This window comes from Durio zibethinus, chromosome 18 (assembly GCF_047325235.1).
Source record: "Durio zibethinus cultivar Kanyao isolate XHJ-2024 chromosome 18, ASM4732523v1, whole genome shotgun sequence".
Classification (NCBI taxonomy): domain Eukaryota; kingdom Viridiplantae; phylum Streptophyta; class Magnoliopsida; order Malvales; family Malvaceae; genus Durio; species Durio zibethinus.
Window position 1 is genome coordinate 9210555 of NC_143179.1, and position 549481 is coordinate 9760035.

At 33.9% G+C, this 549481-nt stretch overlaps 71 protein-coding genes, 3 long non-coding RNA genes, 1 other non-coding gene and 14 pseudogenes across 136 annotated transcripts; 40 read left to right on the forward strand and 49 right to left on the reverse strand.

Moving 5' to 3' along the window:
* The first annotated feature begins 5697 nt into the window (after positions 1 to 5697).
* LOC111300425 (protein ANTI-SILENCING 1-like) lies at positions 5698 to 9820 on the forward strand (annotated as a pseudogene). The gene is made up of 11 exons (XR_016330134.1): positions 5698 to 5752; positions 5802 to 6240; positions 6805 to 6831; positions 6960 to 7061; positions 7221 to 7299; positions 7823 to 7913; positions 7987 to 8085; positions 8262 to 8378; positions 8462 to 8543; positions 8613 to 8672; positions 8931 to 9820. The product of XR_016330134.1 is annotated as a protein ANTI-SILENCING 1-like (transcript).
* Positions 9821 to 10102: 282 nt separating this feature from the next.
* LOC111300426 (protein ALTERED PHOSPHATE STARVATION RESPONSE 1-like) lies at positions 10103 to 14158 on the forward strand. The gene is made up of 4 exons (XM_022896056.2): positions 10103 to 11597; positions 12241 to 12416; positions 12704 to 12927; positions 13202 to 14158. The coding sequence occupies exons 1-4, from the start codon at positions 10319 to 10321 to the stop codon at positions 14004 to 14006; spliced, it is 2484 nt and encodes an 827-aa protein (XP_022751791.2). The 5' UTR covers positions 10103 to 10318; the 3' UTR covers positions 14007 to 14158.
* Positions 14159 to 23482: 9324 nt separating this feature from the next.
* Positions 23483 to 25160, reverse strand: LOC111300427 (uncharacterized). Of its 2 annotated transcripts, none has more exons than XM_022896058.2 (2): positions 24665 to 25160; positions 23483 to 24312 (listed from the first exon to the last, which is right to left on the reverse strand). In XM_022896058.2, exons 1-2 carry the CDS (start codon positions 24864 to 24866, stop codon positions 23660 to 23662), a joined length of 855 nt encoding a protein of 284 aa, XP_022751793.2. In that variant the 5' UTR covers positions 24867 to 25160; the 3' UTR covers positions 23483 to 23659. The 2 variants fall into 2 exon arrangements, with proteins under 2 accessions (XP_022751793.2, XP_022751792.2); XM_022896057.2 differs by lacking the exon at positions 24665 to 25160 and adding an exon at positions 24459 to 24642.
* TRNAL-CAA (transfer RNA leucine (anticodon CAA)) lies at positions 25127 to 25210 on the reverse strand. The gene has a single exon. It is a non-coding gene; the product is annotated as a tRNA-Leu (tRNA).
* Positions 25211 to 26362: 1152 nt separating this feature from the next.
* On the reverse strand, positions 26363 to 27249 carry LOC111300428 (uncharacterized). Its single transcript, XM_022896059.2, has one exon. It carries the CDS (start codon positions 27069 to 27071, stop codon positions 26544 to 26546), a length of 528 nt encoding a protein of 175 aa, XP_022751794.1. The 5' UTR covers positions 27072 to 27249; the 3' UTR covers positions 26363 to 26543.
* A 4656-nt stretch (positions 27250 to 31905) lies between these two features.
* LOC111299338 (uncharacterized) lies at positions 31906 to 35516 on the forward strand. The gene is made up of 2 exons (XM_022894474.2): positions 31906 to 34803; positions 34993 to 35516. Exons 1-2 carry the CDS (start codon positions 32103 to 32105, stop codon positions 35298 to 35300), a joined length of 3009 nt encoding a protein of 1002 aa, XP_022750209.2. The 5' UTR covers positions 31906 to 32102; the 3' UTR covers positions 35301 to 35516.
* A 25-nt stretch (positions 35517 to 35541) lies between these two features.
* Positions 35542 to 37558, reverse strand: LOC111300902 (uncharacterized). The gene has a single exon (XM_022896483.2). It carries the CDS (start codon positions 36515 to 36517, stop codon positions 35627 to 35629), a length of 891 nt encoding a protein of 296 aa, XP_022752218.2. The 5' UTR covers positions 36518 to 37558; the 3' UTR covers positions 35542 to 35626.
* Positions 37559 to 39182: 1624 nt separating this feature from the next.
* On the reverse strand, positions 39183 to 39916 carry LOC111299340 (large ribosomal subunit protein eL39-like). Its single transcript, XM_022894480.2, has 3 exons — positions 39790 to 39916; positions 39511 to 39614; positions 39183 to 39384 (listed from the first exon to the last, which is right to left on the reverse strand). The coding sequence occupies exons 1-3, from the start codon at positions 39790 to 39792 to the stop codon at positions 39336 to 39338; spliced, it is 156 nt and encodes a 51-aa protein (XP_022750215.1). The 5' UTR covers positions 39793 to 39916; the 3' UTR covers positions 39183 to 39335.
* Positions 39917 to 40112: 196 nt separating this feature from the next.
* On the forward strand, positions 40113 to 44273 carry LOC111299339 (uncharacterized). 6 transcript variants are annotated; one of them, XR_016329784.1, is made up of 10 exons: positions 40113 to 40390; positions 41551 to 41635; positions 42258 to 42332; positions 42416 to 42452; positions 42572 to 42655; positions 42769 to 42829; positions 42943 to 43049; positions 43135 to 43250; positions 43549 to 43688; positions 43785 to 44273. XR_016329784.1 is itself a non-coding variant. In XM_022894475.2 (10 exons), exons 1-9 carry the CDS (start codon positions 40318 to 40320, stop codon positions 43642 to 43644), a joined length of 687 nt encoding a protein of 228 aa, XP_022750210.2. In that variant the 5' UTR covers positions 40117 to 40317; the 3' UTR covers positions 43645 to 43688; positions 43785 to 44273. The 6 variants fall into 6 exon arrangements, 5 of the variants coding, with proteins under 5 accessions (XP_022750210.2, XP_022750213.2, XP_022750212.2 ...); XM_022894475.2 differs by having other exon boundaries at positions 40117 to 40390; positions 43185 to 43250; positions 43546 to 43688; XM_022894477.2 differs by having other exon boundaries at positions 40118 to 40390; positions 43185 to 43250.
* Positions 44274 to 47684: 3411 nt separating this feature from the next.
* LOC111299341 (uncharacterized) lies at positions 47685 to 50625 on the forward strand. The gene is made up of 5 exons (XM_022894481.2): positions 47685 to 48455; positions 49347 to 49383; positions 49516 to 49752; positions 49857 to 49904; positions 50018 to 50625. The coding sequence occupies exons 1-5, from the start codon at positions 48157 to 48159 to the stop codon at positions 50294 to 50296; spliced, it is 900 nt and encodes a 299-aa protein (XP_022750216.2). The 5' UTR covers positions 47685 to 48156; the 3' UTR covers positions 50297 to 50625.
* Positions 50626 to 64674: 14049 nt separating this feature from the next.
* On the forward strand, positions 64675 to 69084 carry LOC111299342 (two-component response regulator ORR24-like). The gene is made up of 6 exons (XM_022894483.2): positions 64675 to 65275; positions 65548 to 65700; positions 65955 to 66347; positions 66482 to 66558; positions 67029 to 68291; positions 68756 to 69084. Exons 1-6 carry the CDS (start codon positions 65128 to 65130, stop codon positions 68828 to 68830), a joined length of 2109 nt encoding a protein of 702 aa, XP_022750218.2. The 5' UTR covers positions 64675 to 65127; the 3' UTR covers positions 68831 to 69084.
* A 328-nt stretch (positions 69085 to 69412) lies between these two features.
* On the reverse strand, positions 69413 to 73520 carry LOC111299343 (calmodulin-binding protein 60 E-like). Of its 3 annotated transcripts, XM_022894486.2 has the most exons (8): positions 73082 to 73330; positions 72616 to 72691; positions 72081 to 72139; positions 71336 to 71829; positions 70863 to 71023; positions 70524 to 70727; positions 70369 to 70432; positions 69496 to 70065 (listed from the first exon to the last, which is right to left on the reverse strand). In XM_022894486.2, the coding sequence occupies exons 1-8, from the start codon at positions 73177 to 73179 to the stop codon at positions 69719 to 69721; spliced, it is 1503 nt and encodes a 500-aa protein (XP_022750221.2). In that variant the 5' UTR covers positions 73180 to 73330; the 3' UTR covers positions 69496 to 69718. The 3 variants fall into 3 exon arrangements, with proteins under 3 accessions (XP_022750219.2, XP_022750220.2, XP_022750221.2); XM_022894484.2 differs by having other exon boundaries at positions 69413 to 70432; positions 73082 to 73520; XM_022894485.2 differs by lacking the exon at positions 72616 to 72691 and having other exon boundaries at positions 69413 to 70432; positions 73082 to 73520.
* A 632-nt stretch (positions 73521 to 74152) lies between these two features.
* LOC111300429 (uncharacterized) lies at positions 74153 to 76423 on the reverse strand. The gene is made up of 3 exons (XM_022896060.2): positions 76139 to 76423; positions 74880 to 74903; positions 74153 to 74711 (listed from the first exon to the last, which is right to left on the reverse strand). Exons 1-3 carry the CDS (start codon positions 76329 to 76331, stop codon positions 74410 to 74412), a joined length of 519 nt encoding a protein of 172 aa, XP_022751795.2. The 5' UTR covers positions 76332 to 76423; the 3' UTR covers positions 74153 to 74409.
* Positions 76424 to 77156: 733 nt separating this feature from the next.
* LOC111299350 (uncharacterized) lies at positions 77157 to 81988 on the reverse strand. The gene is made up of 10 exons (XM_022894493.2): positions 80515 to 81988; positions 80073 to 80253; positions 79585 to 79718; positions 79371 to 79483; positions 78790 to 78913; positions 78527 to 78682; positions 78289 to 78441; positions 78064 to 78143; positions 77839 to 77888; positions 77157 to 77740 (listed from the first exon to the last, which is right to left on the reverse strand). The coding sequence occupies exons 1-10, from the start codon at positions 80887 to 80889 to the stop codon at positions 77610 to 77612; spliced, it is 1497 nt and encodes a 498-aa protein (XP_022750228.1). The 5' UTR covers positions 80890 to 81988; the 3' UTR covers positions 77157 to 77609.
* A 1508-nt stretch (positions 81989 to 83496) lies between these two features.
* Positions 83497 to 84865, forward strand: LOC111299347 (temperature-induced lipocalin-1-like). The gene is made up of 2 exons (XM_022894490.2): positions 83497 to 83958; positions 84329 to 84865. The coding sequence occupies exons 1-2, from the start codon at positions 83587 to 83589 to the stop codon at positions 84512 to 84514; spliced, it is 558 nt and encodes a 185-aa protein (XP_022750225.2). The 5' UTR covers positions 83497 to 83586; the 3' UTR covers positions 84515 to 84865.
* A 1134-nt stretch (positions 84866 to 85999) lies between these two features.
* Positions 86000 to 89322, reverse strand: LOC111299348 (VAMP-like protein YKT61). Its single transcript, XM_022894491.2, has 6 exons — positions 88992 to 89322; positions 88564 to 88661; positions 87875 to 87979; positions 87650 to 87715; positions 86624 to 86710; positions 86000 to 86304 (listed from the first exon to the last, which is right to left on the reverse strand). The coding sequence occupies exons 1-6, from the start codon at positions 89182 to 89184 to the stop codon at positions 86254 to 86256; spliced, it is 600 nt and encodes a 199-aa protein (XP_022750226.1). The 5' UTR covers positions 89185 to 89322; the 3' UTR covers positions 86000 to 86253.
* Positions 89323 to 89346: 24 nt separating this feature from the next.
* On the forward strand, positions 89347 to 94382 carry LOC111299349 (glycerophosphodiester phosphodiesterase GDPDL6-like). Of its 3 annotated transcripts, XM_089747372.1 has the most exons (11): positions 90183 to 90432; positions 90531 to 90570; positions 90893 to 91009; positions 91116 to 91412; positions 91558 to 91667; positions 91743 to 92244; positions 92430 to 92468; positions 92570 to 92851; positions 92948 to 93090; positions 93313 to 93796; positions 93944 to 94382. In XM_089747372.1, the coding sequence occupies exons 3-11, from the start codon at positions 90898 to 90900 to the stop codon at positions 94243 to 94245; spliced, it is 2271 nt and encodes a 756-aa protein (XP_089603498.1). In that variant the 5' UTR covers positions 90183 to 90432; positions 90531 to 90570; positions 90893 to 90897; the 3' UTR covers positions 94246 to 94382. The 3 variants fall into 3 exon arrangements, with proteins under 3 accessions (XP_089603497.1, XP_089603498.1, XP_089603499.1); XM_089747371.1 differs by lacking the exon at positions 90183 to 90432 and adding an exon at positions 89347 to 89614 and having other exon boundaries at positions 90531 to 91009; positions 93944 to 94339; XM_089747373.1 differs by having other exon boundaries at positions 90183 to 90570; positions 93944 to 94339.
* Positions 94383 to 95742: 1360 nt separating this feature from the next.
* Positions 95743 to 97546, reverse strand: LOC111299346 (ABC transporter I family member 1 pseudogene; annotated as a pseudogene). The gene is made up of 2 exons (XR_016329786.1): positions 97107 to 97546; positions 95743 to 96623 (listed from the first exon to the last, which is right to left on the reverse strand). The product of XR_016329786.1 is annotated as an ABC transporter I family member 1 pseudogene (transcript).
* A 257-nt stretch (positions 97547 to 97803) lies between these two features.
* LOC111299345 (FIP1[V]-like protein) lies at positions 97804 to 106846 on the reverse strand. 3 transcript variants are annotated; one of them, XR_016329785.1, is made up of 10 exons: positions 105930 to 106846; positions 104124 to 104374; positions 103751 to 103877; positions 103602 to 103670; positions 103346 to 103483; positions 102958 to 103059; positions 102513 to 102856; positions 99052 to 101579; positions 98800 to 98922; positions 97804 to 98658 (listed from the first exon to the last, which is right to left on the reverse strand). XR_016329785.1 is itself a non-coding variant. In XM_022894487.2 (9 exons), exons 1-9 carry the CDS (start codon positions 106767 to 106769, stop codon positions 98104 to 98106), a joined length of 4080 nt encoding a protein of 1359 aa, XP_022750222.2. In that variant the 5' UTR covers positions 106770 to 106846; the 3' UTR covers positions 97804 to 98103. The 3 variants fall into 3 exon arrangements, 1 of the variants encoding a protein (XP_022750222.2); XR_002691289.2 differs by having other exon boundaries at positions 98594 to 98658; positions 99926 to 101579; XM_022894487.2 differs by lacking the exon at positions 98800 to 98922 and having other exon boundaries at positions 99926 to 101579.
* A 2868-nt stretch (positions 106847 to 109714) lies between these two features.
* LOC111299353 (uncharacterized) lies at positions 109715 to 112767 on the forward strand. Its single transcript, XM_022894495.2, has 8 exons — positions 109715 to 109895; positions 110307 to 110395; positions 110622 to 110685; positions 110941 to 111018; positions 111210 to 111286; positions 111387 to 111453; positions 111539 to 111646; positions 112427 to 112767. Exons 1-8 carry the CDS (start codon positions 109824 to 109826, stop codon positions 112454 to 112456), a joined length of 585 nt encoding a protein of 194 aa, XP_022750230.1. The 5' UTR covers positions 109715 to 109823; the 3' UTR covers positions 112457 to 112767.
* Positions 112768 to 114356: 1589 nt separating this feature from the next.
* On the forward strand, positions 114357 to 115415 carry LOC111299351 (ABC transporter I family member 1). Its single transcript, XM_022894494.2, has one exon. The coding sequence runs from the start codon at positions 114357 to 114359 to the stop codon at positions 115044 to 115046; it is 690 nt and encodes a 229-aa protein (XP_022750229.2). The 3' UTR covers positions 115047 to 115415.
* Positions 115416 to 116059: 644 nt separating this feature from the next.
* LOC111299354 (small ribosomal subunit protein eS12-like) lies at positions 116060 to 117942 on the forward strand. Its single transcript, XM_022894496.2, has 5 exons — positions 116060 to 116172; positions 116316 to 116359; positions 116919 to 117207; positions 117405 to 117470; positions 117657 to 117942. Exons 2-5 carry the CDS (start codon positions 116352 to 116354, stop codon positions 117708 to 117710), a joined length of 417 nt encoding a protein of 138 aa, XP_022750231.1. The 5' UTR covers positions 116060 to 116172; positions 116316 to 116351; the 3' UTR covers positions 117711 to 117942.
* An 11805-nt stretch (positions 117943 to 129747) lies between these two features.
* On the reverse strand, positions 129748 to 131588 carry LOC149513692 (small ribosomal subunit protein eS12-like; annotated as a pseudogene). Its single transcript, XR_016329507.1, has 3 exons — positions 130491 to 131588; positions 130226 to 130291; positions 129748 to 130039 (listed from the first exon to the last, which is right to left on the reverse strand). The product of XR_016329507.1 is annotated as a small ribosomal subunit protein eS12-like (transcript).
* A 4252-nt stretch (positions 131589 to 135840) lies between these two features.
* LOC111300430 (bHLH transcription factor RHL1-like) lies at positions 135841 to 139179 on the forward strand. The gene is made up of 7 exons (XM_022896061.2): positions 135841 to 136637; positions 136778 to 136882; positions 136985 to 137146; positions 137323 to 137388; positions 137463 to 137528; positions 137736 to 137801; positions 138448 to 139179. The coding sequence occupies exons 1-7, from the start codon at positions 136119 to 136121 to the stop codon at positions 138853 to 138855; spliced, it is 1392 nt and encodes a 463-aa protein (XP_022751796.2). The 5' UTR covers positions 135841 to 136118; the 3' UTR covers positions 138856 to 139179.
* An 807-nt stretch (positions 139180 to 139986) lies between these two features.
* Positions 139987 to 143102, reverse strand: LOC111299355 (uncharacterized). 4 transcript variants are annotated; one of them, XM_089747375.1, is made up of 5 exons: positions 142943 to 143102; positions 142701 to 142838; positions 142534 to 142609; positions 140440 to 140466; positions 139987 to 140299 (listed from the first exon to the last, which is right to left on the reverse strand). In XM_089747375.1, the coding sequence occupies exons 1-4, from the start codon at positions 143024 to 143026 to the stop codon at positions 140462 to 140464; spliced, it is 303 nt and encodes a 100-aa protein (XP_089603501.1). In that variant the 5' UTR covers positions 143027 to 143102; the 3' UTR covers positions 139987 to 140299; positions 140440 to 140461. The 4 variants fall into 4 exon arrangements, with proteins under 4 accessions (XP_089603501.1, XP_022750234.1, XP_022750235.1 ...); XM_022894499.2 differs by lacking the exon at positions 140440 to 140466; XM_022894500.2 differs by lacking the exons at positions 139987 to 140299; positions 140440 to 140466 and adding an exon at positions 141781 to 142109.
* Positions 143103 to 149564: 6462 nt separating this feature from the next.
* LOC111299356 (uncharacterized) lies at positions 149565 to 154052 on the forward strand. The gene is made up of 3 exons (XR_016329789.1): positions 149565 to 149701; positions 149816 to 149878; positions 153920 to 154052. It is a non-coding gene; the product is annotated as an uncharacterized LOC111299356 (long non-coding RNA).
* A 3544-nt stretch (positions 154053 to 157596) lies between these two features.
* Positions 157597 to 159632, reverse strand: LOC111299358 (CBL-interacting serine/threonine-protein kinase 6 pseudogene; annotated as a pseudogene). The gene has a single exon (XR_016329788.1). The product of XR_016329788.1 is annotated as a CBL-interacting serine/threonine-protein kinase 6 pseudogene (transcript).
* Positions 159633 to 166789: 7157 nt separating this feature from the next.
* Positions 166790 to 170865, reverse strand: LOC111299357 (uncharacterized). 4 transcript variants are annotated; one of them, XM_022894503.2, is made up of 9 exons: positions 169219 to 170865; positions 169020 to 169085; positions 168822 to 168924; positions 168618 to 168692; positions 168383 to 168527; positions 168237 to 168306; positions 167973 to 168038; positions 167300 to 167422; positions 166790 to 167194 (listed from the first exon to the last, which is right to left on the reverse strand). In XM_022894503.2, exons 1-9 carry the CDS (start codon positions 170444 to 170446, stop codon positions 167037 to 167039), a joined length of 2034 nt encoding a protein of 677 aa, XP_022750238.2. In that variant the 5' UTR covers positions 170447 to 170865; the 3' UTR covers positions 166790 to 167036. The 4 variants fall into 4 exon arrangements, 3 of the variants coding, with proteins under 3 accessions (XP_022750238.2, XP_022750239.2, XP_022750240.2); XM_022894504.2 differs by having other exon boundaries at positions 169020 to 169079; positions 169219 to 170835; XM_022894505.2 differs by having other exon boundaries at positions 169020 to 169073; positions 169219 to 170781.
* A 10836-nt stretch (positions 170866 to 181701) lies between these two features.
* On the reverse strand, positions 181702 to 184084 carry LOC111300432 (BTB/POZ domain-containing protein At2g24240 pseudogene; annotated as a pseudogene).
* A 3798-nt stretch (positions 184085 to 187882) lies between these two features.
* On the forward strand, positions 187883 to 193540 carry LOC111299359 (ubiquitin carboxyl-terminal hydrolase 23-like; annotated as a pseudogene). Its single transcript, XR_016329790.1, has 10 exons — positions 187883 to 188394; positions 188775 to 188889; positions 189079 to 189189; positions 189461 to 189633; positions 189827 to 190148; positions 190482 to 190607; positions 191061 to 191891; positions 191984 to 192642; positions 192843 to 192939; positions 193085 to 193540. The product of XR_016329790.1 is annotated as a ubiquitin carboxyl-terminal hydrolase 23-like (transcript).
* A 736-nt stretch (positions 193541 to 194276) lies between these two features.
* Positions 194277 to 197966, forward strand: LOC111300433 (putative LRR receptor-like serine/threonine-protein kinase At2g24230 pseudogene; annotated as a pseudogene). The gene is made up of 2 exons (XR_016329791.1): positions 194277 to 194740; positions 194868 to 197966. The product of XR_016329791.1 is annotated as a putative LRR receptor-like serine/threonine-protein kinase At2g24230 pseudogene (transcript).
* Positions 197967 to 200035: 2069 nt separating this feature from the next.
* On the forward strand, positions 200036 to 201826 carry LOC111299362 (eukaryotic translation initiation factor 5A-like). Of its 2 annotated transcripts, none has more exons than XM_022894514.2 (5): positions 200036 to 200487; positions 200935 to 201057; positions 201152 to 201208; positions 201363 to 201437; positions 201564 to 201826. In XM_022894514.2, exons 1-5 carry the CDS (start codon positions 200272 to 200274, stop codon positions 201579 to 201581), a joined length of 489 nt encoding a protein of 162 aa, XP_022750249.1. In that variant the 5' UTR covers positions 200036 to 200271; the 3' UTR covers positions 201582 to 201826. The 2 variants fall into 2 exon arrangements, with proteins under 2 accessions (XP_022750249.1, XP_022750248.1); XM_022894513.2 differs by having other exon boundaries at positions 200104 to 200487; positions 201542 to 201826.
* On the reverse strand, positions 201790 to 203661 carry LOC111299360 (putative purine permease 5). Of its 2 annotated transcripts, none has more exons than XM_022894511.2 (2): positions 203283 to 203661; positions 201790 to 202988 (listed from the first exon to the last, which is right to left on the reverse strand). In XM_022894511.2, exons 1-2 carry the CDS (start codon positions 203305 to 203307, stop codon positions 201919 to 201921), a joined length of 1095 nt encoding a protein of 364 aa, XP_022750246.2. In that variant the 5' UTR covers positions 203308 to 203661; the 3' UTR covers positions 201790 to 201918. The 2 variants fall into 2 exon arrangements, with proteins under 2 accessions (XP_022750246.2, XP_022750247.2); XM_022894512.2 differs by having other exon boundaries at positions 203265 to 203658.
* A 2386-nt stretch (positions 203662 to 206047) lies between these two features.
* Positions 206048 to 209667, forward strand: LOC111299363 (putative WRKY transcription factor 32). Its single transcript, XM_022894515.2, has 5 exons — positions 206048 to 206392; positions 206535 to 206584; positions 207519 to 208225; positions 208372 to 208530; positions 209057 to 209667. The coding sequence occupies exons 1-5, from the start codon at positions 206203 to 206205 to the stop codon at positions 209418 to 209420; spliced, it is 1470 nt and encodes a 489-aa protein (XP_022750250.2). The 5' UTR covers positions 206048 to 206202; the 3' UTR covers positions 209421 to 209667.
* Positions 209668 to 210211: 544 nt separating this feature from the next.
* Positions 210212 to 214065, reverse strand: LOC111299364 (uncharacterized). The gene is made up of 5 exons (XM_022894517.2): positions 212652 to 214065; positions 211830 to 211887; positions 211636 to 211719; positions 211420 to 211561; positions 210212 to 210862 (listed from the first exon to the last, which is right to left on the reverse strand). Exons 1-5 carry the CDS (start codon positions 213109 to 213111, stop codon positions 210494 to 210496), a joined length of 1113 nt encoding a protein of 370 aa, XP_022750252.2. The 5' UTR covers positions 213112 to 214065; the 3' UTR covers positions 210212 to 210493.
* Positions 214066 to 216570: 2505 nt separating this feature from the next.
* Positions 216571 to 218357, reverse strand: LOC111299365 (26S proteasome regulatory subunit). The gene is made up of 5 exons (XM_022894519.2): positions 218109 to 218357; positions 217927 to 217987; positions 217728 to 217823; positions 217171 to 217525; positions 216571 to 216820 (listed from the first exon to the last, which is right to left on the reverse strand). Exons 1-5 carry the CDS (start codon positions 218247 to 218249, stop codon positions 216799 to 216801), a joined length of 675 nt encoding a protein of 224 aa, XP_022750254.2. The 5' UTR covers positions 218250 to 218357; the 3' UTR covers positions 216571 to 216798.
* Positions 218358 to 219613: 1256 nt separating this feature from the next.
* On the forward strand, positions 219614 to 224341 carry LOC111299369 (leucine aminopeptidase 1-like). The gene is made up of 10 exons (XM_022894525.2): positions 219614 to 219986; positions 220461 to 220875; positions 220969 to 221163; positions 221391 to 221616; positions 222015 to 222141; positions 222341 to 222436; positions 222591 to 222668; positions 222790 to 222850; positions 223262 to 223449; positions 223788 to 224341. Exons 1-10 carry the CDS (start codon positions 219756 to 219758, stop codon positions 223914 to 223916), a joined length of 1746 nt encoding a protein of 581 aa, XP_022750260.2. The 5' UTR covers positions 219614 to 219755; the 3' UTR covers positions 223917 to 224341.
* Positions 224342 to 224489: 148 nt separating this feature from the next.
* Positions 224490 to 228147, forward strand: LOC111299370 (uncharacterized). Of its 2 annotated transcripts, XM_022894527.2 has the most exons (8): positions 224490 to 224690; positions 224820 to 225028; positions 225378 to 225419; positions 226545 to 226627; positions 226708 to 226809; positions 226930 to 227144; positions 227367 to 227461; positions 227541 to 228147. In XM_022894527.2, exons 2-8 carry the CDS (start codon positions 224887 to 224889, stop codon positions 227798 to 227800), a joined length of 939 nt encoding a protein of 312 aa, XP_022750262.2. In that variant the 5' UTR covers positions 224490 to 224690; positions 224820 to 224886; the 3' UTR covers positions 227801 to 228147. The 2 variants fall into 2 exon arrangements, with proteins under 2 accessions (XP_022750262.2, XP_022750261.2); XM_022894526.2 differs by having other exon boundaries at positions 224490 to 225028.
* A 1261-nt stretch (positions 228148 to 229408) lies between these two features.
* On the forward strand, positions 229409 to 232727 carry LOC111299367 (transmembrane 9 superfamily member 10-like). The gene is made up of 7 exons (XM_022894523.2): positions 229409 to 229705; positions 230140 to 230304; positions 230389 to 230498; positions 230585 to 230693; positions 230789 to 230901; positions 231010 to 231160; positions 231266 to 232727. The coding sequence occupies exons 1-7, from the start codon at positions 229595 to 229597 to the stop codon at positions 232421 to 232423; spliced, it is 1917 nt and encodes a 638-aa protein (XP_022750258.1). The 5' UTR covers positions 229409 to 229594; the 3' UTR covers positions 232424 to 232727.
* Positions 232728 to 234192: 1465 nt separating this feature from the next.
* On the reverse strand, positions 234193 to 240344 carry LOC111299366 (putative cyclic nucleotide-gated ion channel 5). Its single transcript, XM_022894520.2, has 8 exons — positions 240213 to 240344; positions 239046 to 239132; positions 238317 to 238899; positions 237269 to 237481; positions 236752 to 237056; positions 235899 to 236010; positions 235556 to 235792; positions 234193 to 235101 (listed from the first exon to the last, which is right to left on the reverse strand). The coding sequence occupies exons 2-8, from the start codon at positions 239102 to 239104 to the stop codon at positions 234403 to 234405; spliced, it is 2208 nt and encodes a 735-aa protein (XP_022750255.1). The 5' UTR covers positions 239105 to 239132; positions 240213 to 240344; the 3' UTR covers positions 234193 to 234402.
* A 1078-nt stretch (positions 240345 to 241422) lies between these two features.
* LOC111299371 (1-acyl-sn-glycerol-3-phosphate acyltransferase BAT2, chloroplastic-like) lies at positions 241423 to 245741 on the reverse strand. Of its 3 annotated transcripts, none has more exons than XM_089747383.1 (8): positions 244443 to 245709; positions 244300 to 244349; positions 244010 to 244073; positions 243541 to 243726; positions 243036 to 243442; positions 242783 to 242884; positions 242075 to 242355; positions 241423 to 241706 (listed from the first exon to the last, which is right to left on the reverse strand). In XM_089747383.1, exons 1-7 carry the CDS (start codon positions 244483 to 244485, stop codon positions 242140 to 242142), a joined length of 1068 nt encoding a protein of 355 aa, XP_089603509.1. In that variant the 5' UTR covers positions 244486 to 245709; the 3' UTR covers positions 241423 to 241706; positions 242075 to 242139. The 3 variants fall into 3 exon arrangements, with proteins under 3 accessions (XP_089603509.1, XP_089603510.1, XP_089603511.1); XM_089747384.1 differs by having other exon boundaries at positions 243036 to 243391; positions 244443 to 245698; XM_089747385.1 differs by lacking the exon at positions 242783 to 242884 and having other exon boundaries at positions 243529 to 243726; positions 244443 to 245741.
* A 367-nt stretch (positions 245742 to 246108) lies between these two features.
* Positions 246109 to 250328, reverse strand: LOC111299372 (uncharacterized). Of its 8 annotated transcripts, none has more exons than XM_089747379.1 (10): positions 250242 to 250328; positions 248744 to 249720; positions 248071 to 248155; positions 247895 to 247990; positions 247651 to 247803; positions 247453 to 247560; positions 247246 to 247365; positions 246688 to 246813; positions 246499 to 246582; positions 246109 to 246396 (listed from the first exon to the last, which is right to left on the reverse strand). In XM_089747379.1, the coding sequence occupies exons 2-10, from the start codon at positions 249697 to 249699 to the stop codon at positions 246271 to 246273; spliced, it is 1854 nt and encodes a 617-aa protein (XP_089603505.1). In that variant the 5' UTR covers positions 249700 to 249720; positions 250242 to 250328; the 3' UTR covers positions 246109 to 246270. The 8 variants fall into 8 exon arrangements, with proteins under 8 accessions (XP_089603505.1, XP_022750271.1, XP_022750268.1 ...); XM_022894536.2 differs by having other exon boundaries at positions 246499 to 246547; positions 250223 to 250328; XM_022894533.2 differs by having other exon boundaries at positions 250223 to 250328.
* A 1371-nt stretch (positions 250329 to 251699) lies between these two features.
* LOC111300905 (uncharacterized) lies at positions 251700 to 252769 on the reverse strand. Its single transcript, XM_089748090.1, has 4 exons — positions 252652 to 252769; positions 252455 to 252513; positions 252239 to 252390; positions 251700 to 252081 (listed from the first exon to the last, which is right to left on the reverse strand). The coding sequence occupies exons 1-4, from the start codon at positions 252767 to 252769 to the stop codon at positions 251700 to 251702; spliced, it is 711 nt and encodes a 236-aa protein (XP_089604216.1).
* A 4937-nt stretch (positions 252770 to 257706) lies between these two features.
* On the reverse strand, positions 257707 to 258418 carry LOC111300434 (uncharacterized). The gene is made up of 2 exons (XM_022896064.2): positions 258173 to 258418; positions 257707 to 258102 (listed from the first exon to the last, which is right to left on the reverse strand). The coding sequence occupies exons 1-2, from the start codon at positions 258303 to 258305 to the stop codon at positions 257852 to 257854; spliced, it is 384 nt and encodes a 127-aa protein (XP_022751799.1). The 5' UTR covers positions 258306 to 258418; the 3' UTR covers positions 257707 to 257851.
* A 3296-nt stretch (positions 258419 to 261714) lies between these two features.
* Positions 261715 to 262616, forward strand: LOC111300435 (EG45-like domain containing protein). The gene is made up of 3 exons (XM_022896065.2): positions 261715 to 261906; positions 262102 to 262378; positions 262479 to 262616. Exons 1-3 carry the CDS (start codon positions 261798 to 261800, stop codon positions 262483 to 262485), a joined length of 393 nt encoding a protein of 130 aa, XP_022751800.2. The 5' UTR covers positions 261715 to 261797; the 3' UTR covers positions 262486 to 262616.
* Positions 262617 to 262879: 263 nt separating this feature from the next.
* On the reverse strand, positions 262880 to 268883 carry LOC111299373 (AFG1-like ATPase family protein). 4 transcript variants are annotated; one of them, XM_089747388.1, is made up of 15 exons: positions 268006 to 268083; positions 267679 to 267740; positions 267460 to 267596; positions 267210 to 267352; positions 266945 to 267090; positions 266679 to 266758; positions 266095 to 266352; positions 265589 to 265699; positions 265344 to 265466; positions 265051 to 265172; positions 264908 to 264977; positions 264138 to 264230; positions 263893 to 264020; positions 263345 to 263486; positions 262880 to 263182 (listed from the first exon to the last, which is right to left on the reverse strand). In XM_089747388.1, exons 3-15 carry the CDS (start codon positions 267472 to 267474, stop codon positions 263048 to 263050), a joined length of 1566 nt encoding a protein of 521 aa, XP_089603514.1. In that variant the 5' UTR covers positions 267475 to 267596; positions 267679 to 267740; positions 268006 to 268083; the 3' UTR covers positions 262880 to 263047. The 4 variants fall into 4 exon arrangements, with proteins under 4 accessions (XP_089603514.1, XP_022750274.2, XP_022750272.2 ...); XM_022894539.2 differs by lacking the exon at positions 267679 to 267740 and having other exon boundaries at positions 268006 to 268883; XM_089747387.1 differs by lacking the exon at positions 267679 to 267740 and having other exon boundaries at positions 262941 to 263213; positions 268006 to 268883.
* Positions 268535 to 270539, forward strand: LOC111299374 (pentatricopeptide repeat-containing protein At5g56310-like; annotated as a pseudogene).
* A 1617-nt stretch (positions 270540 to 272156) lies between these two features.
* Positions 272157 to 273773, reverse strand: LOC111299375 (putative sugar phosphate/phosphate translocator At5g25400). The gene has a single exon (XM_022894540.2). It carries the CDS (start codon positions 273635 to 273637, stop codon positions 272588 to 272590), a length of 1050 nt encoding a protein of 349 aa, XP_022750275.1. The 5' UTR covers positions 273638 to 273773; the 3' UTR covers positions 272157 to 272587.
* Positions 273774 to 281003: 7230 nt separating this feature from the next.
* On the reverse strand, positions 281004 to 285764 carry LOC111299376 (DEAD-box ATP-dependent RNA helicase 15). 2 transcript variants are annotated; one of them, XM_022894541.2, is made up of 12 exons: positions 285444 to 285764; positions 285220 to 285339; positions 284869 to 284969; positions 284345 to 284517; positions 283997 to 284228; positions 283776 to 283894; positions 283160 to 283216; positions 282883 to 283067; positions 282050 to 282194; positions 281871 to 281954; positions 281728 to 281791; positions 281004 to 281345 (listed from the first exon to the last, which is right to left on the reverse strand). In XM_022894541.2, exons 2-12 carry the CDS (start codon positions 285333 to 285335, stop codon positions 281335 to 281337), a joined length of 1287 nt encoding a protein of 428 aa, XP_022750276.1. In that variant the 5' UTR covers positions 285336 to 285339; positions 285444 to 285764; the 3' UTR covers positions 281004 to 281334. The 2 variants fall into 2 exon arrangements, with proteins under 2 accessions (XP_022750276.1, XP_089603515.1); XM_089747389.1 differs by having other exon boundaries at positions 284345 to 284619; positions 285444 to 285601.
* A 313-nt stretch (positions 285765 to 286077) lies between these two features.
* LOC111300436 (putative carboxylesterase 17) lies at positions 286078 to 288528 on the reverse strand. The gene has a single exon (XM_022896066.2). It carries the CDS (start codon positions 288473 to 288475, stop codon positions 287546 to 287548), a length of 930 nt encoding a protein of 309 aa, XP_022751801.2. The 5' UTR covers positions 288476 to 288528; the 3' UTR covers positions 286078 to 287545.
* A 5923-nt stretch (positions 288529 to 294451) lies between these two features.
* LOC111300437 (ethylene-responsive transcription factor SHINE 2-like) lies at positions 294452 to 295600 on the reverse strand. The gene is made up of 2 exons (XM_022896067.2): positions 295297 to 295600; positions 294452 to 295162 (listed from the first exon to the last, which is right to left on the reverse strand). Exons 1-2 carry the CDS (start codon positions 295416 to 295418, stop codon positions 294649 to 294651), a joined length of 636 nt encoding a protein of 211 aa, XP_022751802.2. The 5' UTR covers positions 295419 to 295600; the 3' UTR covers positions 294452 to 294648.
* A 6405-nt stretch (positions 295601 to 302005) lies between these two features.
* Positions 302006 to 306021, forward strand: LOC111299377 (EIN3-binding F-box protein 1-like). Its single transcript, XM_022894542.2, has 2 exons — positions 302006 to 302283; positions 303290 to 306021. Exons 1-2 carry the CDS (start codon positions 302259 to 302261, stop codon positions 305224 to 305226), a joined length of 1962 nt encoding a protein of 653 aa, XP_022750277.1. The 5' UTR covers positions 302006 to 302258; the 3' UTR covers positions 305227 to 306021.
* Positions 306022 to 306832: 811 nt separating this feature from the next.
* On the reverse strand, positions 306833 to 307759 carry LOC149513693 (uncharacterized). Its single transcript, XR_016329793.1, has 2 exons — positions 307628 to 307759; positions 306833 to 307547 (listed from the first exon to the last, which is right to left on the reverse strand). It is a non-coding gene; the product is annotated as an uncharacterized LOC149513693 (long non-coding RNA).
* Positions 307006 to 308619, forward strand: LOC111299379 (uncharacterized). Its single transcript, XM_089747391.1, has 4 exons — positions 307006 to 307138; positions 307350 to 307845; positions 307937 to 308109; positions 308194 to 308619. Exons 2-4 carry the CDS (start codon positions 307438 to 307440, stop codon positions 308369 to 308371), a joined length of 759 nt encoding a protein of 252 aa, XP_089603517.1. The 5' UTR covers positions 307006 to 307138; positions 307350 to 307437; the 3' UTR covers positions 308372 to 308619.
* A 994-nt stretch (positions 308620 to 309613) lies between these two features.
* Positions 309614 to 313594, reverse strand: LOC111299378 (protein WVD2-like 6). 4 transcript variants are annotated; one of them, XM_089747390.1, is made up of 10 exons: positions 313344 to 313594; positions 312529 to 312771; positions 312202 to 312444; positions 312042 to 312082; positions 311764 to 311832; positions 311513 to 311609; positions 311353 to 311424; positions 311163 to 311273; positions 310005 to 310519; positions 309614 to 309895 (listed from the first exon to the last, which is right to left on the reverse strand). In XM_089747390.1, the coding sequence occupies exons 2-9, from the start codon at positions 312766 to 312768 to the stop codon at positions 310016 to 310018; spliced, it is 1377 nt and encodes a 458-aa protein (XP_089603516.1). In that variant the 5' UTR covers positions 312769 to 312771; positions 313344 to 313594; the 3' UTR covers positions 309614 to 309895; positions 310005 to 310015. The 4 variants fall into 4 exon arrangements, with proteins under 4 accessions (XP_089603516.1, XP_022750279.1, XP_022750281.1 ...); XM_022894544.2 differs by having other exon boundaries at positions 311513 to 311612; XM_022894546.2 differs by having other exon boundaries at positions 309614 to 310519.
* A 6710-nt stretch (positions 313595 to 320304) lies between these two features.
* LOC111300438 (putative L-ascorbate peroxidase 6) lies at positions 320305 to 323434 on the reverse strand. The gene is made up of 10 exons (XM_022896068.2): positions 323137 to 323434; positions 322943 to 323057; positions 322733 to 322860; positions 322504 to 322574; positions 322367 to 322409; positions 322175 to 322271; positions 321827 to 321910; positions 321384 to 321505; positions 320882 to 320948; positions 320305 to 320626 (listed from the first exon to the last, which is right to left on the reverse strand). The coding sequence occupies exons 1-10, from the start codon at positions 323306 to 323308 to the stop codon at positions 320524 to 320526; spliced, it is 1002 nt and encodes a 333-aa protein (XP_022751803.1). The 5' UTR covers positions 323309 to 323434; the 3' UTR covers positions 320305 to 320523.
* A 2007-nt stretch (positions 323435 to 325441) lies between these two features.
* Positions 325442 to 328140, reverse strand: LOC111300439 (uncharacterized). Its single transcript, XM_022896069.2, has 4 exons — positions 327391 to 328140; positions 327161 to 327275; positions 326788 to 326902; positions 325442 to 326597 (listed from the first exon to the last, which is right to left on the reverse strand). Exons 1-4 carry the CDS (start codon positions 327489 to 327491, stop codon positions 325861 to 325863), a joined length of 1068 nt encoding a protein of 355 aa, XP_022751804.1. The 5' UTR covers positions 327492 to 328140; the 3' UTR covers positions 325442 to 325860.
* Positions 328141 to 340690: 12550 nt separating this feature from the next.
* Positions 340691 to 343483, reverse strand: LOC111299381 (putative clathrin assembly protein At4g32285 pseudogene; annotated as a pseudogene). Of its 3 annotated transcripts, none has more exons than XR_016329795.1 (2): positions 343085 to 343483; positions 340691 to 342955 (listed from the first exon to the last, which is right to left on the reverse strand). The product of XR_016329795.1 is annotated as a putative clathrin assembly protein At4g32285 pseudogene, transcript variant X2 (transcript). The 3 variants fall into 3 exon arrangements; XR_016329796.1 differs by having other exon boundaries at positions 340691 to 342960; XR_016329794.1 differs by having other exon boundaries at positions 340691 to 343002.
* A 793-nt stretch (positions 343484 to 344276) lies between these two features.
* Positions 344277 to 347578, forward strand: LOC111300906 (UDP-N-acetylglucosamine transporter UGNT1-like; annotated as a pseudogene).
* A 428-nt stretch (positions 347579 to 348006) lies between these two features.
* On the forward strand, positions 348007 to 351053 carry LOC111300907 (uncharacterized). Its single transcript, XM_022896485.2, has 5 exons — positions 348007 to 349101; positions 349245 to 349344; positions 349600 to 349699; positions 349798 to 349886; positions 350420 to 351053. The coding sequence occupies exons 1-5, from the start codon at positions 348912 to 348914 to the stop codon at positions 350730 to 350732; spliced, it is 792 nt and encodes a 263-aa protein (XP_022752220.1). The 5' UTR covers positions 348007 to 348911; the 3' UTR covers positions 350733 to 351053.
* A 370-nt stretch (positions 351054 to 351423) lies between these two features.
* On the forward strand, positions 351424 to 353198 carry LOC111300908 (protein KINASE OF THE OUTER CHLOROPLAST MEMBRANE 1 pseudogene; annotated as a pseudogene).
* Positions 353199 to 353421: 223 nt separating this feature from the next.
* On the reverse strand, positions 353422 to 356463 carry LOC111300440 (protein involved in starch initiation 1-like). Its single transcript, XM_022896070.2, has 2 exons — positions 356257 to 356463; positions 353422 to 355913 (listed from the first exon to the last, which is right to left on the reverse strand). The coding sequence occupies exons 1-2, from the start codon at positions 356317 to 356319 to the stop codon at positions 353643 to 353645; spliced, it is 2334 nt and encodes a 777-aa protein (XP_022751805.1). The 5' UTR covers positions 356320 to 356463; the 3' UTR covers positions 353422 to 353642.
* A 4317-nt stretch (positions 356464 to 360780) lies between these two features.
* LOC111299382 (adenine phosphoribosyltransferase 5-like) lies at positions 360781 to 363549 on the forward strand. Its single transcript, XM_022894550.2, has 6 exons — positions 360781 to 361384; positions 361481 to 361591; positions 362032 to 362124; positions 362802 to 362951; positions 363103 to 363161; positions 363327 to 363549. Exons 1-6 carry the CDS (start codon positions 361294 to 361296, stop codon positions 363396 to 363398), a joined length of 576 nt encoding a protein of 191 aa, XP_022750285.2. The 5' UTR covers positions 360781 to 361293; the 3' UTR covers positions 363399 to 363549.
* On the reverse strand, positions 363440 to 370248 carry LOC111299383 (PX domain-containing protein EREL1-like; annotated as a pseudogene). Its single transcript, XR_016329797.1, has 10 exons — positions 369826 to 370248; positions 369049 to 369159; positions 368595 to 368693; positions 368401 to 368487; positions 367525 to 367633; positions 366521 to 367329; positions 365876 to 366040; positions 365006 to 365248; positions 364617 to 364829; positions 363440 to 364276 (listed from the first exon to the last, which is right to left on the reverse strand). The product of XR_016329797.1 is annotated as a PX domain-containing protein EREL1-like (transcript).
* Positions 370249 to 388205: 17957 nt separating this feature from the next.
* Positions 388206 to 389181, reverse strand: LOC111300442 (putative lipid-binding protein At4g00165 pseudogene; annotated as a pseudogene).
* A 2387-nt stretch (positions 389182 to 391568) lies between these two features.
* Positions 391569 to 393867, forward strand: LOC111299384 (vesicle-associated membrane protein 711). The gene is made up of 4 exons (XM_022894551.2): positions 391569 to 392006; positions 392586 to 392776; positions 393124 to 393287; positions 393483 to 393867. Exons 1-4 carry the CDS (start codon positions 391790 to 391792, stop codon positions 393571 to 393573), a joined length of 663 nt encoding a protein of 220 aa, XP_022750286.1. The 5' UTR covers positions 391569 to 391789; the 3' UTR covers positions 393574 to 393867.
* Positions 393868 to 394735: 868 nt separating this feature from the next.
* LOC111299385 (uncharacterized) lies at positions 394736 to 402198 on the forward strand. The gene is made up of 10 exons (XM_022894552.2): positions 394736 to 396207; positions 396790 to 397263; positions 397350 to 397651; positions 398087 to 398812; positions 398896 to 399174; positions 399379 to 399540; positions 399631 to 400569; positions 400668 to 400883; positions 400985 to 401245; positions 401499 to 402198. The coding sequence occupies exons 1-10, from the start codon at positions 394812 to 394814 to the stop codon at positions 401829 to 401831; spliced, it is 5088 nt and encodes a 1695-aa protein (XP_022750287.2). The 5' UTR covers positions 394736 to 394811; the 3' UTR covers positions 401832 to 402198.
* A 2027-nt stretch (positions 402199 to 404225) lies between these two features.
* Positions 404226 to 410113, reverse strand: LOC111299386 (putative sucrose-phosphate synthase 1). Of its 5 annotated transcripts, none has more exons than XM_089747393.1 (13): positions 409984 to 410113; positions 409637 to 409892; positions 409449 to 409538; positions 408529 to 408770; positions 408282 to 408345; positions 407448 to 408146; positions 407173 to 407289; positions 406900 to 407031; positions 406620 to 406796; positions 406169 to 406366; positions 405109 to 406050; positions 404828 to 404955; positions 404226 to 404689 (listed from the first exon to the last, which is right to left on the reverse strand). In XM_089747393.1, the coding sequence occupies exons 2-13, from the start codon at positions 409817 to 409819 to the stop codon at positions 404416 to 404418; spliced, it is 3246 nt and encodes a 1081-aa protein (XP_089603519.1). In that variant the 5' UTR covers positions 409820 to 409892; positions 409984 to 410113; the 3' UTR covers positions 404226 to 404415. The 5 variants fall into 5 exon arrangements, with proteins under 5 accessions (XP_089603519.1, XP_089603520.1, XP_089603518.1 ...); XM_089747394.1 differs by lacking the exon at positions 409984 to 410113 and having other exon boundaries at positions 406169 to 406231; positions 406313 to 406366; positions 409637 to 409968; XM_089747392.1 differs by lacking the exon at positions 409984 to 410113 and having other exon boundaries at positions 409637 to 409968.
* Positions 410114 to 411767: 1654 nt separating this feature from the next.
* On the forward strand, positions 411768 to 413430 carry LOC149513694 (uncharacterized). The gene has a single exon (XM_089746820.1). It carries the CDS (start codon positions 412072 to 412074, stop codon positions 413239 to 413241), a length of 1170 nt encoding a protein of 389 aa, XP_089602946.1. The 5' UTR covers positions 411768 to 412071; the 3' UTR covers positions 413242 to 413430.
* A 3427-nt stretch (positions 413431 to 416857) lies between these two features.
* LOC111299387 (putative vacuolar membrane protein YML018C) lies at positions 416858 to 420661 on the forward strand. Of its 2 annotated transcripts, XM_022894558.2 has the most exons (9): positions 416908 to 417239; positions 417885 to 417944; positions 418101 to 418274; positions 418563 to 418777; positions 419466 to 419536; positions 419624 to 419725; positions 419872 to 419989; positions 420073 to 420208; positions 420305 to 420661. In XM_022894558.2, exons 1-9 carry the CDS (start codon positions 417159 to 417161, stop codon positions 420365 to 420367), a joined length of 1020 nt encoding a protein of 339 aa, XP_022750293.1. In that variant the 5' UTR covers positions 416908 to 417158; the 3' UTR covers positions 420368 to 420661. The 2 variants fall into 2 exon arrangements, with proteins under 2 accessions (XP_022750292.1, XP_022750293.1); XM_022894557.2 differs by having other exon boundaries at positions 416858 to 417239; positions 417885 to 418274.
* Positions 420662 to 421349: 688 nt separating this feature from the next.
* On the forward strand, positions 421350 to 424020 carry LOC111300443 (ER membrane protein complex subunit 7 homolog). The gene is made up of 7 exons (XM_022896072.2): positions 421350 to 421506; positions 421769 to 421815; positions 422421 to 422529; positions 422720 to 422783; positions 422882 to 422998; positions 423091 to 423199; positions 423616 to 424020. Exons 1-7 carry the CDS (start codon positions 421442 to 421444, stop codon positions 423705 to 423707), a joined length of 603 nt encoding a protein of 200 aa, XP_022751807.2. The 5' UTR covers positions 421350 to 421441; the 3' UTR covers positions 423708 to 424020.
* A 9763-nt stretch (positions 424021 to 433783) lies between these two features.
* Positions 433784 to 438241, forward strand: LOC111299389 (hydroxyproline O-galactosyltransferase HPGT3-like). Its single transcript, XM_089747395.1, has 12 exons — positions 433784 to 434366; positions 434571 to 434634; positions 434842 to 434891; positions 435003 to 435193; positions 435363 to 435423; positions 435556 to 435628; positions 435866 to 435989; positions 436106 to 436193; positions 436646 to 436696; positions 436961 to 437032; positions 437425 to 437537; positions 437823 to 438241. The coding sequence occupies exons 1-12, from the start codon at positions 434242 to 434244 to the stop codon at positions 437843 to 437845; spliced, it is 1035 nt and encodes a 344-aa protein (XP_089603521.1). The 5' UTR covers positions 433784 to 434241; the 3' UTR covers positions 437846 to 438241.
* A 308-nt stretch (positions 438242 to 438549) lies between these two features.
* On the reverse strand, positions 438550 to 441327 carry LOC111300444 (heparanase-like protein 3). The gene is made up of 9 exons (XM_022896073.2): positions 440909 to 441327; positions 440780 to 440816; positions 440517 to 440700; positions 440248 to 440396; positions 439869 to 440099; positions 439596 to 439785; positions 439378 to 439503; positions 439142 to 439241; positions 438550 to 439057 (listed from the first exon to the last, which is right to left on the reverse strand). The coding sequence occupies exons 1-9, from the start codon at positions 441155 to 441157 to the stop codon at positions 438680 to 438682; spliced, it is 1644 nt and encodes a 547-aa protein (XP_022751808.2). The 5' UTR covers positions 441158 to 441327; the 3' UTR covers positions 438550 to 438679.
* Positions 441328 to 443851: 2524 nt separating this feature from the next.
* On the reverse strand, positions 443852 to 445641 carry LOC111300445 (uncharacterized). Its single transcript, XM_022896075.2, has 3 exons — positions 445168 to 445641; positions 444470 to 444528; positions 443852 to 444387 (listed from the first exon to the last, which is right to left on the reverse strand). The coding sequence occupies exons 1-3, from the start codon at positions 445303 to 445305 to the stop codon at positions 444045 to 444047; spliced, it is 540 nt and encodes a 179-aa protein (XP_022751810.2). The 5' UTR covers positions 445306 to 445641; the 3' UTR covers positions 443852 to 444044.
* Positions 445642 to 446733: 1092 nt separating this feature from the next.
* LOC111299390 (protein PHOX1-like) lies at positions 446734 to 450365 on the reverse strand. The gene is made up of 3 exons (XM_022894559.2): positions 447806 to 450365; positions 447447 to 447694; positions 446734 to 447121 (listed from the first exon to the last, which is right to left on the reverse strand). Exons 1-2 carry the CDS (start codon positions 449838 to 449840, stop codon positions 447546 to 447548), a joined length of 2184 nt encoding a protein of 727 aa, XP_022750294.2. The 5' UTR covers positions 449841 to 450365; the 3' UTR covers positions 446734 to 447121; positions 447447 to 447545.
* Positions 450366 to 450510: 145 nt separating this feature from the next.
* On the reverse strand, positions 450511 to 454221 carry LOC111299391 (calcium uptake protein, mitochondrial-like). Of its 2 annotated transcripts, XR_016329798.1 has the most exons (8): positions 453812 to 454221; positions 453651 to 453718; positions 453121 to 453344; positions 452940 to 453023; positions 452621 to 452834; positions 451885 to 452181; positions 450853 to 451218; positions 450511 to 450764 (listed from the first exon to the last, which is right to left on the reverse strand). XR_016329798.1 is itself a non-coding variant. In XM_089747396.1 (7 exons), the coding sequence occupies exons 1-7, from the start codon at positions 454164 to 454166 to the stop codon at positions 451003 to 451005; spliced, it is 1458 nt and encodes a 485-aa protein (XP_089603522.1). In that variant the 5' UTR covers positions 454167 to 454221; the 3' UTR covers positions 450511 to 451002. The 2 variants fall into 2 exon arrangements, 1 of the variants encoding a protein (XP_089603522.1); XM_089747396.1 differs by having other exon boundaries at positions 450511 to 451218.
* Positions 454222 to 454581: 360 nt separating this feature from the next.
* Positions 454582 to 461819, reverse strand: LOC111299392 (hydroxyproline O-arabinosyltransferase 1-like). Its single transcript, XM_089747398.1, has 13 exons — positions 461336 to 461819; positions 461027 to 461149; positions 460035 to 460131; positions 459794 to 459941; positions 459599 to 459694; positions 457329 to 459068; positions 456873 to 456925; positions 456565 to 456781; positions 456381 to 456478; positions 456224 to 456293; positions 455665 to 455736; positions 455396 to 455509; positions 454582 to 455287 (listed from the first exon to the last, which is right to left on the reverse strand). The coding sequence occupies exons 6-13, from the start codon at positions 457728 to 457730 to the stop codon at positions 455228 to 455230; spliced, it is 1086 nt and encodes a 361-aa protein (XP_089603524.1). The 5' UTR covers positions 457731 to 459068; positions 459599 to 459694; positions 459794 to 459941; positions 460035 to 460131; positions 461027 to 461149; positions 461336 to 461819; the 3' UTR covers positions 454582 to 455227.
* LOC149513695 (uncharacterized) lies at positions 460346 to 465070 on the forward strand. 2 transcript variants are annotated; one of them, XR_016329799.1, is made up of 2 exons: positions 460346 to 460784; positions 462825 to 465070. It is a non-coding gene; the product is annotated as an uncharacterized LOC149513695 (long non-coding RNA). The 2 variants fall into 2 exon arrangements; XR_016329800.1 differs by having other exon boundaries at positions 464830 to 465070.
* Positions 465071 to 466095: 1025 nt separating this feature from the next.
* LOC149513696 (uncharacterized) lies at positions 466096 to 466652 on the forward strand. The gene has a single exon (XM_089747397.1). The coding sequence runs from the start codon at positions 466173 to 466175 to the stop codon at positions 466527 to 466529; it is 357 nt and encodes a 118-aa protein (XP_089603523.1). The 5' UTR covers positions 466096 to 466172; the 3' UTR covers positions 466530 to 466652.
* Positions 466653 to 469241: 2589 nt separating this feature from the next.
* LOC111300909 (uncharacterized) lies at positions 469242 to 470312 on the forward strand. Its single transcript, XM_089746821.1, has one exon. It carries the CDS (start codon positions 469657 to 469659, stop codon positions 470119 to 470121), a length of 465 nt encoding a protein of 154 aa, XP_089602947.1. The 5' UTR covers positions 469242 to 469656; the 3' UTR covers positions 470122 to 470312.
* Positions 470313 to 471136: 824 nt separating this feature from the next.
* LOC111299393 (homeobox protein knotted-1-like 3) lies at positions 471137 to 474778 on the reverse strand. Of its 3 annotated transcripts, none has more exons than XM_022894567.2 (6): positions 473877 to 474778; positions 472754 to 472874; positions 472419 to 472612; positions 472212 to 472343; positions 471714 to 471850; positions 471137 to 471626 (listed from the first exon to the last, which is right to left on the reverse strand). In XM_022894567.2, the coding sequence occupies exons 1-6, from the start codon at positions 474588 to 474590 to the stop codon at positions 471623 to 471625; spliced, it is 1302 nt and encodes a 433-aa protein (XP_022750302.1). In that variant the 5' UTR covers positions 474591 to 474778; the 3' UTR covers positions 471137 to 471622. The 3 variants fall into 3 exon arrangements, with proteins under 3 accessions (XP_022750302.1, XP_022750301.1, XP_022750300.1); XM_022894566.2 differs by having other exon boundaries at positions 471137 to 471634; XM_022894565.2 differs by having other exon boundaries at positions 471137 to 471637.
* Positions 474779 to 486298: 11520 nt separating this feature from the next.
* Positions 486299 to 489845, reverse strand: LOC111300446 (uncharacterized). Its single transcript, XM_022896076.2, has 5 exons — positions 489338 to 489845; positions 487502 to 487558; positions 487262 to 487324; positions 487095 to 487163; positions 486299 to 486913 (listed from the first exon to the last, which is right to left on the reverse strand). Exons 1-5 carry the CDS (start codon positions 489689 to 489691, stop codon positions 486635 to 486637), a joined length of 822 nt encoding a protein of 273 aa, XP_022751811.2. The 5' UTR covers positions 489692 to 489845; the 3' UTR covers positions 486299 to 486634.
* A 2330-nt stretch (positions 489846 to 492175) lies between these two features.
* LOC111299394 (uncharacterized) lies at positions 492176 to 493318 on the reverse strand. Its single transcript, XM_022894569.2, has one exon. The coding sequence runs from the start codon at positions 493100 to 493102 to the stop codon at positions 492560 to 492562; it is 543 nt and encodes a 180-aa protein (XP_022750304.1). The 5' UTR covers positions 493103 to 493318; the 3' UTR covers positions 492176 to 492559.
* A 6858-nt stretch (positions 493319 to 500176) lies between these two features.
* LOC111299396 (putative receptor-like protein kinase At1g80640) lies at positions 500177 to 504187 on the forward strand. Of its 5 annotated transcripts, XM_089747399.1 has the most exons (11): positions 500177 to 500283; positions 500476 to 500941; positions 501300 to 501473; positions 501602 to 501855; positions 501958 to 502090; positions 502175 to 502238; positions 502310 to 502406; positions 502544 to 502646; positions 503047 to 503165; positions 503248 to 503509; positions 503810 to 504187. In XM_089747399.1, exons 2-11 carry the CDS (start codon positions 500824 to 500826, stop codon positions 503869 to 503871), a joined length of 1386 nt encoding a protein of 461 aa, XP_089603525.1. In that variant the 5' UTR covers positions 500177 to 500283; positions 500476 to 500823; the 3' UTR covers positions 503872 to 504187. The 5 variants fall into 5 exon arrangements, with proteins under 5 accessions (XP_089603525.1, XP_089603528.1, XP_089603527.1 ...); XM_089747402.1 differs by lacking the exon at positions 500476 to 500941 and having other exon boundaries at positions 500265 to 500283; positions 501200 to 501473; XM_089747401.1 differs by lacking the exon at positions 500177 to 500283 and having other exon boundaries at positions 500286 to 500941; positions 503248 to 503337.
* A 70-nt stretch (positions 504188 to 504257) lies between these two features.
* Positions 504258 to 504897, reverse strand: LOC111299397 (large ribosomal subunit protein eL39-like). The gene is made up of 3 exons (XM_022894570.2): positions 504748 to 504897; positions 504507 to 504610; positions 504258 to 504421 (listed from the first exon to the last, which is right to left on the reverse strand). Exons 1-3 carry the CDS (start codon positions 504748 to 504750, stop codon positions 504373 to 504375), a joined length of 156 nt encoding a protein of 51 aa, XP_022750305.1. The 5' UTR covers positions 504751 to 504897; the 3' UTR covers positions 504258 to 504372.
* A 3812-nt stretch (positions 504898 to 508709) lies between these two features.
* LOC111300447 (protein PPLZ02-like) lies at positions 508710 to 510058 on the forward strand. The gene is made up of 2 exons (XM_022896077.2): positions 508710 to 509080; positions 509181 to 510058. Exons 1-2 carry the CDS (start codon positions 508869 to 508871, stop codon positions 509653 to 509655), a joined length of 687 nt encoding a protein of 228 aa, XP_022751812.2. The 5' UTR covers positions 508710 to 508868; the 3' UTR covers positions 509656 to 510058.
* Positions 510059 to 518738: 8680 nt separating this feature from the next.
* Positions 518739 to 521093, forward strand: LOC111300448 (uncharacterized). Its single transcript, XM_022896078.2, has 2 exons — positions 518739 to 520052; positions 520439 to 521093. The coding sequence occupies exon 1, from the start codon at positions 518807 to 518809 to the stop codon at positions 520001 to 520003; it is 1197 nt and encodes a 398-aa protein (XP_022751813.1). The 5' UTR covers positions 518739 to 518806; the 3' UTR covers positions 520004 to 520052; positions 520439 to 521093.
* Positions 521094 to 524802: 3709 nt separating this feature from the next.
* On the reverse strand, positions 524803 to 525864 carry LOC111300449 (zinc finger protein 3 pseudogene; annotated as a pseudogene). Its single transcript, XR_016329508.1, has one exon. The product of XR_016329508.1 is annotated as a zinc finger protein 3 pseudogene (transcript).
* A 5271-nt stretch (positions 525865 to 531135) lies between these two features.
* LOC149513697 (uncharacterized) lies at positions 531136 to 532505 on the reverse strand. The gene is made up of 5 exons (XM_089748091.1): positions 532374 to 532505; positions 531822 to 531874; positions 531690 to 531736; positions 531466 to 531535; positions 531136 to 531343 (listed from the first exon to the last, which is right to left on the reverse strand). The coding sequence occupies exons 1-5, from the start codon at positions 532503 to 532505 to the stop codon at positions 531136 to 531138; spliced, it is 510 nt and encodes a 169-aa protein (XP_089604217.1).
* Positions 532506 to 549481: the final 16976 nt, after the last annotated feature.

The window sequence follows — 549481 nt, forward strand, 5'->3', positions numbered from 1 at the left end:
TTAGTCACTTCTCATTCGGGAATTGCATCTTCTTCAGCTTCATCTGCCCAAAGCTTTAGCCTATTGCCCTAGTGCCTTTAGCCAGGATCAAGACAAAACACAGATAGAGATGGGATGTTAACGTTATATTTTATATACGAGCAAATGGGGATATGGGGCCCCTTGAAAGGTCGTTCATAAAGCCCAAAGCAGCCAATAAATGGGCTTTCTTCGAACAAGACCTACCATGTGGGCCTCATATATATTAACCTTTGATTAAACAGTGATGATATGGCGCGTTAAATGCACGTTCAATTGTGTTAGAGCATTTTAGATGCATACTCTTATATTTGATAATTTAAAATATAATATAATAATATGATATAAATATAATAAAAAAATAAAATACATAAGTGACAGTTTAAAATTATAACAATAATTACATATAAATTTAACAAAACAAAAAAAAAAATTATATTTTTGTATCAACATTAATTGTGATATATAATTTTCGTATAAAATATAATAAATATATAAATTTTAATATTTTATACAACATAAATCGAATCGTCAGTTTTATTTTTTTATTTAATTAATTATTTATGTTTACTTTAGCTTTGTTGGATAGCTTTATGGAAGAAGAACATTGGAAGGCTTCAAATGCCACTAAGGGAATGGTTACAAAGGTACCAACCATACCTATATCTTCTTTTAAGTGATTGATCATCATGAATTTTATATGCAGCCCACATGAAATCTAATCATAACCATAAATCAATTAGAAGCTTCATCTCCATCTCCATCACTATCATCATGTGATTTTATCAACATATATATATATATATGTTGATAATTCACCACTATCCTTTGTGATGAAATTTGATCTAATATATATCTCAGTGAACAAATAGTAATGATCTAATACGACTGGTAGGGCCAATAAAAGTGGATGCCTCATCATGTTTTGGGGTATAAAATAATTAAGAAAGATGTGCTAAAAGTTGTTTTCCCTAATAAATAATCTTCAAGGATCGTAAGCAAGATTCCCCACAAAACACTCTCTTACAATAAAAAAAAAAAAAAAAAAAAAGCACAAAAATCATTCCAATAGAACCTTTTCTCTTTGCTTAATAGTCTTCCATTTATTCATTCTGGTTTTGCTTTTAATTGTAAGTCATAATTTTTTTTTCTTTTCATGTCGTAATTTTTTTAATTAATTTTTTAGATATTAAAAGATGTGACAATCTGAAAATAGAAAAAAAAATTATAATTGTTGAAATTTAAACTTCATAAGAATAATTACATGAATTAATTAAGTTAAATATCAAATTTTTTAATTAATTTTTTTAATATATCCTAATAGTTATATATCATTTTATTAATCTTGATATAAAACTTCATTGACAATGAATGAAATAATTTTTATTAAATAACAAATTAATCAACTCTATCTATAATATTACACTTAACTTTCAAAAGGATCGATCTGAGATCAAATCCATACTTGCCCTACATATATGCAATTACTTTTTGGCCGGTGTTTTCATCTTTCATTATTGGCAATGAAATAGCGAGCTACCAAAAGGGAAAATCCTAAACAATACATGCTTGTGATGTAAAAAGTCCATGCACTCCTAACGATTATAATATGATCATAGTGTAAGAATTTTGTATTATGCTCATTATTATCTATAAAAAAATAGTAATTCGCGTGCACATATAAAATACTTCAACTTGTAAACGTAATGCAGAAAATTTTTCAAAGATGATCTTTTTTTTATTTATATTTACTTTGATTAAACAAAATTAAAACCGAAAGCAAAATATAATCCATCATTAACATTTTAATATTAGTGTGATTAGTGGAATGAAATAATGGATATATTGGAAATCAATCTAATCATCATGAGAATCAATGGGGTAGGAAAGAAGAAAAAGTAAAGCAAAACACTTTGGAAGTATATAGTTAAGTAAAGTACAGAACTAAGACATGATTTAATATTGTGTTTAGTGAAAAAGGTGTTTAAGCACAATAAAAAGTTCTCGAGTAAGAGGAAAAAAAAAGTAGTAAAGACAGGAGAGGACCAACTTTGCCATTACAACAAGGAAACTAATGGTAACTAATTGTTAACATATATTACTTAAAAAAAAAAAATAGAAAGGATATTCTTTATTTTGGTAATTTTTGTCTTCACATTGCTTTTTGGGGCTTTTTGAAGCTATAACTTTCATGTTAGAATGGAGTAGAAGCATGTAGCCTTTTATGTATTGGTGCAAAAGAATTTGTTCATCTCTTGTTGACTTTGTAGGGTTATAAAGTAATGGTTAATATAAACTTAATACACACAAAGAAGTTAGATGTCTTCTTCTTCAAGGCTTATTTTATTACTAATTGTAAATTTTTTATACGAAAAAAAATTACAATATGAAGATTTGAACGCTAAACATACGAAATACGATATTCATCAACTACAATTAATAATCTTGCCCATTAATTAATTAATCAAAATGATTACTAGTAATTAATTTTACTTGCTATTGGTAATTTTCTTCCTGTGGCTCCATGAAGATTTTTCTGTGAAAAAAAAAAATCATTCAATTAGTTGATGAAAAGACACTATGATTGATATAAAGAATAAATTTAGGTGATGAATTTGTCCATGCCATGTGGAGCATGGAAAATTTCTTTTTATGGGTTTCTTCTCACTTATCACCTCATATGATTGCAAATCTCTCTCCCTATTTAATAAGTTCAAATATGATCTTTTTAATCCCTTTATCTAAACAAACACAAAGTAACACTTTGGGTTCCATCAAAAATCATTGTGCTTATTTGATGTATCCATTTGATAAAGACATGTTGGTATGAGAAAAGAAAAAAAAAAAAAAGAAGCAAAGCAAAGCAAAATTCCAACAGGCCATAGTTTAATTTGGGGGAGAAAAATCTTAACTTTATGACAATCATTTCTTCCATTCCCTTGTTGTTAGGGTTACTTTGTATATTACTATATAAGACGCAGAATCTATGTGGGTCATAATTTCCACTCTTTCAAAGCCTTTTTTTTTTTTCCAAAGATACTGAAAATTTGTTTATGTTTTTAATCACTTCACACAAAGCTTGATTAGACAGTTGTGGGGACTTGCCTTTTCTCCATGATTTAAAGCGCATTTGTCCAAAACTCAATTTGCAATTCCTTACGAAATATATAGAAGGTATCTTTTGTTAAATTACTTAAATGCTAATAATTTCAAAGACATTCTTTTTTTTTTTTCAAATAAATTTCAAAGACATTCAATATTTTTTATAATCAATTAAGATTCTTCGTAAATTTAGAACTTAACTCTTATAATTAATAATTCATAAAAGCATTCTTATAAAATAATTTTTAATATATTTAAAGTTTAAATTTTAATATTTATAAATTGTTTATCTTTAAATTTCGAAATTCTTTATACCAAAAAGATTAAGATTCTCGATCCAGAGAATAGTTAGCTCAAGGATAATATAACTATATAATCAATAATCTTGACAATTAAACTTAGGGAACCTTGTCAATGGAGAATGTGTATATATACATACATATATATCTATATATATATATATATATATATATATCAAGCAATGAAGAAAGGAAAACATTAATTAAACGTCTAATCATTAATCTTATCTTTGGACATAGTTCTTTTTTAATTCTTTTTTTCCTGTTATTCTTTCTAAAATTGGGAGATTCCCTTCTTCTCTTCATGAAAAGATTAAAACCATATAATATATATTATCATTGCAATGTGATTATTATAGTTTATATATTAAAATTCGACGTTTGGATCTTTATATCAAATAGACATACATGTAAAAAGAAAATAGTAGTAATATGTTTTAGTAGGAAAAAAAAAGAAAGAAAGAGAAAAATGCTAGATATGGGGAATTGAGTTTCAACTGAAGAAAGTGAGGTGGAGCATAAATGCCCAAGAATGTTGATGGAAATGCCTGGAGAAACAACAACAGTGATTGGTTCCTAAGACAAAATTTACTGAAATCATGATTCATGAGTTTGTTTTAATCATTTTCTTCCCAATAATCTGAAAATTTTACTGCTCTTTAATGATTATTACTACAAACAAAGATATCTGACATCCTAAAACCGCCCCACCAATATTGTTTGTTTGCCAAGAAATCCAACAAAGATTGACTTAACTTGATCACCAAATTGCGGTGCTAAAGAAGAAAAAAAAAAGAGAAGAAAAAATTTTCTTTTAATGAATGGATGACACAAATCCCCACAAAAGGCCATACTGATGAAACAAACATGGTCTTAAAAAACTATTAAAAAAAAAAAGACAGATTAGTGGGGAAAAAGGAGGTTTTTAGATACACCTGAATTGGCTTAGATTTAGAGAAAGATGACAAAAAAAGAAAGATAGTGCGGTTAGCCCACCATGGAGATAGGATTGCATGTGGATTCATAAAGGTGACAAAAGGCAAGGCAGAGGCAAAGGCAATTGCCAAACCTTTCCCCCCAAAATTTAAATGGACGGTCAACCAGAACCAAGCCACAGAACCATGGCCTTCGAACCACATGCTCATTTTGGTTTAGGTTTGAAATCACATACAAGAAACTTAGAGCTTTACTTAGATTTTAGGTAAGATATTGGACAAAGTATAGGAACAAAAAGGCGAGAACCTACAAGGCTAAAACTTTGCCACATCTTGACACTTTCAACTGACCTAAAAAGGCTACAATTATAGGGTTCTTAAAGCTTCTTTTTTATTAATTTATAAAACAAAATCACCATTAAAGAGTAGTACTCAAACAGTTATCTTCAAAACAGTAATATACTTCTAAATTTTTTTTTTCTTTTCTAAGGTAATGATGCAAAGTAGAAACCTGGTTGGGTCATTTTCATTACAGATTCCAGCCCAGTTTTAGGCCTATGTGCCACTGATTCAGGCGGCCTGGGAAGCTTAGATTGGTTGGGCCAGCCATAACTCAAAAGAATCTAATGGTCCAAATCATTGTCCCAAACCAGGTAAATTAAGGTTTTCGTTTAGGCTGTGGGTTTCTTGTAGGCCTAGAAAAAAACACTAGGACTAGTGCCAGGTTTTTCATTTGGTGGGTTCAGATTCATAAAGAGTCCATAAAAAATGAAACAGATTCTTGTCCAGACTGTTTATAATCTCATTCAAATTAAAGGTCAAAACTAGTGACTAGTGACTAGTGGCTAGTGAGGAATCGCCCCTCTTGACTATCTCTATCTTCACCACACAAACCAGCATGCAAGTGAAGTGTCCATGCATTGCAACCCTGACTTTCAGAGTCTCTTTCCCTTTATCTTGCTCTTTCTTTCTATATACAGCATAAACACTCGGTTCTAGATGAAGTTTCATCTATTCCTGGTTCTTGCTTTTCTAGCTGTAATTTTTTTCTATTTGTAGTGGATTTGAATGTGATTACCTATTGTTGATTGCAAAGACAAATGAATTTTACCTGTAACTTTTGTTGTTGCAGCTTGTGGTTGTGGCTAGCCTTGCTGCTTTATAACCTGAGCAGTACTGGAACCATGTAATACCAAATACTCCAATGCCAAAAGCTGTCAAAAGTTATTCTAGATCCTGGTGAGTGCTTAATACCCAAGGATTCCTTTTCCCTTTTCTTAATCATTTTTTTACTAAGAAAAAGAAGGTACTGTATTAGTTTTATGCTCCTACTACCATGGTTTATGAGAAATCTCTACCTTGGGATTTTCAAGGAAAATACTTCCGGTGATAAGATTGGTTAAGGCCATAAATTTAAAGGAAATGCAGACTTAAAAAGTGTCATTAGTTAAACAGGAAAACACTTCTGGTGAGAAGACAGGTAGCGTTGGTAAGTCTTTTGTCAACCAAGTCAAAGTTGATGAAAAATTAAAATCCATTAAGGATTTAAGTGAGTTAGATGAGAGGCCACTTAAGAAAGCAAAGCTTGATAGTTTTGTGAAAGTCTCCAATGACAAGAACAACAGTAATGTCCTTAAGCCTAACTGTTCTTCTGATGGAAATAAATCAAAGCCCTTAGTGCCACATATCACCGCTTCTGAAGATGAATCAAGAAGTGATACAGATCTTCTTGGGACAGCCAAAAACTCTTCCAAGACGCTGAAATTGATGATAAACTCACAAAATCTACAAATTGCAAGTTGCCCAAAGAATCTCCTGCATGGCCTCCAAATGATGGCATAAAAACTGGTGCTAAAGCACTGGAAGTTACCAGTAGGCCCGATTCTGTAAGTGATATTTTGGGGTTGCCTTCCCCTTTTAAATTCTTTCCATTTTTCCTGATCAATTTCATTTTAACAGTCATTACTCAAATATCTTAATTTTGAAATTCTGTTGTTTTGAAGTAATATTTTTATCGTACTTCTGGTATTATTATATAGATGATGGATAAATCTTATAAAACCTATCTTTTGTTCGTTCTACTCACATCGAGGCCTCGAGTTTTCCTCCTCCTGAATTGATCCAGTTTTCTTTTTAAAATAAAATCGCTGGCCCTAGAATTTTAATTTATTTAAACATTTAAATGAAAGAATACTGTGATCTCATGTGAATGTTTTTGCTACCTTGGTTCTTGCTTTTACTCAAATCCCTTTTCTTGATGAATAAGTTTTAGTCGAGTCATCCTTGTTGTGTCCTGGACGGTATCGTGCTTGCAAGTTTCTGCTTTCCCTGCCTTTGTGGTTGTACTTACTACTCCGGTTATCCCAGTGTAGTTCAGCATGATGTGAAAATTCTTGAGAAGATGAGATTCTTTTTAGTTCTTACATTTTATTGTTTATGCTTTCCTACAGGATAGGAGCAAATGGTTTGCAGAACTTGTAAGACTCCTCTGACACTCTGCGATTCTTTAAATTAGTTTCAGCATTCTACTTTGAATGTTATCATGCTCGGGAAAATTGGACAGCAATCTTTAACTGATCTATAAACTACCTCAATATTGTTTCAGCCTTGGGAAGAAAGTATGCAGGATGCACATGAGCATGAGCATGGAACACTTGCCCTGTTTCAAAATTTGGATCCAGATTACACTTCAGCGGATGTGGAGTTAGTATCTATTTTGAATCACAGTGATGTTATTGTGTTTGTAGCGTTTCGTATTTCCATGCATAGATTTCTGTTTTCTTTCTCTTTTCCTCTCCCTACCTTTTGCTTCATACTTTTCTTCTTCTTTTTGCTTCCATATGAAGAATTTAGTTTTATATTTCAGGATATAGTTTGCAATGTCTTCAAGGATACTTGCAGAGCAAAGATGGTGCAGCAGACTGCATATTCTAAGCCTCATTCTGGTATAAAAGTATCCTATATGCAACTTTGATGATTTGATTAACAGATTAAGTGTTAGAAAACAGTTTTCCTCCCCTGGGAACTATCGAAAAGTAACACCTTGGATTATCTGAAGCATGAAATCAAAAGTAGCCAAAATTTTAGGTAAATCATCTGATATTTTGATGATCCTGGTATAGAACTCTGATTTTTCCTCATTAAGACAAGAAATAAGTTAGTGATGCATAGTCATTTCTTTTGAGATATCAAAAAAGATATATCAGAAGAGGGAGAGGATTTAGGCTGGCCTGAGTGTTGTAGTGATGGCTTTGCTTCAAGTGATTTTTTAAAATTACTATGTTGTCATGTCTGTGTCATATCATGTTCATGTGCTTTGTCCTTGTTTATGCTTCCTATCCTAGTTTATCAAAATACCAATATTTAAAACCTTATTTAGACGTAAAAGCAACCTGTTTTGTTCCCCTCAAATATAGCATGCAATTGATACATTATTCATTTTAGGAAATTGGTTTGTTCATGTTGCAGATCAAGCTTTTGCTATATTCAAAACAAGTGAAGTAGCAGAGGAGGTTATTACAAAATTGGATGAGGGATGCTTGTTGCTACCAAATCGGAGGTATGGATGCTTGACAAGAGCAGTGAGGATACTCCTTATTTGCTTTTATTTAGCTCTATTTCTTGTTGTGTAGGCCACTTGTTGCCAGCATGCCAAATCCTTGCTGTCTAAGAAGCAGTCAACATTTGCAGGCCATCTCATTGCTGATAAACTCAAACCTCAATGGAAGATGGTGCCTATTTTTCCTCTCTCTCTCAGGTTGTAGGTGTGTTTTTGATGTTACAGCATGTTTGCTTGATTACATACACCCGCTGCCACATGGATGTACTAAATCTGACTTATTAATTTTTTATTTCTTTTTCCTTTTCTATTTCTTTTAATTGGTCCCTGGGTGTTCCTATTTTCCAGAAAGAAGCGGTATCTACTTCACATTCTTCCCAGTCTAACACACTTGAATATGATATGGCCATGCGATGGTGCTTGCTGATGGAAAGATCCGATCAGTTCTGGCAAAAATTACATGAGGTATTGAATTTCCGTCTTTTTATTTGTGTATCTGCCTTTTAATTGCTTTGTATTTGCTACACTGGGTGTTTTGGAATTTTTAGGGACAAGGGAAAGAGCTGGAAAAACTGAAGGCGAACTTAAGCGCAAATGAGCATTAATAATTTTATGCGTCCCCTAACTTTGGTAAGTACTTCCAAAACAATTTACTACCCACTTCAGTTGTAAGCATATTGTTGCTAATTTTCTATGCAGGAAGTTCTTGTGAAGCAAACCACCATTGCGGAGTTTTTGTTCAGACCATCTGATTTGAAGGTATGATCTCTATGACTATTCCTTTCCTCCACTTTTTGCCATTATTTTCTTGTTTTAGTTAGTCCATAGTCAATCTGGTGCTGCATGTAAATTGGTTTTCTTCGGTTGGAAACCTGAAACCTTCAATGGGAATCTCTTGATACTGGTTCTGTTACTCAAGTTACTGGTTCTGTTACTCAAGTTTATTACATGTTAATCTTTTTTTTTTTTAATTGAGATCCTTTATACTTGTAACATTTTCTGAAAAATATTTCCCAGTGGTCAAGCTGATGGAAACTTGATTCCAACTGTGTTCTCAGAAGCTCTTCAACCAGGTGATGCGTTGCTGAAATAGATGGTGTATGAATATTGAGATCCTTTCGGAGGTAATCAGGTAACTTTTGGAAAGAGCAGATGTAATTATGTTTTGCGGTTCAGTTATAGCATGATGGTTAATTCCTTATATATATATATATATATATATATATATATATATGTCTTTGATTAGGAGCAATTTATATAATCCATTCGTATTGCCTTCTTTTTCGCTAGCGTAGATTTTACTAGTCTTTAGTTATGTTTCCTCCTGTTGCACACCATTCTTGAGCTGTGTTTCCAAATGCCAAACATCCATTGCTGGGATTAAACAAAAATATGAGCTACAAAAATTATGACTGGGAAACTTCAGAATTAATAATCTGATTGATTCTTACTAAAATTGACTGTTTCCAAATGGTTGCTATGGGTGTGTTGTCGGGTGTCAACAAATACAACTTTGAGCCATTACTCCCTTTCCTTATAGTCAATGGTGAAGGAAGGAAGAAAGGATGTAGCTTTTATTAGGTCGGTGATTTCTTGACATTGACATGCCTACTGCCGAATTTGCCTTAATGCATTTTGTGGTCATTCACTTTTGAGTAGAAAGTCGATTAGTTCATTTCAACCTCCATGATTCTTTTGGACTAAGAAACAACCCCACGATTTCTATGAAAAAAGAGAGCAAGGAAGTGCGGTTTAACACGATGCAGGTGGTTTCGAAGCTCAAAAGGTGAGTCTTTTCCTTTGAAAAATGTTGGAGACTCGGTTTTTCAAGATGCATGTTGTTGGAAAGTGCCCAATCCACGCTGGTTTGTTTCTTTAGATTAAGTTTCATTCTTTTTTTTTTCTTTTTCAAAAATATAACTTTTCCAAGCTATAGTATTCCTTCTATTTTCAGCTCACCTAGTACCTAATGCATGGTGATTACGTCTCGTAATTTATATATTTATGTAAAATATTAATAATTTATATATTTATGTTAAAATTTATATGAAAATTATATAATATAATTTGTTTTAATATAAAAATATAAAATATATTTTAATTAATTTTATTAAATTTATATAATTATTTTATTAAAATTTTAAATCATATTTTTTTTTATTCTATATTATTATTCGTTTGCTTGGATTTTTCCCTTGTGTATTAGTACTACTTAATAATAGAGGCCCAAAAAAGAAATATTACTGGTGGGAGTCTTAATAGAGCAATTTAAAGCCGTCTGATTCATCCAAAACTGAACGCTGATGAGAGCCGTTCATCAAGAGGACAGGATGGCGGTTGCATAAGAACGACGTGGTAAAGCTTTAAAAAATGTGACCGTTAATTAATTTTAAAATAGAGAGACGATGACACCTCGTACTCAAGTAGAGCGAGTACAAAGGCATATCCCACTCGCATCACTGCTCTCTCTTTTACTCGGCTGCACCCTGCCTTCCCTGTGCAAACCTCTCTGTACTAGCTTGGCAGTATCTTTCCCTCGTTTTATGGTCCACCGCATCCCTTGTCTCTCCCCCCTAACGCTGACCTGTTCCCAAACCCAAAGAGAAACCGAACTACCGCACCCCGTTCGGTGTTCACTATCAGAGCTGGTGGAAACTGAAAGTTTGCTTTTAATGGGTTGCGCTCAGTCCAGAATAGATAACGAAGAATCGGTGGCTCGTTGCAAGGACCGCAAGACCTTAATGAAAGATGCGGTTGTAGCTCGTAACGCCTTTGCGGCTGGCCATTCTGGCTACGCCATTTCCTTGAAGGACACTGGGGCCGCCTTGAGTGACTACGGTCAGGGAGAAGATGAAGGTCCTCTCGAACACCACCACCAGATCCCTCCTCTTGACTCCACTCCTCAACGGCCTCCACCGCCTCCAATGATGGACAACCTCCCTCCACCGCCTCCGCTTCCTAACTTCTCCCCTAGCCCCGTTGCTCCCATCAAACGCGCCGTCAGTTTGCCTGCAATGCTCATCAAGGTTCGTAAGGAGTTTGATTCTTCCCTCGCTATTGAAGAAGAAGAAGAAGAAGAAGAAGAAGAAGAAGAAGAAATAGAAGAACATCTTCAAGGAAACGAGGTGGTTGAAAATAATAATAATAATGAAGATTTGAGAAAAGATTCAAGAGGGTCCCATAGGGAGGAGATGACCCCACCAAGGACTCCAGAGAACAACCACCCGCCCCCGATGCCCGAAGCTAAAAATATGGCCTGGGACTACTTCTTTATGCTAAACGATAACATGCCGGGTCCAAGCTTGGATGTGGACGACAACAATAACGAAGCCGAGAATAGAAATGTCGATGCTTCAGAGAACAATGTCAGTGGTTATGGGTTTAGCGGCCACGGTGGAGTTGATAGTGAGATTGATCCGAAGACGCCGGAGAGGCCAGAGGAGGTGGTGGCGATGGCAGTGGAGGTTGATGATAAAGGGAAGCAGCAGGTTCAGATTGAGCATTCAAAAACGACTCCGGCAGATTTCAGGAGAGTGGCGAAGGCTGTTTCTAGCGTGAATTTGATGCAAGTTTTGAATAACATTGATGATCATTTCTTGAGAGCCTCAGAGAGTGCTCAGGAGGTTTCTAAGATGCTGGAGGCTACAAGGTTGCATTATCATTCCAATTTTGCTGATAATGAAGGTAATCTGCTTGTTCTGTATTACGTTGGTCTTAAGTTATTTGGATGATTGTTAATTTGCTAATAATTTGGCTGTGAGAATTTGAGTTCTTTTCATGGTTGATGTTCTCCAATTGTTTGCCTTTGATCAAAGCAGGAATTTGTCAAACATCTTTTCTATGAAAGATTGAAGCTTGGAGTTTGTTTAGATCTGAAAAAGGAAAAAAAAAAGTAATTTTGAACGATTAAATGGTCTTTTTGGTGTAAGGTGGCTTTACATTTAGATCTTGTTGTCCTTTAGCTTTTTGTGAGAATCTGACTTGACCATAGATCATTCTACTTTATTCTTTTAAAAAAATAATAATAATAAGCTGGTAATTTTTTTTTGGGGATCAAATGGTGCCTAGTTGACAATTCTAAAGTTACTAATATTTTACTCTTGTGTTATTTGAATGGGTGATAATAGTCATCTCGTTCCCGGTAGAAAAATGCGTATTTAGCTTTAAAAGTAGAAAACAATTCTCTGTTGGTTTGAGATTTAAGAATATGTCCATCCAGCTTACAGACATTATGGAGTTTGGCTCATAATTTTGTCTTGTAAGCAGTTAAAATGACAAATGCTTTAATGTAGTATATTGATCATATTAGTGATCCTGTTGCTTGTAGGATATATTGATCATTCCGCAATGGTAATGCGTGTCATTACATGGAATAGGTCTTTCAGAGGTATGACAAATGGTGAAAATGGGAAGGATGAATTTGATTCAGAAAAGTATGAGACTCATGCCACTGTTCTGGATAAGTTGCTAGCATGGGAAAAGAAACTTTATGATGAAGTAAAGGTACATTTTAAATCTTGGGTTTATCTGTTTATCTCTGTTTAAATTTATATGGCCAGCTGCTTGCCATGGCAATCTATATTGCTTCCTTGACAAATATGTTTCTCTGTAAACTTGGATTAGTAGATAATGGGCATGTCATTATTAAGTTCCATGTTAATAAATTGCAAAGCTCATTTCTGCTAAATGATTTGCATGAATGAAAAATCATTTTAATATTAATATTGATAAGCTATTCTTTTTCTTGTTTTGACGTTCTGAATCTTATCAAAACTCGGTCCATGTTGTAGCAAGGAGAGCTGATGAAGCTTGAGTACAAAAGGAAGGTTGCTTGGTTAAACAAGCAGAAGAAACGTGGAGCTAGTGCTGAATCATTGGAGAAAACAAAAGCGGCTGTAAGTCATTTACACACGAGTTACATAGTTGACATGCAGTCCATGGATTCAACGGTGTCAGAAGTTAACCAGCTACGAGATGAGCAGTTGTACCCGAAACTTGTTATGCTTGTTGATGGGTAAGTTTTCCTACCAAAATATTAAGAAAGCCATATATTACTGCATAATACCTTTGATGAAGAGATTATGCTTTCTTTCTATTTTGCATCTTTTCTTCATAAGGTTATAATAAATTGTTTGTGTTGCTCATACGAATTGAATCAAGAAACCAACTTATTGCCCATTCACCAATGGCTTTTGCTGGTTTTGATTATGTACCTTTGTTCCACTTGAGTATTTGCAAATCTTGAAGTGAATTTAATCATGACCATATATTTGACATCTAATTTGCAGGATGGCTAAGATGTGGGCAAGTATGTGCATACATCATGATAGCCAGCTTCAGATTGTTGAAAAGCTTAAATATCTTGACATTGCCCTTGCCTCCAAAGAAACAACAAAGCAACACAATATGCGCACCATCCAACTTCATAATGTTGTCCAGGAATGGCATTCACAATTTGATAAGCTTGTGACTCATCAAAAGCAATACATCCGAGCTCTCAACAACTGGTTAAAGTTGAATCTAATCCCTATTGAAAGCAGCTTGAAAGAGAAAATCTCATCTCCTCCACCAGTGCAGAATCCTCCAATCCAAGCACTCCTTCATACATGGCATGATTATCTTGAAAATCTTCCTGATGAGGTTGCTAAATCTGCTATCTCTTCATTTGCTGCTGTGATAAAAACCATAATTATTCATCAAGACGAAGAGATGAAGCTAAAAGAAAAATGTGAGGAAACTAGGAAGGAATTTTTGCGCAAGAACCAGGCATTTGAGGAATGGTATCATAAGTATAAGCAACGGAGATCTGCATCTGATGAAAAAGATGCTGAAAGAGGTGAAGATGCGAATACAAAGGATCCTGTCTCAGAGAGGAAATTTGTGGTTGAGAGCTTGAGAAAGAGGTTGGAAGAGGAAGAAGAAGCTCATCAAAAACATTGTGTTCAAGTGAGAGAGAAGTCTCTGGGAAGTCTTAAAATTCGCCTGCCTGAGCTATTCCGGGCTATGTCTGACTATTCTCATGCTTGCTCTGATGCTTATGAGAAGTTGAGGACCATCACCCAGTCACAAAAACCAAATGGTGCCCCTTCGTAGAGACCTCAGCTCCGTTTTACTAGTAATTTCCTATAAACCTATATCTCAGCGAACTGCAGTTTCTATGCCATACAGTAGTTCTTGGCAATGCAATGTAGCAATCTTTTATTTATCTATGTGCAAAAGAATGTGGCGTTATGCTCCTTTCTTCCTTTTTCTTCATGAAGGTTGATATGTGACAATCAGAAAAAACAAATTGAGGACTAATATTCTGTGCACTCCGGAGCATGCCCTTCCATAACTTATCAAGTTCAGAAGGATACTGAAATACGGTAAAACTCATCTTACAATTCCCGATTCTAGGTTGCATGATGATTGAACCTTCCAACTTTTTAATTCACTTAGAAATGGTGAATGATTAATTTGGTAATGGATTTGAGTCTTCATTGATTCGATTCATATTGAGTTCAAGCCATAGTACCAAATAGTGTTGAAAATAGCCTCATAAACATGATTATGCAAGGAATGATGGCTCAATCGTCATGCCCCTGGCAACAGGATGTCTCCACCCTCCATGGCCATGCTTCTTTTTCAAAGGTGGGCCTGTCAAACCGTCAAAATCATAATAATTCTGTATTCAAGAATGTTAGTTGAAGTGGTCGACATCAGGTTACTAATCTTGATTCTGGCTCTATATCCATTTATGGATAGGGACACAATTTGGCATATAAAAAGATGAGGAAATGACAAAACTTATGTAAATAATGGGATTACTTCTTGCAATCCAACATCTCAAAGTTGCAATTTACTGGGCCACTTTGCGACAGAGAAGAGAACTACGATCCATTGAATCAGCAAAGCTAATTGGCTTTTCACATGCTCAAAGATCACTTGAACAATAAATGTACTTGGGGTATGAATATATACTCCATCAAAAAGTCATGTTATATATAAACATCATCCCATTCTCACCTAAGTCTAGACCATGAGTTTAAAAAAGGTCATAATTTCTTCGTTTCTAGCCAGGGAATTCAAAGTACGGCACAGGCAGAGAAACCATCACATTAGGCCTGAGTTGCACACAACGTGCCAAAGATGATCACTCGAATCAAATTGGAAGAAATTCAGAAGAGAAAGGAAGAAGATTTGCAGTTCTCCTGTTGCATTCCAAGCTTCACTCGAATATCTAGTTCTCACGTCCGGTTTTCAAGATAACTTGTTGGTCTTCAAGGTGAAACTTTAGCAAATTGTTAAACCAAATACTAAGTTTCAAAGCATGTTTGAGTGTTTCCCGGTCTTTGTTCTTCCTGTTGATGAGTTACCTTGCTCTTGGTTATACTAAATAATTTACCATAGTTTATGATCTCAATGCAAAGTGAACAACACAAGACAAAAAGAAAAAATCCTGGAATGTTTCAACTTTTACGCTTACTTTTTGCTCTATTCATAAGTAGATGAAGTGGCTTTTCAGAAATCGAGAGTCTTCACCGCCTCTCCCCATTTAGTAGTCAGACACCATGATAAAAGCAAAGAGAATCTTGGAGCATTTAGTATTTTTTTTTTAATGGGTATAGTGATACTCATATAGATATGGTTTAGGCATGTACCAAAATTTCAAGTTTCAACCAATTTTAACCGCTGCAAGTACGACGTTGTTTGAAAGAGATTTTGCAGGCACATCCAAATTTCCATAATGAAAATTATAATCAAATGATGGAGAAGGTATTAGGACCTTCTCCTCAGCATATGATTCGAAAAGCTAAGCAAGTTACGAGCTCAACTTAAATCTTTTAATCATTTTTTATTGTAATTGCATCTCGAACCAGAAGGAATCGTAACAGTGTATATATGCATGTGTCACGCCCTAGGCGGGCACGTCAGGCACGTTAGGCGCACCGGCACGCAAGTCAGAGATTAAGGCCCGCAGACCAGTCGTGTTGGCGGGTATTTGTGCGCAAGACCTTGGAGATGAGGCCAGAACGTTCGCTCAACTTGCAGGTCAACCCGTGAGACTAAGGCCTGGTATGCAGGCTGCCCGCACCATATCCAGAAAGGCCCAAGATGCTAGATACGCAAGTGAAGCTTCTGGAAGTTTCAAGATCAGCAGGAGCCTCCTGGTAGATTTGGTTGACCCTTGAAATCAGGAGTTAAAATCTTGATTGATTGTAATCTATATAATCTCTTGATTTTAGCCTTTATTTTAGGGATAGTGCCATTAAGTGTAGCTGGAGCCTCAACTATAAATAGAGGGATGCTCCACCCTCATTTGTACACCATCAAACACTTTTGTTTTAGTGAATATACAGCATATTCCAGCATTCTGCCTTGTTATCTTGTTTCTCTTTAACTTGCGTAATTAGCCCTTCCTATTGTTCTAGTGCCTGCACGCTTGTGTTTTAGCGTTTTAGGCTGACTTAGGCATAACGGAGGAGATTCCAAGTCTAAGGCCACATGATTTTCGAGTCTAAGGTCGGAGCTCGTGACAGTTAGTATCAAAGCAAGTTCGATTTTGCGTGTTTGTGTTATGCAGGTTAGATCGTGATTGAGGAGATGGCATCCCAAAGTGACGCTGCTAACCAATAACCAGAGGCCCAGGAGCAGGGGCGTGGAAGAGGTTGGAAAGCCAGTTCAAGAGATATCTGGTCTACCATGGACGGTAGGCTGGCCAAGGTGGAGGTGACCATGGGCGACATGGGGGAGAAGCTTGATGAAGTAGAGACTCATATTACATCGCTAGACTTCATGGGGGAGGAGATCCAAGGTAAGCTACAAGCTACTCTCAACAAAAGCATAGACGTGATCACCCAAAAGAATGAGGCCTTGAAGGCTGAAGTGCTGACCTTGCGAGATGGCATGGAGGCCATGCGCCCACGGATGGAGGAGCTTACCAGTGAGCTCGTTGCTTGCAAAACTGCCATTGGGAATGGCATGTTTATTGGAGTGTCCAAATCCAGATTGGATGTCCCTAAACCTAAGGAGTTCAAGGGGACTAGGGCGGCCAAAGAAGTAGACAACTACCTATGGGGTATGGAGCAGTATTTTCAGGTCATGGGCATGCAAGACGAGGTGATAAAGGTAAGCACTGCTGCTATGTATCTCACTGATGTAGCCTTATTGTGGTGAAGGCACAGGTGTGATGATGTCAGGCGTGAGAGCTCCAAGATTGAAACCTGGGCAGAGTTCCAAAAAGAGTTCAGAGAGTAATTTTACCCGGAGTATGTCGATGATGAGGTGCAGGTAAAGTTACGCAGGCTGAGCCAGCAAGGGGACATAAAAGAGTATGTCTAAAAATTCTCTGAACTGATGCTACAGATCTTGAATCTAGGTGAAAAGGATGCCTTATTTGCTTTCATGGATGGGCTGAAGCCGTAGGTGAAGCATGAGCTACAACGGAGGGGAGTTCATGACTTGGCTAAAGCTATGACTGCTGTTGAGGCCTTGATAGAGTTCAAGCCTCTGAACAAGTTCGAGTCTTCTAAGCCTAAGGGTAAGGATAGGGACGATAGGGATCGAAAGAAGCAGTCCAAGGGGAAGGACCATGATCGGGAGTCCAAAGATGGAGACCGAAACCGTTCAACCAAGGATGGCGAGAGGAAACCACTAGCAGGTAAATGGAAAGCAAAGAGGGACCGAGAGCCACTAGCATGCTACCTATGTGGAGGGAGCCACATAGCGTGCAATTGCTCGCAGAAAGGTAAGATGACTGTTGTAGACAAGGAGTCTGACGATGAGCCAGAGTCAGGAGCAGTAAAGCTTGGGTCACTGGTACTCAATGTTATCCAGAGTAAGGGGTACCGTAAGCCAAAGGGCTTGATATTTATGAATCTGATGGTTGCGGGTCAGAAGGTGAGCACACTAGTAGACACATGTGCCTCACATCTTTTTATTTCAGGAGATGGAGCCCAGAAGCTCAGACTAAAGGTGCAGAAAGGGACTGGTACCATTAAAACAGTGAACTCTAAGAAGGTTTCAACCATTAGAGTAGCACGGGGAGTGAAGTTGTAGCTTGGAGACTGGAAAGGCAAGGAGACCATAAAAGTAATACCCCTTTATGACTATGAGTTTGTGATTGGGTTGGATTTCCTTATTCGGATTAACGCCCTCATTGTGCCTTTTATCGATTGTGTTTGCATCTTGGATGCACGGTGCCAATGCCTAGTGCCATTGAAAAATGGGTCTGGAGTTGGGTTACGGGTGGTGTCAGCCATCTTATTTACCAAAATGATAAGCAGAGAAGAAGGCACCTTCTTAGTAGTCCTGAAATATGATGAGCCAAGAGAGAAGGAGATCAAATCACCCTTGGAGATGCTAAAGATGCTGAAGACCTTTAGTGATGTGATACCCACAAAGCTACCTAGTCAGTTACCACCTAAGAGGGAGGTGGACCATAAGATCGAGCTGGTGTCCGAGGTTAAGCCACCAGCTAGAGCTCCTTACCGAATGTTCCCATCAGAGTTGGAAAAGTTGAAGAAGCAGCTCAAAGAGTTAGTTAATGCTGACTTCATCAGGCCATCGAAGGCACCATATGATGCATCGATTCTAATCCAGCACAAGCATGATGGGTCGTTACGGTTGTGCATAGACTATCGAGCTTTGAACAAGCTGACCATCAAGAACAAGTATCCTATCCCACTTATTACGGACTTGTTCGATCAACTTGGGAGCGTAAGGTGGTTCACCAAGTTGGATTTGAGGTCGGGCTACTACTAAATCAGGATCGTAGAGGGATATAAGCCAAAAATAGCATGTGTCACTCGGTATAGTTCGTATGAGTTCTTAGTGATACCTTTTCGACTCACGAACGCCCCAGTAACATTCTGCACCCTTATAAACAAGGTACTTCAGTCGTTCCTTGATCGATTTGTTGTGATTTATTTGGATGACATTGTGATCTACAGTCAGACTTTGAGAGAGCATGCAAACCACTTGAAACAGGTATTCGAGGTGTTACGGGCGCACAAGCTGTTTGTCAATAAGGAGAAAGGCTCATTCACCCAGCAGGAGATCCCGTTCCTAGGCCACATAGTGGGAGGTGACAGGATACACATGGATGAAGGCAAAGTGCACTCCATCCTGGAGTGGCAACCGTCAGCCAAGGTCACTGAGTTGAGATCATTCCTTGGGCTGGTCAACTACTATAGGTGCTTCATCAAAGGTCACTCAGCAATAGCCATGCCATTGACTGACTTGCTCAAGAAAGGGAGAGTATGGGAGTGGAGCGCAGGGTGCCAGGAAGCCTTTGACAGGTTGAAACAGGCTGTGACTGAAGAGCCAGTCTTGGCTTTGCCAGATCATGCCAAGTCGTATGAGGTGCATACGGATGCATCAGACTTTACCATAGGGGACGTGTTGATGCAGGAAAAACGTCCAGTCACGTTCAAGAACAGGAAGCTGAATAAAACTGAACGTAAGTACATGGTCCAACAGAAGAAGATGACTGTAGTGGTGCACTACTTGCGCATTTAGTGCCATTACCTGTTGGGGTCGGGGTTCGTGGTTAGGACAGACAATGTGGTGACCAGCTACTTTCAAACGTAAAAAAAGTTATCCCCCAAGCAGACGAGATGGTAAGATTTTCTTACGAAATTTGACTTTCAGATAGAGTACAAGCTGAGGTGGGCGAACCTAGTGGCAGATACCCTGAGCAAGAAGGCTAACCTTGCTGCCATTAACCAACTATGAGGGACTTGTGCATGATCCTACAGCCAAGGCTCTTATAGAGTACGCCCAGCAAGGTAAGACTAGGCGATTTTGGATACAGGATGGTTTATTGTACACTAGAGGCAGTAGACTGTTTGTGTCACAGCACGGAAAGCTCCACAAGGAAGTTTTGCAAGAATGTCATAATTCAAGGTAGGCTGGATACCCCGGAGTGAGCCGTACCTTGGCACTGATCGAGGATCGGTACTATTGGTCGTACATAAGGGACGATATGGAATTCTATGTGAAGACTTGTCTTGTGTGCCAACAGGACAAAGTGGAGCTCAAGAAACCAGGTGGTTTCTTGGAGCCATTACCAGTGCCAAAGCGACCATGAGAAAGTGTTTCTCTAGACTTTATAGTCGATCTACCCAAAGCAGAAGGGTTTGAAAGCATCATGGTAGTGGTGGACAGGTTTTTCAAGTATGGAATCTTCATTCCAGCAACCAAGGAGTGCCCAACCGAGGAGGTAGCTCGATTGTTCTTAAAGAACATGGTTAAGTACCGGGAAGTGTCGAGGACCATTGTTAGTGATTGGGACGGGTGTTTCACAGACAGGTTCTGGACTGAGTTGTTCAAGCTGTTGGGGTCAGACTTGAACTTTTCGACCAGCATGCATCTGCAGACCGATGGGCAGACAGAGCGTATGGATAGACTATTGGAGGTCTACCTCAGGCACTATGTGAGTGCCACACAAAGGGACTGGCCAAAGCTACTAGATGTTACACAGTTTTCCTACAACTTACAAAGGAGCGAGGCAACGAACTAGAGCCCATTTGAGGTTGTGACAGGGCAACAACCACTAACACCCGGTTCGATTACTGTAAATTATACAGGGTTGAATCCAGCAGCATACAAGTTTGCCAAGGCATGGCAGGAGCAAACTGACTTGGCCAGAGTCTATCTACACAAGGTGACAAAGAGGTCGAAGAAATGGGTAGACCAGAATAGGCGGGACATGCAGTTCTAGGTTAGAGACTTGGTGTTGGTGAAGCTGCATCCCATTATGCGTCACAGGGGGCTGTACAAAGGCCTAGTCTGGAGGTATGAGGGACCTTTTCGAGTAGTCAAGAGGGTAGGCAAGGTTACCTATAAGCTGGATATACCGTCCAAGCTGAAGGTACACCTGGTGTTCCATGTGAGCATGCTCAAGCCGTTTCATGAGGATGAGGGAGATCCAGGACGAGCAGAGTCAAATCGTGCCCTATTGGAAGCAAGGGTCTCATATGAGAAGGAGGTCCACAGCATCATAGCTGACCTGGAGGTGAGACGAAAGAACTATCAACCAAGATAAGAGTACTTGGTGCGCTGGAAGGGACTTTCAGACAGTGAGGTGAGCTGGGAACCAACAGATGACTTATGGCAGTTCGGGGACCAGATCAGGCAGTACCATGCAGAAGACGCAACGAGGGCGTTGCATAATCAGGTGAGGGAGAATGTCACGCCCTGGGCGAGCGCGCTAGGCATATCAGGTGCACCAGCACGTGAGCCAAAGGTTGAGGCTTGCAGACCAGGCGTGCTAGCGGGTATTTATGCACAAGACCTAGGAGAAGAGGCCAGAACGCCCGCCCAGCTTGCAGGCCAACCCGTGAGACTAAGGCCTGGCATACAGGCTGCCCGTACCACATCCAGAAGGGCCCAAGGTGCTAGATACGCAAGTGAAGCTTCTGGAAGCTTCAGGATCAGCAGGAGCCTCCTGGCAGATTTGGTTAACGCTTGAAATCAGGAGTTAGAATCCTGATTGATTGTAACCTGTATAATCCCTTGATTTTAGCCTTTATTCTAGGGATAGTGCCATTAAGTGTAGCTGGAGCCTCAACTATAAATAGAGGGATGCTCCACCCTCATTTGTACTCCATCAAACACTTTTGTTTCAGTGAATATACAGCATATTCTAGCATTCTGTCTTGTTATCCCATTTCTTTTTAACTTGCGTAATCAGCCCTTCCCATTGTTATAGTGCCTGCACGCTTGTGTTTTAGGTTGACTTAAGCATAAAAGAAGAGATTCCAAGCCTAAGACCGCACGATTTCTGAGTCTAAGGTCGAAGCCCGTGACATATGCATTTGCTTGCCTTGCTCCACAAGTGCAAAATCAGCAAACACGTCCATCATACTTGACAGAACGCCCATCATGCTGCTATTTTTAAGCTGCCTGAACAACTCGATAGCCTTTGCCAATTTCTCTTCTTGAGCATATCCCAGAATCAATGCTCTCCAAGATGCCACATTCTTCTTTCCAATTAGATTAAATAGCCCTCGAACCTTAATCAAGTTCCCACATTTCACATACAAATCAATAAGAGAACCTGCAATAACTGCCTTACCTGAACATGGAAATCCACTAGTGATAAAAAACCATGAATTACTGATCCTTCCCCAATCTTACCAAGACGACTACAAGCTTTCAACATGGTTTTTAATGTGTACTCATCTGGGATCTCTCCATTTTCTTACATTCTATGGAACCAAGCATCATTACTGCTTCGTTGATACTTCCACATTTTGAATACATATCAACTACTGAATTTCCCACCAGACAGACATTTTCAAAACCAGATAATACAAACTTACTGTATTCCAATCTTAGGAACATTCAAAATCCCACAAGCTTTAAAATTCATGGAAAAAGTACACTGATATGGTTAAACAAATGAAGATACCATTTGACAGAAAAGTGACGATGTTTCTCTGGCGTTACCATTTTGTCACATATGAGCGCTGTCCAAGAAACCACATTTCTCTCAATCATTCTATCAGACAATGCAAGCCCTGTCCGTTTCACCACATTTTGCATAAATATCTATAAGATCATTGCTCAATATCAAGTCAAGACCAAATCCCATTTTCAAAGTACTTGTGTCAAAGGTCTAGACTTAAGCTCCGAACCCGTGCGGCTCCGAGACTCAGACATTCACCCTTCCGACGTTCCGAATCAGCCTGACCGTCACGGTTCACACCTTTATGAGGTATTGTCCCCTCTGGCCTCACGATTTTGTCCTACAAAAGACGCCTCACAAGACAGAGGTGGTGTGACAGAGGTGGTGTGAACCATTTTATACCCCAGTGACCCTCCTGACAGAGGTGGTGTAAACCATTTTATACCCCAGTGACCCTCCTATTATGTTCGATGTGAGATTCAGAACTCTTCCTTAAGTCCGTGACATTCTCCCGCACCCAGCCTTATACCCCAGTGACCCTCATGACAGAGGTGGTGTGAACCATTTTATACCCCAGTGACCCTCCTATTATGTTCGATGTGAGATTCAGAACTCTTCCTTAGGTCCGTGACATTCTCTCGCACCCAGCCTCCGTGACGCCCTCGTCACGGAGGCTGGCCATCCTGCCTATCTCCCTTGAGGCGCTTGACGTGGATCGAACGGTATAGGGTTGGCTCTAATACCACTTGTCACCGGTCGAGACTCAAGCTCCGAACCCGTGCGACTCCGAGACCCTGGCATTCACCCTTCCGATATCCCGAATCAGCCTGACCGTCACGGTTCACACCCTTGTGAGGTATTGTCCGCTCTGGCCCCCTGGCCTCATGGTTTTGTCCTACAAAAGGTGCCTCACAAGACGGAGGTGGTGTGAACCCTTTTATACCTCAATGACCCTCTTATTATGTTTGATGTGGGATTCAAGACTCTTCCTTAGATCCGTGACACCTGGATGAACCTAAAACCCCTTGATCTAGAGGAAATGGATGTCTGTTCATTTGCGGTGGGGCAAACAAAGGATATGATTAAAGCATATGATAATAGAACAAGAGCTTATCTTACAGCAGGATTTCCGATTCCTAGCATCTGGTAAATTAATTAAGGTCCTGCAGTGTGAGAATTACAAAAATGCAAACCAATACACTTCATTGAAGATAGTTTGAAATACAAAAAATAACTCGCAAGTACCCGAAAGAATATCTATTCAACTTGGAAAGTTCAGTGGGGAGCCAAAACATACAACATAAGACCCTAACGTATCCTGAAACTAATCAACAGAAATATGCTTGCTGAATTGCTATGTGAAGGAGAGGCCACATATGACAATTATTGCATATACACTGCAATCCATGAACACTGCATCAATCACCTTCTGTGCTACCAATCCTACCTCCAAAGTCTTGCTTAATTGCTCAGCCCAACTATAGTCATCTGTAGAAGCCGCTTTATTAACTTCTCCAATAGCTCTCTGGGAACTTCCGCCATCAGCAAAAAGAAGTCGCAAGATCACCAATGTTACATCGGTCAACAAAATGAAGTAAAGAAGCCTAAAGCTAATAATGGTTCCTAAGAATCTGTTTCCTAGAAGAGAAAATCCAAAATGTAACAATAAAACTAAAACGGCCACAATGGCTGAACATAAAAGGCGTGTCTTCTCAGATGCATCAATCGCAGAACTTATTTGCTTAGGAGTGAAAAAGTTTTGTTGCCGTGAACGCTGTACCACTCCTGAAGTAGAAATAAATGAACTTTGATCATCCAATGGAACTGGCAATGAGTTTGCTTCATCACTTGCATCCAAGGCAGGGTCTTTTGAAGGCTCAACGCTTGTCCTGCCTCTGTGCGATATGGATCCCTCACCAGTTCCGGTACGACTCAGATCAGCATCAAAACTAGGATCCTGTTTTGGCAACACAGGACTACAGGCTTTATCATGCGCACAAGGGGAAACTGCATATCAGCACAAATCTAAAAACAATTAGTCAAAAAGAACATGGAATCCAACAACGAAACCATTAGTATTAGCATCTTTAGAATTTTTGTTCGTTATTTCAATTACTAGGTGACATCAATGAAGGGTATTTAATGGCGCTTACAACAAGCAAGTCCAATGCTTTCAAGAACCCAAAAAGCTAAATCTGAAACGAGACGTTGACTAACTTTCCCCAATGCAAATTTTTGCCACCATTGTAATTCCATTGATCCTTTATTGACCCCTCCAATTATCCAGACATGATAAACTAAAACGACACTTGAAAAGATATTTAAATTGGAATGGATAAAAGGAGAAGAAATAAAGTACCGGCGGCGGCGGCGGAGGATTGACATGAGAAGTTGGGTGGTGGATCTTGATCGTGGAGAACCAACGGCGGAGGAGGGTCGCTGTCGGTTTGGTCATAAGAGTGAGGATCCAGACCTTGGACTTGATCCATAATAAAAGCCAAGCGGTCGGATCCTCTTTCAAGGATTTTCCTACGCCGACTTTCTCTGGTGCTTGTTGCCATGTTTACAACAAAATCCTAGTTTCAGAAAAACGGCTATAATTAAGCAGAACTGAAATTTTGAGACCACAACAGACCACGTAAAGAATTTGGTTCGCTGTTGCTTTGGTTTGACGTGGATATTGATGTTTCGGTCAAATTTTGGGCTTTGGTTTTGCTGTAAATTATATTTCGGGTTTCTGTTCAGTCACCATTCTGCCAATAACAAAAACTAGGTCACTTTTTGGGCTTTGGGCCAAATTAAAGTCAGATTGAGAAAATGTTGTCAGAAGTGGGATTTGAACCCACGCCCTCTTTCGAGGACCAGAACTTGAGTCTGGCGCCTTAGACCACTCGGCCATCCTGACTTGTGTGAAAGATTGTGGCAAAACTTGATAAATGAGGTTCCAGTGGACCAAGCTATGTAACCCATCCCCATTCCTAACAGCTTTCATTTGAGCTATTTTTCATTTAAATGTGAAACGTTTCAAATGAAGAGTAAACATGGGGTAGAGGCAATGGGCTCGGAGTTAGAGATGATCATTAACAAGTACATGCATGAAAAGACAGCAAAGGCAAAAGGCGCATACAAAATTTAGTTGGAATTCTCTAAGCAAGTTTTAGAGACCTGATATGCCACTGTTGTATTATCTAACGAGATATCACCTATGAATCAGGCACAATAGTGCCAACGGCAGAGTTAATTGACTGGCCTTTGCCTCAATCTATTATTTGTGCCCAAGTTTCCAGTTCCCACAGCAGGATGGATAGCATTACCAGCCTATCTCTTATGCCATTGTGATCCCATGGACATGTCTTTCTCAGTGTTCTCATCGCCCAAATTTTCCTTTTCATCTGAAGAATTGCGAGTTACTACCATTGTTGTCATCACATCTTTTCTTCTACTATAATCAAAATCATGCTCTTTACCATCACCATCAACTTCTCGAAGCTTGTCATCTTCAGTGCCACTACCCATGGAGTCACCTTTCCCGTCTGAACTGCCTTTTGAGACTGAGCCCTCCACATCTGAACCTCCATTGTAGGCAAAGGTTTGCGAGGCAAGCTTCTGTTCCCGGCTTTACTCCTCAACGTTCTTCCTTCTCCTGTATAACAAATTGAAGTCACACATAGAAGCAGAGATCACCCGATACCACTAGCAACTAGCATCCGCCATACCATTTCAAACGCATTCCAGTGTGCTGGTAACCATAAAAACCAGCGAACAAATGAACAATTCAAAGAAAGGAACCAAGCTTCTCTTCCAAGCCTACGATATCATTGCATTATTAAAATTTTTAACAGTTACACCAAATCGAAGTGACTATTGGTGATACATATAAGAAACTGAAATCCTCTAATTTCTAAACCTATGAAAACAACACATTTTCAATCTTGACAGAAACCAAATATTAAAAGAATTTACACGTTCTAACAGTAAGAAATGTTGAAAAACAACACAAAACCTAATTCCTTTCTTTCAATCGACAAATGATTACCTAATCAAGGAGATAAAGACGCAAAAGAAAGTTCTTTTACTCATTCCTTTGCTTCCACTCAATTCTCTTCCTCTTGAAAAAATAAAGGAATAACATGAGAGTCAATAGCAAGAAATTCCATGGTAACCCAAAGCTCATTCGGCTATCCGGATTTTCCCAATGGGAGTCGTACGAAATCCAGCTTTGATGATCGCCGGAACGATTATGAGGATGCCCTTGCGGTCTTTCCCAAAAACCCAGGGACCGGAAGAGAACTGGGCGGCGGCGAAAAGAAAGAAGCAGAACCGGCGTAAAGTCCGCCACCAATCTTGAATTCCTTAAGCTTAATTTGCTTTTGCATCGTTTCCGGATCTGGGCCCAGCCGGTTCGTCGACCCCAACGCCAAATCAAACTCCTCTTCACCCCTCGATCCTTGTATCCTTCCACGATCGGTCTTCTCCGGGGAGGCGGTCAACGTTTCCCCACGTTTCAGGATCTTGACCTGGCCCATCACCAGATTCTTCCCAGGCGGTTTGGCCACCATGGGTTCGGATTGCCTTCCGTTATTCGATTGGAACACTACAGAACTCCTCTTTCGACGACGAGAGCTGGAAAAATCGTTGTTGGGTTTAGGTTTGGTTATCTTAGGGTTAGGGTTTCTACGAGATCTCAGAGGATGGTCAACGCTCAGGGTTTCAAGACGGAACCGATTACGGAGACAGTCTTCGGTGCGAAGAATCGCGGTTGCCATAGGATTTTTGACAGGAAAAAAAATTTGGGAAAGAGTAGACGAAGGAATAGCAATGCTCTGATTTCTAGCTCACGACAATGGCGAAATTAACTACCAGCAACGCGGTTAGGGTATTTATAGTAAGCTTTCAATTCTTGTCCGTTAGGGATTGGGATTTCTTTGTAATTGAACCATAGTATTTTACTATTTTATAAGTATTTGAGTTTGAACAAAATTGTGTATGCTAGAAGTAATAGCGGATTAAATCGGACTGAATTTGATTTGAATCTTTAAGATAATATATAAAATTATAAATTTTTTAATTTTAATTAAATTTTATATAATTTAATTTGATTTGATTTGAAATTTATCAATTTGATCCATTGATATTTAATTTTTTAAAATTTGTTATATATTCATTTAATATAATTTTTTAATGTATTTAAATAAACTTATATATAAAATAATTATTTTATTTTATAAAAATTTAAATATATATAAAAGCTAAAAAATAAATAATTCAATTTAATTTTTTAAATTTTTTTTTACTTTTTGATTTGAAATTCAATTCAAACTTAATATATATATCATATTTGAATTTAATTCCAACCGAATAAAAAAAAAACAAAACTAAATATTACAATTTCAAAACCATTTTGGATTCTCATTTTTTTTTTATTGTTAGTGCCACTAGTTGAATCAAATTTGTTAAAACATTAAAAGATATATGAATTATTTTATTTTTAAATAAATTTTTATATTTTTATTATATTTTAAAAAGTTTTTATCTTTTAATTTGTATCCAATTGTAAATTTACTTATATTAAAATTTTATTTAAATATAACTTAAAGATTAAGACTTTATTTAGATATAACTTAAAAGTTAATATTTGAATGAAAATTAAATATTAAGGGCTTATTTGAATGTATTAAAATTTTTAAAATTTATTTAAATAAAATGATAAAGTTCATAATTTTGTTTTGGTTATTTTAACTGAATTTTTAATTATGTTGGCTTTTTATTGGTTTGGATGGATTATGTAAGAGATTCTTATCCAATCAAGATGCCGTTTTGACATTGAGTAATGGTATGTTGGAACAAAAACTCATACCCATTAATCTGTTATGGGTAAATGGCAAGGGATTTTTTTTTGTCCTTAATATTATTATTTGACTAAGCTTAACTTAAATTGCTTAGATGTTATTGGACTCAATTTGATGTTTCTAAAAAGTCATTATCATAAACAAACAAAAGGATATAACCAAAATGGGTTATGATTCATCAAGTTTTGAATAATGAAAATGTGGCAAGTATTGATAAAAAATCATGAATACTTACACAAGTTGCTAAAAAAAGTTTTTGGTTCAACTTGGGTTGATTATAAAAACCATTGATCCAATTCCAATACTAGCTTAGATCCAAACTTAAAAATGAAAAAAAAAAAAAAAAAAGAAGGGTCAAAATCATTTGATCAACTCAACACAATTTAAAAGGAAAGCTAATTGCCACCGATATGGGAAATAATAATATAAAATCTAAGTGATTATGTTTTTTGTATTTTTGGATACATAGAAAAAAAAATGCAAAGGGCCCTCAAGAAGACCATACCCATTACAAAAGTGCCTAAGGGGTTGGGCTTGATATGACCCATTTAACTAGCAATGAACTGGGCTCAAAAACTATAGTGTCATATTGTGCAAGGATGGGCCATGGTGTTACTCTTACTCTGGTGAAAATGAAAATATACTAAACTTCACAATTATGATGATTCTTGCCATATTTTGTAAGGATGAGCCTCGATTTTTTTTTTTTTTTTTAATAAAGAATATATTAATTTAGGGATAAAAATGGACTTTAGCTGTTGAAATTTAAATTTTAGATATATTGAATGCCATTAATAATTACGAACCAATGAAATTAAGTTTCGGATTCAAATGAAACTAAGAATATATATACCTTGCATTTGCTGAATTATATTACCAACAAGGAGAGTTATTCCCCAGGTGAATAGTTCACTTTCCATTCTTAGGACTAAAGTATTTTGCTCAAAACAACCAGGGTGATGTTATAAATGATATATCCTTTGATGGAGTTGAATTGAATTTTACCGCATAATGCAACTGTTACTCTTTGTTCATTTGAGTTACCAGGGCCGGCTTGTTTGATAGTATATGTTGAAACCGTAGGGATCTAGATTATTCTGTTCTCTGTGGAATATAGCCGATTTTGCAAATTGCATGGTTTGGTAAAATTGGTAATTATTATATTTATATCATATAAAATATTAATAATTTATGAATTAATATCATATTTTACATAAAAATTATATGTTATAATTTATATTGATATGAAAATATTATTTTTTTTATAAAAAATTTTTTTTAGTAGATAAGCTGTTAAATCTCTCAAATCAGGATAAAATTTACATTCAATATAATTTTAACAAATGATCATCGATCAGATTTGAACTCAAAATTTTTTTATAAAAAAAAATAATTTTAACCGATTGAATCAATCACTTATTAATAATATTTTTATTTTATTAAATTTATTTAAAATTTTTATCAAAAATTTAAATTATATTATTTTTATATTTTTTATTTTTTATTCATATTATTTTTTATCATATTACGTATTACATTTAAAATTATTGACTCTAATTTTGGGTCCACAAAAAAAGAACAAGTTTATTAGAGAAATCATTTAAAAGGCCGTAGAAATTAAAGATGTGTCCCTTTCTTCCTCATTCACTTTACTAACTCCACCCACCCTCTTTGCCTTTACACATTTTATTTATTAATCGTTTCTTCTTGTTGAATGTTTATCCGTTGTGCTTGGCTCATTAGTTTCAGCACCACCAATTGTTGACTGGATGTTCCCTAGCTTCTCAAAAAAGGCACCTTGGAAACTCAGAATTACCCTTCACCCAAGCCATGGGTGTATCCCAATTCAAGGCCAGCAATGGTCATTTTCTCTATCATGGGTGCCCTACCTTTGAGAAAAAAGAGATGCTCAATCAGTTGGTAAACAGGTTTGGTTGTACTTTTTTTTATTTGATCAGATTAAGATATCAAATCAGATATTGAACCTATTAAGCTCCTTCTCTTTTGACTACTTGAGTTGGAATCCATTTTTTTCCCTAAAAAGATGTGTTCTTCCCATATTACAAGGCCATGCGGTTGGTGCAGGGTCTTTCTCAATCCTGTCAGGGGGGAAATTCTTTGGAATTCTTATACATCCAACTCTGACTACTGAACAGGGTTATAGCTATTAAAAAACAGTAGTTGATCGACCTTGAATGTTGATTCCCTCGTGTGAGTTAAATCTAATCTCTATGAAAGTACCTTTTAATCCTCCCTCAAGCTCATCAACCATAGCAGCAGCAGGAACAAGGCTTTTAATGGCACATGAAAGCTCTCTGTGCCTCTGGGGTATTGCATTTGGTTTTGCAGAGCTCAGAATAGCTTTCACAATGGCAGATTTTTTTTTTATCACCCCATTAATTGAAACCTAATTATAACACGCAGCTGGGGCTCTTCACAATCACGGGGCCACTGTGAAAATCTGCAGGTACTGCCTCTGCCTCTCATGAAGTGGGTGGGTTCCAAGTATTTAAGACTTTGCACTGTCTTCCATGACATGAGCTCCGAAGGTTTCAATAATAGAAGCATAGAACCAAAAATTTTTCAAGTAATGAAGATTAAAGGACCAGTTCATCTACAGTTAGATGAAAAAAGATGGTGCGTTCAAAAGTACTACTAGGAAAACGTTTTACTGATGTAAGATAGAGTTGTATAAATTGATCACGTTTAGGGTTCTTAATCATAGAAAACCTCCGAGGCTACTTCCCTTGATGGATTCTTTTTCTGTCGTTCGCTGTATTGGATCGCATGTGGACCATGAAGCACAGCAGTCACTGCCAAGGAACACTACATGTCAAGGAGGGGTTTCACCTTTTTCTTTTTTTTTTAATGTCCTTCAAACACACAAAAGGCTAATCTCATCATAAATCAAGGGAAATAGTCTCTTTTTTTTTTTATCACAACCCTTGTCTTTACTCTTTACCTTCTTCGTTTCAATTCAACAACAAGATAAAAAATGAAAATCCTATCAAAGATCTTTATCTTGTCCCTACATGTACTGGCGTGCCATACGAATTGAAATTAATCTAATACAGAGTTGTAACCCCAGTGGGGATTCTAGACATGCGGGTGAAAAAGAAATAATACGAAAAAGGGATTGTAAAGAGTACTAAAGTAACGAATGTCATTCTTACTTCGTCAAATTCTTGTAACGGTTCAAATCGGCAAGAACAGCTTTCATTTTCCTCAAGAGCAGATGTCAAGGACATTTTGTCTTTTTTCTTCCCTTTTCTGCGCTTTGGGACAAGTTGACCAGGTTGCAGCTACAAGCTGAAATATAGTGTATTTACTTGCCTGCATCCCCATTTCCCCTATCAGCCCATGAATATGAATTCACACCTAAACCACCAAAAGAAAGGGTTTTCATCCCCCCTTTTACCCCATTTTTTCTTACCCCATAAAAAACAAATCATTTTCATTTACCATCCACTTCATCCCCTACAATGTACCCCATGGTTGTGATAAAATAATTTACACAAAGTATAATCATTAAAGGTCCAAAGAATGGTTCATAGCAGCTGTCATGTTAATTGCCCAATAAGTGTCTAATTGATTTTTGCTATTAAAGAATGATTCACCTTTACCTATGATTATGCAATTTTGCTTCAACTACAAAAGACTATGCAAAACCCTTCTCTTATTTCTATAACTAAACAATCAATATGATGATTTTAGTGGTGCCCACAGTGTTCATAAACTAATTGAATTAAGTAACTGGTGATAATGTATAGGATTCTCTCCAGTAAAAAAGTGAGAAAAGGATGGCTCAAAATCAAAGACATGGAAGCTTTATCCGTAATGGCAAACACCATCCAATAAACTTAAGACCGCAAGGCCCCATCTTGCCCCCAAAAGCAACCCAATGATATTCTCATATCAACTAATCACTATCCGTCATTCCCTCCTTTCATGCTTCCCTTCCCTATTTCCCATGTATCAAACTCAGCTAACACAAACACAGAAACACAGCTGGTGATGATCTTGACTGACCTTTTTTTTTTTCTTTGTTTGTGTTTATGCTTTGTTTCTCTTCCTTCTTCACTGCGAGTTCCAATGGAGATTTTCCGCTGGCCACACTTAAACCTCCTCTTCTCTTCCATGTTAATTGCAGTGGTTTTAGCTGCTGATCCTTATTCAGATGCTCTATTGAGCTTAAAATCAGAAATTATTGATGATTATAATAGTCTGGATGATTGGTTATTGCCTCCTGGAGGAAATCCTTCAGGGAAAGTACATGCATGTTCTTGGTCTGGTGTCAAATGTGACGAGAACTCCACCATTGTTATTGGTTTAAATCTTTGTATGAAGAATCTTGCCGGTAAGTTACCTGGAAAGCAATTCAATGTCTTCACTGAGCTTGTTGATCTCAACATCAGTCAAAACTCATTTTCTGGAGAACTTCCCGTTGAAATCTTCAACCTCACCAATCTAAGAAGCTTAGATATCAGCAGAAACAATTTTTCTGGCCACTTCCCAGAAGGAATAAAGGGTCTTCGAAACCTGGTTGTTCTTGATGCTTTTAGCAACAGTTTCTCAGGGCCATTGCCTGTTCAGCTTTCCGAGCTTGAATTTCTAAAGGTTCTCAATTTAGCTGGTAGTTACTTCAATGGACCAATCCCATCCGCATATGGGTCTTTCAAAAGCCTGGAATTTCTTCACTTAGCAGGAAATTTCCTCACTGGCAACATACCACCGGAACTCGGTATTCTCAAAACAGTGGCACATATGGAGATTGGCTACAACTCTTATGAAGGGAACATCCCATGGCAGTTGGGCAACATGAGTGAGCTTCAGTATCTTGATATTGCCGGTGCAAATCTCTCTGGCTCAATACCCAGGCAGCTCTCCAATCTCACCAAGCTTCAGTCACTATTTCTCTTCCGAAACCAACTCACAGGACTGATTCCACGGGAGTTTAGCAGAATCTTGCCTCTCACCAACTTGGATCTCTCCGATAACTTAATATCCGGGCCTATTCCTGAAAGCTTTGCAGAATTGAAAAATCTAAGTCTGCTCAGTCTTATGTACAATGAAATGAATGGCACTGTCCCAGAAGGTATAGCAGAACTTCCATCACTGGTTACTCTGTTTATATGGAACAATTTCTTCAGTGGGTCACTTCCTCGAAACTTGGGCAGGAACTCAAAGCTTAGATGGTTGGATGTTTCAACCAACAGGTTCATTGGCAGCATTCCACCTGATATTTGTGCAGGTGGTGAGCTATTTAAATTAATCCTGTTTTCGAACAAGTTTACTGGCAATCTTTCACCTCTATCCAATTGTTCTTCGCTTGTTCGCCTTCGACTTGAGGATAATTCATTCTCAGGTGAAATCCCTTTGAAGTTCAGCCATCTTCTTGATATCACATACGTAGACCTGTCCAGGAACAGGTTTACTGGTGGAATTCCCTCAGATATTTCTCAAGCTTCAAAGCTTCAGTATGTCAATGTCTCTAATAATCCAGGACTAGGGGGAATGATCCCAGCACAAACATGGTCTTTACCATTTCTTCAAAATTTCTCTGTATCATCTTGTAACATCTCAGGGAATCTACCTCCTTTCAGATCATGCAAGTCCATTCTTGTCGTTGAACTGCAGATGAACAGTATGTCAGGAGCAGTCCCAAAAAGTATTTCCAATTGCCAGGCACTTGGGATGATTAATTTAGCTAGCAATCAGTTAACTGGTCAAATAACTGAGGAGCTTGCTAGCCTTCCTGCCCTACGTATTGTGGATTTGTCATGTAATAATTTCAGCGGTTCAATACCTTCAGAGTTTGGCAAGTCTTCAAGCTTAGTACTTCTAAATGTATCATTCAATGATATCTCCGGTGTCATTCCCTCAGAAAAGGTGCTGCAATCAATGGGTAGAAGTGCATATGTTGGAAATCCAGAGCTATGTGGAGCACCTCTTAAATCATGTTCAGGATCAATGGCAATTTTTGGAAGCAAAGGCAGTGGAAAGCTCAGGCTAGTTCTGTTGCTTTGTGCTGGAGCAATCATACTTATTGCAGCATCAGTTGTCTGGCTAATTTATCTCCGCAAAGGAAGCAAAGGCCAGTGGAAAATGGACTCTTTCATCGGACTCCCACAGTTTACAGCAAATGACATTTTGAGGAGTTTCAATTCTACTGATTCCATGGAAGAATTGCCACCGCTATCAGCTGCAGTTTGCAAAGCAGTACTACCTACTGGAATAACAGTTTTGGTCAAAAAGATAGAATGGGAGCCAAAGAGAATGAAGCTTGCATCAGAATTTATAACACAAATTGGAAATGCAAGGCACAGGAATTTGATCAGATTACTTGGTTTCTGCTACAACAAGCATTTGGCTTATCTGCTGTATGATTACTTGCCTAACGGAAATTTGGCTGAGAAGGTGAGAACTCGAAGAGATTGGGCAACCAAGCACAGAATTATAACTGGAATTGCAAAGGGACTTTGCTTCCTTCACCATGACTGTAATCCTGCAATTTCTCATGGAGATTTGAAGTCATGTAATGTAATCTTTGATGATAATTTCGAACCCCGTCTAGCTGATTTTGGGTTCAAGTATTTGATACAGTTGATCAAAGGAACAGTTCCAGCAACAACTTCCAGATTGATAACAGGTTCAATTATGTACTCACTTTCTATGGATTCCTTTATACAAAATTTTGCCATTTCAAACGAACAAAATTAACTTTAAGTTAAAGTCCTAACATATTCAAAGCTGAAAGAATGTCTGAACGAATTGTAACGTACTTTCTTTTTTTTTTTCTAGAATCAGTTCTTGATTTCATATTTGATGATTGAAACAGGTCAATTCAATGATGCTATCAAAGAGGAACTATACAAGGACATATACAACTTTGGGGAGATCATCATGGAAATATTAACATCTGGTAGGCTGACAAATGCTGGACCAAGCATACAGAGCAAACCAAGGGATGTTCTTTTGAGAGAAATATACAATGACAATGAAGCTGGTTCCACCAATTCACTGCAAGAGGAAATAAAACAGGTTTTTAATGTCGCTCTGCTCTGCACCAGAAGCAGGCCAGTTGATCGGCCATCCATGAAAGATGCCTTGAAGGTTCTGTCAGGGGTGAGGCCGACAGGTAAATAGTAGTAGTACTTTTGAAGGAGAGTCGCAATATTTGATTCACCATACGGTGGAAGGACCTCAACAGATACATATATATACATATTTAGTGTAGTAAATACGTTTGGTTGATAAAAATATTCTTCTTTTTTTTTTTTTAAAGTTACAATATTTGTATTTTGATTTGGTTGACAGCTTGTTTATATCAATGAATATCTATAGTTATTGCCTACATAAAAATGCAAATTGTTATTAAAAATTAAAATAAAAAATATTTGTCAATTTCTAAATTCCATTTCCCCTTATGTCTACTTATTTAAAAAAAAAAATTACACGCAAATATGCAAACCCTATTCCTGTCCCAAAGCTCTCAAACGCACATCAAGGGCGTCAACAACGCCTCTAAAACTACCAAAATTCGAACTCACAACGTCAACATCCACACCCAACCTCTCCGCCCCAGCCGCCGTGACCGGCCCATGAGCCGCAACTACTAACCGTGGCCACCTCCTTCTAACCATCCCCCAATCCCACCCAAACTCCTTTAAACTCTTCAAAAACCCCTCAACTTCTCCACTACTCGTAAAAACAACCGCATCCACTTCACCTTCATTCTCCTCCCCTTTCCTCACCACTCTCTCCGCGCAACTGGGCCCCACCCACCTCGTCTCGTACGCGTCAACACGAAGCGGGACCCATCCACCACCCTCCAAATCCTTAAGGAAATCCGGAACGACTGGCGGTTCATCTAGCCCGACAACTTTTGGAACAGGACATAACACTTTCCGACCATATCCTTCCCCAAGCGATAAGGCTAAGCTGTTGGGGGTAGCGGTCGGAGGGACCAAAACTTTAATCCGTTGTATATTGGAACAAATTTGGGAAATAAAAAGGGTGTTGATTAACTCTGAATCTTTGCCCAAGGCAGCGAGAATGAACGTAGGTCCATGAGAGGGGAGGAGGGGTTTAGGGAAAGAGAGAGCGGCGACGGAAAAGGAGGTGATAGAGGCGCGAGAAGGGAAGGCGATTGCGGAGAGGAGAGAGAGGGAGTATTGGGAAAGGTAGGAGGAGAGAGATTGAGGAGTCGGATGAGTGGTGATGGTGGGGCACCAAAAAGGAATGTGGCCTTTGAGAGTGAGGAGGCTGGAGAGTCTGGCGGCGTAGTTTGGTGGGGTGGTGAAGACGACTGTGGGTTTCACGGTGCTGGATAGAGGGCCGAGGTTGGTTATCGGGACTGCCATGGAGGTCTATTCTTATGGTTCTCTTTGTTTTATCAGATAATGAAATCAACTAATCAAGAATCAGAGAAATAAAAGATATTTTGATAAGCTTGGGCATCAAGTCGTTGTAGTATAGTGGTAAGTATTCCCGCCTGTCACGCGGGCGACCCGGGTTCGATCCCCTGCAACGGCGGTTTGGCTTGTTTACAAGTTCTTTTGCTTTTAAAATTTTATAACTGATATGTTGTTTTTGTTTTGTTGGGCTTTTGTTGTTGAGAAAAGTATAGACACCGGCCCACCGTCTATGCCCTTTAGATTCACTTAAGGCAATCCAATCGCCAAACACTCGTGTCTGACGCACGTGCGAGGCCATTTCTCCAACAAACTCCATCACCTTCCCGCCAAAAAGAACCCCGCTGAATAATCGACGGAGAGGGGAAAAGAACCGCCTTAGAGAGAACGATATCACTTCTTCATTTCACATAGAGAGAAAGAAGATAATCACAGAAAAAAAGTAGGGATGGGACGAAGAAGCGTTGTACTACAGCAACAAGGCGCAGTTCACGGAAGCCTCCTCGGAAGTGGAAGCCGCCTCCGGACCCGCTTCCTCGAGCCGCCGCTCCGTCCTTAAATTCGAAGAGCATGAGAAGCTTCGAGAAGGAGAAAAACGTGTTCCCGTACAGAGAATGCCTCGTCAAGAACCCTAAATTCCTAGTGTTCCACCTCGAAGACCTTTTCTCCTTCGCTCCTCTCCCTCCGATTACTTACCTCTGGTAAAAACATTCCTATAAATCTTACTATCAATTTTATCAAAATAGGTTCTACTAGCCTAAGCTTTTTGGCTTTTAATAATGGGTGCGGTTTGAGACGGCGGCTGAGGAGGTTTTAGCCGGTGTGAAGATGAAAGTAGCGGAAGATTCAGGGGAAATGTTGGAGCGGCAGACAGGACATCTTTAGAGTTAATTACATCTTTAGAAAATGTATAATTTGATTCTTAAAAAATTAAAATATACGATTTGTACGTGTTAACCTAAATTATAATATTATTAATCATATCAACTTATATATAAGTAATATTTTGATAAGTATTATCCAGTTATATATTTACCAAACATATATTATTCATAATTTTTCAATAAAAATTAAAGAAATATATATTTTTGTAAAAAGTACCTTAAATAGATTAATTATTATTTATCATGTGATATTTATATAAAATTTTTAAAAAATATTTAATATTTTATTTAAGAAATAACATGTATATAATAAATTTATATTAATTAAATACTATGCAAATGAATTAAGTTAATAATATTAAATTTTAAATTAAAATTTTACATAATTTAAAATTTTAACGTACAAATTATTTATTTTAATTTTTTAAGTATCAATTCATATTTTTTTCCAAAATTCAAAAGTATAATTAATTCATTTTTAAAAATCTCAATTATTTGAAATGTTAACTGACATTAGTCAGCAACATGTGCTTTGGTCGTACGGAACGAGGCAGCGACAAAATGAGACTAATTAATACAATATAAAAATTATATAAAAAATTTATAAAAATAATATATTTTAAAATTTTAATAAAATTATATATAAATTTAACAAAAACTATATTTTTTTATATTTTTATGCTAACATAAATTTAATTCACAAATTTAATTAGATTTAACAATTCATATATTTATATTATATAAAACATTAAAATTCCTATATATATTATATTTTACATAAAAATTACATATTATAATCTAAAAATATAAAATATAACTTTTTTATTTTATTAAATTTATATTTAATTATTATTATAATTTTAAACATATTTTATTTTCATATTCGTTTCATTTCTTCATGTCATGTTTTAGATTATTTAATCTAATTTTAACACAAATTTAATTTATAAACTTTTGTATAAAATACTATACAAATAAATAAATTACTCAAATTATTAATATTTTATGCCTGCATGAACACACAAATTGTCAAGTCTGCCGAAGAGGCTGCTTGTTCTGGAATAAAGCAACAGATTAATATCACCAATGACATAAATGTTGTAGACATTATAGTATCACTCCTGTTGTTATTGCTGAACTTTTTCTCATGATCGCTGTGTTCTTTGTCAAGTTAACAAAATTTTATACATAGCAAGCTTAAAACCAAATAAAGAGAAGATTGGGAATTGGAAATAGCATATCAGAAAGAAGGCTAATTGATGATCTTACTAGAATGGGGATGAATGAATCAATGGCGAGTATCAATAAAAACGTACTGTAGTCAATCAAATAGTTCCCTCCAAAGTATTTTTTGCTCTCTTGGTCTAGAAATATACACAGCCAAACTTCATGATAATCTTACAGTAATCCTACTCTTCATATCGTCTCTGATAGTCAATCTTGCAAACAAGCTTTCTTAGTAAGCAACACTGCTCTCTAGAATTTTAATGCATCAAGCCATGTCACTCAAAAGAACTGGCTTAATCTGTATCACTATTACCTAATAATTTCACGTTCATTGATTCAAAAGAACGAAATGATTCAGCTTCACATAAACCAAACAAAGTCACTCTCAAGCACATATCGATCATCCAGGTGAGAACAGCTTAACATATAAAAACAAAGTAAAAGCAACAAGCAAAACCAAATTCCACAAGCACACAAAGCAGAATATAAAATCAAACACTGGCTAAAACAAAGTTGAAACTATGATTTGAAGTACTGCCAAACAATCTCATCAAAATCTCCAATGAATGAACCCCTCAATAGTTCCCAATATTTAATTCCACATCAAAAAGTCTGCAAATAAATTTGGAAAAAAAGAAAAAGAAACAAAGCTCAGCTTAGAACCCTAGCTTGGTACGGCGCCAGTGTCTACGCTTGGCATTGTACCTGAACCCCAAAAAACAGAAAATTGAAAAGAACCCATCAATTAATGCTCTGAAAATAGCTTAAAATGAAAGAAAAAAACAAAAACTTGTAAACATATTTAAGCAAAAATTGCAGAAATATACTGACCTGATGGTGTTGTCTGTGCGCATGCGGATCCAGTAAGGGATGGGTCTGTTCTGCCTCATCTTCTTGGCCAGCTTCTTCTTAATCTTGAAGGACTTGTGTGAAGGCTGCATGTCGAAATAAACCATTCAAAACATCAGAGAGCTACCCTTAAAAACTCAACTTTCTTCACATATAAACAGAGATAAAAAAGAAAAAAAGTACAGAAGCTCAAGCTTAAAACGAATAGCTCAACTGTTATCTAAGGTAAGGAAGATGGAAAGAGGGGAGGAGGACGATTACCATCTTTGGCAGTTGGGGGAGATGCAGCGCTAGGGTCTTGAAGCTGCTGATTTACAAGCTTTGAAGGCAGAGTGCACTTAACATAAGCTGGGATTTTAGGGTTTCCCATATTGGGCCGTTAATGGGCTTTGAATTCGGAAATGTGGATTTATGTCCCTGTTTTCAGGCCCAATTTTGTTGGGCTTGTGATCCATATGGGCTTAACACACACCCCCTCCACGCGCTTACGCTCGCGTCGAAGAACAAACAAAAACAAAGATTAAAAAAATGAACAAAGAAAAAACCGGCCTTTTTAGGAACCTTGCGTCCTCCGTGGAACATTCACGCTCTCTTCCAGTCTCTTTCTCCCACCTATATAAACAGTGTGTTATATTATAAATCTCCTCTCACTCTCTTCAACCTCAAATATTACTCCAATTCTCCCTCTCTCATTGGATCTAGGGTTCTGGGTTTTTTCAACTTAGTCAATTGGTCAGCAAATCAAGCGGCTGTGGTTGCTCCTCTGCTACAAATCTCTTTTCCAACGCAATGCCTCGCACATCTAAGCGAAAATCGGCCCCACCCAATTCCTCATCCGTCACATCACCCGACGGTCGTTCTGGTGCCCTCTCTCCCTTTCTTATTTTCTTTTTCTTTTTTTAATAAAAGAAAAGAATTTTCTTTTTCTATGTTTGGTACACGAGAAATAGCGGGAAAAAGGATTAATGAAAATAGAAGAATTTAAGCGAGATTTGGAGTAGCCCCATTAATTTTAGTGTCATTAGCGTTAGTTTGTTTTTATTTTGGTTCGAATTTGAATGACGATTTTATTTTAATTTTATTCTCATTGGTTTCTCGGAGACCGCGGGAAACGAGAAAATATTAAATTGAAAATTCGTACGGTAACTTTTTTCTAAAGATCTTCGATAAATTCTTGTCTTTCCCTTTTCTTTATATAAAAAAAAAAAGATACTTCATGGTATATAATCTGAGTTGAGTAACGACCTATTAGATCTGATTGGGCTCTTCTTTAATTCGTGTCATTGATTATTATCTTGAGATTATTGGGTTATTGGTCATAGTTGCTGGGTTTTGTGGCTGAATGTAATAGCAACTTATTTCTACATCTCCACTGAAATTTAGTAACATTCCCTTTAATGAATTTATGTTGAAAGTAATGTTCCATGTTTAGTCCTTCATAGCAAGTTAGGGAAAATTGCACTATTGATTTGTTTTGGGGACTGTTACATGAAAAAAAAAGGTTCTGTTAGGATTAGACCTGAAGGTTATGTATGGAGTGAAGGAGATATGGGTTGAAACTATTAAAAATGACCTTGCTTTTTATATTTAGGATAGATCTAAATAGAGTACAATGACCTCGTATGTTATATCATTCATGTTGCAAATCCAACTTAGGCTCGCTTTCCTTTGGTTGTAAGATTAGTTGTTTTGTTCTTCCCTCAGCTTGTTCTCGGTGGTGTTGATAGCCTTATGTGGTCTCACTAAAGTATCATCCTGAGATCCTTTGATGTTGGTAATTTTGGTAGCGAACTGAAACTATTGGAATCAGCATTCTATATCATATAGCAATCTTAATTGAATGTTAAATAGATAAAATAGTGATAATGCTGGTTGCCCTCGGTTGAGTAGGCTGGAAGAGTTTTTTTTCTTTTTTTTTTTTTCAATTATGCTTGTTATTATTCAACTTAACTTTTGGGGTTTTTTCATACAGTGCTGGGTATTCTAATTAGATAATGCTATTTCTTTTCTTTTTTTTTCCAGTCTCAATTAAAGCTAAAACAAAAGGGATGGAAAAAATAGATCGCTTATTCAATTCATATGCAAATAATTCATTAGGCATGATTGAGTAAGTATATTCCGCCTACATTTTTTATATTTTGTGGAGTTACTGATATGGTATCATGTTTCACTCTAGCTATTGCCATGGTGATTGGCTTCCTTTAGATACAAAAGAAGAAAAAGCCAAATGAATTCATTCTATTAGTCCAAGTCATGCTATTATCATTTTTCAAGGTCAATGATCAGACTTAGTTTTTGGTTCTTGAAGGTGTTACATTTCATGTCATCTGTTTTAAATTGTGGTTTGAACACGATGCAAAAGCTCATGAACCTTCTTAAGTAGTTGTTTGAACATAAAGTCTCAACACTTATTATGTGTAGATCTATATTTCTTTCTCAAGGTACTTACAAAAAAGTGCTTCAGCTAAGAACAACTTTAAGTTGTAAAGATATTTTTACCTGCATTTCCATTGAGTCAAAAAGTAATGAGTTCCCTTGAAAAAGTAAAAACAAAGAGCTAGCATAAATTTTTTTCCTCATCTGCATGTTGAAAAAAAGTTCTGATCATCCGATGTGAGGGCATATACCCTCAAACAAGTTAACATAAGCCCACTGGATGCACAAGAAGAGATTTTCTTTAGAGGATTTCATGCATATCCTTTTCTAATACTCTTAGTTTACTTGAGCAGTCCAGATGGTATTGAAGCACTCTGTTCAGATCTAGGAGTGGACTACACTGATGTGAGGATATTGATGCTTGCATGGTATGATATATTCTTTGGATATATGACTGGAACCATACATTGGTTTGAGTTTCTTCTAACATCATGTGCTCTGCATATATCAGGAAATTAAAAGCTGAAAGGCAGGGCTATTTTACCCAGGTAAGCAGAAGGACTGTCTTATATGACATGCTTCATTTGATGGATACCATAATGTGATAGAAAAAGTGAACTGACACTAGATGAATGACTGCCTTTTTTCTTCTCTTGCACTGAATCAGGATGAGTGGCGAACTGGCCTGAAAGCATTGGGGGTTGATTCACTTAGCAAACTAAAAAAGGCACTTCCTGAACTGGAGAATGAGGTATTTGTATCTGTTGCAACAGTTATTGCAATCATTGTAAGGTCATTTTCTTGTTGACAAGTAAGCAATTAAGTGGTTATACTGATTTTCCCTTTCCATATCTGAAAAAAAAGGTGGGGAAGTCATCGAATTATGAAGATTTTTATTCCTATGCATTTAGATACTGCCTGACAGGTTTGCCCTTTAATTGAATAAAAACAGCCTTTTTTTTTTCTTCACCATGCCCAGCTTTGCTTTTATTGGAATTTTTTTTCTAATAAAAAGCTTACATCGATCAACTGCCTCAGAGGAGAAGCAAAAGAGTGTGGACATTGAAAGCATTTGTGAATTGTTGAATCTTGTTCTAGGGGCCCAATTTCATCCTCAGGTTGATTTACTAATTGAGTATCTAAAGGTAGGTAGCCAATTTCGTTTATAAGGCTGTTATTTTTTCATCTTTAGCAAAAGAAATGCTGATCAGAGGCACTGTTTATTATCAGACGTGTGTTCCACAGCATGCTTATGATGCTTGGACTTGATTTTCTGGCAGGTCCAGAGTGATTACAAAGTAATAAATTTGGACCAGTGGATAAATTTTCTACGTTTTTGCAAAGAGGTAGTCCTTTTGAAAAGAAAAATGTAAAACTTTGCTATTACTATTTTCCCCCAAAACTCATTCCATCTACATTAAAATTTAGTGTTGGCTGCCAAAACGAAGAAAATAAGAAATTACATGTAAAAGGATAAAAAGATTCATCCTAGATTCGTTTGGTGCTGGTTGTCCCATGTGCTAATTTATATTGCATTGATAGAAGAGAACTGAATGCATGATATCTAATGAAGTATTAATTTACATTTTTTTTCCCCTCAAGCAATCTGCGGCATCTATAATAAATTTGAATCCTTTCTAGCAGATTAGTTTTCCAGATCTCGAAAATTATGATGCATCCCAAGCTTGGCCCTTGATTCTCGATAATTTTGTCGAATGGATGAGAGAAAAGCATAGCTAGTGTTGGCATCTTGTTTGTGTCTCACAGATTGCTGATCTCATAAGGTAAATGATCTCTCCTCTCTCTAGATTTGATCAGATTTGATTCCCTTGAAAATATTAAAAGAACGATCAAATTCATTTTAATTCATCTGTTCACAGGACCTTGTGGAAACCCTAACTGGTAACATGGAGATGGCTCATAAGTGATTAAACTAATTTTGCTGAACCTTTTCTCGGGCTAAAACTACAATTTTGTTGTCCGGGGATGGTTTATACATTCTGCATTCATTAATGTTAAGGTTTCTTCTTTTTTTTCCCCCGCTTAAAGCTATTTTAAGCGTTAACAATTGTGTTACTCAACGAAGGATAATTCTAAAGTTTCATTCTGGATTGGGATGCTATTATCTACTCGTCTTTAAAAGCATAAGTAAGAGCTTCTGCTTTAGATAACTCCAGTGGCAAATGATAGTCCCCATCAAGAGAATCACTGCAGCAATTGTAACCAGAGCAATCACCAATACCTGCTGCTTCTCCGGCTGCCTGGTGCCTATTACATAAGCTGTAAACATTGTTCATTAGGTTAATTACAGTGCAATGTTTTGTAAGGATCTCCAATCTTTAGCAAATATAAGTTCCATTCTTCTTTAATCTTTAGCATTCTAACATGACATGATAATGACAAGACATCCTTATTTGTTTACTAGGAAGATTGGTACTGCACCGTGCTCAACTACCTGAAAGGCTTAAAGTCGATTAGGGTATCTCTGGGGAAATTAGAAAAGTGACAGCTTACCACTTGAGAAAGCCCCAAAAGCCAGAATATACCAAAAAAGGGAAAATTGATGTTAGTTGACAGATTATTTCAAGTCTATATTTAAAAATTCAGTCTTGTCAAGGAATTGAATAAACAAGAAAGAAAAATGAAATGATATGATGTTCCCTTTCCTTTTCTTTGTTAGAAATCATGCTACAAGTATAAAGATAAATACTAGCTGACAGGATCAAGTGCCTCAAAAGCCATATTGTTTTTATTTAGAAGTGAAAAAAGTACATTTTTCACTATTTGAACCCAAATTATTGGTTCTAATTATGGTGTTGTTCAACCACAGGTATAACCAAATTAAGCTGTCTTTTATTGTCATTGTTGGTTTGACCTCTTTTGGTTTATCAAGTTGGACGAACAGAAGCATCTATATTTTGCAGTGTGGAAAGACCATAGTCCTTGGAGGAGAAAAGAGACTTGAACAAAGTTTATTAATGAATTTTTTCTTGCTAAGGCTAAACTCTCACCGAGCAACTGTTTCTGAAATTTTAGAATCATCAACTGAACATATTTCTAACTGCAATTCAGATCTCTTTTCCTCATCGTCCTTTCTTTTTGTCGAGAAAGCAGGCCTCTTTGGAGCCGCCATTAATGTGCTTTCATTTCTCAGCATTGAAGAGACATCTAACATGCAGTAGGCCTGTCATTTGCATTTTCACGGACACAGCAGTGCTATCTGCATGCATGACATCTCAATAACTTATAGGATGAAGTTGTGTCATCCAGTGAGGTCCATGAATTCCATGCCTTTTCCCTCTGTCCACAGCTCAAATTCCTGAGTAACCCCCACAATGATTTCGACACGTTTTCTCCAATCCAACATAGACCTGTTAAGGGGGTCTGCATAACAGGGTCTGCGTCTGATCAGTAGATTTTGAGCAGTCAGTGAAACATAAACCCAAGTAAATAACCAAAAAGAAATCACATAAATTTCAATGGAAATCATCACCAAACCCCCTTGCTGGTTTAACTTCGCAGGGTCCTGTTGACTTCATATCATTTTGCTCATGCTCCCTCAAGAAATCTATTCTTGAGAGAAAGTGTGATGAAAGGAAAGAAAACAAGCAGAAAATGGGCCCATCATGTTCCAACTTTTCGACTGTTTCACTAATTTTCCGATACATCCAATCTCTTTTCGAGCCAAATATTCAGATCTAAGGTTGACCCATGCTTTATATTTTAAGTGCATTGCTTAGGTATTGTTACATGAATCCAGTAGTTTTATGTGGCAAATGGCTTTGGTCCAACGAGGAAACCTCACCTCTTGCTTCTGGATCTAGGGTGAGCTGAGAATCCGACAAATAAAGGTGAAAAATACGAAAGAGACAGGTCAAAAGGGTAGTAGAGGGGAGGTTCTCCATTTTATTTTTTATAGTAAAACAGTTGATCCTTAATCAGGCCAAAATGGAGAAATCAATTATATTTGCAGATAAAAAAAGGTATTTTGCACATGAAAGTGATGATCCACTGCCTGGATATCTTCAATCATGATCTTAAATAAAGGGTATAATAAATAGTATTAGCAACTGATCTGTGGCCTGTGGGACTCTTCTGCTTTTGTTAAACAACTTTTAAACAGTCGTCTTTTCATATAGCAACATTTTTCAGAACTAATCTTTATGTCTTTAGTCATCTTTAAGACTCGTCTTTTTTGTCTCTTTATATTTATTTATGCACCAACTCCCAAGCATTTTATGGTCTTTTTGACTCAGTCTCTTCCTTTGGACTGAAGCTTACTCCTCACTTGATGCCAGCCTACCATAGGTTTTACCTGCAGAGTAGAAGAACTCACCCCTATAGAAATCAAATATTTGAGGCTGAAAATCGTTACAACTCTTATTTTAGTTAGCGTAATGTTGGCTTCTGCATGGAACTGTGGCTCTCATGAGCAAATTTTCAAGGGTTTAAAATCATAGAAACATTATTAGTTAATACTTGTGGCTTCTGGGTGATCAAACCTGGCCATTGAAACAAGAAATTTTTGTTGCAGACATAGGCAGCAATTAGCTGTTCTGTCCACTTCGCGCCAAGCCTTTATCTTTTGAGTGTTAATTATGGAAACAGGAACCAATATTATTGCATGTAATGAATGTTTTTTCAGATTCAGTTTTTTTCATTTATTAGGTCTCTTCTAAACCTTTCATTTCCATTAGTTCTGCATGATAATAGGAAGGTCCCCTCCACACTTCCCAGGACCACTGTCCCGTCATCCATTGTTTCTGAAGGCAAGTCTATTATTATTGCTTCTCCAACTACCACCACTGTTTCACAATTTACTTAATATTAAAAAAAATCTGTAACTAAATACAAATTTATTTCTGAAATGATATTTTATTATCATAATCAGTGTTTATAAATAGGAATAATAGTTCAATTTGTTTCTGATTAATTTTAACTCAATCAGATTTTTTAAAATCGATTTTTTTTTAATTAAGTTTCAAATTGGATTAGATAACAGTAAAAAAAAATAGGATCAAGTCAAATTAAATTTTAAGTAAATCCAATATATATAAAATAATTTTTTAATTATTGATTTAATTTTATATTTATATTAACAAATAATATTTTATTAATTTAAATCAAATCAAATTAAATTTAAATATTATATATAAAATCAAATCAAATTCAAAATAAAAATAATAATCTACCTCAATCCGATCCGTTAACATCCCTCTCCATAAATAGCTCGACTCCCTTAATTTTTACAATCATACGAGCAATAATATTGGTTTGGAGAGTTGTGGAAAAATGGTCAAAATTAATATAAAAAAATGGTCAAAGTTGTAGCCAACATGGGCTGAGCTGAACAAGGCAAAGAAGGGAATGTCTGATTCTGACAATTTTTCTGATATTTTCTTCCTTCCAAAGGATCCCACCTGCCTTTGACCAAATCTAAGCCGTCCATCTTTCCAAATTTGTTTTTCCTTTGATATCTAATCTTAATTTTGAGTAATTTTTAGGAGTTTATTTTAAGGCCACTAGATTTTAGGAACTACCCATTGTTTTGAATGAAGCGAACAATTAGCCTAAAGATTTAAAAGTCAAAAACACCCTTCATTTTTTTAGCTTGGGTTTTTTTTTATTAAAAATTTTTTACTATTATAACCAAAATTTGCCACCAATTAATTACACTTTTTTTTGGTGTTTGATCAAACAAAACTAAAAAAAAAGGATAAGTTGGACATTTTCAAAAAATCCCAAAACTAGGTGTTGTTGATCAGACAAGGAGAAAAATAGAAAACAGATCATCATGAAGACGGCCATTGCTTATAAGCTCTTCGAAAGCAATAAACAACGAGAGGAAAAAAAAAAAAAAGAAGAAAAAGCTTATTCGGTAGCAGTATTTGTTGGCCTCTGTTCCTCACCAGCAAGAGTTCCAGCTCACCCGTTTAGATCGGATCCAATTTCCCTTATCTTCCATTCCCTTTGATTTTTCACTTTTGGATGTTTGCCTTTTGATCATCCCCAGCAGAACCAGTAATAAACAAAATCCAATCACCAAAACGCAAAAACCATTCCCCCACAAACAGAAAATTTGCCAAAACCAAAAATCCAAAGCAAAACTCAAGGAAACATAACAAAAACAGCACCTTTAAACCAAACGTTTAATAAAAAAAGAAAAAGGCTCCTGCCCATATGTTCATTACATGTGTTGACCCGTTTCATATCTGAAAAAAGACTGGGCTTTTTGTTCTCTTTGGTGGTGTAATGGGGAATGTAACGTCGAGTGTGGCTGCAAAGTTTGCGTTTTTTCCACCAGACCCACCAACGTATGATGTTTACAGGGAAGAAAATGGGAAGCTGGTTTTGCCAGGGATCTCAGCTGACAAGAACATGGATGTTCATATGCTTGATACAAAAGGTGGCAATAAGATCGTAGCCACCTTTTGGAAACACCCTGTTGCCAGGTTCACCCTCTTGTATTCCCATGGCAATGCTGCTGACTTAGGCCAGATGCATGACCTCTTCATCGAGCTCAGAGCGCACCTCCGTGTCAATATTATGAGGTACCTTTCCTTCATTTGTTTTATTGTTGGTTCTTTTTAGTATTATTGATTTGGGAGACTGGTTTTCATCATTTCCTTGGATTTTGATTATGATGAATTTTTTTTTTTTCAGAAAAGGGCTATTCTTTTTTAAATTGTTTTCATATTGGTTTGTCACCAGTTTTTAGTGTCTTCTTTCTTTTTGCTTTCTGATTCTTTTTTTTTTTTTTCCTTTTTCCAAGTTTATGTTTTAAGAGTTCGGTAGTTCTGTTGTTATTTCTTGTCTTTGTATTGTTAGTAATATTTTGTTCTGTCTGTATGATTTGTCTGATTTCTTGTATGAAACTTCTTTTTTGTTTTAGTTTTTTAATTTGTTTTCCTTTTTGTGTTTGCATATTTGGGAACATTCTTTTTGTCAACTTTAATTATTACGAAAACCAATTTCAAATGTGCTGCCCATCATTGCTTGAATTTCAGTTCAGCCGGCTATAACTTTCTTTTTTCTTCCTCCCTGGAATTGGAGCGTCTGAAAATAATTGAAAAGAAAAAGTAAAAAACAAATATGATTAATTTGTAATTTTATTCGTGTTTGAACACAAGCCTGTATCATTTAATGGTTTCAGCTTAGCTCTCATATTTTATCCTTCTTTTTCAAAGAGCTTTCATGAAATGGCTTCAACTTCATTTGTCCTGGTGCATCAATTCGCAGATGCCTTTTTTATTGTTAATGATGTTTCATGATGTCAAGTTATCTTTTGAATTGTATGTAAAAGGCTGAAGAGCTACTTATCCAAATCATAGCTAACATGGTTTTCCAATGGCAGAACCTGCCAGATGTGTCTGGGATGTGATTATACTGACCAAGAAACTTCCTCTATTATTTAATTTATATCTTATTGTTTCTTTTTGCAGTTATGATTATTCAGGATATGGAGCATCATCTGGGAAGGTAAAAGGATCTGTGAGATTGTTTCCATTCGTATTTTCTTGTATTTCTCTTTGTTTTGAGGGTCTACAACAGTCTGGATTAACTCTGACTAATTTTATACCTGATATGTTACTTTTTCTGCAATTGCAATAGCCAACTGAGCTCAACACATATTATGACATAGAGGCAGCGTACAATTGTTTGAAGAAGGAATATGGGATAAAGCAGGAAGAGTTGATCGTGTATGGCCAATCTGTTGGAAGTGGACCGACTCTGCACTTGGCTTCTAATTTACACAAACTAAGAGGAGTTGTTCTTCATAGTGCCATACTTTCAGGCATACGGGTCTTATATCCTGTCAAGATGACATTTTGGTTTGATATCTTCAAAGTAAGCTTGATTTTAAACTTGCTGTAATCATCTATATTCTGCTGCAAGCTTAAAATGATTAGGTTATGAACTGATGAATTAAAACTCTTTCCAAATATTTACAGAATATAGACAAAATCTGTAGGGTCAACTGTCCGGTACTTGTTATACATGTAAGTATCATTTGCTATATCCTGAATGTTCACTTGCATATGAACTAAAGTTGTTTTAATTCATTCACAGGCATTATTTGATGCATATTTGTTGATCTGATCGATGCTTGCAGGGCACGAATGATGACATTGTTGATTGGTCTCATGGGAAGAGATTATGGGAACTTTCTAAGGAAAAGTATGATCCTTTATGGGTCAAGGGTGGCGGCCATTGCAACCTGGAAACTTATCCGGAGTACATTAAGCATCTACGCAAATTCATAAATGCCATGGAGAAGATTTCCATTACCAAACCAGCTAAGCAACTTACTTCTAACCCTAGCATTACAGAATCTAAAAACAACAAATGCTTGAGATTTAAGAAAAAGGTAGCTATTTCCAAAAAGGAGTGAGTTGGAACTGGGTTTCATTGTCTCCAAGAATTGATCTACTTGCTTGCCTGCTTCATTGACCCATGTGCTTCATCTGTTTCTCTGAGATTGTAAACTGATCGGAATCATAGATATGTAGCCTGTTTGATCCATCAGATCCTCTTTTGAACCATTTATATGGGTAGGGTTTTCTCGACTAATGGCCGAAGTGTTCCATCAGAAAATCCCAGAGAATATATGCTTCTTGGTCTAGAATTTCATGTATAATTTTACAAAATTGTTGTATATAAAGAAGTACCAACATTTTGGAAGAAAAAAAATGGAAAATACAGAACTTACACTCCTCAAAATATCCCTGGATTAAGATCCAAACCTCCATTCAAGAGGGCCCAAGGTGCATTTATTCTTGTATTCTATTTCTACCCAATTCCTCAAAATCACGGCCCAACTCCTTATGACAGTCTTAGGAACAAGCATCCATTAAACCTAAGAGGGGCCCAAAGATTGAGTGCCATTTGACGCAAGAACTGGCTAGGAGGAAGATAAAAAATTGAGAAAAGTGAAAATTAATTTGAAATCTTAATATTCGAGTTAGTTCAGATCAATTTTTTTATTTGGTTTAAATCAAATTTAGATATTAAATGTATATATTGTATTTGAATTAAATTTTGGATCAAAAAGTAAAAAGTAAAAAAAAAAAAGAATCAAATTGAATTATATATTTTTTTAATTTTTATATATTTTAAATTTTTATAAAATAAAAATAATAATTTTATATCAAATCTACTTAAATATATTAAAACAATATATAAAAATTTAAAAATATATAAATAGAATTGAATCAAACTAGTATAATTCAATTACCATTCAGATCAAATTTTAAAATTTTATAATATTATGTAATATTTAAAAAATTCAAACTGAATTTGAATCGAATCGTTATTGCCCTATAACCGGCTAAAATGGAGATTACATGGTTGGAACCTAGAATTGAGCTATACTATATTTATTCAAATCAATTTGGTTTAATTTAAAAACAATACATAAATTTATGAATTTTTAAAATTTAAAATTTAATCTGAATCTGAATTTGACCCAAATTTTTATATGATATGAATAATTTTATTTTTTTTGCTTTTTATATATTTTTAATATATTTAAATAAATTTAAATATAAAATAATTATTTTTATTTTTTAAAAATTTAAAAAATATATAAATTAATAAAAATATACCATTCAATTCGATTTAATTTTTATTTTTATTTAAAATTTGATCTAAACCTAATATTTATATTTAAAATTTAAAATTAATTCATATTAAAAAAAATCAATTCAAATATAATCAAACACTATTGTTTTAAATTAGTTTTTTTTTTTTTTTTCTCGCCTCTACTTCTAAAGCAAATTGAGTTGTGAATTGTAAACATGTCGCCCACAATCATACGAGGCCACCAAATCAGCCAATTTAAAGTAGAAAGAGACGGCTAGAAAGCAAACCATTAAAAAATGGAACTAGGACTTACTTTCCCTTTGAGTGTTCCTCCAAGAACCACAACTGACAGCTAGTCACCTAGATTTGCAATATCTACGTCCTAAAGATTCACACGGCAACTGATATTTCAACAATTTTAAACACAATTTTACAAGGTTTTTCAATTTCTATTCTTTTTTCTTTTTTATAAGCAACCATCATCATCTTATTAGACCCCCTCGTCTGAGTTATAAATGTAATGCCAGCTTTCCCACTTATACGGAAAACATATTTTAGATTAAAAAAAACCAAATTAAAACCTACATTATAGATAAATCTGAATTTTAATCTAATTAATTATCTTTAAAAATGACATCTCTGCATCTCTTCTCTTATCTTTAGACTACAATATCATTTATATTATAGTCAAAGCCTCCTCTTTATACCATTAATTATAATATGGGAAGGAATATTCTTGTGAATTTTTTTTTCAAATTTTCATAACTAAGTCAAATATTTATTTATTTATTTATTTAGTAAAGAAATGTTTACAATTGTTGGTCCAACAAAATAGGCTTAATGTGAGATATCTTTTGCTATATTACTATTTTAAATTGAACGTGAATGACTTGTTTTTATTAAAAAAAATTTTGAGGGAAATGACACAAGAAAATAATAGTAAATGTTTTGTTTCTTTTATGGTGTGGGGGGCTAGGGCTTTATTGTTCATAAATTTGCTAAGAATATCATGGAAGATTTTTATTATTTTCTCTTTTTTTTATTCATTAACTGTGAAAATTTAGATGGAATTTATGAGTAAGCTTTAGAAAATCGCTTCGATTGGTATCACAAACTTTATCGTCCGTGGACCATAGCCAAATACATGTCCACAATCACACAAATGAAAAGAAAGAAAAATAATCAAAAAATATATATACACATGCATACACAAAAGTGTACGAAAATTTCCTACACTTGGGAACATGATTGTTTGGAAACATATGCAAACCAAAAGAAAAAAAAAATACAAAGCATAAAATCTTCAAAGACAGTGAATACGATACAAATAAAAAAAAAAAGCTTAAATTGTAAATTTAAAACAAGATAATACAGTCATGATAAAAGGGAATGAAACATAACATTTTTTTTTTGTCTGAATCATTTTTAGTATTGTCAAATGTAGGTTTATATCTCCAATTGCAAGTATTAAAATACTTATAAATTTTTCATTTCAATCCCAATATTTATAATCTTTTTTTTTTTCAAATTACGATCTATTTTATAAAAAATAAATAAGAAATTAAATAATAAACACTAAATACTGGAAAAAAAAACACTAAGAATTTTAGCAATTAATGTAATAAAAGTCAACAAATTAATATTATGCAGATATTTAATTAAAAAGCAAATTGTGGTATTGAAAATTTGATCCATATTAATTATTGATTTATTAGGTGTGAAATTGCTGCTTGTTTAATGGCCTCCACATTAGTTACCATAATATAAAACTTAACAATAGTTTTTCCATCTTTTTCTAAAAAACCCATGTGGGATCCTTTCACAATACTACTATATAACTAAGACTTGAAGTACTTCCACTTTGAAAAAAAAAACCCTTTGTTTAAGCTCTCACTATCATCCACTAAGTTTGGAAATGATCACCAACTTGTCAACTTTATGAACTCAAAAATGTTAATATTTGGATTTCAAAGCCACGTGGATTTCGTTTCTCCAATAAAGGAGCTCTTCATCCACAAAGTAATGGGTATTCAAGTGTTCGATGATTTGTTCACATATTCCACATTGGTTTATAGTTGCTTCAGGTCAGTTTTGCATGAAGTGCAACTCCACTAAGGTGTCCTATTTTTAGCCTTTTTTAATGGTTAAAATAATAAAAAGTCACTTAATTTTATAATTTTATTTATTTAGATAATTTTTGTATTTTTATTTTACGTAAATAAATTTTTAATATTTATTTTATATTTAAATTAATTTTTAACATAAATCAATCGATTGTTTGAAATAAAAGTATATTTAATACAAATAAAAGAACAAGTATTTATTTTGATACAATCAAAATATAAACATTTATTTAAATAAAATAATTAAATTTAGAAACTCTTTTAATATTTTAGCATTTATTTGTTGATTTGCTTAAAGTAAATTGAAAATCAAAACCTGTTTTTCAATTTTGCTTTATTAATTAATCTCTCGAGCCTCGATTGGACAGTTTGGAATTATGTTCATGTCATCTTCGTTGCAAGCAAGACTAAAGTAAAGAGGCGGAGTTTGATTCCTCTAGGCACTGGGCCAGCTTTGCTCAATGAAATTGAGTCCAAGTGTGTTTGAGACCCCCCCCCCCCCCCCTTCTCTAAATCCCATCATAAATCATGTTATTGGCTGAACCAAGTCGATTTCTCAACTCTTTGGTTTCCAAATAAATAATTTATTCCTTTCATATGATCTTGCAAATATCATAAATATTAAACTTATTTCATTTCGATCATCAAATATACGTGTGAAACCTTATCTATTTAATAAGTAAAGATTCATTTAGATACATGATGAATAATTTTATATCGTGATGAATGAACTTTTATCATGTCATATTGTAAGTATCGCTTTATGATTAAATTTTAAAAAATTCAACTATAAAACGTCACCCATGATACAATAAAAAATTTTTGAGACTTCCAAATGAAACATAATCTATCTTGTTATATATAATATATTTTTTTCAAACAGCAATGTGGTAATAAAATGTTATTTCATTATGTAGCTATTTATTGATTGTCATTTATGTTTTTGAACATTAAAATTATTAATTTCAATAATAAAATAAATTAACCTCTATGTTATTTTTTAAATTGTTACTTTTTAATAAATATCGATAAGATGATAAGATTTAAACTGTCAATTTTATGAAGATATCAATCTAATTAACATGGCCGATAAGTTGTCCCTTTCTTTTTTAATTTTTCCCACTTCATGCTTTCAATTATCACATCAACAGCAACCTTCAATTCCTAAATTGGAGGCTAACCCAACCACCAAATATATAATTTATACTAGTTGCATTTGAATCCAAATTCCTTGAATGGGTTAAGGAGTTTGATGAAGCCAGTGACTTTGAAAGAAAGACTTGACCACATGGGCTAAAAAATGTTCAATCAAAACATTGCTGTATTTAGCTGGATGGCAACCAAATTTGTCAAGGATTTGTCATGGCATTAAAGTATCAATTAATCATTAAGCAACTTGCTTCATCACATAATACATTTCCCAACTTGTTGGGTCTTTTCTTTATAGCTAGATGGATATGACCTTTAATCTTTCATTAGCATTTTTAAGCTATGATTTTTTTTAAAATTTATTTTTATAATTAACTTGAGGTGATTTAAAGTTCACATGAAAGATACATAGTCCACTAGTAGTTTATTGGCCCCCTAACTAAATCATTAATTCACTTCCTTACAAAAACTTATATTAAACCCCAAGATCTGATTGGCAAAATTAAAAAAAAAAACCCAAGATCTAGAATTAGATTTATAATCCATATAATAAAACCATTACACTCTACATTTTAATTTGTTTTCTCAATGTTACATCATTAAAAAAAAATGAACTTTATGTTAAAAAGATTATATATAACTTAAAGTCATCAAATTAGGATCCCCTATTTAATATTGTTGTTAGATTAACCTTAAAAATTACCTAAGAACATATTTCATTAATATTCAATTCTAATTAACTCGCTCATCATTTTTCATTGAAAAAATCATAAAAATGTATGTATAGAACATATAAGTAAGTTTTTATAATATGAATATATATTTGTACATTAAGTTTTGTTTGAGTTTTTTTTTTTTTTTTTCTCAAGAGATTTTAAGAATAAACTCTTTGATATCATAATAATGCATCCGATTTTTTTTTAAATTATTTCACATGAATATTAAATCTTGATCGATGAAAAAAATGAAATTATCTAACCTAATTATTAGAAGTATAGAACATATAAATAATTATGATTAAAAATTATAATTCGTTAATTTATATGAATTAAGATCATTTATTATTATAAATATATATATACACACATTTAAAGTATATGTTACAATACATGTATGAATATATGGATTTATACATTACTCATCCACGTAGCACGTGAATCATGTAATGAGAGAATGAGAAAGGACGGAGAAGGTTGAGAGTCAAAGAAGAAAAGTTTACATTAAGTTTATTAAGTAAAATTCCCGAAAATTTTTATTAAAATAAAAAAAATTAATTTAATAAATTAAAAATATTTATTATATAAATTATAAAAAATTCTAATATATTTTTTAAATAAGTATTTTTAATAAAAATTTTATTATTAAATAAATATTGATCAATTTTAATTATAAATAATATTTTTATATATTATTAATTTTTTCTTTCAACAGTATCAATTTATGAACTTAAATTTTTATTAAATTATTTTTAATAAAAAAATTCCTAAACTTTTCCTACAAAGGCCAAGGCGACAGCGTAATCGAGTGGGTGCGGCACAGTTTGATTAAAACAATGTGGCGCCCACAAAGGGGCCCACAAATTCCCAGCAAGTCCTCGCCTCTGATATCCTGCGACCGAGGCCTGTTTATAAAAAAAAGGCTGCATTTCATTCTGGGTCTGAAATCTCAAATGGGTCCCATCTAAACGTTTACCAATGGTAAGATGAAACGTGGAGGACTCTGGGTCAAACGCAGGCCTGCCACTGTCTTACACGTGATAGAGCAAAGAAAAAAAAGTACCTTTTTTTGGTACTTTTCGTTTGGGAACACGCTGACCTATTCCCCCAAGGACACCTTCCCCCCACCCTTCTTACTGTCTTTTTTATTGCGTGGGAATCACCACCCTTACAGAATTGACGATGATTTATAAAGATTTTACTACTACTGCTTTTTAAGGAAAAATTATTTATATGAAATTTATCAATTTATAATCAATTTAAGATTTAAATGATCAAATATGTGTAGAGGAAAAATATTCATGTAATTTTATAATAAAATTTAAAAATTAGTATCCTAAATCAATTAATCAACAATTAAAGTTTGATCAATGTAATTATACCATTAGATCATTTAGATAATCATGTCATTTACTCTTAATAAAATGACTGTTTATTGTAAAAAGAATGACTTACTTAAGGTCCCACAAACATCCAATCAAATTAATCACTTTAAATATAATTTTTGACATTCAATTTATGTGAAATGCGATTTATATATATTTAAAATCATTAAATGTGATTAGTAGTTACTCATTTGAATTTTTTCACACAAATATTTTATCAACTATGTCAATTAACTCACTGGCTCTTGATTTCAAATATAAGATAATTAAAAGACTAAATATATAAGAAAATAAGAATGAAGAGAATACACAATCTTACTATACATACTATTTGAATTTTTTTCATTGAAACTTCTATCACACACTTTCATCATCTTGGTCTCTCTTATTTCATTACTCCATCTCAAGTAATATACTAATTTGAGTTTAGAGCACGCTTAAAATAAAAACAATTTTGACGTCTCTTGATTGTGTTTTTTAGTTATAGGTCATGATCGTTCTTCTCTTTCACCTCTTTTTTTTTATTAAGATTAGGGGTATAAATAATACATTAGTACTCGTAAGTTATTTGGGTTCGATTTGATTAAAACTCGAATTTGATTCGATAATTATCGAGCTGAGCTCGAGCTTGATTTATCGAACAAGCTGAATTCAAGCATGTTAATACCCAGCTCAAATAGCTCACGAGCCTTATCGAGCTTTTCTATTATATATATTTTTTATTATTTTATTTATAAAATTATCATTTTACCCTTAACCTAAAAAACCATAAAATTTTATTTTCTTCTTTCCCATTTTTCTTTCCCCATTTCTCCCGTCTCTCTCATCTTACGCGACGCCCTCTTCTCCCACTCTCTTTCAATATTTCAAAGCTAGTTTCCAGAGTCAACTCAAATCCAAGACAAATCAAAGCTGAAAAATCTAAGATAAATCAAAGTTAGAGCAAGCTGCTGCCTTTCCACATAACTACAAAAAGGTTTTTTCATTGTAAGTGAACTTTACAGATGCAGCCATGGTTCTTTCTTATGTCTGATTATGTAGTCATCCAAGTAATTTCGTACAAAAAAATGATGATGATAAAGTCTTTGAGCATGATCCACTTCCTCTATTTGTCCTATAGTTCTCTAACAGTATTGACCAGAGTTTGTCTTCTATTTGTCCATGTTTTATTAAAGATTTTACAGCATGATTAAACATGACTTTAGCTCATAAAGTCTGTATACATTTACCTTCAAGAAGTCAACGAACAATGCATTGACAGGTGTGGTGTGGAGCCATTATCACGCTTTGAGATCTTATTTTGCCATGTATTGAGCTATTATCAGAGTTATTAAGTTGTTTTTCATCTCTCCTCTCTTGGTTTAGTCTTATTGGCTACCCTAAATTTCTTTTCATTCCCTCTGCTAGCAGAACGACATACCAAAAAAAAGAAAAACATTATCGGCTTGGATTGGAGTCGATGACTTTTTGTTGCCTATTTTTGATTTTGAAGTCTCGCGAAAGACTAGGACTAACATATCAACTACCAAACAAAAATTGTATGACTGTCATTTGAGTTACAGACTCTAACCCCTCGTTCACGTTGCTTGGGAGAAAATTTTATTTCGATTCAATCCAAATCCCATGTCATCCAACCCCTTGTTGACGTCGCTTGATTTTTGTTAATTTCATATACCATCCAATTGGGCCCATCATACAGAAAAGTCAACTAATACGAACCAAAACAAAACAAAAAAATAAAACTTACGATCCTTCAACTCGGCTCAGCATTTAAACTTCACATTGATGGGCTTAGATGACCCATCAGAATGTCTAAGACTCTAGGGAATGTAATGTCCGATTGTGATTGACCTGTGAATTAGGTCCCAAAAGATCGGCCCATATGTTAGTTTAGTATTTCCCTAAGTTTGTAGGCTTAACCTGTCCACTAGAAATATAAATGTGTTTTGGCCATGCATTATATTGTAATCTTGTCCATAAAAAATGAATCAATTTTAGGAAATATCCACTGTAAAATTTTCTTAAAAAAAATATTCATTTTGTTGTATTCCAAATAACTTGTTACATATGCCGATCCTAGTAGACAAACCTTGATGGACTCTTTTCATTTCTTATCAATGTTATTCACATAAGGTGCTTGCTGACTAAAGGATATATTGAAATTGATTTGGTTTATTCTATCTATGTTTTGTCTGTATACATTGTTGCATTTTTTCCATCTAACTCCTGTGATCAAGAAATTATAGGATGGACATTGTAATAACAGTTGTCATATCTGACAAAGACTATGTATATTGTTTGTAATTCGCATAGATGATTATCATTTACTGTTAAATTTCATACTCTTCCAATAATTTATTTCTTACAACTTGTTTGGCATGTTTCTCATAAACGAATTTACTGCAGATGTTTCTAACAATTTGTTTGACATTATTATTTGATCTCAAAATTGAATTATTGTTTTGATTTGTCTTTTTTTTTTTTGTTATAGAGAACTAAACATGTCATCAACCACATCAGATATCTCTTCTATACCAGTTCAACTAACAACAAATTCTTTTGCTAGCCAATTTATGTCAGATGATGGTAATGATTCAATGAATGAGACTTTACATACCACTGATGGCAACACAGATAAAACACTAGTCACCGATACCAATGATAGAGAATGTGATGATGTTGACCTTGAAGAGTGTGAAAAAGGTAATGAGAAAAAAAGATAAAAAGACATATGTTGTTTGGTTGGAGTTTAAAAAAATCACTCTTTCTGATGGTTATAAAAAAAGAGAGTGTGTATATTACAAGAAGAAGCTAGCAATAAATGCAAGTAAAAATACAGCTTAATTTAAGAAGCACTTGATAACTTGTGTTAAGCGAAATATTTTTTTAAATCAACAATAAATTATCAACTTTCAGCCAGTAGACACATGTGATGATGTACAGATACTACCTGTTTTCACAGATGACAAGTTTGATATGGTAAAGATGAGAGAGGCAGTTGCACATTGGATACTCATGCACAAGCATCCTTTTTCGATTATAGAAAAAAAAGGTTTTAACATGATATAAAAATGTGAGATGCCTGAATGGGAAAAGATATCACATAATACTATTAAAAAAGATTGCATGCAAGTGTATGAAGCAAAAAATAAGAAGCTAAAGGCACTATTGAAGATTGTCAGCAAGATTAGTTTGATGATAGATTTGTGAAGATCAAGTAATCAAAAGATTGAGTACATAGCTCTTACAACACACTTTATAGATTCTAATTGAAGATTACAAAAGTGTGTTATTAGCTTTGTTCACATACCTCATCCTTGTTGCGGTGTTGAGATTGTCGATTATATTTTTAAGTGTCTGAAAGAATGGGGAATTAAAAACAAGGTATTTACAAATTCTATGGACAATGCTTTAAGCAATGATGTGGCTATTAAAATTCTTAAAAACTCATTTTCAAGAAATAAAAGGTTATTTTATGGGAGAAAATTATTTTGATGTTCGATGTTGTGCACACATCTTAAATCTCATGGTTTAATATGGTCTTTCTGAGATTAAGAATGTGATTGGTGATGTTCATGAAAGTGTCAATTTTATTAATCAGAATGAGGTAAGACTTAACACATTTTTTGACATAGTACAGCAGTTACAGTTGCCTGATAGAAAACTCATTTTCGATTGTAAAACATGTTAAAATTCAACATTTGAGATGTTGTCCACTATAATCAAATTCAAAGAAGTGTTTCTAAGACTCAATTACGAGAATCTCATTATGAATGTTGTCCAAGTCATGAAGATTGAAAAAAGGTAAAAAAGGTTTATGAGATTTTTAAAGTTTTTAATTCAACCACTAAAATAATCTCTGAAAGTGATTATCCAACTTCAAACCTATTTCTGAATGAAGTTTATCGTGTGAAAGTGTTGTTGGATAAAAAGATTAATGATGAAAATGAATTTGTTCAAGTAATGGTTCACAAGATGAAGAGTAAATTTGATAAGTATTTGAGAAAATATAATTTGTTAATGGTTATAGCAGCTATCTTGGATTCAAGGTGCAAAATAAGGGTGGTTGAGTTTTGCTTTCCTTAAATATACCCTGATAGAGAAGCAAGAGAAAATATTGCTAGAGTTTGAGATGATCTTTATGAGATTTATGAAGAATATGTTTGTGAGCATCAATTTGGCAATGAACATAGTGTTAAAACTCAAGTGCATGATAGTGGTATTAATGATATGAATATAGAAGCTTCTTCTTTTAGTTAGTCTGAATTTGTAAATTATGTAAAATAAGTTGAAACTACTCAACCATAACAATCTGATCTAGATGTCTACTTAGCTGAGGGTTACTTTATCTGTAAAGGAGATTCCACTAAGTTTGATGCTTTAGAATGGTGAAAAGTGAGCATTTTGAAGTATCATATTTTATCTAAGATGGCTCAAGGTATACTTACTATTTCTATCACTACAGTGGCTTTAGAAGTTACCTTTACTGGGGGAGGTAGAGTTATTAATACTTATCATGCTTCTTTAGCTCATGACACGGTGCAAGCATTATTTTGTAAAGGAGATTGGTGTCAAAATCTTCATAGAGTGAAGAAGAATAACAATGTGAGTTTTTTTTTTTTATTATTTTGTAATTGGGTGATTATCATTGTTTTAATCTAATTTTTAACTATTAATTTTCTTTACTTTATGTATATGAAAAGAGAAGAAATCAATTGAGATTGCACTCAAAATCCCCTTAAATGAGGATATCTAATATCTTCTATACAAGTATGAAATATTATTGCTAAATATATTTAATTTGTCACAACATTACTAAAGAAAAATAAGTGGTAGTTAGTCTAGATTGAGCTTTTTGTATTATAATTTACGAACCATATGTTAACTAATGACAGAAACTCATGTTAAGGTAATTGATAAGACACTGTCTATATTTTTTGCTTTGATTATAAGACAATTGACAAGATACAATCCATGTTGATGTTAATGTTAAAAATTTAAAGTTATTGATCATTGCAATGATATCACAATTTTTTTTTACATGGGTGCTTCTACTATTATTCTTATTGTTAATTATAATTTGTTTGTTTTGTAATTATTTTTTTGTGTAGGTTTGCTGAAAAACAATATGAGTCCGATGTTCATTTGAAGACATAATATTATGAAGGTAGTGTATGTATTGTTGTTGGTTTGTTGTAACTTATTTGTGGACTTATTTGCTTGGATATTTAATTTATTTCAATTAGAACTTTAGTTTCTAAGTTTCATTATGTCTTTTATTTGTATGTTGTATTTAAATAATTTGATGAGAGTTTTATTTGTTTGGATTTGGCTGTTGTGGAAGTTATTGTTATTATTGTTGTTGCTATTATTATTGTTATTATTTTAAAAATATAATATTTATTAGATTTGATAAAAAATAGTTGTAAAAGATCTTGAGCTCGAGTACCAATAATCGAGCATTTGTCGAATATATGAATCGAGCTTAATTGAACGAGCTCGAGTAACTCGATTTTGATCACGAATCGATCTCGAGTTAAAAAAATAAAACTCGATCAAATTCGAGTTGAGTATCGAGCCATGAGTTAAGAGTCGAACTTGAACTCGAACTTTTAACTGTATTAGTTCAATTCGACTCGATTACACATCTAGTTAAGACATCCAATAATACCATCATAAAAAAAATTCAAATTAAAAAAATTAATCCTTGAATTTGAAGGAAATCAGAAAAAATGAATGATTTTAAAATGTATCATACAGGAAGGAGGATATTGATGAATTTGTGTTTTGGAATTAAAAAAAAGAAATGAAAAAAAAAATCGTGAACGTACGTGTTGAATTTGTACTTCGTGGATGCAACTTCTAATTGTTGCTATCAGATCAGATTTTTTTTAATGCAACCTTATGTAGCAAGGCCAAGGGAAATGGGATTTTCAAAAATCAACATTTTCTTTAGCTGTTTTTTAATAAATATATATATATTTTCTACACATTTTAATAGATTCATAAGCTAGTTCTAATCAAATACTAGTATATTGGAGAAAATTCAAACATAATAAAAAGGAAATAATTAAGGAGCAAACATGGAAAACGAGGAAGTATATATAAAGAATAACACAAAAAAAAAAAAAAAGCTAACAAATAAAATGATTTTGTGAAATGTGCAATGTTTTTTATTATATAATAAATTTTTTATAAAAAAATCACTATCTAATAATAAAAAAATTATAAGGACTAAGATTTAAATTATAGACTTATTAAATGTTATTTTAAAAAATAATTATATGATTTAAATAAATTAAATCCTAAATTCATTTAATAATAAAATTTCGATTAGCTAGAATGGCTGCAATTAGCTTAATCATGGATATCAACTAGCTAGCTTCCCTGCCGAAAAATGACTAAGGTTGGAGACACGAGTAACATATCCAAATAGATTAATATTGATTAAGAGCTAATTAAACAAATGAATGTGCTCATGATTAGCCAATAATAAAATCAAGTACAATTAATGAGTAAAACACACATATTTTATAGTAGATTGATTGTTTGAACAATTTGGTTTTAAAAAGAATTGTTTTTCATCCTTTAATGGCCTCTGAAGTGATCATGGAGTTTGATTTTTCCACTTAGCTTCATTCAAATGTTAAGAAATAAGAAGTCTTTAAATAAAGATTAGACAAGAATTAAGATTCATAACTTGATTACAAACATAAAATTTCAACTGAAATAAGACCTTTTTTACTAAAAATTTAGATTTGTCCAATTGAAATATGTACTACAAAATATATCTTTTTGTTATATGTTAGAATATTGTTGCTGTAATTAAATCATATTAGAATATTTTTTAATACAATTGAAGTTTAAATTTGAGAAAAGAAAGAGATTAATATTAATATTTGAATATCAAATTTATTAAATATTATTTAAAATTAATTATATGAATAAATTAAATTAAATATTAAATTCAATATGATTAAAAATTTGTGATTGTTGTCAAAGTTAATAATAAAAATGACAATAAATTAAAACGAAATAAATTTTTGTTCATCTCAAATTTAATATCAAAGTATTAATCTAATTTAAATTATATATATTTAAACATACAATCATTTTGATCCGATTTGAAAGTCGATTTAAAAAAAAAAATTATAAGATCAAGGTTGAAACCTGATGAATATGAGTTGGATTGTTAATCTTAATCAATAAGATGAAAATTAAAAGAGAAAAAAAAAAAAAGGATGAAGGTGTCTTTATGGGGTTTATTTAAACATGGAAATTTTCAAAGCAAATAATGGGATTGTCGAAGGAAATTTTTGCTTCCTAAAATGATGCCAATTAGTATTTAAGGCCCCAAATAATTTACCATAATTTGTTTAGATTTTCATGGTAATTTTTCATAATGTAGCTTTTTCGTAGTTAATTTTAATTTTTTAAAATTTGAAATATTTAAAGTCAAGCCAAATATATTACTCCACACTTAACAGTTAAAAATTACAAGATCCCATCACCGTTAAATTGTGTCGGGTAAACCCAAGTTAACAGTCGAGAATCCATATTTGATTGAATCATACGGCCGATATGGTAAGATCTATTTATGGAGGCCTAGATAACGTTTCTACAATATTATTGCTTGAAGTAAAAATGAAATTACCATTAAGACTTACCAGCATTGCTCGAAGTAAAAATGAAAATTACCATTACGACTTACCACTGTAAAAACACAGACACCCAAAAAAAAAAAAAAACCTAGCTTTAAAAGAATACAAGAATAAATAAAATATAACATTAAAAGAGGGGATGCTCTGTTCTGTTGACAAGAAAAAGCTAAAGACAAATACAAAGTAGAGAGAGAAAAGGAGTTAAAAAGAAACCCATAAAAAAAAAAACAAACGAAACTGAGAAAGAGAAAGCAGAGTGTTGAACCAAAAATTGTAAGAGAAAAAACAAAGATTTCTGTTTGGTTGGAGGGTTGAAACATCTTAAGTCTGTTTTGGCTATCAACATCATTGCCCCCTTTTTACAGCTTTTACTTGCAAAGCTCTCTCTCTTTTTTTTTTTTCACAGTTTCCGCTTCCAATTCTCTCTCACTTTCAATCTCTGTCTTTGTACTTTTTTTTTTCTTTTTAAGCGGTTTTGGCTCTCTTGGTTTTGTTTTGAAGTTTTAAAAGCAGTGGATAAACTTGAAAAGATTGAAAACTTTGGCTTTGTGATCTCTGTTTTTGCTCTGTTTTCTTATCTGGGTTGTTTCGATTGCTTATTTTATCAATGACCATGGAGGAGAAAATGGGTGGTTCCAATGGTGAGGATGGCGGCAAGGACCGGTTTCCAGTTGGCATGCGTGTTTTAGCCGTTGATGATGACCCTATTTGCCTCAAAGTTTTGGAAAATCTGCTTCGTAAATGCCAATATCAAGGTTAGTCCTTCTTTTCTTTTGAATTCTTGCGAAATTTTCGTGTTTTTGCGAAAGGCTTTGTTCTGAATTTGAAATTTTCGAGTCTTCTCTTCGGTTTATTGTGTGGCTGGTCAACTATTACACACTATTTCTGTCAGCAAGATCTGTCTGTTGTGCTTTGCTGTGTGCATGTGATTTGGATCTTTATAATTGTAGTATGCAAGTTTTGACTCTTAACATTCTTAAGACTTGGTGCTTCTTTATGACATTTAATTTATGTCTTTTTTATGCAGTTACTACGACCAATCAGGCAATCACAGCCCTCAAAATGTTGAGGGAAAACAAAAACAGATATGATTTGGTTATTAGTGATGTTAATATGCCAGATATGGATGGCTTTAAGCTTCTTGAGCTTGTGGGGCTTGAAATGGACCTACCTGTAATCAGTAAGCGTTGGCCCTTTTTTCCAATTAATGGCATTGAATGATACTCATTTGTTTTTGCTCTTTTCCACCCTTTTCTCTTTTGAATTATTTGTGGAATGAATGCACTTTCTCATATTTTTTGTCATTCTTCGATCCCTTAAAAGGTTAAAGTTCAGTAGTTTCCTAAAACCATAATTATTCTAGGTTTGCTAAATTTGAGTAATATATTAGAATTGTTTCAGAATGATTTAATATAATTTCTTAATGAATTCCAGTGCTGTCAGCACACAGCGATACCAAGCTTGTAATGAAAGGGATTACCCATGGTGCTTGTGACTACTTATTGAAGCCTGTTCGCATTGAGGAGCTAAAAAACATATGGCAACATGTGGTCAGAAGAAAGAAACCTGACTCTAAGGATCAAATTATGGCCCCAAATCACGATAAGGCTGGGGGAGGGACTGGAGAAGCTGGTCAAACATCAACGGGCAGTTCTGACCAAAAAGTCAATAAGAAGCGAAAGGACCAAAGTGAAGATGAGGAAGAAGAGGGTGAAGATAATGGACATGAGAATGAGGACCCCTCAAACCAGAAGAAGCCTCGAGTTGTTTGGTCTGTAGAGCTGCACAGGAAGTTTGTTGCAGCTGTCAACCAATTGGGTCTTGACAGTGAGTGTTCTGCTGTTGAGATTAGTGTCTTATAGTTCGACACAGTGATCCTAATGCCCAATTACATGTCTAATTTTAGTTTTCCCGATTACATGTGTAATGTTAGTTTTCCTTTTCCCTTTATTCGAATGCAGAGGCTGTTCCAAAGAAAATTCTTGATCTTATGAATGTTGAAGGGCTCACAAGGGAAAATGTTGCAAGCCATCTACAGGTAAACCTCTTTCCGTTTTTTTTTTATTTTTTTACTTCTGCATTATGATTTCTTATATATTGCCCTTGCAACAATTATCAATTATTAGGATGCATGTTAAAGTTTTAAGTAGACCTGGATCCAGTTAAGAGGTTGCAGGTTCTGTAGAAAATTTAGATACTCTCCTGAGAATAGCTGAATAAATACAGTAGCAAATCTGGTGTGTACAAAAGCTTCACTTACGTTATTACCTCCTATATAATTGGCTGTAGTTACTTGTAATACAGAGAGTTTCCTCACCTTTGTACTCCTTATTAGAATCAGCTCATAGGTTATGAAGTTATTTCAACTCCAATTCAAGCTGATAGGAGCTAGGCTGGGCCATACACACGGGGAGAATTGCAGATACTTGAATCACAACCTTTGCAAAAATGTTATTTAACTGGGTACTTTTCTCCCCTTTAGGCTTACTGTCTTTTGTTGTCTTGCAGAAATATAGGCTTTACCTTAAAAGACTCAGCAGTGTTGCAACCCAGCAAGCAAACATGGTCGCTGCATTAGGCAGTAAAGATCCTTCTTACTTGCGTATGGGTTCACTGGATGGCTTTGGAGATTTTCGCTCATTGAATGGACCTGGAAGGCTTTCAACTGCTTCTATATCATCGTATCAACCGGGTGGAATGTTTGGTAGACTGAACTCCTCAGCTGCTTTAAGCCTACGTGGGATTTCTTCTGGTGTTATTCAACCGGGTCATTCTCAAACCTTGAACAATTCCATCAATGGTCTTGGGAAGATCCAGCCAGCTGTGTTACCTGCAAACCAGAATCAAAATGGAACTTTCATTCAAGGGATCCCAACATCAATAGAGCTCAACCAACTGTCACAGAACAAGTCCATTAACCGCTTTGGAGAGTTTAATCGTGTTAATGATCCAAATGTTTTTGGTGTTGCTACTAACTTCCCAGATGCCAGAATGATAGTTGGTAGTTCAAGCAATTCTCTATCTACTGCCTCGGGCAACCATTTGTTGTTACAAGCAAACGTACAACAAATTCAGCATAGTGGTGCATTTGGAAATCAACCATCTGTTGGTGTGACATCACTGAATCAGGAATCATTTGACGTGGGTGTTCGTGGTTCTTCTAATTTTCTTGATCATGGTAAATGCAGTGAAAACTGGCAGGGTGCAGTTCAATTATCTAATTTACCATCAGGTTCATTGTCGACAAGTGAAGGTTTCAGTCATGAGCAGTTGCCGACTAATAATTTGCAAGAAAGCATCTCTTGGACGAACTCTCACCTTAGTAACAGCCCTATTGATCTTTCTTCTTCTGTGGCAAATTCAGCCCGTTTGGAGGACTCTAGAGGAGACACACAGTGCCAAGTGGGTCTAAATAATGTCATTCAGAATATAGATTACACAGCAAAGCAACAGTGGGGAGATCGCAGACAGGATTATAATGGAAATTTAAATCATTCATTCCACAGGGTAGACTCCCTAGTTTCTGCAAGTGGTTCTATGATGGACCAAAGCAATGCCATCAGCAGTAAAACAACTGATGTTTCTTTGTTCAGCCAACTAAGTGGTGGCATTCCTTATGTTGTTGAGCACCCTCAGGGTGAGAAATCAGCTTTTGACACAAAATTGAGGTCCAACGAGGACTTCCTCTTCGACCAGACAAAGCCACAGAATGGTTTCAGTCAAAATAATTTTGAATCTTTGGAGGTTATAATGAGTTCCATGATCAAACCGGTATGAAAAGAGAACTTCCTTTGCCTCTATCAGTTACATTTTTTATGTTTTCTTTTTCTTGTCCATGTCATAATTAAAGTGGGTGTTGAATGTGAGATTCTTTAGAGCACAGTATGCACAATAGTAAGCACTATGTAGTTAGGCATAGATTAGATAAAGATATAAAGCTTTTTTCCTTAACAAGTGTTACCTGTCTTCCCCATGCTTATATTTTCCGTCTCTGTAGTTAACTATTGCAATTAATGCCAAACGGTGAAATTCGTGTATGCTTAAGAATTGTGAAAAATGTTCATTTCTCTAAGATATATACAGGAAAAGTTTTCAAGTCTCCAAAAGTGCGAGGAATGGCGTTCATGTTACCCAGGATCTAAGTTTATAGTTTAGCCTTTGTAGGCTAATTTCCTTTATATGTACTTATTCCTTGCGAGCAATGATTCTTTAAGATGACTGTATCTCTGTTGCAGGAGCAAAACAATGAAACTGCATTGATGGATGGGGAATTTGTATTTGATGCATTCCCCCTCGGCTCATGTATATGAGACAGTTGATGCTGATTCTCAGATTAAAGACGGTGTCTGATTCTCAGATAAAAGACGGTGACAAAGGCATAAACCTACTCCTCTTTATGGGAGTCTGTATCATTATGTAATTTATTCTCTTTTGCTCCATTTGTTTCAGGTTGAAATTGATGACACCATCCTCCTCCTTTTTGGTATTCTTTCTTCTTGTCCTTCACACATTGATGGAATGGTAGCTTGAGAAATTTACAGTTTCTCAGTTTTTCTTAGTTTTATTTGTATCTTGTTTCTCATAATTTTTTCAAAGGTAGTAGTTGTTGTTAAAGCATTTATCCTGCTGTGATTCAAGACCTTCAAATTTCAGTATCTCACCATGCAAAAAAAATTGATATTAATTTTGGATGGAAGCCCTTCATGTATGCATCATTTACTTGGAAGTATTGAGGGATAGATTATGCGACACTTTCCCTTATTTATTATTTTTTATATCACCAGAATTTGAACCTTAAATATGGACCTTAATAATTTCGATAAACCTGGGCTTTGGCCCAAACAGTTCACCAAGCTATGCTGGATTACTTTCAGGGCATGAGTTCGCGCCTATATGCAACCCTTCATCTGAACTTCAATTAATAAAAAAAAAAACCGTATTGTTGCGTGTTAAAGGCATGACAATATTATACATCTGGAGCAAAGAGAATGACATAGAACTGGCCCCAAACTTCACATACATAAGTTTTTTACTTTTATCAAGATCAACTTTCTCGGATGAATGCCTACGAAATATTGGCAAAGATTGCTGAACTTGGAATCATGCAACAATGTTGCCAATGAGGGTTAATGATTGCTGAGGCACCAATCCTTTGTTAACCAGCTATAAAATTAAAATAAGTTTAAGCATCAGATGAGTCAATCAAGCTCAACAAGCTGAGCTCTTCTCTCAGCAGCTCTCTTTCTTATAAATATTCCCCACCTTAAAGCAGCTTTCAACTTAAGCCACCCCACAACCGCCTTCCCTGAGCCTTTGCCACGTTCCTGGGCATAGGGGTGGTCCATCCGATGATCATAAGGAATGTTGCAAGTATAACAAGCCTCATCTGAATGACCAAAACCAGCTCCCATGCCAAAACCTACACCAAGTGTCTTCAGCAGTCTTTGCATGTCATCGGTCTCTAACATTTCTGAGCTCCTAAGCCGGATTTCCTCAGCAAAGAAATCTTCGAATCCATGCCCATCCCTTGGCCGAGACCAATCTCCTGCAAAACCTGACACCCTAGTTGTAGAGTTTCCAATTGGCATGTAATTCATGCTACTAGGTAGTAATGCTTTTTGATTATTCATTGTCATTACTCCATTCTGATCAGACCTTCCTAAGGGAAATTCAATCAACTGATGGACTGCAAGGTGGGTATTATTATTCTGGCACTGTGGACTAGGCCCTGAGGTGATATGCTGCTGCCTACTCTTCTGAGTAGTAGTGGTGTAGAAATCTGCATCGTAGTTGTTCTCATTTACTGATGCAGTTTCCTGTGTACTTGCAAGGGTGTTGAGAACCTTACCGTCAAATTCTATTAATTGATGCCAATTTTCATATGATCTCTTCACCAGGGAATCAACAAAAACCTATAGGTAAAATTTCATGTCAATTAGTCATATTGTTCTTGCTTGCAGTTGTTTTTGCATCAGCAGCATTGCAAATGTAAGGAAATCTAACCTTTTGATTGTGGTCAAGTGATTCCAAAGGCAGGAACTGTCCTTCAGCAATAAGACCTCTGAGTTCATAAATGTGATTGAAAACAACACCGGTGCTATTTGTTTGATCACTGTAGTAAACATAAAGCTTTCCTCCCAAGTCGCAAGTCTTAGCATGCTCCACTGTGTTCTCCCACATTCTATTGGACATTCCACTTCCCAGGATCTACATCAGGAATGTGAAGGGAATTAAGAACAATCAATACAAAAAGAAAGAGCTTGAATGTATTGGTAAATACAAGTCTATATGAAGACGTTTGAGAGGGGAAGGGAGAGATCGAAGAGAAAGGAAATCCCTCACATTTCTTAACCTTTGCGGATTCCTAACAAGAAGTTGAAGAAAATCTTTAACTGTTACAATTTCAGCCTTCAACAACCTTCTATGTAATGCTCCATCCTTAGCTATTCTGTCCAATCTCCACACTTCATCATGCAATGCAGGCGGGTAATGTTTCTTGTACGCTGCATGTAAAATGGAAAAAAGAAAAAAACAATCATGACTACACTCAGAATAGTGCAAGCAAACGATGACAAGCTGTAGGAAGATGCTGCAGATCTATAAAGAGTAGTATTTGAAATAAGTCCACCTAACCAAACTGGTTGATTGCATTAAGCAAGATGATTACTGGAGTGTTATATAACAGAGAAAACAACTGGAGAAGTATTCAAGCCAAATACAAGAGCAGTACAAGGTTATTGTTCAGGAGATGCAGCGTGTAATGTTCCTAGACTTGCCTACCAATCACAATGCAGAAGCTCTACTGGAAAACTCACATTCTCCCCTATGATCTTTAACAGCAAAAGCCTCTGTTTTGGCCTCACGCACACGAATCCCTTCACAATATCCAGAAGCAACCTTCAAACCAAGCCTGAATTTTCTACTCCTAATCCAGCTGGAATTGTCAGTGAAAGTAAGATCTGCAAGAGTTCCCACTCCTTCCTTGAGGGTTACTTGTAGTTCCCCAGTCAAAAGCAGCCGTTTCCCCTCACGTTCTTTTACTTCATAGTTCTCAAAGTGCTCTTTTGTCCAATCCTCATCAGCTTCCTCGTTGAAGTCACCTTCTAGCACCACAACATTTAGTTTGGCTGCTGATTCTGGTCCGGTTTGCACCACAGTGCCTGAGATCACATCTAACAAGACAACATGGATGGCTGCTCCTTGCTCACCCTCAACTTTCCCACCTGTGAATAGGTGAGGCGGCATTCTTGTTCTGAAATGAAGTTGTAGATTTCTTCCATCTGCACTTTGTATTCTCGGTGGTGAACACCTGTTATAGTTAGGACTACAATTCATTAGTAACATATGACAACCTATTTTGTCTGTTTAAGGTACATTTCTAATATCCCTTTACAACTCATTAGGACAATAACTAGGTTTCATGATATATGTTGTTATCAAAATCTGTTTCCAGACATCCATCAGGATATATATCAGTACCATTTATGAGCATCATGAAGATCAAAGAGAATAAAAGAGAAATTCTAGTTTTAATGTCCAAAAATTGGTGCAGAAACAAACCTTCCAGTCAATTTAGCATTCTCTATTCTTGTCAAAGCCCGTTCCACTTCCTCACTGACCTGTAATTCATTCAAAATGCAGAATCAGTAGAAGCAGACTCATGATAGAACACATATATGCTAGTGCTTTTGCTGCAGTGAAAGCAAAACATTATATTCCTCAAGATACTAGCCAATGTGACAAATAGTTGAAGCAGCAACATAAAGCCATAACTTTAACTGCTCTCGGTTACTCTAACTGCCATCGCGGTCCAATATTATGACAGTATTAACACAGTTTTTGGATTATATTTACAGAAATGAAAGAAGAGTACAGAATCCAAACTCTTGAGATAATAAATACTATAGTGAAAAAATAGATCAAATTTAGCTAGATTCTGCAATGTTCTCCAACTTTTTTCTTGAGAACACAACAACAAATAAGACTTGATTGAGACAAGACTAAGAAGGGGTCAATGAATCCTTATAACGCAACAATTTAAACGCAATAATTCTGCATTAATGGCTAAGTGCTGCCAAGAAACATTTTGACTCACAATTCTGCGCAACATAGGCTCCAAAGATGAGCAAAGTCTTTGTATGCTATCCACCTTCAGAGCTTCCACAATTACACTGTATATGTATAGATTAATTTGTATACCACAGGAATGGACTTGCAGAAAATTCGACATCCAACACTTGCAAATATTTATATAAAGCATGTTAAGTAAGCTCACGAAAAACTATCAGATATGCATGTGGTCAAGAAAAACTATTTGAAGAACTGTGGTTTTTTGTTGTAGTAACCTGAATCAAAAGGTCAAGCTTTTTGTTGATGGTTTATCATAACTGATCAATATCATTTTCAAACAGTTCAGGTAATCAGATATGCATTGTATTGTTAGAAACTCTAATAACAGCTATTCATCATCGAATTCACCGTAGGCACTTCAGAAACGGCAAAACTTAGTTTCTAAGAAAGAAAAAACAAGATTAAAAGCACCCATCAACTTAAACAAGTACCTTGCCAAAGTGGGTAATTTTGGTTTCTTCGGTGCTGTAATGTAGCCTGCATCTTCAACACCCTCCTCGTACCCTCTCTTGTTCCTTGAACTTTCCATTTATGGAAACTTAACCCACTCCTCTTTTATAGTAACACTCTTTCAACTTAGAAAGGAAAAAAAAAAAAAACCCAAGATAGTTCTAAGGATTCCAAGAAGCTTAAAAGAGGAAACTTTAGAACATAACTCAAAGTTTCCTAAATCAAGGCCCAAAGTTTGGACCTCATTGTATTATTATTTTATAGATCTAGATGGTGTAAAAAACTGATATTATAAGGCAGAAAGATCTGTTTTTTGCATAGTGTGTTTTGGGTAGATCTAGATTTATAGTATTTTATTTTATTTTTGGCTAGTGATAAATATTAATTGACGAAGAACACAGCTGTACTTTGAGAGTGAATGGGTGGACATTGAAAGCTTGAAACCGCGTTTTATGTTTCTGATGTCCTTTAACTCAAATGCTACGCATGTGGTGTTTTGACTATTTCTTGTCTTTCGTTCCTAGGGAAAGTCAATAGTGGGTCCACTTACCTTTGCTGACTTGTTTGTTTATTTTCTGTTTGGATATTCAGGGAAAAAGGGGAAATTAGAATATGCAAGAGATTTTGACAAAATTCAATCCTTTACTCCTTTTTGTTCTGACATCCAGAATATACCTGATAATTTAAAATTAAAACAATATACGTTAACACGATAAGAAAAATAAACACAAAGACACAATAACATGACATAATACGAAAAATAAATATGAAAATAACACCATTTAAAATTTTAATAATAATTATATATAAATTTAATAAAATAAAAACAAAGATCATGAAAATGATAAATTATAATACATAATTTTTATATAAAAAACGATAAAAATACATGAATTTTAATATTTTACATTATATGAGCAACATTTTTACATACTATTAGATACAAAATTTATAGCCCTTTACTCATTCAAGGCAGAAAACAAAAAGATATTACAACTACTAAAGTTTAATGCAAAAATAAGAGAAAAAAAATCTTGTTTTTGTAACATTGCTTCAAGCTAAGAAATTGAGATGATATTATAGTAAGAGGTCCACACAGCAGTATGACAGTTACAGGTGAAAATTCTTCAGATACTTGTATCATTTAAGTTATTAAGGCAGCTACAAATGGAGGAAAGGGAGGGGGGAGATTGAAAGGCCTTTCGCCCAAACAAGACTACTCAAGCAACTTTGCTTGCCTACTTGAATTATATCAAGGTGGAAGGATTCAAATTCTAGACCAGGATATTCAAGTGAATTGTACAAAGAGTTATTCCCCTTCCCAACCCATTTGTCGAGCTCTTTGTTCCCATATTGTTGTAACTTTTCTCTCCTTGATCAGCAAGGCCTCAGCCCGCTCTCTGGCCTCCTCACAGGTTTCTGTGGCTGCTATACACTTTTCTGCCTCCCTTTGGTACTGGGAAGCCACCCTTTTCGCTTCACCAAAGGTGATGTTCATACGGCGAGCATGCTCTTCAGCAACAGCCTCCTGCAACTTCAACTCCTCAGTCAGAAGGTCCACAAATTGCTTCTCCATCTCTTGCTTGAGATCAGGGTCATTGCTTCCACAATCTATGTCACCATAATTCATATCATGCATGCATGATTGTGGTTTCACCAGATGAATGGACAAAGTGCACAATAGGAAGTAGGGTAATGATTTGATAGAAATTAAAATGATGAATATAAAGAAATAAGTCATAACATTGACCAATTTGAGTTGATAGAATAAACTCTAACCTGTGACTGAGAGATTGGCCAGCCCTGCAAAAGAATAAAAAATGCACAAAAAACATATAAGTAATTCACAGAGATAACCAAAAGTTTTGAATACCAGACACATGAGCACATGACACAAAATTTTACTATCATTGCCCCTGTGACTTGGCAGGAACACATAAAACAAGGAAACCAACAGCACAAGGAGCTACAGATTCAGCAGCAAGCCCATGATTACAAGGTAAGCTTGTTCAAAGACAAAAGAAGGCATAATTTCAGGTGTGAAAGAAAGAAAGAAAATAGAAATTCATGTAGTTATCTAGTCAGACTATAAATGTAACAAGTTCTCTCCTTCTTCTGAGCACCAGTGCCAGGCACTAGAATTTCGACATTTTTCACTTTGTGCTTGTTATTTTGTATCAATGTAGGTTTATAACGAATACAAGCAGCCCAAATGCAACTGCTGTTTCATGATCAATACCAAATTTATTCATATTCTGGAAAGTTGTTAATTATTTAAAAGCAAGATCAATGGTGCAACATCACTTATATTAATCAATGAAATTACTGAATTATAATAAATTTCCATCATTCACGGACAACTCATGTATATAATAATGATTCATTCTTGAGTTCAATCGACTCATCTGGATAAGCTCAACAACACAGCTGGACAAAGTATAACTCGCTGTGATATCTCAACAGTCATTCCAGAAATGTAGAGACCATTTCAGTAACTTTTGAAGAAAGCTTGGGTACAAAGCAGAGACAGGGTAGAGAGCTAGCGTTCCATAGTTACCAATGACAACAAAAACGAGTGCCTCCAAATTCCTTGACTCAATATATGATTAAACAAGCAGAAATCTGAATTTAATATGGTTTTACTTAATTACATCCTATTGCATGTCAATAGCCAAGCAAACTGACATCTCCAAAATTAGCAGCAGCAATAGATAAAAATCTCAAATTGACGAAATAGGAGTTTGAAATAGAATAAAAGTTAAATCTAAACCCAACTTTGAGCGTACCCTGTCACCAGGTAACAACTACTGTAACATGACATTCCCAAAGCTCAAAATGCAAAATTAGCAACAAGAGCAGATCAAGGCCTCAAATTTCCCAAATGGGTATTCCTTAACTTCACTCCAATAAACAAACAATCAATCAAAATCAAAATTTGGCAACAACCCAGAATCACAAAAATTAGAAAAAAAAAAAAAAGAAAGAAATTAGAAATTTGATTAATAAATAAAATGCCCACAACAAGGAAGGAATAATACCAGGGGCAATCTTGAGAAGGGAAAGAGGAGGAGCACAATCACAGATGCAAGAAGGACATGAGGATTTGGGATCACCCAATCTGAGAGTTTTCTTGAATCTCCAATAAAGAACAGTTCCACATACTCCCAATGCTGAAACTACTGCAAATATTACTAGACATAACCTCAGGCAAGTCCCTGATCTCCGTGACATGCCCTCTCTCTCTCTCTCTTTTTACTCTTTGTTTTATGGAATAAGGGATGCATTGATTGATGGGTATGAATATGAATCTAGTGTTTCAACGTCCTTTTAATGTTTTTATTCTCTTTTTTTTTTTTTTAACCTTTGGTTTTTGAAGAAGTCAGTTTAAAAGGCTGAGGTGAATTCACCGGCACAAAATGGAAAATTATCCAGGCCCAACAAAATCCAAGTCCTGTCTGTTTTGGGCTATTTATTAGTGGGAACTGGATAAATATGGACCACTTAAATTCGCTAGAGATAATTAGAGATATCGAGATATGAACTAAGATTATTAGTTCAAATTATCGTGCAATCCTCTACAGAAAACCACATGTTTTTTGGGATAAATTTTGCATACAATGTGTTGAGAAATGTCACGTAAGATGTGAGTTTCACATTGTTCTTGATAAGTAAAAGTATAATTAATTAAGTTTAAATCGATATAATATTAAGTTTGAATTAAAATTCGATTTTAAATTTGATGTTTGAATTCGATCGAATTTTATTTTTTTAACTCGAATTTGATTCGAGAAAAAAATCGAATTACTCGAACTCACTTAATTAAGTTAGATTAATATATAAAAATAAATTTAATTTTTATATTCATAAAAAATTCAATTATTTGTACTTAAATTTAAACTCAAATTTAAGATATTTTATCAATTAAAATAATTTAAATATATTAAAATATAAAAAATTAATTAGACTCATAAATAACTCAAGTCAAATAAAAAAAATATTCGAATTTGATTTGATTAATAAATTAAATTATTCAAATTTAAACTTGATTCAATAATAATAAAGTAAACTTTGAATTTTATTTGAATAGAATTATGATAATTTATAAATATTAATATATCATTTACATCCCAACCTCCTACTAATCATAAATTGGAAGGGAAAATCCAACACGTATTTGTGTCGGTGTCATCAGGCCCCATGATTAAAGAAGGGCATGGCTCAGCTCAGAGCTGTTAAGCCGGAGCAATGGTCCCCTGTGGGTAAGCAGTAACTAGTAAATCAAGTCAACCCTGGATCCTGGATGGCTTGGAAAAAGTTGGAATGCAATAGTTTTACAAGTTTTTCTAAGATGAGTGATCATAGCTTGGTGATATAAATGGTTAATTTCTATATCAGTCTTAGGGAGAACCTAAAATTAGATGACAAAAAACTTATGGTAAGAAGAGTTTCAAAATACTGATTGATCCAAATTGCCAACGTTTTACATCAAAACTTCTGTAAGTCACTAATTTATGAAAGTCTAAGATCAGCATAGTACTCATTTAACCACTTTTGGATAATTTCAACTTCTTGCCTCCTCTGATGAATAAGCCAGTCAGGATCGCCCTTTGTTGCAGACCGGAAATCAACATGGTGAGCTCCTGATACAGAACAATGGGAGAAATTCTTGAGTTCACAACAATTGACAAATGTTGTGAACAAAATGTAGAATAGAAATGCTTTGTCATAATTGACACACCTTTTTCTGTGACAAGAGCAATGATACTGGCAGATATATTTTTCAGCACACTGTATAATTTAAATCATAATTCAGTTTCTTTATAGAAAATTGATGCTAGTTTTGGCTAATGGAAATTGTAATCTAAGAAGCTAAAGGAACAGGATATACGGTCACCTGGCAGTGTGCATCTTATCTGTTTAATGAATCAGAAGAAAGGAAATACTTAAAAAGTTAACAACTTACCCTCCTCTGCTCCATGGATCCTGCATTCCATTGGAAAATATGATATTGCTACCAAATCTCTTCAATACTTTCTCAATTCTCTGCATAGGCAACAGACATTAATAAGTTCAAATCTTGTAATCTAGTAATAGAAAAGACATGTTTATCTACAACTTGAAAATGGTATATCTCAATAGTAAGATTCAAGGAGCAAAAATGGAAAAAAAAAAAAAAAAAAACACTCACTTGGCCTCCGAATTCAGTTGTGATCCAGTGTGGCTGAGGCAGAACTCCATATTTCGTTTGGCATTGTTCTGCAAACTCCTTATAATCAAATTCAGATGGAGGAAACATGCTCTCCTTAGAGCGAGTCATTGGCATAACCATCTCTGTGCATGTCTGCATAATCATTCGGAAAACTAATCAACTTCAAAGCCTTTGAAATTGGCACATTTTATATTAGAAAACAAAGCAAAATATTTACCTGCCACTCCCAACCATGAAGGCCATGAGGATCAACTTCATGTTCTATCTCAAAGCAATTTTCTGAACGAGAATAGTTGTAATATAAGCTCGCAGCTGCGAAAGTGCGACTAAGCTTTGTTGCTCCTGACGGAAATTTATCGATTATCTTGCACATCTACGTGTAAATAAAGGGTTAAATGCCAAAATAAGGAATGAACAAGAGATCTTTGAAAATATTAAAGCTTAGAGCTTGCAACAAACCAGCTTATTTACAAGTCTTACTTGCTGCACAGGATAGGCAGGTAATGGCTTCAGGAAATTTGCTTCAGTTGGATAATTAACCATGGCTGTATAAACAAAAGCAGTCCATAGCCAATCTCGAGCAGAAGCTGTCGAATGAAGGCTCCTGAGCTTTGAAGAAAGAAAAATAATTAATTATCAGGATGTAAAATAAGTAAACTGCATAATATAAATTGTTTCATGACAGGAAAAATGTTGAACTTGGCTGTAATTGCTGGTATTCAACTTGGGTAAAGGTAAGAAGAATTTTTATGGAAATTGTCGTGTCACAATTTGTGGCACTATTAACCTCCATCTAGGATTGTACCATCTTTAAACTAATGGTCTCATTTCACCTAAATTACTATTTCATTATCATATAATTCCTTATTGTACTCTTTACAACATACAAAATATGTATTGAAGGAAACCAAAATTAAATGATGAAATCATACATTTATTTTTCCTACAAATGAAATGAAGGCTTACTCCATTCATAGACAAGCCACTTCACAACAATCTAATGATCAGAATCAAACTCTAGAAACAAGTTTACTGAATATAATCCTGATTTCATAACTCACTTGCAGGTTCTGAAAGCTTTGCTTAGTTCTGCCAAGGCTTCTTTCCGAGTTGACATTGCCTCCAGTTCTGCCCAGCTCCCCTTTATCACTTCATAGCAATTCCAGCTCACATCCTGAATGCCCGTGTTAGTTTAGCTATAGAGCAGAATTGAAGAACACAAAGAAATGTAAACTTCAAGCACAAACTCATCACTATGTGAGAACTAAAGATAACCTTGAAATCCTGGGAAACAGCATCATAGAAGCTTGACCATGGGATTATCTTATCAAAGTGTAGTATAGGGGCTGAAGAAGCTAATGCACCAATTGTTATATGAGGGTATTTAAGTCTAAACCACGCTGCCAGCACTGCGAGAAAGAATCTTTTCATAATAATAAGAAAATGAAAGGAATAATGATATTAAAAAGAAACAGCAATTTAAACCTTTTTCTGATAAATTCACTTCAACTACCAGTATAGCAGTATCACGCATTCACACCAGTTAAGTACAGATGTTTCTTTAATGAAAGATGTTCCTTGAAATTCTTTACTGTGATGATCAGGAAGGTAAAGGAAAAGGATGTTCTTTGCTAATTATTACTAACAATTAGCTGCAAGATAGTCATGCTCATAGTAATCCATAAATCATAGCAATAACTTTTTGAAAAACACTAAGAAAATGAATGGTTATAGCCTATATATGGGGTTTCTTTTAAACTTACTTCCTCCATAAGACCCACCAAAGACCACGACAGGAGATGCTTCAGATGACAGATTCTGCTTCAAGCTCCTTATCAGAACTGCAAAATCAGCCAAGGCTTGCTGTGAATTCAAGTACCCCAAGGTATTTGCTGACTGGTTCGTTTTTTCCCCAAATGGCATTGATTCCCCATAAAATCTATGCTGAAAATTTCCCAACAAAAGCAAACCCATTACAATAAGTTACCGAAAAATTAATGTTTTGAAAAAGATACGGGTTTTAGGATATGCTTTCAGACAGTTTTGGGAAAACACCCATAGAGTGACAGTAGACCAATGTAATTTCAGTGGTCTTCGAAGACCAAGAAGCAATTTTAAGTGCTGTGAGTTATTCCCAGGTCCCAAATAACCTTTTTTTTTAACTCATATAATAGAATCCTGAGAAAGTGGCTTTGTAAACATTACTTCAATGAAAACAAGGAGAGCTTTGAACTTGGGAGCAATGTCAAGCATGAACCCCGTGTTAGCAGCAAACCAATCAATGTCTCCTTCATTGCCAGTGTAGACAAAGATTGGAGCGCCATTGTGCCAGTAATGACTGTTGATTAGGTACTTTTGGTAGAATATTTTGGAGCTCTTTGGTTGGAAAGTGAAGTGGTCTAAAGTCTGAGGGAAGTAATGAGTCTTGAATGGAAGCTTTGGTTTTAGAGTCTTGGATTGTTTGATCAAAGACTGATAAGCAGGTCTAATAAAAAATGTTGGCAATGAATTGGCTGGTGTTGTTAGTGTTGCAGAAAAAATGATGAGGAATAGAAAGAAAACGGATAGGCAAGGAGCCATTGTTTTACTCACAGGAAGCAAATTGCTGGTTCTGGGTTGCCGCTTCCTTGGCTTTAACTGCTAAACTCTTTTGTAAGTCAGAACAGTTGGGGAAGGTAAAAATTAAAATTTTGATTTCATGATACTTTGTACACAGTACATAGATCGATGGTTATGGACCATGAAGTGTGCTAAAACCTTATTGAGTTGAATAGCTCTCATTTGTCAGCTGGCTGCCAACTGCCGGCTGATGCTAAGAATAGCAGGCAAAACATCGTCTCTGGCAGCAATCTTTTTTTTGAAATTATTGTTTTTCTTAGGGATAACTAGTTGGTATTGTTATTAGGTTCGAGTGGCAAAAAGAAAAAAAATTAATGATGGTAGGTTGTCTGTTTTATTATACATTAAACCAGGTCTCTCTTTTGTAAAAGGAAAAAATAAATGACTGCAACTGCAAGGCTTGGGGCTCACAGGATCAATGTCCCGATCATTGAAAAGGTTGTCCAATGGGATTTTTGACTAAAATAGAAGCAAACTAGTAAGTTAAAGGATTAAAGACTGACCAAAGGCAAAGAGTACATCTCAGTTTTAACTTAAACCCCATACATATAAGACTTAGGTTTTTCTTTTTCCAGCTATAAACAATATGCTGAAGTTTGGCAAGCACAATAAATATTACTGCTATTGTTTTCAGTATGCTAAAATTCAATTAATGGTTTTCTTTTAGTTGGATGAAATATCGGTTTAACTTTTCTTGTTTTTAAGAGCTTCAACTTGGGGGGTTCATAACATTTATAGAGGTTAGATGTTGATCAATTATCAAATCAAAGATGCACCAAAAAGATTGAATTCCAACTGGCCTCTGAAACCAACCTACTGACTTTCAATACTTCTTGTGTTAACAGTGATGAAAGAAATGTCACTTGGCCAGTCACCTTCATTCCAAAGAAATGAATGATAAATGCAGCACATGATTAACACAGCTCGTCTTTGTTAAAGGACCCATGAATCACTGTTTAAAGGAGTTTATTATGCAGTCATTATGAATTTCTTTATCAGTTCCAATCATCCTTTTCATTAGTGCAGGCTCTCTCTCTCTATTTTTTTTTCTTTTTTTTTTCTGGAGCTCCTTACCTGGTCATATGTTCCTTAAGAAATGAAATCTAGCTATTCTTGGAATCAAATATCAAAATTTCATTCGGCAAGTTATATTCAGATTCTAAAAACAGAATCTCCACTGCACCAAAAATTTCTCTATATAGTGAAACCTCTATAAAACCTGTGGCAAATTTTGTAGAAAAGGAAATGCAAGCAGTGAAGAATCTCGATATCAAAAGGTACAAGGGACGATGGTATGAGATAGCTTCATTCCCATCATGATTTCAGGCCAAAGATGGAATGAACAAAAGGTTACATACACTTTAAATGAAGATGGAACTGTGAATGTGCTGAATGAGACTTGGTCTGATGGCAAGAGAGCAAACATTGAGGGCAGTGGCTTCAGGGCTGACCCCAGCATCAAAGAGGCCAAGCTCAAAGTTAAATTCCATTGTTGGAGATTATTGGGTTTTATATATACGTGATAATTACAAGTTTGCTTCGGTTGGCCAGCCTAGCAGGGAGTATCTTTTGGGTATGCTTTTATGATAGTCCCCTCTCAAAATCTTTGTATAATATACCTGTATTTTTATGCAATTTTGATTTGATTCTCTTCTCAGTTTTTTTCATTGTGTTGCTTTTTGTAGATATTATTATGCAGGGAGAATCATATCGATGATAGGAATCCAACATTATACAACCAGTTGGTGCAGAAGGCTAAAGCCGAGGGTTATGATGTTTTATCAACCTGCAGAAGACACGACAAAGTGAACCTCCTCCACCAGAAGGAGATAAAACCGCCCCCCAATGGCGGTGGATTAAATCCGTCTTGGGAAACTACGAATCACTTACTCATAATCTAGTCTAGTTCTTTTTTTTTTTCCTCGTTTGAAAACTGCATCATCCCTTTTTGTGTAGAAATAAACCCAACCTAGAATTTTAAATTTTGAGTAGAAATTTGTTAGGACATGATTTACACTTAACAGCGTATTCTTTCAAATAATGCCATTTTCCTTCTGTTTAAGTTAGGATAGCAAGTAAAATATTACAGAAATTTCATTAGGATTGGTCCAGACTGCAGATCCCACTCGTGTCTATACCATAATCAGAGCTTCTCATGGGCCGAAGAGCTGCATCTAGACTCCAGTCCCAACTTGATCCAACCCAATATCAAAATTTTGGGCTTTTTGGTGGCTTAAGAAAGTCCTTCTATACTACTTAGAATTGAGTTCTGACAAAGCCCAAAGGTGCTATTTGGATCTTTCCAAAGGTGAAGATAAGCTGATACTGACTAATTGGACTGTTCTTACCGTATCTTTTCCAGTGTTTTCGTTTTCTTCCTCCTTAAGTTTGCTTCTTTTCAATCACGTGACTGGAAACTGTTCCTACTTCCCATAGATGGCCCAGAAGCCTCCAAGTGCATCCGGTAGTTTCAGCCATGCATACGTACACTTGTAAGGCCACTAGTCCTCCACGTTTCACCTAAGAATTTCCATTGTAATGCACCAAATATTTTTTCCCTATATTACCTTATCAGGAATCAACAAAAAGAAGATTACTAACTATCTTGAACCCCGACAAAAATCTATCTTCTTACAAGCTAAACAAGAACCCAAAACAATGTCCAAGAAAACAATTGAAGTGGTGAAGAATTTGGACATCAGCAGATACATGGGAAGGTGGTACGAGATAGCTTCATTCCCATCAATATTTCAGCCTAGGAATGGGGTGAACACAAGGGCTACCTATATTTTGAATGAAGATGGGACAGTGCATGTGCTTAATGAGACTTTTACTGATGGCAAAAGAGTGTCTATAGAAGGCTCTGCCTACAAGGCTGATCCCAAGAGTGATGACGCAAAGCTGAAAGTGAAATTCTATGTTCCTCCTTTCCTGCCCATCATTCCTGTTGTTGGGGATTACTGGGTTTTGTACATTGATGATGATTATCAGTATGCTCTCATTGGTAACCCTAGCAGGAAGTATCTTTGGGTATGTCTTTTACCCTCACAATCTCTTTTTTAGTAATTATAGTTAATAATAATTTCAAATCAGCTCATATTCAAACCCAGAAGTGGAGTTCTGTAATTATGTATATGCAGCATGTAGGCATATGATCAGTAGGAATTATGGAGTATGTTAGCATTACACTGATTATATAGGCTGATTTAGATGATTTGGGAGGAGAGGATAAAAAATTAAGTGGGAGAAGAGATAGTGTTAATGTAGGACAAGAAATGTAGCGACTGTTCTATTGGGATAATTATTTTTCTTTACCATAGAGGCATGCATAGCTTCAGTGATTATTGTTGCATCTACTGATGATCGGTTCTGTTGGAATATTTGTGGGTTATGTTTGTAGATATTATGCAGGCAGACGCAAATGGATGATGAAATCTACAATCGGCTGGTGCAGAAGGCCAAAGATGAGGGTTATGATGTGAGCAAACTGCACAAGAACCCACAAAGCGATCCTCCACCAGAAGGAGAGGACACCCCCAAGGACACCAAAGGCATTTGGTGGATCAAATCCATATTTGGAAGGTAGGAATCTGAATGATGATCTATATATGCATGGTTTAATAGAAGAACACGAATAAATAGTGGTTCAAAATCCAGTTTATAGCATAGAATTAGCAGTCTAAAGTCAATTTCCATCTTGTGTTTGTTTTGTAAAGAAATTGATGTATGAATGTAAGTTCTTGTTGTCAATATCCCTGAACTATGTACATTTTGATGGTTTGGATCATGAACTCATCTAGCTGTATGCAAGTTTGCTATGGTGTGTACGCAAAAGCATGATGGAAGAAGGATTATAAAACGTGTACAATTATACTTGGTTCTTGGAAACCAATTATGGATGGTGGTTGAATATGATCAGGGTCCATCTTTAACCTCATCCCTTCTCTGATGTGACAGCATGCTTATCTATATGTTATTATCATGAATGCAATAGCGATAAGTAAACTTGTTTTGATCATGGCATGCGAATAAACTTGCTTTGACTATGGCATGCAAAATTTGTACTGAAATTTCATGTACTTCTGATTTTACAAATGTAAGTACACTTTTTTCCATTTTGGCTTTTTCAACCAGCCGCTCCTCATTTTTCAAGGCTTCAGATACTGGATAGCATTAGCAGTTTCAGTCAATTATCTATGATTGACTTAAGCATGGGCCAGTTGACATTGATTGCCATTAGGTTAGCTATGGGCTGGATCTGATATTTGTATATTTATATATTTATATCGAAAAAAAATTAATAATTAATATATTTATAATATATATTATAAAAAAATTATATATCATAATTTATATTAATATGAAAATATAAAAAATATATTTTTATTTTATTAAAATTATTTATAATTTTTATTTAAATTTTAAATTATAATATTTTTATATTTTTTATTCATATCAATTTTATATTCATATTTTAAATTATCAAATCTAGGTCAAAAGTATTAAATTATTAAATCTAGCTCAAAACTACTGAGATAGCAGCCGAGAGGTCCAACGGGGGGCGGGACCGGTGAGGGCGTCAAAATGCATCTAACTGGTTTTATTACTTGTGTGGCCAAAACATAATTATCTTACAAATGTAGCCCAGTTGATCACACGCTCAATTTCACATTCAGAAACAAACGGCAGTTATTTTATACACAGAAATTTAAATCTATACTGGGAAAATAATTTTTGTGAAATAAAAAAGGATTTTCGAATAAAGTTCAAATACTCTGTAATATGTTTATGTGTCGCTGGAGATTTTAATCGGAACCTTCTAGAAAAGAGCAATTACTATGAGCTTTACTTCACCAGTTGCAGGACGAAAATAAGATGAACAGAGAAAAACAACATTAAGGTGTTTGAAATGACGCATTCGACAACACGTCTTGCACTAACCTGAGAATGCGTGTTAAGTACATAATACATACATACATACATATATATATATATATATATATATTTAGATGTTTACAAGCCAAGACAAACCCTATATAGTAGCATAACATAAGAATCGCATGCATCCATAGAAACAAGAATTAAGATCTACTATTTGTTAGAATACGCGTACAAGTGATAATATATATAGTATTATAATATGAAAATCTTGTAAATATTTTGGTTTCGCTCCTCTTTGCATCCCAAAGACATGCCCAGAAAGAGAATGCCACTCAAACAAACAAACAATTTTGATAAACTATTATAAACAAATTACAGTCACCACCAGCTTCAGACCCTAAAACAAGTGAATGCCATCACAGCATCGCTGCTTTCTCTAGAAGTTTACAGTATGGTACAACATTGATTGGTTTTCTTAGCCTGCTTGTAGAACATCTGTTTTAATAACCAAGATTAGGTTCAATGTTAGCAACATTATATGGTTGCTCAATTGAATTCAGATGATCATGACAATAATTGTCACATACCCACCATATTCAGGAACATTTCAAGACAAAATATAATGATATCAATTTACCATGTAGTAAAGACAATTAAAAAGTTCTAGAAGTACACAGAAAGAAAAGCTAACACTAGAATGGGCAACTATTAATAAACATGATAAAAGAGGAGAGAAACACTGGTCTTGCAAAGCAGAGTTAGATGGACATGCAAGTTGGTGAATGCATAAGGGATTATGGTCTTGCACGTGTACCTGTGATGCCGCACTCAGGTCTGAACTCTTCTCAACTAAACTGTCCAACCTCTCACCTCGTGCAAGAACACTATCAATAGTTTTATGCTGCATCACATAAATAATCATTTTAATAAATGACAGGAGAATTAATAATCAATAAAATGCCAACACACACGTAGTAATTCTGTCAACAATTCATCTTCAAATTACATTTTTAACAGCAAAAGTTGACAGAAAATTACCAGACGATAAGAAAATACAAGGAAAGAATTCAAGATAACTAACATAGGCTGCTATTTAAACCATTACCTAGCCAATGTTCCTTTAAAACCCTCAAGTTGAGAAAATGAACAGATGGCACTCAATAATTGCTTGAAGTGCCATACATATCAAACTATGAAACAATATGTCTATGGTTCTGTAATCAATTCCACAAGGAATTGCCGCCAACCATTAGCAATGTTTACAAGTATGAACTAATTTGAACAAACCATATGCAAAGAATGGAACCTAAATACACTTCAGTTAGCATTAACCATGGACCTTTTCATCTTATCTAAATAGCCACTTGGCAGTCGATATGACCTAAACTTGAATAATTCACAACACCTTTCTTTTCCCCAACAACAATAGGCTATAAGTATAACATCAACAAACCCAGTTTGGCACTTTTCCACTCATTTCCCTGATAACTGCATATGAAACAGGAACAACTTAAGAAACCAATAGAATTAAAAATTGTACTCCTATCATCCAACCAAAAAAGTACAGAACCAGTTTCCATAACATTACTCCTAGTGATGACTAGTTTGCTATTTATAAACAAATCTTTCTATAAATGTTATCATCGTATCACAACATTAAAGCAAAAACAATTTCTATCTAATGTCTTTTGCATGTTACACAATCAACAGTCAATACAAGTATGAATTGTCAACAAAATGAAAATTTGAAGAAGTTTCCATTCTATGATATCTGAAAGCTAAAGGGAAAGCATACAAAATCATCAAATCTATGCAACAACTACAACAGCAAAATACTTACAAGGATGATTTTAGTTTCATCCAACTCCCTCTGAATTTTCAATAATTTATCAGCCTCTGCAGGGTCCTGAAGGTGGAAAGAGGGTTAGAAAAGGTTTTCAAAATAACTCCTCTAAAGCTCCAACTAATATCCTTTCAAAATAGCTTATGAGATTAATTTAAAAAGTATAATTCCACATGCCACATTAAAACCACAGCAGACATGCATGAGAAAGAAAACAGATACCTGAAATTTGGTCAAAGCTTCATTCAAATAGGGCCAAGGTTGAGCGCTATCGGCTTGCACAGTTCTCCATGATTCCCCAAAATTTTTCTGATATTCGTCTAGCACCTGCCAAATAGTATCATTTGAAATTTATCAAAGTAACGAAAGAAGATAGAAACTAACAGAAATTTTCACAACATCATTGCAAAGAACAATGAAAAACAGATGCATACCAAATGCAATGACATGTGACCCACAGACTCTTGACATCGTCTTACACTCTTAAGGCATTACACACACACACACACACACAAAATATCTTCCTCCACCCACCCATCTAGTTGTCACTATCATATGCAAAGAGAAGGGCAACAGAACCTCTATCTATCTACCCACAATACAAAAAAGATAACACAAACATATGTGCCAAACAATGGGCACAAACATGAGTGAGTTACAAGTGAACATGAAACAAAAAGTAATCATTTGTAAAAGAAAATTTTAACTGTCATTGATACTTTCTGAATACTTTCTCGAAACACGGCCGTTCATACCAAAAGTTAGTGGGAAACCCGTAAATTTATACTTACATTACTCAACACAACCAATACAAAACAGCAGATATTGCAGTCAATAATATTGGATGACACTGAAGCAAAAAGCAAATCATGACACTAAGAAAAATTGGAGTTGCACTTAGTTTCCTTTACCTGGTTGAGAAGTGAAAAAGCACTTCGAACAGGATAGTGATCATCCATAAATCCCAAGGCACAAAGTCCATTTCTGTTATAAGCATGTACCTTGTACTCTACATGAACATCACCAAACAACAAAATTAGAATTAAAAAAAAATCATAATTTCGCATAGTCTCATCATAATCAACAAAATCATACTCTCAAACCTAAAAAAGAAACAAAATCCACAAAAAAAAAAATCATCTTTACATACAAAGGTCAAATCTTTATTAATCGATAGAAAAAAGCATCCGAATTATGATAAAAGCATATTTTGGAACAGATCAAAAAATTAGAAGATCCAAACACGGTTTATTAATCTCATCGCCACAGATATTAATCATATGCTATCGTATAACACAAAATTAAGAAAGTTAAATCGGGTTGAACCGAAAGGACGGACCTTCGTGCTGGACGGACTGGCGCTGACCGGGAGGGGTACGTTTGGCGACGGTTCGAGAAACGAAGACGATAAACTCCTTGACGCTTGACCTTTGGAAGTAACCAAAATGGCTCACATCAAATGCGTTCGCTAGTATTATCGGATCGGATCCTTCCGGGTTGCACTTCAACACCAATAACGACGTGATCTTCATCTTTCCCTTTCTCTAGCAATTTTCCCCCAAAAAATTAATAATAAATAATAAATAATAAAATTTATTCCCTCTGCGAAAAAAATTCTTTTTCTTTGTTTGGTTTAGCGTGCAGACACTTTGTGCCGATGAGATTCGTAAGAGGAAAGGGACGGGAGAGTGGGGAATAAGGATCTGCTGTAGTCGAGGCCTTTTTTGATTCATTGCAATCGCTTGGCTGGTGCGCATCTGATTATGTGCCGACACAAAATAAAGGCGGTTGCGTGAAGTTTGATGGACCAGGACCGTTTATCTTTTTGGTCCCACAAGAATCTCGCTTTATGGGTACTTTTGAAGATGGACCCGTTCTGCCCAGTTAAAACCCAATCCACTCAAGAAGTTTGGGCTTGGTCGGCATGGTTGGATGGTAGTAGCCCAATGAAAGAATTATAATGTAAGGGTTTTTTTCTTTTAGATAAGAAATGGAAATAAATAAATAAATAAAATGTTTTTATAAATCATGAAAAATATAAGAATACAATAAATAAAATATGGGTTATAATTTTGAATAATTCAAAATAAATTTTACATGAGGGAAGAAAAAGAGCCATGTAGAATGCAATGGATGCTTTCAATTCAATAAAATTATATTTTTTTATAAAAAATTGCAACTGTGTCTATAATTTTTTTAATTTTATAAATAAGATTAAAAGACTAACAGACTTTTTATTTTTAATTATTTTTTTATTTTTAATATATTTTAAGAGATGTGTCACATTACTAATATTTTTTGTAGAGTCTAAAAACTCTATTATAAAATAATTTCTCTAATTATTATTTTATACACCACCGGCAATTTTAAAAAATTATTACATGTTGTTTTTTAATTATATTATTTTATTATTTTTTAAAATTATTAATTAATTCTCCATGAAATTTCTTTTCTAGTATAAGCTTTAAATATAAAAAAAAAAAAAAGAAAAAGAAGAAGATAAAACATCCTAAAACAAACCAAAAACAAGGTTTGATGAAGGCAGCCGGGAGTTTCAAAAAACGGTTAAGCAGTTTGGTTATTTGAGTTGTCCTTTCCCGCTTAAGTCATTTGTTGTCCAAAATGACAGGAACAAGAATAGCAAATAACTGTGAGCCACCTTAAATATAAAAGGGAAAAGAAGAAGGAAAAAAAAACTGGTCTTTCACTTACATAAATTCTGACTCAGCTATTAATGCGAAAAATTTGTGGGGAGTTATCAAAACAAAACTTTGAAACCGGTTAATCTCTCCCTACCGCTTTTTTTTTTTTCTTTTTCTTTTCATTGCATTGCATTCCCTGTGAGAGTTTCTTACATGGTTTATGTGAAACTTGACAGGGGAGTGTTCTGGTTATACATATAATCAATCAAGGTTCAGGTAAGTTGTTTTGATCTTTTTTTTAATGATGATGATGTTTCTGTTGTCTGAATAATCTTTTATTATCAAATTTTAGATTGAGGTAAATTCTGAATTATAACCTTAAGAGTTGAGATTTGCATCAGGACCTGTCAGGTTTCTTCTTTTTTTCCTTTTTTTTTAAGAAAAATGTGTTGGATATCAAAACTTTGATAAGAAAAAGAATGAGTTTTGATTTGTTTCATCATTTATCAATATATGAATTGTTTTTGTGCCTTTTTATGTCCTGTTCCTTTTGTATTGGCCATTGAATTAGCTGATAATCTTGTAAACAAATTTCCAGGAAAAATGATCAGGTGTTTGCTTTTGATTTCCCTGTTGATCCACGCCTCTTTAGCCAAAAAACAAGATCAACCTGCTGAGCCTGAGGCTCCTGTCAAGAAATGGCTAACTTTAAGCGGTGACAAACTTTTTTCTTCCTAGTCTTTATATAAATATATAAATATATATATATATATTTATATTTTAATATGTCTTTTTTAAACAAAAATATGTTTGGTCTCCAGGTGAACCACCCCTTGTAATTGCACGCGGTGGATTCTCAGGGCTTTTTCCTGAATCAAGCACATTTGCAAATGACATGGCCAATCAATTAAAATTTACGGAAGTGGCTTTGTTCTGCAATCTGCAGCTGACAAAAGATGGCATTGGCATATGCCTGTCAGATATCAGGCTCGACAATTCAACAAACATTGGAATGATCTTCCCAAAAGATCCTAAGACCTATACCGTTAATGGAAAGCAGGTTAGGGGTTGGTTTGCTTTGGATTACCCAATTGATGTAATACTGAACAATGTGTCATGTAAGTCTCAAATCTTCCTCCTATTTTGTTACCAATATCTTATTTCTCTATCCAATGGAAGAATAAGAACGGTGAAGGCAGTAAAATTGGTATAAACTTCATAATAAGTACTTATGCTTTGTTTGTTATGTTCTTTCCCTGGCAGTGGTTCAAAGTGTATTGTCTCGAACAAGTGTGTTTGATGGTCAACTGCCAGTATCTACTGTTGAGGATGTCACAGGAGTTAGACCCTCAGCGTTTTGGCTGAATGTTCAGGTTTCATATTTCTCTCCCAGCTCTTTTTTCTTTTGATTGTCATCACTACTTTAATTTGTCTGTTCTGTTTTGCAGTATGATGCTTTCTATACAGAACACAAACTCAGTGTGTCAGGATATCTTGAAAAGGCTATGAGATTTATGGGCATAAATTTCATTTCATCTCCTGAAATTGGTTTCTTGAAGAACATGAACACAAAGATTAACAAAGCCAGGACGAAGCTCATCTTCAAGTTCCTTGATCCAGATGTAGTTGAACCTACAACCAACCAAACGTATAGCGCAATATTGAAGGATCTTACAGCCATCAAGCAATTTGCATCCGGAATTCTTGTTCCCAAAGGATATATATGGCCTGTTGATACAAACAAATACTTGGGAAATCCTACCACTCTTGTGGCTGATGCTCATAAGCTTGGTTTAGAAGTGTATGCTTCTGGTTTTGCAAATGATATGCCAGGAAGTTACAATTATAGTTGTGATCCAACAACTGAATACTTGCAGTTCATTGATAATCCCCAGTTTTCTGTTGATGGACTGCTTACAGATTTCTCCCCTACAGCATCAACAACCATTGGTGAGCTTATTAACAGCTGTGTTGTTGTGCTATTTTTCGGTTTTCATCACAATTCTTACAAATATATCAAAGAAAAGTCAGTCAACCGGTGAAAACAAATTGAACAATTATAGCATGAATATAAGCCTAAATACTTTTCTATTTGAGGTTGTGATTAACCCCTACAAATGTTCTTCTTGATGCAGCATGCTTTGCAAGTAATGAAACCGCCAAGCCCAAGAAAGGTAAAGGCTAAGATTGAATCCTTCAAATAAGCTCTCTTTCTATAACCTTAATAGAGTATCATACTTGAGGAAAAAGTAGTACTAATGTTTCCTTATTACAGGGAAAGCTTTGATTATGACCCACAATGGAGCAAGTGGGATGTATCCTGGTTGCACTGATCTCGCTTATGAACAAGCAGTAAATGATGGAGCTGATATAATAGATTGCTCAGTCCAAATGTCAAAAGATGGAGTAGTTTTTTGTTTAGACTCAGCCGATCTGACAGGGGATACTACTGCAATGCCTACCTTCATGTCTCGCTCTTCCTCCATTCCTGAAGTTCAAAAGGATAAGGGAATTTTTTCATTTGATCTTACATGGAGCGAGATCCAGACCTTGAAGCGTAAACTTCTTTAACATATTTGCTATATACAGTCCAAGAAGTTTGATTTTATAATCTTTTAGCATTCCCACTAATGGTATATCTGTCTTTCTTCAGCTCAATTGGTTAGCCCTTTTGGACAAAATGCTGGATTGCAAAGGAATCCTGAAGCCAAGAACAAGGGTAAATTCATGACACTCGGTGACTTTTTGGAGTTTGCCAAGGCAAAGGCAGTTTCTGGAATTTTGATCAACATAGAAGTAAGAATTTTTCTTTTTTCTGCCACTCCTCTTCCTTTTCTTTCTTTATTGAGCACATTTTAACTTTGTTCCTAACTTACGACTTGCACGTCACGTTTCTCCACGACCATAACCACTCAACTATGGTGGAATCTGTCGAACTTTGTATTTATTTACATCAATTATGACGGCTTTCATTCTTAATCTGTGTGGCAAAATCCTACCACTTTTATGCCTCTCCAGAATGCTGCTTTCCTAGCATCAAACAAGGGTCTTGACATAGTAGATTCTGTTACCAAAGCCTTGAGTAATGCGACCTTTGACAAACAACAAACTCAACAAGTCTTGATCCAGTCAGACGACAGTTCAGTGCTGTCCAAGTTTCAAGGTGTCCCAGCTTACAAAAGATTGTTACGCATTGAGGAGGAGATAGGTGATGCGCCAAAACAGACAGTAGATGAAATCAAGAAGTATGCTGATGGAGTTGTTGTTGCAAGACCTTCCCTGGTTTCAACTGAAAATGGCTTTGCTAAGGCTCAAACAAATGTTATCGATCATATGCACGCTGCAAACATCTCGGTATATGTTTTTGTTTTGAGAAATGAATTCGTTGCACTTCCAGTTGATTTCTATGCGGATCCTACTGTAGAGCTTGCTACTTATGTTGCAGCACAAGAAGTTGATGGGGTTATAACAGAGTTCCCTGGAACAGCAAGCAAATACATGAGTGAGTGCTTCGACCATTAAAATTGAATTCGTGCTATTTTCTTCATGTCAAAAGTTACTAACTCAAAGATTTTTCATAACAAGCAATGGTTTTATTATAAGCACGCAATGTAACTAAGATGTGTATAACTTTGCTTTGGTGCTGCAGGGAGCCCATGTGTGGATCTCAATGGAGAGATTGCCGTCATACCAGCTGAACCTGGTGCACTGCTTAAGCAAGTTCCTTCCACGGCACAGGCACCAGCAAATCCTCGCAATCCGCCGCTTGAGATTAAAGATGTTGTTGACCCTCCACTACCGCCAGTAGCCAATGTATCATCATCTACAGCTTCACCGGCTTCCCCAGGTGCAACTGCACCTTCTCCTTCAAGTGGCATGGCGATTACTGCCAATTTTGGTCTTTGTCTAGCAGCAATTATGGCGCTTACCTTACGCCCTCTGGGACACTGACCTTAATGACTATTAACTCCTAAAATTTTGATTTCTTTTTCCCTACTGTTTTTCTACAGCAAAATTTTTCATGATTTGTGTTTCTTAGCTCAATATTTCATGGTTTGTACCAGGCAAACAACTGGGATAAGTTTTCATACCAAATAAATTTAATGTAAATCTCTGACCCATACATAGCCTCTTCTTATCTTTGCTTTGATGGTGGAAACAAATATACTTTATGATAGTAAAATTTTACCATGAAAATTCATACTTAGCCAGAGAAATTACAACTCTGCATCACATCCAAAATCACCCAACTGATCCACAATAGTTTTTCAACTTCCAAATAACAATACTATTGCAATAAGGGTTCCCATTAAAATATGCCACTGGGTATCCTCCACCAACCAAGCAAACTAAACGCAGAACCTGGAGAAAAGAGAAAATGGGGAGAAGGGCTTGGGGAAAGTAAGGCTCAGATTCGCCTTTTGTCAGACAGGTAAAGGAACAAGGCCGGTGGCTGCAACAAACAGAGTTTTTGCCCCGCCAAGCTACGGCCTTTTTCCTCAAAGCCTGAACTTTTATAAGCCAAAAAGAAGTCATCATAGCCTCATTGCATTCATTTTGAGAGAGAGAAGAAGAAGAAGAAAAAGAAGAGAAGAAACAATAGAACAGAAACTGAAGTAGCCGTCGCTGGTAATGGAGATTTTGATGATGGATGATCACAGTCCAATCGTAAAGAGAGAGAGAAAGAGAGTTACATTGTATGTTTGAGTGTAAGAAGAGACTGAAGGGCTGTTGTGGATAAAGGTTTGTCAGTGAAATCACAGGCTCCGCTATCAATCAGAGGAGGGGGGCAACCACCCTTCAGAAACCAGCCACCTCCCTGAGAGCAAAGCCTCATTCTTAAACTAACGAGCGTTGCAAAGTGCTAACCCTACATTCTCTGATCAACTCTGATTTTATTGATGCTATATTTTTGTTTTATTCCACATTTATCCTTCTACCCCTCCTTCCAGGTGAAGGTGAAAGACAAAAAAGGAGTGATAATCTAGTCATTTCCCAACGGTAAGACGGCGGAGCAAAGTTCCTCTTAAAAAATATTTACTCTTTTCAATCGAATTTTCTTCTTCTGATGTCTCGATGAAGAATTGGTCCTTCTTTATTATCTGAATCTTTTGTTTGGTTTGAAAGTATTTTCCCGGAAAAAGAAGTAATTTTGGGAAAATAAAACAATCTCCTTCATGGCTGCAACAGAACAGACGATTTTCCGTGAAGAAAGAAGCCAACCCAAAGAAAGGTAGTTCTTTTAGTCTAACTGGAAAGTACTGGACCTTGTTTTTTAGGATCATTAAATACGTTTTGGAAGAAAAAACATAGAACATTTTGAAATTTATGATGAAAAACAAAATTTTGACAAAGTGCTAATTTATAAGGAGGAACAAGCTGAACAATCACCCCAATAGATGGTGGTTGTCCTGTAAATTGAATGCCATCAACTATTGAGACCCATGGTTCATGCAAATGACTGAATTAGAGAATTCAAAGCACCCAAGCACCTCGTTTGGACAACAGAAATTGAATGTTGCTTGGTCTGTTTTATGCAATGTTTGAACGATCAAACATGTCTACCAAAGCATCCTTCTAGGGAACCTTGGTGGCAACCTCAGATTCATGGCATCTTCAATCTTGGGAGATGTGTTGCAACAATTACAATCCCACCCTTCTTTCTATGCTCTGCGATAATGTATTCTAGCAACCTCACCCCTTCATCATCAAATGCAACAGAAGGCTCATCTAGCAGCCATATTGGCCGATCAATTGCAAGCAACCTTGCAAGCTGAAGCCTCTTTCGCTGACCCATTGAAAGCATTCTTGCCTTCTCTTTTGCCAGTCATCCAAGGCCCATGAGCTCCAGAGCAGGCATGGACTTACCATTTTTACCTTCAAGAATCTCAAACCACTGAACATTGTCAAGGACTGTAAACCTTTCTTTTACGGCATCCTTGAGGGAAAGCCAATTTAGTTGAAGCTTGTACTGGTGGAATACGATGGATTGAGTAATGTCATGGTCATTCCAAAGAATCTGACCAGCTGAAGGTAGAGAGAATGCTGCTAACATACGCAGGAAGGTGGTCTTACCGGAGCCATTGCTGCCTGTCAACACGAGTGCTCCACCGTCATGAACAGAGACATTCACATGTCGCAAGATTTGTTGGGCATTTCTCATGCAAGAGACATCATGGAGAAGAATTCTAGGGAGTGGTGGCTTCCGCAGAGACATGAAGAATATTATCCTCAGGTTTGGGATTTTGCAATAGAAACGCAAACCGTATGACTTTGAGCAACAGAAATCAATGAAAACTTGACAAAAGCTATGGACAAAATTCCTCTTTCTGTGGAAAAGTTAAAAACAAATCATGTTAGAAGATAAACAAGAATACCATGATTTTCAGAGTAAACATAATAGCTTAACATGGAACAAAAGGTACAAAAGAGCAAATGAAAACAGCCCAAATTTTCACTTTTTATCCCTTTGCAGAGCCTAAGATGAAAAACAAGACCACTCAGCATCTTGATTTTAGTAGGAAAAAATATCAAACACTTGGAAACATATATTGAAACCAACAACCCAGGAAAAACATGCACAAAGAATTCAATCTGTCTTGTCAACAAGAGCATAGACAATTATAGTAACAAAAAGATCCCTTGACCAAAACTACCTATTTAGTTGCAGCATATTTACCATGGATGAGATCTAGCATTGGGCTGGTGAGCCTAATTTCATTCAAGCCAGTGCAAAAAGAGCACTCTATAGTCTATAGCAGCAAAATCCAACTAAAAAGAGAAAGAAAAATAATACTGTTGATTTAAGTTACCTTTGAGAGAGAAAAGAGAGATGGAAGAAAATTGGCTGGTTGCTTCTCCACTCCGCCTCAGACTCGAGATTGCATCGGCGGAGCGTTCAACAATTCAACTGATCGTCAGCCCACGTTTTCAATCCACCTAACTGATCATCAGCCCATCTTGTCAATCCACTTAACACTTCAACTGCACTGGGCTCCCAAATTTCTTCAACTGCCATTCCCAGACAACCAATACAAGTATTCAACAAGTTCAGGTACGATTTTCCTTCTTTCAGTTTGTGATTTTATTGATTGTCTTACAATGGAATAGGAAGATTGAACACTCCAAATTTGGAAGGAAATGTCTCAAAAAACATTCCTTCTTATCATTTTTTTCATAAACTTGTTTCCCAAGTACAGAAGAAGCTCTCCAATGCTTTCAGGCTTTCCGCATCAATTGCCCAAAAAGAAACGTGAGAAAAACCAAAACAAAAACATGGAAAACATTTGTAAAATCTGATTGCGCTAGGGTATACAATGTAATGGTACCAACCATTCATCCATGCCACCTTTTCCAAGCATCAGTCTCTTGCCATTGCATATGGAAAGAATCTCAGATTAAGAAAACAAACTCCTCACCTCTGATGCCGTCAACTTTTACAAAGGCCAGAAAGAAAGGACCCTGTTGCCAAATTTTCTTTTATCGTGTGTAACCCTGATCACACCCGGATTAAATAATCTGAGCAACATACCTCAATTTGACACTAAATGGATATGAGCCACCATTTGTGACTTGTTCAATGTTACATTCTTTAGTATATACACATAATATTGAGAAAAAGTACATGGAGGCAGCATTGTTACAACATCATGCGTGATAGTATATAACTGTGGTACAAACCCATCCCTGAACGCTATAGTAGCCATTTCAAAATATATGGCAGGACAGGATCTTTGGGGTTCACTAATTAAAGAATCAGGGCCAGTACACCTCGCAACACAGCAAAAATGTATGTTACTTATTCCACTATTAGTTGCTGATCCACCTTCGTTTTCGGGCTGGCCTCTCCTGTTTAATCTCTGAATTTGCAGGAGTTTCATTCTTGGCCGAAGGTAGTGCCTCACTCTCCATCTTCTTTATTGCCAGGGCATCTTTTTCCTTGGACATTGGAAGTTTGAACCTCTCGCTTCGTTTCTTGAGCTTCTCAACAGTGTCAAGGTGCCTGTCCTCCGATGGTCTTGTCTCAGCATCCTTGATCTCTGGCTCGCCAACACCCTTATCTTCAGACAACGGATGATGGTTCTCGGCAGGCTCAACTGACTTACCAGTTTCATCTGGAATTTTGTTCGATTCTGAAGATCCCACATTATTAATCTTCTCAATCTCCTTAAACTTCAAGGAAGCTGATGACTTGCTGTTGACACTATAATCCCTATCCCTCTCCTTATGGCTTGTCCAACGTTCCAATTTGGAGCGCCCTCGTTTTGACTCTTGACGTTCATCGTCTGAAGAAGCATCATCTCTATGTTTTCTGGAGGCGTTATATTGTGATAGGTTCTCGTTCTTCTCATCATTTTTCAAGCCCTAACCAAGCCAAAAGGTAATAATAATAATGATAATAGCAATTATTATTGTTATAATTATAATAACAATGTTAATAGATAAGTTCTACAGCAGGGCAATTCCATCATTAATTGAGAAGGGATCACATAGGTAAATACCTACCTAAATAGCAATTGAATAGGCTGTCTTTATGATGGCATGAGAAAAGTCCAAAAACAAAAGTTTAAGCATAGGTGTTAAGTTCAAATCTCAACTTTCCTTCATGTTCAAATTAGATCATGCCATCTGAAATCAAGCTCATTGTCAAATGTCAATAATAAATTATCATTTTCTTTTAAAATCACAACACCTTTACATATTAAAATGAAATGTTAAAATAAGAGTAATTTGCCTATAGAGTAAATGAAGATTTACCGAGGAATCCTTCACCTCCAAAAGGAAAAGTTGAAAGGCTTTCCCCCCTCCCCTTCCCTCAATCCAAACAAAGCGTCAACATCAAACCGAACAATATTAAATTCATACACAAACAGCGGGACTGTAAAGAATTCACTTTGAAGCCTCAAAAATGACAGATGATGCAGCCAAATACTATGGTAAAACAAGTTGCTAATAAATAAACAGAAAAACTCACGTCCAAGGTGCCAAGCTCTTTATAAACAGCAGTAAATTATTGATGGCGTCAAAATCACACCATGCTTGAGAGGGGATAATGAGTTTGTTATTAAACATTGCTTCCTGAAACTTTTGCCCAAACTGATTACATGAACATGGATATTGGGACAGCATGGTGTGTTCTTGTTGGTGCATTATATAAAATTTTGAAACCAGGATGATAAGACTAATCTCATCATGAGACTAACACTGCTCAGTATATTCTCAGAACATGCTTAGGACCAGGAGAAAAAAAAAAAACAAACTTCTCCAATAAGAGGCATCTACCCTAATGACAAATCATATCTGCTTGGAAATAACATTCATGAATTGTGAACTTTTAAATTACTCTCAATCTAAAAGTAAATGTCTGGACACAAGAATTGTGCTGGTAACCACACGCAGTCCTCTAAACTCTTAATGGATATCTATTGATTAAAAGAAGATATTTCAAAGACATCAATGATCGAGTAATTAAAGCCAGAATCTCTATTTTTGAGGAAACTGCATCAACTTTCACTAGAAGATTTACTTTATATAAGTATGCACATGTATAGGCTCATTTCCCAAAAATTGCTGTGGTATTTTTCTCCTTATTACTAAAGAAACATTATGTCCTTGAGTCTATGAATCATACCGTTTCATTGTTGTGAACACTTAAATCTTCTTGGTTTCTCTTGGCAGAACGCAATGTGATTGGTTCTCCACCTTCAGATCCTCTATTCTTCCTAGTGTTTTCTTTATGTTTCTTCTCATGCCCCCGTTGGCTATCTGAAGCATTGACAGGAGGGTCATTCCACGTGCTTGACCTTTCCTGCCTGGATTTTCTCTCCTCATTACTAAATTGGAGTCCACGTGTATAAGAATCTTCACGCCCTCTATGGCGTGAGAGACTTTCATCATCATTCCGGTCCTTTCTCTTCACCTGTTCACCATGCCATACTGTCTCTTTGAGTTGGTATTCTTTTTCAGAACCTTTATATTCATCCTTTGCCCTGGTATAGCCAATCCATGCTTTGTCTTCTGAACCACGGCCACTTCTCACAGTACCTCGTCCTTCTTCTCTCTCCCGTTTTGATAAACTTTCTTCATGGGATTGCTTTAGCCTATGCCATTCATCCCTCTCCCGCTGTCTCTCAACCCTCTCTCTGTTCAACCAGACCTCATCTTTGTGCCGAACTGCATGATGCTCATCCAAATTGTCTCTAATTCTTTGTTGTTCATCTCTCTTACGCTGGTCTAAGATTTCATCCCTGTCTCGCTTCCTGCGACTGCTGCTGGATTCTCTGTGTCCATGCAAGATCTCTTCTTTGTCTGCATGGTCCCTCCTCAGATATTCCTCATCTTTCCTTCTTTTACTGTGGTAATCAACTGCTGCTTCATACCTACTCTTCAAATTATCATCTCTTTCCCTGTGTCTAGCACTGACATCTTTATCATGATGAACTTTATAACTGCCGTTATCCAACAGTTTTCTAGAAGGTGGATAATCATCTTTGTTACTCCTTTCACTTTCTCGAACCTTAGCCCTGTTCCTAGAACTAATCCCATCATCACGCTCTCTACTCCTTAAGTCCTCATTTCTACTTTTTCTGCTGTAAAGATCATCTTCTCTCTGTTGCCAAGTACCATCAGGGTTGTCACGCTCCCTTCGCCTACCAAAACCCTCTGTTTTAATATGCAAACTATGTGACAAGCTAGCATCAAAGTCTCTGCGAGGATAAGAATCCTCTCCTGGTTTACCTACCACGCGATTTCTTTCATTCTCAAATCTCCCATCACAATCTTTTCTCCAGAAATTCTGATCATGTTCATCAAGATGCTTCTTGACAATCCCAATGCGAGAAGAACGTCCATCTTGAACAACTTCCTCCTCAGCACCATCTCGCCACTTCTGACAATCTCTGCTGCTGCCAGATCTTGCTTTGCTGTTTTCACTACTTCTTGCAGCCCTAGAATCGTCATCATCGTCAAGTTCTTGAAGCATCGGTTGCTCCACTTGCGAACTTATTTTTTTATTTTTCATGGGGTTAAGTGAATTCTCATCTTTATGGGTCTCATTTATCATCTCATCCTTTTCTGTATGAGGGATTCCATCAGCCGGCTCAAGCTCATCATCAACATCATCCTTAAGCTCCACACTTATCTCCCTGGCATCTCTAACTAGGACAGGAGATTTACCATCCATGCTTTCAACAGATTCTTCCTCGTGGGCATCACTGAACTTATCCCGTTTACCTTGAATAGGTGTCATGACAGGAGATCTCTCACATACTCTTCCCTGTCGATGCCTGTGTGATGGAAAGGGTTAGTGGCATTTATTCAATGCAGATGTAGTATTACCACCTCAATAATAAACTAAAACATCAAGCTAAAGGAAACCATAAAAATAATCAAAGTAACAAGCAGCCTTTCACACCAACTTGTATCTCTTATTTTCAAATCATGAATTGGATCATAAAGGGATGGAATTCATCTATGAAATGGGCTCAGAAGAAAATAAAAAAGTTAATGAAAACCGCAACAGAAGAAAATGAGTTAATGAAAACCGCAACAAGAGTTCATTTCCCTTCACAGCCAAATATGCAATAAAGTAATCCATCTGATTAAAGAAAACAAACTATGATGAAAACTGCTGCAGCTAAATAAGTCCAAGAAGGCAAAAGCATCGCTATCAATTACACCTATTGAGTACAAGTAAAATAGGACAAAATTGTGATCAGTTAGTTAATGATAATAAGGAACGGGGACCAACTTTATCAATTTTCACTATGGCCATCTTGATTTGATTTATTTATCTTCTCCTTCAGATAAATAGAAAACTACCGCATCATCATTTTTTATGACTCCCAAATTCCTCCAAGTTCCATCATCACTTCTCAAGGCACATGAAGGCAGGTTTAGTTATACTTCTTAACATAGCAGCTAATGTATCCACTTTACAATAAAGTATTTCTTTCAGGAAATGAATTATCAGTTTATCACAACTACATCAAGCATTTATTTTTTATACTTGAAAGATGCAAGAGGGAAAGTGTACAATTTAGAACAACAAAACCACAAATAAGCAAGTATAGGATCATATTTGAGGTGTACCACTGCTTCACCACTCTACTTGATGCAGTGTAGTATCACAAAGAAGCAACAATATACATGATATTAGATAATACAATTAACTTTATCTAAAAGAAATAACAATAAATTGATTCAAGGTGGCTTCATACCTCTCATCACAAGGGCTGCCAAAGTTTCCACTAGGATACATAGGACTCTGACCCCTAGATCCAGGACCATATGGCAGTGATGCTTCTGCAGGGAAGGGCAAAATCTCATCTTCTTCAGGCACATTACCATGAACAGAATTTACAGTCCTCCTTCCAACTGGCTCCTTCTTTCGACTATTATATGCATCTGGAGAACCATCAAAATATTCAGTATCTTCACGTGCAACATCAGCTTTAGATGCAAGATCTCTTATAAGATCCTCCCTTGGAAGATCATTTTCTGTTTGGTCTACAACACCATTGCCTGTGGAGGAATCATCGTCTAAAGTATCCTGACAGACAATCTGTTTGCACAGTTAAGAGTTAAACAATTTTGCACATGCAGCACGTAGATACTAAATAAGACTTGGGCTAAGTGCAATTGAAACAAGGTTTGGCTGCTAACCTCAATAATTGCATCTGAATCACGGATACGATGTGGCCGAGTATCAATGGAGGGGAGGCGTTCCCCATAACCACCTTCCACCTGTATTGCTCTCCCAGTTGGCTAGTACAATAAATAAATATGTATATATATCAAACAGATAAAAAGAAAATAGCAAAACAGGTTCACAATGCAGGGAATTGCTTATTACACTCACAATGAAATAGTTAAGTAAAATTGGACAGCAAGGAAAGAGAAGATACAGACACAGATCAAGCATATATTTCAAGAGCTAAGAATACGATATGTATATTTACAGGGAAAATATAAGTATTGTTGAAGAATCTGCATCTAACAGAATGGCTTTTATAATTATGCATGTACTTTAAAACCAACAACTGAAGCTTACTAGTGCTGGTCGCACTCGAACAGTTCCTTTTGTCATGTCATTTTGTCTGCCATCTGACTTTCCAAGATTAGCAACATCAGCTGGAACCTCTTGCCCAGTTGCTGCTGCCAATTCTGGAGGCAAATCTGGATCATAATCCTAAAAGAAAGCAAGATAATTATACCCTTAATAACAATAGCAGAAGTCATGCCATCAATCCATGTACTTAGCTGTTACACAGAAATAAATTTTCAGATATGCATAAGCACCTAATTACCTGCTCCGTTCGTCCACTTTCATAAACGCGAATTTTGCTTTGCATGGTTGTCTCCAAGCGGTGTTGTTCCTACAAGATTTAAAATCCAACCTTCTTAGGTCTTAGTTCCCACAATAATGAAATAAGGTATCTTTAAAGTTAATAATTACCAGTTGTTTGCAATAATCTTTCCAGCTATCCTCATTTAGACCAAAGTTGAAGAAGTCAGAGAGATCAACACCAGGATATTTCCAAGGCTTTTCCTCAAAACTATCAATGTCGACATCAAATATGGTCCTGGAATCATGTAGGAATTGATCAAAGACTAGTCAGGCAAAACCAAAGAATGAAATTAAAAGAGTTCGCACATGATATTAGAAGAATGAAACATAACAAAGTTTGACAGAAGCCAAAAGGCATCCTTCAACAAGCAATTTTTCTCCATTTCAGCTTCTACAAGCCAAAACAAAATGGATTCGGTATAACAAAATGTTATCAGTTAAAATTAAACAATGACATAATTATAGAAAATTGAGCAATTACCTGTGAGAAGGAAGTGTGAATTCCAGCCCCCCACCAAAACCTCGCCCCGCCATGTTGTTACCCCAGCCAGGCGTTCCAAAACTAGGATGGAAACCTTTTTGCATTGGAGCAGCAGCTTTCATTCCAGGTGGTCTCCAATCACCTCTACCACGACCAGCCATAGCACCCATGAGTGGACGAACCTGACCTGGTGCTCCTCCAGGAACACCTGCAGTGGCTCCAGGCATTGGTGCTGCACCAGGTCTTACATACTGCATGTTGCAGAAAATAAATCACAACAGTAATCAGAAACCAAAATGAACAAGCAGCATAAGACCATGAAAGAAACAGCATGATCATCAAGCAATGCATTTTTTCCCTTCTGCTATAAAATTACAGTTTACAACAGACGAACAGAACTTTGACATATATGCTGCTTCTTAAAATCAACTTTCCATTGGCTAACACATTCAAGAATAAGGTCAACTTTAGCATCGTATTAGAAAGGAAAAACCACCAAACAACAAGTTTTAATTAAAAGAGACTGCTAAATCAAAATTTCTTAGCCAAATGAAAATAAGAAATTCACTTTATAACATGCACTAAGACAATATACAAATCAAGAAACAAGGATATCAAAGAATACACTGATAATAACATAAAGCTAAAAATGTAATGATGGTTGCTGGAAGAAGGAATAAGTGACACATGAATGGCCAATAAGATAATTGACAAGGAAGAAGTTACAGCACATACATGTGCAACAAAGTGTCAATTACAATGTCAAATCTCAAGCTGAAAATAACTTAAACTCTGTGATGCAACCGATGACAAGGATTAGGTAAATCGAATCAACTGCTGTTTGAAAATGGTTTGGAAAAAGTATGAGGAGAAATATATTTTCAGCTGAGGTTAGCCGTTGATCTCACATTTCAAGCAACAGAAAACATCATGCGTTCAATTTTGCTGAGTATAATGTTACTCTATAGAGTTTCATCTGGTTTACCAATAGGTTGTTTGCACTTTTCTTTGCAGAAGTATCTGGATTTGCTCTTGAGCACAAATTACTCAATGCACAAATAAACCAATGGTTCTGAACAGAATTGTTCATCTTCAACAGCTCCAACAGAGAAGTATTGGCGTTGGAGAAGGGTGAAAGATCAACAGACATATCTTAACATATTACATCATAAAGCACATTAACTGTAGTTGCAGTTGTGTGCCTCAGACTGCAAAGGTTTTACTATTTAAACCATTAACTAATGTGTCTCAGAACATTCAAAAATCAAAACTTATGGCCAAACCCTTTTTTCAAGTTCTCAGGTTCAAATTTAGGATCAGAAGAAAGATGAATCAAATAACCCTGTCTTACAAGTCAATATTGCATTAGCCAACAATATGCGGTAAATTTTTTACCCTTGAAATAAGTGAGATTTGGATTGAGGCAGAAATATCCGCAAGTCAATATTGGTAAACGTGCTTCTGATCCTACCACAAGCACCATCAGATGTTCGCAAACAGACCAAAGGTTTATTTTAAGGATAACCATGATGATTTCTGGGTGCAAGGTTATGATCTTCAATATTTAAATATATGTTAAAACAAAAGGCATTGCAATATCATCTCCACTCAAATATTGGCCACAAAAATAAAAACAACTGTTATTTATCATTTCATTCTGTACAAAGTTTACAAATCAATAACTAAATAAATCCTAATCATTCATCAAACAATTCGGGCATATGACAAAAAAAATCCTATATTTGTCCAAATGATTCCAAATTGTTTGATTCAGCAACAACAGCATCAACATGTTAACACACTGACCTTAAACTGAGAATGAAACGGATGGAACCCATGACTGCTGTACCCAATTTTTGGAGCAACCACGCTTCCTCCGCCACCAGCGCCGCCAATCTTCCCTGCTTCTCCCCCTTCTTTCCTCTCCCCATCCGCCGCCTGCCCTCCTTCTTCACCCCATTCCTGCTCCTCCATCCCTTGGTTTGCATCTCCATCAGCTACTATCACAAGCGGGTCCCCATCTTCATCTTCGTCGTCATCGTCATCTTCCCCCATGATTCCTCTTTCCATAGCCATCGGGCCGTGGTTGTTGTCGTTTAACACTATCTGCAGATCATCTTCACTGTCACTATCCCAATCATCTCCTTCTCCCTCGGCTTCCGCTTCACCGCCGCCTCGAATTCCCTTATCACTCTCGTTATTGTTCCTTCCAGACTCTTCCTGGCGAACCGATTCGGTTAAACCCGGGATTTTCGGGTCATCAGAGCCGAAGCCCTCAATACCGTTACTACCCCCCTCTTCAATACCAAGTTTAACGTCTTCTCCACCGGCAGGTTCTTGTTTAGAATCCAAAACCATTGGTCCGTGAGCTGAATCGCTGTTAGGGATTGAATCCGGAGCTGAAGCAGCATCAACAGCAGAAGGACGATGAGATTTAAAGGGAGCTAGCGTTTGGGTGGCGGGAATTGGACGTGGAGCTCCGAAGAAGGTGTTGTCATCGTCTCGGGATTGAAGATTGAGATCGATAGGACGGTGGAGATGTGCGATTGTAGGAGATGACCGGTGTTGTTGCGGAATCGTGGAGGTTGATGACAAAGGTCTGAGAACATCCGTGTACAGATCTCCGAACTCATCGTCGTCTTCCATCGGAATTTCGTTAAAGAAAGAGAGAGCGGCTGAGACAGAAAAAGAGAGAGGAAGGGTTTTGATTGTGTTTGTTTGTTAATGTTGGCGTGCTTCGTTTCTGCTTTTATTAGAGGAGAGGCTTTTTCGTGTTTTTTAATTTAGATTACTAATTAATATCATAATCAATTTTCATACTTGAAACTCCAAGTTTTATTTAAACTTAATTTTTTTTTTAATTTTAAAGTCATATTTTCTCACATTAAATTATTAACTTGTGATATTGGAATCGACTTTAAAACGAAAAATATTGAATTCAACTTTTAATTATAATTTATTGCAATTAATCAATTTCAAATCTCAATTTTATTCAAAAATATATATCATAATTTTTTATCACACAAATTACATCGTAAAATAATTTTAAAAATCAATCTAACAACAAGTGAGTAAATTGAATTGACAAAATTTTCAATCTTAATCATCAAATTAACAAGTGTTGAGTGATAAGGATATGTATTAAATAATTGCGTGCATGAACAAAATATTTTGATTATACTCGAAAAAATATGGCAATATGTATATGAACTTGAGTAAATATGGCAAGGTGGCTAATGAAACTACATTTACTCGGGATTTATCTTTGGCATCGATAAATAGATAGATATGGCTTACTTTTTAGTTATAGGAAGTAAGGAGCATTTGCAACATTTATAGCCTAGTGGTTGCCACCCAAAATTTATGGGAAATGATTTATGTCAAGTATTATAGATAAAATTCATAAATTTTTTTTATTAAAAATAAATAAATCAAAATTTAAAAATAATAAGTTGAAATATTTCATTACTAGAATATAAAATTTGAAAAAAATTAAAAATTTGTTTATATATTTATTAAATAGATATTTTTAATAAATATATTAATAAAAATTTTATTATTAAATAAATATCGATCATATTTAAATTATACATAATATTTTTAATAAAATTTTTTATATATTATGGATATTAATATTAAATTCTATTAATATACTGGTTTAAATTTTTTATTTATTCATTTATAATAAAAAATTTCACAAACTTCATTCTATGATATTTTATGTAAGATTTATCGAAATTTATAATATTACATAAAATATGGTAGTCATAAGTTACAATAGCGGAATGACCTAAGTGCAATAGCATTCATGAATACTTTTTGAAGGAGTTTCTACGTATGAAAGCTTCGGTAATTGCTTAATTAACATTATTTCAATACATGATTGCAAGAACATGAGGAGCTCTAAAGCATCAAGAATGGAATTAATGTCAAAAGTTAAAATTGCAAAGGATAAAAAAAAAGGTTATGTTGATGCAACATATAAAAATATTAATGTAAAAATTGTTAAATTGCTTATCATGAAGTATTGTTCATTCCAAAAACTAAAAATTATAATTTTATAAATTTATTATTTTGGTAAAAAAATCTCAATAAAATACAAGTGATATTTATTTAAATATTCATAATTCAATTATCAACTATACGATATAATTTTCCCTCATTACTAATCTTAGTCAAAGGCATCGGTCGCAACTTTATAATAGCAAAAAATTGAAGTTTAGATTTTGATTTTTTTAGATTAATTTTTTACGTATAATGAATATTAAAAAAAGCATAAAAAAGTTACATTTTAAAAATTTTGAATTTCAATTTTGAAAATTTTAAAAAATATAAACTATTCAAATTAATACGAGGATAATAACTAGTACTTTGCTTCAAGATTTATAAAAAAATTAATGTAATTTTTTTAATTGAGTGATTTAATTAATTAATTTGTTTGAAAAATAGATAATCTAAATGTAAAATTTTAAATTAATAAGGTAATTCAAAAATTGATCTTCAATCCTTATTTAATCTAGATGTAAATTTTAAATGAGCGTGACAATTGAAAAAAAATGTTTTATGCATCAATATGAAAATGATTCACCATCATTAAAAAATAATTTCAATACCTCAAAAACTGTAAATATAGATGAAATTTTCATTATATTTGTCTAAGTCACTTTAAAATTAAATAAGCAAATATATATATGTATATATAACTCATCTATATATTTATAAATCAAAATCCAATATTAAATAAATTAAGCATTACCATCATAAAAATAATTTCAATATCTTAAAAATATAAACATAAAACAAAATTTATTTATGTTTGTCAAGCAACTTTAAAATTTAAGAAAGCTAAATATATATAATTCAACTATAAATCTATAAATTAAAATCCAATATTAAATAAATACACTCAATATTAAATTAAAAATTTGAAAATAATTCTATATATCTACACATAAAACTTAAAATTGCAATACCTAAATACCCCTTAACCTCAAGGGCAAAATTTAAATAAAATTTTTTAAATGAAATTACTTATTAAAAATGATGTAATAAACATTTTAATAAAAATTTAAAAAATATAATTTTAATATCTAATATAAGTCAATAATATATAAAAAATTATCAAAAATATTATTTATAACTCAAATTTATTAAATATTTATTTAATACTAAAAATTTTATCAAAAAATATCAAAATTTATTAATTTTTTAAAAATTTTGTATATTTATTTAAGTAATAAAAAATTTCAATAATCATTATAATTTTGATTTAATTATTTTTAATAAAAAAATTTAACGAATTTCATCTAAATTTTTTCTTAAGTTATTCAAAATTAATATGTCATCTAATACATGTAGTTAACTTTCATTTTAAAGATAGATAAATGTAGTTTTTTTTGTTATTTTATTTTTAAGGGTGTTTATTGAAAGATATTATATTTTATAGAAATTCAAATTCAAAACTTTCAACTAATTTAAGCCATGAAAAATGATAGAAGGGGAAAAAATACAAAAGAGGGGCGAAAACGCGTGGCGCGCGCGTGTTTTAGCTATTGTGAAAACTTCGACAAACGGCTTGCACAGTGGAGTGCACACATACTCGCTCGGTGCTGGTATAGGTATAGCTCATAGCTGATTCATTTTTATCCTGCAGTTTCTCACCAGCCAAACAGAAAATAAAATTTAATTATCCACTAAAAAATGATCGGAGTCGGGAAGATCAAGCAGTACTCCAACATCCTCGACAAGCCCCTCAGCAAGGGCAAACAAGAGGTTCCTTCACTCTCTCTCTCGCTCTCCCTGAAATGTATCAAAGTACCATATAAAATCTAAGCTAGAGACTTACTCTTTTTTTTTTAATATTTATTTGAACTGTATTTTCATCTTCTTAGCAATGAAGCTGAGTTTCAGATCTTTTGAACATTTCGATTTGTGCCTTTCATTACAATATTATCGTTCAATTATTTGAATTGGCCATTATATTGGTTGAGAAGTTCTGATCTAATCACACAAATTAGTCTCAAAATAATAAAAAAAAAATTATTGAGCTCGTAATTAACTACAAAATAGAAAAAATTTACATAAACTCAAACAAACCGAATCAGTAACAGCTTTGATTTGGAATTTTTTTTCCAATTTGGGGTAAAAATTTCGAAACTATTGACTGTTTTGCTTTCTTTGCAGGTTAGCTTGAGTGCATTTGCATTCTTGTTTTCGGAGCTTGTTCAGTACAATCAAACACAGGTTGATAACATTGCTGAATTAGAAAGAAGGTAATGTTTTTTTTATGTTTGATATGTCTTAGTTGAATCATTCCGTTGCCAACCGATTTGTGCTTGAGAACGGATTATTTGTTAAAAAAGATAATGAAAATATGAAAAGAAAAATGGAACAAAAAGCTTCTCATTTCAAATTAAAGGAAATATTTGGATGGTGCTTAGTTTGGTCGGTTGTTCTTCTATTGTGAATGACTCTAATATTATTCATTGGAGTGGTCAGGCTGGAGGACGCAGGGTATGCAGTTGGGGCTCGAGTTCTTGAACTTTTATGCCATAGGGATAAGGTACAACACATTTATAGGCCACACTTGAGACTCTAATAACATTAAGGTTATCCTGTTTAATCTTCATTTGCATTGTCAAGGTACAACACATTCATATGCTTGGTGGTCATATCTCAATTAAATTTGCTTTCATTTTTTGTATCTTGGTTTGGTGATGTGTTTGCAAAGATTTGTGCTCATTTGTATGAACATTTGCATTCTTCCATGGTGTTGGCACCAGTACTAAGACTATATATATATATATTTTTGTTACAGGGAAATAGAAGGGAGACTCGATTGTTGGGTATTTTATCTTTTGTGCACAGTACTGTCTGGAAGGTGTTGTTTGGGAAGGTAAGTCTGCAATCTTGTTTATTGGTGCAACAATGAAAGTTTGATGATATTGTCAAACGGAATTTGTGTATTTTCCTATAAGCCTATAGGCATTACAAATCTGGCTGGCTAACATCTTCAGCATTTGCTTGAAATCAGTGTAGTCTCTAATTTAGTACTTCTCTTACCAGCTCCTTTTTGTACTATGTTAGGTGGCTGACTCACTTGAGAAGGGCACCGAACATGAAGACGAATACATGATCAGCGAGAAGGAACTCCTTGTGAACAAGTTATTCATTGCCCTCCACTTATCACTTATAATGCCATCCTTTCAGCTAACTAGATCTTTAGCTCTAGATTAAGAACCAACTGGTCTGTTTGCATTGTAGGTTTATTTCTATACCAAAAGACATGGGGACATTTAATTGTGGGGCATTTGTTGCTGGAATAGTGAGGGTAAGTGCTGCATTCATTTTTTGTATAAAATGACTGATCATCTGGGTGGAAGGAAGCTCTCATAGGCTCTTTTGTTGGTTGGAAGGGTGTTTTGGATGGTGCAGGATTTCCAGCAGTAGTAACAGCTCATTTTGTGCCTATGGAGGGACAGCAAAGACCTCGGACAACTATTTTGATAAAGTTTGCTGAAGAGGTAGGCACCACTCTTATGCTCTTGCACTTGAGACTGATATTCTCTTGTTAATAAAAAGCATTTGATGCTTGGTATTATATTCAATAAAGTCTGGTCTTCCCAAGTGTAGTTGTGCCCTTTAATAAAAAGCATTTGATGCTTGGTATTATATTTGAGATTCATTCAATGATATTCTCCTTAGTTTGTTAAGGACTAGGGTAATGTACATAGTCAGTTTATTCATATGGTTAAATCTCTACGGAATCAAAAGAAGCATTTTCACTAGTTTAGATCTAATTAATGGACTACTGGCTTATCTTAAAATAATCATGAACTACTGGCAGGGGATCAAAGTAGTGCTAACAGAAGAGAGTTGCTTCAGATATGAAAAATAAAAAAAAAAGAATTAAGTATATATTTGAGGGCTTGGTTTTCAACACACTTCAATTTTAAGTGCTTATTCTCTAAACAATATTCAGCTGGTCATGCAAGTGTCTTTTTCTTTTAAAAAACTTTGGCACTGCTGTTCCATTTCCACGATAGCATATTTCAATTTGTATCATGATCATCACTTCCATTAGGACAAGCTATTTTTTGCTTAACATTCTACATGGCATAGGATATTGACTTATTGTAACATGCATATTACTGAAGAAGGCATCTCCAATTAGTTCTGAGTTGATGCTGGTTGCATCATAAACTAGAATCTTTACGTTGATTTTTCATCGAGGAAAAAGATTCTTATTTTTGGCTAATATTACATACTTGACTCAACCCTGCTCCCTTTTTATCTTTAACCAGGTATTGCGTAGAGAAGCGAGGTTAGGTTGACTACTATTCCTGGGTTATCTTGAGTTGTCCATGTTCTGCAACACCGGGAAGGGAACAGTGAATATCAGCTGGTCTATTGATCTAACGAGGATTTTACTTGCCAATCACACTGGCAAATCTGAATTCCTTTCTCTCATTAATGCTGGTTGTGTATTATTCTTTATGGCACAGTGGTTACTTACATGGTAGCAAAGCGTTAATCATCTGCCAAAGCCTTGATTAATCTTTGAATTAGAAGAAAAAAATTGAATATTACTATTTGAATCACCGTCTTGAAAAAAAAGTGACTTCATGTCATTTCAATTGCCAAATCCTTCTTTGCATTGTGAAAAGAAATTTGACACCCCATGCACTCAATTGTTTTGGTGATAGGATCAGTATTAAGTAATTGGATTATATAATTATCTTTAAAAAGTAATGTTTAATAAATTTTTACAAGTTTTTTTATTTTTAAATTGTGATTAAAAATAATCTACCAAATGTTTTTTCTTTTAGGTACCTCAAAATTATTTATAATTGTAATATATGTTTTTAGACCAAAGCTGAATCTTTGTCGGATCAAATAAACCGGGTTTGGAAATGGAGTTAAGCCCACTCCACGCAACGAAAAGAGACGAAGAAATCAGCCCTCAGCCACGGCCCATATCAAAGATTGATATGAATATCCTATTCTCTTCCATTTCCTAAACCCTTTCTATTCATCCGGCGGAACAGATTAGTTTCCAGTAGTTTGCGCCTCTTCATCTTCTTCACTCTCAGGTTAGTGACGTTGGTCTTAATCTTATTCCTGCTAGCTCTTTTAAATCTGTCATAAAAAAATACAGAAGAACTGAACATTCATTTTGTTTAACTTTCAGTGTTATATTCAGCTAAAAGGTCTGCTTGGTTCACTTTGTTTTTTTCTTTTGCTAACAGGAAGCAGAGCCTCCGATCCCAACTTAAGCTCAAAAAATGTCCGGGTAAGTGACAACTTATTCCTATGTAATGGTTCAAGGTCATGTTTAGTAGAATATCAGTTATATTTACATAAACCTTGATCCGGATCGTATGTGAACTTGCTAATCTTATAGGGCAATAATTTATATTGGCTAGTGCAGTTGAAGTGTTAAATGAATAGAGCCCAAAGCAAAACCAAAAGCAAATTTGGGCAGTGTAGATGGATTGGAGACGTGGGGTTTATGCGTGATGATCTACCCAAAGCAAAAGAATTAACCAATTTGGGTTTAGAAAGGCTAATCCAGTTGTTGAACGCTCCATTTAGCGCTTAGTCTGAGGCTCCGTAGCGGGGCGGACATTTCGGAGAGGAGAAGCAACCCGTCAATTTTCTTCCATCTCTTTTTTATCCCAAAGGTAACTTGCATTAACGGCATTCTTTTTAGTTGGATTGGCTGCTATAGACTATAGAGTGCTATCAGCATCCTAATGCTAGATCTTATAGGTAGTTTTCATCAAGGGATTTTTTTTGTTACTATAATAACTGTCTACTTCTCTTGTTTGCAAGACAGATTGGATTGTTGGTTTCAATATATGTTAATAGTCCAATCCTGCAGTAAGGGATATCATTTTAAGTGTTTGTTTTTTTTTTTCCCACTAAATTCAAGATGCTTGGTAGGCTTGTTTTTCATTTATAAGGCAGTTTCAGGCTCAGCATAGAGATTAGAAGTGAAAATTTGTGCTATTTTCATTTGTCTTTTGTGCCTTTTGTTCCACGTTAATATATTATGTTTACTCTAAAAATCAGGGTATTCTTATTTATCCTCTAACATGATTTATTTTCCTTTTCCACAGAAAAAGGAATTTTTTCCATAGCTTTTGTGAAGTTTTCATTGGTTTCTGTTGCTCAAAGTCATACAGTTTGCAGTTTTATTGCAAAATCCCAAACCTGAGGATAATAGTCTTCATGTCTCTGCGGAAGCCGCCACTCCCTAGAATTCTTCTCCATGATGTCTCTTGCATGAGAAATGCCCAACAAATCTTGCGACATGTGAATGTCTCTGTTCATGATGGTGGAGCACTTGTGTTGACTGGCAGCAATGGCTCCGGTAAAACCACTTTCCTGCGTATGCTAGCAGGATTTTCTAGACCTTCAGCTGGTCAGATTCTTTGGAATGGCCATGACATTACTCAATCTGGCGTATTCCACCAGTACAAGCTTCAATTAAATTGGCTTTCCCTCAAGGATGCCATAAAAGAAAAGTTTACAGTCCTTGACAATGTTCAGTGGTTTGAGATTCTTGAAAGTAAGCATGGTAATTCCATGCCTGCTCTGGAGCTCATGGGCCTTGGAAGACTGGCAAAAGAGAAGGCAAGAATGCTTTCAATGGGTCAGCGAAAGAGGCTTCAGCTTGCAAGATTGCTTGCAATTGATCGGCCAATATGGCTGCTAGATGAGCCTTCTGTTGCATTAGATGATGAAGGGGTGAGGTTGCTAGAATACATTATCGCAGAGCATAGAAAGAAGGGTGGGATTGTAATTGTTGCAACACATCTCCCAATTGAGATTGAAGATGCCATGATTCTGAGGTTGCCACCAAGGTTCCCTAGAAGGATGACTTTGGTAGACATGCTTGATCGTTCTGACATTTCATAAAACAGACCAAGTGACATTCCTATCGCCGATAAGTTTGACCATCACTCATCTCATTGTCACTCATACTTGGCCTTTCTTCACATCTTTGAGAGACGTTTACTAAATCCTTTACTACAGCTACACTGGTGTATCCTTAACGTACATGCTTGACGCTGGCTGCATATCTTGATGCTCCTTCCAAACGTAGAAGGAATGATCCTGTTAGGAGACCATCTATTCAGGACATGTCTTCTGGATAGTCTTGCAAGAAATATAGGTCTACCCAGAGACATGTTTTATTTTATTTTATTTTTTTCATTTTCTCATTTCTGTTGTTTAAACAAGGTGTTTGTGGTGCTTTGAGCTCTCTAATTTGGTCTTTTGCTCGAACTATGGGTCTTCATTGTTGATGGCATTCAATTTACAGGACAACCACCATCTATTGGGGTGATTGTTCAGCTTGTTCCTCCTTGTAAATTAGCGCTTTCAAGATTATGTTTTTCATCATAAATTTCAAAATGTTCTCTGTTTGTTCTCTTCAAAATGAGTTGAATGATCCTAACAAACAAGGTCCAATGCTTTCCAGTTAGATTAAAAGAACTACCTTTCTTTGGGTTGGTTTCTTTCTTCAAGTAAAACCGCCTGTTGCAACCATGACCTAGGTTGTTTCATTTTCCCTTTGCTTCCACCAAAACCAAACCTGAAAGGCTGAGGGGTCATTTGGCAAAACAACAGAAACCATAATTGGTACCCTTTTTGGTTTAAAAAAAAAAACAAAAATTTCCAAAATGGTTAGAAGCAAGAATGTCTTGTTTTCATTATTTCCGAAAATATGTTTTCGTTCTTGATACTATTTATAAGTAGGTGAATAGTATCTTTATACTAATATAATATCATTATATTTTTTGATTTAAAAATTATAATTATAAAATCCCAATGTAACCAGTTAATTGACAAAACAGGAGGAAACCCAAAAGAGATTTAGGGAATGGATTCAGCCCACTCCAGTCCAAGAAAAAGAGAAAAGGAAATCAACCCACGGCCCATCAAAATATTGTTCCCTTACACACTTTGCTAAACCCTCCCATTCCCCCGACACGCCGTCGGCATTTTCCTCACTGCGCCGTTTCTTGGGTCTTAATCTCTTGTTAGTTTAATTCTCTTGTTATGTTTTTTCTTATAGAACGATTCCTTTGATTTCTGTCACCAAAAGAATGAAGCTTAGCTTTCAGTGTTATATTTAGGTAAAAGATCTGCTTGGTTGACTTTGTTTTTCTCTTTTGCTACCAGGAAGCAGAGTCTCCGATCCCAACTGTTGCTCAAAAAATGTCTGGGTAAGTGAAAATTTTTTCCTCTGTAAATGTTCAAGGTTATGTTTAGTAGAATATTAGTGATAGTTCCATGAAATTTGATCTGGTTATTAGGTTTGTTATAATATATCCTTAAGACTTCAAGTTATTTGTAGTTTCACTGTATGGGCTTTGGATTTTATTGCTTTAGTGTGGAATGAGTTGCTACGTTATTTCTTGTATGCTAATATAGATTGCAATGAATTTTGTTTGAGATGATTTGCATACTTGTTTGAATTGTTTGTTTTGTTTCAGATTTGTTAGAAATTAAAAGTTTATTAGGGTTTATTGGTTATTTGCTTCTGCATTGATAGTAGTTGAAGAAGGTATTTCCATTTTGTACCATATTGAGATTAAGCCTTATTTTGATTCCATTGTGTCAACAAAAATTTACCTTTTCGTAGCTTCCCAAACCCATCATTTTCTTTCCAACCTTTGTGTCTGTCTGATGTCTTTATTTGTTTCTTTGAAAGATTTCATCACTTTTTTTTTTTTTTATTGTCCGCATGTATTTATGCTGTATTCTTGCCTATTGCTTTTGCAGAGAAGAAGTTGCAGTTGCCCAACCTGAGGCAGCACCCATCCTTGGTGAGACAATGGACATCAACACAGCCTTGCCCCTTGTGGTGAGGAAGTCACAAGCTCATGGTGGGCTTGCACGTGGCTTACACGAAGCTGCGAAGGCAATTGAAAAGCATAATGCGCATCTTTGTGTTATAGCTGATGACTGTGATCAGCCAGATTATGTTAAACTGGTCAAGGCACTCTGTGCTGATCATAATGTTAAAGTGCTGCGTGCACCTAGCTCAAAAACTCTTGGCGAGTGGGCTGGTGTAAGTAAAATTTCATTGCTTGTTTATGGAACATGAGTTATTTCTCTCCTCTCTCTTTTGCACTCATAAACACATTCCTTTGACAATGTAACTTGTTCCTTGGTGAATATTACTAGAAACTCAATCAAGCTATGCAGCCAAATGGAAACAGATTACTATTGCTTTAAATTCTAATTGTGCTTCATCTCTGCATGCAGTTGTGTAAGATAGATTCTGAGGGGAAAGCAAGGAAGGTAGTTGGTTGTTCTTGTGTGGTTGTCAAGGTATAAACATATGCGTGAAAGTACATTCTATTTTACTTCAACATATTTGTTTTATCAATCCATTTTTTTTTTCTTTTCTTATTTTCGTTTTAGATCAGTTATGTTGTCAAGCAATATGTAAAAAATTTAGCCATGCATATTATGTATTTATGATTGTTGGGATTTAATTATTCTTTTTCCCTGCAGGATTATGGCGAACAACATGAGGCTGTTGAAGTTGTTCAGCAGCACAAGGATTGAGGAATAATGTTGGTTTCTATGATAGAATCAGAGTTCTTTTTGTCATTCATGATTTTGATAGTAAATGACAGATTAATGTGCTTGAGAATTTTCTTTTTTCAAAGTTATTGCAATGCTGAACTGCTCGGGGTTTCTTAAGTATGCTACTTTTTTCCTTTTAAATTTTGTGTCTAGTACGTGGCAAACCATTTGGAATTCCAACAGTTTTATCTGATGTTTCTGTCTTTATTCATCTCTCTTTTTCTCAATATAAATACTAGTTTGATATTGGTTTGTTAATGGGGGCTAGGGCCTGGTTGAGTTTATCCAAAAACGTCTGATTCTTTCTTCAATACGATCAGTTGGATCGAAATCATTCATGAGATTGTGGTGAAGAATTGTAGTGGCAACAGTTGTTTAGCTGATCCAAAATGAGTTTGCCATTTTATTTGGCTCTCTAAAATCTAGTTGTTACAGCCAAATCATTTCTTCATTGTATTTTAGTTTAAGAATCTTTTATGCATTGCAGCGCACGTTATCATTTTTTCAACTCAAGTACAATACATAATCAAGCCTCACTAAACATCCAATCTTGATGCTGTTGACAACGTTGGTATATAACCTTATTAAAAATTTCATTTAATATCTACTTCTATACTTTGTAATTGTTTCATGGTTTGATGGGCTTTTAGCTTTTATAAATGATAGGAAGTGGCATGGTCAGCTCCATCAATATGAATGGATCAGTGGGTTAATCGGCTTTATAAGTATTGTCAACTCTCGTTGTCCATGGAGCTTGATGCATGGCCAACCTGATGCATTATTCGGACATTTATGACGTAGTCCAGTTCTGTGGTCTGTATATTAAGTAAACCACACCCGATAAGCAACGAGTTTTATCAACCATTGCTATGAATTTATGATTTCAAGCCTCCTGTTCTATGTTCCAGATGATTAAGGGTAAAGTTACTTTACCTTGTTTAATCCTATAAACATGAGAATTGTGTTTTTTTTTTTTCTTATTTTATGGCTTGGGACTTACTCTTCGCTTTTTCGAATTATATCAAGATTTCACCCCTACAATTACTTATTTGCTGGGACAATATTCCTGGGACAATATTCCATGGGAATGATTAATTTGACGATGAGGAATTATCACACTGACTCGCTTTCTTCCTTCCCCTTTTTAATTCAAGAGAAACATTTTTTATTGTTTAAAGGAGTGTTGCAACAAATGAGGTATTTTGCATTGACATGAAACCCCCCCTAATTCTAATTAGTATCATTATTATTGGAGATTTTCAACTGAAAAAAAAAATACAATCCTAGCTAAATAGAATCTATTTTTACTCGTTTAGACGTAGGTAAATGAAAATGTTCCAGCCCAATGTTCCAGCAAACTTTTTGATGATGATTTCAAGCCTCCTGTTCTATGTTCCAGATGATTAAGGGTAAAGTTACTTTACCCAATGTTCCAGCAAACTTTTTGATGATTAAGGTTAAAGCTACTACTCTTTGTCAGTTTGAAAATCAATTTAGAAATCTCTATCCACAACTGTAAAAAAAAAAAAGAAATCATTGTGAATTGGCGGATAATAATGGAATTCATAGATATACATTTTTATTTTTAGGAATAGATTAGTAAAATGTCTTAAAAAAGAACATCCATCCACTCCAAAAACTGTATTTGAAGTGATGTTAAACTCCCAACGGGCGGAGAAGGAGACTTGGGCACAGCAGTTTATGCAGGATGATACTAACTTGGTACGGCAATTGGCATGGTGACGGTGAGGCTAATTGTTTCTGGTAAAAGACATGCTCATTATAAGGATAAACCGACCAACTTATTCATTACATGAATTAGTTGTGTGGCACACATGCAATATTCCATGCAATTGGAAAGGTGTATTGAGGATCATTTGTGCCCTTTGCAGCAAATAACCTCAGATTCAACTGAATCTTTGGGAAAGAATTGCCAACATTAATAAACCATTGATGGTAACAATCTGGAGGAGATTTAAAATAAAAGGATAGACATTAAATGGAAATTATTTCAGCAGATACATTTTGCCCAATTCTTCTGCAATCAAATCATGGTTAGAGTGTTATGAACTCAATTTGTACAATTCATAGACTAAAAATTTATAGTGTCATCATAAAGTCGTCGTGCCATATATGATTTTCGGACTAGTAGGAGCATTTGTATAGAGAAGAAACTACCATTTTATTTTCTGATAGCTGCTGAACCAATTAATTTCCAAGGTTATATTTCTTTTCTAGTTAATTAACTTTTTACATTGAGACACAAAATTATTCTTGTGAAAAAATTCAGGGACAAGAAATTAGATCAAACAGTATAGTATTCACATCCATTTATGCTATTTTTTTTAATGAGAGAATAAGAGGGTTTTAATGAGACAATAGGAGCGAAAGACTTCATGTAAAGGGTAGAAGTAGAAGAGACAAAAACAAAAAAAATTAGAGTTGAATTCAAGTGGAGGTAATAAAAAACAAATACCAACTGGTGTTTTAATTTGTCAGTTATTAAGTGGTCAGGAAAAGTGAATTTGCAAGAAAAAAAGTTTACAAGTTACAGCCTCACATTCATTTCTGCTTTTTTTTAGTGAGAGAATAGAAAGGAAAGACTTCATGTACACAGTAGAAGGAAAAGAAAAAAAACCAAAAAAATTAAAATTGAATTTAAGTGGAGGTAACGAAAAACAAATGATAACTAATGTTTTAATTTGTAAGTTATTGAGTGGTCAGCAAAAGTGAATTTGTAAGAGTAAAATATTAAAATTTATAACCATTTACTTCTAACTTGGCACAGTGTGAACTACTTGACGTAAAGTACTTTTGTCGAAATTACTACAACCGATTAAACAAGTTGTTTTTTTCTTATAAATAATTTTTGTAGCACCAAATAAATTAATTAACTGAGAAATAAACTTCAAAAAGTTTAGTCACTCCATTTAAAAACGAAGAAATCAGCTCATAAAAATAGGGATGTACTATAAAATCTTTCACTTTGCTATACCTTTTACATTCTTACCCCACTTAACAGATTAGCTTAGCAGGGTTTGCTGCTTTTTATCTTCTTCACGATTGAAAATGATTCCAGTGAGATTAAAAATAATTAAAAATAATATATTAAAGAGATTAGATATTATATGATAAAATTATAATTAGTGATGAGATTTGTATTTGAGTATAAAAATAGAAATGACGGTAAAATTAATTGTAGTGAATATATTAAAATAAAAATTATATTAACAAAAAAATTAAATTATTTAATATTGATAAAATTAATAAATAATTAAAAATATTAAATTATTTTTAAATAAATTAATGATTTTGTAATAAAAAATAAAAAACAAAAATAATGATAAAAATTAATAAAATAATTATTATATTAAATTAATAAAAGTATTTTATAATTTTTAAAAATAAATTAATTATTATAATAGTGAGATTAGATGGTGTATGATAAAATCAAAATCAATGATGAGATATATATTTAAATACAAAAACAAAAATGATGGTAATATTTATATTAGTGAAAAAAATAATTATTAAATATATTAAAATAAAAATTATATTAACAAAAAAATTATTTAATATTTATAAAATTAATAAATAATTAAAAATATTAAAATTTATAATTTTTAAATAAAAAATAAAAAATTTAAATTACACAAATATTATTGTTTTGTAAAATAATATAAATGCGAAAGGTAGAAAAAAAAATTCAAAATTTGATGCGTATAATTTCTACCAGTGAAAATAAGTGCTTCCCCGTTAAGCTTTTAAGGATGGAATTGAGGGTGCGATTGCATCCAAATGGGCTCATCCTATTTTTGCTAGTTTATTGTTGTGTTTTTTTTCTAAGGATTCCTTTGTTTTCTGTCACCAAAAAATACTGACGAATAAATCATTCCTTTTCTTTAACTTTCAGTGTCATATCCAGCTAAAAGATAATGCTTGGTTGGCTTTGTTTTTCTCTTTTGCTAACAGGAAGCAGAGCCTCTGATCCGAACTTCAGCTCAAAAAATATCCGGATAAGTGACAACTTATTCCTCTGAAGCTTCAAGGCTATGTTTAGTAGAATATTAGTTATATTTCCATAAAATTTGATCGGGTCATATTTGAACTTGTTAATCTTACAGGCGAATAATTTATATTGGCCAGTGCAGATGAAGTGTTTAGTGGATTGAACCCAAAGCAAAACCAAAAACAAATTTGGGCATGGTTTTAAGTGGATTGGAAACGTGATTAACCAATTTGGGTTTAGAAATTCCAATCCAGTTGAAGTGTTGAACGCTTCATCTAGCACCGCAATCTCGAGTCTAAGGCGCCGCAGCGTGACAGAAAACATTTCGGAGAGGAGAAGCAACCAATTGATTTTCTTCCATATCTCTTTTATCCCTCAAACTTAACTTGCATGAAAGGTATTATTTTTCTTCTCTTTTTACTTGGATTGGCTCCTATAGACTATAGGGTGCTATCAGCAACCTAATGCTAGGTCTCATCCAAGGTAAATATGCTGCAGTCAAAGAGGTAGTTTATTTTTTTGTTACTATAATAATTGTCTACTTCTCTCTTGGCAAGACAGATTGGATCTTGTTTTCCTAGGTTGTTGGTTTCAATATATGTTAATAGTCGAATTCTGGGGAGACCATCTATTCAGGACATGTCTTCTGGATAGTCTTGCAAGAAATATAGGTCTACCCAGAGACATGTTTTATTTATTTATTTGTTTTTCATTTTCTCATTTCTGTTGTCTAAACCAAGGTGCTTGGGGTGCTTTGAGCTCTCTAATTTAGTCTTTTGCTCGAACTATGGGATTGATGGCATTTAATTTGCAGGACAATCACCTTCTATTGGTGTGATTGTTCAGCTTGTTCCTCGTAAATTAGCACTTTCAAAATTATGTTTTTCATCGTAAATTTCAAAATGTTATCTGTTTGTTGTCTTCAAAATGAGTTGAATGATCCTAACAAACAAGGTCCAGTGCTTTCCAGTTAGATTAAAAGAACTACCTTTCTTTGGTTGGCTTCTTTCTTCAAGGAAAACCGTCTGTTGCAACCAAGGCAGGGTTGTTTGGCATCGTTTTGTTTTCTTTTTTTATATCTGTTCAGTTTTTTTTAAAATAACAGAACACATGATTGGTAACATTTTTTGTTTAGAAAAATGAAAATGAAAACAAAAACTTTCAAACCAAGAATTTTTTTCTTTCATTATTCTCGAAAACATGTTTTCTTTTTTGACACTGTTTGTAAGTATTATTTATAAGTAGGTGAATAGTATCCTTATAGTAATGTAATATTACATATTTTCATAATAAAAATTATAAATATAATTAATTAATTTATAAATAAAAATAATGTTAAATTTAATACAAAATCATAATAAATTAGAAAATATTTAATATTATTTTTGCTTTGAAGAATTGCGGGCATGTAGTTAGTGCTAAGGCTTTAATATTTAACATGCTTTACTACTTGCTCTGTTACAATGTATTTTGGAAGTCAGAGTTATCTTTAGATTGTGTTACTGAATTTGAGTTTTGTTCCTATAAATAACATCTGTTAGTTGAGTTACAGAATAGAGGAAAGCAGTAAAAATGAATCAACAGTAACTTTTCAAATCAGCCTTCAGATAAATCTTTAGTATTCTTTTATAGTATCAAATGAATCCTCCGATGGAACAAGGTTGTCAAACATTTGTGTTGAGGTCAAAGATCAATTAATGACGCCATAGCTGGATTTGGATGTTTAAATTTATCATGTTGGTTACCCTGTTAGTTTGCTTAAATTACAACTGTGCTTGCAACCTACTTGAGTTGTTCATTCCTGCTCGTAGCTTTCTTCATATGTTTAAGAGAATTTGGTAAGATGTAAGGGTATGGTTATTTATGTTACTCTTCTATTGATGTATGGTGATATGACTTTGTTGTAGAAACACAGACCCATATGGCAATAAAGTCTAAACACAAATTTTCACTAACCCATCGTGTAAGATGGGGTTGGTAAATTGACTACGGTGCTCTTGATATTTGTCATCATGTTAATGCTGTTGGTAATCCCTTGTGACCCGATTCCACTGTCTTTTAGACCCTGTTAGCAAAGCATTTGTTAGAGTTCATGAAGCCAATATTCTAAGAAGAAAAGTATTCCAAGTGGGGTTTTGTAGATTTTATTTACCTGAAAAGGGAAATGATCAGGTCCACCGACTGGTGCAGAACTGATCTGTACTGTCCCAGTCTCCATTGCATCACTAATCAATATCGCTTTATTGACGTCTTTAGTTAAGACACATCCCTGCATTTTTCAGTATAAAGCTACTGTCATGGGAGAAAGGGAGATCTTCAACATTTTGACAAGTTATCATGTATACATACCCGAGTCCAAAGTTGCTAGCATTGCAATGATGGATTCCTTTCTCAATGGAGTTGATCCTTATAACTGGCAAAACCGGTCCAAATGGTTCCTCCCAGACAATCCTCATAATCCAAGTTACTTTGAATCCACTAGAATAATCTACTAAGTTACTACTTTTTATACATCGTGATAGAATGGTGTAACTAAAAGGAAGAACAAAATCTTAACAGAAATAGTAAATGCAATGTTATCATATTTTGGTCTTGAACAAAAATTTTAAGATGAAGCTTTATTAACATTTTGTCATATACTAAACAGAATTCCTAGCAAAAAAAATACAGAAAAAATATAAGCAATAGAAGAAAGGAAAACCAAATCTTTATTATTTAAAAGTTTGGAAATGTAGAGTTGTAGTTTAAATTTTAGAATTCAAAAGATAAAAATTGGGTGAAAGAGGTATAAAATGCATATTTATAGGATATGTGCAAAATAGTAAAGCATATAAATTCAAAGTTATTAAACCGAATGATTCAATTTTAGTTAACATTGTTATTGAATCAAGAGATGCAATTTTTTTATGAAAATAAATTTAAATATATTTTGAGACAACTACAACTACTTCAAACAATTCATCTTACAAGTGAAAAAGAAATTTCAAATCCATTGGAACAAATTGAAATTAGTGATGAATCTTGTCAAGAAATTAGGACAAGCAAAAAGGTTAGAAAGGTAACAGATTTTGGACCAAATTTCTTAATCTTCATAATATAAGAGACTGGTGAAAGCATAAATAATAAAATTCTTTATTATTTTAATGCAAAGTTTGATCCTATCATATGAAGAGGCAATGAAATCTCAAGATTTTGCCTTTTGAAGAGAAGCAATAAATGACAAAATGAACTCAATAATGAAAAATAACACTTGAATTTTGGTTGACCTTCATCTAGCATCTAATCCAATAGGCTGTAAATAGATTTTCAAAAAGAAAATGAAGGTGGATGAAACTATAGATAAATTTAAAGCAAGGTTAGTAGTCAAGGGCTTTACACAAAAGTAAGGGATTGATTACTGTAATGCCCCAATCTCACATTGGAATAATCTAAGATTCTATTATGATATATATGTAGAGATATATACCCAAACTTGTGAGGCACATTTTATGGGATAAAATCGTGTGACTTTAAGGTCAAAGTGGACAATACCTCGTAGATTGAATGTGGGTTTTCATAAATGGTATTAGAGTTATCATCAGTCGGATGGGAGCTAATTGCTACATCGTTGAGATACCTCTAGAATCCTGCAGGAGCTAAGTGCTATATAATAAAGCCACCTATAGAATCCCAATGAATGATGTGATCCTGTGATCTGTGTGTGCTTTGTATTAGGCTTGCCTAATGTTGATGTGATTTTGTGTATCTATGTGCTTTATGTTAAGCTTGATGAGGATGTAAAGCTTTAACGGGAGAGTTTGTAATACCCAATCCCACATCGGGATAATCTAAGATTTTACTATGATAAATATATGTAGAGATCTAAATATAAACTTATGAGATGCCTTTTGTGGGATAACACTGTAGAACCTTAGGGTTAAAGTGAACAATATCTTTCAGGTTGGTGTGAGTCTCCACAAATACTTTGATACTTATGCTCCAGAAGCTAGAATTGCTACAATTAGGCTTCTAATTTCACTTGCCTCTATTTATAATTTGATTATACATCAAATGAATGTAAAGATGACATTTTTAAATTATGAATTAGAAGAGAAAGTATATATAGAACAACAGGAAAGATTTATTATTTTAGGTCAAGAGCATAAGGTTTATAAGCTTGTAAAATCCCTGTATGGACTTAAGTAAGCGCCATGACAATGGCATTAGAAATTTTATAAAGTCATTCTTACTCATGGTTTTGAAATTAATGAGTCTGATAAGTGTATATATAGAAAATTTGAAAATGACAAAAGAGTCATAATTCATCTATATATGGATAATATACTAATATTTGACATTGATTAAAAACAAGTTAAGGAAACAAAGAAATTTTTATCAAATAATTTTTTTATGAAAGATATTGATATACCGGATGTTATTTTTGAAATTAGAATAATCCGGAATGATAATGGCATAACCTTATTACAATCACATTATATTGAAAAACTACTTAAAAATTTGATCTTTTCGATTGTATTTAGTACACCTATGGATTCTCAACTAAAATTAATATCTAATACTAGTAGGGCAATCAATCAGTTACAATATATAAGAGTAATTTGTTATCTAATGTATGTAATAACTTGTACAAAGCTAAACACAGCATTTACTGTTGGAAAGTTAAGTAGGTACATAAGTAATCCAAGTAATTTGCATTGACAAATAGTTAAAAAAGTACTTAGGTATTTGACAAAAAAATTAATTATGGATTGTGTTATAACAGATATCTTTAGGTTTTAGAAGGATATTCTGATGCTAGTTGGATTGCTAATATGGAAGATCATGCTTCTACAAGCAAATGAATCTTTGTACTTGGTGGGGGTGCCATTTCTTAAGGCTCTGAGAAATAAACATGTATAACGTATTCCACCATGTTAGTTGAGCTTATTGCATTATATGCAACTAAAGAAGTTGATGGCTAATAAATTTATTACATGGAGTACCTTTATGGCCTAAACCAATTTTTTCAATTTCTATCCGATGTGATAGTGAAGCAACTCTAGCAAATACACATAGCCAAGTATGTAATTGAAAGTCTAAACATATTGGATTAAGACATAGTTATATTCGACAATTAATTTTAGAATAAGTGATCACTATAAATTATGTGAGTTCAAGTGAAAATTTGACGAATCCTTTAACTAAAATTCTTGCTAGAAACTTGGTAAAAAAGACCTCAATAAGGATGGGGCTTAAGCTTATAAAGTAAAGCCACCCATGATGGAAACTTGACTTAAAGCTTAGTACAACATCAAGTCTTGAGTTCAATAAGATAGTACATTATTTGTAAGTGACTGCTAGCATAATAGTAATAATTATAATGCCATCCCAGGTAAAATGCTAAGTATCATAATGGTAAAAGAATGATAAGTAATATACTTTTAATAGACCTATAACATAAATATGTTAAAGTGCTATAGTTACAAGAACATTATTAATGGAAGCTATTTATATGAGTGTGAAGTATGGTTGTTTTTAAGAGCTTAAGAGTTTGGCTTTAACAGCACTCATGAAAAAAAGATGCAGACACATTGCCATAAATGTGTCACCAAATACCAAGCATTTATTGGGTGTTGAAATCATTGTGTAAGATAAATTCGATTAACCAAATGGAATAGGTAGTTCAAATCATAGTCTACATATGATTTTGGTTAACTTTAACTTGTTTTCACTAAGTGAAGGTTCAAATCAAAAGATACCTTTATTTATGCAATTGATTTTCAAGATCGTTATAAATCTAGATTATTTTGAAAATGATGGAGGAATGTTAGAGATTTTCAAAATAAAATATGAGAAAAAATCTCACATTAGAAAAAAAAAAAATGATAAGACAGTCATTTAAATTAAGATGAGTAAAAGTCCACTATAATGGGACTTATGTGGCTAATGGATAATGGGCTTGGTTTTTTCAGCTTGATTGATCTTGCATTAATTAAATAATTAGTATATATTAATATTTAATTAGTGGCACTTGGCACTTGGCAAGTGCAGTAAATAAAATATTATTTTATTTAAAATTTATAAGTGTTTGATTGATTAAAATCTATCCAAAAATAGATAAATAAATAAAAATAAACAGTTAAGTTTGTACAATACAGACAGATAAGTCTATTTAAAATAAATATTTTTAATTGTTAAAAAACATATAATTTTTTTCTATTCAAAATAGATAGTTGTGTTTGTAAGAGAAAGAGACACTTAACTGTTTATAAAAACTCATTTGATTTTTTGAAAAAAACACAAAAACAATTCTCAAAACTTTTTTTCTTTATTGAAACGTCATATTACTTTTATAAAAATTTTACTACAGAAAACCTTTGTAGAAGTTTGGTGATATTGTGATATGCCAATGAATGTTCGGGGAATTAATTTTGTCAGTACAAAACGCAATTAATCACTGAGCTTCATTATATCTTCGACGTTTATTGTCTACAATCCTTTTATATACCTATTAAGTAAATAATACAATGAAGGAAAATAAAATCTTAAAAAAAGTGATATTATTAAACGTCTCGAAGCCTATTTTAAATTTCAAATTTACTAGAAACATATTTAGATTTACACTAACAATAAATTGGTTGAGGCGATGTTGACATGCTGATACTTAATGTCATATTTTCATTTTAAACCTCCTCCAGAATTGTTACCATCAATGGTTTATTAATGTTGGCAATTCTTTCCAAAAGATTCAGTTGAATCCTGAGGTTAATTGCTGCTAAGGGCGCAAATGATTCTCAACACACCTTTCCAATTGCATGGAATATTACACACAACTGATTCATGTAATGAATAAGTTGATCGGTTTATCCTTATAGCGGGCATGTCTTTTACCAGAAACTGTTAGCCTCACCGTCACCATGCCAATTGTGATATTTAGTATCATCCTGCATAAATTGCTGTGCCCAAGTCTCCTTCTCCGCCCGTTGGGAGTTCGACATCACTTCAAACACAGTTTTTGGAGTGGATAGATGTTCTTTTTTAACACATTTTACTAATCTATTCCTTAAAATAAAAATGTATGTCTATGAATTCCATTATTATCTGACAATTCACAGTGATTTCTTTGTTTTTATACTTGCGGATACTACAATAGCTGTTGAGATTTCTAAATTGATTTTCAAATCGACAAGAGTAGTAGCTTTAGCCTTAATCATGAAAGAGTTTGCTGGAACATGGAGCAGGAGTCTTGAAATCATAGATTCATAGTAGTGGTTGATAAAACTTGTCGGCTGTCTGGTGTGGTTTACTTAAGATACAGGCCACAGAACTAGACTAGGTGGTAAATGTCCGAATAATGCATAAGGTTCATGGACCACGAGAGCTGACCATGCTAATAAAGCCTATTAACCCACCGATCCATTCATATTAATAAACCCGACCGAGCCCCTTCCTATCATAAAAGCTAAAAGCCCATCAAACAATTACAAAGCATAAAAAGTAGATATTAGATGTAGTTTTTAATAAGGTTATATAGCTTGTTGTCAATTGTCATCTAATAAAGAGAAATAAGCTTCAAGTTGAAAAAGCTCTAGAATAATAGAATTTTACCCTGACTACTACCATATCAATATATATAAGCAAAGCCAATAGTAGCATAGAACCCTGAACCTACACCAATGCCAAAACCAACATTGTCAACAGCATCAAAATTGGGTGTTTGGTGAGACTTGATTATGCATTGTACTTGAGTTGAAAAAATGATAACATAAGCTACAATGCATAAAGGATTCTTAAACTCAAATACAATGAAGAAATGATTTGGCCATAACAACTAGATTTTAAAGACCCGCAAACTCCATTTGTATCAGCTAAACAATTGTTGCCACTACAAATTCTTCACCACAATCCCATGAATGATTTCCATCCAACTGATCATATTGAAATAAAAATCAGACTTTTTTGGATTAACTCAACCAGGCCCTATCCCCCATTAACAAACCAATATCAAACTAGTATTTATATTGAGAAAAAGAGAGATGAATAAAGCCAGAAACATCAGATAAAACTGTTGGATTTCCAAATGGTTTGCCACGTACTAGACACAAAATTTAAAAGGAAAAAAGTAGCACACTTAAGAAACCCCGAGCAGTTCAGCACTGCAACTTTGAAAAAAGAAAATTCTCAAGCACATTAATCTGTCGTTTACTATCAAAATCATGAATGACAAAATGAATTCTGATTCTATCATAGAAACCAACATTATTCCTCAATCCTTGTGCTGCTGAACAACTTCAACAGCCTCATGTTGTTCGCCATAATCCTACAGGAAAAAAGAATATAAATCCTAACAATCATAAATACATATTACGCATGGCTAAAATTTTTAAATATTGCTTGACAATATAACTGATCTAAAACGAAAATAAGGTGAAAAGAAAAATAATGGATTGATGAAACAAATGTTGTTGAAGTAAAATAGAATGTACTTCCATGCATAGGTTCATGCCTTGACGACTACACAAGAGCAACCAACTACCTTCCTTGTTTTCCCCTCAGAATCTATCTTACACAACTGCATGCAGATATGAAGTAAAATTAGAATTTAAAGCAATAATAATCTGTTTCCATTTGGTTGCATAACTTGATTGTGAGTGTCTAGTAATATTCACCGAGGAACTCGTTACATTGTCAAAGGGATGTGTTTCTGACTGCGAAAGGGAGAGGAGAGAAATAACTCATGTTCCATAATCGAGCAATGAAATTTCACTTACACCAGCCCACTCGCCTAGAGTTTTTTTACTACGTGCACGCAGCGCTTTAACATTATGATCAGCACAGAGTGCCTTGACCAGTTTAACATAATCTGGCTGATCACAGTCATCGGTTATAACTCAAACATGTGCGTTGTGCTTTTCAATTGCCTTGCCAGCTTCATGTAAGCCACGTGCAAGCCCACCATGAGCTTGTGACTTCCTCACCAGAGGGGCCAAGGCTGTGTTGATGTCCATTGTCTCACCAAGGATGGGTGCTGCCTCAGGTTGGGCAACTGCAACTTCTTCTCTGCAAAAGCAATTGGCAAGAATACAGCATAAATACATGCAGACAATAAAAAAAAAGAATCTAATAGTGATGAAATCTTTCAAAGAAACAAATACAGACATCAGACAGAAACAAAGGTTGGAAAGAAAATGATGGGTTTGAGAAGCTATGAAAATGGAAATTTTTGTTGACACAATGGAATCAAAATAAGACTTAATATCAATATGAGACAAAATGGAAATACTTTCTTCAACTGCTCTCAATGCAAAAACAAATATCCAATAAACCCTAAGAAACTTTTAATTTCTAACAAATCTGGAACAAAACAACCAATTCAAACAAGTATGCAAATCATCTCAAACAAAATACATTGCATCCTATATTAGCATACAATAAATACCATAGCAACTTAGCCCACGCTAAAGCAAACAAAACCCAAAGCCCATATAGTGAAAATGCAAACAACTTGAAGTCTTATGGATATATTGAAACAAACCAAACAAACAGATCCAATTTCATGGAACTAACACTAATATTCTACTCAACATAACCTTGAACATTTACAGAGGAATAAGTTTTCACATTTCCAGACATTTTTTGAGCTAAAGTTGGGATCGGAGACTCTGCTTCCTGGTAGCAAAAGAGAAAAACAAAGTCAACCAAGCAGATCTTTTAGCTAAATATAACACTGAAAGCTAAACAAAAGGAATGTTTCATTCTTCAGTATTTTTGGTCACAGAAATCAAAGGAATTGTTCTATAAGAAAAAACACGACAAGAGCATAAACTAACAGGAATGAGATTAAGACCAAGAAACGGTGCAGTCAAGAAAACGAAGACGCCAAACCCTACGTTTAGCAAAGTAAGGAGGATATATAAGTACCCCAGTTTAAGGGCGAAGCTATCCGTTAAATAGAGTTTGAACGCAAAATTAAAACTGGGCATAATATTTAGATTTATTTAAATTTTAGATTAAGTTTTGGATAAAAAATCAAAGTTTGAATATGATCTAAATAAAATATATAATTATATAAGTATATATATAAATTTTTATTTGAAAAAACAAAATTTTTAATTTATTATTTTATAAATTGAGTTTAAGGGATGTGTATGAAATTTATATTTTCAATTTGAATTGAGTTTGAAAAAAATTTAAGATTCAAAAGGATTAAACCTAAATAAATATATCAATTATTAATATTAAATATGAATCTATCTTAGCTCATAAACACCTCTACATATGTATAGGATGAGTAATCGTAACAATAATTCAGGACAAACTTAGTATAAGAAATTATAGCACTTCTTTCCTTGCTGAAAGGTAAGAAACGAAAGCAAAAATGATACTTTCAGTGAAAAAGGATGAATAATGGAGACGGGCAAATCAGCAAGCCGCACCTAAATTGTGTGTTATCAAATGAAAAAGTTTCTGCTGAGTTAGCGATTTGGTTTATCATATTTTGAAGACTTGGCTATGATACGCTGCATTGCTTCGTTTAGCGAAGCTTTGAATGAACTGATTGAAACCTCATAATTATGGAGTTGTGCCCGGTTTCTTGACCAAAAGAACAAAATGATGCAGGCAATGGACATTCCAAATTATGAGGGCGTGGCGTGGAGGGGCTCGATCTCTCATCCCTATCCCCATCATCATGATCCCTGCATCATCAATTGCAACTGGGGGAGTATTTTGTCTTCATTCTGAAACTACTTTGTTTGTTGCAGTGCTCCACCCTACAACCTCATCCGACAAAAATGTCACCCTTTGCCTAAGCAAATTTCAAATGATTAAAATAAGACAACTGCTTTTATCTCTTGGACTCCACTTACTGTATATTCAAATTTCTCATCTTTGTTTTATGTCTTCCACTTGAAACCCAAAAGAAAAGAAAACACCAAGAAACTGCCAGAGATAGGACCCAAAGCCCAGACAAGAGCCACTTACGCTTGTGATGGACTGTTTCAATGTTCAATGGTTTCAACTCCCAGGATCTTTTCAATTAAACCCAATCCTAGTCCCAGATTACATTGATAACTTTTTCAATTACCAGTGGTTTTTTTTTTTTTTTACCAGACATTGAAAATTGATAATGAAATTTCTGAAATTTGAAGAATAAAATGCTAAGAATTAAAGTTGTAGTCACCTAACAATTAACTATGTGTTCCAGACCAACATCCTTTGTATTAAACCACATGATCAAAGATCAATTTGGCAAGAGAATCGGTTCCGAAGGTTACTAAAACATGGAAAAAGAAGCATACTTAGGAAATTCACCACGTCCATGGAGACATAGGCAAGTTACATTGGAATATATGATGTAATAATATCCTAAGCTTTTGCTTATAACTTCAAAATAAAAGGCTTTGTTTCTTTTTAAAACAAGATCATTTGCATATGTATGTTTTTATCTTATTCGTATTCCATTAATTATTGCAAAATAAAAGTTTCTTTTGGATAAATAGCAATTTTATTATCCAAGAAGAAGCAAGAAAAAAAAAAAACTTGTTTTAAAAAAATTTTACAAAATAACTAGACTTCAAGATGAAAGGACACCAACAATACTATACATCCAGATGAATGAAACCAACTATACAATATATATAGGTAATGAAATCTTTCAATTTTGATATAAGCTTTCAATTCCCAATAGCATCTACTTGAATCAGACCATACAATCGGAACTTGACAACCATTTGAATTTAATGAGACAATAGTTCATCTCCTCAAATCATACATTTCGGAATTACGTTTAATTCATATAAAATAAATGTGAACACATCAAGCAATTTTAAGGATCAAAATTCTTAAAGATTTTCCTTTCAAATGATTAATGGAAGTAAATTCCTCATTCCAATCATCAACTTGCTTGGAGATACCATTGGAGCACATTCCTACATATTTACTTAGAATAATTATACCCAAAAATAAAGAGTTTAGGGTACTACTTAATTGTTAACTTTGTTGCAAACAGCCATTTGAAATATATATTATGATTATTAGCAAAAGGAAGAATCGATTTCCAAATAGAAGTTGCATTGCTTTAAAAGATAAGCATATCCTATAATTCATATAATCAATAATTGTATCGGCGTGACAGAAAAATGTTTAAACTTGTGGGTGGGTTTGAGGTGTAAAGGGAATCTAATCATCTCAATCCATGAAGATTGGTATGAAAGCTTGACTCAGATTTTAATGTGAGCCTTAATGGTGTGCGTGGATGTGTTAGTGTGCCCCGGTATGGTGTGCGGGCATCCTAGATGTCCGCAAAAGACAGGACATTTACCTACAAAAGCAAAACTCTATTTAATTATCTTTTCCAATGTTTTCTTCAACTGGGTTCGATCTTACGTCTTGAAGGTCTTCAGCCACTTTCCACCATAGAATTTTTATTTATATATTTTGGTTGGTGACCTAAGGATAAAATCCTGAAATTACAAATAAAATACACCAGGGGTTAAAAGCAAAGATAAAGTGTTATTTATATTTGCATTATGGCATTTCAATCACAGATCTATATAAAAAAGGCAGAAAAAGAAAAAAATAAATATGTAAAAATAGAACGAAAAGTAAATGATAATATCTGGGTATCTCTATTTATAATTGTAAAATGAATGATTTATGAAATAAAATAATAATATAATCAAATTAACGTGATATTTTACATGACAAATTGGTTTGACATATTAAGTCGGCTTAAAATTTTAAAATATCACTAATTATCTACTAATAGATCCTAATAAAGAGAATAATCAATATGACCTTTGAACCTAAAAATATCTCTAACAATTTTTTAAACCATGATCTCAAAAACTAGACAGACAGACTGAAATTGCTATTATTCAAAGCAAATAACGTTGCTAGTAGGACTAGTTCCAGGAAAGTTCCTGGGGGGCATTTTTTATATGACGAAAGATTACATAATCGAATATATGATCTTTCGTACAAATATCTTGGGGGTTTAAGATTCATACAACTAAGATCGTATCTTACAAATAAAAGGATTAGAATATATTCTGATATCATCATCAAACAATATTAACAGAAAGCTATGCAATCATGATTTTGTTGTTTTGGTTGTGGTTCAGCAAACAAGGTTTGAGCCTGCAATGAAACTGATCATCACCATTGAGTTGTATCAGGATCCATGCATATGTGAGGTCTTGGATTCTGTGGGTTTTCTTTAATTTGTACATATAGAAAGGAAGAGGGTATGTTGGAGAAAGACAGATCGTACCAAGTTATTATCTTTATTTTGTAGATTATTTACTGCAACCCAGATTTAGAATTAGTATTTTTCATTGGGAAAATCAATTCTTTTCTATACTTTTTGTTGATAGGAGAGGAATACCGAAATTTATGAACTTAAAGTTAAATGTTAACTCGAATTTTCATTGGGAAAATAGATACTTAGGTGAATGTATTGCAGTAATTGGAATATAATGATGTTCAAAGCCATTATGCCTCAATTAAAATGAAGGTAAAATTATGATCTTGTTGAAACTTTCAAGACGAAAAAAAACTTCATAAAAGGTCAATGTATCCAATGTTTTGATTTTTTTTTTTTTTTTACAGAAAGTCATAATTAGGAAAAGAGGTTAAAAGTATTAAATTCTAATTTAAAAAATATTTTTAAAAATGATTGTATGAATTAATTTACTTGAATTTCAAATTTAATTTTGATTGATTTTAACAAATTCAAGATTATCACTAATGGTAACTGTTTAATGTTTTCAAATTTTCACTTAAATATTACTAAATTCAACAAATTCACCCAAATTTGAGGGAAAAATTAGATATAAAGGAAAAAAATTAATTATGGTGGTTAAATTTGGAGTAAATGATAAATTTATTAATCTAAACAATGATATAAATATAAAGATATAAAGATGATACGATTTAAAATTTTAACAAAATTATATATATTTAATAAAATCAAAAAATATATTTTATATTTTTATATTAACATAAATTATATCATATAATTTTTATGTAAAATACAATATAAATATATAAATTATCAATACAAATACACCAATAAAAATTTGGATGCAAAGCCCTTCGCGTACTAAGGCTACCGTGGATGACCCAATAAGGATATTGGTATGGTTGGAGAAGAGTTGGTAATTCTGAGTTGTTTTGTCTTCCCAATAGAAGAGAGAAGAGGCTTCATCTTCACTCTTCAGCAACAAAAGATAAAAGGAAAATCAAAACCATTCCAAACCCCAAAACCCCTCAAGTTTCCTCTTAGGTTTCTCTGTCAGTTTCCATTTCTCTAAAATCACTTATCAAAAGACAAACACTTCTACTTATTCAACTCCTCTTACTCTTTTCTTGTGAGGAGTTGTTTTTGAGAATTATATATGCAGCCTTGTAGCCGCGAAATGCAAGCAATGAACTCTCTTTTAAACCAACCTTATCAACAAATCCCTCTCCAAGACCTTCAGGGCAACGGTCACCAACAGATACAAAACTCACAGCTCGAAACCACATCGTCCCACGATGACTTCTTGGAACAGATGCTCTCCACTTTCCCTTCTAGCTCATGGTCCGACATCAAGTCGACTTGGGACCCACCTAAATCCGATGAAACGGGTCCTTATAATCCAGACAACAATGTTGGGTTCCACTATGACGAGATTCTAGCTTCCAAGCTTAGACAACACCAAATCAACGGCGGAGGAGTGTGTTCTCCCGCTACTGCAGTTATGAAGATGATGCAACAGCAGACGATGTTAGAGGGAAACACCGCCGCTGCCGCTTGTGGAGGAGGAGGAGGAGGAGGAGGGTTGACTCTCCCCTTCTCTTTGGGTCCTGATGATGCTGGGTCTCATCAGAACGATATCGTTGATGGTTCTTTGTTTAAACCCCCTAATCATCAGGTTCACCTTAGTTTTTAGTACACTTGGTTTCCTGTTTGGCTTCTTTTTTGAGATATATACATATATAAATATATATAGAGAGAGAGAGATATAGATATAGATATGAATGATAATGAGTGATTAATTTGTTGTTTTTGCAGGGAGGAGATGGTTCTGTGCAAGCTTTCTATAATGGTTTTGGTGCTGGATCTCTGCGTGGAACTAATCTGCCATCGAACCAGCCTCAGCATTTTCACCATCCTCAGGCACGCCTCGTTCCTCTTTCTCTCTCTATCTCTTTACAAGGAAAGAAACACTACGAGCCTACTGACTCGAATTTAGTATTTATAAAACTCCTAATTGTTCAGGGAGAGACTATTCTTGCACAAAACATTGGAGCTACTGCAGGAACAGCGATGAACCAAAGTCAGGCAAGTGGTTCGACGACGGGGTGTACACCGGCTCAACCTAAACAAAGAGTTAGGGCTCGGAGGGGTCAAGCTACTGATCCCCACAGTATCGCTGAAAGAGTAAGAGAACTCTTCTTTAATCCTCTTCGTTGGTTCTTTTCTTGAATCAGTTTTTTTCTCTCTTGTTTGGGGTTCCATGGAAGTTCATGAACATTTGTTTGTTTGCTTTGTACCAAACAAACGAAGCTCAAAAATGATATTATCCGATCCGTATTCTGAAATGATGTGTTTGGCAGTTACGCAGAGAGAGAATTGCAGAGAGAATGAAAGCTCTTCAGGAACTGGTTCCCAATGCCAACAAGGTAGACTTCTTTATAAATACGTACATGTTTATGTTTTAATTAGCATTGTGATCTTTGGGGTTTTGGAATGACAGACAGATAAAGCTTCAATGCTTGATGAGATTATCGACTATGTCAAATTCCTCCAGCTCCAAGTCAAGGTTCCCTCACTTTCTCTTTCAATCTTTTTATTCTATTCTTTCAGCAGCATTACTTAAGAAATATATATATACTTTTTTATAATTAATTAAAAGATTTCCCTGTCTGGTTGACATTGTTTTAAAGATGATTTAAATTTATTACTTTTAGTTATTTTCTGAAATTAAAATTCCTTTGCTTCCCTTCTTTAATGTTTCTTGGAATTACAGGTTCTGAGTATGAGCAGATTGGGCGGTGCTGCTGTTGCTTCTCATGTCGCTTCTATGCCCTCTGAGGTAACTTGAATCAAACATCTCACCTTTTATTTTTGGAACCAGAATTTTAACCTTGTATTAACATTTGAATAAACAAAATTGAGGTAATTTCGTCTCTATTTTGGTAATAAAAAAAATTGAGATTTTTGCCTCCATTCCATTAAAAAAAACAAAGGAATGAGAGAAGTGTACATGTGATTTTGTGAGAAATGTAGGCATATAAAAGCTTTTAGATTTGGTAATTCTTATTTGATCGTATAAAATATTAATAATTTATTTATTTATATAATATTTTATATAAAAATTATATGTTATTTTTTTATTGATATGAAAATATAAAATATATTTTTTAATTTATTAAAATTTTAAATTATATTATTTTTCATAATTTTTATTTTATACTATTTTTATATATTTTAACTGTATGGTATTTTAAATTCTCAAGTTCATTTATTGTCTTGTCTCAAATCCGACCATTCCGCATCTCATCACTACACGACAAAGCACGCGTGCAGCGTGCTGTCCCCACTTTCACAGATTCCTCTCTCTTTCTTTCTCTCTCAAACTTTTTCTTTCTTTTTTAGTTTTTTTTTTTCACTCTGAAAGAAAAAAACAAAAGGACAATCACAAAAGAGTACAATTTTATTTTATTTTTTTATAATTGTAGGGAGGTGATTGTATTCAAACGAGTGGCAATGGCGGGTCCCTTCCACGAAATTCTAACGGTAATACACCGTCGTCAACTGATGACGGTCTAACGGTGACGGAGCATCAGGTGGCCAAGCTAATGGAGCAGGACATGGGCTCCGCCATGCAGTACCTGCAGGGGAAGGGCCTCTGCCTCATGCCAATCTCCCTCGTCACCGCCATCTCAACTACCACCTGTCATTCCAGGAACCCGATGATCAACAATGTAAACCAAAATACCACCAGCAGCAATTACCGGTCACTTCAATCAAGCGGCGAAGGGTCTTCCTCGCCTAGCATGTCCCTGTTGACTGTCCAGTCAGCCACAATGGGTAACGGCGGTGTTGACGCCTCCGTCAAAGATGCTGCCTCCGTTTCCAAGCCTTGATAATGTGTTGGCAGACAGACCTTTGCCTGGTCTCTTTAAGGTTAATCAAAAGGAAAGTATGGATTTCTGGAGGGAATTGAACGGCTGCTTAAAGTCTACGAAAATAAGGAGTTGCTTTTTTTCATTAATTAGTGTACCAACGACGCCGTATTCACTTAGACTTTGGATAAAGCCTAAACCCTAACATCGCCTACACGAACGAAAACAACAGACAAGAAGAGAATAAAGGCAGTCACCCATCCCCAGAACAACTTTTATTATTGTAATAATTAAATAATTTTTTGAAAGGCTAATAAATAAATAATTTTAATTGTTTTTGGTTTAGATTATTTATATTTCAATCTTTTCTTTTCTTTTTTTATTTGTTGGTTCTTACTTAATTTTATATATATTTAAATTTCAATTTGGGCTGACCAATTCCACTATAATACAAAAATGAAAAGTATTTATTTTATAATATGAGCTGTGATAATGTTAGCGAGGATTAGCTTCTTTTAAATAATAATTACAAAATTATAATTTATGTCAGTTTGATAATTTAAAATATAATATATTATGATAAATATAAATATAATATAAAATATAAAAATAATATAAGATAAAATTTTAATGAATTTAATAAAATTAAAAAATTATATATTATATTTTTATAAAAACATGAATTCTATCATATAATTTTTATATAATAAAAATATACGAATGGCCAAATTTAAAGCATGACGTTCGGAAGTTTTATCCGAAAAAATATTGCAGCTATCATTACTTTTGACTCAATTTGTTTATTTTTATTTCTTTTACAGAAATTGTAGGGATGTCGATTAGCATACAAAGTCAAAGGCGTGTTGCTTTTAAAAGAAAACAAAGGAGAATATAAAAAAGATAACGAGAAAAATGATTTGTTATAAGTTTCGTTGCTTTTATTCAAAGTCAAGATAACGTCAATTGCATTGACCCACCCCCTATGTTTTCCGACTTTGTTACTTTCTAGTTAAGGCTAAGAGACCCCTAAAAAAAAAACAAGGTAAAATAAGAAATTGAAAGATTTTAGTAAAATTGCTCGTTTTAAAATTTTCTATAAAGCTGATAATAGGTTGAATAGATGGTTAGAAAAAGAATAGGCAAGTACATTATGAGAAAATAACACTTCCATAGAAGAGAAGCAAATAGTATACATTTAGAGTTACATTTTCTCAAAGTATTCCGACGGGTGAGACGGTGATTTCTGCTGTCGGATGCAGAAGAAATTAATATTAAATTAATTTTGACGAAGAAAAGATTAAGGAAAAAAAAAAAACAAAAAGAGAAGTGAGCAGCGACAAAGCAGCGTGGGTAGGGCTCAATGGCTGGGTCAAAGCGTGCGCAGGACTTGGCGGTGCCCAACACAACAGATTCTCTATCAGCTATGCAGATTATTACACAACACTTCCAAATAATTCCATAATTCCTGAAACCATATAAACAAATGCTCCATTGAATGTTTCTAAGAATCCTCAAAACAAAATGTTAGGTAACCACAGTTTTACACAAATGGAGGTGTCCCACAAATATTCTCAACTTGTTTGGAGTTCAGAGCAGGCTGCTTACCTACAGCTACATATTTGACTTATCATCCTGCAGCATTAGCAACAATCTCTTCATGATGTATTGTGTGCATGAAAGAGATGCGGCTACTAATCATAAAACTCAATTTCAACAGATCTTATATTATACAAGAACATCAAGCACATGGGAGGATCAAGAGACATGAAGTCCACTACTTTGTGTCAAGAAGTCATTATTTGAAATATTAAATGCTATAAGCTAGTTAAAAGAATATTTTTGGCCATCCATTTGCTCCAACAAGCCAGCAAAAGCTACTGTTCTATAGTCTATATTCAAGAAAAGAAAATAAAAAAACTCCATTAAACAAGCTGGTAGTTGAGATCTCAGAATTAGATGTATTCTTCCACAAGTATATTCAATAGTTTAAACTATTTATTAGCTGTCTTCAGAACATCACTCCCTCATTCCTTTCCCAAGAACACTACTTATCATCAAATTTAAGGCTATGTGTGCATGTCCGGAGAGAGTATTACACGACAGATAGAATACCATTTTTTCCTAAAATTGTCAGTAAACCTCTATAAAAACTATATTTCAGCAATAAATCAATTCCTTGTTGAAGCTAAAACTACAGCTTCACAAGTTGCACAGAAGAATGGTTGCAAACTTGGTAGTTGCAGAGCAACATCATGTTGACTGAGTCCAGTTGTTTACCATAAGATATGAAGAAGAAGCAATAGGATTGTAAGAATACAAGAGTGGAAGATATGAGTAAAATAGTTTTACCTAACTGTTATATGAAAATAAACTACTCAAACAAATGATATGCCTCACGCTTTTCTTACGTAAAGAGGTAAAGTTATTAGAGGAAAAACAATTAAATTATTACTATTGATTATGGCTGGATCACAAAATCTGGCCAGGACTTAGAAACAGATCCAACAGATATATTTATGAGCTCAAAAACTAATTAAAACTCAAATAGACCTCATATAAATTGCAAAAACTTTCCATTCAATTTCAACTTGATAGGTTGTGGCCATGGTCAACGTTATAGGAGAGAAACAAAGAAAAACACCAACAAAAGATAGAAGCAAATAGAGCAAGCAAAGAGATATGTTTAAGAGAATGAGTCACAACAAGGAAAGAAGCAAAGTAATGCAGCATAGTCCAAATTGAGGAAAGGAAACAGAACAATAATTGATGACAATGTAGACCTCTGACTTTGAATTACGAATAGGAAGTTAAAAGCAACAAAAATTTAGAAAGAAATGCTTCTCAATGTACACACCTAGTTGGGAAGAGGATGAAGTCAACCAAATATTTTACATGGTATAAACATATGAATGTAGGAAATGACTCAACAAAGCTTAATTGGGATAACATGGAAAGCCAAGAAGTGGCCTAAGATGTTCATTCATCATCAAATTAGAGTAACATTACTAGATTATGGATGATTAGAACACAAAGAAATGGAGAGCAAAAAACTAAAAATTGACAAAAGCACAACCAAGTTTAAACCTTATACAGACATGTCTTCATAGGTATGTCTGAACCCAACAAATGAACAAATCACCAATGGTTCAGCAAATCTTAAGCCCATGTCATAGGGCAATGCCCACTGACTTGAATAAAGGATGTAAGAACAGTCAATGATGGACCATGATGATTAGTCCAATCTTCATCAGGGGCACAACCCAAGCCTTACACCCCTGCCAAAGATAAATAGACTTACCTAATAAGTACTATTCACTTTAAATGCAACTAAAGTACCATTCTTTGTTCCGAAAGTTATATCATCTGTTGTCAATAAGCATCCCCAGGAAGCATTCAATCAATATAAACATAAAGAACCATGAAATCACACAAAAAATAACATTATAGAACCATAAGGCAATTATAAGCTAAATTTCGAAAACCAATATCACTTCTTTACCAGATATCCAGTTTCCCATCAAAATGAGTAGGAATTTATGCGATTGTATATCCTAAACACTGTATAAGTGCAATTTCAAAAACAACAAAAAAAGGTATTCAACAAACTAAAGAAGCCCCTGAACAGTCTAAAAGCTTCAATAAGCAATCAAGTAGAGGTTGGGGGCTTGAAAGTGTAAGGTTGTGGAAGTGTCAACGGACCTCTCCTCGTTTCCCTATCATCAAGCAACCTCTGCGTCCTCTTGGTCTTACAATACTGCCTATCAAAATGCTTCACCTACACAAAACACCAACTAAAATAAAAAACAGGGACCAAAAAGAAACAAAATTTCTGGTTAAATAATTAAGATAAGATAGTGATTAGTTACCCAAGAAGCGCGGCAATTCATGACATACTCATCCCTGGAGCGTTTGCATTCAGTGGGGTATAGGAGCCCCACAGATCCGATTTCAGTGGGTTTCTTGTCCGATTGCATTTCCAAGCAAGAATAGAATGCATCACGAGCCTTTTTTACCCAAACCCAAATGAATAACAGCAACATTTAAATTAGATTCTAAGGAGTTTACAATAAATTACAGAGATTAAAGAGATGGGTACGAAGAGAAGGACCTTGTAGCAAGCTTGCCTGGCTTTCAAAAGCACGTCAGTGTGGATTTCATCTCGTTTTCCTGCTGCATAAGCTTCTAGCATCATGGTTACCGGTTTTACCCAAGAAAGCAAGAAAAGCTTCCCCTTCACTCGCCAAGTTTTATATTTTCTTTTCGTTTATGTTTCTCGTTTCTTGTTCTGGACCAAAGATGTCCATTTGGGTTGGTTTGGGCTAAATTGAAATATGTTCAATGGGCTCATCTGGAACCAATTTGGGTGAGTGGGCTTGAAGGATGATTTTTGATGGGCCCATCATTGAGTGGCCCTTTTCCAATTTTTTTTGGGCACATTCTTTCATTGGGTAATTGAATAAGTATTTTTCCTAATTATCACAAATAACAAGCGTATATGTGGTTTTCAGAAAGGAATAATTTAGGAACGAAAAGGCAATGAGGAATCAAAGACAAACCCTAGTCATAGGCAACCTATGGTTGGCTGGAAATAGGACTTTGTATGCTATGTAGGGACCAAATAATGGATCCATGCTTTTTTTCTTATAGTTGATACTGACCGCTGACTTGTGTGTTCACCGTGCATTTACATGTCTCCAGCTACAAGAACTTAGGTTCCTTTCTTTTTGAAAGACATTGTTGAGGGGATGAAAACAAAATTGAAAAAAAAAACGCACTACTTTGTACTTTGAACTTGACCCTCTCCTTGTCTCCTTGACATGTCTGGCCACACTTGCATTTCTTACATTTCCCATCCTTATAATTTGATTTGACTTATGATTTCTTCTTTCATCAGTTTTTTTTTTCTTGGGTACTGATTTCAACAAATCTATGGTATTGGTCTCAGACTTTCACTTTGGGTACTGTTAAGGAGATGGCTACCTAGATCAGATGAAGTTGGAGAAGGAAATAAATAAGTTTGCCTTGGTTGGGATGCATGGCATCAGTGTGTCAGTAGAAATAATGACAATATCTAACCTATCTTAATTTTGTTTAACTGGGATCTTATTAAGTGTGCTAAAAACAAAAAGAAATTTGGAACCACTAACTTCTGGCTACAAGAGCCTGATATATAGTAGTTGATATATCACATTTCGAACTAATTAGGCTCATTTGATTTGATAAACATGCGTGATTGTAGTTGTCATATATATTGGTCTCATTTTAAGTGAAAAAAACATGTTTTGAAAGAAGAAATACAGAACATCAGCCCTCTGAATATGGATCATCAATAAACTGTAAGAAAAGAGAGAGGCTTTAGCAGGTTGCTCTTTAATGTTTCATGCTTGAAAAAGGCTTTAAAAAAATATATGAAACCACTGCTATACCTTTTGAAACTTTTCTCGTATTCTTACCTTAAGGCTAAGATAAATCATGGAAATTGTTGATGGTGTTTTGGGTATTAATGAGGTGAACAATTATTTAAAGATCGTATGAGGGATGACTTAAACCTACAATAAAAAGTGAGTTAAGAGGTGTTGGAGCTAATTTTTCGAGATGTGTTTTAACGCTCAAATTAATCAAGTGTTTATAATTTTTTTTCATGAAAAAGTCAAAATTTTTAGTTTTATACCGTATCTATATATTTTTTTAATTTATATATGAAAAGAAAGATAATAACATAATTAAAACAGTTGATAGTTTGATAATAAGTTTATATAAAACTAAAAAAAATATCATGTAAGTAAGTGTGGAATGTATTTAATAATATCAACGTAAATTACATTTAATGATCTTAAACAAATTAAAAATCAATTGATCTAACATTAACAAAAATAATTAGATGAGTTCTTTTTTGGCGGGGACAAGCCAATTTTGTAATAAAAAATCTAGATATTGACCTTCTCTTGTGGTGTTATAATAATCAAATGTATATTAATTTAATAATTATGAGAATTGATCTTGTTAACCATGTACATAGGAACAACATAAATAATAAATAGTAATGTACCCTCTAAGAGATACTGAAAAAATAGTATGGTAGTAGCAGTAAATATTGCGTTCATTTTACAGCAGACACCAGGCACAAGCACTTCATTGTCACTTACCTTAGCAGACGTCCACCATTAAGCTGCAAGTTGCTAACATAAAGGCCAAAGCCGCCCCCACTTGCATAGACTGCAGGTACATTTCTTCTCGGAAATATCAGAGAAAAAAAATACTACATAGTACTGATATGAAAATAGCTTTGAGTTTGTGGTAGCTAATTTTTTTTTTCATATAGTAACGAAGTTTGGCTGCAGAAAAAAATAAATAAATAAAGGTCGTCCTATATTTGAACGTACAAGAAGCCTTTTGTGAGTATTTGTGGCTGTTAGAAGAGCTTTAGAAGTGGCCGGTGAGCACTGTCGAGCCACTGTGGTAGACGAGGCTTGGAGAACGTAAAAACTTTAACAACAGCAAATCAAAGAAACAAGTTAGGGAGAAGTAGGGATTAAATAATAGATTAATATTTATAAATTATTTAGATTTAATTTAAATAAAATTTAAATTTAATTTGATAATTATCTAATTAAATTTGAATTTAAATAATTTAATTTATCAATCGAATTAAATTTGAATATTTTTATATTTAAATCGAATAATTTATAAATTTAATCAAAATTTTAAATTTTAATATATTTTTATTATTTTAATTAAAAAATATTATTTTAATTATATATATCAATTCGAGTTCAAATTTAAATTCAAACATATAATTAAATTTAAAATAAATATGAGAATCAAATTTATTTTTATTAAATAAATTTAATTAAACGAATTTAAATAATTTAATTTTTATTTTAAATTAAATTTAAATTTAAAAATTAAAAATATATCAAATTAAAATTAAATTTTAAATAATAAATTTTGAATTAAATTTAAATTTAAATTTAAAATTTTTATATATCAATTCAGTTTAATTCAATTTGATCCCTGTAAGAAAAAAACTCTATCCTTTCAAAAATCTTTTAGAGTAAAGCTAATAGTCAAACCTCGAAACCCAATAAAATTTACTGTTCAAAAAATTGTTCAAATGCATCCAATGTCTCCGCCACGGCCATTTGCGAAAAATGATAAAATGTGATAATATTTTAGGGCTCAAAAACCGAGAGGAAGCTAGGGCCTAGATGTGAGTTGAGGTTAATTAAAGTGGAATGGGTGGGCTTGAACCTATCTTAGTTGTTAGTTAATTTTGGAAAGATTTGGTACATAGCAATCAATAGAATTGATGTACCAAGTGTACGTTACTAATGACCAGTCAGTCCATGATTTTTATAAAGGAAAAAAAAAAAAACCAAAAGAGGAAAATTAAAACTTGATGCATTGGGGTGCATTTGTTCCCCCGGTTTTAAGCACCTGGATTGACAAATTGTACATCAAACTTTTATCGGGAAGAGTGGTTTTTTGTTTTTTACTTTTGGGGTACAAGTAAGGTAACTAATCAGTCACTGTTTACGTATTTCCTTCCTTTGGCATCCCAAATCATTTAGCAAATGATGAGATTATACAAATTAATCCATGCAAATGGCAAGTCAAAGCCCTAAAAATTCATACCCCCTTTCTTTCACCTTTTTATTTTTATGTAAAATTAAAAGATAAATAAATTATTTAACTTTTTAATTCAAATAAAATATATAATATCCGATAACTTAAAAATAATGATTAAAAATTAAGTATTTAAAATAATTTTAATAATAAATCATCAACTTAATTCAAATCTAAAATTTTTATGTAAAGATGAATAATTTTTATCAATTGAATCAATCTTTTATTAATTATTTTTTTAACCTTTTTTTTTTCTCTTTTATGATCCAATACATGCTGAATAAATCTTTTTTTCGTATAATGTACTTAAAATATGGCTTATTTAATCAATGAGATTTTGGTTTAGTGGCAAGAAAGAGAATTTAGAATTTTGAAATTTTAAGTTCAAGTTGCATTTTTTGTGAATTTGATTATTTAGTTAAATTATAATTTATTAGTTAATTATTTAGTTGATTATACAAATTATGATACTTGATTATGAGTGTAATTTTAAGTAATTAAAAATTGAATTAAATTTGAAATTAATTTAATTATTTTATGTAATCACTTTTAAGAGATAACATTCAATAATCTTAGATTCTAACTAACATTTGCAATCCTTTCTCTTATATATATATCTAGGTGGCTTGATTTATTTTTCCTTCATAATCATTGATAGCTAGATTTCATTAATTTCTATTCTATTATTATCAATTGGAATAAAATGATGTTTTGGTATTAAAAATTTTAAGTTTGCAAATGAATCAAAATAGTCTCATAAAAATCATTACCCTAAATAATGAATTTTATAAAATTGTGAAATTAACTATATTTTGTCTTTAAATAAAGTTTTCAAATTTTCATCATTTACTCATTCCTTATTGTTTTTATTTTTAAGTGTTAATATAGTAACAACTTATTTGATCTTTGCTCATTTTAGTATTAATGTTAATTAATATTATTAATTATTAAATTAATTAAATTTAAAATTTAAAATTTAATTTAATTAATTCGTATAATTATCATCTAATTAATAAAAAATTAATTAAAATAAAAGTTAAAGATGAGATGTTATTATTAAAATTAAAAAAGGGGACCCACATCCCCTAAAGATGATCAATCGACGGCCCAAATTGGAGGCGTAACCTTATTCCTATCTTTTTCCATTCCACCTGTTCTCCTTTGCTTTCCAACTAACCAATCATCGAAACGTAATCTACACTATACTGTTCTCTCCATTGTTTTTTCTTTTATCCATTATTACTTCTCACCAGAGCAGGACCAGACAAAGCCATGCCAAAACAAACCAAAACACATAGAAATTATTTTTTGACACTAATATTTTCTTATACATGTTTTTGTTTGATTCCTCTCTTCTTGTCGGCATCTCAATAGTAGCAATTTTTTGTCCAAATTTGGTTCTGAAACTGCTGGTTTTGGAAAAAAAAAAAATTTGGTGGGGAAAGATCAACTGAAGGGAGTGGCATATATAGGGTGTAGCAGCAGCTGCTGGGGAAAGCTAAAAGAAAAGAAATAAAGAGAGAAATGAAGGGATTGTAAAGAAAGGAAGGGTTGTATGGTGGGTTTGGGTTTGGATGGAAAATGATGTAAGGCTTTGGGTCTTTTTTTTTGGGGGGGGGGAGTGATTACAAAGAAAACCCTAGCTCTTTGTCCTACTCATACTCATATGAGTCATATCTAAAATGGGTATCCAGAAAAGGGTTCTGAAAAGAATAAAAAAAATGATTTCAGATCTGTCTCAAAGGAGTGATCTAATTAATCTCTGTTACAAAGCAGCAGTTTCGTTTTGGGGCAGTTTATTTTTTTGTCATTTAAAGGGTTGCTAGGATTTCACCTTTTGTTTTTCATTTCCTGGCAATTTAGCTAATAAAAGGTAAAGAAGTGGATAACAATTCAGAAGAGGGACGCAAAGAGAGACTGACAGAAGAGAGTGAGCACACGCTGGCAAATTGTATGAAAGGCATACCTTGGCTTGTGTGTGCTCACTTCGCTTCTGTCAGCTAATTCAGCTTTGTTCTGTGCTCCCTCACAAATCACAATACTGTATTTGTGTTATTTATCATATGAACATCCCCCATTCCCTCCTCCTTCATCTCTATCTATCTCTCAATATCCAGATGACACCTCAAGTTATATTTTTCCAGATGTTTTTGTTTACATCCAGTCCACATTTCGAGCTTTCTGGAACTCTCTTGCTCTTCGGATAAGCATAAGCTAGCAGAAAGAAAAAAGAGTCACTGCTCAAACAACAAGTACACCTGAAAAAAGAGACAGAGACAAGAGTGAGACATAAAAGAAGCAGCCCTTTTTTTTTTTCTTAACTACACTTCATCAAAGACCTTTTCTTTCTCATCTCCGAACCCTCTGAAACCCTTTCTTTTGCTTCAGACAGAGATTGAAATTCCCATTTTTGTAGGAGAGTTGACAAAGAGGAAGACTGTATTGTTGTTAAAGAGATCATAAGCAGCCCAGAAAGAGGGAGTAAGCGTGAATATAAGCTCTTTACTTATTGGGGGTTGTTATTATTAGTCTGTCTTTTTGTATTCCATTTTGCATTATTTATTGATAAATTTTTGCTGCTCTTTTTTGGGAATTATACATATTTTATAGGATTAAAATGACAAGAATTTTGTGATGGAGCATTGAAAGAAAAGCGTGACTTTTGATAGTCCTACCTTTGAAGAGGACGAATTGGCTCTTTGAAGGTACGTCTGGTCACTTTTCTCATTTTACTGGAAAGGTATCTTGGAATTTATTCAGGTTATCAGCTATTTTTGTTTTGTTTCCCTTTGTTTAAAGCCCTCTTCCCCTCTTCCTTTCCCTTCACTCATCATCTTCCTGTTTTCTTGGAGACCATGCAAGGTAAAAGCTGTCTTTGGCTTGTGTTCTTACTTCTGGTTTTGCCCTCAATCTGGCTCTGATTTTGGGGTTTTTTTGTTTTCTCCTGGTGTTCCTGAGTTTTGACCCCAAATGAGAGTCCAACAAAACAATAAAAGATGATAAATTGTTTTTTTCTTTTGTTTTTTGGTTATCTAACCACTGAAGCTTTTAACTATATTTGGGCTTTCAGGGTTTTCGATCTGGCACATTGGCTGTTTTCTTCGCAGTCACTGAAAAAAATTATGAGTCACTGCTCCTTGTGGTATATATAAGTAGCTATCTTTTTCCTATTTTCAGCAAAAATATGCACTATTTCCTTTTCATTATTGAAGGCTTGCTAGCGGTAAATTTCGTAATGCAGGTTAGTAATCGATTCAGTCAGTGGATTTTGCTGTAATTTGAGCTTTCCTCTTCATTCGAGCTGGTCTTTGAAGTATTTTGGTAGTAAATATATCCTCAATTTTTTTTTACACAGCACTTACCTGTGGGCATTGCAAGGCAACAAACTATTTCTGTTTTGCTCAGGTTAATCATTCAGGTAATGTTTTTCAATTTCCTTCAGGCTTGTTTTGGTTAATGCTGTTTTAATTTGCGGAACCTCTTTTGTTCAAATTTTATGTGTCTAATCTAGACGAGAACGCATTTCTTTATGTTGAAATTGAGATTTTGAGCCTATTCTTGAATATACTGATTAAATTGCAGCGACATGACTTGCTATTAAAGAGGATAAATGATCAAAGAATGAACAATAACAAATTGATAATTTAGCATGTAATTTAGTGGGAATAATATATAGCAGCAATTGCAGAATTTTCTTAAAATATCTTCTATTTCTTGCTGATTCTTGATGCTAATTATCAGTCAATTCAGTGACAACTAGCGATACACTAAATGGAGTTATTTGTTGCTGTTTGAGTATGCATATACTAATAACCTAATATTGAGTTCACAATAAGTTTTGATAGAACATTTGTTAAGTGATAATCAACAATTTGTTTGTTATGGACAATTGAATTTTTTATATAAATTAATAGGGCAATCATGAATTAATATGAATTTGTTTCTGTGGGCTAATTAACTGGTGGACATTATATGTTAATACATCACGATATAGTCATTGATCTGGCCGGCCTGCTAGTAGTAATTGAGTCAGCAGTTGTGGAGATATAGGACTCTAGGCTCATATTGAGTTTGAATGGCCTTTAATTTTTTTTTTTTTTTTTTGATGAAGCATGTCTACATTTTTTGCATACATTGTTGCAATGTTTTATGTAGAAATAATCATAATTTAGATATAAAACCAACCAATTCTAGAGAACCAAGTAAAGGGACCATATTGATATTGATGACCAACTTTGACTAGTGTTTGATATATAAATGACCATATACCCCTATATATTGGTTCAGATCTTGAAATTATCACTTGATTCGTGAATATTTTAAAATTGTAATGTTATAATATAGGTGGATTAGGTTATATATATTAAAAAGTTGATAAATTTGTCTAGTGAAAAGCTGAGATTTTATTTTTCATAATCAGAAATGATTGAAAGTAATCCAAGGTTAATTTTGATGCAAGTATATATATTACTCTTAATGTGAGAATGCTAGAATGAGATGAAAATTCAATTGCTAAGTATGATACTGAATTTATATTTGTATATATACTTTATGCTAAATTAATATGTATGGTAGTGATCCTAAGCTAACTTTATAATTTGTTTTTATTCTTATAATTTGGAAGCATATATAGAGAACCCTCAAGTCAGTCTTATTACATGGTTGTTATATAAATGGTGGTTATTTGATTGTCTTTAAAACCATGAGATTTTTGGTTTTTCTTGCAAGATAACCAAGAAATTAAATCCATATTCTGATGGTTTTTATTCAAAAATAATTGTTCGGGAAAAATTGCTTCTTGTAAGGTCCTTGATTTTCCATTAATTGTTGATAAGATTATGATGCACTTAAAGAAGCTAATTTTCAGTTTATGGAGCAAATATTATAACTAACAATGATAGATCATCCCTCTTTAACTTTGGTAACTTGTGCTGTTAATGGTTGTTGAAATAATATCATACCTGTGATTGTGACAGTTCTGTTAGGAATGAAAGTAGCAGCAAAGCATATTTGCATGAAGTGCAAACTCTTGTTTGATATATGTAGTGGTCAATAATAGGGATGTTGTTGAAGAGGTGGTTCTTGTGATGGTGATAGGACATGGTATCAATAGCTTTGGTTGTAGATGGCAGTGATTAGCTTTGGAGAATTAGGGTGACAATGCTGGCATTGTCTCAGCATATAGTGTTGCCTGTTATTTAGAAAAGTGCAATGACATTGTTGTGGGTGGAATTTGAACTATGTATATGAGTTTATTTATCTTGCAAGTTCAAGTCCAATATAGATTTTAGATAGGAGACTTAGTTGCTTTTTAACACCATCTTTACAGTTAATGAAGTGAATCCTTAATTGTTTTTGCTTATACATTTTCTTTAGATCTTAGTTAATAATCTATATGTTAGATTCAAACCATTACTAATTGTCATATTTCTGCAGTCTCGCGAACTTGTTACCCTAGATTTAAAATCATGAAAACATAGCTAATAATGTATGGATAGAGATTAAGACTACCATGGCAAGTGTCTTTCTGATTTACTAAGTTTATTAGATAAAAATCTTGAATGGCTTCACTAGAAAATCTGTTGTAGAAGTCTAGAAGTAAAAAAGTGAGATTTGAAATGCTATATGTTTGAGAAAAGGTTAAGAATGGTTTATGGTAGAAACTCATATATGTTTTGAGAAGAAGTCTAGTATTTACAAGATTAAATGAAAATTTTGGTGAAACCCAAATTATTATAAATGAGAGCTAAAATTTATATGATCTGATGAATGCCATATCCGGTTCCAAACTAAGACAGATGATCGATCTACTCTCCCAGAGAATTTGATTTTCTAAAACTAAACTGTTTCCATTGATTAATTAGTATAGTAAACAGGTTTTTCCAAGTTGTGGACATGCATTTGATCAGCATAGTAAAAAATTCCATGAATTTTCTTTCTCAAAGTTATAGCATTATCAAATGACTTGCTATTTCCATGAGATATAGAGCTTATTATTGTTAGTCTCCTTCATTTACCATGAACTATTAATAAATTCTGTCGGATAACATGCTTGATTATGTCCTTACTACTAAAATCAATGCAAATTATTTGAGTATTTGATAAATTAAAGTGAAATGAATTGATCAATAGATACATAGCTTAAACTGTAATTTACATTTCAAAAGTAGAAATAGATATATAGAAAAAGGCATGTTGCATTTTGGAGGTATCAAGTAACCTTTCTAGGGTCTAGTTATTATTTCCAAGTCTCACTTATTCTGTTGTTAAGTAGAATTGATATGCTGATCAAAGCTATCAAGCAATGATCTTACAAGGGTTTCTTTTTTATATATTTTTTTGGGAAATATGGTGCTTTCAAGCTTCAAAAGAAGACATTGACTGTACTGCTATTACTTTACTGGTTTAATAAAGGAAAAAACTACTTGATTTATATACAGGCTTGATGCTAAGGACTGTTACTTATGCAAATAAGTAAAAGTACTTGCTGATCTCATTATGATTGTTGAAAACTGAACTCTTGCTGTTTCTTTTCATGAATAAAAAACATATTGACCGCATCTTATAATCAAAATATCTGAAACCCAGCTTAGCTTAGCTTCCATATATTAAAGGCATAAGACTGTTATCATCACGTTCAATACATCTTAATTACGTTGTGACAAAAACTAGACTGGCATGGCATTTTTAGCTTGTTCTGATGTATCCACATGCTACCATGAAGTCAAGTTTTAATCTGGTTTCCTTTTATTTGGCTTCTGGAAAGACTCAAATGCAAAATACAGGTTCTGATGCGATTTCATCAAGGTTTAGTTTTTCCTTATTTACTGTTAAGTTTGGTCATTCTCTTTGATTCCAAAGACGGAAACAGAAGATGCCAAAAAGCTTTTGTACTTTTAACACATGAAAGTTTGGAATCATATGCAATATACAGATGGGTTTAACATGATGTCAAATGTCCTAATTTTAGTTAGGGTTTTGCTAAGGGCATTTGTAATGGAATGATTTTTGAAAATTTTCTTGTTCATGAAGTTTATAGGAGTTCAATGCCTAGGTATTACCTTGTCCTGCCCCATAGAATGCAATCTACCTTGGTTTATATGGACATATTTTTCCTTTTATAGCAATGCATGAAACTATTTCTGGTAGCCAATTTTCTTTTTGTTTTTTCTGTAAATTATATAGTACATTGGCTTTATTCTCTAGAAGTTGGAAACAAGGATATAACTTAGTGGTTTTCAGGCTTAAATTATTGCTTCTAATCTCCAGTTATTCGTCATTCTATTTAGTGGACATTAGATATGCCTTTTTCTGAATTTTCATGTTTATTTCCAGCTTTGCATTCTGAATCTATTTACCAATCTATTTGGTTAATTTGTTGAGTGTTGTACCACAATAACAAACAATGAACGATGTACCTGCAATTGTTTTTAAGGATGATTTTTAAAGTTTTCTGCAGATTGTGTTCCCATTTGGTTTGACAGTGGTTTCAGAATTGTAATGGAGAAGGAAATGTTCAATATGAATTCGAGTAACTCGCAATTTGCCTGGATGCATCTGATCAGTAATTCATCCTCGAAATTTGAAGGTACTGTTGAATTTTCATGGATCGATATGACTAGTGAAAAGCAAACTTTCTGGAGGCTCATTTCATAACGACAGGTACAAACTATGATCTTTCAGGGGGAGTTGGACCAAACCAATGTTGCAAAAGTTGTGCTTCAAGATGCTACTTGAAACCTATTATGTGAATGAAACAAGAACCAACTTGTTGACTTTCGCAATAAGTTTACCAAGGCTATTGGAATAGCAGTTGGAATGATGTGTTCCTGACAGGTTAGAAAGCTGTTTGTGAGGAAGAAGAAATTGAAGGTACTTGGGGAGATGCAGAGGGGAAGATTTTTATACCATGATTCATGTGTCACAGCCTGAGTTGCAGGTGTTAGAATTTAAACTTTAGATTTATTGAATGTTTCCTCTTAAGTGTGATTGCATAAATCAATTAAATTTTAAGTCTAATTTTATTTTTGATTATAGACTTGAAATATAATATACATTGGTGGGTTTGAAAATTTTTATTTTATAGTATTTGATTAAATGTCAAATATGAATCCTTGCTATATATTTGATGAACTTCAATTCCCTGTATTTTGATTTTGATTCTTTCAGTACCAACATTCCTTTGTTTCTCCTATTAGCTATTATCAAATTACATGTGGCTGGGGTTTGGATAGGCAGAAGAACAGGCTGAGGAACACCTTTCCCTCCTAACATGTTTCTTGTCTCTTGTAGTGTTTTGCTTGAATTAATGTGGTGGCATTTTTTTTAGAATGGTCCAATTTTGAGGCCCAAAGCATCTAGTTGATGGGGCCCCACCAAAAAGAGTTAAGGATCATAGGCTGATTATACTATCAAAGATGGGTCCTATAGGCCCAATTTTTACCATCATCCTCCATTTTAGTCAGACAAAACAAAATAGCATTTCAATTATTTAGGGTACAAAAGCTAAATCAACCAACCCCACTAACCAGAAATTAAAAACTGGCCCCCACAGATTAATTATTTTTATCATCAATTTTTTTAACTTATCAATAATACATTGGGTTATCATTTGTCTTCTTAACTATGATTGTAACATTTGGACCACTTAGGTAAGATTTTCCTTTACCAGGTGCAATTTTAAAAATTAAAATATTAACCCATAATTAAAATTTCAAATGTGGCTCAATTTCTTGGTAGTTAAATCAGATTATCAAAGAGATTATGGTTTTTGTTTTTAGTAGTTTATTTTATTTTTGAAAATAAAATCCTTTGATTTGTGAATTTGGACCTTCCATTAGGCATGGGCCACTCCAGCTCTTTAGCCATTAATTAAGAATTAGAGATAAAGTTACCAAAGAATTAATCATTCACTTCTTTGAATCTAATTAGGTACCTTGCCAACTTCAAAAAAAAAAAAAATCAAGTAGCTTACCCTATACATGCAAGACAAGATAAAGAATCTGAACTATAAATTTTCAAGAATATATGCATGCATTACCATACATATTATCATGTGATTATTGGCTCAAAAAATATATATTATCTTGTGATTAATTAAGTTATTAATTAACTTAGATTAAATTCTATTCGGTTAATTAAACCTGGTAGTATGAGGTAATGTTTCTTGTTTATATTGTAAAATCTTATATTAGTTTTTGCTGTTAATTAAATTTGGATTCAAACTCTGGTACTTGTAATCTTTTTTTCATTTTCAAAAAATTTATATATAATACATTGTTAGTATATAAATCATATAATCACACTTCATTAATAAACAAATATAAACCTTTAAAATAAATATACACAAATTAAATTAAAAAAAATTTACTCATTAATAAGGTGTTATCATCTGATTTACCTTATTAATAAGTTGTCATCATTTGAATAAAATTTATATATGATAATGTATTAAATATAATTTTTTTTAAAATACTATATTTTTTCTTATAAAAAAATAAAAGATAAATTTTATCTTATCAAGTATACCTTTACCTTTCTTCTAGTACTTGAATTTGAGATATAGATCTACTTAGATACGAAGTCTTTGGTACCATGGGAAGGAATCGAATCTCTTTTCTTTCTTACCTAAAATTGCACAAGGGAGTGGAAGTTGAGATGAAATGGAGAAGAAAAACATCAAAAGGAACGCCGCAGCCATGTGCCTGATCAAGTGGATCGGGAGCAGTTCTAATCACCACAATGTGATAGATGCTTTCCTTCAAATGAATGAAAACTTGGCCGTATAATGTCTTATTATTCCAACCTGACAGCAGTTATTGTCTATCCATCCCAAGTTGCTGTCAGATTTTTACTTCCGCTTGCAACATATAAGCTGGAACAAACCTTTCATTGGTTCTTATTCAGAAGCGCCCAATAAGACACGTCCCCTGAATACTAGACCATTTCTATTAAACATTTTAGTTTGTACATTAAAAAATACAGTGCAAAATGCAGATTCTTTTTTTCTATTTTTTAAAAATAAAATCATGGGTAGAGAGAGATACCGGTGTCAAAGCACATATTTGCTGTTTACCTGCTCGCATTGGGGAAGAACTTATATACCCAGAGTCATAACTTGACCGATTGAACCAATCCGTCCTGACGACCTCCACAAAAGAAGATAAGAGAGTCACGAGCTCCACTGATAGAACCCAGAATCTGATTCAAGCAACAGGAAGCTGGACCATTTCTGTAAGCTGCCCCACACCATTTACATTTACTTCATATATATTGCTCCAGGTCCCGGGCAGCCAACCTAACAGTTAAGGACCACAGAAAGAGGGCGGCCTGACACGGGTTTTGTTTGCGAGCGGTTAGAAATCAAATGGCGGCTCATGCTTGATTGTATGACAGATTCAAATTAATCCAAGACTTCCTTTAACAGTTTCATGGCAATTCACGACATCTAGAACATGGCAAACAATTGCATGTTCGACATTAAATTGAACTTCCAACTTCCAAGTTTCAACGCCCCCTAAAAGCAAAAGAATTACAATGACTAGTGCGTTAGGCTCTCCCTTGACTGATGCAAAATATTCTTTAGCTTAGGCGTCTTGAAACAGCTAAAAAGACCCTTAATCGGCATGATTGAAAACACAGAAAGGGCCTATCAACACCTAAAAAAGAAGCTTGTTCTTTTTCTATACGATGACTAATATGTCATAGCAGAAGCTTTCAAGGGACCCAAATGACACCCGCTGTATAATGTAGATCCTTAAAAAGTAGACAATGAACCAAAGGATTGAGATCTGAAAGACATGCGGTGAAACCAATACACGGCAAAAATAGATTTATAGTCACTGGTGGAATGGTAGGACAATAATTGAAAGGGAAATCAAACGACGTCAGATTTGAAGACCCTAAAATTGGAAAACGGCGTCTAGGTTTCTTTGGAATGAAATATGATGGAAAGATTTTATAGTTTTTTCTACTAATTTCTAGCTTTCAAGAGCCAATGAAGTGCTTTGTGAGCGGACGCCAGTGCGTGTGAGCAATGGTTTGATTAGCATTAGAAGTTGCAAATTTGGATAAGGCAATGGACCATTGAGGTTGCAACTTGGAAAATCAGGCAGCAATGCTTTGAAAAACCAAGAATTAGTGCTTAAATGGACGGTAATAAATATCACTATAATTGAAAAAAGGGGAAAGACACGTTGCAGAGAAAGATTGCAACTGAGGCAGTCCACTTGCACATATCAACAGAAACATGAAAACATCCGCATAAATGGATCTACAAAGATAAAGTTTGTCGGATGATTCACACGATTCATTGTGACCATATCACAAAGACGAAACCCACAAAGACATGATTGAAAATAATCAAGAACATAACATACTCTCTTTCCAATTTCCATCAAAACAATCACAACAGGAACAAGAACGCAATAACATCATCATCAAACAATGGTCTAGAACAGATAAATATTGAAACTTCCCACCTTCTAGTTATTTTTCCTTTTTAAGATCAAGCAAGCGTCGAGTTCTCGGCGGGCGACGTCCAGAGGATGTCCTTCAGCGCCGGTCGGAGATCTTTACTGCAAAACTGGTTGTACTCAAGGGTATCACCATGGTCTTTTTTAACTTCCACCACCAAAAGCGACGGCGTCACTGCAAATATATCAGCAGCAATCGCTAATTTCCCTTTCCTTCCACATTCCAGGCCCTGCAACCTCACTCTTGACTCGCTCTTCTTGACGCTGAACTTCACCGACTTGGCCACCTCCTCCAGTCTCGATATTACACTGCTTGCTGGCCTTGTTGTAGCGAATCTCAGCTCTTCTTTCTCTTCTCTCTTCTTCTCTTCAAACAAAGGCGACAAATCAAAGCCCTCAGACAAAGAAATGATATGGAAGGCGTTCAAAGTCTCAGGCTTGGATGATTTGTCACCATTGAACGCTTCAAATTCTAACTCTTCCTTGGTTCTAATGGTCTTGGGCATAGATTTCTTGAACCAAGACGAGTCCATGATCTTTGAGATGGTGATTCTGGTACTTGGGTTGGGATCTAAAAGTTTAGTGATTAATCTACGAGTTTCAGTGGAAAACCAAGGTGGGCACTTGAAATCGCCTCTGTAAATCTTCCTATACATGGCCACCAAGTTATCATCTTGAAACGGTAAGAACCCGGCAAGAAGCACATAAAGAATTACCCCACAAGACCAAATATCGGCTTTAGCCCCGTCATACCCTTTCTTCCCAATAACTTCGGGCGCCACATAAGCCGGTGTTCCACAAGTTGTGTGCAATAACCCATCTTGTTTCAAGTGTTCCGAGAACGCACTGAGTCCAAAATCTGTAACCTTCAAGTTCCCATCTTCATCTAAGAGCAAATTCTCGGGTTTCAAATCACGGTGGTAAACCCCACGGCTATGACAGAAATCGATAGCAGAAACCAACTGTTGGAAATAAACTCTTGCCAAGTCTTCCTTGAGTCGACCCTTGGCAATTTTAGAGAAGAGTTCTCCACCACGGACAAGTTCCATGGCAAAGTAAATCTTGGATTTACTTGCCATGACTTCATGCAACTCAACTATATTGGGGTGGTTCACCATCTTCATAATGGAAATCTCTCGCTTGATCTGCTCCATCATCCCAACTTTAATCACCTTCTCTTTCCCAACAACTTTCATGGCAACACTCTTCCCTGTATGAAGATTCCGTGCATGGTAGACTTTGGCGAAGGTTCCATGACCCAACATTCGACCAAGCTCGTATTTTCCATGAAGCAAAGAAGGGTGGTCACTCTTAGTTTTCTCCGCCATTTTTTAACCAGATGGAGAAAGCTTCGATCTTTTCTGATCTAAAATTTTTAATTACAACACAAAGATAGCATAAAGAAACAGAAGATTAAAAGCAGAGATTCAGATAATAAAGCGTTTTTTTTTCCCTTTTTTGTTACAGTGCAAGGAATCAGCCGTCTTCGACGTGTTTTCGGTGGCAATTCCTACCGCCGATGGATCGCTTACCGTGCCCACAAAGCTCAGGCCTTGTCAACGACGCCCTTCTCATCTCTCTGCATTCCCCACAGGGATTTTTTGGAAAAAAGCTTCTTTTTTTTTTAAAGCAAATAAGAAAGCTTTGCTCTATCTCTATTGTCAGGAAGCAGAAGCTATGCGGCTACGCCTTGCCCTTTTTCTTGGTTAAATGCATAAGCGTTCCAATTTATACATGATTTTCCAAGCACTGAATTCCCATTTTGTCCCTTAGTTTCATCCGACGGTTATGGACGAACACAAAGACTGAAATCCACATGGCATGATCTTAAAGAATTGTCGATTCTGAAACAGTAGATCGTGACAGCCAAGCTCCAATATTCGCTTGCGGTATTACGAGTGTGCCCTCCTCGTTTGTTCCGGAGGTTCTTAACAATTCCGTGGGGTCCACACAGTGAAGGAAAAGTGTGATTATTGAGGGTGTGATAACTTATGACGCCGTTCGATCAATGATACAGCCGACTGTAAAAAGGAAAAGATCAGAATCGAAACGAATATTTTGGTAGTTGGCTATGGACCGGTACGATGACACGTGTAAGGAGTAGGGTGGACCCTATGGCCCATGGGTAATGATAATCCCCTTTCTGTTTTTCGCAATTTGTGGGGTGAATTTGATAATTAAAGTGCGACAGAGGTCCCACCGAAGGTAAATAATTGTGATAAATATTGTATGGAAGAAAAAAAAAAAACTTATTTCTTTTGTTTTCCACGAAAATAATTCTGCAGAAATCATGTGGTTCAATTCTTTCAATTTTTTTTTTCTTTAAATATCCTCTCCACATGCAATTTCATTTTCACCCTTATAATTTTTTTTATATTTTAAACTGTTAAAAATAAAACTCTAATTAATAAATTAAAATATAATATTCTAAAATAACCGGAGAATTGGTGGACCTCGTTCCGTTATCACTTTTTCTTTTCCATTTTTATGGAATTATTATTAATATAAAATTAAAATTAAAATTATACTCATAATTAAATATTATATCTTATATAAAACAATAAATGAACAAAAATATTTGATAATGCTTGGTTTCAAAAATAGTTATTTTATGTCTTATTTTTTTGAAAAATTAAAAATATGAGTGAAAATATATTTGAATTAGAGTTAAGAATAGATCTAAAAATTAAAAAAATTTCTTTAAAAAATAAGTAAACATTCATATTTGTCGTTAGCTGATATTATTATATAATTAATCTAAGGCGCACCTGAGCCAAATTTTGATTGCAGAATCCAATCATCCAATTCATCACTTCAATAATTTATCTCTATGATATGAAGGAAAAAAAAAAGGAAAAATTCCCTGAGAAACTGCTAAAGAACTGCACATGGACGGATGTGCTGCTGTAGACTTGACCGCTGAGGCCATTTGGCATTAGCTCATTGGACAATGGAAGGTGGGGAATGTGGTGAATGACATCAGTCAAGTGCAGCATCGAACTCCGTTTTTGGCGGCTAGCCAACCTCAAACCACCAACCTTACATTGTTAATTAGTTGCATGCAAATTACTATATTTTGTTAATGAATGCTTCTAAAAATTGAATATAATAATTTAAAATATATTATGAATATAATATAAAAATAAAACAGTTCAAAATTTTAATAATAATTATATATAAATTTAATTAAATTAAAAATATATATTTTATATTTTTATATTAATATAAATTGTGATACTTAATTTTTATATAAAATATTATATAATATATAAATTTAAATATTTTATATGATATAAATATATAAATCGTCATATCTATTAAATACACTTATAAAATTAATTAAATTATTAAATGAGATATTTTAAAAATTAATGTTATGAATTTTAGTATATTTAAAAATAATTATTTAATATTAATTATTGTCATTAGACATATTAATATTTTTGTTCCCAAAATTCATATTACAATTAATAGTTTAAAACTTTTTTTAGTTATTGAATCAAAATCGTGTGTTTTTGTTTAGCTAAATTAAATTAAAAAGGATGTTCTTCTCTTGCTAATCAACCAACTATGGAGTAGAAAATTTGAGAAAGACAAAGGAAAGAAAGGAACGTACGCTGACCGGTTGTTTCTGGTTCAGGTTTGATTCAAAATTATTGGCAGTTTTTGGGTCCCATGTGCCATATGGTTACACTTGGTTTGTCTGTCTTTATTGTTTAGGCGTTGACCCCACCACACCTCCAAAGCTTGGGTTTGGGACACCGAATAGCAGAAAATTATTTGGAATCACATGCATTTTTTTGACGTCACGTTCCATCATCATTAATTTTAATTACTTTGTTTGATCAAAGTTTTAACAATTCATTTGGTCTATCTATTGTGGGAATGGCATCATTCGTCAAGCAACATCCATAATCTATCTATTCTTAAATTTTCTGTACCAAAATAAACATCCGAGCGTAGAAACTTTTTCAATGCCTAAGAAGAATTAGGAAGAGCTGGCCAAGAGAAACAGAGGGTGATTCGTGAATGGTTGAAGGAAAAATGGATGAGTAGAGTTCTAGAGGCTTTACTTTTTTAGTCATTTCTTCATTTCAAAGCTAAAATTAAACATAAGAGTAGCAGTTAACGACTGCCGACTACAATAATTAAAGGGATAAACTCCAAACGAAAACACAGGTGAAAGGAAATGGATAAACATCAATATATTTTTTTATTTGTTATCGTTAATCAAGTCCAACATTTACAATACAAGCATGATTTTGATCAATTCCATCTCTTATCTCCTACATTGAATTGAGACGGTTAAAATTTCCATTACAAAAAAGTGAAAAAAGATGTTGAAGTCTAAAGATGCAAGGGTAACGAATTCGATAAAGATGACGAGAGATTGGGATATCTAGTAATTGTGGCAATGAATGAAGGATTGGAAATCTGAAAATCTTGGTTTGGTGCTGACGAAGCTGCAAGCTGATAACATATATCTGTCCAACTCAGTCCATCAGAATCCACAGATTTTCCAAACTCTGCGACAAACTACAGGCTTCTTTGTTTGTTTTCTTGTCTTGGAGAATCACCAGATCAGTCTAGCACCACCCTCCCTTTTCTGCATGATGCTGCAGAATTGATGTCTGATCAAACCCCACTTTTCTTTTCTTTTTTCTCTTTTGTACCCCAAATTGATAACCTGACAACAAGGAAACCCTAAAAAAAATGGGGGTGCAACTTGGTGAAGACTCAATGAATTCAAGCCTTCCTTTGCATTTCTTATGGGGTACTGTCCTTTTTGTCCTGGCTCCTGATTCCTGAGGAATTAATATTAAAAGAAGGGCTTAATGTTAGAGACAGGATACATATGATCTCGTGAAATTAATTTGGTTGGTGGACATGAACAATGAACAAAGGAAATGGAAAGACATTCCCTATGGGTGTGGGATCCTCTTATAGTCTCAGTTTATAATTAAATTTTGTAAAGAATACAAATCCAGTTGTTTTGGCAGCCTGGTGCTTCCCAATGTTTCTTTCATGTTTTGGCTTCTTGTCTACGGTAGCACTGTTTTTTCATCATCTCCTTCCGATTTCTGATAATAAATCAGCAAAATCTTTTTTTATATAGCAAAAAAAGTTAAAAGGGAATATTATATATGTTCAGACTGCATAATTCAATGAGAAAATGACAGAAACATCAATAATTTATTGTTATATAATTTATAAAATAAGCATTATAGATGATTGTTATTTCTTTATATGAAAGCAATTAACAAGTTATAACTAGTAAGTCAGTCCCAACTGATTTTGACAAATTAAGCAATAATATTATGATATTTAGGCCTAAAGCATATGGTTTTGTAAGTTAGTATGTGTGTATATATATATATATATATATATATATATTATATTTTCTGAAAGAAAGTGTGTGTTTATTTTTAATTCCGCTTAGAAATTTTGTATTTACATGCATATAAAATCAGTCTTCATCAATTTTTTCACTTAGTGCTTTGCATACGTAAATCATTTGTACTTTGATTATCAGAATTAAAGCTATTATCAATGAAATTTAGTGACAGATTTTATTTATTATCGGCAAAATAGTATTACTAACTTAACTATCATAGATGAAAATTTTTTGTTACTAAATCTATTGTTACTTAATAGCGACGGAATTTTGAGTTTTACTGACAGAAATAAAGAGTTTTTTTTTTTGTATTGTTTGCTCATGCCTATGTCCACCTTCATTTGCAAACATTTTTTAGATTAGACTACCTATTGGACTTTATGCAATTAAATATTAATCACAATAAATGATCTTATTTTTTATCAATTTCGACAAAAAGTATAGGAGGCGGGGGGCTACCAATGATGTGATATAAACTTTGGACGTTACATGTATCCATAAGGAGGTTTTACCGTGAAGTGTTTAGACTATAAATCAGGATACGATGATAATGCTGTAAATTAAGCTAGTGATATCTAATAATGAATGTAGTAAACTTTATTCACTTTCCTCCGTTACTTTTTATTTTCCAAAGTGTGAAATATTAATCCAAATTTGTATATTCAATCTCACGTCAGATTTATAATTTGAGTTTAATTTATTTAATTCATACAATCATTTTTAAAAATTAAATCAAATCGTAATTCCTATAATAACAAATATTTTTCTCAAACATTTCTATGCCACTGTCAAATGCATCAAGATCTTTGATTAAGCAATCACAACTTAATTAGGTTAAAAGACAATTATTTTAACATACTTGGAGGGCCACATAAAGCAACTAGAAAGGCAAGTTGAAAGGAGTTTGAGATACTTAGCAAAATGGTAAAATATAAAATGATTAGGATAAAGAAGTATTGGAAAGCTAATATAATGAGAACCACACTATAGTGATTCAAAGGATCAAAGAGATGAAATGAACCATTCAATTGATTTCAAAACGTCACCTTTTTTGGCTGTTTTACATTTATTATATTCATTCTTGAATTAAAAAATTCTGGGTTTTTATATGTATGAAAAATAAAGAAAACTAGGGTCATGAAGTGCAGAAATTTATTATTGGGTAAGATGAATAAGAGATCTATATATTAATTATATATATATATATGTAGGGCAAATTTGTTTTATTCTTTACTTAATAGAACCACAGAAGGATAAACAAAGGAAGAAATGAGAGAAAAAAGACAGGTTTATCTAATTAATTCTAGTTCATTAAGAAAATTTTGCAGGCCTATCTTCTGCAAATTAAGCCCTTCTGTTTGGAAATGGGTATTGCATTTTTTTCTACTGGTCCTAATTTTATTGCCAGTTCAACATAAAATCAGTGGAATTTGTACTTGTTTGGTATACATTGTTGAGTCTTGTCTTAGTCTCCTGTTTAATTTTTTTTTTAGCTTAATACTAAAAACTGAGATTTTGGGCTTAGACCATGGAAACTACAACTTGTCTCAACAGAAGACAGCTCTCATTGGTGTCCTCTCAGCTTTGGGAGCCAGCTAGTTTTGTATCTCGCATGGAATGTTTAATTGTTCAACAGCTTAATCTCGATAGTTACTTTGACCTTTGAGATCAATGGAGTGGTTTCTAACAGAAATTATAATTATTCTCAAGAGCAACATGTTATGTACTTAATTTTTCCATGGAACGAGACTTTTCGTTTGATGAATTCAGGTTTGAAGGACAGAAAGAAAACTCCACATGACCTGAAAATTATGTGATCCAGTGATTAAAGAACTTTGTGAAAAACCCATCGCTGCAACAGGCTACAGAGTTCTTTAATAATTCAATTGAGTCTTTTCAAACAAATTGATTAGTAGGCCAATCTAGTTATGGTTGTTAGTATTTGATAGGTCCCTCCTATAGTTGAGCAGCAGAAGCTGGTCAACCAAGAAATTATAATCCAAACTTGATATAACTGATAGTATCAAACAAAGCTTCAACAGGTGAAATTTTCATTCCAAAAGAAAAATAAGCCAAAGTTGGTTAACAAAGCTCTTATTACCTAAGCAAAATGAATAACGGCTGAAGCACAAGGTCAGGGAGTGCAAAATGATAGGTTGTATTCTTGGGCACATGTCAAAAGCTTATTTGACATGTTGAAAAACAGAGGCTTCAAACAAGAAAAGTCCCGAACTTATTGCAATGGAATTAATTCCTTGATGACTCATCATTTCATATATTTCTTGTTGAACTTGAATTCTAGTTTGTTCTCGTCAGACTATGTACTAGAACAGGGCAGGGAGTGCCTTACGTTTTGTATAAAAAAATCAAAACTATACAAATCATTTACAGTTGTATCAATTGGAATTTCCCACAGTTTTCTTCTTGTTCAATCTTTGAAATTGATGCTTTTAAAATTATATTTCTGAGGCCAAAATTGAAGGGAGTAGCGGGCAGGTAGTCTCCAGGAAACCTGGACTACTGTGATTGATTGCAAGGTGACAATGTAAGTGAAAAATAAAATTGACAGCACTGAAAGGTGCTTGGAGAAAAATTTCAAGCAGCCAGGATGAAAAATTGGAAGGGAAAATGTCGCATGCCAGAGAGAGTGACTACTCCAACATTCTGGTTGGTTCAAACCTTATCTTCTTGTAAATAAGCTATCAAGTGGCTGCTCAATTTAACTCTTCTAACCAAGAACGATAAAAACATCTACTTACCAGCTCATTTGATCTATTGGTCTTTATATAAACATGACTGACTGGGGTGATTGGGATCTCTCTGGAACCCCCCCTAAAACGTCTTCTAATTTACGTATTCGACAAAAGGTTTTGGCCAACATAAACTGGGATTAATTATGTCTGTTGTCCAGCTAAAGTGTTGAAGGGCTATGGATTTTGAGTTCGACTCCTTAAAACATCTGGAGGGTAGATGAAATGCATAATAGATTAGCCGGGGAATTGATGACAAATAATTTCAGGTGTAAAGGAATGTTTTGAACAGCTTGAAAATGCTTTTATTTCTGGATAAAGTTTTATGAAGGGGAACTCGATTCCAATTTTTGGTGCAACAGAAGCACAACAATTTGGAAACTCAATAAATGCAGTGCGCCTGGTTGGCACTTGGCAGTTGGATTATGTCAACTTCAAGGAACTGAAAAATGTTGGTAATGAAAACCCTGATTCAGTCACAGCGTCGCAGGCTGGGGTTATATCAGGGATGAAAAGAACAATCTTAATTTTCAGTTCCATAATTGTCCGCATAAATGGTTGATGCAAGACCTGAAGCTGTTTCATGGAGTTCATATAAAATTTGTATGCTAGTATTCTTGTATTCTTCTTGTACTTTTACGCCTGAGCAGGATTGGTTCCATACTTTCATCATCTTCTTCTAGATTGTTCATTACTACTATCACCATGTGTTCACATAAAGGTTTCTTTTCCATTATAATCAAACATCAAATATCGATTGTTTATTGTCATGCTGGCCTAGTAAAGTCACGTAAACCAAACATGCATATTTACAGCCCCAAAAAAGAAGAAAATATATTTCTATAAAACTATGTATTTAAAAATATGAAAGACAAAAATGAAAAAAAAAAAAAAAAAAACAACTTGGGACATGTTGTCATGCGAACACTTAATGTAGGCATGGCCCAAAGCTCACTCTTAGGATCCTTTCTTTACTTTAATTTGTTCTACTCTAGATGGCCCAACCCCATGTCTTTGCCTTCCCGTCGGTTCTTGCAGCCCAGCTTCATCCCCCACCCAATCATCTGTCACCATTGTTTGCTGATAGCATCGGAGGGCCACAAAAAGCATGAATGCTACACAATTTTAGACAAAAAAGAAAACCCATCAGTTGAAACAATTTTTGCCTAGGAAGGTAGTTTTGGAATTTGCTGAAAAGTGAAGCCATTTCTCTTGATTACCTGCCCAAATGCGAGCAACAAGTGAAGACATGTTCCAAACCAGGATGAAGATGGCCACTGCCACAGCCTTTTTGTGTGTGCATGAATCCCATGCATCATGAAAGCATCGAATCCAAACTTTTCCTTCATATTCACATACATTTAAAAAGTTTTAGATCATTTTGAATTCGGGTTTAAGAAATAAGAATATATCAAATCAACTCTTTTGAATTTGCAATACATAATTTCTTCTCATTACGCAATTTCAATGCAGCCAATAAAATAAGATTGGGAATTTTTTATTGGAAAAAAAAAAAAAGAAAAGTCTACCCTATTTGATTAAAATTGATTACCTAGCTATAAGTAGACGCTTTAGGCCTATCAACATAATAGATTAAGCTATCTTAACTACTTACTCCTATAATATTAAGCTAAAAATGTTGTTCCAAGCTTTATGAAAGGGATGATAAAGGTTTTGGGTCCATTAAACATTTATCAAAGAGTAGTACCCATGAAATCTAACCCCCAAGGAGACATCATCAGATCAATCAAAGAAAAAAAAGAGCTGTTAAATTAATCAGACGAACAAGATCTTAAAGATTAGGTCATATGTGGGGGCGTCCAAAGTGTAATGTGATTGATATATTAACGAAGGAATGAATAATAGAAGACAAAACAAATGATGGGGATTTACCGTATGCAGTTAACTGGTGGGAATAAGAAGAGCAGACTTTTGGGACAGTGAAAACGCCAAAAAAGCCTGAGACAGTCAGCACAACCATGCGTTAGTTAAAAGTGAAAGAATTTAACACTTCTGTTCTCAGTAGTTGTAAAAAGGAGACAATCCATTGTTGTGTGTCTGATTACAGAAATGTCTTTTCAGAAAAAGGGTTTTTTTTTTTTAAGAAATGTTTTAAATTATAAGGTAAAATTTATGATTTCAACCAAGCAAACTTACCCAATTTAGCCATTTTCCAGATAGTTATGGAGCTGCCACACCTGGCCAAAACAAACAGCAGCAATGCCAACTGCAATTGTCCCAATTGATCAACTTTTTTTTTTAAATGAAAATGAATAACAAATGCTTGGAAAAAGGAAAATCACCTTCATTGTAGTAGCAGGATCACCAGAAAAGAGTGCCCTGAGTTTTAATAAGAACTCATTCAAGTAAGGAAGAACCAATTTAAGTAACCAAACTGCTTCATCTTCTCCAAGAACACAGCTTGACTCATCTATACCCACAACTCCCCTGCATTGTTATAGAAAGAAGATAGAAGGTTAAAAGAATTTATTAAAACTCATTAATTTATAATTAATGGCATCTGATGCAGGGCATTACCTGCAGATGATTGATCTGTAAACGAAGATGGCCGCAAGGTAAACAAGTCCCAGATAGGAAATTACAGAAATACAGCTGTAGAAGCATTGATCAAGCAGAGTTTTAGCAATGGACACTGTTTTAAAACAGAGGAGGTTGAAATTGGGAAAAAAAAAGGGTAAAAATCCAACATTGAAATTAGTGTTTCATTGACAATTTTGAGACCTGAAGTTGAGGTCCTGGGTGTAAGAGGACGAGATAATGATCAATGTTCCCATCCCAAAGACCAGTGCCGATTTGGATAAGTCTCTCCACATTACTAAATCAACTGAAAGATTAACAAATACACACAAGAAGAAGAATAAAACAAGTAGCAAAATATGAAATTCATTGATTTTTCCAAGAAATAAAATCTCTTCTCACCTAAATTCTGCAATTTGTTCCGAGTCTGTGGGAACCTCTGGTAATGGTAATCATCTGAGACTAAAACTAATGGAAATCAATAAGGTCAGAAACATTCAGAACTTAAAAAAAAAAAAAAGAAAAAGAAAAAAACAATGAAAGAGAAAAGTACACAACAATGTTAATCTCAATAAAGCATCAAATAGAAACACACACTTACAATGAGTGGATTTTGTAGGTTTTATTGGAGTTGTGTGAACTGAAGTAGCACGCTTTACAACTGGTGGAAGCTGCTTATTCACAGTTGAAGAAAGTGCAGTTTTGTTATGGAATTCGCTAATTTTCTTCACTTCATTGACAGCTTTTCTAGACTTATCTTCGTGGAACTTGTTCACTTCATTAATGGCTTTGTTGGGTTTTTCTTCTGGTAATTTCTTCAATTCATTAGCAACTCTGTTAGGCTTCTCCTCTGGTACATTCATTTCCTTAATGTCAAAGCTCTTCTTTTCAATCCCAACCTCAATTTCCTCTTCTTCCTCGTCATCATAAAATTCTTCATCATCTTCATCTTCAACTCCATCACCATCATCAACTAATACTTCAGGAGATGATTTGACTATATTTCCATAGCTTGTACTGCTTGAAATGACCTTTTCTTGGCAGACATCAAACTCCTTACAGTTCTCCTCAGACTCAGTTTCAACTTGGTTCTTCTCATTTTCTTCATTGGAAACATTATTCCCCTCTGATTGATCATCCAAAACCAACACTTCATTCTCCTCTGAATTCGACCTCCTCAATTGAAGTGAATTCTCATCATATCTGTCTCCATTACCAGACAGATCTGAGGCCTTAACTGGGTCTGGTTTTGCCTTCCTTAATTGAACTGAATTCTCACCAGATTCAATAACATCTCTACTCAGATCAGCAGACCTTTTAGGAACTTCAGATCTTGGCATCTCCAAATGAATTGGGCTTCTCCCAGTTCCATCAAAAGACTTGCTAAGGTCCCTAATCCCATCAGGTCTTCCTTTCTTGACCTGAACTGGAGTCTTCTTAATTCCATCAACAGACAAGCTCAAATCTTTGCAATGTTCCTCGGATCTTCCTTTAGGTACCCGAATTGGGCTCTTCTTAATTCCATCAACAGACCCACTCAACTCCTTGCACTGTTCTTCAGTTTTGCCTTTGGCAATCTGAAATGGGTTCTTCTCAAACCCTTCAAAGATCTCACTTTTCCAAGTCTTTCTCTTGCCACTAACAGCCACACCGCCAATAGTCTGGCCGTTCTTCAAGCCCAATTTTTCATTACCACTCTCACTATTTTCTTCTCCACTGAAAACCTTGATTCCACCTTTGACTTCATCAATCTTCATCCTAGTTTCCCACACTGACCCTGCAACAACACTGCCCTTAGCTCCTGCTCTTCTCCTACCACTCAAATCCATCTCTTTCCTCCTATTTATCTTACCTTCTTTTACCCTTTCTTAATTCCTTTGCGGTACTTGAGTACTACTGTGACGTGGATGTTAACTATTGGATAAGAGGCTTTAAGTTGAAGAAATGGAGGTCGGTGGGATGGAACCCTAGCTTTTCCTTTGCAAAGCTTTTGAGAAAGAAAAACAGGAAGATAAGAGTGAGTTGCAAGAGACGGGGGACCGGGTTTTCCTTTCCCCTTTTTCTCCTTCGTTGTTGTTTCTTTCCTTTTATTTAATGTCGGGTTCGGCTACCGGTGAGAAATCTGAGATACAGACTTGGCGGTGTTAAAAGATTTAGGGCAGTTGCTAAAGGATCGGCCCTTTTCCTTTTTCTCTTTTAATTTTTTTCTATTTTTCTTAGGGCCATTTTATGGCCTTACGGATAAAATAGATATTTTATGTCAGAATGTGAGTCATAAATAACATTGGTTAGAAATATTGTATTAAGTTCATCTGAAATATCGAGATTCATTACTTTCGTTTGTTATCTAAAAACATATGAAAATAATGATTTAACACTTTCTAATTAAATTATTAATTGTAAAATTAAGTTGAGCTAATAATGTTGACCCTAGTCCTATCATTTAGAATTTAAGTTATTCAGACGAGACACTCTCATCCTCCGTTTATAAGTAGCTCGTCTTTCATATACTATTAATTCAATCTTCTCATATATATATACTTTCAAATTTTTTTTTCCTCTTCCCAGATATCGACTTAACCATAACACAAATATCGTAAAGACTTTTGACTTTTGCTATTATCCGATTTTTCATCTTGTGATTTTAAGCTTTTACGTTTGTTAAAATTAGCTGGGGACCAACATTGGGACAATGTCTTTACTGACAATGATATTAAAAAAAAAAAAGAAGAGAAGGCTGTTACTCGAAGAGGGTTTCTTCTGCTAATTTTCTTTGGATCTGAGGCCAGAAAAAACACTTGGTTCAAAAAAAACTGCTAGTTAATCCCTGGCGTAGGCCTCTAAACTTGGCCAAAATTTTGTGGCTTTTGTGTTTTAAGGTGATAATAGCAGTAGCTTTGTTGCCTCATAATCTTTGTGTTCAACCCTTCTTATGGTCTAATTTTTATCCAGAATCATTTTCCGAAGAACAAAAATCCCAACACCAAAAGATAAGTGAAAACAAATATGTTCCTGTAAGCCAACACAAAATCCTATGGTTCGGTCTGTGAATATTGTCATTATCAGGCCTTGAGACCCGTGTTTTGGCTTGGTTGATTAGTCTTCAATAGAATTATGTGGCAAGTTCCAAAGAAATGCTTGACTGCTGAATAAAGGAGAAACACATGTTTTTTGCTTTATCCAAAAAAAATCCAAGTTGAATTGATTCAAGAGAATTCCTCGTATAAATATATATATATATATATATATTAACCCATGAATTTTGCTTTATCCAAAAAAAATCCAAGTTGAATGGGTTCAAGAGATTTCCTTATATAAATATATATATATAAATGTAAATTTTAAAATGAATAATGATCTAATTAAATATTTTTATAAATTTTTAAATTAATAAATTTATTTTTAGATATATATTACTTTTATTAATTTTTTTAATTTAATTTAAATCAATTAAAATTAAAAATAGAGTTGATGTGAAATTAAATTACTTAAAATTTTAAAATTTTAATTTTAAAGTTATTAAAAATAATTAGTTAAATTATCCTTAGTAAATGTTTTTATAAAACTTTAATTTAAATAAAAAATTTTTTATTATTAGAATAAGATCTTTATTATCTAATGGAAGCTGGAATGGAAGTAATTCACTAATTAAACCTCTATGAATCTGTTTTTGTTTTTTTTTATTCCAGGTAAAACTTCCTTAACGTATCAACTAAGATAAGAAAAGTTTTATTAGACAACCTTTGCTTTTTTTTTTCACAAATGAAAAGTTCTTATAAATTTTTAAATTAATAAATTTATCCTTAGATATGTATAATTTTTATTAATTTTTTAAAATTTAATTTAAATCAATTAAAATTAAAGATAGAGTTCACATGAAATTAAACTGCTTAAATTTTTAAAATTTTAATTCTAAAAATATTAAAAGTGATCGCCTATAACATCATTGCTAACTGTTTTTATAAATTTTAATTTAAATGAATTTATTTTATTATTAGACTCTTTTTGTATAATTTGATAAAAGAAGTTTTAAAAGTGATTGATTAAGATATCCTTAATAAATTTTTAATTTAAAAAATATTAAAAGTGATTCATCAAAATATCATTAATAATTTTTGTAAATTTTAATTTAAATAACTTTTTTATTTTTAGATTATTTTTTATAAGTAAAATGATTTTTCTTATCAAATGATTCAGTGGTTGAATAATCTAATGTAAATTATTCTAAATAAAAAGGTATTAAGTGAAGTAAAATTAATTATTTTTGATGAATTCTTTTAAAGTGTGACAAAATTTATTGAAATTATTTTTTAAATGTGTTTATTCCAAAGTTATATTCATTTATGAAAATTTCTATTTGTTAATGTTGAAAATGAAATCATTATAAATTGTATATGTTTATAAAACAGGTTTGATATTCTTAAAACTGAAATTTTTTAAGAAAACATGACAAGGATCAAAGTTAGGAATTTATTTTGTTTTATTTTTTAAAATTATGTAGTTTAATATTTTATATAATAAAAATTTATGTATAATAAAATTTTTAAAATAAAAGAAAATTTGACATTTGAATTGATAGAATATACAATTACATTAAATTAATGAAAGTACAAATGAAAAATTATTCTAAGCAAAAAAAATGAAACAAAAATTGATTAATTATACATAATTATATTATCGTCATATAACAAAGAATGTTAGTGCTATATAATGTTTTAATGAAAAATATATAAATATATTGATTTATATATTTCTTTGGGATTAATATAAAACTTTTTTATATTGAGAAACATTGTATACTCATTTATTTTCTCTTTTATATTAGTTGAAGAATGTTCACCATTGTAATATTTTTTCAAAAAAAAATTGAAATTCATCAAATTAATTATCACTTTACATCTAAAACAAAAAAAAAATTATTATAAATTATAATTTATCTAAACTTAAAAGTGATCTAAAGGCATTTATTAGCAAATTTCATTTGATAAATCCTTATTTAATTGTGCATTTAGTATTTCAATCCTTTTTAATTTTGTTTTTTTATAATTTCAAATTGAATTTTAGACTTAGAATCAGTTATCGATTATGTTGAGTCAAGTTTTATCATCAACTTCTTGTTATAGTATACATAATTATTCACCCATACACCTAAGTAAATCTGACTTAATAATTGGTGCACTTTTCTCTTTGTTTAAAAAGATTGATTAAAATCGTCCTAAATTTAAATAAAAAATAAGTATACTAAATTAATTATAATTTCAATTTCACTTTAGAAATACTCTTAAATTTAACTAACTAATTTAACCACAAAGACAATAAAAATAAAACATTGAAGATGAAGGAAAAAAAAACTTAAATAAAAAAACTTTTAAATTGTTATGAAAGATGAATGACTAAGAATGGATTTTAATTAGGTTACTATTTCAATTCGGATTATGTTTAATCATTTCGGGTTTTAAATAACTATTAAATTGTTAACATTTTAAAAACAATTGAAATCGAGTCAAGTTAATTCATTTTCATAATTATGTGTATTATATTATTTTTAATTAAATTAAAATTAAAAATGAGTAAAAATTTTATTTATATTTAATTTGAGTTTTGAATTGTTTTAAGTTTGAGTTGATTAATTCATATTATTTTAATTATACTTTTAAGATACCAGTAATAAATTTTAAAATAAAATAAAAACACAATATAATAAAAATTTAAATGCAAAAGTGATAAAGATACTAATGATAATTTTAGAATAAGATTATTTTGCCCGAGTTTTGAAAAGATTATATATATATATTTTAGGATTTTAAAATTTGAATTGTAGAAATATTAATCTAAATCAAGAAGTTTATAATTGTTTATTTGTTAATTAAGTTGCTATTATATAGGTTGAATGACTTAATTCGAATATTTCATTTGAAATAGATCATATCATAATTCAAACTCATTCATGAATATAACATAAAATTTTACTTCAAATATTTCATTTGAAATATATCATATCATAATTCAAATTCATTCATGAAGACAACATATAATTAAACATTATTTTGGTTATTATGACTCTTTACAATACACTTTACTTTTTTCAAATGGAGAAGTTGATTAGCATTAAAATATCAAAAAAGCCATTTTGAATGATGGTAAAAAAAAAAATGAAGCAATAATTAAAAATATACCATCTTTTTGTTTTAGTTAAATAAATATTTTTTTGAGAATGCAAAATATTTTTTATTCTTTTTAAATGGAAAAGTTAATTGGCGTCAAAATATTAAAAAGTTATTTTGAATGATGGTAATACGAATAAAGTAACAATTAAAAATATATCATATTTTTGGTTAGTAGAAAAAAATTCATATGCAGAATACGATGGTAATTATTATGAATTTAATATTTTTTAAAAATTATTGTTTGTTTAATTTTTATAAAATTTATTTAGTAAATATATTTTTATTACTTTTGTCATATATATAACAAAAATTGTATACTTAAAAATAAAAACATAAGGTATAATTTATTACTTTCATTGATGATAGAACACTTCAAAATTTTCAATCTTTTATATGTAATTATAGTTCACTAGTAGATATGAAAATATATTCAATCAAATCATTAATAATACTTATCTTAATATGTACTATTTTACCATAAACTATAAAATTTTAAAAAAATCTTAGAAGTATTGACTTAATATATATTGTATATATTTATTTAATTTAGTTTTAATACTTGCATTGATATAAAAAATTATGATTTTAATTTATTATTGCATGTTAAGTTAGGGATAGTAAATTAATAGCATTTACTCTTTTTTTTTTTAAAGTCATTTAAACTTAAACTTTTTCTTCTTTATTTCTCTACCTGACAAATTACATCATATAGAATAAATTGTGATTACTTTCTTTTTTTATATACACAAATCAATGATAATATAGTAGTAGATAATTAATAACTTAATAATTAATCAGTAAAAACTTAAATGTAATTAGTATAATATAGCAGTAATTATCGATAATTTAGTAGTAAATAAGTGATAACTTAATAGTAAATGAATGATAATTTATTAATAAATAATTGATAACTTTTTAGTAAATTAGTAATAATATAATAATATATGATAATACCTTAATGGTAAATTAATTATAATAGAGTTATAAATGTATAATAATATAATACTAAATAAAAAACAACTTAACAAAAAATAAATGATAATTTAATAGTTAATTATTGATAATTTAGTAATAAATTAATGATAACTTAATAGTAAATTAATAATAATTTAATAGTAAATCAATTTCAGTTTAATATGAATTAATTGGAAGTCGTAAATTATAAATTACTTAGTAGTAAATCAATGATAAATTAATAGTAAACAATTGATGTAATTAATTATTGAAAGCTTAAAAGTAAATCAGTATAACTTAATAGTAAATCATTTATAAATAATAGTTAATCAATAATAACTTAATAAGAAATTATGTATAATTTTAATATAAATTAGTAATAACTTGATCGTAAATTATAAACAATTTAATGGTAAATATGTCAAATTTTTGTAGTAAATAATAAAAAAAAAGGTAGTAAATCAATAATAACCTAATAGTAAATATATATATAAACCAATAGTAAATCATTAATAATTTAATAGCAAATTAATAATTTAGCAGTAAATCACTAATAATGTAATAGTAAATTACTAATAACTTAATTGCAAATCAATAATAATTTAGTAATAAATTAGTTAATCATTGATAACTTTTTAGTGAATCATCATAAATTACTAGTAAATCAATTATAATTTTATAATAAATCATCAATAAGTTAGTAGTAAATTACCAAAAATTTAATAAAAATCATTTTATAACTTAATGATAAATAATTCATAATTTAATGACAAATCATTCATAAATTAGAAGTCAATTATTGATAGTAATAAATCTTTGATAACTTAGTAATAAATAACTGAAAACTTAATTATCAATCATTGATAACTTTTTTTATATTTGAAGTTTCCAATTATTGAACCTCCATTACCAATAGAAACGAAGTCAAAACTTTCATGAACCTATTCAATAAAAAGCATTAGAACCTTAAACTTACAATGAACCTATTCAATAAAAATAATTAGTAAAAAAATTCTAAACTTGAATAAAACAATAATGTTATTATATTAAAAGAAAATTATCTCATATATTATTAATAGACTTTTAAATTTCATGTTTCATAGTTTTAAAAGCACAACAACATGTTAGTAAATCAATGATAGATTAATAAAAAAAAGTGATAATTTAGTTGTTAGTAATTGATAACTTAATAATAAATCAATAATAACTAAATGGTAAATTAGTGATAACTTAATAGTAAATCAATTTCAGTTTAGTAGTAATTAATCGATAATCTTAGTAGTAAATTATAAATAATTTACAGTAAATCAATGATAATTTAGTAGTTAATTATTGAAACATAAGAGTAAATCAATATAATTTAGTACCAGTTAATTATTAATAATTTAATAGTTAAATAACTTAATAGTAAATTATAGATAATTTAATATAAATTAGTGATAACTTGATAATGAATCATGTTTAAGTTAATAATAGATCTGTGATAATTTAACATAATAATAAATGCATAATAACATAATAGTAAATCATTTATATTTTATATGTAAATTATTGATAATAATTTAGTAGTAAATAAGTTAATCATTGATAGCTTTATAGTAAATTATCGATAAATTAATAATAAATTAGTTATAACTTTATAACAAATCATTAATAAATGAATAGTAAATCATTAATAATTTAATAGTAAATCACTTATAACTTAGTAATAAATCATTCATAAACTAATAGTAAATTAATGCTAATATAGTAGTAAATCATTGATAATTTAATAATATATCATTGCTAGCTTAGAAATAAATCACTGATAATATAATAATAAATCAATGATAACTTAATTGTCAATCATTGATAAATTTTTTTAGATTTAGAGTTGTTAGGAATTGAACCTTGATTAGTAACAGGAACAAAGTTAAAAATTTTATCTTGAAAGACTTGGATGAACCTACCACTAACCTATTTAATAAAATAATTTAGTGAAAAAAGTTTTAAATTTGAATAAAACAATACAATTATTATATAAAAAAATTATTTTATATTAAAATTGAATCTGTGCTTTCTTATTGGAATCTATTATTAAATATACAATGACTCAAATTTTATCAACGATTACTGAAAGTATATAATAACTTGTTAAAAGATTAATTATTAAAATTACATTAAGAGATTATCAAAATTTTATCAATGATTATCAAAATTGAATCAAAAGTTACTAAAATTTTATCAAAAGTTATTAAAATCAAAATTATATAAAAAATCAAAATTAACTTTCTTTATATCAAAATCAAAATTATGTTATTATTATTATTATTATTATTATTATTTTATTATCATAATATCAAAAAAATTATTTATTAAAATGAATTTTTAAAGATAAAAATTACATGTGCATTATGCAAATGTCAAAAACTTGTATATATATATATATATATATATATATAATTACCAAATTTCAGTGACCTATGAAAAATGCAATAACTTTGTCATGAAAGTAAAGCTTGAAGAAGCTATATTAACTTCCAACTTAGCCCAATTCGAGCAAAAATATCATTGATGAAAACCTCCCTTAACCCCATTTTTAGAACATAATCAAACCAAGCAAAGACAATCTCAGCTCCCAGATGCTCAAAGTGGCTTTTAATCCAAACTGAGATGAGATGTTAAAACGTTGCATCAGGAAAATAGTACAAAAAAATCAAATAAAATATGCATATTTTGTCACAATTCGGAAAAGGCTTATGGCATAAGTGATGAATATTTGGTGTAAGGTTGACTGTTAAAATGAGCCCCATCAATAAATATGGCAGATATACAGTTCCCACAATTATTTATTATTGTGAAACAAACAGGACATTGGCAAAAAGCAAACTTGGAAAAAACATGAAAATCAAATAAAAACAACAAACCAAATTTTGATGGGTAAAAATAGATTCACAAAAATGATAGACCAAATCAGTAAGTTATGTTGTATATAAGGGAAGCAAAGAAGAGGCAAAAGTATTTACTGGTGCTTAGCGGGCAAATGGCTGCAAATAAATAGGCATCGATTAATACTTGGTGGTGCTTGCCTCTCAGAAGCATCGAGATGGCAATGAAATGCGTCACTTTCGTATGTATATATATTTCATGTTTGATGTATCAGTCAACCATATGATCTCCTCTCAACAACAAAGCCTCCATTTTCTTTTTTATTGCCAATTCAAATAATTGTTGGATGCCTCTGCAACTTTGAAGTATATATAAATTTTCTTCTCCTGAGAAGTGAAAGCACTTCAGGTTGATCCCTGAGTCATTTAACTTTGGGTATGACGCGTTAGAGAGCAAGAGACAGACTACAAAAGTGTTAACTTTGCGGCAGTCATTGATGGTCAATTCTTTTCTATTGGAGAGGTTCACAGTCTTTTCAGAGACACTCCCGATGTCCCTTTGTTAAGCTGCAACTTTAATGTGAACAAGTTCAGACCGAGCGAAGTCGAAAGGGTGAACATCAGTTTGGCTTGTGTTTTTGCATTTATGGCAATTGGATGGCCATTGATCATCCATAAGACAGGACTCATGGGATGGTTTAAGTTTTTGCTAATGCCATGGTTAGGCTATCACTTTTGGGTAATGCTTCTTCCCGGTCTCTTACATTTTTATGAGTTTAAACATCTTTATCAGCCAAAAATCGTTCGATAAGCTTTGATACTCTGTCGTTGCTTTATGGTTAATTACATGATAAATGGCACATGCATTCAAATCCACAATTTATTTTTCCCATTTTACCCTCATTTTTCTTAATTTTTCTGTGAACTTCGGCATGACGATCTATGTGTATTAGTTCTGTCTTTCTCAAATAACTTCATATTTTTGCATGTTTTGTTAAGAGTTGATTCGTCATAGATTGCCAATCTCTGGCTTCTTGTGAGTGTGAGCGATTTGATGCAGATAAAACTTATCTACTTTTGTTTCTGAGAAATTTTATTTTCTTAAAATTTGACATGGTGCATCACACTGCTACTCATGTGCCCCTCAAATCTTCAGATGAATGGAAAGCAGCTCAAGCCAGCTGAATGGAATAGTGCATTGTGATTACCCTCGTTGGTAAATATATTACTTTTCCTGCTCTTCTATTGATCTTGTATTTGACTAGCCATCATGTGTTACGAAAACCAACTAAACTAGATGGTAGAGTTAGCTTTATCAGACATCATCTACATGGGGTACCTTTTCCCTGTCTTCTCACTCAACATCTGTTTATTTTCTCTGGTTGGATGTCCTTGACCTTGAAGGCTCCGAAAAAATGATGAATTTTATATGTTTGACAGGATTGATATTCTCTGACATGAAATCAATGTTCACATTCTCCATCATATTTCTTCAAGGATACCAAGCTATAATCTACGAGCAGCCCTTATGTCTATTCAGGAGAATTGAAGATCGCTGTGACAGACTTTCTCTCTTAGCCTAGTGATTAAGAGGTCAGTTAAAAGTTATATAAGGTGTGGGTTTTACCCCGCCATTTCCTCTCCCCTTGTAAGGTTAGTAGCCCTCATTTGCAACTAAAATGAAAAAAAAAAATCGCTATGACAAGCAATATATTTTGGTTTTACTTAGTTCATCAACCTGCATTTTTTCTTTTTTCTTTTTTTATAGAGAAAGAATTTAAAAAAGGAAAATATTCATGCAAAAAATCAAAGTGACTCTTAAAATGGTTTGTAGAAAAACATTATGGTCATGCTATGTACTAACTACCCCAGAAGATGCACATGAATATTCTCATTGCACGTTGATGTTGGTGACAGTATCTGAACGAGGCTACATGTTGATATTGGACAATAATGACAGTGTGCCATGTCTATAAGGAGCAAAATTACATTTCTTTTGACCAAGTTGCCCCTGAAGAATCTTTTTAACACCTTGGGGTCCCATTGCTTTTCTGCTCTTCCTTATCTGTTAGCCTCCACTTTTTTGGTCAAATTGGGTTGCGAGATTGCTATTTCAGTTTCACAAGCACTGACTCCAATGATGAAACATTCATTTTTTAACATTTCCTATTTAATAGAAGAAAGTGCTTCAGACCATTTAAAGGAAATTTCCTGGAAATTTCTGTTGATTTTGGCTGCTAATGTTAGATATTGAATATGGCGATTTGTTATGGTGAAAGATGGGTGCTCGATGGATGAACTTGACCCTGACAAACTGATTCCTATTACACTATCTAAACCTCACAGTAAATTGTTTTCTCATTTCTGGTCGCGTTGAACCAATTTTTCGGTACTCTGCTTAAAAAATACTGTAGCATAGAAAAACATCAACGTTTAGGGTGGCATTGGTTAGCACTGGCAGTCGTTATGGCTGACAATGATTTTCATCCAGAGCATCTGATAATATAAATATACGTTCCCGACATTTGAGCTCGAAGTGGCAACTAATTGCCAACTTAATCCTAGTTATCATATTTTATTCATTTATGTGAGAGAGAGAAGAGATCTGTATTCCTCTCTGTGGGGCTATTTGAATTGGAATCTATTCCCAATTTAAGAGATCAACATTCATCAATGGTGGAGATCCAGTTGAACTTGAATCAGTAATACAGGACTGAGCAAAAATGCAGTTGGGAATTATTTTTTTTAATTGGCACAAAAGAGGTCGTAAACTTGGGATAAAGTAAAGGGTAACAAGTGACTGTATAAATCAATTTAATTAAATTTGGGATTCGCAATCTGAAACTTTGAACAACCTGTGAATGAATCAGGTTCATGAATCATCAAGACTAGTAAATGCAGGAAACAAAGTTTGTTGTGGTGGGCGTTATCATCATTAGATTTGGTGTACCTGAAAAAAGCCCCTTGAGATTCAAAGTAGATTTAGGATTGAATCGAAGAGAAACTCATCTGAAACTAAAGTAGTTAGCCACTTACCTAACTTTAGGCAAAGCATCAATTCATAATTCTATCAAATGTTTATACCTGTAAGATAGTAAAGCAGCTGCAATTACTAACATGTAACGAGCATCTCATTTTTTTATTTTTTTTTCAGACACAAACATAAACGTTAGACCTGTGATATTCATAAAAAGAATTGCGAGGGAACTTTGACGAAGACTAGGTCAAAAGAGGAAAAGATACAGTGGTCTGTCTGAAAAGGGCGAGAAAATCTTAGTGAGCTTACCTTTGTCGGTTGAAAAAAGGAAAAGAAAATCTCAGTGAGCTTACCTTTGTCGGTTGAAAAAAGGAAAATTAACAACAATTTCATTTCTTTGAAACAGCAAGCAAGCTCTGTACAAAACACTGACTTTAAATATCACCCTGTAATCTTTGCCTAATCTATGATATTTGTTTTAATTGTAAGTTCATCCTCTACCTTTAACCACCTAAAAAAAGGAAATGACAACAGTGCTGCAGTAATCAAACCATGATCTGAATCATATAACCGGCAGTGGTGGAGTTTCCCATATATCAAACACATTTTCCTCACTGTGAAGTGCAAAGAGCCGATCACCACCTATGGAAAAATCACAAATTGAACCCCCATAACTTCTTCGAAGACTAGATGTTAACACCCAATCAGGACCACAGAACACAGAAATGCAATCATTCATTGATGAAAACAACTGCCCGTTATGCAATGCCAATTTCGGATAGCAAGGCTCATCTGGCATCTTCCCCTTCATTAACCTACTTCTGGAACTCCACTTCACACTTCCTTCACTGACCCTCAAATCTATGAACCCCAAATCCCCATACTCATTCACCACACAAACAGAATTACATTCCTCCATTGCAATAGCATCTCTCACTCTCTTCTCATCAACAGTTAAAGGGGCACCAATATCAGACCAAGACCAAACCATTCTCTTCTCTCTAAAATCAAGCAAACTGATATAACAGTTATCCTTTCTGGGAAACAATGTAGCAACTAATAAACATTTACTCCCATCCAACCATTGTAGTTTATCAGCATCACCAAGAGACCAGCCAGGACTCTCATAAAAGAAATCAATTTGTTTACCAGTAACTTGGTCCCAAACTCCAATCCCATACTCGTTGCTCCTCCCTTTACAACTAGCAAAAATCTTATAATCAGGACTAAAACTCAAAGCCCCAGCAGTGTAGCTCTTTACTTGATTACCATGAACAACATTAAACTTGTATCTCAAATCTCCAGTAGATGAACTGAACAACCCCATCCCACCATCTCCTCTCCCTAACCTTTCACAAGCGCTTATCAAAACATGCTCATTGTTGGCCCAACCAATATCGTTAACTATCTGGTAATCAAGATTGATTGGCGGGTGTTCTTCTAACATCCAATCAAAAACATGAACCATGCTACCATGAGCTACACAGCAGCCGCCATCAGGACCAGCTCGGATGGCGGTTCCATCGCCTGGGGCTCGCCCTGTTACTGACTTAGATAGCTTTAACCTGTTACCATCAAATGGACCCCACTTAGCCGAACGAACATGGTCAATTAAGCCATAAAACATGGCTTCTTTGTAAAGAAGCCTTTCGGGGACATTGGAAGGAACGTAGAGATCGCCTGAGCGGAGAAGATCAAGGAGGACAGCGAAACAGTCGGGGTTTCGATCGATGAAGAATTCTGGGCGATTGTTTGGTTGTTGTAACAAGCTCCAATTGTCGTCAAATAATGCACCGAAAAAGGAATCCCTGCCTGCGTTTGCAAGTGTTGTAGCTGTCGTTTGAAAGATTCTGCCTCCTACGTTGAATTTGACTACGTCTTTTTGGATTCCCATGATCTGATTTTTTGTCAAAATTTGAAGAATCCTAGATAGAGAAACCAAGAATCCAGCGTTTGAAAGAACACAAGGCAGAGGATTTCAGCGAAGGGGAAAATGAGATAAATTTCCTCAAATTTTGGAGAATTTAGAGAAAGAAAATTTAAGAACAAATGAGTAACCAAAAATAGGAGTGACTAACCATGAAGCATTACGAATAAAGACGAAGGAAAGCTCGATTTTAACAGTGATTATAAGAGGAGGTGCTCTTGTAGAATAAAAACAGGGGAAATGAATTAAATGAGGTGAACTTAATCAAACTGAGGAAAATTGAGATCTGGGTATTGGAAAGAGAAGGTTTTAAAGCTGGGTTTTGAATTCCGTGGAATTTGGTGAAGTAGAATTGAAGAATTGGAGCGTCTGAATTTCAAATATTGACCTTTTTTTTAGTCTTTCTCTTCTCTCACATTGCTTTCTCCATGTTTTTCTCTCTCTTCTCCCACGTCTGTCCTTTGGTCCGGACAATGGCTGAGTTTTATGCAGATCAAGCAGTCTCTCTAATGGGGTCCAGTCTTTTGCTTTGCTTCATCTTCATGTTTCCACCGTTGATGGTTCATAACATCAAAATCAGATGGGATTTCAATAATCGAACGGTGGATATATCATGAATTCATGATTAATCTTCTGCATAGTTAATTCAGTTTGGGGTCTTTGTCAATGAAGCCTTTAGCCTAAAGAGACCATGTCTTGTGGGGTATCTTACTCTCTTTTTCCAATTTTTTTTCTTAATTTCTTTCTTTTTCTATTATTATCAATCATTGTCTAATTTTGAGCCTCGTATATGAATAACAATAGAATCGACAACCTCAAATCTACCATTATTCTTAAGCCTCTTGTTGCTAAGCATTTGTTATCATCAATTCAATAAAGATAAGCTTTGCTTCTGAGATAAGTTTTCGAATCATTTAAAATAAAAAAATTTGAAATAAAGAATAAATTTGTGATTAAGTCACCATTTTTATACATGAAAATTACACTTAATTGTATATCTCCCAATTATATTTGACTTTTACCTTGTTTATACTTCACTGTTTTGTTTCACTCTTATTGTTCCCTGCTTTTTCTTGACCCAAGCATTCTGCTTTGTCTGTGATTGCTTTATTTGCAGGTCATGGACGGCACACATCATGACAAATAGACTTTGCTGCAATTACTGGAAATCAACTAGGTGGCAGTCCATAATCTACTGTAATTCTGTGTTCATATTCATGCTTTCAAGGCACTCTCTTGTGAAAGTTGAAAGCATTCTATTAAAGCTCCATTTATGTATGTTTGATGAACTCGGTGGGCCAAGTTCATATTAGGCTAATGATGTTCTTGTTTGTTTCTGTGTTTGGTTCCAATGGGGAAATGACACCACAACACTAGAAAAAAGGAAATGCGTAGGAAGATTTCTATAATGATGGCATGGACATCTTTCAAGTTTGTGTAAAAAGATAATCAAGTTTGCTTCACCTTCATTAATATTATATGATATAATGATCATTATTACAGTAGAAGCTATCTTGAAGTCAAAGAGACTTTGGATAATTATTTTGTTTTTTGTCTCTTGTTCTGCTTCATTTGTTCTTTATTTCCACTTTCCGCTCTGTCTGATATCTGTATGACTGTGTCTGGTCCTTGTTTTTGGTGGTATTGTGAAAATACAGAAAGGCCAAATCTTTGTGCCAGTTTCCCCCTCTGAAACTTCCCACATTGTCCTCTTCGTTCCAGTTTAACATTCTAGCAGTCTTCCCAATGGACTCAGAAAATTTCGCATCCTGAGGTACAACACAAGGCCAAAGATTAAAGTTAACCAGGATAAGTTGGTAATACATTTTTATGATTTTAGGTTCAAAGTTTAATGATGCTTTTTTTTTTGTTGAAATCATTTTAAATGCGTAATTTATAATTATTATTTTTTAAATTATATTTTGATTTGGACATTGAATAATTTATTTATTTTTAAATTAAAAAAATTAAAATTAAAAATACTTGAATATCATGAATTATATGATGCCATAACGTCACATCACGTATAAGATGGGGAGAAGGTGGTGGTTAGCCCACAGTGATCAAGGCTAACCTAAATTTTTCGATATGAGAAGTTTGTCCAATACAAGACGTGGGGCCTCATTTAATTGAGATGTACAAATATCACTTTTGATGAATCCATCACTGATGGCTAGCGGGATAAAGAGAATACAGATTTTTATTTTTTTATTAATAAATAGGACACACCATTAATTTAAAGTTGATTAATTTGAGTTAACGTTGAACCTCGTATAAATCACAACACATACTCAAATTTTTTAATGTTAAGAAGCTTAGAATTTAAATTTTATGATTAGAAATAACAGTCTAGGGCCCAATTGGGTACGAGGAAAAGCACATGCAAAAGTCAGTAGCCCTAAATACGCTTAAAATATTGAAACGTCACGAATCCAAGGTCTTGCTTAAAATTTTCACCATAAATGATGGGATAGCTAATATGGAATTGACTTGCCAAACATTCCGTGACCAAACATACACCTAAATATGTCTCGTCTCTATTTCTCCAAACATCTGTTCTTCGGTTTAGCCCAAGTCTACAAAACCGAACAGGTTCAAGCCCATTGGAATCGATTGGGCCAAAGGTAAAGGGCCAATTTGTTTGGTCTAGGCTAGAGCCCAATACAAAATCCTCCGAATTTTGATGCTCTTGAGCCCGATAAACATGTCTACTTTTGTACAGTTTGGTCAAATCTTAAATTCTGTGCTGATGTAATGAAATGTGCGAAAGACGTGGAAATCTGTCAAGTCGGCCCATGGGTGGCACTCGTAACGGTGGCGGCGGTGCACCGCTTTGACCTACGCCGCGCTTTTTTTTTTTTTTTCTAAAAGTGGATAATACGGTATAACTGATACGGATATAGTTTTCTTCCATTTTGTTTCAAAAAATGAAAAATTATAAAAACACGTAGCAATTTATTTGTGACAAAAACACATGTAGATGAATGTTACAAATTGCATTAACCCGTAAATGAACTAATTTTTTTTTACTAAAATGTAAATCTAAATTTACTAATTTTAAATATAATTTGATAATATAATATAAAAACAATACAAAAAAATATATAAATTTAATAAAATAAAAAAGATTTGTAATAATATTAATTGTGATATAATAATTTTTATATTTTATACATATTATATATAAAAGTAAATATAAATATACAAATTATTATATTTAATAAATACTAAAAGGAATTTTGAGGGGTGAATGCAAGTTATAAGGCAATGTGTTTATGGATACTCGTAAAGTTAAAAAAAATAAAAAAAAATTGAAGGTTCATTTTCTGTTAAACATTTTCAATTTTTTTTTTTCAAAATTGTTATTCTTTAATGAATTATTTTTTAGTTGCATACTATAAAAAAGATGTATTTGATGATATTAATAATGATTAATTTTTTTTTAAGATATGATTTACTCTTTAGTAAAAAAATATCAAAATATGTCATAAGTTTTTATACTTTTTAATTTTTAAGAATTTAATCTTTCTAATATTATTTTAAAAAATTTATTCCTTATACTATTTTTTTTTTTAAGATTTCAGTTCGATTGTTAACAATATACAACAATTAAATTTTTTTAAAAAATTATTATAAGAATTAAATTTTAAAAAAATAATATTATAAAAATTAAATTCTTTTAAATAATACTAAAGAGATTAAATTTTTAAAAATAAAAAAATATAAGAATCTATGACATATTTTAACCATAAAAAATATATATTATTACTTTTTTTTAATTTAAACCAATTAGGAATGAAAAAATTTACTTTACATAATATATATTATGAGTAAATCGATTTTATTTAAATTCATAATATATATATTATTAAAAAAATCAAATTTAATTCGATTTAATATGAAATGTTATCACCCCCTTTCATAAGTATAATATAATATTATGTTAATTTAAAATGTTATTTATAATTTTTTATATATTACAAGTGAATAAGAAAAAAAATTGAGAGGGAAAAAAATCGTCGCTAAAAAAAAAAGTTAATTTAAACCAAACGTATATACGAAAAAGAGCACAAGTCTTTGAGCCTTGAAATAATTTAAGTAGGCCCATTTTTCTCCTACCAAACCACACAAAGCCACGTGTACAATTTTGTAGGGTTCAGATCAGCCAATTCCTAATCCAACACAACACGACGCAATTTGGAACACCATATGAAACAGTAAAATCGCCCCTATCGTGGCGATATCCCATTGGTGTTTTCGAACAACTAACCAACGATTAAAATAAAACTAGCCGCCCTAAAAAACGAATCAACTGCATCGCGCCCGACCGTAGTCAAATCAACATCCAATTAAAAAAAATTAAAATTTTATTAGTAGGGTTTAATAGTGAGCTTCTTCCTTTTTTCTCCTCTTCCTCTTTCGCAGAAGCTGGAAAAGCTCTCTCTGCTTTAATTTTTTTTCCTTTTTATTCCGCCTCAGAGCCTCTCTACAAACATTGAAATTACAACGGGTACGGAATTAATAACCGACTCTGTTTTTTTTAATGAAAGCAACGGTGATTACTAGCTCGGAATTGAGAACCGAGACAGTAAAGGAGGAAGGTTCGGATCTTGGAAACGGGTCAGTGGGTTCTGCTTTTCCCAGTGTTGATCTGTCAGAGAGAAAGATCAAGTTTCATCGAGCGAGGAAGCCCTTTAATGGGTTTAAAAGTTGTGGCGGTGGTGATTTTAGAATAGAGACACTAAACCCCGGGTCGGGTCCGAAGCGGGTACACGGGGTGGGGTCTGGTCAATTGGGTGTTACAGGAAGGAAGGTTGATGGGATGGATATGTGTGAGAATGGTTTGGATCCAGTTCTGAGTTTGAGGATTACTTTTCGTAAAATTGTAAGCTTTTTCTTTTATGGGTTCTTTTCTATTGGTAACCTTTCTCTTAAATTTTGTGTTATGTCTTGTTTGCTGTTAGTTAATTTGTCTTCGGATATTTTCATGAATGGTGGACGTGGGTTACGTCATTGAGCTTGCTTTTATCAATGTTTTGTTTAAGTGGAGTCTTTTGTCAAATGCAGTTTTTGGAGGTTTCTGTAGTTCTTATCTATCTGGCTTTGTTGGTCGTCTGATAATAATATAAGTGTCTTCAATCAAAGTATTGTTTGTTTCCAACAAACTTGGTCTTCAATGTTGGATTTTTTTCTTTGTTATTATTGGAAAATGTTAACATAGGCGGGTTTTTACAATTACACTAACATGGCGCAAAAAATTGATAGGGTGCTGGTTTGGAGAATCTTGGAAACACTTGTTTTCTTAATTCGGTATTGCAATGTCTGACGTACACAGAGCCTTTAGTAGCTTATCTACAAAGTGGCAAGCATCAAAATTCTTGTGAGTGAAAGTCTCATCTTTTCTTCTTGTTGTGTAGTACAACATTTATAGGCTTGTGTTTTCACTTATGCGCATCAACGTTTCTGCATACAGTTGTTATATTTTGGCCATAAGTGCGTGTCTAGTTTTACATGTCATGTTTGTATATTTCATCTCTGATGATGTCCATGTTTCAATTGGTTTATGAAGGCCGTATTGCTGGATTTTGTGCCTTATGTGCTATCCAGAAACATGTTAGCCGTGCTTTACAATCAACTGGGAGGATTTTGGCACCGAATGATCTTGTCTCAAACCTACAACGTATCTTTTTTGTGTATAATGTCATTGACTTTTTGATTTTCACCCAAGGTGCATGTGGTATTTCCTTGAATCACTGCCCAATGGAGATTAGTTAAGGAAAGGCAGTTAGCTATAAATTTCTGACATTCATTTGAGGGAGTTATTTGTTATATTGCGGCCACAAATTTAAACCTGAATTAATATTAATATTGGTGGCTAATTATTGTTTCTCCTGATTAAGACATTCTGCTCTTTAGTTTCCAGAACTTGTGATTCCTGACCTCATGCTTAGGCATATCTCGGAACTTCCGAAATTCTCGACAGGAGGATGCACATGAGTACATGGTAAACCTTCTGGAATCCATGCACAAGTGCTGCTTACCTTCAGGAATACCAAGTGAATCCCCTAGTGCTTATGAGAAGAGTTTGGTGCACAAGATCTTTGGTGGCCGCCTTCGAAGTCAGGTACCTTTTTTCTTGTTGAATTATGATATGACCAAATTCTAAACATTTTTTGCTAGATTTGACAATTTCTGAATTTGTTGCAATTAAGCAAGGAAAATTCCTGTACGTAATATTTATGTTCAAGTTGCTGTTTGAACTTCTTATAAAATGATGCTTCTGTACGTTATTTAATAGTTTCTTGTTACATCATCAGGTGAAATGCATGCAGTGTTCATGCTGCTCCAATACATTTGATCCCTTCCTAGATTTAAGTCTTGAAATAGTTAAGGCAGATTCCTTGCATAAAGCACTTAAAAACTTCACCACTGCGGAGCTTTTAGATGGAGGAGAGAGGCAATACCAATGCCAACGCTGCAAGCAGAAAGTTAAGGCAACAGCTCACAGTTTACAATGCACCTCATGTACTTTCCATCCATCTAAAGAGATTTCGTGCACATGATTTTGGGCAAAAGATTGACCGGAAAGTTGAATTTGGTCTGACCTTAGACATGAAGCCTTTTGTCAGTGGTTCCAATGTGAGTAAACTTCTGTTGCATACTGTTACTTTTCTCAAGTGAGTGTGTTTGTTGGTTTTCTAAGCCATTCTTTGGGAGCCACAGACACTAGTATCAGAAGAATAATGTAATGTCGTATAAGTGTCTTTTCTCATATGACTTTTAAGGGGCAATGATCTTAGGAAGAAGTTTACTGTTCATTTGCTATTTATTCTGTTCAATTTTTTGCATCCTGAATGCTATATATACACCATTCTGCTGTGAGGAAACTATGCATGTCATCTTTCTTGCCAATAACTTTGACATCATGCTTTATATAACTAATTGAAAAGTTAAGTTTGTTGGACTTGGCAGGAAGGAGATTTGAAATACACTCTTTATGGTGTTCTGGTTCATTGTGGATGGAGCACTCGATCTGGCCACTATTACTGCTTTGTTCGCACATCAAGTGGCATGTGGTATTCCCTTGATGACAACAGGGTACTTGAAACAACTTTGACCTTTTAGGTTTTTTCTAGCTGTTAGAGTTCTAGTAGGGTTGATATGTGAGAGGATGTTTGGAAGGACCTCTTTCTCTTTCTTCAATTTCCGCTAAAAATGGGGAAAGGATCAAGATGTTGAACCTGCATTAACCCCGTTATTGTTGAAGATGTAGAAGCACAGTATAATATTTAAATCATGTGTCTTACTGTGCTACGTTTGCAAGCCGTAAGAGATGTTCATTGTTGGAACTTGAGCTACTTCAATTTGTGGAAACATGACTCATAAGTTAAATTCACTCCGTCACATGCAATGGAATGAAGAAAGATTAAGGGTGGGGATGAGGAACTGTTTTTGTTTCTTATTCTATTATTTGAAAGATCCCTTACTAGATGCACTATTATGGATCTTGGGAATGAACCTTCTTATGTGTTTCCAAACATAATGCAACAGGTTGTCCAGGTCAGTGAGAGGACTGTTTTGGAGCAGAAGGCTTACATGTTGTTCTATGTTCGTGACAGAAGAAATACTGCTATAAGAAAAACTATTGATATTCTTCAGAGAGACAACTTAAAAGCAACTGTGAAAGGAAGGTCTGTTTTTGATCAAAATCCTATGGAGCATGTGCAAACTGGTCCAGATGAGAATAAATTATGTGCTTCAGGCACTTCTGCTGTTATGACTCAAAAGGATACTGTTGATGGTGGCTTATCAAAGGATACAATCATGAAGGAAGTGCCATCTCATCAAGATTATGTTCAGTTAATGGCAGAACGCTCTGTACTTAACCTGTCCATTTTACCCTCTTCCAATGTGCCATTATTGAAGGCCTCATCACAGTCATCTGCTTCAAACCTAGTTCATGGTGAAAACTTGCAACCATCAGTGTGTTCTGTGGTTGGCAATGTTGGAAGTTCTAATATTGAAAATTCTACAATTACTGCTGGTGCCAAAGACAGTGACTGTAATGAGAGGGGAAACTCTAAAAGGGATTTTGGAGTCCCAGTGACCATGTCACCCAATTGTGGTGGTCTCCAGAACTCAGACACTGACAATATTGTGACTAAACAGACCTTGCAGAAGGTAAAAATGCATGTTTTATTCAGTACAGAGGCTTCTGAGTCGTCTTCACTATGCCGGTGGCATTTGCACCTGTTTCTAATTTCTAAATCTGTTTATGAATAATGTTTCTGGTGAAGTGCCATCTACTAGTAATACTAATGAAACATTGAAGAATGTTCAGGCTTTTAGGTCTCCAAATAGGCCAGACTGTGACAGTAGTCAGGTGATTGTATATATATTGTTCCATATATAACAATAGTAATAATATTAGTACTTTTACATTGAATTATGATTTGTTTCCCATTCCATTTCCTGGTTGGAGATGTTTCCAGTGTCAGTACCAGTGATAAGTCACTGAACGAGAAGGGAGATGATAGTAGCCAAAAAAATACTTCCAACTTCCCTTGGAGCATTCCAAATGGTTCCCTGAACACTAAAGCTCCTGAATATGCACCCTGTCGAAAATCAAAGACGAAGCATCTGAAGCGTCAGCTTAAAAACATGCATATTGGCTTAAAATTAACATTATTCAGGGCATCTCTACACATACACAGCAAGAAGAAACATAAAAGGAGCAAGAAATGCACATTAAATTCCGACGTTCTTTGTAAAGAAAATTTGTTGGATAAGGATTGTTTTCCCTCAGATCTGGGGCCATCTACATCTGAGAAATCCAGCACAATGAGTTTAGGTTTGATTCAATGTGGGAGGAAAAACGCAGGAATTGGTACTGCTCTGGAAAGTGTTAGCAATAGTGCCAGTTCCTTGATGAATACTATACATGGAGAATTTAAAGAGAGGATTTATCAGAATGGTACTGTTCTTGCTACGGATCAACAGGTAGAAAGGAGTTCTGGCTTAGTCTCAGTAGCCAACTGGCATGACTCAATAGAAATTGCTTCTTTGAAAGATTGCAAAACTGGTGCATCTCCGCATAGGCATGTGCTTAAGAGGGGTCTGGGGGAGACAACTGGTGCGTTCTTATCTAAAACATCTATTCCAGCTGCTCACATTCACATGTGCATCACTTGCATTTAAATCTTTTATCCTCCATTTCCACTGCTTTGTTTTGCATTTCTTTTGGGTTGGGGGGGGGGGGGGGAGGGGATGGGGACTCTGCTGAATGTTATTTGACTTGCTATGTTATTCTTTGGCCTTTTTTGCTTGCTGCAGTTGCAAGATGGGATGACATGGACTTTGCCTCACCCTATCAGACCGTAGAAGCAAATGGTATGGAAAGTATCAAAATTGGTTATGTTCTAGATGAATGGTGAGTGAACATAGATGCATTTTTTTTTTCATATCCTTTGGTTGCAATATCATCTTTAACTGCTGATTTTGTTAATTTTTGGAAAAGAATGTGCTTTTCATTTCCTTATAGCTTAATCTCATAATACCTGATTTAACTTTTACAGGGATGAAGAATATGACCGTGGTAAGAGGAAGAAAATAAGGCACCATAACCACAACTTTGGTGGTCCAAATCCTTTCCAACAAATTGCCACCAAGAAAACACAGTTAAAGAAGGCGAAATTGGACCATTCTAACTCCGAAAACCAACCATTCAGGATATGAAGTAATCCATCAATTTGGAGCAATTTTGACCTCTGTCTGCTGCTACAGTTAATGTGGTAATTGTTGCTGTGAGCTGAATTGTATCATGTAACCAGGAGTGTTTAAAGTGGAAAAAGAAAAAGAACATTCAAAAAATTCAGATTTGTTTTGCCTTTCTGAAATTTCTTCATTAGGGAAAGGTAGGGAAAGGGAGAGACACATGATTATCAATGTATTAACTTGGTTTTGTACTCACGGGCCAAAAGAGCCTGTATCTTAGTAATAAAGACCTTGTGGTAGTGCCACTTATTATTCAATTACGTATCGAGAATTCTTTCTTCTTTTTCATTTTAATTTACAACGCCATTTGAAGTAAAAGCAAGCTGGGAGGTTAATCTCAGATAAAAGATTATGAAAAGTACCTTCTTTTTCTCGTTTTTGTTCAACCAAGTGGGTTTATTCAGGTTTGGAGTTTTGACCCTATGATTCAGACCAACGCCTCAAGGGTAAGGTGATCATCAAACCTGGAAACCCCCTCAATTTTCTGTCCAGTGTCCCAAATGATTGGTCCATGCTAGTTTTCAAGAAAAGCTCAGCATTTTAGAGCCTCCAATCTTCATGGGTCAATATTCAATCATCAAATTTCATTTTTTTTTTGTTCAGTGAAAAAAATTATTTATTCTAACAAGAAAAACAAATAACATGAGGGCAAAAAAATCCAATTTGAATATATAGAATATTACTTGGCCAAAAAATATATAAAATATAAAATAAAAGAATAAGTAATTGAAATGGTTTACAACTGGATACGAGCACAGGGTTCGAACCTAATTCAAACCAAACGCTCATGTGCAAAACAAAAAATTCCCATGAATGTGGCATAATGCACGCCTGATCAGTGACAACAATCAATCAAACTACTGGAGAAGTTGACCCAAGGCCAAGAGAAAAGAGAAAAGTAAAGAGGTCAGACTTTTAAAAGGAAACATGACGAAGAAAAAATTAAAAATCCATTTTTCCAAGGTAAATTACTAAATATAGTAACTGTTTGTACAAGAAAGTTTTTTGGTACAAACTGAAAAACCATTTATGTTTCCATCTTCTTCTGAACAAAAAAGAAAAGAAGCCTCTGCGTCAGTTAGAAAAGAAACCAAAACTTCTCAATTAGCAGAAAAAGAAAAGGAAAGATGATCAACACTCAATGAAAAATCATTGGATACCCACCAACAATACATGATAAATTCTTCTTTATGAAGCTCAACCTCTGACAGTTACAAATACCATCTTTCCCTTTCCAATATATCATTGTCTCTGCTTCTCTACCCTTTCAAAAACCTGTTCTTGAACTCTTCTTGAGTAGTAATATTATTTTCAGGGCAACACAAAAAAAAAAAAAAAAGAACAATTATGGTTGGAAAAAGAATAGAGCTGTTTATGCTCTACACAGAGACAAAAGTTCTTCACTTTCGTTGTATTTTGTTTTGTTGGCTTTGATAAATTTGCAAAGCCAGACAAAGGTAAGCTCACATTCTCTCCTGACACACCCAAAGCTTCAGAATACTAAAAAAAAAAAACAAATCTTTGTCTTGGAAAAGTACCATTCATTCTTCCAAGAGCACTATTCATTTTGTTGCTTTCTTACAGGCACTTTGTTTGGGATTTTCTGGTCATCACAAGAGCCTCTACCAAGCTGCAGCATTTTTAGCCAAATAATCACCTTGTAGTTGAAAGTTGAAAGCCCAGAAAACTGCTTAACAATTGTTCTTATTGGGGATAATTGCTTTAATGGATTTTGCAGAATTTGGAAAAGTGTTGTCTTGGGTTGACTCAGAACTAGTTATGATATTGTGCTGGCGAATTTTAAGTTTAGAGATAGAGGCTTGAGTTGGTTAAAGCTGTTGCCTTTCAGTTTTCTTCTTTCTTTTTGTTTCTACGTTTTGAACTTTTGGCTCAAATGAATTTTGGTTTGTTTGGTTTTGTACTAATTCTGTCACTCTTCTTCAAGCATTTTACTTGTCAACTACCCAATACAGATGAGTTTTATGTCTCCGATTTCTTGAAGAAGATGGGCTCGAACTCTTACTTGTCCTACAACTTCTCTGATTTTGTCTGTTCATGGGAAGGAGTGCACTGTGATACCAAGAAGGAGAACGTTATTGGGTTAAAGGCTTCAGGTTTAGGTCTCTCTGGTTTGATTCCTGATACCACCATTGGAAAGCTAACTCAGCTTCAGTCGTTGGATCTTAGTAATAACAATATCACCTCTTTGCCTTCAGATTTGTGGGGTTTAGGCTCACTTAAGAGTCTTAATCTCTCCTCTAATAAGATTTCAGGGTCTCTCCCTAACAATATTGGCAACTTTGGTCTGCTTGAAGTTATTGATCTTTCTGGCAATAATTTCTCTGGGGAAATTCCGGCAGCTATAAGCTCCCTAGTTAGTTTGCAAGTTCTTAAACTTGCTGGAAATGGATTTCAATGGAGCATTCCAACAGGAATTCTAAGTTGCCAGTCTTTGGTTTCATTTGATATCTCTTCAAATCGTCTAAATGGTTCCTTGCCAGATGGTTTTGGTGCAGCATTTCCTAAGCTCAAAACTGTAAACCTTGCTGGAAATGAGATTTATGGCCGGGACACGGATTTTGTTGAAATGAAGTCTCTTACAAGCCTTAACATTTCCGGGAACTTGTTTAAGGGTTCGGTTATGGGTGTGTTTCAGGGGCAGCTAAAGGTGATTGACCTCAGCAAGAACCAGTTTCAAGGTCCCATTTCTCAGGTACAATTCAATTCTACTGACAAGTGGTCTCATTTGGTTTATCTAGACTTGTCTGAGAATCAGCTTAGTGGAGAAATTTTCCTAAATCTGAGTCAAGCTCAGAATCTTAGACATCTTAATCTTGCGTATAATAGATTTGCTAGACAGAAATTCCCAAGAATTGAAATGCTTTTTGGTTTAGAGTATCTCAATTTGTCTAAAACCGGCCTCATTGGTCATATTCCTGGTGAAATTTCACAACTGAGTAATTTACATACACTAGATGTTTCATCTAACCATCTTACTGGCCAAATTCCATCACTGGCCAACAAAAGCCTCAGAATACTTGATGTTTCACACAACAATTTGAGTGGAGAGGTTCCTAAATATCTCTTAGAAAAACTCCCACGGATGAAGAGATACAACTTCTCTTGCAACAACTTAACCCTTTGTTCTTCAGGGTTCTCCCCTGAGACCTTCGAGACAGCCTTTTATGGCTCATTGAACAGCTGTCCAATTGCCGCAAATCCTGTCCTTTTCAAAAGAAGAACCAATAGACATTGGGGGTTTAAGCTTGCCTTAGCTTTAACCCTCTCCATGGTCTGCTTGCTTGCTGGGTTGCTATTCCTAGCCTTCGGTTGCAGAAGGAAGTCCAGGATATGGGTAGTTAAGCAATCCTCATATAAAGAGGAACAGAATATTTCAGGGCCTTTTTGCTTCCAAACTGATTCGACCACTTGGGTGGCTGATGTTAAGCAGGCAACATCAGTCCCGGTAGTGATTTTTGAGAAACCACTCTTAAATATCACATTTGCAGACCTCTTGTCTGCAACTTCAAATTTTGATCGAGGCACACTATTAGCAGAAGGAAAATTTGGGCCTGTTTATAGAGGGTTTCTGCCTGGTGGAATTCATGTAGCTGTTAAAGTTTTGGTTCATGGATCAACATTGACAGAACAAGAAGCTGCAAGAAAGCTTGAGTATCTTGGTCGAATCAAACACCCCAATCTTGTTCCATTAACTGGATATTGCTTGGCTGGGGATCAAAGGATTGCTATCTATGATTACATGGAGAAGGGGAATTTGCAGAATTTGCTGCATGACTTGCCACTTGGTGTTCAGGCAACGGAGGACTGGAGCACTGATACCTGGGAAGAAGAGAACAATGGGATACAAAATTTTGGCTCTGAAGGGTTGTTAACAACCTGGGAAATTCGACACAGAATAGCCCTTGGCACTGCTAGAGCACTGGCATTTCTTCATCATGGCTGTTCACCTCCAATAATCCACAGAGATGTTAAAGCTAGTAGTGTTTATCTTGACTTAAATTTGGAGCCTAGATTATCTGATTTTGGATTGGCCAAGATTTTTGGAACTGGTCTAGAGGATGAAATTGCCCGTGGGTCACCGGGATATGTACTACCACCAGAATTTTCTCAGCTCCAATGTGATGCCCCTACACCAAAATCTGATGTATATTGCTTCGGTGTTGTTTTGTTTGAGCTAATCACAGGGAAAAAGTCAATTGGAGATGATTATCCAGAGGAGCAAGAAGCAAATTTAGTGAGTTGGGTTAGAGGATTGGTGAGAAAGAACCAAGGTTCAAAAGCTATTGATCCTAAAATTCATGATACAGGGCCACATTACCAAATGCAGGAGGCCCTCAAGATTGGTTATCTGTGCACAGCTGATCTTCCTACCAAGCGACCAAGCATGCAACAGATTGTTGGCCTTCTCAAGGATATTGAGCCCAGAGCTCCTCAATGAAAAACAACGAATATAAGTTGCCCTCTTTTTTTTTTTCCTTCTAAAGTTGTTATTTTGCTACCATGGGAGGAGATGTACAGTAATCATTAAATTATGTCTTGGACTCTGATATCTTTCTCTAGATCACTTTTCCAATGTTGGCATTATCGTTTAATTTATAATTTTATATACACTAGTTTGATCCTTAAAACTTGAAGGCAGAATTCTCCTTTCAAGTTTTTTTTATCCTCTTGGCAGTTGGCACTCATTATGCTTTATCATTTATACAAAAAAATCAATCTGAAACCTGTGTTATTATTAAACAAGTGAAGTGATGGAGTCTTGACTTGTGTTTCTTTGTCCCTCAAATTGCCAAGCTTTGAATGCTTTGCTCTGGCAATTGCGGCTTTTGGTTTCCCTGGAGACAGATGCTTATGCTTTTTAGGATAAGCAAACCCTGAATACTACTGTTCACATTCCTCAAAGGTATTTTTTTAGCAGTTATTTTTTTCTGGAGAGAGATTCCAACCACAATTTGTTAGATGTATACGCCTAAACTGCTAATAATTGAAGATGAGCTGCTTGTTCATGAACATTTTCAAATGCTTGAGAATTTCCTACCATACTAGATAGATATTATCATGATGCATTTTTTGCTCTTTATTGTATGATATTAACATCCCATGATATTTCTGGTAATGTCAACTGATATTTCTAGATAATTTCCAAATAGGCAGCTTAATTGAGTTGATTTTAAAGCATCTTTTGTGACTTTTACTTTCAGCATTTGAGAAGGATGGAAAAGGAAAACACTCCTCTTCTGTCCTATTTAAATTATTGAGACAAATTCCAGGAAAAACCAAGAAGGTTGTTTTACACTGGCAATGTAAAGGTTAAAAAGAAGAAGAGAAATATAATTAAGAAATCGATGCATTGTTATAAATTTATCAAGTATTCACCCAAAGTGGAGAAAGCAAGCTTCTGCCAATGCACTTTTGCAATGTGTAGAAAGTTATCCTCCAGAAAGAAAAGAATAGGTCCATTTTTTGCTTTACTTAACATCATGGGTTGGTGTAGAAAAAGCTGTCCGTTTGCATGCTAGAATTTCCACACCCACTTGGACTTTTAGCATCATAAAAAATTGGTATAAGATCATTTAAATCTGTTGAAAAGATGTTTAGACTCCAAAATTCATGCATCAATGGGTGGGTGTAATGATTGTGCCCAATTCCCAAACTCTTATTACTTCCAGGACTAAATGCAACCATATCTTTAGACTATTCTCTCCTGTCAATTTATGAGTTTAATACATATTCAAGAATTGGCTGTCAGTTACCCTTTGGAATAGAAGACTATTTTTACTTAATTCTGCTGCTTCATTGCTTTTCTTTTTAGTATAGACAAGCAAATTAGGAACTAGCTTTTTAGAGTAGAGTGCAGCATAGATATATACATGTTGTTTAGAATAATCTTGCCTGGCAGTATCCTTCCAGGGGCTGGTGCTTCCTAAATTTTTTTGTTGACTCAAAATTATAAAGCCATGAAAGTGAAGGGATGAGTAACACTGTACTATTTTTACCAACAGCTTTCTATCTCTAACCCTTTCAGAAATAACTTTTTGACCCAAGAATGAATATGCTGTGTATAATTCCATTCCATAAAAATTTGACAAATGTAGTCTTTTATAATTCTGTCCTTGCAGAAACAAAAGGGTTGCATATATATTCTTTCTTCAGCACAATGATTCTTGCACAGGCTGTTAACATTTGCTTGGAAAAGAATATTAAGAAGGATGCAGCTTTTTCACATCTGCTAACCTTAGCTTATGATTGTTGGTTGCATAAGAGTTTTCACGGGACTTCCTTTTTTTTCACCTTCTGACAACCCACTCAGGCACTCGCTTTCACAGTCAAGGTCTGCTAAAAATGGATCCCTTTTCCTCAATATCTTTATCATTATCTCTGCATATCCTCCAGGATGGCTACTCAGATGCTCTCACATTTTTGTTGCTGCTAGCTATTGTAACATATGATAAAGATGAATCAATTGGTAGACTTCATTGACACAAACAGATCAATTCTCATTTATTTTTCTGTGTGTTTCTTAACACTTTCTCTTTTATAGTTGTGGATTACAAGTGGGAGGTAAGCATTAGATTAGCATATTTGTTGCAGTTTCAGAGCAAGAATAAAGCCATATTCCAAGAATATATGTAAACTCCATGGACCCTTACAACCCATATCCCTTAGCATCCGGTCATCTCCTCCCGACATGATAGCTTTACAACATAATTATCCCCCCAAAAAAGAACACATCTTGGCAAAAGAAGACGTGAACCATTAAAATTGAGTGTTTAAAAGAATCACAGGCCAATCATTAATTCCAGAAAAAAGGAATTGAATAAAGAAATAGATCCCCCCAAAAAAATCAACACAAGAAATTAACAATCTGTTCCCTTTATCTAAACAGAAATAGAATGGTGAGATAAACTAAAGGCTAAGCAATCCTACGGCCAGGACAGATTCTTCGGCTTAACCATGGTTAAGAGAAATGAAGCTCCTTTCCTTTGCCAACTCGTCAAAACTGGGAATAAAGGAGCCAGTTACCGCCATTAAGTGTTTCCTAGGTGAGAAAGAGAGAAAGATGTCTGACGAGGAACATCACTTTGAGTCAAAGGCGGACGCTGGAGCCTCAAAGACCTACCCTCAGCAAGCTGGTACCATTCGCAAGAATGGCTACATCGTCATCAAGGCTCGTCCTTGCAAGGTCTTTAGCTTAATTATCTTCTTTATCAACTTGAATCTGGGTTTTTGTTTCTTTTTCGATATTTCATGGTTATATTTTGGTTCTGTTAATGGGTACTCCTGTTTTCCTGTTTTATTTCAGGGTGTTTGATTTGCCTTGGTACTTTTTCTCAAAACCTGGATACTATCGAGTCTTTTTCTAACTAATAAAGGAATTGTAAAGTCTGTGCTCATTGATGTATAGACAGATTAGTTTACACTTTTCGCCAGCATATTTTTTATGACATTAATTCCTTGGATTAGGCAAATTCCTTTAGTTGAACAAACATTCCCTTGGTACAACCGTATTTTCTGTTCATTCTGGTAACTAAAAGGGTCTGCTTTCTTTGTTTCTGTATAAGTGGTTCACGTTTGCTGTCTTCAAATTCATAATTTGTTTGTTTGGCACTCTTTCCCCAAATTAAAACAGGTTGTAGAAGTTTCAACTTCGAAAACTGGAAAACATGGACATGCAAAGTGCCACTTTGTGGGCATTGATATCTTTAATGGGAAGAAATTTGAAGATATTGTTCCGTCATCCCACAACTGTGATGTAATTTTATAACTCATAACCCTTACCCCCTCTCAATCCACTCCTTTCTTCTGCATAAGCAGCTAATTTACTCATTTTCTATCTTCTTTCACAGGTTCCCCATGTTAATCGTATTGACTATCAGCTGATTGATATATCTGAAGATGGTTTTGTAAGTTTTCTTTATGCATGTGTTAATAACTAGATACCTTTTCTTTTATAGGTTCAAATGCTTAGCTTTATATGTGAATCAAATCTGGCATAACTATCAGAAAGATGTCAGTTGAATTATACTGATTAACTGAATGGACTCTATTGTCCTGTAGGTGAGTCTCTTAACTGACAATGGAAACACCAAGGATGACCTGAGGCTTCCCACCGATGAAAATCTGCTAAGCCAGGTATATCATTAAGGATAGTTTAAGTTTCTGCAGCCATTCTTATATTTTTAACCCACTTTATCGTTGAGCAATTTATTTCTTTGTTTACTCTTTCGTGTTTACAGATTAAAGATGGGTTTGCTGCAGGAAAGGACCTTGTGGTGACAGTCATGACTGCAATGGGAGAGGAGCAGATTTGTGCTCTTAAGGACATTGGTCCTAAAAATTGAATATATGCTGCTATAGCTTTATTTGCTTATAAAGGGTTTTATGTACTATGCGTGTATGCAACATGGTATTTTAACATTGAAATCTTAAAGTTAGTGGACGACTGAGGCGAGTTGGACGAACTCTGGTGTAATCTGACATTACCGAAATATCTATAAATCCTTCATTTTGAATTTGATAAATTTAACATTTCTTTCAATGTTCTGTACATTTATGTCACAATGTATATGCTAATAGCCTAATACAAAAAAAAAAAAAAAACAGAAACTTATGATTAGGATAACTTGCTCCCATCAACAGTGCCGTAGATGTAGGAAGCAAATCCCCAGAAGGTTATGAACAGAGAGAGGATCTTGAAGCCGCTCATCGGGTCATGTAATAGTATGACAGCAGCAATACTTGTGAGTGGTACCCTTACTGAATTAAGAACACCAGCCATCACAGTGGAAGCCAAGAAAAGCACAGCAGTGCCTCCTAGCACACCCAACTGAAAAGTGATTGCACCCCAAATAAGAACCAGATTATACGCAGTTTCCCCACCCTTGAAAGTTTTAGACTCAGATACCATTCCTTGAAAATCCTTGTTCACTATGACCCCAATAGAGGTAAACACAAAGGCAAAGAATGAAACCATGACCTGTTGCTCCAAAACAACATGGAAGGACCTTCTACCTAAGAACGTCACAAAAACCAACTCTGAGAGAGCAAAGATAAGGCCATGGAGTGCTGAGGCCAAGATATCCCATACAAAACCCCAAATGTATTGGCTGTTAGTGACACTATCGTATTTGTCTGAATCTGAATCCAATGCAATTAAGGTCATAGCAGCAGTTATTATCACAATAGCATTTATCATTGAAGCATTCAGTTTGTTCTTCACAATCAAGAAACCAAACAGTGCAGAAAACACTAGGGATGATGATGCCAAAAGAGATGCAGTTGATGCCGGGAGATAGGCATAGGCATATGCATACATGAGATTATCAGCAGCACTTAAAAACCCCAGAAAAACGTAAGAAAGGAAAATATATAAGTTGAGAGGAGTAGGGGAAGTTTTGAAGAAGAGGTAGGTAGGAAATAAGATCAAAGCAGGTATAGGCCATCCAGCAACTGCTACCCATGAAATGATCCACTTGCTTGTTCCCCCATTAGCATAATAGACTCGAGATAGAAGGCTTGAAGCAGGAAATGCCACAAGCATACCCAAACTGCTTAGAAATAGAAGAATCCAATGTGAAATTGGCTTGCTTTGGTATGCTTCCCAAGCCACAGTCTGAAACTTGGAAACCCATTCCAACAGTGAAAAAGAACTTCCTGATGAGACCTCCTCCTTCATTCTATCTCCTAAAATGAATCAAGAAACACATGATTAAAAGAAGAAATGGAAATTCAATTTCTTCCTCTTCAATTCTAAATCTTAGACAACCAGACAAACTGAAAGACACTGAAACAAACAACAAAAACGACCAAACCCTTAAAAAAAATGGAAAAACAGAGAAAAACACGGTAACTTTAGACAACCCATACTGAATTAGAACTAGAAAACATGAAGAACTTTATTAACCCCTAGAAAATCCAACAATAATTGTACTGAAGAAAAAGAGCCAGTCTGAGACGTACACAGATGAAAGAACGAACCTTCCTCGAGTAGCAGTTCTTGCATCTAGGGCCAGAGATGACACGGTTTCCAGGTTCCAACGTTTATGGAATTCTGGTTTGACGTGAATGAAATATCTAATACTATATTGATTATTAATGTGTGGCTGAAAAGCATCGGACAAAGGTTAGGTAAGCGCCGGCCAATGACCAAGATTGCACCACATCATAATTAGATAACGGGTCCTGACGGTACAATATTCGGTGGCCAAAGATCAACATTGAGATTCATGTTCCAATTGTAGCTTTCTATTTTGCTGAAATTTTGAAGGATACAGTATCTGGTGGGCAAATCCCCATGTATAGACGGCCATACGCTAAAGGCTAAAGCCAATATGAAATATACCTTGACTAGCATGAACACCCTTTGCAGTTGCAGATACTCCTAGCTAAGTTAGAATTCTGCTTTTTTTTTTTTTAATTATACATTAATTATTGAATCAAATAATCGTATCATCAATGTAAACTTTCTTAATTATTTTACCTACAAACATTGGTATCCTTATTTTTCATTCTAAAATCTTCGATCTATTATTTTTTACTTTTTATTTTATTTTTATTTTATACTATCCTCTTGGCTCAAAACAAATCAAACATGTCAATTGATTATTAAAATTTTTTTTATATGTAATTAATTGACATATTATTAAAATTGATATTTAAAAATTACAATAGCTTATACACAAAATATAATCCTGTTTATGCAGGATTGACAAGTTTTTCTTCACTCAAATTATTGATGCAACTTCTGGGCTGATGGTGGACACCCCACACTGACTACATAGGTTTGACTCCCTCTTTTCCCTTGTGTTTGGTTTTAATCCTGTATTGGGCCTCTGGCCTGTCAAAATTATATCTAAAAATTTCTTCCATTGGATTTGGAGGTGGGAGGGGCCCACAGGCCCATATTGAATATTCTGGGCTTTTAATTCTTTTTTTTCTCAAGAGACAATTGGGCCTGACCATTACTAAATACAAAAATAATAGGGATGAAGGATTTATTTTGTTGTAAGAAACATGAATGAATTAATTATAAAATAATACGATAGGCAGCATGTCGAGCTTCATCAACGATGACTAAATTTTTAACAAAAAAAGAAAGTTCATTAAACACTACGTAATTAACTTCGTAATGACTAAAACTATTACAATAATAATTATTATTAAATCAAACAAAAACGTCAATACACTTTTTTTTTTTTTTAAACACGTGAAACATACGTTGATATTCAAGATTTTTCATCAACTTTTTGTAATTAGAGGCCAGAAGGAGTACTACAGGATTAGTCACATGGTGATTTTTAATCATTGAGATAACAATTGTGATATCTAGTTTAATTTTTAACTTATAGATATTAAGTCTTTTTTCGCAAAAAATAATTCATCTATGAAAGTTTACAATTCAATCAAAATATTTGAATGTACCCCAATATATCTAGAAAAACTAAAAATTTATTTTCCTTAACTATCTTGAATAATGACTCTAACTCTTGTTTTTCCGGAGTTGTCCAATACCAAACCATCCATGTTCAATTTATACCATTCATCATTACGAGGGTTCCACTTAATGGACATAAAAGATTACAACAAAGCTCAAACTCCTCTCTAATACATCGTAAAGAATCCAACAATTTTCGTAGTCGTTAATTTCATCAAATCAACGATCTCAGTGATTTACTTAAAATTTCTTCTATTTCTTTCGAGCCAAATCTCCATGAAACTTATTCCTATATTACTAGATGTAATGAATTATGATGCGCTTTTACTAAAAATCCAAGAAGATTCCAACACCATATCAAATATGGACCTCCCAACCAGGAAAAAGTCTTAATAAAAATAAAATTAATAAAAATAAAAATTTTATTTAAAATTATTAAGAAATAATCGGATATGTAATAATATTTTAAAATTTGTATTGATGATTTATATATAAACGTTTGACCAAAAGAGAATATAGGCTCCGTTTTGTTTGAAAAAATATTTTTTATTTTTTGTTTTTTGAAAAACATATTTGATTACTAAAAATAAAAGTTATTTTTTAAAATTTAAAAATAAATAAAAAATATTTAATAATAATAATATTATTATAATTTAATTATAAATAATATATTTATTAATTAATGATGTTAAAAAATGTTTAAATATGATAACTTGTAAAATACAAAAAATAATATATATAATTTATTTTCACAATTAAAAATATTTTTTGTTTTCATATTTCAATCAATTTTTATTTTTTGTTTTTTAAAAATTTATTTTTATTTTTAATTATCAAAAATATTTTTACTCATTTCTTTTAATTTTTTAAAAAATAAAATAAAAAATAACTCTAATTTCTAAAACTAAGTATTACTTAAAATTTTAATTTTACAATAATTTTTGTCTTATCATTCATAAATTCAGGTGGACCGTTAATAGGGCCCAATTTTCGATGTTGGGGGAACAAGAATCCAAACAAAAAAATACTATACAAAAATAAAAAAAAAACAATAAAGGAGCACTGATGTCTAGAACAACAGTCCGAGTAACTGAAAATACCCCGCGAAATGCCGTGAATCAAAGGAAAGCGTCAAAGTCAACAAAATAAACGGCCATCCCCTCACCTAAAGTAACGACGAAATCAACGGCGTTTTCGTTACACAGAAAAACCACCTGGGACAAAAAGGACAAGTCAAAGACACATATACCCTTTCTCTCCTTTCACTCTCTTTCTTTTAAAGAAACCGACCCCTTCTCTCTCCTAATCTATTCCGATGACGTTTCGTCTTATAAATATTATTAAAACGACACGTACCGTTTTTTCTCGGTCTGAAACCAAAAGAAAGTATCGGATTTTTCTGGAAAGAACAGAAACGAGAGTCGTTTGCTTACTTTACTCTCTTTCTCTGAAGAAATATCGGGCATGGCTGAGACTGAGAGCCAAGCGCAGCATACGAAACGACATGAGGAACAGCAAAACGACGATTTAGGAGGAGAAGAGGAGGAAGAGGAAGAAGAAGAAGAAGGAGTGAGTCGAGTTAGTGAGTCACAAGATGGTGCTGAGTTGAGAGACTCGCAATTGGAAACCCTAACGAATGATGATCCTTGTAGTGGTAAGTTTTTGTTTTTTTTTTTTTTTTTTTGTGAGTGTTTTATGGAAGAATTTCGGGTTATTTCTTTTCTATTTGTTAAAGTAAGATTTTTTTTTCTATGGTGGAATTGTTTTGAACGAGTATGTATGTGATGATCACTCAGGGTTACAGGAGAATCCTACTTCAGAATCAAAGGAAGGAGCTGAGTTTAAGGTTAGGACTTTACTTTTTAGCTTTCATTTCTTTTTTTTTTTTTAATTTTGAAAATTTTAGAGTATGGCCTTATATTGTTCTTATTTTGTTCTGATTGCTTGAACTCCACACTTTCTATTTGTGTTATTCTATGCGTAGTTTGGTTTGTTATAGGTATTGATTATCATACCCAATTCATCACAGTGCTTTTAGGGGGCGTCTGTTCTATACAAGGAAATTAAAATTAGATTTCATTTAAGATGTATGGATTGATGACTTTGTTGCCTTGAAGTTTTTCTTTTTATGCCATCAGTGCCCTGACATTTGTTATTGAATAAGTACTTTACACTTCGAAGAATGTGCTGAGTGACACATAGAGTGCTTATGTTCTCTCATTTTCCCCTTGCTATCATGCACGGTAGTGTTTTTCATTTTAAGGATGTCAGAGGTTCATGAAATGACTGTTAATTAAGGATTAAAATTATTGTTGTTGTTATTGATTGTCTTAGTGTTGAGGTCATCAGTCTTGCGGTAAACAGACTAGTTAAAGCCTTTGGAATTTGCAAGTTAGAATGCCCAACCACTCTGTAAGGGTTTGCATTCACACACACACAAACACCGTTGGTTCAGTAAAGTTGAATTATAGGATGTGGTAGCACCTCATATCCTGTTTGCTCCTTTGTTATTAAAGCCAATTGAGACCAAATCTCTTGCTGGCTTCATTAATCATCTTTGTCAAACATTAGTATTACTCGTAGATTGAGCTTCACCAGAAACATTCTTGACTGCCTCAGTGGCCATCAATTTTTCTGGGATCTGCACATCTTATCAATTCAGTCTCTCCTACAAAAAAAATTTAAAAGTACTAGAAAAGATAGAGGCTATATGAACAATTAAATTTCTATGTGATTGAATTGTTCTTTCAATTGAGTTCTTCTTTGTTTAATTTTCTTAGGAGCAAGTTAAGATAGCCCAGCGGGAAATTTCACCTAGTCTGGCTGTCCAGGGTACGGAAGCTCCAACACAAAATCAGCTTCAGTCATCAGTTTCTCCAACTTCTTTGCTACAACTGTCACCAACTTCTGTTAAACAAGCTATATCATCTTCTCCCACTCCAACTCTACCCGAAAAAAGCCTTTCAGATCAGAAGGTCAATGGTGCATCCGTGCCCAAGGCTAACCAGCAAAAACCTTCTAATCTTAAAACGTTATCTGTTGTTCCCATTGTGAAGACACCAGTATCTGATGGTTACAATTGGCGGAAATATGGTCAGAAGCAAGTGAAGAGTCCTAAAGGTTCTCGAAGCTATTATAAATGCACATTCTCTGATTGTTGGGCCAAAAAGATAGAATGCTCTGACCACACAGGCCATTTGATAGAGATTGTTAATAAAGGCATGCACGGTCATGAACCACCAAGGAAAAAAAACTTTACAAGGGAAAGTAAGATTGTATCATCTGCTATGCCTATTTCTCAGAGACCCATTACAGAACAGCCCAATATAAGACCTAATGATTCTGATCCATCCACATCTTCTAAAGAATCTGTACTGGAAACAACTGTAAATCCTGAAAGAAAACGACAGTGTTCAAGTGGCTCCGATTGGAATGGTGATGTGCAAGTGAAGAAAGACCTTTTGAGTGACCCAGAGCAGAAAAAAAGGCAGGTTTTCTGTGAATTTCTCTCTCTTTGCCTTTGTTTTTTCTTTTCATGTCATACATACATATGTATGTGTGTATTGTGTATTATTAATTGAAAAGCCTGTATGCGAATCTGGTTTTAATAGTTTCTCATTTTTTGATAACCAGGATGAAGAAAGGCAATGCAGTTTGTTCTGATTCTGTCCTAAAAATTGGGAAGAAACCTAAATTTTTTGTGCACGCAGCTGGTGATGTAGGAATCTCAGGTGATGGATACAGATGGCGAAAATATGGACAGAAAATGGTGAAGGGAAATCCTAATCCCAGGTGCCTGTTCACTTCTTAGTAATTTTTTTTTTTTAAAGGTTCTACTATTTTATCCATTTAAACAATTACTCAATGTATTTGGCTGCGTTGTCTACATATTATTGTAATTTTATGTTATGGTGGACCCTCGAGGTTTACTACATTATCTTCGTTTCATTGGAATATCGGAACAGCCAGTCATTTTAACAATGGAGTTTGATGACAATTAGTACTACAAAGTTCCCATGGTCTTTGTCCTTGCCTTTAGTCTCAACACTCGTTGCCCTTCTACTGTACTTCGCAAGCCATGTAGGTTCAATTTGTTTTTACCATGTTGTTCTGTACATCTCTCCCAAACCTATGGGAAGCATTTCTTGAGGCAGATGTTCACTAGTATGCATCTTTGAGGCTTTTTTTTCTCAGGATGACCGATTTGGAAGCCTTACAAATTCATTTCTTTAACTCAGTTGTTACGCTCCAATTTGCTTCAACATGTATGCATTCTATTGGTTTTATTCTGATCTTTTGATTGATGAATGTTTTCTAGGAACTACTATAGATGCACCTTTGCTGGGTGTCCTGTTCGTAAGCATATTGAGACAGCTGTAAATAATACAAATGCCGTCATTATAACATATAGAGGTGTTCATGACCATGACATGCCCGTACCAAAGAAGCGACATGGCCTACAAAGTGCTCCTCTTGTTGCTGCTGCTGCTTCTGCTTCTATGAACAACTTACAACTTAAAAAAGCCGATGGAGTGCAAAACCAAGTTACATCAACCCAGCGGTCAGTGGGTACAGAAGGTGAATTGACTTGTGAGGTCCTAGACCTTGGAGGTGAGAAGGCGATGGAATCAGCTCGAACGCTTCTGAGTATCGGATTTGAAATCAAGCCATGCCGAACTTAATTGGCTTTTGTGTTGTTAACACCAGGCATGTCTCCAAATAAATTATTGAAGGATCAGGTTTGATTTTTAACACTTTTAGTTCTTTGTTATCGCTCTGGTTTCCGGTTAGGCTGTATATTTTCTGTTGTATTCCCTCTCAATATTTTTGGAACAAGGCTATAGTAGTAGAAACAATATAGATTTGGTCGGCAATCCCTTTTCCTTGTGATCTTAGTTGAAAGTTGGAACCATGTTCCAGATTGCTCCATTTTTTTATTGGCCAATGTTAAACCTCCCTTGGTTTTTGGTTTACCAAAAACAGTTGCTTCGAAGTTCAAGCCATTCCTTTGATCTGACAAAAATCATGATCTCACTTTGGGACTAGGGTCATTGTTCATCTTTCTTGGTAAGGACGAGAACATTTTTTTTTTTTTTTAATGTTATCCCAAAAAAAAACAAAAGGGAAACAGACAAAGCATCAATCAAGCCATTATCCCCCCCCCCCCCCCAAAAAAAAAAAAACATCATTGGTAATATTGGGTCCAACAGAATAAGCATGTCATGTAAGATGGAGTCCTCCCCTGTTCCTTAGGACACAAACATTTTGCCTCTCACCCATTCTTGCCATCCATTTTAAAGCAAATAGACTTGCCAGTTTAAGCTTTGGCTGTCCAGCAACTTACAGGGTCAATACCTAATCAATCCCACCCTCAACCAGTCCCACCTAATATCCAAATGGTCAAGAATCTGATGGCAAAAGATCCAGTGGCCAATCTGGTTTCCTGAAGCCGGCAGTTCCTGATGCCGGTATCTAGTATATAAAAGATGATCTCTAATTACTAATCTTTCCAACTATACAGAAAAAATTGTACATGGTTTAAGACTTCCATGACAGACAGGCCCCATAAACAGCACATTTACCAGTTCATTTACTTTTTAGAAATCTACAATCTAGCAAATTCATGATGCATAGGTATTCATGAAAATTTTATACACAAAACCATGTTGATTACTACCCAAAGTAGAGAGTAATGGATCAGTCGATGTGGTAAACTGATGATCGAACCTCGAGCGCCATCCGCCACCAGCCAACATTATTTTAAGGAGAAACTCAATTCATCAATAGCTATGGATAATTCTGATTCAATCACATTATCTGTTTTTTTCTCTTCAGGAATATCTTTGATCCCATTTTCTACTTTTCCTTCTGCTGCTATTATACACTCCTGGAATCTGAAGCAAGTTGTGAGATGGTCGTTTGTTATTCCCGCCACTTGCATGAACGAGTAAATGACTGTTGGCCCCACGCTTCGAAAACCCCTTCTTACCAGATCTTTGCTTATGACATCTGCTTTTGGAGTTTTAACTGGAACCTGGCGAGGATATCTGAATCTGCTAATTATAGGCCTGTGGTTCACAAAACTCCAAATATACTCGTTGAATGACCCAAACTCATCTATAACCTGGTATCATCAAAACCTGCAAAAAGTTAGTTGCAATAATAATCATAGCGACTATGAAGTAACGAGGGATAGCGGTAAATGATGGAAAGTAATTAAATCGTATGAATGACTTGGGATTTACCAGCTAAGCAAGTTGTCATCTAATAGATAGGAATAATAAGCCTCCTCACTTAGGAAATAAATAAACCATATGATTCAAACATAAGAAATCACTAAGCACCTTTTATATTTGTCTAATCATTTGTTAAAACAAGAGAGAACAATGTAAGCGGTCCATAACATTGGGTGCAATGATCAATTCAATGAATTCTGCATCAGGAGATACATGTGTAAAATAAGCCCAGTAGTAAAGAAGATGGCCAGAAGTGTGCTATATCTGGCAAGATAACATCAAATTATGTCTTCCACTATGTAAACAAGTTCAGTAGAGCAAACTTTTGTCATATTCCATCTAGTATAGAGACTGTTATCAAACCATGCTGCTTGCAAGTGATTTAGGAAGCACTATTTCTTGCAGCCAAGATTAAGAAATGATTAAAAGAAGAATGAGAATCTACCTTAGAAATTTGGAGTGCATTCTCAATGATGGCTCGCAGCTTTAGTTCTGATAACAAGGAACTTGCCATGCTACCAGGTGCCATTAACTTCTTCTCATTCAATTTTGATACAGCAAGAGGATCAAAATCCACAAAAACTTCTCTGCATAAAAGATACACTTAAGAAATGAGTCTACTAATTCAATGGAAGTAATGGATCTTCTATGGCAACAATACCTAAATATGTGCCTTTTGCTTAGGATAGCAGGCCATGTGAGTTCAGACAATGCACCCGAAAGCACAAGCAGCTCAAACAATTTCCTGCATGTGGACAAAAATATCAAGCAAACCACTAACCAAAGAAATTCCTTTTATCAAAGAGGTAATCCTTTTAATCAGTAATCAGACGCGGCAATATTAAGATCACTTACTTGTCATCATGTACAGGAACTCCCCACTCTTCATCATGGAAAGCAGCATAACTTGGATCTTATCCCAACAAGCAAAAATAAGTCAGCAGAAAAGATGAAACAAGAGCAATTAAAGCATCAAGGCAACCACAGTAAAACACTTTCCTCTATTAAATGGAATAAAATTCCCTCCAAATTAGGGATGACTTGAAGGTGTAAACCCTAACAGATTGAAATAGTCCGATAGACAGTCTTTCACTTTGAATATAATTTTTTAACCTCTGAATGTGTAACTAATTTGCATTCATGCTATTAATGCCATATGATGTACTTGGTGATAACCGTGCAAAACTTACAAATATCAAGTAAATGGATTGTTGATGAAGTCAGAAAGATAAAATATCAGGCAATTTAGTTTTGCATAAGTTAAAATTTTGAGATGCCAACTAGTTGTTTCCTTTTGGTAGATGCTGAACCTTGCTTGCCCACTCTGACTATATTAGTCAAACTTGACCTAATTGCAGTTTTGGGATTGGAGAACTTGAAAAGCATAAATTATCCAAAGAATTGCTTTGTTCTTAGTGCAGAACTATAAAAATAAACAGCCTATTTCTAAAGCCCGTGGCCATGCCCACTGGCCCATATAATTCTTTTCCTTATGACATTCAGAAAGTAATGAAGGGGATGAGTGGGGAATTTGAAATAGATTGTAAACTACTTAGAGCAAGCTTATGCTGCCGACTATTATTAAAATTGAAACCAGTCATATGAAGAAAAATATTAACAAAAAACTTCTAATAAATCATGACAAACACACAGAAATTAGAGGACACAACAACACACCTGCATTTGGTGTCACCCACGCACATCTCTTCTTCAGATGTGAGCCATCAGGTGGCGAATCCAAACCATCATCGGAAACAATGCTGCTTGGCCTTGATGCGTATGGTTTCCTCCTACTTCCTACACTATTTGACCGAATTAACCTACCAGTAGATGCTTGACTATGAAATGAATCCGCGGAAGCATCAGATGAACATGAAGCATTTAGTGATAAATTAGAATGCAACAACTGCTCAGGGCGACGAAGCACTGAAGGAAGTGAATTGACAGTAGATGATGGAAGGGCTTTTTTCTTCTCTGCTACAGTGATCTCAACTGGAGACTTTTCAACCCTTCTCAAAGGCTTTGAAGCCGGTTTTCTTGCACTCAACGAACCCGCCTTGTTCCCCGCAGGTCCCAGTACGGGCCTTGCCTCAGAATCAGCCACATTCATCGACCTCAATTTCGGAGCACCAGACATAGATTAAGAAATATCTCAAATAAACACTAATTATCAAGATCTCGGCTATTTTTAACCTCAAAGCAGTACCAAGTTCCTACTTTACCAGCTCTTTAGTTCACCCCAATCCTCAAAAATTTGCCTATCCAATCCTCAAAATGATCAAAACCCACTAACAAAATCCAGTAAAATCATCATATTCCTCATGAATACAAAGCTTAAACCACTTCAAAAACCCTTTTAACACCAAGAATTGCACTGATATTTTGAACTTATGGTACACACATTCATCAACCAGCCCCTTGGGAGCTCCCAAAACAGATCTCAGCTTTTCACCCCCCACAAACCTTCCTCAAATTTACAATTCTACTACTATATGATTCACTTAAATCCTCCAAAACCCATACCGATATCTCCCATTACCACCCAAAACAGACCTCCCAGAAACCCTTAAAACTTTCATTTTCCTTAACCTCAACGAGTTCAAAAATCAGCTCAAAACCCTAAAAACCAATAACCCATACCAAAGTTAAACAAAAAAGAGATCACTTTTTAAGAACCAGAAGCTAAAGGTTCAAACTTTAAAGTTTAAAGAAAAGGAAAAAATGGGGTCACGTCGTATATTCCTTTAAAGCGTTCAAATTTAGCCTCGAAAAACAGATATTCTTCTCCCCATTGTGGAAAACGAAAGAGAAAGAGTTTCTGTTACCTCAAAAGAAAAAGTTTTTGTAGTATTTGTTTTTGAACCTGTGTCATATCAATCTCTTAAGAAAAAAGCTGACACATTTGCTGGCAATTCCATACTTTCTTCCTCTTTCTTTTTCCCGATAAATTCCCAGAAAAAATCCGAGAAGAATCAATCGGAGACTTGAAGAGAAACAAAAGAAAAAACGGGTTCGATCTATGAGAATTGATTTCTCTCTCTACATTCCTATATCTATAATTTAGTGAGAGAAAAGTAAAGAACCAATGAGTGGAAGAGAGAGAAAAGTGAAGATTGGCCTTTTGTTTATAGTATTTTATTTGAGAATAGAGAGTGACCGGTTTATTACCGGCTATTCCCGATTACTTTGGAACTCTTTTCCTTTTATTTTTGGAATTTTTTTGAAAACGTATTTTCTTTTTATGGATTTTATAGTTGAGATTTCTTTTTCTCACATCACCTTAGCTGGTAAGAAATAAGGTTTCCACTCAATCAACAATTAAAGTTACTGTTTTTAATAATGGAAGTCAAATGACTAAAAAAAATTACTTAAATTTTAAAATTATTGAATATTATTTTTTAAAATAATATGTAAATTACATAAATAAAGCTCTACATGAAACAAGAATAAAGGACTTTTCCATTCCGAAAAGCTATGTCATTTGTCATAATTTGAGCACTAAATGCTCATAGAAGATAAAAAAAATTACAAACTCTTAATTTCTTATTAGGTGATAAAATAAGGAACAAGAAGATTTATTATTTAAAAAAAGGAACAAGAAAATTTTGTAATAACTAGATTAACAATTTGATATTAGCAAGATTTGATTTTTTGTGAAGGTTAGTGAAATTAAATAATAGAGTGAGTCCATTTATTTTCTCAAAAATAGTAAATGTATGAATGTATATTATACCTTAATGAAGGTTTGGTGTACCAAAAAATGATGGGATAGGGTTATTATTTTTTAAAAAAACTTATTGTTAATGTTTGATACTGGTTTTTGAAGAAGGATGCCATGAACATGAAAATGTCATTCATGACCATGATTATATATAATATGCGAGGTTTTCCTTGGCCCTGGAAATGGAATTTTACTCTGTTTTTTTTTTTTTTTTTTCTAGTTTAACAAGATGAAGAAGAAAAAAGAACTGCAAGGCAAACTGTAACTAAAATTGACTTTGATTTGAAGTTTAGTCTGTCTCGCTTTATCTCATGGATGATGATTGTAAAGGTTAAAATTTGTTGTAAAAAGAGCAGTTTGATTTGATCCTGTCAAAGACCAAAGCAAAGCAGGTTTTTTTGTCCTGCTGTCAGATACATTTGGCAAGAAAGACAATGGTTATTAATTGTGTGGCTATCCCAGGCAGGCACAGGCAGGAAACTGAGTTGTCGAGTCCGGGCTGAGCTGAGCAGACAACTTCAGCCTCCATGGACAGCTTCATCTGTCTATGCCTAAGCAGTCAAGCTCAACAAAAACGTGGGTTTTCGGCAAACAAATGAGTCGAGAAACTTGCTCAATTGAAAGAAGAAAACTCCTCCTGTTACCAGTTGTCGTATTTGCACCACCATTTGCATGCCTTTGCCTGAATCCATTTTGAGTAACGATTGAAGGAGCTATTTTTTTACCAGTCCAATTTGCCCAAATCACAACGTTTCAAAGAAATAAAAAAGCAATAGTATTAGGTGAGTGATCTTCTCTATTCAACTTTTTTTTTTTTTAGTTGGGTTAATATTTCTTACCTTTTATGGTGTGGGGCATTGTTAAAAAGTAAATCAAATACGATGAATTCATTTTTTTTATGCCGCATTCACAATCTTACATATATATTTCAACTGAAGTGAATAGGATAGTGAATGTAAAGATTCATAAATGTATTATTCGCTTTTGGAGGTTGAAATTGGATTATCACAATAAAAGTCATAAACCTAGCGCGAAACATGGCAGAAGGAATCAAGTTTTCTTACCAAACACTTTTATTAGATTTCCATGACCTTGGTTAGTTGATTTTAGTATAGACACCTAAAAGAGAGTAAATTATAATTTAGATGGGGTAGGGCATTTGAACTCGTGTGGGAGTGGGGACTCTGTCTGATTTTGCCATTCGATTGACAAATACACTATCTATAGTACAACAGATGAAAGTGAAGGATCACAGCTTCAAGAGGTGAAAGAAAGAAAGATTTTAAGTTAAAACTTATAATCAGAAAAGCAAGGCGTATCCTTTCTTGACTGTGGTGAAAAAGAGAAAGATTTCATCCGCAGTTTTGTCTCTACTTATAGTGGAGAGGGCAAAGTATCAAATCATAAAAAGACTTTTATTTCACGATATAGGATGGGGGTGGGGTTTTATTTACTTGTCAGACACTTTCAAATAGACCAAAAACGCAAAGAAAACTACAAAAACTCATAGCTCTTTTGATTCATATGTCGGCTATCAAATCAAGCCTACAAATTTACCTTCATCTTTCCGAGATCCTGCCACACTTCCCCAGGGTATGAGGGAGAATGACAATCTCAATTTCAAGTTGACAAACTACCTGAGATGAGCTGAGTTTGCCATGTTCCTTCAAATAAACTCACCAACTAATATTGGGGGTTTCCTACACAGAAGGAATAGTCACTCGAGAACAATTTGATTAATCGTTTAATTGAAAAACCAGCCATTTAGATTTTTGGTTTGGTAGTGGTTTCAACACCTACCAGAAATTAACTTTATTCATCTTCATAATGGCATAGATTGATTTTCTATTAAAGGCTAAGTGACACAATAATAGCTGCAATAAAAACTATCTAAAAGCTGTAATTAAAGAGTAAAAGGAACATCTTAAGGGTGCAATAAAAACACATGATCACTCAAAAACAAAATATTTGGTACATGTTCTCCAAGTGTCCAAAAGGGGAAAAAAAGATAAGTCATCTCAACATGCCTATCTGAGCATTGTCTTGCAACGGATGAATAAAAGCAACCAAATTGCCATATTCTGCCCCATTAATGAGCCAAGATCATATGATACGAAAATGGCATCTGCAATAATCCAACATCAACCACAAATTAGTAAATATTCAAGAGCAAATAAGCAGCAGCACTCGAGCAATTTAGATGAAAAGCAATAACTTTTTTAAGCCTACAACAGCAATAATATATAAACTCCGCTCTCCTACCTGATTGCACAAGGATTTATTATTCCATACTTCCAGTATTATTGCTCATGATTAATCATTATTTTCTGACCTCAACCATTTTCTTGGAACGGATGGCAGTCATTTTTCACTAATTTAAAGTAGCTTCCAAAGCAACACTCTCGAATCAAGGTACTGATAAAATGATGTCATCTGTAATTTAAACCTATTATTAATGAGAAGAAGAAGACATACCCAAGCAGACCCCTGCCTTGCCATGCTCTAGGAGTCACCATTAAATTAACTAGTGCACCTTGTCTCATAATTATGACAGGTATTGGGTGACCCTCATTAACCTGAGCTTCAGAAGCAAGCCTTTGTAGCAAATTATCGCCGGCTTTCACATTACCAAATTTCACAATCTGGTCTCCAAGTTGTAAACCATCCTCCGCTGCAGGGCTCGAATCAGCTATTTCATCAACCATTGCAAAGGGTACACTAGAAATCATATCCACCTCATTGGCACTCGGAGAATCTCTCAAAACAAGGTTTTGCAAGGATGCAGACGCACCAGCACCAACAACTGATGCATTTTGATTCGTTTCAACACCTATCAAGTATCACCCAAATCAATACTAATAAAACAAAAAGTTTCCGTGCGTAGAAGAAGCTACCTTTTCATTTTTCTAGCACCAATTTCGTAAAGGGTATCCTTTAAACCTCCATATAAGGTGAAAACATAAGCTAATTGACAGGTTACAGCAAAAATACCATTTATATAAGCAAATGGTAAAAGAAATTGAGCTACTAACCTGAGACCTTCGGGGCTGAAGTGAGTCTTGACGAATGCAAAACTTGAATATTTACGTTTATTTTCTCTGTAATTTCCTTGTGGTCGTTTTTCAATTCTGCTCAAATGAATTGCCAACAAAAAAAGTTGCTAACTTTGTTTATACTAACCTTCCCCAAATGCATTGATCCTATCATAATAATAATAAAAAAGGACAATACCAGCGAGACGATGTCGTTGTGCTCGGACAACTGGGATGTCAATATCAGCTCGTGGAAACCCCTGCAAAGTACAAAAACCCTAATCTCAGAAAATTAAAAAAAAAAAAAGATCTGAACTTTGAATCCCAACAACAAAATTAAAGAAATTAAAAATATGGGTTTAAAAAAGGGAAAAAAAATACTTCGGAATCAACGAGGTTGCCAGAGAGACCAGGACCCCCGGGCTGACAGAGCTGCTCAATGATAGCGTTCATCTCAGCCTCCATTCCGCTTCTCTTCTCCATCAGCTTCATTGTCTCCGATTTCAAATTTGCCCCTACCATTTTCCTTTCTCTCTAATCTCCTTCTTCTTCCTCTATGCGACTGAAGGCCGCTTTTATAGGTTTTTTTTTTAGCTTGGCGGAAAAGAAACTGAGGCCTGGCCGTGTGGGGGTTTCCTGGAAAATCAGCTCCGTATAATATATCGGTGAGCACGTGCAACGCGCGTGATTCAGGTTATGTGGGTTGATCCTAAATCATTTGGGCTTGCCTTTTTGAAGCCCAATAAAACACAAGTCGGTGCTTTCAACGGCTGCAGGCCATTTGGTTTGCGCCATAAGATTGGACTGAGGCTAGGGATAATTCTCTTTTTATAATTTTATAATTAGACCTAATTATTTATGTATTTTATTATTTAAAATACTAAAATTCATATATTTATATAATATTTTATATGAAAATTATATATCATAATTCATATCGATACGAAAACATAAAATATATAACTTTTAGTTTTATTAAATTTATATATAATTATTATTAAATTTTTAAGTTGTGTCATTTTTATATTATATTTTTATATTATGTTTGTATCGTATTTTAAATTATCAAATTTATTTATAATAATATCATTTTTTATGTTACTTAGTTTGGTATATATCACTTTTTTTTTATGATTTTGTTATTATCATGTAAATACCTAACCACATTTGCTAATTAACATGATGCTTGGACCGAATTAATTATGCCTTAGGAGTATTACTTATGTAATTTCTTATAATTTCACATGATGGTTATTGTGCAATGTTGTCTAGACAAGTCTAATACTAATAAATAATTGTGTTTATTCGTTAACAATCACAATTGAAAGATGCCATTAATGTGAATGACATGTATTTCATTTTCCATCACATACATAAGATTAATGTGTTTGCCCATAAAAACAATAGTGGTTTAGTAAAGTTTAGATATTGACCATCAATCATGTGTTATTGTTAATAAGATGTTGAATTTTTAATTTTAATTAATAAAGTATAATTTTTAATCAAGTTACACTAAAAAAATAAAAAGTTAAGATTAGATTTATACGGATAAAAATGAATGATAAGCATAGAGTTAAAATACAAAAAAAAAAATTTACAAATTTATTTAGATAAATTTATAAATTTTTATTACATTTAAATTGACTCATAAACCTTAAATTTCTCAATTAGACCCTTGTTATTAGCTTACTAATGAGCCATTGAGCCTTTTTTTTTTTTTGTTGGCTAACATCAAATTAAAAAAAAAAAAAAGGACTTAAGAGATTTTTTTTCCCGACATCCTACGACGATGCTTAATTCTTAGCATAAGATATGGAACGCCAGCAAAGTCAAAAAGGAAAAAGACTTAGAAAAGTTAAAACCCAAAGGCCGACAAAAGCCAAAGGAGCAAGCAACGACTAAGGGAGACGCAAAAATTGGATGAGATGACCAAGAAAATGATGTCGATGTGGACCATCAATTTAAGTGCTTAGCTTAACCTTTTGAGAGAGGTTCATTATAAACACATAGACTATCCCACACTGAAACATGGTCGCCACCATTGTAGCGTCCTTGGCTACTTCTCTTTTAGCTTCATCTTTTTCTCACTCTTATCATTCTACTTCTTCCTTGTTTTTCACGAAGTTACGATCTTCATCTGGTCTCAGATTTTCTCTTGCGGTTGCTCCTTTGTGTTCTCGAAGAGCCAAGTTCATGGCACACACTCTTGCTCGCGCCACCCTTGGCCTTACTCAGCCAGCCAACATCGAACACCCCAAGGTGAGCCTTTTATTTTCTTTGTTGGGTTGGAGCAAAATTCTCTTTTGATCGACTTTTTTAGGTTGAAAATTTTTGACCTTTTGCGGATGGGGGTATTTATCGTTCTCAAAAAAAGTGAACTTTTTGTTAATTGTTTGGTGATAATTTTGTTTTTGAAAGACTTGACCTTTGATTGCGGATCGATTCTTTAATGGGGTTTTTAAAAGTTGATATTTTGATGTGTATGTCATTGGATTGACGAGTATGGGCTAAATTCTGAAATTAATGGAGTAAAGATTAACTAAAACCTTGACTAAAACCTTGTTAGTTTTTTATATTTATATGATAAGATCATCTTACTCAGATCCTTGGATTCTCTTTTGGTCTTAATATGTGAAGGCTTTTTTTTTTATTGTATGTATGTGTTTATTTTGGCGAAATACCAAGAAAAGATACTAAAATGGCTGTTGTCTTTTTGTGAAAAATGCTGGAAAGATCTCTTTTGCTGCAAAAGAGATCGACGTGGGAGAATGGAAAGGGGACATACTTGCAGTTGGGGTCACTGAGAAAGACATGACCAAGGATGAAAACTCCAAGTTTCAAAACTCGATTTTGAAAAAATTAGATGGCCTGTTGGGTGGTCTCTTAGCTGAGGCCACTTCTGAGGAGGATTTCACGGGGAAAGCCGGCCAGTCAACAGTTCTTAGACTTCCCGGCCTTGGCTCCAAAAGGGTTGGTTTGATTGGTCTTGGACAGTCAGCTTCATCTCCAGCTGCTTTTCGTGGGCTTGGTGAGGCTGTTGCTGCAACGGCAAGGGCTGCTCAAGCCAGTAGTGTGGCTGTCGTCCTTGCCTCTTCGGAAGGCCTCTCCAATGAGTCAAAGCTCAATACTGCTTCGGCAATAACATCTGGTAATGGTCTTATGATTTCTTAGTTTCATGATAAATGAACTTATTACAAAGATTGAAGTGGATATTAGTTGAATGGTTTGCAAATTCTGATAGGGACGGTGCTGGGAATATATGAAGATAATAGATACAAATCGGAGTCAAAGAAACCACAGCTTAAATCTGTGGATATTCTTGGTCTTGGAACTGGTCCAGAGTTGGAGAAGAAGCTCAACTATGCTGAAAATGTTTCTTCTGCTATAATATTTGGAAGAGAGCTTGTGAATTCACCAGCCAATGTACTTACCCCTGGTTCGTATAAGCATTATTCTTGCCTTTTGGTAATAATCCTTTCTTTTTGCAGCTAATTGTAAGGATGACTTTTTTTTAATCGTATGCATGACGGTATAATTAGAAAGCTGCATTTCTAACTTGACAGTGAGGATATCATTTTGATGGGGCATGGGGCTATAATTGGTTTTGTTCAAGACAGATGAGAATTCTTAACTTTTGATCTAATGTGTCTTTTTATGCTGCAGTTGTGCTAGCAGAAGAGGCTTCAAAGATTGCTTCCTTGTACAGTGATGTTCTATCTGCAAACATCTTGACTGCTGAGCAGTGCAAGGAGTTGAAGATGGGATCTTATCTGGGAGTTGCTGCAGCGTCTTCCAATCCCCCTCGTTTCATCCATTTGTGCTACAAACCCCCAAGTGGACCTATTAAAGCCAAGTTAGCATTAGTTGGAAAAGGATTGACTTTTGACAGGTAATCTCATATATACTTAGATATATTCTAGCGGAAACGTATTTTATGATTCAGTTACTGTTGGAAATAAAACATGGAGAGGGAATGAAGAATGAGATGCCTGCATATTTGTTTTGAAGTTTATGGTGCAATACTATGAATAAATAGATCGGCCCTCCACTAAGTCATTGTTTATGTGCGCATCTCAAGTATTACTGGTAAACATGGGATTTCATTTTCCTTTTCCTACTTCTTGACATGTGCTATATGCAGTCTATTACGTGAATGATTTGACAAAAATTTCTTCCTAATGCTGTTGGGATCTATTTGACATGAGTGGTTGGAATATATGTCCCTTGTTCTTGTTTATTCCAGCGGTGTATTTATAGGTTCTGAATACTTGTCTTAAATGTTCTTAGTGGTGGCTACAATATCAAGACTGGACCTGGTTGCTCAATTGAGATCATGAAAATTGACATGGGAGGTTCTGCCGCAGTTCTTGGTTCAGCAAAAGCCCTTGGACAAATCAAACCTCCTGGAGTAGAGGTGAAGTCATTTGGTTGTTCTCATTTTTCTATTGTTGCTCTCCACTACTCTCTCTGTATACTTTTCAAAATTATAAAGGGTTGGGGAAATGATGCATATTCTTTTCTTATTGTGTTTATCTGTTCTTTCATTTTCATTTGCTTTTCCAATTTCTGCTTTGAATCTAGCTTTTCACTTATTAAATTGTCCTAATATGCAGGTTCATTTTATTGTTGCATCTTGTGAAAACATGATAAGTGGAACGGGCATGAGACCTGGAGATATTGTCACAGCTTCAAATGGAAAGACAATTGAGGTATAGTTTGTTTGATTTTAGAAAAAAAAAAAAAAGAAAAGGAAAATTGAGGTGTATGTGAACTATGTGGTACCTTGACATTTATAACTGGGTTAATTTTGACTTTCTTCATTGTCTTTAATAAATAACTTGTTGCTCACAATGCCGATTGCAGGTTAATAACACTGATGCAGAAGGCAGGCTTACGCTTGCAGATGCTCTGGTTTATGCTTGCAACCAAGGTGTTGAGAAGGTAAAGCCAAGCACTGCAAATCTTGAATTTGTAATGACAGTTGTAAAACTGATATTGTGGATTGCTTATATTGTATAGATATCAGAATAACCTTTTTAAGACTATGTTCACTTATTTGCAGATAGTTGACCTGGCAACACTAACTGGGGCTTGTATTGTTGCTCTTGGACCCTCAATTGCAGGTACATGCATAACATATGAATTCTAGAATTCTTGGAAAATAGTGTTTCGAACGTATCTTTTGTTAGATTTGGAAGAAAGTTTTGGGAACTTAATTTTTTGTTACTTTCTGGATGAAAATTTTTAAAGGAGAAACAAGAGGATATCAGAATGTTTTACACACATAATCATACACATTTGGTGGGGGTCATGAATGAAGTTCTACATTTGCCTTTTCAACTTTCAAATTTAAAACTTTAGGAGTAGTAATTACGAACAAGTTTCCAGTATTGAAGGTCCTTTCCTGATTCATGGTCAGTTCAGAAGGCCATTGCATTCATCATTTCATTGGTTGTTACTCAAGCGAAAGCAAAGAGGGCATGTATGCTCTATCTCACCGCTGTCAATTGATTGGTATCCTTTTTCTTTTGTAGGCGTGTTCACACCCAGTGATGATCTAGCAAAGGAGGTATTTGAAGCTTCAGAGGTCAGTGGTGAGAAATTTTGGAGGATGCCACTAGAGGAAAGCTATTGGGAGTCGATGAAATCAGGAGTTGCTGATATGGTAAATACCGGTGCTCGTACAGGTGGTGCTATCACTGCAGCTCTGTTCTTGAAACAGGTATGTGATTTCTTTTTTCTTTTGTCTTTTCGCGGTCTATATTCTACACACACATATATTCCAATCTCCATGAATGAACTTGTCGAATTACCAACAAGTGGTTGGTTCAATCGGTTAAGACTCGTCTTTCTCGACGAAGAAGTATTGGGTTCAAGTCTTATTAGTGGTCACTTGTTGGGATCATCTTGAATGTATGACCTGCAGTTACTTGTCTGAGATTGTCAGGTATTGCACATTTTGTTCGGACCTGGAGGACTGAGTAGTTTATATACTCTCAAATTTTTCTTACCAAAAAAAAAAAACTTGTCGAATTTGATTGTGGAACGATGCTTTTGCAGTTTGTTGATGAGAAAGTACAGTGGATGCACATTGACATGGCTGGTCCCGTCTGGAATGATAAGAAGCATGTGGCAACAGGATTTGGCATCTCAACTTTGGTGGAATGGGTTCTGAAAAACTCTTCTTAAATAAAAGCTTGGAGCATGCTGTATTGACTACTATTAGAATGAAGGGAAAACCTTTCTGAGGTTGTTGGGTTCTGTGAGATCCACTTCATGAATAAAGCTTGTTTGTGATGAAAAGGAAGGAGACGGAGTGAGAATGTGGGATGATGTTTTTTTTTTCTTTTTTTTTAAGGTTGTTTCAGTAAAGTTAGAACTACATGCTGTCTTGATGGAAAAAACCTTAAATCTAGCTTCATCTGTAGCCTGGGTGCTTATAGTATTTGGTAGAGTGAAGAACTTGGATAAACATAGGCCCAAAAAAGTGGAAATAAGAGGACAAGACATGCTCTGTTCACACACCAGAAAGTACTCTAATTTGAAAATTATGTCTCGTCCTCTCTATCAAAGGGTTTGTATAATTTAAGAAAGTTAGACAAGTTCTTACTCAATTTCGTAATATTTTAGGTGCTAGTATGTAGTCTATTATTAAAACTAAAACTTGTTTTAGGTGCGATTTGATTGGACCCAAAAGCTGAAAAGCCACCAAAGATTGAAAAAACCCAAAACCTAAACTTTCACGCAATCCAAAACTTGAAAAAAAAAAACCTAAAAGCAAAACTTTTTTGAAGAGAGTGCCAAAGCCCGGTTTTGCTTTCAATTTTTTGGACAAATAAGGAAAAAACTTCCTTTGCACTAACACCACCAAGTCGCAGTAAGACTTGGAAGTATTGCTGTCTTCGTTCGGACATAATTGAGTTTCTCAGCTTTTGTCTTTCTCTCAAACATTTCAACCATCAGGTCTTTTTTCTTTGAACCGCTAAAATTATCACTCTAAATACAAGTAAACTCACAAGTATGGAATATACCCAATCTTTTTCGGGCTCTTTTCTGACTGTGGGTTTTGTTATTTGATCAATGATTATGTAGTTTTTGAAGATAACAACAGATTGAAAGAGAGAAAGAATAGAGTCTTTCTTGTTTGTTGAATTAAAAAATGAGCGTGTCTTTGACTGTAATGACGTTTAATCTGCATGAAGATCAATCAGAAGACAGCCCAAATTCGTGGGAGAAAAGGAGGGATTTGTGCATAAGTGTTATCACTAGTTACTCCCCTATCATTCTTTGTACTCAGCAAGGTATTCCTCTCATTAAGTTTTCATTTTTTTTTCTCTTGTTTTGGATGATCTAGGTATTTCCTGATTTGAGTTTTGGATGCTGATTTTTGTTCGTTGAGGAGGTGCTTAGAGTTTTGCTGTTAAAATTGATTGGTTGGTGAATAGAAACTTTGCTGAATGTAAAAATGTTGTTTTTGAGGAAGAAGGGTTTATATTTTGGAGATTGCTTCAAGCTGGTTTAAGCAATTTGGGGTCGTGCATTTCTTTGTTTAATATGCTTGATCTGGGTTTATTTTATTGGTTTTTCTTTAGTTTCTGTTTTTTTTTTAATTGTTCTTCTTTTTTTTTTTTTTTTTGAATTCGCATTCAGGCATAAAATCTCAACTGGATTATCTTCAGCAGGGATTGCCAGGTAATATTGTCTAATGATCATCATTCAACGTTCGAACTTTTAACCTAATGTTGAGCACTATAGTTTATAGGTCATACACTAATACCTAACTAGGAAGGATTAACATTTTGACATAACTTTAGTACTTGATAAATGTGGATGATGAGAAGGATGTACCATTAGATATTAACTTTAGTACTTGATGCCATAGCATGAAAAAATTTAAGATAATTTGATTTGCATTATTTAGGAGTGGAAGTGCTGGGAATCATTAGTGCCGGATGGATAAATTTACTTGTAATTTAGATAATATATTGTTGTTGCTTCTGTAAGGGGTGTAAATATATTGTATTGAAGCAGGGTTGAGTTCAATCTTTCCACTTACTGATTGGAGATTAACAGAAACAGATTCTTATCTGATATTTTAATATCAAGCCTAGATGGTTGGACTGAGTTGCATGTTTGAGTAGGCGTATCCAAAATGAAGCATTTGAGGATGTGGCTCATTTAGAGAAGTTTAAAATAAGACACCTGAGGGGAAAAACACAGCTAACATATCATGTAAAGGAATGAAGCATCAGTCATATTTTGATGGGTAAAATATGGAATGCAGGGTGCCCCCAGACTGAATTGGGTTAATTCTGTAAATTTCCTTTTCTTTTCCCTTCCTTTTTCTAGGGACAAAGGCCTAGGTCAGTGTTCAGTAACTTCGTTAAATATTTATCAAATGTGGCATATAACCACAGAAAAATTGGAACAAGGGAAATATGTTTAAGAATAGACACTCTGATGAGTATGACAGCATGAAAGGAACCTGAGGAATGTCTAACCACCTTCGTAAATGATATAGAAGTAGTGCAACAGTCAAGAGTTGTGTGAAAAATATGTAAATTCTACTAATTTCATTTTATTTTTGTGCATACAAAATAGAAAAGCCAAATATTCTTTCTCATCTTGGTGTTGTTAGATTGTTTGGCCAATGGTGAAATGATAAAATATTTGCCAGTAATTTTGTCTCAAACTCTTTATCTGTTTTGTGATTTGAATTTGGCAGACTGGAATATGATTATCTTATCTTTCAGTGTCGTGTGAATGTCCTCATTCTCATACTAAACATTGATGGTTTTGTTTTTCGACGTACTCTAGGTTATGATCAGTTTGGAATATCGAGAAAAGGGCCCCAGGACACTTCAGATGAACATTGCACAATCTTCTATGACAAGGAGAAGGTATCTTAGTAGTTTGTTGATATCTATGATCAGGTATTCTGGTATACAGCGTGTTAACATTCTTTTCATTTTAATTGAAGGTAGAGCTGATTGAAGGTGGAACTTTTTGGTTGTCTGATTCACCTTCTGTCCCTGGGAGCACAGCATGGGGTTCTGTAGTTCCATGTATTGCAACTTGGGCTATATCCTTCTTTATTTAGCTTACTGTTTTAATCTTCCTTTATATGAAGTTCCAGTTGCTGTTACCACTTGTATTCATAGAAAACCATTGTGTTCGTTTGTTTCCTTAACATGATGCCCACACATTCCAACTTAAAGGAGTTGAGCCTCCAGGATTCTCATTTCAGGTAGTAAACACTAACATGGATGAGTTCAGTCCTCGTGCTCGTAGACGAAGTGCTTTGCTTACATGGCAACATATTGCATCCTTACCACCTAGCTTACCGGTTGTGTACTGTGGAGGATTTAACACACAGAAGGAATCCACAACAGGGCGTTTTCTTCTCGGGAGATCAAGGTATTTTGTTTGGTACAAAAACCCGTTAGCTGTTTCATAACACATATGTATCTTCAAAGAAACAAAGGGATTCCCCTATTCCATTTATTTTCTTTTGTGTCAAAGTAAACCCAAATGTTGCTTCCGTTAGGTTTATTACAATATAATATCAGCAATTAATTTTCTTCCTGATGTGGGGCTGACTTCCTTTGCTGCCATTCTGTTTTTATTATATATTTGCAGAGAGCATGGTATGGTGGGAGACATGAGGGATGTGTGGCCTAATGCCCGGGTGAGGAAAAATGTTTCCCTGATACGCACTTATCATGGCTTCAAAGGTATTCTTCTTACTCAAACTGCTGCTTTGGTAGTGAGGTGTGATGACGCTAGAACTTAATGATGACTTTGTGTCTTCAGGTAACAAGCAGGGAGCTCTTGAATTCCTTAAGTTGATTTTTAGAGCACTCTGCCTCTGTTGGGACCGCCAAACTCAGGATCTACACATAGACTGGATTCTTTTCAGGGGTAGATCTCTGATACCTGTTTTATGCGAAGTGGTCAATGATAACATGGATGGTTATTACCCATCCTCACACTATCCTATATTTGCTAAGTTTCTGCTTCCACGTACTGTGAGATTGATAGAACCACCTACACGGTCACAAGAGGAAAACTAGAATGCTATTTGTTTATAAGCTACACTGTTTTCTTTTTTCTTCTTTGAAGCTTGCCATATTGTCTTTGCATATGGGAACATAGGTCTGTCTTAATCATGAATCCTTTGTGGCTCTACAAGCATTTTCAGTTGTTGAGATTGTCTTCTCAGTTCTCATGGCCAGAAGGGAAGAGGGGAAGAAGGCATTTCGAAATTGATTCCAGCTTGTTTGTTTTCAGGTTAATTGGTCCAGGGAATGGACCAAAAAGGCAGGGGAAAGGGGGCATATGTGGAAAAAGAATGCCCAATTGTTTGACTAAGGTGAATATTTGCTTGTTTTCAGAAATTTCATTCTTTTGGTTCTGGAAATGACCTCCTGTTCTAGGTTGATGAACCTTAAAGTTCAAAAACCTACCCTTTTTCACCTTCCAAAAACTTTGTTGCTTGTCTGAATGTGGGTTCCATCCTATCATCTTAACAATCGGCATGCAGCTTATGCCACAATGTATAGATCGCCCGGAAATTTTACCAAGTATATTTCAGTTAAAAAGAGTATAAGAATCTGTTACTTAAAACTTTCTCCAGTGATTGAGGGTGAAAGCCCCATTTATACTGATGGTAACAGATGCAACTGACAATTGTCTTCAAAGAGGCTCTTTTATCCTATTGGTGGATGCCTCACTGACCAAGCTACTTTGATTAATGAATTTAAGGGTAATAAGTTTTTAAGTTAATGAATTTAGCATGGTAAACTTTGGGACAATAAGACTGAAGATTTCATGTTGGGAAAGGGAGATTTTGCCTTTGACTAAAATGGTTTACTTTTATGACGGTAAGGTAAACAACGAGATAGATCCAACATCATTAAGCAAACTTCCAAATCATACCTAATCTGAAGTTTGATAAATGACAAAACTTAAACAAATACAAGTACCCACATGATTTCATCAAGGTTGGTGAATAATGACCAACTTTTTTGACAGTCGTTAAGTAAACAATGAGGTAGATCCATCCTCTTCATGTCTTTGAGGTTGATGAACTTAAGATTTAATATATTAATGACAGAAACATTTACTAATAATTATAACATAATGATGATATTATTGTTTGGTGAGGAAAGAAAGTCAAGATCATGGCTAGCTTTTGCGCAGGGATTCAAACAGCAGGTGTGGAACCCCTTGTAAAGCATTCATTATATGTATTAAATTCAATTATTATGGGGCCAAAAAGAGTATCAGCATCATACACGTTTTAGAGGTCTAACAATTTTCCTTTTCTGGGAAAATTTGATGGAAATTTATTCATGTTTTTAGACAAAGATTGACAATGAGACAAGACACAAACTCAAAACACATGTAAACCATATGGCCCCCTCATTTCATTTTCTGTTTCTTGTCAAAGCTTTGCCTTTCCCTTTCCTCGTAAATGAAATATGATGGTGTAAAATTGAAGAAGCTCTTGACCCCCAAAAAAGCGTAAAATTTACCGTAATGTCCAAGGAGAGTCACCGTCAATGTCACCTGATCAAAATCAGGACCGTTCATCACAATCAGAGAATTTAAATCCAACGGTTCGTGCCTAGGAGGGGTCCTTCTATAAAAGATAGATTTCTCTCCCTAGCCTTCCTCTCGTTCTTCCCAACAAACGACCCTTTGCCCTCTCTCCCTCTTCGTTTCTTTCCTCACAAACAAGAAAATTCAACTCAACAACGTCAATAACAAAGCAAAGCAGGCTCTTTTCTTTGTTTTTTTAGTTCAGTTTTCAATACAGGGAAAGTGGGTATCCAGGAATTCCGATCTAGATACGGGCAAAACCCATGGCGGGTCTGAGGTTTCACGTCGGATCGATCTTCTCCTTGTTTGCTTTCTTCTTCGTTGGTGCTAATTGCTTCTACCTCCCTGGTGTTGCCCCTGAAGATTTTCAAAAGGTCAGTTTCCTCACATGCATATATGCACGCATGCATGAATGTTATGTATGCATCATCATCATCATCACGTAATTTGGATCTTTGGGTTGACTTGGATTTTCTATTCTGTTATTGAGTTTTATTCAGATCTGCCTTTTATGATCTCTAAGACCGCCATTTTAGTTTAATGAATTTGTATTTGATGATTCCATGAAAGTTATCAAAGTTTCAAGTTTGTATTTTCTGTAGTTTAAAGCTGCCCAACTTATTATCAATAAGACAAGTTCCAATGGTCGGTTTGGCTTAAAACTTGAAGAACATTTATGAAAATTTGACATTGATTAAAGCTTACTGAGTCTTTCATGCTCAATAATTAACCGCGAGGGTCTTTGATCCAATGGAACTGACCGTTTAATGTAGTTTTATTCAATGTTCTTTTTTCTCCATTTATGCAGGGGGATCCATTGTTGGTGAAAGTGAATAAGCTGACTTCAACTAAAACACAGCTTCCTTATTCCTATTATTCTTTACCCTATTGTCAGCCTGAACGCATACTTGACAGTGCAGAGAATCTTGGGGAAGTCCTTCGTGGTGATCGAATTGAAAACTCTCCTTATGTGGTGAGTTTGGACTCCAAGATCATTTCTTTATGTCTCTTGACCATATTTTAGTTTTCAGTGATTGACAGGATTATTTATTTGCAGTTTAAAATGAGAGAACCACAAATGTGCAATGTTGTATGTCGTAAAATTCTTGATAAGAAAACTGCAAAGGCATTCAAGGAGAAGATCGATGATGAGTATCGGGTTAACATGTGAGGCTCTCACTCAAGAAATCTTAATTACGGTATTCCATTTCTTCTTTGAGTAGCAACTGATATTTATGATGTGTTTGTTACAGGATTTTGGATAACCTTCCATTGGTTGTTCCCATAAGAAGGCCCGATCAAGAAAATGCCGTAGTGTATCAGCATGGATTTCATGTTGGTCTCAGAGGACAGTATGCCGGGGTAAGTGCTAGATTGATCGGCTCTTTTTAGAATAATTTTTAATTGATGCCATGTACTGATGCAAGCAATACTGGCTTTTCTGTTTGTACATGCAGAGCAAGGAAGAAAAACATTTTATACACAATCACTTGACATTTACAGTCAAATATCACAAGGATCCAGTGGCAAATTCTGCAAGGATTGTTGGATTTGAGGTCAAACCATTCAGGTTAAAATTTTTTATTCTTTATGCTAGAGGCATATCTGTTACCTTTAATTTCTCTTAGGAATAGTGTTTATTTCTATATTTCTTAGCAAATCATTTTGATGAATGCAGTGTTAAGCATGAATATGAGGGTGAGTGGAATGAGAAGACCCGTCTGACAACCTGTGATCCCCATGCAAAACGAGCAGTTACTAGTTCTGAATCTCCTCAAGAGGTTGACGAAAATAAGGAGATCATATTTACATATGATGTGGAGTTCCAGGTCACCTCTTTGTAAACTGAGAATGCATGCTGCTTGTTACAGTTTGGCTAGTCTGTCTGATGTTATTTCATTCTAATCAACTTGCACCTTATTGTCGAATTGCAGGAAAGTGATATAAAGTGGGCATCCCGCTGGGATTCCTATCTTCTGATGGCTGATGATCAGATCCATTGGTTCTCAATTGTTAATTCTTTGATGATTGTTCTTTTCCTCTCCGGGATGGTGGCCATGATCATGCTGCGAACTCTTTATCGGGATATCTCTAAGTACAACCAACTTGAAACCCAAGAAGAAGCCCAAGAGGAGACAGGGTGGAAACTGGTCCATGGGGATGTTTTTAGGCCTCCAACAAACTCTGAATTACTCTGTGTGTATGTGGGGACAGGGGTTCAGTTTTTTGGTATGATTCTTGTTACTATGATCTTTGCTCTCCTTGGCTTCCTGTCCCCCTCAAATAGAGGTGGGCTAATGACAGCTATGCTTCTTCTATGGGTCTTCATGGGCCTGTTCGCTGGATACTCCTCAGCTCGTCTCTATAAGATGTTCAAAGGAACAGAATGGAAGAAAATTACACTCAAAACGGCTTTCATGTTCCCTGCAACTGTCTTTTCCATTTTCTTTGTCTTGAATACTCTAATATGGGGCCAGAAATCCTCTGGGGCAGTGCCATTTGGAACCATGTTTGCTCTGGTATTCTTATGGTTTGGCATCTCAGTCCCGCTTGTTTTTGTGGGTAGTTATATTGGTTTTAAAAAGCCAACAATTGAGGATCCAGTGAAAACAAATAAGATCCCAAGGCAAATTCCAGAACAGGCTTGGTACATGAACCCGTCCTTCTCCATCCTAATTGGTGGCGTACTTCCATTTGGGGCTGTTTTCATTGAGCTGTTTTTCATCCTCACTTCAATATGGTTGCATCAGTTTTATTACATATTTGGCTTCCTCTTCATTGTCTTTGTCATTCTTATTGTCACTTGTGCTGAGATCACAGTTGTTCTCTGCTACTTCCAGCTGTGCAGTGAGGATTACCTATGGTGGTGGAGGTCATACTTGACTTCGGGCTCTTCAGCACTTTACCTATTCCTCTATGCTGCCTTCTATTTCTTCACAAAGCTTGAGATCACAAAGCCAGTATCAGGAGTTTTGTACTTTGGGTACATGTCGATTGTATCTTACGCATTCTTCGTGCTTACTGGTACAATTGGTTTCTATGCTTGCTTCTGGTTCACAAGGCTCATCTACTCATCAGTGAAGATTGATTGATCTGTTATTGCAACTTGAGGAAAATTGCCAATAAGTTTCATCATGAGGATGCTCAAATCTATCCCAAATAGAATCAGAAATGCGGGACATCCTTGCTCGTGGAGTTACCATTTGGGTTCAGTTTTGAATCTTGGATCCCAGAAATTGTTAAATTTTTTTAGCCTTCTTGATACAGGTTCTTTTGCTGTTACTAGTTAATTTTTACTTGTTCATTGGTTCCATTACTGTTTTGTATGAGATCCTTGAGAGATTGTCAAGTAATCTATTCTCAATGCCTATTCTAAAAATCGAGTTCTTTTGTTCATACACTTAATATCCTGCAATTCTGTCAAGAAAGAATTCATAATCTGTGTTCATAAAGGAAAATAAAAAAACTATGAATTCATATCTAAACTCTGTATGCTGGACCTTGTAAGCAATTATTCTACTCGTTGGCATTGATTCAGCCGTGTAAACTATTATTCTACTGGTTGGCATTGATTAGTTGCGGAAGCCTAGAGCTTTGTTTGGTCGATGCATTCAAGGATTTAGACAAAACCCATGGCAGAAGTAGACAAGATGGATTGCGATTTCCTTGTATTCAACCAATTGGTAATCATTCTCAGCTGGACCAAAAAAGAGCATGAAATGATACATTCTTTTTCTATGGATAGAGACAATATAGAATGAAAATGGCGAAATTGGACATCTTTCTCGCGCCAAATGGGCTGCTAAAAAGAATGTATCAGTTTGACAAGGTCGATTATTGAATTAACCACTCCAAAACTTATCGGTAAATTAATCATGCATAAATTCAAGTGAATGAAGCGATGATACAAACTAATTGGAACATCAAGGCGTAGAACACATGGGAAATTAAGGAAATGCAGAACTAGAACAGAAAAAAAGGGAGCAATTTCGTGTTCAGGATGTGTTAAGTGCTGGAATCAGGCAGTTGCATTAATGTAATTGTGTGGAACTGCTTCAGTGAGAGTGGATTCTGAGTTGACAGCTCCTGAGAAACTTGTTGCATACTTGGCTGAGATTGTGGAATGGCATGTAAACATAGAGATGCTAATTTTACAATTGAGACCACTTTTGCTGTGGGTGACGCTGGTCTAACAGATCTTCCAGTCGTAAGCAGCAAGGTGAAGGAGAGGAACAAGATCCGGAATGATGAAGGTGATTGCCTAAAAAAAATACCATAGCTCAAGATTGCAAGGGCAAGTATTGATTGCACTCGAAAATCGTTGTACTTGGAAACTGCCCACCTCCTTTACTTTTCACATTCCATCGTCGATTTCAGGCCACGCCATGTTTGGTGGGACTGAAGCCAAAGTCCACATTGACCGGAAGCTGTCAGGTGTCAGTTGTAAAGACTGTAACATGCAAAACCATTAATTCCTTGATACGTTATCATTAATTTAAAATTTCTTTTCCTGGCAATTTCATCAAGAAACAGAACAGCCTAATTGATCCCAAAGCAATGGCTAGAAAATTCAACGCCCTTCAAGACCTTGCAGTCTGGGTTGATACTTCATTTTGCCAGACAAGCATTTTCTATGCCATGGTACAGTCAGAGTCAATTACCACCCCATTGTTACTTCTTGGTCTCCCCCTTAAAGCTACACTAGAATCTATCATGTCAAGCTTTTTCGTGAACTAGGGTGTTGAATATTTTTGTTCCCCCACCAAGAATTCCTTCACGGGTGCAATCATTGAAACCCCCCTCCCTACAATTGGAACGAATAAGGGGCCTGAATATTCTCTGCTATGCTTGTTTTGGAAAATGGGAATAAAATATGGGAATCCATAGGCATAATGAAGCAGCAAGCAAGCTTTACAGTCTTAACATTTCTTCCAGTAGGCCTTACAACTTCCAATTCCAAACCGAAATGTCAAATGTGTGCGTATTATACATTGTTTATAGATCTTCCAAGCGAGTACAATTAGATGAAAGTAACAGCATTTTAACTCTAGACATCATGGGTAACATAATATCAATCTGCGTCTTCAGCAGTAAAATCAGGCTCGGGAGGCTTTTGCAGTTTCACCAACTCCTTTGCACTCTTAGCAATCCGATTTCGATGAATACCACGAAGTGCATTTGCTGCGAACTTGGACGCTAAGAAAGTGGCACCAAGGCTGTATGAACCTCTACCACTGTTATTGCGGGTTCCATCTGACCCTTCTGCTTCCTCTTCTTCCTTCCTACGAAGTTCCATATTCTTCCTCTTGGAATAACGACGCCAAGCAGCTTGGATAAAGCAAGCTGCCCAGGTCCTCCACTGCTGTGAATGAAAACGGAAGGTATGTTGCACCTGTCTGCTGTGAAGACGCCTGAACTGACTGGCAACAAATTTTAACTCCTCAGCTGTAAGGGCAAAAGCCTCAACCTCAGTCAAAGCCCTCACTGTCCGAGTAGATGATGGAAGGTTGGCACCAGATTTGGGATCCAATGCCCAAGTTAGAAGTTCCTCTCCACAGAAATGTCCTTCTTTCAGAAAACTGCGGTTGAAAAACCCACTCCTCCCACCATCTGTTGTTACACTCTCAAGGCGGCCACGAATAATAAAAAGCATCTCGTCAACCGGATCCCCCTCTCGAACTATGTATGTGCTCTCAGTAAACAAGCATGGTTTAAGCCGTTCACAAATAGCATCAAGCAACCTCTCGTCCATACTCTCAAACAGAGGAACCTACAAAATGAAGCAAAGCAGTTATCAGAGGGCGGTTGGAAGGGAGGATCATATGAAAATATGGGAGGAAAAGGAAAGGCAATTTAAGATAAAGGCCAGCTCTATCCACAAATACAGAACTGAATAGAGATCATGGAATAAGAGCACCAAAGCTTCAATAGAACATACCAGAAAATCCACTAAACAAAAAGGCTACAACACTAGCGATAATTTCTATATATAATGCAAACATGAGAATTATGTGATGGGAAAAAGATATATTCCATAAGCTTTAGGGGATAGAAAGATAAGGGAAAGATAATTGTCATTGTAATCCCTTGCATAAACGATTCAAAACTTGTCTTTCTCACTACCGCTAAGAGAGAAGACACCACAAACCAAAGAAAAAGAGAAAAATGAAAAAAGAAAGATATGGAAAGAAGAAAAGGGAAAGAAGAAAAGGAAAAGAACTTACCCTTCTAACCAATGCCAGACAGAGGTGCCTCTTGATATCTCTCCTCAGATCCTTTGGAAGGCTCTGAACCAAGTTTTCTTCATCAACACCACGTGTTGCCAACCACTTATATTGGTCATAACGTCGTACTCGTTCCCTGAGGTCCTGGGGAAGCATACGATGATGCATCCACTGTTCTGAGTCACGCCTTTTGATCCTCATTTCTTCTAGCCGAATGGTGAGAGACTGAAGATAGGTCTGTTTACAACATTGAAAACAACCACAATGAACACATCGGATCAATCAACGAGTCTCAACTATTTAATTGGTAAAAATAAAGCATGAGATGAAGTTCAAAATTCACCTGCATGTTTCCGATCAAAAGTGCAAAGAGGATGAGCCCAAAAATGGCAAGTGCTATGGAGAATATAACCTCACCAGGATAGGTGCTAGTTTGAAGCCCCTGGCCAAGGGTACTGCAAAGAGGTTGAGGAAAATAAAGAAGAATCTTAGTAATCAATGGCAAGTTGATGGTTTAATGTTACACGAAAAGACATCAGGGAATGCATGCATCATTTACATAAACGACAGTTAAAACAAATGCCTTATGTCAAACAGCTCATTTTCTATTTTCTTGAATTGATTCATTTAGAAAATTGAATAAGCATGCAAGTTCAGCACAAGAATATATTTATACATGTGTAGATACATAGATGTCTAACCATCACAAAGATGGCATAGATATAAGAGAAATGCTCTGAAATGGAAATCAGAACCCATGATCCATGAGTGACAAGTGGGTACATGTGGCTTTGAGTTCTTAGCGTTCGATCATTAGGAATTAAACGGAGTCTTTTGGTCACAATATAGATGTCTAATAGATGCTGCATTTAACACCCAAGTCCCTGTTAATAGATCATAGATAACAGTAAACAGAAAACATAACCTAGAAGGCATCTATTTCATATACATTGCCCAAGAAGACATGAAAACTTTCCACAGAAGTAGAGTCTTGCAAATTCTTCTTTCATGAAAATAGTTTTGGAAAGATTATTCAATGCAAAACTACGAATAAACTTTGTCACCTGCAATCATGATAAATAAATAATTATCAATGTTTCATATGAAAGCGATTATCTGTTATAGTATAATCCAATACACACTCCAAAATATCATATAACTGAACCCAGTGTGCTATTTTTCTTTAGTTTTCCCACCTCAAATTCTGTAGACCCCACCATAAACAATAGCAGTATTTGGAAACAAACTTTGTTGATGAAACAATGCCAGATGACAAAGCATTTGTGAAGATTCCAAAGTCAAATTTACTGCCATCAGTTGGACAATTATCACCAAGAACCGAGTCTCTGATGCCATCCCATATTGCATAGCCTTCTATTTGCTGATTTCCACAGTATAAGAAATTTTTATTGCATTTATCACTACCAGTATCCTTACAAGCCTTCTGCCAGCATGTATCATTTCGTTCTACAGCTAGCAAGTACCAGAATGCCCCTACTATCTGAATCATTCATCCAACAAAAAGACAGATCAAAACATAATTATACAAATAACCTTATTTGCAGAAGAACAGGTTAGAAGGTGAAAATCATGCCCCAGAAATCAAAATCAGCAAGAAAGACAGGTTCAGATAGCTTCAAAATAAACAGGGTTGAGAACAATTAACAATACTTTCACTAGTGAAATAAAGACATAAATTTAATATGCACTTACATGACTACAAAGCATATATAATAGCAAATAATATGCAGCTCCAGCCCAAGCGGTTTCAACAAAGACACCTGCGGTCCTTTTCATTTCTGATGTTAAGGGTATAACTCTAAGAAATCTAGGGACGTATTGAAGCAAGACAATAAAAAACAAGGCCTGTTTTGTTTGCAGTACATCTGAACCATTTGAACTATGAAGAAATCTCCAAACAACAATCTGCATTAAAGAACAAATATAATGAGAAAGATATAGATGCTTTCAACCAGCCAAAATGCAACTAGGATGCCATGCAACGGTGACAGCTCATTGACATTATTCCTTCAGCAAGGGTAACCACCCCTCCCTAATATAATAATGCATGCATAATCTACCTTCAAAATTCATAATTAACATATTAAGCAGCTAAAGGACAAGAATTTTCTGCCAGATTTTCACTAAAAATAACCTTATGGAGGATACATCAATTCTGTATTAGGAATTTAGAATATTTAAATTGGCCTTGGTCTGCATGTTTACAAGGCCTTTCTTCAAAAGATGATGTGAATTATCACCATCACTTAGTTCCTTCAGCAAGCCAGGATTTTTCAATGCAAACAAGGTTGTAGGCCATAGATCTACTAATACTGATGGGTAGAAGGTAAAAAATGTAATGAAAAAACTTTTATCACAGAGCACATGTATTCTATGCAAAATATACCATCAAGTGCTCATGTGTTTCACACTTTAAATGATAGAATACATGCAGTAAAAAGTGTGTCAACGTGAGAGAAAGCAGAAGCATGTATAGAAAGAAAGTTAATACACATAAAGCACACAAGAACTGGGCACAACAAGAAGATAGAATGAACATAATACAATATCAGATGTATTTAGCTCCCACAGAAATCATAAGGAATTATTGTTGTGGCATACAAAACATGGATATATGAGAAGAAAAAATCAATAAAGAAAAGTATAACACAAGAAAGAGAAAGTGCTAGATGCATCAGAACAAGGAAAAATAAATGTGCAGCCTTGAGCTATTGATACTCAGCGAAACAACTTTTAAGACCTGTGGTAACGGAAGTACAGCAAGAAAATCAATGATGAAATATCGCTGCAAGTATCGCTTGGCTATTTGTGCGGGATCTATCACAAGTTCACCTCGTCCAAAAACCCGAGATGATGGAGCAACGTAAGCTGTACGGAACCGGAGAGCCATGCGTACAAGATAGAAAACATCTATAATTGTCCGCAGAGTTGTTACCGTGACTGCTAATTTTTTATCAATGGTGAGACAATTTTCCGAATCGTTAATAACTGGAAGATAAAAAAATAGAGGGTCCGCTGATACTGCCAGAATACATGATACAAAAAATACTTTATTGCATAGCAAGAGGAATTTATCCTGAGGGTCAAAAATCTTCTTTCCTGATGCTTTAAGGTCCTCTGGAAATACTGCTCGAGAAACCCCAAATCCAAGTGACCGACCAATTGACTTAAGTCCTTCAGATCCCTTTCTGATCCCTCTCTTGAAAGATCTAGGTGTTGTATTGTTTGCATGGCCAGAATGACCTAATCCCTCAATGTTAAACCCACATTTTTTCAATCCTGTATCAGAGGATGTCGATAATCTAGAGTCCAAGTCATCCAACCTGGAGAAAGTAGAAAGAAAGAATTGAAGATTATATGCCTTCACCTATAAAAATTTATCCAGCCGCAGTAAGCTATCAGCCTTAACTGAGAGAGAGAGAGAGAGAGAGAACTGCAGAAAAGAATATTTAGAATAATAATTTCAGACCTGACAAATTTCTCCCTCTGACCACTCATGTACTGTGCTTTATAACCGCAATCAAACATTGTTTACAACCAAACACATAAATAAATCCTGCAATCCAACAAAAATAATTCAATCAAGTGCTAAACAATTAGCACAGTTGCTTAGGCTATCATATCAGTCAAGATCCAGCAGTTAAGCAGTTACAACGCCAGATGATTGCAAGGCCATTACAAAAGGTTTTAAAATGTGTGCATGGAATAAAGGAGGAAACAAAAAGACCTATTTCTCATTAAGCCAATCCGATTTACAATGTCAAGAAGTACTAAGATCGCATAAAATTTGTGTCTACGGTTGTTTTAAAAGATTTCAACACCACCTTTGATGAAATAAATTCACATCATTCAATCCTTTCAAGAGGAGTTCAGTTCACCACTTAAATAATTTAGTGAATTAAATTCGCACTTGACTCAAAGCATGCTCCTGAAGATCCTAAACTTATGCAGTTAGAATTTTGCAGTTTCATCAATAAAGCATCAAGCAAAGCATAATGTTATACACCTATAGAACTAATGAACAAGTCGGCCCTCACTCTTTAGAAGCCAACCCTAATTTTAAATAATACAAACCTCTTCAACAGTTACCAAATAGCCGCAGATATCATCTCGTCATAACTACTAAAGAATCAACCATAATTTCAATAAAAATTTCCACTTTCCTAAATATTCTAACTTTTTTAAGTTAAATTGCAAGAAATTGATTAAATTCTCTAGCTATATTACTGGATCCCCCCCCCCCCAAAAAAAAGGTTGCAAAACTTGATTCATTGATTCGCTCTTCTTTTCAAGTATTGTCGACATTTCCAATCTTTTGAAGAATCAAATTCACTCCCTATAGTTGACCCCGCTTGATCGAATGAAACATTCACTAAAACGCAACCAAAGGACTACTTAGAAAGCAAAGTGGACTTGTAGATTGGAAATTCTTAGTTGAAACTCCAATTCATCGAAATCGAACTGAAAAAATGCATAATTTCTACATCAAACCGAAAGATCAGAACACTTTCAACCCAGAACAAAAAACTAAGAATGTAAAATAAAAAATTAAAAAAAAAAGTGAAATAAATTATATACATATTATCATGAACTTATATTAAGAAAAATAAATTGAGAAGAGAGCGAAGAGACTTACAGAGAAAACCTTAAATTTTACTTCAATAATGATTAAAAAATTATAGATAAATCGAAAACAAAAATAGATTTACAATTAGGCGCGACTGAAGAAGAAGGAGAAAACGAGAAGAAGAAGAAGAAAGACGAAGATGAAAATATCGTTTACAGAAAAAGGCGAGAAAAGAAAGTGGGTCAAATTTTTTGAAATGACTAGAATAGCCCTCAGTTTTCAGCTTTATATGGCGGTCGTTGCTTTTGACGTCCCCGAACCGAAGCGGTGCGTTTACCTTTTTTTTTCTTATTATGTTATTCTCTCCATTGTGCAAAAAAAAAAAAAAAAAAAAGGCCAAATGTCAAAAATAGCAAGACTAAATGCATTCAATTTTTTTTATACCTTAGTTTTTTTTAAAAAAAATTAAAATAAAATTGTTAAGTAGTTTTTATAATTTTTTAAAATTTTATAATTTTCAAAAATAAAATTTTGAAAAATCTTATAATTTTTCAAAAATATATTAATTTCATTATCTCACCTCTGATAAGATTTTTTGAAAATCTATTTCTGAAAAAATTTATAACTTTTCAAAAAAATTATTTTTGAAAAATTTTATAACTTTATGAAAATGAAGGATTTTAAAATTTTATAAAAAAATAATTAAATAATTTTATTTAAAACATTAAAAAAATTGAGATGCAAAGTGAAAATAATGGGTTGCAAATAGTCCCCTCGTGTCAAAATAATTGAAGATAAACGTTTTTAATTAAATGACTAAAATAGCCCTCAGTTTTCAGTATTATATGAATGTCTCTTTTGACGTCCCGAATCTGAACGGTGCGTTTACTTTTTCTTTATTTATTATGTTATTCTCTGTATTGAAAAAAAGAAAGGGTCAAATGCTAAAATAATTAAGACAAACGTTGTTTTTATACTATTTTCATTAAATCTATATATAATGCTATGGTGGCTGCTAGAAGATGACGTGTTTTTCAAACCCTGGACCAGGGGCTTAAGCTGAAGTTCTGAAAGAAGAAGAGGTCAAGGCGATTGGAGGCCGACGTGGGAGCCCTGCAAGGCTCTGCCCGCTCCTTACTTAGTTGGCTTAATCCCTTTGACCTCGTTGATATCTACACCGGATTTTGATTCATCTTTCTACTTTGTTTATATCAACATTTATATTTTATTACATATATAAAGAGAGAGAGAAAGAGAGAAAGAAAGAAAGAAAGAGACATGAAAAAGATCTCTTCAGAGTATTTATCTTTTAATTTATAGCCCCAAATTTGCAAGTATTGTCTGAAAAAATGTTACACAACCAAGTTCTATCCGGAAAAGCAAAAATTTGTGCTGGACTCCTACTAAGGAATGGCCACAAATGCAAGATATGATATGAAAAGAAAATTTGAAGCCAACTTGGGCGGTAGCTTGGCCGACTTGTTAAATTGTTACAGCCCGGATTGCAGGGAATCATCCACCAGAAAAGATGAGATCCCAAGGTCCCAGATACAACCTCGGAGCCTGTTAGATGCAAAATGAAAGTGATTAAAACCAGCAGCTGATCACTTATGACTAGATGATGCTACTTCAGAATTACAATAACATGCAGAAAAAGGGTTCAGCATAGAACTAATTATACTTGGAGTAAAAACCAACATCCTGATGTCAAAAATGTGTTATCAATCTCGTCACTAACTTCTACCAATGAAACCTTGATCCAAATTTCAAAAACAATGGTTTAGAATTCGCTTTTTCCAAAGAGGAACATAAATTGAAGTCTAAAATCAGAAAGATGGGAGAAAAAGATTGCACAATCACATCTCTTTTGCTAAAAATTAAATAAAAAACACATGCATTGTTTCGATAAGGGAAAGGGAAACTTTTTGTACCTTTCATTCATGTTCTTTAAATCAGAAATAAAAGGATTAAGTTTGAGCCATAAAATCACAATTTCTCAGCCTTGACGCTTAAGTGTATCTAAAATCGTGTTTCTAGCTACATGGCGTAATATTTCTGGATCACTTCCTTCAAATGGCTTATGAATAACAACTTTCACAGATCCTGAATTTATGATACCCTCCATTCCTGCAGGCATGATTTTGCCTGTACCTATTAAGGTAATGGGAATGACAGGCACTTCAGTTTTGGCTGCAACACTGAATGCACCTTTCTGCACATAAAAATCAAGATAAAACAATGAGCTTGTGAATAACTAGTGGCATTTTAAAATCTTCCATAATTTCTATAATCACTTCTTATGATTAATACGAGAGAGAAAGAGAGAGAGATAAAGACTAACATTTGACAATTATTAAATCAGGACTTGCAATTACTCCACCATACTTTTAAAAGCCATATCACTGATTTTGTGATTGATTTAATGACTAGAATATTGGACAGTGGCATTATTTATCAATCTAAAATAATGCACATGATCCCACTAGGTGCAAAGAAGATGGCAGAGGCAATTATCTTTCTTTCATCAATGGTTCATAATCACCAAACAAGACATATGGTATAAGTTTCTATTGATCGTTTACTTAATAACTGCATGTAATCCACCCAAACAAATAATAAGAACTCCAACATGATCTCACCTTGAAATCACCTAATTTCCCATCCTTACTCAGTGTGCCTTCTGGAAAGATAAGGACGGGGGCACCATTCCTGATAAGATCCATACATCTCTTAAGACACTCCTACATGCACAACAGTAACAGAATTTCAAATCCACACTACAGAAAAAATAATACAAAGACTGCCTAGCTAAAAGATATCATTACAACAGATTAATCCTATAGTGCCATCTAACATAGACATGATAAACACAAAACAATGAAAAAGGAATACCAAGTGGCTTCTGCTGTCATTGCGCTTTAATGGAATTATGCCTATCATAGACATGGCCCAACCAATAACGGGATAAAGAAATATCCCAGTCTTGCTGATGAACTTGAAGCTTCTTCCAAGAGTTAGAAGTGTATATGTGTCTAAAAAACTCTGGTGGTTGGAAACATATACGGCAGGAACATCCTGTGAAGGCAGATTCTGCAATCCTTCGAACTCAATTTTAAAGAATGGAGCAATAGTTGCTGTAGCCCAAAGTTTGGCAATAAAATGCTGAGCTTTTCTTCTGTGGGGATCAAACAAGAGCACAAAGGGATGTGCCGCCATCATAAATCCAATCAGTAAAATGGCTGTAATAGCTGTGACAGCATAAAAGCATACTCCTTTACCTTTTGAACGCAGTTTAATTTCTGCATTTTGAAATTTGAAGAAAATATAAAATTGTGAGGGTGCAAGAGTTAAAAATGAAAACCAATATCGGTGAATGACTGAATACTTTGAGGAAAACCTGAGAAAGAATCAGCAGCATCAGGATTCCCAGTCCCAGCAAGTTCAGATCTCACAACTATGTATCTGGACAATTTGTTACGGTTATGTAATTTATTATTGTAATATGATCCATTTAAACCACCATTTGGATTAAAATAACACCGAGATTCACCATCATGCTTCCTAGAAATACACATTTGAGCAGCTGCCAAAATAAAGGAGAGAAGCTAATATGTAAACCTCCATAAAGAAAAGTTACTTATCTATACATATATGAAATACCAAACCTTTCACTTGGTATCCACCATCAAATAACCATTTATAGTAAATTACAAGAACAATTTAAACCCGAAAAAAGGAATCCATTGATTTATTCTAAAAGAATCCTAAACGAACAAATAATCACTTTGCAGAAATTTTACAGTGCATCCACATCTTGTAGCATTAACCAAACATAAAGAACATAGCCCTAGTAAAAATTAACTTACAATTATATGCATTTCTCAAAGTTGCTTTTTTACACACAGAGTAGCCAAAATAAGCTCCTTTAAACTGCATTAAAAGATATATTAAGAACACTGTCATAAAGCAAATTACTTGGTCATATAAAGGAAAAAAGTCTCAAATTTCTAAAACTTCGTCCAATCATTGAATCAACTTGAAACGCTGTCTCTCTATTTAGAAACCGTGAAGTTCACTCTCGATTTTACCCGATACAACTAACTTTCCCTCTATTTTCTATGGAACCAAACAGATAGACAGAAACAAATACAGTTACCGGCAAACAAGGAAACGTTGTAGAACTCCTAGGCACTGGCATTAGGTAACCTGGAAAAAGAAAAAAAAAAAAGCAGAATCAATACATACAAAGAAAAAAATACGAAAATACGTATATGAGAAAGTATAGAGTACGTGTCTTACAGAGAGGGAGAGGAGAAAAGAAAGAGAGTGAAGGGAGCTCCATGATGAGTGGTTCAAAAAGAACTGAAAGATTGTGGGGGTTTTGAGTTTGTTTAGATTTTCATTTCATACATTTTGTAAAGGGAAAGGAAAGTGTTGTGGAGGGGGGGGGGGGGGGGCAGTGGAGAATGGCGATAGATTTGCCAATTTCAAGGCCTATTGCTATGCCTAGTTCTTTTATTTTATTCCTTTGCCTTTCTGGTTTTTTGGCTGAAGCGTTTGGCAATGTGGAAGAAGCTTCATCAGAATTGGAACTGGGAGCTTTCCTTTGTCTTCTTCGGTGGCTGCTTTCTTAAGCTTTGTTAGAATTTGGAACTGGGAGCTTTCCTTTGTCCTCTTCGATGGCTGTTTTCTTGTCCGTTATCCTTACCTGTCTTGTTTTTCATGGGTTCCCACCTATCATGTCTGAAATTTGTTCGAGGTCCGAACCTAACGCAGCCCACAGCCCCACACCAGTAGTAATCTATACTATGGGGTTGGAACTTGTGTCCTACTGGGCTCCCCTCCCACTTCCTTGACTTCGGCTTGGCTGTGTTTCTTCAAGGAATTTTTTCCTTCTACATGTTTGTAACCTCTTTCTTCTTCATGATTTCGATTCAACGGCTTTATTTAATCTTACGATAATCACAAGTCTGAATTGAGCAAGGACTCTTGTCTCCAGAGGATTGCAACACTGAGGTGAAGCTTGAGAAGTTAGGGGCATACTATGTACCAGTGGAGCTGAGGGACACTGCCAAAAGGGCCAAAAACTGATCGTTGTGGTGATGTCAGCTAGCAGCCAGTTGATGGGAATCTCACCAGCACCTTTTTCCGTGGAAGTTGACGGCCCTGCAGTGGCTCTAACGAGCACCACCTTGATCTTGAAAAGTGGCTTGGTGGTTATGTTGGGGGGATTGATGGTACTGGCTCTGTTGTGAAAAACGAGAAATATATTAAACTAATTGCTACAGCTTGAGGAATCATTCATTCGAATGATTATAGGGGGAAATTTTGCATTCTTACATTGGAGTATTCTCTTCTGATTATAGTGGAAGCATAGTAATTATTTATACTTTGCCGCTTAAATGGCTGGTTTCAATATCTTGGATGAGAAAAAAAATTTAAAAAATTTAAAATTAATTTAAAATTATAATATTCAATTAAATTTCGATTATTTTTTTATTTGAATTAAATTTAAATATTAAAAATATATATTAAATTTAAATTAAATTTTAAATCGAAAAATAAAAAACAAAAGAAAAATTAAATCTAATCGAATTTTTTTAATTTTTATATATATTTTTAATTTTTATAAAATAAAAATAACAAATTTATATCAAAATCTATTTAAATATATTAAAATTATATATTAAAATAATATATAAAAAAAAAAAAAATTAAAAATCATTAAATTGAATCAAATTAAATTGAAAAAAATCGATTTAATCCGAATTATATGAAAGTTCAAGTTCGATTTAAATTCGGATTAAATTTTTTAAATTTATAATATTATATAATATTTAAAAATATCAAATCAAATTTAATTTAATCCGAACCATCCTCATCAGTGATGGAGGCGTTGAGGACAGGAGATTCACACACTCCTAACTAAAATATTAATCTTCAGCACAGACATGAGAAGATAAGATGCCAAACTCAGAAATAGTTATAGATCTAAGATGAACAAATGTACAGCCGCAAGGGGCTGATGCACCTCCATAAAATTAACACAGAGTCACAGCAGAAGAAACAACCATATATAAGTTGAGCATTGCAAATGCTGTTGTGGGTGTTTACATCAAGCATTCACTCATTTCAGCAGTGTCTTCACTATTGATTTGACGTTAAGTTTCTTCAGGTCGGTATATGACTGGCCACAGCCAACAAACGTGACCGGTGCCCCTGATACGTAGACCATCGACAAAGCTGCCCCAACCTACATCAATTTCAGTTGTAGACCAAAAGAAAGATAAATGGCAGTGTGATTTGTCAAACTAAATAAAATATGAAAACCTTGTCACATTCAAACTCATTTTACCTTATCATCAATAGTGTCGAATTTGGTGAGCAGAATCCCATCTATCAATCTGGGAGTAGGAGAAGTAGAGAGGTCAGCCAATTTCTGCAAGAATAATACGGCAGAGCTTTGTAACAGAGATTTAAGTTGATATATATGCACAGCAAATAGATTTGAATGCAATATAATGCTTAAATATCGAAGCAAAACCTGATTGAATTTTGATAACTGATCAACAGCATCATTCCCAACTAGTGCCTCTCCAACAAATAAGACAAGATCTGGATTGTTAAGGTATATAAGCTTCGAAAGGGCTCTCATTAACGGCTCATTATCCTGATAAACGTAGCATAGATATTAATTTCATAACAGTGATAACCAAAAAAAAAATGAAAAGCATTATAACTATATTGCATTTAATATCTTTCAAAGAAAAATAGCTCAATTGCTCGTCTCACAGCCTCTAGCAAAACCAATATGACCGGTTCCCTCTCTGGTTCTTGTAGTTGACATTCAAAACCAATTAGGTCCCAAGCCAACATGTTTTGAATCAGTTATCCATACATCCTGTAGCTTGTTCTGTTCAATTTCCTAATAAATAATGTATTGATTGCAACTGTTTTCTTACAAAAGTTATACCACTAACATGACCCAAAATCAGAATCATTTCAGGCTTCTGAAAGTAAGAAAAGTATGAATAAAGCACTCACCAAGCAGTACCCAAAGTATAAAGCCTACAAACAAATAAATTAACTGATTAGAAGATACCTGCATCCGACCAGCTGTATCAACAAGAACAACATCTGAACCATTACGAGTAGCCTCCTGAATTGCTTCCTTTGCTACAATTGCAGGATCTTTCTCATACCCTTTCTCAAATATAGGAATCTGACAAGGGTATCAAGTAACAAGTCAGACACAAAAGAGTATCTATACCAATGATACTCATTATAACATTTATAGTTAATGTAGTACCTGGAGTCTACGCGCATGAGTTCGCAACTGCTCAACAGCTCCAGACCGAAATGTATCACAGGCAGCCATCATAACACTAACATTGTGCTGCAGAAGCCAGTAAGCGACCTGCAAAGTAACATTTAAGGTTAACCAGAATGACAAGAAGGCATGTCCCTATGTACAAATCTAGATATAGAGCAGTCAAATCAGCTTAACCTTGGCTAGATTTGTTGATTTCCCAACTCCATTAACACCAACAAATACAACAACATATGGTTTCCTCTGTTCCTTGGCAGCATGCACATCCCTCAGTATGTCAATAGAGCGCCTAGGAGTTAAAATACGAACAAGAGCTTCTTCCATTGCAGCCTACAGTCACAATTACCGTACATCATTAAATTTATAGTATCAAAAAGCAGGAAAAAAGACAGAAAATATTAAAGATGAAAAACTTGTAGACCTGCACTGTTGAAGAGATCCTTGTGAATGAGGCCAGCTTTTTCCCTTCAAGACTTGCAGCTATTGATTCACAAAGCTTCTCAGCTATCTCCTCAGCCTGTGAATGCCACATATCTAAACATCCCTATAGACATTGAGAGGTACTAATCAAGTATGTCAAATTAGCAGAAAACATACCACATTCTTGGTCATAAGCCTATCCTTAAGAGCCTTCAAAGCTGGTTCCAAGTCTTCCTTCTCCAAATTTGCCTTTCCTGCAATACTGAGACCAAGAAAGTAGAAAATGAATAAATGATGTGATTGGATAGTAAAATCAACAATGGCGATGATAAAAGCTTCTGGTAAAAGCTGGACAAAGCCCAAGCGCAACATGTATAGGAGCATATAACTCTTTTTGCCACTAGCCACCATAAAATGGAAAAACAAAAAGGCTGTAAAACTCTTTGAGGCTGCAATATATAACAATGTTACAAGCAAATGATGTCTAAAAATCTCTCATTCTTTAAATGGTGATGCCTAGCAGAAGAGATCTCAGAAAGTAACTACTAATGCCATCTTTTGCGCTATTTAATATAAAGCCACATAATGGCAAAATTGAAGTGATCAACTCAATAAAACAAACATTTGCAACTCTAGTTGTAAGGTTTTATGACATCTAAATCAAAAGTAATAAGGACATGCTTTATGATGAACATCTGAAGATGATAAAACAAAATCTATGAAATATTTTTTCAAAATGAATCAGGCTTCAAAAACAAAATGACCTCCAATTTCACTCATCACGAAGACAGAAAAAATATATCAAAAATAGGAATTACAATCTATATGAAGGAACTAAATCAATAATTACCTCTGGAACATAGAGGAAAACCAACCCTTTTTCTTAGCTTCAGGCTTGCTATCCTTCTGCACATTGTCATCTTCTTCACCTTCACTGTCACTGCTGATAATCTCTTCTATGTCCATCATACTTTCACCTTGATCTGCTGCGACAACGTCTATATTCTCATTTCCATTTCCATCCACTGGATCAGTAAAGTCCAATTTTGTCTCTGAAGGTGCATCATCCCAAACTCTATTCTTCTTCGTAACCTTTTTTTTAGGGTCCAGCTTGGAACCCCTGTTAACAACAGCATCAGTTTTCTTTACACCTTTAGTTCTTTTCTGAAGTTTACTTACATCAAAAGCACTAATATTATTTTCTTTACCAGTAACAACACCTACCACCATAGGTTCTTCAATCTCAACATGATTACCAATGGAGTGTCCATTCTCCAATGTCCGATCTTTCACTTTATCACCATCCCCGCCATCAGAAGCCAAGCCACCGTCACCATTCTTACTTCCTTTATTAAAACCAGCTTTCAGCACCTGCCCTTGCTTCTTAATGTTGTTGACAGGTTTAACCATCTGCTTTGATTTCTTGAACTCCTCAGCCCTCGCTTCTGCCTCCCTCCTAAGCTGCCTAAAAGTTTCATCAAAATCATTATAGACCGTCCTTTTTGGGTCATAAATCTCTGAAAACTCACGCCTCAGCAGTGCAAGAAGATCGTCCACATATAAAAGATGGAGAATACGCTGATACACAGCAACGAATACAAGGCCAAGCTCATTATGGAAGGTCCACTTGAGGGTATAAGAAGCACCTGGAGCATCATAGTTATATGATGATGCACCAGAGCGTTCCTCCAAAAGACAGGACCGGATCAAGGTGTCAATTGGTGACCCTTTAAGAGCATTTCCAAGCTCTTTACATGTCCAGAGGATTAACCCTCCCCTGGTAAATATCAGCAACTGCTCTAACATCTTCAGATTTCAATAAATCTCCTGAAACACAATCAAATAAAACTCAAAATTCAAATACCCAGACAATTCAAACAGCATAATTTTGCAAGAAAGAATCTTTCGAACTAAAAATTTAAATTCATCTGCAAATTCCGTATATTAGATAAGAAAAACATAGAAAATGTTTCAATAAGTGAACTAAGAAAGCATGGATTTTGACAATTACTCACTGAAATAAGCAAAATAAAAAAAAAAAAAGGGTTTTTAAATGAATGGTTCTTTTTCTTATCTCGAAGGAAAATTATAAAAAAAAAAAAAAGAAAGAAAATCATAATCCGTAATTAAAAATCCAACCCAAAATCTAAAATTTTCTCAGTTACCAAACAAAACGAAAAAAAAGTTCGAATTAGACCCTGATTGCTACATCATCGAATCACAATTAAAGCGAAACCTCAAGGCAAACAAATCAATGACAAAAATTACATAAATTCGAAACAAAGCAGATTCTCGTAAACATCGAATAGTTGACAAAAGGGAAAAATACCTGTCTTTTCCTTATATACCTTACAAATCTTAAGAAAAAAAGGGGGAAAAAAAAAAGATAAAAAGAGGTTTAATTAGAAAAACGAAAAACGAATAAAAAAGGAAACAAATTGAGAAAATGTTTATGTTGGGCCTTATATGTGGGATTATAGGTATTTTTTATTTAAATAAATAAATAAATAAATAAATAATGGAGTTTTTGGAGGTGTAATAAAAAGTTAATCTGGGTTTGACCAGATTCCTTGGCGCACGCCACTGTAAAAAGATAAAACAGTAACTGTCCCGACAACGTTTAACCTTTTCATTTTGGCCAATCGACAACGTTTTACGTGACAGTTAAAAGATTTGAGGAGTTTAAGAAACGAAAAGATCTGTTAAAACCGCGTTTCTTGAGCTAATGTGTGCGTCACGTGTCGGGATGCTTTGAAAGTAACGGAACGATGCGTTTTGGGATGCACAAAGGATGGATTCATTTTAAACATCGTAAGATGATAAGATGATAGGTTTCCAAAAAAGAAAAAGATATCATGTATGATAAAAAAAATTTGAAAACGATTTAAAATGTTAATTAAAATTATATATAAATTTAATAAAAATAAAAAATATATATTTTTATTTAAAATATCAACATAAATTATAATATAATAATTTTCATCTTTGATACAAAATAAATATAAAATAAATACTTGAATTAATATCTTAACAAGATCAAAAGATTGATGAAAGAAAAATAAAATACAATCGAAGTATGGTTAAGAATATCATTGAGTTAAATCAAATCGATATAATAAAAAATTTGATATTGAATTTAATTTAAGATTTAATATTTGAAACTCAATTTGAAGTTAAACTTAATTCGAAATTTTATGTTTGAAACTCAATTTAAGTTTTAATTTTCAAATTTGAACTCGATTATAAATAAAATTGAATTATTGAAACTCATTTAATTAAACTCATTTATCAAATAAAAAAATTTGATTCTTATACTTAATTTTAAATTTAATTATTTATATTTAAACTTTAAACTTGAATTGATAAATATATATAAAGATAAAATAATAATTTTTAATTAAAATATTAAATATAAAAATTCTATTAGAGTCACGAGCTATTTAAATCGAATATTATGATACTTAAACTCAGTTTATTTAATAAATCAAATTATTCGAATTTAAACTCAATTTTATAATGATTTAATCAAATTTAAATAACTTATTAATTTTGACATATCATTTACGTCCTTAAATGTGATAAAAAATCTATTTTTAGTTGAGATTATAGAGATATTAGGTTATCACTTCATAAGCTAAAAATACTCAATTCAATTATTTTATTTTATTTTAATAGCTTCGTCCGGTATGATATTATGAACCGATCAATTACTCCATTTTTTTTTTCAATATTTTGAAAGGAGGACTTGAACTCACTCCTTGAAAGAAAGCGTACAAATGCTCCGAGTTTGTTACTCACTTGGAATTTCACGCAAGAATATTTCCAAGCCAAAAGAGCAATGGGAATTGAGCAACAGCAACTAAAAGTAAAAGAAAATGGCACTTGCTTGAATGCTTTTCAGACCTTCTCACATCCGCAATCAAAATTCTCTTCATGATCTTCACAAGCAACATTGCCATGAAGAAACTTTCCCACAATGTAACAACATAGTAACTGCAACTCCAAACAATCCTGGAAAGTAGAGTAACTGTAACTGCAGCAAATGTGTAGCCACCATAAGCAACTATGTCAAGGAATGGTATGTCTCCATCTCCAAGCGTATGCAGCGTCGCTTCAAGTAGAAGGACTTGGAATAACCAGCAAAGCACTCCATTTGTAGCTCGCACACCTAGAGCTTCAGGACTAAATCTGCAAAACAAGGAAGTTTTTATTGGAAGTTTTAGTCACCAACTGATTTGCCTTCCAAAACAGCCTAAATGTGAACTAACATTTGTGGGCAGCATTTGTGTAAAATTTGCCAAATGATGAAATGAAATAAGAAGATTAAAAAGGAAGTTGGACTTGCTTTCCGTTGATGCCTAAAAAGAAGCCTGCTAGAACGACATATGTGCTAAATGCCATCAATGGAATGTACAGGTCAGGTGCATTTATATCAAGAATAGGAGGCTTGTAAGAGAATTCAACCCCTACTGTTTCTGTTGCTCTTATCCAGTGTCCCTGGACGAATAGGAAAATTTGGGTTACACTTTCATATTGATTTTGGAAGCTAAGTATTTACTACTGCATATATGCCTTGTGCAGGAATGGAAACAGAATTAACTTCAATTTGTTCATCACATACTGATCATTCACTTGGAAGTAATACTGGGGATTAGAGAAGTATCTGTTCATCTGCAATATGTTTCACATGTTAAAATCTTGCAATAAATTAAATGCAAGACTAAGAATCATCTACTTAGAAGTTAGAACTTCTTCAACTTATATTGCGTTGCATATAGGCTGAGCCTGATCCCAAAAGCCTCTCCCTGTAGGCATCCAATTCGTTTTTGAGCAAATCTGTTCCAGCTCCATATAGAGCATCATCAAAAGAATTCATTTGCGCTTTTGCTACAGCAGGTTGAACACAAACTTGCGCACATCTTCCCGAATTACATAATGATTTTATATATACTATAGCTGATGGATAGTAGGTCACTAGTTTTTATCATCAACCAAACAACTGGAATTTAGCAGTTCTGATTCAGCTTACCAATCTAGATTTTCCAAAAAGGAAATATTCCACTGTGGTTATTGCTGTAACTAGAGTTAACCATGTCAGGAAGAGGGTACATGAAATAAAAACAAAAACCATTTTTTTCAGGGTTCATTAGAAACAGGAAAATAGTAGGCAAAGACACGAATATATACACAGAAAGACGAAAGCCATGCTTACACTCGACCAGAAAACAGAAGAAAGTTGTCCTAAAGCCAAAGGCAGGATTTGCTCTTCTAAGACTTGACATTGCATCAAACTTCAAAAAAATAGCTTAAACTTTGTAATGAAACTGTCAAAGAAATGTTCAAAATGAATTGAAACAGCTTCTTTCCATTGACAAGAATGCCGAGGTCGGATCTTGCATTCATGAGAGTGAACTATAGCTGTCAAATGAACTCTAAAATGTAACATGCATTGGCTAGTTAATTACTTAATAAATTTCTTTAATTATTCATATATTTCGGCCACAGAATAAAGAAACTCACTTACCTTCTCCCTTTGTGTTGAAATTTGCCATGGAAACCTCCGAATTTGACCAACCTCACCCTTTCCTCAGAATAAAAAATTTTAATCCAAATTCTCTCTTCTTGCTGCCCGATTTGTTTTGAAATGATGATGTGGCGTTCTGATGGGTCCGATCCCCAATGTTGCAGTGATATAGTCCTTCCAAAAACTGTTTTTCCTGTATTTAGCCACTGAAAACAGTATCCAAATATCTAATTCGGCCATGATGGACTTTTGTTGCCAAAGATGCAAGTTTATTACTTATTACTTATTATTAGGAATGTAAATAATGTATTAGTACTCGTAAGTTACTCGAGTGTGATTCGAAAAAAATTCGAATTCAGTTCAATTATCATCGAATCGAACTAGAACTCGAATTCAAATAGCTCGACTTATCGATCGAGTCGAATTCGAATATTCTTATATCCGACTCGAATAGCTCGCGAGCCTAATCAAATTTTTATATTTAAATATATTTTTATTATTTTAATTAATAAAATATTTCGAGTCTAAATCTGAATTCGAGTTCGAGCATAAATAATCGAACTCTTATTGAATATACGAATCGAACTTATTTTTACATATTAATCGAGCTTAATCGAACGAATTCGAGTAGCTCGAATTCAATCACGAATCGAACTTAAGTTTAAAAAATAAAATTCGATCGAACTCAAATAGAATATTAAAACTCAAATTATGAATCTAGCTCAAGTTCAAATTTTTTATTATTCAATTTGATTCGACTCGATTAGACGCCTACTTATTGTCACACATGCTGATAGCTTAAAGTAGATGAAGGCAATGCCACTGTTGGGTCGTAATCTGTGAGATATTGCCATAAACTTCTACGAAGGTCCCTAACTCCTGCTTCCAAAAATCCCATTTCCCAATGTCGTAGCACTAACCCACAAACGTACAGGGCTAGAGATCCAGTTTCAATGGCCCTGGTTCCTTTGGGCCGTCATATCTCTTTAACAGCTATGAATCTCTTCGTACCAGCCCAAGAATGCACGGTTACAACTTCAACCGTTTCCGACATAACCCGATATCGAGTTATTATTATAGAAGAAATGATAATAGTTTGCATGAGATTTAATTCAATTTTTTTAGATATTATATAATATTATAAAATTTTAAAATTTAATTTAAATTCGAATTTATATGATTTAAATTAAATTAAATTAAATTATTTTTATTTGATTTGTTTATTGATTTTAAAATTTTTATTTTTATATATATTTTTTAATATAAATTTATTTATTTTATTTTATAAAAATTTAAAATATATATAAACTAAAATATATAATTTGATTTAATTTTTTTATTTTTTATCTTCTGATCTTAATATAAAATATATAAATTTAATATTTATATTTAATTCAAATCAAATAAAAAAATTATTCGCACCTGTATAAAAATTTACGATTTTAAATTAATTTTCAAATTTTTTAATTTTTTCCCTCGCCCGACTCTTTCCCTCTGAGTATTACCGTATTATCCAATTCGTTATCAGCACACTCAAGAGGAAAACATAACTTGGCGCTTTCCGACCGAAAGGTCGAAACGATAAGCCTAGCATGGAGGACAAAGAAGGGAGCGTGAAAACAAACACAGAGTCCGAACTTATCCCCAATTGGGCTGATTTAACCCACGAGTGCCTCGTCAACATCCTTTCTTGACTTGTTTTGATTATCGATGGACAGGCCTTATGCTTGTCTGCAAGCCATGGCGCATCGTCTGCAAGGATCCGTCTCTCCGTTGCATATTATCTGAATTCTACCATTTTCATCAGTTCCTAACCTTCCAGCCATAAGGTAGAATGGTACAAGGATTCTTGCTTAAAGCCTCCTTATGATACATTATCATTACCATGTCCAAATTAGAGATCCATTAGCTTTGTTTTGACTTGTCATTGAGATCCAGTAAGTTTTCAACCCAAATAGACCAGACATCCCAACAATCTTAATTTTGTCCTAAACCACAAATTTCCATTTTTTGTCATTTCATGTGTAATACCCCAGCCCAAATAATAATTGGGCTAGACTAATACTAAAGCCCATCAGTTTATTAAGACATTATTTAGTAAAAGAAAAATAGCTGAAGTATTAGATGAAAGAAAACCTAACTATCGTAAAACAAAAAGAAAATAGAGTTCTTCTTCCTCCTCTTTATTAGGGTTAGAGAATATGAAAAATTAAGTTGGAGATTCACAATCAGATGCTACAATCAAGTTAATCCCTTAAAAGTGAGTACATGCCCTCTTTTTATTTAAAAAGAAATATCAAGTTGATTGCTATTATTTGGAGTTGAAGTTTTGAGAGCAAAACCAAGAAAAATCATGAAATCTTTCATTAATCTTCATGATCTATTTGGGTAAATTAGTAGGCTTTGTTTATTTCATGTTTTTAAGATTTATTGATGATTATTGAATGAAGTTTGAAGGCTAAAAGTATGGATTTGAGTTTTTAAAGATTGAAGGAGAAATTCTATTTTTTTATGAGATGTTGTGATCTGTAATAATGAATTAAAATAGAATTTTGTATTAATGGTTAGATTATTGCTGTGATTATTATATATCATTGGAAAACATGTTGAATCTAGTTTCTAATGAAATAAACGAAAGTCAAATCTGAGTTTTCTTTGAAGAGTTGTCTAATTTTAACTTAAGGATATGTAGGCTGTAAGACAACAGCATCAGGGTTGAATTACGAAATTCTTTTTAATTCGTGTACAAGGATTTATAGATTAAACCATATATGTTTGGAAAGCTTATTGAGTCTACTTTCCAATGAAACAAGCGGAATTGAATTTGGAGTTTCCTGTGAATAAATATATAATTTTTATTAGAAAGTATACAGGCTGTTTGGCAGCAGTATATGACGTGGATTTCAAAAATTGTTATAATTAATTTACAAGGAATTACGATGTGTGCCATATATGGTTAGAAAGCTTATCAAGTCTAGTTTCTAACGCATTAAATAGATTATAATTCCAATTTGGATATATTGAGATATGATTGTTTTAATGAAAAGAGGTCAGGCTGTCAGTATTAATTAATTAAGTTAACCATTTTTGTAACTTAGTTTATTTTTGTATAAATGGTCTCAAAAAGGGTTGATTATATTCTGATCTATTGAAATGATCTTGGATAGGTCATTAATTATTTTGGGGGAAAAACTAAGTGGTGGAATCGAATGAAAGTAAGTAGAATCTCACACACTTTGCTTATTTTTGAATCTATGTATATATATATATATATGTTTTTAAATGAAAGAATGTTTTGTTTCTTTATTTTCGATATATGAAAATAGGATCAAGCATCTGATTATTTTGTATTTTTGCTATGTAAATGATGGATCACGCTTATGAATGAAATGAGAAAATGATTTATGTTTAAAGAATGATTTTATGATGGCTACGTTTTTACATCCCTGAAAAGTAAGATCATCGACACCAGAACTTAGTTCTACGACCCTGGCTAACGGGTAACAGTAGTTAGCGTAAGCCCTGGTTAACGGGTTATAATAGTTAGCAATGATCATGAGAATAAAATTGTTGATACGGTCAATGTCACGGGTTATAGCAGTGACCATAGCTAACGATAAATGAATGATAATGATGATTTATGATGATTTTAATGATTGATCCATAATTTGGTTTGATTATGATATTTGAATGATAGCATATTTTACAATGATTTATAAAGTGACTTAGTTTGACATTGATTTATGAATTTATGAAATATTTGACAAAACGATGATCTTGAAATGTTTTGATATTACGATTTGATGAATATTTTGAATGATCTATATGATGTGTAAGAAAATAATGCTTGATCTGGTAAGATGTGTAAGCCTATACTTACTGAGCTGTAGTTTGCTTATTCCCTTTTTACTTTTTCTTTACAGATGACTAAGTGATAAGTTTGGTTAGTCTTGTGTGAAGTTAGAAGATAAAATGAAAAAAATTACTTAGTCGTCGGAGAATATGTTGGCCAATAAAATCTTAAGAGATAGTGTTGTATTTTATATGATTTATATTTGGATATAAAAAGATGTATCATCAGTTGGATTAAAGATATAAATTTTACTTGATAGATTATTTTATTGAAGAATTTTAAAATATTTAAGAAAGAAGGCTTCGTATTACTTTGAGATTTTCTTCAAAATAATATGATCGTGTTACATCTTGATATCGGGGCGTGACATCATGTCTTAAAGACAATGACCCACATATTTGAAACAAAAAAGCTTGGAACTGAAACAGAAACCTCATCACCCAAATTAACAAGCAATATATAAGTTAAAGTACAGTACATCATCAGATAATTAAGCAACTATATATAAATTTCTAAGATTTAGCCAATTAAGACCATGGAAACAAGTATGCAAAACAAGAGTCGAATGGTTCTTCAAGCTATCAAAAGAAGAACATGGTAACGAGCAACCCTACTATTACATATCTAAACAGTAGTGCTGAGAGGAGAGAAGAGGATTTTAGCATTAAAGAGTTTGCTCCATTCTTTTTGGAACGAGATCGAAGATGACCTCCACCGGTATAAGTTCCCTTCGCTATCTTGTTTTGATCATCAATAGCTAATTTCTTTTGTTTTCCAACGTAAAGTGCTTCATGTAAACCCTTGAACGATGTTCTTTGACTCTTAAATACATCTGCACATATATTCATCAACATTAATTCATTCACATTATATACATTTTAATCTAATAAAAAAAAACTTACTTCTGAGTTGTTTTTCCTTCATCAATGGCTTGAGATCATGACCTGCGGCTTCCGCTGAGGAGCATAGGAGAGCATTGCAACAAATGACGAAGAAGAAGGTTATGAGCCATTCAACAACTCTTCTCATCTTCATTTTAGAACTAAATCTTTGGCTTTCTGGATTGGATTTAGCCCTCTGAATTAATGTTACTTTACCTTCCGTTATGTACTGATTATTTATTTATGAAGAAAGAAAGATTATTCTTAACAGTGTTCTATTCATTTGAAAGACCTGTAAGAATGATTTTTATTACATTATCGCACTGTTTTAGAATCTAATCTAAAAAAGATATGATGCAGACATACAGTACAAATTTCATTTTATCTGCCAACCAAATGAAGCATAAAAGTTTTAGAATCTAATCTAAAAAAGATATGATGCTGACATTCTGTAAAAATTGCTTTTTATCCACTAACCAAATGAAGCATAAATTAGAGCTAAAAATTTGGATGAAGTTTGTAGATGAAATTTGTAAAATATTTTATTAAATATAATAAATTAAAATTAAGATAAAAAATCAAAATCGATAAATTAAAAAATATTATTACATAAATTAAGTGTATAAAATTTTAAAAAAAAAAGAAATTTTGATATATATTTTTACGTAAACAAATTTAATAAAAATATTAAAAAAGTTTTACCGTTGAATAAAAATTAATAAAATTTGAATTATAAATAATATTTTAAATAATTTTTTTATATATTATTGATATTCATATTTAATTTTATTTTTTAATTTCTCAAATTTGACCTTTAAATTTTATCTTAAATCTGATACCTCAAGCAACTTTGAAATTCTCAACTACTTGTTAAAATCAAAAGGAATCCCAAGGCAATTAACGAGACATTAAAAAGCCATTGTCGGGCTATAAGTCTTCATTTTCCTCTCTCTTTTAGTTCTTATTTTTCATCAAAAATGGCTAAACAGAAAGGATATATGCCTAATTGGGCGGCGGACTTGAGTCATGTCCTATAAAATGAGCATTTGTTGAATGCCAGTGGGAAAAGTAAAAGAATAAAGGAGGCTACTTTTTTTTTATCCACGTCGAGGAATTAGAATCCACTTTTATGGGGATTGTTTATTCAATATTTACTCCTTTTTTCCTAAATTAACGATCAAAGCGAATCCGGTGCCTATGGAATTTCTTTGTTCTTGGTCTTATTATTCTTACTAGAAAATATTAGTATTATTCTATTCTCTGTAGGCTTTCCATCACATATATAACATCTTACTAAATTTTTTAAAAATATTTGGAACTTTAAAGTAGATTTGGCAATAATAAAAATATATATATTTTATTTTTACATGTAAAAATGAATTGTAACATGTAATTTTCGTGTAAATGATATAAATACATAAATTTTAATATTTTACAATATATAAATACATTAATTATCAAGTTTACTTTAAAGATTAAACTTAAATTATTGAAATTAAAAATTCAACATACTATTAACAAATCATATCATTATCGATAATTAATTTTTTACATTAATAGTTAATCAATTTTGTACCAATCATTAAATAACCCAAAGCATGGAGATCAGAGCCAGCCCATTCATTTTCTCCATTCTACTAGCCAATACTTTTTAATTTTGAGAATTTTCAGAATTCATAGTGGGAAAAAGAAAAAAGACAACGATAAGCACATTCTTGATTTTTTGTTGCAGTAAAAGTAAAGGAAATCATGAAAAGAACATAGAGGAACATGGTTATTATTATTATTTTTTTTTTATAATTCCAGGAAAGGAAAATTGGAATTTGAAACCTCTTCTTTAGAAAGTGAGATGTGATGGTGCACTACTTCTCAGTTAATTTCTGACTTCTCTTGTTTGATCCATCAATAGCTGGATATGCATGACCACACTGATGAGATGCGAGTTGGAAGTCCACTAAATTTTCTTTTTAATTTATAATTGATTAAAATTCAAAAATTTTAATTTTGGAATCAAACTTTAATATTATTAAATTATTGGTTCATTGATGAGTTTTGTTAAACCTAAATTGATTGATTAACAGTCAAAACTTGATTAATATAATTATATTTTTAAATCATTCAAACAGTTACATCATCTGACTTTAAAGAAATGACTTATTCATTATAAAAAATATTTATTTAAAATCTTACGAACATTCAATCAAGATAATCACTTCAGAACTTATCATCACATTTGAGATTATTAATACAATTAGCAATTATCTATCTCAGTTATTAAAATATTATTAATTGTTAACTATTTCAGTTAAATCACCTACTTTCTTTTTATCTCAGACATAAAATAATTGAAAGATCGGATAAATAATGCAACCAGAACTACAAGAGGGAGAACCCTAGGATACATCCTAAGCTTCCCTCCATTGAAGCTGCACGAACTTTACCACTCTCATTTTTCTCCCTCCTTCGTTACTTACCTTACCTCTAATAATGTACTGATTTGAATATCAAAACGTGTCATGAAATAAAAACTCCGATGTCCCTTGACTATGTTCATTAGCTACAAATCATAATTGTCTTTCTCTCAATCATACCTCATTCCGTTTCAGTTAAGATGTGCAAAAATACCATCAATAAATCTTACTATTTTTTTTTATTAATGAGCTAGTAAGAATATTTTTAAGGTTACTGTACCAAAGTTGGCTAGAAAATGACACTTATGCAAATTGACTGATTGGGCGGCCTAAGCCAGGAATTAACTTAGCAATCTTTGGTTATTTTAGAGTTAGTGGCAGAATAGTTATCTGATCAGCAAAGAATGGACCATCTTCATAAAACTTTAAACGTGCTAACTCGTTATCTGTTGAGGGCCGGTATAAATGATCCATTACTTTTTCCAAGAATGCAAGCCTAAGTGAGTGAAGTGACATATCCGATCATGTTCAAATTCCCATGCGCAATAAAAACCTTCGTATCATTGGATAGCAGACCCATGACTTGCATCAGATTACAACACAAAAGCAAACCAATATGCAATTTTTTTTTATTGCTTTATCATAAGTCATGCTTTACTTTATATTTTAAGACAATGGACAAGGCTGCAGTGTCGAATAAACAAAGGAGAGACTGCTTTTTGGATGTAGATGTGCGTTACCTTCTGGTTTATCACTTTTGAAACCAAAGGCAGCATGTGAGACTCTTCAAAAGAAAGCAACATCCAATATCTTTGATCTATTCAAATAAGCACTTGGGAGTTCTAGAATAATTTAAGCACTTTTAGCAGCCATAAGCTGCCAAAACCTGCTGTGTCCTACCAGCATAATACTCGTGATCTGAGCACCAAGTAATGGAAAATCACTAATGTAACAGGTTATAATGATTAGAATCGTATATATTATCAGGAAGAAAAATTTTTCAAAATTGGCACTCGTGAAAGTAATGGCTTGATGATTTGAAGTTAATCTATCCGCCACAGCCCCACAACCACCCATTTAAAAAAAGGTCAAACCAGAGAGATCAGCAACAATATGTCAACTGCAATCCTCAGGCATGCTACTGAGAAGTATAAATAAGGTTGCCAGGGACAAGTTTTCATGACAAGAAAACAAATCAAAACACATGTATGTAGTGAAACCAAAGCTATAACAAAATGAAGTCAATAATGTTGCCAACGTTGCTATTGTATTGCATAATTTTTCATGTAATTGGTGTCTTCGGAGATGTTGGGACGGCCAGTTCGTATGATCCTCCATATTTGCGTAAGTATAGAAACACTACCCTTAATTTTCATCTTAATATGCCACTCAGTACTTACTGCTGTTGGCCAAAAGCACATTGATTATGATGTTAACCAGGAAGATGAAAACAATAAGTATATATAGATATATATGGTACCTTAGGCTTCCTTTTTTCCTTACTGTTATATGAATTAATCCGTGTCTTACTTGATGAAGCAACAAAATGCGGTGGCTACGACGAAGATCAATTCCCTCCGGGAGGGCTATTTGCTGCGGTGAGTGATGGGTTATGGGATAATGGAGCATCGTGTGGTCGGAAGTACAGGATAAGGTGCATCAGTGGCCCAAAGAGGCCATGCAAGGTTAGATCCATAGTTGTGCAGGTTGTTGATCTTTGCTCGCAGGATCCTTGCCCGACCACATTGCAGTTGTCAAACGATGCCTTCAATGCCATCTCAAAGATTGATGCCAAAGTTAATGTTGAATATGCACAGTAATGAACTAATTACTCTTCATATTTGTTACTTAATTATACTCTCATCAAGCATCAAAGTAACACATGACAAATGCTTTTTTTCTTGTTTGGTTTGCAGGATCTGAAGGAATTGCGTGCATATTTTGAAGTTAAGCTATCTTAGGATTCCGTGCAGCTATTAACACAAAAAAGTTGAAAGTTATTATTCTGTACTATTACTCGAATAACGTGAAATATCATGTCTTGTCGCTACCGTATTGCAGAGCCATTGCTGGGATAAATATGAAGAATATCATCATCCCATATAAATAAGCTATTAACTGTTAAGGATTAAATAGAAAAAGAAACTATTAAATCAGTTCCAACTCCCAAGTTCGAAACAAAGTTGTGTTATCAAGAACAAGAGCAGGACATTAGCATTTTCAAGCCGATAATTTCAAGAAAACTATCTAGCCAGATTAATCCAAACCCTTCAAAAGAACACCAGAAAGAGATGAAATCTGAGCCCTCTGCATGGAATTCTGTTTAACTATATGTCACCTCTGGTAACATAAGAAATGCTATTAATTTTATGAGATAATTTCAGTAATTCTCTTGACGAGAATTAATAAATGAATTGAAGTGCAACAAGACAATACAATACAATGTCGAAACAGGCATCAAGTACTACAAGTATAAACCTATTGCTTATGAGGATACTTGGTGTTGCACATTGCTTACACTATAATTTCCAAAATTTTGGAGCTCCCTCTGGAAGTAAGGATGAAGGAATCGAACTCCTTCAAGGTATAAAGGTGTCTGCATTTCAATTAAGCGAGATACCTACAAATATGGATTTATATCCATTATAATTCTGCTAAGGTAGTAAGTATCTTCTCTGTTCTCTTTTATGCTTCCGCAAAAAAGGAGGGAGGAGGGAGAAAAGAGAGAGAGCATGAAAAATAGGGATATAAATTTGAGAGAGACAAGCATAAGGCCACTTACGGCTCGGCGGAAGGCAAACATCTCTTCTTGACCAGATAGCATGGATGTTATACCAGCTGGTGCACCTCCTGAACTCACACTTCCTTCTGCCAAAACATTTCGGCGAAGTTTTGCACCTTCTGTCTCTGTTTCGAACTGGAAACTGGAAACAAAAAGGTTAAAATGTTCAACTAGTTGCACAGATCTGATCTTTCAGACCAGATCATCAGATACCCAACAACGAAAATTTTTATTCGTTTTCATGAATGCTTGATATACATACAAAAATCACAATTGTAAGATTATAAGTGCATGTTTCAAATATGCTACTCATTTATTGAACTCAGCTCTTTGGACGAGCTAATGCTTTCTTTCAGGATTAAGCAGTAACTCTGTGCATTCAACAAGGCTGTGTTGGGATTTCCTGGCAAAACTTGAAATAACGGCACATACTAAATGGAAACTGACAAGACTAAATTAGATTCAAATGTCAAAACCTCTTCTTTTCTTTCATTTTTTTTTATCTATGTCCTTCAAGAATGATCACGGAAAACAAATACAATGCTTACCTTTCCAGATCAAAAAGTGTACCCTCTTCAGTTCCTTGAAATAAGTCATCAATAGAAGTAGCTGCTGAACAAAATAAGCGGCAATGATGGTTGTATAGCTCATCGATGAGGGTAATAAACCTACGTGCCTGAAACAAGGAAACACAGCACATACGCTAGGATAAAGCATTGCAGCATGTAAAGCTATAAGTAATTCTATTCCCTTTTCCTCTAACAATTATTTGCTATTCCAATAGAAATGGTACCTTGTCACAGATTCGCATACTCATAACTGGAATATCAGAGATGAAGACAGTATGATGGTTTTTTGCAACAGCAATATAATCTGCAGCACCTACCTGCATAAAATTGAAAGTAAGGAAGTGGCAGAAAGAACCAATTATAAAGAAGTTAAGGTTTTATAGATGTTTATGTTGCCAAATTTATAAAAACTTGAAACCTTATATTGTTGATACAAGAAGAGGGACATAAGCTATTCAGAGCTAAAAGCCTAAAACAACTCAGGCAAATAGCTTGGAAAGCATTGTTTATCCACTTGTTGGGTAAGGTTTCCACTAACAGGAATTGTGATGAAAAGACACCTCCCTTTTGTTCAACCAAGCATATTTTGTGTCTCATTTTCTAGGGAACCTCTTTTGGCTGCTTTCCAATGCTGTGGAGCTTAGACCACATATATTTTTCCATCTTTGTGATATACACAGATAAATCTCACTAGTACAGTTATTCTTGTCATATTCTCACCTAAATTTTATTTTTCTTATCTCTTCCTTTTCTTTTACATATCATGTTCTACAATGCTCAGCATTGTGTTGTCAGATTAGTCAACAGTGAATAAGTTGAAAAAGTGATACACGATTAACAAGTCTTTCAAGAAGATTTTAGAGCACATTTCCAGAAAAATCAATTGAATTAATTAACAAATTATGGATAGAAATATACGTCTCTGATTAAAAAAAATTTGCTGCTATTTCCCCTAGAAAAGAAGAGAGAAAAACAGGAAGAATAAGTATAATACCGGCCGACCACATAGATGCTCAAATGTAAATCGTGCTACTCCATTACAGCTCTCAGGAACCTCCAATGTCCTGAAGTAAAGCAAAATACAAAGGTTAAAAATGGATAGATCTAACAAACCAGTGCCCTTAGATTAACAAGTACCTTCCAAACATCACTGGAACAGTATTGCATGTGACTTTTCCCCCAACCTCGTTTATAACCTGACACCATATTTTCTCGAATTCCTTTAAAGCAGTGCCATCTAGAGGCCAAAAATAATGAACCTGCATGTACAAATTCTGGTTTCAACCACCGAATATATTTTATGGTTTTCTTAAAGTAGGAAAAGAGAATGATCATCTATAATTAGGGATAAGGAAGAAAAACATTGTCTATGTCAAGGAAAGAAAGGAAAAAACATATCAGTATCCACATAGAGAAGCATGAAATGTCACCTTATCTATAGACCTCTGTGCTATTAGTCGGCGATAATCAATCTCACTTCCAATCAAAATTATCTCACAGTGCTCTTCCAACTTGTCTACAAAGTTTAGGAAGATCTCTCGCTGCATACCATCCTGCATGAGCAAAATATAAAGAGAAAAAAGGAAGTAGAGAAAAGCCTCATCAATTGTTAACCGGGAATAACTGAATTCATACACCACAATTGATTGGAAGGAATTGAAGTTTCTGAAAACACCTGATTTAAATCCTTTGGTGCTCGATTACTGGTGGCAACAAGAACAGTTCCAGTAGTAAGTAATCTGCTTAGAATTCCAGATAAGGCCACAATAGCAAATACATCAACAGTCTGTAATAGAAAGCAAGACAGTTCAAGTCATAACATGAGTTGCTCATTCAGAAAACTGTTTCTTTACTCAAGCAGCATTCTATAGCATATGGTGAAGAACAGTCATTAATGCTCCATTAGAACAGGAATTTAGAGTCATTGCTGTAAGCAATAAGAAAATAGCCATCGTTTTATTTTCCCACTGTGGGAAACTATGAGATTATAGCTATAAAGTTTGGGAACAGGAATTCCTATTCTCTAGTCAGATACCATAACTGTCAATTTCTTCTCTTTTTCTATTGAATAATTTAAAAAGAAACTGTCAAACTGTGATCACCAAGGATTTAACTAATGATCATGCCAACCAGCATCAAAACTTCTCAATTTTTTCTTTGAATGTCAATGCAACACACTACCTGTATCTCATCAAAGCAAAGAATGCTAGCTCCTCTTTCGCCTGCTTGCCTGTCAACAAGAAATTTATCTGCTACAGCAGGAAGAATGTTTTTCATCTGAACCTCTTGTTTATATCTTTCTTCAGCTGCTAACCACTCCTTCGCTTTCATATCAAAGGGAAGATTCATAATCCAAGAAGATACACTTGATTGCAAAGACTTTTCCTCAACTTGATTTCTCCACAACTTATGCATAGCTTCATTTATTTTAAGCATCGCCTGCCAATGTTTAAAGCAATTGCAACTTCCATGTTTTTTTAAAGAAAAAGAGTAAAAACTACTCACAATTATCCCCTATTAACACATGTTTATATTGAGAATCTAGTGACCATAACAACTTATGACATAACACATTGCACAAGAAGAGCCTATTCTTTGGGCAGAGAGGATTGGGATAATTAGAAAGATAGGTAATACTAATGCTCCCTTTTTTGGCCACACTGAGATAACTTTCTTTTATAAACGTAGGATTATCACAGATTCAGTCATGAGAAGACTCGAGAAATAAGAAAAACACAAGGCTAGGGTCACCTCTAAGAGCATACCTCATGAAAATGGAACCTTTGTCTATGCTTAACTATTCCATCGGTAGCACTATAAAACATATCCATAAGCATTGTCTTCCCTACAGAAAATGATCTTAAGTTAATAAATTTGTTCCATCAGTCTGTTCACTCTGGAAGAATTATGGAAAGGATATACAGGGGATGAAACCCAATAATATGAGAAACCAAATTTCCAATTTTTGCTGGTTTGGTTATTGGTTCACAAAACCTCACATTTATTTTTTTGATGAAATTTGGTAACATACCAATTCCAACGTTCCCGTATATGTATAGTCCTTTTGGGGCTGAAGGAGCAGTAGGACGACGACCAACAAGTGAATCCAACTTCTTCTCACGATTGAGGTATGAAACCCACTTACCCACTCCAGGTTCTATATCTTCAGATTTTCTCCTGACTCAAATGAAACTTCATTTATATCAAAAGAACCAAAAAGTGAACAGATTTTAATTTCCATCCAAATGATTCAAATGTAGTTTTTGAAAAAAAAAAAAGGAACTAGCATGCCTCACCGGAATACCCATCTTTCTAACAGTCTACTCCTGCGCTTACTAACTGATGTCCAAAGGTCCCCGCACTGCTTGAGCTCAGCTTCTTCCGTCAAAAGCCTCCGGTGCTCATTCTCCCTGTGTTTCTCCCACTCAGCTAGCTTAATCTACAATAGCAAAGTTCAAAATCCAGATTATACAAACAAAATGTTGTGATCATTGAATCAAAAACAAAGAGATATGTTACATTACAAAATTAGAGTTCAAAATATACATGATATTCCACCATATCTTTTTCATACTGTTCCAACCTCCCAATCAAATTTTCCAAAGCCAAAGCAACCTTTTCTTGGAAAGGATCATGCTGCAGCCTCCCTTGCTCCACCAAGTTGCGGTAATGCAATAGAAGCCCTAAAAAACCAAGGAACCAACACCTTATACTAAGCATTAAATGAAGGTTAATTAAGCATTAGGTGGCTTTGTTTATCCAGACCTATAAAGATAAACGTTTCTGATGTAAGAGCCAAAAATCAAAACTTCCCCACAAGTTCCAACCTTTTCATGAAAAAGGAAACCAAAGAAGGTTAAACCCTTTTTTACATGTTTTTACCATCTCATTTTCCCAGGAAACAAACAAACTAGACGATCATATTGATTCCCAACAAAGGCGCTATTCACTTCAAAATCCTAACTTTGTAGCTATGTTAACAGAAAGATTCAATTTTGGGAAATACCCAGTTCAAGTTATTATTAACCAGATATAGCACGAAATAGATAATAACATAAATATAAAAATAAAAATAAAATCAAGCATAAGAACCTGGAGGTTTTGGGGAAGAAACTTCCTTTGAATATGGACGGATTGCATTGATGAGATACTTATTTGAAACCCTTCGTGGAACAAACCTGTGATTCAGTGAAGAAATTGAATAAAAATTTCTCATTTTTCCCTTTTTTTTTTTTTTCCTGATCGTTGTTCTTGCATTTCCAATTGGTAGGAAGATGAGAGAAAATTCTCTTTCTATGGTTGAACAGAGAGGGAAGAACGGGAAAAGTGACGTGGCAGTGGATCTGCTGGCCACGTGGGATCAAAGCAATACTGACGTGGACTGATAGATCACTGTTGGATTATTTCTTTTTTATTTCAAATTATTGAATCAAAAAGGAACTCTGACCTTTCCTCTTATATTATTATTATTATTATTAGTTTTTGAAAGAATAAGAAAGATACTAATTTGTTTTGCAATTGAAAACCTAACAATTGTACTTGTTACTTCCTAAACTAAAGATTGAATTTTGATGAACTTGCAAAAACTAGCAATGAATTTGCTTCCAACGTCTGTCTCTACATGCAATCTTTAACCCCAAAAAGCAAGCTTTCAATCCTACTCCGTACAATCACAACATCAGCCCCCGCCACCGCCACCGCCACCACCAGCAGCTACCAAAGAGCTGCGGCGGAACGCGGCTTCCTCACTCTCCTCCAATCTTGCAACAGCTTGTCAAACCTCCTTCAAATCCAAACCCAAATTCTCAAATTGGGTTTTGAAAACAACCCTTTAATTCTCACCAAATTTGCATCCAAATCCTCTAAACTCAACTCCATTAACTTCTCTCATTGCTTCCTCTTTTCACCCTACTCAAACACCCCTCTTTACGATGCTTTCCTTTTTAATACTATCATCAAAGCTTATGCTCAAAGTGGGAGTTTAAAGGCCAAAGCTTTATGGGTTTTCAATTTCATGCTTGAATGTAAAGTTTTGCCTAATAATTTCACGTACCCGTTTGTTTTAAAGGCATGTGCTGGCACTGGGGCTTGAATTTAGGCATGTCCGTACATGGGTCGCTGTTAAAATTTGGTTTTGATGGGAATAATCATGTTTTAAACACATTGGTCCACATGTATTGTACTTGCAAAGGAGGGATTGAGTTTGGTCGGAAAGCGTTTGATGAGATGACGAAGAAAGACCCTGTTCCATGGAGCGCTATGATTGGTGGGTATGTTCGTTTGGGGTGGTCAAAGGATGCTGTTGACTTGATTAGACAGATGCAGATGGAAGGGGTTTGCCTACACTGATGAGTAGGGAAGATAAAAAAATTCGTATTCGACGGTTTCGGTTCGACCCGATTTTTTAGAATCGATTTTATTTTTTTTAAAATTGGGGTCGGATCGAGTAGCATGAAGATAAAATCGGGATCAGATCGAGATCGAATTTTAGATAAATTCGACCCTATTCGACTCGATATATATATAAAAATAATTTTTTTAATTAATTTTTTAATTATATATATATTTATATAATGATATTTTTAAATATTTATATTTAAAAAATAATATTTTATTAATTTCGGGTCGGATCGGTTCGGATACGATTTATATAATGTCGGATCGGATTCGGGTATAAAAAAAATAAAAAAATTTCGGGTAGAGTCAGATTCGGATTTTTTAAGCATTAAGTCGGGTCGGATTCGGTGCGAGCAAAACCCGCCCCGAACCCGACCCGATGCCAACCCTACTGATGAGATCACAATGGTCACTGTTTTGTGTGCTTGTACTGATTTAGGTGCACTTGAACTTGGGAGGTGGGTTGAGTCTCTTATTGAGAAGCAAAGAGTGAATAAATCTGTGGAGCTTAATAGTGCGCTTCTTGATATGTTTGCAAAGTGTGTTGATGTTGATAAAGCTTTGAAATTTTTAGGACCATGCGTGAGAGAAGCATTGTTTCTTGAACTTCTGTCATTGTTGGTTTAGCAATGCATGGCCGTGGATTGCAGGCTGTTTCTTTGTTTCATGGGATAATAAGAGATGCAGTGGCGCCAGATGTTTTCTTTATTGGATTGCTCTCTGCTTGTAGTCATTCTGGATCAGTTGAGAAAGGAAAGGACTATTTTGATTTGATGAGGAAGGAGTTTGGTATTTTGCCCAAAATTGAGCATTATGGATGCATGACAGATACGTCATGTAAGGCTGGACTTGTTAGAGAGGCAGTGGAGTTTGTTCAAAAAATGCCTATTGAGCCAAAGTCCATTGTTTGGTGAACCCTGATAAATGCTTGCAGTACACATGGTGAACTCAAGCTCCGAGAGATCATTGCCTGACAACTAATTGAAAATAAGCCTATGCGTGTGGCCAATTTTGTCCTACTTTCCAATATATTATGCAAAGTGAACTTAAAATCTTTATCCAAACCTGCCCTCTCTCTTACCACTTGAGCCAAACTTTGGTGACTTGTTAACCGCTATTTGTCGCTAGCATGGTCAGTGCTGTAGGTGACATAAGTTCAGACTTTTCCAAACCAGCAGAGACACTGCAATCATGTTTGAAATCACACGCAACTCGGCATCTCCTAGATTGCCAACTCTTTTATTCTCTTTGGGGAAAAAGAATCCCATGCATCCTGTTCAAACAAATACTAGGAGTTCCTTGGAGTCCTCTTCCTTTAAATGTGTTGTCGTATTTGATTGACCATGATTCTCCACTAGTAACGGAGTGGAAAATGAACCAACCGAAGGACATGTTTAATTCGGAATATGACATATAGCATAACTAGTTTCTGCACTGGGTAAATTCGTTCTCATATTCACCAGCAACAAAGCTAATGCGTCACCGACAACCCTGAGCACTCGGCAAGTGCAGCACCAAGTCGGGAACTGGAAAAATTATTTAGTTTGGGATCAATTCTGATCTAAGAAGCCCACTTTAACTGCCCAAATCTAAGATCTAACCGCTAGTGCCCAACTTCAGGGAAAGAAGGAAGAACCTTTTGAGTATCTAATGCCCTTTTTTGCCTTTTTGAATCTAAGATTGTATTTCCTCCATGACCAGCATTTGCTGATGTGAGTACACAAGCTTTATTGTTGTGAGGAGAGAAATACAATAGATTATCCTGGCAACCACATCACCATATACTGTGGCAAATACTATAATAGATCCCCAAAAGATAAAAGGGGAAAAAACCTTGGACTGAACTGCTTTAACAGATATCTGTTCCAAAATTTTCAACACAATAGATTTCAACTTCAAAATGATTTAAGAAAAAGATAATATAGAGGCAGTAAGGGCAAAGACTATAACACCCATCATCATAATTTCTATGTCAAGACCTTTTGTTGCCTTTTAACTGCTTTAACTGCTTTAACACCAAGTTGACGATAGCATCTAAAATTCCAATATCCAATGAAACCATGTTTGATTTTTCATTCCTTGACATTTGAAACTGTCAACTGAAATCTTCTGTGAATAACCTAACTTAAATTCTTCACACAAGGATCAAATTCTAAGAACTGTGAAACCAAACATACCATAAGCCATAAGGTATACAAGTAGCAAATCATTCAAAGTAGAACTGGCTAAGTGATAAAAAATGAATCATATACATTCATCTTTAGCTAGACCCAACACAGTTTAGCACAACTAGATCAACAAAGCTGTTGACCTGGCCTTTTCTCTTTTTTGGCACAAGAGGTACTATATTAGAAACTAAGCAATTGCAATATTGATTTGAGCATTTCACATCTTTGGATTGATTTCAAGGTAATCTAGTTGTTATAGTAGAACCAAGCTGACCCTCGCTAGCATGTAGGAATCAGTAGTCAAGCTCCTATCGGGATACACTTGAAATCCATAAATCTATTGTCAAATTAACAACCTCAGCATCAATCAAACTTCTATCGCACCTCTAGGTCCGATGGATATCATACTTTTAAAACATTGGTACAAATGACTTAGGCACGTAATAATACTAATGTACACAAAAACTAACAAAATTTTCACCTACTCCCTCATTTGTGCTTCAGAATCATTACATAACTAACTCTCACCAGACTTCAGTTCTACCTCCTAAAGTTCAAAAAAGGAAAAACAAATTAGAAAGAGAGCCTGCAATCAGACTCAAAGCATCATATGAATCCAGCGGTAAGACAAATATGCCAAAATCACATTGCCATATGCAAAATAAAGAAACCAGATGATAGGAAAGAAACACATGAATAAATAAGCATTAAAACTCCATGAATGGAAGGAGTACCTATAGAAACATTTGTCAACATCCCAAAAAGAAGAGACAAAAATAAAATATAAAACAACAAACAAAATACAGGGCATTTGAGATTCTTCTTCCTCTACTAACATACACTAATCGTTGCAATAAGCAACAAATGTGAATCCCAACCTCCTGATATTACTAAAAAGAGACCATAATAACTAGCTTATGGAACGGAGACCTAAAACAACATACCAAAACCCAAATGCAGCCAAAAGAGCCAAAGACATCTGATCCCATCATTTCCTTTTGCCTTTAAATGTTAACCCTTTTGATCATCATCCAAACCTGTCTCCCTTGAGCCCTTTTTGCAACCTCTCTTTCCAAATTTCATATCCTAAAAGAAACAGCCGATCTGATCTAATTCTGGGATTCACTCCTCTTGCCAGTTCCCTCACCTTCCCTCTCCTCCAACAACCTCCCGGATTCCTCATCAGCCTGTGCGGCCTTCTTCTGTGCTTCTTTTGCCTTCAAAGCCTGTAACTTGGAATGATTATAGTAAGCAACACCCAAAAACGCCAGCGCATACCCAAACAAGTTGATGGGTGTCACGGTATCTTTAATAACAGACCAAGAGAAGGCAATCAACAACCAGTCCTTGACAATCCCGGCTACATTCATGGTCAAAGCAGATGTCTTTCCAACAAGTAAGAAGACAGCTAGATTCAGAGCAAAAGCACAGAAAGAATTGGTCCCAAAAATGACGAAATCGAAATGGAAACTTGATGTCTCTTTCAAAACTGGGAACTCCACAAAAATCCATGGCACCAACAAGAAAACAAAACAGCATGGCGCAACATAATACAGAGAGGTAATTGGATTCAAGGTGATCCCTTTAGAAGTAAGCAAGATTTGGATCATAACCAACCTGGTAGCCTCAAAAGCAACGGCTCCCAACTGCAACATCACTCCCCAGGTATCAAATCTAGCTTCCCCATAAGCAGCTATGGCGACCCCGAAAGAGATCGACAACATGTTGACCATTGTATCAGTCTTAAAGCCCTCCTTTTTAAAAAGAACCCCAATGGAATAAACAGCTACAGGCATCAGGGCTTTAAGCATCTGAATAAAGGAAACAGACAAGTAAATGTAAGCGGAATTGGAGAGCCAGAGGCTGAGAGAGTAAAGAGCACCGATTGGGACAACGGAAGACAGATAAAGCTCTCGAGACATGGAAACAGGTTCGACAACTTTGAAGACTTTGATGAGGAGGATAGCAAGAGTGGAACAAAAGGACATGTGGATCATGGTTAGAGAGATAGGGAAAGGCCAATTGTACATCTTCTTGTCTAGGATATACTTGTTGTAGACGATGACGGTGAAGCTGAGGAAGATCCAGATTGCAACATAGGTGTAAGAGAGAAGGACCTTCTTGATGACGCTGTTGCTCAAAGACCCACCTTTGCCCATTGTTTCTTTTGGTTTTGGGGAGATACCCCCGATGAGGAAGAGGAGGAGATGAAGGGGAAGAAGGGGTCAGAGCAGATTTAGGAGGAGGAGTTGCTGTGACCTTGTATACGTGGGCGAATAAGTGAAAAAAGATTTGGTTTTTAAGGTGGGAAAGGAAAGATGGCAGCTTTGGCTGCTTTTTTTTTTTTTTTTTGGAATGGGCCTCTTCTTGGGCTATTCCTACATTTTCTTTTTTTTTTTTTTTAATATATTTTACATAGATATAAATAGATCTTTTTATTTTTAAAAAAATAAAAAAATCATTTAAAGGTACTATTTTTTATAATATCTTATTAATTTATTAAGTCACATATTTTCGATATTATAGTAATTAACTTATTAAGTTAAATCTATCTATTTTAATATAATTAACTTACTAAATTAAAATTTTAACCTTCCATTTTAGTTTTTATTCACTATTTTCAATTAAGAGTTACTTAACTTTTACCTAAATCTTACTTTACTTGAAAATGTAATAATATAAATTCAAATAAATTTAGTTTTATATGGATGTAACTAAATCTTTTATTTTAAAAAAATAATTTAAAGTTACTATTTTTTACAATATTTTATTGACTTATTAAGTTAAAATCTTTCGATGCTAATATGATTAGCTTATTAAGTTAAGATTTTAACCTTACATTTTAATTTTTATTTAATATTTTCAATTAATAATTACTTAATTTTTACCTAAATTTTGCTTTACTTGAAAATATAATAATATCAATTCAAATAAATTTAGTTTTATAAGAATGAGAATTAAAAAATTATAAAAACCAGTATTATTTATAGGTAATGTTTTTTACAATACATTATTAATTTATGAAATTAAATCTCTCAGGTTTAAAATGATTAAATTTTAATCTTTCATTTTAATTTTAATTAATTATTTTCAGTTAAGAAACCTAAATCTTACCTTATTTGAAAACATAGTAATACGGATCTAGAGAAGTAATAATTAAATTTTATATTCCATAAATAGATAAAATTTTTAAAAATAAAAAAAATAAAAATAGTACTTTTATTTGAATATGTAATATGGATATTAAAACTTTTATCTTATTTCCCAACAAATGAATTTAAAAAAAAAAATTCCCTAATTTATGAAATTAAAACCCGGACCGCGCGTCCAATGAGATTCGTCACATGGGGGCTACATACGGTTACGCTGCGCCTTGTTCACGGTCTTCGCCACGTGACGGTGGCGTGTCATCATCACTCATCATTTTGCTTTGCTTACTTTCCGCCTCTTTTTACTTCCAAGAAAGACACGCATTTTTTTTTTATTATTTTTTTTATTTTCCTAACTATTAATTGAGTGTGATTTTCCACATGGGATGCAGCAATTGTGTCCAAATCAATTACCAAGAGGCAGATCACGAGCAATGTGAGAGCATTTTCAGATTTTAAAAAAATAAAAAAGAAGAGAGACTTTTCCTTTGAGTAACCAACAATTCATGTTCACAAACTTGACTCTTAAGAATAAATATCTAATTTCTATGTAAAGAGATTGAAACCATGAAGAAAAAAAAAAAGGAAAAGATAATAAGAATGAAATATATAGTCCACCGCTAGCAAATTTTGTAAAATATTAAAATTTTAATTTGTAATAATTAAAAATTATTAATAAAAGTTAAAAGTACATATTATCATTGCGTTATATTCTTTATATTTCATTTTTTTTATATCCCAAAAATTATGTTTTATTTTTTTAAATATCTAAAAATAATATTTTTATATTTTAAAATTATTTTTACTTTTTTTTTTCACTTTTTGACATTAAAAATTATAAAACTTTAATTTTAAAATTTTTAATATTAAATATATTAAAATCAAAATTTTTTCTTAAACTTTGTAAAAATCAATATATGAACTTAAAAGGCAAAGCATGCTACTAATATTTTATTGGATTAAAAGTTATGCCATTGGTTTTATTTTGTGAAACCAATGGCATAACTGCTTATTAGAAGTTAGGATTAGGAAGAAATATTATTGCCTTTTAATTAAAAAATATTTTTGGCTAACATTAATCATTCTTTATGTGTCTTAAAATTATGACCCTCCAATTTAACTTTAAAATATTGTGAAAATTTATTATAATATGTATAGATGAAGTATTTTTTTAAATAAAATTATAAAAATTTTGAATTAAATTAAATATAATTTTCAAATTGAATGCGAATTTAAAAAGACTAAAGAAAAATGTAAACTAAAGAGACCAATACCAAATTTTTGTACATTCATGAACTTTTCTCCACCTTGAGTCTCCATTTTCTGTGCAAAGTCAGTCAATATGGGCCATCTTTCAGCTTGCATTTCACTTTCAATTTGACTTATTCTATATTTAACAAAGAAAATTAGAAGCAGACTTGTTGAATGCTTAACAAAACAACAAAGTTTGAGTTGGACCAGTTTTTTTATTGACCACTTCCCTATTATGGGTTACCAAATCCAAACTCTTCCTTTTCCATCTCTTCCTTACAATTGGTTGAATTTTTTTTTTTTTCCAAATCTACTAAATATATATGCAAGTATCTACTTACATGTGTCATAAATCATATAATTTGTTGATAAAATATTAAAATTTAAATTTAAAAATCTGATTTCTTAAAAACTTTGAATAGAAAAACTAGTAACAAATAGTCCTTTCTAATTTTGCTTTTTATCTTTCATAATTACAAAGTTTTTGCTATTTTATAAATTCATTGATCTTCAAAAAAAAAAAATCATATTTATGATAGTAATAAATATACCCAAATAAAAAAAAATGGTGGCAATGCAAATATGTCTTTTTTTTTTTAAGTTTTCACTATTTATCAACAATATAAGACATATAATATGTTGGTTTTAAATCCAAATGTTCATTTTATGCCTTAGTTCCCAAAGCATGAAATTTGACAATGAAATGGAACTAAATCACTCTACAATATATAGAGAAAAAAAAAAAGAAATGATGTGAAAAACTCATAGTTGTTCATCTAATGTTCAAATGTGGATAGTTTGAAATAATTCATGCAAATTTTATGCATGTGGCTTCACCATTATTAAAATAAATTAGATAATAATGTGAAGAACAAAGAGAGTGTATGCAACTAGCTCTCCCAGATGAGTGATGAGTAATGCATATTTTTGAATTAATAATTAATTAAAAGCATAATAATCATGAATAAATTAGTAGTGAGATCAATATATGCATGTTGCATGTGAGATATGGTCATCCCATGATATCTTATTGCCAATATTAATAAATAATCATAATTAGAGATAAAATATTTATTTAATAAGAGTTTTTTATTTTAACTTTTACCCTTTATCTTCATATTTATATTATTAAAAAGAGCATTATGCGCATAAACACACTCAAATCCGTAACTTTCGAGCACCAACATCCACATGCCACTAAGTCGATAACAAGAGCCTTAACTTGACTGTCTTTTATGAAAAAGTATTTGAATCATCTTCATATTTTAACTACTATATTAGTCCCATTTGAAAAGGTAAGTAAATCTCACTTTTCTGCTTACTAAGGCAGGTTTTGTGTCATTGTACAAATAATTAAAAAAGAAACAGGTTCTTCTATCCATGTAATTTGCCAATAGAAAAAGGAGGCCCCTGGATATGTGTTTTGGAAATGAGCAAGTCAGCAAGACTTCAATTTGGGGCATCTATACGATATTCTAATTAATTGATAGTGGGCACTAGCTTGATTTTATCTATGGTTTCTTAATTTCTTCTTGATCTGGGGGAGGGGTCACTCTTTTCCAATAACAAGGAAGCCAACTGTGAATGAATGATTTGCAGCTGCCAACGAGTGTTCAAAGCAGATTATATTTGCACTATATAATATATCTGCTATCAGGGAGAGGATCATGAGGAGCCCCACACCTAGATGAAAAATCCTTTTGAAAAGGCCAATGCAGGAAATTTCTGATTTAGAGAATAACGTTGGTTTTTATGATTGTTCATGAAGAAATAATAATTTGCTAAAATATGTTAGAGTTTTCCTTGTCAAATCTGCACATGCCCTTTGAAAATGCTGAGCAGTTGTCCATTTCTTGAAGTTTATTGAATATTGATGCTCATTTCTTCTCCAACCTTGTGTAATGGCTAGATTTATTCAGACAACGTCTGCAAATTGGTTGGAATCTGAAAAGCTCAATATAATTAATGAATGAACAGGAGCTTTACGTCTGTCACTTTCTGGTCCAAGAAAACCTCAGAGAAAACAAAGAAACGTCATTGCTGTTTACAGCTAGATAGATAAAATGTCGGTACCAAACAAAAGACAAAAAGAGAGAGATATAATACTGTGATGGTGCCTCGTTACCTAACTTCTAACTTCCTTCAACGCTTTACAGTGGACAGTAAACTCCCTCCTGAAAGGGCTTCCCCAAATGATAAAGCAATGAAAGCAGTAATGATTTTTTCGTACCAACCTGTAAAAAGTTACCCTTTTCGTTACAGTATTCTTTTCTGTCTTTAGTCATTGCTTTGTCCTTTCTTTTTCTCGTTTATATATCATCTCTTGGCCTTTGGTTATTTTTAACGGATGATTCTGCAAAGCTACGGCCTACGGGCATTTCTGACAGTAATTTTGGTCGTATCTAAAGCGTTTTTCACTCACTGCAGAAGGGGGTTGGAGAGTCTCATGTTTGACATGTAAAACATCAGACTAGCTATCTCCAAGCAGAAAAAACCGACAAGAGACACGACAGGGAAACCATTCTCTCTTGGAGTTTCATAACAGATAACACAAAGCAGTTCAATTTGAAAGAATTTTACATGTGCAGTTGCGCTTCAGGAAATTTACATTCAATGAAATTTATGGGATGGTTCAGAGTTCAAACTTCCATGTGACATCATATAACTAAATAAGTCTCCTACAGAATTTTTTTACAATTGGTTCAGTATTCTATTTCCAATTCTATTGCTTTTAACTTTTCTCGATGTTCTTAGGATTTGGAATTAGCTGCCAACCTTCTATTCAAGCCGCTATTTTCTGGGCTGCTTGTGTTACTATCTGTATATCATATAGCAGTTTCATGGCAATTTCCATTCTGATTTCTCTTCTTTCCTAATTCTGTAAATGTGAAGGCTACCTCTGAATTATTTTCCTGTCCCAAAAAGATTTCTGTTTGGTTTACAATCACTTGGCATTCCCAAAGATTCAGGGTAAAAATGAGGCCTATGAGCCAGGGAGGCAGGGACCGACAATTCTCAGGATTCTGTTTGACTTCACGGTTGTTTCTCCCAATCCTCAGTGCTCATGAAAATGTGTGAAAGGCGGAGCACAACTTCTGACATGTCCGTGCGCTGGTTCCGGTTATCATCCACACAATCCTTGGAAAATAGTGCCATCTTACCGAAAGTTCAAACAAGAAGAACTCAGTTAAAGCTCTAGTGGGACCAAATCAACAACCATAATCAAGCAAAGTTTCGTCGAGACCAAAAAGTTTAAAGTAGGGTCTGTAATCATAATGAACTGCATTTGTAATCCTGCCAAGTCTGGGGCCAAAACCACCTAGCAAAAAGAGGTGTGGGGGGGGGGGGGGGGGAGGGGATTCCAGCGTAGGATCCAGCCCTAGATCCAGTGCTACGATTATCAAACCACACCAACAAACCATGTTAATGACTTTGAAACCTTGAAAATGTAGAAGCAAGTCACTGTCGAACAAGTAACACATGCGACTTCCAAAGGAGGTGTCACATCTCAATCCCGTCCCTCATGAATGATTTAACAACAGAATTGCAATGTTAATTGTTATTTGACACCAATAGATGCTGACGCTGATCTCAAAGACACACAATAAGTTTGTGAGGACCGAGGAGTCATCACCATCTTTACCAGGCAACGCATGATCTTCCGTGGCACAAGAAAAGGAGCTCTATTCTAAACCAAAAGAGAAATAACTAACAGGGGGAAGACTTGTAATAATGCATCAATATCGCAAAGAAATTGATGAAACAAAAATGAAATGAATGCAGTATACCTATAAAACAGTCTTTGTGGTAGTGGGTACGGTTTGGACCGATGATGCATTTGGCCAGCGCAGTCATGGGCTTTGGATATCATTTAATGCTGATAAGACACTGTTGTTCGTAATAAGTTCAATACCACTTGAATGTATCTATAGCCAGTATGATAAATGAAGATTCACTAACTATCAATATGCTCAGTACCGGTATCCTTTTTAATATTTCCCTATAATTGTAAACTGACATTTTTGTAGCAATTATCAATTTATCATACTTGCAACAGTTAAGCAGAAAGCAATTCAAATGGAATCCATTGCTGCCAGTCACCGAGCCCATGCAGATTACGCTGCCATTAGTACAACTGGTAGGATCAAAGGAGGGGAAAGAGAAAGCAAGTGGTTCAATGACAGAGGTGTTAAAGAAGCTTGTTCTAGGAAGGTATAGGGTAATGGCAGCGTGAACATGGCTGCAAATGAGAGCTACAATATAAAACAGAAGTAATTTTTCAAACAAATTATCACAAAAATATATATATATATAATTTTTCAAACAAGAATCACACACCAAATACTTCCTTTCTAACAGAAATAGAATATCCATAACCTTTCACAGAAATGGACTTCCTTTCAGCCGATGTAAACCGTAACCGCTGAAAAACGCGCTATAAATACTTGTTTAATTATTAATCCTTAAGACGAATTAGATTCATTACAGAGGTGCTCCAAAGTCGAAGGAAAATTGACAAAGCAACAACCTTTCAACTAGAGAATATATACAAGCTTTCAGTTGTGACAATAACTCCATAATACTTGGCACATGAAACGCTACGAAATTCTTTTTTTTTAATTCTTGCCATCCGTCCTACATCATTAACTAATTAATTTTACCTCCATAGCAATAGGGAAATTGAGGTCCTCAAGTTTTGAATCGGTGGCTACCCTGTTTGTTTCCCTTCCAAGCATTTTCTGGGCTGATTTACAGCGACTGACCCAAGAAGAACATTGCATATGTTACATTCCCCCAATATCTGGGAGAACCGATGGGCCGGCCCTGTTTCCAATGTAACACTAAAACCTCACAAATTGAAAATTTATTTTACGATTTACTAGCCCCCCCCCCCCCCCCACCACCACCGAAAATCAAATTAACTACTTAACTAATATTACTACTCTAGACTAATATCTAAAGACAATTTCGTTTTATGAATTTTCTCAAAAAAGGGAGGAAAAAAAAAAAAGAAGGCTCAAATTAACATGTAAATTTGCATAGGGATTCTCCTATGATAAACTCACTCCAAGACATTTTTATAGCATTAGCAAGAAAAACAACGAAATTGATTAAACCCTAAATCTTAAAGAGAAAATTGCAACTCAAATATTATTATCCAAAAATCAGACTTAAAGAGGTTATGCTCCAAATTATAACAGATAATAATATAGTACCATGCAACTTGCTAGTCATAGAAGAGCGCAAAAACCTTCCTACAAGGGGAAAATATCCCTACAGATAGCTAAATCCCAATTGAGTTCTTTCTTAAGCAGCAGTCGAAAAGTAGAGCATCTGCTGCTCCTGCCAAGCAAATCATTTTAAACACATTCCACATTAGTTATAAGAACAAATACACATGGCCTCCAGCAACCATACAAATTTGATTCTTGATTTGGGCACGAGACTCTGCTTCATTATGATGGCACTACATAAAACAAAATAGAAATGCATAAGAAAATTTGGTTACGAACCATGTATAGTGAGAAAATAAAATTGACATCCATATCTTTACTGCCAACATATTGAACAAAAGGTTTACGAAGACAGTCACAAATTAAAGGCACATATCAAACAAGTGAATAGGAGATACGGACGCAGGATGAAAGAATGTTTAAGGCAACTATACTATGAAATTAAGCCAACCAAAAACTGATGGTGGCAACGAGTACAGCAAAACACCTTCCACAAAATGATTAAACCAAGCTACGAACAGAGCATTCTAACAATGCCTTGAAATCATTAACAAAAACATAAATGGTCCACACTAGTTATATCAAAAGCAGATGGAAGACATAAAATAAACTTACTGTACGTAGATGTATCAATCTGCTCAGGAAGCTCCTTTATATCCACCTCAAACCTCTCCTGGACCTGCAATGGATAGAACAAAATTGATTAGAGGTGAACATGTCAATGGGTCAAACAGTGTTCGGAAGTTCTAAACCCAAACCTGATTGAGCACATCAGAATCTGAAGCAGATGAAACAAATGTAATTGCAAGACCCTTGGTACCAAACCTACCAGCTCTACCAACCTGCCAAAGAACCAAGAAACAACATGACTCAGATAACTTATAGGCATAAAACAGAAGCAAGACTAGCATGATAATGCAGTTGAGACAAAACCTACCCTGTGCAGGTATGTATCAGCAGAATCTGGCATGTCATAGTTGATGACAATGTTAACGCGCTCAATGTCGATTCCCCTTCCAACCAAATCTGTGGCCACAAGAATTCTTTTATGCCCCTCCTTGAAACCCTTGTAGCGAGTCAACCTACAAAGTATCAGTTAGCATTAAAACAAAAGGGTCAGATTGGATACATATATTATCAACCAAAGCTAAATGGAAAAAGCCAAACCACATATTTTATTTAAGCAAGGAACATTACCCTAAAGGAACAGAAAGAAAGAAAGAAAGAAAAAAAAAAAAAAAACCCTGAACTTCCAAAAGATAACAGGAAATTATTTCTAATAAGTGCATATTAGATACACCAGCCAAACCCTAAAACAAGACCTATATTTGGGATCACAGGAAAAAATAGTACTTAGTAAACTCAAAAACCACAAATCAAGTTAAAAAAAGGCAGTATTTCTCTTCAAATGTATGATGCATCACTCTTTTAAGAAGAAAAATAATAAAAAAAGACAACAAACGACCATGCTGCATAACCCAACTTGACCAAGTCATGTCAAAATAAATATTCCAAGGTTCCTGCATAAACCACAGCATCCGCTATAGCAAAATACACAACCGAACCTCCATACTTGGTGCATTAAGACAACATGAAAAAAAGAATGCCTAAAAGACATTTAATAGGGATCGTCATACAAGATAAAGAGCCTTGTGTCATTTATTTCACAAGAATATAAGTAAACTAAAGTCCTTCTAACTAGTCTTAATAAAGAAAAAAAAAAAAAAAACAAGGTACCAAAAGAACAAATGATGCATGATAAGTACAAACCTTTCTTCCTGGGACATTCCTGAGTGAATGCATATAGAGGGAAAATTACATTCCACAAGTAACTTGTTCAACTCAGCTGCTCGGTTCACACTTTTGACAAAGATAACAACTTGGTTGAAATCCAATGCATCAAGGAGGTCATTCAACTTGCGGTTTTTCTCCAGCTCACTCAATTTGATGTAGTGCTGACATTGGAATCATTTTGTTGATTAGATCTTAAACAATCTGTTATAAAACAAAAAACAAATGAAGGATAAGCCAGCTTCTTGCAATGTACCTGCACAAGACCATGAAGGGTCAACTTGGCCTCATCATCAACATAAATTTCCATTGGCTGAAAGGAACAAATGTCACAGTAAATCATATTAGGGAGCTTCCTCAAGCAAATGGAATCCAGTACGAAATGAATTATGGATGGACATCCCTTGAATTGAGATTCTGGTCCATCTGCTTTGTCTCCTTGCAGATTCGCTACTTAGTTACAGCCAAAAAGTGCTGTTCTCTTCAAAAACAAAGTTTTCATTACATGATGGACACTGCACCCCAACGAGGAAATGCCCAACCCTTCTTATTACCCCCAATCCAAGCCCATACCCATAGCCTAAATAGAGAACAACTAAAAAATTTAAGCCAAAAGTAAAAATCAGCTTACACGGATCCACTACGACAAAGATATAACCACTGCAAACCTATGAATTTATCACTAACCTTCCCCATTTGACCTGCATAACCCATAAATGACTAGCTGCAGCCACTGCGTCAAAGCAACACCAATGGCAAGTATATAGTGATGGACCCATCAGATGTAAAATTTTACAAAACTCTCGGCGAAAGCTGGGCATTAATTAAAAAGATACTTCTAAATTTAAGTAGTATTAGCCATGGAACATTACATCTTGCATAAATTTCTTGCAAACTGGACGAATTTCTTTGCTGAGTGTAGCAGAAAACATCATAACTTGCTTATCATGAGGTGTCATCTTGAAAATCTCCTGGACATCTCTCCTCATGTCTGCAGAAGATAAGTAGAATAAATACCAGAAGGAACAGCAGAAGTAAATGAAACATTAAAAATCCTATACGCTTAACTAGATTCAGGTGAAGAAAACCATACCAAGTGATTCAAGCATCTTGTCACATTCGTCAAGAATGAAATGCCTCACATTCTTCAAAGAAAGGTCTTTATCTCTTGCAAGAGCCAATATCCTTCCAGGTGTCCCAACAACAATGTGGGGGCATTCATTTTTCAGTAGATCTTTGTGAACTTTGATGTTGACACCACCGTAGAAGACAGCAACCTTGATATCAGGCAGGTAAGTACTGAACCTCTCGAACTCATGACAAATCTAGAAGTTAAGGGGATAACTAAAATGAGATTATGTATATCATATAACTTCAAGAATAGAAAGGGAAATTTTATCACCAGAAAGCTTCCAAGAAAAGATGCAGAACTTGCTCTTACCTGGTAAGCTAACTCCCTCGTATGGCATAAAACAAGGGCAATAACTTGTCCTGGACTCGGTTCAATCTGCTGTAATGATGATAGAACAAAAACTGCAGTCTTCCCCATCCCTGATTTAGCTTGACAAATGACATCCATACCCAGTATAGCTTGGGGAATGCATTCATGTTGCACTGATGAAGATCCAAAGAAAATTGTATGGAAGGAATCCCTGGTAAGTAAAATATAACCTCCGTGATCCTTTTAATTGAAACTTTATGATAGTGTTATATTACCTGCAAAGACAATGCATCAAAGTAAAATTTAGACTGGACAAGAAGTTACACATTAAACATAAAAAAGAGGGTATACATCAAAATCAAACATTTTGCACATAAGTCCCAAGAATGGAAACAATAAAAACATAATAGAACGCCAAAGAACACAACATCTATGAAATTTAACTTAAATTTTTGGATTTTAGGGATGGAACTGTATATGTAGGTTAACAAATATTTAAAAAGGAAAGGAGAGTAGAAATTTGCCTTCGGAAGGGTGCTCAAATCCAGAGTCGACAATGGCCCGAAGAAGCTCTGGCTTCAAAAGGAAGTCTCTGAATCCTGAACTGTGAATCCCAACATAGCCCCTACAAAGACAGAGAAAAGATAAAATTAGAACAAAAATCTTTCCCATGGATTATTTACCATCACACACAACAGCAAAATAAAATCATTTGAAACCATAAAAAAACTGATACAACAAGTTATTATTCTGCCCAAATTTATATTTTTATTCAAAATTTCTTTTTTTCTCTTAAAAATTAACACCATTCCATAAAGTAAGAAATATTTGAATAAAAAATGAAAAAGAAGGAATAAAAAGAAAATAAAACTCACTTCTTCGCTGCCTCGCCATTGACTTTAGCAGTGACAGAGTCAGGGGCTTTCTCTTCTTCTTCCTCGTAGTCGAGAAGCTCTTCCTCATAAGCATCGTTATCCCTTGTTTCTCCCATTTTTCTACAAAATCCCAATCCAATAATGTTAGGGTTTTAGCAAAAAAAGACCGAAGAGACACTAAAAACAATTAGGGATTCAAAGTGAGACAGATTTGGGAGACTCACCTGAGAAATTAATCAAAAGAGGGAGAAAATTGGGGGGGATTCTAGGGTTAGGGTTTGGAAAAAGTCTGCAAAGGAAAAGGTTAGCTCTTAAAAGCAAAAAATAAGATTTGAGAGCGCAAAGAGAATTTCGAAGAGAGAGAAAAAGAGATTTGTGAACTCGAAGGATTGATCAATATATACAGCGGAAATTTTTTATTCCCAAAATGCCCTTGCTTATCCTCATTAATTACCATCTTCCTCTTCTTTCCGCTGGATCACTGCAAGTTGTGGGAAAGAGACATGACGCCATGGTCCTGACCCCAACCCATTTTGGGCCCAAAAGCCTTGTCTTTTCTGGTCAGTAAATGATAAAAATAGTATTAAAATTTTCCCAAAAGAGAATAAATAAAACTAGTAAAAGATTATGCATTAATAAGAGCAAAGGCCCTTTCAATTGGCTGATAAATATTAAAATAAATTTAACTTAAATAGGAAATTTTATTACAATTGAAATTTTCTTTTTTTAATTATAAGAAATTTGAATTTGTCCAATATTTTTTGATTAATTTAAATAAATAAGTCTAACGAATTATAAAAAAATTATTTTTTTATTAATTTATGATCTTCTGCCTGTAAATCATGTAAAACAGTGGGAGTAACCCAAATAGGCCCATTAGCAAACCCAATTATCTGGCAAGCTGGGCTTTCAGAAACTTGATTTTGACAATTAAAATCAACCTTGATTGCCAACCATGAGCCATTGCAGCACAAAGCAAGTGGCCGATGCTTGTCAGAAAATAGTATTCTAATCTCTCTCCTAATGACATCTGCTTCAAACTCAGCACTATTTTTACTATCCTTTATTTCCACACAAAAACCATTTACTTCCTCTCTTCCGCTCTTCCATTTTCTATACAACAAACCTCTAACTGATATTTACTTTGCATCTTTTTTTTCTGTAACATTGATTCCAGGGACAATATTCAATGCTAGAACTCATGATCGAAAGGGTTTTTCTAACCATGGTGCATTTCAAGACAGCTCCATGGCTAAACTTCACCCTGTGAAAGCCAAGGTCAGAACTCACCCTTTTGCATGAATGTAATGTTGAATTTGATTCGGTTTCTGATCAGACTCAATTTCTGCAGTTGGCATATGTTCCCATGCATCTGACTGCTTTTCTGTTTTGCTAATAGGCTTACCCCAGTAACCGAAACACCAAACCAAATAGTGTCATCTGTGCTGATTGTGACGGAAATGGTAAGCTGACTATTGTAATGACATTTAAGAGTTTAGGCCCTATTGACTTGAAAAGACTTGGTCAAAGGTTCAAATTCTGATGGTTAAAGAGTTTAGGCCTGGCCGGTCTAATTTTTTTCTCCTTTTGAAGTGGCGTCAGGGCAATGTAGTGAAATATATTTCTGTTTAATAATTTGGCAGGCACTGCGCCTCTGATAAACCTAAAGCTATGCGTTAATTTCTTTTTTTTGCATACTTGTCACAAAACAGTCACATTGGACTGAACTCTCTCCAATCTTAATTTGAATCGATATGAGTGAAGTGTATAGGAAAAACTAAGGGGTCTTTCAGCCTTCTGTATTGAGCTTTTCGCATCCTTGAATCACTTGCTAGGTATGTTTTTTGACAGTGGCGAGAAGGAGATGTTTTGTAGAATTGCAATGGTGCTGGCTTCATCGGGGGTTTTATGAGCACTGACGATGACTAGGATTGCCTTGATCATGTTGAAGTTCGAAAATGAATGCCAAATACAAATGTTAGCAGCGGCCCTAGACTGCCTTCAGAGGTTCGGAGTGAGATGTTTTCCTGTATATACATAGGAAGTCATCTAATGGGGGCTGCCCAACTGTATAATAACCACCAACATTATATTGACTTAGTTCAATATTTTCAGAATTTGATGTTTGCTCATCCCTTCTCAATTCTCATGCCCATTGATTAAGCTTCGATGCAGACAATGTTATCACCGTTTATGGGCATTTCTATAACGAGGTCACTATTCACTAATGTCCAGCATAGTAGATTACTTATGCTTCAGTTTCTATGATTTATTCAGAAGCTAACAGCATTAATCTGCCTACAATAGTGACTAGCCAGCCAAGAAGTTAGTTGTCTTTCATGAACTCGCTCATCTGTCGCTGGAGCAAACGAGTTGCCTCAGATTTGGGATAAAACACATGAAAGACATGACTCTCCCTCTCCGTTTCCACAAGTTTCACCTTCTTCACTTCTTTCCTCTGCAAAAACTTAGTGTACATCGTTCCTCTTTCCTTCAAGAAATCCAAGCCAGCAACATAAACCACCACAGCAGGAAACTCTCTCCATTCAGCTTCAGACACCTCTTGCTTCTCAAAGTTACATCCAAAGTAATCACGATTTGACCAATCAGGTATGCTTAGTCTCCAAAACATGTCATTCATTGCAACATAGCCAGCTGCACTATCAGCCCCTTCTCTATCAGTCCTTTCTTCACTGCCAAAATAAGGATGTATCAACAATAATCCTTTAATCTTAACATGTAAATCATTGTTCCTCATTGCTTTAATAGCAACCTGATGCACAATGTTCCCTCCAGCACTGTCTCCAGAGAGAAAGACATGAGAATGATCAGCTTGCTTGAACCATGGTTCACTAGTAACTTGGCTACATAGCCATTCCAGAGAGCTATAACAATCATCATAAGCTAAAGGGAGGCGGTGTTCAGGTGCCAAACGGTAGTCAATAGAAAGGACAATGGATTGTGACACAACAGATAAATCTCCTAGGAAATGATGGTAGCCAAGCCATGTGGTTGAGCCAATACAAAACCCACCACCATGAAAATAAACAAGAATTGGAAGCAGGGTGGAGGATCCTGGGGTATCAGGAAGGAAAATCCTACCAGTTATTGGTTTTGATGGGTCAATGGTCACATCCTTAGACTTGTATCCACCAGCTGATTCTTGAGAGGCAGGTGCTATTTCATGTTCAAAGCGTTTCACAGAACCATCAGAAAAGACCTGAATGAAACCGGGAGCTTCTGCTACAATAGACATTTTTCACTTGAAATGGTGTAGTAGATTGAGGCCTTGCTTGGAACTTTCTAGAGTTTGTATGGGGTTTTATAGGTACATGTGAATGTTCAGAAATCACAGGCTCGCAGCAACTTTCATATGTAAGTTAAAAATGGATTTCTGAATGTTAGGTCATTCATGTAAAGTGCATTGGATGCTTTGGATCCTTAATAACTTAGAGTTACTTTGTTACCGGAGGAACTGTTGGTTCACTGCAAGGAAATGGAAAGTAAAAAATCGAGAGAGATGAAACTCATGAGGCATCTACCTTTGAGCTTAGTGGTCAGGTAAGGAGACCAGCCAAAACTTTACCATCGCGTCAGGCAGGAGGTGGAACCTACAACTTTATGCTTTCGACATGGGCATTCGGTGGTGACCTAGATTTAAACTTACTATGTAGCACACAGCTGGTACATAACATGGAAAGTTTATTTATGTTTTGAGGTCTTTCAAGGGCTATGAACGACGAGGCTGCCTAGCTCAACCATTGACGTTTCTGTTAGCTTCAGTTGCATTGCACAAGCTTATTGTTGGGACAAAACAACATCAACACGCAGCAATCATACGTAAAACAGCAAGTTCAAATCAAGAATAAGAACATATAAATATATTTGGTTCAGTCCAACTCAAAATGTCCTACTCCAAACTTAATCCATATCAAATAAATCTTTACAATTATGAGACTTTTAGAATGAGAAAAATCTCCTAAAACTTCTTACTCAAAACTTAACCAAAAATCCAATTACACCATTTTAATAGTTTACTCAATTAGCTATTCTCTTGGTGTTTAACTCTCTGGGATTCCTAAACCAAAAACAAAACATCATATTTATAAATATGAAACCCTTTATACATTTACTAAACTTTCGATGTGAGATACAAGACAAACTCAAAACTCATTAACTTTCGATTTGAGATTATGAGATTCAAGACAAATCTCAACAAATCTTCCCTTGACTTGAATCTTCAAACACTTCAACACTATCTGCAAAGCTAACACGCTTATTTTTTTTCTTTTCTTTCATCATAGGGATCCCAGCAATTGAGCCTTCATCAAGCATTTACAAATGATTTTTGAACCTATTTCCTTGTAGAATCACACTACCATTCTTGTACACTTTCAACCAATCATTACTACTATAATATGTGTACCCCCGAGAAGCTAATTCACTCAAAGCAATCAAATTGTAGTGACAACTTGATACATATCTTACATGGCGAAGTGTCCTAATAACACCATTGTGAGATCTAAGGCAAACACTCCAAATGTCTTGAATCTGCACCTTTTTTTTGTTAGCAACCACAATATCCTCATACTTCTCATTTTCATCTAATTTCACAAAGCAACTCTTATCATTGCAAACATGAACTGTAGCAGCTGAATCTAAAACCCAACCTTTATCATTTTTCAAAGTCTGAGTCTCATTTACATAAGTTGTCAAAACAACATCATCATCATCAGACACAACAGTCGTAGTATCACTCTTTTCTTCATCTGATTTTTTCTCATCATTTGCCTTTTTAAAAACAGTTATATCCCTTCTCAGCTTCCTACAGCGTACTTGGATATGTCTCTTCTCACCACAATAATAACATTCTATATCACTGTAATCTTTTTCACTTAACTTGGATCTCTCTCTTGATCCATCAATCCTCTTTTGAGTCCTCCCTCGATCAAAATCCTCTACAGCTAGTGACGCCCCTCTCTACAGCTAGTGACGCCCCTCTACAGCTAGTGACTCCCCCTAGGTGATGAGTTTTGAGCTTCTATAAACATTTCACGCAACAAGACAGTCACATCATCCCATAAACCTTACTTTTCATTCTCACGCAACAAGTCACATCATCCAACTTCAAAGTAGACTTGTCTACCAACACAGTCTGAACTAAAGGCCTATAAGACTTTGACAAATATGACAGTAAAATTAAAGCCTTCTCTTCATCTTTTAACTCATCAACAGAAATCGCTGGCAATTGAGAAACTAATATATTAATCTGAAGACCCATACATTCTTTCATCTTCAAAGAATACAGATACATCTTCAAACATAATCTATTAGTCAACGACTTCAAAGCATAAATACCTTCAAGCTTATCCCACAAACTCTTCATAGTACTCTCAGTTAACACACTGTATTTTATCTCTGGAGCTAGTGTCAATCTAATAGTACTAACAGCTTTCTTCTGAATCTTATTCCAATTAGGTCAGACATTCCATCAGGCGCCATACAACTTTCTTCTTAATCCTATTCCAATTAGCATCAGACATTCCCTCATGCTTATTATTCTCTAATACTTGATCCAATCATTGTTGTACTAATAGATCTTGAACCGTACTTTATCATAACATAAAATTATTCTTTTCATCAAATAACGAAATTTCAAACTTAGGCATAGGTATACCAGACATAGACATCTTGAAACACTGCTTCACGATCTCTTGGGTCCACGAACCTTAAACCTCGAACCTCGCTTTGATATCACTTGTTGAAAAAAAATAACATCAACACGCAACAATCATACACAAAACAGCAAACTTAAATCAAGAATAAGAACACACAAATATATTTGGTTCGGTCCAATTCAAAATGGTCTACTCCAAACCTAATACACTATCAAATAAATCTTTACAATTGTGAGACTTTTAGAATGAGAAAAGTCTCATAAAACTTCTTACTCAAAACTTAACGCAAAATCCAATTACACATTTTTAATAGCCTACTTACTTAGCTATTCTCTTGGTGTCTAACTCTCTGAGATTCCTAAACAACCAAACATCATATTTATAAATATGAAACCTTTTATATATTTACTAAACTCCCAATGTAAGATACAAGACAAACTCAAAACTCATTAATTTTTGATGTGAAATTATAAGATTATTATGAGATTCAAAACAAATCCCAACACTTATTACCTTGGACACTTCAGAAGAACTTTGTGACAACTCTACATGTCTTGTCTAGTATCCCTGCGGTTCTGCCTGTTGAAGAAAACTGAAGGGCTTCCTAGCCTTTACATTTAAGTATTAGCCAATTGACTCCTGATTTGTTGGCCTATTGGTTCCCTTGAACAGGGAAAAATGCTTTGAACCGCACCATTTATGTGAAAAAAATTGACCCCTACTTCCATTTTGCTGTTTACTGATCAGATTCAGAGTAAGCATATATAAGGTAGGGAAACACTGCTTTAACATTTCAACTGAAGCTTTTGAAGAGATTTACATTTGAGCCCCAGATTTTTTTTTTTTTATCAATTAACAGTTCTGGATTTGAGAATAATTGGTGATTCTTTGTTCGTCCTTGAAATAATTTTTCCTCAATTAAAAGGGTGATAATAAGGAAAATGGGGCAGAGTTCAAATCACTGTTGGAGGCTTTAACCTTATCAGCCTTCGGATTCTATCTCTGTGTTTTCCAGGATTCCCTTGCCAACAGAAACTTGTTAGGATCAAGTAAGGGTTAAAAAGAAACAAAACAAAAGGATTTTTCACTTCAAACGTTAATAAACAGGATTCAAAACAAGTATTAAGGGATGTCAAATTCTTAGTTATCAGTTACATTTTTCAAACCATTTTCAGTTGAATTAATCCCATTTTTTGGTCTTGCAATTCCAACAAAATTACATGCACATAAGAAAAAAAAAACACTTACAAGCAAGTTCATCATGTTCATCCTTGCCTACATGTATATCCAGACACCTCCCAGCAATGTGTAAACAATGTAGACTGACCTGAGAATTCAAACCAAGGACAAAAGTCATTTATTACCAGAAAAAGGGTTTTATTTTCCATAATGACATCTGAACATTGAAGATAATGTTCTCTTTGTTTTCTCAAGGTCTGGAAAAATATGATTACAAATTTAATTTAACATTAATTTCAATAAAATAAAATAAAATAAAAACTTTGAGGATAAGTTAATGAAAATACTAGTAAATATTTTTTTTTACTAAACTTTTAGCTTCAATAACTGGTGATCAACGTTCAATCCTCGAAAACCACAAATACAAAAAAAAAAAAGAAAAAGTTCTACGACTTTATAGTTAGGTAACAAGTCAAAAATTAGATGATAGAAGTATTGCATTGGAAAATTGTCCAACAAAAACAAATTAATGAGTATGCCACCTAAAAATTTGTCTCCTAGTTTTCCATTAAAAGAGCTTCCAAGAAAATTGTTTACCACATGATAATAGTAGTAGACTTTTATGAGGAAGGAGGCCCGAAGAGGGGCCATGTTCGTTTGTCGTGGTTTTGCAAAGGTCAAAACTCAAAATTAGCAATGCTTTTATTAATTAGGAAGATGAGAAAGAAAAAGTGTAGCTATTGAAGTCAACTTCTACAAATTGGAGGACCAGAGCAGTTGTTACCAACCCCTTTGCTTTTGGTGCCATTGGCTATTACTTATCCCTTTCTCACTCTCATTAATGTGACAACAAATTCTTTGAATTTCATGGTTTTAAAAAGTTTCAAACAGCCTGATATGGGTTAATTCTATTAATCAATTATTGGTCCTTTCATAATGAAATACAAGAACATTAGGAATGGGTTAACTTGATTTACATACTTGTGTGAAGCAACAAAAAGCTCTTCATTTCTTGCACCTTCGAGATTGTCTGCTGTCAGTTTAATTAAGAAAGTTCTCCAATGTAATCGTTCCTCATATGGAAAATCCATTGAACCTACAATTTCATGTAAATGAAGAACGCATCGGCCTCAACCACATCAAGCATAACTATGTGCATGCATAGACCGAAAATTTTGCAAAGTTTTAGTGTGAATTCAAAGCGAATTTTCTTATATTTTCCACTAGAAACAGTGGCAAACTTAATTTCAACAATAAACTAAAGCAAATATGAAGCAATTAATTAAAAAGAAAAAAAAAAAGGAATTGGACGAAGAAATTTTCTTTGATGAATGCAAATACATCCGCAAAGTATTAACACACGTACACATTGAACAGTACCGCTCTATGAGAATGTTTCCAGCGGAGTTAGAGATGAGATTGCCAGCAACATATATCTGTTTTAATTATTGTGTATGTGTGGAAGTGCGTGCATATGAATAATTTTTCCTTTACTACTGTTCTTATGTGGGATTAAATAGGTAGTCAAGTTCTGATAAATCTTAATTAGGTGTTTTTTATGCCTAGGAATATGGGTTTTCTAATCACCTCATTAGCAATATGGGTTTTCTAATCACCACCTCCATCATCATCACCATCATAGTAGCAACATTATCCTTTTAATTAGGCGACTGGGGGGAAAATGTGAGGAATACAATGTTCCAAGATGATTGTGTGGAGCTATTCTCTGGGTCATTGTTAGACTAATTCAAAGAGATGCAATTCCTTATAGTCTGGTCCTGAGGAAAGGTCCCATAGAAAGACTGGTTTTGCTTGAATAAAGTCTAAAAAATGTACAAAACCTGTCACAACTCATGATAATCGTTTCACACGTCCGGTCTCCAGTTGGAGATTCTATCTTGTCTTTAGAAGTAAGTCTTATACCTATCGATTTTCTTTGTTTCTTTGTTGAATAAGCTAGTCTCTCTGATGTCCTATCTCTAGCAAGTTCTGCTACACTACCAACCATGGTGAAAGAAAAGGACTATAGTAAAATAAATCTACCAATTTATTACTATATCAGCAGTGTTAATATATTAGTTAAATTATATATCATATCATCAATAGGAAAATTGAAGGGAATTTCAATCTAGCTACGAAAACTATGCAATTACTACTTGGAAACTAAATTTGTTTTTGGTAGCAAGGTTTCTCAAATTTAGAATAAAAAATGTAATAATATTAATGAGGAAGACGGATAGTCTTTTCAATGTACGATATCAGAACTCATTAGCTGAATTTGCTGCATATCAAACGTATGGTTAATTCAGGCTCCTCAATCAGGACCTTTCTCCTGCAGGATTATAGAATCTAACAGATAATAAGTGACATTAGAGCTTGGATTAGTAGGTTAAACTGTTGAATAGGTGCTGATCTACTTTATTTTTCATATAGTAAATTTCACAATCACTAGGTAAGAAACTGCTTATTGCACCAGTTCCACAGTGAGGTCGACGGAAGGTGATGCATGATTTATAACCTGGAAAGGTAAAATGCAAAGGACTTTTATTCAAAGGATATGTCTTTTCTAAACTCAACCTGAAGTTGAAGACATAGGACAATTCCAATTGAGCAACTCTTCTATCATCTGCATTGCTATCTTGTCCTCTTCTCCCGTTACACTTCCAGCTTCAATCTCATCAGCTATAGGCGACGACCCTGATGACAATGCTGATCCATCTTCCGATGCCGGTGTAATCATCTTCTTATTCCCGATCTCAACCCTCGTGACCCAATTGGAGCTTGAACGAGTGCCTGCACGTTTTTGCCAGACTCCAATATGAGCATTATCGGTGTCAAGCCTCAGGCAAGTCAGAGAAGGACATTGGTCTTTGCGACACTTTCTGAGCTTAGCATTCAGAAGCTCAGAAAGAGCCTTGGGAGGCAATGGAGAGTCATCATTTCGAGCATTTGTGTCACTAGGGTGAGTCTTTGCTACAGGAAAATTGGTCTTGGCATTTTGTCCATTCATCAAAATGGCAGCCTGGTCATATGTTCTTGCAGCAGCCTCAGCTGTCTCAAATGTGCCTAGCCATACCCTTCTCTTCCTGTACATCAAACACAATTAAAATCGTATGCCACCAGGCTGATATCATGGTAATAAATATTTTAGTTATAGAAAAGATAGTTTCTATATTTTATATATAGGAAGCGGTGTGATAATGTGAGTGGGTGGGCTTACAGTAAAGGATGGCGAATTTCAGATACCCAAGACCCCCACTGACGCTGCCGAACACCCCTGAATTTCTTTGTTTGTACCATGTTTCCGGGAAAGAAAAGGCTAAAGAGAAGTGCAGAGATCATAAATATGGAAGCCCTGAAGGTGCAGTTTTAAGAAGGAAAAGTGGAAGGTGGGATACGTGCCTTACGAGAAGGAAATTATATGGGTCGTCGGTGGATTGAATTGAAAGTCCATGTAATTAGTACTTGCTGCAATAAAGATTTTCACCTACACACAGCCATGATAGAACTAGGTTCGCAACCACAAAGAAAGAATGAATAACATGTTGACAATCCTCATCACTTCTCAATAAAAAGTCAGTAGTAAGTAATAATGATCACATAGCTAGGTCATCCAATTAATTGGAATTGAAAAGGATAGAAAAACAACAGTCGCATCAACAACAATTTCATGGAAAAAAAAAAAGGTATTTTTCTTTGAAAATGAAAAGTTCTAGACCTTTGACAAGAGTTTGGTGATAGTTAAATATTTCTGCTTAAACCCATTTCTCTTAATGCTTTCAATTAAGCTTTTCACAGCATATAGAACTGGCTGCAGTTGAAGAATAATTCTGAATTTCTTCCTCGGATGCAATTTTTATATGCTATTGGAATAATACTGGCAAAGCTTTCAAGTTGAAACAAATTATGGGAAGCTATTCCACATATTCTCTGCTTTGCTTTCTAGTCCCAGAATTGTTGAAAGAGATGGAACTTTGGGTCAATGCAGTTAAAAGGCTAGTTCAGTTTTGAACGAAGAATGTGAATCAAAGAAGCAGGGTTGTTAACAGGTTAATTATTTTCTGCAGGACAAGCCTTGGGTCATTTAGGTGTGATCAAAGTTCTGTATTGGCAAGGGAATTTCCAACTTTTGGGTTGGTATAGTAAGAGGAATCTAATATGTTATTTGATTACCAAGCCAACTTTGTGATTTTTTAGCAGAAAGTCATATTTCCCTTCAATGGTAAAGATTGAAAGAACACTAGTTCAGGTATCTTTAGTTTCTTGGCAGCCTTCAACTTTTACAATCGGCAGCAAAGCTTAGGTAAGAGCGCAGGCCCTTGGGGGTCTTTGTATCACTAAAACTCTGGCTTTTCTCAGTAACAGAACTATCAGACGCACAATTGAATTCATAATTAATAACGTTTGAATCAACCTATTTAATCAGAACACCATCGATCGGCGTGTGGCCATTGCTGAATAGGTGACAAGTTTTAATTAAGCTATTTATTCAAAACACCTATTTTTGCCTATCATAAAAATTTGATAATTTAAAATATAAAACGATGATATCATATAAAATGATATATAAAAAAATAATAATAATATAAATTAAAATTTTAAAAAATTATAAATAAATTAATAAAATTAAAAAATTATATTTTATATTTTTATATTAACACAAATTATAATATATAATTTATATAAAATATTATATACGATATAATAATATCAATTCTCGGGATATAGGTGAAAGCAATGCATATGTTATTTTTGTAATCGTCCATCAATGTCTTGGACTTTGGTCCTTTCGGTAACAACAAAAGATTTCCGCTTGCATTAGTTTAAGTCAATCCCCTTTAAAAAAGGCCCACACCAGCTCAACGTGGCCCAAAACTTGGTTTTGTTAACACGTTTCTTTTTTTTTTTTTCCCGTTTGCCAATGCTCTTGACCATGGATTTCTCTGCCAAAATAATGGCCCCAGTCGAACTACCAACTAATAATATGCATATACTAATATACACATACAGAAAAAAATTATCCGTGAAGGATAATCTCAAGTTTTAATTAGTATTTTTGTTGAAAAAAAAGAAGATCTGATTGAAAGGGTCATTAAATTTGACCCAAAATGACAAAGAGAGAATTTGATCTAGATAACAATAAAATTAGACCCAAAAAGACTATGGGTATCTTGTTTTTTTGTCGCTTTTTGGAAGCCATAGGAAATTTCTTGATGACCAACCAGACAATCAGACAGATAACAATAGTTATCAAGTGAAGTTAATGATGGTAGTGTGTAGAAAATCATACAAAAATAGTAAATAATATGAAGCTAAGGAAGAGAGCGTAGTTCAACTAAAGCAACTTGATCAAATGTGTTTCACATGATATAAAGTTATGATTGTTATTATCACTCTCCTAACAAGATATGATTGTTATTATCACTCTCCTAACAAGATATGATTAGAAGTAATAATTGAAAGTTGGGGTCATCTCATGGTTGCAAAAGCCAACACTATTATTCAAAGTCCTTGGTTTTGCTTCCAAAACGAGTCAACCGCTTGCAAGCATACATCGAACTTGACAAGAACGATGGCTTCACCCTCAAGCATGGAAAATGGAGACGAGGCCCACACGGCCACACCTACAACGTCCTTTATTGATAAGATTTCTGTAGGCCCTCGAAGCAAAACAACGGTGAGGTTTGTTGAACAGAGAAAGGTGAGTTTTCTTTTTCGGTGAAGGTTGGATTCTCAGTATAGACAAATTCATACAAATTAATTTGGTCTGAACAGTAAAACAGACGGGGAAGACATGATGAGAGTAGCTACGTCGGCAATTTAATTCGAATCCATTCAATTTTAATTAAGATATTTTTTAAATCAGATCATATAAATTTTTTTATATTATTTATATAATTATATTTTTATATTTATTTAAATTTTTATATATTTAAAAAAAATATTTTATTAATTTTAAATCATAGTTATAATTTTATATATATACAAATCAATTATTTATAAAATTACTAATTTAATATTAAATTAAATTTAAATATTTAATATATAAAATTAAATTAAAATCGAATCGAACAAAAACTAGTGCCATCCCGATCGGTAGTGGGCTGTGGTATCCTTTAATCATTGAAGGAATTGTTTTTGTAATTAGCTGAAGAAGAGCAGTGATTAGACAAAAAGATAGCTAGCAATCCTTCAATGAACAGAAAAGAAATACACAGAAAAAGCAAGTGGTGTAATGGAATGGTCAATGGAAGTAGATATACACGCACTTCCAAATTTGATAAGTTGGGCACACATGGAAAATATGTTAAGAATAGATAGGCCGGAAAGGACCTCCATATTTTAATAATAGTCCTCATGGATGTCATGGAAGCAAGGTTTTAGGTCCAAAGTGGATGCTTATGTTTTCAGGAGAAGAAATTAAAAGCATAATAGGAAAGAAAAAATGCTGAATATTTGTTATCTTTTTAGGAAAAATATTAGGAAGAACAAATAAAGGGAACCCCATCGTGGTCAAAAGGAATAGATTAATTTTAGGTCTGGATTTTATTGTATTTTTTGTGTGTTATGATTGAATTTATTATATTGTCCGATAAATTTAAATATCAATTTTAATAAAATTTATTTAATATAAATTTTTAAAAAATTTAATCATAATTATAATTTTTTTTTAACTACAGCTATAATAATTTTAATTATTGTTTTTAATTTTATCAAAATCAATTTTATCGTTTATCTAAATAAAACCTAATATTATTACATGATTCTCACTTTTAGATGTAACCATGAAGAAATTAAATCAGTACATACATATATATGTGTGTGTCCTTTTTATATTAATACAAATCTTTAGATAATAATAAATCTCGATAAAAAAGATTTTATATGATTGTTTCGTATAAATATATATTTTTTATTTAAATTATATCATGTAAATATATTTATATGTATTTTCGATGAAGAAATGAATCCGTACATATATATGTGCGTCCCTTATATATTAATACAAATCTTTAGCTAATAACAAATCTCTATAAAAAAGATTCTATATGGTTGTTTCGTATTAATATATATATAATTTTTATTTAAATCGTGTCGTATAAATATATTTATATGTAGTTTCGATGAGAAATAATTGTTTCGTAAAATCCTTTTTCCGTTTTCCTTTCATGAAATTTGCTAGTTGGAGGATACATTTGAGCAGCCTAATATCATATCTAGTCATGAAAATGCCAAGTTGATAATAGGGTTATTAAGCAAAAGAGATTTTGCTTGCTGCATCGTTAATTCATGAATGGCCTGCGAGGCTGCATGTGACTGCATTCAATGAGAACAATTTTTATGACTGTTATTGACCGCCGCCCCACCTGCTTTTATCTGTGGCAATGAACCTTTACATTTTCCCAAGTTCTTCCGGCAGGCGTGGGTCTTGTTTCTGGAGCATGGATATGTGTATGTTGAGCGATGGTTAAAATGTGCTACTGGTCTATGTATTTTTCGAATTTAATTTTTAAAATATTATTTAAAAAATTTTAGTTTTTATAATATTATTTTTAAAAAATTTAATACTTATAGTAGTATTTTTTAAGAAATTTAATTTTAATGCATTATTAACTATTAAACTAAAATTTTTAAAAATAATATTATAATAATTAAATTCTTTTAAATAATATTAAAAAAATTAAAATTTTAAAAATCGAAGAATATAAGAAACTACGACACATTTTGACTGTCAAGCAATCTCTATGATGCATGCATTCAACAAGGTCCAAATTTTATTCTTTCATCTTTCATAATCTCTTAATTCCCTTTTGAAGAAACATTTTATAAGAAATTAATTTTATATTCAAATCTTAAAAGGTATAGGAAGACTCATAAATAAATCTTAATTAGAGGATAGGATAAATTATTAATCTCTCAAATTTGATAAAAAAATGAGTTTGCTAATAATCATATAATTTGTTAATAAAATATTAAAATTTATTTACAATAATAAAACTTTAATCTCCAACAGTCTCAAATGCTAAAAAATTACGAGTTTGATCATCAAAACGATCAAAATGTTCCAATTTCTTAAGTGAGATTGGGATTTTGATAGGTAGGGTTGGCCGGTTGGGGGTTGAGATGAGGTAAAATCATGTTTCAAATGGTGTGGTGGGCATTTAAGATGTCACAATTTTATGTATGTCCTGCAAGAGTCTCTTTCCATTGCCCACATTTTTATTGCAAGTTGACATATATGTCTTAAAAGGAACTTTTCTGTGGAACAACAGGTGGAGCTCGTCTCTTTGTCTTCATTAAGATTCAACATAAACCTGCCCTTTTTGAGATAACAATATGCTTGAACGTCCTCCTCATGGACCTCACTTTTTCGTTTTAATAATTTCCTCGAAAATTTTCGAGCATGAATAAAATATTAAGGAATTAGTGCGGGTCTTTGCCAAATCTTTTGCGTATTTTTCTTGGTCCACACAAAGGTAGTGACAACACATTAAGAACAACCTTTTTTTTTTTTTTTTAATTTTCTTTTCTTAATACATAAATGGATCCGTCAAAGATTTATTTCTATAAAATAAAATTCCAAGCGGAAAGTTTCTAGTCTATTTCTTTAAATACGGCAAATGTTAGATGGAGAGTAAGCATGATGTAATAATATAATATAAATTTGATATGAAAATAAAATATAAATATATAAAAATTAATATTTTATATAATATAAATATACGGAGATTGGCAAAAGCAGCTTGGATCACATGCACATGCATTTCTTGATTTTATGAGTTGGACTGACCCTAAAGAAAATTAGGAAGATTGCATATTTAACTTACTAGGGAGGATGATTATGTTAATAATTTATCTAACTTTGCAATTTTCAAATTTGAATAGGAGAATGGGGATTGAGGAAACCCATGTTAACCAATTTCATTTAATATTGGTTTCCAGGAAAAACATTTTAGCAGAATTTTTTTTTAATAATTAATTGGTAATTTCCATTGATTGTGAGTTATCTATTCTTGGATCTTTGTGAATACGCAAGCTAAAAGAAGTGGGAAATGACTGTCTGCTGGCTCGCTGGCTGGACCTAACTTTGGCCCTTCAATGGAGCATTAATTGTGCATGAACACAAGTCACACACACACACATACATATATATATATATATATATCCCCACCAATTTATTCTAAACAAAACTTAGTAGGATCAAATTAAACCAAATTAAGAAGCTTCCTCTCCCCCCTCCCCTCTCCCCTAATTTTTGTAGCCCAAAACCTAACCAAATTGATCTAATTATAACGTGCATTCCAATTCAATGCACTCTTTTCATTTTTATTATTGCTATGGATAATACCAATTTATATCGAATTAGATTTAATTTAATTTTTTTAAGTAATGCATAAAGTTATAAATTTTTAATATTCGATTCAAGTTTGAATCAAATTTATATGTAATTTGATTTGAATTAAATCAAATTTTATCAGTTTGATTAGATTTAATTCATTGATTTTTAAATTTTTTATTTTTATATATTATTTTAATATGAATTTTAATATATTTAAATAGATTTAAGTATAACATAAATGGTAGGTTTTGGACACCAAATAATTAAGACACAAAATTTTATATCCAACTAATATTTTGGATAAACTCAAAATTGTTATGTCCAAAAACACTAATCTTTACCTGTAGGAAAAAGGGAAAGCGGAAAGCGGAAAGCGGAAAGCGGAAAGCGGAAAGCGGTAAGCGGTAAGCGGTAAGCGGAAAGCCGTAAGCGGTATTGGAATAGAGGGGAGAGGAGAGAGAATATAGACAAGGAAACCCCACATCTTTGCTCAAATACATTGTATGTGGGTTTCTCTCCTGTATATTGTCACATACCCCAACCTCTCTCCTCTACCTCTCGAAATAAAGCCAACCCTTCTTCCTTAACCACCCATCTTTTCATTTTTCTTTCACCAAAGGGTTTTTTTTTTCCCCCTTTCTCTTCTTCTCTTTTTTTCCCTATCTGATAGGGTTTCCATGACCTTCTGGCTTCAACTATCTCATGCATTCGTGTCTTAAAGCTACATACGGTGACGTTTCGACCTTCTACCTCGTTGGGTCTCTCTTTTTTGCTCTCTTTGGAGGGTTTTTGGGCGGGGAACAGTGCAGATTTCACCTCCCGGGGGTTTTTAAGCTGTACTCATGTCAAAGCTCTTTGCTATTAGTGGTAAATTCTTCATCTTTGCTAACTTTTAGCATCGTTTTTTAGTTTTTCTACTGCTTTGCTATCTGGGTATCTTTGATTTTCGTTTTTATTGAGCTTGGTTTATAGATCGGATATGATAAAGTTATACTCTTTTTTACATGAACGACTTAGAGTTTTGAGATTATCTTTGGTAACTTAGGATAAATATCATGGAGGATTTTAATAATTTTTTTATAAAGATTTTTTTTAATGTTATTTCATTGATTTAATAAAGGTGGAATTTTGGTCATGGTTGTGAATTAGTTCATTCAGGTTGATCTATGGGAAGAATTTAGTTGCCTTTAGGTGTTCTATTTGTTGCGTTTTGTTACTTTGAAGATTTGGAGGCTGTGAAGCAATTATAGTTGTAGATTAGGTGCCCTTAGAACTAATCTGATTGTTTATTTGTGTCTCTTATTAGTTTTGGGCTTATGGGTTCTCCTTTACTGTCTATTATAGGGGGGAGTTTGATGTTATAGAGGTGTTTTGGATGTTTCTTGGCTGAATATCTTTTTGGTTTTATGCTTCTTTCAAGTTGAAAACTATACAGGTGTTTTGGTTGTAGATCAGGTTTACGCTGAACGGATCAATTGGGATTTTAAGGTTTAGATGACTTTCTTTTGGGTTGTTTATTGTTTGTTGTGAAATATATGGTTCTGTGGGACTATATCTGGGATGGATTTATGAGCTATATATTCAAAATCCCTTCTGGTTGATGGATCTTGTGGATTTGCCTTATGGGGCTTTGGTATGAACCTTTGAAATCTAAAGTTTGGTCTCCATGAAAATATTCATAGGTTCCTTGTTATTGTCTTTATGTTGGACATGAATTAGGAGAGATGTGGCTTTAGAGAGCTGTGTGGTAAACAATAACCTGAACTACTGCTATTTAATCAGAAATATCTTTCAAAATTCTTGAATTGGATTTTCTTATATAATTTTGGTAGACTTCTCTGTTCTCATCAAGGTTTTTTTTCTTGGTTCTCAGGAAGTGATGATTTTTGCCCTGGAGGGTCAATTTACCCAAACCCCAAGGAGTCAAGTCTCTTTTTGTCCCCTAGACGTCATGTGGATGTGTATTTTCCTTCTTGCAAGAGGTCCCGCATCAATGCCCCAATTGTTTTCTCTGGAGAGAGGTTTGAGCTAAAGAAGCCATCAATCGATGTTCTCCCTGATGAATGCTTATTTGAAATCCTCAGACGGTTGCCTGGGGGCCAAGAGAGGAGTTCCTGTGCTTGTGTTTCCAAGCGCTGGCTTACATTAGTAAGCAACATCCGCAAAGATGAAATTAGTGGCAACAAGACCACCCAAGCTTTGACTCTCAAGGATGAGAGTGCTGATAAGAAGGCTGGAGTTGTTTCTGGTGTTGAAGTTCGGGATGTTGAGGATGATGGATACCTCTCTAGGAGCTTGGAAGGGAAGAAAGCAACAGACATTAGACTTGCTGCTATTGCTGTTGGAACTGCTAGTCGTGGAGGATTGGGCAAGCTTTTCATTCGAGGATGCAATTCCAGTCGTGGAGTGACTACCGTTGGCCTCAGGGCCATTTCCCGTGGATGCCCTTCTCTAAGGATTCTTTCCTTGTGGAGTTTGTCTTCTATTGGAGATGAGGGTCTGTGTGAGATTGCAGATGGGTGTCACCAACTAGAGAAGCTTGATCTTTGCAACTGTCCTGCAATTACTGATAAGTCGTTACTTTCTGTGGCAAAAAGCTGCCCTAATTTGACTGATCTGACCATAGAGAGTTGTGCAAACATTGGAAATGAAGGTCTCCAAGCTGTAGCACGCTGCTGTTCTAATCTAAAGTCTGTTTCAATCAAAGAGTGCCCCCTTGTTGGAGATCAAGGAATTGCAAGCCTGGTGTCTTCAGCCTCATATTCCCTGACAAAAGTAAAGTTCCAGTCCTTGAACATTACTGATGTCTCTCTTGCTGTTGTAGGACACTATGGCAAGGCAGTGACTGACCTTTCTCTCACTAACCTTCCAAATGTGAGTGAGAGGGGCTTCTGGGTAATGGGTAATGGTCATGGGCTACAGAAATTGAAGTCTTTAACAGTTGCATCCTGCCGTGGAGTAACAGATTTGGGACTTGAAGCTGTTGGAAAGGGTTGCCCAAATTTGAAGCAGTTCTGCCTCCGCAAATGCGCTTTCTTGTCTGATAATGGTTTGGTGTCTTTTGTCAAAGCAGCCGGTCCACTAGAGAGCCTGCAACTGGAAGAGTGCCACAGGATCACCCAATTTGGGTTTTTTTATTCCCTTCTTAACTGTGGTGCAAAGTTGAAGGCTATTTCTCTTGTGAACTGCTTGGGTATTAAGGACCTAAACTCGGGATTGCCTTCTGTATCCCCTTGTGAGTCCCTCCGATCACTGTCTGTCCGTAATTGCCCTGGCTTTGGTGATGCTAGCTTGGCTGCGTTGGGGAAGTTGTGCCCTCAATTGCAGCATGTGGAGTTGAGTGGGCTTCATGGAATAACAGATGCTGGGTTTCTCCCATTACTTGAGAGTTGTGAAGCTGGTTTGGTGAAGGTTAATCTCAGTGGTTGTGTGAATTTGAGTGACAAAGTTGTTTGTATGATGGCTGATCTGCACGGGTGGACTCTAGAAATGTTGAATCTTGATGGTTGTAGGATCAGTGATGCTAGTTTGGTTGCAATTGCAGAGCACTGCCAGTTGCTCAGTGACCTTGATGTCTCAAAGTGTGCTGTAACTGATTCCGGAATTGCTACTCTTGCTCGTTCTAATCTGATTAATTTACAGATCCTTTCTGTGTCTGGTTGCTCTATGGTCTCAGACAAAAGCCTACCTTCTCTTGGAGAATTGGGTCAGACCCTCTTGGGGTTAAACCTACAGCATTGCAAGGAGATCAGCAGCGGTGCACTTGACCTGCTTGTGGAGCAGTTATGGAGGTGTGATATCCTTTTCTGAACTAACGGGTATAGGTCCCTCCACATAATACCATTACATAGGGTTTGACAAATCAAGAAGCCTCAGAATAGTCTCTGAGTAGCAGTAGTTTGTGTAGTTTTTGGGTCCATCAGCTATGGGTCTTATCTTCCAGAACTCAGTCCTCTTTTCCAGGGAATATGGCCATTCACCATTTTTTGCAGGTTTCCTTTCATCAGAGATCTGTTTACTAAATTTTGAATCCCAATAATGTGTGTTGGTTTCTTCGTGGCTGAATTAACTTGAGACTACAGATGCTGGGTTCTGGATTTTAGGGTATCTATCCAAATTGTTATGGTTTTTTGTGTTTGCTGGGTGCTGGTGCATGGTGTTTTTGCTTAGCCTTGTTCATTTCTGCTTGGGGTAAGCTTTTCTTAGTATTGTCCTTCCAGTAGTACCCTATTTAGAGTTTGTCCAATGTTGGTTTTGCCTAGTCTTTCACGATTTTGAACTCAATGTTCTACCCGTGATGGTTGGGTCTTCTGTTTTTCTCAAGGGTGGATTGAAAGTCTCGAGTCATTGTAGTTGTGGTTGCTTTTGGCAGTTTGGAGGTTGGTGCCTAGCTTTCACGGGCTTTGGCCATGGCAGCAATTTATATAGTCTGCCATGACAACTCCTGGAGTTGTTTTTTTTTAACCAAGCCCTAGTTTTGCAGGTTTCTTTTCCTCTGAACTGTAGTCTGTAACCTCTCAACCATGTAATGAATTTTACACCTGCCCTTGGAGGTCATGTATGTTTCTGTTCCATTATCAATAAAAAGTTGCTCAACTTTATGTATGTAGAACTATGTGAATTACTATTGGCTATTTGAAATTATGATTAATTGATTGCTCAACTTTTGATTGCATGACGCAACAACTTGTTTCTTGAAATAGATACCAAGCAGTTATTTTTATTCCAAGGAATCATAGGGTAAAATATCATGCTCCCAACAGCATGTAAAAAATTTTAAAAAAAAAAAATCAAGAGTGAGAAAACACTCAAAATCTGTTAAGATTATTTTGGGTCACAAGGCAGCATTCAAGTTAAAAAAATATATCTGGAGTTGTTGCTGTTGGAAATAGCATCCAATAAGGTGGAATCGTTACCTTTCTTTGTCAAACAATCTTTCTCCATCCCAATTATATGAAGCTTTACTTCGGATTCCATTTACAGTCTTTAAATAATCAAGTAAAAATTCATTATTATATGATAGCATTATCTCCAAAGATGTCATCAAAAGAAAAATTAAACCTAAAATAATTGCTCATTGATCATCTGATTTGTCAAATCGTGTCGCAGGAGAATAAGAGCCTCGGTGTTTTCATATGGGACATCTGCTGATCTGCAAGCAGCTGTTTGGCTCCCAAGGTTTGGCTCATAGTTAGACACTTAAACTTGATTTTCATCGGAAAAAAAAGACTTACTACAATGAGTGGTGAGTGGTAAAACCGGGGAATTTCCACTCCAATGTGAAGCACAAAAGCAATAAAGATGGATCCCCAAGGATGAGGGATTGCTGCTAGCTGTTTGTTCATTTGAATCGATTGTGATTTGTTTGATGTTAAAATTCTGTTGTTTTATAAGCAATTTTGTGATAGCAGAGGAAGAAAGTAAATTTACTGCTCTTCAGCCGACGGTTGAAAATGTAAACCAAAGGGGAATTACAACAAAAGGGTATCTATTACATTGATTATATGACCCATTTACAGGTAATCTTTTGTCTTTTGGACAGGTTTTACAGCAAAAACAGAGAGCACACGTGAGTACAAATTCGGACCGTCTAAGCACTTGAGCATAGAACCCCCACATTATTGCGAGAAAAGATCAGGAGTCATCGAGGTGGCAAGACTCCACATGACAAAAATGGACATGGGGGACACGTGGCATACAAATCACGTGCCAAAATCCAACGGTTTAGATTCTTCTCCGCCTATTTTTTCGTTTTCACCACTTTTTTTTTTTTTAATAGTTTTCCCTGTTTACATTGTCTACCATTCGATTTACCGGGAAAGTGTCTATATGAGAAAGATGAGACCAAGCTCCTTTACGTATTTCATATCTTGTCTGTCTCGTCACCCTGAAAAACATCTTGATTTTTTTTTTCTTTTCATGTATTCCTTTAGTTGAAGGCTCTGAACCCTCACTGGAAAAGGGTTTCCGGAGAAATAAATCGCTTGAACTTTCATCAAACAGGAGAAGAAATCTGCAAAAATGCTTCTCCGAAGCTCATCAACCCCTATCCTGAAAACATGCATTCCTCAGAGCTCAGCTGCGGCTAGCTCCTGTCGTAGGATCCCATCAAAACCGATTTCCTTGACACCCTCACCGATCAACAAAATCCAAAGAACATGGTCAGATGGCAACATGAAGCAAATTGCTATTCCAAAAGGGCAAAAGTTACCTGTCAGTCCCATGTGGTCTCCAAATTCTGTTAAAGAAGAAGATTTCAGCTTCAACACTCCCTCTCTTGTTGGTGGCGCTGCTGACGGGGATGGAGCAGAAGGGTTTGGAGATTGGGATCGAGGGAAACAAAGAATGGATGAATATTATGAGAATATGATCAAAACTCACCCAGGAGAGACTCTTTTGCTCACAAACTACGCTAAATTCTTGAAAGAGGTGAGACCAAAAAAAGACGAGTCTAAAGTCTTTTTTGTTGATTGGATTGTTTCCTTTGTTTTTTGCAAGTTTATTTCGTTTGATTCATTAGGTACGAGGCGATCTTCTGAAAGCTGAGGAGTATTGCCAAAGAGCGGTTGTGCTGAAACCAGATGATGGGGAAATTTTATCAATGTATGGAGATTTGATATGGATTAACCACGGTGACGGAGCTCGTGCTCAATCTTATTTTGATCGAGCTGTTGAGGCTTCTCCTGATGATTGGTATAACTTTTTCCATCCCTTCGATTTGCTCAATAACCACCCAATTTTCTTCTCTTTCATGGACCTTGGAAATTGTTAATGCAGCCATGTCCTTGCATCTTATGCTCGATATCTTTGGACTGCTGAAAGTGAAGAGGAAGAAGAAGGGGGGAAAGATGAGCAGAAGAATGAACATCAAATCAATGGTGCTAAAATATACACACCCCAGCAACATGCCCCATTTTCCCTGGGACGTCCCCACTTGGCAGCTGCTTCTTATTAACCTTTTGCTTCAAATTGAGTCCTTTTTCATGCCTCTTTTTCTCCCATTATTAAAAACCAAGTCCATTTTGTATACATATATATATATATATATATATTTCTCTGAAACAAAATTTTCTCTGAACTGAATTTTAATTTTACTATGTACATCACTAAATTCTTTATTATGTATATAACTAGGGTATGAAACAATATCCCAACACCCTAACGCCCGGTTGATAGACCTGTGTAAGAAATAATTTGTTTTCATATATATTCTCTCGCAATGCTTAGTGTATTCCATTGCATTAAAGTGTACCCATTAGTAGTTATAACGAGAATCGACATAGTGTCAACAATCATGATGATTAGTTGATAAAGTGTTGCACTTAATTAGTTTCAATAATTATAATTCATATCCTGATAATAAAAAAAATAAAAATCGACAAGTTTAGAATGATCATATGGTTGGTTTGAATCAGGATACCTAGTTCTCTAGAAATGTTTGAATTGTAAAAGTGACTCCAAATCCAGTTCTATAAGCCAAACCTTCTTAAAGGCAGAATCTCTGCCCTGGGTTCCATGGTCGATGCCCCTTTCGTCCGTCTTGAAGATATTCTCGAACTTTTTGCTTTCCTGATAATTGGTTATTCCTCGCTGTCGCATTTGCCCCTACATTGTCCACAATTGCTTTCATCCATCGTACATGCCCTTTTCTTCCTTGATACGTACGGCTAAATTCCTCTTCCATGCCCTTATCAGTATTTCCCATATTCTGAGCTATGATGATCAAATTTCCAACTTTTTCGAAGATAAAGTATGAATCTCGAAATCTTGTAACCTTCCGAGATTTTATCAGCATTTTCCTAAGACATTTTCACCCCACCTTAACAAATACAAACTCAACTGGCTCGGGTATCTCGATTCTCTAAAATAACCCAAAATGACTTGATCCGAATCCACAGACTTACTGCCACTTCTACCCTCTTCTCACTCATTATAACTGAAAGGTCCAAGCTTCTTTGTTTAACCTGTTATAGCAGCCTTCAGCAAAGCCTTATCGTTGCTCCAAAATTTATTAAAAGAAAACAGAGAGTAGGTCTATCACCATTTCAAAATTTCAATCATGGTACATAACACTGTCCCTCAGAGTATTACCCGAATGTCGCTTGGGGCATGTTGACTGATGATCACGGTGCTGTTATAATTTCTGCAAAATAATCTAGGCACTAATTTCATAGAATAAACGGAAAGCATTTACACATTGTAGAAATAGAATTAATTCACAATACCAACTTGTTCAGCAGGTTTGGACAGACCCTTTTCGATTATGGATTATCTAACAGCATCAGCAGACGACTCCAAAATTTTTCAAAATATATTCAAAAAGCCCCCCTTAAACAACATAAATTAGGACAACTTGGTAAAAGATTGACATACAGTGCTGCAAACAGGAATGCAGAATTCTAACAAGCCCAGCAACCATTGCAAGCAACACACGAAGCAACCAAAGCTACTGGATATTGGAGAAGACAATATCATAACCCTGTAATGTAGAATTTATCATGCCTTGATCATCAAATAATTCAGTCTTAGACGTCCTTATTTAGGCAAAATGAGGTCAAGAGCTTTGTATATGAACATCCACTTAATACCATTGTCATGCTTAATGCTCCAGTGCAATGGACTCTTGTACAAAGTCCAGCTGTCCTTGCTCTCCAATCAATGGTCCTCGATCCATGTCGAGCTGACTTCCACCTGAATCAGCTGTAGAAGCTGCCTCCTGCTGTTGGACTGGAGATAATTCTTCATTTGTCAAAACAGACAAGGTGGTATTCTCCTCGTTTGTTGCTTTAGATGAGGCTATCTTTCCCTCAGTAGTTGCTGTAGATGAGGATACCTTTCCCTGATTGGATGCCTTAGATGTCTTTTCCTCATTTGTTGCACTGGACAAACTGGCCTTCTGAGAAGGCAGTTTGGGAAGTGATTTCCGCTGTGGCTTCTTTGCATGGACAGGAGAAATTACTTTGGCAGAGAAGCTCTGAGATGCTTTCTCATCTAGACTTAGCCGGCCTGATTCATGGCCACTATTGCTGTTACAATCAAAGTCTGAAGGAGTTGAGCTTTTTCTTCGACCAAGCTTTGGAGATTTAGCTCTTGTTGGTGGTATCTGCATCCAGGTAACAGAAAAAGATCAAAGTTGCAAACTTGAGAAATTCATCGCTGCCATATAGCAGATAGAGAAAAAGATAAAAAGCACTAAAGCCTTATAACATAATACATCGAGTATGTCAGAATATAGAAAATTATAGGGAAAGGCACCTAATTTCATATCTTACAACATAAAACAAGGTACATCGAGTATGACAGACTATAGAAAATTTATCCCTTCAAAGTTCAACCTCACATCTGCAATATATCAATTTTTTGCTCTCAGGTTCATTCAGAAAGTCTTTCACTAATTATCACAACATCAATTTAATTTTTAACCAGTTCAAGTTGTTATAAGTTAAATGTATCAGCTTCAAGTTGTTATAACTCAACAGTCTAAAAGCATTTTGCAGAAAAGAAAGTGGCTCTTGTAGGATGAGCAGATACATTTGCAAATGCCTGATTAACAAATGCATATGAAAAAGATGGCAAACCTAATGATAAAACCTTGAAAAGCAACCTTGGCAACTACATGTTTGGCATTTCAGTCCCCTCCCCCACCCTCCGAAAGAAATAAGAGAAAACCAGTGACGATTATGCCTATGCAAATTTCTATATTCAAAGGATCATCTAGTATTTTAAACATCAGAAATTCAACTAACCTTTTTTAATTCCACCTTAGGAGGTGGAGGTTCCCGATAGAAGCTTGGCATTGGAGTTGCTTTAAAGTTCAAACTCTTCCTAAACATCTTAATCTCAGCTTCTTGAGTTTCCTGGCAGAAAATTGAAATATCATTATGATAAGAAAGAAACAATTCTGGACAGTAAACCATCACATTCACAAAATAACACCTTCGACTTGGCTTGCAAGTTGCTCCTTTCTACTTCCATTGCCTGAATCTTTTCCTCAAGTTTAGTGTAGAACTGCACAACACAATGGTGAAGACTTAGAAGTTAAATAAAAGTGCTGTAAGAATAGTAAAATCTCAACAATATAATAGAAAGCACCAACCTCTTTCCTTTTCTCAGCCCGTTCATCACACTTGAAACTGAAACTATATTTTGGAAGGGTACCAAGCTTACGAGCTTTGGCATCAGCTGCCGTAGGGCTTCCATAAAGCAATTAAGGACAAACAAAAACATGTCAGGTAAAAATTAGAAACCTGCAGACAAGAGTACAAAGGAAACTAAAATAGAAAGCCATTTCAAACCATAGCCCCAAACAGAAAGTAATAACAAAAAGTTTCAAACTGAAAAGGATACGTGGACTCTGTGTCTCCTTCATCATTATTAAGAGGTCCTTTCTTCAGAGGCTGCAGCTTGGGTTTTTCCCTGTAATACACAATAGAACAGTTCAGAAATGGCAGGAGGAATAATCTGTCATAATCTAGCACATAAAGTCTTTCAGAGGAAATTAAACAGATAACGATGGCCACTAAGAGCCTTCCCTCTCGGTTAACAAAATCATTAAAAAGGGCAAAAGGCTGCATGAAAAAAAGAAAGATAAAAGAAACTCCAACATAAGCAGAAGTAGTACGTACATAGTGCCTTCAGAGAAGGCTGCATCAGGTTTTTCAGAATGCTGTCAGAAGCCGAGAGGAACAGCAATAATCAGAAAGGCAGGAACAGTGATAACAAAAAAGAAAAAGACCAACGGAAAAATGCACAGAAAATGAAATCAGGAGTACTATCAACTCCAACCTTGGATGAATTGGCTTGTCTTTCATTAAATGTTCTACTTTTAAGAGGATGTTTCGGACTTGAACTTGTAGCAACAGAACCACCTTTCGAAGCTGTCAATGTCACCCCTGCACTTTTTTCATCCTTACTTTTCTTCGCTAAAGCTGAAGAAACATTTTTGGGACCAAAAGGCTTCTCATTCTTGGTCTTGCCTCGAACATTCTGAGGTTTAGATTGTTTCACACTACCTTTTACTTCCCCTTCCTGTAAGACAGACACACTCATGAAAATGAAATCAAACTAAGGGTAATTAACAAAAGCACTCAAACAGAATGCAAGACCTACTACCTTAGAATCAGTCAATCCATTGCTTTCCACACAGTCATTCAATCCTTCTCTAGCTTCCCCAGTTGTTCCATTGTCATCCCTTCCATTCTGCAAATAAGTCTCAATGGTTTCTTCAACATTCCCATTCACATTATCCAAAATACCACTCTCGTCCCTAGACACTCGAAGTTGTGGATAAACACCATTTTGATGGGCCACCTCAAGCCCATCCACCGACAAGAAATTATCCGAAGCCATCATACACTTTAATAAGAATAAAACAAACAAAAGCGTAAGCCAAATTACAAACAAACAATGGAAAAGGAATTAACACTTTCACTAATTCAAAATTCTCAAACCCTAACAGCAATTACAAATTATATAATACTTACTAATTTTCATTGGTCAATTTCAACGTCAAAATGATAAGTAAGAGTAACTGTCGATTTTTCAAAAATATTCAACGCATTCGTATTATTCTTTGTAGCTAAAAATTTTGAGAAAAATTACCAAAAAAACACTAAATTAGATCTTATATTTGCAGATAAATAGTGAACAAAAATCGAATTGAAAACAACAGCGGTTGCTTTTAAATTTTAAAAAAGCGGAATCGAATCAGTGAAAAACCGAGTAAAACAAATGCTTTAAGTAGAGTAAAGCTCCAATGAGAACAGAGATCTTCAACGCCACCAAGCAACTAACACATTTCGCTTCACATTGATCTACTCTTTACCATAAAACAAACATGAAATCCCTCGGTCCTTCTCAGGAAACAAACAGACAATAATTTAAAAACAAAAAAGAAAAGAATAAGTTTTACATATTTTCTTTCTTACCTCGGCAAGCGTGCGATAAATCAAAATTCCATGAAGCCGCCGAGAAGGTTAACGAGAGAAATTAGCGAAGAAAATCAAAAGGATCTGAGAAAGAAGATAGTAAGACAAACAGTTAAGATTAGAGGATCTAGGGCTCTAAACAGGAAGATCTCAAAAATAAAAATAAAAACAAAATAAAATAATGGGAATTTGAAATTTGAAATTTTGATTTTTTTATAATTTCTTTCTTTTTGGTTTTTGTTTTCTTGTTTGAAAGTTGTATTTGAAGGTTGAAAAGTCTTTTATAACAGCGGCTTTCAAATCCATTTCCAGGTCACTCTCTTTTAAAAGAAATTACGAAACAAAATACGGTTTTGATACGTATTTTTTCTTTTCTTTCTTGGAATTTCGGACAATGAGTACTTGGATTTTTAGAAAATTAAAATTGGGTCAACGAATTTTTGAAAATTTTGAAATTGAGGCTTTAATTTAAGGTTGAATTTTACAATTGTATCCTAAAAAAATTAAACGCCCATGGTTGGAAAGGCAAGCGCCTGGTTTGAGTCAATGGTTTTGATTAAGGCATGACGATGCCAATGCTCGAGCAAAAGCATAACAAATTTGAAACTGGGGACTTTTTTTTTTGGTAAAAAAAAATCGAAGTAAATAAATTATTTAATCTTTCAAATCAAAATAAAATGTGTCGTATTTGACAATTTAAAATGAATGATTATAGATTGTGTATTCGAGATGACTCTAACAAATAATCATCAACAAAACTCAAATCTATGATCTTTTGTCGAAAAAAATAAACTTAACTAATTGAACTAATCACTTATTGATAACAATTTTTTTATACTTTAAAAAGTGTAAACCATTGCAGATTTTGCACTTCAATTCGATCTAAATTGTTAAATGAATAAAATACAGGTTTTTTATTTTGGATTTTGATAAGTTCAGCCCCCTTATAAAAATCATTTAAAACTAAGTCCACATTTTACATAAATATGCATATTAAATCCATATAAGACTTACATATATGAATAATCCAAAATTTACTCATAGTAAAACAATTGTAATTTGTTATTAAAGATTAAAGAATAAGTTATTTTTTATTTTTAATTATTAAATCAAATATGTAAATAAAATTCATTCATGAATTCAATCTCAAGCTTTCTCAAATATCAAATATGACAAAAAAAAATTTTCATATTCAAAAAAAGAGAACTCTACTTAAAAATATTCATGAATTAAAACTAGAAATATTGTTAAAATTTTGATTTATATAAGTTTAACGAGTCGCTTGATTTATGAACAAATCAATTTTTTTATATCTATATAAAATATTATAATTTTTTGTTTGATGTAGTCATACTTTAAAAAAATAATTTTTATATTTAATTATTATTTTCTTATGTTTCCAATTTATTTTTATTGGACATTAGAACAAAAACTCTATCATGTCCTATTGCCCTTTACCCATATTTCGTTTAATAGTCTAGACTCAAAAGTTACAAAAAGTTGTCTGTTTTTTTTTTTTTTCTTAGCGAAATACCGACTAAAGAATTTTGAATTTCAATCTAATTACATTCCTATTATTGTGATCAAAGTTGTTAATATCATATCAGATAGAATTTTAATTTAAAAAAAAATATATGATATATATTTATATCAATTGTTTTGATATATTATTTCAAAATTTTTTATTTAATACAAATATATTTATAAACATACATGAACTTGTACATTATAATATTATTAATAAGTCACAAAATAAATATATAATATATTAAAATCAAATAAATAAGTTTACAAATATAAAAAATAATATCATAAAAATGTTACGATATTTTTATGTATTTAATTTGATTATATGATATTTAAATAAATATTTTTTCATATATATATTAAGATAAAAATTAAAAAATTAAAAAAAAATCAAAACTTTATTATTGTTAAACTTTATAAAAGGAGTATAATTGTTTTCTTGAAAAAAATTAAAATACTTATAAACTTTGGTTTGAAAAAATAATTTATAAAATTATAAATTTTGGTTTGAAAAATAAAGTATATAAAAACAATTTAAAATAAAAAAAAATAAAGAAACTCAAATTTTAATGATTATTTTATCAATTAATTTTATTTTTATTAGATTAAAAATAATTAAATAACAAAAGATAAGTTAAAAATTACAAAATATATTTTACATTCACGTACCAATCGAAATATGTTATTCCACCAAAATTCACTGAAACAAATTGAAACTAATGAAAACAATCAATATTACTCGATACCAAATTTGATATAAAAACAATCAATATTACTCGATATCAAATTTGATATAAAAAATTATCCTTAAATATATTGTATTTTAATATAATTGAAGAATGCCAATTAATATGACTATACTAAAACAAAATTAATAATTATAATTATGAATAATTAAATAATTTTTTATATATAATTTTTAAAATTTACATATAATAAATTTAAATTTTAAATATCAGAAATTGAAATTTTAACTGCAATATTTATTTTAATATAAGAAAATGATAGCCAAGTGTTTGTTTAAGTGTTTTTTTTTTTTTCTTAGTTTTGAAAAAAAAAAAATCTTAGCTTTAAGTGCACTTTAATAATTATGGTACAATGGAATATTATTAGTTTAAACCAATTATAGTCAAACCACAGGATTTGCGCTGCTTATAAATTATAATAAACTGCTTCACCTAAATGGCTGAATGATAAGGCAGAAACGCTTTTAAGCAAAGTTGGGCACAGCCACAATTTATGTTTGGTTTTTGTCAACATTGGACGTTATTAATTTTATCAATCTCATTTAAGATGATGATTTCACGTGTATTTGATGAATAATCAGCTTCTTAATTCTATTGAATATGAATATAGAAAGCTTTTTCATTCAATTATCCTAAACGAGTAATTTGCTTATATACAATTAGATTCCGGTAAAAAGAAAGATAAGTATTTTTCAATTTCCATCCATACTCGTATTATTTAGAAGATTTTGAAGTAAAGAAACAACTTTGGTTTAGTAGTTCTTTAAATAAGACTTAAGGTGAAAGAGTATTTGTAGTTATCGTTCATATGGTACTTTTAGTTCTTAATTTTTTTTTTTTGCAAAATAAATATTGAGAAAATTACAGCTAAAGTTGAAAATCTCAAAGTTTTTTTTTTAATTTTATTTTTTATCTGATAAAAAAATATTACGCATATAATTTTTTTTTAAATTTACAACCTCCAAATATAAACTGTTTTAAAATATAATCGGTTGAAAATATCGAAAATTCAATTCATGAATGAGTCATTTGAATTGTTCAAATGAGAACACAATCATATCATGTGGAAAGAATTTGAATGTCAGCATACATAATTTGATTTGGATAACATATGACAGGTCAATAATAATAAAATACAATCTAAAATTTTATATATTGAGCATATATATTTGATAGTTAATGTAATAATTTTTATGTATTGATAAAAAATATTACTATTAAATTAAAATAATATTTAAAAAAATCCCAAAGTTCAAAGGGATGGATGACCCACATGGTAGGTGCAAATCGGGAGAAGCACGTGAGAGAGGCAGAACGTGAATGACCAAATGAGGAATCGAGGATTGAGGTGGCAAATGGTGCAAGAGCAGTGAGAGGCTGAGAGCTTATAAATGCATGTTCCCCTGCCCTTCCTAATTGGGTACATCCCCTAGCATTTGCACGTGGAAACTGGGTCCCTTTTGGAGTCCCAGTTCGTGCCTTCTTGGTCATTTTTTCTCCTAACTCGTGCCATGTCCAGGTTAGGTCTGGTCTTGGGTTTCTCTTTCACGCTTATCTAACCCAGTTACTTGGCTAACGCAACCATTATCCACTAGTAGTTGGAAAATATTTCATATTTTTGCATCTTGATGAACCTAAAGAAAAAAATTTTCAAGTTATTTCAAATTTTCTTTTCTTTTAGTATTTTTTTTTTGTACATTACACCCAAATTGTACATCGACAAATAACAATCATTATCAAAACGAATAAATTTACCAATTAAAACAGTCTTGCATCAATAATCACAATTCTTTTAATCAATATTGCAAAACCAGGTGGGAAAAAAAATACACTATCCAAAAAACATAAATCCAAGTATTAAGAGTAGGGATATTCATAATTTGATTTTAATTGAATTAATCTGAATCAATTTAATTGATTTAATTAGTTGGTCATTAAATTAATTTTGATTAGTTAATAAAAATAATTTAAGAAAATTTTCAATAAAAAATATATGAAATATATTATTTTATTTTATAAATTATTAAAATTTTTAACATAATATTTTAATTTTTGAATATTTTATTAGATAATTTTATTTAATTTGTTTAAATATAAAAATTAAAAGTTTAAAATATAATTTAATTTAAATATATTTATTTTTTGGTTAATCAAAAAAATTAATCAAACATATTAAATTAAATTAAATTGATTAATTTTTAAAATTAATAAATTTAATTTGATTAATAAAAATAAAATAAAATAATTTTATTAATTTAATTTTAAATAAATTGATTCAAAATTAATCGAATCTATGAATAAACACTTTTACATAAAAAAATAACTTTTATTAGCAATTAATCTAAAAATGTGAGAATTTTTACTCCAAAGTCATCCTCATTATCATAACAAAAATAAAAAGCTTGAAACCAAAAAAAAAAATAAATAAATAAAAAGCTTGTGCGGCCAGCAACTGATGCATATGTATCAAAATAAATAATTATTATTGGGAGTAATTATATCTTAAGCAAGTAGGAAAATGATCGAAGGAGATAGGAGTGGAAAAGAGTTTCCTTGAGAATTGTCTAAGGATGGCAACGGGTCGGGTCGGAACAGATTTTTGTTCGTCTCGAATTTGACTTGATTTTAAGTATATAATACACGAATATGTATCCGATCCGATAATTTTTTTTATTTTTAATACTCGAATCCGACCCGATTTGATCCGATATTGTATAAAATCAAATCCGATTCGATCCGATTCGAAATTAATAAAATATTATTTTAAATAAAAATATAAAATTAAATAATATAAAAATATATATAATTAAATAAAAATTAAAAAAAATAATTTTTTTATATATATCGGGTCGGACAGGGTCGGGTTTGCTTAAAACCCGACTCCGACCCGAACCCAAATTTTTTTTTTTACTCTATCCGATCCGATATCTAATTTTTTTTAAAAAAAGACTAACCTTAAAAAATTAGATCGAATCGAAACCCGACGAGTTCGGGTGATTTTGCCCTCTCTAGAATTGTCCCTCTTAAGAGAGGATTCAGAAAAGGAAAATCTTTTGCGGACTGTAGAAGCAACAGAGGCGGCCACCCTTGAAGCTGTAATGCCTGCCCGGCCCAAATTTCTCTTTTCATTCTTCTTATTTTATTTTTACTTTTTTGCAAATGAGGGAGGATGGCGGATCGAACTCAGCTAACATGATTTTTAATTCGTCTTTTAACTACATAATTTTTATTTTTTTTATTATTTAATTTAATAAAGGTAAGAAAGAATCAAATACTAGAGATGATTTTAATGAGATAACTTATAACGTTTATATTCTTAAAGATCGATTTAAAAATTAAAAAAAAATGAAATAAAAACCTTAAGACTTAAGAATTCAATATAGATTATAGATACTTAGATAGAACTATTTATATTTGTGTGATGGAAAACTATAAGTTTAAAATAAAAAGTCAACATAAAAGATTAAGATTAATCTAATAAACTTGAATTAAATTGATAATTAATTATCCATTCAAGATATAACAAGTTAATATTTTAAATACTTATCTTATAAATTGTTGGAAGTGGTAACAATGAGATTTTAAATTTATTTAATATGTCAACTCGATTAAAATAATCAAAATATTTTTACTTATCAACTAAATTAACTTAAGAAAAAAAAAGTTTATTTTACTCTTCCAACATTAAAATATAAAGAATATTATCTATCACATTTTTTAATAATAATAATAATATTTCTAATTATCTTTCAATAATTGCGCTAGAGAGTGCACGCGCACACAATAGTGATGACAAACTGTGAAATCGATATAACATCAGCCCTATCAAAATCATTTGAGTAAAGAATAGAACTATCAACCAATTAATAAGCAGATAAACGATACATACTATTTTTATTGGAGCTGAGAAAGCAATAAGATAGAGATAAAACAGTTAGGCATTAGATTTGGATGGTGGAAATATAGGATAAACTGAGAAGTATGAACACAAACTTTGTCAGGCATCATCACTGTTAGAAAAAAAGCTTGGAGAAAGTCACTGTCTTTGGAGGGACATCAAACATTAGGCCCTTGGTCCCTCGTAAACTGTCCCATGTGAAAATTGGATGGGAAGGGCCATAGCGGATAGACAGAGAATAATAATGCTTTCTTGACTATTTTGAAGGCTTATTCCTCACGTTGATCTTTTTGCACAGTTTTGTCAATGTCTATACACTTTCTTCTCACTGTGTTTATATCAAATCTTTCTTCTCATTTTTTGGAAATTATGTTTGGTCATCAGTCATCACTGATCACATACATAAACTTGAGCTTCTGGGTAAAAAAATGCTAACCCTTTTATAGTTTTGTGCATTTGGTCTTACTCTCTGCCCCACAAATCATTACCACTGATGTACAAAATTTGCATTACAGTGCATTAGTTGTATGCGAAATTCACCAATCCTATGCCCCAACAGTGAGTTTTAAGAGATTTTAGAAGTTTCAAGTTTTCTGGGTCCTCAATTTTGAAGTTTAGGCCATTTGCCGCTTGAAGGTCTACAAAATTCAGGATGAGAACCTCATTAGAGGAGCCCAAAGCAATCTCAAAATCAAAGAAAGATTACCCGTCAACATATATCTCTTCCATTCAAATCATGATACCTAATCACCTCCTGATATAAATATGAAGTACTGGAAACAAACGAATATACAAAAACAAACAGAAAGAAATGGCAAGGCTTTATTTTCTGAATTTAAACATTCTGTTGGCTCCACATCCAGAAGTCCCTAACTGCTCTTAAAACCTAAAATACAATGACTGTCCTTCGGATACTCGTCAATCATATCTAACAACATAAAAGGCATTTCTTTCTCATAATCATATTCTGTAAACACAACTGTATCCTAATGTTGATCTTCCAAAATCATCACTTGATTTTCCACCTTGCACCAGAATTCACCAGTTTAATATAAGCATTCTTAAAATCCTCAAAGAACATATTCTGATTGTCTGCATATTTTGTGATCCACCTGTGGCGTCAGACAAGCACCGTTAGTTGAGTACAATAACAAATATTTTAAATGGATGCAAGTGTTCTTTTCCAAACAAACGCCCTCAGTCCTTGGTGCCCTTTATTGGCTTGCCGACAAGAATTGCATTAAATGTTCTTTAAAAAAAGCCCTAAACCCAAGTTAGGCTTAATACTAGTAACTCTATTAAAAGAAAATTTCAAGTGAGAGTATAACAACTAAATTGGCAATTTAAGAGGATTTTCAAAGACAAACCTTAAGCATTCGTCATCCTCTACAATGGCATGATCAGAAGGAAGCCCAATCATGCTTGACATTCCAGCTACATGCAAAAATATAATCAGTACAGAAATAACAGAATCACTTATGAGTCAAAATATAAATGTATCAGTAATTCACTAACTCAAAGTAAAAGATAAAAGTATTAGAGGGAAGAGAGAGTCCCTTGATGCTTTAAGCAAATGAAGGCCCAGCTCAAATCCATATGAAGGGCTACATGTTCCAATACTATCATCTTTAGGTATCATTTAACAGTATTATTTTTGTGAACAAGGGAAGTATACAAGGGCTAACAGTGCCTTCATAATCAGCATTTATAGAATATATTTGTATTTATTGGCAACTATCATTTGGAATATCTCTAGCATCAAGCATTTTTCCAAAGCCAATATCTTAAGTTTGTCGGATAGAAAACAAGGAAAAGAATACAAAGAAATAAAAGTATTCATATAAATATGAGTGGTGTTGAGTTATGTACCTGAAGACTTCCAGGGCTTCTCCAGAAGAATTTTGAAGTATGAGTTATCAAAAGCAACTGGACTTCCAAAACCTTTACTCCCGAGAGTGTGAGCCCCAGATAGAGCAACTAGTTCCTGTGTTCTGCAAAAAAGAAAACAACATACCATGTATCTCGTCAAACATGATGTTTACAATTAAGCCATGACTTCATTGATTTTAAATAGATAATAGCTATCAAAACTTCTTGCCTATGTCCTTAAGTTCTTGTGGGAAAAAAAAATCAATTTTCATGGGGAAGATCCATCCATTTGTGTTATAATGTCAAGATATCGTGGCAAAAATAAGCTATGTTGCTGATGATTAAAATCCAGCACAAATCATAGAAAATTGATTTATGGATATCCAATGGTGTTGAAAATGGAGCATGAAAATGGAAAAGGATGTTTGCTAGCTAAAACTCACGAGAAGCCCTTTCGCTGAAAACATTGCTTTAAGCCAGAAGCATCCAGAGATTCTTGGGGAAGCTTCCCTTCAGGATCTGGCTCCCTACATCGAATACTCTCCATCAGTAATGGGGCAGTAAAATCTCAAGTAGATACCACCAGATCTAACTAGAAATAAGTCAGTGCTCCATGTCAATACTGCAGAGAATTAAAAACTAAAGATTATTAGGTAATTCCGTAATAATTGCAGGTGTCCAGGTTTTATCTTGTCAAAACATCCTTGAAAAGTGAAAACCTAGTTGATCAGATATTAAGTTCTGTATTATTTAAGCCATGCCATTGTATAAGGTCAAAGCTAGCTGCTTACGCCGAATCTAGTCTGCCTAATGCAACATGGATTTTCGGACCTCCACAAACAGAAACTGCTTCAGCTCCACCCACAGCAATCATGTCTGCCCATGATACTAATAAAGGAAAAAAAATCCACAACATCTTAGCATGGTTACATACCATCCATTTCCGTCAAAACCTTTTCATCAGATGTTTCAGAAAGAAAAACCTGATTGTATTGCATCAACTTCTTTCTTTGCTTTCTCTAGAACCTAAACAACAATGTATCCACGTAAAGCTTAAGAACATAAGAGGAAAGCAAAAGCCAAAAGTACATATGTAGAAAGAAAGAAACAGAGAGAGTGCCTTCAGAGACTTGTTGAGGCCGGCATTTTCAGGCCTTTCGAGTTCGCAAATTATAGAACCATTCATACCACCTGTATTAACAATTAAAAATAATAGTAACTTCATTGTTTCAAAACTTCTAGTAAACGAGCATGCAGACAAATCAGAATTCAAATCGATCAAGTAACATAAACCCAAACTTAAATTCTTCTGAATTCCTATTACCAAGTAATTTGGCAAGTTTTGGTACCTGAATTTTCATCCATTTCAAAGGTTCCTGCATCATGAAATACTAAACGAAGAACACCGGCAGCCTTTCCCTTGGTTACTACTTTCCTTATCTCTTCCTTTATACGCAGATACTCACTCTGACCCGACCTTCAATATCAATAAAGAATATCGTTTACAATTGAAAATCTAAAAGCAAATTCGGAAAACCAAACAAGGACTTAGAACTTACTCAACTGCCTTAGCACTAACATCGTCGATAAATTCATGCAGAGGAAGAAGAAACGGCAACGTTGCTGTAAAAGCCAGCCCTCTCCTCCTACTCAAACTGCAATGATGAATTTTTCCTGTGATTTAAGACATTTTAAAAAGCAAAATTAGTGTAAAAGATTAAAAGTTTAATCCCACTTTTTCTACCTTTAATACCTGAGGTGTTGTGGGTGGTGGAAGAACAAGCTGTGAATGGCCTGGCGCGAGATTCGACCGTTAGGAGAGAGTAACGTCGTGAAACAGAGGGAAATTGGGATTTAAATTTAGATGAAGTGAAAGTAGAGGACGAAGACAAGGAAGAGGAACTCAAGCCTGCTGATGAACTCATCTTCGTCTGCGGACAGTTTCAAATGAGCGGTTCACAGAGTTTAGCGGAAAAAGGTTCAACTTTCGAGGTAAAGTGTGGTGATTGGCTGCGGCTGAGTTCACCAAGAGTAAAGGAAAGCCAAAAGAGTGGTCAACTAGTCAAAGGTTCCTAAACAATTTAATGCCGGCAAGGAAATTATTTGTTTCATGTCGGGGACAATCCGATGTTTATTCGCGGGATCACTCAGCTCCCTCTGTCCATTGATAATAATGAAAAACGTGAAATGTTGTTTTTTTTCTTTGCTTAGGCTGTTGGCCAAAGTCAATACGTTGGCCTAATTTGCCACCAATGGGGTTTTTGCATCATTTGATCTCGATCGACGCACACGGCAAAAAACACAGCATTTCATGTGTTTCTCACATGGCAGCCGGGTTTGCTAATGATTTCGTGGATCTTCCACAGCGGTTTATTCCTCTCTTATCAATCTTTTGTTCCACCTTTTTTTTTTACATTTGGTTTTCTTTGATTTGGAGAGGGATCAGTAGGGACGGCAGGTTCTTTATCTTGCATGTTTTTTTTTTTCCAGTGTCTTGCAAAGTTTAAGGTTATAAGAATTCCTTCCCTGATAAACATTTTTATCTTGAGACTGTTTTGGAAGATGATCTCAGGCCTGTAACAGTCTTGCAAGGCAAATCTTTTACTGGGTTTTTTAGCCCCGAAAAGTTTTGAGTGCTTAAAGGGTGCCATGACTTTTAATGAGATTCGGAATGAAATAAGTAGAGCAACAGAGGTGATTACGAGCCGAGGGCCGAGGGTTTATATTGTCAGCTGGAACGATCATATCTTTGTGTTGAAGGTTGAATCAAACGCGTATTACATCATTGATTCTTTGGGTGAGCTTTGATGTATGGGAATGCCGCGAAAGAACTAGGCAGGCTTAGAAGAAACAGAACTGCCAATTGATTTTCATTATAGCTCGTCTTCTTCTTCCTCCCCCTAAACTGTTTGTTCTGCAACTTCTTTAACTGACCCCCTTTTGTAACGCCAAGAGCGTTTGTGACTAAGACAAATTGTACACTAATTTTTCCACAAAATATAACTCAGTTACAGAATACTTTCAGTTTTGTACCGCTACCTGAATTCGGTTATGTTTAGGTCGTTTGAATAAATGATCATACTGCAGCAAATCATGAAGCAGTATCGCCCCATCAATAGCTTTCGTTCATTTATACTTTCCAACCAAGAGTAGGATCAATTTTGCTCCCATTTTGATACTATGCTCCATAAAATAAGTAGAACATGTGATATGAGCAGCGCTTTCCCTTGATGTGAGTCTCAATTGTGTACAGCAAACAGCATGCTGAACTTTGTTAGCTGGGGATTCGTCGATCTTCTCAATATCAACCTTCAAAGATGCCTGAGGTTCCCAATTGCAATCTCACATAGATGAACTTGAAGCAACAAGAGTCGGTCATTTTACACTCTGATGGCAAGAACCTTTAAACCTTCGTTCATACTTTGGAAGATCTTTCCCTAAGCTTTTTTAAAGATAAAAATTACATAATCAGAAAGGTTCATATTCTCCATCACAATCAAGGTTTGAAACTTGAAAACAAGCAAGCTTAGAATCTGACCCCACCAATGGCTGCCAGTGCAACAGAACCATTAGCCACAAACCCACTAACTCAAACAAAGAAAAAGCGATTCATTAATGATTTCTACCCCCCCCTAATGGACCAAGTATTAAGGGCCCACAAACAAACGCTTTTGTGATTTTCATTTCTTAGCTTTTGCAATACTTCTCAATCTAGCCAGTCGGACAAGTTGTCCACTGGTGAGATAACTTGTCCATTAATGAGATTTTTCTTCTAATGGACAAGTTCAAGGCCGGCTGATGAGAAAAGAACCACTTTTCCTGAAGGATAATAAAAAATCCATGTGTCAAAACCACAACTAAGCAGAACTAATCACACAAAAGGTACATGGCTAAGTTGCCTAGATAACAGTATCAAAGCATGACTATATTCTCATGCTTTTCGACTTTAGTGTTTTCAAGGGTGTTTTTATCAAATAAAAGCATCGAGCAGACACAAGGAATAGTGTATCAAAAGTGAAAATCACAGGGTTATAAGTTCTACAAGCAACAACACATGTAAGAAAACATTCTTTATAAATTGCGGATCAATGGTCTCTTCTGTCAGTTTGTTGATGATTGCCTCATCTAACTGAAACTTACTCCAAATATTTACACCTCACATTCTTGATTCTTGCAACATTTTCACACCGCTCATCAACACATAACTATAACAAAAATAAAATAAAATAAAAAATAAAAAGGCAAAAAAAAAGGGCTTTAACAGCACATACTCACTAGGGCCGTGTCAATGGTCCAAAAGGTCTAAAGACTTCAACATGTAAGGCCATGTCTAGGAACCTACACTTTCCATTCTTCCAGTTAAATGGCTGTAAGGAAGCTTCAGAGGCAAACAAAATTGCTGATCCACTGGTGGAGCATAAACTGCCTTTCGCTTTCTCATTGTTGCATCAACATTCATATGTTCACCTTCAAAATTCTATTCACTTGAAGATGAGTTCAAGGGGTCATCTCTACTGCTCCTAGGAAATGAAGATAAATATTTATCAATTGGTGGTGTTAGATCACTGAACTTGTTCCACTCTAGAAAGGTTGAACCAGTGTCTTCAATTTCCTGAGGCCGACCGTTTCCAGCACTCATTCTAGGTGTTGAAAGCGGGCCCAACCGCAAGGATAGATCACAGGCAATTTCATGTGGGTTGTTAGAAGTATTTCTAACATCTGTTTGGTTCATCTTATTTGAAAAGTCCATATCAGAAGAGAAGAGGTTATGAATGAAACCCATCTTAGCAGGCTCTACAGTGTTAGAAAGTGACTTAGGGAAGATTCCAAAACCATGCCGCAGTTCATCCAATTTAAGGTGGTTTCCATAGCAAAGAGGATAAACTGAATGTAGATTAGGAGGATACTTCTCTATACGTAAGCATTGGTTATTACTAGGAAGAGAACCATTCTCAGATGCAAAAGGAAACTTGTTAGTGGTGCAATTACTGTTCTGGGCAATGTGTTTCTGAGATTCAGGGCCCAAATGAGTCATATTCATGGTTGTGGGTTTCATTAAGCAGCAATAACTAGCCATGCAATGTGAGTTAGTTGTGAGATTTCCTTGAGTAGTGTTCTCTGCTTCTTGTGTGCCTGGGTGAAGGTAACATCTTGGATTAGAATTGCGTTGGCTCCTCAAGGTTCTTCTTGCTGTGCAGCCCAAACTGAGAGCAGCTAACCAACAATAAAATAGATAAATCACATCTCAGGAAAAAATACACTTTATAAAAGGTACATTTGAAGCGAGTGCTGTTCAAAATTAAGCCAGAAATTATCCCAGAAGCAACAAAGACCCAATTCCACTTATGCATATTTGGCTTCAGATTCAAACGGAGGAAATTAGGCAACAGAATTGAAAGGGTACCTTCAATACAAGGTTGAAGAAGCTCTCCGGTTTCAGTACTCTCATCGCGTCTAATGATTGTGTTAATGGCATCATTTGTTCGATTCCGGAGGGTTTCAAGGTCCATGTACTCAGCCTATGAAACAATTAGAACGCAAAATATGAGCTTGACAGATCAACAAGACCAATCCAATCCCCTCCTCTAAAGAAGAAGAAGAAGAAAACCTAAAACATTACTTGGTTTTCCAAAATATACAAGAAAAGAGCGGGTGGAAACAATAGAAAAGATCGCGATCAAGGTTTGTTCTTTTCATTTGAAACAAAATATAGCCAAGCAGAGGAGTATAAGCAGTGTTAAGTTTGTAATTGACAGTGGCAAAAAGAAAATTTTTACCTCAGAATTGGCTTTGGAATACATAATTTCTTCTGCTTTTAAGACAACAACAGGGAGTTTCTCTTGCCATTCCTTGTTCTTCTTAGTTGCTGGGCTATGAGTCTCATTTACAACTCTAAATAATTCAAATACATAGAAAAAAGACAAAAAAAAAACTAGTGATAAACAAATTTACTGAGTGGGAAATAAATGCAAATAAAAGAAATATATAAAGTAAGAGTGGGAAGGACCTGATAATTTCTTGAATGAGAGAACCTCTCATGGGTTGGTGTCTATCACTGTGCCAAGCTCTTCTCTCACAGACATAAGGTCTTGGACCTGGTCTAGGCATCTTCAATGATTCTTTGAGTGAACAAGGAAAGACAGAAGAGAGAAGGCTTTTTGTTTCTTCAAAGAGAAACAACGACCACGGCACCGTGTCTTCAGCTTTTTGATCTAGTGTAGTTAAGAAGACCTAGGAAAAGAGGTAAGATAAGAGTTGAAACTGCACGATCCTCATCGCCTATCCTTGTGGTAGCTTATGTTTTGATTTCCTTTTTCATACACTGACCAAAACAGAATGCAGTGCTGTTACTGCTGTACCAAGCAAAATATAAGAAGTTAAAAAGAGAGAGTAATGGGGGGGTTTCTTGATTTGGGGCTTCCTTTTCTTTCCTTTCCGTCACAAACTCAATAATTTGAAAGGGGTTTGATTGATGAGTTTGGTGTGTCCCCCACTCATCCAAATGCCTGTTTCCCCAAAGCCCCAAGGGTCTCTCTTTTTTTTTTTATCGTTTGTTTTGGCTCTTTTGTACTATCTTACTGTCCTGGCCATAGATACATGCTAGTGGTAGGGGTAGTCGAATTGATCACATTGTCACTGTCGGTGGCAATCTTTGTAACCCCAACCCCTTGCTTCTGCCTCTACAAAGACTTGCCAAATCTTCACATTTCACAAAACCCTGGCAAAATTTTCATCACAATTCACACGCCCGAGCGCCAAAGAGATGTTGGTCCTGGACCCATATTTAGCCTGCTGCCACTGCAGATATGCCGGCCTACGGCGATATTTCATGCTAAGAGGCCCTAGACATCACCTAATACAATTTGGGTGGTTTCAAACTACTGAGTCAAGATATTTTTTTGAAATAGTAATCTAACAAATCATGGTGATCGAAGAATAGTGTTATCTCTTGTGTTTTGATGCAATGGCTTTGGGTTTGGTTTCCTCCTTGATGGTGTTGGATTTGCTGGGTCAAAATTCATGTTTAGTTTACTTTATTCTCGTTTTCTGTAATTAAAAAGTTTTTTTTTTAAATTAAATTTTTTTTATGAAATTAAAAAGTTCAAGAAACATATATTCCTCTTGTAAATCCCTATTTCTTTTTTAAATCCATAAAAACTCTAATAAAATTAAAATATCAAGCATCAAAAAAATATTTAATCTTCAAACTTTGATCAGCGTATTCTTTCAACTATATCTTAATAATATTTTATTACTCTTAAGATTTTTCAAAATTTTCACAATAATGATTGGATCAATAATATACTCAGATTCATTTTGGTGCTATCATAATTGCATTAAAACTTTATCATAAAAATGGTATTCTTGCTTGTACCCAGATGGCTTTGCTAGATACAAAATTCAATGACTATCAACATTACTTGACATAGTTAAGATGACGCTAAATACATGAACTATCTTCTTTATGGTTTTTCCAAACAATAGCATGTCTCTTTATGATCTAACACTACTAGATGTCTTAAAAGTTCAAGTGCAAATTGTAGGAACTAAGATAAAAGGATTCCAAGCAACACTTCACTATCCAATGACATATAAAATTCAAGATCATACCACAAATTTGGCTCTACCTAACTCTAGTGATGCTGTATTTGTAAAACTAGAAGCTGCAGATAAAAATCTTAGATGTGTTCATATTCCAAAGTAAATATCAAATGAAAAACTTGTTGCTTTACTTTCTAAGTCATGGACAATAAGTTACCAAAATATTTTGAAGCAAGATGAACTAATCTAACACTTTGATCTTACCTACAAAATAAACTCAGATGGTACTGTGACAATTGAGTTTGATCACAGCAAAGAAAAAGAGATTCTTACCCTAATATCTTGCCTACATAGTTTATGATACAACCATATCAAGCTGAACTAAATGTATTAGTTACACACTTCAAACTTAAAGGAAAACTTGTATACGCATATAGATATCTAAAAGACCATTACTATTGGGACATTGATTGTAGATGCAAAAGATGTCAGAAAGACAACTATAGAAGCTTTCTTGATGATGATGATGATTACAAAAAAAAATTTTAAAAAAATCTTCACAGCAAAAGCTAAAAGAACAATATGAAAAATGAGACCCTGAAATTGATCTCCTTGGTGAACTCTCAAAAAAATTTTGATTATTATGTCATTTAACCAAAAAAAGAAAAGCCAAATCTTTCATAAACCTATAAACCCCAAAAACATCAAAACCTAGAACCAAACCAATTTTTACTTTAAATGTATATAATGCAACCAAATCAATCTTCTTATTATTCAAAATTTTCTCTTTTCTAAGAATTCCATAGAGATCAATACAAACACATTTCAAAAATCTCAAATCTTATTGACAAAGATAAGCATGAAAACCAAAAAAGTGTTTTACGAGCAGAAGCAATTTTGAACAGGCAGATAGAGAACTTTATTCAACAGAATATATATTTATATAGGATATAGCACAAGCTAGATCAAGTAAGCCAACATTTTGATCAGAGTCTCGTTAACCTTTAGAATATTATTTTTGATATTCAGACAAGGATAATAACTCTATATCAAGAACTCAAATACACAGCAAAAGCCAAAATTGGTTATACCCATGCTTTTACAGAAAGAGAAAAAGAGATGAAAAGTCTGAAGTTTCAACTTACAGATACTTTAAAATTAACTCCATAAAAAACAACAGTAACAACCACCAACCTTTAGTATATTTACTTCCATTAATACCAGAATGCATGATACTCCATACCAAGCCATGCTTCACCTCAATATTAACCTTACACCTCACCTTCACCTCAATATCAACCTTACACCTCACCTTCACCTCATAAACATTTTTTCACACATTTTCAATACAAACCTCCCCTTACATCAGTACCTTCACAATTAAGACAATATTTTACACTAATGTCAGAGCAACCAGAATAATCTCCATTTAGCACAACTAAAAAGTGGATTCACAGATTTAGAGAAAAATAATCAGTTGACCAAAAACCTAAAAAAATTGTAGAACAACCATTTTCATAACCTTCAAAACCAAAACTAAGCATAAACACCATTGCTACTTCCTCAAACCCCACCCCTGAAATCACCTCTCTTCCAAAACCACCAACACAACTCATGATTTAACCCAGTCTAAATATTTTCGTAGAAATGCTACAACAAATGGCATAAGAGCATCTTCTTTAAGTTTTTATTGAAGATGTCTTTCTTACCAAATATGAAACAGAATCTCAAATAAAAAATGATAAACTTTTAAACAACATGATGATTTAAATGATATACTCCCATAAATTTTCATGATAAAACTAACAGTTGAAGTTTCAAAAGATAACCCTAAAGTGCACAACCCTAAAGTAATAGATGCTAAACAACAACAACCCTCTTCTCTACAAACACATGTCCCTTTTTTGACATCAAAGTTTTCGGTGGTCATAATTAATGATATTCATCCTTTCAAATGGCCTTCAAGATTTGAAAAATTTTTAGCATGGGAACTTGTTGAATTAAACTCTAATCCAATGTTACGATGAATATGATTTGAATTAAATTTGTTTTAAGACTGATTGAAACCCTCAAGAATTTTTAGGATAATATTGGTGAATATAAACAGTTACAATTTCTCTAATACCCAACAATCATAAAAGTTGTATATCAATTTTCAGTAATATTTTGTGGCCAACAAACTCACAGATTAAAAAAGCTCAGAGAATAATTTTTAAGTTAAAGTGCTGTTCACTTCATCCAAAAGACCTTGACAGACATTATCAATAGTTTTTTCTAATATTTTTACATACTTAGTGAATTTGATGATGTCAACCTAAAGCAAACTTTTCTCAACTCTGTTTCAAAAAAACTTGCTTAGTAAACTAGAACTCAATTGAACTTAAGGTATTTTGATTGGAGAACAATGAATCTTAATGAAATCTATAAGATGATGATAAGAGCTCTTAACAAAATTTACAAAGAGAACAAATACATTACAAATTTGGTGAACAACTTTAGAAAGATGGATAAACCATGTTCTTACTCTTCAATATGTTTACATATTAAATGTTTTTCTAAAGATTTCTCATGTCTTTGCAGTTAAAAGAAAAAAAAAAACACTTTAAAAAGATCAGATCCCCTAAAAGCTCTCATTTTTCCAAACATAAAAAACTTTTCAAAGCTATAAAAAAACCCAAAAAATTCTAGAAATTCAAGTTTGATAAAAAGAAAAAAAACCCAAAAAAGAAAGAAAACATATGTTTTTTTGTGGTAAACCAAGGTATTTTACAAAAACTATCCAAAGTCAAACAAAAAGTCAGTAAAGATGATACATGATATTACTAATATATTTGGTATTAATCTTTCAAATAAAGACCTTAAATCAGTTTTCTTCTTTGATGATGAACAGACTAAAAGATTATTATTCATGATCAGATAATATGATGATGAAAGCTCAGACTCAGACATAGATGACTACTCAGAAGATGATCATTATATTGAATTCATGACAATTTAAAAACTCTAAAAAATCTAAACCTTTCAACCTTTAACAATACCTTTAGCCCTAGCACCAATCTTTAGCCATAAATACTCTTATTCTATAATGGTCAGAACCTTTTTTAATATAAGTGTTGTCCAAACTATAGTCAACCACATTGTTTTATCCAAAACCCTTTGAAAAAAATAGAAAATATTTTTCAAGATCACTGACGAGAATGTATTCTCTATAGATTTTATTAGCAATCTTATTACCTTTTAAATATTCTCAGGTTGTTGATGACCCAAAGAATTTTAAGATCCTCACTTTTGCAAAAGAACCTAATTATTAGTTTTGATATTATTACCAGTATACTAAGTTTAAGACTCAGTGAAAAATGTGTCAAGTTTGAAAGTTATTTTCAACCTTGAAAATATCTTTCAAACCTCTTCACAATCCAAACAAATTTGTTTCAAGAATTTAAGTAAAAGTTCATTCAGATTTCGTGTAAAAATCCATTTTGACAATACCTTGATTTTTTTATTTCTCTTTTCCTTCAAGACAGATGAAAATGTCAATCTCATAAAAGCTAGTTATTCAAGAATAAACCTAGATCATATGAAGCTAGCAATTGTAAAATGTTCACAGCTCAAAGCTTAAGAATTAATTAAAATAACCTTCTTCTTCATAGGTGTGTAAAGTGTTTTATGTCAATAAAATATCAGAACAAGTTTCTGAAAAATTAAGATTGGTGATTAATTGTAAGTCTCTTAATGTTTTCTTTATAGATGATAAGTTTTCTCTTTCCAATAGAAAATCATTGTTTCGCAAACCTGTCACAAGCTAAATTTTTCTCAAAGTTTGACCTTAAGGCAAGATTTTGGTAATTATGTATACATCCATTGGACAGATACAAAATGATATTTTGCATCCTACAATACTATTTTTAGTGGATAGCTATGCCCTTTGATTTAAAAGTAACTTTTTCATTGTTTCAAAAAATGATGACAAAGATTTTTGCCTTAATTTTAGAGCATGCACTAATCTACACTGATGATATTCTTCTTTTCCTTTTAGATATCACATTTCATGCACGGTTATTAGATAAGTTTTAGATGATTGTCCAAAAGTATGAAATCATGCTCTCAGAGAAAAAAATGATCATTAGTGCCATACAAATTAATTTTCTAGGTATACATTTAAAAAATGGTTAGTACATTGCTCAATCTCACATTGTTAAAAAAACTTGAAGATTTTTTTGATGAAAATCTCTCTAAGGAACAAGTGCAATAATTCCTCGACATAATCAATTATATAAGTAATTTTTTTTAGATTTTACTCAGATAACTCATCTTTTTAGATAGATACTCAAGAAATAACCATCCAAGTGATCCTAGAAGTAGACACAATCAGTACAGATGCTGAAGAGAATATCGTAGTCACTTCTAACTTTAAAGATTTCATTAGATGAAAAGAGAATATTACATATAAATGCAAGCGACAAATATTGATCAACAATATTGATTGAAGAAAAAAAATGAAAATAGACAAATATGTGAATACAAAAGTGGTAGATTTAAAAATTCAAAAATCTATTATCATTCTACATTAAAAAAGATTTTAACAGTGAAATATGAAATTCAAATATTTGAATTTCACCTCATTGGAACCACTTTTTTGTGAAAACTAGATATGTTAATTTTTGACTAGATGCTTAATTTAAAAAAAAAATAGATGCCAAATGTACAGTTACTCAGACTTTCATCATGTTTTTAAAGTATTCCTTCACTACAGAAAGGATAATGTTCTCTTAGATATGTTATCCAAATCTCTTTTTAGTTCTTTAAAGATCATTTTTATAATATCAATGATGAACCCATCGCCCTCACTTTTTTTTCTTTTAAGCCTCATCTTAAAAAAATCCTTTGTTCTTCCCTAAAAAAAACCTCACCCTAATGATGAATTTGACTTTTCTGATGAATTTTTCAATATTTTAGTTGAAAAACTTCCTCCAGAGTTACTTAGAATTAATCACAACTAAATCCTTTGACCAAAAAACCCTACATCTCTTGTTCAAATACTAGTCTAAGATACTTAAAAGATTTAGAATCATTTCCATTAGATCCCATGGAATACACCCAGACTACCTTTTCATTCATCCTTTCAAATTCCCTAACCCATTTTGGTTCCCCAAAAAATCATTTACTTTATGTGGTACCTTTGTCACATTCACTACATTGTTATAAAATTCTCACTTCCAAAGCTTAAAAGATTACTTCACACTTTTCACCTATTGACCATTAATCCAAAACCATCAATCCAAAAAGAAATCAAATGAACCATAGTCATCAACACCTCATATTTTTCTTCTAATGGTTTAGACCCATTCCCATATGGATCCAATAGATAGAAACCTATGAGAGATATACTAAAGTATTTTTTTATTTTTATATCATTCTAGTCTTTCACAGATCTTACAATTATTTGATAGATGAACCATAATATTTTTCTTACATGGTAATTTATAACTCACAAGGTTATTCATTATCAAATTTCTTATTTGACCATCTTACTAAATACATAAAGTTTTAAGGATAGATATGTGGGATAAACCATAAGATTTCTAGTCAAATTTAGCCAAAGCTCCAAGATAATATTCATAGGGTAACTACCCCTTGCGATATAACTACCAATTCAAGATTGATAAGAAGATTTATGAAACAAGATTTGATAGTGCATGGAAATAACCTCTTCTTGAAACAACAAGATTTGAACTTGACAATCTGGACCAATAGATTGAAACCCCTACTGGATTCCCTTTGATATCATTAAAGAAATGGAATGGCAAGATTCACAAGATTTGTACGAAGATTTTGACCCAAACCAATACTTAGAAAATATGGATTATGATTTTACTTCAGGTGCAGATAATTCATATTTAAACCTATCTCTAAAACATACCCACCATTCTTTCAAGTAATGATTTGATCCAGTTAGAAATTTAGTCATAGAGTTGAAGCTAGAAGAAATTTTTTATTTTAGTCTAATTATGTATAATTATGTGTGATGATTTCAAGATGCGTTGAAGATTGCTACAAAGACTCCAAGATAAAGTGTGATAATGATATGTCAACACCAATGTTGACATCAACATCAACATCAACTTAAGTTTTACTTTCATTAACATTAACTTTATGTCTATTTTATACTTTGTGTCAAGATATGCTTTAAGTCATTTTCGAGTCAAGTCAATTTTATTAAAGCTACTTTGATAAAAAAAAAAAATCTTGCCTTGACTTTATTAAAATTACTTTAATTCTAGTAATTTGCTTTATCTTAAGTTATAGACCTGATGTAATTATTATAAGTCTCATTTGCTTATTTTTCTCCTTATATAAATTTATAACTCATTTTTGGAGAAGGCAGATCATCTTTCACTTAGAAGTTTTTTTTCTCTAAAGAAGTTTTATGTAAATATGTTTTTCTAAAACCTTTCATCTTTTTTGGTGATTCTTTCCTCTTTTTTCAATTGTTAGGTTTAAAATTAGAAAGAGTTTCTATATGATAGTTTGCATTGATATAAGTGAAGTATGCTCTGTAATTGTCACAATATTATGGGTCTTTTGTATCGAAAAGCCTTGTAGAATTGTCAAGCAGACTATTAATCCATTTAGTCAAAGAAAAGTTACTATACTGATGAATATTAAAATAGGCTACCATAGTGAAAGGCATGTCTCCATAAAAGTTAGGCCATCAATTCGACGTTATGCCAAAAAAGTGTTAAGTCTTGAACACCGATTAGAATACATTGATTATATTTTTGAACTGTGAACTACTTATATTTGGTATTACCTTGATGTCGGCAATTGATCTTTGTCTACTTGCTATCAGAGCCTAAGGGTTACACTCGTCTACTAAGAGTTACGCTCATCTACTTGGTATCAGAGTGCAACTTCATATAAAATTTTAGTTCTGTTCTATTTCTGACATTGAGTTAGATAGAATAAGCCAAAAGAGTCTTCTTTGTTGTAGATTTCTTAAAAGTTAGTAATTCGTAATCTTATACCTTTAGATCTTCGTTTATAATACCTTGGTTATATGTTTGAATTATGAACTGCTTATGTTTAATATTACCTTGATGCAGACAACCGATCTTTATCTACTTGGTATCATAGCTTAAGAGTTACACTCGTCAGAAGTTTATTATTATCCTGATTGCAAAAAAAAATGTCTATTCGAAAATGGAACTTAAGATGAATAGATTGAATCATCAAATATATTGGTTAAATTTTTACTAGTTGAAGTTGATGAAATTCATTTATTACAACACCTACCTTTCACAAAACATCTTAAGTTCTATACATAAAAAAAAATCATTAATTTATTGGCCTTGAAAAAACCCTTTAGTATTTGAGCTCTATATTTGCACCAATTTGTCTTCTATCATCAAATTCATCACGTCTTCTATCTTTTGTTGGTTCATTATGGCATGGCACTATGGCAAAGTAGCTCTACTAAAAGCTTTTTAGGTGCATGAAGTTGATGGGAGACTTTTAGGATTGGCAATCTAACCCAAATCCGTCGAGTTCCCATCTGACCTAATCCAATAGGATCAATTTTTTTTAAAAAAAATCAGATTTTGGGTCAAATTAGTTTTTTTTTTAAATCGAGATTAGGTCGAGTTTTAAACAAACCTATCATGACCCAACCCGATATATATAAAAAGTTATTTATTTATTTATTTAATTTTATATTTATATATATTAGATTTATTTGATTTGATATGTGCATTTAAAAATAATATTTTATTAATTTTAAATTAATTACAAATTTATGCATATATAAACCAAATTAAATATTAAAAATTAATATTTTAATATTAAACCAAATTAAGTTCGAAATGAAAAAAACTTGCTCTCATCCAACCCTTTGCCATTTCTAAGAACATTGAACCAGGCGAGCGGTGTGGGCCACAAACGGAATCCAAAAGTTTTTGGGCCCAAAAAGGACTAAGCCACCCACTAGCCGACAACACATCTTGTTCTTCATTTGTCTTCTTCTCTTCGGCTCTTCCGAGCGACTTGAAGTCTCAGCCTCCTTTGAAGATTCACAGTTACTGAAGGATTTTACATGAACTTCCCATTCATTTTCAAAATTATTTTTTAAATATGACATCTTATGATGTAGGTCCAATTCACTTGCATGTCAGCCACGTATAAATTCCATCAAATTCGAAGCATCCATCTAGCAATTAGTTTAAGGTATAAGCAACTGACTTACCATAACAAGCATCGATTTATTTCTATATAAGACCATGCATCAAAATGAAAATACCATAAATGGCAACTATTTTCTGGCCTTTATGATTTTTATTACATAATTATGAAAGCATGCCTGAATCATTTTGCGCCGTCGATTTAGCATATGAAAACACCAAATCCCACTTTTTTCTCACTCTAATGTCGTTTTCTTTCGCTATCTAAATTTTTTTTTTTGCTTCCTCTGTCTCTGTTTCTCAAAGTTGCTCTCTTTCGGCTTAACAGAGAAAAGGAGAAAAAACCATGCTGTCCCCCACCCCACTCTCTCTTTTTTGTGCTTCGCTCCTCTGCTTGCCTTTAGCCGTTGTTATTACACTCACTCTTTTGACTTCACTCACAAAACCATAACTGGGTCAAAGAAAAGCTTCATCGATTCTGAACAACGACGTTGGGAGCTACGACAGGTGGGCGGCGCGTGGAGCGGATGCGATGCTGCCGGCAGTTAAGTTGGAGGATTTTAGAATTGGGTCCCAGTGTAGGTAGCTTACACGTAAGCATGCAAGGCTTGTAGTTGGCGAGCTGATGACTTGGGCAAAGTTCAATCAACCAGGGGGTGGTGTCATGGTCAAGCCTCGCTCCTGTGACATTGAACCGAGCAGCGATTGAGATCGAATTGGTAGAAAAGCGGTTCTAAGGAATGTGAGTGTGCATTCGGAGCTTTGGAACATGATGTTAATATGTTGTGAGGGCAATGGGAGCCTTGGGCCGTAAGATATACGAAAAAGTTCGGGATAGTGATCGGACACCTTCGAGCCAAGTAGTCTGGTGAGTGTCATCTGTGAAAGTAGTGTACGGGCATTCCGAGCATGAGAATAGTTTGGGGACATTGTGTGTGGACGATCTATGTCCTAAATCTCGAGATATGTAGGTAAGTATAAGGCAGTATGCCGGTGCCTTGAGACCAATTAGCCAGTAGGTGCTGTCGGTCTAAGCCATGTGCGGACACCTTCGAGTGGGTTGGTGGAGCAACGAGCAGAATCAAGGAGCAATGGTGACCAAGAGGAAGGTTACGGGATCCTGAGTTAGCTGGAGAAAGGCCCTGAGATGGCTGGACAGAAAAGTGTCCCTATTTCAGACATTCTTACGGTCACTAGTAGTAGATTGAGAAAATCTCTAACGCTTTTTATAGGGGGACGTCTGGTGTCAGCTTTCCACTACCCCTTTGGCTAGCTGACAGGCGGGGGCCTGACTAGTCTGAAGTGAGCTACTCCTAGTCACTAGTGGTGGCTAGATGGGCGGGCATCGTAAGGTCATGAGCGTGGCACAATGTTTCCTCGGGTCACGGTAAACTCGGGGGCGGTTGGGGCCGACGTGCCTCGTATCGCGCCTTTACATTGAACCATGAGGTTAGACGATAGAGATCGTTAGGCCCATCGGTTTTTCCTCATCGAGCCGGAAGGATCATGCAATGGCGTTTATGTAGGAGGGATGTCATCGAGCCAAAGGGATGTGCGGGCTAGCAGGCAGGCATGCTGCTAGACTCCTGTGGCCAATCGGGAGAGGTGTGCTGCAGCTGGGGTAATCCACCCAAGTCCCTTGCGGGACTAGCATGATGGTTGGTGTTAACCATGCATGCGGGCGGTTGGTCCCCTTGCGGGACTAGCATAATGGTTGGTGTCAACCATGCGTGTGAGCGACTGGTGTGCTGTAGCTGAGGCAGTCCACCCAAGTTCTCTTGCGGGACTAGCATGATGTTGGGTGTCAATCATGCGTGCGGGCAGTCGATACGAATACTAAGGGTCTAAACCCTAAGAACCGAGTCCCGTGGGATGAGACGAGTCTAGAGGCTCCGAGCTGGTTGCCGACCAGCTTAGTTGTGGGCTTGCGTAAACTTGATACAGGAGCTTGTGTGCGACACGGGCGGGCATGGTGTTGGGTTCTCACCATGTCAAGAAGTGATAATAATCATGAGAACCGGGGCTGTGTGCCCCTACGAGATTGGAGGGTCGGTGCTCGAAGCATTAAGCTTTGCGACCAGAATTGAGTGCTCATGGTCACTTAGAGAATCGTGGGTCGATGCGCGATGAGAGATGGGTTCCTCTCTATAGAGTTCGAAATAAGCAATCCTACGGAATCAAAAGCCATAAAAGGCTCGTGGGCATGCGGCTTGAAGGATCAAATTTGGTTGGTCCGTGAAGAAAATGGATACGGTGAAGGCTGATCTTGATTACGAGTAATCTTGATACTGCATGGACGCGTGGTTTCAATAGGAGGAACACTTGGCCCGTGACAGGTGGCCTTGGACACGTGTTACCCAGTAAAAAATTACTTTCCCACCCTCGTGTACATGCGAGATCCACGTGGCAATGTGCCAGCAACTCTGACCCACGTGGACTGGAACGGCAGCACCGATGGTCACCCACGCATGTACGTGGCGTCCAAGGTGGGGGCCCATTTGATCGTGCAGCTAAGAAAGGACAAGCCTAGATCTGATGACGACGGAGCCAACGACTCTGATTAGTCGTCTAAGAAACAGCGGCGTGACCGTTTACTGTTCGCCCGAAAGTTCTCCCGGGATTCCATCCAGCCGTTTTTGAGTATAGCAAGCGACGTCATGTTAAAGGATAAAGGATTTTTTTTATGTGCTGTCCGGTTGTGTGAATGGTCTTGTTGTAAATTTCCTCTGTTTTCCACAGTCAAACACCTGAAAGGAGAAAGCTGGGGAAAAAGCCAGTTATTTTGTTTATGTGAAACGTGCCTTAAGCCAAGCATCGCACAAAAACATGGATGATCACTCCATCAAAGGGTAAAGGAACCAAATAGTGAATACGGAACCCATGTTGTAAAAGATGAGAGATTGCTGCTCCTGAAGCTAAAGACAACGGAGGTCTTTTTCAAAGCTATTAACATCATGATTCTTGATTTGAACTAAAAATCGGGTTCCATGTCCGTTGCCTTGGCAAATATTTCATTTATGATTTAAATAATGCTCAAGTATAAGAAAGTAGAAGCATTGAACTAAAAGCGAGCGATATGGTTAGCTATCTCATCAGTAAACAAAATTCTACCAGCATAGCTTGTTATGTAAATGAAATTAGAAGAAACATCAAAGCTGAGCAGTATTAAAACATACTAATTTTGAGGTACAATCCTCCATAGACAATAACGTAGAGCCCACAAAAATGAGCAGTGATCCCAAATAGCGGCCTAGATCAACAAATCTGGCATTCTGGTTTAGAAGATTTTAAATGTTGGTCTAAAGCAATACAAAACACAGTTCTTTTGAAGCAACACAACGGCCATATAGAGGTGGAGGCATTGACATTGCAAGAAACCCAAACCTAACTCTTTTATCACTTCACCAGCTAAAGTGAAACCAATGGCAGACCTAACCAGCGTGAGATTTTAAAAGTTGACATGATAATCTACAAATGGTGATGAGAGAATAAAATTTTTAGGATAATCAACCCCAGTTAATTCAAACAAATTTTGAATTTTACTATAGAGTCATTTCAATGGTCTTAAGAAAAGGATCACGATCACACAAATGAACATAAGAATGTCAATATTATAATATTATAAAACACAAAGAGATAACACAGCCGGATCATGAATCTCCCGCATCAAAAATCCCCACAATCAGTAACCATTTGAACTCGAAGTCTCCTTGCTCTCCTCTCCTCCCCACTTTTGTGCACAAATTGCAGGAACAACATCATATCATCCCAAAGAAACGAAAAAGGTAAAGAAAACCAGAAAAGAACACAAAAGGGCGGCAAAGAAAAGTAATCTGTTTCTATGTGGAAAGATCAGTAAGGCGTATGGTAAGAACCGGATGGTGGCCCCATCCCATTGACTGGTGGCATTCCATAAGGCATCACCGGCATTAGTCCAGGTCCATAGTATCCAGGGTTGCTCATCTTGGACAAACTAGCTTGACCTTGCATCCCATCCCTTGCATATTGCTGCCATACCTGCTGTTCCTGGACAAGCAAATGCTGTTTCTTCTCCATGTCAGCCATTTGTACATATGAAGGAGGTGGAACGGTCAAAGATGCAGCAAATGGGTCCTGATTGACATTCTGAACTGTTCCATCCGGTGCTGGAAGAGCCAAAACTGGTGTTGTGCTCTTCCCTGGCCCTGGCAATGCCACACTACTGGCACTCCCCCCACTCAACTGGGCAGTACTAACATGCTGCCTTACCATTCCCTGATCATACATGCCATTCAACAATAATGGGTCAAGCCCACCACCCAAAGCTGCCTTTTGCCTTGACAAGTTACTAGCTGACTCAACCAAAGCCAATTCCCAGTCTGCCTTCCCTGGCTCAGCAGCTGGGGTTTGCCAAGCAGATGTCACTTCAGGCTGCCCATTTGATGGGAAAGCTTCCCATGATCCATTACCATTATTAGCTGGAGGACCATTAAATAAAGCCAAAGCCAATTTGTTGCCCTGATCATCAGCTGTAACAGCATCATCCCTCAAATTCACTAAATCGTCTTGTGGTTCTAGGTGTTTAATAGTTTCAGGCTCTGGGGGTGGTGGTGGTGGAGTGTAATTCTCTGGCGGAGGAAGTGCCTTTATTTCATTCATATCTGGTGCAGGGTCTTCCTCTTTGGGTGGAGGAGGAAGCTCCTTCCTTTCTGGACTCTTTGGCCTCTTAGCCCTATCCCTCAAAAACTCCTCCAATGTCTCCAACAACTTACTCGTAATCCTCTGCACCTCAGGATACTCTGATGATCTTGCCACACCTGTATCCTTACACCAATTATAAAATGCAATCAACTCATCAATCTGCTTTGCTACACTTGCATATGCGTCAAATGCCTTAACACAATCCGAATACTCCATATCAAAAAACCTATCAAGCAACAAAGCCAAAACCTCACAAATATCCGCATACAACTGAAAACTCTCTTTCACAACAGGATACAAAGCAATCAAGATCATCCTACTATTCTTAGCCAATCCTATAGGCCGGCATGACAAGAACCGGTCCAGCAACCTCTGCAAGTGACCCATCTTCCCTAAAATCCTCTCGGGCTTCATTTCCCTCAATGGGGTCACTGTTTTCTTCCCCTCTCTCCCATCTCTCCCCATTGCCTCACTCATATCACCATAAGATCTCGTTCTCCTAGTCATCCCATAATTTCCATATCCATTATCACTTCTGAAATCTACATAATCATTCTCGTAGGACCTTGATGGCGGTGACTGCAAATTATCTCTTCCACCATATCTATCATCACCATTTCCATGACTACTTCCGCCGGCGCCACTACCACCGCTGGTTTTCCTATCGAAAAGCATCAATTCAAGTCTTTGATCCAAATACATAGCATAAGTTCTTACAAAAGCGGAATGATCCCACGAACTCGAGTGCGCCTCATCTCTAAAATCCGACATATTCAACAGCCTCGTACCTCTTTTCGTAGCATACAAGATCTCTTCTTGAATCACCGGATCTCCGTCATTCAGCAGCCTGTGAACAAGCACCAGTGCTTTGAGTGCCACGATCCAGTCACGTGTCTTCCCTAGCCGTTTCGACAAGGCCGACATGCACGCGTGAACGTACCCACGAGAGTACGAGGTCATATTGAGGATTTCTCGAATGTATTTCTCGTCGGCAGGGTCATCGTCGTGGCTCGTGGCTTTCACGATCGCTACCTCGAGGTCCGGCGCCATGTTGCTCGCTACCTTCGCTATTCCTATGCTCGTTTGGTCTTTAACGGCCCCAAGCGCTTTTCGAATCGTGCTCGGCGCCATCTCGACCGTTCGATTTCAATCAAAATCACCTCCTTTGTTTGTAAACTGATCTAACAGAAAGGTCACTAAAAGCTAAACTCCGAAGTAGAAATCTAATAAATTTAATTAAAACTGTTAATAAAGTCCGAACGCAAACGAGAAAAAAGAAAAAAAAAAGATTTTTTTTGAAATTACCTTCTAGATCTGCGGCGTAAGGAGGCGAAGAGGAGCTTTGCTGGTCAGCTGCAACGGCGCCGGATCCGTTGACTTTTTCAGCGAAGAAAACCCAATTAGCAACAAAAGGCAACGGTTTCTTCTTTCATGTCCAAATTCTTTCTTTCCTCCGTGTAAGAAAAGTCTAGGAGAGAAAGACGAAAATGGAAAAGGTGGATTTAAATAGTGGATTGGGGTCCGGTGGCGGGAAGTGAACGGGGCCGTCCGTTGAGTTGGATGTAGGAGATCTGGTAAGAGACAGCTATTTTAGCGGAGATGTCGGAGGAGCGTGGGCTTGTTGTCGGAAAGGAACCACCTTACGTGTTTCGTTGGAGTAAAAAGAGATAGGGAGAGTGGGTTCTGATTAGATGCTTTGCGGGCAATTGTTTAACTTGCAATACTACGCTTATCGTTTATAGTGACACCGACATTAAAAAATTATTTTTACTAAAATGGTAAAAAATAAATAAAATTATTTTTACTAAAATGGTAAATACATCTATATATATATATATATATATATATATATATATATATAGGAAAGATGTCGGGATCCGTACATGGATTTGTATAATTTTCTTTAAGAGTTAAAATGATAAAAATTAATTTATTTGATTTATTAATTATTTTTTTAATAATTGACATTATGCTTGTTAAAATTTTAAATTTTAATATTTATAATTTTTTTTATCAAATTACGTCTTTTTTATAAAAAAAAAATGATAAATTAAAACTTTTAGACTTTGGAGTCTAGATATGAGTTTTATATTACACTAATTATTTATGATCAAATTCATCATTTTATTTTTCCCTTCTTCTTTTTGTTTGTTTGTTTTGCATTGATTTTTATGAAATTAAAAAAAAAATTGGATTTTAATGTATTTAATATTAAAATTAATTTTTTATAAAATTAAAGTTTCATAAATTTTAATGTGAGAAAATTTAAAAAATTGTAAAATATAATTTTAAAATATAAAAAATTAAAAATATTAAATATTAAAAAAATGATTTTGAGACATAAAAAAGATGGATATAAAAAAAAATTTACCGAAGACAAACAGAGTTATGAAATTGGATGTATCCGTTATCCCATTGAAAAATAATCTTTAATATCATCACAAAAGCAGATAGCTTATATTAAGTCTTCCAATTAACCATCCATTTATGTTTGGACATGGTTCAATTTTCTGCTCGGCATTTTAAATTTTGGTTAAGACCACGTGGTAGTTCTGTTCATAGCTGGCCCTTGATGGCCAAGGACCAAGGAACCAGCTTGATCAGCACATTGTAAATCAAATCTTTCTGTCTCCTAAACCTTAAGTCCTTCGTAATTAATTCAAATCTTAATATTCTTCTTAACATTTTCAAGCAACATTAAAAAATAGTAGAAAAGAAGTAATACGATTTTAAATTATCATTTACCAATGTTGTAAATTTTAAATCTTTATTATATTTTATCGTTTAATTTTAACATTAAAATTTATGATTTAATATGAACATTTGAATCAATTATTTATATATATTTTTATACTCATTCCCTTTTCCCTCCTTTTTAATTCCTTTATCTTCTTCAATTTTCAATTCTCTGATTTTTTTTTTAAAGAAAATTATTTTCTTGTTTGTTGGCACTAATTTTAGGTATTAAAGATCGGTTTTTTAATGGTAAATTTGGTATATTTTTCTTGTGCTTTTGATACTCTTCAATAGAGCAGCTTTATCTTCTTATAGTTTCCCGTGTGCTAATGTAATTACACTCTTTCAGGTAAAGATGAAGAATTTTTCACCTGAAATTGACTCAATGACTTACATGATAGTTCATGTTCAATGTTTCTTAACTTTTTGATGAATTTATTGTATTGTATCTTTGGCAGATGATAAGTTCATGTTCTTTTCTCTATGTTCTAAGACGTTGGAAGATTATATCTTTTAAAAACAATGAATCTTTGACAATTTCTAGCAGCAACACGAATTTGGTTCTCTTGAAGACATTGACGAATTTGGTTCTCTTGAAGACATTGATTCATACCCTTCCTCTTTCTGGAACCTATTTGCTTTACATGGTACCATATGTTTCTTTCAATGGATAATTGTTTACTTACTGTCTTCTTGATTTTGACTAATAAAAAAAAATCGGTTCTTTCTCTTTGTCCTTGTCCTCGAAAGCTAGTGACAGTGGAGTCTGTTCGTGGAGTAAACGTTCCCATGTACACAACTATTAGGCGAACTACTGTTGTATTTACGATGATTGTGGAGTTTCTTCTGGCAGGACAGAAGTATACATCATCTATAGTTGGAAGGTAACTGTTTCTTTGATCCCTTTCATGCTATTGCTTCTCATAGGACTTGTCTGTTTCTCAATTTGCTTGAGATTTATTTATAAAAGCTTAGATTGTGCTTCATTGGGTTGCTAGGAGCATTCTACTATGTAATTTTGAAGCCTAAGTTTTTTTTTTTTTGGTTAATTTTCACTGAGAGTGCCAATACAAAATTTGAAGATGGTCAATAGAAAGGCCTATGATAGCTTTGGTTTGTTCCCATCAGATGGGAGCCAAGTCCAAGATTTGTTTGTCAAATTGCCAATTCCCTTTCTTTAATGCACACAATAGATATAAGCAAAATGGCATAAAAGATTTGTAAAAATTGGAATTATATTGAAGAAAAAGATTGTAGCAAGCAAATAACTAAAATAAGTAATATGAGCTTTATCTTGCGGATAATATGTTGACACTTTGACACATCTTTTATATGGTTTTCTGCTGATTTCTGTCTAGTTTTGAGATTGTGGTTATGGTAGGATCCCATTCTTCCTTCTGCTATGACTCGACCATCTTCTAGTTGTACATGTGTTCAATTTTGAGAGTTCCACCAGGTGGTTTTTAAAACCTTAGATGGATAATGTTTGTGAATCAAAAATTTTAAAAGTCCTTTTACTAGACATGTTTCTGATTTCTTCATTTAACTGAAAAACTTTAAAGATGTTATCAGTGTTGGGTTGATTGTTCTTGGCGCATTTGTGGCGGGAGCTCAGGATTTGTCATTTCACTTTTACAGATACGCTGTTGTTTTCTTAGCCAACATCACTACTGCAGTATATCTTGCAACCATAGCGCGCATTGGCGGTATTCTCACCTTTTTCTTTCTTTTTTAATTCTTTTAATCGCATTTCATGTTCACTATTATGACATACTTGTTGTGTGCTTGCCTACATTTCCTCTTTGTCAGGGAAATCTAGCAGGCTTAATAGCTTTGGGTTTATGTGGTGTAATGGTAATTAATGACTCTAACTAGAATCACATATCCTTTACTTCCATGGCCACATAATTTTTGGTCCCATTTATACTTAAGATTAACTGAATTTTTGCAATAGTTATGATATGTGGATCGGTTTTGTTGTCGTGGACATTCTTCATGGCGACTTGAAGAGTACAATAAATTTTCCTCACCTCTTTTCACCTGGTTTCTTGGTACGTTTTGCTCTCTCAATCAAATTCCTGTATCAATGTAGATATTTATTTTTATGTTTGGGATTTGCCTCTTTGTTCCATAGTCCTATTTTTCACCTGTTGTTGCAATGCTTCTTAGTTTTACTACATATAACTCGAGAGGTAAAGGAGATGCATTTTTCTCCTTTTTGGACAGGCTGTGTTGATTCTTTCCTGTACACTAACTTTCTTCTTGATTTACACTATATTCTTAAACACAACTCTCAATTCAGCTGTCACACAAACCATTTGTGGCAATCTGAAGGTTTGTTTACATATTTCTCAAATCCGATTCATGCATTGTCCTCTGACCATCTGACAGCCATGGAAAAATAATGATCTGCAATTTCTTTCTCACTTTGCCTAATTGTGTTTAATTAAGGAACCATCATAATGAAGTTCTAAATGCTAAAAACTTTAAATGGATTATTCATTAGATTTTGAGCATCTGACTTTGCATATGATTTTGGTAGCTTCAGTATGATGATGCATTTCTCATCTCCATTTATAGATGCCACCTGCAAGGTATCACCATTTTTTTTAGGCACTGGATGTCCTTTTTGGCCATGATTACTGTCATGAAGCACATACAAGTTTTTTTTTCTTTATCAGAAAAAAGGTACATATTTTCCACATTTTTTTCTCGGATTTGCTAGTTAATAAGCTGTTGTAGCATCTTTTTACCATTGGACTTGGCCGGGTGCTATTTGGTGGGCTTCCCTTTGACTGTAAGTGCTCAATTTATCTTGTTCTTGCTGCTAGTAAACATGGGACATAAATTATTAGTTCATTTATTTCCTTCTGAGTTGCACATGTATGATGGGACTTGATTTTTTTTTTTTTACCGCTGAATGTTTAGGGCAATTGCTGGGGTTTGTTGGTTCTGCCTTGTATGCCTACTACAAGCTTGTGGGGAAATGAGTAGCCAGGCTAAGAAAGGAAGAAAGCTTATGGGGAAATGATTATCGGGCCGATGGAAGAAAGCTACCCTTCAAAAGAAAGGAGATTTCACAGTGAGAAGTTGCTGATCTAAAGATTTAAAGGAAACTGAGGCCTGCTTGCAATTAGAACCAATGTTGTTGATTCTCTGCTCATCTTACCATTTTTTACTTCTCCTTTTACCCTCCCTCCTTGGGTTCATAGGAATGTTAAATTTGGTGAAAATTTGTAAACTTGAACAGTTATGATAGCCTACAACTAATCCGATTGTATATCTGTTGTAGGAACCTTTTTTTTTTTTTTGACAAATTTCTAACAATATACAGTATTTGGCTTTCCATTTTTTTAGTAAAAAATAAAATGTTCTAATTCCCCATTATCTTCATTCTGTTTCATTACTCGGCCCTGTTGATTCATAAACCTGATTCGGCCAGAAAGGTTTTTGTTGGTGCTAAGATGGGACTTGAGGACAAGAACTTGACATCACAAGTACGAGGTCAGTTAAAAACAAAGGCTGGAGTTGTATTTGACATTTCCGCTTTGAGGCTTAACTCAGTTCCAAGAAAAAGAGAAAAAAATAAAAATATAGAGAGAGAATGTGAAGAATGAGATGCCAATACGTCGGATGACAGGGGGTATTTATACTTGTAGAAGGGTATTGTCGGGTCAAGATGACTCAAGTTTGGAAATTAGGTCTTGTCGAGCGCTAATGGCTGGCTGATATATCAGCTTGATCGCATGTGTGTCAAGTGCGTTAAACTAGCAAGGCCGGGGTAAGCTTGATAAATCAGAATAATATGCCGGGTCAACCTGGCGCAAATGACTGAATTACCCGATGGTTTTGGCCTTGGGGAGCATAAAATGCTCTCATCAGTTTCCAAATGGAATTTACACCTGAAATTTGGATTGGAGAGGCAGTCTTGTAACTTTGAATTCAATTCTTCTTTTTCCGGTTACATTCAAACTTCTTTCTCTGATTGACCATTTCTCTAATTTACTCGTCAACCAAACTGCCTAACGAGAAGCATTTACGAAACAAATGCCACGTGCAACAACTAACACTATAACCGTTAAGATTCTCTAACTTTCAGAGCTTTAAAAACCTACCAGAGGAAGCCAAAATAAAACGCAAAGGCAAACGCCCATTACTTCTTTCTTTCTCCATAATCTCTCATTCAGAATCTCCACCGACACAAGTTCCTTAAGGTTAACGATGATGCGTGTTGCTTTCTCCAAAGAATCAAATTTCTTCTTTCTTACACACCACCTTGCTCAAATGGGTTGAGCTTTCGATATATAGTTTTTCCAGACATAAAAGCGGTTGTTTTGTTCTTTTTTTTTTTTTTGTGTGCGTGTCTTTTCTTTCTTCTCCTGTTTTTCTTGACAGCATGTTGAGAATCGAAGTGGAGGATTTCGTTACTCCAAGGGCTTCTTTGGAGAAGCCAAGGAGGTCTATCTCATTGCCACTGCCATCCCTGGTCGGTATCAATGGTTTCTCTCTTAAACATTTCTCTTATTCTAAGCTTCCCGAAGAGCCCATCAAGCTCTCCGTTCAGAAATTGGATGGCTCTTCCTTTGGTACTTTTCTCTCTTTCTTTTCCTTTCTGGGTTTCTATTTCAGAATGTTGAGAATTCAGGAATTGTCAAATTTTGGAAATCCCAAAAGAAATCATTACATTTGTTAATGACTTGTTTTGCGGTCCATTCGTTTGGTTTTGCAGATGTTGAAGTTACAAAGTCGGCTAACATTGCCGAGCTCAAGCTGGCAGTGCAAGATGTCTTTAGTCATATGCCAAAGAAAGGTCCTGGCAAGATTTCATGGTATGTACTATGCTCTCCACTTATTTTATCTTCTTTTCTTTGCTATGCCCACATTGTATGAATTGCACAACTCTTTGTACTTTGGAGGTTTTTTCTCATCCTACACTCAAGACATGGATGTATTAGTAAATCTTGATTGTTCATAATTTGATTAGTAAACGAACAGAATTGAAAAGAATTTTGATTGATGTGTTATTGACCTTAAATTGCTTTTTGTGATATGATTCATATGAATCCGAATTCTACATCATGGAGGCCGCATGTTTGGGGACATTTTTGCTTGTACTATGATGGTCAGAAGTTGGTCGTAGACACTGACCATATCATAAACTATGGCATTAAGGATGGTGATCAGGTTTGTAACATGTTTCCTCAGTTCTTAGAACATAATTTGACATAATATTTAGTTCCCATAATGAGTTATATTAATTTTTTTTTGTTTATTCTATTCAGCTTCATTTTATTAGGCATGTCACCTCCAGCTATAACCTGACAAAGATTCGATCAAAGAGAAGGATTGTTGCTCGAAAGCAATCATATCGGTAAGACTTTTTACATAGACTATTCCTCTATGTTAACCTGTTTTAAGTATTACAAGTACCCACTTTTAACACCAATAAGAATCTGCCACAACTGCTTATGCAAGCAAGACTGATTTTGGCTGACCGGCCTTATTCCACTATAATGACAACGTTTACTGTTTTCGAATCTGTACAGCATTGGTGCCCCATTCTAAACCTCAAATTAGTTAGTATTTGTGAACTCTATTTATTTAGTAAACTCGATTCCCCATCACTGCATTGCTATTTATACTAGGACTTGGAATTGCAGAAGCCATGAGACAGCAATCCATGAACAGGGAAGTTTGCAACCTATTGTGGGTTGTATCATTCATAGCTGTCACGTAATGGTGCTAAGACCGGTCTAATGAAAATGTTAAGAGGCTTAAGGATATCCTCCTTTTGCAGACTCAATATGGTTAAACCTTGAAAATTCACCTGGCAACTATATACATCTTCTAATGTTGTTATCCTTTATCAAAACAGTGTATGATTAACCAGTTCGGAATATGCAGGTCAATATCAAGCTCAACTAGTTCTTTAGAGAGTGAACAGAACGATGAAGAAGATGATGATTATGATGATATGGAGAATGGAAGATATCAGAGTCTCAAAGATAAGAAACAAACTATGATTGTACAACAAGAATGCCAGTTTGGCCACTTATGGAGAGGTCGGTCGTCATATTCAAGGATGCCAACTATTAGAAGAACAGGATCTAGTAATGGCAAGGTTTGCCACCCTGGATATGGTTGTAGTTTCTCAGGGAATTTTAGGAAAATCTTACAGCTTTGGGGTAGTGCAAACTATCCTCTAAAGCGTGCATGAAGGGAAGACTAGACGGTTGCCGAAATGCATTTGGCTTGGATCCAAATTTAGTTACTGTCTAGCATTTTGATTTGGTAAAATATTATTGTATTTCATACTATCCTAATGCATAAACCATTGAAATTTCCAATGCTTGACAGCTTGAAGCGATCCCTAGGCCTTCATGGTGATTCTTTACAGGGCTTGAGTAAGCCCAATTTTAACCCTGCGAATCTCGATGTATCTAACTATAAAGAAAGAGAACCCATATCTCTGTATTGGGCCAATGACAATTCTGATGGACTCACTGTCACCCTCGACTCAAGTCATTTCCCTTGGGGTCCAGTCCACCGCAGCCTCATCAAATTGGGTGGCAAAGAATGAGATAGCCGGCCCTCTGTAAAATTTCACTACCCATCTTCACACAAAAAATTCCTTAGTTTTCTATTTGAACAGCACCATCCCACGTTTCCAATCAGATCCTCGTCACGTTCATTAGGTCCATTTGAACGAATAATGAAGTTAATTAATATAAAATTAATAATAATAATAATATTTATTATAATTATAATTAAAAAAGATTTTTTAATTTTTTTTATATTAAATGAATATAAAAAATATTTATATTAAATTAATATAAAAAATATTTATATTAAATAATTATAATATTTAAATTCATTTGACGGGACGAACTGGACTCACTGCTATAAAGATGAATCCAAACCTCTACTTGATTTATCAGAACAGAATCAACCACACAGAAAGCCATGTCCAGTGTGATCATGGCCTCCTCAAAACCTATTACATCGTCCTTTCAATCCAAACCGAAACTCCAACAAATCCCCCAACATTCCCTACCAAAAATCCCCACTCCAAAAATCTTGAAATCCCAACAAATCCTCTCACTCTCTCCTTCCATTCTCAAATCCATCTCCCCCTTGACAGTTACCTCTTTTATCCTTTGCCGCACCCTCTCTTGCTGAAGAAATAGAAAAGGGTGCTCTTTTTGACTTCAACTTAACTCTTCCAATTATGATGGGTCAATTCTTGCTCCTCATGTTTGCTCTTGACAAGATCTACTTTACCCCACTCGGGAAATTCATGGATGAGAGAGATGCTGCAATAAAAGAGAAACTTGCCAGCGTGAAGGACACCTCTGAGGAAGTGAAGCAGCTTGAAGAGCAAGCTGCCGCTATCATGAAAGCTGCAAGGGCTGAAATTTCAGCACAGATAAGGGTATTGGTAACCAGATACGGCACATTGGTATTCCATATCTACTCCTGGGAGTTAGATTGCCCAGCTCAGATAATGCACAGGGGCTTGGAACGCCGAATTACATGGCTCCAGTACAGTGGCAACCAGAAATAAGGGGTCCAATATCATTAGAGACTGATTCATGGGGATTTGCATACAGCATTGTGGAGATGCTCACCGGCATTGATCCTTGGCATGGGAAATCAGCTGATGAAATTTATGACCTGGTTGTCAGAAAACATGAGAAACCACTTATTCCAAGTGGCCTTCCTCCTCCAGTTGAGAAAGTTCTTCTTGGCTGCTTTGAGTATGACTTCAGAAGTCGTCCCGGAAGGAAATGTGGTGGATTTAGAACGTAGCACTGATCAAGATGGTTTTGTTTTGGTGAGGGTTCACGGCATTCATGACCCATTAAGGGTTGATGTTTCAGCAGGTTCACTCTTGGCTTAGCAGCTGGGGACTGGGTACGTTTGAAGGAGGAAAACAAAAGGCACTCACAAGTAGGTATTCTTCATTCCATTGACCGTGATGGAAGTGTTGCTGTGGGGTTTATAGGGTTGGAAACTCTTTGGAAGGGAAGTTCTTCGGAGTTTCAGATGGCGGAATCTTACTGTATTGGTCAGTTTGTTCGGCTGAAATCTAAGGTGCTTAGCCCTTGCTTTGATTGGCCTCGCAAAAGAGGAGGTATTTGGGCTACTGGGAAAATTTGCTGGATCCTGCCAAATGGATGCCTTGTCGTCAAAGTTCCCTGGCAGACTAAGTTTTGGAGAGAAATTCAGCAAAATTTTGCCTGATCCATCTGAAGTAGAAGTGGTTTCGTTTAATAATTGTCCAGGGGTGGTGAAAAAGTATAAACATCTTGAGGATTTTCACTGGACTGTGAGGCCACTTCTAGCTGCATTGGTTCTATTTACAGCAATGAAGGTGGGATTTTTGTGTTGGAAAGAGAATTGGGAGGTCAAAGGTGAAGCGACAGAGCAGTGTAATTCAAAGTGATTTCCAACATATGGATGGGCAGACTGCTGGCAACCCTGCATGGCTTCCACCACCTGTGGCAAATATTCTTTTCAGGGAAGTTGCTGCTCGGTAGTTTCCTGCCCGGTTCATATACTCAGAGGCATCTTACTAACTCTGTTGGGTTGCAGTCGTTTACTGTTTCTAATGTAAATGGTTATCTACATCTTGATGTGGACTTTTTAACTATCTACATTTTAGATATATATATATATATATATATATATATTAGTGCATTGTCTCTTTGCTCTACATATCTATATCCAGCTGATCTAAATCTTGTGATGATTATTATGTCCTGTATCTGCTTTGTAGAAAGGTCTGAGCTAAGGGCATGATCGTGTGTTTGCAAAAGAACTGCTTTCGGAGATAGTTGCCGATGTTTTGGACCTTTTGGGCAATGAATAAATAGTTCAGGAAGTTTTGCTCATAAGACACCTCATAAAACAACATTATTATAGTTTCACTTGGCATTAAAAAAACAAAGAACAAATAGGTTTCACAGCTGCACGAACGATGAGAACATGATTAACGGTCCAACGAGCGGGCAACTAACCTACGACCCAATATTTTGCTTAGATGAACGGGCCACTTTCTAATCCCACCCAATAATTGAAAGCCGAAAAAGGTCAGAAATCTATATACAAAACCCAGTCAGGCGCTTCAACTTTGAAGGTGTGAACCAACAATTCCAGCATCTATTACCAGCTGCTCTGTCAAAGCTGAAAGCCTGGCTACTCCTGTTTTAACCTCGGTGAAGGATTCATTGTTCTCAATCATGCTAATTATAGGATCAGAATTACCTTGCAGGAAGATACCGGTATCATAATCCATCTCAATACTCGCGCTAGCTTTATTCAAGAGTTCACGGCTCATTTCAGCTAGTTTTTGAAGAGCGCTAATGGCAGCTTCAACTTCCAGTTGAGCTGCCTCGAGTTGAAGCTTCTCAATAGCCAAGTCGCCAATACTTTTCTCCCCAATTCTCCCTTGCGCCAAAGCATAAAGTTTCCACAAATCATTGCCATCTTCAACCATTTCTTCCTTCAGTCTTTGTACTTCTTTTTCCCTTGCCTCCAACCTCCCAAGAACCATTTTGAGCTCCTCATCTTTTATTGTGAGAGCCCTTTGTGCAGCAAGAACTTCCATTTCTTTAACTTTTAAGCTCTCTTTGGTGAATTTGAGTTCTGTTTCAAGCTGTTTTTTCTGCAATTTGAAATCATTAGGAGGTCTATCTACCAGCTGATGCATTAATTCATAGCCCACGTCATCCACAGGCCTCAGCACACTATTATCTTCGTCCTTAACAGAGATAACTAGTCTGTTTGTGAGATCTGCAATTCGTTCTATTACAGTTTCAGCTTCAGAGAATTTCATCTTCGTGTCATTCAACTCATCCTGTACTCTCTGAACATGTTCATCTTTCTCCTTCAATAAAGCAGTCGCTTGAATGAGCTGATTTTCTTTACTACTCATAAGCATCTTCACCTCTGCAATCTCCTGATTTACTTGCTCTAACTTCTTCCTGGCATTGGAGAGTTCCAGGTCTTTCTCCTCCAAGATAAGCCGAAAAGAAGCCTGCTCAGATTGCAGATGCTGGATTTCGAGCTTAGCATCCACCAAATCTGCTTCTTTACTTTGCAGAACATTGCTCATTTCACCAAACTCAGCATTCTTTTGCTCTAACTTCTGTTGAAGAAAAGAGACATCCTGGACAGCCTGATGAAGTGAAGATTTCTCTTTCTTCAACTCCTCTTGTAACTCTTCTATTAGTTCTTTCTTCACAGATAAATCCCGTTCAAGCTCCTTGTTTCGAGCCTCCACAACCCTAAGCTTCACTCTTTCACTCTCAACTTCTATCTGGCCATTTTTCAAACTTTCCATGTATGATTCAACACTTCTCTTCTGTTCTTCAAGCTCTTCCAGTTGCTTTTCCAATAACTGTTCTTGTTGTTTCGTTTGCTGTCTGGAGGATGCCAGAGATTTCTGAGAAGAAACCAACTCAGACCTCACTTCAGAAAGTAGCTGCTTCACTCTTCTGAAATCTTCAAAGGTTTCATTAGCTTCTCCCACGTATGATGCTTCTTCAGCCAGTTTTTTCAGTTCTTCTTGTGCTAATAACCACTCCATTGTCTGCTGCTGCAATTTAGACTCGGCAGCTTTCAGCTCCTCGTCTTCAAGTTTCCTTAGTGTCACAAAAGTTTCTAACTGCTCTTCTTTCTCTCGAATTGCTTCTTGGAGTCCTTGAAGCTCAATTTTTTGCTTCTTCATAACCTCATTGGCTTCATTCAAGAGCTGCGACTTTGAATTAAGTTCAGATTCAATCTTGGCAGCTTCCTCACTCTTCTTCTCCATTTCATTCCTCATTTTAACCATTTCATCTTCTTTCACAGACAGTGCAGATTTTGCAGCTACGATCTCCTGGTCTCGTTCTTTGACCTGAAGCTTCAAATCTTCCATCAGACTCGCTTGAGAAGCAAATGCAAGATTTGCCTGCTTTAGCTCCTCTTCCAGTTTTTCATGCTTTGAAGACGCAGCAGCAATTTCTTTCTCACGTTGCTCCAACTCGTTCTTCGCACGGCTCAATTGACTTTGCTCCAATACAACCGTTCTTTCCGCATCCTGCAGATCATCTTCCTTTCGCTTGAAGGCTGACAAAGCAGCTTGCAGATCAGACTCCAGAGTCTCAAGGTTCAAAACCAGGTGAAAATCCTCAAGCTCTTGACCATCTCTGCTAATTCCTTGTTCAAGTTTCTGGACCTGTGCAAACAATCTCTCAAGAAGAATTCTTGCAGATCCAGTTGCCCCATTGTCGTTAATGCTTGACTTGCTGTTATCTAAGATAGATTTAACAATGACCAGAGAAAAGCCTTTCCCTTTCTTTACATCCAAAAATGGTAATGTTTTCTGTTTCCAATCACTCCTCAGCAAGGCTGACTGCAGAAACCATTGCTCAACTATAAATAACTACTCATTCACTTGGCAAACAATGAACAGAAATCTACAACAATAAAATTTGCTTTAGATTCTATAAGATGTGAAATAAATGACTTAATTATTAATAATTCTTTGTCCTTTACACTTCTTTTCTTGACAATTAAAGAAAAATATTAATGGTGAAAATCGATTAAAGATCATAAAATAAAATTTCCATGATTTATTTTTATTCTGGATAGTGGTTTCATTTTGTTTTTTCATTTCTTCAGTCGCCTATGGGCTGAAATAAATCGAAAAAAAAAAACCAAAAAAAAAAAAATTGAGAGATGAATGGAGATATCACGTCGCGGCAATGAAGAGGAGAGGTGGCTGGAAGATTGGGGCGAAGAGCAGCAGAGAAGCCCATGCTTTAGGTCCTTGAGCACATTCCCTAAACTTAATTTACTCGAACAAGAACCAACCCTTCAACTTTCATCTGGAACATCCACGTAAAAGATTTCGAGTTTCTAGCTAGACGGCCATGTGACTTGGAGATGGAGCAACGAAAGCCTATATGTTACTGCCCCGTATACTTTTTGTGAGGATCTTCTAACCAATATGTTTCTGCCACGTGGAGAGACTGGTTTGGAAAGCGGTGGAAGTGCTAGGGGAGGACACGTATATTGGTCCACCATGCCCATTAGACAACATTTTGTTTTCTGTCTGGTCCCTGGATAAATCAATGCTGATTGGAGCCCAAATTCTTTGCCTGACATTAGCATTTGTTCATTGAAATTTTGGATTTTGGGCATCACCCATTTTGAATTTTGAGCAGTTGGTTCACAATTGGTTAAGGCTGTGGCAAATTCTTGGCCATAGACTGCAAAAGGAGAGGCTTTTTGTTTTTCTTTACTTGATATTTACGCTTTGTGGCTATTAAAGGAGGCAACAAACCTTTGTGTTTATTATTAACAGATCTTCGAATTCCACAAGGAATCAAGGACATGACCTATAAAAGATTTATCTCCGAGGAATCGAGAAGTTTACTTCCAGATGTAAATATTTTTGTCCGGCTTTGCAGTCTAAGAGCATGGGCCTACATTATTGCAGAGCCTCTCCACCAACTAAAACGCTCAGCAAACTAGCCCATATTATCCCAACTCAAGCCCCATTTCTAAAAAGGCCTCATCCATCCAATTAAGTAATGGGCTCAAAAGAACTAACCATAGCAGTCTGAAAGGAGCTGTTTACTCTTTTTAATAAAATACTATAATATAAGTTTTAGACAAGATAATTTCAAAAATGAAATCATATAAAAATAATACGAATAAAAAATAAAAATAATTTAATTTAAAATTTTAATAAAAAATTATAAATAAATTTAATAAAAAATATATTTTATATTTTTATATAGATATAAATTATAATATATAAATATTTATATAAAAATAATATAAATAAATAAAATTTTAATATTTTATAATATAAAAATTGATAGATTTATTTCAAAGTATAATTGAACATTTGACTGAATATCCTTTTTTAGATTTGTATGAAGATTAGCTGAAATTATTGAAGAAACCAAGGGATTTTGTTATCATGAGATCCGTTTAATATCATAGTCATGTTTATCCTTAAACATCATTGTCAAACAAAGCTGTAATGATCCGATGAGTGACGAAAGTGAGGGACTCAGCAATTACCCTAAGAAATCTCGTTAAGTAAATTTTCAATTCAGAAAAAAAAAAAAATGGGCCCCCTAAAATCACTTCTCTCTAAGCAACTTATACATAAACGAATCCATTAATATTAATCAAACAGCTAAAATATATGTCCGGTGATGATAAGCTGTAAAACGTTGGCGAAGATACAGTTGAGGTTAGGTATTTTGTATTATAATCTTCTGTTCAATCTGTAACAGATGAACGTTATCATAATTTTGGGTTGTACGAGGTCCACGCCCCAATTAATTTTTTACGGAGCGTGGTGTGGGTCCTCTTTTTTTTGAACTGGAAGAGGAACTTAGGATTCGCTGCAACACCAAATGTCGAGACAAGCTTGAACAAAAATTTTTTGCCAGACAGAACAAGAATCAAGACATGAATCATGCTGAAACATGTCTTGGTTTTGAAGTCAACCTAGTTGGTATTTTGCAAACCCCAAAATTTTGGAAATATTTTGTGTAAAAATCCAAGAGATTTTGTTCTTACCCGATGTTGATCAATTATATTGATCTATTTTCTCTCTACGCGCAAATAATAAGAGGGCGGAGCACATTGGATCAGATCACACGTTCATGCGTTTGACTTGCATTGGATATTAAAAAGGAAAGAATTGGAGATCACGTATGAAATGGAGGGTGGAGATGGAAGGAGGAGTTCGGGGGAAGATCAGAAGCGTTGAAAACGATGGTGGAGGGATAGAAAAATATGGGGACAATTGTAAAAAAAAAAAAAAGAAAAGAAAGCAAGAGATGTGAGAGGGGTTCAGGTTAAAGGGGTTAAATGATACTTTCAAGTTCTTTAAGTTTGAATAAAAAAAATTAGAATTCAATTTAATTATTATTTAATTAAGTTTTATTTTGAACAGTTTAATTTGTTTAATAAGTTAAATTCAAATATTTCATGATTTGAATAATTTATGAAATTAATAAAATTTTTATTTTTAATATATATTTATTATTTTAATTAAAAATTATTATTTTATTTATATATATATATATCGAGTTTTTATTTAAATTTAAATACAAATAATCAATTTTAAAATTAAATTTAAAATTAAATTTATTTTTTAATGAATAAATTTAATTAAATGAATTCAAATAATTTGATATTTATTTTAAATTAAATTTTAATGAATTCAAATTTAATTTTAAATAATAAACTTTCAATCAAATTCCAATAGAAAACTTTCATTGTTTCAACTAAACTAGATTTGATTACTTCTAATGCGGATCTAATCTAAATTGAGTAGGTAAAATACTTAGAAAAGTGTTAACGATCGTGTTGTCATGTATACTAGACAATACTCGCGTGCTCATGAACACTAAATCTAGTATGTTCATCTTTATTTTTGTGGGTCCATCAAATAAAAGTGCGGCTCCACGCCCATTCCTCAGCGCGTTTCACCCAAATGCTACTGGCATTTTTGGTGAACTACTAAAAGACCAGGCACGTGAATTATACACTCTCTTCAAGTATAATAAATAATTAAAAAATTAAAACATCATTTCATGAGAAACATTTTGGAGTGTGTTAATAACGCGCAAGAGGTGAGAGTAGGGAAGTATTCATTGTATAATGACGTCACCCGTATCTACGTCGGGGCCCTAGATATTAAAGTAACAATATACGGTCAATTGAGGAAAAGACAAGCGCCTAGATTTCCAATCCGTCTACGGCCGCAATCCACCACTCGATAAACCCCACTTTCTAGAGACCCACATCAAAGCTGTTGAGATCCTTCCATCGTTCCACGTGTACGGCCCATATAAACTCATTCACATTTACCAACTAGCCATGTCACCACACTGTGAGACGGAAGAAAAAAAAAAAGGAAGAGAGGGACCATCTCCAAAATCTGAAAAATCTTTTGCAGATGATTCTCTGCACTCGGTAGCCGTCAATTTGTTGTAAATGACTAAAATACCCTTACCTCGTTCTTTTCAAAAGGCAGAGCATGGTAGGGTGGATACTGGATAGAAAAAAAAAAAAGTTACATTGCGATTCTATTTATAGTATTATATTGATTCACGTCACATTGAGACAACGTGAATGGAAAGGAAAGGTTTTTAAGGCTGCGTTTGTTTGTTTCTTTTTAAACGAGAAAAAACAAGTAATGTTGCTTTCAAAACACTGGGCCGTGAATTGTAGGAATCCAAAGAATCTTCCTTTTTAGATAATGGTATGGAAAAACCATGTTTTAAAGAGCCATAGATTAGATACACTGAACGGTGAGAATCCGCAAATTAGATATTCTACTAGAAGATTGCATTTGTCCTAATCGTACTTTTATTAGGATTATCATAGTTTTGGTATTGTTAGGTTAAAATTTTTTTAATTAATTAAATATTTAAATCAACGAAATAAATAAATAAATATATAAAAATAATAATTTAATAAAATTCAATTCAACTTATATCAACAAATAAAAATTTTAATTTATTATAAAAAATTATAAATATATTAATAAATTAATCTCACTCATAATAAATATTTATAATTTTTTTTTTAATCATATAAAATATTTTTAACTTAAACAAATATTAACACATATTATATGAATTTTCTAATCTTTTTTAATCCACTTAAATATATCAATAAAAATATCTCATTTTTTCTAATTTTATGAATATTTATGTCATAAAATCTTATAATTATATATATATTATATTTAATTTTATAAAAATTTTATTTATTTATAAATATATAAATTTATTTATTAAAAATCTCTTTACCTTTATAAATTTTCTTCTATAAATCTTATATCTATCAATCACTATCTAACCAATTACATTTCAAACAAATTTCTATCCGAGTTTTTATGACATATGAGGCAATCTCACCAACTTTCAGCAAATGTGGGTTGACTCTTGACTTTTGACGGAAGGAAACTTAGGGAATTTAAAAAAAAAAATTTTAGTGTCAGAACTTGGAGAAGTGAAAGCCAAAATGGTGGCCGTACTGGCTGGCTGACGCTTCCACTTTCTTAGGTGGCCGACATGCTCAAAGGGAAGACAAAAAATGGTAGGACAACGGTTTGTCTAAAAGATCAAAACTCTTGATAATGATATCATGAAATCGAGTATTGAATGTAGCAAATTTCACAGGTGTTGGTTTGAAATTGGAGGAGTTAAGTGTGAAAACAGTGGCAAAAAAGGATACGAAAGTAAACATGGGAAAAGCAAATTTAAAAATTAAGGGTATAGCACGAGGAACAATGGCATGTTGATGTTAAAGTATTCAATGTAGAATTCAGAAATGCCAATTGCAATGAATGTGTAAAATCCAAAGAAAGAATCCAAAATGAACAGTTTTTTGGATTTGGAATTAAATGTGAGCATGAGATATGCGTGATGCGTGTTGCACACTTGCTTGAAGACAGCGTCATTAGTAACGTTACCTCAGAGCAATGGTGCTTTGGTCTGTCGATCATAAATAGACACACACACCCGCAGAGGCACAGTCGCACAGACGCAGACACTCTCCTTCTCTCTCGTGCATAAACAAATAAGGAAGAAGATTGGATCTTTTAGTTCAGTTTACGAGGGAAATCGAAACAAAGAAGAAATCAAGGAAAAAGCAAAAAAAAAAAAAACATTCCTTGTTGTTTCAAAAGAGTTGAGCCATTGAGGAGATTAGAGAAAGAAAGAAGCAGAAGGAAAACAGAGTTGGAAGAAAGAATGTTTGCAGCGGAGAACGGACTCAAAGGAGACCCAAGGCTACAAGCCATATCTGACGCCATTAGGGTGGTTCCTCACTTTCCAAAACAAGGTTTTTTTTTTTTTTTCGCTTTCTTTTGTTTCTTTCTTTTGGATTTCTTTTAGGAGTTTTGATGAAACGAGTGTTTGTTTGATTGTTTGATAATAGGGATTATGTTCCAAGACATAACAACGTTGTTGCTGGATCACAAGGCGTTCAAGGATACCGTTGACATCTTCGTCGATCGCTACAGAGACATGGGTATCTCCGTCGTTGCTGGTACTCTTTATCTTGTGTATTCTTCTTAAGCGGTTAACTGTCGTTTGTTTTATTGTTTTCTGCTTGGTGTTTTATTTTGTAATTCTTTAGAATTTTTGTTCCTCTGAAAGCTGGCTTCAAAGCTGTCTAATGTTAATTATAACTTAGGGGGAAGGCTTTAAAACATTTACTCAAACCTTTTATCCTTCTGGGTTTTCTTGTAATCAATTTGCGCTGTTTGGGAACTTGGGTTATTTTCTCTTCTTTCTGTCTCGGACAAAACTAGTTAAAAGTTGGTTGTTTTATGGTTTTTATTTTTTATTTTCAGACATGTTCATTGACTGGGAGATTAGTTGTGGTCAATGTGCTTGTTTTGTAGTACTATCATCATTTTTTTTATAATAGGGGCTCGGTGATCTTTTCTTTAATTCTGAGTGTTCCTTATGCAAATTTACTTGTAGGAGTGGAAGCTAGAGGATTCATGTTTGGTCCATCAATTGCCTTAGCCATTGGAGCAAAGTTTGTTCCACTTAGAAAACCCAAAAAGTTGCCAGGTATTAATCTTGTATAATTAAGGATTAAGCGTAGAATGGAGATGGTGCTGCTTAATCACACTCTACTTTTCGTTGTTTGTCGATATTCAAAAAGTGAATAGCTAGCTCATTGTTAATGCGATTTAACTCAATCCATCCATTTTTTAAAAGTTAGTGATGAATGTGGATTTGAAGTACATGTCACTTGGCAGAAATAAAATCAGTTGAAATGATTGAAGGGGTTGCTTCATTGGTCAAGGGTGGGTGGCCTGGCTTTCAGAAAAAAAAAATCTATTATTTCATAAAAAAAAGACTTTTTGTGTGCTGTCAATCATGCAGATGCAGGCTTGACCTCATCAAACTTCATCTCATTTCATTAATGTTTAAAAAACTACAAGTAGTAGAATATCTGAAAATGTCAGTAACTCAGAAAACAAATTGCAAAAGCAGATTGTAATCTTATACTAGTATTAAATTATTCAGTTGCTGTCATTTTTTTTTTGGTATAAATCTCTTTCATAGAGACAAGTGCATACCAGTGCTATCACCTACCAAAAATAGAAAATGGACTCCATCCATTATTATTGGATATGGGTTGGTGGGTTTGATGGAATTTGAGTGGATCTTCTTTATCAGCTCTCTTCCCTTTTCAATCTTTTTAACATTCTTTTTTCATGCGCGTTGAATTATATATACAGGTGAAGTGATTGCTGAAGCTTATGAGCTGGAGTATGGAAGTGACTGTTTGGAGATGCACGTTGGTGCTGTTAAGCAAGGGGAACGTGCTATAGTAATTGATGATTTGGTAGCAACAGGTGGAACTCTGTCTGCAGCCATAAGACTCTTAGGTAAAGGATTTTAGCCTTCTTTTGAGCATATATGGATATCATTTTTTTTTTTTTGTTGGTGGTTTGATTGATTTGCATCTGCTGATAAAAATTCGTTTGCTCTCACAAATATACAATGTGTAACAATAATACGATGTTACTGTTTAAATAGAACGCGTTGGTGCTCATGTGGTTGAATGCGCTTGTGTTATCGGACTCCGCGAGGCCAAGGTAAATCCTTCTCAGTCTGAAATCGTGATGAATTGGGGGATTTCTCTGTTCTTGTTTTAGTTTCAAAAGGATCAAAACTTTTGAGTTTTGAACCTATTTTTAGAAGATGTAACAATGCTGTATGGAGTTTGATCATCCTTTCTGATGATTGTTACCCATTTTCAGGGACAATGTAGGCTTAATGGAAAGCCACTTTATATTCTTGTGGAGCCACGCGAAGTAGATGGCTGTTATTAAGGTGGTATTATTGGTACATCTTCTAAAGCAAGAATTGTATGATTCTTTTTTTTTTCTTGTGAGATTTGTGGATGTTTTTCCTAGGGTTGAAAATTATGTTTTCATCCACAAATTGTGAACAAAGCACCAATGAAGAAATGCTGTTTCTCCATATTTTGTTAGTTTCTATTTAACCATGATTCCGAGACTCACAATATATATGACACACAAACTCTTCCGATAAAACTGCACACTGCACAGGGAATATGATGATCGTACCTCCCTCCAGAACTGCAAATAAATCTTACGTATGGACTGAAGCATTGTTTGCCATACAGTCGTGACTAAGCCACATGTAATATAAAGATATGCGATCGTCTCTATTCACTTGTTTCATCATATCTTTTTACCAAGTTGCCATATGCAAAGAACAAGATAACCCAAATCACGTGGAATACAGGAAACGTATGTCCAACTCTAAAGCCTTGGCTTTCATATTTCTTATTCAAGTGATTTAAAAAAATAGTACGTGTATCCACAAAATTCAAAAAGTATAATTGTTAAGATCATGCAATTAAAGTATATGATTGATTACTGGGAACTGTAACGGGGTTGCCTTATCATACTCTTACTCTATAAGCAAAAAAAGTGACTATTCAAACCCCATTGCATCTTTCTGAAGACGTTTTAAATTTGTTATCATTATTCCTTGACATGAAATCACATTTGAGTCTATGCCGTAGGTGAAAGTTCACCTGCTTTCTTAATTTAGCATTGTTGGTGAAGATGCCAGCTATGATCTTCCTTAACTCATCATCTATTCCTTTATCATAGTCGTTGTCACATATGGTATCCTTATCCCCAGCGGCAGTGCTATCTTCCTTGGCTAATAGTTGTGCCTAATTAAATTGGTGCAGGGAAAAAATAGTTCGTGCAAAAGTTATGGAGGACCAAACAATGAAAGAATGATAAATAACACTAAAATATGAACAAAAAGAACGGCGGAGAGGTGAGGGGGAGGGAAGGAAAGAGAGAGAGGAGTAAAGTTGGGAGTCCGTTTATGGTATTTACTTATGATGGTGATGAAGCCTTTCATTTAACAATGTTTGATTGGGTGATAAAAAAGGAACAAAACTATCTTTTATTTTCTCCCCAAACTGAATAGAACTGAGTAATTATATGATCAACTAAAAGGGACGAGTTTCAACAATGTTGAAAATAGCCAAAAAAGCATGGTACCTCTGCAAGTAGGAGAGTGATTTTATTATCAGATGTAGTCAACAAATCCAATGCATCTAAGGAAGAATCTTTGATTAAATTTTCATCATCATCTGTAGGCAAATTCACAGTGCATTCAAGAAGTCGATTGTGAAGAAGCCAGCATTCATTTAGCAGCTTTTCTCTAGCAGTTCTTACATGCTTGCTGATTTGTCTTTCCTGTTCTAGTTGTACCTGCAAAATCCAAGGATTACATCTGACGGAAAGAAACTTAAAGCAATGATTTGCTTTGACTATACCTAATATCTCTAGAATCCTTAAAGATGCAAAAATTTAAATAGATATTAAGGGGTTTTCTTTTTTGTACGTATAAAGAAGAAACTAAAAAATGCTTTAGTACAGACCGTTACCTCAACTTCAGATTTTTCTGACAGTGATTGACCAACCTCCTGCTTCAGTTCTTTTTGGGATTTCCTAAGAGACTTAACCTCTTTAATAAGAACTTTAATATCTGCTTTTGATTTTGCCTCTAGCTCTTCATATTGCTTTGATATATGGTTCAGCTGCTCCTTGGTAGCATTTAACTCTTGCAGCATTGCATCTTTCTCCTCGGCAGCAGACTGGTTGCTTGTCTCTGTTATTTGCTTCTCATCCTGTCTCAAGTTTTATTGTTTATTAGTGAAAAGTTAAGAAATTAGATGAAAAGGTGGTTGTTGATAGAAATGAGTGGCGCAAGAAGATTCAAATTACAACCTAACTTGATTCTCTTATTTAGTTTTTCATACAGCCAACACCAGAGTATGGGATATTAAGGCTTAGTGTGTTGTTGTTGTTGTTGTAGTGAAAAGTTAAACATTCATAAGTATAGGGGCAGAAATTGCCTCAAAATCATATGTTGCTATAGGGCACCCAGCAAAGATTTGCAATGCTTGTCCAAGGAAAAGCAATGATGATTAATATTTCAAAAACATTTCTCAACACTCGAATTCAACTTCAGCAATAAAAGATTAGTTTTGGCTTTATCTTCATATCTTGTCCGGAGTGTGAGGGGCACAGAGTTGGATTTAGATTTTTATGGAAAGAAGACATCAAACAACTAGAAACATACAATCACCAGTTTTAAGCAATGCCTCTCCATGCATAATTTATTAGGCAAAGTTCATTGTTTAGCTTGATTGACAAAAATATCTGTACAAAGCATCAATATCATACGTGTGCACAAGCGTGGTAGTTACAAAGAAGAATAAATTTCAAGAATAAAAAGGAGTTAAATGCATTACCCGTTTACATATAAACTTCAACTCCATTTCCAATGATTTCTGGCGAAGTTCTTCCATTTCCCACTGCATTTGAGTAAACCTTTCTCTTTCAATCAGGATAGCTTGCTGTAGGTTTTCTTTACTTTTCTGTATGGTGCTTTCAAGTTCCACTTCCAAATCCTTAACCTGAGCATCTCCAACTTGTTTCAACCTCAAAATTGCTAATATTTGACTAAGAATAAAGCTCATTCAACCTCTAGTGGAGTATAGAGCACCCAAAGACAAAAACCATTTAAAAATGGAATGAAATGATATATAGATTTCTGGTCAAAATTTGCAGGAATGGACACAGATTGCACATACTTGACCCAAAAGAGAGAAAAGTAGAAAATGCAATACTGATACATACAAAAATCCAAAAGCTAAACATACAAAAATTCCTGCTTTGCACACATTTCATCTGAATGTAGATCAAACAAAGTACATTATTGAAAGAAAAAGGAAACCAATACAGTGAAACATCAAAAGTCAGCTTCACAACTATGAACTATCTCTACAAATAGCCCCCGAACACTTAAAATATCTCAAATATATTGATACTAAACTATTTCTATTCTTATAACTTTCAAAATTTCTCAGAAAGCATATCAAACTTCTTCCACACACCTTTGTCATAAGATAATCTTTCACTGCTATTTCTTGATTTAATCTTGCTATAAGATCCTCCATGTCAGTTTTTGCAGTGACCAGTCTCTGCTGCATGGTTAAAAGAATCCTGTTCATCATATCAAGCTGATCCAAAGGAAGAACAATTTGTGTATCACCAGAAAACTGAGAACCTGAGTTTCCAAGAGTTCCCTTGGCACTTAAACCTTCGGCAGTTCCAGGAAGGTCAAGAGAGCCATTAACAGATGAATTTGGAATCCCAGACTTGGACACGTCACTACCTCTCAAGGAACTTACATCACTCCCAACACTTTCAGTTGATAGCTTTCGAGCATGACCAGGCATCTTAGCTGGATCTGGCTCAGAAAAGCGTTCAAATTCATTACTAGCAAGAAATGAAGCACTAGACCTGTTTCCATTATAAGTATCTTTCCCCATAGTATTATTTATATTTCTGGGGTGTGTTTTATGCCCAGGAAAATCTTCTAGCTGCTCCAAAATTGTCTATCCCATAAATAGTCCCTCATCAATGTTGGACATATCATACTTCACAAGTTTATCTATTGAACCCATTAATTCTTCATCCAATGTCAGATCTCCCAAACCAATTTCAGAACTGTCGTCTCTCCCTAACCTAGGTGTCCCAAGCTCAGATGTCTCATAAGCAGTATCACTAAAATAATCTGATTTAATTGATGAACTACGAGCAGGATGAGATATGCTTGAACTGCGAGGAATGCTATTTGATGAAATTGTGCTATTTCCAGCAACATTTGCTTCTGATGAGTGTTCATTTACCTCTTGGAATGCTGAAAAGAATAATATGAAATGAAAAAAATCCAAGTTAATGATAAATCTAATCTTGATTATAGATGATATATAAATCTTCTATTAGATATCCAAGATTACTTCGATTCTATTGTACATCCACTTTTACTGGTAAATTGTAGAAGATAAGATAACTAAGTCTTAAAGTCCTGTTATTGAAGTAGAATTGCACTTACAAGACCTTGCAGCAGCTTCTAGTTCAAGAAAGGATGCCACTGTGACACTTCTTGACAAATCAATTTCAGATAACAGCTTTTCCATCCACTCCTCCAATGAACACCTTCTCTGCAACAAAACTAAGCCTTTTGAGGACATTAGTCACCCACATAATAAACATGGCAAACATCAAAAGGTTTAATTTGGAGCCTTCCATTTTTTTCCTTCTTCGTTTTTTCCCCAAACAGACAAATTTGCATCACATAAACAATTTATTGCTACAGTAGAAGCTACATAAATCAAATGATGCCTAAGAAAGATCTTTCAGTTTTGAAATTCAAAATTTTGTTCGAGAACAAATGTTTGTCAAATAAAAACTCTAATTCAATACTATTTGTATGTCAATAGGAAACTATAGATAAATATGGATTTGAAACTTGAAAGATCAATAGTGCTAGTTGCCAACTTTAGGATTCTTCAAGTTATATTAGACAACTGAAAAGAAAAATCTTTATAGGTTTGAGTTTGGACTTATCCAGAACCAAGTTATATGGAAAAATTTTGGCATCCTTTGACCAATATAGCCTACCACAAAGAGATGTCACTTGGGCAAACTGGTTCTAGGACAATATAATGTTGAGCAAATGCCCATAAAAAACTAAGTTTGGTGGCACAAAGACCTGAGAAGTCCAAAGTTTGATATCAAAGGATGAACGGTTATTACCAACTACAAGGAGAAAAAAGCTAATAGTGATCATTAAAGAAGAAAAAATGAGAATTGAAATAGAGTTATGCCACATTTTCCAGATGATAGAGAGAAGGAAGACAGCACAGCAGTTCTGTTAAAAGCATAAAAGAAAATGGAAAACAAAGAAAGTGAAAAACTTAGTCCCTACCTCTTCCAACAGAGCCCTGCTATTCATATGCAACAACCCCTTGGGTGGAGGAAGGGGAAGATTTTTCTTAGGAAATGTCTTTTTTAGCTGTAGAGGGAAGTAAATAACAATATAAGAGGTCCCTAAATCAGTTGTGATTGAATATTTTAATCAGAATGTGTGTCATTTGTTTAGCTGTAAATGTCAGGACTTACTGCAGTAAATAGCTTTAAAAAATCATTAAATCTTCTCAATACTACACGTGTAGTTGTAACACCCTCTGGTGATTACACCCCAACCTGTACCCTGTAAAACTGCCCCCTAAGAATGTTAACAGAGAACCATGGCAAATATATTAGTGTGACTAAAATGTTACAACATCTAAATGATTGATGATTACGACAGAAAGACAAAGTGTCTGTTCAAAAATTTTAAATGAACTCCAGAGAGTTTTAACTTTCCACCATATAGACTTTAAGCTCATTTAGATGTTTAATGTTTTCTGAACTGTAATATAGAACCCATAACCAAAGTATTATAAATTTTTTTAAGAATAAAAGGGTGAGGCCAAAATTTGTATTGCGAAAGAGAATTCATCACATCACTAATTCACATGCTAGAGGACTGAATGACACAATATCTATCATAGGCATAGATACAGGTGATTACCACTACAGGATCTGAATCCCTTGATTGTGCAAGGGCAACCCAAGAAGGTATTGTGACACAGTAACTCCATCCCGTTCGAGGATCATGTGGCCAAACAGTTTCCCTCCCATTCTGCAAGCATATGTACAATGAGAATGTGCTAAAACCAAGATTCAATCAAAACTTTCTGGACGGCCAAAAATTCTACTAAAAGAATCAGAACATAAACGTGGGAAAAAAAATCCATTCTTATCATGTAAAAAAAAAAAGAAGCCATAAAAAGAGGGTATTCAAAATGAAAATATATTTCATGATTAAATTATAACCCAGTCATTATTTTTAGATGATGTCTCAGGTTCTTGATTGAGTTCTTCGATCATCATGCTTAATTAAAAAACTACTAAAATTTCAGCTGATCTCGGTCTCACATTGACAAAGAAATTTGTAGACATGGGAAAGAAAAAAACCCAAAATTCTAAACTTTACTAGATTAATGAGTTTAAAAGCTGGTTAAAAGTTAAAACATATATAAATGTAAAAGCAATAAATTCCCTGTCTATTTCATTTAAGATTGAGATAACTAACTATCTAAGTTACTGAAACAATCTAGTAATCAAGTCCAGTGTCATCTTTGCCAAATTGATTGCCTTTTTTTCAGTAATTATTGCTTAAATCTTAGAATTTCATGAACTAAACTCTTAAATCACCAAAATCGAGTTCTAATTCAGATTCCAAACTAATTTCAAGTAAAATCAACAAAAAAAAAAAACCAAAGATGAAATTGGATAGAAAGCTGACCCATTTACGAGGAGGCAGACTCCAATCCATCCCAAGAGGCAGTGGCGTAGTCCCATCGTGCCTGTGCTTCGGTGGACTCCGTCTCTGCATCATTTATTTTCTTTCTCTCTCTATTAAACGACGCCGATCTCTCTCTTGGAATCGGAATTGAACATTAAACCAAGGCTCGGTTCTCGAAATTAGATAAGCGAAGAGCTTCCGGGTTCATATGCTTGGATCGGCGCCAACAGTTGTTGGCCTTTGGAATTTCAGTTATCAGAGACTGGCATTTTCTTAATAATTCAGAACAAAGAAAAGACGGCGCATTTTGGGAACGAGAAAAAGGGTAGAAGTAGGCTAAGTTGAGGAGTAAGAAAAAAATTCATGAAAATTAAAACTTGAGTCAAAGTGTTTAGTTTAATTTGAATTGGTTTTTTTTATTTGATTCGAATGAATATTATATATATATATATATATATATATTAAATTTGAATCAAAATATAAAAAATTTAAAATTTTGAATCAAATTTAATTATATATTTTTATTAATTTATATATATTTTTTAAATTTTTATAAAAAAAAAAATAATTATTTTATATATAAATTTATTTATACATATTAAAATTTTTATTAAAATAATATTAAAAATTAAAAAAATTAAATTAAATTAAATCAATAAAATTTAATTTAGATTAGAATCAATTTTAAAAAAAATTTGATTCCAATTCTGATCTAATTTTAAAATTTTATACTATTATATATTACAAAAACAATTGAACCGAAATTAATCCAAATCGGAATAGTTATTAAATATTAAACGGCCAGCTGACCTGAGGTTGCGTCGATGATATCTGTCTCGTTTTTGGTCTTCTCTCTCTCAAGTTCTCGATGCTTTTTGTTGTGGTCTTATTGTTCATGAACCTTTAAATACGGGCCTAAGTAATATCCTTGATCTCTTGGATGCCAAAATGGGCCTGCTTCTTGATCCAAGTTTTAACTTCTCTAGCTTCCTTATTCGATCTACGCCTGTTAAATATGTGGATTTCTGGGCTGTGAGCCCTCCTTGGGCTGTTTCTGTGGCCTAGATCATGAATAAATTGGGCTTAAGCAAATTTGGGTTTTACTAGGAGGCCCAGTTGTTTACCAGAGCTGGTTACATGATTGGGCTTGATCTTGAATTTGGAATAAGATTGTTATTTTTTCTTTTTCTAAGGAATTTTTTATCTCGGATGTTTGCCTTCAGGATTGAAAGTCTTTTTTTTTTTTTTTAACAAAAAGGGTAGGAGTTTAAGAGTTAAAAAAAAAACAAATTTTTAGATTTAAATTTAAATTTATTAAATATCACATTTTAAATACATATGAATAAATTAAATTAAATTTTAAATTCGATTGAAAGTTATTTTAAAAATATAATAAAGACCGTAAAAAAGATCTAAAAAACTTACTAAAACGTAAAAATTAGGATCTTTCAAAAAATGAATTCTTATTCGAAGAATACATAATCGTATGTATAAGCTCACACTAACCTATCAATTTAGGATCTAAGGGATGATTAGTCGAATGACAGAGAGAAAAGGGGATGATCAAGACAGCAAGGGACGTACGATGATGATATGTCGAGGGTGAGAGCTGGCAGTTTATCAGAATCTTGAGACAGGTAAATCATGCAGATCACGTTCGTTTCAGCATGTCCATCCAGTGCTTATAACACTGACAAGAGGTACGTCCCGTGTCAAGACCCCTCGCATGTCTCCTCAAGCTAAACTAAATGGATTTCACCCTGCAAAATTAAGCTGTCGTGAAACAAACCACCGCCTCCATGCTCCTATGTTTTGTGTCAAATAATATGAGAAAAAAGATAACTTTAATATTTGCACTACTATTTTAGACATTCAAATAAATACAATTAAAGATAGTGATGTATCATTTTGTGTATTTCAAATTCGACTCTTTTATAGTATTTTTGGCTTTATATTTTTTGTGAACCAAACAATTAAAAGATTAGGGGTGTTCAATCAATTCAATTAATTTCGAATCAAATTATTTAAAATTAAATTAATCGAATTATATTATTTTATTTTTGTTAATCAAATCAAATTTATTAATTTTGAAATTAATCGATTGAATTTAATTCGGTTAGTTTGTTTTTTTTTTATTAATAAACTAATAAATAGATTTAAGTTAAATTATATTTTAAACTTTTAATTTCTCATATTTTTAATAAATTAAATAAAATTATTTAACAAAATATTCAAATATCAAAGTATTTTGTTAAAAATTTTAACAATTTATAAAATAAAATGATTTATTTTATGTATTTGTTATTTTATATTTGAATTTTTAATATTTCAATTAAATTTTTAATTAATTTGATTAATTCAGTTCTTGAATCAAATTAATCAAAAACTAAAATTTTTTTAAAATTATTTTCATTAATCGATCAAAATTAATTTGATAGTTGATCAATTAATCGAATTAAATTAATTCGATCAATTAATTCGGTTAAAAGTGAATTATGAACATACCTAGTAAAGGTCAATGGGAAAAAGGAAATAGGATGCTAAATCAATGGCTGGTTCATGGATATTCTGAGCTATTATTGCTGAGAGCAAAAGAAAGAAGAAACATTAAGAAATGATAATCAAAGAAAGTTTATTACATTGCAGCTACGACATGGTGATTCTAATATCTAGAACAATAACAGAATATGATATTATCAGTTCAGATAAAAATAACTGGCAGTAGGTTTTGCAGAAAAAAAGTGAAAAAAGAAGAATAAATTAATCAAGTCTAATCCATTGACTGTTATTGAGGGTGAATTTATGGTATAATTTTGGTAAGTAGCTAACTAAACTATACTTATAAAGAGATCTTGAAGTTGAAACCAGCTGCATGCACACAACAAAAAGGAAAAGCAAACCAATAATTTAATTACTACTAGTGAATTTGAAACAAAGCAAACAAACCAAATGATAGAATTTTAAGAGGGGATGAAATCATTTTCATTGTAGAATTAAGAAGTAATATCATCGAGGAATATTCATCAATAGAAGATCCTCTCAGTAATTTTCCACAGCTTTTTTGAACTGTTTTTCCAGAATGCCATTGCATGGGAACTATACAGTTTTTTTTTTTTTTTTATGTACAGTTCAAGAAAGCTGTGGAAAATCACACAGAGAACCATGGCTGCAGCTGTATGCAAGCATATCAGATCAAACCATCTCATTATTTTGCGGAGAGATTGAGGGGAATTGATAAAAAAAGGAAGGCGGAGAAAGTGGGAGAAATATGGGAATAGCAGAAATTATTGTGAAGTGAAAGAACAAACAAAACAAATGATATCCCATAAGTTACAATGACAGCCTACCCCATCAGTACCGGAAACCATGTTTGGTTCCTGTCTTTGGCCGCTACCTGTTTCCTTCATTATTTGCTTTTTTCAAAGTTTTTCCAAAGGCAGTTGAGATAATTCAAAACCATTATAGAAAAAAGCAAAATCACATAAAAACTGCTATTAAGAGCAGTTTCCATCTACAACAGTACACCAAATCTTTTTGTTACAATTCAACTTCAAAGCAACCTTCTTTAATTTGCTTAAGATACCAAAAGAAAACACAGTAGTGTAGAAAGTAAGTATAGCTACGGTTGAAAGCTTAAGAGCTGATGGTTTGATTTGGGGCAAATGGGGTATGGGCGTGACACTATGCACACGTGAAACTACGTCATAGATGAACTCCGAGCGGTTACACTATTTTAAAGCTTTTTTTCCCGCACACGTAGCGTTGATTCACATGAATGATTTGTGATTAAATCACGTCAAAATTTCCTGATAAATTTTATGAAATGGATTACTCACTTTTACGCTTTTGATCATCTTCCTTTCATAACCCTACAAATTAGTACCCTAGCTTTGCACCCAAGCAATCAATTTCAGTAAAAATAGACCAGAAGTTCTAAGGAAAGTGTTCATGGACCAGGCTATATTTAATATTAATAATTTATATATTTTTTTAGGTCTATTTCAAGCTATTATTTCAGGTTTCAAAATTTTATCAAATCACCCATTAAACTTAATTTATATAATAAAAATTAAAAATATATATATATATATAAAATAAAAATTCATATATATATATATATATACTTATATAATTATAATATTTTAATTATATATAGTTTATTTGGGCTAGATCAAACCAAGCTTGTGTTTAATTCCTTTATTTAAGACCCAGTTCCACTACAAGAAAATAAAATATTAGTAACAGTTTTACAGCAACGTTTCACTTACAAACGTCGTTAGTTTCAGTATCTTTATAAAACTTGAGGCGTTTATTATCAAAACGTCACTAAATATTCAAATAGCGACGTTTTTACTTATAAATGACACCCAATACTTGATTTTAACAGTGCTTATAGACTAAAACGCCTTTAATAATCCTATTTGAAAATTTTTGAGTGAATAGTAAAGATTTTTGACAGAAAACAGCTTAAATAATCTAGTTAAAAAAAATTAATAGAGGATTACTAAAGGCATTTTTGACAGACAACGCCTTAAATAATCCTCTCATAAGAAAATGTATACAATTATTAAAGGCATTTTCTGTAAGAATGACTTTAATAAATGCACGAAAAAATTTCACAGGATTATTGAAGACGTTTTTAGTTAAAAATACATTCAATAAATATCTTATCAAAATTTAAGGATCATACGATTGTTAACCATAAGGTGATAGGTTCGATCCCTCCCTTTAGCCTTTTTTTTTTTTTAATTTTTACAGGGATTATTTATAATAGATTATTTTAGGCATTTTTTGGGCAAAAACGCCTTCATCAATTGATTTAAAAAATTTTGGAAAGAGAATATTGAAGGCATTTTTCAGCAGGAAAATGCCCTTAATAATCTATAGGAAAAATATGGAACGGATTCTTGAAAGCATTTTTGGCCGAAAGCGCCTTCAATAATCCAATCAATAAATTTTTAGGTGGGATTATTGAAGGCATATTGAAGGTGATTTTTGTCAAAAACACCTTCAATAATCCATACAAAAAAGTTGCAATGGATTCTTGAAGGCGGTTTTGATAAAAAAATGCCTTTAATAATATTTTATTATGGATTATTCAAGGCATTTTCTTATTAAAAACACCTTCAGTAATCCCATAAAAGAAACTTTTATTTAATTATATATGTGAAGTTAGTTGTAGGTTTATACCTAGAAAATATTTGAAATCAATTATAGGTTTATGCCTAGAAAACAATTGATTTATATAAGTGATACTACGAATTACATTCTGAAATTTAGATTATGAACATTATTGTATTTCAATAAATTGATCACACATTCAAATTTAAAACTGATAACGTTGACATATTAATATATTTTTCTCAACTAATCATACTCAATATATGTGTATTTGTATAAAACAAATATATACCGATAATATTAAACCAATATTCCAATCTATAAACTTAAATTATCCATTCAATATGGCATGTTAAAAATATTATAACAAATGATCTTCATATATTTACATTCAACCAACAATATTCAACTTCAAGGTTTATCAATAAATGATAATATATACTCACACCATTCTTTACGAACTTCATCAAGTTCTTCTACCGTGAAGCTTTCTTTACTCTCCAACTAAAAAAAATCAGAAGTAAATGTTAATAAACGAGAACATAATTTAGCTTTTTATTTTTTTGAAGATATAATGACTTTATGAAATTTATACTAACCTTGAATGGTGTGGTCTTAAAATCATATAAAACTATCTCTCGCATAAAACGAATGACATAATATCCACATTCAATATTTTCAGGTTGACGAGGTACTTAAAAATTAAATTGAGTGGGTTTAAAAAATATTTATCTACACAAACTCAACATAAAAGAATAAATTTCACATTTGTCACTAATGACACCCATTTTTTTTGCCATCTTATCGAATGCAAATATTACCCTAAATTGAAAAAAAAAATTTATTTAATACATAAATAAAATTACGTATGAAGAAACAGAAGATATATAATATAATAACATATAATACCTCTTTATAAAAGTTTAAATTTCGGAGTTAGGTATTACCGTTTGATTAGTTGAATTAAGTAAGTATGGCATTAAGAATTTGGTATCAATCACAATAAGTACCCAATAACAACTGTAAAATAATAAGAATGATATACTTAGATTAGGCATCATATTAGATCGGATAAGATTGGAATAATTATTTGTATGAATAAAACTTACTGCGCATTATACGGGAGCAAATAATAATCAATCGATTTTTGCATGCAGTCAATCACATGTTTAGCATGAAAAACAATTGTGTCATTATGCTCACTAATGAAGTTAGAGTCAACGAATATAAATCTGTAGGTCAACTGTCTCACCTTGACTTTTCTATATAGGAAACTGTATGATAACAATCAATAATACTAGTTAATATTACATCGTAATATAGATTAATACATATTGAGTGTACATATTTGTATTTATAAGCTAATCTCATATAAGCAACAATATCAACGGATGATATTTCAACCAATTCATAAAATTCTTTAACCCCATCCACACCAATGTAAGAAAATGATGGTTTATCAAATAACCTTTTATCAGATTTAATGGTTATGAAGTTTCTTTTAGATAAATGATTGAGCGAATAATTAGTTAACTTATCCATGGTAGCTTGAGCAAGGGTCATACTCTGAGTTCCAACATCCTACTACAATATATAATGAAATATAAATATTAAAACCAAATCATTAAATATAATAAACAAATTAATATTAAACTTATAAATAAAATCATACTTCATGGCTGATAACGGAGGTTGGATCCCCTACCTGACTTGCAATAGAAACTTATCCTATATGGATGATGCTATCCGACTAGCCTATGGGTATACTATGCTGCATTGCTGCCAACATAACCTCTAAAACAGTGAGTTTTTGTTGTTGCTCATTGAGGCATTGCTCTTGGTCATCAAGTCATTGTTGTTGTTGCTCAATGATTGCTTCATATTGTGTATTTATGATTCACGAGGTTTTGGGTTGATTACTAAAAAACTTTGATGGCAACATAAATTTACCAACCCCATGAACTTGTTCAGGTCTTTCTTTAGCTCTAATGCTAAAGATAAAAGATCTTCGCTATACCAAGTTACCAATTTATTGGATTTAATTTTGATAGCATAATCATCCTAAAAGAAAATAATAAGATGGGCTGTAACAACAAATCTATACAAGCTAGTATAAAGTCATGCATACAACTACAATGCCAATCATACATAATATTAAACAAGCAGTTATACATACAATCTTTTTAACCATTTCTTTGATTGCTTCATCTGTAAAAAATTTATTTTTCTGTAGATGTCCTTATTTTTAGATATCCTATTTGAAAACTTCAATGTCAGAGCTCATTGATTTCTATTAAATTACCGTAATATATGAATTAAAATCTATGAAATGAATATTCATAAATATTCATTGATGAGTATAAAACAAGTGTGTGAATACTTACAAGCTCATACTTCATATTTGCATATCCCTTTCTCGCTGTCCGATGGTGATATATTTATTTAGCCTGAATGTTCCATTGGTTTTTTTTAATTTTTTATAAAAGAAAGAAATTACGTCAATCACATATGAAGATATCGAATATATTGCATAAAATCTTATAAACAATTTTTTTGGTAACGGGTTTGTATACTGAAAAATCTTTTGATAGCCGATCTCCAATAAAATTTCTTCAATCTTCAACACTTATTATATTTGTATATGACGTAGGTGAAACAACTAATACATCATCTTGATCAGCGAGTAGTAAAATATATTGGGTTGTCAATCTACTTTTAAAGTCTTTGAATACTTTCCCAGTAGATTGTAACATAATCTTTCTACAGTCAATTGAGACATCGAATCGTTCTTAAATAATTTAACAAAATTAATATGAACACATTGAATTTTAATTAAATGATCATTTAACAAATTGTATGAAATAATTGAATAAACATACCACAATCGACTATTATATACCATCCTTTAGATTATTAGAAACTCATCACCAATTGGTGTACGTAATTAAAATGCTACTACGGATGACAACACCAATATGAGTAGTCAACTTGGTAGCTCTTTCAGACATAGACTGCCCACTTTGATTGAAGTCAATATAAATTTTTGTGTCACTCACTTTAATTTATTTATTTCCTTCCCTTCATTTTCTTTTTTGGCCTACATGTGTGTCTTGTGTATGTTCAGTAGAAGGAGAATTATATTGTTTAGAGTTCATAATACCTGTAATTTTAATCATAATTATATAAAATACACCAAATTAACTGTTTAAATTTAACATTATACATAATTAAATACAACAAATACCATAGTACGTACAAAAACATCATTCAGTAAATCAATCAGCAATATATTCAGAAACACCATTCAACAAACCATTCAAAAACACCATTTAAAAATACCATTCAGCAAATCATTCAATATACCATTCAGTACACCAATATCATACAATATCATTCAACAAAATAATATCACATAATACCATTCGATAAACCATAATATTTAAAGAAAACTACACAAAATAGCATACATGCAATAAAAAATGTTTAGATGATGATGGTTATGGTGAAATGAATAAAAATATACATGCATATATAAATAGTAAGAAATCAAAAAAATACCTCTATCGAGTAATATAAATAATACAATAAACAAAAAAAATAAAGACATACCGGTTAATAGAGAGGTGTGCATCGTTGAGTTATTGAAGGTCGATGGCAATGATAGAGATAAAAAAACTAAAAATCTTAATAGAAATGTATTTATAGGTTTGGTTTGGTTGATTAATGCAGCTTTTAATCATTTTCTATACTAAAAGATTATTGAAGGCATTTTTTACTACAAGACTTTAATTGTTCTATGTACTAGCAGTTTGTGATTCTGATATTTAAGATAGGAGAATGAATATAAAAATTATAAGTGAAGGTATTTTTGTAAAAAAAAATACCTTCAATAATCTTCTTAAAATTTTACTAGAAGATTATTTAAGGCATTTTTACTAAAAGATGCCTTTAATAATCTCAAAAAAAAAAAAATAAATTACTAAAGGCATTATTCCTTAAAAAATACCTTCAATAATCTTCTTAAAATTTTAAAGACATTTTTAGTAGAAAATCACCTTCACTGATATTCTCGTGATAAGAATAAAGGGAATTATTGAAAGCGTATTCTGCAAAAAATACCTTCAATAAATTCTTTCAAAAAATTAGAGCAAATTATTGAATGCATTTTTCTGAAAAGAAATACCTTTAATAATCCCTTTAAAATTATTAAAAGCGTTTTATACTAAAAGATACTTTAAATAATCCTAAACAATTTTTCAAAAAAAATTATTAAAGGCGTTTATTTTAAAAAAATGTCTTCAATAATTCTGTACAAAAATTATTGAAGGCATATAATGTGAAAAATACCTTCAATAATTTCTTTTAAAATTAGAACAAATTAGTGAAGGTATTTTTATGGAATAAACATCTTTAATAACCTTCTTAAAATTTTAGTAGTGAAATATTGAATGCATTTTTTACTAAAAGATGCATTTAATAATCTCAAATAATTTTTAAAAAAAATTATTAAAGGCGTTTATTCTAAAAAAATACCTTCAATAATTTTGTGCAAAAATATTAAAGGCGTATAATGCAAAAAATGCCTTCACCAAATTTTTTCAAAAAGTATAACAAATTAGTGAAGGTGTTTTTATGGAATAAACATCTTCAATAACCCCCTTAAAATTTTAGTAATGTAATATTGAAGGTATTTTCTACTAGAAGAAACATTTAATAATCCCAAACAATTTTTTTAAAAAATTATTAAAAGCATTTTTTTCAAGAAAACACCTTCAATAATTTTGTACAAAAACTATTGAAGGCATATAATGCAAAAAAATACCTTCAATAAATTCTTTCAAAAATTAGAACGAATTAGTGAAGACATTTTTCTTGAATAAATGCCTTCAATAACCACTTAAAATTTTAGTAGTGGAATATTGAAGGTATTTTCTGCTATAAAATGCCTTTAATAATCTTAAATAATTTTTAATAGAAAATTATTGAAGGAAATTATTGAAGGTGTATAATGCAAAAAATACCTTCAATAAATTCTTTCAAAAATTAGAATGAATTAGTGAATGTGTTTTTCTCGAATAAACGCCTTTAATAACCCTTTAAAATTTTAGTAGTGAAATATTAAAGATGTTTTTTGCTACAAAATACCTTTAATAATTTCAAATAATTTTTAATAAAAAATTATTAAATATATTTTCTGCTACAAGACATCTTTAATAATATCAAATAATTTTTAATAAAAAATTATTAAAGGTATTTTTCTCAAAAAACGCCTTCAATAATTCTATACAAAAATTATTGAAGGCGTATAATGTAAAAAAAGCTTTCAATAAATTCTTTCAAAAATTAGAACAAATTAATGAAGATATTTTTCTCAAATAAACACCTTCAATAACCCCTTAAAATTTTAGTAATATAATATTAAAGGTATTTTCTACTAAAAAATACCTTCAATAAATACATTATAAAAATTAGAGAAAATTAGTAAATGTATTTTTTGGGTATAAACGCTTTTAATAATCACCTTAAAATTTTAGTACGAGAATATTGTAGGCACCTGTATTATACCTAAAAAATATTTAAAAGAAAATTATTGAAGGCATTTTTCTTAGTAAATGCCTTCAATAATCCGGTCCAATTAAATTGTTCCCAAACTTAGCGTATCCAATCATCAACTTTAAGCTTCATATTTATTATTCTACTATTTCTCTTTTCAAACCAACTACAATTTACTTTCCCTTTCTTTCAGCTTTTAGTATTTGAGCTTTGTCTTTTAAAATCTTATTTCAACTATTCATTAGTTATTTACTTTAGCTTTTACTTTATTCTACTATTCTTTCAGCTTTTACAATTTGTGATTTTTTTTTATTTAAAAATTTTCTCTAAAACCCATCATCATCAAATACCCATTTGGAACCCATCATCCATTTTCCTTTCCCTTTCATTTTTTTCATTTTTAAAATTTTTTCTGAACTTATTTTACCTTATTTCAAGCCCAACTATAAATACTCTAGGTTACCGTGTAAGTTAGCAGCAGAGTTTTAAATGCTTTATAGCAGGTAGCTGAAAAAATACTTCACAACAAAAAGTTTTAGTTTTCTAAAAGTACTGGTCTTGTTATTATCTTTTGCTTAAAACATAGTAACCTAAGTATTTTACATGTTCGTTTTCATATAAATTATTTATATACATTTGGTCTAATAATGTAGCAAGTACTAAATGAATAAGAGTTGGATCTAAAAATTAAGATTAAGTTAAGAGTATCGAGATGGAGTGAAAATTTTTTTTAATTTTACATTTGAGAATACAAGTGAAGATAATAAGATATTATGCCTATGTGTGAAGTGTGCTAATATCGTTGGCAAATGCGTGAAGTTATTTTTGAACATTTAATTTGTATTAGATTTGTCTCGGGAAAAATATCAATTTCACTTATGAAAAAATAACTCTATCAAAGAAAAAAATGAGGGACATTTTTTAATGTGTTTGGCATCATATTACGTAAATTGATGATACTGATACTCAAGTCGATGATCTTGATGTTTAAAGTGATAAAAAAGATGATGAAAAAGATGACTTCAATGAGTTTGAGTTATGAAAAAAAAAAGATATCTTTTCTGAGTTATGTTATTAGAAATATAATTTATTACGTCATAGCCTTAATTTGATGCACATAGAGAATAATATTAGCAAAAATTTTATTAAGATAATTTTCAATGTGAATAAAAGATCAAAAAATGACTTAAAGAATCGGTTTGACCTAGTTAATATAGGGATTCGCCCTAACCTTAATCCAAAGTTGCTTCTTAATGGCAAATATCGATTACTTTCTACCTGTTTTAGGATTTTTAAAGCTGAAAAAGATATGTTTTGCAAGGTTTTGAAAATGTTAAAGTTTCGGATGGCTATGCATTAAATATATCAAGATGAGTGAATTTGAAAGAGCAAAAACTTTCTTCATTAAAGTTACATGATTCTCACATTTTAATACAAGACTTACTTTCAATTGCTTTACGTTCATCAATATCAAAACAAGTCACTTCTATGATAATTGAATTGAGTAACATATTTAAATCTCTATATGAGAAATGTATAAACATGAAAGAGATTGACAACTTTAAGATTGAGTTGCAATTACTTTATGCCATTTAAAGAAGATTTTTTCTTTAAACTTCTTTACTATTATGATGCATTTGGTTTTTCACCTTTCATATGAAGTAAAAATTGATGGATAGATTTATTATTGATGGATGTATCCTATCAAAAAGTATTATTTGTTAATAGATTGATTATGTTGTTATTGATGATCATGCCACTCTAGTTAAAAAGATATATGACTAATGTTTCATGCGATGGGTGTTTGGAGAGGTTAAAGTCTTATTGTCACAACAAACGCTATTCGAAAGGTTTTATTGTTGAATGATATTTAACAAAAAAATATATGACATTTTGTTCTCGTTATTTGGATGTTGTTGAAATGAGATTTAATAGGCCATTGAAAAATGTTAATATGCAGCATACTAACTTTGCCTACATTTATCTTTTTAAAAGTTTGGGACAACCAATAGGTAAAGCTAACATGATGGAGTTAGATGATAAATTTTGGATAGAAGCACATTGATATGTTCTTTTCCATCATAACTCAATTGAATCATTTTGTTCATAAGTTTTTTTACAAGGAAATAATTCATTCCATTAAGCATAGATTATTGTATTTTTCTTATTGTTAATACTTTATCATGATATTTTGTAGTGAGTATATAAATAATTTGAGAGCTCGTGCACATTATCAAACCCTCGAGAGCTTGATAAGTTATTCATCAAAAACTTTTATAAATGGTTAGGAGCAACTATAAGTAATATCATACTTTCCATTATGAGAAATCTACATAGAATACTTACGGTATAACTAACGTTAATAATATATATTTATTTCACCTTTATAGGTTTAGAGTGGATGGCTTGTTAGTGAAGAGTGAAGTGTCTTTCACAAAGTCCGAACAGGATTGTTAAATGAAACAAAGGGTTCATCATTAATGAATTTAGATTTCACACTAAATTTCGTAAGAAATTTAGAAGTACACAAAATTCAAGAGTTGTTATTACTTCATCAACTACTAGCTATGCTACTGCTAAGGACATAAACTCTTTAGAGGAAAATATTGATTATTATGGCATGATTAATGACATCATCGAGTTGAATTATTATGGCAAGTGAAAAGTGGTCTTATTTCGATGTGATTGGGTTGATATGAATAGTGCGAATGTGTAACGCCCCCAATCCCACATTAAAAGGATGTGTGGATAAGGAATGATATATATATATAGAGATTTAATCTCAAACTTGTGAGGCACTTTCTGTAGGACAAAATCGTGAGACCTTCGGGTCAAAGCAGATAATACCTCGCAGGTTGGATGCGGGTCTCTACAAATGGTATCAGAACGATCACCAGTCCGTAGTTGTGGGAGTCACTAAGTGCTACACGGTGGAGCCGTGGGAGTCACTAAGTGTTACACGATAGTCTGGTGTGATCTTGGTCCTGTGAATGGACTCGACTTAATAGGGACTTCAAGCATTAAAAGTGGAGAGATTGTAACGCCCCCAATCCCACATCAAAAGGATGTGTGGATAAGGAATGATATATATGTAAAGATTTAATCCCAAACTTGTGAGGCACCTTTTGTAGGATAAAATCATGAGACATTCGGGTCAAAGCGGATAATACCTCACAGGTTGGGTGTGGGTCTCTACAGAATGATATTAAAAAAGATCAGTATAGGTTTACACTTGTGAATTTTTCTCAATTAATTCACACTGGACAACAGTTCAACAAAAAACCTTATGTTTTTTCATCTCAAATCAAACAAGTTTTTTATTCTGAAAATACCAAAGAATTGGGTTGGTTTGTTATTCTTCGAAACACATATAGAGACTTATTTGATATGGGGTTAGATACCATAGATGATGCTAAACATGGAACTAAATGTTATCCTTTTGCTAAACAAAACTATGATGAAAATATCTCTAATACCTACGTTCAGTGGGTCTGCAAATATGTTAATGAAGACATTTATGAACCATGATGGATCATTTATATTTTGTAATTCGAGTATTTAAGACATAATGTAGTAAATGCTTATATGTAATTAATGTTACATTCGCTATTGTATATTTAGTGTATTCTAAATCATGCATTATCTTTTGATTTAATTAAAGCGATATATTTTTTATATATCATAGATTATGATTTCTTAACTTCTCAATATCTTTATATATGTTCAAAACTAATATTTTTTATATATTCATTTTTATGATACAGATAAGCTACAATATAGATGAATAGATTAAAAGAAATACATATAAAAAATATTAGTTCAGAACCGTCTGTAACACCTGTTGATATTGGCTATGGACTGAATCCTTTGGAGGATAATAAATGTACTATCGATTCTAACTCAATCACTTTTAACCCTTCAACTGTTATTGGATCTGACAATACAGGAGATCTAAGTTTAGATAGTATCCTGTTAATTGATTATGCTTTAAATTTGAATGCAAGTATCATATACCTCATATTTAGAATTTGATTATAATAATTAAAGCATTGGCATTTTACTAATTAATTTTTTATTATTTGTAGTTGATAACAATGGAGGACCAAAGGCCTGATAACTTTAAAAAAATTATTTACACTACCTCCAAATGAGCGTATTGTAGTGTTTGCAAACTTTGATAGGCAATCAATTGGTGAAAAGGCTCAACTATTGGTAGGATTTCTAGGCATGTTTGCCTATAATGGAATGAAATTACCTATTCATTATGAAACATGGCATAAAGTTCCAGCAGAAGTTAAGATCGATGCTTTAAACTTTATTGAGATATTAATATAATTAATTACATATAAAAATATAATTATTTTACTTTTTGTTTACTTATTCAAACTTTCTTATTATATTATTACAGTCAAGATTTGTACTTGAAATATCAAATTTATTTGTGCTTAAGTTATTGGGAATGAAATGGAAAGACTATAAGCATAATTTGAAGAATAAGTATTTCGATATAAATACTACTGTAAAGGCAACAATGAAAATCTACCTCGTAATGTGATTAGGTGGCAATATAAACAATTAGTTAGATTTTGATTTTCAAGAAAAAAAAAGGTACAATTTATAACTTTGTATAGTAGAATGAAATTATGAAAGTGTTTTATGCTTTAAGCTAGTAATATTTGTATTTTTACTATATACGCAATTATTTTTTATGAAAAAAAAAAAACAGATTGGGATTGGTAGCAAAAAGTAACAAAAATATAGTCACACAAATGGATAAAAAAGTTTTACAAGAAAGCAAAAAGAAATAGTAAGTTTATGATTTTAAACTTATTCCAATTAAAGAACTTTTTATGTCGTTAAAAGGTAAATATGCAAGTTAACATTTATTGTTCTATTTTAATAGTTTTGATAGTTTCAATACATGATATCATCACTTATCGAAAGTATTGAACTTAGTCGCCATGGTTGATATGTATGAAAAAGTTATTGTTTATGTCTATTTAGGTAAAAATACAAATTTGTTGATTCTATTTCAACAATTTAGATAGCTTCAATACTTGATATTAAACTTGTCTGATTGATTGAACTTGATTTCTACGATTGATATGTGTGAAAAAATTATCGTTTATGTCTATTTGGGATTATTTTTGCCTTTAAAAGGCAAAAATACATTATAAACTTTTGGATGGCTTTGAACAGTTTGTATGGCTTCAATTCATGATATTAAACTTGTCCAAATAATTGAATTTGATTTCCATGATCGATATGTGTGAAAGGCCAAAATATTTTTATTGTTTGCATCTATTTAAGACTATTATGTTGTTATGGGGCTAAAATATAAACTTACGATTATATTTATATTTTAACAATTTAGATAGATTAAATATATTATATTAAAATTATTAAAAAATTTTAAACTTGATTGACAAGCTTGATATGCATAAATAAGTTGTGGTTGATATGTATTTAATAATAACATATATTTTTGTATAGGAGATTGAGATGAGTGGTAAAATTGGATGTGTAAACTTTTTCACTTAACACATACAAAAAAAGATGAATCTTACATAAATGTGAAAAACACAAAAAATTATGGTAATTTGTAAATCTATTTTAATAGAAACTAAATATTTACTTTTTTTAACATATTATCTATTAATCATTAAATTTGATAGTTGTATATGACTAGTTTAAGAAGAAAGCGAAATAGAAAATGGATGTTGAGATTGAAGTAACATCTAATGGTTTTGTCAATATGCAAGAATTGAAAAATCAGATATTCATAAAAGTTACTGAAAAAGAAAGGCATAGACAGGTCTAAGGCCTTGGATTGGGTTCAACACCATCTACTTACTATAAACGTAGATCTCAGCAATTTACATTATCAATAAGTTAGCCTTTGTGAGACATTTTGATATTGAGAGAAGAGTTGTAAACTATGCAACAACATTTCCAGCAAATGAAAGCTGAAAGAGAACAAGAGTGTACTAAAATTGAGGTAGAACATGTTAGAATGGAGCAAAAACGTGTAAAATTTTAGCAGTTGCATGATCGATTTGATCATTTTTTTAATTTTGTGCAACATCAATTTTTAGGAACTGATCTTAGTGATCCACAAACTCAAGTATTATATTTAGTAAATATTTATATTTTTTAATATAAAAAAGCTTACTATAAAGTGTTAAAAATCGTATGGTATTATTCAGTAGGTTTTTTAGCACGTTAGTGACCAAGTTGAAAAAATTCCTCCATCAATTGTCAGTTTTTCAAATCTATACAGTCATCACTTTCATACATTTTATTTTTTTTTGTTAATGCATTAAAAAAATGAATGTTATTATACTAATTATTAAACTTTGTGTTAATTAGATGCATATTTGAATTTGAATTAAGTATTTATTAATTTTAGTTTTTGAATTTAAGTTTGTTTTTATTTCTTTTAACATTTCTTGTTAATGAAAATAATGAATATTAATAGAAATTTTTTAGTAAAAAAATTAAATTTCTTAATTTCGTAGTATTCGCATTCAAGAATGTCACTAAATGAATAATTTAATAACATTTGTACTATAAAATACCACTAAAATTAATGATATTTTTTTGATACAAATGCCGTTAATTTAGCGACGTCTTACCATATAAACACCACTATATTAGCGATGTTTTTCTGATAAAAATGATATTAAAATAGTGATGTTTCAAAGATACAAACGTCACTAAAATAGTAGCATTTTTCGAATACAAATATTGTTAATATAACGACGTTTTTTCGATACAAACGCTGTTAATATAACGGTATTTTCTATAAAACGTCGTTATTTTTCCTAACGCGTGTATAACCGACACTCTGACTGACGTTTCTTACAAACGTAGCAAATCTTTTAGTGGTATTTATAAATGTCGTTAAATGTTAAAAAAAACATTACTAAAAACCTAAACCCCTATAATGCTCGAAATTTAAACAGACCTAAAAATTATGCCCAAGCTTGTTTAATGGATTTTAATTTCTTGTCCAAGCTTTCTTAAAACTTAGACAGGCTTTTGGGCTTGGACGAATAACCCGACCTTTGAACAGGATTAATCTAGTTTTATTCTTACTGCATTACTTACTCTTTTTTCCTATAAATTGATTACATTTTTTGTACCTAAATTTTGAAAATTATACAAATTGATGCCTAAATATATATATATATATAATTTGGCCATTAACTTTCAAATAATATATCATTTTAATGAATATTATGATAATGTTAACTTAATTAACTTGCTTATATAGTATTTAACCAACATAATTTTGTTATATGCACGTTATTTGTTAAATAAAAAATATTAAATATTTTATAAAAACCTTCATGCAAATGTCACATAACAAAAAAGATTGACAGGTCCTAAATATATTTTATAGTTCAAGGAAAAAAATATTTTTTAATCTATATTAAAAAAAAGAATGTTGATAATATTTGTGGTGAATACATAAACTAATAATAGTTATCAAACATTACATACATAAGCTAATATGATTAAGGTGATTAGAGTTTAGGTTAATATGATATATAATTTTAAAGTTCAAGGTGTAAATTATACATTTTGTTTTTTTAGGTATTAATTTGTACATTTTTTAAAAAATTTAGATACCAAATGTATCATTAACTCTTTTCTCAATTTCGCGATTAAATTGTTTTTCTCAAAAATAAATTTCAGCTGGATTTATGCTTGAATTGAATGATTAACATAAACAAAATCAACTTAACATTGACAACATTAATGATAAAACATTACAAATTAGGCTGAGGTAAATGAATTAACCCACATGCCTAGTTATTTAACTGGAACAAATGTCATACATTAATGCTAAAAATGTAATATTCCAACTTGAAAAAACACTAATAAAAGCAACACAACAAAGCACATTAATTATTAACTGGAGCAAACTTGGCCAAGAACTGATATCCTGCTTGATCTTCTCATTATTATTCACATTTGAAGCCTGGAGGAAGCTCCTTCTGACATGCACTGATGAGTAGACTAAGAGTAACAGGGATGTTGAGGTTGATTCCAAGTACATTGACTTTAATGGCAGTGCAGAGGCAAAGGGCAGCCTCCAAATCAGCCAAGCCTGAGAGCAAAGCGCAACATTTGCTTGAAGGAGCTGTTCCCTCTGTTATGTTGACAAGTCCGAGGAGGTCAGCACAGACACCTAGCTTCAATGTGTCCTTAGGGCAGTATGCAGCTGGAGGAGGAGGACTGGGTTTGGGCTTGCATGAATTACAAGCGCTGGTGAATGTTGAGTGGAAAAGAAGAGAGAAAACTATAAGGAGGGCATGGATTTTCTTGGAAGCCATTGCAGCTGCTTTGCTACTTTCTAATGCTAGTGACTGGAGATATTCGTGGAGTTGGTGCCTCACTTTAGAACCATAAGTAGCTTTTTTAAAGAAATTTGTGAGGCTGCTGTTTGGGAGTCTGATTGAGTGGAAGAGAGTGAAACGGATGATAATGTAGTAGTTGGACTTTTGTAAGCTTCTGGGGAGAAAAGTTGTTCATATGGTTATTTTTTTCCTTATGATAAAGGAGGTTCACTAGTGTAAAATCCGGAGCAACGGAATTTAGATGATTCACATAGTCAGATATTTAACAGATGATTCGAATCTCAATAATTGCAATTTTTTTCTCATTCTATATTTGCTGTTTCGTTTAAGCCAAAAGAAAAATATGCTATAGTGTACCTTAATTAGCCATGGCCAAGCTAAACTGGAGATACCAAAAATTGTCTTCCCTTCATCTAAAATACGCTCGTAAATCTATAATTTTTTTGGATAAGAAGGGGATATGGTACTGTAAATTTTACACTCTCTCCTTTCTCTCACTTTCATTCTATTGTATTTAAACCAATTGGAAAAGGGTCGAGCATCCGAGAATAAATCACTATCTCCTCTCCTCTAAGCGAGCCAATATACAACTTGTATTGTTATGAATTGTGATGGTTACTTAGACAAGCGAGTTAAATGGTAACCAGGCAAGCTGGAGACTCCGACTTTACAGCAAATGGATTCCAGCTCTTTGGAATGGGGTGCGACAATAAAACAAGAATTCCTTTTTGTCTACTTGTGTTTTGTCTTGTGTTGATTCATTTTTCAATAGTTGACAGAGCAATAAGGCTGTTTGTATGCAGCTCTCATCACATGCACTGTATTCGGTTTGATTTGGATTGATTATTTTTTATTCTATTAAAATTAAATTTAAATATTAAATATATATATATAAATTAAATTTGGATCGAAATATAAAAAATAAAAAAAATTAAATTAAATTGAATTATATATATTTTTATTTATATATATTTTTAATTTTTATAAAATAAAAATAATAATTTTATATCAAAATTTATATTAAAATAATATATAAAAATTAAAAAATTAAAATTAAAAATCGATAAATTAAATTAATAAAATTCAGTTCAATTCATTCCAAATTAAATCAAAGTTCTATTTAAATTTTTATAATATTAGATAATATAAAAAAATCGAACTATTATCACCCATGAAACAAAAGATGTTGATTGAAAAAAGTGTGGGTCGGTATCTTCGGCCATGATTGAACGTTTAGGCCGGTCGATATCTTAGGCTACCCCTCCGCCCATTTTTGCATCCACTTTAAACATCATTTGCTTCGTTACAGCTTAATGACAGTACTAGTTATACCGACAAAGAAACACGAAATGAATTTAAGTTTCATGATAAGAATTTATTTAAATTAGACTCGACGATGATTGATATATTTATATCATATAAAATATTAAAATTTATATATTTATATTATATTTTACATAAAATAAATATTATAATTTATATCGATATAAAAATATAAAATATATTTTTTTATTTTATTAAATTTTTATTTTTTTATTGTATTAATATCGGGCAGATTTGCAGTTTTCTACTGGATAAGGTAGAAACATGCCAAGGCCCAAAAGAAGGCAATCTTCCTTTTCAGTCCACCATCAACTTCAAGATTTGACCCCCAACTTAGATTGGACCATTTCTATCCGTCTGAGCCCAAGCTAATTCTATCTTTTTAGAGTTAATGAAAGCCTATTAATCCATCATCTGGCCTACAAATTCCAACCCAAACTTCAAAAATGGGAAGCCCACTGGCTAAGCTCATTTTTCTCCCACAAAAAAGGTTTCATAGTGTTTGTACTTTACCCTATAGTTACATGAAAATTTTTATAATGATACAAAAAATTATTACTACTATATATGAAATATTGATAAATTATTTTTTATTTTTTAACCATGTTCGAATTTGAAAATTTCAAAACTTCAATGTTATTAAATCAATAGCTCCTCACTGGTAATCATTTTTTTTTTGCTATTAATATGCTTGTGGTTACTGGTTGATAATTAGATTTCGTGAAATTCCCAAAAGGTGAAGAGAGTATTTTAAATGGGCTTAATTGAATTATCCTTTGCCGACAGAAACCAAATTCGAACCAGATGTTTCTAGTTGTACATTTTAGGACCAAAGAATACATCAAACTCAGAAAACAAAGAAAACGAAGAGAAAACGCCAACGTGCGTTCCTTCCTTACCTTTTCCGAAAAAAAAAAGAAAAAAAAAAGGCGAATCCTCTGTCCCAGTAACTGTCACATATTCAAACGTCAATTTTTAGCAGTTTAATCTTTCTTCTCTAAGCTGATTAATCTAAAACCTCAGGGTAACAAAAATAATTGAAAATATGAAATCCATCTGAATTATAATATTTGATTTGATTTATATTAATAATTTTTATTCAATCTAAATTAAATATTAAATATATATCAAATTTGAAATAAATTTTAAATAAAAAATTAAAATATATTATTTTTTAATATTTTATTTATTTTAAAAAATTTTATATTTAAATTTTTTTAAATATATTAAAAATTATATTAAAATAATATAAAATTAAACATAATAAATTAATATATCAAATCAAATCTGTAAAATTTTTTAATTTTATAAAAGTTAATTTAATTTAAATCAAATTATAAAAATTATAAAAATGGTTAAATGGAATCCGACCCTATTAGAATTGTTATCAGGCTATGACGCTACTTACCTCAATCACAATTTTTACAGCTCCAAAGTCGGAAAGAGAAAGAAAAAGGAACATTGTTTATTATTTGAATTATCTAATTCCGATTCAGCTCCATCACAATCAATCAAAAAAGAAGAAAGTTTTTTTTGTTTTGGAGAAAAGCTATTGTATTTTAGATACATCCGAAGCGATCAAAGGAGAGGTTAGATTTTAGATGGCGATACTGTACGCGCTGGTTGCGCGTGGATCGGTGGTGCTGGCGGAGTTCACGGCGACGTCGACGAACGCGAGCGTGATCGCCAGGCAAATTCTAGAGAAAATACCAGGAGACAACGACACTCATGTTTCGTATTCACAAGATCGGTATATCTTCCACGTTAAACGCACCGATGGACTCACCGTTCTTTGTATGGCCGACGAGAGTGCTGGACGTAAGCCAATTACCTGTCTCACTTTTTCTTTCTTTTTTCCCTTTTTTTTTTTTTTTTGTTGAAGGTTAACTTATATTTGATTGAATCGATAGGCTTACGTTTAAATTTCAATTGCTTTGTTAAGTATTATTTATTTGTTTAGAAATTGGAGATAAAATTGGGCGATTGAGAAAAAGGTTGAAGTTGAATGCTTGGTTGACAATCTAGGGTTTGATTAAAAGTTCAAAAGTGCAATTTCAATTCTACAAAATGGTAAAAGGGGTTTTTTTTGGTGGTGATCATATCAATTGGGTACTGTTAGCAATAGATGCAGTGCTCTGAGAAGTTATCACTCATCTTCAGCTTTTGAAGGATTGGTTCCCTTTTAGTGTGTGTTGATGGATTGGAGACGGGAATATTTATGTTCTTCAGAACTTTCTGCTGATTTTTCAATAATTAAATTGAGAATTTATAGCTAGATATCCTTGTGGTTTGTGATGATTTCGTGTCTCTCTTCTTTGTTAGATGCTTTTTGGTTGACATGTTGCTGATGATAATTTTTTGTGGTTATGGTGGATGTGTTTATTGTATATTTTTCAGGGCGAATTCCTTTTGCATTTCTTGAAGACATTCATCAGAGATTCGTGAGGACTTACGGCCGTTCAGTTTTTTCAGCCCTTGCTTATGGCATGAATGATGAATTTTCAAGGGTTTTGAGCCAGCAAATGGAATATTATTCAAGTGATCCTAATGCTGATAGGATAAATCGACTAAAAGGTGAAATGAGTCAGGTAGGTTCTGAATGCTCGGAATCTGGTATCAGTTCTATTACTTTAATTCTTCTAAATTCTCATTGACAGGTCCTTTTTTGTATCCAGTGTACTAATTATGGTGTTTATATGAATGCATAAGTATGAGCTTGTACATATTTTAAAGATGAATTAGATTGCCATTTGCATCACATGGAATGTAAAATTTCTACTTTGATCTGTTACCGATCATTTGATATGTTACATTTAAGGGAACCCTACATTTAATTGTCACCTACAATTATGGCCTTTTCACTTGAGGGCATTCAACTTGCGTTTTCTTTTTCTTTTTGGACCACGGTCTAATGTTGTTTCTTGTACTCTAATAGGTGCGAAATGTTATGATAGAGAATATTGACAAAGTTTTAGAGAGAGGTGATCGCTTAGAATTGCTGGTTGACAAAACTGCCAACATGCAAGGAAATACCTTTCGCTTCAGAAAGCAAGCTCGCCGTTTTAGAAACACAGTATGGTGGAGAAATGTCAAGCTTACGTATGCTTCTGAACTTTAACCCCTATTTTTTGAACGTCTACATGCACTGCATTAAGTTTGAAAGTGAAATTTACTAAAGAAGAGCATAATTTCCTAATAAAACAGTTAGATTTATGTGTAAATTAGCTCGTTAAAATAGAAGAGATACTAGGATAGATGAGTTTATCGCTGACTGGAGTGCTTTGCACATTGCAGGGTTGCTCTGATAATCCTCCTCCTAATTATTGTTTACATTGTGCTGGCTTTTGTTTGCCACGGGATCACACTACCTTCCTGCCTAAAATGAGGTCGACAGATTGAGATTCAATCACTTCCCACTCCCATGCCCCCCTTTCCTTTTGTTTCCGTTTTTGTTTGTTTCTTTCAGTCTCTGCTTGAGGGGTATTGGGATCCTTCTGTTTCCAACTTCCTCTGCTGCGAGTTGCATTTACTTATTATTTATTCAATGTTAAGAGCTAGAACTTTCGTGTTGCGCTTGTGTAACCATGTTTACTCGTGGAACTTGGAATGATTTGGTGTTTGCCTTTTGAAGACATGGCTTGATTTCTCAAAATTTATATAGGACTGTAATTTTCTTTTTTTTTTTTTTTTTTGTGAACAGTCTTCTTTTTATCTTCGTTGCCACTCCTATTTTATATACTATGAAGTTGTATGAGTTATACAAATGGCATTCGACTGGTGTGCAAGTTATTCACGCATGGCAACTGTGAGTCTGCTCGGTATGCCTTGGAGATCTGACGATTGTGTATTGGTATTATATAAAATATTAAAATTTATATATTTGTGTCATGTTTTACATTAAAATTATGTCATTTTTTAAAAATTTATATATAATTATTATTAAAATTTTAAATTACATCATTTTTATATTTTTATTATATTTATTTCATACTATTATTTTGTATTTTAAATTGAGAGATCTTTTTGGGTTATGCATACCAAACATCACACAATGAGACTGGCATTGGGTGGATTCATGAGGAACTGGGACCTCCAACATAACTGAGGCTTAAACAGAAGGAAGAGTGATGGGTCCTGAAGTTCTCCAAATGATGATACCCAGTGGACTTAAAGTGGGCCAGAAAATATACTTATCCTCGGTCACGTGCATCTTGGACTAGGCTTCATTCTTTAAGGGCCCAAAAGCACTTGCACAATCACCAAGCCCAAATTGTTTAAAAAATCAAGTAAGTAGTCAACCAAACGGACGGCGAATAAAAGATCTAAGAAAACGCTCAGCTGCACTGGACCATGACCAACATTTTAGCGAAGGGGAGTAAAAGAAAAAGGGAAGGTGCGGGTTAAGTATCGTGCGCCCCTCATTGTCCCAAAAGCGTCCTTCGCCTAGCATCTAGCACCACATGAGATCACCCTCTCTTGTCTTTTCTCTCTCAAAAAGAGAACGAAAAAAGATATAAAATTTTTTGATTAAAAAAATAAATAAAACCAGCGCTAGAGAGGGAGAGGGAAAGGAAGAGAGGGAGACAACCAGAAATTTCAAAAAAAAAAAAAAGAGAGGGGGCAATGAAGCAGAGGTTACCTGAGGCAGTCTCCTCATCGTCTTCCTCTACGTCTAGCTTACCAGACCAATCACAGCCCGCCACCTCACCTTCGGTGTCCGAAAACCACCAGCACCACAACAATAGCAAGTCCTTGGCATCGACATCGTTGGCGGATGACTTGGCTGGGGTGGGGTCGAGAGACGGGAGCGGTGGAGCCCAAGAAACAGTAACCGTTGATCGGCGAGGAGAATACTCGGCGGTTTGCAGATGGACGGTTCATAATTTGCCGAGAATCAAAGCTAGGGCACTATGGAGCAAGTACTTCGAGGTAGGAGGTTACGATTGCCGTTTATTGGTGTATCCAAAAGGGGACTCTCAGACTCTGCCGGGCTACATATCCATATATCTCCAAATCATGGACCCGAGAGGCACATCGTCGTCGAAATGGGACTGCTTCGCTAGCTACCGTTTAGCCATCGTCAATCTAACCGACGATTCTAAAACTATTCATCGTGATTCATGGCATCGTTTCTCAAGCAAGAAGAAATCTCATGGTTGGTGCGATTTCACACCTTCTTCTACTGTTTTCGATTCCAAATTAGGTTATATGTTCAACAACGGCGCCGTTTTAATCACCGCTGATATCGTAATCTTGAATGAATCCGTTAATTTCACACGTGATAATAACGATGTTCAATCCTCATTGTCTTCTATGATTTCGTCTTCGGTTGTAGCTGGTCCCGTTTCTGATGTTTTGAGCGGCAAATTCACTTGGAAAGTGCATAATTTTAGTTTGTTTAAGGAAATGATTAAAATACAGAAGATAATGAGCCCAGTATTCCCTGCCGGGGAGTGTAATTTGAGGATTAGTGTGTATCAAAGCTCGGTTAACGGGCAGGACTATTTGTCTATGTGTTTGGAGAGTAAGGATGCCGAGAAAACGGTCATTTCCGATAGGAGTTGTTGGTGTTTGTTTAGAATGTCAGTGCTGAATCAGAAACCGGGGTCAACTCATATGCATAGAGACTCGTATGGGAGGTTTGCAGCAGATAATAAGAGTGGGGATAATACTAGTTTGGGGTGGAATGACTACATGAAGATGCCGGATTTTGTTGGGTTGGAGGCAGGATTTTTGGTGGATGATACTGCAGTATTTAGCACTTCGTTTCATGTGATCAAGGAGTTTCATGTGATCAAGGAGTTTAGTAGTTTCTCCAAGAATGGGGGGTTAATAGCAGGGAGGAGTGGGAGTGGAGCAAGGAAGTCTGACGGGCATATGGGGAAATTCATTTGGAGGATTGAGAATTTTACAAGGTTGAAGGATCTTCTGAAGAAGAGGAAGATAACAGGTCTTTGCATCAAGAGCAGGAGATTTCAGATTGGAAATCGGGACTGTCGTCTCATTGTTTATCCTCGAGGTAATTGTAAATTCTTTAGTATTGAATTGGATTTTGTGGTCATTTTTCTACAGACAAACTGAGTCTGGTACTTAAAGTTTAAGGAAGTGATATTTCTTGTCATTTTGCCTTTCTTTCTTTTTATCTTATTGGATTGAGCTACAAGATGGTTGCATGCTTATGGTAGTTGGCTCCTACTAAATTTTTTTGTTTCTAATCCAATATTAATTTGTTAGCTTAAGCCTTAATGTCTTGTTTCTCTAAATTCATATCTAATTGACTTGAAAATGTTTTGGCTTTACTAGCACCTTGCTTAGGTCTCCTTTAGGGAAGTGGTGACAGATTTTCTAGCCCTCAATACTGGTAATGCAGCTATTTGTCTCTTTTTATACTTATATAATCCAGTCTATGCACTTAAAATCAATTAAAATTTGCTCCTTTTATTTTGCCTCTGGAGCAAAAGCTATATTTTATCTTTGTAATCTGGTTTACCATCAGTCTTATGATCTTTGCATCTGAGACAAGGTGACTTGGGCTGATGGTTTCTAAACTGTGTTTGGAAAGTGAACTGATTGAAATCTTCTACGGGCATGATGGTATCAGGGCAGTCTCAGCCACCATGCCACCTTTCTGTGTTTCTTGAGGTTACGGATTCACGAAATACTTCCAGTGACTGGAGCTGTTTTGTGAGTCACCGGCTGTCTGTTGTGAACCAAAAGATAGAGGAGAAGTCTGTCATAAAAGAATCTCAGAACCGTTACTCTAAAGCTGCCAAAGACTGGGGTTGGCGTGAATTTGTGACGCTTACTAGCCTTTTTGATCAGGATTCTGGGTTTCTTGTTCAGGACACTGTTGTATTCGCTGCAGAGGTTCTTATTCTGAAAGAGATATCAATAATGCTGGATTTCACTGATCAGGATACTGAGTCAGCAAATACTGCTCCCCAGATAGAGAGGATTGGAAAGAGAAGTACATTCACATGGAAGGTGGAGAACTTCTTATCTTTCAAGGAAATAATGGAAACCCGCAAAATTTTTAGCAAATTTTTTCAAGCTGGTGGTTGTGAGCTTCGAATTGGTGGGTGATTGTCTCCTGTCAATTCTCCATTGGACATGTGCTTGTAGTTGTTTCTGTTGATTAATTGGTTGTTTCTTATGATGCAGGTGTGTATGAGTCCTTTGACACCATATGTATATACTTAGAGAGTGATCAGTCAGTTGGTGGTGATGCAGACAAAAACTTCTGGGTTAGATACAGAATGGCTGTGGTGAATCAAAAAAACCCATCCAAGACCGTCTGGAAGGAATCTTCTATTTGTACAAAGACATGGAATAATTCTGTTTTGCAATTCATGAAAGTATCAGATATGTTAGAAGCAGATGCAGGGTTTCTTGTGCGTGATACTGTTGTTTTTGTTTGTGAAATACTGGATTCCTGTCCTTGGTTTGAGTTTGCAGACCTTGAGGTTAGTCTTTTTTGGATCCCTTTCATTTTTGTTGTTCAGACAACTTTGGTTTATTTTAAGTTTTGAGATTTTGGGGTTAAGTCTTTTTGGGTCTTTCATTTATATTTAATCTGCTGTTCATTACAGATTATTAATGGTACAGAAAAGGTTTTTTCTAATCCATGGCCTATTATAGTGTTTATGGCTTGCCCTGAATGTGTTGTGTAAAGTTGACCCTTACCCAAAATTTTAGCCAGATTCTTCTGAATCGCTCTCTTGTATGCTCTGTTCTTTCATGTTCCCATAAATGCAAACAGGAAGGAACTAGTAAAAGCTACTAAAAATTTACCCATAATATCTTTTTCTTTTTTGGGTCGAATGGGCTTTATTTTCCTAATATATTTCTAGTGAAATAAAATCAGCATTTTTTATGTTTACTTTCTCCACTTTTTCCAGGTTGTGGCATATGAGGATGATCAGGATGCTCTAACAACTGATCCTGATGAACTCATTGATTCTGAAGACAATGAAGGAATATGTGGAGATGAAGAAGATATCTTTAGAAACCTTCTTTCCCGAGCCGGATTTCACCTTACATATGGAGATAATCCATCACAGCCACAGGTCACTTTACAAGAGAAGCTTCTGATGGATGCTGGGGCCATTGCTGGTTTTCTGACTGGACTTCGTGTTTACCTCAATGACCCAGCCAAAGTAAAACGTTTGCTGCTTCCAGCAAAGCTCTCTGGTGGTGGTGATGGAAAGAAGGTTTTGAAGATTGATGAATCTTCACCGAGTTTGATGAATTTGCTAATGGGGGTCAAAGTTTTGCAGCAGGCCATTATTGATCTACTCTTGGATATAATGGTTGAATGTTGCCAACCCTCAGAAGGAGGTGCCCGTGGTGATTCTTCAGATGCAAACTCTAAACCTTCTTCTGATGGTAGTGAAGCTGCTAGTCCATTGGATTGTGATAGGGAAAATGGAGCTACAGAATCTGCTCAATTTCCTGTGCGTGAGAGATTGGATTCTTGTGTGGATGATGGTAGCACTGCCTCTGCTGTACAAAGCTCTGACATAAATGGGATTTATATATCTGGAAAAGCTATTCCCGGACAGCCTATTTCTCCACCAGAAACCTCTGCTGGGGGTTCTTTGAAGAATTCATCACTTCACTCAAATGTATGATTCGTAAATAACAATGAACTCACCTGATTACTCATCATGTATTAAGTATTAACTACCTGAACAAATTAAATTTCCAGACCAAGTGGCCGGAGCAATCTGAGGAGCTTTTAGGGTTAATCGTCAACTCATTGAGAGCCCTAGATGGAGCTGTTCCACAAAGCTGTCCTGAGCCAAGGCGTAGGCCCCGGTCTGCACAAAAAATTACTATTGTATTGGATAGAGCTCCTAAGCATCTGGAACCTGACCTAGTTGCATTGGTGCCTAAATTGGTAGAGAATTCAGAGCATGCACTGGCTGCTTATGTGCTTCTTGAACGACTCCAAAAGCCAGATGCTGAGCCTGCATTGCGGATACCTGTAAGATGGTCTTTTTAGGGGGCTTAATTTCTTTTACTTATTGGTAATTATGGATTGTGTTATTAGGATGTGCTTTTAAGAGAATGAGGGAGTTTATGAACATTTGCCTCAAATTTGAGTGTACTATTTTTTCCAAATATGCTTTTTGATTATAAAATTCATTTCTTAATCTTCAATCTGTTAATAATGACTCTTCTATTTCAGGTATTTGGAGCTCTCAGTCAACTAGAATGCAGCAGTGAAGTGTGGGAACGTGTCTTATTTCAATCTTTTGAGCTCTTGGCAGATTCAAATGATGAACCACTGGTTGCAACCATAGATTTCATCTTTAAAGCTGCATCCCAATGCCAACAACTTCCAGAAGCAGTATGATTTGCTTTCTCATTTCGTCACTATGTTCTGCATATTGGCACAATTTCCTGAAGCATATATAACTATTTGTCTTCTCTTCTATAGGTTAGATCTGTTCGGGTTAGGCTAAAAAATTTGGGCCCAGACGTGTCTCCTTGTATTCTTGATTTTTTAAGTAAAACTGTAAATAGTTGGGGAGATGTTGCCGAGACCATATTAAGAGATATTGATTGTGACGATAATTTCGTTGAAAATTGCTCGGCAATAGCTCGTGGATTCTTCTTGTTTGGTGAAAATGGATCCACTTCTGAAAAGTTGCATGTGGTGGACAAGCAGGCTTTTTGTGCTGCTTGTCATTTTTCTGACATTTATGTCCTGATTGAGATGCTATCCATACCTTGCCTTGCTGTTGAAGCTTCTCAAACATTTGAGAGAGCTGTGGTTCGAGGAGCCATTGTGGCTCCTTCTGTAGACATGGTTTTGGAAAGGCGCCTAGCTCAGAGATTGGATCTTAGTGCTAGATATATTGCTGAAAGCATTCAGCATGGTGATGCTGTAGTAGAGGTAGAAGCCAGTGAGCAGCTTAGTGCTCAACAGGATGATTTCACTTCAGTTCTGGGACTTGCTGAGACATTGGCACTCTCTAGAGACCCTCATGTCAGGGGCTTCGTGAAAATGCTTTATACAATATTATTTAAATGGTATGTAGATGAGTCCTATCGAGCGAGGATGCTGAAGAGGCTTGTTGATCGTGCCACCAGCAATATGGAAAATAGTCGTGAAGTAGACATAAATTTGGATATTTTGGTTATTTTGGTTTCTGAGGAGCAAGAAATTGTTAGACCTGTTCTAAGCATGATGCACCAAGTTGCTGAGCTTGCAAACATTGATCGGGCAACTCTTTGGCACCAGTTATGTGCCAGTGAAGATGCGATGATCCACATGCATGAAGAGAGAAAGGCAGAAATTTCAAATATGGTTAGGGAAAAAGCTACTTTATCCCAGAAATTAAGTGAATCTGAGACCACAAATAATCGACTCAAGGTATATGTCTTAAACTAATGATAAGGTATAGGAACTGCTCTCCCATCTCTGTTCTTGTTAGGAAGTTCTGAAAATTAACACATTTGATAAATTGACAGTCTGAAATGAGGGCAGAGATGGATTGCTTTGCTCGGGAAAAGAAGGAACTTTCTGAACAAATACAGGAGGTTGAGAATCAACTTGAGTGGCTTCACTCAGAGAAGGATGATGAAATGGCAAAGCTCACTGCTGAGAAGAAATCACTTCAGGATCATCTTCATGATGCAGAGACACAGCTCTCCCAGTTGAAGTCTCGGAAACATGATGAGTTGAAGGTACTTGTGATGATAAATGTGTTGCCTCTTTACTCTTTTTCTTGGCTGGGATTGACTGCTATTCTACTGCTTTATCTGACAACAAGTTATGTATGTTTCAGAGGGTAGTAAAGGAGAGGAATGCTCTTGCTGAAAGATTGAAGGGTGCTGAAGCTGCAAGGAAAAGATTTGATGAAGAATTGAAACGGTATGCCACAGAGAATGTGACCCGAGAAGAAATTCGTCAATCACTTGAGGATGAAGTTCGCAGATTAACACAAACAGTTGGGCAAACTGAAGGTGAAAAGCGGGAAAAAGAAGAGCAGGTGGCGAGGTGTGAAGCATATATTGATGGCATGGAATCAAAGTTGCAGGCCTGCCAGGTTTTGCCTCATCTTTTATTTTGAATTTCTAGAAGGTTTCAACTGTTTACTGGGTGGACCTAGTTCAAAGGGGAGTGGGTATTATTGAACTTTTAATATCTTGCTCCTCCTCAACCCTTTTGCTTTCAGATGTATTGTCTAGTTTACATCTGAATCATCATTTCAGGGCTCATGGAAAGTTGTGAGCTTAGTAAAACTAATTTGAATGCCTTTTGTTTCTGTTTCTTTCTCATTTGGGCCTTGTCTTCTGCAGCAATATATTCACACCCTTGAGGCTTCACTTCAAGAAGAAATGTCACGACATGCCCCCCTCTATGGTGCTGGTTTGGAAGCTCTGTCCATGAAGGAGTTGGAAACATTGTCAAGGATTCACGAGGAAGGACTCAGGCAAATCCATGCCCTCCAGCAACGCAAAGGCTGTCCTCTTGTGAGTCCACATACTATCCTACACAATCATGGGTTATACCCTACAACAACGCCACCAATGGCTGTTGGTCTGCCACCTTCCCTCATCCCCAATGGTGTAGGGATCCACGGCAATGGGCATATGAACGGGGCTATAGGCCCTCGGTTCAATCATGCTTGATTTTCTATGGCCACATGTTTTTTTGTGCCAATGCATTTACTTATCCCATAGAGCTGGTTAACATCTCAATTTGACGAGATGTTCTTTTTTTTTTTTTTTTTGGCATTTTTTACTGGTAGAACCATTGGAGCACATTTGTGAGGAGAAAGAAAAAACAAGAGAGATCCCGTTCCCAAGTAAATGGCTGGGTAGTGTTGTGGTGATTGAATTTCTGCACGCGTCCAGTAGTGTTGGAAATGCCATTTACCTCTTTGTTTCAATTTTTATAAAGCTAATTATAGGCCTTTGAAAAGTTTTGTTAATTACGATTCTCACTTTTTCCCATTATTTCCTTTATCCAAGCATCTTTCTAGAATTGATTTTAACAGCTGTTGGTGTGGATTGTTATCCTTTCTAGGCCTCACTCTGTACATATATGCTGGTCACATACTTTTCTACTTTGTATGGCTTTGAGCCTATTGTTTCCATTTTAGTAGGATGACTAAAATATTTTAATTATCCAAATCATAATGTTTATTTATTAAATAAAAAATTAAACACATGTTAATCTTATTTAATCTACTGCAAACAATTCAAGATAAGTTGAACTTAATCTCATCATTCATATCCACTAGGGCACCGGCAAAACTTACTCTTACCTAAGGTTGTAATTGATCGAGTATGAGTTGATACAGTATTAAGTTCGATTATTTATGCTCAAGTTTGAGCTCGATTTTAAGATATTTTATTAATGAAAATAATAAAAATATATTAAAATATAAAAATTCGATTAGATTTTTGAGTTATTTAAAAATATAAGAATATTTGACTTCGGTTCGATCAATAAGTCGAGTTATTCGAGTTTGATTTAATAATAATCAGTTGAATTAAAATTTTATTTGAATCGAATTTAAGTAGGTTGCAAGTATTAATGTATTATTAACACTTTTATTCTTATTTATTAGATTGTAGTTTAGGGCTTTGGGCGGATATTATTATAGGCTAAAATTGAACATTTGCTTGGGGATAGGTCTAGGGTTGTAATTGATCGAATTCGAGCTGATACAGTATTAAGCTCGAGCTTAATTTAAAAGTCGAGGCTCGAAATTCGGCTAAAATTCAATCGAGTTTTATTTTTTTAATTCGAACTTGACTCGAAATAGAAATCGAGCTATTTGAGTTAACGCGATTAAGTTCGATTAACATGTAAAAAGAAGTTTGATTTTTATATTTGACAAAAATTCGATTATTTGTGCTCGAGTTCGAGCTCAAGATATTTTATTAATTAAAATAATAAAAATATATTTAAATATAAAAACTCGATTAAGCTCACGAATTATTCGACTTAGGTATCAGAATGTTTGAACTCGATTCAATCGATAAATCAAATTACTGGAGTTCGAGTTTGATTCGATAATAATCAAATCGAATTTAAATTTTATTCGAATAAAATCCGAATAACTTATAAGTAATAATATATTATTTATAACCTTTGGTAGGCCCTGTCGAGACTGTCCCTGCAGCGTCCCTGGATGAAGGAACATTTCTGTTAATGAAACGTCTATGGTTAAATGATTGAAATGCTTTGGATCCGCAGCTGAAGCATCCGGTGCCTTAAATATGTTGTAGATAATATTGTATAAAATTACTGGCTAACGCAAACCATTAAAGAAGAAGAAGAAGAAACTTTAAGCTGGAAAGCTATTCAAGGGTAGTTGTTTTTTCACAGAGTTATTGCCATGTACTCTTGAATATATTATTTCGAAAGATATATAAAATGGCTTAAATAAAAGATAATCAAAATTGCACTTCAAGAATCTTTTGAACACATATGAGCCTTTATTTTAAAGATATTTTCATGCACAATAAGTACGTATAAGAAGGAAATACCAGTATTTTTTTTTTAAATTTACTACATTTTTGTATTTTTTAGAAATATGAAATTCTAATTTCTTAATATTAAATATCAAGTTTCAAGCCTATCATTTTTTATTTAAATATGATAACCAGAAAAGAAAGTGGTTAATCAGAATGCAGTAGTTAAGATTCTTGCAAATAATTATATGCTCTGTTCCCGATAATTAAAACAATTTATGCCAACCCTATCATGTTTCCTTCCAAACAAATCAAATTGGTGATGCATACCTGAAAAAGCTCCAAGCTATGTTCTTCCTTTCATTTATAAATTTCTGCTGATCATTAAACTGTTTCCTGTTTCAACTTATTTATACCACACATTGAAAATCTAGGTTTGTTTTCCTGCTAACTTCGCCATTGATGTTCTACCATTTTAAGACCAGAAAACATATTTACTAACACTAAGAATGTAAACCAATCGAATGAGACTTAACAACAAAGCAAGAGTCGAGGAGGCTAAAACATGTAGGATCAATTTTCCAAAAGAACATAAGAAGCTTCAAGTAAACAGGGTTTTTCATTTCTTTGGTATGGGAAAGGACACAGAGCGGTGAAGTAGGCTATCAATGGTGGCTTTATATCTTATTTGTAATAAGGCAAGACATCAGAGACCTGACCACTATTTATCCAAAGGGAAATTATAGTTGTACATTACTCGAATGGAAGACTAATTAATAACAGTAATTGCCTACTCCTTGATAACTCCAAGTTTTCGCAATGATACCCTTACGTCCTCATTGCAGCATCCTTCAGCTTGAAGGATGTTGGGACTGTCGAATGACAGGACGTGTTCTAGAGGGTAGCTTCTGTTAGAGTGAAGCTTACGAGCATTGTTGCCAATTCCCTTCAATATGACAGTTTTGTGGACTCCTCCAAGCAAACCTTCATAATCTGTGTCTCCACATTCTCCGGCAAAGACAATGACATTTGATAACTCCATGCCCCAACGAATGTACAGGTACCTAAAGGAGAGGATTTCATATTATTAGTTACTCAATCTGTTAAAAACCTGATGGATCATCTGAAACATCAATGATATATAGAATAAACAGAAGCTTCATGTCCAGAGAAAGAAACATAACGAACTACAGCAGGAATACCTTAAAGCTTGAGCTCGAGAAGCCAAAACAGGGATTACGTTCAGTGTGGTGCTGTTTTGACAATAGACAACATGGCATCTAAGAGCCTGAATTCTCATCAACTTTCGAAGTTCCTTGATTGGAGGAACCTGTAAAGAGAAAACAACCATTAGAGGAGATTTCAGATGTTAATGGAAGCGAAATCTGGAATCTCTAAAAGCGCAATAGAACTGCAAAACATAGAGGGGAGAAGGTTTATACAGTTGATATTGTGCGGAAACACAAGAAGGAAAATAAATTACCAATTCAAAGTCCTTGACTTTGAATGCATAGCAATGGGCAGTAGATCGTGATTCATCTTCTGCAACAGTTTGTCCTTTTTTCTCATTAACAGAAGTAGCCCATCGAACCAAAGTTTTCCTTAAACCTTCTCCACCCCAACGGTATTCAATGTGTGATTGATAATCCAAGTCTACCACGAAGGGAAGCCCCGGACCCTCCTCTGAGCTTGAAGATATTGGATAGTACACATCACTGCCACTATTACAGATAAAAGCATCAAAATCCAATGGGCTTATGCTTCCTGAGATCAGAAGAGAGTGTACTTCAGATATTGACAAGGATGTTGATAATATAAACCCTACAGGATTCTCTTTTCCTGCTGCCTCCATAATTGTCCTAATTATTTTTGAAGTATCTGAGACTGAATCGCAATCCACAGCTATTACAAAAATGTATTTCCTCATCCTCATCGCTGGAAACCCACTACCAACAATATTTTGATCTGCCTTCTCCATTAAACTAGCCTTTTCTACACCTCCTGTAGCACCCTTGGACAACTTTAAAACAGCATTCTCTAACTTGCTTTTTCTATCAATAGAGTCATCAATATCCAAAGAATTATCAAGAGTTCCATTTCCAGCTCCTTCACTCTTTTCACCATCCAGTGAAAGCTTCAAGTTTAAAGATAAATCTTGTATATCTCTCAAAGAATCACCAGGTGAATTTCGTTCTGGATTTTCAAATTCAACGTCACTTCTCTGCCACTGAGGTTGCCTTGGCTTGCACATGGCTATCCGAGACAAATACGTCTTACAGTGCTCTGGCCAAGAAAATAGATGAATATTTTTCAGTCCATTATGTCTGCATCTTGCCCATAATTGCTTATCTGAAACAAGTTTCAGAAGAGCATCAGCAATAGACTGTTGATCATGGGGATCAACTAGTAGACCATTGTCAAGGACCTGCAACAAGTTCACTGTCAGTATCAATGTTTATTTTATAGACCATCGAACTTGATCCAGATCAATATACAGGCGAGAAACCCTTATAAGCTACAATTAATAAAGGTGATGGGCATACCCTATGAATGTCAACAGGACCCCCATTTTTTGTGGCAACAACAGGCAAACCATGTGCTGCTGCCTGTACAAGAAGAGCAAATGTTGAGGTTTCTAAAATTTTAAAATCTGAAATAGAAAAAGTATAGGTATAGCAGATAAGCACCTCGATTAAAGTAAGCCCAAATGGCTCAATGAAAGCTGGATTAATAAAAACACCCTGTGAAAGGAAAAGAAAAAATTAACTAATATAAGAGAAATTTCATGCAAATAACTTCGTTCTCTTGCTAAATGATCCGTCATTATCATTTTGTGCACCAGAAATAAAAATGAGAAGTCAATGGGCAAGAGCAAAGGAAGGATGGCTTACTGACTTAACCAAACGCTATAACTATATTTGTACAAGATAATTACAAGTACGTTAATCTGACACAGCCTTTCCATCACCCAGTAAACAAATTCACCAGTTGTACCTTCGTTTTTGCTGCTAGACGGTAAATGTCAGGAACCTCACACTGCTTGTGGTGCTTAGGATATGCTACTTGGCCATAAAGATCATACTTGTCAATCAGTTTAAGAACTGAGAGAAGCACAGATGCATTAGTGCCAGACATTTCATCTATACTATCACGGTTTCCCATTATTAGAGTCTGCAACAACCGTAAAAAGTGAGATCACATGAATAAAACTAATATATGAGAAAACAAGACTGAGAATGCCATGCAAGTTCAGTTCAAAAAGTCAAGGACATACAAGATTAGCAAGCTCCCTTAAAGGTCGGCATTCTCCAAATGCTTTAACTAAAGTTGTAATATTCTTTTTAGGGTCTGGCCGAGCAAGGGCAAGAATCATAGGTTTGCGTGGGTTCGAAAAGAAATGCATTATCTGCATATTTAAATTGGCAGATCAGTGCTATTATCAGATACTGACAATCTGTTAGTTAAATATTATCAGTATAACAATCAAAAGAAAGGTCAGTGAAGTGCAGTAATTGGGCTATCATTAAAGAAAAATTTAAACTATAACCTCAGACCAAATTGGTGGATCAGGAGAAGTAGGATTTTCTTCATTTCTTTCTACATCCCCATCCATGTCTCCACCATGCGGAACAATATGATGAAACTCCATCCCAGGAGGAATTACCTAGATATGATCTTAGCAACATAAGATACAGACAAACAGAGCAAATAAGAGAAAGAACAACTAAACTGAAGGCATTAAGATAACAATATCAGACTTCATGTATAAAAGAAGTATAATAAGGAAGAATAACAAGTCATAAATGATGTCTTGATACTTACAACCATACGGGGCATAAACCTCCCATGACAGCTGACACCCCTTTTGATCCTTGCTCTAAGTTTGCGCTCCAATACTGGATCAAAGCCATCATAAAGGCGCCACTGCTCTTCTATCTCCTGTCTAGTGCTAGTTATAACAATTTCAGAGGCATCAAGAGATAACTCCTCAGCCTCTATCCGTCGCATGATTTTGTAAGTCGTATTTATTTCTTCTCTTGATTGCCGACCCTGTTTCAAGAGCTGTTCTAGCTTATCCCGACCAAGTGAGTGACCAGTAAAAAGCATTGGCACATTTAGAACTCCAGATAGAAGAGCTGCAGAGTCACCAGCATCTGCATAATGTCCATGAATGGCAACAGGCCAGACTGGCTGCCCACCACCAATTTGCTCACCCAGAACTTTGGACATCTGTCGAATGTGACTAAGTGCATGATCAACAAACTCAGGAATATGAGGCCAAAGAAGTTCTTTGGGTATATATTTATCTTTTGGGCCAAAGGGTATACGAATAATATAAGCACCACTGCTCTCACCAAGCTCCTGCATCGAGGTTTCTTTAGTTCTTGGACTAAGCATCTCTGTTGGTTCAGCATAACTCCAGTCCACATCTGGAGCTGAAACTTGTCTTGTCAGCAAGTCAACCCGATAAACTCCTGGCATTGTGCCCAAGGCCCTAGCAAGTTCTACTACATACCTAACCTGTGTACAACACAATATCCAATTTTCCCAATGAGCAAAAGGGTACTTGACCATCTTTGAAGTGGGTGAAGAAAATAACACTCTCAAGATACAGACCACATTAACAGGATGTTAAAAAGGAGTCAAAAAAATTACCTGGCCTCCTGTATCAGAATCACGACCAAGCTCCATGTTTTCACCCCTTATCAAACCATGAAGACTGCAGGAAGACTGCTGGTTAGAAAGAACTACATTCCATAATGAATGACTGAGGAACAATGAGCAATTATTTAAAGGTCAGATCTAAAATCGTGTCACTATAATAGACAAAGACCGCATTAAAAATATGAATTACTGAATAAGAGGTGTAACACGTCAGGTCATATACAAGTGCAGTTCATGCCTTATCAACACAATATAAAGCTTCTTTTCTTTCAGTTGATTAGCCAAGTACTCCATCACATCAACAGAACTGATTCTAGGCATTCTTCCCTTAGTACTATCACCATGAGCTGAAACATCACCAGGTAAATCTCCTTTCTCTCCTTCTGATAGGTCTTCAGACATATCAGCAGTTGCCTCTTTGCGGCCTCTTTCATGTTCAAGGCGACGTTTAGCTTTGCGTTGAGCTTCCTCTCCCTCAAGCTGAAAAGATACCAAATAAAAAAGTGAGACAAAGCTAAAGTCACAGGCAAAGCGATAAAAGTTGAAAATAACAAATTAACATTTGAATGCACACAGTGATACTCTATAAAAATTCATTATAAATCAAACCACCAAGGATAAAGCAGCTAAAATTTAGAATGAATGCAACTGTTCTTGAGATCCAAAGTAACATGTTGACAAGTTGTTCAATCTGCAAACCAGAATTGCAATGATGAAATGTTATTCCATAACCTAATTCCAGGAAGAGAAAGGCCAAGACATGCTGTATACACAGCACTTTTGCAGTTAACTTTTACTGAACTAAAATGAAAACAAACAGAAAATTTTGCATTATTCTATTCCTCACAGAAAAGCAACTATGGCACCGGGCACAAAATAGGCTAATTTTTCACAAATTAGGGGTTAAAAGAAACAAATTTTCCCTTCTATATTCTATTAACCATTTAACTGCAAATCCAGCACTGAAAAGTAGGCTTTTTTTCTTTTGATTTGCTCTAAGTAAAAGTTTCAATATTCACCAAAAGAAAAAAAAAATCTTTTTGAGGTGACAGTGATTCGAATTTGTTGATTCATTTCATTCTAAATATCTTGGATGCAAAATTCAAACCAAAATATCCAGAATCATGCATGATTAAATGGAAAAAAAAAAAAAAGTACCTGCTTCTTCTTACGAGCCAAATTCCAAATCCTCCAGCACATATTCTCCAGTCTTGTGTTCCTCTCCCTGGGACCTCTCGTGGCCGCGGCCTAGCCAGAAAAACCAAGTAAATCAATTGTACTTAAACAGAATAAAAGGGTTTAAGGGAGAGGAAAGAGAGAGTAAAAGGGGTTAAATAAGATCGTACTCGAACCCAAGCACGGTGGAGGTCGGTCTCATCGAAGCCGGTGATGACCTCTTCCACGAAGTAGCGAGTAGGACTGAAATGACCTCTCTCTCTCAACAACAGGGACGATTTCGCATCGCCGATTCCTGGACCAACGTCCAGGATCGCTTCCAGGTAACTGTTTATCCAGTCATTTCCCGCCATTCCTTCTCTCTTCGACTTAATATCCAAAAAAGAAACCCGAAGGAACTGAATTTACAGAGGCTCTAGCTGACGACTGGCAGCGTAACAAATATTCAAAAATAATTATTTATAATTATAATATTTTAAATATTTATAAATAATTTAAATTTTGGAAGAAAAGATACCGAATGAAAACGAAGGAAATCCTGATGAGACGGTTTCTTTCAAGCGGAGCTTTTAAATATGGTGATGGGGGGCGGGGGGGATGACGCGAGTGCCTATTTCTTGGTTCACCCGGAGAGAAACACGTGTCACATGTTCGAGAGGAAGAACCTTTGTTTTTAACGTTTTTTATATTACCGTCTGAACTGTGAGATTTTTGTGGAAAAAAAAAATTACTTGTCTTCTTTGACTACAAGTGTACAACTGTCTGTTGGTTTCACTATCAATGCCGTCAAAATGTAATGCATTGTCCGAAGTACCATTTTGCAGCATAGCCGCATACTGCCTTCTTTAATTAGATAAATAATAAAACAAAAAAAAAAAGGCATAAGTTGGGGAATTTTTCTGAAAGAGATCAAATCTAAACTGAAACGTAGAATATTTGGGATGGAAAAGAAAAGGAATAAATCGAAGGATGCCAAAGCGCCCAAAACCCCACAGCATTGAAATCATCCTGTACCGAACATTTAATGCTAAAAGAAACACTGCAGAAAGTAAAGCAACATGGGCTGTCCTAACATTGTTATTTTGATTTTCTAGAAACTTGGATGGACCAATCACTTGTTTCCCATATTTCATTCATTGATGATAAGATTGCACGTCCTCTAAAGTTTGGGGGGCGGGGGGAAAGTTGAAGATGCTGCTCAGCAAGGGCGTTACGGAATTTTTTGAAGAGAACATATGCAAATACTCTCTTACCTCAATGGCTAAGTTTATTTATCACTTTATATTCGAAATACGATATTAGATTAGCCTAGAATTATATATTCTCCGTAGCAATTACGCTGTAAAAGGGCTGACATTGTCATGCTTGATTATGGGCATTATCCAAGAGCTTTGGGCTTTTGGATAGTCCATTGTGGTCTTGGTGAGGTCCAATTGTATTACCTGGAAGCATGAGTCCGTCAAAGGGAGACAAAGGGGTACAAGGTGAAGATTAGAGTTATCTTTGCACCTTAGAATACCTGAGGCTCGAAAGCCATATAGCTGTGAGATGTTGGCTGCCCCTTGCAAAGGAAAACAAACATAATCGGAGGAGGTACTTGTCAAATAGGGGAACTTTTGATTTAAGAATGAAAAATGGCACGTGAACGAGCATTTGCCATCCTTGTTGGGCTACTTTCATGAGTAGATCTATCAATTCTTATATTTGCATTATATAAAATATTAATAATTTATATATTTATATTATATTTTATATTAAAATTATGTGATATAATTTGTATAAACATAAAAATATAAAATATATTTTTTTATTTTATTAAATTTATTTATAATTTTTATTAAAATTTTAAATAATATTATCATTATATTTTTTATTTATATATTTTTTATATTATTATGTTTAAAATTATCACGTCCATGTATAAACACGGGAAATTGACGGGTGTTTGCGTTGTGGTTGTGCTGTAAATTTCATCATCAGTCATGACTCTTTGACTCGACCAGGATCTTGGATAGATCCGATTGAACAACTCCTTCGGAAACTAAACTGTTTGTTTGTTAAAGGTATGAAAGGCCCATAAACCGTCTATCATTACCCATTGGTGGCCCAGCTCGAATGATTTCGACCCATTATTCACTCCCATGAAAGGAATATAACAGCTAAGAAAATAAATCGCTTGCTTGAGTATTGAACTTGTAACTCGTAAATAAAATATGGTGAAAAATTATTTACAATAAATAGTTGAATAACAAGCATATCATTAGTTAATCCTCTTAATCTAACCATAATTATTTATTATATTTAAAATTGGATTGAAAGTGACTTTTATTGATGGCTAGGAAATGGGATGGAAACTGGAATGTGTTTTGGAACAGAAGAGGATTCTGCTCTCTGTTCACACTTCATAGATGTTTTGTTTTTGCTTGCCCATCATGAAAGTAATTGAAGGTTTGGTCAAAACTACTTGTTTGGACTGGTAGTTGGGAGTTCTCTCAGTTGGCTGGCTCTGCTTCTGTGTCTCTCTGTCTCTCTTCCGTCTGGCCCTCTCTCGCCCAAACCGCATGCACTAAGCTTTGAATCTAAAGCAGTGTTCGGTATTCCAGAAATGGATCAGACATCAAACCAAGACAATCAACAGTTATTTGCACTGCTAAAATCCCTTCAGAAAGCTTCAAAAGAGCTACAGAAGAACCCCATCTTTGCAACAAATAAACCCCAATCCACCATTGCACCTTTCTTAGACCTTGAAAAGAATGCAAACGCCATTCTTTGTAACGACCCTCATCTTTTCAAGCTCTCCCAACTAGTTTGCAACCTCAAAACCCTGCTTGAAAAGCTCCAAAAATATCAAGGTTATAGCCTGCCATGCATCCTCAGACGCCAAATCATCAACTACAAGATTTACCAAGTTGCTTATGCAATTGAGAATGAAATTCAAGCCTACACTGATCGAGAAAGCATTCAAAAACTTATAGAAATACTTGAAGATTCAGTTGATGAGGATGAGAAAGTGAAGGTTTTGATTGAGTTTGAGAATCATTTGTCACAAGGTTTTGATCTTAATTTTCAAGATTTGATTTTGAAAGCCAAAGTATTCTCAATTCTTGAACTTTTACTTTGTGACTCTTTATGTTCGATAAAAATTCAAGATCAGGTATCACTTGTAATAGCTGCATTGGTTAGATTCAACAAAGATGTGTTTGTAGGATTGGTACTAATGGGTCCAACTGTTCGAGCTTTAATATCAATGTCATCTTGTTGTTCGATTCGAGTTCTTTCTTTGCTAATCAAGTTTATTAGAATTCCTTTGGTTGATGAATTAGAAGCATACAAAGAAATCCCCAGAATTATAAGCCTTCTAAGCTCAGAAAATGTGTCAATTCAAGTTGGAACCATAGATTGCATACTTGGAATCGCATACTATGGAAGAAGAGAAGCAATTGAAGCAATGCTTGAAGCAGGGTTGGTTGAGAAGCTTGTGGAGTTGCAGAGATTAGAAGATCAATGCAATGGGAATGAAAATGGAACAATCAATGAGGAAGCTGCAAAATCAGACCCAAAAATTGAAAGTGAAGAAGCTGCTTACCTGGGGAATTGTCCATTTGAAAGTTGTGTTGCAAGGTTTGCAGTGCAATTAGAAGTAGGAGAAATGTTAAGCAAAAAGGAGAAAAAGGAATTTAAGTTAGAAATTTTGAGGAGGGTCAGAGATGCCTCTGTTTCTGAGGCAGAGTCTGCCACCATTGTTGGAGAGGTACTTTGGGGTTCCTCCCCTTGAAATCAGATTTGAGGCTTTGTTAGTTTCTTTTTTATTTTATTTTTTCAATATTTCCCAGTTCAATTTCGGCATTTTTCTAAAAAAAATGAAATTCTGAAAAACCAGGGACCTGGTTCAGTTGATTCGTATGTTTCAGCCCAACTGCCTATAACTTTCCCCCAAGTATTCTTCTGTTCATCTATTTGCCACTTGCGAAGTGGTAATTTTCACGGGACTATTATCTTCCCTTGCAAAATCAGTTTATTTAGCATCAACGTTTATATGTCCAACAATTTTTTTTATCCGATATATGCACTAAATCTACTATCTTTGAGCGCTTGACAGAATATTTTCCTTCATTCAGTTTCATGATGCTCTCATCACAGTTGCCGCTCTACCTACTCTCCTTCGACGTGGTTGGCATGGTCAAATTTTATCACCGTGTCTTACTACAACACCTAATTAAGTGGTCAGATAGGTTCACTCCTCTACCCTCATTGAAACGTTTAACGTGAAATCGGATGAGTTAAAGCTATGTTTAGATATATATAAATAAAGGAAAGGAAAGAAAAAAAATGAAAGAAAATCAAAGTTTTTTAAAGGAAAAAAAAATGGTGTATGTACCTCTTATTTGAATAATTAAAATTAATAAAAAAAATTTTTGTTTTCTAACAATCAATGAATAAATAATGAAAAAGAAAAGAAATAATCCATTACAATATTTTTTTTAATTATAACTTTTTTTTATAAAAATATATAATATACAAATATATTTTTGTACTGTCTAACTTGAACAAACAAATAGTTTTAGATAAAATTAAATATATTTAATACAATAAAATATATTAATTAATTATTGATTTACATTTAATTTTATATTTAATTTAGCTTTTTAATTTATTTTAATAATAATTTGACTTGTTTTGTTGTTAAAATTTAAAAAATTATAAAATATTTATAAACTGTGATGTTATATAAAATACTCATAAAAAATTATTTTTGTAGAAAGTATCAATTATATAATTAAATTTAGTGTTATAATAAAAATATGAATATAATAATTTTTTATAAAAATAAATTTTTTTCAACTTTTTTTTCCATAGTTTTTTTCTTAAATTGGAGTATTAAAAAAATATGAATTATAAAAAAAAACTAAAAGTTATTGAATTTTTACCTTTTTTTTTTAAATTAAAATTTTATTCAAACAAAAGAAAGATTTTTTTTGCTTCCATTGCTTTCTTTTATTTTGCTTTACTTTTATTCCATTCCCTTCAATCCAGACATAAGTTAAAGGGTTTACTGTGATACCATTCTGTCATATGATTATCTTCTTTTTATAAAAACGACTTATTAAGGTATATAATGTTAATACTTATATGTCTAACGAATTTTTTGTACGATATAAAATTAATGCACATTACTTATTCTCTTTAAGTGCCTGACATGACAGTAATCACGTTCCAATAGAGTGCCCTTTGAAGCCCTCTTACCAACCATGAAAACATGCTTATTGTCAACCTCCTCATCTTCAACTAGACAATTCCGAACGATTTCCCAGAAAACAGGACAAAGAAACCAGACATTTTGACATGGAACAGGTTGTTTAACCCTATGTTTAAACGTGATGTATATTTTTTTTAATTTTATTTCTGGAGTTCTAAGTTTTCACTGATATTGTATGATATAATGATAGAAATGAATGACTTCAAAGTAAATAAGTTTTGCGACAACTTGCAATTTATTTGAAACGTTTAGAGGTCAATTTATGATTGACCCGCCTGGCGAAATTTTTCATGTTAAAATTGTGTTTAGTAATAGTAGATTTTGTTGTATATGGACATTTGGTATAAGCACCAAAAAATTACTTTAAACTTCAATTTTCATTAACTCAAGATCGATTTTTTGTTGAGTTTAACTAGTAATTTTTTATTAGAGTCATATAAAATATACGACTTGCATTTATTATTTTTTAAATTATCGAATATAATATATTTTATTTTAATTTAAAAGATTAAAAAATTTATTTATTTTAAATTTTTTTGATAAAAAAATTAAAAAAAAATCAATTTCCAAGGTGACATTGATGGGTAAATATTACATTAGTAAATGCTACATCATTGATTCATTAATTTCAGAATTGAAGAGGTGAGAAAGAAAGATAAATTAATTTAATACATGACAATGGAAGAAGGAAACGTGTTGTGAAAATAAATCAAAGGGAAGCTAAGAAAAAAAAAGAATTAATGGATTAAAGGAATTAATGCACCAACTTTAACTTTCTCAAATTTACATGACAATAAATAAATTCGGTCTCATCATATTCATAAATTTAAACATGGCAAATGCTAACCATGTCATCGATTATGATGATATTTTAAAATGTAATTAATTTTTTTTAATTTAGTGAAAATAATATATAAATATAAAGTTTTTAAAATATATTTTTTAATTATTTTAAACAGAATTTATACAGACTAATTAACAACACTTTTTAAACATTAATTTAGTGAAAAAAATATATTAAATATAAAAAATTTCTTAAATATTATTTTAATTATTTTTAAATAGTATCTATAAACACTCATTAATCAAATTCTTAAAACATTAATTTAGTAAAAATAATATGCTAAATATTAAATTAAAAATAATATGCTAAATATAAAATCTTTTTCTTTAAATAATATTTTAATTATCTTTAAGCCATATATAAATACCTATTAATCAAATCTTTTAAAGAATATTTGGTTCGGAAAATTTAGCTTTTTTTATTATAATATAACTTTTCATTATCTAATGTTTTAATTTAATAATTTATTTTCTTGCATCAGGAATCTTTCATTGCTAATAATGTCAGAAAGAAAGAAAATAAGGGAATAAAAAATTATCATTGCCATGATGTTTTTTAAATTATATAAGAAAGTGAAAATTTTTTATTTATTCTTATTAAATTATATTTTTAGATTATAAAAATAAAATTTATTTATCTTAAAAACATAATAAATTTTTACAAAATATTATAAAAATAATTTTTTTCTTAAATATTTTAAATATAGATAACATTTTTTAGATTAAAAATTCCATTTTATTATATTTTAAAATTAAAAATATTATTTTTTTGAAAATATATTAAAAATTATATTTTACTTTTTATAATTTAAACAAAAATCAAATTTATTCTTAAAAAAATAATTTTTGAAGAAAATAAAAATCACATTTTTAAAGATATAAAAATTACATTTTCAATCTAATGCTAATAGGCACTGACTAATAATATACTTATGATGTAGAAATATTTTTCAAAACTCAAATTAAATGTCTGAAAATGAATTATAAGTAAAGATATGATTAACACGTATCTATAAATATTGAATAAAGATAATTAAAATATTATTTAAGAAACAAAATTTATATTTAATGCATTATTTTTATTAAATTTAATAATAAATAATAGGTAAAAAACTTTTTTTTGGCCTATTAGGTAAATCGAAATGGAGATTTTATGACATTTTGTAACGTCGTAAGTGACAGTAATTTTCTTTTTTACAATTTATGCTGACGTGTCAGGCAAAAGTAACAAATTATAACGACAGACATAGGACAGAGAAAGAGAAAAGAGCGGAAGGAATTAAACGGAGTCATATTATTAACAATAAAAGAAATTTGTTCTAATCATTCCTTCTCTTTCTTAACAAGATTTTTGGCTTTTCTGGTTTGCAAGGATCTTCTCCTTCTCCCACCTGTTGGCTACGTACCAGCGGCCAACCAATTCTTTTCTCTCTCTCTGAAGCTTCAACATTGAAGCCTAAGCCATCTTTGATCTTACATTCACGTGTCGGTGGCAGGCCAAAAGCCAACAAGACTTGCTCAAAGATCTGGTCGAAACAGTTAGATCTTTGAAATCCCCGTGGTTTTTCTGCATCTGTCTTGCCTGATTTCTAATGGGTTGGAGATATAAGGCCGGCTTGTTCTTGATAGCTACTGTTGTTGTCATATGGGTAACATCTGCAGAAGTAACCCAGGCTAGTTTCAATTTCCTTTCTTTTTTTTTTTTTCTTTGGATTCCAATTGTTAATTTTAATTAACATATCCATACATCTGCATTTCTTCACTTTTTTGATCAATTAATTGTTAATTAATTGGATTTGATCTCATTTGTATTTCGTCATATGTTTGCATATTCGTTATAGCAAAGTATTGGCTCTCTGGGTTATTTATTTTTTGAATGATGGACTAAGTTGTTAAACGCGTACGAGGATAGAATAGCATTTAATCGTGTTTCATGTGGTCAGTTGTTCCAGGCTCATACGTATAGCATACTGGTAACATGCTACGATTACTTTGTGTCATTGAATGTTAAATCTTGTAAAGATTCAGGTCTGTTTAGCTGAATTGCTGTCTGATGCATCAAAAGGAATAAGTCATGCATTTATAGTCTCTGAATGTGATTCCGAGGGCCGTCATCTGGGTGTTTATTTACGTATGTATCACACGAAGGTTTTTCACGCTTCTGCGAAGGTTGATTAGAAGTACTAACGTTTTTTTGGATTTTGCTTTCTCTTTCAAACTCAGAAGTCTTCCATATTATCATGATTCTACAATGCGTTACATTATTTTTAAGCTAGTTGGCTAGTTCACATTGACACTAACTGTTATCTTGTGCACAGGATATCTTTACTGACTATAAGCAGCCATTCGCGGTTACATACCTTGGAGTGTCGCTTATGGTAATTTACCTTCCAATAGCATTTATAAAGGATTGGCTATTTAACTCGCTAAGTTGGCGTACATCTAAAACTGTTAAAGATATAGAAAACATAGAGGAGTCTTCCGTTGAACTTAATTCTCCTCTAAGGCACAAAACATTCGAAATGGAACTTCAGGGGACTTTGACCAGGAAAGACAGTGATGCAGATCTTTCACCTCACATAGAAGGAAAGCCGTTGGTTACCAAAAACAAAGATGAAGGGCACTTTCTGAAACAGGACAAGGAGCTTACGACGAGAGAGATTGCTACCTTTGGATTTTATATTGCCCCTATCTGGTTTGTAACAGAGGTAATTAATGACTGCAAAGCAATTTTTGCATTCAACTTTTCCCTTTTCACATTCTTTTGTTCCATAAAAGATTTAGCCTCAATTTTGTGCATTAAATATGCAAACCTTTTTTATTTCATTTTTTGTTACTTTGTAAATTAAGCAAAGGATTCTCCCTAAAAAGAGTAGTTTTTGCATTGATTGATAGTAATAGCTTTTCCGGGAATTATTCTGCTCTATTTTGGATATGAAGCATACATGCAAAGGAACTTAAAAGAGTTACTGCTAAAGGTTTTTGGTTGTTTGCAGTATTTTTCAAATGCCGCTCTTGCACGTACAAGTGTAGCAAGTACAACAGTGCTGTCTTCTACTTCAGGACTTTTTACACTTTTTATAGGTGCTTTTCTGGGCCAAGATTCATTAAATGTAGCAAAGGTGGTTGCAGTCTTTGTCAGCATGGCTGGTGTTGCCATGACCACTCTGGGAAAAACTTGGGCTGCTGACGATTCAATAGGTTCTTCTGCGTAAGTTCATTCTATCTTTAATGTCTCAACGTATATAGTCTTGGCATACTTTTTATTCAGGATTCTGTTGCCTTCACAGAATTATAGGCCAGACCTACAGAAATCTACATGCATGTATAGTTTTGATTTATAGTTGATACTTGGCACTGCTGTTTTCATGTAAGTAATAGTGCTGCCAAAGCCACTATAGTTCAAAGAATGGGTTAGTGGATTATATCCTTCCTCCAAAATTCTTTTTGTAGGTTCGAGGTGTCCCTTTAGTTTCTTCTAAAAGTATTTCAGTTTATCATTACATTTTTCTGGATTTTGGTAAAAAGAAAAGCTCAGTGATTGGAATTGCTTTGTTTTATCATTCAACTCTTTCCTGCTTGCTTATATAAGCTTCAGGGCTTTTACTATTACCATATCAAAAGTGATAATTAAGTTCCATTCTGTAGAAGATCTCTTTCATTTGGCCAAAAAATCACATGGTACTTAATTACTTTGGCTAGAAGCATTTCCATACTGTAATATTGTTTTTCACTTCTACTTCAATTTGGCTATAACTATATCAGCATCACGCATGTAGTTACAGATTGTTCAGACAATTCTTACATATTTCATTGGACATGTTAGTATAATCTTTTTTCTGCTAGCTTGCTCTTTGTAATGTATGTTTTGAACATTGACAGTTGATGTTTGTGTTTAGCAATGGGAAACGCTCTCTTGTTGGTGATCTTTTTGGCCTCCTCTCAGCCATGTCATATGGGCTATTTACAGGTTTGGCTGAAGTCTTTTTTTATCCTTTCTTCTACCATTCTTTTGGCAAATTGTCATCTTGTCTTCCATTTTTCAAATATGTTGCAGTGCTGCTTAAAAAGTTTGCGGGTGAGGAAGGAGAAAGGGTTGATGTTCAAAAGTTGTTTGGATACATAGGACTCTTTACACTTGTAGCGCTATGGTGGCTTGGTAAGAATATTTTGAGAATTAATATTCTTATAGAATAAGTCATAGAAGTTGGTTTCTAAATTCTTATAAGATTTAGTTGACTTTATACTCAATTATATCCCAACGTTTAATTAGCAAACTAATTGTTCCTTAAAATATTGTTTCAGTTTGGCCTTTGACAGCCTTTGGAATAGAACCCAAATTTACAATTCCACACTCTGCTAAATTGGATGAAGTGGTCCTTGCAAATGGCTTCGTTGGAAGCGTCCTCTCTGATTATTTTTGGTATGCATCCTTTACATGCAACCTTTATGATCTTCATGTTTCATGTATTCTTAATCTCGCTTCAAATTACCTCTCTTTTCTAGGGCATTATGTGTTGTGTGGACAACTCCTCTAGTAGCCACATTGGGCATGTCACTTACCATCCCTCTTGCAATGGTGGCTGACATGGTCATTCACGGCCGTCACTACTCAGCAATTTACATTCTTGGCTCAGCTCAGGTAAATTCCACTGTCAAAGCGATGTGGTTTATTAGATTTTGTGGTGACACTTGACAGTCTGTTCGATCTTTTACATTCTTTTATGGTGTATCGCAGGTGTTTGCTGGATTTGTAATAGCTAATCTTTCGAACTGGTTCTCAAGAAAGTTGGGATTGTAGCATTTGTGGAAATTAGACCATCTTCATTATTTGTCAGGCGCCATTATCTCCATCATTTGTTGTATAAACTTCCTCCAAGCTATCTGGCTTGTGTGGGAAAAAGGGTGAAAATTATGTTTTAAAGTAACCAATCTTGTAAATGAAATCCTTGTTTTCCTTTTTTTTTTTACTAGCATGTTGGGAAAAAAAGGAAAAAGAAATCCTCATTTTTTTTATTTGTTTTGGCATTCAGCCTTAAATGTAATTTGTAAGACATTCTCTTTACTCAAAAGATCTTTTTTTTTATCCTCTTCATGTTGTTGATTCAAAAAAGCTTTATACAAATTAATGTTTTTATGCTTTTCTTAAAATATTTGATTGAATCGGTATCACGAGTCAATTCTTTACCATGTTAGTGGGTAAATTGACAAAAAATAAATTAAAAAATGAAAATATATGTATTAATAAAGTTATTATAATAATTAATAATAATTTAGTTTTCCTTGACAAAAGAAAAAAAAAAGAATCCAAATTTTAAAATCTACTATTTCTTTTTTTTTTTTCTCTATTTTAAAAACCATACATATAGTTATTCCATTTTTTTTCTCTCTTTTACGTTTTAAGCTAACTACAAAACTATTTCGCTTAATTCTTTCAACCATTTATTTTAATCAATTTTCTTGAGTCTATTTCATTATGTAAAATATTAAAATTTATATGTTTATATTATGTTTTATATAAAAATTATGTATTATAATTTATATCGATACAAAAAAATAAAATATATATTTTTATTAAATTAATATATAATTATTATTAAAATTTTAAGACGAATTATTTTTTATATTCTATTTTTATACTATATTTTATCATATATATCGAAGTTTGATTTAAATTTTTTTATTAATTCAAACAAGCCCAAGTCAATTGCCCAGTCGTCGTTGTGCGAATGTGACCAACCCAAGATGAAAGGCCCAGATTTAGTGGTCAGCTCAATTGAGGAGCATCAAATAAAAATTCAACAAATTTCCAAAATCTGGGAAAACCACAACTGCTTGTACTAGTTTTCATCGAAGCTCTCGAATTTCAGCTGCTATGGCACTGATCTCACGATTCCTCTTGCATGTGCTTCTTTTTACAGCACTGGTGGTTTCATCAGGGTACTACTTTATCTGCGCTGCCTTCTCTTTGATACTAGTCCTAATTTCCTGTTTCAAAAAAGTAAATCTGATTGAATTCTTTTGAACTTTAGATATTTTAACTAGAAATTGAATTTATTGACTTTATCATCATTAGCTAACTGGTTCAGTTGAGCGTAGGGTCAAGTAAAAGTATTTCGTTTTTTAGTTAATTCCTCTCTCGTAAATGGATCTTTTATTAGTTTTTAACTTAATCACTTATTTCTTTATCTGTTTTTGGCAGGTCTGGAGATGGGTTCACCATCAATGGTCGAGTAAAGATCCCCCAAGGTATTATTCCCTTTTTTTTTTTACTGATTTTATGCAAAATTATAAAATTATATGGTGATTTTGGCTGTTTTGGATTTTTTTTTCGTTCTAATATGGTGTTTTTGCTGTGGTAATATTTGCCTCAGTTTTAGAATGAAAGTATATGTGTAAAATTCTGGTTTTTTATGCTGATTTGCAATTTGTAAATATATGGTGATTTATTATGCAACTCCACTTCAGGTAGTCTTTGTATAGATAATTAGATGTTTTTGAATTTTGATTAGGACTATTTGGGTAAAACTTACATCAATATCTTTTGTTGTTCTGTGTTATTTTTTGTGTCCCTTTTCTGTTATGTTATAAGATGGAGGCGATATAATCTAATCATCAATCAATGGATTTAATTAATGCAAGATGGGACCTGTGAACCTCATTGTAGATTATACATTCTAAAGTTTGATATTTGTTAAACTTTCTTCACTGCAGCATTGTTTTATTTTCCAAAATAGCCTGAATCAATGTGACTACATTGTTTGTATCTCTCTATTTATTTTATCATGTTCTGTTATGATATGTCATGTGTTAATTTTAATTTCATGCAGATGACTGATGACTTTATTTGGCAGGTCTGGGTACAAAAGGGTTTGTTTTGCCCGGAAGAACGTCAAATATCAAAGTTATACTCAATGGTGGCCAAAACGTTACCTTTCTGAGACCTGATGGATACTTTTCATTGTATCCTAATAGTTATCAATTCTTATGCATAGCTCTGATTGAAAATCTATATCTTTTAGTTATTTACTTTTTCTTTCTTTGTCCTCTCAATGCTTTTTGTCTGTAAGTAAATAATGTGATACTGTATCAAATGGATGGCAGTAAACCTTTCCTCTGGAGTATTATGATTCCCTAACATAAATGCCTAAAGTCACAATGTACCAGCAGGGACTCATTTGATTGAAGTGGCTGCAATTGGCTATTTCTTTTCTCCAGTAAGAATTTTATTTCTTGCTCAAGTCTCTCGATTTTTGGTAATCCAGTTTTTTTGGAGCTTTTTTCTTTAACATTAATTTCTTTGAAACTTGCTTAGGTTAGAGTTGATGTTAGTGCTAGAAACCCAGGCAAGGTACAGGCAGCATTGACAGAGAACAGGAGGGGTCTCAGTGAATTGGTTTTAGAACCATTGAGAGATGAACAATATTACGAGGTTGAGGAACCTTTAGCTATTTATGTTTATGTATCCTTTTGTTTTCAGTTGTTATCTATCCTTTGCTTCATGTTTATCCTACTTTATTGCAGATCAGGGAACCTTTCTCCATAATGTCTGTTGTAAAAAGCCCAATGGGTCTCATGGTGGGATTTATGCTGGTGGTTGTGTTTTTAATGCCCAAATTAGTGGAAAACATGGGTAAAGTACTCTATTACTAGTTCATGACTTGATAGATTTCTTGAAGTTCTGAATTGCAATAGTTTTTTATGAGTTGATTTTGGTGGAAACAAGCTGTTTAATTACTTTGCCTGCATATTTATATTTTATTTTTATCTTGATTGGGCTAAATTCTTCTGTGTTGCTTATTCTCTGATTGTTTGAAGAAGATTCGAGCTGCTGTTTATTTTTCACGAACGTTACTTTTTTACCAATTTATTCTATACATCTCTAATTCTACAATTTTGGCAATCTTTTATTCTTAAGTTGTCTGGGTACAACTGCCCCATGCATTTGCTTCTACTTGCCCCTTCTCAACGAATGTGATGAAAAAGAAAAATGACCCGCTTGTAATTTCATTTTGACATTTTTTCTCAACCTATTGTCTGTTACAACAGATCCTGAAGAAATGAGGCGAGCACAAGAAGAAATGAGAAACCAAGGGGTTCCCTCTTTGGCTAATTTGTTACCAGGAGGTGGCAGGAATTAAGTATTGCTTAGGAGCCATGAACTTCATGTTTGGAAAAAAAGTGAGGGACGATTCAAATATCAATCTGGATTAGTCTTTTACTCTAATATTCCTTGTTTGGCTGATGAAAGAATGGATGATACCCTTTGACTTCTTGGAGCATCTCAAAGATTATGCAGTTTTACTTTATAGTTGTCGAACACATTCTGGGATTTTACTCTGTGTTATCATCTATTCAATGTTATGATGCTCTGATGTCAAGAAAAAGTATTAATTTTGTTTTAGACATCATGGTTTTTGTTTCCTCGAGGAATAGGCAATACTCATTTTTGAATGAATGTTCTCTCTAACCCATTGTTCGGGGCTGCCCAGCATGTAACTTTAAACCCAATGAACTGTTTTGTAACTAAAGACAACATAAGGGCTGCGTTACAGCATGCATCTCGAAACCCACTTTTTAATTTTATTTTATTTTTTTTATTTTAACCCCTCGATTCATCGGGAAGCCACTGACGACGGTAAGTTGGTAGATATTTCCTTAGTCATGAAAAAGGTATAATCAAGTTGAGTCAATATGATAAAAAATTTGTATATGAGTTTGATTTGAAAGTTTTTACTTGAAATTTAGTTTAAATTCAATTGAGTTTAATTTTAAGTTTAAATTAAATTTGAAATAAAAATTAAATTACTTGAGTTCATTTGATTAAAATTTTTTAATAAAAATGAGTTTGATTTTCATTTTAAGTTAGATTATGTGTTACTTTGAATTCGAATTGATATATAAAAATAAAATAATAAATTTTTAATAAAAATAATATATAATATATTAAAATTTAAAATTTTAATTAAATTCATGAACTATTTGAATTGAATATTTAGATATTAAATCTAATTTATTCAATAAATCAAATTGTTTAAATTTAATTAAATAATAATCGAATCAAATTTAAATTTTATTTAAAATAAATCTAAATAATTTATAAATATTAATAAATCATTTACACTCTTAATCTAACATATATTTATTGTTCTTCAAGTCATTGGGACAATATTGGTGAATACAGACAACTTCAGTTTCTTCAATGCCCAACAATCGCAAAAGCTGTCTCTCAATTTGCAACAATCTTTTGTGGACAGAAACTCACATATTGGAAAAGATCAGAGAACAATTCTTTAAACTAAAATGCTGTTCTCTCCATCCAAAAGACCTTGACAGATATTATCAATAATTCTCTCAATATTTTTACATACTTGCTGGATTCGATGATGTCAATTTAAAGCAAGTTTTTTTCAATTCTGTTTCAGAAAAACTTGTATAGCAAACAAGGACCCAGTTGGACCAAGTCAGTCAATATTTTGATCAGGGCCTTGTCAATCTTCAAAATATTATTCTCAAAATTCAATCAAGGATAATCACACTTGATCAAGAACTCAGATATATGGCTGAAACCAACACTAGATTCACTTATGCTTTCACTAAAAGAGAGAAAGAAATGAAGAGCCTAAAGATTCAACTTGCAGACCTTCAAAACCAGTTTCATCAGAAACAACAACAACACAGACAGCCTCTAATTACAACATCTTCACACCATTTCACACTGGTATGCATGATACTCCTTACCAAGGCTATAGTCCTCCTCCATTTCAACCATACAATCCTCCAACCTCACCTCCAAAACCTTTTTTCACACCTTTTCAGTATAAACTTCCCCCAACATCCATCCCAACATCCTCACAACTAACACAATACTTCACTCCTATTTCAGATCAACCAGAACAATCTCCCTTTGGTACAACTGAAAAATAGATTCACAAATTTTGAGAAAAATAACCAGTTGATCCAAAACCCAAAAGAATAGCAGAACAACCACTTTTTCAACCTTCAAAACCAAAACCAAGCTCAAGTTCCACACCTCAAAATCCTGCACCACAACCAATCCAAAAACCTGTACAACTTATGATTTCTCCTACACAAACCCTTCCAGAAATACTTCACCACATGGCACAAGACAATCTCCCTCAATTTTCCCTTGAAGATATTTTTTCTTCTACTTTTGAGACTGAATCCCATATGGACACTGTCAAATCAGATGACTCAGTTGAAACAGATGATACTAATGATGAGATAATGCTCTCTTAGATTTTCATGACAGAACCAACAGTTGAAGTTTCAAATGATACTTCAGAAGTTCATAACCTAGATATAATGGATGCTAAACAACACCTTCTTCCACAACAATGACATGTTCCTCCTTCGACATCAAAGTTCTCAGTTTTTACCATTGTGATATTTCTCCTTCAAAATGGCCCTCAAGATTCCAAGAGTTCTTAGCATGGAGACTCGTTGAATTAAACTCTCATTCCAATGTTACGATGAACACAGTATTGATCAGATTTATTTTCAGACTAGTTGAAATTCTAAAACATTTTTGAGACAACACTCAATGCAGGAACTATCTTCTTCACAGTCTTCTCAAATTATAATATGTCTCTTCATGATCCAACTCTGTTAGATGTTTTAAAAGTTCAAGTCTAGATCGTAGGCATAGAAATAAAAAGCCTCCAGGCAACCTTTCACTACCAGATGGCATATAGAGTTCAAGATCATGCCATTAACTTACCTCTTTCACACTTCAGTGATGCTATTTTTATCAAAATAAAAACAGTAGATAGAACTCATAGACATGTTCATATTTCAAAGCAGATCTCAAATGAAGAACTTACCACCCTTCTCTCAAAAACATAGACGATAAGTTATCAAAAGATTTAAAAGTAAGATGAATCAATTGAACACTTTGATCCAAGCTACAAGATAAATCAAAATGATACTGTCACAATTAAATTTGATCACAGCAAAGGAAAAGATGTTCCTCTTCCAACAATCTTTTCAACATAATTTATGATGCAAAGATGTCATGCTGATCTCCTTGATGTTCCAATCATACATTTTCAGTCCAATAAAAATCTCGTGTATGCATATAGATCTCCACAAAGACATTGTTATTGGGACATAAATTGTCAATGCAAAGAATGCCAGATAGACGCATATAAAAGCTTCTTGGATGATGATGATTATGTTTCAAATAAGCAAATGAAGAAAAAATCTTCCTAGCAAAAGCTCAAAGAAAGATATGAGAATGGAGACCCTGAAGTTGATCTCCTTAGTGAACCTTCAGAAAAGTTTGACTACTATATCATTTATCTTAAGAAAGAAAAATCACACTCTCAAACCTATTCAAATCAAACCACATAAAACTCAGATTCCACCCAAGATTCCACCTAACCTTTACCACAAATTTCAATGATACAACCAACCTTTCCAAGCTCAGATTTCCTTCTTTTTCAAGAGTTTCATAAAGACCAGTACAAACACATTCCAAAATTCCTCATTCCCACTGACAGAGATAAATATGGGAACCAAAAAAGTGTTTCTCGTGCTAAAACAGTTTTAAACTGGTAAACTAAAGATTTTTTCCAGCAGAATTCATACTTGCACAGAATTGAACATAAGTTGACCGATCTACATGTTGTTGTCTCAATGATGCCATTCCTTCTTCCATAGTTAAAAGCTTTTAGCTTCATGATTTTTTTTCAAGCTATTCCATAGTTTACAGTGATACAAGTTGAGTATGCTCTGTAGTTGTCATAATATTATGAATCCTCTGCATCAAAAATTCTTGTTAAACTAATTAAACAGATCATTGATCCATTTTTCTCAGCCAAAAAAAATTATACTAACCCAAGATCATACTAATAGTAAGTTACTATAGTGAAAGATATATCTTCATAAAAGTCAGGCCTCCAGTTTGACGTTAAGCCAAGAAGGTACCAAAAGTCTTAAACATCGATTAGAATATCTTAGTTATATGTCTGATAAATGAAACGCTTATGGTTAGTATTATCTTGTCAAGTTGATCGATCTACATGTTATTATCATAGTACCAGATAGTATTATCAGGACTCTACCATCCGAAAAGCCTGAAACTAAAGTTGTCAGTTGTCAGAGCCTTGGTTGTACTACCTGTCACTGATATCATTTTTATACACAACGGTAGGTAGTACGGTCTAGGTTTTGGCAACTGATAGCTCAATTTCGAGCTTTTTGGGTGATAGAGTCCTGATAATACTATATGGCATTATGATAACAGCATGTTGATCGATCAACTTGACAAGATAATATCAACCATAAGTATTCCATAGATCAGACATATAACCAAGGTATTCTAGTCAGTGTTCAAGACTCTTGGTGCCTTCTTGGCTTAACGTCGAACTGGGAGCCTAACTTTTATAGAGATATGTATTTTACTATAGTAACTTACTATTGTATGATTTTAGATTAGTATAACTTTTTTTTGGCTGAGAAAAAGGGATCAATGATCTGTTTAATCAGTTTAACAAGAATTTTTGATGTAAAAGATCCATAATATTATGGTAACTACAGAGCATACTTAACTTGTATCACTGTAAACTATGAAATAGTTGAAAAAAATCATGAAGCTAAAAGCTTTTAACTATGGAAGAAGGAATATAAAATTACCAAAAGAGAAGAGAAGTTTTTAGCCAAATATATTTTATAAAGAAAGGTTTGTTACAAGGGAAAAGTTTTATTGTTCCGATGATTGATGATTCATTCTTGAAGAAGTATCATCCTATTTATACAAGAAAAAAGTAAATAAATAGTAACCTAATAGGACAAAGTCAAGACAAAGCATAATTACAACTTTACAAGTGGCTTAACATAAAGTTAAAGTACGGTGACTCATTACTATAGTACGGTGACTCATCACTTAGTTGACATAAAGTAAATGTGACTCATAAAATAAACATGACTTGATTTAGACATAAAATTGATAAAAACTTGACATAAAGTTATCTTGATATGGAGGTATCATAATAAATTTTTTGGAGTCTTCTAAAGTACTGAAATTATCACACGTAATTATGCATTAGAAAATTTTCTATCTTGGAGCACCATGAGTATCTATATTTTTAAAAAATCTTTAAGGTACTGGAGAATGAGATAATCATATACCCATCTGTATAGTTCTTATTCAAAATCATCAAGTAAATCAAATTCATCATCAAGGTGAGGTTTCTGAAAAAAAAAAAAGAGAATTTTTTGAGGATGAGGCTTGTGAATAAGAAAGTGTTAGATTCATCATGGAAATGATTGGAATAATCTATAAGGTATTTGAAGAAAAGTTTGAAAGAGGTCTTGTGAGCATGTCTGAAATGAGGTTATCTTTACTTTTTATATGTACTGTGGTGAAAGAATACTGTGAGAATCACTGTGATAGCCTGAGTAATTATGCATTTAGTATTTTTTTTCTTTTTGAAATTGAGCATCTGATTAAAGACTGACATATCTAATTCCACAAGAAAGTGATATCCAATGAGGTGAAATTCAAATATTTGGATTCCATACTTTACAGCTAAAATCTCTTTTAGTGTAGAGTGATAATGAAATTTTGAATCTTTGAATTTTTTACTATTGTAACCACAAATTTGTCTGTTTTCATTTTTTTCTTTTAAAAAGATTGTTGACCAAAACTGTTCACTTGCATCTGTCTGCAATATTCTTTTTTCATCAGAGAAAATCTTTAAAGTGAGAAGTGACTTTACTTTTATCTTCAAGATTTGTATTACATTTGTCTAGATCTGGGACCATGTGGGTGGTTCTTTCTTGAGTATTTGTCTGAGAGGATGAGTTAACTGTATAAAATCTGAGAGAAATTCACTCATGTAATTGACTATGTAGAGAAATTACTGGATTTACTTCTTGAAAAAATTTTCATCAGAAAAATCTGTAAGTGACTGGACAATGTAAGGTTGAGCTATGTACTGACCATCGTTAAGATGCATGCCTAAAAAATTAATTTTTGAAGCACCAATGATCGTCTTTTTCTCTGAGAACATTATCTCATACTGTTGAATAATTTACTGAAACTTATCTAATAACTGTGTATGAGATATGACATCTGGAGAGAACAGTAAGATATCATCAATATAGATCAAGACATTATCAAGAATTGGAGCAAATATCTTTATCATTGCTTTTTGGAATAGTGAAAGAGCAACTTTTAATCCAAAAGGTATTACTGTCCACTAAAAATAGTGTTGAAGAATACAAAATACCGTTTTGTATCTATCCTGTAGATGTAAACCTAGTTGCCAAAATCTTGCTTTGAGGTCAAACTTTAAGAAAACTTTTGCATTTGCCAAATTTACAAACAAAATTTTTCAGTCTAGAAGAAGAAACTTATCATTTGCAAAAAAAAATGTTTAGAGGCTTATAATTAATTATCAATCTTAATTTTTTACGAACTTGTTCTGAACGTTTGTTGACATAAAACGCTTCATATGCCCATGGAGAGGAGGTTGGTTCAATTAATCCTTGAGCCTGGAGAACAGAGCATTCTTGGATTGCTTGCTTGAAATGATCTGGGTTCATGCCTGAATGACTAGCTTTTGTGGGATTGGCATTTTTATCTCTTTTGAAGGGAAGGAAAATGAAAAATTCAGGGTTTTTCAAAAGTGGGTGGTCACATTTCTAGAGGAAATTTGATTGATTTTTTGCACAAGAAAAGTGAATGAACTTTTGTCTGAATTCGAAAACATTTCGTTAAATGGTTAGGGTGAAGAGATTGGAAAGATTTTTCCAAGGTCTAAAATAACTTTCAAACTTAATATATTTTTCACTAAGCTTTAAACCTGATATACTGGTAATGATATCAAAACTAAGGTTGGCATTGGGTCGGGTTCGAGGCGGGCTTTGCTCGTCCTGAACCTGACCCGACTTTATGCATTATTAAACCCGAACCCGAACCTATCCAAAATTTTTTTAATTTTTTTATACCCGAACTCGACCTCAACCTGATACTATATAAATCGTACCCAACTCGACACGACCCAAAATTAATAAAATATTATTTTTTTAAATATAAATATTATTTTTTAAATATAAATATTTAAAAATATCATTATATAAATATATATAAATAAATAATTAAATAATTAATTAAAAAATAATTTTTTATATAATATCGGGTCGGGTCGGGTTTGCCTAAAATCTGAACTCGACCCGACCCCGATTGTTTTATAACCTTACTCGACCCGACTCGAAACTCAAATTTAAAAAAAAAAACTGACCCTACAGGGTCGAGTCGAAACCCATCGGGGACGAGTTGGATTGCTGTCCCTAATCAAAACCAATAACAAGGTCTTTCTGGGGAAGTGAAGATTTTAAAATCTTTTAAGTTATTTGACAACCTAGAAAGATTTGAAGGGTAACAGGATTACTGATAAAGTCTGTAAAAAATACATTCTCATCAGCGATTTTGAAGAAGGTTTTTTATTTTGTCCAAAGGTTTTTGGGTAAGACAAGGGGGTTTGCTATAGTTTAGGCTGCACTAGTGTAAAAAAAAAGTTGTGACTGTTATAGGAGGAAAATGTTTGTGAGGAAAGATCTGTACTGTAGCTAAGGATAATTTTGAAGGTTGAAGAGTTTAGATTTTTTAGAGTTCTTAAACTGACATATACTCATAACATTGATCATCTGTGAAGTCATCTGAGTATTCTGAGTAGTTTGAATCTATAAATTCATCATCATCATACTGCTTGATCATAAACAGGGATCTTTCATTCTGCTCATCATTAAGGGAGAAAATTGATCCAAGATCATCATTTGAGAGATTGATACCAGAGAAATTAGCAATGTCTTAAATCATTTTGACTGATTTTTTATTTGACTTTGGATAATTCTTTGAAAAATATACTGGTTTTTCATAAAAAAAATATTTTAAGCTTTTGATCTTTGGATCTTTCTTCTTTCTTACAAATTTGAATCTTTGAAATCTTTTAGGCTTATCAGCATATCTGAAGAGCTTCTTATGTCTGAGTCTGGAGAAGATGAGAGGTTTGAAAGGTCTGAATCTTTTAAAATGCTTTTTTTTCTTGTTGCTGTAAAAATATGTGGGATCTTTGGAAGAACATTTGATTTGAACGCCTGAATAAAAGTAAAAGCATGGCTTTTCTAACTTTTTAGAGTTGTGCACCAATGTTTTGATGTATTTGTGTTCTTTACAAATCTTATCAAGTGCTTTCAACATCATCTTATAGGTATCTCCAAGAGTCATAGATCTAATATCAAGAGATCTGGGGTTTAACTGGATCCTTATTTGTTGTGCAAGTTTTTTTGGAACAGAATTAAAAAAGACTTCAAATTGACATCATCGAATCCACCAAGTATGTAAAAATACTGAGAGAATTATTGATAGTGTCTGTCAAGGTCTTTTGGATGGAGAGAACATCATTTTAGTTTGAAAAATTATTCTTTGATCTTTTTCAATCTGTGAGTTTTTTGTCCATAAAAGATTGCTGCAAATTAAGGACAGCTTCTGTGATTGTTGGGCATTGAAAAAATTGGAGTTGTCTATATTCATCAATGTTGTCTAAAAAATTTTTCAGAGTTTTAACTAGTCTAAAAATAAATCTGATCAATATTGTGTTCATCGTAACATTGAGATGAGAGTTTAATTCAACGAGTCCCCATGCTAAGAACTCTTGAAATCTTAAGGGCCATTTTGAAATAAGAATATTATTAATGGTAAAAACTAAAAACTTTGATGTCGAAAGAGGAACATGTGATTATTGTGGAAGAGGGTGTTGTTCAGCATCCATTGCATCTGGGTTATGAACTTCTGGAGTATCATCTGAAACTTCAACTGTTAGTTCTATTATGAAAATCTGAGGGAGCATTATCTTATCATCAGTATCATCTGCTTCAACTGAGTCATCTGATTTGACAGTGTTCATGTGAGATTCAGTCTCAAAAGTAGAAGAAAAAATATCTTCAAGAGAGAATTAAGAGAGATTGTCTTGTGCCATCTGGTGAAGTATTTCTGGAAGGTTTGTGTAGGAGAAATCATAAGTTGTATAGGTTTTTGGGCTGGTTGTGGTGTAGGATTTTGAGGTGTGGAACTTGAGCTTGGTTTTGGTTTTAAAGGTTGAAAAAGTGGTTGTTTGCTACTTTTTTGGGTTTTGGATCAACTGATTATTTTTCTTGAAATCTGTGAATCTATTTTTCAGTTGTACCAAAGGGAGGTTGTTTTGGTTGGTCTGAAATAGGAGTGAAGTATTGTGTTAGTTGTGAGGATGTTGGGAAAAGTTTGTACTGAAAAGGTGTGAAAAAAGGTTTTGGAGGTGAGGTTGGAGGATTGTATGTTTGAAATGGAGGATGAGTATAGGCTTGGTAAGGAGTATCATGTATACTAGTGTGAAATGGTATGAAGATGTTGTAACTAGAGGCTGCCTGTTGTTGTTGTTGTTTCTGACGAAATTGGTTTTGAAGGTCTACAAGTTGAATCTTTAGGCTCTTTATTTCTTTTTCTTTTTTAGTGAAAGCATAAGTGAATCCAGTGTTGGTTTCAACCATATATTTGAGTTCTTGATAAAGTATGATTATCCTTGACTAAATTTCAAAAATAATATTTTGAAGATTGACAAGGTTCTGATCAAAATGTTGACTGACTTGGTCTAACTTGTGTTCAATTCTGTGCAGGTATGAATTTTGCTGGAGAGAATTTTTAGTTTGCTAGTTTAAAACTGTTTTAGCACGAGAAACACTTTTTTAGTTCTCATATTCATTTCTGTCAGTGGGAGTGAGGATTTTTGGAATGTGTTTGTACTGATCTTTATGAAACTCTTGAAAATGAGGGAAATCTGAGCTTGGGAAGGTTGGTTGCATCATTAAAATTTGTGGTAAAGGTTGGGTGGAATCTTAGGTGGAATCTGGGTTTTGTGTGGTTTGATTTGAGTAGGTTTGAGAGTGTGATTTTTCTTTCTTAGGATAGATGACATAGTAGTCAAACTTTCTTGAAGGTTCACCAAGGAGATCAACTTCAAAGTCTCCATTCTCATATCTTTATTTGAGCTTTTATTGGGAAGACTTTTTAACTACAGGAGAGGAAGGAGAAGACAAACTAAAAGAAAATCTAAAAGAAAAAAATTGAGAACTAAAGTTGCTAAGAGTTGATAGATCCATGAAAATAAGATTCTCTTTTGGCTTTTTCTTTTCCAACTTCAATAATCAAAGCTTTAGAAACATGTTTTTTTCTCACTATTTTAACAAGCTTCAAGCTCTGATATCATTTATATACATAGCGTAACCAGCTCACCCTCCCGCAAGATTCCATGAATAGAAAGAGTCCAAATTCTTCTGATCTGATCTGACGTGTAGCCTTGTCCAAATTCCATGTAGGCCCAAGTCCAAGTGGGCCTGGCTTGTAAGAACCATCATCCGTTAACCCGGCTCTCCCATCGCCAAGTAACCGCTCTGCACCAGATCTCTCTCTCCCTTCAAAATTTCAGTTCAAAATTTCGTCTGTTTCTGTCTGTGATTCTCCTAATTTCTCCACAGTTGACTTGAATCCCTAAACCTAGCTCTCATTCTCAGATTCCCTCGCACTGGATCGTTCTAAATTTTCCGAATAAAATAGAGATTAGAGACCGCAAGTAAATCCCTGTTTTGATATCTTTATCTGTGGTACAGAGTGCGATGGAGGGTTTACCTACGACCACGAAAGCAGATAGACGCTGGAGATCGAAGAATCTACAGACATCCAAGCCTTCTTTGGTTATGGCCTTTTTCTCTTGCGTCGCTTGGCTCTACGTCGCTGGCCGGTTCGTAATTTCTTTATCTTCATTTTTGCTTCTCAATTCTTAATTCCACTGCCCCATTTTCTTGGTAATTTTTTTTTCATTTTGGATTATATTTTAAAAAAATGATATTGCTTTTTTTTCTTTATCAATTTCCATAGCTAATAAATTGATTAATTAGAATTGCTGATTTGTTCGTTTATTTTGCAAAATTTTGGTGAAAATTAGGTTGTGGCAAGATGCAGAAAACAGAACATTGCTTTCTAATCTTCTTAAGAGGAACATCGAACAGGTTTGTTTCTTCCTTGTTTTTGTTAGGATTCAGAAGCCAAACAAAGTCTACTGGTCTTTGCCTATCTCCTCTGTTACTCTTTGTTGGTGAAAATTGAATGTGTCTGTTTATTAGATTATTGCGACAACATAATCAACTGTTAAATAAGATTTTTAGCGATAGAACGTGTGTATTTTCTCTCTGATGTTTCTGTTTTTGTATTGCTAGAGACCAAAGGTTCTTACCGTCGAAGATAAGCTGATGGTCTTAGGATGCAAGTATGTTCCCAAATTCTAATTCTTACCATCTGTCTCACACTTTGTATGATCTAATATGATTGATTTTTTTTTTTTTTTGCCATCATTTGGAAAAATGAATCTGATTTTTAGGGATCTAGAGAGGAGGATTGTAGAAGCGGAGATGGATTTGACATTAGCTAAGAGTCAAGGATACCTCAAGCACCAGTTGCGACAAAGTGAGTCTTCTTCAGGACAAAAACTTCTTGCAGTTATTGGAGTTTATACTGGATTTGGTAGTCGCTTGAAACGAAATACATTTAGAGGATCTTGGATGCCTAGAGGTGAGTATGCTGGTTTCTTATAGTCTAAAGCTTGATTTTAGGTTTTCTGTTGGCTTTTACTTTCATTTCTGGTGCTTGATAGTATTTCTACTACTATGCTGTTGAGATAGTAGAACATATACTTTGCTATAGAAACAATATCTTATACACATTCTTCTGGTTTTGACAGGTGATGCATTAAAAAAACTGGAAAAAAGAGGAGTAGTGATACGTTTTGTGATTGGCCGGAGGTATTCCATAATCTTCAACCCTTATTTCATTTTATATGGATGTTTCTCTTCTTTGCTCAGTTTCATTCCTCTGCTATTAACAATGCTGCAATTGGTAGGCACTAATGGGATTAACTACTTTGAAATTGGTAGTGCTAATCGAGGTGATAGCTTGGATCGCAATATTGATGAGGAAAATCGTAAGACAAAGGATTTCTTTATTCTGGTAAGTGATAGAATTTGAATATGATTGGAAACTTGATTATTGAACTTTTGCTTTGAGGCCTAGATATCCTGAATGAATGCTAATCTTTTGTCTGCATTGATAGCAAGACCTTTATAAAAATGTTTCTGTAGTTGGATGCAAGACTTTGGTTTTTATAAAATTTTTCCACTTGCTTATTGAAAATTGACTGGCTTAAACCTAGATTTTGAGCATGCTTACCTTGTGTCGATTTATCAGGAGGGTCATGAGGAGGCTCAAGAGGAGCTTCCTAAGAAAGTAAAATTCTTCTTCAGTGCTGCTGTTCAAAATTGGGATGCTGAGTTTTACATCAAGGTTGATGATAATATTAACATTGACTTAGGTAGGACTTCTGCCCTTTTCATTTTTGTACAATATCACAACTTTTTGGCTCTTAGCTTATTTCATGTTATTCACTGGAACTCTAATATATCATCTACTCCTTTTTCTACTTGACAGAGGGGTTGATTGGACTTCTTGAACGTCGACGTGGCCAAGATAGTGCTTATATTGGATGCATGAAGTCAGGAGAAGTGGTTTCTGAAGAGTATGTTTCCTTATATCTTAGTTCGATATTTTCTTTTTACCTAAGATGGATCTCAACATTCACCTATATGCTATTACTTTGAACGTTTTCCTGTTCCTTCCATTGCCCTTACCAAGTGCAATCTTCTCAAGAAAAAAAATCCCCATCATACAATAACATCATATAATGATTTTATTCATACCAGATGCAAAAATATTGATAGTGCATTTATGAGTACATAAAATTATACAATGTACTTTTTTTAAAATTTTATTTCATAGCTGTTCCTTTGCTGATTGTAAAATGTTTGAACATTCTCGTTTATTTATCTTTGAATGTTTGACTATGTTTGCTTTTCCCTAACAAAATCTGGGAGAATATTCATTGTTTTAAAATGGTATTTTGAGCTTGCATTGTTTAAATGCTAAGATTCTGAGTTCAGCTTTTAAGTACCTAAATTTTGTTGATTTCAGGGGAAGGCCTTGGTATGAACCTGAATGGTGGAAATTTGGGGATGAGAAATCGTAAGTTATCTAGCTTGTGGATGATTGCTGTACCATATTTGTGTTTTTCATACTATTCTCTTTTCTTTCCCTCTTTGTGGTTGCATAATTGTTAAATGCATGAACACTTAAAGTTCATTTACTTTGTAACTTTTTGGTTATTGTACAAGGGTCTGTTTGAGTGTCATCTTCCTCAAAAGGGGGTCCTATACTCTTTAATACTGTAGCCAGTTACAATGCAATTTCTATATAAGATAACTTGATTGGTTATCTTCTTCTGTTCAGGTATTTTCGGCATGCCTCTGGTTCACTTCTTGTACTCTCCAAAAATCTTGCACAGTATATCAACATAAACAGGTTAGTTGTTATTTGTTGATTCTATAACCTTTAAAGAATGAGATACACATTATACTTTGAGGTTCTGAAACTGAAAAGAAACTAAGCTGTCTTGACTTTAGTGATTAATACAGTATGGGTGTTATCAGAACTTCTAACCATGCCAGAGTAGGGTAGCCCACCTGCAGATATTTATTTGTTGGAGACTGAACGGCAGATAAGCTAAACACATATCTGTTTTGTGTGTCAATTGTCAACCGCTTTCCTTTGCAAGCAAAATTGAACATAGTCAAAGATTCATTTCGAAAAGTTGTGCCGTGAACTATTCCTCACTTCCATTGAATGCAACTTAAGTTGCTTAAAATGTCTGAATGAATTTGAATTTTACCTCTGCTAACTTATATTACATGCAGTGTATCTTTGAAGACCTATGGTCATGATGATATATCGTTGGGATCTTGGATGATGGGTGTCCAGGCAACTTATATAGATGATAATCGTCTTTGCTGCAGTAGCATTAGACAAGGTAAACTTGCCTTGATGCTATATTCCTGTTCAAACATTTTACAGCTTTTACATTGCAATTTCAGAAAAATAAAGAGACAAGTTAGTACACAAATCAATTTAATCCTATGAGCTCTAGGACTTAGCAGTCCGTTCCTTTACCTGTTTCAATCTTTAGGTGGCTATTATAAGCATGCATTTCAGCCTTTTTAATTTCGTAAAAGATGGTTAACGGTTTTATTTATCAAATATACATTTTAAGGTGCAGTGACCTACTAACTTAACAATGCCACTGTCTAATTTTCAGATAAGGCGTGTTCTGTAGCTTGAGAAGAGACCATGGCAAACTTTTCATCAGTTCAAAGGCCATTAATTTGTGGGTCGTCGGGATTGCACTCAGATAGAGCACTTGATTGTTGATATTGCTTTTCGCAAACATCATGTGGACATCTTTTTACTGGAGACAGCAGCGTTGGACGGATCATTCTTTTAGATGTAGATATAGACATATGATTTTTTTACTGGATGGAGCGCAGGTTTATCTGCAATTGGTGCTAATTACTAACTAATGGTTGGGAGGACCGAGGATTTTATTTAATAAGTTTGATCAATTTCAGTGACCTTTCGATCATTCATGTAATAGCTTCAATATTTTTTGCAGATTTGTCTGCCAGCGAGGCTGTGACTTCTTTCTTGAGTAAATTCTAAATCGCAGATTTAGCTGTCTGTTGCGTTGTTCATACGTTATTCTTTATTATTACTCAATTGAGTTTGGATGGGGCTAATCTCGTGAAATCTTAATCTTAATGACGATGATTATTAAGTATTACTAGCATTAGTTTTGGTAGTAAGTTTATATTAAATATCACTACATTAATGATTAAATATTAATTTTTAAAATAAATATATAAAAATTAATATTTAAAAAAATTTATTTATTAATGAAGTAATATCATTTAATTTGTTTCATTAATGAGTTGAAATGATGTTATTAAGCTAGATAGAAATGAGTCTATTTGGTGAGAAATGTACTTTTTCTTACGGCTTAACAATAAAAGAAAAAAAAAAAGATAGGAGTGTAATGTCAAAAAGTTGATTAAAAATCTGGATTTTGCATTTATTTTTTTCATCCTTATTATGGAAATTGTACAAAAGAATTCATCCTTATTTACAGGCAGGAAGTTTTATGCTTGGAATATGAGAAAATACAATAGAGAAAGGAGCAACAATAATTGGATCTAACATGCTCATATTTACTGGTTCCAAAGAAGGGATACCCCCAGATGAAGTTAGAATGAGTATTTTCCCATTTAAAACCACATTTTGACTGTGTAAATCCCCATCTTTGGCTGTCAAATGGTACTCTTCTCTACTGTTCCCATTAGGTTTAAAATTTCTAGACATTGATGTAAAGTTTATCCTTGGAACTTCTTGTTCTTGTTGCAAATTCAAGCGTCCATGGCTACCAGAACTTTCAGTCGAAACTCGGACTTGAACTGTAGTGGTAGCATTTAAGTTTATGAGAAGCAGTGTGATTCCTTGCTGTTAAAAAGGAAAACCTGATATATTAGCTGAGTATAGAAAAAAATTGCTTTGATACTAAATCTGAGCCAAGGATTCACTTACAGATTGTTTAGAACAGTGAGCATAAGCTCGGACACTTGTTGTCCCAGAGAATCTCGTTGAAAGGACATTGCTTCCCATTAACCGATGCCAGAGAAGAGCACTGCAATATGTGAATATACGTGTCAGATTGCAGTTGTTGAAGATTAATTTTCTGATTCACGCAAAATTGGTTAAAAGTTACCCATTAGATCAAAACCTGACATTGGTTCAATAAATCATTTGGAGTTCAAGTGTACCTGTAATAATCTGGACGTGGGACAAATGTAGTAGTGTCAAGCAGGCCATAGTTTCCACCAATCAATGATTGTCTACAGTATGTTTTGGTATCATAGGATGATGCCATCCCCAGTTGGTCCAAATACCTGCATAAAACTCAATAAAAAATTTCATGTTAAATTAAACTTTTACCAAGCAATTAATATAAAAAATGTTCTCAAGATCAAGTCAAGTATACCAAAAACTATAAACAAATGAATTGCTAACAAGATTTTGTCCACTGTTATAGGCTCCCCCTGCTTCACCAACCCAAGCAACTGCCGAAGTTGCTGAATTCTTCAAAATTGTTTGAAGGCCTCTAAAGGGTTGTTGCCCACCATCTAGATAAGATGGATCTAAGATTTTATTCATAAGTTGATTATCATTGCCTACATATAAGAAAAATATATAATTTAATAATTAAATTCCAAAAAATATTTTTTAAATAATATAATTTACTATTTTCTTGTACCTGCACCAAGGTTGTAAATGTGTTGAGTTACTACTTGCAGAGATTTGGGTGTTTTTTGCACAAATTGTGTGAACCAGTTTGCATCAAAGAATCCTCCTGGTGCTATTATTAATGGTTGAACCTCAAACCTTTTATATATATTTTGAACAATATTTTGAAGATTGATCACATCAAATGCATATTGTTCTGCCGTAACTTTTGCTCCAATGCCAGAGCCGCACAATTCATTTCCTGATCAACCAAATTGTTATTTAAAATTTTCATTGTTTCAGATATAAAAAAAATACAAGAAAAGAATTTGCTAAGAAAAAAAAAAAAAGGCAAGAGTATCATTTTTTTTTCCTACACATTAAATTGCATATTGAGGGAGAGATTTTACCAAGTTCCCAGCCATGAATAGTATAGCCCTGATTGACAGTGTATCTAATGAGCGATTCAGCATTACTAAAATTCCAAGCTCCCATGGCAGAACCGTCTGGACCTACAGACCTCCCATTTAGTGCATTTAAGCCGAAAACAACCATAGCCCTGCGTTGGAATTTAAAGGCATTGGATCTAGGTAAAAGGATACTTCATCTAGTTATATAAATGTTCAGACAAGACAAATTACAAAGTTAATGAATATGGTAATAAAGTTTATTTACTCACCCAGCTTTTTTGAAGAAAATGTTGAGTTCATCCCATCTAGACATGGGTAAGCAACCTTTGGAAAAACCAAACATCTCTGAACTATTTTTAATAAATGGTGTACAAGGATTTTTATCACCTTTTGTCTCATAAATGACTTTATCTTGCAGGGTACCACCCATTCTGATTTTTAACGGTGAAAAAGCTGCAATAAAAGTGACATTGTAAATGTTGAACTTCCATACGCATCTTTCTTTCTAAAGCCAATGGAAATAACTGCTTACCCTTGATAGCATTTAACAATATGGGGTTGGAAAGATCCTGTAAAAGTGAAGCAGGTATAAGAGTTTCAGAAAAAAAAATATTTTTCTGTGATTTTTTTTATCCGAGAGGCCTAAGAATAAACTACTTACCAGATTAAGAAGAGAAGCTTTTCCCCAGCTACATGTTCCATAGTCACATTTATCAGGAGGCCACCAATCCACAGTAGCACAAATGAAATTTTCATCTGTTTTTCCTATTGAAACTGTTCCATTAACAAAAACAGTGCCGCTAATAACATTTCCAGGCCCTCCTCTACTTTTTGAGGTGACAAAGATTGAGCTTAAATTCATCCAATACAGCCAAAAATATAAAAACAGAAGCTTAAACAGGAAACTCATTTTCTTGAACAACAATACCTTCTGCAATCAGCTGTCATGAACGACTAAAAGTCGGGCAATTTAGATTATTTAAAGAATCTCATTTGATATCAAAGAAAAACCATGGATATCAGGCTGAAAGGGAGAAATCGCAGACTCTTTCCATAAGTTTTCTGGTTGAAGTAGTCAGATCAAGCAAGGAACATATGATTAATTAAATAAAATATTTATAATTTATACTACTGGGGCAGATGGATCTGGTGAGAGCTTACTTGTACGTTTGCCTCGTAAAAGTCCAAAGTAGAAGAGGTCCTTGCAACAAAAGAAAAACCCAAATGGGAATAACCTGTCTTTTGACTTTCAAGAACATGTGTGCTGATTTCTAGCTCAAGGTTACATAAAATTTTCAGCTCTCAAAGTTTATCCTCTGCTAACCTGTCAATTATTTGGCTTATCATAGATACAATGAAACTTGTTTGCCATAAAAATATTGAAAATATCGATCAGAAATAATTTGGTGAAGTGCCCATTTGACAGAAAGCTTTTAATTTTAGTCATCAAGAAAAAAGAAAAAAGACAGAGAGAATCAATTTTTTTAGTATGTTACTGGTAATGGAGTCTCCAATAAATGTGAAATGATTAGCTCATTACTAGTCATGATCACAATCAGAGCTGCAATGTTGTGCTTAACATAATTCAACAAACAGATAAAATATCAAGAAACTTCTGTCTTAGTTGGTATTCCCCTACTTCATTCTCCAGAAAATACATATTTAGTGTAAGAGGTCAATGTCTGCTACTGTTGCCACCATTTTTAATTCAGTGAAGCTATCAAAGCACGCACAAGAGAGATACACATTTCCAAGCTTCCAAGAGGTTTCCACATTAGACATCTTGGTCATGTATCTTGAGTCTTATTTGTTAATATCCAAAAGCTATCCCTTATTTAGGCGTATACAGGGCAGGAAAGGAACCTTTTCTTCATTTCTTTTTATTGATTTTAATCAGATATGAACGGTCTGATTACACCTTAATATGGCAATAATTTGTCATCTTTTACAAATTTTGACCAAACAGAAAAAATTTGTCAACCAAACGAGAAAACATTAAAACGAAGATGCATTATCAAAACTATCAAGAAATGAATTTAAAACTACAATTTGGTTAAACATTTTATAAATCAACATAGATGTACCTTAGCATGCAAGAACTCCAACATAAACCTTAATCAAACAGTGGCTTATTCTACTAAGGCTTTTTTGTAGCATTTTTATTCCCCTTCATCGTGTTGATAAATTGATAATTGCACGAAAATTTAGGTAAATCGATCTTTGGTTTCACACTAAAACCTTCATCTTCCAAACAGAGTTGTGGGGTGCTATGATAGAAAATAATTATTTAGTTATTACTGAATAACCTTTCTACAAATGCTACAACTAGGAGTTGTGGATACTGCTCATTATTCGATCAATTAGATTTTGAAATTGAATCATAAAATTCAATCAATTGATTTGTAATTTGTAAATTATTTTCCGTGTATCTTTTGATAGAAAAATTATCTTAAATAAATGATTTTACTTTTATAATATTGATCAACTAGATTTTTCTCTTTGCTACTTGTCAATGCAATTTGCGTTATAAAAACATTGAGACCATTTCTTTCTCTCTTTAAAAAAAAAAAAATTAATGAACATTGGATTGTTTTATCTGGAATTGAATTAAAAGAATGTAATAAAAGAAAAAGAAAGAAAGAAAGAAAGCCAGTTTCAAAAGGCCAATCCAAATCTTTATTGAAAATTCTTGTTAATTAAATCTTAGATTCAAGAGCTCAAGTGTAGATTGCTTACTTTTTTTTTTATTCCTTATCGAAAAAACATATTGTTTTTATAGGTAAACTTGAATCAAATTTTCAATTAAACAAGAAATAAATTCACCATTTTCATTATTTTTTATATAAATTAATAATTACAAAGATGGTGTCCTATGTTGACATGCTTAAAAACCTTAATTTGGACGTTTAAAAGATTTTCAAATGCTTTGGTTTTAAAAAAAAAAAAAAACTTTAAAATGAGACTCTTATATATTAGTTGAGTTGGTGGAAGGTTAAAGCCTGTATTCTCTACCTCAAGTTGATTGCACGCCTTCCAGAATCTTAAAAAATGGGTGTCTTTTGACTTTGAATAAATTAAGCAACTTTACCAACAAGAAATGAAGGCTACAAGCAGCCAAGAGAAGTAAAAGCTAGGAAACTACAATCTGTCAATAACAATAAGGTCACTGACCGTTGACCGGCAAGCATATCAAGGGCATTCCCCCACTCTAAATGGATCTTACAGATATAAGAACTTACTAAAACGGCACTAAGCTCAACAGTTAGCCGATGTAATATCCGTTCTTGTTTACAAAATTTGGGGATGGCTTTAGATCTGTTTCATATTTCCTCCAATTCTAGAGAATTCAGTTAGTCAAAGATTGGGAAGAGTTTTATTCATCCTTTCACCTCTCCATGTTACTTTTTAACCACCCCTTTTTTCCCTGAAGAAACATTGAACATTATTCAGAAATTACTAACCCTCCGGTTGGAATCTTGTAAAAAGCTAGAGGCTTAAACCAGAGCACGGTTGGAAACAACCAGAGGCAGGACCATCCTTCATGAGGTGATTCATTATGTAATCCTCTAAGGAATAACTAGCAAGTCATACAAAAAAGTAGGGGTGAGAAGAATGAAGCTGAGCTTATATAATGATACTAGAACTGTATATTAGGAAAAATATCAAACAAGTCTGATTTGCAGAAATTTCACAATCTTCTCTACTCAAATTTAGACAGATACCCTTAGTCCGCAACCTGAATCTGCCCATCCTAACTTGCCACTACACCATAGGAAACAAGAAAAAGAGATCCAAGCTCATTTCCGCTTTTTAGCTGGTGGCTGAAGTTCTTCCTCCTCTTCTTCCTCCTCCTCTTCCTCTTCTTCCTCCTCTTCCTCGCCATCATCGTCATCATCCTCTTCCTCCTCATCCTCGTCGTCATCCTCATCTCCACTGCCACCATCCCCATTGGCCTCAGGTCCATCCTCTGGATCCCCTTCGTCTTCACCATCTTCACCAGATCCATCTTCCTCCTCACCTCCATCTTCATCTTGATCATTTGCTACTTCATCTTCCTCATCATCATCATCCTCAGTGTCACCAGCATCCTTAGTCTCTGGACCAGGTTTCCCCACCGCAAGATGCTGAGCAAGTGGAAACCTGCAAAAGCAAATTGACCAATTTTCCCATTCCACAGAAGAAGAACAAGAACAAGTTTGGCAAAATAATTAATGCAACTAACCCTGCATATGCTTCAGGCTCTTTGAGGAAGACATCAATTCCATTAGGCAGAGTTCCCATCTGGAAAAAAAAAAAAAAACTCATGCTAAGGAGAAAAACAGTGTTCTTCCAAGTCCAGTTTGTGAGCAATGTGTAACAAGTAAGCAGATCCCCACATCAAAGGCCACAACTTTAGGAATCGGAAAAAGGAAATTACGCATTGTCATATGAATTACACAATTATATTTTTACACCAAATAACAAACAAACAAGCATTCATGCACCAAAACACATAAACACATAAACAAATAAGATCATAGCAAAACTTTTCTTAAATCCTAAAAGCAGTGGTTTGCTCTTTGATGTCACATCAACTCAACCAAAGCTTTCACACTCCTTCCTCTATAAACACCATAATGAAGTTCTTCCCACCCTACCATACAATATGAGAATCAAAATATCATAGACAACCTATTAAGCGAAAGTAACAAAATCCCTAGACTTAAAATAAAGATTAGAAATAAAAATTGCATTGAAGCTGAAAATTGCAAACTTCTAGTTTCTAGCATAATATAACCAAATCATCACAGAAAAGTTGTCAATTTCCTAATAATTCAAGGAAGATAATAAATCCTTAGAAAGCAAAGACCACTCAAAACCAGTGACCCAAAAAAAAATTGAAGGTAAATTAAATGGAAAAAAAAGGAAAGAAAATTATACCATCATCAGCAACCAAGTGACAGACTTTGTAGCAACAATGGCCGCCTCGACAACCATAGCTTGCAGTGCAAAGCTCAAGAAACTGTCCAAGGCGACATCGTTTGAGGGTAGACTTTCCATTTGCGTGACCTTTGGCATATCGTAGACAGAGAGGAGCCAAAAATCTAGAGAGGAATACAACGAAAGGAACCCCAATTGAAATGAGAAGAAAGTTAAAGAGTGAATTAGGTTTTTGAAAATTTGGGGGTTTAGTTAGGGTTTTGGAAATATTATTGGTATCAAGAAGGTCATCGTTGTGTTAGATGCCGGTAAAAAAGTAACTGCCGGTCTCGAAGTTACGGATGACAGCCAGATTGGACTCCGTCAGATTTGTTTGGCAAGTCTTTGTCCATGGAAACAATTATGATCAATGTGATGTGATGAGCGAAAGGGCATGATTGCCATTGACTCTGGTAAATGAGTAGCTTTGACCATATGATTTTAAGCAATTTTCCTTTTCAAAAAATCGAATTTTTGAGTTCAGCTTTAGGCCCATTAAGCATTGAGCCTATAGCCTAAATTTAACCCAACAAATTGAAAGCTCAGGAGGATTGTTGTACTTCATATGAATTTGTGGGATCTCAATTTTACTTAAATTTAATTGAAAATCCGATTTTTTTATTTTAATAGAAATGGGGATAAATATTAAATTTTAACGATAAAAATAAGGATGAATATAGTTTTAAAATGTTTGTCGTACGAAGATAGGTAATATAACATCTCCTTTGTATTGTATTGTATCGTATGTATTTTTATATATTTAATAAATTAATTTTTTATTAAAAATATAAATTTTATTTTAAATTTATTAGAACTAATATATTTATATGTAAAAAATACATATTTATAAAAAATTTACTTAAATGTGTAAAATAAAATTTATTTTTTAAATTTTAAAAAAATACGGGTACGAGAATTATTTAAATACTTATATAAATGAAAATGAGATAAATTCAAAATATTCATTAAGTATGAGTGCAGAGAATTAAGATAAAAAATATTCTACACATCCTATGCCTTATTCATTGACATCTGATAAAAGAAATTGACGTATAGAAGAAGATAAACTCTCTGTCCATAGGGTTTCACATAAAAAGCCAAATAACATAAATACACAATGGGATTGGGGTTGTTCGAAGTTCGAATTTGTTATACGGTTGAATCCTGCATGCCAAGATCTTCTAATTTTTGTGAAAGCCCTAATCTTTCCATGGAATTGAAATCAGATTCAGAAATGCTTCTGCGGTTGTCAAAGGAAGAAGAAGAAGAAGAATATATTTAATAGATCATCTGATTTTGATTAGTATGCTCTCTTCTTCATTAAGGCTTTTGCATTCATATACCGTCCAACAACAAAATAAATGATAATTTCCCTCCAGCACTTGAAAGGCTTAAGCCTAACGCCATGTTTGGATTCAAGTTGCTGAGGGAAGCGAAGGGAAGGAAAAGGGTTTACTGATGTAATAGATAAAGTGAGTTAATACAACCCAAAATCCAAATTTTCATGAATTCTTCAACTCAGTAATATAACACATGAAAACAAACTATCAGAATTGATATTAATTTGAATACTAAGAAAAATATTTTGATACTGTGTTAACTGCGCAAAATGTTATAAGTTACAACTGACCTGAGCAAACAAATAGAATTTTACGACAACTGATGACCCCTATATGAATAACAAATAACCAATTGTTATCTCTGAAAATGAACCAATCCAATCATATACCAATATCACTATCTCAAACTGCAAATTGCTTTGTGAAGAAAAAAATCCCCCCCAAAAATGACAAAATGAATGACCGAACTTGGCTTCATGCCCAATCAATATCAAAATGACACTTCACAAACTATTGTTCTTTGCTGCCACAACAAACAATGAGCTGGACACAACAGTCCTTGGACAAAAAAGGACCTGCAAAAGATCAAACACAATGCACATCCTCAGGCCCATCAGCACTAATACATTAGTGAAAGAAATCATGAAACAAATGAGATTTATAGCCACGTAAAAGGAAAAAAAAAAAGGCCAAATGATTGACTAGAAGCCACAACCCATCTAAAACCAAAATATGAGCTTAGGTTTGTGACTGGTTAAAATGACTAGATCACACCATGCCGTGCTAAAAGCTGTTTCTATTTTGATAAATGACTATATCACACCAAAAATGATTAACTGTTAAAAGATTAAGGTGACCATAAAAATTGCTGATAAATAAGCAGAACAGATATAAGCTTACCTATCTAAGTAGCACAAAAATACTGATCTTGGAAAATGAATTGAACAAAACTTAACCACTTGTCTAATTCTCCAAAAGAATACCCAAGCAACAGAAAACTTAGAGATGCTCCAAGAGAGAATGAAGCTTTGGAGCCCGGCGACGGAACAATGGTTCTAGCCGGAATGATGGAACACCAATCTGCCACCTTTTCACATCATACATCTCATTCCATGCCTGTACAATCTCATCAATTTTGAATCCTAAACCTGCAATGAAATAAAGGGAATAAATTTTTCATCACAAAAAAAATTACCTGACAGCAACATAAGTGACAACAAAACAAATGCAACAAGAGAAGATGACTTCTTTGTACATACCATCCAATGCAGTCTCATTGGAAGAATGATTCTTTATCATAACAGCTACATCAGTTGGAGAAGCTCCGGCTAGTTCAAATTTCTCAACTGCAACTTCCAAACATTCTTCCCAAGTTGGCAGCCCAAGCTTGTACTCCACAACAGAACGTTCATAAAGCAAGGTTCCCCATAACAAGTATATCTGTGAACTCATGTTTGCAGCCTGCTCAGCAGCTTCTTCAGCAGAGGCATCTTTAAACAGCCCATCGAAACCCATTTTCTGCAAGTGCGCCTTATAGTTGTCAAACTTGGAGAGTCCATTCAGTCGTTGCTCCTCCATTTCCTCCCACATCTGCATACCCCTCTCCATGCTGTCCTCTGCCTTGTTATAAAGCTGCAGGACCTCCTCGGAAGGCCCAGTCTCTAAGTCAATCTTGCTCCCAATTGCATGATACCAACAGAGTTTTGCTTGCTCAAACTGCTGTTGCCCCAAGGCAAGAAGACCTTCATAGAAATCTGGTTTAATTTTTAATGCTTCCTCATACCTCTTTGCTGCCAGTACATATTCTTTCTGTGCCCAGTCATATGCATTCTTAATCTGTGCTAGTATTGATTCCCTTGAACTATCTTCTGTAAAAAAGACATGCTTCCTTGCCCTGGACATGTGAACATTTCCCCAATTGAACAATGCCAGAGCTGTCATCTCTTGGAACTTATCTCCAGCAATTTCAAAAAGCTCCTGTGCGTCTTCACTTGTCACAGCATCCTCCATTGCTTCTGAGTATAATTTCATCCCAATTTCATGAAGATCCAAGTAAGAATCAGAATCGAAACCGACATGGTTCTTGAACAGTCGTGCAAACTGGACAATCCAATCCTCCACACATGTTCCCTTTATAGCTTCTACACCATGGTTTGCATTACCATTCTCAACAACATTACTCAATTTCTCTTCACTCTCGACCACCAACTTTTTACTTACTCCTTCATAAGCTGGTTCCTGGTCAGAACTAACTTCAACAATATAGAACCTAAGTGATCCTCCTGAAACACCACCACATGATTCAGCCAACCTAAGTTCATCTGTAGTAGTGATCGTGACCAAATCACCCTCAGGATCCCTGTATTTCACAAGAATACCCTTCGATCCCGGAAACCTATCCCTAACAACATCCCTCACCAACTTGATAGTACAATTCACAGGCAATTGCGCCCATCTAATATCCTCTCCAAGCACCAACTTCACTGTCTTTGTAATCACTTTTTCTTCCTCAACAGCCTTCTTCTCTTCCTCCATAGTCTTCACAACAACCTCTTTATCCTTGACCTTGACATCACTAACCTTTTTCTCCTCCACAACAACCTTTTCCTCTGCTTTCTTCTCTTCCATAACCTTGGCATCAATCTTTTCATTTTTCTCAACATTTTTTCCTTTGTTTTTCTTCTTTCTCAACTTCTCTTTCACCACTTTTCGCATACGAGAAGCCCCAGAAGGCTCATTATCAAACAAACCAAGTTCATTTTCATTAACAGTAATACCCTTTTCATCCATAGCCTTTTTAACGCTGTCTAAAACTTCCAAAGCGGACAAATTATTGGGCTCAATGGTTAAAACATTATAAACATCCCTATAAGCTAAATCCAATCTATTCAAAGCTTCATAACACCTAGCTCTTTTCAACAAAGCTTTGCTATACTTGGGAGAAACCTCTAAAGCCAAATTACATTCAGAAATGGCGCGTGGGTACTCACCGAGACCCATTTGCATATAACAAGCAGCCATGTTGCTGCGTAAATAGGCGACATCGATGTGGTTTCTAGGAAGGAGGTTAAGGGCTTTTTCGTACTTTAACATCGCGCCTTCATGGTCGCGTTTCTGGAAGAGTCGGTTACCTTCTTCTTTGAGCTCTTGAGACATGTTGATGAAGATGGCCGTGTCTTCATCGAAAGCTTTCGATGTTCGATCGGCGGCGGAGGCGGCTTTGTTTTGCTTGTTCGCTTCCACGGCTTTCCGAGCCGCTTCTTGAATCTTCTTCTTCCCCGTTGGCTTCCCCATTTTAGGATTAAGAAATTCCAATAAAAATAATATCAAAGAAAAACAATCTGATAATAATAATTTTACCGAACTTAAAGCAAATTTAAAAGAGGGAATATTATTGTCTCTGAATGGTGTTTTGTGGCAGATGAAAGGAAAGAGATTTCCTATTATTCTCTCTATTAGCGTTTGATTGTCCGGAAAAAAGGTCAACGTGTTGCAGGGTAAATGGCAAAGTCACTTTCCAAGTAAGCGCGTTTAGTGGATCGTCCAAATTTTGTCGTGCCGTTGCGGTCTCTTTCTTTGGAAAGTCGGGGGGGAATTATGGAATTTACCATTTTATTGTTCCTTTAAAACCCAAAGCCAACCAAATCTTGCTGGATGGACTTGTCATGTAATATGGTATTGGCTTATTGCCTTTGAAAGAGCCATGGTTTTTTTTGCCCTTTTTCTGGTTTTTAGCATGGTCCTGGTCCTGGTCCTGAAGAGCTAGACAATAGGGACTAGACGGTCATAGACATGCTACATTAGACTAAGAAAAAAACAGGTTTGTTTTGAACCTAAAGGAAGGACTACTGATATGAATGTTCAATCATAAAACGTATTTTTTGATAATGCAATGAAAATGTTCTCACCACACTCTCGAGTCTTAATTTGGCTTCTTTTAGCCAAAAAAAAAAAAGATAAAAAATACTTAATCCAAAAAAGGAAAAGAATGAATAATTGTGCAATCCAAGTTCAGAGATGAGGACGAGAACAACATTTACAAACTATAAGAAACAATCAACTATACAGTTTTGTGGTCTGTAATAACGAGTTAAGGGGAAGCAAAAAGAGCCAAGACAAAGTCTATGCAGGGAATATACAACACAAACCACTTGTACAAACTTCTTCTTATCACGATTTTGCAACAGCTTCTGACCTCGAGAGAGACCAATGAGTAAACTTCAATGCAGATGTACCCCAATCAGTTAGGAAACGAGGCGATGCAATTAGATCAGTTCTAGCCACAAGGTTAAATAACTGATTATACCTTTGATTAGTTGATCACCAGCTATTTTCCCAGCTTCAACTCACAAGCATATTCTGAAGCAGCAATGAAAACCAGCTGATAACAGATTAAACCTTTCAGAAAGATATCAAAAGTTTCTCAGTTGATGGAAATCCTGTATGCGGAGACAGATTATGAGATTACTCGCCCAATGGAGCTATTATTTGAACAGTTCCAGCAGCAAGATAAAAGTCCCACGATTCCTGACTCGACAGGGCGAGCAATATCCTTTTCTCGCTTGAGCAAAACTCTAATAAACTCATCCGAGCTTAAATTTCCATCACGGTTGGTGTCAAACACATGGAAAATGATCTCAACAACATTGTCTGTAAGTGATATGCCACAAACCTGTATATGCATAAATCACTTCATCATAATGTGTCATGTGAAATGTCTGGTATTTGGAAATTATCATGCATGGCAGATCATCAAAATTTAAAACTAAAGGGCGAGGTTTTTTATTAAGAAAAAAAGGGAAAGAATACCAAAAAAGGAAAATGATGAAACAAAGGTAAGAAATTGAAAATATATATTAAATGAACTTTAAAACACAAGTTAGAAAACCTAACGCTGCATGAAAATCTTAAAATTTTAATAGTAATTTGACCTGCAAAAGTCATAAACAATGCAATCATGTAAAAAGACAGAGAGAAAAGGTACTGTTGCATATATGACAACATAATTGTTGTCCTCTTGATAGATTAATTTTGTTAGCACAAGATATTAACAGCTGTCCAAATAGTCAAAGTCACTCCTATTTCAACACCTAATTACTTTTCTAACATTTTATTGGAAAAAAAAATAAATTTATAAACCTTTGAGTACATAAACTGTAAGCCACCTTTTTTTCAATTTTAGTAACCCCTTTTTAACATTAAACTCCCTGAGAAAATAGATAAAGCTAAAAAAAGTCGCCATTAATTCAGTGATTTTTCAAAATTTTGATAACTTTCTTATTGAAAAGTTATAACTGGTCAGAAGAGAAAATAAAATCATAAACAACACAAGACTTACGTGGGATGCTGCTCGTTTGAAGTCATCCTTTGTCAGTAGACCATTAATTTTCCCATAACTAAAAAGAGCCACAGAAAATGGCTGCAATTTTCTACGTAGCTCAGCAAAATGTTTGAATTCATCCAAGTTGATTTGAATCTCCCTAAGATATGGCTTGTCATTTAATTCATCAACCTGCTCAAGCAGTGAGCCTAAATGACTCATATCAGCAGAAGCAACCATGGATAATGCAAAATCCTTAGCTGATATGGTTCCTCGGCTTTTGTAGTCATAATGATTAAACTCCAATCTCAGTATCTACAAAATACAATAAACATTGCTTTGTATATGACAATCATCAAAATTTCGTCATGTGGGGAGAAAGAAAAATGGGTAAAAAGGTGAAAGCCCCAAGATAAGAATAGAAATTCAGTGCAATTTTCCATGCATTACAAGAATTCTACAACTTAAAGGATATCTTTCAATTTGATAAAAAAAAAAAAAATCAACTCCTTCAACCATAAAAAAAAAAGATGCATAGAAACTGCTTTTGCCTCTTAGATGAAATTTTGGTTCAATCTTAACACCTATTACTCATGCTACAAGAAAATGCTCCAAGTTTGTCAAAGCTTGGTAAGCAATGGACTAACAGTCTCATGCCAAAAATACCATGAAACATTCTAAGAACTAAAGAAATATCATGTACAAACATTGAAGAAAATGATTTCAATTTTCGTAAGACTTGGAAGAGGCTCACCTCATCTTGTAAATTTCGCATGAATTGAACAAATTTGTCATGTCGGAGGCATGCCTTTCCATCTTTTCCAAAAAAGTACTCCACCAGACCTCCATTCTCCACAGATCCAGTGACTTTTAACCCAACACGAAGTCCATCCCTGTGGACTGACCCTTGTCTATTATTGGCTCGCATCAAAGCCATCACTTTCTTAAATTCTTCCTTATCAATCTCCCTATATACAGATAACTACAGTCAAATTACTAACATTTAAGATAAAATCTTAAGGAAGCAAAGAAAGGCAGCTCAAAATTATTTCAAATTGATATTAAATACAAACCCATTGTTGTCTACATCAAACATTTTGAATGCTATGGAGAAGCAAGACTCGGGTATGCTGAGTAATGTTACAAAAAATATGTACCTGTTCCAAAGAAATTATTCAGTGTTTGTAGCATCCAAATAAAGAAGAAAAAGTTTGCCTAAGAGTCTATTCAAATTGTGAGATATCAGCCGCTTACTCTTTGAAAGATATAAGTCCATCGTTGTTCATATCAAAAAGCATGAAAAACTCTGAAGGATCACAACGTAACTCGCCAGGACTCCTTTCCCCTGTCAAATAACCGTCTCTAACAAGGTGGGATTCAGATGGAGGAAAAACAGGAACAACTGCTCGCATTAAATCAGCTGGTCTCATGAGTAATTCTCCTTTTGGAGTTCGGAAAGACGCAAAATACTCAAAAACCTGCAAGCATTGACGACCTAACAGAGGGTAAATAACCAAATATCCCAAGACACGTTATGAAGACCGAATATATATTACTAACTCAATCCAATAAGTTGCTGAGAGTCAATTATGAATACAAAACCAAAAGGATTGGAAGAACAAAGATCAGCTGCTTCAATTCCTTACAATCTACAAGGTTAATAAGATCAATTCAACTAAAGTCAACTTCTTAGCAATTAATAGTTATAATTATGAGAATGATTAAATTTTTTTTTACAAACTATTCCTACCATCAATATTCAACGCAAGTATTCAACAATTTACCTTTTCCGGTGGACTCCGCAATCTTAACCGCTTCTCATAGTTAAAGAAAACCTTCCTTCTAAACACATCTGAAACGGAAAAAGAAAAATCAATTGGTAAATACTAATGCCACCAAATATAAAAAAGAGAGAGAAATTAGAAGAACAGTAATAAGTAATAACCTCCGAAGATAAACGTAGAGCTATAGTCAGGGAGGGCTCGTTTACGAAACGCGTTTCTTGAGCCATCACGGGTAGATTCAGCAGTTTCCGTTGACCAGTCTGCGAAAGACAAAAAGGGTTTCTTGAAAAAAGCAGAACTCCAATCCGAAGATGAAGTTGAGTACCAGTAGACTAATCCTAAGCTCGAACCAACAGCGACACCCGAGATCCATTTTATGAAAGAGCTGGCGGTGGAATCTTTTTTATTATTAGAAACGTTGATCAGAGGCAGCGACGAGAATTGGCGAGCTTGGAGTCGTTGTTGGATCAGGCGCATCGACGGCGAGGATCTTTTGAGAGGTGTCAAGGTAGGCATGGTTGTTTGCAAAGGCGGATAGGGAAATGGGAGAGGTGTCAGAGTAACGTACGATGTGAAAGATGGTAGGAAAAGACGGATTTATACTGGTAGTTAATAGTTACTCCTGGTTGGAGCAAGTAAGGCCTGAGCCAACCGAACATCCGAAGACTGGAGTCGAAGTTATTTTACTGTTAAAATTGGAGCCCAAGCCCGAGAAATTCTTGGGCCAAGACAAGGGACTCGGTGTCTGTCGCTCTCTAGTCGAAAAAACGATTTTCATATTGTATATAGGCCGTGTTTCGTTTGGATTTTGGAAGGTGCTTCAAGCCCGAATTCATGAGTTAATATTAATAAGGCTTTTATATGGATGTCAAAGCTCAAGTCTCATTAATATTTTTAATTTAATTTAATGTGGTATGAACAGAAATATTTGATAATTAAATGCCTTATTGACATGGGTTTTTGCAGGTTCCGCTAAAGAAAGGGATCAACAAACAAAAAACGGAGTGTAATTTAATAAGATTGAAGATTCCAACAGCTTTTTTTTTTTTTGCGGTGTAGGGGAGAGAGTGTTGGTAATTTCATTGTATCTTTTAGTTTGCTATTTCCTTTGTTATCTCAGGCTGCTTTACTTGCATCGTATGTATGGACAGTATGGTTGATCTAAAAACCCGTTGACAAGATTTCCTCCTTTCATCGACTGCAGTTACATAAGTTAAAACCATTGGTTGTGTTCTTTGTTTCTGGTGTTGTTGGCTGGCAGGTTGTGTTTGTCGGAGAGACAGACATATCCTGGAGATAACATATGACTACCACGAGGATGAAGGTAAGAAAATACCTTGTGTTATCTCAACTGATTGAGCAAAAACATGCAATCTTTGTTGTTGTAATGCTATTGTCAAATCCCCAATGGGTTGTCAAATTTTGTCCTCTTTGAGCATTAATATGAACTAGAAGAATAAACACCCCCCTCCCTAACCTTCTTTTTCCCTAACCCAATGTGTATGAATTGTGTATGCTAACTGAAAGGAGCTTTTCGTGTACAGGCAGCATCTTACAGTTGCAGTCCAACTTTTCTTCTATGACCCCCAATTTGGAATGTTTGACATGGCTTCATTTACCATTTTCACTAGAGTTACCTGTTCCAAGAACCAAAAAATTTTAATGCATTGGCTAAAATTTGATAGAGCCACTCAATATAACTATAGTTGCTTTTGTGACATAGAAGGATACACGTTTAAACTTACCACACTTTGTGGAACACCTGGAGGAGGGAGGGGAAGGTTTCTCGGCGGTGCTACAATATCAAAAGATCTTTTATCAAACCTCCATTCTCCAATCTTTCCATAGGTTAACCTCCACTGAAATTGGGGCAGAAATTTTCCCTCTATAAGCAAAAGAAGACATCTTTGTCTTCCAACTCAGAAACAGATACGTCGGATTATAATTAAAAAGGTCAGAACTCAGAAGCATTTCCCTCCAACTAAATGACGGAGATTTCAGTACAATAAATTACCTTCAAATCATAGTCACACCCATATGTATAATGAATAATGAACTTGTTACCAATATCTGTATCCCAAGGAGGCTGATAAATGTCACAAAACAGGCAAACTGTCAGTAAGGAGAATTCAGGAAATAATTCACATTTCATATCAATTTTAGAAACCAAAAGATAATTTATTCTTTTGGGGGGAGGGAGGTTGGATTGTCAGGAGATCATGTAGCCTTTTTCTCAAACTAATCAGAATTCAGGAATATTATAGACAAGAGTGTAAAGGAGGAGAAAATTCACTATCAATAACTACTAAAAATTATGATTAAACAATATAGAAAAGTTGCAAAAGTCCAATCTGTTCTACTAACAAATACGACTGCTTATCCAACTTGGTTGCTCTTAGAAGCATACCAGAGGTGGGGCCTAAACTAAAAAGCTCATCTCCATGTTTAGGCTGGTACCGGACAGTAGTAAATGGTTGAAAATGCTAGCTACAGTTATGAGGAGGATACAGTTGGTATCTTTTATTGTGTGAAGAAGTTATTATGGTAAACAATGAATGGCAATCTCATTAAACCTGGATCATGAAATCTTTGAACAGGATGTTACCAACACCATGCAACGCAGAAGAAACAGCATAAGCGTACCTACAATTATGAAACAAAAATACTCAAGTCAAGGTCTAAACCTAAGAAAACATGGTAAAAGTATGGAGTAAATTGGATAAAACTCACATTTCAAGCACCCAACCAAAAGCTTTATCTGTTTTAGGATCTTTATTCATTGCCAATGAGACATTCATCCAAGTTGGAGCAATTTTTTTGAGAGAATCCTAAATAATGTTCAACAAAAGATCAAAAGAAGGCAAAACCAAAAGAGATTGCTGCTATAATAACTGAGCAACACCAAAATGCATACCTTCCCTACAATGACAGGAGAATTTCCAAGGGGGTCAATGTTGGTTATTGGACCCTTGTCCTCAGGGAAGAACTTTCTCAGTACTGACTCGTACTTTTTAGGTTCTATATAGAAGAAAGGAAATGCAGCTCCAAGCCCATCTTTTGAAAAGTTCGGTATAGGCGTGACAATAATATGGTCTGGCTCTGCCATCAGTATGTAACCGGATATATAATGAAAATGGGATATATAAAATCAATCAAATATGGAGATGAATTGACTCAAGACAGAAATCAGGAAATCAGGAATCTCAGACTCTTCTTTTATGTCTGCCTTTAAGCCACTGCACAAATGCCCAAGGTCTATTTAGGACTATATAACCCTGTGATTAACATAAAAGTACAGAAAGAAATAAACAGACAGAAATAAGAATCACCAACCTTAAAAACTTACAAGTTTACGTCGTTTTGGTCAAATGATCTAGTCATAAGCTCAGGATACTATTTATATAGTTAGTTATCAAGAAAACAGCTTGGTGTTTTAGCAATACAGGGGTGGAAATACTTCTCAATTAATGCTCAACTGGCATAGCAGAAATCCATTCAATAAAGAATTAACCTCATCAAATTTCCTAGATTCGATGCCCTTTTAGGAAACTTACAAATTGATAGTAAACTTCAAATTGAAATACTCAACTTCTTATAGTCCAACCAAAGTAGTTTCCTTTTTCTGTCTAATTATGAACTAAGCCCCTCGGAAGAAAAGAAAACAGTTGAAAGAAATACCTGATCCATTCCAGCTGGTAAAGACTGAGCAATGAAAGTGGGAATCTCATCCATGTACTTGTCAGGTTTACCAGAGTGCAAGATCCTAGTAAACCCAACCATGTCTGAATTTGGTCCATTCTTAAACTTCTTGAACCAGTAGTACATAACTCGACACTGCCACGTATTGTAAACTGAGTCACAAGCTGTCACAGCCGTGTGAAACAACCTCTTCTTTGCAGTTAACCCATATCTTCTTGATCTTTCTACTGGCATCCTGATTATCGGGTCAACAATTGATGATCTTGAAGGGCCTGGAAGTTCTTGCTTTAAAGGAGCATTGGTTGAGATGAGGATGTTGTAGGTGATTAGAGCTACTGAGAAAGTTATGATTAAGGTGTAGAAGACGTTCCTACAGCCCATTTTTCACTTAATGCTTAAAGACCTCTCTCTGTTTCTCTATTTTTTTATTTATGGAACTCGGTGAGGAACAATTCGGGCAAGTGCTGGAGCCATTAAAGGAACTGGGGGAAGCCGCCTAGAGCGGTGGGGATATTTGGGAAGGTGACGTGACAGACTGTCGCCGGGGAGTTGATGAAGAGAGTCATCGTATCCGATATAGACAGACGCCACAGTAGTCATGTTGCGCCCTATTTGTACATGTAAGCTCACGTTGCTTCTAATTTGTAGTACTTTGGCGTAATTGTTGGTAGTCATAATATTTTATTGAATTAGCCTACTGTTTTACCCATTTAGGGTGACCAAGAACTTGGCAGAGTGGTGCCAATGGGTATGGCCCGAAAAAATGAAAACTTTATTGGGTTAACGGGAGAACTTTTCCAAAAGAAAACTGTTGAAGTTATTATTACTGCCTCAGTTGAAATGGTCCATTCATTTTTAAAACAGCAGGCCTAACTCAGAAAATGGAGGACAAATTCAGTGAATGAACTTTAAAACATCACCCTCCAATTTTAATGCTTAGTGGAAAATAGGGGAGATATCTGAAATGGGTTAATCAACTCTGTTTCATAGCTGATAGCCCTTGTGCCTAATCCTGGGGATTCTACCGGATAAAGGGAGACGTGTGTTAGTTACGGACCACTGAGAAGCTGACTTAAGAGGATTGGTAAGCGCAGCATGAGGGTTGATCATCATCAACAAGCTGTCTTGAGGAAAAAAGATACAACAATTATGCATTTCCCTCGCCGTGCTTTTCGCCGTTGTGGCCATCAGGGTAAAGATCCATGCACACGCAATTCAACAATGCCTGAGAATTGCCAGTTACATAGCCAAAGAACAGGGCCAGTACATACAAATTTCATTCAAAGTTAACCAGCTAATATTTAACTAATTGGAGTTGTTTCAATGGAATTACCACGATACCATTAAACTCCGCACTATTGCCCAGATAAGCTTTCACGAATTGGAGGACATCAAAAAGAAAATTACCGGGATAAGATATTAAGTACTAACAAGGTCAACCTTTATTTTCATTTGAGTTATCTCTCGACTGCCTTTCTTATTTGAGGGAATCGATTAGCCCATCGTGAATAACCTGCATCAGGATTAAAACATACCATATCATGGAGCCATTTTCGGTAAATATCTTAAAGTAATTACACTGTTTACAATTCAAAACAAAATCTACTAAATTTGGGAAAGAGAATAGTTAAATCTACTTAACTTTGGAAGCCGTCAGAAGAGACAAACCTGCAGTAACAATCTCTACAAGATCCGTCTCTGCTTTAGCACCATCAGATCCTACAATGAAAAGCATCTATGTATTAGTTCCACAACTTATGAAACAAACTAGCAAATACACATACATAGACACACATTGCATCAATATTTAGCTGCCCCCATGAAGCCAAACTTCTTGCAATGAGCTGTGACAGACTATTAAGATAGCTGCTATTAAAATCAGGACGATTCAAAAGAACATCTTCGGATGTAAAATCAAATACCAGTGCACAAAAACTTTAAGCTACTATAACAACAGACAGGTCATTAGACTTCTCTGTAACCAAATTCAGGAAATCGTCATGATGTATACATGCTTAGAATAGGCATTTGAAATAATTTCCATATATTTCAAAACAAAGTCCAAGACAGATAACATCAAAATGGGTTTCGCCCTCAGCCAATTAAAAGATAATGTGCCCAATACTTCAGAGAGATTGAAATGATTATAATTTCAGAAGCTGTGAACAACTAAGATGGTTTCTAAGAATTAGCCAACCATAACAAATATTTCCCAGAACGATAGCAATCATGGGGAAAAAAAAACATACCGAATATTCTGAAAAGAAGACGGCACCCAATAAGTGAAGTGCTTCAAACTTCATGGCATTTTGTAGGAGAGCAAATTGTCTTGCTATTATGACCACCTAAACAGTTAGGGAAATGATGAGATTTATCAAAATTTAATCTTTGTGAATAAAAGATTGAGAACAAAAACTTAATGGCTACAGAACATCTAGACTTACAATGATTGACAGCTCTAAGAGATGGTCATTCTCAATGATGCCTTGAGACAGCTTCCTTAGAATCAATTGGATAAGCTTCATGGCAAGGTCCATCCTATGCGACCCTGCAACAAGTTCACATACTATCGTTTCTCTGCAATTGCGGCTTCTGTCACAAAAGAAAAGAAAGATAATAGCGCAGAATAATGGAGAGAGCTTAAGGAATTATTACTACAAAAAAGAGAGTGATACGAAGCGTTACCATGAAAGCTGAGTGATCAAGAGCGGCCATTTCTTGTCGTAGACCGTACTAGTCGTTTCGGAGACTGTCCAGAGCCGTCTAATTTACTCCGTTGCGGCTAAGGATGAAATCATATATTAATATTTATAAATTATTTAAATTTAAAACGATTAAAATTTAAATTTAATTTAATAATTATAAAATCTAATTTAAATTTAAATAATTTAATTTATCGAATAAATTAAATTTAAATATATTAATATTCTATTTAAATAATTCACGAATTCAATTAAATTTTTTTATTATTTTATTTATAAAATTATTATTTTACTCTTAACTTAAAAACCTTAAATTTTCATTTTCTTCTATCCTTCTTTTCGTTCTCTCTTTCTCCCCGTCTCTTTCATCTCACCACAAAAAACCCATCTGCGTCGCCCTTTCTCACTCCTCCAATCGCAGGCAACCCTAAACTCACCTTAACCACCCATAACTGTTACTGATAGGCGACCTGCCTCTTCTTTGCCCACCTATTGTATAAACTGTAAAGTCAATATGTGAAGATTTTCTCCGTCTCAAGGGGCTGTGTTTATGCTTATAAAGATTTAGAAACGACTCTTGATCGTCGACTGACTTCTCTTCATCACAAGACTAATTAGATTTGCTACCCCTGCTGCTCTAACTGCTACTTTCATTAGTGACTTCATCGTCTCAGAATCTGCACTTTGATCGAGGAATACTTTTAAAAAGAAACACAGCTTTTGCCGAAACGAGGTAAGGTACACTCATCTGCTTATTTTCATCAGAAAAGTTATTTGATGCAGTTCTAATGGTGCCAAAATCAAATTGCAAAGATTCTGCACTGATAATTTCTTTATCCATAGCTACGACGAACAAGTAATTATTATCACTAAAGGTTGAAGTTAATATATATGGCTGAATTAGCAAGTATAAAAAGAAAGAAATAAATAAATAATCTATTCCTATATAATTGTTGGAAAGACGTTTAATCTTACTTTCAACAGTTTCCTTCCTCTTTCTAGCTCTCAAAAAAAAGTAGACGTAAATGATAAGTATCACAACACTGGCAGATGGAATAACGACAACGATGACAATTCGAGATGTGTTGTTCTTATTTCCTGCAAAAAAAGCAAACATCTGATTTCATAACAAGACTTGCTGATTAATTAAGTCCTGAATTAAAAAAAAAAAAAAAAGAACAACAATTTGGAACAATGAAAAGAGACAAAAAAGAAGACATAGATATGGAGCATATATAAAATGATTTGACTCAATAGATTTGAAGTAGATTATAGGTGTTTTACCCGTTGAGTTTGTGGTTTCATTGGAGGGCAGAGGAAGAGGAAGAGGAGATGTCTTTGTGGTTTCATTAGAGGGTAGAAAAGCTAAGTTGACAAAGGAGATAGGTAAGATGCTGGGTATGGTTGCAAGTTGCAATGATGATGATGCGATTCAGAAATTGAGGGAATTAGAGGCTGAAGACAAGCGATTGACTTGAGTTTTAAGGTTCCCAGATTGAACTGGTAAGTAATTTTGATTTGGTGTTTTTTTTTTTTTTTTTGCGATTCTCAGGAGCTGGTTCTTTAGTTTTGGGGCAATCGAAATTCTTATCGTGGAATATTGAGGATTAGGAATTTCGGCAAAATGGGGATTGTTAAGAAATATGGTTAATTTTCATAAAGTAGACATGGTACTAAGTTCAGGAAACTAACTTTAGGAGATTTCAAATGAAAGGATTCAAAGGATATGGCTTGATGCAAATTATAGCAAGTGCTTCTTGACTACAGTTGGAAATTCGGGTGGATTGTTAATGATTTGGGACAAGGTTATAACTTTAACGTTTAATTTGCTGGCTAAGTACTTTTCAATACTCAACTAATTTACAGCTATCAACAAGATTTTAACTTTAAGAAAAGATACAACAAAAGTGCTTCCATCAATTTGTTGAGTTAATTTTTTGAAAATCTCAATTTGAAGGTTTTTCTTATGAATGCATAACAGTATTTATAATATCACTCAAATATCCCATATGGGAGGATCAATTTGGATTTTATATATTTATATAGTTACTGCCACCCCATTGCATTTTAGTACTTGATTAATTGTCATATTTGGCAAAGACTATTTATATTGTTTGCAAATCCTATAGATGGTTATCATTTACTACTAAATTCTATACTCTTCCAATAACTTGTTTGGCATGTTTCTCGCAAAAGAATTTACCACACATGTTTCTAACAACTTGTTTGGCATTATTGTTTGATCCCAAAATTGAATTATTATTTTGATTTATCTTTTTTTTTTTTTTTTGGTTATAAAAAACTAAACATGTTATCAACCACATCAGATATCTCCTCTGCAGTATTTCAGTCGATAACAAATTCTTTTGCTAGTCAAATTATGTTAGATGATGATAATGATGATAATGATTCAATGAATAAAACTTTAGATGCTACTAATGGTAACACAAATAAAATACCAGTCACCAATACCAATGATAGAGAATGTGATAATGCTAACCCTAAAGAGTGTGAGGAAGGTAATAAGAAAAAGATGCAAAAAATCTGATGTTTGGTTGGAGTTTAAAAAAGTCAGTTTTCCTGATGGTTCTAAAAAAAAGAGTGTGTCCATTGCAGAAAAAGTTAGCAATAAATGCAAGTAAAAGTACAACTCAATTTAAGAGGCACTTGATAACTTATGTTAGGCAAAAAAGTTTTCAGAATCAATAACAAATGATCAATTTCTAGCCAATAGACACATGTGATGATGTATAGATATTACCTGCTCTCACAGATGATCAATTTGATATGGCAAAGATGAAAGAAACAGCTGCATATTGGATACTTATGCACGAGAATCCTTTTTCAATTATGGAAGGTGAAGGCTTTAACATAATACAAAAACGTATGATGCTTGAATGAGAAAAAATATCACGCAATACTATTAAAAAAGATTGCATGCAAGTTTATAAAGCAAAAAAGAAAAAATTAAAGGTACTGTTGAAGGCTGTCAACAATATTAGTTTGCCAATAGATTTGTGAAAGTCAAGTAATCAAAAAATTGAGTACATAGTTCTTACAGCACACTTTATAGATTATAATTGAAGATTGCAAAAGCGCATTATTAGCTTTATTCACATACCTCATCCTCGTCACGGTGTTGAGATTGTCGATTATATTTTTAAGTGTCTAAAAGAATGAGGAATTGAAAACAAGGTGTTTACATTTTCTGTGGATAATGTTTTAAGTAATGATGTAACAATTAGAATTCTTAAAGACATTTTTTTAAGAAATAGAAGGTTATTTGGTGAAGAAAAATTATTTTATATTCGATGTTGTATACACATTAAATTTCATGGTTCAAGATGATCTTTTTAAGATTAAGAATGTGATTGGTCATGTTCATGAAACTGTTAGTTTTATTAATAAGAATGAGGCAAGACTTAACTCATTTTTTAACATAATACAATAATTATAGTTGTCTGATAGGAAACTCATTCTCAATTGTAAAACATATTGGAATTCAACATTCGAGATGTTGTCGACTACAATTAAATTCAAATAAGTGTTTTCAAGACTCAAAAAACAAGAATTTCATTACGAATATTGTCTAAGTCATGAAGATTGAGAAAATGTGGAGAAAGTTTGTGAGATTTTAGAAGTTTTTAATTCAGTCGCTAAAATCATCTCTAGAAATGATTATCCAACTTTAAACCTATTTCTAAATGAAGTTTATTGTGTGAAAGTGTTGTTGGATAAAAGGATGAATGATGAAAATGAATTTATTCAAGCAATGGTTTGCAAAATGAAAAGTAAATTTGATAAGTATTAAGGAAACTGTTATTTGGTAATGGGTATAGCAGTTATTTTGGATCCAATGTGCAAAATAAGGGTGGTCGAGTTTTGTTTTCCTCGAATGTACCTTGATAGAAAAGTAAGAGAAAATATTACTAGAGTTCAAGATGTTCATTTTTAAATTTATGAGGAATATGTGCGTGAGTATCAATTTAGCAATAAGCATAGTACTGAAACTCAAGCGCATGATAGTGGTATTAGTGGTATGAATATAAAAGCTTTTTCTTTTGGTTGGTCTGAATTTACAAATTATGTAAAATTAGTTGAAACTGTTCAACCATAACAATTTAATCTAAAAAACTACCTAGCTGAAGGTTGCTTTATCTGTAAAAAAGATTCATCTAAGTTTGATGCTTTGAAATGGTAAAAAGTGAACAATTTGAAGTACTGTATTTTATCGAAGATGGCTTGCGATATACTTGCTATTCTTATCACTACAATGGTTTTAAAGGCTACCTTTAGTGCAGGAGGTGGAGTTATTGATACTTATTATGTTTTTTTAGCTATTGACACAATACAAGCATTACTTTGTGGAAGAGATTGGTGTCGAAATCCTCATGGAGTGAAGAATAAGAACAAAATGAATTTTTTTATTATTGTTATTTTGTTATTAGGTAATTATCATTGCTTTAATATAATTTTTAACTATTATTTTCTTTTATTTTATCTATATACAAAAGAAAAAAAATCAATTGAGATTGCACTCAAAATCCCCTAAAGTGAAGATATCTAGTGTCTTCTATACAGATATGAAATATTATTATTAAATACCTTTAATTTGTCACAATATTACCAAAGAAAAATAGGTGGTAGCTAGTTTAGATTGAGCTTTTTGCATTATAGTTTACGAACCATAGGTTAACTAATGATAAAAACTTATGTTAAGGATATTATTTTCATTGTTTATTATAATTTGTTTGTTTTGTAATTACTCTTTTGTGTAGGTTTGTTGGAAAACAATATGAGCCCAATGTTCATTTGAAGACATAATATTGTGAATGCAGCATATATATTGTTGTTGGTTTGTTGTAACTTATTTGTGGATTTATTTGCTTAGATATTAAATTTTTTTCAATTAGGATTTAATTTTTAAGTTTCATTATGTCTTTTATTTGTGTGTTGTATTTGAATCATTTGTTGAGACTTTTATTTGCTTGAATTTGGTTATTGTGTAAGTTATTATTATTATTATTATTGTTGTTGTTGTTGTTATTGTTGTTATTATTATTATCGTTATTATCTTGAAAATATATTATTTATTAGATTTAATTAAAAATAATTGTAAAAGATCTTGAACTCAAGTTCGAGCATAAATAATCGAGCTTTTATCGAGTATAAAAATTGAGTTTATATTTTTATATTAATTAAGTATAATCGAGTGAGCTCGAATGACTCAATTTCGATCACGAATCAAGCGTAAACTAGGAAAATAAAATTCGATAGAGTTCAAGTCAAGTATCAAGTTATGAGTGGAATTGAGTTTGAGGTTGAGTTTCTCATTGTATTGTTTTAACTCGATTCGATTTGATTACACTCTTAATTTTTGCTTTATTGTTTTGAAACTTGACATTGAGTTGGGCTTTGTTAAAGGCTCAAACATGTAAACAAAGCAAACTTGCTTTTAGATGAGCTTAGTATTAAACTCATATTTTTGGGCCTTAATTTTCCAATTACAATTGCACTATGGCAAGCAGATTTTTTTGTACATCAAATTGGACCTATATTACATTCAGGCCCATAATACAGTACCCTTTCACATTTGGTCCAAACTGGCCTCTCCTTCAGGACAGGAAAAATGAAAAAAAAAAAATCAATATAATTAAAATTTTATAATAAATAAATTATTTTATAGCTCAATAATTAAAGCACCATTGTAACGTACAAATATATTAAATGGTTATATTTATGATCCCAAACATTTAATTCAAAATAAATATTTTTAATTTTCAGCAACTGTCGAGCTTCATTGTTAAAAAAACTGAAATAAAGAAAGATAAAAGAAGGATATTTACAGCTGGCATTGTGAAAACAATTCGCTTGTGTATTACTTAATTACCGAGTTACCCCAGCAACATCTCACGCGTGTTTAACACAACACCACTAAGCCACGCACCTCCCACGGTTTTTTCGCCACTCTAAAGCGCCCCAAAAGTCGTGTCCTTATCCGTCTTTTAGTATTATTGTTTCTTTGATAAACCTATATATATGCTTCGCTTTACACGATTGAAGAACAAAGTGTACAACGAAAGCTGTGATTTCCCATCGCCAAGAGAGAGTTAAGAAGAAGATGAAATCCTCGATATGCTGCTTTCGTTCGACGCCACACATCGAAGGCGTTGCCCCCATGGAGCAGTTGGAGGAGGTTAAGTCAAGGACGCCGAGATCACCAGACATAAAGGTAAAGTGCAAAAACCTAATCGCCAGGATCGGAAAGGGAGGGCGCAAGCACCACAACTCATCCGATTTCAGTTACGACCCACTGAGCTACGCTCTGAATTTCGAGGATGGGTCGAGCCGATACGACGAGCTTCACATTATCAACTTCACGTCCAGGCTTCCCGCCACGCCGGAGCAATCGTCAGCGGTCAAGTCCTTGGAAGCAACGCCGGTTCCGGTAACAAGGGAACTCTACGCGTACAGTTGAGAAAAAGCGGTGTAATTAATGGCTGATAATTTCCATTAGAGGCTGTAAGTAGGACCAAATTGTCAAATTGTAAAATTGTAATATATTATTATTACTATAATTTAAAATGATCGTTAAACATTATATTATAATTTTTATATATTTTTTATTATTTACAATTAGACAAAAAGTGGAATGGAATGTAATTCATTTAAATTTAGATATTGAATTATTTTAGAAAAATAACAAGAAATATATATCGGATAGAATATAATATGTCTATGTAAGTTACTAGCCGTTAGGATTTGTAGATTCTCCGAGCAAATATTTTAGATAAGTTTTCATATTCTAGGGCTTAGTTTGAATCGCCGGTGTGTTATAAGAACGAAAGATATGCTAACCGTTTCTCGAATCACGCAAAAATAAAGACAAAACAGTTGGATTGGATTGGAACACGACAAGCTCAACTTTGAACTTCGGAGTGCCGACAGATTTACTAGGAAAAGACAAAGTCGTCAACAGTTAAAAACCCAACCATGGTTTTTTTTTTTTTTTTTATTCAGTGGAGGGCATAGAAGAGGAAAAGGAAAAGAGATCTTAGTTTGAAACTAAGATCTTTATGTTTTTATAAAATTTCTTTAATTATTAGCTCAAAAGATAGAGAATAATCCAATCATATCTTTGTATCTATCTTTCAGCTCATCTTCACAAATCATTCTAGGTTTGAATTAAGCGCAATACGTGTGAATTAAATCAAATTTTGTTTAATTTTAAATATAAAAATAAAAATAAAAATTATATTATTATTATTATTAATTTTTAAAATTTAATCTAAATTAAATTTATTTTTTTTAAATTGATCGATCTGAATCAAATTTTATTAGTTCAGTTCATCAATTTTTTGTTTTTTGTAAATTATTTAAATAAAATTTTTAATATATTTAAACAGATTTATATATAAAATAATTATTTTTATTTTATAAAAATTTTCAATATATATAAATTAATAAAAAAATATAATTCAATTCAGTTTTGTTTTTTATTTTTCACATGATTTAAAATTCAATCTGAATTTAATATACATATTTAATACCCAATTTCAATCCGAATTGAATAAAAAAATTTTAATTTAAATCGAATTGAACACTTTAATTTTAAATTAATTTTAAATTTTTTTATTTCTTTTACCCCCTTTAAACTTCATGGCTTGCACCCGAGTTTGCTTAAGATGTGCGTATCTATTTTGGACTTTAATTGCAGGGAGGGGAGTCGTTTTCTTATAGGACCAATTGCCCCCACGAAGGGCTCAATTTTCACCTCAAATTTGGGTTTCAAAGTATGCCCAGTGGGAAGATGCCTCTAGCTTACAACAAAAAAATGTAGGTCATGCATGTTACCTTAATTTGTAGTCATCTTTTTTCTTGACAAAATATCGCTAAATGGCTGCCATAGAACTAAAAAGGTCGCATGTCACAATGGCTTAAGGATTTAAAATAAAAGACAATGAATCAGTTAGTTTGTAGGTGAAACATCTCAATTTACATTAGGGTGCTTCGAGGACTTTTATAATATATATATATATATATATAAAGATTTAAATTTAAATCTATAAAATACTTGTTATGACATAAAATCGTAAGACTTTTAAGTCAAAACGAATAATATTTTATAGGTTAAGTGCATGTCTCTATAAATGGTATCAGAACGATCACCAGTTGAACAATAATTAAGTATTACACAGTAAGAGTTACATCTAAAATTTTAATATTTAGTATAATCATATGATCTATGTATATTTTATATTAAGTGTATCTAATATTTGGTGTAATTAAATAGATTTGTGTATTTTATATTAGGCTTAACAGGAACATTAAGCTTTAACGAGGGAGTTTGTAATGCCCAAATCCTACATTGGGATACGTTAACGATCTGTTTTGATATATATATATATATAGATGTTTAAATTTAAATTTATGAGATTTTTTTTATAAAATAAAATTATAAGATATTCAAATAAAAGTGAATACTAGCTTGTAGATTGGATATAGATCTCCATAATAAGGTTGAGGTCCCTAGTTAGATTTGTCGTGTAAATTAAGGTTTGTAATGTAAAAGCTTGGGTTACAATTAAGTAGTCTTCAAGCAACTAGCTAAATAGTTGGTAACCAAAATTCTTAAAGTACCATATATTTGTCTAAAGTTTCATGCAAAAAGCAGAGTTTTGAAATGTTTTTTTCTTCTCAATAAATTAGAAGGATGACCTTCGTAGGTATATATGAAAAATGTCCTAACCAGATTAGGCTTTTGTTTGTGAATAATCAAATTCGAACCCTACTTTTTAATATCCAATAGGCACCAATCATCATATATATATAATTTTAGGATAATTTTAACATCCAATTACATCAAATACACTTACCATGAAATTGAATTGGGATTCTCAAAATTTTTAAATAACTCTACTTCATATTTTAGAATAAAATAAAACTAGAACATTAATTCTTGCTTATATTACTTCATCATCGTTAATCTACCGCATGGCCATCAGGCCCTTCTGAGGCAGGCCTTATATGGGCACCAGCCCAAGTGCACGGCCCTTGCCCTTGCTTAATTACATGTTTAGAAAAACAGAGTGAGCCTTAGTTGCATTCACGATTCACGAAGTCAATATTCTCCTAATTATTATTCGGTTTGTTGGTAGGATATTATTTGGAAAGTGCCAAATAATTGTTCTGATGCTAACCATAAAATGGATAGAATCCATGATTGCAATAACAGGAGATAAGTGGCTGGTATGTTGTGGATTTTTTTTTTTCTTCTGAGCCTTAGTGTAATCAACAAATTCATAAGAACTTGCCAATTAGGCCACCAATTATGGATAAATATTAAAAGATTAATGCAATAATATTTTGAAAGATTGGCATAAAAGCCAGAGTGGCCCTTCTTAACGGTCAAGAAATAGCTGGAGCCACACAGGCTAGAGTAAGTGAGCTGGAGCGGTAATTGGCCGGCAAATGATGCCTCCAATGACTGCATCTTCTTATGTCACCGATTTTGTTATCATTTATTAGCATATCTGCATTTGCGGATTTGCCTTCAAGGGGTCTTTGCCTAATTTCCTCTCAAGAATTTCCCATCACTTCCTGCCATGGTCACCCCACAAGAGAAACCAACACATTCCAGTGAAACTCGGCCATTAAGAGATGATGAATATACCCAAGATTTTGAAGAGATGATTTCATCCTCTGGATGCGATTGTCTCGGGGGACTTTGCTGGTGGCGTCGAAGCAGAAATGAAGGGCATGGATATCTGCTGCAGGCGGGAGAGATAAGAGAGACTTGGTTGAAGAAAAAAGCTAAGAAACTGAAAGAGATGTCAGAGGTTTTGACAGGGCCAAAGTGGAAGAATTTCATTCGCAGGTTTAGCATATATGGGATTAACAAGAAAAGAAGGTCGATGCAGTTTCAGTATGATCCTCAAAGCTATGAACTTAACTTCGATGAAGGGATACACAGGAAAGTTGATGCTGGATTCCCTGATTTCTCTGCTAGATTTGCAGCCCCAGCAGGGATACATAAAGGGGAGCTGGGACATGATAAAGCTGGTTTTTGATTGAATCTTTGATACTATAAATATACTTATTGGCTTATTATTGGCAGTAAATTATTGAGTGAATTAGTCTACAGCATTTTTTTTATATCCTGTACATTGTTCATTGTTCTTATTCTTAATGATAAAAATGTTGGTTAAAATTGGCTTGTTTTTTCGAGTATTTTTTACTAAAGGAAAAGACTTTCAATACAAGATTCAATTATCCAAATAGTTAATCTTCCATTTATAAGATTTTTTAAGCTTTTTTTATCATTTATTTTTTAGAATAAAGTAAGAAACAGCATATGATTTTGTTCCTTTAATTGTTCATTCCAATCCTGGGTAGGCACAGTTTGACCTGGCAGCTCCAGTTATCATTTGGCATTTTCCAGTTGCCATTAATTCATCATTGCTTTTCTCTATTATCATATAAAATCAAGTTTCAAGGTTCCATTCCATTGAATCCAAAGCCTTTTTTTTTTTTTTTAATTTCGATGTTATTATTAGAACTAAGAAGGATTTCATTTTATCATGGTTTAAATCAACAAAACGTCTTCATCTGACACAAGTATGAATTATCGAATCAGTAATGGTTTGTTTGTTGAGTTGAGTCCAATTGGCCCAAGATCGATCTTAAACCAAATACAATCTGATAAAGATATACGGTTCTTAATTCAAGTAAAGACAAACACGATTTTCGGTGTGATCTCCAAACTTTCTTAAAGTAAACCAAAACCAAGTCAATCATGCACATCCATATATCAAAAGTCCCACCTACTCGACTAGGAAAAAATAATGCACCTAAAGTAGTGGACTTTTGATCGCAAAAACTAGGAATAAACAGCGAATATCACCACCATCATAATACAATCAGGAGCGTCCGAAAGTTTGCCTAATTGTATCGTATAGTAATGATGGAATATCCATCCATTTTCTTCCGTAAATGCGAAGAAAAGTAGAGATGAGAACGAACATAAAGAGGGCTTCAACCTGCCATCTTTGCTGCAAATTTGACTCGACATTACAACGCCAAAAATGCTGTAATGATCTAGTATGACTTTTAGGAATGAAGCAAAGTTTATTACACTGTACAATCACGAGTCACGAACCCTCACTAGGCTTATTCACTGATATTAAGAGACATAAAGAAGAACATAAATCATAATCTGCCAATGCAAATGGAATTTATCCAACAAAGTTACAGTAAATATTATTCCCAAAATTCCTAACAATATTGCACAGCACCAAACTGGTGTGCCTCGATCTACAAATTACCTGCAAAATGGCACAAATCGGGTTCATCGATTACAACCTCATCCTGTGTTAGCCCTTTTGTTTCCCTCATGTTTAAGTAAAATCTGTTCCTTTCGGTTTAACCCTGCAGCAGTTCCATTGAAAGCCTATGTTGTTGTAATTTCTATGTAGTATGTTGGATTTAATTGTTCAAGTGGAAATGTGAAGAGACATCATCTTTGATTGGTCTGGACTGTATTCCATTTACGTGAACCGTTCACCATTGTTTTCACCTGCATTACTTCTTTTCAAAATTAAGGTTGGTGCAGAGCTCTCAAAAATGCTAAATTACCAAGAAGACGTGCGTTATTCACCCATACCTTTTACGTTTGTTCTTCAAGATGGTAGAAGTTGATGGATTGCTATGCCAGTTCCTCTTCCTCTGATTGATGAACCAATTGTTTATCTGTTTCAATTGTAAACCTGTTTCCTGAACCAGCCTCGCCTTATCTTCCTCCTGAAAATTTGTTTGATAGTTATACAGAGTTGTTGCAGAAATCTAGCTGGATGCATTTGGTTCATGTTTAACATCAGCATTAATATTAATGAGCAAATTGCTCAAGAACCATTAATGCATCTTAAAATGTAGATATAGCTGCAGTTCTAAGTAATATGGAAATCAAATTTCCTGCAACAAAATTGTACTACTCTTTTATCATTTTGTAGAAAAAAATTAGGCCTCATTACCTTAGGTTAAGGTTACAATCTTACTCATCTGCCCTCAGACCAGGGTCTATTAAAATATTGGTGCTTAAATTGTTATGATCATAGTGCCTATTTTGTTTGTTGAATGCAGTTCATTGTGGCCTAGAACTTACTGTAGGGTAAGGCCACTTGGCGTGCGACTGCCACCAAGCTTTTAAAACTGATGTTGTGTCGCCAGGAAGTTTTCCTGCCCTTCTCTTGCGCAAAATCTCCTCCCTAATGTCAACAATCTTCTCCTTGTAACCCTGTATGGAGTGTACGAGTCAGTAACCTTGATTCTCAAAATAAAAATTTCTATAAACAATAATTTCATGAATTACCTGTTTTAGTTCATGTTTCAGTTCGTGTCTCACACGCTCCATCAAAGACCTTTCACTCTCAGTTGGGATCAGAGGTCCAAATCCCATGGAATCTGGACCATCCAAACTTCCATCAAACAAGTTGGCATCACTATCTACTTGATCGTCATCGTCATCAGACATTGTTGCACCTGTACCTTCACCTGGAGAAACTCCTGCTTATGCATTGCAGCAGAGATTGTAACAGAATCAGCATTCAAGATTAACTTGGGCCATATTTTTGCCCAAATATGATACCAGAGGATCTTAGAAATCAGATGGATGTATATAAATCAATATGGTTATTTAAACTATACCCGTTAAGCTCTGTAAGGATTGCTCAATTTCCCAGCAAGCCATCACTGCTTCCATTGCATGGACCCGAACATGTTGTTGCAATTGCTCTTTAAATGAACATAGCAACAGAACATAATGCGTCTACATTACCAAGGAAGGGAAAAGTTAAAATTTTGCTTCTATGACAACTTCAAAATGCAAAGATGCATTAAAATTTAGTTGTTTTTCAAAGAGAAACCTCCAGTTGACGACTCTTCATAAACTATTTGTATCTCTGCTCTTGCATCTATATTTTAACTCTCAATAGAGTGAGGAAAATTCCATTAGTTGCAACATGCGAGAATGATATAGCACTTGAATCTGATGCAAGATTCAAGAAAAGTATAACCTTTAGAATGAAATATGCTTGTTCATTAATCTCAGGAATATTTTTCTTCAAAAGGGTCCATAAAGGTGGCAATTCCTTATCCTTTTAGAACTAGAAAAGTGAACAAGGATGCTTGGAGAAATAGCATTAAGTTCTTCACATGGTTGAGAATGGAAATGTCCATTCCGATTCACACAAAAAGAAAAAAAAGAAATAGAAAACGACCAAATTCATTTATTTTGGTTCACGAATACCAGCTTAATGACGGCCAAATATCTCAAATTCAGCCTGCCTAACAATTTGTAATCAAAGCTGTCAGAGCTTCAACACATAGTTTCTTGATCATAACTTCGTTTATTATGGTACAAGATCATAAATTTTCATTTTTCCTTTGAAACAGGAGGAGATTTCAACAGATGCACTGCCAAAACTTTTCCCTTCTAAATCTTATTACAAAAACAATTGTCGCTGCATCCCACTCCACCGAATTAATCACCAATGTTTAAAAAGATTAATCATCATTAATCTCAACAAAATTGCCACGTGCCAATTGAATCCAGTGTCATTCCCACACGAAATCAAGAACTTAAAAGAACCCAAAAGGCAGAAGGTTTTAAAGGCAACAATCATAGAGCACCCAGAGAAGCAGTTAATTCTTCTCATTTCTCCAGGCATGAAGTTACCAAAGTGCTACTCGGGCTAATTAGATGAATAAATTCAAATAAAGAAGAAAATCAGCAGAGGAAATAGTAGTAACAGTTTTAGCAGTAGCATACCATGAACTGATCGAGCTCTTTGTCATCAGCAACCAAGCCCTGGGTCCCACCTCCGAGAGCCGAGTACTTAGCCACCACATGCTGTGACTGAGCCAGCTGAGCGTCGATCCTCGGAAGCTGATCCACTGGAGTGGCGATCCTAAGACACGCCACGTGTGCACTCAGTAGTTGCTCGTACAAAGGATGAGCTAGTATCTCCGCCTTGTTTCTGGCATTCTGCCAACTCATAGCCCCATCTCCAGCACCTCCACCTCCTACACTCTCCACTACGACGCCTTCGCTCTTGTTGTTATTATTCATAGTCTCGCTGTTGTTGTTCTTCAAATCTCCCGATTCCACGGCAATCATGGAGTCCCCACCACCACCTCCTCCAGCTGTTGGGGCTGCCACGTCGTCGATGACGTCACTGTGATTGCGGTGAAGAAGCGAAGAGGATGAACGGGAGAGCCACTGGTTGGGCGCTTGGGAAGCGACGGTTGAGTCAGAAGCAGTTGTAGTAGTATGAAGGTTAAGGAAGTTAGGGTCTGAAAAGTGAGCATGCAGTTGCGGTGGTTGAGACTGCTGGGAACGAAGGAGAGCAGTGTTTAACCAATTGGGACCGGTGCTTTCCGGCAGTTGATTCGTCTGTTGCTGTTGGTTCGTTCGTTGTTGTTGTGGGTTGGTAAAGTGATTGAGAGGAAGGTCTTGAGAAAGGTGGTTGTGGTGAAACGCCATGTGCCCTTTCCTTTTCTCCTCTGTAAAACGTATTCGAAAGAGAGATATGATGAAAATGATGATGACGATGACGATGATAATTATGAATTCACGGTTGATAGAGAGAGATGATAAGGTGAAGAGAAAGCGAAGGAAAAAATGGAAAAGATTGTTTTTTTTTTTCTTTTTTACAATCCAAAGTTTAAGACATAACTGGGATTTATGTTGCTCCTATTTGTAGAGCAAACAAAGGCGAAGGCTTTGAGGAAATATGGTGTAAGAGAAAGGAAGAGATAGATAATTACTATTACCAGTTACTGTAAGAAACGTGCAAAAAGAGAGTTTGAAAGAAAGGGAAAGGAAGAGAGAAGAAGAGAAGGCGAAAGAAGCGGTTTGAAGAAGCGGTTTTCAGGTGAAGAAATCTGCTTATGAAAATGGTGGAGGTTCAAGGGTGGAAACGGGGGGACCATTTCATTATTTTTAATATTAATCCTACCGCATTAATACATTATTATTTTTCTACAATTTTTCTATGTGATTACGCCGCCGATAAAAATATTTCTCTCCAAAATTATTTTGTGATAATGTCTATAAAAATTTCTCACATTAATAAAATAAAATATTCTTTTACAAAAAAAAATAAGTAATTTTAATTTCATTTATAAAATTAAAAAAAAATTATTTTCAATATATAAAAATGACCGGCTAACAATAATTAATTTTTCAATGTAGAAAATTATTTTGACTTTTCTGCGTAAAATCAATTGTTTAATTACATAATTGAAAGCTTGTCCGAATTGGGATGTGAGTTTTCTATTACTACGATCTTATAGTAATAATAATTTTTTTTTTTCAATTAGCAGTCGTTGCTCAATGAACTACTACCTTTATTTATTGTCGGTTTTTTCTAATCCGAAAAGACAAGGGGAGGAAAAGAAAGCAAGTAATCGAAAATTGCGCGGACCTGCGTGGGTCGTTGGCTGATGAAAAGACATTAATTATTTTTAATCTGACGGTTTACTTTTATTAGTCGGAACGTGAAGTGCGAGTGTTATGTACGGTAAGATGAGTGACAAAATCACAGGTTGCCGTACCACTGAAGGCAGAGCTGAGAAATTATAATATTTGGATTGGATTGATTTTTTATTTTATTTTAAATATAAATATTAAATATATTTAAATTTAAATTAAATTTTTAATAAAAATAAAAATAATTAATTTGAATTATATATTTTTATTAATTTTTATAAAATAAAATAAATTATTTTATTTTTAAGTTTATTTAAATATATTAAAATAATATATAAAATAAAAATAAAATTTAATTAATAAAATTTAATTCGATTTTAATCGAAATTAATTATATAAAAATTTAATAAAAATATAAATTAAAATTTATAATTTTATATATTATTAAAAAAATTAAATTAAATTCCATACGAATTATTATCAATTTTAACTAAAATTGCAATAATTTTTTTTAAACAATCGTATTTATGTTTCTGGATTACTGTTTTTTTCCCTCCCAAAAGTAAGGAAATGCTTCCAATGGATGAAGACGATTTGATCAAGTAAGAAGGATGGGGAAAATTAACCTTTTAGTAATAGTAATACTCATGCACCATATATAAAAAAGAGTCTTAAATTTTACATCAAACATAAAATGAGAGTTATTGAAGTATAAAAAAAATTTATATTATTTTTTTTATGAGATATTTTTTGTAAGATAAAATTGTAAAGTCAGATAGGTCAAAATAAATAATACCTCACAAAAATATGAGTGATGATAGATAAATTGATATGAAATGTCAGATGAGTGTATGTTCGGATACTAGAGACGCACAAATTTGAGTTTAAGTCTCGATTTGTAATAAGTGATATTAGAGTCAGCCCTAAATCGTTCGATCTACATCAAGTTCTTTGAAGGAGTAGACAGATTGACTAGCCTCCGTGACGAGAACGTCACGATATTAGATAAAAGAGAATATCATGAACCTAAAGAAGAGTCTTAAATTTTATATCGAACATAAAAAGAGAGTTATTGAGGTATAAAAAATTTACATCATCTTTTTTTTGTGAGATACTTTTTATAAGATAAAATCATGAAATTAGAGAGGTCAAAGTGAATAATACATTTTATAAAAATGTAAATCGTAACAAATAGACAGATCTAAGACTCTGGATGAATGCATATTAAAATCTTAAAATCGTACGAATCGTAACTTAAATCTCGACCTGTGACACAGAAAGCTAATTAAAACTTTTTTTTTTCTGCCTACAAAAACGCAATAGGAGTTGGAAACAGTGTTCAATTCCAAACCCTGATCACCATTGATGAACAATTTCCAAATTTTTCGCCAATAAATACTTTTATTTGGGTAGTAAATGCAAAATCAACATTAACTGCTAATCAGTTCTGAAATGAATCGAAAAAGTAGAATCCTTTCCTACCCCCAAAATAAAAAGTAGAAATGTAAACAAGTACACTTGATCATATTCATACATACTTTATCAATCTAAACTCAAATTTCTGTAGTGTTTCACAGTTAAATCTGAAAAATATTATCTTTAAAACTTAAGGGAAAGTACTAATAGTCAGAGGAGTGTCATTTTTTTTTTAGTGAAAGTGAGAAACACAATAGCGTAGCGTAACATGCATGGGAAAGTGCTTACAACAACGAAGTACATCATCGTATCAAAAAAGAGTCGCTGGTTGTTTTTGTCGTAGTAAATTTAGAGTAGGCAGGCCACGGTAGGAGCGTGTTTTCCACGTCACTCAAATATGCGTGACAAAATTAGCACCAGGTAAAATAAAACCGGACAATTAACGAAGACAATTTGATTCTTAATGAAGAGGAGCCGCAAAGGTAGGGATGTCTTGTAGTGGAATTTTCACGTTGTTCGGTTTCGTGTGAGCGTTACTTGCGGTAGGCGGTGAGTGACGCCCCCCTGAAGATAACGAGAAGAAGAAGAAGAAACAGGAACGTCGCAAAAAGGGAGGGCAGCACCGGCCATGGGCGGGGACCATAAATTACGTCGATTCTCTCTCCGCCACTTGCGGGGACAACGACAAGGGAGACACGTGTCGACAGAAGGCGTCGTGGACCACAAGTGGTCCACAGCTTGACGCACGCGCCCTGGTTAAAGCATATCGGGGGCGTACACGTGGAGTGATGAGGGACGAGGGAGTGGGAACCTCCCGGAATTTTGACTTGTCTAACAGCCGCCGGCTTAATCAACGCAACCCGTTGATGGTCCCCGATTAAGCTGCGGAGCCCGAATGGCCAAAATTAAAAAAAAAAAAAGATTGGGGCCCACGAAAGAGAAGTTACTGTTTGGTGTTTATGGCAAACTGTCCAGCTACAAGGAAAGGATGGTCCCCTACAAATAATAAATAATAGATTAGAGTTATTGGGAGGAGAAGAAGAAAAAACTTTCATTATTTAATTTTCTTTTTATAGGTACGATGATGAACTGTCGTCAGGCGGACGGCAGCGGCAGGAAACTGTAAAATAGAAGAGACTGGATTACGATTATTTAAAACATCACATAAAACTAAAAATAATAATATAATTTAAAATTTTACTAACTTAATTTATAATATATTTTTTTCGATCCAAAGTAATAAATAATCATTAATTAACCGAATTATTAACATTTTAATTAAAATAATTATTAATTAAAGTCAAGTGATATCGCGTTGACTAGCTGAAGTCTTAAGAGATAATCGTTACGGATTACTTGTTTAGTAATATGAAATATACCCTAATGGTAACCTCCGAACTTTATAGTAATAGTCTGTAATGTTTGACACATTTTTTTTATATTTGTGCAGTTGGACATCAAAATTCAAGGCATGTTTATCATATGAACATCACTAAAAGCAAGTACGGTTGAGCATTTTATGTTTAATTTCTACTATTTTATGCTGTATCTGTCACTTTTACGTGCTATATATACATTAATTTCCTTTTTTGTTTCATTAAAAAATGAAAAAAAAAGAAAGTGATTAATTAATTGGGTTGGCAATAAAACATTCAACATGTGTATGTATTAATTTGTCAAATCTTCTTTCGGCGGGATTATAGTTGAAAATTTTTTATTTAAAAAGATATATTAATTCCAATTTTAATTTAGTTAAATTTTTAAAATTGTTTTAATATTTTAATATTTTGATTAAAAAATGCTAAGATGTATAAGTGAAGCCACAATTTACAAAGAAAATAACATGAATTTAAATAGGAACTAAATTGTAATTCTTAAAATAAAATGTATATATTTTATTTAATTTCCACTATATATTATCATGTGAAAATTGAACGAGCATTTAATAAATAAATGTTAATCACACTTTTAATCGTTGAAGAGAGTGCAATCCACGCGATTTAAATAAGAGTTTGGATGAGCAAAACTTTAATACAACTCCAAAATATCCCAACAGTTAAGTGAATGGTTATTTAGCGAACACGTGTCGTATAAAACTCGCAGAAAATCAAAGAATCCAGTGCGACGGGGCCTAGCACCCACTACTTGCAACCCGAAGTGCAATAGGGCTGGCTGTCAATGTCGGCCAATCGGAAGACGACGCCACGGCCAACCTTTTAAGCAGTCGCATGGACCCACACTTTTTACACGAGCAAGCCGAAATGGACAAATGGGTTTATCTGTTATAAATTAAGATCCACTTAAGATAATTAAAATATCATTTAAAATGTTTATTTAATACAGTATTTTTATTAAATTCCAGATAATATAAAATATTATTCATTTTTTTTCTTAAATATTACTTTAACCGCTGCATGACAGTGATTCACTTTTTTTTGTAATTAATAAAAGAAATACAGTGATTAGTAGAGTGATAAGATGATGATTAGCATGAGATTATGTTGGTGGCAGGTTTAGATTAATTCTTTTAGTATATGGTTTGAAATTGCGTGGGTCCAACCTTTTTTAATTAATGTTGGAAACAAGATTAATATTGTTTATTATATAGAAGTGGGAAAAGTCTTATGTAAGGTTTATCTGAGCTTTTGTCTTCTTTTGTTGTCAAAATTCTTAAATATTATAATGTCTTCTTTAGGATCAAGTGATAACATCACCTTATAATATTTAAGATTAAATTAAATTTTAAGAAAAAGGCCTTTGGTGAAGCTTTGAATGCTGAAAGTTGTTCTCCTTTATGGCGGCATCTATAATTCCATATAAATATTTTTAAAAACTCAAAAATTAATAATAACACTTATTCCTTAAAAAAAAAAACACTTATATTTTGATATTTTCATGATATTCCAGAAGATTGCAAACAAATCTATTATGATAATTATGAAAAAATTTAAATGCTAAATATTTTTTTAATATAACGGTACAAGGTTCCCAACATAGGAATGTGACATCACAATTTTGTTTTGGGTCGATGAGTTAATAAAAAATGAAATGAAAATGAAAATGGAGAAAAGGAAAGGGAGTATTGGCTTGAGCATGTTTGATTAGAAATGGTGGTGGCTGCTGCTGTTGCTGCTGTTGCTGCTGCCACCCCATTCAACAATTCACTAGACCTGGCTAGCATTATATATCTATATCTGCACTGTGTCACTTTCAGTAACTTTCTGCAGCTTTACTTTTTCAAGCAACAAAAATTATTCAACATTCAATAACAATTCAATGAACTGAAGATAGATGTATGGTTGGATATGTACATTCCAAATTCCAAATATAAATTCTATCTCATTTTGGTTTTTTGGAGAATAATCCCAAAATTATCAGATTCGCAGCTGGGGTACGAAAAAAAATTAAAGAAATTAACCTCCCAACAAAAAAAAAAGGGAAATAAAAATGAATAAATGAATATTTTCAATAAAATTTGAACTATTGGGATGCAAGTGTGAGGTGTGATTTTGAGAAATGTTGATTGGTGTCTAATGATAGTTAGGGAAAAATTTTGAAATTTATAGTATTTTAAATTATTAATAAAAATTTTTATTATAAATTTCCTTTTTAATTTTGAACAAAAAAAAAAAAAAATAGCAACACTTACAAAGGACAGTGGGGGCAGAATGCTTTTAGGAAGTGTCGCTAAAAGGTTCAAAGGTAGCAAGTTGCAAAAAGGTATCTCATTGATGAGAGGGAGCATTTGTGGGATGCCAATTTGATCTGAGTGTGGTTACATTATTGGAGGACTTTTGACCATCTCTGTGATAAAAAAAGTACATGAATGTTGCTGGAATCTCGAAAACTCTTAATCAAACAAACAGTAATTCAAAATTTTTTTTGTTGAAAAATTTTGAAGGGTAAGAAGATTATTTTATTTTTAAGATTAGAATAAATTATTATGTTAATCTATAAAAAAATTTTATGAATTTTTAAAAATTTATTAAATTTATAAATCATTTATCAATAAAAACTAAGAAAATTTAAAATTTAACTATTTACGTCGATTTTTTTGGCATTCAAGATATTTTTTGTTTTTTATTATGAAAGCCCAATTTCTCCTCCAAACCCACTTTTGGAATTCTTGAAAGCAATTGAAATTAGAGGAAGTTAGAGGCGATTTCAAACAAGTGGCTTTTTTTTCTTTGTCCAATAGGAGTAAGTTGCCAATCCTTTAGTGAAGGCGAGATTTTATGGGAGATATAAGGACAAAATCAATGTCATTATGAATAGAAAAGGATTTGAGACTAACCCATTGATAGGTATAGTTGAATTTTGATGTTCGAACGTGATATTTTGGGCTAACCTGATCAAGAGCTTGACCAAGAACCTTATTTTCAAGTAATGGGGCCAAATAGAACGAAGCAAAAGTTGGCTTTTTTCACAACTTTACACAAAGTGGTGAAAGAATTGACAAACCGTTCAAATCACCAACTTTTCCTATGCAAAAATTTTACTAACATTAAAATTGTAAACAATTCAAAATAAATAAATTATTTAATATTTTAAATTAAAATAAAATATATTATATTTAATAATTTAACATAAATAATTATAAATTATGTATTTAAAATAATTTTAATAAATAACAATTAATAAAATTTAAATTTAAAAATTTTTTATTAAAAAAATAAAATTTAACCGATGGAACCAACGATTTTGATAATAAAAACATAAAACTTTCAAATTCGGTTAGGCGTGAACAAAGGGTTATTGCCCCCACCAGACCGATGCGATTCGCCTTATCCAAATAAATGATGGAACCTTCATGTTTCGTGTTGAAGACTTATTTTGCACTCATTTGATGTGTTCTTTTCAAGGTGCACTTGTCACTAAAACAATTGTGGGAGAAAAAAAAATAAAATTGGGTATCTAATTTGGGACAATTACAGATGGGAATTTGGGCTAAAAAAAAGTTTGGTTCTTCCAAGAAGTGCTCAACGTTAATCATTTGAATAAGATGCTTTTCTTTTTTCTCATTTTTATCACAGCTATTCACATGGGTTTTGAATAAAATGCTTGTGGATATTGATGTTTGGTAAAAAGATCAATTGACATTATTGAGGGTAGGATTTATCATGTTGTTTTTTCTGACTATTCATATGTTTCAATTTTTTCAAATTTTGATGGGACAAGAATGCGTTAAACTTGTAATCTTGTGAGAATTTATTATAATATATGTAAATTTAAATTTATAAGATATATTTTTAAAATAAAATAATAAAATTTTCAAATAAAACATCATAAATTGAATACGAGTCCCGGCAAAACCTGAATGAGTTTGTGCCGTAGTGGCTTTCATTCCCCAAATTCCCTTTCTCACCTCATGTTCCTTTGCCCCCCACCACCATTCGCTCAACCTAAAAATAGGCTTTCTTTCTTCATGGACCACGAAAACCACTTTTAAGCCACTCTTCATGGACCACCAAGGCACTTACAAATTGAGTCTTAACCTTCGACGTCTCCCTCCAAATAAATGGAAAATCCTAAGTCCTGGAATAAAGTATAAATTTGTAATTATATTTATACGAGTGATTCAAATTTCTCGTCAATATTTGAATTGGTGAGATATACAAATCTGCAATACTAACTTTCTGTGTTTGAATAAGATAGATATTTCAGTAATTTTCTCTTAAAATGGTGTTCCAAGTTCTCGTCAATGTTGCTAAGCAATTGAAGACAAATTACCAAGTAAAGAAATATATTGGATACAACATTTTAGAGAACCTACGTTTTTAACCTGCGAGTGAAAGCATGAAAAGAGATGTGAAATGGGGGAATGGAAGAGAGTTGGGGGTTGGGAATGGGCAGCAGAAGAAGGTAAAGGAGCAGCAAATACCCCCACAAGCGAACGTAAGTGACATGATAGATGAGGAAAAGAAGGTATCAAAGGACATAAAGATTGCACACGACCAAGGCTTGGCTTCGATGATGTTGTGTTTTCCTCTGTCCCTTTAATTTTTTATTATTATGTGATGTCACGCCATTTCCGTGCTTGAGGAAACTCTGACTTTCTCTATTCACTGATGTTGATGTAACACTATCACACTCACCCACGTGGAAGCCATGGAATGAGATTGAATCACAAGCTTGATTATGTGAGTTTTTTTTTTTTGTCAGATTAGTCAAATTAATCTAGTTCAAGCTCAGCATATATGTTTTGGATCAATGTTTGATCGTAATTCATCAAATGTGTATCACTGTTTTTGCAAACTTACCTTCAATGCAACAAAAAACTTCAGAGGAGAAATTGCCTCTGTGGGAGAAACCGAAATCTAAAAGAGACTGAAATTTTCACATGATTCATGGCGGATATGCAGATATTCTTCTTCGACAACATAATTGTCGACAATAAAAATGTGATGAGGGAACAAACAAATGACTGATTGTGTGCAGACAGAAGGAGAATCAAACATTACCAAATCAAAACATATCGCCATAATGCAATTGGGAAAACAATTAAAAACACGTGGTAACAACAAAATTAATGTCGGGTTGGTAAGCTAATAATAAAAAAAAATTTTCAGTTTTATGAATCAAAACTTTTTCGTGCTTGCAATGACAGCAATGTTAAAGACAAGTTTATTGAACCCAATAGTTGCATCTTTTGATTTCTCAGCAACAAGTTTACCAGGGAAACTGCTCCTTCTTTCTTTTGAAACTTGAAGCTAAATTTGAAATGTCTCAACATTCTTACATTTATGATTTCTCAAGAGATTCCATTATCATTCTCTCTGTCTCTCTGTCCATAGCTGTTTCAATCATCTTCATACATGAATTTCACATGTTTGGAGTCACTTTTCCAGGTTCATTTTCAAGCACAGTCATGTTTCCTTCTTCCCCAAATGGCCATCGGATTCAGGCAACAACCCCACTCATCCATCAGTCTGTTGCCTCCATTTGGCAAAACAAGTAGGATAAACCTTTCGAAGGAAGACAATAAATAATCTGAATCTAAGGAATTTCTTCAACAACAAATAATTTTGTTTAATGAGGGGGCAGAACTTCACTCTGCCACCACAGTTCTCTCTGCATGATTTATTTGTCAGGAAAAAACAATAAACAGTGAGAATAATGGAGATTAAGGTCACGAGAATTCTTCTTCATTCTCATTGCTAGCTACATATATTCCTGACATCGGAAAACAGTGAAGCTAGGTGGAAATCAAGAATGATGAAGGCTAGTCTATTCAAACAATTAGCACAATGCCATTCACATTTATAAGTTCTAATGACTGGTAACATCTTGTCCAATATGAACAGATTCACGTGGTCATAGGCATACTCATTTTGCAGGCATCAGAAATTTGTATTGTCAATAGAAAAAGATAGATAGTGATCGAATGCCATGACTTTCTCTTACTATCCTTCTCGGATTTTCTATTAAATCTATAGCCTTTAATTTGAATGTCCCAAAGGAAAGGAGGAGAAATGTTAACCATTACAATTTCAGATTTGAGATTCTTCCTACTTCTATACAATTTTAGATACTAAAAAAAAAAGGTTTAACCCAATTAAGGCTTTGAGATTTGGGTTTCGGATTGCCATACTTAATAAGTCCATTATTTTTATTTTTGATGATTTAATAAACAGGGAATCAGATCAACATATATAAAGAAATGGAAACATCAAACATACTTCACAACACAAATGCATAAAAATGAATCAGAAACATCCAAAATGGATAGATTTACAAGCATTAAATCCTTACTTTATGCGGTAACTGACTAACTGGATTATTTTGAGAAGCAGAGTCAGCCTTGAAAGAGAGAGGAGCATTTTTGGTGGAGGAGAAGAGAACGGTGGTTTCGAAATCAATCAAGGACGTGTAACCAATGACTCGCGTCTCTGCCTCAAGATGATAGCATCTCTGTCCACTTTGTGGAGCACACTTGATGTACTGTAAGTTATAACCATGAAGGGGAAAAATTCATCCCGCGGTCCCATTGACACGCACATTAAAAGGAGGTCCCCGGCAGAAAATAGGGTCATCAGGCAATTCGCTTTTCGCTCTATCTCTTAAAACTTCGTTAGCAGCATCATTGATTACAGTACAGCAGCAGCAACCATCATGTACTCACAAGGGACAAGAAAAAAACAAAGAAAAACAATGTTTGCTCTCTTGAAATGGAGGAACCTCCATGGTGGTTCCACTTAGAATACCTGATAACAAATTATGCCAAAACATAATCAAACCCGAATCCTTTTGACACAGGCATTGTGGCAGAGATTAAGAGCGATAATGATCAACTTGCAGTTGATGCTATATGCGTTCTCAGCCCGGTTGAGTTGGTTTTGTACCGCTGTTTCGAACATGTTGAAGAAAAATTGAAGCATTCAACATGATATCGATCCAGCATACTTGATATCTGTTGCTCAAGCCATTTATTGAGCAAAATCCTAACAACAACAACAGGCATTGAGGAATACCTGTTGCTTGGAGTTTTTAAGGTTAGGTAGAAGTAGCCAAGGCCAAAATCATTTTTCAATCTAGTTTATATTAAAATTTTCGTATGGGTTTTTTCCGCTTAAGTAATTTTTTGTTTTTTTTGGTGCTTTCAGTGCTGATGCAAATTGGATAAAAATGGTTCATCCAAAAGATTGATTCCTCATCAGTCATCACTGGCCAGTAATATACCTGTCTCTTTGAGTAGTTACTGGGGATGGTAGGATGGTACATCTCTTTGTCATGAAATGTTGAGTTTGTTAGGACTGATCAATCAATCAAATCTGTCTGATTGTTTTTTTTCCTCTAAATCAAGTTCTTTAGGTAGATACCTATTGTTTCCAACTTCCCCTTGCCCTGATGAATATATTAACAAAATTCACGAGTATTTTAAATTTCAATAATTTTGCTTTGCACATTTAACTGCTATCTTTTCCACATTCATCTATGAGAATTTAAGAAATTGATATTGATAATCAAAATGATAATCAACTATTGCATTATTCATCCAGCAGTGTTCTAACTCGAAATTAGGCAGTTGAGTGTGCAGAGATTGCTATGACACAACTTTTTCAACATACTACTGCTGCTATTTAACTAGTCAAAGGAAACACGCCGGACAAATGCTACTACTTAGTAACAAAGGTAAAGATCATGTTACTGGTCTAATTGGCGAAAATTTGGTTCATTTAAGAGATTTCACTAGTAAAGAATATAATGAAATAGTACCATCAAGGATTCTGGAAAGTCATTTCTGAAATTCCTCCCCCGAGAAAAAGGAACAATTGCAAAAGGGGCACAGAAAACAGAGTTTGTAAGAACAAAATTGTGAAATTAGTTTCAAGAGGCTTACATAGGCAAGGCTATCAGGTTATCCCTATTTCGACATAATTCCGAAACAAAGAAGTAATGAGGGTTTACCCCGACGAATTTCGGAGGAATGTAGCAACCTGCATTGTGACAAGTATATCTACCATCTACAGGCTAGGATTTCAAAACTACCTTCAAAATCTTCTCTGTTAACCGTCAGCTTCTTCTGCCTCTACCAGGGTTGGCTGCTTGGCCTGAGTTTCAGTGTAGTTTACATTAGCAAATAAAATAGCTCCTTGGCCAGTGTCACTGTTTTCTAGTAAGTCCCTTCCACTTTCTCACACCCATTGGCTGCAAGAAGGGAAAGAAGTCTACTCATCTTTTCAGCTAGTCCCATATAAAATCTCAGTGACAGAATCATCTTCAGCAGGCATCATATTTAGATCAGGCAGTAAGAAAAAAGTCTCCTCGCCAGAAATTGCCTTGCCATCATCGCAAGAATCTGACAGTGGTTTCCGATCATCAATGGCGTGCAATGGCAATGTTGAAGGAATGTAGTCAAGAGAAGAGGGTACTCTCTGATTGGGTTGACAAGAAGGAACTTTCTCGGGTTCATCAGCAAATAAACCCGGGTTCTTTGCAGTGTGCAAGTTCAAATCAAGCTGCAATACAAGTTTACATCAAAAAAGAGCGCAACAGAAGAATATTTCTCAACAAGAAACATGGTATTCTATGATTAATAGTATTGTTTTTGGCCAATTATGTGAGTCAAATTCGTAAGATATTGATTAACGAATTGCCAAATCAGTATGGTAAAGTAATTGATGAAACATTTCGGCTAACCTTAATTCTTTTCAAGTTCTCATTCCTGGCCCTATGTTCGTTACAAGCGGCATGCATCGATGCTATCTCCTGTTCAATGAATAGATGAAGATGACTGTTAGATTAACTGACTGCATTCAAGACCACAAGATGAGTTGACACCACGAAGAAGAAACCTCAAAACATACCTTCTTCAAGTAAATCATTTCCTTCAAAAGCTTATTTTCCTCCTCCTTAAGTTCAGCAAATGTCTGAAAAATGACAACAAATTCTTCTGAATTAATACCGGATGAGAAAGTCCATTGAAAAAGCATAGAATATAGTAAATCCTGGAATCAAATCCCAGCAATCCATGAATCATCATCAGACTTTTCTTAGAACCTTTTTTCCCAGGAAAATCATGCACCATAAAGATGAATTAAATTTACCTTCTTTCTTCTTGATCTCTTGGTTGTTGTGCTAGTGGTTTCATTAGCAGCAGTGCCCTGCAACATCCATCAACCAATCATCATAAATCAAGCCCAAGGCAAGAACTAACAAAACATTTTTGAAGATTTAAAAAAGAAATGCAATTAGATATGTGGGAATGAGATGATGAAAAAAAAAAAGAGTAAAAATCCAATGTGGATAAACACTAGAGTAAAGTTTAAAAAAAGTTAGGGTCCCATCTCAAAACTCAAAACATGGATGCATTTGACATTATCCAAATTGCCATAAAATTAACAGACGCTGACTCACAGGTCACTTTTACAACTCCTGCAGTAACAATTAACCAACCCTTTCTTACATTATATTAAAACAAAAAAAAAGAAAAATCAGATGGCTTTCTCAAAGTCACAACGAGACACGTGCAACCTCTGAAAGCGCTTCCTTGCAGGACGGCTGGCGGACACAGAGTGGTGAAGGGGCTTAGAATTGAATGAATATTGACAAAAGCCGCCCCTTCTCACACAAGTGAACCAGTAGTAACACGCCACGTCACATTAACTTTAAGACCTTCCCTCATATTCCTACCTCTACCTCACGTGAGGTCTACCACATGACCCTTTCTGACATGGCCGGCAGATACTGGGTGTCAAGCTGTATAACCTAAGCTTTCCCGAGACCTAATAAAAATCTCACTTCCAAAAATTTCCAAGTTTTTCACCACTATTTCTTTGACGGCCCATGATCCATCCTATCCCCCAATCACAAATGTTGGACATCTGTGGGACCCAGAGGCTAAAGACATCCCAATCTCGGAAAGAGTAGATAAATACTCAGTTACAGATAGTGATGATGGGGATGGAAGACCCACCAAATTACATTGCACCCGCGTCACACCTGATAATCTCTATCTCTTCATAAACCAAGTAAAAACCTAACGAAAGGGAACATGAAATTATTGTCATCCATCCCTCCATCCGCCGCTAACAACATTACAACAAACCCAAAACGCAGACCTACGCTCCTTTTTCAGTGGACCCCACCTATCAAATACGTTTTATTGTGGCCAAAATGCACTCCGTCAGGATCCTCTACGGTGAAGTTTCCTGGCTCTTACAGTGGGAGGATGGGCCCAGCGAATACTTTTTCTCCTGACCAATTGTCCTGTACTGGAAAGCGTTCTGGTATTGTTTGGAAGGGGCGATTTAGCAAGTCTAAGAAGGACCAACAGAAGAATGACAGGTGACCGGAAAAGAAGCGAGAAGAAAACGTGAAGCAGTTCCATTCTGGCTATAGTGTGCTGACCTCAAATGATAATGTAAAATCCATAAACACACAAGGGTATTTTAGTCAGAACATTAAAAAGATGACACTGCCTGTCTAATGTTTTATTATTATCCTGTTAAACCGATGATCGGAGACATCGAACCCAAAGTTTTCAGTTTGAAGATGACGAGAAACGTAAAAATGGGTAGATTCATTTGATTACAGTCAGGTCTTGAAAGGGTAGTTTCGTCAGCTGCAAAAGGAGAAATCCATGCAATCGAGAAAACCAAAGCATCGGTTCACATGACGCGAAAAGAAATACAAACGAGTAAATAAGGAGATGATAAGGGGCTTCAATGGTCATTTGACCTGAAAACTAGGAAGACAGGAATGTCTCGTCGACGGGACACAAACGAAAAACCAAAGAACACAAAGCTAAAGCCACCGCTTCTTCGAATCCGAAAACAATGGTTGGTGACCCGTAATTTGACATGCCACAAGGGGTTTTGTTATCTCAGAGGAACGAGAAAGAGTGCAAGAGAGAGATAGAGAGAGAGAAAATGAAAAGAAACCTTGGATCTGTAAGGCGCAGCTGGTCGAGAGCCAAGGACGTGTCTGCTGGTCTCTTCAAAGCCTTCGGCAGCGGAAGGAGAGGCGGCGGCGCCACCACCGCTCCAAGAAAGAGGAGTGGTGGGGCTACCTCTAGTGCTGACTTTAAAATCTCCATCTCTCTCAGCGTCGCACCGCATCAGCATAGGTCTAGACCTGGGCTGACGTATCCCCCATTTAAGTCCAGCCACCGCAGATTTCGGAGTAGGAGGCGCGGCCTGCCCTTGCTTTAGCCTTACTAGCAACTCCACCACCACGTTGTCGTCCGTCATCGCCGCCCGAACCCACTCATCTTTCGCCGTCATCATCATTATCATCGTCACCTCCCAATAAAAACAAAAAGAGTCCAGATGTTGATAAAGAGGTGGATATGAAGAAAAGATATATGGGTTTTGCAAGAGAAAAGATATGGGAGAGGGTTGGCGAGGAATGATAGAAATAAAAAAAAAAAAAAAAGATAAAAACGTGAAAGAAAGTGACGGAATATGGTGTAAGCAGTGTAGATATACGAGGGCGCCTTTTCTTTTCTTTTTTTTTTTTAAATAAAAATAAATAAAAGGTTTTTATTTAAATTATTACTAAATATTTTGAAAGTAGATTCCAGTTATTCGATTTGGTTTCTGGTTTTTCTCATATAAACAACACTTTCCCTCACTTTTCTCTCCGCAGTTGTTAATAAAAAGGTCACGATAGAGAAGAAAGCGATGTGTGTCTGTGGGTCTGACTCTGACCTATAATTTTCGCTTTTTTTTCTTCTTTCTGAGTTGAAAAAAAGAGAGGTGGGGTCCAAGGATGAAATATGGAACTAGCAGGTTACAATTGTTTTTGGCTTGTAGGGCTTCAGAAACTGATCACCCACGGCTGATTCATTGCCTTTTTCATTGCTTGAACATGTTTGATGATACGAGTTATTTTGCATTTACCATCTAATCAGGAAATCGATATTCTTTCTCTTTAATACTATGTAGTAATAGCAGTAGCAGTCAGTGTAAATCACTTGTATTTGATATGATTATGAAAGGGAAATTAAACCCGAAAGAAGAGCAGTTCCTCGACTCCTTAGCTTAATGATCCAAAAAACAGACCCAACCAAATCTCTTTTCTTTTTTTTTGTCTGGGAGGGGGGTTCCTTCACTGACTTTATCACTGTGGAGAAAATGGAGCTGTCAGCTGTCTATTAGCTTTAAGAAATTTGAAATGTAATTTGAATGGTGTCATGCATGCAACTTTCCCTTGCAAAAAAGAGAAGGTGATCCAATGAACTGAAATCCATCTAAAAAACCCATAAATTTAGTAGCTGAGAGTAATTCATTGGGTGTAATAAAAGGTGCAGAATCAAACTGTGCAGTTTCGGACAAGTATTGGGTGTAATATATATAGCTTCGGCCTTTGAGGATCCTTTCAATGAGAACATTACTGGACAGCAGTCCCCCTATAGTCACCCCACTTACAAATTTCCCAACTCCAGCCAAAGTTGGTGAACCTTAAATTATAGACATAGTTCAATCTATTCAGCAGTAAAGAAACCTGTTTGATTTTGCATTTTTTTGGTTTGGTATAAATCTGAACTTTCCCTGCAAATTGCATTAGGCGTATAATGGATGCTTCCTAACCACATGGACAGTGAAAATCATAGCCTAAAATTAAAATAATCATTTAAATGTTTACAGTGTTTCTTCAAACCAAGCCAAAAAGAAAAGGAACTAATGGGGTGAAAGGTATTTTGGCTTAAGCCTTTGTGCCGTGTAAAAAACTTAAATTTGGTGAAAATTTGCACTGTTATTTTGCACAAATTGCATGTACACTGGATGGCCCAGTATTTGATGGTTGATGAAGTAGGACAAGATAGCTTATTTAAGAAAATTTGATGGAACCTGCACTTGCAGCTTGTTCTCTGTGAAATTCTGGTAAGGATTAAATTCCAAGACACCAACCATTTTTATTCCCTTGACAACAAATTTGGTTTTATGTACAGCATAGATAATGAGACAATGCCCTCCTTTTTCTTTATTTAGAAAATTTCAATTCACTTTATGCTTGTTGAAAAAAAGCCTTTTTTGATATATATAACAACAAGAAAAGTTTTGTAGCGCTTTGGAGTAAGGACGCTTGCTTTGATCCATGTTATTCAGGAATGATCCATTTAGAGCTACTTTAGGGTCGAGATTAGTTGGTTTCTATGCCACTTTCGAATCCTTTGCCATGGGCCTAACAAGGAGGCTCAATGGATGTGAGTCATGAAGCCATAATGGGCTAATACAGCCCAAGCCAGACTGAGAAAGCGTTGCCTGCCCGTCGAGAAAGGCTAAGACAGACGCTGTCCCGAAATCTGCTGTAATCCAAGGCCGCCAAGCTGGGCATTATCATCTAATAGCCTGATTTTATCTCAATCTCAGTTCCTAGACATCCTTTCTTATTGTACTGGAAAGCTGAAAGTTTCTAGGATCTGGCAGATCTTTTGATCATCAATTTCCGTTGATTCATTGGTTTGGACCCTGCAGGGTGTTGACAAATGAGAGCTTCCTTTGATCCTTCGACTATGTTCTAGAAGAAACTACCGCTTCTGTGTTGTTTAATCAAAATATCATCAAGCGGTTGGAACAAACAGACAGACAATGATTGAAGAAAATCCTTGCAGTTCCATCCACTTGCAGGAATTTAAACCACAATTGTTGAACCCAACACAACCAATATGTTACTAATTCAATTCAGCCTTACCTCGATTCTACGAAAATCGAGAATTGGCAGGGTCAGAAAACAAGCTTCAAAATCATTCATCTACCAAAAACACAACACCAGGATTTCACACTTAAGAAATCACTAAAATTTACTCAGAAATCAAATAGCAACTACATCATACCCGATAAGCAAGAGGGATATATAAATCAATTACAAGATTCACAACCCAAAACATTAACATCAAATAGAGACCCAGCAATCCAACACAAGTTACCCAAAAGAAAGAGAAAGGTTGACAGTACACACCATATTAAAGCAAACAATCTAACTAAATCTAACACAACGCTAAGCTATACAGCAGAGGAACTTGATTAGGAAAATTAAACCTACTTTCGATCTTTCCCCTTGAAAAAATAAGGGATGATCGAAAATCTGAGAACCCAAACGAGAGATCAGCTAACTCCAACAACTTTTAACAGCAGCCACCATTTGATTCTTTGCTATCGCTACAAATCAAGCCTCAATATCCTTCTCAAATCAGTCGTAGCATCAACGTTCTTCACAGCAGCGCCAGTTTTCTTTGTGAAAAAGGCCGGCATCGGAACAGAACTCGGAGGTGGCGATGTTATAAAGGCAGACCCAGCATAAAACGCGGCTGGTACGACCTTGTTTCTGTTTTTGTTTGATTCAGTCAGTCGGATCTGCATCGGAACGGACCCGGGATCTGGACCCAAACGGTTAGTGGAACCCAGATCTACGTCAACGTTTTCCTTTTCGACCCTTATAGGCTTTTCCGATGCCGTTTTGTTCAGCTCTTCGCCTCGTTTGAGGATCTTTACTTCACCCATGACGAGATTTTTGGCCGGCGATTTGGAGCCGACAGTGGGACGAAAAGTAGGGGAGGTGTTCGGAGTACGCTTCTTACGGTTTGGTTGTGTACGGTTCATCCGGTTAGGGTTAGGGTTAGGGTTAGGGCAAGCGTTTTTTGGGTGTTTCATGGGATAAGGTAGCTTCAGACAATCTTCTGGTTTTAGAACTGCAACACCCATGGCAGAACAACAAAGGGCTTATAAATTAAACAGATGAAGGCAATGAACAATTAAGAGAATTAAATGCTTCAGAAATGGAAATGGAAATTGAATGCAGATTTTCCGACGAAATTTAAGAAAATAATCAAAGTACAAAAAGAAATATTTATAAATAAAATATTAAAAAAAGGGTAATGTCTTCATACTAAGAATGAGAGGAAAATATATGAAACTACTGAGTGTTAGGGAAATAAGGAAGAAGGACCTTTATAGGGGGAGCTAAAGCAAACTGATTGCGTGGCCACATGGCCTATGGCGGTTTTAAATCCACTCTCATCGTGGCGGTGTACGCCAACTTTCTGTTCTCTTTTTGTTAGGACTTTATGATTTTTAATAATAATAATAATAATTATTATTATTATTATTATATTTTTTTCAAAGATTTTTTTTAAACATTCAATTTATAGTTTATAATATTTAAATAATTTATTTTTTTAAACTCACATTTTAAAATTAAAATTAAATTAAAATTTTAATATTTATAACTTTTTCTAAGAAATATGTGCAATTTTTTATCCTCAAACTGTAATTTTTTTACAAAAATTTATTTAATTCAAAATTAATAAAAATACATTGGAATTTATTAAAACTAAGATAATTTATCTTTATTTTTTACAAAAAAATATGACAATTTATAAAAAAAGAAATTTGAAATCTCATTTTTTCAAAATAATTATATAATCAATTAAAATAAAATTTTTTAATAAAAATTACTGACTTCAACGTCGTAAGTATTTTTACTATTATAATTTCTTATTTTTTATTAATTTATTCAATTATTTAAGTAATTTAGAAAACAAATTAAAAGAGGGTAATTATTTTTCTTGAATGAAAATTATTTTAAAAAATAATTGTACATTAAAACATTTGACACGATGTAAAATTTTTTGGAATTTATGCTTGGCCGTGACCAATAAGCCGTTTATGAATTTTTTGTGGCAACAACAAAACAATTCAAGATTTTCGAGTGTATTATTCACGGAGAATAAGGCGCGTGGAAAGGAGTAGTTGGAGGAATTGCCCACCAAAACCTCGGTTACGATGAATGAGAGCGGTGTCTGACGTGGGTTCGAAGCAACCAGTGGCATAATTATCCAACGCCTTAGCATTTCATCCCTGTAATTTACTTTATTTACAAAAACGCCCAAGATTACCTATGGCTTAGGTTTTGGTTTTTGAATTTATTTGTTTCACATTGCAATTTTCAATTTTGTAAATATATACTAAAAAATGTGATACATCTTACATAATTAATTGAATTAGTTAAATATGGGCTTCTTAATATAATTAAGAATATAGGCCTTTTAAATAAAAGCTTTTCTTCATATGTAAGTAATGTTGTATTAATATCTTAATTCAGACTCGTTAAATTATAATTATAGAATTTAAGCTTCACTAAAATTAAGTTATTGAATTAATTTAGTTAATATCATTTTATGTAGTATTTTTAATTTTAAATGTAATCTTTTGATATTTTGTGTATCTCATATGTAATAAGATGTGTCATTATTTTTTAATAAAGAGAGTCTTTATACTTATCTTTTATATATAAAAAATTTGGCACATTAAATTATGTATTTTTTTAATAGTTAAAATTATCAAAATTTAAATAATAATCATTAAAATTAAAATTTTAATAATTTATCATCAGATCATATGACAAGATGACAAGTAGTATATTTTCTGTTTTTCACATAAGTTCCATTCTTCCTTGCATGGCTTACTAAAGTTCGAATTAATTTTAATTAATTTGATAATTTAAAATACGATATATAAATTTAATAAAATAAAAAAATTATATTTAATATTTTTATATTAATAAAAATTATAATATATAATTTTTATATAAAATATAATATAAATACATAAATTTTAATAATTTATATAATACAAATATATAAATTACTAAATCTAATCGCTACCACCACCTGATGATTTCAATGCCACCAGCACTCAACGACAGCAGCTGCAACTATCACGATTTAATGGGTTTTAGCTCCTACCCATCTCAAGATTAGTTTTTATTTTCGTAAATTAATGACTTGATGAGTTTTGATTTAGTTATAACAAGTAAAATGTAAAATTCTTAAATAATAAAAGCCCCAAAGGCCAAAAATGAAAGCGACTAAGCCTTTTGTTGCAAATATTAAGTAAAAAAGAATGGGAAATCGAAAAAAATATCGGGCTGACACAGTCGACAACGTTTGACGTATTTAAAAATCATAATTACATTGGTCAAGCGATACCGCTTTTAAAAGAAATCAAAGGTTGCTACAGATATCAAGGGATAATAAATAAATATATTTATTATTATTCAATTTATTTATGTTAATTTTAGATAGTTATAAATAAATAATTAATGAATTTAAGTAAAAGATTTATTATTTGTGATAAATTTAGAGTGAATATAAATAATATTTTTTAAATATTTAATATTTAAATTTATATAAATTTTAATAAATAATAATAGATATCTAAATTTATTATTTGTTTAAACATATAAAATATATAAAATGTTATACTCGTAAAAAATTTTAAATCTTAAAATATAATTTTTATTTATTATTAATTAAAAGTAAATTTAAATTCTAAATTAAATATTTATTTATTTTATATTTGAATAAAAAATTTTAATAAATAAATATTTTAAAGTATTTAAACATTTAAATAAATAGTGTATATTTAAATGAATTCAAATTTAGATAATAATTTTAAATTTAAATATATATTTAAATAAATTTATATATTATAAATATTAAATAAAGATATGAATATCTTAAAAATAATAAATATCTATTATATTTAAAAATATTCATAAATCAAATCAAATCGAATTCGAGTTTGATTCAAATTTAATATTAATATTTTATATGTTTATCTAAATTCGATTCAATTTAAAATTTTAAGTCTTAATAAATTTTCAAATTCAATTTAAATTAAAAAATAAATTTTAAATTTACTCATTAAATTTAATTTATATAATAAAAATTTTAAAAAATAATTAAATTAAATTTAATTAGATTATATTTATTTTACATAAATATAAAAATTAAAAATAAAAATTAAGTTTATATAAATGCGAATTAAGTTTAAATATATAAAATTTTTATATATGTAGTATATAACCTTCAATCAGACTCAAATTTTAAATTTTTTATTTAAAATTTGACTTAAAATTTAAATAAATTTAAAAATTATAATTAAATTTATTTAACAAATTTTAAATTTTCATCCACATTTTCTTAAAATTTAGACGAACTTAGGCGGTAAGGACATATGATCACTTATAAAGGTTACACGTGGCTCAGTCGGTATTGTAATTTCCGTGAAAATCAATGGGCATTTGTTGAACAAGAAAGGACTTTGGGATATGACTCAAGGAGGACAGCTGGAGCTAATTCATATGTACACGTTCCGAATAAGGAATGGACTGACGTAGACGTCATAAAAGGACGTGTGCTGCATGGGTCAGTTGACTTGCCTGGTCTTTGCCTATTCGATAATGAGCTAGGATGGCTGGAATTTTTACGGACCGGTCTAAGGCTTTTTACTTGGAAGCTTTCAAATAAAGCTTAAATTACTTTATGGCAATCATTGACATTTTCTTAGATGGGCCAAAGCTTTACTTTACTTTAGCCTTTTTTTTATTATTATTATTTTGAAATTAAACAAAAACAATACTGTTAATGGTCTTACGATCAAATTCAATGATTGATGCTTCGATGCAAATTCCATTTTCATTTTTATGTTTGTTAAAATTGGAGTGTTGACCCTGAAATTTTCATATTGTACATCCTCATACCTTTTGGTATTTAGGAAAATTGGACTTCAAAAGTTGGACATTGGGCTTATGCAAATGCAAAGCTTTGTGATTGTTGAGGATGCCCAACCTGCCCATCGACTTAAGGTTTAAGCCCTTTTTGCCATGGTTAAGGCTTATGCAAATGCAAAGCTTTGTGACTGCCGCTACCAATTTCGTTTTCCTACAATTTCATCCCGTTATTGTCATTTTTTCATATATATCTTCAGCTTATTCATATTGCTTCCATCTAAAAGCTATTTTGCATATCTTCGTTTCCAATAGAAATACGAAGAAGAGTTGAAGACAGATTTATGCTATCGAATGGAGTCGTCAACCTGAGACGCTCTATTTTCACGTATGACACAGCCGGGAAGCTCCTTAACATGGATGGAATGTTCGACTTGCAGCCATTGTTTCCACTTTCCAGCACAATGCAAAATTTGCTGATTAAAGAAGGTTCTTCCCCTACATATACCCAAATACTTTCTTAACAATAATAATCTTTGTAAAGTTGAACCCATTTCCCTTCGTGGCTCAGGCAGTGGAAGCACAAAGGGAAATCGATACAAATATACAAAGAAAACTGGCGTAAATCAATGCATTTCTATAAAAATCATGTGTTTTTCATCCACGTTTAATTATGCTAAACGTTGATGAAAAAATAATTGGGTTTCCATTAAAAATATGCACAAAATTTCTAACCAATTGATTGTATTTCTTGGAACTTTATAAAATTTGTATAAATTTCAACTTAATATTATATATATCCACATGATTCATTGTGCTTGATTTAATTTTCATAAAATTGTCGGCTCAACTTGTTATCTGGAATAGATCAATTTGTTCAAACTTTAATAAAGTTATTATACCATAAGAATCTTACAATCAAATGATCCAAAATTTTGAAGGTCTTTTGGCAGTTGTAGCTTTATAAAGTAGCGTTATTTAATCATCTTCATGAAGTGTTGGGTTCTATGAATGTCCTACATGTCTCTAGCCACAATGTTCTTTAGATAATTCATGATATAACCACGTGACAACTAATACAATTTAATTAGTGATAGGATTATTATTTTTTAACAAGTAAAAAAAAAATACTTACTAAAATATTACTACGGAGTTCCCTTTAATTCAATAATAAGGTACGCGACATATATCAGAATTGGACATATATTTTGAACAGAAAAAAGAGATGTGGGTTGTTTGTTTATTGGTTGATTATTTTAAAAAATAAAAACATTTATAAACTTTTAATTCTGGCATTCCAAGGAAGAAAATGTTGTTTTCTTTTTTTTTTTTTATTTATCAAAAGGATGAAAACGTTGTTGGATATGCATTTTTTCTCAATTTCAATATGAGAAAGACTGGGTATTTGATATTAATGGCGTTTAAGTAACAGAGTGAAAACCAAATTATAAAAATATTTGTTAGGAGAAAAAGTTTAGTCTATAACACATGATATCATGAATTAATTTTGTATAGGATCATGATCAGATAGAGATATCAAAAGAATAAAAATCTCTTAACCTAGTGGTTAAGAGGTTTTTGTTAAAATGTTATAATTTCATATCTAATAAATATATAATTTTTTGTAATCTTATATTTAAATTGGACTTTTCTATTTACAATCAATTGATAGTAAATTTAATACTTAATATGATATCAGAGCAAAAATTTTTTTATTATCATTTCTAAATTTGTTACGTGATAAGTTTCTTCAATCTTTACTTACATGTGATGAAAGCCTGTTAAAATTATGTAATATCACATCTAATGAATATTTAATTTTTTATAATTTTATATTTAAGTTAAGTTACAACCAATCGATTTGAAGTTAGATACTTGACAATTTTAAGGAAGATATGTAAGCAATGATTCTAATCCTGTCATTTTCTTTCTCTTTGTAAGGGTTTTGCTCTTTTATGAACCAAAAAAAAAAAAAAATTCAATTATATAGATTTATGTATTAAGAAAATGTGTTCTCGTTTCAAATATTATAATAAGTTTTTTAATAATATAAATATAAAAGCTCTTAAACTTTTTAGACAAGGTAAATACTTGATGAATTAATAAGTTACCTCATTGATTAACGTATGAAGACGGATTTAGGGTGGGGATAATTGCCCTACTAAAATTTTAAAACTTGAATATTTTTATCGGTAGAAGATCTCAAATATAAATGATTTTTATATTTTATCTTTACTAAAATTTCAAAATAACAATTAGGATTATTAGAAATAAACTCAATTTTTAATTTTTTGTTTTTTATCCCCATTAAATGTAAAAAAAAAAAAAGAAGTTAAGCATGGATCTTTTATAATATTGAAATGTATAGGAATGTATTAACAAAATAAAAAAATGTAATTAAATAAGTTAATGATTCAAAATATAAATATAAAATTTATTTTTTTAGTAATTGATTTTATTAAAATGACTTTTTAATGGGTTACAAAATATGTTATGTCACATCGTGTTTAATCTAATTTAATCGATAAATTTGTTAATCTTGTAGTATTATATATATTTAATAAATATATTTATATATATATTTAAATATTTAATTTGTTTATTCAATTATCATATTAATATTTACCTATATAAATATTAATATTTTTTCCTAACATGACAATCAAAACAAGTAAATGTGATTTTTTAAATCTATTTTTTTTATAAAAAATGATATTTTTTAATATTTTTATAAATTTTAAAAAATATTTATTATTTTATATTTTTAAAAATATTTAACATTACATTTTAATAAAAGTCATTTTAAATTACAATAATTTGTAAATAAATATTACCTAATAATTTGTCCCTATTAATCATAAATCCTGGATCCGTTCTTGTTAACGTAGACAACCCGTCTAGAATTCATTAAAAAATGTTCAAATAAAATTATCGTCAGGCAAGTTCAACCAACCTTGATTTTTGACGAAGTCATTTGGTTAGAATTTGAGAAGAATTTTGAGCACCTGGCTTTGCATTTTTTATTATTATAGATAGATGTACCAAACTTAAACGAATGAATATGAAACCCCCTAAAAATAAGAACAGCAAAGAGCAAAAAAAAAAAAAAAGTAAGGGAAAGAAAAATGAAAAAGCTAGGGGGGGGTCTGTGGGCGCACGTGTCTCACAGCTGCGGAACTATTGGTTTCTGCCTGATTTTCAAACACGCGTGAGGAAGCTGTTGTTGGTGGGTTGCATCATGTAGACAAGCTAGGAAGGAAAGGAAGGATCCTGAATCTTGACTTGAATGACTTAAGTCAAATTGATTGTACAAGGATTGGATGATAAATGAAAAGAAAACAACATGATAACATCCTTTGAACTACATTTTCAGGTATTAATTCTGAGCATATATGTTAAGGAAACATAACATTAATTTTCATTAATTTAAGCTCTTTAATAAGTGAAAGTAACCTGAAAATGAAGAATTTGCCCTTTCTATTCCGTAGAAGATTAATGATTCTTGGTTCTGTCCCTTTGCTTTTTATGAAATTTTGAACCAGTAAATATGTTCTTTGAATTACAGTCCACATGATTGTATTGTGAGCTTGCGCCCACTTCAAACGTAAGCAACTTTCCTCTGCATCCATTTGTTTGCTTTTTGCTTGTTAAGAAGAGTAAATAAAGGGCAGCACCCAAAGCTAGAAGCTACAGCCTGCAAGTCTACAGCATCCAAAAACAAATTGCCTCCCTCTTTCTTTGTCCGTTTTGAGTTGAACCCACCAATACTGAGTCTTGTTCATATATCTCTATCTTCATGTTTTCCTGAAAATTTATTACCAGTAATGGTAAAAGGTATTGTTGTTTGAAAAAGAAACAAGGATGAAGAAGCTTCTGCCTCTGCTTCTTTTCCTTGTTTCACTTGTTTCCATTCATGAAACTAGTATTATTGTTCTTGCCATGCAAAGGCCCTCTTGTTTCCTTCGTATCCCCTGTTTCGTCACCCATTTCTAGTACTATCTCTGCTTCAATGACTGCCTTCTTCTCTCCAGGTAGTACTACTTCCTCATTTTTAGTCTTTTTTTTTCTTCTGCAAGTGCCTATTGCCTTTATTTTTTACTCTGTTATTGTTAACTAGTGGACGCAAAGTGCTTGTTTTTCTCGATTGACTAGTGGCAATTCTGGTTAGACTTAAGACTCTGATCCCAGTTAATACACAATCTTTTTTATTTTTAAAATTTATTTGTAGTGATGAAGACGTTCCCCTTTTTATCTCTCGGTTTAATTCTCAATTTACTTTATTTCTTCAGATTTCTAAAAGCTGAAAGCTTTTTTCTTGGAGGAAGTTTCTTTTGTTCTGCTAAAAAAAGGTTGTACTTTTAACTCCATAAAGTGGTTAACGATCAGCAGGGATTCAACTTGAAAGTGAGGAGCACAAAGAAATGGATCCACCCAAGAAAATGTTAATATCTCTCATTCTAGCTTGCTCTTCCTTGGGTGCAATTATCTCTTCGTTGTTTTGTTTATGGATTTATTACAGGAAGAATTCAAACAAATCCACCAAAAATGATGCTAAAAGCTCAGGTATCTTCTTTTGAGCCAAAACCCACTTTAGTTTTTCTTCATAGTTCTGGAATTTTGAGAGTCGGCTTTAAAAGCTGATGTTCTTTTTTTCTCTGTTTCCGCTCCTTTTTGTGGTTTTAAATTTGAAGACGCTGAAAGAGGGACTGGTTTGGCACCATTTTTTGGTAAATTCAAGTCTATGAGGACGGCGGTTTCCAAGGAGGGTTATGCTTCGTTTATGGATTATAAGATACTTGAAAAAGCTACAAACAAGTTTCATCGAGGTAATATTTTGGGTGAGGGTGGATTTGGATGTGTTTACAAGGCTCAATTCGATGATGGTTCTTTTGCTGCTGTTAAGAAGTTGGAATGTGCAAGCCAGGATGTAGAAAAAGAATTTCAGGTATTATTTCTGCTGGAAATTTCCTTTTTAAATGTGATCAGTTCCTTTTATATGTTTTTTAGGATTTCAATTTTGATTTTGAGTTATTGTTCGGAATTGCAGAATGAGGTGGATTTGTTATGTAAATTTAAGCATCCGAATATAATTTCACTGTTGGGTTTTAGCAGTGACAATCAGACAAGGTTTATTGTGTATGAATTGATGCAAAATGATTCTTTGGAAACTCAACTACATGGTAAGAGCTTTCTCTCATAAAGATAAATTCTCTGGTAATGAAGGGTATTAATTTTGTTTCTGGAATTTTTGAATTCTATTTCAGGACCTTCTCATGGATCGTCCTTAACTTGGCATAGGCGGATAAAAATCGCTCTTGATACAGCAAGGTGAGGTTTTGTTTGATTTTACTTGTTGCTATTAGTTAATGAATATTAAATAAATCTCAATTGTTGACCAGAGGATTAGAATATCTGCATGAGCATTGCAATCCACCAGTCATCCATAGAGATCTGAAATCATCTAATATACTTTTGGATTCAGAGTTCAATGCAAAGGTAAATTATTAGACCTGCTACTTTTTCGTTAGTATCAGAAACTTTTTGTGTTTTGTATCATTGCTGCGATACATTTTTAATATCTTCTGTTAATAAATCTATTGATGCTCACTTTCTTTCATTTTGTGCGGATACAGCTTTCAGATTTTGGTCTTGCAGTATCTGATGCAGCCCAGAACAAGAACAATTTGAAGCTTTCGGGCACTTTAGGTTATGTTGCTCCAGAATACCTTTTAGATGGTATGTCGCACCATTAATTCTGATAGGTTGTTATTCATATTATTCTATAATTTCTATTGCTTTTTTAGGTGATTGGATTTGACAAAAAAGTTCTCATGGATCCTAGAGAGTTCATTTTGTTTGTACATGTTTTGATCTCAATAAATATATGCTGTCACCAGAAGGCATCTGGACTAATTACGCTATTCTCTTTTATTTTGAAGTTGCCTTCACACGAGTGTAAATGATTTAGTTGTCATCTTAAGAGAGAGAAAAGGTCCAATGTATGAATTTTATGAGATGTTCTGCAATTTTTCTGAAACCCAGGCCTGCAAATGGCACATTAGAAGCATTCTTTTCACTTTCGGTTTTTAATCTGCTCGATGAAACTGAGGCCTGCATGTGTTGTCTGTTTTTCTAGGTAAATTAACAGATAAGAGTGATGTCTATGCATTTGGTGTCGTGCTGCTGGAACTATTGTTGGGAAGAAAGCCTGTAGAAAAAGTGGCACTGGCTCAATGCCAATCTATTGTCACATGGGTACGCTTTGCTCTTCTGTTATTTCATGTAAAAAAAGATAGAATGTTTGAAAATTTAATGCCATAACATTTTATGAATGCAGGCCATGCCTCATCTTACTGACAAATCTAAGCTCCCATACATCGTGGATCCTGTGATAAGAAATACTATGGATCTGAAACACTTGTATCAGGTTGATAAGCTACTTAATGACAACCACTATAGTGCCATTACTTACTCCGTTGGCAACTTGACTTGCAAGGAGCCAATCGGTCTTTGTTTAGTGCAAGGTTCAAGGAAATATTTTCTTTTCCTTATAAAATTTGTCTACACTTTCTATCATAGAAGTCTCACTGGTAGATTAGGTAAGAATGAATGAACTGAAAACCCAATTATTCACTTTTAGAAACTGATGATTTGTTTTGCATAATTTGACTAAATTCCTTATATAAAATGAAGGTTCATGAGTATGCAACCGCTTAGAAATATTACCATTATCCATTGTTCTTGTTAGGCTTGACTATGGATGTCTTTAGTACGAACTATTGCCCACCAACCTAAGGAGGAGGAAATTGTAGTAGCATTTGGGCACTGGAAGTGCAGATTTGCTTGCCTATGCTAATTTTTGTTCTTTCTTAATTGCAAAGTGGAATTCTGATATGCAGGTTGCTGCGGTAGCTGTGCTATGCGTGCAACCCGAACCAAGCTATCGTCCATTGATAACTGATGTTCTCCACTCGCTTATCCCTCTTGTCCCCATGGAGCTTGGAGGGACTCTCAGAGTCACACAACCTGCTGCACCTTGAACCTACAGACTACCTCGAGGGCCCTGACATGTCTCAAAATCAAGATCATACTTGCGTCGCTGACAAATTGCCATGTGATTGTGGTTTTTGCATCAATTAAATCATCGATCCACATCAGTTTCATTGCCAATTATATGAAAAGGAGTATAAAATTTCTTGATTGTTCATATCATTTGTAAATTGCACTGTACTTGAGGTGCTTTACACTTGTTTAATGAGAAATCACTTTTGCTTTCATTCTCTTTTCCAAATCGGTTTAAACGAACCCAAGTTACGATTTCTAATAACAATTAAAGCAAAACTTGAATTTAAAAGAAAGAAACTGGGCACTTAATTTCAATACAAAAACATAAGCTCTGTATCATCATTGTCTTAACAGCAACCAAATAGCCTAAAAGACCGACAAAACAACAACCAAGAATTCAAAATCCAAGCTTCGTACGACGCCAGTGCCTGCGCTTTGCATTATACCTGCAAAAAAATAAAGGTTAACATAATTAAAAACTAAAAAAAAAGGAAAATTACAAAGAGATTTAAAAAGAAAAAGAAAGGAAACCTGATGGTATTGTCGGTGCGCATCCGAATCCAATGGGGGATGGGCCTATTTTGCCTCATCTTCTTGGCGAGTTTCTTCTTTATTATGAAAGTCTTGTGCGACGGCTGTTCAATTTCATTTATCAAATCAAAATCAGATTATTTCATTGAATTGATTTCAACACAATCAAATAAAATGTTTCAGTTAGTAAATTAACTCATAAATTTCTCGACGGAAAAAGAAAGCCAAGAAAAGTGAGTACCATTTGGGGGTCTTTCGATCGGCTGCTGCAACGTTCGCTTTGTTTGAACCGAGAAGCCAAAAACCCCAATTTTGAAGAATAGAAAACCCTAACGGTGATGGAAGCGGAAATGTTCCCTTTTTTAATAGGAACAGAAAGAGACCGGGTTTAACCACCATTTGGGTCGGTTGAATTTGGGCCGCTACTAGTCTCAAAACCGAATATTAACATATTTCCTTGGTTAATTTTCCTTTCTTTTTTTTTTTTTATAAATAAATAAATATAATGAAAGAATTTCTTGAAATTTTTCATAAACGATATATAAAAATAATAGTTCATAAATTATTAATTTATTTTAAAAATATTTTCCCAATTCCAATAGAAAAATTACTCTTAGCAACAGGCCCAAGAAAAATACAAATGGACCTCAAAACTGATTCGAATGAGAAAATTTAAAAGGCCGAATTAGATATTGGGGAGAGTGATTGGGGCAGATTCTAAAAAATGGGCTTGAAGTGGATTTCTCAAAAGGCCGTTAGAAAGTGGCTGGTTGACGGATGCTCAAGACTAATGATTAGAGTATATTTATATTGTTCAAAGTATTAAAATTTATTCATTTATATTGTATTTTATATAAAAAATATTGTTATAATTTATATTGATATGCAAATATAAAATACATTTATCTGATTTTATTAAATTTATATATAATTATTATTAAAATTTTAAATTATTTTATCTTTATGTTTACTTTTAATATTATATTTATATCATATTTTATATTATCAAATCTGATCACGATGAACTCATTAAGAATGTATTGAGTTTGCCATAAAAACTTTGATTTTCTTATCATTGAATCATTGAAGAAGCTAAAAAAATTACAATAAAAATGTTTGATTCGTATTTTCCGGAGAAACCCAACAATTTTTTCAATTAAAAAAAAAAAAAAAGAAACCAAGCACATGGACTGACCAATTCTCTAGTTGTATACAAGGAAGATGTCAAACTGCAGCATATGAACTAATGTCAAAGTCGCAACATATGAACTACTTTTTTGTTTTTTAAATCCAATCATAAATTAATCTAGCACTGTTGAAGGGTTTAGTAAACATGTGCTTGAGCCTGACCAAAATTTTCGGACCCATTTAGGAGTTATACTTTTTTAATTTAATTTTTTATATATATCATTGGGTTAATTGACTGTTTAGACTACAGACTACAACAAGACACACCTTACTAATATATTTCATTTTGGATTTTCAATTATCGTTTTGGGTTTTTTAAAACTTACCCTCTTCTCTTTTTTTGGCCAAAGCTTACTTTCTTTTTTTTAGAACTTGTATAATTAATTGAATTTTTTTGTCATTCAAATTTTTAAAAAATTAATAATATATATATATATATATATATGATGATAAATAAATGAAAGACGTAAAACAAATTAAATAAGGATATGTCTATGTGTTGATTTTAAAAATTGATTTGAGACATCAAATGAATTTATTTTTAAATTTTAAAATTACATGAATTGAAACTTGAATCTCAACTCATGACACATATAATATTTTTCATGTCAATACTAATAGTTCTATCACATGATCACCTTCCCAAAAAATCTTCCCCCTTAATTTTTTCTTCTTAACTGATGAAACCGCGTAGGCTAATAAAGTCCGTTTTAAGTAGTCAATAGCAAAAAATAAAAAAAGAAAAGAGAGAGAGAGAGAGACAGAGAGACCCGAAACTTTGAATTTTTCATCCATAGCTGTGAGCATATTTAGCTAAATGTCATTCTACAAAATAAATAATTAAACACGTATGTCTTTTTCTCCAATATTAGTATTGGTTGGAGAGTAATACTACTATATTTTACCTTTTAATGCTACATAGTTATGCGTTTTACTTGAAATTCGCACGGAAGATTATAGAGAGAGTAGCATTATTTTTCCGGTTTGATAAATTTATATATAGACAGATCGATTTAATCTTCAAATCAAAATAAAATGTAATATATTTCATAAAAATTATGCATTCGAGATTAATGCTAACAAAAAAAAATTATTTATAAGATTCAAAATGTTAAAATTATTTATTTTGGAGATGAAAGAATTTATTGGTTAATATTAGTCTCTCTTAGTAATTTGGCTAAAGTCCTTCCTGCATGCGTGACTGCCATTCACTATTTTTTATATTTGTAGCTGATCCCCCGAGTGATCTCGCGGCGAAGGGTCGTCCTTTAACTACCTTTCTTTACAGGGGACAAACCGCTAACTGAAGCCATTGAAGCAAACTTTTTGACCAAGAAAAACATTCGAAAAGAAAAACTGTTTGTGTGTACATATAAGAGGCAGCAAAAATGAAAATAAGCCTTCCATCTCTTGGCTTAGTGGCCAAGAAGAGTATTTGAAGAAGGTACGTGGGCGTGGATTCTAATCTAGCCACCCCGCTTCTTCGTGTAAGGGCTTTGCCCTCCTTTGAACCAAAAAAAAGAAAAGAAAATAAGACTATGATGCAAAGAATTAATGTTTGTAATTGATGGAGATATTCCATTTTCTTAAACCAACACTTTCTCAGTCTAATTCTTAATATTTCTTCAATGGGCTGTGCGTGCATGTGAGGTTGTACGATTTGAAGGGAAAGAACCGCGTTGTTTTCCTGGGGGCTGACTGCCGTGCCTGAGCCTAAGCCTTTGAAACCTTGACAAGAAATTTTTTTTTTTTTTTTACATTTAATTGGCTATAAGGAAAGGACATCATTCATCACCCATGTTATGTTTGGGTCCCATCTAACGCGTTTGTAATTTGGGTCCTCTTTTCTGGATTTTTTTTCATCTGTCTTAATCCATATAGGCATAGCTCATTTCATTTTTTGACTTCTCTTTCATAGAATTATATTATGTCAGTCGAAGGTTAGCTGTAAACCAAGAGAGAGACCAACTTTTTAAATGTTTTTCTATCCAATTACATACCGTTTGCTGCTGTGTTGTCCTCTTGTTTCCATCCATGAAAGAACATCCAACGGTCACTATATGCTTTTTGAAAAATTATAAGTTCTACTGATTCTAAGTAAGAGGGTTAATCAATGCGTTAAACTGGTAGTTTGCCAAAAAAAAAAAAACCCATAAAACAACGAAAAAGTGGAGTAGAGTTGCCAACATTTGCTCAAGAAATGAAATAAAGAAAGAAAACAAAAAAGCTACATGTTGTGTCTTTTTGTGTCATGTGGATTCATTCCTAAGACAAGGAAGTAAAAGAGTCAGTAATAGCAGCTGAGAAAGAAGCCACTCCAGGAATGCTGTTTGCGACTCTCTCACCCTACCTTTTCACTTGGCATGTTGGCACGCATTAGCAAGCTTTTTCATTATAGCCACACAAAAGATAAAATTTTCTGGAGGCTTTTTTACTGATACACAGATCAGAATGTTTCTAAATTAATGTATATTTGATTTTCATGAGCATGGAGAGGTATATATTCCACTTGTAAAGTAGCCCACCTGATTTTTGAAGAAATTTCTGTCTTCCTCTGTTGAATCATCGCCCTTCTTTTCTTAATTGTTAATCAGTGATGTTATGTGAAGGATTAAAATAGAAAGCCCTTTGAGTTATGCCTGAAAGATCAGGTGATGGTCAGTCTTGAGGCAATTGATCTGATAAACAGTGAAAGGGATTTGATCAAATCATTTGGATTGGTATGATAATTATTGCGGTCCAAGATTCTTTAATCGATGTATCCAACATAGGATTGACTCAATCATTCCAGTGCAAAATGATGCACAGAATCTTTCCTCGAGGAACAATTTGCTTTGATAGTAGCATACGAAACAATCTGTTCAAACTTCTGCATCAACAGGTTCCAACAAACATATTAAAACAAAAAATTTTGAAAGTTTTTCATTACCAAATTGCCAAATAAAAATGAATTTGTGATATGTTCAAAGATTTTTATGGTTCAAAAGAACATATAACCATGTGAATTGAATTTGGCTGGTTTGAAATTTCCCTTGGTAACCTATTAATTCAACAATCATCACTTGGCAATTAGCCAACTGTAACTAAATAGATAAAGAAAAAAGATGGAACACACTTGAACCCTTTGTGGGACCCAACTATTTTGTCAAGTTGGATGACAGTTAATCGCCTTATATGTGTATCAACTACAAAAAGCCCCTCCAGCTCTCCTCTTCCCTCCCTAGCATCACTCTGTCGCCTCATTCGCTCATTTGGGCATTTTCACAAACACTTTTTCAAAAGAAACGTTTCTTTTTTACTTACATGGCCAGACCGCAACAACGATATCGAGGTGTCCGACAAAGGCACTGGGGTTCTTGGGTGTCTGAGATTCGCCACCCTCTGTTGTAAGTTCACCTTGGTTTCAAAAACCATGAACATTTCAGCCTTTCTGGCATGTTTCTTTATTCCTTGTGAGTTCTAAATGAAAACGCTTCGTTGGTGCAGGAAGACTAGAATTTGGCTAGGAACATTTGAAACGGCAGAAGATGCAGCTCGCGCCTACGATGAAGCTGCAAGGCTTATGTGTGGACCAAGGGCCAGAACCAACTTCCCTTACAATCCGAATGCACCTCAATCATCATCATCCAAGCTTCTCTCGGCAACTTTGACTGCTAAACTACACAAATGCTACATGGCTTCACTTCAAATGACCAAACAACAATCAGAGCACGAGCACCAAAACAAGGCACCAACTCCACATGTTATCAGGAACAACAGCATTGCAGGAAGAGACAGTGGAATGGGAGTTCGACTGCTGGAAAAGAGACCATTTCCAGTTCAAGAGACCGAACCCAATTGGGTTGTCAAGAAAGCTCAAATTGAAAGCACCCAGCAGTTTAAACCTCTCGAAGAGGATCACATTGAACAAATGATTGAGGAACTGCTTGACTATGGCTCCATTGAACTATGCAATGTCTAGACCCTATGATGTCAAACACCATCCTTTCTTTTTTTCTCTATATTTCTTCCCTTTTCTCTTGTTCACCAGTCATTGAAAACGTTGGGCCGAGGCATGCTAACTCTGTTACCAAGTCTCAAAGCAAACACAGCCTAGAGGAGTTAAGGCTGGCAGGTCTTTACATTTTCTCCCATGCTAATGGCACGGATCGTTAATTTAACCCATTCTTCGCAACCTTCCCACATACTATTTTCGAAGAGTTCTAGACCCTCTCTTTAGGTCCTAGTGTCTACCAGGTGACCCCATTTGATGATGCTTAATGTACGGCAAGCTCTGTTATGATATATGTTACTATGATATTATCATCTGCTTTGTCTCTTTCTTTGTTGATTCGGAGGATCAATTCTAGGAATTGCCATTTTCACTCTTCTGATTTTCAAGGTTGCCAAGTCTTGCATAATAAATTACTTGCATTGCCATATTGTCAAAAGTCAAATGGACTATCTAGCTGTCTAGAATTAGGCAAAGTCATGTTTGTCCTTTTCAAAGCAGCAATTCAACCATAATCATTTTATTAGTTTCAAAGTCTTCACGCCAAATTATCGAGCTACAAGCCTATGACAACATATCCTACAAATATTAATCACTATCACGGGGATTTGGGTGATCCTCGGATCAATTTTTAGTAATTTTCTTATTTCTTAAACAAGTTTTATAATTCATTATTCACTGGTTTCAGTATAATTACAGAAACATCTCTGGCTTTATTCTCTAGCTATTTTGGCATTAGTCTTTTGGAGTTGGTGAGCCTACTCATGTAGAGTTAGAACTTGGAAGTTGGAAGAAACTTGATCATGAAAAGAACATTAACGATAGGGAACAAGGCCTAGAAAACTTATGAAGGGCAGATGCTTCTTTTTGCCACAGTTGATAGGAAATAATCGTAGCCAAGAATTTAAACAGGGTGAATGTCTTATGGACATTTTCATAATGAAATTGAATTCAGGGCGCTTCTTTTGGATTTCATAGATATAGTTCTAATAAAAAGGAATGGGAAAAAATGGGTTAATTTGATTATCACTCGCAACCATTTTAACCAAAGACTCTTTATAGTTCTTCTAATGCTTGCCAAAGCAAAAAAGGCAAAAGCAATTCATTTACCAAAAAAAAAAACGTTAATTTGTTCAGATTCCTTTGTGATGGATCACGGATGGTATGAAAAATGACATATCTTTGTTCAATTGTTTGGTTTGAAAGGGTATTTTAGGCTCCTTTTCAACCAAGCGCAGGCCTTTGGTTGGGAATTGCCGCTGATAAAGATTAAAGAAAAGGGCCACTGACTGATTGAGTGGGTGTTCCAATGATTTTATTAGGCTCATCTTTCCTCTCCTATTCTCTCTCTGCTCATTTTCAGGTCAATAAGGCATGTTAATTATCTTATGCTTTATGATCATCGGACATAGTTTTGGTGCCTGTCAAGCCAAAACCACACTTACCTAGACAAGACAAGCAATTCTTTTCTATTCACTCCCCACACTTTCTACGTTAAGGAAGCTGGCAAGGACTTGCCTGCATTATTCAAACAGTATAGCTAAAAATAGCAGTATTGAGTAGTCACTTTCTAAATTGGGCAAGTAAACTATTTATAACAACCCCATGAATGAGCAAACTAGAGCATCTTAGGATATACATCTTACCTTCGCTAATTAAAACATTAATTAAACATCTTGATTAGCTAAAATGCTTGTGCTCTGAAAACAACTTGCCCTTTTTTACAAATAATATAAAGTGTCTGCAAGGATTAAGAGCAAGAGATTTTGGTAACTTTGACCTGTCTGTTATAGTTTTCTAGTCACTTCGGTTCATGTCGATTTTCCTCTTATGAGCAGCTTTCCTTTCAGAATATGGCTGAGAATTCACTTAAGTCAAATTCATTTCATAGTCGATCTGGATCTTCTTTCAGTAAACAGCATAATTGGCAGCACCTTCATGGCCCAATAGCTATTATCTAACACAGATAAACCATTTTTAGGTAAAGAAGATGTTACAGGCCTTATTAACCTTTATCCTTTCAGTTGATTTAATTTTCTTTAATTGATAGTCTTGGCTTGTAAGTGCTCTACTTGTTTTCAGGCCTTCTTACCTGGTTTTATACTTCTGTAGCAGGATTCCCCTGTTTCTTTGGGTAAATAGATAGAAAATTTTACTTCATCCAAAAACAAAATCCTATGCAAAAAGTTTGAAGAACAATTTAACATCTTGTCCACAATTAATTTGCATGTATGGTTTATGTAACTAACCTTGTACAAGAATCTAAAGTATTAAAATTAATGCTTTTGCTTTTTGATGTCCAGTCTCTATCAATGGAACTTCATGATGGTTCACCTGTTTGGAAATTGATTTTGTTCCCCACAAACATAAAAAAAAAAAAGTTGGTTTACTCTCATTATATTGTTTTACTTTTGATTCAGCAAAGGTGATTAAATGATGAGGTGTTAGTGAGTTTACCATCATTAATAGTTTGAACTTTTGTCACCTTTGGCCTCCTGATGTTTAACCTGACCTACCACTTCCAAGAAACATGCTACAACTCCAATTACAGCTATGGCCTGCTATAATGATTTTAAATATAATCGCTGGTAACTGCTATTGCACTTTGTTATGAACTGATCAATTGCCTGATAAATTTGCGAAATTGACACTTTTTGGGTCTTCACTTGCCATAACTATTAAGATTTTCCATTATTGGCTTTCAAAAAGAATCATGTTCGGTGTTTCTATATCCCTTAAAAGGGGTGGAGTACCCTTAAGTTCACATACCTTGATTAGAAACAGTACGAAGTCTTTGCTTTCTAGGTTTATCTACCAGATAATTATAGCAAAAAAGAAAACAAAAATCAAGAAGAGCTCCAAGAATTGTTCCACATACATATATCCATCAATGCATGATCATTCAAGTCAAAGGAGCCTTAAATTATTGGGTAATTTTGGCTCTTGTGGACAACTAATCAAATGATTTCCATATGGTATCTCAGCTGTTACTCCTTGATTTCTCAATCATATCTTAAAGTCTAATAACAGTTTGCTCTTTGTTCTTTAGAACATATTACATGTATGATTAGCACCAATTAAACGACAAATGCCATGGTAATTGTTCATGGTCACAAAAGCGACAATCTTGCAACCTGTTTGAAATTTGAACTTGTCACGAGGTGGTACTGTCTTGAATCAACTAAGAATGGAGAAAATGTTGAGACAGTTTGCTAATTTTTACCAGATGGCACTGTTGTAAGATTTCTAATCAAAGAGTTGATGCTAATTGGGCCTGTTGGTGATTGATTGTGAAAATCAAGTTCAGAGTTGAAAATAACAGAGTTTGTCTGGTCCAAGTTGGAGTACACCTTATGATCAACCTAGTAAAAAACTTTAGTACCATTTTTTGTCGTACAAACTCTCATGGTAAAAGGGTTCCCTTGAATTGCGCACCTTAGTGAAAAAGAGGAAAAACTCAAGAGTCAAGATGAGATCTTCCTCAGAAGAAAAGTAGTCAAAACCAATCATGTTGTATAGAGTCTCACGTGGAAATGTTGGTGAAGAGAATCACATGGCTTTAAAACCGTTTTCAAAAAACCCCAAAAATTATGTGTGCTAAGATTGTCTTCCTAACGGGGTATTATCTTTGTTTTAGATGCGTTGGATCAAGTGAGTCATGCAAAAATCCAAAAGGCCAAATACTTTTTCAGGAGTGGGAGAAAAAGTTTGGTGGCCTACACCCTGGAATGGCCAAAATACCTTCAACTATTTCCGGAGCATGAAAAACCATTGTTGTATGTAGGGCCTATAATTTTGTAGCCAAGACTTGATCTGGACAATTTCTTTCTAAGTAGGTTCATGGATCATAGGTCACCTCATGTTCTTCCTCTTCTCTCCGTTCCCTTCACATGAATGATCATGTGGATGCACATGGTTCAGGTCCTAACCACTCCTTTCCTAACTTGAAATTAGCCACTCTTAAGGGCAACCATCATATCGCTGCCTCATGTTCTTCCTCTTCTCTCCGTTTCCTTAACATGAATGATCATGTGGATGCTAATATGCACTTGGTTCAGGTCCTAACCACTCCTTTCCTAACCATTAATGTAGACACTTTTAAAGTGTCATCCAGCAAGTCTGAAATTTGAATCGCTACCACCTGCAATCCTGTTCTCTATTGTTGCGGCCTGCTATGTAACAGAAAAAAAGAAAGAGATGAAAGGGGACCCACTTGCTCTTCTTCCTTGCTTCCCTCCTCTCCCTTTCTTTCTCTGTCTTTCGTTCTTTTCCTTCATAAATCATGATCATACTTATTATTTAGCATCTTGAATGAAATTATGCTCCAATTAATTGCGTCCATCATTTTCTTCTTTTAATGGCAGCTCTGTCTGTAAAATCAAATGCAATAATCATACCGAAATCTTCCTTAAGCAAAATCTATCCTATAATTCTAACCTTAATTTACCAAAGTGAACAAATCATGGATGAAACAAGATTACAGGTGCAGAGATTTCCAAGTCGGAATATTACATTCGGGAGTTAAAAGAATAGTACTAATATATGTACTTTTTGTTTATTCCTTGAGGTTTCATTAGATTCCAATATGATCGTCACTGCTTTTTCTTTAGCATTTAGTAGTGTTTTGCATTTCCATCAGCAATCAAGGACAGCAGTGCAAATCCTGTATATATGCAAAGATAAATTTAGTAACACAGTTGAAGGAGTAAGGAAAATTCCTAAAGTGAAGAATGTGGCATTTCACTTTGTAGATGATTTTTAAAGAGGCAACAAAAAAGAAAGTTAAATGTAGGGAAGGTGTTGGCCCCCCACCCCCCTTTTCTCTCCCCTCTAATCTTTAAAGCTAGCAAATTTGGCAGGGAAATTGAGTCATTGATGAATGTTTTGGGGTACATTCTTTCTGCTGATTCACTTGCCACCCCACTATCAGACCAGCAGGAGATAGAGCTGACAGAGGTTGGTTAGGCTCCATGACATGAAAACACTTCAACTACACTGCCTTGTCCTCGTGATAATGTTCTTAATGGTGCCCTTGTGAACCACTAAAAATGTTTCATTGTATACTACTATTAACTTCATGTTTGAAGCTAGTTTCAGCACATCAAAGAATTATGACCAGACATATTTTACAAGTTGCTTTTACTAGGTAAAAAGGGGGTGTGCAAGTTCTTATAGCTAATGCCTAATGGCTAATTGGGTTAACTCTTTAACTGCGTGCTATAAACATGAAACCTCACTTTAAACGCTGCTTGAAGATGTTAAAAAAAAGGGGGTGTGCAAGTTCTTATAGCTAATGCCTAATGGCTAATTGGGTTAACTCTTTAACTGCGTGCTATAAACATGAAACCTCACTTTAAACGCTGCTTGAAGATGTTAAAAAAAAAAAAAAGAGGATGAGAGTAAATGATTAATTGTTGAGCCAAAGAGATATTAATCTAGGCTAGCTTGGACCCTAAGTGAGAAATAATAATTATTTCTTATACAAATGATCATTATGTCATAACAGAATTAAGGTTGTAAAAAAAAAATTGTTTTCATCTCACTATCTTTCATAAATCAGACCAAGCACAAGAAAAAAAAGTAGGAGTTTGTGTTATTTATTGCATAGGCATAGCAAAATGATTTCAGGAAAATAAGTCTGTAATTTTTAGGCCTTTTCGGCATTTTACGAGGTCCACATAAAAATGAAAAAGTTCACGGCTAGGCTGGAATCGATGGCGATGGGCTAGTATAAATCACGTCATGTGAGCCATTGAAGCCTAAAACACAAAAAAATATTTCCCTAGTTGACGGGCCATTAAGGGAAGTTGTCTGGCCTATAATCAATCAGGAGATTCAGGACAGATAAGGGCGCACAGCTTTACGTCAGGATTACCTCTTCAAAGTTCAAACCCATTTCCTGATGTTAAAGTTGGGCTCAGCCTTATCAGATTCTGAACCAGACTTGAGCTCACACATGTAAGACAAGGCGCCTTTTTCTTTTTCATTTTTGCTTTATCCATCCGCAGATATTTTTGAGCTTGCATGCACCAAACCTGGAAAATAGAAAACACAATTCACTGTTCACCGTTGAGCAATTCAACTTATTATAAAAGGATAAAGGACTAAAACACTGTTTCTACTTAAAAACGTGATCACTTTTATGAACTGTTAACATGTAAATCTATGGTAAACTGTAAAATAAAACCATAAAAAAACCCACATCTTCATTTTTTTTTTTTTTTCACTTTGAAAGGTTGACAAATACCCTAATTAATTAAGGTGGTGCGTTAGATTCGAAAATCAATTCCATACCAACTGATACTCTAAAGGAACTTGTCAAAATGCTGGGAACAAAATTCAAAATGGGTCTTTGGTCTCTGTCCCTGTTAGTTGCTTCTTGGGTGGGACAGAAATGGATTCAAAAACTAATATTCAGATTCAACTCTGATCGTACATTCTTAAAACCGCGTATTAGTTCAGCTGAGCAAAGTCTTTCCAGAGTCTTCAAATCAATTAAATGGGTCAGCTTCTCTTTTCTTTTCCTGACAAATATTTACTTTGACAAGCCGTCTTCTTCCATTCAAACTTCTTCAAGTGTTCCATACGTTACAAGGTTCCTGGATTAGTTTGTATAATCCGGCCACACTCTCCAGTGAGCCAGGATCCAGGATTCTATGTTCCAACAATCTGGAAGCAAGCAAATTAATTATGTGTTTAACATGGTGAATGATCAATTCATCATTAGTAATAATAAGACAAATTGTTCAAAGATCGAGATGGTTCAAGTAAATCATTTAACTTTGGATTAATTGAGGCAGTGAGATTTTTTTATATATATATAAAGATGTTGTAATTTGAAGATAAAGAAAATTATAAAAATTAAAATTAAAATTAAAATTGATTAAATATTACTTTTTAAAAATATTATATAAATCAATTGATTTCACTATTTTAAAACACTAATAAGTAGCAAGCCGGTCGCTTAAGTCGGTTTTCATATCAATTTTTTGGAAAATATTTTAACTAGTTGTTCATTTTAATTAGTGTAATAGTAATAATAATAAAATTTATTAAGCATTTAATTTTTTAATTCTTTAAATCTTTCTTTCTTAAGATGAAAATGCACTAATAAAGATAATAATAATAATTTAAAGGCACATTTACGCAAATTAACTTAAAAGGAAACTGTTGACTTTTGGATTTGTTTCATACAAATATGCCAAATGAAATTAATGACTTTTGATTATTAAGCAATTTGAGTTTGTTTTTTTCAATTGTTTAATACGAGTATCGAGCCAAATAAAATTGTTGATCTTTGGTGGAATAAATTTTTCTTTGAATTAGACTTGTAATTGAATCGAATAAAATCAATATTTAAAAATATTAAATTGAATTTAAAGTTTATTATTTTAAATTTAATTCAAATTTAATTGAATTTTAATTTTTAAATTAAAGTTTGATTTGAGATAAAAATTAAATTATTTAAATTCGTTCAATTATATTTTTTATTAAATAAAAAATAAATTTAATTTTTATATTTGACTTTAAACTCAATTATTTATATTGAAACTTGAATTATATACATACAAAGATAAATAATATTTTTTAAATTAAATTAAAAATATATATTAAAATATAAAAACTCAATTAAATTTACAAATTACTCAAATTAAATATTAAGATATTTAAACTTAACTCACTTAATAAATCAAACTACTCAAATTTAAAATTAACTTAATAAAAATTAATTAAAATTAAAAATTTATTCAGATCAATAATTTATGAATATTAATATATTATTTATATCTTTACTTTAAAATTTAAAATCCATCATCAAATTTTGACACATTTAAAATTTGAAATGCAATAACAAATTCACAAACTCAAAAGCTTTTTAAACCCCAAAATTTATAATCTCTTTTGCATGGAAATTTACGTTTTCAACCCAAGTCATTATAAAGAGGATTTGTCTTATTTTATTGTAATTAGTATCGTTGACTAAGAACATTCCGGAGGCTCCAAAAGAAAAAAAAAAAAGAAAAAAAGTTGATCTATGTTCTTATAGATCCACCCCCCTAAGCATCTTGAACTTCAAAATCCATCAAATCAAAGAACCTTAAAACGTTTTCCTGGAAACTTCACAACTCCCAACAATTAGGCCGTGGAAATTGTATTCTGGTTTGGGAAGGGCTACAATCGAGAACATGTAAAAACGGTCCAACCAATTGCAAGTACATCGACGTACCGGCTGTCCGAATTGAAAGCAAGTATTAACTGATCGAACTGAGGAGACAATGCCAGCTTGGTTGGGCAGTTCTGTCGTCAAGGCTGGAAATAGACAAATATGATTAACTGCTGGGACATGGCTGCTTTGCGGATCATGATTTCTAATCCTCAAACTTTAATGACCCTACTTTACTTATCAGATGCTGTATAAAAAGAAAACAATTAGATGGTTTTCTGTCAATCTCCCTTGAATGCGAGACCAGTCAGATTCAATCTATCACCGTCTTAGCAGCAAGTAATTAAATCAAACAGTTAGGGATGTTTGTTTAAAGTCATTTTGGTTCCTATTTCCAGCATCATACTTCGTTAACAACACATGTTATGTTCCAAAGTGGAAGAGTATTGGACCTTATTTAGCTAATTTTTCTCTCGTCTCAACCCTTTCATTAATGCTGCCTGCTCTCCGTCTCTTTCAAAGTGTTTCTTTTTTTTTTTTCCTGTAATTTTGGATCATTTGGCAAAATCTTTCAAGATCCATCCAAACCAGAAAATTATTCTCCCCCATAAAAACTTGTCATTAAATTTCTTGTATTCAGCGAAAAAAAAAAAAAGTAAAAAGGATTAAGAAATTCGGTGCATTTGAAATTGCATGTCCACTAATTTGGCTCCACGCAGCATCCATTTCCATCCATAGCATAAGAAAAACAATTACAAAAGTAATAGACATGATCTATATTAACATGTTTAATTACTAGCTATGAACAGGACAAAACTTGGATGGGAAAAAAAATGATCAGTAATAAGGAATCGAACAATTCAAATTGATTAAGAAGAGAAAGTCTCCCTCTTTGCCTAAAGTCTTCAACTCCTTTAAAACCCCCATCTTCTTGAACCTCCCCCTCCTTCCTTTCTCATGATTTATAGCCCCCAAAACCCTTCAAGGCTGAAACCTCATAACCATTCTCAAACCCAACAAATAATGTCCCTCCAACGCCACCATCACTCTTCCTCCTTCCCTTCTTGCTTCCGCCCCTCCGGTACCAGTGAAAACAACCATGTACCGCCGCCGCAAACCTCAGGTAAAACCAACCTTGCTACAAGTCTCTACCACACAAATCTAGGCCTTTTCTCACTCACCTGGTCCCATAGCTTCCTTGGTCACTCTCTCCACCTCCACCTCCACCCTTCCTCTGATTGCTCTCCCTCTTCTCCTCTATCTCTCTCTTCCTCCCTTTCCTTCTCCACCCTCAATTTTCATCTCCGTATCAAACCTTTTATTTTTTGGAAGAAACGTGGATATAAAAAGCTCAGCAGCGCCAAGGTCCCTACTGTCCAAGTCTTCTGGGACCTTTCCAGCGCCAAGTTTGGATCTGGGCCTGAACCCGACTCCGGATTCTATATTGCTGTTGTGGTTGATGGTGAAATGACGCTTCTTGTTGGTGATTCTACCAAAGAAGCTTATGTCAGAACTAGAGCTAAAAAGCCTGAGAGAAGTCAAGCTCTTGTTTTGAGAAGAGAAAACGTATTTGGGAACAGAGTTTACAACACAAAAGCCAGATTTGGAGGCAAAAGCAGGGAAATTTCCATTGATTGTAGGGTAAACGAGGACGCAAAGCTGTGTTTTAGCGTTGATAACGAAAAGGTATTGCAAATAAAGCGACTTAAATGGAAATTTAGAGGCAATGAGAGGATTGAAGTAGATGGGGTCTCAATACAAGTCTCATGGGACGTGTATAACTGGTTGTTTGATCAGGATTTGAACAATGGACATGCAGTTTTCATGTTCAAGTTTGAGAATGAAGGCTCTGAAATTCTTGAAGAAGATCACCAGCAGGACGGGGCTGAAGAAGTAGTGGATCCTTTCAACGAGAAGAACGGGATCGTCTTGTGGCAGCAACCTTTATTTAGTTTCGGCATGAATGGAATAGAGTGGAAAAAGATGAGGAAAAGGTTGCTGAGGACCGCTAGAAGCTCATCCTCTTCTTCAATTTCGATGTCTTCAGCTTCCTCAGGAGGCAGCTCTTCCGTAACGGAGTGGGCAAGCGTGGAAGAGAGTGAGTTAAGTGCTCGCTCCGGCTTCTTTTTGCTTGTCCATGCCTGGAAAAAGTGAAGATTTTTCCTTGTCATGGTGCTCTCCTACAATCCTCTAATCATTTCTGGTAATGTCGCTATTCTATTTCTCACTAACCTATTTGTTCTTGAACATTATTACAATAAGAAAGTTACATTAGGAGAAAGAAATTCGAGAGAGAGATAGATGTATACATAATTAGATCTAACCATTTCTAATTTATCTGGAAATCATTGTAATTGTTTCTTTGTAACTTTGTAGTGGTATATTTGATAGTCCTGTTCGAGCCCTTGGTTGTAAACTTGTAAATTGTAATAAAAGATGCCATACAGATTTAATGAGCAGAAGTATTTGTTCCTTAATTTTGCTTTTCTTGTGCATCATTTTGTTCCTAATTGCTGTATGCCTTGTTCTGCTTTTCCACTCATTTTACTTCTATGCCTGGCCTTAGCTGTTTGATTTTGATTGGAACAGTATCTGTAATGGGAAATTTACAAGTTTCCAGCATAGGACAAGATGCATGTGCGGGTGGGTCTCGTTTGTTTGTGGTGAGCTTTGGATCCTATCACCAGCCAAGCAACCGTCAACAGGGTTGACCCTGTCCTGGATCTCCGAAACAGAAAGTTACTTCGTCGGTCGGTTACCTTATATTTTAAGATTATTCAGGAACATAGCAATGTCGTACTTGATCAAGATACGGCACCGAAGGTGGTGAGGACTGGCTAAACTGTGTCAGGGTTGACTGTATGCCACATGACTGTTCTGCCTTTGTTTGTGGAAACCCAATCAATCTCGTGGATTTCTACCCACAGAGTTCTCACCTTAGAAAAAGGATTCTTTTTCTTTTGATTGAAGTATAAATTACTCTGGTCTTTGTTAAAGGAGATGACACTGTACAAATTTCTTGGTCGGGACTCGGAATTAGGCATAAGTTCATCTCCAAAATTTTGGTTTGAAGGAAAAGCCTATCTTGACTTTGGTTGGATAGTAGCACATATGCAAATATAATATGAGAATCTAATACCCCAAAGTTTTTTCTTTAAAGAAAGAGATGCCAACTGTAAAGTATTATATAAATAATTATAGGGAACATCCTAATATTTTAGTAATAAATATAGCCTTTTTGTTATTTTCTTCTAAGGTTTTGTTTCACTTGCCAACTGTTGGAACATTAGCAATAACATGGTGGTTCAAATTCCCAACTCAACCCTAATTTATACCGATTTATCCCGTTAATAAGGAGTTGAATCATTTTCTTTGTCTGTATATGAACAATGTGGATATCATTTGAAAATGACCCGCTTTAGATAGAATTGAAACCTCATGACGACGGTATTGATTACTACGAAAATATTCGCAGAAACATGGCCTTTCTACATTGGATCTGCTTTAGCCCTAAAATCAGTGGGCCGATCTTCACTTGATTGAAGAAGCCTTTTTTCTAACCAACGCCGACGAGAAAACCTGTTTCCATGGAGTAAACCACTCCAACTTGTTTTACCCAATGTTGACAAAGCACCTTCCTCGAATTCATGATAATAAAAGCGACCAAGGTCACCGCCACACCAACTAGTACAAGGCAGGGCCATCTAATCATTCAAAATGAACGTTAGCCGAGTGCTGTTTCATGGGTCCGATTCTTTACACAAATACTTCGCCCTATTACCTAACATCTGACAGTTTTAACCGAACACGGTTTTTACATTTACTTTTAGAATCATTTGGCAAGTGGAGAGCAAAAGTGTGAAAAATAGAACTCTTTCCATTCCACTGGAAAAAATATAACCGCTGCCAAATTCCCAAGCAGCTGTTTCCACACCCATCCAAAAAGATCAGCTGAACCACATGGGCAGGAGAAAGGATTTGCATTTGTTAACCTCATCTATTGTTGACTTCCAAAATTTAAAACCTTTAACTGTACCACAGTCCAACTAACTTAAAGCTTCAAGCTTAAACTTGAGATTGAAGAAGTATGAATCAAAGATGATGATGATGATGATGATGGAAGACATCGCCTTTGTCTACTACTCATTGCAGTGCCTGGAGGACAAGATGCCAATGAAGGATTAGAAGAAGATACCAACCTACTTGAATGGCTTCTCAACTTCGTCCTCTTCTATAGCCTTCCGAAACTTTCCTTCTGATCTAACTTGGCCAACCTCGTCTCATTCAACCCTGCTGGGAGAACACAGTAGTAAAAGAAACCTATCCATTCATCACAAGCAACATCATCATCTGTTTTAGGCAGAAAGCCTAGAAAATCACCTAGAACTAAAGCAGACTATCAAAAAATCATTTTTTTAATGCTGTACTACTAAACTTCAATATATAAATAAAAAAAAATAAAAAAAAATATATATATATATATTTGTACCATCTTCTCAAGAACCAATCAGATCATCTCTGAATTAAAATTTAAAAGGAAACAAATAATGACAAAGGAGGCAGTTGATTTCTTACCCATCCTAGCAAGACGATTAACCCAGCGTGGAGTTGGCTTCCCTGCCGACTGGATAGTGGATACGCACATCATTGCAAAAATGGTTGCAGTTCTTGGTGATGAGATGGTATGTGTTTTCGGAGTACTCTAGCAAGGAAATTAATAATAGATTTTATAATTTGGATTAGCTAAAAATTCAAGGAAATTAACACATGGGTCCCCTTAGTTTCCAATAATTATTCCAAGTGCCATTCCTTCTACTTTTATTTTGGTTTTCTGTTTGAGTTGGGCATGATTTAATCCTTAAATTATTTATTTTTTATAATTTGATATTTATTAAAAATTTATTATTAGATATTCAAATTTTATTTCTGTCAAGCATTTTGTCTCACACATTAATTTTGCTAAACTTAAATTAATGTGGCAAAAAAAAACAAAAAAGCTAATCATATTGGCTACTATTGGCTTTCTTGGGAAGTTTTTGCAGCAATTACCAACTTACTGCATTATATTGAACCTCTTCTGCTATATATGTTGCACGAAGTGACTGGATTTCATTTTCACTTGTTTCTAGGGCATAATAAATCCGCAATTCTGAAGGGTTCCTGCATGATTTGTGGAGCGTGTATCTTGGCAATTTTATCCGCTTACCTTTTGCTTTTGAAGCAAGTTTGAGCTAGAGCTTTTGAACTACAGAGCAAGAATAATAAGCTATTCAATAGTTAAGGTTATATTGTATTCTACACTGTTCTTGCATTTAAAGGTTTTCGTATCACTGATAAGTGAGATGTATGCAGATGAGTCGAGTCTGGCAGTCAAATTACACAGGTTTTTTTACTGTTATTAATGAACCAAACAGGATAAGCTGGGAAGTAATTTCAATTTCATATGCTTTTGGGAAAGATTGATTAATAATAGCATTGTGGTATATTTCTTGTGCACTTATGCTTCATTTCTACCATGGGGATGAATTATGTTCTGTAGGTAACAAACTTGCAAAATTTGTTCATGAATTACGATGGAATTGTGCAGCTGATGATGAATTGGCTCATGACATGGTTTTGATTTGGCTTTAGTTGATGAATTTCATTTCTTTTTGAAGTAATGCAGCTTCTTTCATATCGGCTTTTATAATGTTAATATTATACTTCTATACGTACTGCCAATGAATTGATGATCTGCACCCTAAAATCAAGCAATGGCTTAAGGCATTAGACATTGGGGGGGGATTTATTTCAGTTATTCCATGGCTGCCATAATCTTGGTCTTTTCCACTCACCATTTTGGGGATGGCAAAGATAAACAAACATATCATATAGGAAAAATATTGAAGTGATGTCGTCCCGAAAGGGTTTTCTTTTTGTTTTCTGTTCAGAAATTGGAGAGATGTTGTCCAGAAGGGGTTCTTAACATTGAAGCAAAAATTCATCGTCTCAACTTAGAAAAGATGTATGTTGGGGTCCCTGTTAAAGAAAATAAGGGGAAAAAGGTTCTTTATTTCATAACAAAGAGTTGCATGTTCTACGATGGTCCAATAATTTCTTTGCCCATAACTGTTAATTGTCTCCTTATCTGGATTTAAGCCCATTTTCCACAATGCTGGTCCCCAGTCGTGACCAACACCAACAACGATCATTTGTTCAAGTTGAAATTTTAAAACTTCAACCCAATACTAACTTTAAAAAAAAAAAACTTCCGCCCAATACAAGTCTAAATTTCTAATCCAGGGCCTGGTCCCAGAGATTAAATGTCGCTGTATAATTAAAACTGAGCCGTCAGGATAGCTTGCTTCGACCAAGAAAGTAAACGTGGATAAATGAAAAACCAAATTATCAATATATATATATATATATAAATATATATATATATATATATATCATCTGCATAGATGATTCCAGCTACGAAGCTAGATTGATTAATGGCTTTTATTATCATAAAACCAAATCTTTCTTAGATTGTGGGATCAGTCAGTGAAAGTCACTCAGTTCACACTCCTTCACAAATGACAAAATCATACCCGCTGTCGCTAAAAAAAATGAAAAAAATCAATCAGAAGATCTAAATTTGCAATTGGGCCACCAATAATTGAGTTCTAATACTCCAGAAAAATATATGGCTGAAATCATATATATCTTCTCGTGAAAAAAATGATATCTTCTAAATTCAATGTAATTTTTGCAAGATTTCATGTTATAGTATTTATTTATTATAAAATATGGGAATCCACCGAAACTTAATTTAGTAAATTCTGGTAAATTTCTGTCAATTTGAAACCGGTTTGCGACTTAAAACATTTGTTGATTGAGTGGAAAATCCTGGATCCAAGTACTTGCGAAGCAGCTTGAACAAAAAAGAGTATTGGAGAAACGGATTAACAGATCCAAGTAAAAAAAAAACAATGAAGAAACAAACTCCAAAACTTCTCTATGATCAAAATATACATGACAATTGCTTCCAAAGAAATTAAGAGTAAACAAAATCTTAATCAGAAAATATATATGTTCTTAAAAATATAATACTCAATTAGAGCTTGAGGGATAGGTCAACCTTATGTATATCTTCCTGCTTAGTCTTCAGACCACCACCATCAGACCACCAACAATTACCAATCACCTCATCAGCTGGAGAACCCATCATCGTCCTCGTCATGTTGAACCTACCGATACTTGCTCGGGAGGTTGGTCCTGTTGCAATTGCATGGGAATTCTCCATTGATAACTTCCCTATTGCCGGTTGTTGGTCAATAGGAGGCCTAGACCAACTATGGTGTCCATACACATTTCCAAACCCAGTTGATGAAGAAATAAGAGAAGGTTTATGGATCATCGAATGCACCTGGATTCCCAGAGATCTATTATATGCACCGTGTATTGGAAGAGAAGCCAAGCTAGAATAATGGTTGTGATGAAAATAGGGGTGCCCAAAAGCTGTGGCTGAGGCTGCTATATGAGCTCCCATCCTTTGTCCTCTTTTTGCTAGAGTCCTTTCTCGCTTGTGGGCATTTTGGTGTCCCCCAAGGGCTTGTGAACTGTAGAATTTTCTTTGGCAATAGTTGCATGAGAAAACCCGTTGCTCACCATCTGTAGGTTGGGGAGTTTCTGGTGCGGTACAATCAGATGAACCTGCTGAGTTCAAGGAATCAATAAGATTGAGTTCTTGTTTAAACCCAAGATCATCACAATCACTTGTAGTTAGCTTTAGTTCTAGTTGAAGACTGGGTTTTGCCTCCTGTTCTCGATCTTTGAGTGCTTCATCTGAACCTAGAGCGCCCTTTGGTGTAGAAACGATGCATGAGGTACTCTCAGAGGGACTAGTTTCCTTTCTCAGAGACTCCATGAGAAAGATGGATTTTTCTCTAGTCTCACATACACTCACCTTTTTTGGTAGACGATGAAAACTTTTTGTTGATAGCATAAAAGAATAAAATCCTTTTTGTTGAAGGGAACCAAATGCTTTTGTGTGCTATATTATTCTATTTATGAAAAATTATGAATTATAAATTTATTAGTTAATGTGTTATGTAAAAGATTATTTGTTTATCATTTGTTATTATTTGAAATTTTTTATAAATATTATATTAAATTTTAAATTTATAATTAATGTATTATATTAAAATTTTTTAAAATTTATAAATTATATTAAATATTTTATTATAATTTAAAAATAATTTGTAACAGTAACATTAAGAGTATGTCGGCTTAATGCACTATATACCTTACAGTATTTTCTTTTATTTAAAAAAGATTGGTAGGTTTCTTTGTCACTCGCTAGCTTTAATTGGAATTTTGGAACTCCACCATGTACTTGTTTCTATCCATTACATAACATAAACAGAATAGTTTTTTCTTATATCCTATCACTACATTATTCCTTGTTTGACTATACTGGCCGCATCACTAGTCACTATTGCTATACAAGGGATACAAATTTTTCAGGTACCAAATCTCCCTGCAACACTATCAGGTTCATGCTGGAGTTCTTTTTCTTTTCCTTTGCTAATATTATGCTTTTGAGAGTGTCAAAGTGCCCCAGTCATGGGTAGACAATCTGATCTCTTTGTATTGTGGACGACACAACTCTCCTATATATGTACTTCAACTCCATCAACCAGGGGCACCATGTCCCCAGCCAGTTACTTTGAGCGTCCACCTCTACACCTTTTGTGGGGCTTTTTTTCTAATTTCTTGGATTTTTTGCCCCACTCTTTTGGTCTTTCCTTACTTTATTACCTGCTATTATTATCCAAACAAACGCAGAAACACAAGTGCTTACATATAGAAAAATGTTTCCCTGATTTGATGGAACACTAATTGGCGCATTGGCGGGGAAATGGGCATCGCCATCTCAGATTAATACACTGTCTAGTAGCTCTGGCTAGCTAGTAGCTAGATCCGCAGATCATCAGTTAATTACTTGAATATAATGCTGAACGAAATGAACGAATTTGGACTTGACTCAGAGAAATCAATCCAGTTTCAAGTGCTTCTGTTGAAAAAGTGAATCAAACTTATATTTCTACCACAGCTGAACCCTGAAGCCACCACCACTAGTATAAATAAGAAGAAGAATAATCTTTTCTCAGGCACAAAAAATGTCAAAGGCCACTTGAGGTGACATGTAAACTGCAAAGAAATTCCCCATCCAGGCCATCTTACATGTCAAAAATCTAACTTAATTTGTCGTATTTGGAGCAAATTAATGGTAGGGGCCAGTGACAAATGGCCGACAAAGAAATGGTGATGCTGATGTGGAGCCCTCATGCTATGATGTGCCATCTTATGTTAGTATAATTATTAGTTTAACATGAACAAATCCCAAAGGATTAACCCTTTAGATAAGCATAATCTTAGCTTTTATTTGTACAATTATTATCCCAGAACAAATGTCATTTTAGCCAACTATATGTCATCCAATCCGAACCCCACAAGAGGTCGGTTTGACAGAAAGGAAAATGGAGGGCATAAGTGGATTTGGTCATTTCACTTTCATTGGCTTATGTAATACAAACAACCCACATGATTTTATAGGCAATCACTTTGTCTAACCAAATTCAACCGGATCTCTTTTTCAGATCTCACTGTCTGGATTTCCAAGGCTACATTTTGAAGAACCTGAAAAACACCACTTCCACATCAAATATCTGAAGTGATCGTCAACTACTTTCAGAGAGGACAACATGAGCCTTCTTCCCCTCCTTGGGATCACTCAATTCCATGATGTATACTTGGATCTAAGTTACTCTTTTCCTTTCTCTCCCCTGTTCCTGTTATAGGACATAATAATCACAAGTGGGACTCCCTTTAATTGTAATTGAAAATAAATAAATAAATAAAGAAACTAGTCTTTACTCTACCCAATAATCTGGAAATAAGTTCCCAATCTGGGTCAACTCAGATTCTCATAATTTGGGCCCAAAGTTCTTTACAAACAAAGTCCATCTACAATTCAGCCAGATAGAAGTTTAGCAAATTTACCTTTTTACTTGGGTCTTGGGAGTTATCAATAACTTCATGTAACCTGATGATGGTTCGGACTTGGACACAAGATCATGGTAACATATTAACGCTATATTTAAATAAATATTAATAAAAATAATTATTATTTTTTAAAAAAGATACATATAATTTTTATTTGGATAATTAAAATTAATAAAAGAAAAGAAGAAAAAAAAATTTTAACAATCATTGTTTGGATAATAAATGAAAAAGAAAAGAAATAATTTATTATAATAATTTTTTAAAATTATAACCTTTCATTGTTTGTGATTTTAGAGCATTCTTAGATCATGATATATTTATTGTTTTGTCTGATTTCACAGTTGCTGCTATATTAATAGTTTTTAATCAAGTGAAATAAAAAAATATTTTACAAATATGCATTGATAGATTTTGAGCTAATCAGTCATTTCATAAACTTAAAAAATATTTATTCATATTCAACCATGCATCAAAATCAAATCATTAAAAAATTATAAAGAATTTTTATATTGAAAGAAATATGTGAAACCTACTTGAAAAAATAGATGATTTTAAAAAAATTATAGGATGATTATGATTTGCTTAGATTTTTTTATTAGGTTTTTAGTATTAATAAAAAGATGGACATAATAGTCTTTTTATAAAAAAAAATATTTTTCAACTTTCTTTTCCCTAGCTTTTCCTCCAAATTAAAGTATTAAAAAAATTGAGTTTACAAGGGAAACCAAAGGTTATTTGATTTCCATCTCTTTTCTTTTTCTTTAAATTAAAAATTTATCCAAACAAAAGAAGGGAGTTTTGTTTTCTTTACATTTCTTTACTTTACTTTCCTTTCTTTCCTCTCCCTTCAATCCAAACATATTATAAGGGAATATCATAAAAAGGAAGGGGAAAGTGTCAGGGAGATGAACCACACTTAGAGTTACAAAAGCATACCAGAAAGTTTATATATATATGTTAGACACCATTTGAGCTCAAAAGCTTAAGCTATTGGGTTTTTGGATCTTTTATGTATATATAAGATATCTTATTTAGATTTTTTAGTGATGTGAGATTCTTTACTCATATGTAAATCTTATCCCAATAATCTCTCTCATTTATTTGTGAGTTCTAATCAAGTCTTACCTCGACTCTTTCGCGTAAGTAAGTCTTATTAACACCTCTTTTTGGGTCAGGCAACCTTATGTTTTGGAAGGTCTCAGTGCACTTTAGGCTCAGCATTCAACCTTGCCTCTCTGTGGGTCTAGGTTGTCTCAATGCCCTTCAAATTTAGACTCAATCATAGCACACAACTTTGCTGCCAAGGTTGTTTCAGTGCCTCTCAAGGTTGGACTCAATTATAGCATACATCCTTACAGCTTAGGTTGTCTCAATGCTTCTTAAGCTTGGCCTCAATCACGGCCTTAACCTTACACTCTATCATAAATTGACTTAAAACATCTGATGTTGGGAATTGATGTTTAAAATATGAAGATTAACTGCAAACAAAAAAACTCATAAAAAAGATAACTCACAAAAATTTGAATAATGGTAGAATATGATTATTGGATTAAAAGAGATAAAAGTTCACCACCAAGACTAAAAATTAAGTGATACAGAAACACCACCCTAAGAGTTCTAATTAAGAATACAAAACAATAAAAGTTCACCACTCTAGAAAATTCATCTAAAAGATACAAAACTTAAAGAACAATATAAAATATTACTTAAAGATAAAGAAAACTTTATTATGCCTTTTACCAAAGAATAATAGAAAATATATAAGCTAGAAACATCCCTTCAAGCATGAAAACTTTCAGATTGTATTGCTAGAATCATGTCTAAAATTAAGAGATTTGCATGTAAACTCATTTACTCCTGTAGATTACATAATAATGAGTCTGACCATATTCTCATTCATATTCATGCTCTTCTTTTATAGCTAGTGTGAATACAATCTTTCTATTTTAGCTTATTTTAGTTTTGTATTTATTAAATGAATGGATTGGCCTATCTTATTTTTTGATAAGTCTTTCTTAGTCTTAGCTTAAGTTGTAAGATATCTTGACACTCTGATGCCAATCTCCTCTGGTTGAAAAATACTTGTTTTTAAGTTTGAATTAGTTTTCTCTCTATGGTAGGATGACAAATCAGCAACATTGAATGTGGAAGATACTCCATAAGTGTCAGAAAGCTCTATCTTGTAGGCATTCTTTCCAATGCGTTGAAGAATTCTAAATGGACCATCTGCCTTATGTTATAATTTACCAAACTTTCTTGGAGAAAATCTCTCTTTCTATAAGTTATTCCACACCAAATCAACTTCTTTGAACTCTATATATTTTTTATGTTTATTTGTTACCTTTTTATATTTTTTATTTTGCTGTAAAATCTTAGCTCTCACTTGTTCATGCAATTGTTGATATCTTTAGCCATTTCTTCTATATCTTCCCTAAATTGTTGATTAGTGAGAGAAATACTGACTCTAAAGGGCTGATTAGATTCTTACTAGACATCATCTCAAAAAGGCTGTAATCAGTGGTTTGGTTTGGTGAACGATTATAGGTAAACTTTATTTAAAGTAAAATAAGATCTCACTGCTTGATATTTTTTTCACATAACTTCTTAGAAGGTTGTCTAAGTTGCGATTGGTTACTTTTGTTTGACCATCTATTTGTGGATGATGAAAAGAACTATACTTAAGATTAATGCTAAGCTTCTTTCAAAAGATGCACCAAAAATGACTAAAAAACTTAAAATCTTGATCAAATACCATAGATCTAAGAACTGTATGTAACCTCATAATTTTTTTTGAAATATAGATTAGAAACATGAGAAGCATTTATAGTTTTGGTATAAGGAACAAAATGGGCCATTTTGAAAAAAAAGTCTACAACCACCATGATGGAGTCTTTATTCTTTTGAGTTCTAGATAATCTAACTACAAAGTCCAAACTAACATCCTTCCAATGAGCATTATGCATAGGTAGTGGAGTATATAATCTAGTGTTTTGACTATGACTCTTGGTAATGTGGCACACTTTTCATCGTTTAAAGTGTTTCATCACATTCTTCTTCATTCTCGACTAATAAAACTTGTCTTACAAAAGAATAAGTGTTTTGTCCCTTTCAAAGTGTCCACCTAATGCACCATCATGAACCTCATTGATTAAGGCCTGTCTCAAAAAATATGAAAGAATGCAAAAGCTGTTAGCCTTGAAGAGATATCCATCATGCAATAAAAATTGGTTGTGTGGTCCTTACTTGTATTCTTCTTAAATTTGGCCAAAGTAAGGATTTGTCTCATAAAGCCTTTTAACATCAAATCCAATAACTTCAATAGCTATAGTCCTCAATAAGGAGTGCTTTTGACTCAAAGCATTTGTCACCATATTTTGAGTTTTTGATTTGTGTTTGATAGTGAAGTTGTAGGCTTGAAAGAACTCCACCCAAGCTATATGTCTTTGGTTGAGTTTGTGCTGGCTATTGATAAACTTCAAGGCCTTATGATCTGAACATAGGATAAATGGCTTGGGAAAAAATATTGACTCAAATAGAATAAAGCCTTATAAATGGCGTAGAACTCTTTGTCATTGATTGAATACTTTCTCTTGACTTCATTGAGCTTTTCATTGAAAAATGTTATAAGAGTTCCTCCTTGACTTAAAACAGCACCTATTCCAAAATTAGATGCATCACATTCTACCTCAAACACTTTATCAAAGTCTAGTAGGGATAAGATGGAAACTTTATTGATCTTGGTCTCGTTTGATGAGTTTAAAATTATGTTGGGCTTTTATGGTCTATTTAAAAGCTTCATTCTTTAAACATTCAATGATGGGAGCCACAATGGAGCTAAAACTCTTAATGAAATACCTATAAAAAGATGCAAGACCATGAAAACTTTGAATATCATGTAAAGATGTTGGTGTTGGCCAATTTAAAATTACTTCAACCTTACTGGGATCTATCTTTATTCTTTTTTTTGACATCATAAGCCTTAGAAATATAAGGCTAAAGTAAAGAAATTACATTTTTTAAGGTTAGCATATAGTTTTTATTCCCTCTATATGCAACACAGTTAGTGTAAATGATTCAAGTGTTAGTCTTCATCTTTGTTATACACCAAAATATCATTAAAATATACTATTACATATCTGTCAATACAATGTTTAAGGATATGATTCATAAATCTCATGAAAATACTAGGAGTATTGGATAAACCAAGAGGCATTACCATCTATTCATAGAGACTGTCCCTTAACTTGAACGCTATTTTTCACTCATCTTTAAGCCTTATTCTGATTTGATGATAACCACTGTGTAAGTCTATTTTGAAAAAAATAGTTACTTTATGTAGTTGGTCTAACAAGTCATCTAAACGTGAAATATGAAAGCAATAGTCAACTGTGATTTTGTTGACTGCCCTACTATCCATATACATGTGCTATGATCCATCATTCTTAGGCACTAAAAGGGTTGGGACTACACAAAGGCTTATGCTTTCACGCACCATTCTTTTTCTCATCAATTCATCAACTTGGTGTTGTAACTTCGCATGCTCTTTAGGACTCATCCTATAGGCTACTTTGTTAGATATAACAACTCTTAAGATAAGGTCTATGTAGTGTTGAATAACTTTCATTAGTGGTAGACTAGCTGATAACTCCTCTTGAATAACATCTTGAAATTTTACCAATAATAGTTGTATCATTTAGAGGCTTTTCACTATCTTTATTCTACTCAATCAATACCAGTGCATATATAGTACCACTTATATTAATTTTTTTCTATAATTGACCTTGGTAAACAAGCTATTTTCTTTCCCTTTGGTTAGTTTGGACATCACCATAGGCTTGGTAAGACCTAAGATGATTTTACATTCATCATTTACAAATGTGTAAGTGTTACGGTAACCATCATAAATAACCCTCATATCATAATGCCAAGGTCTTTCGAGCAGTAAATGGCAAGCATCTATCGGAGCTACATCACACCATACTTCATCTTTGTAATTTTTTTTATGGAAAAAAAAACTAAACATCTCTTGTTAACCTTAATTTCATTCTATTTCTGCAGCCAAGATAGCTTATATGGTTGGAGGCGATCCACTATCTTGAGGCCTAATTTCTACACTATAAAGGTAGAAACAATGTTTTTAAAACTTTCACTATCAATTATAACATCACATATATTCTCATTAATAGTACACCGAGTATGGAATACATTTTTATGCAACCAATCTTTTTTCTTAGCAGGTGCGGTACTCAAGCTACATTGTATGACTAAATATGTTCAATAATCACCATAGGCTACCTCTTTCTCCTCTTTAAGGTTTTGATCCTTTTCAGCCAACTCTTATTTATTTTTTTTCTAAGTATTCCTTTATTAGAGCCATAATCTTTCTGTTTTAGCATTTTGAGGTAAAATGTTCAAGCCCTTAACATTTAAAACACCTTCTGATTTATACATTAGATTGAGGCTTGCTTGTTGAGGTTCCATCTTTATTTTGAAGCTACTTTGAAATGGGCTTAGAAGGAGCAATAGTTTTGGATGAGCCACCTTTATTGATATAACCTTTTTGGGACCCAAATCTTAAATTGCTACCACGAATCTCCTTTTATTGTCTCTCCACCTTAAAGGTAAGCTTACATACATCATTGAAAGTCCAATAGGGTTATAGCTGCACTACATTTGCTATCTTAATCTTCAATATTTTAAAATACCAGGTAATAGTATGCTTTTAATTTGTATTTTAACATGAGGTGACAAACTCAGCAGTATACTCCTCTACTAAAAAACTTTTTTACTTTAAGTTATGAAACCTAAGGAAGATATCTTACCGAAAGTTATCTAAAAGATACTTTCTCTTTAATTCTCTTTTCATCTTTTTTCAAGTTGTAATTTTGCTCATGCATTTTCTTTCCCTTTGTTTTTTCAAAATTTTCCACTAAAAAGATGCATGCTTTCTGAGTTTGATGACCACTAGTTTCACCTTACAATGTTTAAAAGCATCATGGTATTCAAATATGTGTTCCATCATGTGTAACCAATCTAAAAATTCTTTAGGTTGCATATTTTCCTCGAACTCAAAATCTTTATATTCAGATTGAATATGCTAGGTTGAAGTTGGTTTCTGCATAAATAATCTCTGACTTGTCACGAGTGAAATAAGGTGCTATCATCAGAATCACTATTTTTTTATAGTATGGATTAGTTTCTCCTTTATCTTTTTCGTTCCTCTTTCGTTGCCTCATAATCCTTTCTCTCTCTTCTTGTATATGTAGCTACTATTATAATTGAAGGATCTATTACTGCATTTCTTTTATAAGAGCATCCCTTAGGTCAACATTAGTAATTGCTGCAATATCGATGTTGGCTTTAACCTTTTCTGCTGGTGCTTGATAATAATGACTTGCCATAGCTCTTATACTAATTTGATGTCTGAAAATTAATATTTGAGATGTGGAAATTAACTGTAAATAAAAAAACTCACAAAAAAGATAACTCATAAGAATTTGAATAATGGTAAAATATGATTATTGGATTAAAAGGGATAAAAGTTCATCACCAAGATTAGAAACTAAGGGATACAAAAATACTATCATAATAATTTTAATCAAGGATACAGAATAATGAAAGTTCACCACTCTAAGAAATCTACCTAGAAGATACAGAACTTAAAGAACAATCTACAATATTATTTAAGGATAAACAAAACTTTATTTTATCTTATACCAAAGAATAATAAAAAATATATAGGCTAGAAACATCTCTCAAAGTATGAACACTTTCATATTGCATTGCTAGAATAGTGCCTAAAATAAAAAAATTTGCATGTGAACTCATTTACTCTTACAGACTACATAATAATGAATCTGACCATAATTTCATCCATATTCATTCTATTCTTTTCTAGTTAGTGTGAACACAATCTTCTTATTCTAGCCCACCTTATTTCTGTATTTATTTAGTGAATTTGAACCAATGATAGGCCTATCTTATTTTTGGGTGTTCGATTATACACATTTACTACGTCCAAGTGGAGCCTTCGACTTTGATACTAGTTATCAAAGAGATAAGCATACTTAGAGCCATAAAAATACATCAAAAAGCTCATACATATATGTTGGATACCACTTAAGCCTAAAAACTTAAGCTATTAGATTCTTTGATCTTTCATATATATAAGACATCTCATTTAAATTTTTCAATGATGTGAAATTGTTTACTCATATGTGAATCTTATTTCAACAATCAATCTTTTTTTTTAATTATGTGAAGGGAATCGCCACTTCGACGATTGAACGACAAACTTTAAGCTTCTCCCTTGGTAGTGTCTTTGTTAACATATCAAAACCATTGTGATTGATGTAAATCTTTTCAAGTTCACACATTTTATGATTGAGAGCATTTTTTAGCCAATAGTACCTTACATCAATGTACTTTGACCTTGAATGAAAAGTACAATTCTTATCAAGGTGAATTACGTTTTAATTGTCACAAAATATCACATAACATTGCTGCTTGAAACCGAGTTCCTGTATAAACTTTTTCATCCATAACAACTCCTTATATGCTTTAGTAGCTATAATATACTTAGCCTTTATTATAAAAAGTACAATGCATTTTTGTTGTCTATGTTATCAAGGTACACATCATTGAGAATGTAATCAAATAACTTAAAGTAGACTTTCAAGAATCAATATCTCTTGTCATATCTGAATCAATGTAGCCAACTAACACTGGTTTTTCATTTCTAAAAGTGAGTCTCAAGTCAAAAATGCTGTATAGATTTCTCATAATCCACTTAACTACATTTCAAAGCTCTCTTCTTTGATTTGACAGAAAGCTACTAACAATACCAATTGTATAGGCTATGTCTGACCTAATACACACTATTACATATATCAAACTTTTTACTATTAAAACATGCGAAACTCTTCTCATGTCTTTTTTCTTTTTAGCTGTAGAAGGGCTATGGTTAATACTTAGTTTAAAGTGTGTAGCAAGAGGAAAGCTAGCCATTTTAGGATCTATATTGAACTTTTCAAGCACTTTTTTAATATAGTGCTTTTGTGACATGTATAATTTCTTGGTTACTTTGTCTCAATAAATTCAAATTCTAAAAATTTACTGTGCTAGCTCTAAATTCTTCATAGCACAGTATCTACTCAATTGTTTTTTCAACTAGTCAATTCTAGAAATATTTTTACCAATAATCAACATGTCATCAACATAAAGCAATAATATGATAAAATCATCGTCAAAGAAATTTTGCACAAACACACAATGGTCAGAAGTAGTTTTCGATAGCCTTGCTCATCCATAACTGACTTAAACTTCTTATACTATTGTCTCGGTGCTTGCTTTAACCCATAAAGACTTTTTTTTAGCTTGTACTTGAAATTTTCTTTTTTTTTTACAATGAAACCTTATAGTTGCTCCATGTAAATCTCTTTGTCTAAGATACCACAGAGAAAAGTAGTTTTAACATCTATCTACTTAATCTCCAAATCAAAACTAGCTACTAAACCCAAAACCACATGAATAGATGACATCTTAACAATAAGAGAAAAGATTTCATCAAAGTTAATACCTTTTTTTTTTACTGAATCCCTTAACAACCAATCTAGCTTTGAAATATGGTTGTGAAGTATGTTCTTTTTGCTTCACTTGATACAACATATATTCTTCAAAGCTTTTTTTCCCTTAGGTAACTTTACTAGTTCAAAAGTATTATTCTCATATAAAGATTTTATCTCATCTTGCATGGCATTAACCTATTCTTTTTTGTGTTTATTTTTCATGGCCTCTAAATAATATTTGGGTTCTCTGTCGTTAGTTAGTAACACATACTTATCAATAAAATATTGTGTGAAAAGTTGTCAATCTTTAGTAGACCTCCTGAGTATAACTTCTGGTAAAATCTCTAGTTAAACCTCTGATACTGATAACTGTTCATGGGTATTATCACCTATCTCAACTTGTGTAAAATTGGTATCAACATCACTTGTATTATCCTAAACATCTTCAACCTTTATAGGCACATGTGTTAGAAGAACTAAATCCAAGTCAATCAAACTATCACTACATTGTGGAATTGATGTATCAATCTTTTAAATATCTTGTATGGTTTTATCTTCAAACAAAAATAACACCTCTGCTTCTTACAAGTTTCTTCTACATTGGCTCATAAAACTTGTAGCCAAACTCATCCTAGCTATAACCAAGGAACACATATTGTTTAGTCTTGACATCATGCTTGGACCTCTCATTTTTTAGAATATGCATAAAAGCCTTATATCCAAAGGTACACAAGTGATCATAAGACACATATTTGCCTGATCAAACTCTATTTGGAATATCAAAATGTAAAGGAACACATGGTGAAAGATTCAAAACATGTACAACTGTATTCAAAGTCTCACCCAAAAAAAATTTTGATAACTGTGCTTGTGAAAGCAAATATCTCACTCTTTTCATTAATGTCCTGTTTATCCTTTTAGCTAACCCATTCAATTGAAAAGTTTTAAGAAGTGACCTTTGATGTCTAATACCATGCTATCTACAATACTCATCAAAAGATTCAGTGTACTAACCTCTATTATCAATCTTTATTCATTTCAATTTCAACCCTATTTATTTTTAACTAAAGTGTGAAATTGTTTAAATACATCTAACACATGGTCTTTTGATTTCAAGATATAAGCCTATATCTTCCTTAAATGATCATATATAAAAGTCACAAAATAGATTAAACTATGAAGTGTTTTTGTTCTCATATGACCACAAACATCAAAATATACTAATCAAGTATACCTAGCTTTCTTAATGGAAATAATGTCTTGAATGCAACTCTAGTTTATTTTTCTGCCAAACAATGATCTTACTTCTTCAAGGATACATTTTTCACTCTTGAAAGAAGATTTTCTTGACCAAAACCTTCAAACCCTTCTCGCTCATGTGACTAAGTCACTTGTGTCAAATCTCAATTGTATCATCGTTATCTACTACATTGAAAATGAAATCAAATACTTTTGCCTACATCAAATACAATAAGGAGCTCTTCATATCCCTAGCTATAAGCATAGAACCTTTAATAAGTTTCTATTGACCATAACAAAAAGTGTTGCAAAACCCTTCATCATTAAGCTTTTTTACAGAAATCAAATTCATGCGAATATTAAAAATATGTTTAATATTTTTGAAGACTAACATAGTGCGATTATTGGTCTTCAAGAACATATCTCTCATACCAAAAGCTTTAACTGGGCCATCATTACTTATTTTAACACTCCTAAACTCACTAGGTGTGTAAGATACAAGGTAAAACATGAAATATGGCACCAATGTCAATCACCCAACTAGTTTCATGACATGTAAGATTAACATCATCATTATATAAAATAAAAAAGTCATCTATGATAGTAGCAACTTTATCAGCATCATTACCATCACAATTCTTCTTTTCCTTATATTCGTCATTATTGTTTTTTTTTTCAATTTTTGATAATATTTTCTTATATGTCCTTTTAGATCACAATAATGACACTCAACATTGGTAAATCTATTGGACTTACTTTTGCTTTTGTCTTTATTCTTCGGACCTTTGTTTTTATTCATTCTCTTATTTTTTATGAGTAAAACCTCTAACTGTAAAGAAAAACCTTGTGACTTTCTTCTCATCTATTCATTTAAAACACCACTTTTAGCCAAATCTATAGCAATAATATCACTTGAGATTAAGTTAGATAACATTGTTCTAAACGTCTCCCATGAGTTCGATAGTATACTAAAATGCCATAAGCCTTGTATCTCATCTTCAAACTTGAGATTCATCTAGCCAACTGATTAATAATATCTTGATATGCATTCAAATGATCTGTCATAGGAGTGCCATCTTGATATTTCAAACTTATCAACTACTTAATTAAAAATAATTTATTATTTTCAATTTTTCAAGCATACAACTCCTCAAGCTTACTCCAAGAATGCGTACATGTGTTTCTCCACTAACATTGTTCAAACCATTATCATCTATCAACTATCTAATATAACCACATACTTGTCGATGAAATAAATTCCATTCTACATTTGTTTTATTTTCAGATTTTTTAGTGGTAAACACAGGCAAATAATAATCATTCACATAACGCAAGTCTTCCATATTCTTTTTTTACACATGGTAATTTGAACTATTCAAATTAATCATTCTACTTGTATTGACTTTCATTACTCAACGTAAGGCATAAATCAAATAGCTTGAGATTTGATACCACTTTGATGGGATAAAATAATCTCAAACAATATTCAAACCGAATATGTTACATAACCAAAAAATCAAATTATTCCTCTCTTATGTTAATCTAGTAGAAATTAAATAAATAGAGCTAATAAATAAATCACCAAACCACAAGCATGACACAAGTAATTTACGTGAAAAACCTCTTCAAAAATGAGGAGTAAAAATCATGGGCAGTAACAAATAATCTTCACTATTAAAATAATAAGAATACAAAGTTCTCTCTAGCTAGAATTAGAGGTATGCAACCACAATGTCTCATGTCACAACATATAGATCCATAAATCTATAGCTATACTTAATAAAATAGAGTCACCACTAATCTTTTTTAACTAGGTGTGATTGGTCACCTAAGGAATCTATCATCTTAAGGAATTTCTAAGCTTGACTAAAAGTCTCCAAAAGAATAAGTTCAGGTCTACTAACCAAAATAAGATTCGAGAGTTTGGTTATATATGGAAAAGGTTATAGTACCCCCACATGCCTATTCGAAGGATGGTATCATATTATTTCAAATTTATCATAGGGTTTTGATTCTAATGGTTTTAAGTTTTATGTTGAAATATTGGAAATAATTTTTAAAAAGATTCGGGAGTTCGGTTACATATGGAGAAGGTTATAGCACCCTAACATGCCCATCCGACTAATGGTACCATATTATTTTAAATTTATCAAAGGGTCTCAGTTTTAATGGTTTTAAGTTTTATGTTGAAATATTAGAAATAATGTTTAAGATTCTCCATCAATCTGGTAGAATTCTTAAAAATATTTTCTCACCTCAAGAGTATTTAAGGATCCCATTTGTTTCCTTAAAAAGGCTTCATTGTCGAAAAAAAGTTTATTTATTATTCTTTTTGTTGAAAATATATCTAGTTATTTCACCATTTGGGCCAAATCAAAAATTTTTCTTATTTTGAATTTCTAAATTTTTTCATCATTTGGGCCTATTTAAAAATTCTTTTTTTTTGTTGGATTTCTAAATTTTTTACCATTTGGGTCAATTTAGAAATATTTTCTTTTTTCAAAATTTTTAAAATTTTCACCATTTGGGCCTATTTAGGAATTCTTTCTTTTTTTTTTTGAAAAAAAAATAATATGACAATTATTTTTATTAAAATTTCATCTAAATTATTCCACAATTTGAGATAAATTTAGAGAAAATTTCTCACCTAGAGATTTCTTAAGAATTTTTCATTTGAAATTTTTAAGAATCTTATCATTAGGTAATTATCACATATTTTCAACCAAAATTTATTTGGAAAAAAATATAATTACTTGTATTAAATTTTATCTAAATTATTCCACCATTTGGATCAAATTTTAAAAAAAAATTTCGCTTAGAGATTTTTTTGGAATTTACTATTTGAAATTTTTAAGAATCTTATCCTTTGATAATTTATATTTAATTTCAAATTTTATATTTTATATTTTATATTTTTTTGTTTTTAAAAATAAATATTAATTATTGTTATTGAAACTTTATCTAAATTATTCCACAATTTGGGATAAATTTAGATAAAATTTCTCACCTGTGAATTTTATAGAAATTTATCACTTGAAATTTCTATAAATTTCATCATTTGATAATTAATATTTATTCCCAAAATTTTATTTCATTAAGTTTTACAATTTTTTATTTTTTTTTCTAAATTTAATCATGTAAAAATACTAAAGAAAAAAAACAAACACAAAAATAAAATACAAAAAAGGCGAAACGACTCGACTGGGAATTCGATGCTGCTCGTTACAGGCACAGCAAATAGCTTAAAACGTAGCTCAGGGAAAATCGATTCAACTCGACTCGGCTTAGCAGCAGGGTCTATGGAGCAGGTTGAAACGGGTCAGCGCCATGAGTCAGGTCACCCGAATGAAAATGCACGGATCTTAATGGGTCTCTTAAACGTAAAATGGCGTCATTTTGGGACGATATAAAAGACAAAAGTTTTCATTTTTCTTTAGATACCACATTTTGTTCTCTCTCTCTTTTTCCTTCTTTTCTTTCATCATCTTTTTAAAAACCTAGATTTTCGGTTGAATATTTCACCAAAAACTCAGAAAAGCTATCGAAAACTGAAAAATCTCATTGAAAAAGATGAATTTCGCTAAAAAATTGATCGAAATCTAGAATTTTTTTCCAAAAATTTAAAAAAAAAACCAAAAATTCTTAAAAATCTTAAAATTGCTTCTAACACTTTTCAAAATTTTTTTTTTGACTCTTGCATTTTGTTTTCTACCCTTTGTTTCATGGATTTAATTTGTGTCCAAGCCTATATTTATAGGCATTGATCAAAAGAGATTCTGATCAATGTTGATTTCTTCTCTGATTAGGATTCAATATTTAAGTCCAATTTCAAGTTTACCAACCCCATATTCACAACAATTTTTTTTTTCTTTTTTGTTTTTCCATTATCTTCTAGAATAAAAATTATAAAAAATTAAAATAAAATTCAGAACAAATAACCCAATAAAATAAAATAAAAATAAAAATGGGCCAATTTGCCCCATTTGGACTAGGCCCAATTGATCCGGGCTCGAACCAAATTAGGTGTCTACAGCTGTACCTCTTTGCAATTTCTTGTGTAATAGAAATTACGCAAAGGCGTAGACACCCTGCTCATGATCATCTCAAGATATTCATGCTCATTTTTTCTTTTTATTTTTATTTTGAAAAAGTAAACAAAGCTCCTCTAAATAGAAACTCAATGACTTTGAAAAATAAAATGCTCCTCTAAACAGAGGCACCACAACTTTGAAAAATAAATTATTCCTCTAAACAAAGGCACCACAATTTTGAAAAAAAAATTACTCTTCTAAACGGAGGCACCACGACTTTGAAAAATAAATTACTCTTCGACAATCATGTCCAGAGGAGTCATAGATCGTGTCTAATAGAAACTTAAAGATTCACAATTTAAGTTTGAAATTCAAAGGTTCAGATTCGCAAGAACCTTTAAGCTTTGCCAGAATTCATTGAAATTTGATTCTCAAAATTTTAGTTTTGCCAGATCTCAAGATTTGTATTTGCAATACTATCATTCGAATTTTGGAGATTCGCATCCAAAAATTTAAAACTTCTCATTCGAGTTTAAAGATTTACTCTTAAAAAATTTAGGGTTCACATCTAAATAGTTTAAGCCTTTTTTTATTCGAATTTTAGAGATTCACATTTAATAAATTTCACGGTTGCTCATCTCAAAGATTTTCATTTAAAATTTGAAGATTTTCATATGAAAACTCCAAGATTCTCATTTGAGGATTTCTAAAAGATTCTCATTCAAGAACTCAAAAATTCTCCTTTAATGTTTCACAATTTTACTTTTAAAACCTTTATCTAAAGATTTAGAATTTCTTTATCAAATGACTTTCAAACTTAAAATTTAACATGTAATGAATATCATGATCAATGATGCAAATGCTTTCTTAATGATGTAAATACAACAACCTAGATCCTCCAATGCTATGTTCTTAACAATGCAGATGTAATGCATGTAATGCAAATGTCCATGTCATGAAATTTTAGTTAATTATAGTACTCAAATTTTTTAAGCTCTTTCTTTGGGCCCTGTACCCTTCAATCTTCAAGTACTAAGACCAAATCAATGTAACTCTTAATCATTTATCTCATTAATCTTTTTTTTTTCCTTTTTCTTTAACAATATTATTCCAAATCCAATGTCCTTATCAGGAATTGAACATTTCAAATTTGCCTTTATCACTCTCAACCTCTTCAAAGTAATGTAAAAATCTTTCATGCTATTATTCATTCATCAATCATTATTTCAATCTCAAAAAGTAAGAATGCATTCACACATTTCTTCCATTGTAAAGTAATAAAGAGAAAAGAGTAAGAATGGCTGAGAAATAATCAACAAAAGAGACACGCGAATAATGAAATAGAATGTCTTTTATTAGCAAAAATGATAGCAAACTTGTCTAGTTGAAAAAAAAAATTACAAAAATGGGTATGGAGGGACAATGCCCAAAAATAAACAATCCGACAATCATGATAACATATCTCGAAGTTATTTTTGAAAACTTCAACTACCTAATGCACTTAACAACTTAGAGCTCTTTAGAACGTGATAACCTCCTTGCCAATGAATTTTTAAATTCAATGTTGTATCATCTTTATCTAAGCTACCTTTTCAAGTTTTTCACTTAGATAAACCCTATTTTGACTCAAATCGCCATCTTACGATTTTCGTCTTGAGTCTTTTTATTTTCTTTTTTTCTCATTTTTTTCATTTTTTTTTCAAGCATAGTACTTTTTCACAGCATCATAATTTATAGGATGAGGTAAATCATCCATATCCCTCTCAACTGATATCAATGCTCTGCTTGAGAAAGCTCATTTCATGACATACGATCCTTCCTAATTTGGAGTCTATTTTTTTCTATTATCATGTTAACTTGAGAGAATTCTTTTCAAGACCAACTCTCTTTTTCAAAAACAACAAGGTTGAATATTTTTATCATGAGCCTTTATCATTCTTCTTTAATATAACTGACCATGGCATAACGCTGTCAATCTCTAGTCCTCTATGAGATTCAACTGTTCATAGTGCTCTCGAATCTATTCAGCCTTTTTCATTTAACTTTTTTTAGAATCATTAAGGATGGAATCTCCACTTCCACTAGTAGTATAACTTTTATCCCATAAACAAAAAAAATGAAGTTGTCCTAGTAAAGGTACACATTGATGTTTGATATACATGCAAGCAAATGGTAACTTTTCATGTCAATCTTTATAGGTTTCGATCATCTTTTCAAGAATTCTTTTTATATTATTGTTTGTTGCCTCAACTGCTCCATTCATTTTCGGACGGTATGGCTCTGGATTGTGGTGCTTGATCTTATACTAAACACATACTTCTTATATCATCTTGCTATTCAAATTCTTGGCATTATCTGAAATGATTTTCTCTGAAAGTTCATATTTGTAAATGATTTTTCTTTTTATAAACTTGCAGATTATAGATCGTGTCACACTTTCAAATGATGCTACTTTCACCCATTTTGTGAAATAATCTATCTTCACGAAAATGAACCTATGCCCATTAGAAGCTTTTGGGATAATAGGACAAATGACATCTATGTCCCACATAAAAAATGGTCAGGGTGGTGCCAAAACATGTAAAGCAAATGACGAAGCATGAATCTTATTAGCATAAATCTAACATTTATGACATTTTTGAGCATAGTTAATGCAATCGCTCTCTATCGTCAACCAATAGTACCCTGCTCTTATGATCTGTTTTGCTATCATATGTTCATTGGTATGTGTTTCACATATTTCATCATGTACTTTTTCAATAATTTTCTTAACCTCAACTTATCTACACATCTTAACAATACTTGATCATGGTTTCTTTTATAGAGAACATCTTCATCTAGAAAAAAACTCATAGCTAGTCTTCGGATGACTCTTTTATCATTCTCAGTTATCTAGATTGAGTATTATTGGTTCTTAATGTACTGTAAAATATTATAATACCAGGGCTTTCCATCTTTTTCTTTTTCTACATTAGAGCAGTGAGCTGATACGTTCTTGACATCTAACCTGATGGGCTGAATGTCAGTGCTATCATTAATTCGAACCATTGCTATTAAAGTAGCCAAGGCATCAGCAATCAAATTCACCTCTCAAATTAAATGATCGAATTGAATATCTTCAAACTGCTTGATCAACTCTAGGATATACTTACGATATAGAATGAGTTTCGAATCTCTCGTTTCTTATTCTCCTTTCAACTGATATATAATTAGAGCTGAGTCTCCAAACACTTTTAATGCTTTAACTTTTCTATCTATAGCAGCTTGCAAACCCATGACATATGCCTCATATTTAGTGATATTATTTGTGCAACTGAAATTCAATCTCATTGTTATAGGGTAATATTATTCTTTTGGAGAAATCAAGATTACCCTAATTTCATATCCTAAGGCATTAGTAGCTCCATCAAAATATATTTTTCAATGGTTTTCTTCATGCCTTTCATTTTCAAACTGGGATACATTCATCAAATCTTTATAAAAAAATTTCAATCTCATCGACTTATAATCTTTAGTAGCATGATCGATAAAAAACTCAGTTATAGCACTTTTTTTTATTGTTTTTTGGCTCACATATATGATATCATACTCTGAGAGCATTACTTGTCATCTAACAATTCTTTTAGATAAAGAGAGCTTATCGAAGATGTATTTAATTGGATCTAGCTTTGCTATAAGCCAAGTTATATGGTAGAGCATATATTGTTTAAGTCTTTTGACGGTCTAAGCTAATGCACAACACATTTTCTCTAAAAAAGAATACTTTGACTCGTATTCTCTGAACTTCTTACTTAGATAGTAAATGATTTTTTCTTTCGACTAGACTCATCTTGCTACTTTAGCACATATCCCATTGAATTTTTGAACACCGTCAGATACAAAATTAATGGTCTCCTTGAAACTGGTGGTATCAATACTAAAAAATTTTACAAGTATTGCTTAATTTTATCAAAAGCCATTTGACACTTCTCATTTCATGCTCCAGGATTATTCTTACGAAGAAGCTTAAATATAGGATTACACTTATAAGTAAGCTGAAAGATGAACAAAGAAATGTAGTTCAATTTACCTAGAAAATCTCAAACTTCTTTTGGTGTGTTTGGAAGTGATAAATTTTGAATGGCTCATATTTTATCAGGATTGACTTCAGTCCCTCTTTCACTTATTACAAAGCCTAGCAACTTCTCTAACCTTACCCCAAAGGTGCACTTTGCTGGGTTTAACTTGAGTTAGAATTTTCTCAATCTCTCAAATAACTTTTTGAGGTTGATGACATGATCTTTACCTTTTTGAGATTTTACAATCATATCATCTACATACACTTCAATCTCTTTGTACATCATGTCATGAAAAAGCATCACCATGGCTCTTTGGTATGTTGTCCTAGTATTTTTTAAACTAAAGGGCATGACTTTATAGCAAAACATTCTCCACATGGTCACGAAAGTGGTTTTTTCCATGTTATCTTTGACCATCTTTATTTGGTTATACCCTGAGAACCCATCCATAAAGGAGAACATCGAATGCTTGGCTGTATTATCTATCAGTGTGTCAATATGAGGTAAAGAAAAGTTATCCTTTAGGCTAGCCTTATTTAAATCATAATAATCTACACACATTCATACTTTTTTATCTTTTTTAGAAACTGATACAATGTTGGCTACCCATTCTGGATACGTGGTCACTTGTAAGAAAGCTACATCAAACTACTTTTTTACTTTCTTTTTGATCTTTAATAACATTTTAGGCTTCATCCACCTTAGTTTCTGCTAAACTGGTTTATATTCTAGCTTTAAAAGTAACCTATGCTTTACTATTTCTATACTAAGCCCAAGTAAATCTTGATAGGACCAAGCAAACACATCTACGAATTCTCGAAGTAAATTTTTCAATCGTTATTTGTCTGTCAATGAGAGTGACGTGCCAATTTTAACCTCTTTCTTATTCTCTTTATCTCATAAATCACCAATTTAGTTGTCTTCTAATGAGGCTCAATTGGTTTACTTTCTTGCTTAATCAATCTCATTAGGTCCAAAGGGATAGCATATTCTTTAGAATCATCTTCATTATCAAGTGCATCAGTGTTAATTAATTTTTTAAAATTTATTCCTTGATCATTATCATGATTATTTTTCTATTCATTTAAGGACCTGAAATTAAATGAAATGGGATATGTTGGTGAAATGTATGAAAAAAATGAAAAAAAGAAAATACTAGAAAAAATGAATGAAAATGCATCATTCCTAATTTTTATTAAAATAATAATTGATAAATGGCCCAAATAAGAAAGATCACCATAAAGCCTTGGGCATAAGCTATCGGGATGTTCAATTACATTGAATTAGTCTCAAAGATAGCAGGCATTTCAATAATGCTCCAATTGTTTAGCTCATAATTTGATAGATAAAGATGAACCCATATTTCATTCTCATACCCACTTTTATCTTCAATTGTATAGATAGACAACTCATCAAATATCTTCTCCATACTTAGTTCAAAATCTTCTTTCGCATCTGAGTATATGAATCCTTCAGACCTGAAGGTCTCATATAAGTGTGGGATGATCATTATTGTCTTGTTGGCTTGTCTTTCCTTAATTTTTCAGTCTTTTATTTCATAACCAAGACCCAGTCTCTTTTTGTTACCCATCATCATCGAAGGCTTTCTTATCCCCTGTAAGTTTTTACCCAATCTTACTTAAAGATACCTGCCTTTGTTAATGACCTAACATATCACTATTTTTGAAAAGTATTGGTTTTTGGGTCCCTCACCCATAGAATTGACTAACTCAAAGGATCGGTAAAAATATTTCATCACTTCTTCAGTAGCTTCTACATATGAAATATTCAAGGACTGAGTTACCAGTATGTCTTCTTCTTCAAACACTACCACAAACTGACCTTTCACATTGAACTTAATCTTTTGGTGCAAGGTAGAGGGGACGGCACCTACCATATGAATCCATGGCCTTCTAACAAGCAACTATAAAATGGAGAGACGTTCATCACTTGAAATTTTACCTTAAAAGTGCATGGCCTAATTTGCAAAAACATCTTTATATCTCTCAGAACTTCTCATCTGGTCTCGTCGAATGCTCAGATAATTATTTGGTTATCCTTCATATGTGAGTAATCAATAGATAGCCTTGCCAAAATTGATATAGGCATGACGTTAATAGCAGAGCCATTGCCAATGAGAACCTTGGCTATAATATGGCTCTTGCACTTGATAATGATATGTAAAGCCTTAGTGCTTTCATTTCTCTCTAGAAGAATCTCATCATCATTAAATGACATGTAGTTCGACACAATCAGATTTTCAGCTAAATGGTTCACATATTCAACAGACACATTATGTGTCACATATGCCTGTTTCAGCACTTTCAGTAAGGTATTTTGGTATGATTCTGAATTCAATAACAATGATAATAATGAGATTCATGATGGCATCTTATTTAACTACTCCACCACTGAGTATTCACTGTGTTTTATCAGTTTTAAGAATTCATAAGTTTTTTTTTTTTAGACCGACTTCGGGTAATCTTTTTCAGGTACTACTTTTAGGTTATTTCGTTCTTCGCCTATTTTGGCTTTTTCTTTTCTAGCCCTTTCTAGCATTTCTGGAGTGTAGCATCTTTTACTTCAGGTGATGCCCCCCATACCAGTTATATTAGAAGCATCGAATTTAGAATCATTCTTCTCTTACCCTTGGATTACTAGGTCATAACATATTTCCATGGCATAGCTTGATTGCTCATGTAAAGGAATGGAGCACAGACTTTAAAAGTTACTAGCTTGAGAGTAAACTTTTCTATGGTCGACTTCGACTTATCACCACAGTAAATTGTTAATGGCCTTGAAAATAGTTTCGATGACTGGTCATTCATAGACACTTCAATATTTTTTGAACCTTCACATTCTTTATAGAGCTCAATTTAAAAAGAATTCATGAGCATTTGTAGCTCATGGCAAAATTACTTACAGGTTTTGATAGAGTGGCCAGATGCCCTACTATAATACTTACATATTTCACTTGCTACATATGCTCCATGATAAGTGTATGGACTCATTAATTGTATGATATCAAATTTTTATAAAGCATCAAATAACTAACTGAGAAGAGTTTTGATTTCTACCACTTTTTTTTTAGTTGACGATTTTTTTCCTCACTCAGAGCATTTACACTATGGTTAGGTAATGGATTGCCACTAATATTTGGTGCAGTTATCTCTCTTGTATCAAAATTGATCATTTCATCTTTGATCAATCATTACACCTTATGTTTCAAAATAGTGTAATTCTCAGTGAAATAGCCAGCAATCCCACAGTGATAGTCATAATAAGTCATAAAATCATATCATTTGAGGTAAGATAGCTTGAGTGGCTCTACTCGACTAGGAGTAATTAGATGATTGTTGTAGAGCTCTCAATATAATTTCATATATGTCATGAGAATTGGATCGAATATGAGTTTTTCACGAGTAGTTCGTTACTCTCGTGAACCACCCATGAGACTAGCTGAATGGATTTAAGGTCTTGGGAAAGGTTGAGCATTAGAACCATATGTGGTAGTTTGTAGTCTAAAAGAGGATTTATAGGTTTAAAGGTAGGATGGCTACGAGTTCAATTGGTATTGGTAAGGAGAAGCATTATTCATAGTGAAATAATATGGAGAGTAACCCTATGGTGTGTAAGGCTAATAACCCTTAAATTGTTGTCTATTAAAGCTCACAGCTTAAGCTTCAGTCTTTTTCTTCTTTGAGG

Bases quoted from the DNA above. Each gene is read 5' to 3' on its own strand.
- LOC111300426 (XM_022896056.2), top strand. From the start codon at position 10,319: ATGACACCTCGTACTCAAGTAGAGCGAGTACAAAGGCATATCCCACTC. The intron at 11,598-12,240 runs GTAATCTGCTTG...TGTTGCTTGTAG, and splicing joins CAATTTTGCTGATAATGAAG to GATATATTGATCATTCCGCA. The intron at 12,928-13,201 runs GTAAGTTTTCCT...TCTAATTTGCAG, and splicing joins CTTGTTATGCTTGTTGATGG to GATGGCTAAGATGTGGGCAA.
- LOC111300427 (XM_022896058.2), bottom strand. From the start codon at position 24,866: ATGGCAACAAGCACCAGAGAAAGTCGGCGTAGGAAAATCCTTGAAAGA. The intron at 24,313-24,664 runs GTACTTTATTTC...GCTGATATGCAG, and splicing joins ATCCTCCGCCGCCGCCGCCG to TTTCCCCTTGTGCGCATGAT.
- LOC111300428 (XM_022896059.2), bottom strand. From the start codon at position 27,071: ATGGCAACCGCGATTCTTCGCACCGAAGACTGTCTCCGTAATCGGTTC.
- LOC111299338 (XM_022894474.2), top strand. From the start codon at position 32,103: ATGCTTCCCTTCCCTATTTCCCATGTATCAAACTCAGCTAACACAAAC. The intron at 34,804-34,992 runs GTTCAATTATGT...TGATTGAAACAG, and splicing joins AACTTCCAGATTGATAACAG to GTCAATTCAATGATGCTATC.
- LOC111300902 (XM_022896483.2), bottom strand. From the start codon at position 36,517: ATGGCAGTCCCGATAACCAACCTCGGCCCTCTATCCAGCACCGTGAAA.
- LOC111299340 (XM_022894480.2), bottom strand. The intron at 39,385-39,510 runs GTCAGTATATTT...TTTGGGGTTCAG, and splicing joins CGCACAGACAACACCATCAG to GTACAATGCCAAGCGTAGAC.
- LOC111299339 (XM_022894475.2), top strand. From the start codon at position 40,318: ATGCCTCGCACATCTAAGCGAAAATCGGCCCCACCCAATTCCTCATCC. The intron at 42,656-42,768 runs GTATTTGTATCT...CTGAAAAAAAAG, and splicing joins TTCCTGAACTGGAGAATGAG to GTGGGGAAGTCATCGAATTA. The intron at 43,251-43,545 runs GTAGTCCTTTTG...AATCCTTTCTAG, and splicing joins TTCTACGTTTTTGCAAAGAG to CAGATTAGTTTTCCAGATCT.
- LOC111299341 (XM_022894481.2), top strand. From the start codon at position 48,157: ATGGGGAATGTAACGTCGAGTGTGGCTGCAAAGTTTGCGTTTTTTCCA. The intron at 49,384-49,515 runs GTAAAAGGATCT...CAATTGCAATAG, and splicing joins ATGGAGCATCATCTGGGAAG to CCAACTGAGCTCAACACATA. The intron at 49,905-50,017 runs GTAAGTATCATT...CGATGCTTGCAG, and splicing joins GTCCGGTACTTGTTATACAT to GGCACGAATGATGACATTGT.
- LOC111299342 (XM_022894483.2), top strand. From the start codon at position 65,128: ATGACCATGGAGGAGAAAATGGGTGGTTCCAATGGTGAGGATGGCGGC. The intron at 65,701-65,954 runs GTAAGCGTTGGC...AATGAATTCCAG, and splicing joins AATGGACCTACCTGTAATCA to TGCTGTCAGCACACAGCGAT. The intron at 66,348-66,481 runs GTGAGTGTTCTG...ATTCGAATGCAG, and splicing joins CAACCAATTGGGTCTTGACA to AGGCTGTTCCAAAGAAAATT.
- LOC111299343 (XM_022894484.2), bottom strand. From the start codon at position 73,179: ATGGAAAGTTCAAGGAACAAGAGAGGGTACGAGGAGGGTGTTGAAGAT. The intron at 72,140-72,615 runs GTGAGTCAAAAT...AATGAATTACAG, and splicing joins AGCCTATGTTGCGCAGAATT to GTCAGTGAGGAAGTGGAACG. The intron at 71,024-71,335 runs GTGAGTTTTCCA...TTTTACATGCAG, and splicing joins TAAAGATCATAGGGGAGAAT to CGTACAAGAAACATTACCCG.
- LOC111300429 (XM_022896060.2), bottom strand. From the start codon at position 76,331: ATGTCACGGAGATCAGGGACTTGCCTGAGGTTATGTCTAGTAATATTT. The intron at 74,904-76,138 runs GTATTATTCCTT...ATTCTTTTGCAG, and splicing joins CCTTCTCAAGATTGCCCCTG to GGCTGGCCAATCTCTCAGTC. The intron at 74,712-74,879 runs GTTAGAGTTTAT...ATGGTGACATAG, and splicing joins GGCCAATCTCTCAGTCACAG to ATTGTGGAAGCAATGACCCT.
- LOC111299350 (XM_022894493.2), bottom strand. From the start codon at position 80,889: ATGGCTCCTTGCCTATCCGTTTTCTTTCTATTCCTCATCATTTTTTCT. The intron at 79,484-79,584 runs GTTATCTTTAGT...ACGGGCATTCAG, and splicing joins CTGTTTCCCAGGATTTCAAG to GATGTGAGCTGGAATTGCTA. The intron at 77,889-78,063 runs GTAAGTTGTTAA...TAAATTATACAG, and splicing joins GATCCATGGAGCAGAGGAGG to TGTGCTGAAAAATATATCTG.
- LOC111299347 (XM_022894490.2), top strand. From the start codon at position 83,587: ATGTCCAAGAAAACAATTGAAGTGGTGAAGAATTTGGACATCAGCAGA. The intron at 83,959-84,328 runs GTATGTCTTTTA...TTATGTTTGTAG, and splicing joins CTAGCAGGAAGTATCTTTGG to ATATTATGCAGGCAGACGCA.
- LOC111299348 (XM_022894491.2), bottom strand. From the start codon at position 89,184: ATGAAGATCACGTCGTTATTGGTGTTGAAGTGCAACCCGGAAGGATCC. The intron at 86,711-87,649 runs GTAAGTATTTTG...TATGTGATGCAG, and splicing joins ATGAAACTAAAATCATCCTT to CATAAAACTATTGATAGTGT. The intron at 86,305-86,623 runs GTACACGTGCAA...TTATTAAAACAG, and splicing joins ACCTGAGTGCGGCATCACAG to ATGTTCTACAAGCAGGCTAA.
- LOC111299349 (XM_089747371.1), top strand. From the start codon at position 90,808: ATGAATTGTTTTTGTGCCTTTTTATGTCCTGTTCCTTTTGTATTGGCC. The intron at 91,413-91,557 runs GTAAGTCTCAAA...TTTCCCTGGCAG, and splicing joins AATACTGAACAATGTGTCAT to TGGTTCAAAGTGTATTGTCT. The intron at 93,091-93,312 runs GTAAGAATTTTT...ATGCCTCTCCAG, and splicing joins GAATTTTGATCAACATAGAA to AATGCTGCTTTCCTAGCATC.
- LOC111299345 (XM_022894487.2), bottom strand. From the start codon at position 106,769: ATGGAAGACGACGATGAGTTCGGAGATCTGTACACGGATGTTCTCAGA. The intron at 103,878-104,123 runs GTAATTGCTCAA...ACATGATTCCAG, and splicing joins TTCACACTTCCTTCTCACAG to GACCATATTTGATGTCGACA. The intron at 103,060-103,345 runs GTAAGCTTCAGT...TTATTGTACTAG, and splicing joins TTCGAGTGCGACCAGCACTA to CCAACTGGGAGAGCAATACA.
- LOC111299353 (XM_022894495.2), top strand. From the start codon at position 109,824: ATGATCGGAGTCGGGAAGATCAAGCAGTACTCCAACATCCTCGACAAG. The intron at 110,396-110,621 runs GTAATGTTTTTT...TGGAGTGGTCAG, and splicing joins ATTGCTGAATTAGAAAGAAG to GCTGGAGGACGCAGGGTATG. The intron at 110,686-110,940 runs GTACAACACATT...TTTTTGTTACAG, and splicing joins TTTTATGCCATAGGGATAAG to GGAAATAGAAGGGAGACTCG.
- LOC111299351 (XM_022894494.2), top strand. From the start codon at position 114,357: ATGTCTCTGCGGAAGCCGCCACTCCCTAGAATTCTTCTCCATGATGTC.
- LOC111299354 (XM_022894496.2), top strand. The intron at 117,208-117,404 runs GTAAGTAAAATT...CTCTGCATGCAG, and splicing joins CTCTTGGCGAGTGGGCTGGT to TTGTGTAAGATAGATTCTGA. The intron at 117,471-117,656 runs GTATAAACATAT...TTTTCCCTGCAG, and splicing joins GTTCTTGTGTGGTTGTCAAG to GATTATGGCGAACAACATGA.
- LOC111300430 (XM_022896061.2), top strand. From the start codon at position 136,119: ATGCAGCCTTGTAGCCGCGAAATGCAAGCAATGAACTCTCTTTTAAAC. The intron at 136,883-136,984 runs GCACGCCTCGTT...CTAATTGTTCAG, and splicing joins AGCATTTTCACCATCCTCAG to GGAGAGACTATTCTTGCACA. The intron at 137,529-137,735 runs GTTCCCTCACTT...TTGGAATTACAG, and splicing joins TCCTCCAGCTCCAAGTCAAG to GTTCTGAGTATGAGCAGATT.
- LOC111299355 (XM_022894497.2), bottom strand. From the start codon at position 143,026: ATGATGCTAGAAGCTTATGCAGCAGGAAAACGAGATGAAATCCACACT. The intron at 142,839-142,942 runs GTCCTTCTCTTC...TGGGTAAAAAAG, and splicing joins CCAGGCAAGCTTGCTACAAG to GCTCGTGATGCATTCTATTC. The intron at 142,610-142,700 runs GTAACTAATCAC...TGTTTTGTGTAG, and splicing joins TGAATTGCCGCGCTTCTTGG to GTGAAGCATTTTGATAGGCA.
- LOC111299357 (XM_022894503.2), bottom strand. From the start codon at position 170,446: ATGGATTTGAGTGGTAGGAGAAGAGCAGGAGCTAAGGGCAGTGTTGTT. The intron at 169,086-169,218 runs GTAAGTGTGTGT...GATTTCCATTAG, and splicing joins ACCTACAAAATCCACTCATT to TTTTAGTCTCAGATGATTAC. The intron at 167,423-167,972 runs GTAAATCCCCAT...GTGAATATGAAG, and splicing joins CCACCAGTTAACTGCATACG to GAAAAGTTTGGATTCGATGC.
- LOC111299362 (XM_022894513.2), top strand. From the start codon at position 200,272: ATGAAGCTCCTTTCCTTTGCCAACTCGTCAAAACTGGGAATAAAGGAG. The intron at 200,488-200,934 runs GTCTTTAGCTTA...AAATTAAAACAG, and splicing joins TCAAGGCTCGTCCTTGCAAG to GTTGTAGAAGTTTCAACTTC. The intron at 201,438-201,541 runs GTATATCATTAA...TCGTGTTTACAG, and splicing joins ATGAAAATCTGCTAAGCCAG to ATTAAAGATGGGTTTGCTGC.
- LOC111299360 (XM_022894511.2), bottom strand. From the start codon at position 203,307: ATGCAAGAACTGCTACTCGAGGAAG. The intron at 202,989-203,282 runs GTTCGTTCTTTC...GATTCATTTTAG, and splicing joins AGAACTGCTACTCGAGGAAG to GAGATAGAATGAAGGAGGAG.
- LOC111299363 (XM_022894515.2), top strand. From the start codon at position 206,203: ATGGCTGAGACTGAGAGCCAAGCGCAGCATACGAAACGACATGAGGAA. The intron at 206,393-206,534 runs GTAAGTTTTTGT...ATGATCACTCAG, and splicing joins GAATGATGATCCTTGTAGTG to GGTTACAGGAGAATCCTACT. The intron at 206,585-207,518 runs GTTAGGACTTTA...TAATTTTCTTAG, and splicing joins AGGAAGGAGCTGAGTTTAAG to GAGCAAGTTAAGATAGCCCA.
- LOC111299364 (XM_022894517.2), bottom strand. From the start codon at position 213,111: ATGTCTGGTGCTCCGAAATTGAGGTCGATGAATGTGGCTGATTCTGAG. The intron at 211,888-212,651 runs GTGTGTTGTTGT...TGTTGGGATAAG, and splicing joins GTGGGTGACACCAAATGCAG to ATCCAAGTTATGCTGCTTTC. The intron at 211,720-211,829 runs GTAAGTGATCTT...GTCCACATGCAG, and splicing joins GTTCCTGTACATGATGACAA to GAAATTGTTTGAGCTGCTTG.
- LOC111299365 (XM_022894519.2), bottom strand. From the start codon at position 218,249: ATGGTAGGGGCAAATTTGAAATCGGAGACAATGAAGCTGATGGAGAAG. The intron at 217,824-217,926 runs GTATTGTCCTTT...TCATTTGAGCAG, and splicing joins ACAACGACATCGTCTCGCTG to AATTGAAAAACGACCACAAG. The intron at 217,526-217,727 runs GTTAGTAGCTCA...GATACTTGATAG, and splicing joins TTCAGCCCCGAAGGTCTCAG to GTGTTGAAACGAATCAAAAT.
- LOC111299369 (XM_022894525.2), top strand. From the start codon at position 219,756: ATGGTCGCCACCATTGTAGCGTCCTTGGCTACTTCTCTTTTAGCTTCA. The intron at 219,987-220,460 runs GTGAGCCTTTTA...AATGCTGGAAAG, and splicing joins CCAACATCGAACACCCCAAG to ATCTCTTTTGCTGCAAAAGA. The intron at 221,617-222,014 runs GTAATCTCATAT...AAATGTTCTTAG, and splicing joins AAAGGATTGACTTTTGACAG to TGGTGGCTACAATATCAAGA.
- LOC111299370 (XM_022894526.2), top strand. From the start codon at position 224,887: ATGAGCGTGTCTTTGACTGTAATGACGTTTAATCTGCATGAAGATCAA. The intron at 226,628-226,707 runs GTATCTTAGTAG...TTTTAATTGAAG, and splicing joins TCTTCTATGACAAGGAGAAG to GTAGAGCTGATTGAAGGTGG. The intron at 227,462-227,540 runs GTATTCTTCTTA...TTGTGTCTTCAG, and splicing joins CACTTATCATGGCTTCAAAG to GTAACAAGCAGGGAGCTCTT.
- LOC111299367 (XM_022894523.2), top strand. From the start codon at position 229,595: ATGGCGGGTCTGAGGTTTCACGTCGGATCGATCTTCTCCTTGTTTGCT. The intron at 230,499-230,584 runs GTGAGGCTCTCA...TGTTTGTTACAG, and splicing joins GATGAGTATCGGGTTAACAT to GATTTTGGATAACCTTCCAT. The intron at 230,902-231,009 runs GTTAAAATTTTT...TGATGAATGCAG, and splicing joins TTTGAGGTCAAACCATTCAG to TGTTAAGCATGAATATGAGG.
- LOC111299366 (XM_022894520.2), bottom strand. From the start codon at position 239,104: ATGTTTGATTGCGGTTATAAAGCACAGTACATGAGTGGTCAGAGGGAG. The intron at 236,011-236,751 runs GTGGGAAAACTA...ACCTCTTTGCAG, and splicing joins TGGGGTCTACAGAATTTGAG to TACCCTTGGCCAGGGGCTTC. The intron at 235,102-235,555 runs GTAAGTTCTTTT...TTCATTTTGTAG, and splicing joins GTCTGGCATTGGTTAGAAGG to GTTCCTCTGTTTGAGAGTAT.
- LOC111299371 (XM_089747383.1), bottom strand. From the start codon at position 244,485: ATGGAGCTCCCTTCACTCTCTTTCTTTTCTCCTCTCCCTCTCT. The intron at 244,074-244,299 runs GTAACTGTATTT...CTTTTAATGCAG, and splicing joins CAACGTTTCCTTGTTTGCCG to TTTAAAGGAGCTTATTTTGG. The intron at 243,727-244,009 runs GTAAGTTAATTT...TTATTTTGGCAG, and splicing joins TTTGAGAAATGCATATAATT to CTGCTCAAATGTGTATTTCT.
- LOC111299372 (XM_089747379.1), bottom strand. From the start codon at position 249,699: ATGTTAGAGCAGTTGCTGATATTTACCAGGGGAGGGTTAATCCTCTGG. The intron at 247,804-247,894 runs GTCTACAAGTTT...TTGTGACTGTAG, and splicing joins GGATCTCTTCAACAGTGCAG to GCTGCAATGGAAGAAGCTCT. The intron at 246,397-246,498 runs GTAAAATGAGTT...AAATTGATGTAG, and splicing joins TCGACACTATTGATGATAAG to GTTGGGGCAGCTTTGTCGAT.
- LOC111300905 (XM_089748090.1), bottom strand. From the start codon at position 252,769: ATGAATTCTTTTGATGATGCTCTATATGGAGCTGGAACAGATTTGCTC. The intron at 252,391-252,454 runs GTAGTAAATACT...CTATTCGTCCAG, and splicing joins CTGCACAAGGCATATATGCA to GGACACTGGATAAGAGCAAC. The intron at 252,082-252,238 runs GCAAGTCCAACT...CTTGTTTTGCAG, and splicing joins TTTTTAGGCATCAACGGAAA to ATTTAGTCCTGAAGCTCTAG.
- LOC111300434 (XM_022896064.2), bottom strand. From the start codon at position 258,305: ATGAAGATGAGAAGAGTTGTTGAATGGCTCATAACCTTCTTCTTCGTC. The intron at 258,103-258,172 runs GTAAGTTTTTTT...ATATATGTGCAG, and splicing joins GAAGGAAAAACAACTCAGAA to ATGTATTTAAGAGTCAAAGA.
- LOC111300435 (XM_022896065.2), top strand. From the start codon at position 261,798: ATGAAGTCAATAATGTTGCCAACGTTGCTATTGTATTGCATAATTTTT. The intron at 261,907-262,101 runs GTAAGTATAGAA...TACTTGATGAAG, and splicing joins GTATGATCCTCCATATTTGC to CAACAAAATGCGGTGGCTAC.
- LOC111299373 (XM_022894539.2), bottom strand. From the start codon at position 268,129: ATGAGAAATTTTTATTCAATTTCTTCACTGAATCACAGGTTTGTTCCA. The intron at 264,231-264,907 runs GTATTATACTTA...AATTTTATGCAG, and splicing joins AGCATCTATGTGGTCGGCCG to GTAGGTGCTGCAGATTATAT. The intron at 263,487-263,892 runs GTAAGCATTGTA...TTTTGTTTCCAG, and splicing joins ACACTTTTTGATCTGGAAAG to TTTCCAGTTCGAAACAGAGA.
- LOC111299375 (XM_022894540.2), bottom strand. From the start codon at position 273,637: ATGGGCAAAGGTGGGTCTTTGAGCAACAGCGTCATCAAGAAGGTCCTT.
- LOC111299376 (XM_022894541.2), bottom strand. From the start codon at position 285,335: ATGGGAGAAACAAGGGATAACGATGCTTATGAGGAAGAGCTTCTCGAC. The intron at 284,970-285,219 runs GTGAGTTTTATT...CTGTCTTTGTAG, and splicing joins AATGGCGAGGCAGCGAAGAA to GGGCTATGTTGGGATTCACA. The intron at 281,792-281,870 runs GTTTGGGTTTAG...TATCCATTGCAG, and splicing joins ATTCTGATGTGCTCAATCAG to GTCCAGGAGAGGTTTGAGGT.
- LOC111300436 (XM_022896066.2), bottom strand. From the start codon at position 288,475: ATGTCTATTGTAGCAGAAGCTCCCGGTTTCATTCAGGTCTTTTCTGAT.
- LOC111300437 (XM_022896067.2), bottom strand. From the start codon at position 295,418: ATGATCTCTGCACTTCTCTTTAGCCTTTTCTTTCCCGGAAACATGGTA. The intron at 295,163-295,296 runs GTAAGCCCACCC...TTTGATGTACAG, and splicing joins GAAATTCGCCATCCTTTACT to GAAGAGAAGGGTATGGCTAG.
- LOC111299377 (XM_022894542.2), top strand. From the start codon at position 302,259: ATGTCAAAGCTCTTTGCTATTAGTG. The intron at 302,284-303,289 runs GTAAATTCTTCA...CTTGGTTCTCAG, and splicing joins AAAGCTCTTTGCTATTAGTG to GAAGTGATGATTTTTGCCCT.
- LOC111299379 (XM_089747391.1), top strand. From the start codon at position 307,438: ATGCTTCTCCGAAGCTCATCAACCCCTATCCTGAAAACATGCATTCCT. The intron at 307,846-307,936 runs GTGAGACCAAAA...TTGATTCATTAG, and splicing joins ACGCTAAATTCTTGAAAGAG to GTACGAGGCGATCTTCTGAA. The intron at 308,110-308,193 runs GTATAACTTTTT...TTGTTAATGCAG, and splicing joins GAGGCTTCTCCTGATGATTG to CCATGTCCTTGCATCTTATG.
- LOC111299378 (XM_022894544.2), bottom strand. From the start codon at position 312,768: ATGATGGCTTCGGATAATTTCTTGTCGGTGGATGGGCTTGAGGTGGCC. The intron at 311,833-312,041 runs GTACGTACTACT...TGTGTATTACAG, and splicing joins GCCTTCTCTGAAGGCACTAT to GGAAAAACCCAAGCTGCAGC. The intron at 311,425-311,512 runs GTTGGTGCTTTC...TGTGTTGTGCAG, and splicing joins GGGCTGAGAAAAGGAAAGAG to TTCTACACTAAACTTGAGGA.
- LOC111300438 (XM_022896068.2), bottom strand. From the start codon at position 323,308: ATGAGTTCATCAGCAGGCTTGAGTTCCTCTTCCTTGTCTTCGTCCTCT. The intron at 323,058-323,136 runs GTATTAAAGGTA...CTTAAATCACAG, and splicing joins CACCACCCACAACACCTCAG to GAAAAATTCATCATTGCAGT. The intron at 322,575-322,732 runs GTACCAAAACTT...TTGTTAATACAG, and splicing joins TGAAATGGATGAAAATTCAG to GTGGTATGAATGGTTCTATA.
- LOC111300439 (XM_022896069.2), bottom strand. From the start codon at position 327,491: ATGCCTAGACCAGGTCCAAGACCTTATGTCTGTGAGAGAAGAGCTTGG. The intron at 326,903-327,160 runs GTAAAAATTTTC...ATTGTTTCATAG, and splicing joins ATTCCAAAGCCAATTCTGAG to GCTGAGTACATGGACCTTGA. The intron at 326,598-326,787 runs GTACCCTTTCAA...ATTGTTGGTTAG, and splicing joins TCTTCAACCTTGTATTGAAG to CTGCTCTCAGTTTGGGCTGC.
- LOC111300907 (XM_022896485.2), top strand. From the start codon at position 348,912: ATGTTGAGAATCGAAGTGGAGGATTTCGTTACTCCAAGGGCTTCTTTG. The intron at 349,700-349,797 runs GTTTGTAACATG...TATTCTATTCAG, and splicing joins GCATTAAGGATGGTGATCAG to CTTCATTTTATTAGGCATGT. The intron at 349,887-350,419 runs GTAAGACTTTTT...CGGAATATGCAG, and splicing joins GCTCGAAAGCAATCATATCG to GTCAATATCAAGCTCAACTA.
- LOC111300440 (XM_022896070.2), bottom strand. From the start codon at position 356,319: ATGGGCTTCTCTGCTGCTCTTCGCCCCAATCTTCCAGCCACCTCTCCT. The intron at 355,914-356,256 runs GTGATATCTCCA...TGGTTTCTGCAG, and splicing joins CTCCTCTTCATTGCCGCGAC to TCAGCCTTGCTGAGGAGTGA.
- LOC111299382 (XM_022894550.2), top strand. From the start codon at position 361,294: ATGTTTGCAGCGGAGAACGGACTCAAAGGAGACCCAAGGCTACAAGCC. The intron at 362,952-363,102 runs GTAAAGGATTTT...CTGTTTAAATAG, and splicing joins TGCAGCCATAAGACTCTTAG to AACGCGTTGGTGCTCATGTG. The intron at 363,162-363,326 runs GTAAATCCTTCT...ACCCATTTTCAG, and splicing joins TCGGACTCCGCGAGGCCAAG to GGACAATGTAGGCTTAATGG.
- LOC111299384 (XM_022894551.2), top strand. From the start codon at position 391,790: ATGGCGATACTGTACGCGCTGGTTGCGCGTGGATCGGTGGTGCTGGCG. The intron at 392,777-393,123 runs GTAGGTTCTGAA...GTACTCTAATAG, and splicing joins TAAAAGGTGAAATGAGTCAG to GTGCGAAATGTTATGATAGA. The intron at 393,288-393,482 runs GTATGCTTCTGA...TGCACATTGCAG, and splicing joins TGGAGAAATGTCAAGCTTAC to GGTTGCTCTGATAATCCTCC.
- LOC111299385 (XM_022894552.2), top strand. From the start codon at position 394,812: ATGAAGCAGAGGTTACCTGAGGCAGTCTCCTCATCGTCTTCCTCTACG. The intron at 398,813-398,895 runs GTATGATTCGTA...TTAAATTTCCAG, and splicing joins ATTCATCACTTCACTCAAAT to ACCAAGTGGCCGGAGCAATC. The intron at 400,884-400,984 runs GTACTTGTGATG...TGTATGTTTCAG, and splicing joins GGAAACATGATGAGTTGAAG to AGGGTAGTAAAGGAGAGGAA.
- LOC111299386 (XM_089747393.1), bottom strand. From the start codon at position 409,819: ATGGCGGGAAATGACTGGATAAACAGTTACCTGGAAGCGATCCTGGAC. The intron at 408,771-409,448 runs GTACTTTTTTTT...GTATCTTTTCAG, and splicing joins TGGCTCGTAAGAAGAAGCAG to CTTGAGGGAGAGGAAGCTCA. The intron at 408,346-408,528 runs GCATGAACTGCA...GTCTTCCTGCAG, and splicing joins CTTTATATTGTGTTGATAAG to TCTTCATGGTTTGATAAGGG.
- LOC149513694 (XM_089746820.1), top strand. From the start codon at position 412,072: ATGGATCAGACATCAAACCAAGACAATCAACAGTTATTTGCACTGCTA.
- LOC111299387 (XM_022894557.2), top strand. From the start codon at position 417,159: ATGGGTTGGAGATATAAGGCCGGCTTGTTCTTGATAGCTACTGTTGTT. The intron at 418,275-418,562 runs GTAATTAATGAC...GGTTGTTTGCAG, and splicing joins CTATCTGGTTTGTAACAGAG to TATTTTTCAAATGCCGCTCT. The intron at 418,778-419,465 runs GTAAGTTCATTC...GTTTGTGTTTAG, and splicing joins GATTCAATAGGTTCTTCTGC to CAATGGGAAACGCTCTCTTG.
- LOC111300443 (XM_022896072.2), top strand. From the start codon at position 421,442: ATGGCACTGATCTCACGATTCCTCTTGCATGTGCTTCTTTTTACAGCA. The intron at 421,507-421,768 runs GTACTACTTTAT...TGTTTTTGGCAG, and splicing joins GCACTGGTGGTTTCATCAGG to GTCTGGAGATGGGTTCACCA. The intron at 422,999-423,090 runs GTTGAGGAACCT...ACTTTATTGCAG, and splicing joins GAGATGAACAATATTACGAG to ATCAGGGAACCTTTCTCCAT.
- LOC111299389 (XM_089747395.1), top strand. From the start codon at position 434,242: ATGGAGGGTTTACCTACGACCACGAAAGCAGATAGACGCTGGAGATCG. The intron at 434,635-434,841 runs GTTTGTTTCTTC...TTGTATTGCTAG, and splicing joins TTAAGAGGAACATCGAACAG to AGACCAAAGGTTCTTACCGT. The intron at 435,424-435,555 runs GTATTCCATAAT...TGAAATTGGTAG, and splicing joins CGTTTTGTGATTGGCCGGAG to TGCTAATCGAGGTGATAGCT.
- LOC111300444 (XM_022896073.2), bottom strand. From the start codon at position 441,157: ATGAGTTTCCTGTTTAAGCTTCTGTTTTTATATTTTTGGCTGTATTGG. The intron at 440,701-440,779 runs GTAAGCAGTTAT...CTTTTATTGCAG, and splicing joins ATTGTTAAATGCTATCAAGG to CTTTTTCACCGTTAAAAATC. The intron at 439,786-439,868 runs GTACAAGAAAAT...TCTTATATGTAG, and splicing joins CATTTACAACCTTGGTGCAG to GCAATGATAATCAACTTATG.
- LOC111300445 (XM_022896075.2), bottom strand. From the start codon at position 445,305: ATGCCAAAGGTCACGCAAATGGAAAGTCTACCCTCAAACGATGTCGCC. The intron at 444,529-445,167 runs GTATAATTTTCT...TTTTTTTTCCAG, and splicing joins TCACTTGGTTGCTGATGATG to ATGGGAACTCTGCCTAATGG. The intron at 444,388-444,469 runs GTTAGTTGCATT...TTGCTTTTGCAG, and splicing joins GAGCCTGAAGCATATGCAGG to GTTTCCACTTGCTCAGCATC.
- LOC111299390 (XM_022894559.2), bottom strand. From the start codon at position 449,840: ATGGGGAAGCCAACGGGGAAGAAGAAGATTCAAGAAGCGGCTCGGAAA. The intron at 447,695-447,805 runs GTATGTACAAAG...ATTTCATTGCAG, and splicing joins CAATGAGACTGCATTGGATG to GTTTAGGATTCAAAATTGAT.
- LOC111299391 (XM_089747396.1), bottom strand. From the start codon at position 454,166: ATGCCTACCTTGACACCTCTCAAAAGATCCTCGCCGTCGATGCGCCTG. The intron at 452,835-452,939 runs GTTTGTATTTAA...ATCTGTATATAG, and splicing joins TTTGATGTAGACAACAATGG to GGAGATTGATAAGGAAGAAT. The intron at 451,219-451,884 runs GTAAGTCTTGTG...ATGCATATACAG, and splicing joins TCAAACGAGCAGCATCCCAC to GTTTGTGGCATATCACTTAC.
- LOC111299392 (XM_089747398.1), bottom strand. From the start codon at position 457,730: ATGGGCTGTAGGAACGTCTTCTACACCTTAATCATAACTTTCTCAGTA. The intron at 455,737-456,223 runs GTTTAATGAGAT...GACATTTATCAG, and splicing joins TCAAAGATTTCATGATCCAG to CCTCCTTGGGATACAGATAT. The intron at 455,510-455,664 runs GTAATTTATTGT...CCCCAATTTCAG, and splicing joins GGTGTGACTATGATTTGAAG to TGGAGGTTAACCTATGGAAA.
- LOC149513696 (XM_089747397.1), top strand. From the start codon at position 466,173: ATGAAATCCTCGATATGCTGCTTTCGTTCGACGCCACACATCGAAGGC.
- LOC111300909 (XM_089746821.1), top strand. From the start codon at position 469,657: ATGGTCACCCCACAAGAGAAACCAACACATTCCAGTGAAACTCGGCCA.
- LOC111299393 (XM_022894565.2), bottom strand. From the start codon at position 474,590: ATGGCGTTTCACCACAACCACCTTTCTCAAGACCTTCCTCTCAATCAC. The intron at 472,875-473,876 runs GTATGCTACTGC...TTGGTAATGTAG, and splicing joins AAGAGCTCGATCAGTTCATG to ACGCATTATGTTCTGTTGCT. The intron at 471,638-471,713 runs GTATGGGTGAAT...AATTTTGAAAAG, and splicing joins TTGAAGAACAAACGTAAAAG to AAGTAATGCAGGTGAAAACA.
- LOC111300446 (XM_022896076.2), bottom strand. From the start codon at position 489,691: ATGATAATGATGATGACGGCGAAAGATGAGTGGGTTCGGGCGGCGATG. The intron at 487,559-489,337 runs GTTTCTTTTCAT...TGGATGTTGCAG, and splicing joins CTGCGCCTTACAGATCCAAG to GGCACTGCTGCTAATGAAAC. The intron at 486,914-487,094 runs GTTAGCCGAAAT...CTTGTATTGCAG, and splicing joins AGAACTTGAAAAGAATTAAG to CTTGATTTGAACTTGCACAC.
- LOC111299394 (XM_022894569.2), bottom strand. From the start codon at position 493,102: ATGGGTGTTGCAGTTCTAAAACCAGAAGATTGTCTGAAGCTACCTTAT.
- LOC111299396 (XM_089747399.1), top strand. From the start codon at position 500,824: ATGAAACTAGTATTATTGTTCTTGCCATGCAAAGGCCCTCTTGTTTCC. The intron at 502,091-502,174 runs GTAAGAGCTTTC...ATTCTATTTCAG, and splicing joins TTTGGAAACTCAACTACATG to GACCTTCTCATGGATCGTCC. The intron at 502,647-503,046 runs GTATGTCGCACC...CTGTTTTTCTAG, and splicing joins TCCAGAATACCTTTTAGATG to GTAAATTAACAGATAAGAGT.
- LOC111299397 (XM_022894570.2), bottom strand. The intron at 504,422-504,506 runs GTTTCCTTTCTT...ATTTTTTTGCAG, and splicing joins CGCACCGACAATACCATCAG to GTATAATGCAAAGCGCAGGC.
- LOC111300447 (XM_022896077.2), top strand. From the start codon at position 508,869: ATGTGTATCAACTACAAAAAGCCCCTCCAGCTCTCCTCTTCCCTCCCT. The intron at 509,081-509,180 runs GTAAGTTCACCT...TCGTTGGTGCAG, and splicing joins GAGATTCGCCACCCTCTGTT to GAAGACTAGAATTTGGCTAG.
- LOC111300448 (XM_022896078.2), top strand. From the start codon at position 518,807: ATGATTTATAGCCCCCAAAACCCTTCAAGGCTGAAACCTCATAACCAT.
- LOC149513697 (XM_089748091.1), bottom strand. From the start codon at position 532,505: ATGAAAGTTATTCAACACTACATAGACCTTATCTTAAGAGTTGTTATA. The intron at 531,536-531,689 runs GTTTAAAGAATG...ATTTTGGAATAG, and splicing joins TGTGGCTCCCATCATTGAAT to GTGCTGTTTTAAGTCAAGGA. The intron at 531,344-531,465 runs GTATTCAATCAA...GTTTATCAATAG, and splicing joins CTCAATGAAGTCAAGAGAAA to CCAGCACAAACTCAACCAAA.